This window comes from Plectrocnemia conspersa, unplaced genomic scaffold, assembly GCF_051122295.1.
Source record: "Plectrocnemia conspersa isolate PC_06_02 unplaced genomic scaffold, ASM5112229v1 ptg000008l, whole genome shotgun sequence".
Taxonomy (NCBI): domain Eukaryota; kingdom Metazoa; phylum Arthropoda; class Insecta; order Trichoptera; family Polycentropodidae; genus Plectrocnemia; species Plectrocnemia conspersa.
The window spans coordinates 24095824-24655838 of record NW_028277172.1 but is presented as its reverse complement, the minus strand read 5'-3'; the positions used below and the strand labels follow the sequence as shown (position 1 = coordinate 24655838).

The following is a 560015-nucleotide window of genomic DNA, read 5'->3' as shown; positions in this document are numbered from 1 at the left end:
TATAAACGAAGAGAATTTGATATAAAAAGTTTATTAAAAGGGCTGTTTGCGTACAATTTAATGGTTCGAAAAGCTAGTTTAGGATCTTGCGAGCGTTTGTTCAAATAATTCGATTGCAATACAAACGATACTTATTAATAATAACACTGCCATTTAGATTGAATATATTTAATCTATTTATTATACGTAAATATTTAATATATGATTTATTGAACTTCTGTCATTTAATTTGATCATTAACATTTTTACTTCGAGTAACTAATAAAAATCAAGAATAGTCAATACTTCAAGTTATTAGTACAGATTGTGCTCGTTTACAAATGTGTAAATATATCATATCTTTTTTATTCTGATTGTAGTGAAATGTGGATAATTCTGATTTGTTCAAAGAAAGCATTTTTTAATGCATTATATTTCAAAAATAAATATTGCACTCTTTGATTATCTAAATATCGATGTATTACATAAAAATAAATATATGTTCACATCTACGAGTCACCCAATTGCATTACACACGTTTGCCACAATACAGTCCATTAAAAATGTATCTGATTCTTTTTTCAATGATGACGTCAGATCTGGCAATTTTTGCAAAACTGCAAAAGCCGATATATCGGATTTAGGCAACTCAAAGGTTAATATCTCATTTTTGACACAATCAATAGAATTAATAAAATAAAGGTACACACCGACTAATTTGAGTTACAGATATTAACTATATACATATCACATTTATTAAAATTAAAAAAAAAACAAGAAATACGGAGTGATGAATCTCAACAATTTTTTTGCTACACAGATACGATATACTGATTTATATGTAAAATTAAGCTGATTTCAAATTTGTAATTAGTTTTTTCATATTTTATTGATTTTATCACTGAACTGATTAATCGCTATTTGTGAAGTTTAACATCTCCAACCACTATATAAAGACACATATAAAGGTGAATATTATTTAAAAATATAAAACATAGTGATATTATTGCAATATCAATAAAACAAAAAAGCATTAAGACTTAACAAAGTGCGTAATTTTGCATATAAAACTGGTTTTCGTATAGTTGTGGTAAAACATGTTTTACAATGTAAATGAGCTATTTAAAATAAGATGAATATTCTAATAACAAGTGGCAAAATAATATCTAACAGATTCGTAATTTTCTATTTGTTATAATGTTTTGTAAAAATATACCAAATCTCACAAAGATAAAATATGCTTCTTTTGAGATAAATTTATTTGTAACATTTAAAACTAGCTTAAAAATATAAAATTAATATTAAAATAAAAAATTATCTGATAGCAAAAAAAAAGTAATGATCTATTACTTAACTTGACTCGAAAATTTCATAAATTTTTCATGTATTATATAAACATCACAATGTTGTTCATCACTTGTTGGTTTGACTTTTAAACTACTAATTCATATCATATTTGCACCATTTCGCAAAATTATAAACTTCCTATATCAAAATTACGTCATCAAAACAAATCAAAAATATATTAGTCTTCCTCTCCTCGACATTTTTTAGAATAAAATATTATTTTTCCGACCGAAAGAAGTCTGTGGAAACTTTACAGTCCTTGAGAACAATGAACCTTACCGTTGCTGCTGACTTAACATTTAAAGAAAATTAAACTGTCAACATCTTCCTTCACTACTTTTATTGAAGAATGAGTTATGATCGAATCTTAAAATCTCGACCTCACGGCACTTGAAACTATTCCACATCTTCTTCGGTCCCTTATATATTTTTTTATAATAACCATATTCATCTTCGTTAAATTAATCGCACTATGGGTATAATTAAGATAGTGTCACTTTTAAATCTATTGAATCGTTAGATTTGAACCTTAAGTTAATTTATATAAATATAATATATTTAACAATTTTTATACATATATACAATTAAAAATATATCTATAAACATTAAGGACCAAATGTATACATAACCCATCCCCGTTTGAAAAGACAATAATCTGAACAACTAAAAAAAACAGTTACATTATTATTAATAATATGAAGCATGTGATCGTAAACGACCAATGTAATAGGCACACTTTATAATATCAACTCATAACGTTAGTGCATGGCACGATAAAGTTTAATACTATATAAGTATATATAACGTTTAGAAAACAACAAACTGAAGTAATATCCCAGATTTGTTAATATTATGTACCTATTATTGTTTTAATGAAATAAATTCATATCAAAACCAACGATGATTTTATATTAAACCTTACATTGCCTTTAAGAGATCTTTTCTAAAAGTAAGTATACTGAATTTTCATTGAAACGTATATAAGACTCGCATGAAATTACAAGTTATCTTCTTCATAATACAATCAATGGAAAGTCACGCAGTTGTTTTAACGTTTTTTTTTATTATTTTGATATCAAAACCAGGTACGTACAGTGAGATACATTCGCTTTCGCTTGCTCGCGTGCTAAGTTATGAGAATGAGTGAGAGATATGAGCATGTGTTACATGCGTTCTGCACGCCCTTATTACTCTCATCACTTAACGCGTGAGCGAGCGAAAGGGAATGTATCTCACCGTACGCGCCTGATCTAAACATGACTACACAAACAGAGGTAGTGCAGTACTGATTACCAATCGGTTTGAAACAAGGTTGAACATGCAGCTAAGGCTTATAACAAACGTAAGAGTACACAGCCCTAAAGTTTGTAAGAGTGCGCGTGCACTCTTACAGAACTATGCACAATATATTCACAAAGCTTGTCAGGTATGACCTAACTTTATCCAAGGAGATGGAGACCAAACTCTCTAACCATATAAAACTCTAGACAACGTGTTCTATACCCCATCCATAAGAGCTTTGGCTTTTGAATTTGTGGAAAAAAATAATATTCCCCATCAATTCGATACGACATCACGGCTGCGTGGTTTCTTAAAGAGGAATATAAATATTTATTTGAGACAACCAACTGCCACCAGCCTTGGCGGAGCCAGCGGCTTTAATCAAACACAATGCGTTTGATTCTACGACACTTTCACAACTTACTCACAAAATATAAGTTTACATGGACGATTCCGTCTTCTCAACAGTTTCGAACAAACCTCCTGAAATACTTTCCACGAAAGGTAAAAAATGTTTAAACATGATATCCAGTGCAAACGTGACTGTCGTATGCACCATGAGTGCGAGTGGGCATTTTGTTCCTCCTGCATTCATATACACTAAGAAAATGATAAAGAGTGAACTACTCGATGGATCTCCATCCTCTTCAGTAGGGTCTGATACTAGCTTTATTAATCAGGAACTCTTTTTTGATTATATATCTCACTTAAAATATCACACGAAGCCCGCCAAGGAACAACCGATACTGTTAATAATGGACAACCACAGTTCACACTGCTCCATTGGCGCTGGCGACGGCACGATTTTATTGTTTTTGACGTGAATCCTAAGCAGTGGTGTCATTTAAGAACAGGCACAAGTAGGGGTATTTGTCTTCCTTCTCCATTTGAAATAGAGCAGAAAAATGCGTGTCATTTATTAAAAAATATTATGAATCTTAATAAAATCGAGATATTAAAAAAAACGACCGCTTTTAAAAATATAGGATGATCAGAATTAAAATAATAAATGGTAATAATTATATTATTCATGGTCAGAATAAATATCAAATGGCTTGAATAAAAATGATATACGTTTAAAATAAAGATATAGGACTATCAGAACTGATATAAAGGTTGATCATGTAAATTAAAAAAATATTATAACATATATAAATATAAACGGGCAATCAATTATTTATTTAAGAAATATTTGATAAAATATCAAGTTCAACAAGTTAGTTGTTCAGAACATTGAACACCCCGTGAATCACTTTTTTTTATTTTTATTTTTTTAAATTTTTTGTAGATTAAATTAAGACCATCGTGGCCTAACAGGTTATCCCAATGCGCCACGATGGTCGAAAACAAATTTTAAATTTATAAAACATAAAAAACGTATATATATATACATAAATATAACAATACTTAAACATTACAAAAAATTATAAAATATCAAAATTAAATGATATAAACTGGATCAGATCCTCGTAGCTAACATTAAATAAGTCAATATGTAATGCCAGCGTATTAACCACTTCTGTGGTCAACCCGTTGGAAAAAAGTGGGTCAAAAAAAGCCACCCTTTTTTATCACTAATATGTTTTTTTTATTATATTTTTAATTTAATAAATCAGTATAAAACATAAATAAATAGTATTAGGAAAGAAAGAAAAAGGACAAAGGAAAAAAAAGTTTAATTTTCATCAAACATATTTTATTTGAATCAAACATTAAGTAAAAACTTAAAGAAACTTAAATAAAGAAAAAAATATAATTTAGTATACAATACAAATAAACAATATAAGGAAAAAAATATAAAACAGCGTAATTTCTGAAACAACGAAGAAAAAGATTAATTTTCATCAAACATATTTTATTTGAATCAAACATTACCTAAAAACTGAAACTTACATAAAAAATTAGTATTCTTTTTTTGTATGGAATATTTTGAAACATTCCATACATAACCCTACATTACAATCAGGGCAGTAGGTTCGGGTTTCTCTTCTTATTTTTTTGCCACTCGCGTCCTTCAAATTACGACATCTGTCAGTCTAGACTGGTGGGGGAATGACCCGAGCTGGATTCGGTCAAATCACTATAAAAAGTTTCATGTACGATATGCCCGAGTCCAGTTCGGGCAAATCAGTGTGACAGCAAAAGACCTACCCGAATTGTATTCGGGCAAATCACTCAAGTGGTTAAGGAGCCGGATGGCCGCAGCTATAGGCGAATCGGCAAGTGCGGATGTCCTAGTCCTAACGGCCATCAAAAGAGGTCTCGATCGTGATTTTCGAAAATGCTCCGGAACCCAAAACTGGAATTCCTTGAGAATAGCTGGATTGTCGACAGCACCTTTTAGTAATTTAAAAAAATGCTTAGCGACATACAGCTTTCTGCGAGAACTCAGCGAATCATATCCCAACGCTCCTAAAAGAAAGGCGCTGGGATATAAGTACGGATAGTAACCAAATGTCCTTTTGTAAAGGTATCTTAAATACCTTTTTTGATTTTTTTCCACTAAAAGGGAATATTTGTCTATTCGGGGATGCCAAATTATAGATTCCGATTCAAGAATGCTACGAACTAAGGTGTCATAGAGGATGCGAATAACTGACGGATCGTCAAAGTGAAAGGCATTCTAACGAATTTTAACGAATCTATGTTATTATATGCAGTACGCGAAAGTATCGAGTTACGAATGAAACGGAAATAACGACAGAGCGGCGACGGAGAACACATTTGGTTTGTTGCGTTGGCATCTGATAATGTTGCAAGCTAAACCAAACAAGTTGGTCCTGAAATACCTTGATAATTGGAATAGCGAGAATTTAGCTGAATTCGCATCAAGTGGAGTTACGCCAAATTGATTTAGACGACCCATGAAAGTCCGATCTGCTCCAGCCAAGCAGCCACTACAAGTCTCCAAGAGTGTAACTTGATCTTAGATATGACTTGGGCGTGTATTTTTATTATCATTGTATAAATTATTTAATCATATTTCACAAACTGCAAATTACAAAAAGTCTGAGCTATCATTTTTGAATGAGTAAAGTAAATCATACTTATTATAAAATCGCAAATCTAGGTCTCGCCTATCCCGCGTCGGGCACTCAAGGGGTCAGTTCTGGCTTTGAAAAAGTAATCTTGGCGTATTGTAGTGAAAAGAAACAATTTGGAGAAGGCGACTAACCGCCGGCGGTACGTGATTTCCCCGGTGAGCTAGGTTTGTTTGGCGGTTCATGGTGCCGAGAGGCGAAAGTTCCTCTCCAGGATACGTCCGGGAAAGGTGTCAATTTCGCACTGCCTCCTCCCCCTCCCTCCATCCACATCCCACACTCTTCTAGGGGCTGAGACATCAATCGTGTCGGGGTGTGTTTTTTTCCAGAGGCCGTTGTAATAAGGGGTAAGACGAGGGAATTATCCGTCATTGTCTGGTTGGAAAGAAAATTAATTTCGAAAGTTTGAGAAGCGTCGCGTTAAAAAAATATATATATTTAAGATTTTAATATATTTTATGTGGCGTACTAAGCACACATATTACTAGGAAGAAGTAACAGTGGTAATAACACCATAAAACAAAACAAACAACGCTTTCCCATCATACAGATGAAGTTCTTTTAAAGTTAATACAGGCGCTTTTCTTGCGCTGGTATTTTAATAGATCATGTTTTTAATTTTTTTAATGTAACATTAGTTAGTGTAAAATCAGTCAATACCGGTAATACCGGTATTGACTGATTTTTATCTTGGTAATACCGGTATTATTGCAAACATTAGTTGTAAAGTGTCTATCCAAATTTTATTTATTGTTATGTGTCATTTTTTGTTTACAAATGAGACAGGTAGGGAGGCAATCTATGCATGAGATAAACGCGAAAGTATGTCTATTCTTGCTTAACTTTATGATGTTCATCTAATGTTTTTATATTTTTTTGTAGCCACGCTAAAAAGCGATACAAAAAGTTGTAAATTTGGCAAAAGAAAGCCGCTCATGCATATCTCAAGAGCCGCATGCGGCTCGCGAGCCGTGGTTTTCCGACACCAGTCATAAGGATTATCGATCGCCTCCCATATATATATGTCAGCTCTTGAGATTTAATTAATCATCACGATATTTATCCGTAAGATTAGGAAAATCTAGGCAAATATTAATCAGAATTTTAATTATATAATAATTCCAATCTCCCAAACACGATAAAAATTAAAATCCAAGGTCCATATAAGACTCAAACACAGGTCTTTCAAGTCAATAGTTAGTGATTAATACATCTCGTCTGTCTTGGATTTCAATATATTCGATACACTTTTTAGATCTTTATGGTCTTATTTTATTGAATTAATAAATTAAGTTTTACTTGATCATGACAGGTTCAGATGATATTAATCAGGCGCGTACGGTGAGATATATCCCCTTTCGCTCGCTCGCGTGTTAAGTGACGAGAGTGAGTGAAAAGATATGGGCGTACAGAACGCATGTAACGCACATCCTTTTTTCTCGCTCACTCTCGTCACTTAACACGCGAGCGAGCGAAAAGGAATGTATCTTACCGTACGCGCGTAATTTATACACATGTCCATGTTTTTTGAGAAATTATTTATGTATTATATTCGCGCGAGCGTTGCAGTAGCAACATCATTATCCATTAACCGAAGTGCTTTCCTTTATTCTCTGTACCGCCATAGAATCAAATTGAAGCAAATATCTAGTGGCGGAACAATAAGGCGAACCGTAAAATTACGACTCTCCGTTTGGTGCCGTGCGGATAAACACACAACAATGAACCAGACTCTGAAAATTTCCAACTTGCTTTATGGACGACTTCTTTTATAGCCCATAGGACCTATGGACACACTGTTGTATATCTAAAGTATCGGGCAGTATCCGGAAAACCTACAGGACCTTTCCGCATCATTCGCGACGCCCCGTGAAATTTATGAATTTGCCCCGATTCCGATCTTTAGTTTGGGTTTTTACGTTCAGCGACATGCTTTATATTTAATTACAATTTATATTTATTTAATTTAAGTACTTGTTTTCGAGTACAATTATTTCTCATCTCTATTCCCACAATCACTAAGCAAGTTTCCCATACGTGTCCTCTTACTCCACTTTAATTGCATCAGCTAACACGTGGAACTGCTGAATTGGAACCGTTTGATTCTTGAACGTTCGCGTCCCCGGAGAATGTCCGGAATGGCATCTGCATGAACTTAATTAAATCAGAGCAGTGCTTCGGTCGACTATATGTTATCCGAAGTAGTGCTGGAAAAAGTGTCAATACTGCGGCGACATTACAAAAATTGACCCGTCGCCGACCAGGGAATCATAAGTTTGTTGAACTTAATAAAGCGGTTACGTACGTGGCGTCAATGCGAACGCTCTTGTTTGGAACTTGCGGCCGAGGGTCAAACCTCAGAGGACCACCAGTGACCCCTCAGGCAACGACCCAGAAATGTCTTTTATTATATGTGGAATATCAGCGAGAGAGTGTTTTATTCCTGCGAGCTAGCTTGCAAATCAAGATACAAATATATGTTTGTAGTCTGTGTGTGATTGCATGCTAGCGAGTGGGATGAGTAAAAACTTGTATATGAAACATCTAACCAACTTTTAAGATGACCAAAGAAATTGCATGAAATTTACTGTCTTGATAGAGGAACAATATCATTTTTATGATAAAAACATGATCTGAAGATCTTTTGTTATTTATTCTATAGGCATCCGATGCTACCAAATAATGAAAGAATAATCTATACCAAGTGTCGGTAAACTTATTTTAAATTTATTTTTATTTTTTATTTTTTTTTAGATTAAATTAAGACCATCGTGGCCTAACAGGTTACCCCAATGCGCCACGATGGTCGAAAACAAATTTTAAATTTATAAAACATAAAAAAACGTATATATACATAAATATAACAATACTTAAACATAACAAAAAATTATAAAATATTAAAATTAAATGATATAAACTGGATCAGATCCTCGTAGCTAACATTAAATAAGTAAATATGTAATGCCAGCGTATTAAGGAGCCGGATGGCCGCAGCTATAGGCGAATCGGCAAGTGCGGATGTCCTAGTCCTAACGGCCATCAAAAGAGGTCTCGATCGTGATTTTCGAAAATGCTCCGGAACCCAAAACTGGAATTCCTTGACAATAGCTGGATTGTCGACAGCACCTTTTAGTAATTTAAAAAAATGCTTAGCGACATACAGATTTCTGCGAGAACTCAGCGAATCATATCCCAACGCTCCTAAAAGAAAGGCGCTGGGATATAAGTACGGATAACAACCAAATGTCCTTTTGTAAAGGTATCTTAAATACCTTTTTTGATTTTTTTCCACTAAAAGGGAATATTTGGCTATTCGGGGATTTCAAATTATAGATCCGGATTCAAGAATGCTACGAACTAAGGTGTCATAGAGGATGCGAATAACTGACGGATCGTCAAAGTGAAAGGCATTCCTCATAACAAAGCCGAGCATCTTGGAAGATTTATCACAGACGTCGTGTATGTGTAGAGAGAACCTCCATTTGCTCTCGAAAGTGATTCCGAGATCTTTAGTGGAAGTTTCTCTACTCAAAATGTTACCACCGAGAAAATGACACAGTATGGCACTTTCCGACACTAAAGGGCAGACGGTTAACGGAAGCCCATCTCCACAGAGAGTCTAAATCACTTTGTAGAGAGAAGGAGTCCACAACAGATCGAATGCATTTATATAATTTTAAATCATCTGCGTACAGAAGAAAACTTGAATTTTTAATTGTTGTATTTATGTCATTAATAAATAACACAAAAAGCAGAGGTCCCAGATTGGATCCTTGAGGAACCCCCGAAGGGGTAAAATATTTTTTTGACAATCGGCCACCATAGGTTACAAACTGTCTACGATTGCTTAAATAACTCGAGAATAACCGAGTTAAATTATCTGAGCAACCGAGGTTCGACAATTTTTTTAATAATAACCTATGACAAACTTTGTCAAAGGCTTTCTCAAAATCTGTATACACGACGTCTACTTGAATTCCCGCATCGAGAGAAGTTGTCACCGTTTTGATGAACGACAGAAGGTTAGTAACAGTGGAACGGGCAGGACGAAACCCGTGCTGTTGGTCTAACAAAACTTGCCGAAAGTGATTATAGAGATATTTATGAATAATTATTTCAAATAATTTAGCAGGAGCTGACAACACTGCGACTGGTCTATAATTCTTTATATATAATTTGTCACCCTTTTATGAATAGGAGTGACTTTTGTGCATTTCCATAGATCAGGAAATGATGATGTTTTGAGAATCAGATCATAAATACATTTTAGAGGAGCAGCGAGACTGACTTCGAAACCCTTCAAAATAAAATCGGGAATTAAATCAGGTCCAGAAGAACGCCCTGTCTTTAATTTATTAAATCTATATTTAAGATCTGAGTGCTCAGTTTCTTTGATGGTCAGTACTGAAGACCAAGAACACGAAGAAGGAAGCGACTGAGCAGAAGGCGAAAAAGATTCCTCGAAAACAGAACGAAAATATTGCGCAAAACCGTCAGCAATATTTTGTGAACCGTCCAATGTTTTATTTTATAAAAGAGCCAGTTTAATTTTTTTATATATGAGTAGGCCTGCCTGGGGGGGGGGGGGAGATGGGACAAAAGCTAGTGGTCCAAGGTTGAAAACCACAATTTACGAACTGACAGGGAATCTAAGATATGAGAGTTTTAGATTTTGATGTTAAGACCGTAAAAATATGCATTTATGACGGTGAAGAGAAGCGGTTCAAGTAAACTGCCCTGCGGTACTAACGAGTACTCATTATTTACAAGTTAATTAAAAGGTTGAAAGCCGCTGCTATATCTAGCAGCAAAATTAAATCTCACACAGGCAGTATTGTCCGAGTGTCCCAAATCAGCTTTTATTATTATTATTATATCTCCCTCTGGCGAAAATCTTGTTACAACTTTGGTTATTATTAGCCAGCGGTGACAATTTTTCAAATGGGCCGCACGGGAATTGACCGCCAACATTTTTCATAACCATTCGCCTCCCCGGAGCGGAGCTGGCTATGGCTACACTACATCCACCATGTACCATATCGGATATGGCCTTCTCTCCTCTCTCGCCGTGGGCCTTTGTTGTTACGATCGCCTGGCCGCAGATTTGATGGTGTGAAGTAAAAAAAAGATTTTCCGTCGCTGCACAATGGAACGGGCCGAGCGCGCACTTTCCCATGAAATTGCCTCCGCCCTTTATGCCGTGCCGAACGAAAATACACGCTTTTATTACGAATATGTACTGTGTGTTAGAGATTCTGATTCTCAACACTTTGACACACACAGAATCCTGGGGTCTAAGAGCAATGAATATTTGGAATTTCCAGGATTTGAGATTGTTCAATTTAATAAATTTAACATCATTTTTAACGATATTTTTTTTCTCGCTGATCTGACGGACAATGAGGTAGGAAATGGTATTTGATAATCTTATTTGTAGCGTAATATTATTTAAGCAAGTGAGTCGTAAATTTTGCTTCCGAAACAATGAAGCAAGCTTTCGTCTTTGGCCGGTTGCCTCCATTGAAGACACCAAGAAAGAGTCTAGTCCTATTTAAGGCATACTCTAGAGCAGTGGTCATGGTATATTACCCCAAAATGGGTATAAATAATATATTTTGCGGTAATGAAAATGAAAAGTATTACAATGTTTATATTTATACTATTTTATATCAATTGATACGCAGCTATTATTTTTATTTTGACGGCACATTATTTAGCATTGATTGACAGAAGCAATTCTTAAGCTTATGTTTCAGCAGTGAAGCATGTAAATCTAAAAATCTGCAAAAAATTTTAAAACTGTGCACAAGAAAGCGATTAAAAAGCCCTGCCTTTACAGAAAATTTTCTATGTGAATCTTATAATCGAATATATCTTGAAAACAATGTTCAAATTGCTTTGACATGAGGGGCAATATCGGTTAAAGCAAATTTGAAACGCAAATGGACGTTTCGCAACTGTTAAATTGAGCTTCATGGTCAGTTTAAATATATTTTCGCTAGTAGTAGTATATCAACTGGTAAAAATGTGTTTGGACTTTACTAGTGAACATATAACTTTAAAAAAAATACATTCACTGTAACATTTATACATCGCATGTAAATAAATTATGATATGTATGTAAATATATACATATATAATACAAATGAAAATACAATTTTACTGGCACCTGCCAGATAAATTGTATTTTCACTATTAAAATTATATAATTATCAATGAAAATGTATTTCGATATGATTTTATTGAAACAAAATATTAAAAAAAAATACTTTTGGGAAAGATTCAAGTTTTTTGATTTTTAGATTTTTTTGAGGGGCAACTCGATACTTTCTGGTTCATTTAAGTTTTTTCTAGAAGAGGTGGGGGCAAAATTTGGCTATTCAGTGGTCGTTTTTTTAATAATATTTCTATTTCATTCATATTATTTCATTAAATGACATGCTTTTTCTGACCAAATTCTAGAGGAAGGAAGAGGGGAGAATTTCTACACCCGCCCCCCCCCTCAAATGTCGTCCCTGTATATCTGATTCCAGAAAGATAAACAAATGTAAAAAAAAAATTGGTTAAAATTAAGAACTGAACAACAACTATTACATTATTATTTTTACGCATCATAATAAATTGTTTGTTTTTATAATGTGAGGACCACATACTGACGGTCACATTTTGATATGGATTCGAGAAATAAAACAGTTTCCCATATATAATCAACTCCTCGCTGACGCGCGGATGTACTAATCAAGCGCGGGGACCCGACAAAGCCGCGCCGGACAATCCCGCGCCGATTAAGCCGCCTCGACATAGCCGCGCAAGACAATCCCGCGCAATACAACCCCGACATTGCCGCGATAAAGCCGCGCCGACATTGCCGCGCAAATCAAAATTATAAAATTGAATAAAATGACAGAAAATGATTTTTTTAATTCTAATTATTTTGTTTTGTGGACAGCTCTATCACTAGTGATTCGCTTTTTTAACAGTTAGTCATAGATTGGATGATGCTGGACACTTACAAAATATACCGAAATAAAAATAAATCAATACAATATCATTAAAAAAAGGTTAGGTTGTTTGGTTCTACAATGAAAGTCGGCGCGAGCGGTAGCGAGACGCCTCCCTTTTCCTATATATATTTGTAATTATTAATAAATAAAAACCATGTTATAAAATGAATTTTGTTTTGACTTTGCGCGGCTTAGTCGGGTGCCATCAAGCGCGACAAAGAAATAGGGGAGCTTTCTGGAACAGCGATACAAAAAAATAATAACCGCTATTTTAAGTCGTCATAATTAAAATATTCTTGAGACAAGGCGATGAAACAGTTTCCCATATCTAATCAACTGCTCACCCACACGCGGATCTGCTAATCAAGTGCGACCAAGAATTAGGGGAGTTTGCATACAGAGAAATAACATTTTACAAGTAAACAAGCTAGTCTGAAACCGACAATCCCACGCAAAAAGGGAAACGACATCTTACTTTTAATACGTCACGGATTATTTTATAATAAAATCCAGGATAAAGAATATTGTACCTTGCAAGGGAGACGATATGGTGAGGACCAAAAATCGTGGGAAACAGGACGATATTGCACAATAATATTGACGGAAGTTCTTTATATAAGGGATTGGAGTTTCCATACAAAAACATATCACTCTTGCCATCGGCACAGAAGCATGCAGCTTCACCAAAGTCCACCCTACGCCAGCGAAGACTAACGAGACGCCTGCCTGGAACTTCGTCCTGTCGCAGAACCCCTGGACGTCCGCAAGGAGCATCCACCACAGCAGGAGCCGATCCAAGACCGACCCTTTTGGAACGCGAGCCGAACAGCTGACATTTTGGCCATCCAGTGAACTTCTCTCCAGAACTACGGCCAATATTTAAGATAAATCGTTGTCACGTAAATATAAATTACTGTCAATTTATAACACAAATTTATACCAATTATTAGATAATAACAACCTACAAAATAAAAAATAATTCATTAAAATTAAAAATTGGATTACGAATTCTTGAATGGAATTCTATATTTATATTTTTAATGGGTAATTAAATACAGAATATATTTATATAATACAGAATAAAATTTCTTATAAAATTTGTATAAATAAATAACATTGATTTATAAACTTATGATGTTCTTACATTATCTATTATTTGTTGCTGATATTAAACTTAATAAAATAACTGGAAATTAGTATATTTTTGGCTCGATTATATAATAAGAGCATTATTGATTTATTAATTTAAAGGTAATCGAGTTTTTAGATGTTTGATGTTTCTATTGTACAATACATTTTCGTGGGTGTTAATTGTAACTTTGCTGTAACAAAAATAATAATAATTTAATTTAAAAGAAGAGCTCTCCCGAATTTCGAAGCAGCGCTCTGGGATTTTGGGATTTGATGCTCAGACGACGTTTCGTTGCCGAAGAACAAAACCCTTTGTTTCCATAACACAATAAACCCGACCACAATTTTTTAATGCTCGATTTCCCAAAAAAGGCACACAAAACACGTCGTTGAATAATTTAATACCACGCATTGTTTCTATTCGATCCGCGGCTTTTGTCATAATAATTGTATTCCGAATTGTTTTTGTATTCGAAATTCGGGAATTTCTTTTGTCGAATGCATGCAAAGCATACACATTATATTCGCGCACACGTATGGGGATGATGGGTACAAACACACGTACCTAAGGCTCGGCTGGAAATGTTCAACATTATAACTATCCCGCACCTCTCATAAATAATATTGTAAAATGCATAAGTAATGCCGGCCCGGTGATTTATGACGATGTTAAACAGGGGCGGATCTCGAAAGGGGGCGCACCACCCCCCGACGTTATGTATGACCCCTGAATACTAAAAGGCTCGGGACCTTCCGGCGAAAGGTGCTATGCCAGACTTCCAGACCGATCCTCCGCAACAAATCGGGTTTATTATCTCAATTTGGGATATATCTAAGAGATTTCATTGGATAATGGGTTGCGGGGGCGAGTCATGAATATATTTGTTTTTTTTTGAGATTTTATTTACATAAAGTTAGCCTAGAGAAGAGACATAGCTAAGGCTCTGCTGGCAAATTCTCGATTTTGCGATATTTTTGCGTTAAGGCTGACCAAGTCCAAAAATGTTTGTCGTCTCAAGCACTCTTGAATGTAAACAGAGCTGAATTGGCGATCAACTTGCAAAGTTTAAATTTAATTTAATGTCTTGAAATGATTGTTTTTGTTCTACATATATCTTTTACTATTACTCAATTTGATTCAACTACATAATATTACACGCTGAGAACATGTTTTGATACGGTGGAATGTGATCACTGCAGACTTTGACATTTTTTACTGTAAAGGCATCTTTACAGGATGTGAAAAAAAAAGCTCGCAGCAGTGTTTTTTTGCATCACACGTTACGAATTTGCTTCCTCTATGTGCATCCATCACTCAAGCTATTATTATGTAGAGCATTCCACACATTCGTTAATGCTAAGGTGTCTAACTTTCTTCCTAGTTAAATTTAGTAATAATAAATTGCTAGAGAGGGAGTACCGGGCGGGTCGTTTTATTTTTTTTAAATAAACAAAAAAAGTAAGAAAGTGGTATTTTACACTTTCCTCAACAAATTAAATTAAAAAAGTAATATTAATTGCACTTGTAATTTCATATGGTCACCCTATTATATTCTCTCAGCAATACTATGACGATGAGCGTTCATATCTTGGACGGACTGTAAGAGACTAAGAATTATTTTTCAAAAATGTATAATTAACGAGTTGTCCGTTTTCGACAAAAGGTGAACCGCTAAGGATCTTGGTCCCCGAGATAAATTTTAGAGGTGCTGGCGGGACAATAAAAAGTGTTCAAATGAGACATTAGAAGCGCCAGGTCACGCAGAACGGTGGCGGCGTGTTTGTTTTAAAAAACTAGGCGCCTCTCACACTCGGTAGCCCAATGTGACCCCTCTCTGGCGGGACCTATTTGTCTAAGCGACACGGGACCACCTGAGAGGGACCCACAAGGGAACAATATAAATTTTCAAATATATACATATGCTTCCATTCCTACGTATAGGATGACCCAAAAACAACGAATGGTACTTTAATTGCCATATATAATAAATTAAATTAAACAAGGAATTATTTTGAGAGATATGTGCATTTAAATAAATACTTTGTTCCATAAATTATTGTTTTTTTAAATATATATATTTTATTGATTAAAAACGATATTTCAATGGAATAGAACTATACAAATGACGAAGCCCATATTGCTTGAACGCAGAAGCGACGAATAAAATTATGCTAATTGTAGGGAATTAACCTAAGTAATTTTATGGGGGCAGGATAGCAACGTAAAATAATATTATAGCTTTTAGTATTAGAAGGCCGAAATATCGGCCCACCCTACATATGCAAAAAAAAAATCAGTGCAATTTTTTAAAATTTAATTGAATCTGTTCGATATTTTTGTACCATATGCGCGACGTGGCAACATAAAAGGAACACATTTTTTTTTATCTTAGACAACTCTAACGGTACCTTTTTTATGATAGGGATGGCTGGCGAAGCAGGTATTGCATATATAGGTCGCCTAAAAATAAAACTAGAGCTACACTGATTTTTTTCTATAATTTTTGGTCTTTTTAGGAGTTTAAGTCATCAAAATTTATGGATTTTTATCAATGGTCTCAGAAACATCCAAAGTATGATATTGATTATGAGTAAACTATACCAGGTTTTGAGCATCAGTGCAAATGTAAACGTTACAAAGAAGCTGACCAAAGAAATTTTATAAAAGTATTGAGATACGATAGAGAATATTGAGATAAAATATGGGTTATTAATTTAAAAATAAAATTGCTTTAATTTAATATACTTTGTTTTAATGTACATTTTTTTAATATTTACAAGAAAGCTACGTAAAAAATCGTGCGATCTCTTTCTCAATTATGAATTTTTCTGAAATGGATGGCTCTCGAACTGACTGTGTTAACGCAAATTTTTTTATAAATAGATCTTAAATTTTGTATCAATCGACAAAATATAAGACATTACAATTCCCATCGTTTTTTAGCTTGAGTTATTACTGACAAAATACAAAAACATAAATACTAGTGCATTAGTACTTATATTAAAAATATATTTTCGTAGTGGAACTATATATAACATATTAATATCTTTACATTAGATATGATAGATTTATGTAGAATTATTTTTACTATAAATGTTAATATATATTGTACAATTTTTTTTATTATATGCCTTTATTCCTAAATTAACTTAGTATTTAAAAACCACTAAGGCAACAACAACAGTGTAAAATGTGACTTTTACTAAAAAATCTGTTTCACATATAAATAATATTTATACTTAAATAACTTATTTTCAACTTAAAAATATAAAAGGTCACATTTACGTATTCATTAAATTTATTTTGTTATTGTAGGTATTCAATAACAGTATTCAAATGAGTTCGAAGAAGCTATTACATTACTGATTAATATCATATTTGTAGTATTATATTAATATACAATGTTCAAGTATAAATAGCAATATAGTTAGTCAAACTTTACATGTTCTATTTTTTTATGTATTTATATTCAAGTTACTCGCCCAGTAATAAATATTTATTATTTATTATCAATAGAGGTGTATAAATTATACGGCATGTTATAAATAAAAGTTTCAATTTATATTACATGCCATCGCCCCTGGGAGTCTGACAACTCAAAAATTTATTGCACTATTGATTATCTATCAACTCCAACATTTATACGCGCGAATGGAAGTTTTATATAAATATATGTATAAACAATACTCTATTTACTTTTCCAAACAATTTGTAAGTGAATATAAATATTCAGAAATAATATTATTTCATTGCTCTGTTATATTTTTAGCTAATTACAGATTTCATCAGTTCAATCTGGGTCCAGCAATAAATTTGAAAGGACTGACTACTGAATATAAAACAATTTTAATAATAAAATAAATATGTTTGAATACATCAACATTTCTCTATGTAAGTAGCAACAAAGACTAAATACAAAAACAGGTTAGATGCATTGAAAATCTCAACGATGTTATTTATGCTTTGAGATAAAAATAGGCACAGCTTAACTATATTAAATAAATTATATAAATTACCATATTTAAAAAATCTTTGATAAATTCAGTACTTTTGGGTTAGTTCTTCGTGCCAGTTTGGGTCCGGTTGTAAATCTCCGGGTTCTCGGCGACAATTAAAACCGAGAGTGACGACGTGTTTGGAATTTGTGAAAAAAACCGCACACCACACGAAGGCAACGATTAACTGCCGCTCTCGTCCAACGGCGTTTAACGGATCGTTACGGATGAAAAATGCTCCATTCGGTTTTTCGCAGACTAAATGTGTCACGTCCGGATCATTAGATTTGCCTCGGCGGGGAAAACCCACGAGATTTAGGTGCCTCATCCGGCCCTGAGTCCGATCCTGCCTTGCATACATCTTGGCCTAAGCGAAATTAGCCGCAAAACGACAGTTTGATTTAGAATCTTATAAGGTATGAAGTTTTTTGTGTCGAAATTCAATTTTAAATTGGTGTAGTGATGTAAAAAATAGTGAGTGGCTTCTCAATAGGTATTTCCAGTAGCCTTCTAAGAAAGATATCAATAGAATTTTTGTGTGGGATAAGGTTTGGGTTTGTTAGAGGAAAATTGGTTGTATAACAGATTGATAAGCGTATCATTACTTATTAAAAGTAAAATAGAATAATAATAAAAATGTGTCGGATAAAATTCAACTCTGATTATTAAAATGCTTTGGATTTCACGTCACAAATGTGAGAGTTGCTTAAATAGTTTAAAAAGCGAGACTTCCCTTCTAAGAAAAATGTATTTGAAATCATAAGGATATCTTACAGATTTCTAGAAAATGTTACATTACATTTATCGATGCTAAACGATAGACGATTTATTACATTACAATCAATCTACATAAATCATCTAATAGAAACATATAAATAATAATATAAAGTGCTGGTAAAAATCGGTTGTGTTATTGAGCATAAGATTGAATGCTTAACCCTTCAAGTGCTGAATTCATTTTTATAAAAAGGCACGCCATTAGTCAATTATACAGTAAACATAAATTTATAGATTTAATAACCAATTTTTAAATGTTTATAATCATTCTAAGCTGTATCTATATTCGCCTTCACATTTAAATCTAAATTTTATTTTTTAGCGTATAATTAATTACGTGACTTTTTATGAAATTAAATCAGCGCTTAAAAAAATTCTAAAATTTTTAATTCCATACCTAGCACATAAAGAGTTAAATTTGTTTTTTGGATATCTGTATACAGGCGGCCCTCGACTTTCGTACAATTCGCTATTTCGCACATTTAAAAAAAAAACATTTTTTTTATTTAAAAAAAAAAAAAAAAAAGTTCTAATAGCGGTGAATCTTTTGCTTCAATCAGACGTTCGTATGATACAAACAGGTCTACGATATGTTCAATTTTGCAAAATAAAAATATGATTAAAGAATACGTTCAAAATTGTGGAAAATAAAGATATATTTCCACAATCTTTAATGATATGTTTCCAAAATAACACAGCAAAAAAAAAACATGGATGATATGGAAAATTTTTGTCATCGTAGATCGATGACCAACATCAAAAAGATGTCCCTCTGAGTATTTCAATTATTCAAGCAAAAGCTCTTAGCTTGCACAAAGATTGGAAGGATAGATTAAAAAAATATTTTAACACGGTTTTTCAAGCAAGTAACGGTCGGTTTTACAATTTTAAAATGAGGTATTCTTTTCATAATATTAAATTTACTGGAGAATCAGCTGATGTGGATAAAGATGCTGCAAAAAAATTTATTTCCTAATTATCTAAAATTATTAAAGATGGAGAATATTCCTCTAGCCAAATATTTAATGTAGATGAGACAGGTTTATTTTGGAAAACTCTTTAACAATGAAAAATATGAACGAAGCCTTCACGCACCTTGACAAATTTTTAAATATTATGGAAGATTGTGATCCCAATGGAAAACGCATATCTCAAGTGTGTGGGGCGATCAATAAAAACATAGCATGTTATAAAATACTATACGAAGAAAATAAAAAGAATATTAGAAAACAGTTAGCTCTTGATAACTTTTCAAAGGAAACACCCGCAAACCCCACTTTAACGTGTCTCTTAAACGCCTCTTAAACATCTTATATTTACTTGATAAATAAATATTTTAAAATACACACAATTTCAATTTTTTTTACTTCCCTCGACTTTCGTACATTCAACATTCGCACACATTTTCAGGAACCAATTATGTGCGAAAGTCGAGGGCCGCCTGCATACATTTTTCTTAAATTTTTGTTTGTAAACAAGGAAATAGAGGTAGTGATTTTTATCGAAAAGTTCTTAAATTTATTTTATGTGGGGGCTCAATTTATTTTGTTACAAGTAAAGAAGCATTTAAAAACACTGACGTGGCGGCAGCGAGAGCAACACTTTTCTCCGGCGAAATACGTGTACGATAGCCAGCGTATTAATAATAATGTAACTAGCAATACATATTTTTTTGTGTATTAGATAATACAATTATTGTGTTATCGACCATCGTAACGCATTGGGGTAATCTTTTAATTTAATTTAAATAAAAAAATAAAACGACCCGCACAGTACTCCTCTCTAGCAATTAATTATTACTAAAATTAACTAGGAAGAAAGTCAGACACCTTGGCAATGACGATTGTTGATTATGTACTATTCTAAAGCAAACATCAGCGGCCAATATAAAAATTAAAAGTGTCATAACTTTGCAAAATAAAATCTTACTGAAAAACGTCGTATGCAAAAAGTGTTTAAAAACTTAATTTGCATTTAAAATTTTTTTTTAATTATATTTTTTTATTAAAAAACGAGTCTTATGGTAAATTGACCGGGCCCCCATACGTGCTTTTATGCGACTTGGCATATAGTTAACGCTTGTATTTGGTTCCTTTTAAAGATATAGACTTCAATTTTTAATAATAAAAAGAGATTTCGAACATACTTATGATACTGTTTACAAAAATTCAAAATTAAAAAAAAAAGTTTTTTTTTTTCTAAAACACGTTTAGTGTTAGTCGATCGACCCACCATACATACGCCTATAAGACTTACAATTTAGTTAAGGTCAGTGTGAGCTTATTTATACATATTTAAAGTTGAATTTTGGTGACAGTATAGAATTCTTAAGCACCATGTATATGTTTGTTAGCAAAATCCAATGTGTCAATTTTTTGCAAAATGGCGATAAGTATAAAAACTTAAACACTCGTAACTCAGTAGGTTTTAATTTTAACGAAAAGATTGATATATAGGAAACGTTTAAAAGCCTAAACTTTATCTAAATAAAATATAAAAAAAATAGTTTTTTGCTTCAAAACAAGCGATGTATCAGTTCGATCGGACCCCCATACGAGCCATTTTGAGACTTTCAGAAGATTTAACGCTCTTAACTGCTTGGTTTTGAAGATTAAAAATTACATTTTTAGTATCGTATAGAACTACCAAGCACCCCTTATACGTTTTGTATGAAAAAAATATATAATTTTTTTTTACAAAATGGCGGTCAATGTAAAAATTAAAAGTGTCATAACTTTGCAAAATGAAATCTTAATGATAAATGTAGTATGCAAAAAGTGTTTAAAAGCTTAATTTGCATTTAAAAATTAAATTTTTTTTTTTATTAATAAACGAGTTTTATGGTAGATTGTCCGGGCCCCCATATAGCTTATGAACCCACTTCTTACACTTGCCCTACATTTGGAACCTCTCTCACTATTCATGCAGTGTGTCCTGAGTTACTTTTTTTTTAATTTAAATAAAGAGCAAAAAGTATACGGGAAAACTATTTAATCGTTTGAATAATTATTTCGTTCTACGCCTCGATTTACGCGATATTACCTGGAATGAATAAATCGAGGCATCAGCTTAATAAAATTGATTTTTTGATGTATTTTATATGCAATTTATAAAATTTGTTTTTAGACAAAAAATAATTTTCTTTACTATGCACCTCTATTTTTTACTATTTTTTTTTTTAGAATTTTGAATAAATTATACGAATAAACTTACACAATGAATTTGTACGTGCATAGGTACCGGAAATAAATGCCGATGTTGCCTTTTTAAAAATCGCATTTCGGTAACGTAGTGACTCTTTGACCGGCTGTTTGTATGCAGCAACACAAGCAACGGGGGCCCATTCGGAAAAGCTGCTCGAACTTTAGTCTCAAAAGTCAAACGACGCCAAGAATTCTTAAACCATTCAGTGTGTATGTGTGTGTGTCCCTCTTCGAACAACATCAGGAATGCAATTCCAAATATTGCTTTCCCAGTGCAATCCCTTAAATGCGACTCTCGTCGAACTGCCCTCTTACTACTTTAAAGTCATATGTGCACCTATCCTTTATTTATGCAACGTTAGTGACACACATATAAAGAAGATTGAGTAAATGAAATACCGATATTTGCAACAGAATAACGGTATTGATTAATAAAAAATAAAGAATAACTGTGCATTGGTTTTGTATACCTTCTGTAATAGCTTCAGCTTTTTATTCAAGGGCGAAAACAATATCTTGTGATGAAATCATGATTTAAAAAAAATTCATGTTCGCAACATGATTTCACAGATTATTTTCCTCTGGATTTAAGTTGTAAGAATAGTTTTAGCAATAGCTATTTTAATTTGGTTATGTAATTTATTAAGTCGTTTTAAACTAATTTTACCACAGGCGTTTTGTTTGCTTTTTTTTTTTTAATAAATCTTTTATTTCGGTCAGTCTGTTTTAATTGTGCAGCGTTTGATAGTATTTGTTAATTAACTAATTTCCCGGTTGATAACTATTTCATTGTTTGAGCTGTTGGGTTCCGGAAGGGACTCCTCAACATAATAAGGAAAATATTCGTATAGGTATATTATTTAATTTTATTACAGTGGTTTTAGACGAATGAGAATATAACTAGATTGTGATCAGATGAAAGGGTAGCATAAACTTAAATTTTGTAATTATTTTAAAATAGTTATATCTAATATATCTGATACACCGCGTATAAAATTATGCATAAGTATGTTCTTATTATATTTTATTCTAAATTCGCGCAAGGCTCTATATTTTTATTTATTACTTTACAATTCCAATCGCGGTGTTTCGAATTAAAATCCTTTGCCGCGAATATCGATCCGTTATAATTAAAAAAATTATGTAAACATATAGCTGTGTAACTGTGTAGCTTAAAAAGGGTATATACGGAATGAATCTTGCACTCCTAAGTTAATATAAGCATTGTGAATTAGGTTTGATTTTATGAATTTCGCGGTTCTACCTCCAGCTTTAATAAGACGATCGTTCCTATATGATTATAATTAGCAACATTTGTTTTTATCGACGTTTTTAAATGAGTTTCAGATATTAAAGCTATATCTATGTGTTCATCTATTAAAACTAATTAAATTCACGCTATCTCTCTCGTAAACCGTTTGCGTTCCAAGCTATTTTTTAACCGTTACATTGTACATGTATATTCTTAGAATTTATTTTTGAAGTGGGTGGTTATAAAAGAATATTAATTTCACTAGCGCTTATCAGTTAAATTATATTTTCGCTAGTAGAAATATATGTTTATCCGCCGGTGAAAATGTATTCATATATGATTTCACTAAAACAGTAAATATAATTATATTTATTTCAGCAGACATTATATATAGCAGAGAGTTTTTAGAACAAGGAAAGAAACTACCTATTTTGAGCTCAATGAATAAATTCTGGAGTTACACAAGAAAGTTTCCTAGGTCCAGTACTATACTTATGACAGATCAGAGCTAGAAAACCTTTGCTAATGATACGACTATATTTTCTAAAGGTGACAGAAAAGATCAAGATCTGTCAAACAAATGTATTATTGGATTAAAAAATAATCTTAATCAACCCATATTGATTTTAAATTGAAAAGTCTACCCTACAAATCAGTATATATACATAAATAACATATTATGCTTATACATCTACATATTTTAGAATGACATTGAATGCGAAGCTTTGTTGGAAAGCTCTTGCTAAAAATTAAAATTAGGTATAAAAATATGTATTGGCTGTTAAGTAGCTCATCATTATCTATACACAAAAAGTGAGGTTTTACCAAAAATATACAAAGATTTAAAAAAAAACGTTGAAAACCAATTAATTATTTTAAGAAATGATAATTTTATGACCATGCAAAAAATGTATAGGGTGGGGGGGGGGCGGCAATTTTAAGGATCGCCCCGGGTACCACATACTCTAGCTACGCCACTGTTCTCGATAACATTGCATTGATTAAAAGACTAAAGATGATAATAAAGTGCTAGTAAAAGAGAATACGTAAGCGAAGTGATATAATTTATTAGAAACTTAATGAAATTATTAAGTGAAATCTTAGATCTACATAGGTTAAAATTAAGTTACTTTTTAGTTAATGAGCTAAATTGTAGAATAGATATAATATATTAACTAAAAAATACTGCATAATATTTTAATGTTTTTTTGCGAACTGTTTTAGCTATATTTAGCTAAATAAATTAATAAAATAATACATTTTTCTTCAATTTATTATCTATTTTTTTTCTTTACACTCCCTAATCAATTTATTGACAAATTTTTAGTCTTTAATTGTATTTGCATCTTACAATTTGTATTTATTCCTCAACAATAATAATTTTCTGTGTCAAAAAGCGATGCAATTGGCACACAAACATCCTCATCTGCGATTCAAAAGAGCTGTCTCGAACCAGGATTATAAAATATTTGTCTCTGGCAACAGAGGGGAGAGACGCAGTGAAAAAACGCAGAAGAGAGACAAACAGAGACGAGCTAGGAGATCACATTGACAAGAGAGTCATCAGCAGATTGCTTAAAAAGCATCACGCGAAAACATCTTGACAACTCCCAGCTGCTTAACCGAAATCACAGCCGACAATAATACAACTCGACACGCTATTTAAGACCTGCTATTTTAATTCCACCATATGTAGTAATTTATATATGTTACTAACTATTACCAAATTTTCCGGCTACAAAGTCACACTTCATCAGCCTCAAAACCGATTGTAAATATGTCGATACATAGCGTTTTTTATAACAAAGCCAAGCATATTGGAAGATCGCACCTTCATTTGCTCGCAAAAGTGATTCGGAGATTTTTAGTCAAAATGTTTCCACCAGGATCATATGAATTATCTGATGGCAAGGTGGATCAAGAAAATTACACAGTATGGCACTTTTTGACATTGAAGGAAGACAACGGAAGACAATCTCCATAGAGAATCTAAGTCATTCCGTGGAGAGAAAGAGTCCTCAACAAATTGAATGCATTTATACAATTTAAAATTTGCACCATTTATACCATAGTTTTAATACGAGGGCATAGAAAACATTTTATAAAAAAAAACGTATTCAAGAAAATATTTTTTTCGTGTAGCGGCAAATTTGTTAAGCACACTAGCTTATGCCTACAATCCACTCTAAATATTACATTCTCGCTGTCCTCAAACAAAATTCAACTACTTTCGCACACTCGTAAATTTTTACATTTGCACATATCTTCATAAAAAGTTTCGAAGTCATATAATATATTGTTGGCAGTGGCGGAGAGTAGAAGAGCAGGCGGCCGCGGCGTAAACCCACAATGCCATTCTCATACGTTTTGTCGCCTCGAGGGGCTCTGAGCTGTCTCCTTCTCCTTTAGACCATAACAGAAGAGGGTTTACCTGTCTACCCTTGGGTAACTGTCTTCTATCGCACAAAGTGTTTGCTCATACCGTGACCGCATGTGGTAACTAACGTGTCATTCCGTTTGATCTCACGCGACTCGACAACTGACGGATTTAATTTAGAGACGGGGAATCGTTTGGAATCCAATTATGGGTGTTTTTAAATTTAATCTCACACAATTTCAGGTATTATAAAGTCAGTAATACATTGCAAAGACTAGATCTGCAAAATAAAAATAATAATAATACGTTGATAACAATACTACGATATATTTTAATATATGCCCTGTTTGCTGATTGAGTCTATCTTAATGACTAAGGAAAGAGTCTTGTAAGTATGTTATTTTTTGAGTATAAAAAAACTAAGCATTGCATGGTAGACGACAGTCAAGAAGGATGCAAAAATAATGCTTGAAACTTAATTATGAATGATGTATAAATCAATAAGTAAAAGCACTTGCTTTTGTCGGATTTCCGAGAGTCGTCTCGGTCAATTCGGCGTAGCTCCTGACTGAATAAAGATGCTGACTTTAAACCCCGGCAAATGAGATACGAGAAAGAAAACGAAAGTAAAATAAATCCAGTAAAATATATGTATGTATATACTTTAACTATTTATTTACTTAAAAAAAAATTGACTATAAAAATAATTTTAAATTAGAGTCGATAAAATGATTGTTAAATTTTGAAGTTTATTACGTCATGAAAAAATATGCAAATTGATTCGTTAACCGATTAATATTCATCGTTGCGATCTTTTCCCTCAGCGATTATCAAGTTATAAAGTGTTCTGAAGAAAGAGTAAAAGAAAAAAAAACGTAGACAGCCTATTACCTCATCAGTAGTCCGCCCATGACCCTTATATTTTTACATAGGTCCTTTTGTTCCTCAATTTTTTCCTTTCTCTCTCTCACTGTTGTTTGAACGCCTCCCTTGGCCCTGTTATAATTTGATTTGTAGACCTCTCACGTAGCCCCCGTGTCTACAAAACTTGATCTACGGACAATTCTTTCCGATGTGACGTTTTACATTTTTCATCTAGGATCAAGTCGGAAAATCGCACTTTGCCGCAAGATTGATGCATCGAAAGCCATATTTTAAAATCAAAATTTTGTGATATATTAATCTAAACCGATCGGGTTTTTTTCATTAGTATTTCGAGGCGGTCACGTAATTGAACCCCAAGTTGAAACTTTATCCGCCTTTGTCACGGGGTAGGAAAAAAGTTGACCTCGCACGTGATCTAACCTCACTCGGCCGTCTTTTTAATGACTTCTACTTCTAAATTTCACTTTCTTCGTCGGCGAAATGAAATCGAAACTTTTTTTATTGTGTCACATCAATTGTCGGAGTTTTTCGCGTGCGTTTGGCATACGAATTTCACGATTAAAAAAACTATACTGTCTTTTGTTATATAGATTCATTTTAGTTTTCTAATCTTGATGTTACTTAGCAAGGTTAAAAAGTTCGCAAGTTAGAGGTTTTGAATTAAACAAAATAATTTGTCTCTAATATTAAATATACCTGTGGAAATTCCTTGATTTCGGATTTCTTAAAATGTTCTTTTAGATTTATTTGCAGTATTGTATCTAATTGGGATAAACGTTTTTATGCAATTTTCTTTGAGCAAATGGACTTGTCAAAACTTGGTGAATTTTAGCTTCAAACACATTTTTCAATATAAGTATGAGACGTCATTTTAGAAGGACAGGGTTTGCAAATTCTTGCTTCTTTGGTATCTAAATAATATTTAGAACTGCAAGTCTTTTTAAAAATTAAAAAAAATATTTAATATGCCTTCTTGGCATTCTGTTTCGAACCTTTCTTTGTTATTATTTCCATAATGATAGGTCACATTTAGAGTTTAATTCTAATTACGATGAGACTCATCGTTCATGGTCATCTTTGTTATCAATCAAAACCTTTAGTTTGGTTGATATGGAATATGGATTTAGCAGACTAAAGTCCATTTTTATCTCGGGACCAGATTTTATTCCAGACTACATTCTGAAAGGATGCAAGTCTGGTATTTTACAGCCTCTAAAATTTATATTTAATTTAATTTTCAGATGCTCTTGTTTTCCAGAATTGTGGAAATGTTCAAAAGTCACTCCGATTCATAAAAAGGGTCCCAAATCTCAGATTGACAATTACAGGCCAATAGCTTTGATCTCATCACCTGCAAAATTATTTGAAATTGTTTTGCATAAATACATTTTTAATCATTGCAGGTGTATGCTTCTCGACCAACAACATGGTTTCCGTAAATCTCGATCCACCGTCACTAATCTAATGGTTTTGTCTAACTATGTTTCAAAATCATTGGACTCTGGTGTACAAGTGGACGTCGTATACACAGATTTTGAAAAAGCATTTGATAAAGTTAACCATGCTTTACTTGTAAAAAAGTTATCTAATTTCGGGTTTTCTGAAGATCTCATAAATCTATTCTCAAATTACTTGACCAATAGATATCAATTCGTCAAGTATATTAACTCCTTTTCAGAACGATATAAGACCCCTACTGGAGTACCTCAAGGATCCAATTTGGGTCCATTGTTGTTTTTATTGTTCATTAATGACATAGAAACAGCAATAGAGCATTCAGATTTTTTATTATATGCAGATGACTTGAAAATTTACAAGAAAATGCATTCGATTTCTGATTCCCTCGACCTACAGGAGGATCTCAACTCTATATGGAAATGGGCTTGCTATAACCAATTGCCTTTCAGTGTAAATAAATGTCACACAATTACATTTTCAAGGTCGTTAACGCCGGCAAAATATTCATACCATCTAGGAAGATATTTTCTGGAAAGGTTTTCTTCAACTAAGGATTTAGGAGTGACTTTCGAAGAACGTTGGAAATTTAGCCAGCACATTGCAGAGACTCATAGCAAATCCTTAAAAATGCTCGGTTTTATCTTGAGAAATGCGCGTTACTTTAGGAATATTTTAGTATTGCGCACTCTTTATGATACTCTAGTCCGCAGCATACTAGAAACTAGCTCCATCATTTGGATCCCAGGCGTAATGAATCAATGTAATGAATTGAAGCTGGAAAAAGTACAACGTAAATTTCTTCGATATTTATACTTGAAGGAATACGGGTATTATCCGTTCTTGTTTCCCAGTGCTTTTATTTTGGGAGCCCTGGGATACGTTTCTTTGTCGACTCGCAGAAGTGTTTATGTAATTAAACACTTCTGGAAATTGCTCAAGGGCATCGTAGACAATCCTTCAGCGCTCGAGCAGCTTCAAATGTGGGCTCCTGTAGGTGGTTATAGTTCTCGGTCGCGTCCACTATTCTTGCCTGTAAAGTCTAGAACTGGAGCACTTGCCAACTCTTCTCTGGCCAAAGCTATTCATCTGCTCAATTTTGTCCATAGAAATATTGACATTTTCTCTTGCACATATGGAGTTTTGGTTCAGTTCGTATGGGACAATGCACACTTGTTGAGGTGATTTGTGTCTGTTGTTTTGTCTTGTTTATATTTGTATGTATTATGATGTATTTGTACTTTTGACTATCGTGACGCATTGGGTTTGCCTGTCAGGTCACGATGGTTATAATTTTAATAAATAAATAAATAAATAAATTTCTTAGTGTCTGTCCTATGACATTTTTACAGTAATTCCAATATGCTTCAGGTTATTTTTTCTGAGTCCTCTTTTTTTTATATAAACTGTATAGCGACGTCTACATTTTTAGTACTTCAAAGTTATATTTTCTACTAAGCGGTGGTTTCTCCTTTTTTGGATCGATTATGCGAGCACGCAGTTTTTTCTTATATTATTTTTTGATCATCGTGACGCATCTTGTTATAAGGATTTTAATTTAAATAAATTATCGTCTTCACTTAAAAATAATTTAAAAATATTGTGCTACCCTAAAATTGCTTCAGTGTATTCCAAAATGGCTGCTGTGTATATGAAAACAAATCCCATCGGCTGGTTATCGGTTGCGATGGCGTCCCGATAACCCGAATGGGTTAACGTAAGGACTAAACGGGTGCCCAACGTGTTAAGATTAAGAGGGAGCACTCTTCGTAGATGAGGAGGCCGCGATACCAGTGGTTAAAATCCCATTTAAATGCATTCCTTAACGCTCTAGCTTGTCACTCCGACAACCCTCGTGCCACCCCTAGCGACAATCAGCCGATAAACCCCTAGGGCTTCGGGGTTACACGTACGAGCATACGATTTTTTGATTAGCTTCTTTGCTACACTTGTAATCTGGTTATTAATCGCAAAATAAATTAAACATGGACACTCTGCGGTTGACGCACAATATTGCTTTAAAAAATAAATGGTGATATACACATATTATTTTAAGCACATGTAAAAAAAATATTATTGTACACAGGTATTTAGAATGTAAAATAAATAATATTGTACACCATCAATTCTAAGGTTGGTTCAGAGATATGTTTCTTCAGTGCACCGACTATTAATCCCCAAAGTTTCTTCAAGTATTTATAAATATATTTAAATATGGCGAGAGCAAATTTATAAAAAAATAATTTATAAAAAAAAAGTTTTAATATTTACAAACCGTTAAGTAATAAATATATTTTTAAACTGATTCTAATGAAAAAAAAATATTGAGAAGTAAGGATTTTTTATATATAAAAGCAGACGTGATTATATAAAAATTAGTTCTTAAAAACACTTAAAAGTATGAATTACTGATATTTGTTTGTTTTATAAACTACCAATTTATAATATATTTGTGGAAATATTCTATAGATAGCCAAATTAATCAAATCTAATATTTATATTATTAATCCACTAGCCATAATCGCTAAATTCAATATTCCACTAACATCTCAATTACATTTCACAATAACGACCTATGTAAGTCCCGTCCCTTAGGCAAGCAAGCGCTACAAACTTTGACCGAAGGGCTCAGTTTGCGGCCAGGCAAAAGGGCTGTGCAAATTTGTGGCGCGTCACTATCATCACATCGATGCGTATTAATCGACTTTTGGAAACATATTGTTTACACCGAAGCTCAATCCGATAATCCACTTACAAAGTAAATAATCGTAGTTCGTACTTAGCCGAGCCGAAGGGTTAACGCTCGACCGTAATAAAACGGACCGGCCGGTCTGGGCCTGCCCATAATTGAACCGAATTAGCAATCTAATCTCGCGAAAGAGTATCAAAAACAGTCGCAGGATTTGGGTAATCGGTGATGACAGGGGCGCACTATAAAAGTAAACTTGAGTAAAAAAAAAAAATTTTATCTGAAAAATAATTGAATTCATAGCTACGCAGCGCCAGTTGATGATGCCGATCGTAATTTATTTTACTATTTTTAAAAAATATTTTAAATTAACTTTAGTTGTCTATGTCTGATAGACGTCCAACTGTAAATTGTGATATTTTTCAATACAACTAATATATTTCGTTACTTGGTCTAAAAATGATTCTTATTATTTTTGTTGAGAAAGTGATTCAATTTCAATAAAATTTTAATACTATACTTTTGAAATATTCGTGTAAATTGTATAAACTACGGTTATTATAGACTAGAAGTGTGAAATTGTTCAAGAGGGTGGACCGGATTATTTATTTCTTAGACCTTCGCGGGCTAAATTATAGTAAAAAAATAATCAGAGGGTGGTTGGCTGAATCAGTAAGAAATCAATATAGTGCATAAGTAAAATTAATTAAAAAGCAATTATAAGCATTACTCTTTCAAATTTTTTTAAAATTAGTATTTAATTATTTTTTTATCTTAAAAATAAGCTCTAAATTAAAAAAAAACTACTTCCTCTATCCCACAATGATAGTAGCAAGTGAATATTTAATCGGGAATTATTGGCGAATGCAGCTGTAAGTTACGCTGTAGCAAAAAATTGCGAAGCCTTCAATCAAAATCAATGTTTCATGACACCTGTAATTTGTTTTAACATTTTTTTTAGGCAGTGGCGTAGCTAAGGTGGGGCAGAGGGGGCGGGCCGCCCCGGGCGGCACTTGCTTGGGGGCGGCATATGGTTCTTAACCCTGAATGCACTAAAACATATATAAATCTACGAACAAAAATATCTTAATAATAACCGATTTATTATTTTAAGAAATGCTGATTGTATGACCCTGCAAAAAATAAATGGGAGGGGGGCGCAATTTTAGGATCGCACTGAGAGGCACATACCCTAGTTACGCCACTGTTTTTAGGTTAGCCTAATTGTTATGAAGATGAAAAAAGATAGTAATTTTAAGCACATTTTTTTAAGCTCACAGCCAAGGGATCCTACCTTCAAGTTAAAAATACAATCCCGAAATTATAAAAAAATCCATAAACTATTCGAAAAAGCAAAATAAAAATTATGAGCAAAATTTTTAATTTATTGTTTATAAATGTTGCGTTAATACAACTCATAAATTAATTATAATTTTGCATAACATTAATTTACAGTACAAGTATTATGTAATAGCGATGATAGCGATGAGATGACGCAATTACATAACTATCATCGTCAACTCTATTTTAGTATAGCAATATTGAACGTTGCACTAGAACTCGTATGACATTGCACGACCTTAAAAGCGGCATTCTATAATAATTTTATTGAAAAGCACCTCTGTTATCTACAGCGATAATAACAGTGCTACTAAAAATTCAGCTGCTAGTTAAATTTTCAATAAAAAATACGTAATAGTGCAATATAATCGTTAAAAATTAAATATTTTCCATGATGTTGTCATTCATAAAGTACAACATACTTTCAAGTTTAGTTTTATACAAAAAATGAAAATTAATTTATATTTCTTATTAGAATCAAATATTAAAAGTGCACGTGAATCATAAGCTGTTTAGCTTGACTGTTAATTAAAAGTAAATCTTCTCGTGGCTATTGAGTAAAATATTTAAAAAGCTGGAGGAATTGTGTAAAAAAAAATGTATCAAACGCTGACGTTGTAACCTTGATGGTCATGAATAAGGGATGTAATCATGACTCAATAAGACAGATAAAAATCACTGAGCACTAACGAAATTTTATTGACTAGGTTAAGTGCAATGAAATTTTTTCCAAAGCTTTTAAAAAATGACACTAGAATACAAATAGTACAGACTTTAGCGTAATTCATAACAACAGAGAATTAATTTTATTAAAATGACAATCACTAAGTGGTAAGAATCAGACTAAAAATCCAGGTACGTAATTTTTCCAGGAAGGGGAGGAGCAAATTGGTCAGTCAATGCTTTTTAAATATTTCGATTTCATAGTATTTCATTAAATGACATACATTTTTCTACAAAAGTTAAATGGGGGAGACCATTGCCCCCAAATGCCCTCCCTAAATTCAATAAGAATTAAATTAATTTATAGAAATATTACTTACAATAAGTGAGAATCGAATGAATCATATCTAAACCAAATTTTGACCAATAGGAGAGCGCAAAAAACAATTATCACTTCTCAGAAGTCAAAAATCCACGTCAAAAGCAATAAAATCGTGCCGTCGCCGTCGCAGTGAGAACGCTCGTTACCGAGCGTTCTCACTGTGACGGCGCCGACACGATTTTATTGCTTTTGACGTGAATTTTTGCCTTCTGAGAAGTGATAATTGTTTTTGCGCTCTCCTATTGATCAAAATTTAGTTTGAATATATTTTAGCCAGTACTTTTATATTTAGAAAAGTTTTATAAGAGAGCTATAATATTTTTAAAACATGTGCAGACAACTGTCTGAGAGATGCGACAACTGTCTGAACTTATTTTGTTTATTATCTCTGAGAGATGAGTTGGCTTAGTTTATATTTTGAACATGACCTAATAACATTTTTAAATCCAGAATTAAGTTTGGGTTTGAACAGCAAATGGACGTTTCGCAACTGTCGAATTGAGTTTCAGAGATATTGTAAAACAGCGTATTAAATTATGCTTTCGCTAGTAAAAATGTATATCTACCGGTAAAAATGTATTCAGATTTCACTAGTGAAAATATAAATTCACTGAAAAATACATATTCACTGTAGCATTTATGTATCGCATGTAAATACATGATAATGGGTATGAATATATATATATATATTACTACAAAAGTTTAAATCGATTAATTTTACTAGCACTAGCCAAATAAATTACATTTTCACCAGTAAAAAATATATCTACCAGTGAAAATGTATTCAGAGATGATTTCACTCCAAAGACATATTTTAAAAATATTTTCGGGATGGATTCGAAATTATTTTTATAGATTTACGTTGAGGGACAACATGAAAATTTCTGCTTTATAATAAGGGACGTCATTTCATCATTTTCTGGAAGACTGGGGGGGGGGGGGCGGTACAAGTTTGTCAGTCAGTGATCGTTTTTTTAATATTTCGACTTCATAAAGATGCAAAATATTTCATTAAATTACATGTTTTTTTTGGGAAAATTCAGGAAAGTGGGGGGGTGCAAATGCTCCATCTGCCCCCTTATGTATTTCTATTTACTAATGTGACATATTTAAAAACATATTTTTTGGGTAGATTTGAGACTATTTCAGAAACTTTTTGCGTTAGGATCAGGGACGTTATTTTAACTGCTTTTTTTTTTAATTTTTCGATTTCAATAAAAATTATAGTATTTTATTAAATATCATGAAACTTCGATTACAGCTTACAGTCGGTAAATGTCATTATGCTCGATTTTATTTCAGTTATTCACTATGATACTGATCCGTGAGATTAAGAAAATCTGGGAAAAAATCTGTGATGATCGATCAGAATAATAATTATGCAAAATTTATTTATTTTGATTTCCTATACAGAATAGAAATTGAAAAAAAATGTGATTCATATGTGATTTAAACCCAGCTTTTTGAAGTAATATACTAGTGATTTTTAATACTGGTAATTCCACAAAAAAAAATTCTGTCTACAGAGTAATAAATAAATGTATTTTTGACATTTAAAAATAAAACGACAATTCGGTAACCGACGTTTAACCGCAAAAATAATCTACAATAACGATAACAATTTTTAACAGAAATGTACTACGGCTAGGCCACATCCGGTTTGCGGTCTCCACATTCGCCCCCCCTGATACACAGCTGATAACGTCAACGGTTCCTTTGATGCATATACGTGTATATATCAATACTATAATACTGCAGAATCGCAATATATTTCATTTCAAATCAAATTAATTATTCTACTGCGTCACTCTACGCCACTGGCGTAACAATGTCGCAAATGGAATCACGTCACACGTCAAACTGTGTCTTGGAACGAAACGTTTGTACTGTTACGGCAATCCAATGATGCATATCTGACGAGATCGGAACAACGATCCGATTCGGCGTAAAGCCCAGATGACTGTACGATTTACCGACTTTCTGACTATCGATACATAAAATGTTCTGATTAATTGAATGACTGTATCTTTTAATTAAATTCCTATTGCTTTCTATTTTGTTCAATGTCATCATTAAGAAATGCAAATTGCGAATTGAAATGAATAAGCAAGTCGCTAGGAATCAATGCGATTTTTGTAGTAAATAAATGGATTCGAATCCCGTAGCAGATGTACAAGTAGATATTGATTGTTACCCCGTTGTAGTGCATTGGATTAATGCATAGCACCTTACAACAAAAAATATGATAAATAATAAAAAAAAATCCCACATACTATGATTCTAGAAATCTCTTTTTGGCAAAGGTTGATATTTTCATTTGCATACATCTCCAGCGATAACAACCGTCGCAAAGTCTCATATCGTCTCACTTATAGTATGAAGCATTTCTCTTCCGTTTCATATATCCGTGGCAAAATTGTCTACTTGTTTCCCTTCTGTTGTCTTCCAAAAGCGGCCTAATGCCTTTAGCCATCGGGACCGACAAAACATCATTGCTTTGAAATTTTTCATATGCATATATTTCGCAAATATTACGACTCAAAGCGGAGTATTTCATTTAAGGAAGCTCGGATAAAAAGATACACAGATTTTGCGTTCTTATTATTATTGAATAGTTGCTAAATTGCGACGAAATCTTGGATCAAAGACAGCGCATAATAAAAATATGTTTGATATTAAAACTATAATAATTTAAAGATAATATATTTTACTGACAGATAGGCTTGGACATAATAATGGGGCACCCCAATAAATGTATTTTATATTAAAAAATATAAAATGATCCATAACTAGCACTTAAACTTGATTTTATTGTTTTTATGACATTAACTAATAATGTAAACTATTTTTTATTCTTTCAATGATTGCCTCAAATATTAAAAAAAAAAATCTTTAGTGCTTTAGATTTTGTTTTATATATCAGGATAATTTTACATTGAATTTTTAACGCAATGCTCTTAATAATAATTTCGATATTTGATCATTGCAATCTTTTTTTTGTTTCTAAAAATATACAAAAAAATGCCGTACTAATCCCAAAATGTATTTTTACCCTTAAATGCATGATTTTTGCAAGTCCAAAAATAAAATTATTTTTATACTAAAATTAGGCTGGAACTGACGGCAAAAAAAATAAAAAAATATTTAGGCTTATTTGTGGATTCTATTTATAAAAAACTGCTTCTAAATATGCAACATCATGCAGAACGTGAACAATAATATATTAAAATTAAAAACATACAAAAAATATTTATAAGTTGAAATTCTTAAACCATATTTTTCACACATCTGTTCCTTTTGGACAATATGGGCCAGTGTCTACAACAACATGTTTTGTTAATTTGATGCAACTATTACAAAAAAATAAAAATCAAAAATTAATAAATAATGGTGGACTAACATTTTTGCAGTATATAATTTAACTTTATTTCGTTTTATATCCACTTTGAAATTCCTAAAAATGTGACATATCTTAACCTAACCTCTTTTTTAAACAGCATTATCACGCGTGCAGAGACATCTATCGGAATAATTTAAAAACACAATGGCTCGGCGTATGTTACACATATGTAACACTGCAATAGCGTTCCTTTATTGAACGTAGACTGAGTTATAAGCGCTTAAATAAATTGTTGCAGATTTGCAACACCATGCATTTAAGAGTTAAATATTAAATTTCATAAATAAATTCGTGACGTTTAGTTTTAAGTAGAATGATATTTTGTTACAAATAACGAATAACAAATTTATAATTAAAAACCATAAAAATCAATATAGAACGCTAATCTGAAAATCTAATAAATAAATTGTTAATTTTGTATTAATTATGTAAAAAAACTGCACATTAAAAGAATTATACTTTCTGACAAGCAAAATAATCATCCTTCGTTATTGTGTAAAAAAAGTAAAGCTTTGTAAATATATTGAGTATACTTCATTTAACAATTTTACAACATTATACGTATCAAGAAATATGAACTGTAAATCATTCACGAGTCAGCAATTTTTTTAAGTGCCACATTTGGCACGCGTGCCATAGGTTTGAAACCTTTTTTATACGGTCTATCTATCAGATAGCGCATATCAAACTTGGCACATTTCCGTTTGATTTTTCCACAAAAACACATTCATAAATTGTAAATATAGACTTTTATGATGTAAAAAAATTACGATTATAAATATTTAGGTAATATATAAACTGAATTAAAAATATTTAGTTATAAATAAACTGTAATAAAAATGTAATAATAATTATAAAATATGCAAGTATGTAGTGTTCAGCTATAATTTTTATATTTTTATTTTTCATACTTCGATTTAGAAATTAATATTTTTCAAACGTTCTAAAAATGAAGTCAACAATTTGCAAATAAATTTTAGCACAAGCAGTGTCATACTTCCGAGTAGTGGCCACACTGCTACAAATTTCATATGCCGTCCGGACGGTGGCTGTGAATGACGTCCGCACGGCGGCTGGTGTCACGTACAGCTGGCATATTTGCGTGCAATAAAAAAATGTGCCAAATAATTGTCATTTTTAAATTGTCATATTATTTAAATGACACTACTGATAATTACAAAATTTTGTGTGAGCACTTAATAATACAATATCAGTGAAAACTTTTCCTTCCTAAATATTCAATTTATGCAAAATCTTTGTAAGCTTTTGAAAAATGCCATAAGGCATAAAAATGATACTTCAGAATACGAACACCACATCTGTGACTATCCTAGAATTTGTCGCCATCGATTCTAAATAATAATTCGTTATGGTGTGACATTTATATAAACCGACATAGAAAATACATAAGGATATTCGAAACGATTTTTTTTAACAAAATCAAGTACCACTAATAATTTTTTAATTATTTAATATTATATGAAAATAATATAATAACGATATCTGTTAAAATAATATACTATTAAAAATATAATTAATCTCTTTTGCTGCCCTAAAATATTCAAAGATCTCAGTAAGAATTTGTTGAAGTCCCTGATAAGCATGTGGTATTATAATTTGACCACGTGACAACGATGCAGTGCTCGTCATGCGTGTTGACCATAGAGCGCCTACGCGCATACCAAAATTGAACCGAGTTACTCGTTCTATCTCAGTTTGCGAAAAACCATATCATTATCTCTCTCACTCTCATCACTTAACACGCGACAGAGCGAAAGGGGAAGTATCTCACCGCGCTCAAAAGAGCAGCTCCGACTTCGGTCTTATTTGTCGACAATGTTCGGAAGCGCTCGAAGCTGGCCAAGTCGACTGAATTACCCCCACTTTACCTCAGACAACTTACGAAAGATTTTAGAGCGGGCAGAACCGAACTCGACCGAAGTAGCCTACTATATTCTCTGTCCTTGGCCAACCTTGGCCAACTTCCAGAGAGTGTAGTGCAGGCATAAAAGCTAGTGTAATAGTGATTATGATATAAACTACAAATATTTTATGAATAAATCAGATTATTTTATTTTATTATATTTTAAGCAAATGTCAGTATGGTTGATATTGTAATAACACATTTAAACAGTGTAAAAATATCGTAGAACTAGCATAGATATAGTGTGATATAATAACAAATATTATTGCGTTATTGAACTATTGATAACATCGCATACAATTGATAAATAGATAAGTTGTTTACTTCACTTAAATAAAACTAATGAGTATTTAATTAAAATAGTTCCTCTTACGTATGTATGTCATAAAATATAATTATATAACGTTAATGTGACATTTTCATATAAGATAATGAAATTTACCTAGATGTGATATAATTAAAGAAGTAAATTATTGTTGACTATTTATTTGTATATATATATATATATCGACTTTATAAATATATACACTTACAACACCGCCTAACAATTTCATCACTAACTACTGTAAATAGTTGATAATTGAGTACGTGTGGACGAAGCAGGAAATCGGCAATTTTCATTTTGTCCCGCATTGAAAATTTTTCATCGGTTTAACTTTTACCCCTTAAATCCCCACAATAATTAAATATCCATTCTCCGACGCGATAGTTTGGTCTATTGAATTTTTGATAGCATCGAACGGTTTAGAACCAATGGAGATATGTACATAATTAGAAACTCGAACATATTATATACGGCTTATAAAAAATTGTAAAAAAATACTTTATAGTACAGTAATGGATTCAAATCGTTAAGTGCAGACCTTTGAAAACCCCATGACCGCATCGAAAAGTGGCCACAGTCAGCTGAAGAAAAATCGCGAGGAAATATAAAATATACAGTTCTTGTAAAAAAACAATTGTTTCGTTTATTAAAAAGCATTTCTTAAGAATAAAAATAAATAAATATGCTTAAAACTGTATATGAATGATTAAAAATTACAAACACACGATTTATTAAATAAAATTTATTAATGTATTTGATTTTTTTACAAGCTAACATAAACCTAATATGGTTCGATCTATGGTTTATTCATATTTTTGGAGTCGAAAGTCTGACTGTGCAAATAAAAAATATGAATTTAAAAAATATAACTAAATTATCAATATGTAATACATAAATATATTTTTTTTTCTTACGAATTTTAACTACGTTTTAAGTTTGGTTAGTTTAGTTATTAGGTAGCACACTAGTTCACAAATAAAAGTAATAACATGAATTCCAATAATGTTTTCTAGATATAACGTATTATTCAAGGTTATAAGTTTATCTGTTATCTTCAATTGCTTTTTGCGCCTAGAAACATACGTATAAATCATATGTTGACCTAAATGCGTCCAATAAAATCATATATTATTGCTCTTTAAAATCAATAACTATATAATATGTATTAAAATACCTAAAAGTATCAAATAATATTATTGGTATTGCTTTAAACATTTTTTGAGTTGATACAAAAATTATATTACAATGTTCATGAATCTATAGTAGTGAACGTCAGAGCTTCCACTTTTTATCCAAAACACACGCATGCTGGACTAATACAATCACACGGGAGTTGACAACCAGTTACTGTGATATTACATAAATATGAAAAATTGAATTTACCACAAAATAAAAATATTGTTTGTTACAAAACTATTATGGTTGATGTCTCCTTTTGTCTATGAGCATGGGATAATTTTAATATATAAATTTGCTTATTGTAAAAATACGTTAAACGACTTTACTGTCCTAATATATTATTAACAGAAAAAAATGTGTTTCTACTATGAGTCAAAGGATTATCAGAAAAGTGACGACCATTGTCAACTTTCGGGGATTGTAAACTTAAAAGCATATTAAAATTTTATAATTTTCTATTTATAAATCACCTAATTCTAAACGCAGAATTTGCTATTTTTATATTTGCGGATGCCGAAACGAAATATGTCATTAAACATTGTAAAAAAATACTTTCGGACTGTTATGTCCCTTTTTCGATGCACCGCTCTTACTGTCTACTTAACCTATAAATAGGTTTTGCGAATTAGAATAGCCGAAGAATTTTGCATCTAAATAGTTTTTTTAGATATATATATTTCATATGCAGAAATTAAATATTACCGGTTAAAAATAACAGGGTACTCGATTTTTTTTAAAGTGATATTAATAATTGCAACTAAGGATGCACCCAATATTCTTTGATATCCTTTTTATTTTTCTCTAAAAAATTACCAATTCTTAAACTGAAATTTCTTAAACGGCTAATCTGAACTGTATTTTTATTTGTTACAGCTAATTATTATATAAAAAAAAATATTTTTTATTTTTGAAATGTTTTAAATTACATTTTTTAAATAATATATCATAATTATAAAATTGTTATCAACCTCTGTATAAACACGCTGCAGTTTTTCGATAAAAACCGTAATTGCAACGCAGGTAGAAATAAAAACAACACACAATCGTATTTTCGTGCGACGTATATGACTTTCTTCTTGTGACTCGTTGTATGTGTGTAAAAATTGGAAGCCTTGACATTCACTAATCTACAGTATTTTTAACATCGAAATAATATGAACAACACCATATTATTTATACCGGAAAAAATGTTTTCATTAAAACAGTGAAAATAAATTCACTGAAAAATAATTAGAACATGACCGTATACGAATCGACGAATTTTTTTATTGATTTTATTAAAAACTATCATTTTGATTATGCGAAAATTTAGCCAAATTCGCACCAAGCGGAGCTATGCCTAATCGCCTAAGACGACACTATGAAGCATTTCATAGCTAAACAATCATCTAAATCATAAGAGTTCAACTCGAATTTCGATACGATTTGGAGACTATATGCTTACGTGTATTTGAATTAAATGATTGAAAAAAAACTATATAAAATTTAATGCTCTCGCACACAATAATACATATTTTTATTAATGTGTTTGAAAAATTTGCAAATATAGGCTTAATCAAAGTAAAATTGCAGGAGCGTGTTTTGAAGCAAAAAGCTGTAGATATTTATTGTATGTACCTTCTATAATATTTATATTATATAAGAAAATTGTGTTTTATTTTTACTTGATACAAATCATATTTATTAGCACAATTTTGTGCTGCTGCACTGTACACTGATATAAATCCGGAACGGCGAGATTTTATTTCGGTTTTGTGCGGCCAACCGTTTTCAGCTCATTATTATTTGATAATAGGCAGATACCTGCTCTGGTCATGCATACTTCTATAACTAGCCGGCTCTTGTCGGTAATAGACGGTTTTGAGTCATTGAACGCTTGACAATTTCATAAGGAGCTATTGTATATTAAAATATGCAAAAAAATTCAATTTAATTTAATACATATTGATTTTTTAATACTATAGTATAAATTTTTATAGGCATCAAAAAATAACTGGACTTTTGAGATTTATTAAGAACAATTAATACTTAACTAAAGCTCAATTCAGATGCTTTGTATTAATGTATAAGTATACAAACAATTTTACAAGGTAATGTATGATGCTTTTTCAATAATATTTATTTATTTAGATATTGTGTAGGACATAACCGCACTACTCCAATGCACTTTGAATGAAAAACAATAATACATATGTTAAAAGAACACATTAGGCTAGCCCCTGTCATCTTACGACGGTTGATTAAAAATAATAATAATTATAATATATTCTTTATAAATATATACGCACATCTTATACGCAAGTAGATCGTAAATAATGTGAGATGTTTAAGCCCGGCCGGTCTTTCCATCGAAAGAATCCCTCTTGACATAATCATTAGCCATCGGAGCTCCATTCAGACCAATTCATTACGCTTCAAGTAATCTGTAAGAAAACCCCTCTTCCGTATCTCGAGTTGGTACTACAAAAAGATGAAATGGAAAAACCAACATTCACAAATATATTTGTGCAATTAAGTACTGCCCCCGACCCACCCTGTGCCGAGCTACGGGGTGGGTTGGCGATTTCGCTTGAGCGTTTCACTAATTCTATGGAGCACGTGCTCGAGTGACGTCCCACTTCTCTACGGGCCATTCCTCCGGCTGTCTAGGCAAGAGATTCTTCTCCCTTCCTCTTAATTTCTATTTCTTCAAGTGCTTATTAAAAGGCTGATTAAGATTCTATCAGCATATTCATTTATTTAAAAATGCAAAATTTGTGTATTCAAATATAAAATTAAAACTGTCCAATGCTATTCCTTTCAGGTGATAAATAAATCACAAAAAATGTAAATTATAAAATTTTAATCAAACAATTTATTGAAGCCCATCTCTAGAGCGATTCTGTTTTTTTTTTATTTTTTTTAAATTTGTTTAAAAGTTGAAGTTCTTATTATTTTTTTCAAATCAATACAAGTACAAGTCGTCTAAAAACATTGCCAAATCAGGAATTCTTCTGGTTAATATTCATATTAATAAAGTTATTCATAATCGCAAATTCCAATATTTCACCGATGACTTTAAAGTATTCATTAGAATAGATTCCATGTTAAAAATCTATGTGCGTGTATTACCATTAAGTATCATATATACAAGTGTACGCCACAGCTTCCAATTTTACACACATACATTCGCGCGTGCTAAAGCTGAATCACAAAAAGAAAGTCGTATACGCCACACGAAAATACGATTGTGTGTTGTTTTTGTTTCTACAAACCAAGAACCAAGCTAAAGAATAAGCAAATAAATACCGAAAAATCAACAACAGCACCATCTGAATTATATAAATTTAATGTTTTTATAGATTGTATAATCGGCAATGCAGCAAAATAAATAATACATAAGTTTTATGTTTTAAAACTTATGTATTATTTATTTTTATTGAAAATTGCAGTAAAATCATATCGGAATACATTTTCACCAGTAGATATATATTGTTACTGGTGAAAATATAAATTATGTGGCAGGTGTTAGTACAATTATAATATTTAAAACTTTTTTATTATATTAATATATATATTTAGACACTATATTTTTGGCAAAGTAATATTTTCACTAGTAAAGTCCAAATACATTTTCACTAATATATAATATAATTTTAGTGAGAAGCGCTAATATACGCTAATATACTCTAAAGTGTCTATGAAGCTCAATTTGACAGTTGCGAAACGTCCATTTGATGTTCAAACCCAAACCTATCCTAATGAAAGTTCTAAAACTAATTATAATTTTAAAACTTTTATTAGATCAAGACCAAAATATAAACTATGCTAGCTCATCTCTCAGGAAAAATAAGCGGAGAAATATGTACAGACAGACATCGCATCTCACACATTGCTCCATAGTTTATCTGCATTTCGATGATACAAGTTTTAAAAATATGATATCTATCCTTACTGATATTACTATTGACTTTTAACATAAGAGGGCTGATCAAACTGAATTTTGGTCAATAAGAGAGCGCAAAAACAATTATTACTTCTCAGAAGGCAAAAATTCACGTCAAAAACAATAAAATTGTGTCTCACTGCGACGTCGCCGTCGCAGTGAGACACAATTTTATGATAATTGTTTTTTTTTGATCATTGTTTTTTGCGCTCTCCTATTGGGCAAAATTCGGTTTAGATGTGCTTTATTGAATTCTCACTAGTAATATTGTTATAAAAAATCTTATTATAAAGGCTTAATAATCAAACGTACTCACCACAAGTGCACGATTTTATTGCTTGGACTGTTATTGGACTGGAAATTCACTATATGGCAACACTGAGCAGGAAAAAAATACGAATTATTATGAGTAGATATTTTTAATATTTTTTAATGCTAATTAAAATATTTTGCATAAAATATAATATATCGTATAAATATATTTAGACATACCTTTTAAAAATTCAGTATAGACGTACGCTGAATTCTGGAATTCCACACGGATAAAAAATACAATTTATAATCAGCAAATCTCTTTTGAAAATTCAAATTACAAGTTGAAGCAAAATCGTTCCCTGGATGAGGGAATGATTACATAGTTAGGTATACTAATTTTTCGGTTATTCAGTCTTTAAGAAAATATGGAATGTTGAATAGAATGATTTGCAAATCAGATACCGCTTATATTTGTAATTTTAAATTATACACCGAAAATGCAACATTAGTATTGAATGTACTAAAATTAGTATTGAATGTACTGAAATTAGTATTGAAAATTAGTATTGAATGTACTAAAATTAGTATTGAAAAATTAGTATTGAATGTACTAAACCCATATCTGGCAAGTGCCACAAGATTTATTTTTACGAAAAACAGGACCTTGTGGAACAATTCGGTAAAATAGAGGTCCACCATAAGCGCAAAAATATAAAATTAAGGCCCTCTACAAATGAAACATGGCAGAAAGGATAAAACGCTTATCCAATTTTGGAATTTAAATACGAAAAGAGAGATTAGAATGATATCTACTTTTGATAACTGCCAGATGATAGACACGGGGAAAATATCAGAACGACCAGCCTCACAATATATAATATATATTTATATGAAAGGTGTTGATTGCGACAATCATTGCCTAGTTACGTAATATTTTGAAAAAACAATAGAATAAACAAGAGAGTTTGTTTGTTATTTTTTTTAATGCGCATTGTTTTATTCGTTTCGTGGCTTTAAAAATTTAAATCGTAGTAGCAAAATTAAATTCAAAGTATTTCTTTTGAGTAAGACTAAAAGATAGATGCACAATTCAGTGAAATGTATCGATTCTGAAGACATTTCACCAGTTATACCACATCTTACAGTGCTGTCGATCCACTAGAAAGGCTTTCGGATCAGGTGAAAAATCATCAGCCAATAAAAATAAGTGTAAAAAAATATGTGAGAATAAAGTGTCGTGTGTGTTCTGCACGTGGAATAAGGAAAGTTACACCATACATGTGCAGAAGTTGTGAAATTCATATTGATGAATGTTTTTATGCATATCTAAATATATTGAAATAGATAAAATAAAGTGATAATAATGAAAATAAATCATAATAATGACATAGTGTAGTTTATAAGTGTAATTATAAAAATAAATGTGTTTGTGAAAGTTGTATGCAGAAAATGGACGCCGAAAAATTTGGTGAGTGCAATTTATAATATATTATAAACAGATATTTTTTTTGAATCGTTTATACAAAAATTTATTGAAGCATTTAAACATACATATCATTAAATTAATAACAGCTGGTTAGTAACCATTGCAATCATTTTCAATTTACATAAAATATTATGAATTAAAAAAACATATTTATTCGATCATGATTTAATTCCCCAGAGATTCTTTTAAGTGCAATTATATGTTTTTTTTTCAATGACGGCAATAAACTAATACGGGGATAATTTATCCAAATTGTAGTTTTCTCCTCTAGTTTCTGAATCTGTGAATCATTGCGGTTTTTCAAATGGTAGGGAAATATCATAATAACAAACGCTCGTAAAAATATTCGTAAGTTAATGGATCACATTTTTTTAAGTTCTTTGATTATTGTGTTATCTAATTTATCTACAAATACCGTAACGTTTTTCCTTTTAAATTTTTCAATAATATACAGAATTTCAGGTTAAAAAACTTTGTTAATTGACGTACTTTCAACCGCGGATGTTTCTATTTCATTTGATTGGATTGGTTTTATGTTTACCTAGCCAGACAGTTTGCACCTGAAATTGTTTTCTGTCCAAGAAATGTACCATAAAATAATATTTTTTATAATAAATAAATAATTATGGTTCATATATTTCATAAAAAAATTCACGTACCCCAAAAAGGTGATGTCTCATTGCATTTAGATGCAATGGAATAACACGACTATTTTACAAAAAATTGAAGAAAAATATAATTTATTATTCATTGATAGTACGTGGAAATAGTATACTACCATCTCTAATTATCATATAGCTGTTAATACATGATATATTCTCTACATACGACTCAATTGTATTAAATCATCACGATATTTGTCCTTGAGATTATAAAAATCTTGGTCAACCTAATCTATGATGATCAATCGAAATTATAATTATATAATAATCATTAATTTTGATCTCCCAGACACGATAGAAATTAAAAAACACTAAGGTCCATATGGAATTCTAACCCAAGTCTTTCAGGTTAATAGTCACGACCTATACAACTTATCTATCGTGTTGGTTAATGCAAAATATTGCTTTTATTGTTGACGAAAAGGTTGAGGTTATTGCTTACAAAAATAAATAAATATTTCGCACAAATTAAATAAAAAAAAGCATATTTATGTAATGTCACAGTAACTGGTTGTCAACTTCTGTGTGATTGTATTAGTTCAGCTTGCGTGAGTTTTGGATAAAAAGTGGAAACTCTGACGTTCACTGCTATAGATTCATGCACATTGTAATATAACTTTTGTATCACTTAAAAATCACAAACGATACTAATATTATTTTCCGGCGCCAACACAATTTTATTGCTTTTGACGTGAATTTTTGCCTTCTGAGAAGTAATAATTGTTTTTGCGCTCTCTTATTGACCAAAATTCGGTTCGAATATACTTTGATCAGTCCTCTTATATTAAAAGTCCAGTAATCCGGTTGACAAATAACTGATATTACAATATATAACAACATTACATTCATATGATTCTCAAAACATCGTCATTTCCTGATCTATGGAAATGCACAAAAGTCACCCCTATTCATAAAAAGGGTGACAAATTATATATATATAGAATTATAGACCAGTCGCAGTGTTGTCAGCTCCTGCTAAATTATTTGAAATAATTATTCATAAATATCTCTATAATCACTTTCGGCAAATTTTGTTAGACCAACAGCACAGGTTTCGTCCTGCCCGTTCCACTGTTACTAACCTTCTGTCTTTCACCAAAACGGTGACAGCTTCTCTCGATGCGGGAATTCAAGTAGACGTCGTGTATACAGATTTTGAGAAAGCCATTGACAAAGTTTGTCATAGGTTATTATTAAATAAATTGTTAAACCTCGGTTGCTCAGATAATTTAGCTCGGTTATTCTCGAGTTATTTAAGCAATCGTAAACAGTTTGTAACCTGAGATGGACTTCCGTTAACCGTCTACCCTTTAGTGTCGGAAAGTGCCATACTGTGTCATTTTCTCGATCCCGTTTGCCATCAGCTTATTTCTACCATCTTGGTGGTAACATTTTGACTAGAGAAACTTCCACTAAAGATCTCGGAATCACTTTCGAGAGCAAATGGAGGTTCTCTCTTCACATACACGACGTCTGTGATAAATCTTCCAAGATGCTCGGCTTTGTTATGAGAAATGCCTTTCACTTTGACGATCCGTCAGTTATTCGCATCCTCTATGACACCTTAGTTTGAAGCATTCTTGAATCGGGATCTATAATTTGGAATCCCCGAATAGCCAAATATTCCCTTTTAGTGAAAAAAATTCAAAAAAGATATTTAAGATACCTTTACAAAAGGACATTTGGTTATTATCCGTACTTATATCCCAGCGCCTTTCTTTTAGGAGCGTTGGGATATGATTCGCTGAGTTCTCGCAGAAAGCTGTATGTCGCTAAGCATTTTTTCAAATTACTAAAAAGTGCTGTCGACAATCCAGCTATTCTAGAGGAATTCCAGTTTTTGGTTCCGAAACATTTTCGAGAATCACGATCGCGACCTCGTTAGGGCTAGGACACCCGCACTTGCCGACTCGCCTATAGCTGTGGCCATCCGGTTCCTTAATACGCTGGCATTACATATTGATTTATTTAATGTTAGCTACGAGGATCTGGTCCAGTTTGTATTATTTAATTTTAATATTTTATAATTTTTTGTACTGTTTAAGTATTGTTATATTTATGTATATATACGTTTTTTTATGTTTTATAAATTTAAAATTTATTTTCGACCATCGTGGTGCATTGGGGTAACCTGTTAGGCCACGATGGTCTTAATTTAATCTAAAAAATGAATAAAACAAATATAATTCAGCAGGTGCCGTTGTTAATTTTTCGTTACTTTTTTGCTTTTTCTTCAGGTATTCGATCTGAATTTTTGGATCGGATACCCAAATCTACTGCTACTAATTTATATTCATTGAATATCTCCTCTCATGTCTAATATTTTTTAAACGTTCAAAAAGCAATAAAGTCAATGATAATTTGCAAACATATTTTAACACAAACGAAGCCGCGTCATAAAACTACAATCGGTCCCTTTGAATAATAATGTTTATTGTGAAAGTACTACCTAGAAAGTTAGTGATTTTGAAGGCAATGTTCCGCTTCTTTGATTTTTTGTATGTATAAAAAAAGCTGAAGGAACTTATACCTAAAATACATCAGTACATACATACATCTCAAACAACTATAGCTTAGTTCAGATTCATTATTTGAGGTTGGTTTTTATTTTTTTTATACATATATTCTTGCTATGATTTTTCTTGAGTTCCCTTCTTTCATACCCTCATGATGTATATTATATTCTTTTAGTACAGACATATCATTGCATAATAAACATTTGCTAGAAAATTAATTTATATTTTACTATGCTTTGAAAACGTTACTGAATTTTAAGTAACCGAATGCGAAGCAATTGAAGTACTACATACAATCATATCTCGCGAAAAAAAGAAATTGGAAAATAGAAAATCTATTCATAGCTTTCGGGACAGTAGGTTAATTTGTCGACCCCTGTTTTTGAAGATATAAAAGTATATCACGTCAGGCAATCTTTTCTGGTCTGTTGGATAATATCTTAGCTATCCTGTGGAGATGCACTTCAAGTTCTTTCACTCTTACCTGATATAGTTTTTTACCTTTTTACCTGAATATTCTGCATTCATGATGTTGGATATTAAGATTTATATATGAAAATTATGTGATGTAGAAATAAAAGGTATATATGCTTTACATTATTACTTTTATTACTGTGAATTAACGTGGTATAGATACATAATATATATATATATTGCAAATATATAATCAGATTAAAACTCCATATTCATGACTTCCTCTGCGTCCACCACGATATTCCTAGTTACGCCTTTTAACTTTAAGTTTTCTAAGTTCAGAGCTTTCGTGAGATTCGCTGCTTTTATGCATGGCTCTTCGGCTTTCCATGGGCTTGCGGTTGATTTCTTCTACATTTCTCCAATGGTCATCCTTCTGGGCGGTCCTGTAGAGATGATTGGTCTTTTTGTCATATCCAGAAACGCGTATCTATAAATATATAAAATATGTCAAGTAATAAGTAAATTAAGACCTTATTTAACAAGGCAAAGTAAATACTTACATGCTCATCTTCACCATGTCTCCTTTGTTCTCCGCTTCTGTGTACTTCATCACTTCTGTGACCATCTTTTCCTCTGCTGCTGTTTTCGCTTTCTCTGCTATGGTCCCTGGTTTTTTTTGGAATTGGGTAAGGAATAATAGGTTTAAGTCCACCGTCATCAAGCCTACTGTCTCTCAATAAATTCAAGGGAAACTAAAATCATTATAAAAAAATTATATATGAACAACTATAAAATAATCATTTTTGAAACTTACATCTTCCTTTGAATTCGATTCTGTAGTGTCACTGTATCTGGCTTGAATGACGGAGATGGCTACGAAGAACATGAAGATGAATAAGTACTTCATTTCTGTAAATAAATTATGGTCAATAAAACGTTATAGTTAATATATATGTAAATATATATAGCCTTACTTGCTGATTTTCTTGAGCTATACCTATTGATGAGGTATCGAACTGAAACTGAAGTGCTCTCTGAGATGTCATCGTATTTATACTCATCTCTAAGGTTGAAAATTTCTTCCGTATGATAGAAAATTGATTAATGTGCGTAAACAAGACCTATCGCTCTTTGTGATAATTAGTCAGATCTGGTGCAGTCGTTAAGCTGAGGCAGCAGAATTCATAGTCGCGAAAACAACATGTAAAATTATCTCAAACTGCGTGTAACCTTGTCACCCATTATTATAAAGCGAATATGCAGTTTTGTGTCATATAAATGTTTTGAAAACTCCTAATATATAGTCACATTAAAACTTTGTTCTCAAAGCTCTCAAAACATAACATAATATCGTTTCAGAGATCTATGTAATGATTTATAAAAATAATGTTTTTTTTATGTGATTTTACTAAACCATATTTTTTCATGTACCTTTTTTTAATAAATTCCAATAATTTTTTTTAAAATATGTTTATATCTAATTTTTTAAATATGTTGATATTTGTATTTTTTTAAATTTGTTTCAACAAATTTTCAAGACAATATTTAAAAATAATATTTTATAAACTTCCTTTTTTGTGGTTTTACTTAAAAAAAAAGATGTCTCAACGTATAATATTCCATATTAGTTTATTACTTAATAGTTTTTAAATGAACAGACCCTATGGGTCTTACCTTATATTTATTAACTGCATATTTCATGGCTTTAAAATAATCAGAGCTTTGCAAAAGTATACCTAGAAGATGACAATAATAATGGTTGATACTATTTAATTTTAGTACCTTTTTTTAAAGCAAAAAATAAATAGATTAATATTTTATTAATTTATTTCAGTACATATTTCATTATATTATAAAGTACAGATTAACCGATTATATTAATATTTTTATTTATTAAAAATATTATTATTGTTAATTATTAGAAAATTGCAACAATCGACCTAAATTTTAAATGATTAAAACACATATCAAGGTTGCGTCATAAGTACTATAGATGTTTGTAATACACTTAATAACGTACGATATTTTCTTTTGATAAAACGACTCGTGTAAAAATATAGCAATAATAATATACTGATAACGGTAATCATCGTATGCAGCATTTGCAATAACAACTATAGGTTAAAAAGGTATTTGTTAATATAGATAACTATTACTGTAACCGTTAAACGCAAAGTTAATATAAATTTTCCAAAAATTTTACGTACCTAATATGTATTTTAATTATTTAAAATTACATAAACCTTAAATATGATTAAAAAGTTTTAAAATATTGTTGTATTTTATTACCGAATATTTTTTTATTGTGAATCAGTATGATATATAATTTTGATCCTTAAATTAAAATACATTTTTCTCAGCTTATAATTACTTTTGTTACTAAAAATAGTGACGGTAATTAAATAGTTTTTCAAACAATCAAGTTAATGTATATTCTGTGGAAATAAAAATTAAATTAGCAAAATTGTAGTACACGTAATAAGCAAGCAAAAATATAATAGTTGACAATTTCTCTTAAAGCTCTAAGCTGCTGGAAGAAAACATTTCCAGTCCCCAAAGACGAGATATCTCAGTGCGGTTTTTGTTGTGTCGACGGTGGGAAAAGTCCTAACAAGAAAATATGACTATCATAAAGTTGCAAAAAGTCTAAAGCTCCTTTTGATACCAAGAGTAAAGGCGAAACTTTGCCGAATAGACTGTATCTTCTGTCTTAATTATAATAGTTTATAATGTGCGTCTTGGACAAAAATAGATATATTATATTATATCATATAAATAAATTCAATACAAGTTTTACTACTATAAATTTTATTTAAATGTTAAAATTGTATGAAAAGACATTTTTTATTAATTTCAGATGTATCCTTTAACTTATGTTTGAATTGTATATTATATTTAATTTAATACTGTCATTTAGCTAAAATTTAATAAACATATTTTGCAACTTTGCTCTAAAGATATATTTAAATCGATATTTAATAGATAGAGCACGCCACCAATAAACAAATATAATCTATAAAAAGACATTAAACTGTTTTAATATATGTAGTACCAGCTTTGCTATTTTTTCTAAGCACAAGTGATTTAAAATAAAGCTTTAAAAATACTGTATCCTTCCTTCAAATATCAACAAATAAAAACACTGTCATTTTCATTCCAAAAAATATTTAAGCAATAATTTTTTAGAGAGTTCAAACTATATATCAATACTTCCAGATCTTTAGTGAAACGTATTAAAATTATGTCTTAATTTATTGTTTTTTCCCTTATTTTTTTTCTTTTTCTTTCGCTAAAGTTGTAAAAGGCTATTTAGTTTTTTCTTATGTTTTAAGATAAGTTTACTAGTCAACCTAATTATAAAATATTTTTTGTTATGGTAATTCATTTCGTAATTTTCAATTTATTGATATTATTTTCTACAGAAATCATTTACTCAAATTAAATTATTTTTATATAATTTTAATGTTTTCTATTTATTATTTTTTCGGTTATATATGTAAATATATAACTATCCGGGTTACTGCAAAACAGTGAAAGATCGACCGCCGTACATGTACGGCGATAATCCTCAATGATAAATTTGCCACTGAATTAAATCTGCTGTTGTTTTAAAATAGCAGTTATTAAATAAAAAAGATAAAAATTGTTACATATTTAATAATAAAAATCTGTAAAAACGTTTGGAAATAAAAAAATGACCTTTTTGTTCATTTAGTTTCTAAATACCGTAGTTTTATATATATTGTTATAAAAGATATTTTAAAAATAAATATTGTTAATATCTCGGCTTAGCCATTCTTACCCACTATTTGTGTTTTAAAATGGCGGCTATGAAAAATATAATTTTGTTAAAAAATATTAGAAAATATTAAAAAACGAAAAAATAATATTTTCAAAAATTGGAAATATTATTTAAATAATTTAATTTTATTTATGTGAAATAAAACAAAATTTAAGGATACTATAATAGCTGTAGTTTTAATCATATCGACATAAATATGTTCTATAAATAGCTTTTATGAATATTTTGAATAATTTAATAAATATAAATAATAAATCCGGTATCCTGTTTCAGAATAGCTGCTATAAAAAAATATAAAAAAACAGTAGCCTCGTTAAAAATATCCTTAAAAAAAAAGAAAAAAATTAAAAATGTTTTAAAATAGGAATTCAATTTTATTATAAAAAAAAATAATAAAAAAGTTATTTGTGTGTTTTTTTAAGACACGATACTTATTTTTTGAATAGATAATGTAAATGTTTGTAAGCAAGTCTGACTCGACATTTGCTTTAAAAATGGCGGCTATTCAAAACATAAAAAATCAAAACTATGTAAAAATATTTGGAACGCTGAAAAATATTTTAAATAATATTTTTAAATAAATTTAAATAGCTAAAAAAAATATTTATATATTTTTTTAATATTTGTGTACACTATAACTGTCAGAGTTTTAATCATATCGACATAAAACTTGTTCTAAAAATAGTAAATATAAATATATCGCATAACTAAATTTTCTGTACAAATATTAAAATGGCAGCTGTTCTAAAAAAATAGAAAAATCGTCACTTTGGGGAAAAAATCTATAGAAAAAAATGTTATAAATAAAATTTAAAAAGCATGAAATACTAAAGAAAACGTGTTTTTTTAGTTCTTTGGTTACTTATGTAAATTTTTGAGGACACGATAACTGACATAGTTTTAATAATATTGCATTTTAAATATTTTATAAATAGTTATTGTTTATATTTTGGCTTAGTTTGTTAACCTGTTTGACCCGCCATCTGTTTTCAAAATAGCGGCTATTTAAAACATAAACAAAGTAATAAATCCGTTAAAAAATCCTTAAAGATAAGAGTAAAAAAATGTGAATTAAAATATTTTTTCGTCATTAATTTGTGTGTTCACAAAATTTAATTACACCATTGTAGTTTCAATCATATCAATCAATGCCGTAATTTTAATCATATCGCATGAAACTTATTTCAAATTTAGCTTGTGAATTTATCCAAAAGTTTGCTAGTCAAATTAATCTGTTAACTCGTCCCAAAAATTAGAAAAAAATCGTACTTTATTACCGTAAATCTTAAAAGAATGAGAGGAAATCGTTAAAAAATGTATTTAAAATATGTATATTTAGATCTTAGAGAAAACAGTAAAGAGGACAAACATGTTTTATATTAGATATGAAAATAATATAAGGTTTGAATTAAAATAAAAAATTGTTTTTACTTACATTTATTTGTATTTATTAAATATTTTGTTGCTCTTACCTGTTAAGTATTTTTCTGGAATTTAAAATATTGTATAAGTATCTCATAATTTTATTTAATTATTTAATATGATGCATATTTAACAATATTTATTCATAGCAACATAATAGGGGTCATTCATTAAGATGTCGATGTCGAAACGGCAGCTTCTCATTTTCTACTTCTCATTGTATTAATTTACTATTATTATTAATTGTAATGTTTAGCTTAATTTTAATATATAAAAAAAATATTTAAAGCAAATTTAAGATAAAAAATAATTTAAAAGTCAAAGGTGGTATATGTTTAAATGAGACGCAATTTATATTATCTATAAAGTTGTTTATTATACATGATGCTATATAGCGTATAATTTATTAAATATATCTTAATTATATTTTACAGTTTTTACAATACATTTGACTGTTGTGTTATTTGAGTTAATATAGAACAAGATATAATAATAGTAGATAAATATAATCTTCACGCAAAAAGATAAGCTCATAGTTTGTCACAAGTTTATAACAAAAGGACGTTTCACAATAAAAATGCGTTTGTGCATTGCCTTATTAATATTATTATTATTAAATATTGTAGTAGATTGTCGAAAACATAAACATCAAGATGTTGAAGTCTTTAATACAAAAAATGCAAAATCACAGATGGGCGACGAGTACATAATTCGCGTTGTGTGTAAAAAAGGGATGACAAAAATCAGAGGAAGGTGTAGAAATATTATATATTGAGTGTCGGTGAGCTTCACAATGATATATATCACACGTTTTATCAATTCGTGTTTTAACACAGATTTTTAAATTCAGGTAACTACCATCAAGCATTCTCCTCTGATGAGTATTTCGTGTCTAGGGCATGGATTCACACTCTCAACCGGTTCATCATTTTCGTCATCTTCTCCGAATCTGCCTTTGATAACCGTCCTGCATTTTCCTCTGATCATTTTTTGCCCTTGCTGGCATTTTATTGGAGCCACGTCTATTAAGAATCTATTGCCTATATCCGGTAGTTCGGTAGTCGTCATAGATATACCCCTGTTGCTTGAGTAGCGATTTTTATTGTGATAGTGTGGATTGTAGTCTCTGTTGGGTGGCGAACTCTCCACGATGATCCACAGAAACAAAGATAATGCCAAAACGGCCCTGAACTCCATCATGTGCACTGTATATTTTTAATTAAAAAAAATATTATATGGTTTTTAACGCGAGTGACGTCGGAGTGAATCGAATGTAAAAACAGCAATGAGCAACCACTTCTCTTATACTGACGTGTAAGCTAGTGTTATATGTGTATATATACCTATAATATGAAGAAACTGGTTTTACATGGTGTCCTTTGGAGTATATGTATGATATATTGGCATTGGGCTACTTTTGACTGCGCATAAAGATATGTTGTTTTATTCCATGTTAAGGTTGAGAGACTGTTAATAGTATTTTTTATAGTGAATATATATATATCCTTCGACATTTCATAGTTTTGGTAACCAAAACTGATTTATTTATTCATATTATTATTTTAAGGATTATATGTCAGTTTCACTAAGCAATTTTATAATAAATTATGTCTAAAAATTCGTTATCTGTTAAAATAGCAAAATTTTGTCAAAATATGATTGACATTTAATTAAAAAATATAATATTTAAAGTTTAAAAGAAAAGATTTTAAAGTATGTCTATTAATTTAATGTATTCGCTATTTATTAAAACTGTTGAGCATTTAATAAAAAATACTAAGCGAAAAAAAATATTGATTTAATAAATTCAAGCCATTATAAATTAAAGATATTTATGTAAAATATATACAATTACTATGTTTCGTTATTAAAGGCATTTAAATGTATTTTATTTTCAAAAAATAATTTTATATGAATATTTTCACATAGTTTTAATTTAAATTTGATGTAATATTAATAATAAGTAGTGGTTTTTAATCAGATAAATCATTTTTGTATTTAGAGCAGGTAGTACGAGAAGAGACAAAGATTTCCGATTAAAACATTTTTTGACAATATAAGTTTTATGTCCGACTCTCTAATTACGTTAACAAAAATTTCGTTTCGACTACTTCTAACTTTTTAAGTCAACAAAAAAAGTTTAAATCACCTAATAATAAAATAAAAAAATTATTGATTCTATTTAAATGCTATAAATGACTCTATAATTCATACAAAAAAATTATGTGATGGGAAGTGACCGAAGTATTAAATGTTTTAGGTAAAATTATATAAATATCTTATGTATTAATTTAAAATAAATAAATAATGTGCTATTATGTTTAATAAATAATTCACTATTCTTCATATTTGTCTTGATTTTTATTAATAACTCGAATTTAATTTATAGCATAAATAATTACGTAAATAACAGTTTTTTTGCAGAAATATATACTGTTGTAATATAAATACCTATATTATTTTATATGTTTAAATTTCTTAAAATTTGTGTTACATTTTTTTTTATCTTGTACATTTTTAATGTTGCAATTTTTTAAGACGATTGGACATATATATTCTTGACATATATGTACTTAAATAATTTTTATTAAAAGTTTGCGGTAAGTCGTCAATGATGTATCTTACAAACACTTTAATCTGGTCAAATAATATTTAACAACTCTATTTTCGTTAAATACATTTGATCAACAATACATTTATCTATAACAAATATTATTGAAACACTAAGAAAAATATTATTAAAATGATATTGGTTCTATCTATTTTAGAGCCATTTAGAATATATCAATTTTAAATTAATATCTTATGAAAACGCTGATTTGTATTTAGACTTATCGATACATCGGTTAAGTAATTAATATACACACATATATAAATTAAATAGCTCTTTTGTAATCTAAAACCCAAAATATCAAGCTTTCTCTATAGAATTCTTACATAATAATTCTCATTATTATTTAAATAAAATGTTATATAATTAAAATTGTAAACACTTTTAATTTTACAATAATAACATTTTCATCAATTGCAAGTTATTAATTTGTTTTATATATATTTATCAATAAATAAAGTTATTGTAAAATCACATGGCACAATTTTTATTGTAATTAAATATATAAATACACTTTATAATATATATTTACTAAATAAAACGATTTTTAATGTATTAAATAATTTATTAATTAACAAATGACTTAAAAGCAATTTACATTAAATTTTAAAAAATACTATCACATACAAATATTAAGAATATTTAATACCTTATATTATACTGTTATTTTTTTTTACTGTGTAGTTTTCTGCATTTTCCAGAGGCGAAAGCTTCGCCTTTTTGGCACTGTATCTTTTTGGGCTTCTTGTCTTTAACTTTGTTTCTACAATTGCCATTTTGGTCCATTATTGTATCATGCGGACACAATTTTTCAGGAATCTTGATCAAAGTCCGATCATCGTTGACTCTAACTTTGTTTTTTTTCGTCACCGATGTTCCAAGCCAATACATGAATTCATCATTAGTCAATTCTGAGTTTGTCTTCTTAGGTACTTCCACTTGTCTCATTTTTAACTTTTTCTTGTTAGGACATCTTGAAGCTATTGGACTGACGAGAACACATACGAACAAGAAAATGAGAACCACTTTCATGGTGATAACTCTTCGAGAAGCAAATTGCAAATGCGCTTAACTCTTTCACTGACTATTTTTATGTCCATTTAGTGGGTAATTGCGGTTTTGATAAAAATATTTTTTTAGAACAATGCCGATTAATTTGACATGCGAATGTTAACTGTGGTCGATGCGACCTGTTTATATAATAAAAAATAATACGATAAAGTACTTTATCTGAAAAATGTCACAGTTAGGTTATTTATTATTGTATTGTTGAAATGATAAATTTCGGTAGCTATGTCTTAGAAACTACTTGTAGTGATATATATAATATATAAAAATAACTGTTTTGATTTATATATTCATATAAACAATAGCAACAATCTGTATTATAATTTATCAACATGTGAGAAAAATATAAAATACTGACGCTGTCTCGCGGTCAATATTATCGCAGGTTAATTAAATTAACCTGCATGAATAGATTGGTAATTAATATTTGAAAGACTAGATTTAAATTCTGAATCAACACTCCTTTCTAAATTTTGATTAGGAATGGAAAAACAGAATTAGTGATTATTATATAATTATAATTCCGATCGACTATTACAATTTAGGTGTTTCTAGATTCTCTTAATTTCACTGTTAAATACTTAGATGAATAATTAAAATAAAGTCTTGCATAGTTAATATTTTAATTGTGAGCTCTAATATTAGTTTAAAATTAATAAAATATAACATATCACTGATTTACAGATTTTGATTTCAGTCTGTGTCTTACTACTTATTAACCTAGTCATGCTGCAATGAAATATTTACAATAAAAATCAATTAGAATCACTACTTTGCTCCAGATTTGATTGAATTTTGATTAATTTGAAACCTGATATAGTAAGCTTAATTTATTTTTTCCCTAAAGTATATATTTTCTCCAAATTTAGCTACGAGCAGAGAAATTTCACAAATTTTAAGAGTACGACTTTTGTTTTAATTTCGTATAGCGAACAATAATTTATTGTTATTCTTTTTACAAATTTCTCATTTTTATTCTTAAATTTAAATGTTTCGTCTTCAAATGTGCTTCAAGATCACAATTTTTCATAGATTTGTTGGTCAAAGAGTGTTCGCACAACTGATAGAATGGTATACAAGGCGTAGCAGAAAAATAAAGCATATCTTAAACTGGCATAAATCACGTTGCAATTTAACTGCAAATGAAATTAATTGCTCATTTAAGAAGGAAGCCAATAATAAAATAATTTTATTGATGTGACTCTGTGTTGCGTGAAAATCACGCGGCAAAAAATGACGCGTCGATTAAGTGTTAATAAAATTTGTTTAAGATTTTAGTCTAATATTGTCAAATGACATACACGGACTCTTATTATTTAAATATTTTCTATTCTAGTTACATATATTTTATGCAATTAACATTTTTTATAAATTAGCACGAGTGAACTTTTCATTAAAAAAAATTAAACATCATCAATAACAGAGAGTTAAAATAATATGTGTAAAATGAATAAGTAAATACTCGAATGGAATAAAATTAGTAAATTAAATAAACCATATCAGAGTAGAAATGAAGTATCAAAAAATTATCTTCACTAGTTAGAAAAATTCTGTTTTAATCGATGTGCAAGAAAACAACACTAATAGTGTACTTAAAGTGTAAGACTGATTTATTTACACATCTACAATATTTATTTTTAGATTTATTAGAATTGCATGTAAAACAGAAATGTTGGTAGATTATCTTAGTTTACATGTATTTTACAATGGGTATATACAAAAAAAATTTGGCTTTTACGAGCAGTTTTTATACAAGATGTATCCTTGTTGCGATAATTAAATATATTTCTCTAATGATCATCATTTAATTGTCATAATATTTTTGATGACTATATCATATTAAATAGTATAAGCTCTTGCTTCGTTTATTAAAAAGTAATTTGCTGCTTTTTCTGTTAAAGTTTTAATGGTACCTTATTGGATTGAAAGAATAATGTATTATAGATCTGCTATGTACTTTTAAACGCTCTGAATCAATTGACGTTGGCTTTCTATAAATAGTTCATTACCACCAGCTGTAAGCAAGGAATGACGTCATAATTTTTACCATAATCGTAGATTTTTCGTAAATTTTTTTGAGATAAACCAGAGGTTATTGGATATATCAGACAAATCTATATTTATCTTGCAATTCCAGCAAAATAATATTCTGAGTATTGGTTTTGTGTTATAAAATGGAATAGATTACCCTTTTACTGGTTTAAATTTTTACATATTTATAATAAAAAGTTAGACTACTGTTAATGTATAATTAAGAGGCATAACAAGTTCTTTCACAAACTATTTTTTTCTAGAAGTATCCTTGTATTTTCAATGCAATATCAAAACTATTAAGACACTCACTATCATATATATATACTATATATACGCAGTGTAACTCTAAAAAACAAATTAAAAATATAAATAAGTAAATATTCAGCACAACAAAATGATTGATTATTTCTATTTGATATTTATCTTAAAAAATAAATTACAGGTTAGTATATCAAATTAAGCTTATTAGTTCATTGAAAAAAATGTCGTAAAAAATGATATAAATAAAACAAAAATGAATAAACTTTGCAAGTTACATTTTTATTGTAATTTAAATGATACATCAAATATAAAAATATTGAATAAAACAATATTTTTTAATTAAACCAATAAAGCATATATTTTTATACTCGCTATAAAATGTGCTGGACTTCTTTCTTGGTTAGAATCTATTTCTATGCGGATAACTCTCTTTGACGACATTCCTGCAATTTCCATTTCTATCCATTTTCATACCATTGAAACATCTTTTCTTCTGTCTGTTGAAGAACCGGCCTTCATGTACATTTGTCACATGGGAATCCACCGAGTTTGCTTTGTTCTTCTCCTCCATGAATCTTGAAAATATCGGACTGATTAGAACACTTAAGCAAAGCAGGACAAAGACCACTTTCAGATTAGAGTAGCGCATGATGATGTCTCTTCGAGAAATAAGTAACAAATGCGCCCAAATTATTCACGTAAGTAATTGTTTAGCAAGTAATTATACATAAAATACAAATTGGTTACTGTGGTTTAGTTTAGTTAGCTAATTTCAAAAAATGTTTTTCCGCTACGATAAAGAGTTAGGTGACCAATATCCGGAGTGGATCATTGCTTAATTATTTTCATAACCAAAAAATATGTTATTCTTTAAAATAAAACATTGTGTGAGTTTTAAAAATATTTGGAGTTAAAAATACCTAAGCTAACCTGACTTTTTGCACACTTCAATGATTTATATCATCACTATGTTGCTAATTATTGTTAATAGTCATCATATTCGAATAAAATCATGATACATAAAATGATATTATTTTTTAAAATATTAAAATATATTATAAATACCTCATTTATATATTAATTTCTAATATATTTTCTACATTTTCCAGCTGCAAAAACTTTACCTTTTTTACAAGGTTTATTTTTGAGCTTTTGATTCTCAATGATCATCACAATTCTGCATTTGCCATTATGGTCTAGTTTCATGCCTGCTGCGCACAATTGTTTAGGTATCCAAAATGAAACTCGATCTGGATTCCTTTTATTAATTTTTATTTTAGAGCTTCCAAGCCAATCCATAAACTCTTTATTAGTCAAATCTGAATTTGTTTTCTTCGAATGTTCATATGTTGAAGCAATCGGATTGATAATAACACAGAATGATAAAAAGACACATAGTGTTTTTAGATTAGGGCAACGCATGGTGATAACTCTTTAAGAAGTCCGTGTCAAGTGCGGCAAAATTATCACTGAACCAAGTAATTATATATCTATTAAAAATGTTACCGTGGTTTAAATGACAAATTTCCGTTGCGGGTTATCTATTATTTTTATTTCTACAAACATTAATTTTAAACCGAATTTAACCTACCGCATTTTATGTATTTCCCAAAAAAATATTAGTCTATTTCAAAAACTGTAATTTGATTGTAAAATTCTTAGGAATAATATAAGGAAAAAATTACAGAAAAAAAAATTCTGAAAACGACATGGGCTATATATTATTACTACGAAAATATCGATTAAGATTATTTTTCTATACACGGCTCAAACCACTGAGTTATAAACAGTTTATTTAACATATTAAAAAATCGATTAAATCTAATGCATACTAATAAAATAACACTTGAATTCACATTTAGAAAAAAATGCACTTCCATTTAAAGGATAATATGCTAGCGATATGACGCTTAAAATTCCTATCCGGCGCAATATTACAATATATTAGTGTTATATTGTTATTATATTGAGCATTGGGTTAACCTGTCAAGAAATTCTCAATTATTCGTAGTTTACAACTATTCAAACATTAAATAAAAAAATGCATGAAGTATTTGAATATATTTGTATTTTTATTATCGGTTTTACCGAAAAAAATAATTCAAGCAATTAGTGCAAAAATTAAATAATTGCCTGTAAAATATTATTTAATTAAAAAATAGTATTTTAATTAGGCATTGAATACTTTTATTATCGTTGATATAAAAGTAATTAATGCTTAATTACTATTTGAAATTTATAAAATATGCATGACATAAAGTTGTGCGAATTATTGAACAGTGAGAGCGTCAAAAGTAAAATGCTTAATTTATAATTTTATATATTTATATTAGGGCTGTCATTATAGCTTCTTTAAATCATCAAAATTAAGATCAGCTGCGAATGATTTAATTCAGAAAAATTAATGAAACATTTTATATACATAATTGATATATATAATAGCTAATATGGTTTAAAACAAATTCGATATACATGAAGATCGAATTTGTTTTAAATTAAAAACAAAAAAAATTGTTTGGATCTTATAAAATCATTGCTTCTGAAAACAATAAATAAAAAAATGTAACATGTAACAGACCTATTTTTGAGATAAGTGTTTAACAGTAATCAATAATAGGCATTTACAACATTTGTTTTGTTCAATGAACAAATTCTGCGAATTTCGGTCATAGTAGATACGGTCGGTAAATATTTTATTAACAAATGTTTTTCGTAGGCATATTTTTGTTGAGAAGAAACGTCCCATTATTTCGCATTTTAAAGCATAATAAAGGCGGATAAAGGACCATGAAAAAACACGATAATTTTTGGTTTTAATATTTAAAAAAAAAAATTTTACATTGTATAAACCAATGTTTTACAAATAATTGATCAATTATTCGAATATTCGAATATTTGAATAATTGAGTCACAATGGTCAGATTTTTAATAAAAAATATAAAATGTTACTTATACAGTTATCTGTTTTTATTAAAATATATAAAGCAATTTCATCGTTTCTTGACTTTAAACTTGAACAAGCATAGGAAAATCGTTTCTATCCTGACTGGTGATAAATGGTCAGACGCTCCTAATCCTTGCCATTCTAAATTGCAAGTCGTAAGAAATAAAGCGGTCAAAACCATATATAACGGAGCAATGTTCATTAACCTTTAACTTTATGCGCTCATATAGCACCACGCTAATGCGATTGCTACATGGATTTTGTATAAAATTTATATTTTTTCAATTAAATTTGTAATATAAAAGAAATATTTAATTAATGATTTGATTCAGAGACATCTATAGATTATTGCTACATGATAAATTGTTTTTGTTCTATAAATATTAACAGATGTCTCTGATTCTTAGTATTGTTATAATAATAATTTACATGTAGTGACATATTTATGACTATCAAGTTGTAATTTAAGATTTAAAATGTATACATATATATTATTTTAGTAAAAATTAGGAATGATCCTGCTTTTTATAATACCTACTGTTGTTTACGATAATTTTACGAGAAGCAAAAATATTTATTTACCATGAGCATTGACCTTCTATGTTATTTACATACTTGTTATTTCTGAAAATAAATATCAATGCGCCAGGTTATTGTTTAAAGTACTTGTTATTCTAAAGTGTATGTGTTTATTTAGGCAGCTTTACTTAAAAGCATTACCTGATATTTTTAATATATAAATAAAAATACTTATAATGACTTTTATTCATTTAAAGTTACATCTTAAAGCATTTGCAATTTTTGAATACCAAAATATAGATAATTGGTAATTCGACATTTCGATTGAGGCATTAGTTATTCATGGTCGTTCAATAACAGTAATAATATATTACATCAAGGTTACTGTGGTAAACAAGTTTACAAAGCGATTTATTAGCATTAAATAATAATTCGGAAGTTAAATTCTTACCTTAATGAATTTATAACTGATTCATTATCGAATTAATTTAATGACTATATTTTACAAGCTTAACCAATATTATTTGAAGTTTTTATAATATAAGATCATTGAATTATATATAATACATGTCTATCTATATTTAACTAGTATTGTAATCGCAGTAATTAAAACTAATAATAAACACCCAAAGGCTTTATTATTTATAATCCATAAAAAATATTATTGTTTTAATTAAAAGATCGTGATATGATCATTACTGTTTTTTATTGTATGGTTGTACTTCATAAAAATAAACAATTTTAAATCAGCTCAGTAAACAATGATGCATGAAAATTATAATGTTGTATTTATAGCAATATATTGTGTGAGGTGCTTGATTTAGCACACAATATCATTTACTCAAGACATGTAAATTATGATATCTAAGTTATCTTAAAAATCGAGTTGAATTCTTGAATACTAAATGTGACTGCTAGGTTAAGCCAAATCAGATGATCGAAATGAAACAGCTCTTTTTTTGCACTTTAAAATTACTTTTTGTTACGATATAAATTTGGGCTGAATTCTTGTGTCAGAATCAAAACGATAAATTGAAGTGAATTATATATACGTTTTTTTATTATTTTTTTATCTTTTAAATATAATATTAGATTTTGTATATATTTTTATTGCGTGCTTTCGAGTATATGGTCCAGTTAAAAGAGTAATTTACCTATCTGTTACAATATGTTTATTTAAATAAATGTAGTGCCACGACATAAAAACATTATAGAAAAATACTTTTGTTCTGTTGAACAAAATTGTCTGCCAGCCAACTTTATGGTGCTTGTAAAATGCCACAGGTCCACAGTTCTATGACAAATATTCAATGATAAGGCTCAGTCTCCATTCTGGGGGCCGCTGATGGATTCGTCCGGGGCGTTCGGGTACACTGCCGTCGGTTTAGACTGAGTCTTTAGCGTTTATTGATTTTGCTGGTGTTAAATTGTACTGCATGTTACTTATATTTAGTCTTAAAGCACGGGTTCTTTGCAAAAGCAAGGTTAAAATCCTTAATTTATTATTATTTTTATTACGGATCTTGTGTACATAATCTTGGGTTTTTTATAAATTAGAAAAAAGTGTTTGATATGTTATATATTTTTTTGTGATCAGTTTGTAGTAATTTTTTTTGGTTGATTTTGTGTTCTTTCACATCTACTAAAAAAAAATATTATTATGTCAGACTTATGAATATGTTTTTTATTATATCATATATTACTAAAATTGGAATAGCGTAGTTAATACAATAATTAGACAACAATAGAGACTTTCACTTAATAAATTTTAGACGAAAAATCTTTAGAGATTTATTTAGCAAAAATTTCATTTTTTTTATATCAATTCTACTATTTTGTATTATTTAATTATCTTATATACAAAAATATTGTTGCATTATGTAATTTTAATGCAATCAATTTTTTAATATCTTATTTATTACATAATTTCTAAAATAGAATTTATTTTTTCCCACTAAAAATATGAATAATTTCTAAGAAATATCTGCATATACGTCATGTTCTATTCAATTTTATTAGAAAGGTATTTCTTTACTGATTGACTCATACGTATCGGATTTCAATGAATCACTAAGCTTTAAGACGGATCCCAGTGATTCATCTAAATAAACACTTTCAGTCAAAGGGTGAGTAGTTGTTATTATTTATAAAATATAGAAATAAAATAAATTATTCAATAGTTTTAATGCCACAGTTCAATACAGTATTAACAAATTGTTTGCGTGTTTATTTCGCCTACTCATATAAGTAAAACTAATTAGAATAGTCTAGACATTTTGACATTTTAGAATTCTCTGATTCATGGCATCAAAACGTTATCTATACTGTGTCAAAATCATGTCGATTTCTTAAACTGTTTTTGTAACTGTTAATCGATTAACCTTAATTTAAATTTGTTATCAAAAACATAACCTAATTTATAAATTATAAACAATCAACGTTTTGATGATAAATTAAAACGATAAACTCATAAAATAAACTATATAATATTTCGATTCGGCATAAGCATATATTATGTAACAATAACAGTTATATGATCTATGTTTCTAAATGTTTCTAATTTTCTGATAAAATATTTGTATTTTTTTCGTTGTATTATATATTTTTTTAAACAATGGTGAATTAATAGAGGCAAACTGTAGTAGTAAATTTGAAAGCTATAAGACATGTCTTACATATATAAATTTATTGAATAATAATTGCCTTCTTATAAGTGAATATCTGTTAGTAAATATGTCAAACTTAATTTTATGATATTAGTATTGTTTTAATTGAAAAGTAAAATACGTAGGACAACTGTTATATTACCATATTGCAAATCTAATGTATAATATCTATAGTTTCTCAATCAAAACCAGTTTGTTTAAATGTTAAATGCAATTCTTGGAAATCATATAAAATATATATATATATATATACATTATATATATAAAACCAGAATCTGTCACCTACAAGGAAAGGAAGATGTAATCAAACTGTGTGGGATTTATTTTATTGTATCAAGGGGAAATTTGTTTAACTAAATGGTAATAATACGATAATATCTTTTGATTAATAATTAGAAAATTATATAGACTTATTTATGTATATTGTAAAAATTTAACACAATTAATTTGTGAATATATTTATAATATATTTGCAAATGAGAGAAAATGAATATAATTATTTATTTGTATATAACACGATTTTTCTCAAGGTTTTCTAGAATTTAAATGCCTGGAGGTGCATTGACTTTTAATATATAAAAGGTTTTCCTTCTAGTTATCAGATATTAAGTTCATTTAAACGATTTTCTCACAATTGTCAAAATTTGGTATTTTTACGATACGTAGATCTTAAGAATTTCAAAGCATAAATATAATAAAAAATATAAAATGTATTTACATATTATTGCTTTTACAAGTTTGATTTAATCTGTATAGTACACTATTTTTTCCGACCTATAAATTATATATTCAATGAAAAAAAACATATTACTCTGTAAATAAAGTAGTATATCTTGCTTTAAAAAATAATAATGTATGATGACACTAAAACTTATCTTGTTATAAATTATTATTTTTTTATTTGTATTGTGTGAATTAAAATAAAATTCAGTAATTTTAATTTTTAAAAATGCCATAAAAAATTATGAAAAAAAAATCTGCTATATTTTATATAAATTTTAAATAATAGTATAGATCTCAAATCAGGTTATTTTATGTTATAATATTTTGCATTTTGATTTGTGTTATATTCTTCATTAGAAATAAAATAAAATTATATTTTAATTTTATTTATACTTGCAACATAATAAAATACACTTACTTCTTCAGCATTTTTTATAAAGCAATTGAGAATTCATCGGTGAATCATTAGACATGAAAAAAGCAATCTCGATGCAGTGAGTCAACCCAAACGAGTTTAAATGAGGATAGGGTTTTCGCACAATTTTTTTTAATGCAAATAAATTATAACATTAATAAATTATTTTTTCCTTTAACTTAACTTAAAATTAAAACGAGGAATTAAATTCACTACAATAAAAAAATAATAAAATTTAAATGTATTTTGGGAATCATCACAATTTATTTCTTTTAAATCGCTTACTAAAAATATATTTTTAATATGCTCTGAAATAGTGTATTACAATATTATATATTATATATATAATAGATATTATTTTATGTTTTTAATTTAAAATTTTATTTACAGACTGTTCGTTGTTTTTTAAATAGTTTTAATATCGTGGTTTTTAATAGTAAAAACCATAACTATCGATACAGTCTTTAAAAAACGTACTACTAAAACCAAACATCTCTGATGATGCTAAACACATTTTTAGCGAAACGCCTGGACAGCTTAAACTGAGCATAGACAGAATTTTAACTTTAAAATTACAATAAAATATATCTAAAATTATAATAAACAGTAATAAAACAAATAGAATTTTCGTTATTTTTAAAACTACGAAAATTTTGATTTACCTTCAAAGTGGCATTTAAATAAATTTATAAACGTATGGATTAAATGCTATAAATTTTAAGCAGATTTCTTACTACCAAATTTGTTATTTAAAATAAAATAAATTAATAAGATACTTTAATTATTATTAAATAATACAAAGCTAATTCAGCTACTACAAAATATATTTTTTGTAGTAAATATTTTGAACGTTATTTTTAACAAAATATTAGTGAGAATTTTTTAAATCTAATTTTATTATTAATTATGACACGCAATTCATATTTTTATTTTGAAATTTTTTGTTAATTTTAAAATGATATATTTGTGTTTTTTAAAATTAAAAAAGTACAATCACCATTATCATAAGTCGCTACATACAATATAAAGTAGAGTATATTTTTTTGTTATAATTACCATTTTATTATTATTAAGAAATGGCCGCAAGAATCAGGTAGATTTCCATGTGTAAGAGGATTTTTTATGTTCCTCAATTGTTAATTTTTTTTCATACAGCTGAATTTCACAAGTATTTTTATGTAATAATTAATGTGTGTTATACACATTTTGACTTTTTTCTTTAGCTTTGCTGTAAGGTTCCGTAAGACTCATTTTGGTTCTCTAATGATTCTAATGTATTTAAATGACATTACAACATAATAGTTCACTTGGCCTTATTATTATATAGTAATGATTTACTTAATAAATATTTAAATTCATTATGTTAATTACTATTTATATCTACAAAATTATGTATTTAGTGTCGTAATGTATTTAATTACTTGTTTAAAGTTTCAAATGCAAAATGTTAGATATCTCAATAAAGTAAGCACACTTTGAATTTTATATGACACATTTTCAATTAGCATAATATAATATGTATTGGTAATATGGAATCCCAGTATCATAAAATATTATTTATTATTAAAACTAAAGAACCAAGGATATTCATAAAAAAAATATGTTTATTTTCCTCTTGAATATCCAAGCTTATCTGAAACAACTTAAATATATTTATAAAATTTATGCATGTATAAATGTAGATATCATATTCACAAAATTTTGATTCGTTAAACGATAAAATTCTGCGATTTTCGGTCATAGTAGATACACTGAAAAATATTTTCTTCGCAAATGTTTTTCGAAGGCGTACAAGCATATTTTTGTTGAGAAGAAGCGTCCCAAAAAAATAAAAGCGAATAAAGGACCATGGAGTTTGGAGCGCTAATAGTTGCTTGAATATATTGAGAAAAAAACATCTACATGTGTTGCTCAAGTATATAACTTGTGTAATTCTAAAATTAAAAAAAAATTCTGATAATATAAACGAATATTTAATAAAACATTCGAAAATTTGTATAGAATGAGAACCCAAGACAAGACCCTTAATTATAAAGAAATTTGTGTACGTCTTTCTTCAATTATGCACAATTTTTGGGCTTCAAAAAAAAGCAAGATGTTAGTAGCCTTATAATACTGGATTATTTAAAACAGAAAAGAAAATTAAAAATCTGACAAATGGGTACCGCACGAATTGAGTAAAAATAAATAAAATCGCTGTTACAAAAATTGTTCCGCGCTTCTTTTACTCAACATAAATAATCATATAGTAACGTGCAATGTAAAGTAGACACTTTACTACATAATGGTTTTATAAAAATAAAGTTTCAAAGCATGTTACAAAAGCTGGTTAAACAGCTACATTAAACATTTATTATGAATAAATTTACTAATTAATCAAAATTGCGAATCTTTTTGAAATTGCGAAAAATTCCATATATGATATTTCGAGAAATTCTTTGGACTTATATTTTTTTTATTTTTAAAACCAGTCATTTTTGTTACGAAAGAGCACACCTTGAGTGGGAAGCTGCGTGGTTAAATACGCTTCGCTCGAGAGCGATCATCTCATAACCAGTTTTTACACCTGGGTATTATCATCAGTTCGTTTACAGAACACTTTGCTAAAACTTTATTACCATGAAGTGTGTTTTGATCGTTCTTTCGCTGATACTCTTCATCCAAATGGCCACATCTAAGCCGTATGGCGAAAGAGATGAGCTGGAATCGTCGTTTCAACCTTTGGACTACTACGCCATGATCAGAGGTCCTCTGGTGAGGAACTACAGGGTGGTCATGGTACCAGACAGAAGCTCTTCTTGTCCACTGGGAACGAGATGGGCAGCCGGAAAGTGCAGAGTGGTGATCACGAATTAAAATAAAAATACAAAAAATATGGAAAAATTCAGAAGTTTAACTATTGTTAAAGTAAATTGTGTTAACAAGTTGAAAAGCAGTGTTTGCGAAAGTTGTTTGAGTAAACGTGTCAATTAACGTGCCTCAAATATTTGTCAAAATGTTGTATATTTTGCACGTAAACATAGTCGATACTACGATGTGTATTTATGAGTCATATGAAATATATTTATTTAATTATTGAATAAATAAATAAGTGCTATTTATGATCATACTTTTTTTAATAGAATTTGGATGCAAATTTCAGTATAAATATTGATTGTTCGCAATGTTTATATTATAATATAAACGCAGATTTGTAATACACATATATATGTACAGCAAATTTAATTTTGTAGAAAATATGATTATAAATATAATTTAGTAAATTGTAAAAAAATATGCGTTATAATATATATCTTATTTAATTTTTAAAACGATGTTTTATTGTTTCTTTAATTTTAAATTAATCGTCAATAAATATCATACATACCAAATATTGTTAGTTATGTTAAAATACCTTATACATTTTGTGTAATCAAAATACATAGAAAGGCAAGGCTCAATTATTAAAAATAAAAAAATTATGCTACAAAATATGAAATGTTTTTTAATTGACTTATATTAAAATATATTCCTTAAGTATCCTTGAAGGTGTATGTTACAAACATTTTTAAATGTGTTAATTTATTTCATATTGTTTTGTGTTTTGTTAAGAAAAAGAAAAAAAGTTGTTTGTATAATATATATTTTTAAGTAACGTCTTTTTATGCAGCATATTAACTAGATGGAAAATCCACAAAATCTATTTATATTAATAAGTAATACTACATATTATAATATACATTTTAATGACGCACCAAAAAGGATATATTAAAAATAATGACGCATCAATGAAAAATTCACATTATTGAATGATGTGTCATCAACAGATATTTTCACAATCGATGAGAAAATATGGATCTATATTTGCATTGTTATATAGTATTAATTCATTTATATAATACATATTAACTGTGCAAACTATAAATAATAAAGGCATTTTTTTATAGCAACATATAAGCTAGTAAGATATAATATTAACAGTTTCTAAAGATTTGTTTTAAATAAAAAAAGGTTTATTGCAGCATATATTAATATTTTTTGTGAGAAAGTAATTAATATTTTAATAAAAAAATATTGATAAATAATATTAAAAAAAAAACACCAAGATATTCATTTCTACAACTTTTATTTTTTACTAGTAAAATACCATTGCACAATAAATACTCAATTTTATTTGTGATATTTAAAATAAGAACCAGTAAATTATTAATGAATATACTGTACTTTATAAAAGAATTTTAATTTATTTTAAAGTAAATAAATTACATCTTTACAGTTAAAAAGATAACCATAAGTATATACTTTAAACTTTTTATTAAGAAATTTTAAATATCAACTTAAAGGCTAAATCTTAACAACAAGAGCAATGATTTATGTATCTTGTGTATTACAACTATCAATAACTATATATTAAAATTATTTAAAAAGTCATACTATTTTTTAATAATGAACTTAACTAAAATGACGCAAAATAAATTGACCTGATTTTCTATTTATAAATAAGCAATAAACGTCGTAAGTAGCCATAGAAAATCAAAGAAAAGACATTTTTCTAAATTCATCTTCAAAGCAATTATATAAGTACATATTATTTTATAAATTTATATCTTTATTTATATATTAATGTCATTAAAAATTATATTACATCATAAATAAAACAGATTACATCATAAATAAAACAAGTATATATAAAAAAATTTCATAATTTTTATTTTAAAAAAGTATTTAATTTTTCGTGAAGTTGCACATAAAAACATATATCTTGTAACAGTATATAAAACTTGTATTTCTGTAATTATTCAGAAATAATAACAGGTAACAATAATTTTTTACTGTAATTATTATGATATATAGCTTAATAATTAAAAATATAATAATTAATATTAATTGTTTAAAACTTGACTAAAAGAATTAATTATCAAGTTTTTTGTTCATAGATGTCTACATATCATTTTATATTCATAGAAGTCTGAAATACGTACCATTATGTATAAAATACAACAAAATTATTTTAATGTCTCAAAATTAATAACTCGGATTTTTTATTGTCTGTTTTTTATTACTTTTGTATATTCTTTTGTAATTTTAAGGTTTAAATTATTTTAACAAAAAAATGTTTTATATTTAGATAAAATAATAAAAATATTTATCATGTATATTCTCACTATTTACAAGATTTACAAAAAACTAACTACAATAAAAACTAATTAAATATTGCTTTTTTGCTTAAATATCTCTAAACATATAATATATAGAATTAATGATAGATAGAGTAGCATTCTGTATAAAATACAAAATTATTATTTTAGTGCATTTTGATTGATTTTAAATACTATAAAAATTTGAGAATTAATTATATTTTCCATTAAGAAAATAAGTCCGTTGATTTATATTTACAAATTCATATACAAATATATCAAAATTAATATTAAAAACTAAATTAAAAATAGCTTAAATATTTTTATAACCAAGCATATTAATAAACGTATTATTTTCCGAAAATAATTATGAACAATATCTAAGAAATATCTGTTTGTTTTAATTTTTTGTCACATAATATTTCACTTTTGACAAATTTGACAATTAACTAAAAATATTTGTAAAGTGGTAGGTGATTTATTAGATATCCGTAAATGTCAAAGAAACTCAACCAGTCCGATTCAACATTACATAGACATATTAATAAGATCGCATAACACAAGAGCTTTTCTGGACCATTTAATAACCAGAGATGAGGAATATTGTACAGCAACAATGGTCTTAGAAGACAGTGGTAGTTATTTAAAGATCAAGTTGAAAATCCTATCTGTAAAATAATATTTTGTGTGTGTGGTGGAAATACAAAGGGATTGTGAATTTTGAAGCTCTTAAAGCTGGCCAAACAAAGACAGAAAACTTTATTGTGAGCAGCTGAATCATTTGCATAAGTAAGTTAAAATAATAGTGCTGCTCTTGTCGACAGAAGTCGAATTTTTCTACAATACGAATCTGGCTGGATTTTATTTCATCCACCTCATTTTACAGACCTTGCTCCTTCGAACTACCATTTATTTTAGTCGATGCAACACTTGTGAAAAATGAGCTATCGGAATATTTGGATCAAAACCTCAATATTTTATGCTAATGGATTAAAAAATGACCGAAAGTTGTGAGAAGGAAATTTAAAAATAAAATATATTTAAAAACATAAAAATAAAAATAACCATTTAGAAATGATTTTTTTAATCTTTGGACGAGTGAAATTTATTGTGAGATTAGCTGATATATAATATAAAAAATAATATATGTAAGTATCTTTTATATTTATTAAATATATTTACATAACGTATAAAATAAATACAACATTATTATTTTCTTTCTTTTTATTTTCTTAATACTCAATTAATCTCAATTGATTTCTTTAATTAATACTCAAAATAAGTATTTATATTGAATTAAATATATCTTGAGTATTTGAACTACTTTATTAAAAGCCAAGACGATCAATTACATATTTTTTATATTATTTTTATTAGTAGACGTCTAGATATATTTAAATATAATATATAAAAAATAACATGATTAATTTAATAACCTGCATTAATTTTTTTTTTAGTTTTTGAAAGTTGACTTTTATATATTTAAATATATTTTTAATATATTTAAATAACAATTTATTGAAGCATATTCAATTTTTTTTAAAATTATTTTTCAAAAATGACAAAAATTGTCTTATAAAAAGTTGCAATAACCTAAAAATAGATGTTAATTTTAAATTTTTTTTTTATATTTTCTAGCATATGTCTTTTAATAAAATTGTCAGTAACATTTTTTATTTTTTATTAATAACAGATAAAATATTTTATCAAGTACAATATTATTATTTTTAACGGTTTAAAATGCGGTTTTTATAAAATTCTACAAAATAATAGACAGCTTATGATTTTTTTATTAGCAGAAGTTTTAATTTATAGCAAAATTAGTATATAATTAGTAAAGATAGTAACATATTGCATAAAATACAATATTATTATTTTTATTAAAGTCAATAAATTAATAGAAAAATATATATAATACATATTGAAAACTCTCGATTAATCTATACCGCGTTTATGTTCTTTTTGTCAACTTTTATAGATGTTAATAGGTACTAAGGATATATTTTATAATTTAAAAAAATAGCCTTAACTAATCGCTATGTTATAAACCGCAAACCAATTATAAACAATTAATATACAAATAAATTTTATTGCGATTTCACGCTAAACAATTCCAATAACAATTATTTACAGGAAACTCGCTTTATTCGTCAAATTTACCGAGAAGCTGAATTCAAAATTGGATTTTTTCATTACGCGTGACCGCAACAAGGTCTAGTTGCACATAAAAGACAGGTGATGCTGCATTAAAATTTGTTTTCGGTACCGGTCTTTAGTAACCGGTCGACTGTCTCGATGGTCGGTAGTATCATCTAGTCTCTTTCGATATATTTAAGTTTGGTTTCGAAACTCTCGATTGCCACTCGTGTTTATACATATTGATAAAGATACAACGCGTCACAATAACAACAGCGATCGAGTCAAAAGTGGCCAGTGCCGTTTCGAGAGCATACGAGTGACAATAACAATCATGAAGTACGCTGTTCTGTTGTGGACTTTTATACTTTTTCAAGCCAACCGAAGCGAAGGGCGCCCGGGGTTCTTCGAGGATGTAGCCAAAGGCGTGGGTGGAACTGTTGACCATTTAAGGGACCAAGCCTTCAGAGCGGCTCACGGAGTTCATCAAACCATCCACCACACTCTCAGAATACCAGAATGGCATGGTAACCACGGTCAAGAATGTGGGCACGAGCACCATCAAGGTAATCAATGGAATTCTGGATATCGTCCGAACCAGTATCCGGGAAATCACGGCTACAACGTATATCCTGGGTATGAGTACGGACCAGTGAATAACCAAGGTAAACCAGGCTTTAACCCGGGTAATCCGAACAAAATGCCAGATATTATACCACAACCACAACCACAACCACAACCTAAACCACAACCGCAACCTCAGCCTCAACCTAAGCCTCAACCAATACCAACACAACTACCGAATAATCCAAACGCAATAGATAAAAAACCACCACAAGAAGAAGAAGAAGAAGAATTCAATCTGGATATCAGGTTTGGAGAAGAAGCCACAGTAAAACCACGAGTCGTTAGGTCTGTTACCAAGCCCGAAGGGAAACAGCTAATTAAAATCATGCCTTGTCCAAAAGGCGAGAGGAAACATCAAGGAAAGTGCAGGAAGGTTATACATTAAGTTATAAACGAGTCTTATCGTGATAGGGTGACCGGTGGTTCAAGCGGAATTTGTGATTACAGTGCTCTATAAAATATGTTTATGTCGAAAAGTAGCGCGCAATATTGGTGTATGAATGTTTGACAAGAACTAGAGTTATCAGTTGTGAAAACTAGTAATTATTATCTGTATGTAATCATGTAAAAAAAACAATAAATCCTTATAATGTGATATTTAAATAAAAAGGGACTTTTATTTATTTTTTTATATTAACACATTTTATAAATGTATAAATACATTTTTAAGTAGTTATAAGCATGACTAGACATATACTTTTTCTAAAGTCATTTTCTAAAAACAGTTTAGTTTTTTCCATATTTGTTATTTAAATAAGTGAAATTATTTAATTTATATATATGTATATATATACATATATTGAATATTTAAAATAAAATAATCACATTATATTATAAATCAATATACAATTTTTTTTTCAATAAATAATGATTGTGTTAAATTATTATATATCGCTACCAAAGTGTTTTTTTTTAATATTGAAATTAATGGCAATGTTATTTAAAATATTTTGATTTAATACTACGTTGTATTTACCTTTCTTTTTTAATTATGTTTGTTGAGAATTATTTTTCTTAATATTAATTAAGTAACATAAGATTTTTTTTAAGCTAATTATGTATATATTATTTCTCATAGGTAATGCTTGATTTTAAAGTTGCTTATAAATTAAATGAAATATATAAAATTATTTTATTAATAATATATAATATAAATGTACTATAGAAATAATTATGTTGCCATCTATCAAAAAATGTTTATTTATAGTCAAGTTTAAAACCATTATTAAAATATGCATTATTTTATTTGCAACTAACTTCATGCGTTTTACACACATTTATACATAGAAGTCGAAAAAACGGGGTAAATTACTGTACAATAAAAAAAACGATGAACAAGAAACTGAAAAATGTAAATGTATTTGTACTATTTTATATAAGTATAAAACGCAAGTATTGTTTTTTGTGGTAATTTCAATCTAAACAAATATATTTTGAAGTAATAACTAAAAAAATATTGTTTCGAAAATAATAATTTGTAACATACAAGTAGTATTTATTGTAATTATTAATTAAGTAAAACGTTAGTTTGCTATTAAATAATAATTAAATTCTGTATTACAAAGTCTGATAAATTGATTTAATAAATACACTAGCGTATGAATATACAAGAAGATCATACAGAAAAATGGAGTGGGTTCTAGGTCATAAAAATTTGTGTAAAAAATATGAGTATAATTTAACAATTACCATAAAAATTATTTAAATGCACAAAAATTCATGTTTTTAAGTAAAACAGTATTAGTAGTCAAAATTATGTTCACATATAAAAAAAATAAATTAAAAGATTTTTGCTACTGTTTTATTTTTCTTTATAATTGTTATTCCATAGTAACTATCGGTATCAGTAAAAATAAACATATACAATTTTAGGTTCTCTTAAAAAATTCACTATTTCGTTATTGTTGCAAAATACTTATTTTTAATAATTGGTTTTATACCATATATATTTATTGCTACAAAAAAAATCACCAAATATGTATTTACAATTTTATGGATGGTAAAAATTATTTGCTTACATTCATAGAATTCCAAGCACATGTTTCTTCAGAATCATTTATAGAATAAGTTTTTTGTCTATTAATCAAGCTGATTAGATCCTCCTTATCAAATAATAATCTAGTATATACATCGAAATCTTAGAATATATTTAATATGCATTAATCGATAAACTGATAGCAGACAAGTCTGTGTAAAATCGATGATTATAGTAAGTAGTTAAATCTTATTTAATTACTTACTTTACTATTGGAAAAACTGCCTAATTATTTTATTGCATTTGTTTTTAAATTCTGTTTTTAAATTTATAAAAAAAACATTTTGTGAATTAAGTAGGTTTAGTTAAAGTTCAATAAAAAATACTGTTAAAAAGTTATAACATCAAAACGGAAATATATTTTTTATTGTAAGATCACATTTTTATAACAATGAATATTGAGTACATATAAATACGTTTTTTAAAAAGTAAGAATAATAAGAATAAAATTTAAATATATGTATAATAATAAGAGCTTCTAAGATGTGTGTTGCATCCGATATGCAGTGATAACATTTATTTACTTAAAATATTCCATGGAAAATAAATTTATTTTAATTTTATAATAATCTGGGTAATTATTGTAGCACATTTAATTTTATTTTTAACCTGCAATAGCAATAAATCAATTATTAGTTTAAAGATGATGCATAAACGATGCTTGCATTTATAATATAAATAAATAATAAAAAACGTACAATAAAATTAAGTATAAGATGCTGTTTTATTTCTAAAAACATACAAAATACATTTTATTATTTTTTTTTATTACAAATCTGACATTAAAAATAATCTTTTAAAAAAAATTATGATTCACGCATAAAATAGATGAGCACCATTCCGCATTGTGTTTGAGAAGCTGCATGAATCGTTTAAGAGTAGCGTTCACAAGCGCTGAAATTTAGTCCGCAACAGGTAAGAATAAGGAATGTGATCGCGACTTTCTAGAGCACTTAAAATCTTGCAGCCGATAGTCATGAGCATTGACGGATTGTTGACACCGTCCCTTAACAGATTTGAAAGTAGAATGTAATGAATTGTATACCAACGTTCTAAGTCAAAAGGCACTAAGGGAAAATACGGGTTTATATGTACGAACGTTTTTATTAAAATAAAATAAAGTCATAAATAAATAAAAAAAATCGTGAATACATCTTTTATTGTCTTTTAGTGTATTATTTTGAACCAAATAGAATTGTCATAAGCTCGTAAATTACTGTTTTATTCAATTAAAAAAATACCATTTGAACATAATTTTGTGAGGTTAGAATAACAATAATGTGAACATAAATTTCAAATTACAAAGCTTTCAAGGTTTGCAGAAGTTTATATTCTATCTATTATATAATATTCTTTTACTTTGATTGTATATTAATAGTAAAATATCAACGGAAAGATGGAAGTCCAGCTATTTATATATTTATTTAGAAATAAACGTTTAATAATGGCCCACTAATTAAAATACATTTCTTAGCTGATAATTACTTTTAATAAGCATATTGATGCATTGAAGAAACAGTCATAATAGTCAGATTAAAATTAAAAAATAAAATAAAATAAAAATAAAATATATAGCTTTTTAATAGTATTACAAATGCATATATTTATTTTAGCTCTCAAATTGCTAAAGAAACGAATAGAAAATTTGTGATTCACTTGTTTTTTAAGCATTTTAATTCATTATTTATTTAAGTAGTCTATTTTAAATTAAAATAAATTTATTATCACTAAAATATGGATAAAATAATATTTTTACTAAAAAAATAAAAGTTGAATTATACAAATCAAAAACTAAAAATATTTTTTTAATTCAATTTAGATTTATTAAATGTTTATAATATGTTTAGCTGTACTATACATTAATTAGAGTCTACCAAGCACAATATTATAGTTCGTTCATCTGGGTCCATTAACATAATATTTTGCTTTTACTCTTCGCTGTTAAGTAATTGTAGATTCATAACAACTTTTTATACGTTTATTATTTATGTATGTCTTTCCGGTTTATACCATCCAAAATTTGAATGTTTGCCATTTATTTACTCAATAAAAAGTGTAATCCAAGGTCAATTACATTCACTGGGGCAATGTGATGATGCAAACACATACATACAAATTGTATTTCTTGTCATATATATCAAAGAAACTGCGTTCAAATCTTAAATATGCCTTTGAGAAGGTTAGAAAATGAGTAACAGAAGACAATACGTTCTTCTGAGCTCATTTGCTTCTTAATATCATTTTTTAAAGTTGCAAAATCAGTATTGATCCATCTTTAAAACATATTTTTCATCTAATCCAGTGGCATAGATATGATTTGTTCCGCTTCCCCCATACAATTATTTAATACAAAATGTGACACTGATAAAAATATGTTTAATAAACCAAAATAAACGGCCCCTTTTGACCCCCCCCCCAAATGTGCAAAAAATGATGCAAGTTTGATAAAATATGTTATTAGTTATAAGGCATTTCATTATTTTAACAAGCGCGTACTCGACTCAAATAAACAATGGGGAACATCTAGTATAACTTTCACCGATTCTAAGAAACTGACCGGGCTAGAAAAAAAAATATCTATAGGGGCATAAGCTGTTATTTATTGTTTTTATATATACATCTTAGCTATTCATGAATATATATACATATATATATATATATATATATATATATATATATATATATATATATATATATATATATATATTTTTAGGGCATTTAGTTTAAAAAACACACAAAACGAATGGTCCATCCATCGCGAAAATGCCGACCCGAAGTAAGTGCCGCCCGGGATGGTCCGTCCCTCGCCCTTCAGATTCGCCGCTGATCTAGTCCTCAAAACATTATTATTTTCTGATCTTTAAAAATACACAAACGTCACTTCTATTTATAAAAAGAGGGATAAATTGTACTATAAATATTATTTCAGTTTGTAGAAAGTTTTCCCTCACTAATCTTTTGTTTTTATTACTAATAATCTAAATTTATATTTATAAGATTATGGTAATAAACCAGCAACTTAGCTTAAATACTTACCTGTATTTTTAATCACGGTATAAATGATTATATAAATATAAAATGACCAAATAACGACATGCAAACTTTGTGATAATATGGTTTAAATATTTAAGCGTAGCTGCAAATTCTAAATTAACCATTAACCGTATTAAAAATATTTTTTTTCAGAATAGTGTGTAGGATACGAAGCTATTTATTAATATGTAGGTACCTGAAACTACCTGTATACGTAAACATAAATCGTTCCTAATCTCTATTTGCATTCGAGCTCTACGATTATTTACTGAAATTATAGCAATTGAGACTACGGTTAAATTAAACAAAGGCAAACAGTGCTTTCAAGATTTTTAAAACATACTTTTTTATTTAATTTTTAAGTATGCACTCATTTTCTGACAGAAGTTTTATAATTTGCTATGCATTTAAATTTTGTAAAATATAAATGCTATTTTAAAATTTTTTTTTCAAAAAGGAATCATTGCAGAAAATGCTATCAAAAATCGCTGCATAACTTTAAAATACAAAATATTAAGTTGATAATTTCTTATTTTGCGAGTTTATACCAAACTAATTTTGCGATTTTATTATTAAAAAAATACCCGCTGTTAATATTTGTATTAATAAATGGCCATGCATCTCACTTGACCTCGCACACAAATGAATTTCGTGAAGAGAACGTGATTAATTATTATACAGTACCTCGATATAATTAAATACGTTCTTCAATAAATGCACGAATGAAGAGTACTGAAAAAAATACATCTCAAATTTTTGTTGGAAAAAAACATGTGTGTAGAAAATTAAAAATGTTTCCGTAGAATTGTTAGTGCGCTTTGATATTATCGGTTCATAAAATATATGGACATATTTTTGTTATAAGTAGTGTAGATTTTAAACATCAGCTGAGTGTAACTACTGATAAAAAGATTTCTGTTCTTTTATAAAAAATATATATATATAATTATTCATTTCGCAGAAACGTAATTATATTTTGTGCGTTTTAAGATAACAAAATAATTAAAATTCATTAATATATCAGTTAATAAAAAACATAAAATAATTAAGTTTTTTAATAATTAATATAAAAATAATATTATTTAATTTAAATATATTTGATAAATTAATTTTATTTTTCATAAATTTTTCATAACGTAAAGTACTCTCTGTTGTTTTTTTAGTAATATATATTTTTATTATTTAAATTAGGATTCGCTAAGCTCTAATACTTGATCGCTTTGAAATGTAAAATATTTTCAAAAAAATAGTATACTTGAATTTATCTTTTAACAAAAGTCAGAAAATATTTAATAGATGCTTACCTTTTCATATATTTTTTTCGCGCAACTTTCAAGACTGTGGCATTAGTAAGGTTCATTGGTCGCAATGGCCATGATCAAGGGTTTAAATGGCAGAGGCAACTGTGAGGTCAATGCGAGGTTCTGTCGGTTCAAATCGTGAAAACGTGATAGGTCTTACTTAATTAGACTTAATGCGTTGCCAAGGTGAAGGTAGGAAATAAAATAAATAGTTTATTATTCATTTTTTTTGTAAAGACTATAACCATGAGGCGTAAAATTAGTATAAGTATTGTATTACATGAATATTATTACAAAGTAACTGATATTTTTCTTAGAAAAAAAAACAGTTAAAATAACTAATAGACTTTGTATAGTTTTTCGTATTGCTTAAAAACGTATAAAATATGTAAAAGATGTGTGATATGTAAGCTGCTCAAGTAAGCAAAGTTGTGATTCATTTGCTAGACATTAGATCAGCTGACTCTCAAGGTCGGTCGACGAGAAAATTATTCTTTCATCGACCGACCGATTTTAAAGTCTTCATATACATATATCTGGGTCCAAAGTTGAATGTAACTTACAACTCTTAATTTAAAAATTAAAATACGTAAGAAATCCGTATTTTTATATTGTAGATTTTATTTAATTGCGCAAAAATTTTGCCTTTTTTCTTGATTTTAATTTCCAGGCTGGTGTAAAATTTAATTGTCCTAACTGTTTTTCAAACTAACTTATTTAGTTCATTTTTTAAGCGGTTACAATACTGCTGCATGATAATTGGGAATGGTTTTTGTTTGCATTATTACTAGTGTAATTATATATTCAAATATTATTTTTAAATAGTACTATAAATTATTTATATAATATTACTATCTAACATATCATGATAATTTATAATCATATTTTTATTTAGTTCAATTATGTCACTTAGAAATTTTTATCACCAATCTAATAATATATTGTAGTGGTTTACTGTGAGATGTTACTTTTTTATTTATTAAGATTTTTTTAAGATAAAATTTTTTCAAATACCTCTACCCATCTTTAAACAAGAGACCTTTTAAAATAATTCAGCAGAAATTTGGTCAAGAATTCAAAATTATCTTTTATAATGCTTAAAGTTTATTTTATGTTGGTTTTAGCCATAACGTTTGCAAATGAAAAATGTATTTTATTATCTAGTTATTTTTTTAAGATAAAACTATAGTAAATATATTTATTAGAGTAAAAAAATAACCTTCTGAAATTAGAAATAGTATATTCGTTGCAACATTAAAATATCGTATGATTAAATAAACATATAAATAATAAGCGATAAGAAAATAATCAGTAGTCAAAATATGCGATTACATTTTCACAAGAACCATTCATCTTACTACGTAGAAGTTTTTTTAGGTCAAATGTCAAAAAGTCAGAAAAATTCGACGGTCACCGACAAGATATATTTTATTTTAATATTTCCACGAGACATACTGGACGAGACATGTCTCCTTGCGACGCGTTGAAGTATCTATTCTTTTTGTTTCTCTACAATGATGTTGTGCACGGACAATATAATCAATCAATGTACCAGCCACCTGCGATGTACCAACCACCTATGATGTATTTACCGAGGCCACCTTTATATCAAGACCTAGCCAGGCCTTCGTATTACTACCCTACGCAAAACTATCCGCCTGGTATCCAACCGAGAGGATTCCCAGGTATGTACCCATACCCTCCGCCGTTCTTCATGCCATTAGCTACAGCTGAACCTGCTCCAAAAAAGACTGTTGTAATTTCAAAACGCCAAAAACCTAATAAATTTCAAAGAAGGACTCTCAATAATGGGAAGACTATATATCCATTCCATAATGGAGATGTGATCGATTATGAAATCATGTACGATTCAATGCCTCCAGAAGATGAATTAACTAACAAGAGGGTGGTAACATTTGTCAGGAAATACAAGAAGGGCCAGCCACGAGTCAGCAAATACAAACCAACATCGAATGATGATCGCGAGGTGTATAAAACAGAAACAGATACTACAACAGAACCTGAAACAGAAACAGAACAAGAGCCAGAAATAACAACCGAATATGAAAGCAGAGAGCTGACACAAGAAGACATTGACAGAAATAAAGAGGGTGAGAGAATCGATGACACTAATGAAATACCAACAGATACACCAGAAGAAGAGCACACTGAATCTACTCAGGAAAACGCCACAGATGATTATGTGCAGGAAGATTTAGAAGAAAACACAGAAAAGACGACAGAGGAAGATGATAAGCAAGACGAAGAAGAAGAAAACACAGAGAATACGATAGGGGAAGACGATAAGCAAGAAGAAGAAGAAAATACTGAGAAGACAGATGAAGATGATCAGCAAGACGAAGAAAAAACTGAAAATCCAGAAGTAACAACTGCGAGCGGGTTATTGAATTGGTTTGGGTAAAATAATTTAAATAGTATTAGTCTATATTAGTGTATTTAGAATACCTCAAATGTATTTATCGTTGTTATATGCAATAAATATTATTAATATTAAAAACAATACAACATTTTTATTTCGATGAATTAGATAGTACACGAAATCAAAATACTAACAAAAATAATGTATTTATTTTTATTTTTAATTATTTTAAATTAAGTTATTAAATTATTGTTGCTGATTAAAATGCAATAAATGAAGTTGTTTTTTAATACTTATTTAGATTAAATATATGCTATAAAATTTAAATACTATTAAATATTTTTTTAATTATTCGGTATAAGCAGTATTTTTTATAAATTATTTTAAATTTATGGTTTTTAATATTATTTTGAAAGTTTTGTTTTATTGGCATTGAATCGTAAATAATTTCGATAAATTTATGGTTTAATTACTGAATTCATATGCGTAATTGCATTCTTTGTATGTTTTACATTTAAAAAATATTGAAAAAAATGAAGTAAAATCGTTTTTTCTATTAAATAAAATTATTTTGCATTTTATTATTTTTTTTATTAAAACAAAAAAACGAACAAAATTGATTAAAATGTATTTTAATTTTTTTTTGTCGTTGTTGTTATTTTAATGACAAGCTTAACAATGTGTACACGCTTCCAGATGAAATTAAAAGGTTAAGTCAGTTTTCGAGTAGAGTTGTTGTTAAAAAGAATTCGTGTCTGAGTTTTTGCAAATCGTTTTATATGCTTTCTGCGAGCAGCTCTTAAAAATCATGAAATTAATTTATAAGATGTTTTTATATTTATCTTAAAGATTTACAGTTTTGTGGTATTTTTAATTATATTAAAAATATAACGATACATAAACTAACCAAAATTCCATTTATACTGTTAATTCTCGCCTTTACCCGACGATTATTTTTTTTTCAGTTTTGTAAATTGTGAGCAGTATTTAGTGGAATCAATAGTTGGTGGTAGCAGTTTGTAGTACATGATATATACACATTATGTTCTTCTTTTAGTGTATTCCAGTGTACAAAGATCTGTCCTGATTCATTTTAATGTGAGCATGATATTTTTAAACTAACATTGTAATAATGAAGTATATTTTAAGGTCATTAGTGAACAATACAAATTAGTAATTATAAATAATTTTAATATTATCATTAATAAGCAGACGAAACAATAATGGGCCGAGATTAGAACCTTGAGGAATTTCTGATGTGGCAATGTAGATATTATTGATGTTATTTCGTTATACATAATATTGTTTTAAAACATATGGCTTAGTTATATTATTATTAAGCACCTCAAATAAATTCTTGGCCTAGTTTATAAATAAAAAATAAAATATTAAAATTATGACTTATATTCATAGATAAAAAAATGGTGAAAACCTCTTTGCAAATGTGTTGTTTTTATTAAATTATTATAATATATCAAACTCGGGCGAGTCATAGAAAAAACCAAGTATAAAATTACAACAATAATTAGCATACTTATGTTGATTTGAGTGATTCATATATATTGTAGATTTTACTAAAAACGCATGACGGATTTAAAACAAAACATTTTGCGCTTCCACTTTCTCTGGAGACTAACAGGTGTAACAGTAGTAATCACCAGAATGCAGATCATTAAACTATTAGTCTCTTAAGATGTATTATTTATGTTTTGATCATAAATTATCTAAAAATCGTAAAAAATATTTTTCTAAAATTAGTACGGCAAGTGAGTCTTAAATTCATCTTTCGTATTAGAAATTTATATATTTTTTCTGTAACAATGGCTAAAATTACAAAGAGTTTCTTTCGTCTTATGAATTTCACTTATTCTTACAGTTTAAAAGAGAGTCTATATAAAGACGCAGATATTTAAATCTTGAGTTTTACTTAATACGCGAGTGATAGTCACTTTTGATTTAATTTTTTTTATAGTGTTTGTTTTGACTATCCAGCTATCTATATGTTTTTTCTACTCGATAAGCATGTCATATGTATGTATATATATATATTTATATCTAGAAAAACGCAAGTTAACAGTTTTGCAGTGTTGAAATGCCGTAAATAAATAAAGATAAAATACGAAGGCCAAGAATGCTTCCTTGCGGGACTCCCATTGGAACATTTATCCTTTAATTACAAGTGTGGGTGTTCTGTATTTGAAATTATGTGAATGTAAAAAAGCAGGGATTTTTAATAAAATAATTTTGTATTAAACCGTCATTTTAGTTATAACAGAAACGACTAAACGCAATTCTGTGTATGGGTTAGGATTAAACTAAATTTTTGTATTAAAGCCTTAGCTCGGTGATTGCAATCTGCTATTAAAAAATAAATAATACGAAATTCATTTCACTCCAATGGTGCTTAATTATTTGTTTGTGCTAGATGGTAATTGAAGTCAATTCATCAACAGCCCTTTTTAATTTATTTTGATACATGGCCAATTGAAGACTATCATTTCAATTATGATGGAGAATTTTTGAAGTAGTGCGTTCTTGGGCGTGTTGTAAGACGCTTGCATTTTCGGATCATCAAAAATGAAGTTTTTAATTGTTATTTTGTTTGTCATTAATGTTGCTTCGAGTTTTGTGATTCATATGCCATATGAAAGGCATAACAGTTTGAGGCATTATCCGGGTATCGAGAAAAAAGCTCACAAAGAAGTTTTTATAGTGGAAACCTTCGAACCTAAAGAGGAAGTCACTGAAGTAGTGCCTGCGGTTTATGGGGAGATGAGTGAAAGAGATTTTGTGGTTATTAACGGTCAGAATGTAAAGGTGCCATGGGTTCTGGATAATAAAACCGATGATTTGGGTGAAGAAATGCAGTTACAAATAATGCTCAAGTGGCTGCAGAATTATTGCGAAATCCATCCAAAGTGTAATTTAAAGACGTTGATGAAGTTACTTTAAGGTATTTAATTAAATTTTGTATTTATAATTTTAATTTAAATTAAATTGGATATTTATTGTTACAGATTCAAAAGCAATAGCAATGAATCAAGATCATTTCTTATACTCACAAAGAAAATAAATTATTATTTATTTATATTACACAAATATATTGTAGACGCAACCTAAAAAAATGTATAACAATTATATATATGAATAAAAATATTTATAAAAAAACACTGGTGTAAAAAGGTAATTAATTACTAGTTATTCTATAAATATAAATTTAATAATTTAAATACACATAATATATTTTTAATTGACCTGAATAAAATAATATATTTTAGTACCTGTTTTTTAATATTTTATAAAGAAGAACTATATAATAATTCAAAATAAGTAAATCAATTTTTTTACTATGTATAATATAGTAATATATAACATACTATATAATATAATTTTTCATAAGATTTTTTGTATGATAATATTTAATATAATCACAGTACATAGATAAGATAATCCGATTTATTCCAGAAATTTCACACTATTTCGATTATAAGTACTGGTAAGTATTTACATATTATTACTTTTGATTAATTATTTAATATATTGTAGAAATTAAAAAAAAAATCAAATTAAACATTAAAAAAAAATATAAACTACTAAATAAATAAATAATAGTTAAATTATTTTTTAATGAAAAAATTATTGTATTAATTAATATTTTGGGTTAACAGTCTATTAGTATTTTTTTTGTGATTGTTTTATTTGTTTGCTTACAATATTTACCATACAAATTAAATAGCATTATATTTTTCTCTGATTTTAAATCGATTATTATGTTTTTATAGAAAGTTGTTTTTTTGAAATTGCTCATTTTATTATTAAATAAGTTTATTGCCATTTATTAAGATCGTTATTTGAATTATTGCTAGAAAAAAACTAAATATAGCAATTAATTTTATATTTAATAAACATATTATTGGATGTAAAAAAATGTAGCAACTCTTCACATGCAGCTCGCAAAAAAATATTACAATAATATTAATTATGTAAAGTATAATATTTTTTCTTAAGATATAATTTGCTGAGATTGTCAAGATCATTTTAAATATTATGAATAATTAATTAACAACTCATTTCAACAAAAGGTCTAATAATAGAATCAAATACTCAATACCCCAATTGTGTAATAATTTAAAAGTTTGCAGAACATGCTAGTTGATCATAAAAAAAAACTATCACTAAAAATTGGCGATAGGCAATGCGTCTGTTTTACATAAAAACCTCTATTATCATCTACCCCTATCATTAATAACTTTTGAAAATTTCACTGCAAGGCAAGTGATGCAGTTGGCCCACCAACTTCCGCATCTGTGATTCGCCAGAGCTGTTTCGAATCAAAGTATGAAAGATTCGTTTGTTACATTAGCAGATGATCAAAGTCAGAGTTTATTAGAAATGATCAGACAGATGACTTTCGAGGCAAACCGAGAAAACGAGCGGATCGTCCAGAGAACATCACAGCGATAATCCCAGTTTTTTCGCTAGCACTTAATCTACGAAATACAACTCGATCCTATAGTGATAAATTGTACATAATAAAAATAAACTGCTACCACTTTTTTCGGCTCCTATTTGACTGCAAAGTCACACTGTTGGGCCTCAAAACCCAAAGGAGCAGTCATGCATATTTTTACAGATATCCATTAACTGTGTATATACAATAATTACAATTCCAAAATATAACGCTTTAATCTCACTTAAAAAAACCGCTTAATAGTAAACATGTCAGAATATAGCATTTAATTTATAGATACTAAACAAACTGCCAAATGTAAACAATTTTAAATCTAGCAAGACACACGCCAAAGAGTCTGATTAGATATTTTCGTAATTGGTAGTCAAATAGTGTGACTTTTGCAGACAGTTAGACGCCGGAGACGCAAGTTTATTGTACAAAATATATATTTTACATAAAAAATGTAAATTAAGAGTCCGTCTAATGATCGTCGGTATGCGAGTCAGTAATTAGTTACATGACTGAGTGTCACATTTTTTATAACGATCATTTAATAAAGTAGAGACGAGTGCAAGACGGGACCGATTTGGAGCTGATTTTATAAAGGTCTAACCATACCCACCAATTAAGTGAAAGTCCTGTTTGGGCGACCGTCCGATAAGTACAAAATATTGCTTACACAATGTTTTTTAGTATATTTTTTAACGACCTTTGAAGCTTGTGTAAATGAGTGTTCTGTATATTTCAGTTAATTGGTTAATTATTTTCGTTCTGATGATTTTTAAAGCAATGTTTAAACTCTCATAATAAAAATAAGTCAAAAAGAAAGGTCTAGATTGACTTAGGATAATGATTTTTTATCTTTCGCTGTAACCAGACAAGCATAATCCAATGCGTTACACCGAAGTAAATGTGTACTATTGAATCAGACATAATAAATACATACAAACCAACCAAAAGACCATTTTTTATCAATGATTATTAAATATCATGTATATTACAATTTATAATCAATGTTACTTTACAGCTAAGCTGGTTTTTAATAAAGAAAATTAAAATTAAAAAAATCGAATAAGCAGTTGTGGCTCGAACCCGCAGCCTCTAGGTTACCAGTCAAGAACGTACGGAGTACGCTGTTCCGCCCTAATAAAGTATTTGTCATTTTTTAAATCAATATCTGTTGCAATTTGTAATGAGACAATTGTGTATTTAAAATTAATTAATTAATAACAATTAATGTTACTTTGAAGTAACATTAATTACATTTGAGTTAGTAACCTTTATGTAAATATTATAAAATAAAATACATTTAAGAACGGCATAATTTTTAGCCCCACACATTTTTTTATGCGATTTTGTTTGCAGAAATCATTGATTTGCATTTTTAAATAAATTATATTATAATATAACTTTTTTCTGTACTCTCAATCAAATGAGGAAATAAAATAAAAATAAAGAAATATATAATTTTCATATTTATTTACTCTAAAAAATAAATTGTAAAGCAAGTTTGATATAAAAAAGCGCATACTCCGTGAACTATTTGGGTGAAAATATGTCTGAATGAAGATAAACATGTACAAATAGTAGAAAGAATTTTGTATACACAATAAATAGCTGCTTTTGTTTTTACTTCGCCAGCCATCCCTAACATAAAAAAGAGCCGGCAGGCCGCAGCAGCGTGTTTATTTTTCTGCGACATAGCACAATTACTGAAAACTGCTAGGTATCAGTAAAACTACCTGAGATAAAGCAAATATATTTATTTTGATTTTAATTAATTAATAAAAAATATTTCGTAAGCTTGTTTTAAAAATATTTTTAAAACAAGCACGGGTGAGTCGCTGGCGCTTAAATAATTAAAGCATTCAACAAATTTGTATTTTTCTTCGGTTCAACCACCATATTGGGTGCCTCATCTGTCATCACTGACACAACATATCAATGCTTATGTCATTTGGATTTATTTTTAATGTACAGTATAGCAGGCAGATAGTATCCTGATGGACATTGAACAAAACCACTTCCTGAGCAGACGTTTTTATATGTACATTATTATTTATATTAGGTAATCACACTCAAACTGATAACATGTTTCTATTCGAAGACCCACTATCCATAATCTTATCTAAAACATATTTTAAAATACTGTAAACCACACACTTATATTGTATCATAAAACTGGCCGAGACGTGAAATAATCTTCTGTGGTTCGAGTTAGTTCGCCATAACAAGGTGCTCAAGAAGCATTGCTTTTGCTTTTGACTCAATTCTAAGCATTTAAAAAATATTTTCTGACTCGTTTTTGTGACGGAGTTTGTGAAATATAACTACATATTTTATGTTGCTGCGCAATAACATATATTATCAAGAGTTTATCGCTCGTCTGACATCTTGACTTCTTGGAAGACCTTTGGTGTAGCAATCACGCGCTACGATCATGAAGCTGTTGAGTTTGCTGATGTTTTTGATGCTGTTGCTAGTCGTCGCTTGCGCACCCAAAGATGCTAATGTAAAGGAAGTAATCAACATCCAGGAATTGCTTGACAGAGGAAAGCAAGAGAGTACTAAAACCGCCTACATCATTAACATACCGCACAAGAAGTGTGGATCGAATCAAAAGATGGACAGGAATTTTATATGCAGGACCATCACTTGACATGGAAATGAGTGTATTGACAGAATTTTGTACACGTGATAGAAATCTGATTAATTTGAGTGACTGTGTGACTGAGTGAGCATTGATTTTTTTATTGATTGATCAAATAATAATTTCATTGGTGTTAAAATAGTAAAAATATATATTGCATCTTGATTGAATTTAATAAGAGATTATCATTAAAATGTATACCATATTATTTTTGTCGGTCACATTGTATTGTGGTGACAAGGAGGAAGAAATTTAGTCTTCAAGTGCTACTAATTGGTTGAATAAAATAAAGATGCAAAAGGTTGATAGCATAGTATTATTAATATGAAATAGTGTTTCTGAAATCTTTTAAATGGTATGATTGATTAGTATTGATTTTATTATTTTTATAGTTATATTAATCTGATTTTTATTTATGTAATAAAGTATTTTTGATAACTATACAATATTTTTAATTTATATGATTTTTATGGTATTTCAAATGAACACAAGTATATCAGTTATATATTACTTAAATAATTTATAATTATAATAAATTGATTTAATAAATTTAAAAATATTTGATCATGTATTAAAAAATTATAAATATAATAAAAATAAATTATTTATTGCATATATAATTTTTAAAAGATGAGCTGCAAAATATAATTGTCCTAATAAATGTTTATTAAAATATTATTAAGCTTTACCATTATTATTATAAATTATAATTTATACACTATACTAATCTATGTTTCTTAAATGTTATTGAATACAATAAATTAAATAATCAATACATGAAACATGAAACCTAAAGTAAATTGCTTAAAAGAGAAGATCATAACATTACAGTCACACAATTTTTAAATATTAGTAAAAAGCGATGGTTAGAATATATGTAATATATTTTTGCAAAATTTAAAATTTTATTATAATATCATTAAAAAAATATTTATTTGTAACAATAAAGTTTAATAATATAAATGCATGCTGATATATATTTTGTCTTCTTGATAATACTGGACGTAAATTTAATGTTATACCTGAAAATATATTACACACTGAATTAAATATAAATAAAAAATATTGATTAATAATAGTATTAGAAATGGTACATACCTTAAATAAAAATACTATTTTGATTATTTCATAAGACCTTCCTACACCTTCCACTGATTAAAACTCTGCCTTTTGAACACCTCGTTGGATACATTTTATCTGGCATGAACCAAGGCTTTGATTCTACCACAAAGCTGGACATGCAGCACATTGCAAAAATAACCAAAATAACGACTCTCGCAAAGTTGAAGTGAATCATTTTAAGAGTAGTGATAAATCAGGACTACAGTAAAATATCTGGCAGGATATCGAGTGAGAATGTGGACACAGGCTTAATAGCAAGGACTATAAATGTTCTTTGCTGGCGGAAATAATTGCAAGCAATGACGTACAGTAAGTGCGTAAATTGTTATTAAATAATTGGCGGTTTATTAATCAAAAATTCAGGATGTGGTTTAAATATGTCATTAATCACTTAAATGCGTTGTTCTGATTTGAAAAAAAGCAAATATTTTACGTTACAACTATTTCGAATGAAAGATAATGAGTAACTAGTGCAAAGAAAGTTTTAATTTGAACATTAAATATGTACTAATTTCAATGATAAAGCAATTTGTAACATTCTCATATATTTATATAATATAGTAAATATTTTTTTATTTTAAAATACAATACTTTTGACATATCGATTTTAGGATACCAACGACATCTTTGATTGTTGAAGCGTACATTTTTTCATACATTATTATCACAATTTTAATAATTTTTTATTTATAAAATATTTAAAAATTATATAAAAATGGAAATAAGCAAAACAGTATTTATTTATAGATTACATATAGTACAAATTTTAATTGCAATAAAATTAATATTTATGATTCGAAACTAAAACTTTTTTTAGTAAAATATATATTTAGGTATTATTTATAAATATTCTGAATAACATAAATAAATAACTAAATTAAATATTATGTACACAAAAATATGTATTTTCTTGACATTTAGATAATAGGATAATTAAAACTTGATTGATATTTTTAAAAATTATTTTTATGATTATTGTTTAAGTAATATATATATAAATATTTATTTTTTATAGTAATGATTTACATATATACTATTTTAAAAATGATCTTCTGTTCGATATGCTGGTTCGAGTTTTGACTAAATAATATTTTTATGGATCTATTTTATCGTCGCTTTATTAAAATAAATTCCGAAAATATTTTGAGTCTGTTAATTTGTAAAACAAGTTAGTGCAAATATATTAAATATAAATTAATAAAATATTGATTTAAAAATTGTTTAGTAGTGATAATCGAAACGCTTCATATGAATCATATGAAATATTTTTAATAAACTAAACTAGACAAAAGTGGGTTAAATTAAATTAAATTAAATAATGAATTAACAACTCCTGATGCATAAAATTTAAAACTATATCTACACTGTTTTGTTCATCCAGGAAAACACATGTAAAGCTTTTGATGTATAGTTTATTATAAAAATTGTAGGATTAAACTAATATATACAGTAAAAATTAATGTGTAATGTGAAGCTGTGAAAATCGAATCTCTCTCGAATTGAAGAGAAATACCAAGTGTAATATTCCTTCAAGGAAGCTTGCATAAATGGGAGAGAATGCAAATTAGGAGTCAATCGCGTTAGTGTTTAGCTTCACTTTTAATTCATTATTTTATTAAGGTGGCAATGGATAGTTAAATAATGATAATATTTTTTTAGATGGGGCACAAAGCTTAAGACGAAAAAAATGTTTAAATAATCTAGATCTACGTGGATTCTGTGAGCATAATTAGTATTCATTCATCTTTAAGTGCTAAATTAATTTTAATAAAAAGTCAATTATACAGTAAAAATTAAATTTAAAGATTAACCAAATATTTTTTAATATGTTTAAATTCATTCTCTGCTGCATCTGTATTCAACTTCAGTATTAAATCATTAATTTTATTTTTTATTGTATCTTTGAATAATGACGTGACTTTTAATTAAAATTAATTTAGCACTCAATTTTTTTATTGAGCGTGGGATAAATCCGAATTTTGCACTTAAGAGCCAGTGATTCGGATTTATCCACACCTGGCACATAAAGGGTTAAGCTTATTTTACTAATGTTTTGTTAACTAAAACTTTAGTCGTTTGCAGTTTTCAAAATTAAAGAAACCATTAAAAGTTGTTTAAAAAAATACAAAATTATTAATTATTAATTATATTACATCAATCTTATAGTCAAATTAATTATGATCTTTAAATATATATTTATTCGCACTGCATAATGCAAATAAAATTTTCTTAGCTTATAAAAAAAAGGTTTGAATTCTTTTTATTTTATTACTTTATTTTGAATATCTTTTGTAAAGACAAACCTTTGTTGTTTGCAGATTTAGAAGTTCCATCATTCAAACCCCTACAGTACTTTACCTTTATAAGTTGAAAAAAAAATTACAAAATTATTTTTTTATTGAACAGAAATTTTGTAGTCTTTAATATAAATCATGAAGTCAAATGCAGACAATTTGTTTATTAAAAACCATATGTTCTTTTAATATACTGATTATGCAAATTTATGGATCTGCACTAGTAGCAGCAGTATTTGTACTGTTATAAAAATCGAGTCTCTCTGGTCTCTGATTTCTTGTAAATTTGGTGAGTCTTGAGAATCGCTGAATTATGTGTTAGTCCTATAGAATTTATCAAAAGTGGTGATGTGACCCAGAATCAAGTATATTATAATGATCCTTCGATGAAGCTTCGACAAATGGGAGAGAAGGGTAATTTAAAAATAATAGTATTCCATGGCGTAACATACAGGTGGCAGTTTGTGGGCGATCATGTGACAATGACAATGTTTTTTAATTAAAATCTGTCTAAAGAAATCAAAAATATTGTGTATTAGCTCTATTCTGGCAAATGTAAAACATAACATATTTTAAGTTTTGTCAAGTCAATACCTTTGTTGCTTAATCTTTCTAAAAAATCATTTTTGAAATGCTCTATGAATTTGTTTGCAACTTTCACGGTGAAAAGCTTATTTTAAAATATTTAATATATCATCTAAAATATGTTAAATAAAAACCTAATGATCAAAACATCACACACAATTTTTTTATGATAATGTTTTTCAATTAAAATAAATTTTAATATCTCATCAAAGGATGAAATGGCATAAAAAATACCAGTTTGTTTTGTTAAGAATAAAAATATCTGTCGTTTTCATAATATTTATTATAACATCATTAGTTTTTTAATTAAATAATTACAATATGTTAAGTAAAAATTGGAGAAGTTGTATTAAAAAAAATACCATACTAATTAAATTATCCCCAATAATATTTAATATATGTTTGCTGTGATATTAATTTATTTCTTATTATAATGTGTTTTTAAATACATGTAAATAAAACTAGTTAATTTATATATACATATTTTTATTTTAATTTTACAATTATTAAACACACAGTATTTATTTAGATGTGTTGAAAGTAATATTAGTTTTACAATTTAAATTAAATTATCGAAAAAATATAGATAACATTTTTATACGAGAGGTCAAATTACATGATTTTTTTATATTTTTATTTTCCTTATCATAAAAGTACGTATAAATATGCAATTATATAAATAATAATTTATTTTTTATTTATCGAAATGTTCATACGATTTTTTTTTGCTTCTAAGCTTCAGATCATTTACGTCTTTCCTTAGTGATCTAAACTCTTTTATCAATGTTCTATAATCCATATAGTTTTCCTCTTCATATGATTCTATTGGGTTTTCCTTTTTTTGTTCAACTAAATCTTCACTTTGGTAATCACGCGTGTGTTCTTCGCTTAAGTTTTCTACACTTTTCACCTCAGGTTCCATAAGAGTGTTAAGATAAACATTTGCTGGTTCATCTATCTCTTCCTTGATCATCGTATTATATTTCCACAAAGCCTGCAAAAACTTAGCGTTGTTTATATTGCTATAATACGGAACATTGGAAGTTTTTGCAATACTTGGCTTCTTTACGAATTCGAAAGAGAAATAGTTTTTCATCGGTATTTCAATATTTGGATAGTTGACGTTTCCATATTTGGGTATATCATAATCGTTTACTTCGTTGTATCTGTAGTCGTTCCCTGGGTCTTGATTTTCACTTTCAGTAAAGAACGAATGTGCAGAGTTCACCAAAAGTAAAATATTCACCAATACAAAAAACAGGTCAAAACACAGGAGCACTTTCATTGTGGAAAAACTCCTTGGAACTGTATCGATTTGACAATGGAGCTACTAATAATAATTTTGATTTGCATTAACATCTTCTTTTATACACGACGTTTAAAAGTGATAAGGCAATCAGGGAAAGGTTAAGGTTAACGATACGTATAAAAATACATATTGCGTATATATGGATTTGACGAAAACAATGAGTTTTAATAAAATGATTAAAAGTGTAATTTATATTTTTTGCAAAATATTGCAATTAAATTTAAATTGTTATTTTGTTATTATTAACACAATACATATATGTTTTTATTATATAATAATAATGCATAAAATCTTATTATTTAGATTTGTGTTTGAAATTAAAATGTTTTTTTGCTGATAAAAAAATAAAGAAAATATTATAATATATTGAATATATTTAAAAGTAAGTTTTGCACTTTATAATATATTTAATAAGATTTAAAGTTATATATAATACAATAAATTTGGTGTAAAAATCGTAAAAATTAATTAAAATTAGCTGCTTTGCAGGCTATGATTTTTCATGCGGGGTCAATGTTCGGCCCATCTGACGCGTTGTATTTAATCTGGCTCATATAAATTAGTATGCATTGTTTAAAATCATAAAGGGAATGACAGTAGTTTGTTAAATAATATATATTTGAATATCTATTTTTTTAAATTTATTTCTACATATCAATTAATTCATCTGCAATATATTCGTCATCATAATATTACATAAATTATTAAAATTAAACATAAAACTTATTTATTTACGAATTTAATGATTTTTTTACAAAAATTACGTAATTTATCGAGAATGCATAAAAATATTTTTTGTAATAAATATTCAGTAAAATTCAATAAATTAGTTCGTTTTTATTAAAAAAAATATTTGATAATTTTTTGATTATTATAAAAAAATATACGGACCATTTAAGATTAGTTATAGAAAAAGCTTTCGACACTGTATGGCATGCTTTGTAGATACTTTAAATAGTTGGTGCTCAAAGTCAAATTGTTGAAATGTGTTTTGTTATTTTAGATATACAAATACTATTGCAATATTAGAGATAAAAGTGTTTTAAACTAGGTTAAGATAAAATTAAAAATAAATTTATGTATTTTTATATTATGCTTACCTTAATTTTAGCTATCATTCAAATGCATATAAGTGACAAAAATAGTTTTTTTTTTTAATTATTAAGCATTTAAAGAACTATGTAGAGCAATTAAAATCAATAAAAAAAATGGAACGACCCAGAACTGACTAAAATCGATATAAATCAGTTTAGACTTGATAAAAGGATCTTAATAAAACATGTAATATTTCGATTCACTATATGGCCAGTGTCAAAGAAAAAGGTATGCGGTGCAAACAGGTACTAAACATCCCTAGATTTCCATTTCATGAAATGACGACGTTGTCAATTTTACCAATTTAAATCATTCGGATTTCTCGACAATTTCTCTTTAACTGTCCGTAGAAATTTAGAGCTTAGTTCAAAAATAATATTTTTTAATTATTTTAGTAAGAAGTTAAAGGTCCCTTCGGATGTCAATAATAATCGTAAGACAATGGTCAATAACAGCTATTGCTACTCCACAAAAACAATATAAAAAAATCTTTTTGGAATATCGAAATATACAAATTGCCTTAAATAGCATGTTCATATATCACCAAAGCAAAGATAAAACCGCCGGCCGGTTAGAGTAATAAAAAATATTTGATTTTCGAAAATATACATATTTTTAAATATCTGACAATAACACATTTGGAAAGGTTTTTTATCTGAATGTTTTATTTTATCATTAAGAAAAAATAATGCGAGTTTGAGTGCTAAATTTTATGTCATTCCCAGACCACTAACAAAACGTTCCAAGAAGTAGCCTATACTTATGCAGCGTTATAAAAATGGCAGTGGTTGTAAACTATTAAAAATATTCATACAAATTATATTTTATTCAATAAATATTGATTAATATTTTTTTGAGAAATGAGAGTTCTTGATATGACATTTTCACGAAAATTTTCGAGAAAAAACACAAAAAACAAAAAACAAATCTGATAAGATTTGTTTAATACATTAATAATGAGTCTGGTTCTGTTCAGAGTCATGCCATCGGTCAAAACAAAAAATACTGGAAGTTAAACGTTGGACTTTTTCATAATTTTCAAGAGTGTATAGGTCAGAACACATCCGTATTTAATCACTTCATTCAGATCTTCCAGGCATTAACTTCATTCAAACTTGGAATAAACGAGAGTTAAGTAAAAATTGCATCAAGCGATGCTGTGTCGATTCAACAAGAATACATTTTATCTATTATATCTCGAACTACAGATTAATACACAAGACAATTAATATGCATTTACTTCAAAAACATATCAAATAATACTTCTACCATAATTTTTATTAAATAAATATTATTAAAATTCATTAAAATTATTATTTATTTAACAAAAGTGCATTTATGGTAAAAATTTTGTACATAACATTTGTAACATCCTCAGGCTAAAGAGTTATTATGTTGACTCGTCAGGTTTAATTGTTTTTTCTCTTGCTAAAGAAACTCGTTTGTAAACATTTAAGCAACCATAATGAAATCTGACTTAGGCATCGAACAAACAACTTCTTGTGTGAATCAGTGCCAAACATCGGAACCGGAAGAAGCGCGGCTTTAACCATTTCGCTGTTTGACTTGTTGGTTTCGGTTGCCAAACAAACACTTCTCCACTTTTGACTATAGCATAATGAAATGTGTGCAGTTGCTAAAAGTTGCTAACAAACAATCAGCGCGGCTTTGCAATAAATTAATTACTTGAACTCCACAACCGCACTTTATGGCGTACGCTATTTTATATGAATATAAACCTCGCTCAACAACTCAATGCTAAAGCATACTGTAAAAATAAACATATTATACTGACGTTGTGACTTCCGATGTTGGGGTCATAGATTGTGATAAAATAATTAAGAATATTAATGAGCACGGACAACGGACAGACAACAGACGGATCTGTCCGAGTGTTTTAACACCACACACTGGCGGATTTGTCCGTCGGACATCCATTTCGGACAAATCCGGCGGGCAGATCCGCCCGTGTGTGGCCAACTAATATTATGGATATTAGAATATTTTATTTGTCTTATATTTATATATTTTCTTGCCAATTGACAATATCGGATCTTCTTTGCATAAAAATTTAACAAGCTTAATTTAAAAAGCCTCATCTACATATATGTAGATAAGAAGAAACACGAATTGTTACGCAATTAAAAAATCTGCTAAGATTTATATTAGACAATAACAAAGATTCTGGTTCTGTTAGAATTCAAATGTCAAATAGTTATTGATTGAAAAAATATTTTTATGAAAACACCGAATTTTTATTTTATATTTTTATTAAAAAAAATACTTTTTTTTAAAAAATATTTTGTTGTTAAATCGTTACAACAGGCAAATCCTACAAGTAAGTATTAACCACCAGACTGAAAGTCTGAGAATCGGTGACATCTATATTATTAATTATAATTTATTATCTGCTATATAATTAAAAATCAATAGATGTCACTGCAGTTAAGGCTTGTTTTTTTTAATAATAGCACATTTTTATGAACAGAAATTTGAGTGCGCCGCCGGGGCTCGAACCCGTAACTTCAGAGTTACCAGTCTGAGACGTTATGGACTACGCTATTCCGTCCTTCCGTAACTAATTAAAAGTCACACATTTATACTAATTTTTAAAATACGATAAACTAAATATTAAAAAAAAATAATCTGTTTGTAGAAAAAATTAATTCAATGTCATATTTATGCCACTTATAAATTACGCATATAACGATAATAACGTTACTAATAGGGTTTGTGAAAGTTTATTACAAAAAAAATACTCGATTCATTTATATAGTTTTTAAAATATGAGGAACATTTTAGAACATACGTGATTTTAGTATTTAAAATGTTACACAAATTAATTTAATTTAAAAAATCTTACCCGTGTTAGAAAACAAAACTAAAGTATTAATATAATATATTATAATACAATATATTTGATAACGTGAAATATTTTTTTTATAAATATACACATGCATATCTATAAAAATATTAAAACAATCTTATTTAAAATAAATAGTTCTATATCATACGTGCATATAATACTATACTATAAATAAACTTATGTTTATTTTATTTTAAAGCTGTTTATTTTTTAATATGTGCCCTTGACATTACAGTTAAAATTTAATATTATTATAGAATACACAAAGCAATAATTTAAGTAAACAATATTTATATTTTAGCCCTAAAGATTTCGAATTTATTTTATTAAACTGAGAGTAAGTATTTATTTTTTATATTTAGACAGTATTTTCATTACAGCAATAATCCGTGAAATATCAAACTGAAGTTATTTTGTAAGTTAGTGATATATGTATTTTTAGTTGTATTTATTGGTAAGAATGTATTAGCACACGCGTAGAGGTTTATACGACCACACGAGTCCCCAGGTTGCAAATGGGGGAAAACTCAGCTGTTGTGGCGACGCGATAACCTCGGACAAAAAGTCCGGACATGACACCAGAAGAACAATAATTTTAAACTAATAAAATAAATAAATAGCATTATATGTACTATGCATTACATAGATTAATTTGATTTTGAATAATAATCATACGTGTGCTTAGGAAAATTCAGAAAATTAAAAAAAAAGTCAAACAATAACATTGTTTGACTTTTTTTTAGAGGTAGTATTATAAAAATAGAGCTTTACAGATCATATTATTTTCATAATTTAACAAGAATTTTAGCACCAAAATAATAAAAACAAGAATTTAAATTACCTGAAAAAAAGAGTCTGGTCTCGAAAATCCTTTGTACTCTTACAGCTCACCACAAGCGTTGCAGATAGGAATGACATCGATCTTGATAACAGTAGTTTTTATAGATAGATTATATCAATTTTATTTTAATTTTAACCAATTGCTCTTGTATGTTGTCATCGTTATCACACAGAAAATATTGGTATTTTCAACCCCAAGCGACATTATTAACGCTATCGGTTAGAAAGAGAGGCAGCAGTGAAAAAAAAAGATTAATTCCTCTCCCCCACATCGTTGGATCGACCGACGGCAGTTAAGTAGTAAAGGCCCCCGTACATCCCGACCGCTCATTTCCGTTCCGCTCCACACGGTTGGCCACCACCGCCGGGCGGAATTAAATTGGTTTCGTTGTTCACTTGTTTCCCGATCTGATAGCCCATTATTATTTATCCCGTCCCGTGGGCCGTGGATATCTGCCTGGGATCCATCACGGAAGCACCCATACACACCCCGTACCCCATACGTCAACCACGGTCCATCAACGTCGAAACGAAAATCGAAATGTGTACTGGGCGCGAAATAAAACTCGTGTACAAACTGACAGACATGGAAAATAAACAATCTATATGTTCATCAGAGTTTCGTGTTTACGAATTGACTCCGATCGTTGCACTGTTATGTATGTTCGGTATTACTCCATGGAAGAGACGACTGTACAAACATGTTTTAAGATGTGATGTTATGATATTTAAAATTAATTTGTAGGCTGCATGAATATTATTGGTATTGAAGCATCGCAGGCGTGTGTTCTATAACAAAAAACTGGATTTTAGATTATATAGAATATGTGGGAACTGTTTACATGAAAAAAATGTATGCAAACTCACCGATTTTTAGCGTTTTTAAGATAAACTTGATATGTTTATATATTTTATTATTATATAAAACATGTGTTGTGGTTTTTATCTAGTGGAATTGTTTAATAAATTGTGGTTTTATGATAGTTTTGTTGACATGTGCAAACAGACGTCATAATGAATAATATTTATTAATGTGAGTAATATAAGTCACCAAGGTCAAAAGTGTTGGTGCTGATTTTGCCCTTTTAAAATTATTCATAATTTTTCACATGAGTAGCAATCTGATATAATAACAAATTGTTTTTCTCGAAAGTTACAAAAGATGCGTATTATGCTTTATTAAATTGTATTTATATTCATAATATATAAATGTACACATGTATATATTTTTCTTGATGATAAATTCACCATTAAAAAAAATTAGATTATATTCGGGTAACACATAATGTAACAGTATTTTAAGTAGCAGGGCAATTTCGCATTATAATTGCAAACAATTATACTTTAGTAAATTTCCATTATTATCAATTAAGATATTTTATTGAAATTTAATATGTAGCTTCTTTATAATTTTTCGCATAAATATATTGAGACATACAAAAGTATATGACGCACCCCAAATTCGGGAATTCAACACAGATAAAAAAATGCATTTTATAATCGAAGGAATGCAGTATATCAAATCGCGAAAATTTTTCTTCTCTCAGTGTTTTTTTGTGATTGTGATTTTAATTAAAAAAAATATTTTTAATCACCCCAAAATGAACGAAAGAGATTTTGAAAAATAGAACGATGTGACAGTAAGCGAACTAAAAAAGTTTATTTATTGTAACGGGTATAGTTCATAAGGGGTTTTGAAATATTAATTGATCAACGAACCTTCTATTCGAGACATCGATATTTCGAAAAAAAATGTTATTAATGATCATTGCCTAGTTACCTAATATTTCGAAAAACAATAGAATAAACAAAAGAGGTTGTTTGTTATTTTTTTAATACGCATTGTTTTTATTCGTTCCGTGTCTATCAAAATTTATATTGTAACAGTAAATTCAAAGATTTTCTTTTGGGTAAGGCTAAAGGATAATTGATTGAAATCTATCGATTCTGAAGACGTTTCATTAGTTTATACCACATTTTGATCCATTAAAAAGGCTTTCGGATAAGCTGAAAAATCATCAGTGAAATAAAAATAAAAAGTGATATGTGAGAATAAAATGTTGTGTGTGTTGTGCATGTGTTATAAAGAAAGATACTGCATACATGTGCAGAAGTTGTGTAATTCTTATTCATATTGACCAGTGTTTTTATACGTATAAAAATATAGTGAAATAGATAAAAAAGTGTAAATAATAAAAATAATAGTGTAATTATTAAAATAAATGTGTCCGTGACAGTTGTACGCAGTAAATGGACGCCGAAAAATTTGGTGAGTGCAGATTATATTATGATATAAATATATGTTTTTTTTATAAATCGGTTATACAAAAAATTATAGAAGCATTTAGACATACATATTATTAAATTAAAAATAACTGGTTTGTAATCATTGCAACCATTTTCAATTAGCACAAAATATTGGGAATGAAAAAAATCATATTAATTATCTCAGAGATTATTTTAAGCGCAATAATATTTTTTTATAAATATTTAACTTAATGACGGCAATAAACTAATACGGGGATAATTTATCCCAAATGTAGCTTTCTCCTCAAGTTTCTTAATCTGTGAATCATTCCGGTTTTTTTGATATGTTAGGGAAATATAAAAATAACAAACACTCGTAAAAATGTCCGTAAGTTAATGGATCACATTTTTTTTAAGTTCGTTGATTATTGTGTTATCTAATTTATCTACATATACCGTAACGTCTTTACTTTTAAATTTTTCAATACTATACAAAATTTAAGGTTAAAAAGCTTTGTTAATTGATGTAGTATCAATCGCGGATGTTTGATTTCTTTTGATTGGATTGATTTTATGTTTACATAGCCAAATAGTTTTAACCCTGAAATTTATTTCTATTTAAATAATTTTTTTTAAATGAAATAAATAATTATGGTTCATACATTTCATAAAAAAATTCACGTACCCATAAAAAGGCGACGACTCATTACATTGCAACTAGGATATCTCTATTCCCGGACTTTTTTCATTCCCGTGACTCGATTCGCAATTCTGAATCATTTTCGGGTTTCGTGATATGCTGATAATTTTTTTTTGGATTAAATTTTTTATAAACAATAAATTGTTATTTAAATTAATTTCAGTTAAATTGTTGTTATAAATTAAACAAATATTGTCAAAAAATACTATTCTGAATAAAAATACAGATATAATTAATTCTTAATATTAAAAAACAGTTAAAAAATCTAATTTGAATGAAATATATTTTATGTAAATATTTACAATAAATATATTTTATATTATATTAGCAAAAATAAAATATTGAAATTTAAAAATCTCATGACAACAATTTTATTTAAAATTGCATTTAAAAAAAAAACGAAATGTACAAATTTATATCTGATATCCTGCTTCTCGATTTTGTACATATATTTTCAGCAATTGTAAAAACTTTTTCTGTTTCAACTGATGTCAGTCTTATGGTCAACATGGAAACAAACAATTTTTGTAGAATAGGTGTTTGCTCCCCTGTATATTCATAAGCTTTAATTTAATTTTTGAAACTAAAAATATTTCCTTATACATTTTTTTTCGTTTAGCTTTAACAGTTTCCTATTAAATTCCTGACTCATTGTCAAACACTCTATAATATCAATATATTATCTATTTCTACAAGAATTTGGTTCATTGTGCTATCATTTTTAATTACAGTTGAAGGATATCATCTCTTCATCATTTTTTTTATATGATATATATTCACTTTTGGTGTAATTCTTAAAATATAAAATATGATTTGATTTTTAATTCATTCAGTTATTTAAAATTTGTGTTTAAAATATTTATTTTAAACTTCTTCTTTCTTAAATTTTACATTTTAATTTTTGAGACACTTCTTTTCTTAAAGAAGTATTTATTGCAGGAACCTTTTTAATTAAAAAAATAAATGATTACTCCAGCTTGCAAAATATTGGTATCTCTTCTACTTACAGATTCAATAGCGGTTTTTATTGGTATGCGTCTAATATTTATTATAAAACATAAATATTTTCATCATTCCATAATATATCTAATTTATTATCGATTTTTTGGTGCACCTCTGCAGGATTAAAAATTGCTTTTTTGTGCACCTCTGTTGATTTAAAAATCATTTTATTATTTTTGTGGCTCTTTAATACCTTTTTTATATTTTTTTCTCATGAAAAATCCTAGAGTTATCATTTTCATAATTCAATTTACCAATATTATCTTCATCATTTTAATCTTTTACGACGAAATCAGCTAATTAATATTTTTTATACAATATATTTATGGCGGCCAAATATATTCCATGATTCAAACATAAATTATATTATAGAAAATAATGCTATTTTAGTATGACCCGAATATTTCTTTTTAACCAAGTTCGTAAGACTACAAAATTGGACGAAATTATTTATATTTACACTCTTCCAAAATTATTACGAATCCCGGGACTCGATAAATCGAAAGTATAATTAATTCCCGAGAATGACAATATTATTTATTATAGGTTTTTAAGGCTAGTATAAAAATGCTTTATATTATTTGTATCGTTTGTCAAAACTTGAAATACCGGTGTTACTCCACACCGAGCAAGCGTATGTTATTTCAGATCTAATTAGTTGTTTATATACCTGATTTTTATTTTTATTTAAATGCGATTTTTCTGTCAGCAAGCCTTTTTGACATTTTGAAATTTAAACTTGCAGTCCAAAAGTATGAAAAAAAGTATATATATATATCTAAACATTTGACGGTGACCTTTAATTTATTGCTGTTTTTTTATTATTTATTTAATATAAATCAATATCAATCGTTTGCAACGTGTAAATTAAAATTATTATTTTCTTTCCATTTAATAAAATATTTATTTAGATTTTTTAAAGTTTTTTGATATTTAAAAAAATAAAAATGACAGTATTATGTATAATAAAAAGGAACGGTCTGAGTAAACTACCCTACAGAACTCTAGTTAGAATTACAGGTGGAATTAAGAGTTAAATTTTTAGCAAAACTATACACCTTTGATCTTTTGGAAACAAAAGTATCTGGTGTTAAGATTATTATGAACGCAATAAATATTAAATATTTAAATAGGACAATAATCTTATAAGACGCTAATTGATATAAATGCTTTTTTCCTTATCATGTTTTTTATTCATCTTAAAGATAGTGAGGAAATTATTTAATGATAGAAGAGCATTTTTTTTTAATTAGATTTTTATATTTGAAAAGATATTTTATGTAATTTATATTATCATATAGCTACGTCATTTACTTTATCATCTGCCACTAATTTGTTAGACTTTTTGGGTTTGTTACAATTTTTTTTATGCCTTATTTATGAATCATACTTCAATATATAAAAAATGTTGTACATCACATTATATAATTGCTTGTTTTTGTAAATTTATTACAGAATCGTATGATTCAATTACCTTATCATTTGTAAATATTGTCATGTGCATGTTTGTGTATATAGTTAGTTAATGTGTAACTCATGAGTCTTTCTCACATACTTTTAATTAAATAAATTAATTTAATAATATTTAGAAAAAATTGTGATTATAATAATATTTACTTAAAACAAAAAATATTTATGCTTTACCAAAACATTAAAAATAGTGTGGCTAAAAGAGAAAATTTAACTTTTAATTTTTAGATTTCTCATTTTTTTATAATTAAAAAAATTAATATCATGATTAATTTTCACAATAAAATTAAGCTATTATGTTCGTATTTGATTGGAAGCTGTAATAAAAGTTTATAATTAAAAAAATCTCTGATTTTAAAACTATGACTTTACTCTAGTGACTCTACTTATTCAGTGGTTATTTCAACAAAGCATTAATAAGAAATCGTTTCTGTTGAGTAGAATCAGCTTAGCTTATAATTATATAATATACATATATTTTGCATACATTTGTGTTAAACAATACTGCATGAAGACACTTTGAAATCTTCAAGTAAGCCCGATAGATTTTTTACTGTTCAAATCCTTTTCTCATTATTTTTCTAATTCGCATCCCTCATCAATTATCTCGAACAGTGATTCCATCCCTAAAGGGCTGGTTCCCAGACCTTAGCTCCGGAATCCGTGTCTGCGTTTAACGGTTTTAAAGGAGCTCCCGATTGTCGCCCTTGTTCCAGAACATGTCACTGCCGTAATTCAAGGTAGACGTTTCCGCCTCTGGGAGACATTCACGTGATTGAGGTAAAGGGAATGGGCTCTTAGACATGTTTAACTTACAGCCCCTTGAGATATTTTACATGGTTGCCACCGCTCGAGTCACGCTCAACTGTCTCACTAATGCCATAATCGTCTTGGATTATTAAGCTTTGTACGTATTATACGCTGTGCATGTATTTGAACGGTGGACCTTTACGAAATTTTGGGTTCAATTCCGAAAGCCTCAGTGACAAGGTAAGTGACCTAGGAGAATGTCTGGAAAGCTGATTCGAGCGAATCTTGAATCAAGAGCAGTTTGGTAAAAAAAATGATATTTTTTTACTGCATCATTTATTTCGAAAGCTAAAAAACGATTTACTTAAGCAAATTTACAATAATTATTCATCGACATAAAATTATATTTTTTTTCGCAATTTTTCAAACGAACTTATCAGTAATTTTTATTATTGCTTAAATAAATTTAAAAAATCATTTAATACATGTTTTGCTAAAAAATTTTGATTATTCAATTAATCAGAGTATGTGAGAAAATTTTTGATTGAATGGTTTTTTAAAAAATGTGCAAACTGACAAAAAATTTATTGTAATTGCCTTATTTAAAAAAAATAATCGTAATCAAAATTGAGTACTGCGTATTTACTGTAACGTATTTATTTAGGGATTTACCTACAGATGCTACTAATATCATATTAACTAAAAATAGTTCAAAAAAGTAGAAATTCTAAATTCCAGAGGCTCAAAACTCGGGTAAAATAAATTCGTTTCAAGATGTATGTTTACATATATATGTATACAATTTTTTTTTATGGAATTATCTCACATATTATTTATTAGAAATAGTGAAATCACTCAACACCAAATTGCGAATCACGTATCAATAATATATAAATATATTTAATTAATTTTTAACACTTAACGGTCGATTTACGCGGCGATATTCGCAAGACACCCAACAGTCTAATTTCGAACAAATGTAACGTTTCCGTTAGGCTAAACGCACGCTGTTATAAAAATGTTACCGAAAAACCCCACCTTATCGGTTTGATTCAGGTAAAGATGGTAATTTTTTTAGAGATATGTTTCTTGAAATTCTTGTCTACAAAATTACAAAAAACCCAAAATATTCAAAGGTAACCGCATAAAAAAACGAAATGTTGAGCCAGACCTAATATCTAAGTACATATTATCAACCCGAAGCATTATAACAAAATAATCAGTGATTCTCAACTTTTATTGGCTTTAATTTATTTTACAACTTTTCGCATTATTATATTTTGTTAGGTTTACAATACATTTTTGTAATGCTTATTTATTTCGTACTCCTTCATTTATTAATACTATTTTCTAAGAAATAAATTACAGTAAATCAAATTCAAAATTTTATTATATAAAATATAATGTTTTTTATTTATCATTATTTTCTGTTATATATATGTATGTAGAGGTATCGTGGGCATTTAAATGCAGATTCATCAATCCCAAATGTGATATTTTATAATATTATAATATTTAGACCTGAAATGATCCCGATCTGTTCAAAGTAAATAAACTGTTCTCAACATGTTTTTAATTACCAACACATTGAATACCGGGCATTATTCCTAAAAATAGAGCGTGCGGCGGGGATTATTTGCGAAAATTAAGACTTTAATTAATTTGTGTAACTATCCAAGCACATTGTTGGTTTGAGTCTTTATTGGATGCGAAGTATACAATAAGTGTGCGTTTTTCATTATTCTAACACATTGCGTACCGTGTGGTAAAAATACAAAAAGTAGTAAATATATAATATTAACGCAATAAAATGTTTAGAATCACTGATAATTTTTAATTATATTAAATATACTATATAAAATAATAATACAATAAATGATTGCATTTAGCCTAATTACTATTACTAAAAATTATATTTTATTTTATTGTTACGCGATCCACAGTTTGACGTTTACTGATTTTATCATTGCGAATACAAAAAAACGATCATCATGAATCTGTTTTTAAAATTTGACGTTAAAACGTTAACTAATTAAAGAGTTACGATGTTTTAAAAAAAATAAGTTTGTATCCTAATTTTCGCAAATAATCCCCGCCGCACGGCTCCATTTTTAGGAATAATGTCCAGTTCAATGTGTTAATGAAATTATTTTAGAAATATTTTAAAAATATTTTAGAAAAATTACAGATGGAAAAAAATTCGAGAAATATTTTAAATGTTGTATTAAATATGATTTTATATTTTGCAAAAAATAATTTTATTCTCCAAGTTACGCAAAAAACTATTGGTAAAAATATTTCATATTTTTATAAAAATGTAATTAAAATAAGTTGATACATTCAACGATTGCGGAACACATCTTATTTTTCCAATTAAATTTAAGATGAATTTCTCTCACTCTTAGGGAGTAATGTTCAAATGGAAATTATTTATAGAATTAAAGTATAAGTAGTATATTAATTAAAACAATCAACTATTCTGAATTAGTAAAAACCTTTGGATAAAGATAGATCTCTTTGTTTATACTCTTATACTAATATTTCACAAGATTATGGCAAATTGAGATGTACACATCTTATTTCGACTGAGCTTTAATTGAGATCCAATAGCAAAGGCAAAGAGCAGAAACGTTTTTTTTCAGTTTTGCACAATACATATACTTTTTTGATAATGTTATTTTTTTTATTAAATTGGTTTTTACAGTAAATATGTTTCTTTAACTTCCATTCTCGTTACTTAAGATTTAAAAGGTAGTAAAACTGCTCATAGTAACCTTTTATTGAAAAATACAAACCGAGTATTTGGGTACATAATTATGTGTATATTTTTTTAATATATAATATATTGTGAGAATTTTAATATTTGTATAGCGGTTATAGTAAACTTTTTTACCTTCCTGGAATGCTTTTATATGGAATTCTAAGAACGGAGGATTAAAAATATATTTAATATTTCGACTGTAATTATTTTATTTAGTAATTGTAAAATATTAATAACGATACGCTATCATAGAAATAAGTTCATTTTGATGTTGCTAATCATTAGTATAAACTTTGTAGAAAAGTGTTATTTTTAATGTTTATTATGATGCTGTAGGTTGAATAAATACTAATTTTTACACAATACAATTACAAATTAGCTAACAAAAAAATATTTACCGGCTCGTTTTAAAAAAAAACATAATCATATATGAATATTTTTTGACGGACAGATGGTGAAGGTTAGCAATTAGACATAGAATATTATTAGTGAAATAGTTACTGAATGACTTAAATGAGATCGGCAGAAGAGACGCCACCGGTCGACATTCTTACTCTCACCGCCGCCATGTCAGTGTTGCCAATGTGGTTGAGCTCTAGCCAAATAAACCGGCCCCCACAAATTAAATATTTTAATAAAAACTGGCAAATTAAAAAATAAAAATAATTTTTTAAAGCAAAAATAATTTGTAATTATGTTTTTCAATATGTATCATTAACGATTTACTAATATTACACCGTAACACGTAGTTTATTGAAAATAAAAATATGTGTAAATTAAATATTATATGTTTTTACGGACATAATTTCCATTCATAAATATAAAATACGTTATAGATTAAATATTTATAGCATTATTTTAGTATTAAATTAAAAAAATACAAAAATATGATTCAGATAAAAGTCTCTAATCGTGCTTAAATATATTTTTTTGTCAGATGTTTTAAATGTCTATCAACAAATCTTATGTAGGAGATAAAAAATATTTATTCATAATTTATATTAGTTAAAAAAAATATGTTTCAACATAAGCAATGTTAAAAGATTATTTTTATTTTATTTTCTTAACTCAGTTTTAACTTCTAGGAAGCATTACCATAACATGTAGAGTTATTCAGCATTTTTAAAAGTTAATTTTAATAATACATACTACAGGCGACACAAACCGTCGGTTTATGCGCATAGTTTCTCGCACAACTTCATTACCCCAGGAACACGTATGATGAACGTAGCAATTTGAATTTTAAAGCAACCTTGTGTTGTTCCTTCTTGGCTGGAACGGCTGGCTAAAATAAAGTTTCTGATGTGAAATATAAACACTATAACTCATACGTTCTGCGTTGAAACGCCACTGGAGCGCGACTTCGTATTATAAAACTTGATGTATCGATACTCTGTGTTCCAAGTAGCAGTTTTTAATTATAACTATTATTCTTGCATTGAGAATAATATGTTAAATCGGTGTTTTAAAAACGGGTTTGTATGGATGATATGTTACCAAAACGATACCAATTTTTTAATTTTGTTTTTAATCTTGCTCACCAGCTCATTCGAGCTGCTCAATTTGTTTAATATTCATAAAGATACCGGCGTGTATTTTTTGGACATCGAGAATGTATTTAGTCCGGTGTGACAGTGTCAATCACAGGTCATACTATGTGAAATAAATGGATTATACTTGTTTTAAAACTATATAATTGCAAGGAAAATAATATTAAAATATAATTTCACTATGACAATTTTAGTGCATTTGCAGAGACTAGTCATTTATAAACAATTTTATTTTAAAGTCTATAAACTGATTGATGGGGATTTTTATAAGAGCATTAAATCGCTCTATCGTCAGCGAATAGAGCGGTTATATTGTTATATGTGGTTCACTTGACAGACGTTCATAAATATTTAAATGACAAAGTAATAAAATACACATTGGAGAACGCTATTTTTAATTTAATTTAATGTCTAGAAGTTGCTATTACGGATGCAACTAAAATAGCTAAAATAAAGTTATTAGTAGGTGCGTCTGGATTCCGGTCGTCGAGCTAGACCAGGTGATGCGAAGAGAGAAGCGGTGGCTTCAGCGATCTTTGCTAATCTAAATTTAGTTGAAGGTTATATCAGATTATTTAGACCAAATTAGGCTTGCTCGCTAATTGCATATGTACAGCGATCTTACAGATCGCTGTAGTCGCTTCATAGAACGGCGAAATACGTCTACGCCTTTAGAATGCGACGTTCGCTCGTTCAAGGTCGTATTGCATTTTATAGAAATTCGTGATCAATTCGTCACAAAAATTATTTACTGTAAGTTTACTATTATGTTTGTCTTCATTGTTAAAAAATTATCGTTTTTGGTCACAGTCATTAACACAAGTTTAGAGTTTGAGACAATGACCCTTTCTTTTGTGTGTGGTCGCTACAAAATCTTATTTTTTGTCAAAATAAATTATTATTATTTAAAATAATATATGATTTACATCGCAATTTAGGTATTATTATTTTTAAATATAGAAATATTTATTAGGTATATAGAATGATTGTTTATAGTGTTTCAAGCTGTTATTAATTATACATTGAAATCTGCGGCTGATTCAAGTAAGGTACGGAGTGGTCATTGAAATGGCCGCTCGTCGAGAGGAAATCAAACAAGGTCTTATTTGTTATTCAGCACCGTTTCGCAGGGTTGGGAATGAGTAATGGGATATGGGGAGTAAACAAATAAGGGTATTATGGAGCATTAAGGTGTTTGCTTAATGACACATGGATATCCCAGACAGCGTGCGAAAGCAACGAGTGTACCATCTTAAGATGCTGTACGATCTTTGTGTAGCACTCCAGTTTCACGGGAATTAACGCGGACCTAAAGGCAAGAAGTACATACAAGTACTTTATCCATAAACATATTTACGTATAGTATAAATTAATATATTCATTTCGCATTAATATCGTTTTGGATTATTCTAGCATAAGTAATGATATGTAATATATTATTTTTATATATATTTTATATATACATACGACAACATCCGAGTCTGCTTTGAAATAAGCTTTAATATAATTACTATAATTTTTCAAATTCAATAACAGCTAACATTTTGTATTCTGTTTTTTAATTAAAAGCCAACCGATTAAACATATTTTTTAGTATGAATTGCATACTAGCTATTATCCAAGATTATTTTTTAAGTTAAATTGAAACAGATATTATACAATTTTAAATAATCATTACCTGAAATATCAAGTATGTATTAAGCAAATACATATACAGCTCCAAGAATTGCAGCAAATTCAGTAACATTTTTGTCCGACTTCAAGAGTTCTATATTACTCTATAGTTTATTTCGCAATTGTCAATTACTAGATACGGAGTATTGTTGGAATCAACAAGTTAATTGTATAATATTTTTATTAAAAATAAATTCGCATAGCAACAAGGAATTAATTTTTACAGACACATGTTACAAATTAATTAAATTGTATGTAATTAATATTTTACACGTGTTGCTAATTACAAAGTAAATATCTAATACAAGTGTATCATATTAAATATTTAGTATAAATATAAAGCGATTAAAATTAATAAAGGTCATTCGACATTCGTCAGAAAAACATATAGTTGTATTTTTTTCGCAGAACTCGTCTGCAATCTTTACCGTTACTAGTTTCCACAACAACAGCGAGCGTTAAAGTGGTGACCTTCCGACGTGATCTGGTCACGAAAATCTAATTGTGTCTCACTTATTTCTGGTTTCCACTACGACAGCGTTCCTCTATATGGCAGGCGTTAAAGTGGCGATCTTCAGACGTAATCTGGACACATAAATCTAATTTATGCCTAGCTTATTCCTGGGTTTCACTACCACAACGCCACCCTGAAGAGCGTGTGTGCTAAAGTGGTGACCTCCCGACGTGATCTGTACACAAAAGTCTAAGTTGCGCCTCACTTATTCCTGGTTTCAAAGCGAGCGCTAAAATGGTGACTTCCCGACGTGATCTGGACACGAAACTTTAACTTGTGCCTCACTTATTTCTGGTTTCCATTATGAAAGTGGCGGGCTCTAAAATGGTTATAAAATCTTCACTTTTATTCATTTGAATTAAAGTAAAGAAATAAATGATACAAAAAGGTTCTTATACATAGTCGTCTTATTGATTTTTATTAGTACCCATAGACAATACAATAAAGGATCAGCGTATCCTTAGAAGTACTCGAACGTAAGAAAGATTGTTAAAAAGCTTATTATTGTTTGAAATAAAAATTATGCATATACAGTCATATATATTGTTTATTAAATTTAAAAAAAAAATATACAGAGATAACAATAGTTACTAAATATTTTTTCAATATTTTCATAGAAAATGTTTTGAATCTCGAGTCCTTGTATTTTTATGCAAAATTTGCATATATGTATCAAAATTTAGCAATATGTTACAGTATTAACTTTGCATAAGCATTTAGTTTAAATGAGTGGACATTATTTTTTTAATTATCGATTTATAAAAAAATAGTATAAATGTCAATATTATTATTAACGGTATTGACTGTTTTTCTCTCGGTAATACCGGTATTATTACAATTCTTAGTTACAAAATTTTTACAATCGCGCAAATAATTCAAGATTAACATCAGAGCAACTGAGGTTAATTTTTTTTTATTAATAACCCATGACAAAACTTGTCGAACGCTTTCTCAAAATCCGTTTTTACAAAGTCTACTTAAAATCTTGCATCGAGAGATTTTGTCACCGTTTTCGTGAGTGTTCTTTATTTATTTACAAAGATTTTGAGGATCAGATCATACATACGTTTTAGAGGAATCCCTGACCACCCCAAGATGCATCATTCACCCAAGAGTTTCTAATAAATATGATGTTTTATAAAATGTAGAATATTCTGAATGAATTAATACAAAGTTTACGTGTAATATCAATACTTTACGACAGCAAAAGTTTGACAAGTATGAAGAGTACATCTTTCGGAGGTCAGTGGATAAAATATTCAAACATTTGATTTGCTGATGGAACAATCTTTATTACAACAACGAGACATCAATGAAATAATTCATGGACTCAAGCCTTAAATTTTATCTGTAGAGAAAGTTTTAGATAATAAAAATTATGGTAATATGGTCTCTAAAACGACCATACACACAAATACTACAATATTAAGAGACATTGATATAAATTTATATTTTTCTACTACGTACAGAAAGAAAGTCTTGCATTTCTTAAACACATCATTAGATCAGTAGAAGGCTACCAAGAGTATAGAATGACAATATTGGATTCTAGTTGAAGAAATCTGATTCTGATTAAATACATTTTTACCATTTGATACCATCAGTTATGATAAAGAAACTATAAAGAATAAATATACGTGAATAATTACATAATTATCACTTTAAAATGTATTTAAATTTATATTATACATCAAACTTGTAGCAAAAGCAGATGTATCAAATATTGGCAACCAAATAATTATTATTAATTAAAATACAAAATATGATATGTATAATTTTTATAAATAATATTTGGCCGAGTAAAAAATCGCCATTATTTGTGTGCCACCTGTATACATTCCGACAATTAACCTTACCAAAGATAATATTAAGCCGCGTTGTTTTTACGATGGCAACCTTTAACAGCGTAGATAGTGAAGAAGATCTTGGTCTTAATAAAAAAATGACAATAACTCGCAGACAACAGTGAAATTAAGTTCGCCCCCGCGGCATTATCAGGATAAACTAATAAAGGCCTGGACTCAGGTGAGCGATGATTGTAACTTTTAATTCGGTTATGTATGAGTCAAGGCGGAGGATGGAGTGGCACAAGGTGGAGAGGGGGGGGAGAAGATGAAGAAGAAATGGAAGAAAAACAAGAAGTGGAATAAATCCGTAAACGGCGAAACAGAATTTATTGCGAGTGCTACGTTGGCTTACCCCCACCGCTTCCCACTCCCTCCACTGCGCTTTTCCAGGTTGTCCCCCCCCCCAACGGTGGAAATTACTCGAGATTAGCCCTGGAGGGGCATTTTTTGTCTTGTTTATTTAGTGAGGGCCGACGTGGAACGAATGGCTCGGCTTGTAAAACACTGCGCGAAAGAATGACGTTGAATTTTTCACGGCGGAAAATTTTCAACGTTGGCAGGAAAATTTTTCACAACGCGAAGAACGCTAGTCAATGGTGTGGCAACACTGTATTGGTCGTTTTTTTTAAAGATCGACTACTTGAGTGGTAGAATTGCAATATATATAATGTGTTTGCACGACATCTATATTTTTATTTTATTGATTTTATTGATTTTCCAAAATTGATTTTTAAGACTTTAATTTATAAAATAATATACAATATTGTTTTATTAAAATATTGTATATATACTGAAGTATAAATAAATTAATTTGCAGAAAAACTGCTCCTATTTTTCTCAGCAAATTTATTATTTATAAGTGACTATTTATTATTATGCTGATAATGTTGAAAAAAAGTATGATTTATTACCTTCATTATGATATATGTTTACATATATTTCAAACATAAGTCGAGTATTAAGTAATTTGTGCTATTTACTAATATTTATTATTATTAATAATAATTATTAATCATTCAAAATATTTTTTTTCAAAATACAACAAAAACATAAAAAAAATATTTAGAATTTACATTCCAACATTTTTACATAAATTTCCCCAGTTTATTTCGACTTGATACGCATAAAAGGGCACAAGAGTCGATTGAGAGCTAGAAAGCAGCCGCTTCTCTCATCACGTCAATCCTGATCAGGCAATAAAGTTTAAAATACAGAGCTTAATCTGATTTTACGAGATGCAGACAGAACTATGTCATCACGTATTTATGAATAATAACTTTAAAAACCGTTTCAAATTAAATATTAAAAACTTTGCTTTTATATAATATTTTTATTTAGTAACTTTTCTAGTTTAGTTGATCCATAAGATTATAAATAGCAATTTGAAATATAATATTTCGTTTTTTTATATATTTCGCAAATCCAAAAATTATGTCAAAATATTTTTTGCAAAAAAAATTAAATTTAAAAGTTTACTTTTGACATTACTATAAGTGGTTGCATGCAATGAATTATTATAACCATTTATATCCTTTTTAAAGGGTTTAAGCAATACTTAGCTTTCCTATATGTAATTGATTAGTTAGTATAATAATTATTCTTTCAATGAAATGCTTATAAATTTTTACTAGTACTATTTTATGGTGCTGTAGCATTTATTTGCTTGTTTATATAGTCTTTGATGTTATATTTTTTTATTAAAAAAATGCTACTTAATTAATCGTGAGATGTGAAAGCAATTTATTAAAAGTTTTTAATGTATTAATGTCACCTATATTTTTTCATCTATATGGTCACCTTTTTTATTTATTAATGTTTTAATGTTATGGAATTAAATAAAATCAAATCGAAACATAAAACCACGACAAAAAAACTTGCCAAATTGTCGAAAGCGTTTGCCGCGATTTTATTTTACGGCTTCGCTGATAACGGCTGAGAATTTCCCCACGGAAAGTAAAGTTGCTCACGTCCAGGGGCGGCGCGTGAAACAAATAAAAATATAATATAAAAAAACCTGGGGGTGTAATTAATCTTTTCCGCTCGCTATCTGTGGCTTATCTTCTAATCTTTCCCGAGGCGAAAAACACACATACAAATACATACACAACAAGAAAGCATCACAGTCGTAAAAGGGGAGACGGAAAATTTTCAGAAGAGAAAAAGAAGGCATTCATAACCCGGCCATGGTAAATAACCCTCGCGACTATAAATAATACACGTAAGGGTACATTCCTCATGTATAAATGTTTATAGGGCCTGAGGGCCGTGGGGGCGCAGCGCCCGCGGGGCCCCCATCGCCAGAGCTGCCATAAAACAAAATAGGCCGAGACGCTTACCGCGTTTATCTAGCAAAAAGAAAATTTCCAAGAGATAGTGTATGCAATAAAGTTAACAAGGTCCACCGTCGCCCGAGGAGAGCTTCTCTTACCTGCCTCGAAGGTAAGAAGCTTTTCCTGAGCTTCTCTTTTTATTTTTTATCACCCTTAACTGGACCGCGTCTTATTATGATTGCCACCCCTGGCCAATTACTATGATATACATAAATTTACAGCGGTCAAGCGAAATATATCGTAAAGTATTTCAGGTATCGTAGATTTTATGATGATAGTGTAATATCCATACATATTCCACATAGTAATATTTTTAAGGTTTTTATCTCATGCTCCGAAAATATAGTATTTAAATATTTTAAATAAGTAACGCCATTGAAAATTTTTACTCTGACGCTTATATGAAAATATTGATTATGATTAAAAATTTTAAAAACAATATTAATTTCCATATTATGAATTACGAATGAAAATATCTCTTAACGAAAAAGGTTTAATGGTCAAAGTAAGGTACTCTTTTCTAATTGGTATTGTTTGATATTAGTTCTCAGTACTCAGACAATTTTGCTCCTTTATCAAAACATAAATTAGTGACTTCTTGGACCTTCTAACGTTGGCTTTATTATAATACAGCACATCTTAGAACTTAAAAATATGATTTCTGAAGTGAAATTAAAATTTAATGACTGCTTTTAGCCATGCATTTTATTCTTTCTATGTGTATGTATTATATATCTCTCTTTAAATTACTGTACTAATTAAATCTGTCTTGTAAGAATTAAAATTTTTACTGTTTTAAAAAATATATAATATACTAAAAATAGGTGCAGCGTAAAATATTAATTTTTCTTAATAAAACTGTCAATGCCATTTAGTAAAATTATAACCGTGATTATTCAACAAAGTTAGAATACTTTATAATAAAAATAGTAATTAAAAAGCGTCTAATATCATTAAAGTTGCAATATCCATGATTCATATTTTAGCAAAACACAAAAATGCTCTTTGCAGTGAGATTTTATTACAGGAATTTTTAGAGGCCAACATAAAATATTAATGCTAATTAAAATATGCAGTTATTAAATTAGTTAATGATATGTGTTACATATTGCTTTGGAAGCTAAAGAACACATTTTAATGGTTACAGATCTTTAGTTAAATATACTTGGATTTCTTACCTTAAATTATAACCACCAATGTATATTTCTATATTTTTATTATTTATTATATTGTAGTTAATAACATAATTATATACATAAACAAGTCTAAAAAAATTAATGTCTGCAATTCACCACCAGCAATTTACCGTAAGTTTGTAAATATAAATTGCTTATGCGATCAATTGACGCGGCGGTAAATTGCTAGCGAATAATTGCTGGCTGTGAATTGCAAGCGATAAATTTTCCGGACTGCGTTAAGATGGTATAAACACTATATATTGCATTTATATGTTCTAAAAGCAGGACTGGTTCTTGTCTTTTTGGTTTTTAATGCAAAATATATTAAGGCTTTCTCTCTTTTCAAAAATCACATAAATTTGTGAATAAATCTTTTGGGTTACGAATCGCCAAGTTATGTGATTTTGCCATTCTTGTGCCATTATTAGTTCATAATTTACAAATTTTTTAAATCTTTCGTTGTAAACTGACAGGCATAATACCAATGTGTTACAAACGGGTGAATTTTCTGAACCCCGTTTTAAACTAGTAATGTATATAATAGTATGTTTATGAAATTAATTATCGTATTAATTTGTATTTTCACGATTTGTTTGCGCTAATTCTAATAAAAATTGTAGGACTTTATATTATCAGAATCATTTCATATTGCGCATAAAAATTATTTTTAAAATGTGCGACGCAACGCTCAAAAAGCACTAGTTTTACTCCCCACTGCATCACCCGTGATATTCTAGCATAGTATCACTGCTGTGCGCATGCGCGCCTACAGTAAGAACAGCGTTTGTACGTTTATGAATTTATTATATGGAATAAGAATCATCACTGCGTTTCTCGATCTGTTCAAACCGAAACCTAACCTAAAAAATTAGGCATTTCACCATTATATTTGTTTAGGTTAGGTTTTAACAGCAAATCTTGCAACGGTTAAATTTAATGCAATAAAATATTTTCATATTACAAATCCCCGCACACCACGCGTAGTGTCACGAGTGACGCACTGAGGAGCGAAACTGGTAGTTTTTGAGCGTTGCGCCGTGTTTTTTGTAAAGTACATATATTTGATTTAACCAGAAAGAATTTAAACAAAGTTTAATGTCATCAGAAAAATTTTTTTAATAAAAAAATTATATTACAGTTCTGTAAGAAACAATGATTTATAAATTTTATTTTACCACAAAGTATTATAAATAAAATTAGTATTTTTATCATCTGAAAAATGTAAAGAAAATATATTTAATTTTATTATATCATATACTTTAAAGAATATTACTTTAGTTTATTTAAAAAAATATTTTTGCGAGATATTATTAAAAAAAATAAATAATTAAAAAATTTTTTTTAAGGAGGTTTCTTGAGAATTATTATAAAATGTTTTTTTTTGTCAAGAAATTCATTTATTTAAATAGTTCATAAACGCAGAAATTTTAAAAACATTAATTAATTAAATTCACAGCTGTATTCAGAGAAGGTTGTGAAAAAAGGGACAGAGATTTCTAATAAACAATCCGAAAGCATTGTTTAAAAATATAACTTATATGATTGACTTGACGAATAACAATTTCTAAACACTTCTTTGGGCATTTATCAGTCAGCATGATGCCAAATCTTTAATTAATGATTAATTGTTGCGAAAAAAAAATCTTGTTTCAAGCCTATTTTTTTAAGTAAAAATTATATTATTATAATGGAACAGTAATTGAAATCAGCATAACATGAAAGTTTAGACTTATAATATACCTCAATAATTAATATCGGAAAAGACAGAGCATTAAACTCGGTTTTAAAAGTGTAAAATAGATTTTCTTTTGATTTAATATTATTTTTTAGTACTAATAACATTTTTTATCTAATATTTATTTAGCAGCAATTTCATCTAAAAGCAGTTTATAAATTAAAAAATCCTTTTTGTTTTTATTAGACCTTCTGTATAGTCGCACGTGTTTTAAAAATTTAATAATTTACCTTCTATGACGGGATAATAATTTGTATCATTATAGCACCGGAATTTTTTTAATATGAAACATTACGAGCTCTCGGGCATGCCAAAGTTTTAACACACTAAAAATACTTGGAAAAATAAAGTTATAATACCCGTAGTTGGGCAGGGGACTTTTTTCCTGGATTATGATTCAATTACACAGAGTGTAAAGCGATTACGGAACAAGTTCACACACCGCCGCTTGTAAAAAAATAGAATAAAAAAATCCTTCGGATTCTTTTTTCGTGCATGCACTCTCATACAATGTTAGTTAGACAGTTTATTTTTTGGCAACTTTAAAGTGTGGCTTTTTAGAACCTGAGCCACGCAATGCTTAGAACTATAGTTAGACACGTATAATTCAATACTATGGCAGATGGTTTAAATAGTAGTTGTTTACTACTCCTGTAATTTTTCCGTCTCCAAAATAGATATTGATGTCGAGAGACCATCGGTTCGAATTATCGCTCGGGATGGTTTAGGTCAAGAACGGAAGTAGAGCAATTTCTATTAGAAGATGAAGTATTTTTCAGTCTTCGGTGGGATCTATTTTAATGAATATTTTCATCGGCGAAAAGTAAGAATTTGGAATGAAAAATATCGTTATTAATATTAATAATAAACAACAAAAAAACAATAATAGTATAAGCACTGAAATAAAAGGGTTCTAATAGAAAATTCGCAGCTCGTTTGCGATAAAAATTAACCGGTGATTCATTTATGGTCTCGGGCGAATGTTTCGCAAAAACAAAAGGTCTCGGCCCACATGGGACACCCACTTGCACGCCCTTCTTGCCAGGTATGTAGGTAGATATTTTTACGTGCTTATCTATAAAAATAAAGTTTAATCTTCGGATGCGAGCGTAGTTGGTAATAATGTTGAGCGGGGCCTACTGTGCCATTGAAACGGAATCAGCAGATTGCTGAAAAAATACGTTCGGGGATGTTGCTGATTGCGCTGGGAGTTGTAAACAATTTTATCGGCGCGAAGGAACGGCTTAGAGATAGATAATATATTTTATAAAATAAAATTATTATTATTTACTAATATAAAAATACTAATTTGATCAAAAAATTAAGGTCTATTAATATGTTTATGTCAAACTTTTAATCTTTGGGTATTCATTATTAAAAACATCAGGATGAAATGATTTCTTATATTTGTAATAAAAAAAGTACATATGTTTATTGGCATTTGAAATCAGACCTTTAAGTTTGATTCATTTCAAGTTTAAGTTGAGCTCTTACAATGTACAAAACATTTATTTTTCTTTCCTTTAAGGTCGCAAAAGTGCCATTCTTTCATCTATTGTCGTTCAAATGATTTCTTTATCGATAAATACGATGGCTACGGCATCATTATGGTGTTGTTTGTGTCCAAAAAAATTGGGTTATCGCGGTGAAAAATTCAAGAGTTATTTGCTCATAATTCTTTTCATGAAAATGCCGTTAAACTGCAAGTTCTTACTTTTTAATCATTCGACCTAGCGGTAAAAATTTGTAGTGAACTTTACTGGTATAATAAAACAGTAAGAATAACCTTGATATTCGATCGAACTTAACGTGCTTTTTTATGTTTTGGCCGTTTACCATACATTTCTCATAAACATTTATCTATCGTGTCATTCGTTTCAAGTGTATTAATTTTTGTCTTTCTTTATTATTATTTTTGTGCAATAATTAAGATTGTCACGTATAGTTTGTATATGTTGAATATACGTACATTTTTATTTTGGGAAACATGCTCAACTCTAGATACTGAATATCGAGCTGAAGCAGGATATGCGAAGAGAGAAGCGGTGGTTTTTGCAATTTTCGATAATTTAAAACTGGGTCTAACTTTGTGAGTTTAATTTATAAAGCTCTTGAAGTTGTACTGTCTTGTAGTCTAAAGTGGCAGAGATAGTGTTCTTTGATTGTGCCTTTGTGATTTGCTTGGAATTAATGGAATGCTTGAATTTTTTATAGTCCGTTGATTATATGTAAAGTTTTCTCTCCGTAGTTGTGTCTAAAGAATCCATTGGTCTTTGAAGCAGGTTCAATCCTGGGTTATGAATGCTAAGTTGGGGCAGGAGATGCGAAGAGAGAAGCGGTGGCTTTTGGGATCTTTAATTGTCTTTATTGTCTTCATTTGATTCAAAGTTCGTGAGTTCAAGTTAAAGCTCCTAACGTTCTGATTCAGGTAAAATATAAAATGGATATTAAAAGCGCGAGTCCTTTAGTTGTTCGCGAATTTGCATTTAAACTCATGTCCCATCCAGAGGGAAATTTTGCTTTTGCTCCTTTTATGTGCAACTTGTAAATCTAAAGTTGTGTGGATATCTTACTGTTGAGACTTTTTACCATGTAGTCATTTTTTTATATAGGAAAATTTACTCACGAAATATTAAATTTTATTGCTGTAGCGTTTTTAGATAAGCAATAATTTCGATGTATACAAATGTAGAGAAATACAGTGTCTTCCATTTTTAAGAATGGAATTAAAAATTAAATACAAAACACATATATTATTATTATTTAAAAAATGAATTATACGTAGTATGTAGTAGTATATGAGTATCTTAGAATATTAACATTATTTTTGATGTTGAAAAAGAAAACAGTTTCTGTTTTTTATAAATAGATATTAATTTGCTTTCGTATAAATCCATCTAGATTTCTAGACTTTCTTTTACACCCAAAATTTTTTCAGCCGATTAATAACTTTTTTTCTAAATGTGTTGGCATGTGATTCACATTATCAAACCGTACTGCAGGAATTGGCCTTTTTTCATATGCTTTTAATCACTGATTTATGGCAGGTAGCTTATGACTTATTATGAAAACAAGTCTTTTCACGGTGGTGTTCCAATTTAACAAAAATAGGTTTTCTGAACGTTTGAGACCTAACTATTAAATATTTTTTTTAAGACATGAGCATGATATAAAGAGTCTTTGTAATAACTTATTGTTTTTATTATGGAATTCTGTAGATTTCTATATATATTTAGATATATAAAATAAATTAGATTTTGTAATAAAAAACATGAAGAAACATCTAATGGGATGTTTTACTTATATGACAATATCATAATAAAAAAATATTTATTGTTCATGTATAAATAGATTGTAAATAAAAAACTAAAATATAAAAATATATTTATAAAATTAAAGAAAAATATTTACTTTTGTATATCTTTAGTATTATAAAGAGATTTGGAGTTAAATAATATTTACATTTTTTGCATCCTATTCATTTTTGATGGATTTTTCATTGGTTATACTATCTGTGATGGGAATTAAATTTTTTAGCCATATTGGACGCATAGTTTGTGTTTGACAGGGAAGTTATTTTTATTGGGGTAAGATATCAAAGTATATTAATATTATCCCTATAAGTCCAAGAAGTCCAAAATACCGGCCCACACTATTTTTGCGAAAAATCCCACCGATCGATATTTTTGGCGCAAATTCTTAAGATTTAATTTAACATATTTTTAATTTAATTTAACATCGATATTTTTGTATATGCGCGACGTTTCAACATAAAATAAATAAATTTTCATTATCAGACAATCAGGCAAATCTAACGATGCATAGTACAATAGTTTCCAGTAATTATGTTATGTAACAGAGAAATTACCGTGACCTTTTTAATGATAGGGATGGCTGGCGAAGTGAAAAATAATGCAAAGTTTTTTACTATTACCAAATAAAGATAGATTATACTATTAGATATATGCTATTAAAAGATGCTGAAGGTTGTTTTCTTAAATTAAACTTAATATATGTTTAATTTTTTTAAGTAAATAATTATGAAAATATTTTTTTTTGTTGTAAAAACTATTGTTGATTTTTAATACCTCACATCAATGAGAGGAAACAAAAAAGTTTCAAATTTTTAAAACACAAATGTATGGCATATTTTAATCTTAAAATGCATATCAATGATTTTGTCAAAAAAAATTCTCATATGTTAGGCCAAATTGTCTGGGACTTGAAGGGCTATGCAGTTTTTACGTATTTTTTTTTCAATAATATTTACATTATCATTTATTACTTCAATATAATTGACCGTACTTTTAATATGAGTTGAAATAAAAAAGTTCGAGAGACTTAAATAGTATTGCAATATTCTAAAATTATATTAAATGTGCAATAATTAAAATAAAATTAAATTAATGTACTTCTAATCAATCACAAAAGTGTTACAATTAGGAATCATATAAGCATGCTTTAAAAAAATTAAATATATAACTAAAAAAAAAATGGTGTTGGTTTATAAATATAACTTGAGCCGTTCCTGCGCCACTGATACAGTCGTAGATTGGAGGCAGTTGTTTATACACTGTAGAGCAGTTGAGGAGTATGGAGCCTGACGAGATGTACCTCTCTCTCCCGCTATGTGCAGCCACGTCGGAATTACTTTATGCCATCGGGGGATGTTTTTACGGCCCTTATGTACATAACGATTGTTCGCCGTAAAGAATTGTGAATGTCGATACCAATCTCGGGGCACAAATCTGACGAGAGATAAACTCGGCCGGGGTCATTTAGCGTGTTCTACGTTGAACGTTTATTTTACCGAATAAATAAAAATCATGTATATGACATCGTAAAACAATTTTGCTCTGCTTTAAGCTAAAACTTCTTTAGCTAAACACATTTTATCATACTCATAAAGAATATAGTGAAATATTATTCACTTCACTAACTTTCAAACCAACTTTACAGTTGGTAAATTTATTTTTATTTATTTTATCAATTTCAGAATAATGTGATTATACTGCATTATTATTCACAGCTGTTGAAATATTAATATACCTTTTTGATTAAGCAAAATGTAATGTTAACTAAAAACATAGTCAGAAGTTGAACCTATTTTGAATAATACTTGAATGAAATTCTCATCTAAAAATGAAGAATCATTCTTATTTTTTCTCATTTAAAAAAAAGGATGGTAAAGAACAAATAAAATTCTTTATTTTGTATATATTTAAGTAAAACAACTTGTTTGAAAAATATGAAACATAAAAATTTCAACGCGGTTATTAATCAAAATAATTAAAAACATATATATAAATCTGATAAATAAAAATATATTTTCCTTATTTAGTAGAACGAAAATTTTAAAATAAAATATCATCTTTATGTTACACCCAACTAAGTTTATTATGTATTAAAAAAAATGTTTATATTACAATATATTATTATATTATAAGCTTTTTAAAACTAGCTGCATATGTGTTTTGAACATAAAATCTCTTTAAAAATTCTGTAAATTTGTGACAGGGAAAATTTTATCTTAAAAAGACTAAATTTATACGAAATTACAGAAATTTTAATAAAAAATATATTTGTTTGGAATGCTAAGAACACATATTTAACCCAGTACCTTTCTATATTTTTATCATTATTAAATATATAAGTAATTTATGACTTAATAGTTTAAAGTACGAATTTATGATAAATAGTTTAAATTGAATAACGAAATATCCTAAGTAAAAAAATAATATTAATATATAATATAAACATTGATACAAATTAAAATTTAATTTATTTTGCTGTGTTGGTATGTTTAATAAATAATGTAATATACATTAAAATTTAAAATCTAAGATCTTTACTTAAGCAAAAAACGTTATGTGTTGAAGTAGTAATTCTATGTTAAAAATTATATTTATAATATGTTATTGAAAAGCTAAACAAATATTAATTAGGGTATTTCTATTTATTTTAATAGCAATATTAAAAATATTTCAGATCAGTATTTGGTTTGAGTTGCTTGTTCGTCGAATATATCAAACTTAAATTCTTATCTTTTTTTTTGTATATATTTCATTCTAATTTAAACTTTTTATTTTAGACATTCGTTAGTAATAATCGATGATCAATAAAATTTTTTAAAAATACAAATATATACAGATAATTATTAGTAATATTATTTTATTGAAATAAATTATCGAATATGTCAGAAAAAATACAATCACCTTTAATTTACGACCTATCGGTATAAACGATCAATATGATAAAAGTGAAAAATATAGAAAGTTAGAGGTCTTTAATATGTGTTTTTAGGCTGTAAATATGTGTGTTTTACTATATACGATAAATACATATAACAGTAAAATTATTATTATTCTGCTTACTTAATTTTATTTTATTAAGGTTTAAAACATTTGTAAAGCACATTTAGTGCAAAACCTGGTTTATTAAAACAGAAAAAAAACAAATCTCCTAATTTCTAACCTTCTATAAAAAAATTTCAACTGTAATACGCTATGCATTATTAGATTTATAAATATAAAAAAAATTATAGTCTGTTTTAAGTAAATACATATTTTTGCAACCACAAATTTTCAGCTTTTGATTAATTATTTAAGCTATAAAACTAATAATTTATGGATATTTTTAAGTTTTTATCTCAAAAAAAATTATAACAAATCAGAATTGAAGAAAATTTTTGCAGTTTTCTACAAATCAAATTCTTTTCTAATTTTTAACAATTTTCTGATTTTATTTTATTTCTTACAAAGCCACATAGCAGCTAAAATATGTTATAAAAAAATATAAAATCACAATTTTTCAATATTAAGTACACAAAAACTTGATAACTATACAGCTTTTAAATAAAGTAGAACTGTTTTTATGACATTTCATACTTCTTATTTAGTAGAATCAGGTTTTAATTATATAATTAACAATTATATAAAAATTGAATAAAGTACAAAAGAAAACAAACATAAAATACATATTTAAAAAAATGTGTAAATACATGTAAATATACATTTTTCACGTAAAATATATTTTATGTTTAATTATAATGGCGTAAATAGCTTTCGTAATTTTGTAATTCAATTTTACATGTACTACAAAATATAAATATGTGAATAAAAAAATTAATATGTATGTAACAGAAAAGCAGCAATAAAAAGCTTTTATCACATATAGTTATTATATTATTAGAAATTTTATTAAATAACAATAATCAAAGTATCTGACAAAAAATATTTAAATTATGAAATAAAGTAAAGCAAAAAAAAAACAGATTTAAAAATGTTGATATACTTTTTTTAACTTTATTACTAAAATATTAAATAGTTTCACTATTTTTAATTAATTTTTTAAAATGTAAACATGATGGTTAATAATAATAATCATATATATATTACAGAGTAGAGCATTAAGTAATAGAAAAAAGTTCGTTCCAATAAATAAATAAAAAAGTTGAGCAATCAAATTATATTTATTAAAGTCAATATATAATTCATCTGTAATTTAAAGTTTTTGTATATAATGAATTATTATTTTTATTTTTTGAAGCTTTATCCAGAAAGTGAACGACATATTCCATTTTTATCGAGTTTCTGCCCATCTCGGCATTTTGATGGTAATCGGACAATAAATTTATGTATATTGGGTGCATTTTTCATTTTTGGTGCCGCTAGTTTCTGCTATGTATGATACAGCAATAATTAAAAACATTATTATCTGAAACGATAGGAATATATGTATGTGTATAATATAAATAATACAAAATGGGTAAAATCTTCAATTCAAACAAATTCCTTACCAGATAAAATCGCATTGTTGATTAGCAAACACAACCGCTTCAATCTAAACTCTTAATCAAACTAATAATTATTTTCCATATTACATATTTTCCTTGAATGGAATTTTTTTTATAAAAATGTATTGATTGACATATTGACCTTATTATGTGATGATAAAATACTTCATTATTTATGCAAAAATATAAAATTATGTACTGCGCATTAAAAATAAGGTTTTCATTTTTTCTAAAAATGTAACCCAACTCATTTAATATCTGAAGTTAATTACATTTTCATACTCAATGATATTGTTAATGTAATAGCACATCAGTTTTATAGACTGACAGATATAAAATATACTTAAAAATACAAAATAGGAATTTAGTGATTGAATTTTAATGTAGTAAAGACGATGACTAGTATATGTATATTTAAGATAAGCTTTAGAATTTTAATTAGTAATCATATATGTAAGAATTATTTATGTTTTGAATATGGAAACCTTTTGGTGACGGGCATTTCAATCCAGAATAAATTTATTTTTTAAATTTAAAGGAATTTTTAAATATCTTGGGTATTTTATTTAGAGTATATATTGAAACAAATCACAATCCGAATTTAAAAAGAAAGGTAAAAAATGGCATAATATTTGGAAACTTGTAAAAAAATAAGAGATTGTTTTAAAAAAGTATCACACTAAATTAAAAAAAATATTTATTTTTTTATTGCTGAATTTTTTTGAAAAAGTCTTTGGGTTATTAAATATTTTAAATATTATCGAAAAAGGTGTAAAGTACTTTTGACTTTTTGAAATATAACACACAGTATTTTGCAAGATGTACCATTTGGAATGTGATCATGGCAAATAAATTATAATAAAAATTAAAAGGTTCGTGTTAAAAATAAAAAAAATAATGTATAATTCAATATAAATTTAATGAACTTAAAGCATAATTTTTTTTATTAATCATGAATTTTTATTTTAATTCGGTTTTGATCCAGTAATGTGACGACATCTTCCATTTCTATCAAGTTTTTTGCCATCGTAGCATTTTGGTGGTACTTTAATCATATATTTAATACCTTCAACATTCGCTATATATGATATAGCAATAAATAAAAATACGAATATCTAGAAAAAAAAATAATCTAAATATATTTGAATTGAATAAAATAGTGAAAATCTTATCACTTACCATAAAAAATTTCATTGCTTAAAGGAAAAACGACAGCTACAATCAAGCTTATCAATTGAACTAATAATTATTTCGTTATTATTTTCCTTATTTGGTAAAAACATTTTTATTTTGCTGTATTGATTGCTCTCTTTGCTGTATCATGCAATAATAAATAAGGCATTATGTCATTCAATTAATTCTATTTTTTAATTTGTTTGCTTCTCAAATTTTTTAAAGATCTTTGGTTTAAATACGTATATTAATATTTGTGAGTATAATAATATTTATATAAGTGTAGCTTAATTCCGATAAAAATATTTCAAGATAAATTATGAATCTCCCTTTGTATTATTGCAAATTTGAATAAGCGAAATCAGATAGAGGGCATTTATTCGCTAACCGCTGCCGTGTATCAAAAAACCGTTATGCGTTTGACAATTGGGTATTGTGTTTGGGGTACGTTATGGCAGGTTCGGTTAGAGGATGATACGGCAAAAAAAATGAAATTAAACCGAGCTTCCGATTGTTGAAAATTCCATTAACTAAAAGGATTACCATGAACACGGGAAGCCTTCCACCCCACCACCCTTGTCATGATTCGAATGCCGATGATTCCTACGAGCACTTCAAAGCGTGCCAAATGCGAACACTCTGAAAAACCTAATTTAATTTCTTATTCATTGCATTGTAAGCACTTCAATAATTCCACCTACACAGAGACGACTTTGATCTTTGTAGCCGTTAAATGTTTATTTTTTTGCCCTCACTCCCGTTCAGAATTCTAAGTACAATCGCACAAAGGATATTGAAATCGGTGGAACGCTCTTGATGGGAAAAATACTTGGAGTATTTACGTATTTTTAAGCGTGATATACTTTTTGTGTAAACACATTATTTTATCATTTGATTTTCAATTTATTGGATTCATAAATAAACATTGTTTCATTGAGCTGTAACATATATACATATGTTCTGTTTATTTAGTGATTTTAACCTTTGTAACGCGACACTTAATTATGGCCATTGGTCTCGTCACGGAAGAACATTTTAATCGCCTTTGAGATCTAGAGAAATATCTTTTTATTATATAAAAATAAAAATTTATTTTGTAAAAAAAACTTTTAATCATAAATTAAATATTATGACACAAATAAAAGTATCATTGATCGAATTATTTGGCATGGTTATAGCGCCACACACACATTAGAATATAGACTCATGGATGCACACGTACGCATACGCACATATATTTATTACCCGAACGAATACAATCGGTTATTATTTAATGTGCTTGAAAGTTTGTTAGTCAGCGACTGTTTAATATTTGCAAAAAAAATTAAAATCCATCAAATTAAGTCAATAATATTAAAAGCAATTAAATTAAGCTAGTACTTATATGGGTTTTTTATAAAGTTTTTTTAAATATTCCCATCACAATGCAATCTTAAACTATTTTTTTAAGCAATAATAAAAAAAAATATTAGGTATTGTAGTATTAAATTTAAACAATACACATAAAATTTTGTATTTCATTTGTAAATTAAAAAATAAATATGATTTTCAAAAAAATATTTCTCAAAGATTTGGTACAAAACATTATATCTAATCTTGACAGCCAGTCTGATACTATCATATTTTTAAATGGCGCATGTAAAATAAATCAAAAGGTGTTTAAGTCAAGTTGAAAAAAATCGTTTCAAAAATATTATTTATTATTTATGGTATATAACGGTTTTGAAGGGCACGACAACTATCGTAGTTTTAATTAGATAATGAACCTTTCTTTTAAAATAGACCTTGTCAAAATCATACCTAAGTATTTTAGCCACCATGATCCACATTATGTTCAAAATGGCGACTTAAAAATAAAAAATCAATACTATTTTACATTTAAAAATTTGTCAAACTCAAATTTTTTTAAATATTTGTTTCAGGTTTTGATACCGAAGGGTAGTGAATTTACAGCTAAATAGACGCTAAAAATTTAGTAACAGTTTATTTTATTAACATATATAAATTAGTGGAATAAAAATGGCAGGTCTTGAAAGTAATGAAATGTCGAGTTGTATTATTGTCGGCTGTGATTTTGAATGAATGACTGGTATTGTCGTAATGTGTAACCTAAAGATAAAAAAACAAATGTGTAAGGGTAAATGTGCTATTTAGCAGACGTATTTTCCAAACAAAGAGTAGCTTTTGGCGGTACTTTTGGGATAGATATGCTATTATGTAGTGCGTAAAATATTTCCAATTATTTACGCAATTGTTAAGTGACAAGATCTTTCTTTATAAAATGTAAAAATACTTTAGAGGCTTTTTATTATTTTTTAAATTGTCGTTAAAATGGTCTTCTAAATTTTGTTCTCAAATTGTGCAAGTCATAAGGCCACTATTTTTAAACAATATGTAATAACATAGCATATTTTAGCATATACCTGAATGCACATATTAAAGAACGGAATAGCGTAGTCCATAACATCTCAGACTAATAACTCTGAGGTTACAGGTTCGTGCACCGGCAACGGTACTCGAATTTTTATTTATAAAAATGCGCTATTATTTAAAAAAATGGCCCCAACTGCAGTAACATCTTTTGAATATAAATTGTATAGCAAATAATCAATGTCTACTTATAGTAACTCATTATGTCCGATTCACTTACTCAGTTTGTACAGATTTGCCCGTTGTAACGTATTGGGCTTACGCTTGTCAGGTTACAACGGAATATTTACCAAAAAAAAAATGTTTTTGATGCAACAGATATGGTAATTCTTTTGGCTTTATAGTGTGTACTTTGTGATTTATGCTGTTAAAAAATTTCACACGGTTGTGTTACAATTTATTAAAAAAAACACTTTTTTTTAATAAATTGTGACACAACTTAATTTAAAAGCATAAATAAATTGTGAATAAGAAATGGTTGAATTAATAAATTCGACTACTTAAACACCAGATTGATAATAATATTATTAATATAGACCACGCGTCACTTATCCATAATTACTGTGTTATCAACAGAATGCTGAAACTCCCTATTTTCACTTAACTTATTAGTACTCTTTATTAAAAATCGAACCTAAACCCCTGAAAACAAGCACCATCGCGTAAACAAGCAACAACCCTAGCTAAAGTTTGAAGTTATCGGCTCGATATATAAAGTGTCGCCGAGCCGGGGCCGAATCGGGATTTTAAAACGGAGCCAACTGCTTTCGCCCAGAAATGCTTATATCGCAAAACAGTGTCTTAAATCATAAAACTTTTCAAATTATGATTGCTTATAACAGGATTACTCGCGCCTGAACGAGCACAGCGCCTACAGCAGCGGGAGAAACGTTGGCGAGAATTGTACCGGGATTAATGCCCGATACGAGATGCAAAATTAGACTATTTCTGACTATATATAATAATTTCTAAATAAATATTATATTATGGTATTGTTTATTTTTAAAAGATTTAAAAGATACTGATTTTTTACGTAATTATCTGACACTACTATGCATCTTAGCCTGTTTGAAATATAATCTAATGCTAATTTCATACTAATTTAAAATTTATACGCAAGAGGTAGAAATAAAACAACAGGGCGTTAATTTTCCGCTTAGTTACGGTGTGTAGTTAGTGTGCGAAGCGTATTTTTTCGCCCGCCTTCTTCACCTTCAAGATTTTCAACAGAAAGCGTTAACTGTGCAAAACGCAATTACGGCGCCGCGCTGCAAGTTCGCCCTCGCAAACTTAACCGGAACTCGGAATCAAATCGTAAAACTAGTTAACTTTAAAACGCGCTGTTTATTGCGGGCCGCCCGTCTGTTTTGCGCGAATGTTTTCGCCCATAAGCTCGGCTAATTACTTTTTTATGAATGCGATTCAATTCTCGGATCTCAATGAGCGCCATTAGCATTGCAATTTATGCAAACTGTAAAGCAAATCTGAATCGCTGATGATTTTGCATTTAACGGCAAACGCGTGTGCTGCTCGAACCCGTAGCTCGTTATGCATTAATCTAAATTCGTATGCATTCGAAGATGGCAGCTTGGCTGTTCTGATGCAGTGGTGGCTCGTGGTGAAAAAAAACTGACGATTGAAATAGAAAAGGTGCTTGGCTTACTTTATGTATACACAAGACGGTTGCAGAAATAAATATATTAAATAGTATATTCTATATGAGTATCCGGAAAGTACTTTTCTGCATATAATATGTAGAAAGGATCGTCCTGAAAATATTGTCGTTTTTTTATATTTTAGTTTTAATTGTCAGTCATGCTTTGACCGTTTTTTGTTGTATTATACATATGTATGTGTGTTGGTGCATTTGTGTCGATGCAGTCTCTTGGCTTGTCACTGCGCCTCTGCTCTCTTAGAACAAATGTCACTTCTCTTATAAGGCTGGTTGGAGATAGCTCTGGCGAATCGCAGATGACGATGTTTGCGAGTCAATTGCATCGCTTCTTAGACACACTTCCGAAATGTTTTTTACGCCTTAACCCTTTGGATGCGTTATTAAAAATAATATTTTTTTTTTTTTTTTAAATGCTAATTTTACCTTAATACTGTGTTTAAATGTTCTGACTTTTCAATTTTTATTTATTTAAAATGATATTTTATATTTATTCACAAAAAAAAGATTTTTATTAAAAAGCATTTTTTTTGCTGATTTTTGTGTAAAGAGATAAAAATCAATTGGGCGACTTTAGTCGATTTCCGCGTTCAAAGAGTTAAGAGAAATGGTTTAGATGCATAATCTGGTAGTCAAAGAGCAATAATTATTTGCGTAGGTTAAAATGTATTGTCTTGCGCGCGTCTTTTTCAAACAAAGAGTAGTGGTTTTGGTGGTACTTATGAGTGATAAACATCTCTATTTAGTGGTTTGTCAAATATTATTGACTCAATTATACGGATTGTTCTTTCGTCGTGTATTGCCTCACTTTTATATCGAGTTATTATCTCTTCTTGTTTTTTTAAATGATAAATAGTTTGTGACTTTAAATGATAAATAGTTTGTGACAGATCTATGAAGGTGTAAAAGCTAATTTTAAAGGTAAAAATCACATGATACAAGAGCTTAAGTTGTGTATAGACAAAATACATTTTTTACACGATTTTTATTATTATCAAAAAACGCTTGTGATTTTTTTTTATGTTTTTCAGATTTTTTAGAAAATTAAATTTAAATTTAAGTTTCAGATAAGAAAACAGTAAAACAGAATTTTTTATTGGTGTAAAAATCTTTTTGTATTTGAAATCTGGTTTATGTGATTTTTTACAAATTTTATTTAAATCAGACTAAAAAATTTTTTACAAATTCTAAAATTTTGTAGACTTATTTTATTATTTTTTGCTCAAAACTAAGCTATATTTTTTTCACAAATTTTCATCCGTTTGTATTGGTTTTATATTGAGTGTTTGGACTATTTTGTGCACTACTGCTATTTTACAGATGTTTGCAAAATCCTATCTAAAAAAATTGTATATATATATACAAATTTATAGTGATTACAAAAGCCTGACTTAAAGCTTGTAGATATGTTGGTATATAATAAGAAAAACAAGCTATAAATTTAAAAATAATCAGATTTAAGGGTTTTGAGCTCAAAAACTCTAAAATTTTGTAAATAAATTTATACTCTGTTTTTAATGAAAATTCAAAAAGGTTTACAAAAGTGTTTGTTTAAAATGATCTTTCTTCCTTGGTATGTTTCAATTTTTTTTTGACAAAAATGGCTAGGGAAATTTTATGAGCGATGCACAATTGGTGTTCTGTTGTTATTTTTAAGGCGTACCATGAGGTACGAACATATCGAATTAATATAATAAGTAATAATCGAACATATCGAATTATTTCAAATATCAACTCGATTGTTATTGACAAAAAAATATTACCAACATTTTTGGAGTTCTATTAAAAAAATATATACCTTGAATCGTATAGTAGTTATATCAGTGAGGCGGAGGGGGCGGGCCGCCCCGGGCGGCACTTTCTTGGGGGCGGCATATTCGCGATGGGATCGTCAAATGCACTAAAACATATATAAATCCACGAATAACAAAAGCTTAATAATAATCAATTTATTATTTTAAGAAATGCTGATTTTATGACCTTGCAAGAAATGTATAAGGGGGCGGCAATTTTAAGGATCGCCCTGGGCGGCACATACCCCAGCTACGCCACTGAGTTATGCTTATTACACAAATTCTATTATTATTTACTGAATAACTTTGCCTTAAATATAAATAAACATGTTGATACATATGTTAGAGCAGTAAAAACAACAAAAAAATTTCAGAGCAATATATTTGGTGTTTTGTATGTTTTAATTAATTTTAAATAAATATTAGGAGATATATGTTTCATTGCTTGTTAGATAATGTAACATTATATTTTAAGCACCTCTCAATTATTGTCGTATAACTTCACCTTATCAAAAAGAGTGCTTATTTGCTATGCTAAGACAAAATATATATCACTGTATGAAAGTCAAATTTTGAATCATTTAATACTGCTTTATGTTTTGCATTTATTGATTAATCAGGTTTTAGTTTATTTTGTATGTTTTAAATGTAATAAATATATTAATATTAATTTAAACGATACAATGCGGAAATCAAAATGTATAACCCAGTTCTTTAATTATGTATGATTAATTAAAATACCATAAGTACCAAATCTTCCCCTCTCAAATACAGTAAAATTATGGTCACACGTCATGGGTTTTCCACAAGGTGTGCACATTTTGGTGCCTTTTTTCACGCTAATCCCAGACATAAGTTAGCGGCCTGGAGGGCGATCCCTCAAGGATCATTTGTTCCTCTCGGTACAGATAGGTAAATTAATCTCTGGCGTCCATTATTCAGCCTTTAACGACTCTTGGTAATAAACCGTCAAGTAATCCTTTCCTATTAAGAAGAGGGATTAGTCCGGATATAACAGATAAACCGACCCTTTAATACTTGTCGAAAGTTTTGACGCCTATCAGTCGTCGGCGGGAATTTGCCAATTCATTCATTTCGCGTGTTATTATATATTTTTGGAACGAATTTACAATACAATATAAATGTCCCATTGCAAGAGTCAATGGTGTGTGGCGGTTATTATCTTTCTATTTTTATTTCTTTTTATTTCCCTCTATGTAATGCTCCATGCATTTGATATGCTTCATTAAGTTGCAAAAAAATAAAACTGATTTATACGCGCGAATATCTGCGGTTTTCATCGCATTAAAACGATCGTTTGAAATGAAAAAATATTGAAATTATATATATATATATATATATATATATATATATATATATATATATATATATATATATATATATATATATATATATATATATATATATATATATATATAGAAAAGATTTCGTTCATAAATATTACTTACCACAATTTGTATTTACAATATATAAAGGTTTAGTTAATATTTATAAAGCATTTATGTTTTATTTGACGCAATCTCAATAGTAGCGTAACTTTTATTTTGAATATGTATACGAATGAAATCGATAGTTACTATCAGATAAATCTTGTATAAATTTTAGATGCCATCTCGCACATTCACACGTTGTATTAAGGATAATGAATATATATGTGGCATAGTAACCAACTGGATAAACAATAAGAGAAGGCAAGCCCGCAGATCTTGAGTTATGTGCTCTGCGACGCCTTTTTCTTTCCCAATTCCACAAATTCCACCTATTTGCGGGCGCCAAACGGCAAAAAATGGCAAAAAGGAAAGCAAGGAGAAGAATAACAGTATCCTTTAAATACACAATGCGGTCTCGGCTTGTTTGTCTTGCTGAAAACGCTAATTCAGCTCGTTTGATGTTGCTATACCCAAACCCAGTACACGTTTTATAGATGTATATAATAATATTTAATGTATAAGCGTCTATTTCTTTTCACCCTTCCTTAATATATTTCAAAGAAAACAATGTAACAGATATTATCTGAGGGTTATCTTTCTCTCGGCGCTCCTCTTTGGCTAATTAATTAAATAATTTATTTAATTTATCCTTACGCATCGGCAAAGCGCTGCGTTTAATTTCCTCGAATATATACCTTTTATGAAAATTTCAAAATTTATAGTCACACGTTGAAGAACCATTTTATAATAAAAATCTAAAAAAAATAATAATACTACAAAGTAGCTCAATATTTATGTAAATTTAATGTACAGTAGTGACGTGATATTTGTACATGTCACTCTGCCTGCAATTTATAAGTCAATTGTGCTATTTTTAACATTAAACTTTTAAGTTAAAAGCTATTTGCGCATATTTGCGCTAATTTTGAATACTAAAAAAAGTACGAGCATTTTAATGTTAGATATAAAAAAAAGATTTAAAATAAAAAAAACGCAATATTTAGTCAAACATCAAAGAGATTTGTTTCACTAAATATTAAACACCGCTTGAGTTCCCTAGGTATTTTTCACTGACCGTTTTTAACTTGTATATGAACGATATCTTAAAATTAAAAATACGCATATCATTAAATTAATTATAAATCTTATGAATACTTTTATTAAAGAGTTTTGAGAGGTGGAAAATTAATATTATTAAAAATAAAAATAAATGATTATATTTACAGCTCTGCCATTTAATTTTTACAAAGCAAACAAAGTAGTAACGTAAAATGACAATTGAGCTTTATTATTTAAAGGTTTGGGAACCCTAGGTGGTGATGACTTTATAACCAGTGAAACTCAGAATTGAATATAGTAAGAGTTTTATTACAATATATTTACATATGTTGCGATAGACGATAAATGGTGAGATGTTTTCTCCGAGCGGTGGTGGAGAAGCTGGCGGCGGGATGTGTGAGTTCAATTAATGACGAAAAATATTTACAGTTAAAAAAACTCGTGTTATTTATGTGGTCGTAACGAGGGCTTTTATGTAGTCTAAATCATTTACGCTATTGTCTTGTTTCCTTGTTGATGGATGATCGTTTTAGTCACAGCAAATTAACACAAGTTTTGAGAGAAAGACCCATTGAAACGTAATCCTCTGTATGTGGTTGTGGTTGCTACAATATATTTTGAATCTTTGCTCTTAAGAGCTTGCTGCCATCACGGTCTTTAGACCGATGCTTAACAGAAAACAGATGCTAGCCATGAAAAATAATATCTCATTATATTAAAAATTTATTAGATCAATTTTAACACATACTTGTACAGTTTGGAGTAACAAAATATTTAAGATATATTATATTTTTTTTCTTGGGTATACATATATATAATATTTATTTATAGATTTATTTTCAAATCTGCGGTCCCCTGTCATTCTCATTTAAGTGAGATAGTATCATATATCGTTTGGTCTGTATATTTAAGAACCATAAAAAACTGTACAATCCATACATCAACGATTGAACGATCGGATCGGCCCGCTTCGACGACGTTCCATACATCACCTCAACGAACGCACACACACCCCATCTCCAAAATAGTATTGTTTCGTCCTTTTTCGTGTCGGGCCTTAACTTTTTGTTTTTTCCTCGAAAACAAACCCGTTTTGCCCCCAACCCATTCCCTTGCTACACTGTATATCCGGAGATCCTCCCAGAACGCATCCGTTTCCCTTAAGACGTTGCCGACACGTCAAAGCTAAAGGATACAGATTGTCCCCGGCGAGCGGAACGGATACGGGTCCTTCCCTAATACTTTCGTCTCGGCTAATAAATAAATATTACCGCAAATATATAGCCCATGCCTGATATGAGCCTTTGTCGCCGCGCCCCCTAAAGGTGTGACCCCGAACCACTCTCGACTCACCCTTTTCAAGAATAGAGTGAGAACTTTGCGATCATTTTAAAGTTGTGTACATCTCTTATTTACAAAATTCTCCGACGCTTTGTTTAAAAATATGTTTCAGTGACAATAAAAATTTTATTGTGCATATTTATTTAAATTTAAATTAGGACCACAGAACTAGAGGTTATCTGAATGCGTCACGATGGTAAAAAAGTAATTTATAGTATTTAAGATAGAGGGAAAATAATTAAGCCACTAGTAGCTGACATTGTATATAAAAAAATCCAGGCCTGCCGAGAAGGGGGGGGGGGGAGAGGGGACAAATTCTCGGGGCCCATTCTCCTTGCGGGGTCCAATACTGAAAAAATCATAGCAAGAATAATTAACCTACAGTTGTTTGATATGTAGAGATACTGACTTATTTTAGGAATACGATCCTTTAGCCCTTTTTATACATATAATAAAAAAGCGTACCATTGCCTTCAAAAGCACACTCTTTCTAGGTAGGATTTTACAATAAACATTATTGTTCAAACGGACAACAACTATAGTTTTTTGAAGCGGCTTCGCTTGTTTTAAATTTTGTTTGCAAATTATTGTTGAAAATTTGAAGACCGCTTTAGCTGTTAATAATAATCGTGAGACAATTGTCAATAATAGCTGTTACTACTTTACAAAATCAATATAAAAAAACTATCTGGATTATCGAAAAATAAAAATTTCCCTAAATGATTTTGCATTCTGCCAATTTTTATGCGTAATTTATTTTAATAGGAGCGGGTTATTAGCTTCACCAAAGCAAAGATAAAGCCGCCAGCCAGTTAAAGTAATATAAAACCGCAAAATAAATGTTAGGCATTCAAATACTTTTGATCTTCCGTAAAAGTAAACATATTTACAAACATCTGGCACGAACACCTTCGGATTTTTTTTTATCTGAGTGTCTTTTTTTATTACTTGAGCAAAAATACGGCGAGTTCGACTGTTAAAAATTTGCTATTTCCGGACTCATATTTAAAGTATTCAAAAAGTATGCATATTAGGTATAAATTTGCAGCGTTATAAAAAAGGCGGTAGTTGTAACAATGTAAAATAAATTGTAAAATAATGTATGAAGTGGTGTTATTTTTTTTTTATTATTAAAAACATTAGTAAATAGTTTTATTTGTACATATGTTAAAACCCTGTTTTATTATTATTACCAGATTTATTTTTCCCGGTGTATAAATCTTTATTACAACGTTATGATTTAACGACAAAAAATTGGTTATGCCGGGCGAAATAAATGATTGAAATTACCGAGTCCACCCCCTTGAATCAGTGACGTAGTTTAGGTGCGCCCCGGAAACCGATGAACGATAAGAAAAGCCACTCACATTGATTAAAATTCTTCCTATTTTCTCGTTAGGCCAATAAAATTTTCAGTTACGGTTCTCAATATATTTTGTATGTAATTATATGAATATATCTATAATATTATATTTTTTAATTAAAATTGTATAGGCTGATTAGACAATTAATTAACACAAATGTTAATTGAATATCTTTATTTACATAATATGCAAGTTAAATCTTCCAGAATGAAAATGTCTGCAAAAGTCCTTATTTAAAAATTTGTAAATCAACTGTTTGAAGTCAATAAATAATATTAAAAAAACATGGGTTTAAATATGTATATCATGTCTGGGAGATAAGTGATGATTGAACAATTAAAAATGTGATTCATCATCACCGATTTTTTTATTTTAATAAAATAAAATATATGTGGTCGTGCATAGTGACATCTATTAATCGTAAGATGTAATAATATTTTATTAATAATAAAATAGACGATGCTGATTTAAATAATATTTTTTAGGTTTGGTGTCTCACTATTTAATAAGTGGGTTTTAATTGTGTTTAGCTGGTTAAAACTCTTTCGGCAAACTCCTGTCATATTGCAATAGAAGATTTACAGCAAATAAATACATGTCGTAAAATGTAGGTTTCACCTATAATAATAATATAAAATAGGGAAAATGATTAACCTATTACTTTATTTTATTAAATTAAAATAAAAAACACAGTTCTGTTTTTTTTATATAGTTATATTATTGTCATAAATATTGAAAAATAAAATTGGCAAGTAACAGTTTGGCTTTTGCAGAAATAATTTAATAACATATTAACTTAAAAGTTTGATGGAACATATATGCGCTAATTTTAATACAAAAAAGAGTACAGATCTATTAAATTTAGATATAGAAGAAGCTTTCGATATGGTATGACAGGACGGTTTGAATCACAAACTACAAATGTAAACCCTCGATTATTAGTTATATTAATGTTCTGTTAAAAGTATGTTTTTGTTCAAATAAAAGTAATTAAAAAATATTATTATTAAATTAGTGTTTCACTGTCAATACTTTTTATTAAGGTAAATTTTAAAATTGCCTCAGTTAAAAAAAATCTTATTTCTGTTATTAAAAACATTAATTTAACTAACATTAATGTATTTATATTAAAAAAAATAGTTTTTATAAAATGTGTACTTACTACTAGCAACTTAACTTTTTGTTACTTTAATAAATATTAAAAAACGGATGATGCATTTTTTATTGAAATAAAAAATATATATAAAATATTTAACAAAAAAAAAAAAATTTAGTTTGGTACAAATCCTGATGGAATACACATCCTTTTTTGATTTATGGTGATATAGTTACTGCCGGTTCCATCTGGATTGTAACCATTGTATCTTCTCATCTTCCATCTTTGGTGGTGATCAAGTTCATTTATTGTAACGGCTGGCCACAGGCATTCGCCATTTTGACTAGGCGCTGGAGTTGGTTGTATCCATTGATAATTTTCGTTATTATGGTAATAGTGACAGATACACATTTGCACTGTGGTACAAAGCAAGATCACTTTTAAAAGCATGTTGATATATTGCGTGTTTGTGACTCAATGACAAGTTGAACGTCAAAAATTACAATATTATCAACGACCTTTGACTTCATACACATCAGCAAAATTACCGATAATAAGAGTACTTTCGGGATAAGAATTCCAGATTGTAGTTGTATGCGTGTACATTGTGGCTCAAAACAATTTCGCTTAGAATATTATTTATTTTCTTATTTAAAAAAATATATGTTTACTTAACATAGATTTATGAAATTACAAAGAGTCCTTCAAAAATTGTAAGACATTATACTTTATTTCCTTGGATTGGGGGGAAAGTGGTTTTATTTTTTCGAGTTTAGACCATATTCTAAAAATAAAAATAAACCATAATTAATTAAATAAATTAAATTTTCATAATAATTGCTATCTTTCTTTTTAAAATAAATCCTAGAAAATATAATCAAGAATGTTCCGTGTCACACTGCACGTAAAAAATAAATAACAGAGATAAAGAATCAACGAATGTCCTCATATTCTTGTATACAATACAATCGCAAAACAAAATCCTCATCCTAAGCGCACTCTACCAAAGAAATTGTTACTTTGTCTATAAAATAACAATCGCACTGCAAGTTTTTTTTACCAATAACAACACTAAAATAATGGTTTAATTAGATGCAGTTTCTGCTGCTTTACCATCCGTTTTCAACTTATTCTGAAAAATACTTTAATTTGTTTCTTAACCATATTTTAATATATGGATTAATGTAATGAAAAAATTTGAATTAAAAAATATAAGACAATTTTTCAGTAATATTTAATATGAAATATAGGTATATTAAAATATTATTTATTATACAGAATAATAATTGTAAGTGTGGCGACCACACAAAAGTCCTCGTTACGACCAAAAAAAATCATAAATAACACGCAAGGATTCTCCGGTGTTTTGAAAGAACATTTTTTTGTTGCGAAACCGGATGGAAATGTCGCTTTCTAAAGGCGTATACCTATTTCGCTGTTCTAAGAAACGAGTACATTTATTGGCTGGATGAACGCTGTACGATTATGATTGATCAGCAAGCTTTGCAGCCCTTGATATTTAAGCCTGGACTCTGATGAGGAGGGGGCAGTCGCAAACATTCCCTCGGAGGCTCATACTGTCATGGGCGCTCACATCCCGAGAGGGACTCCTTCATACGAGCACCACCGTAGTAGAGAGGGATCATTATACTGTCACTGCTACGCCACTTACAAGATATATGAGGAGTTCCTATGTACATCATCCCTGCGTCAGCTTCTCCACCACCACTCGGAGAAAATATCTCGCCATTTATCGTCTGTCGCAATTCTATTATAATCTAATAAAACCTAACTAGATTCCAACAAGCGTCTCACTGGCTACGAAGTCACGCCCCGCTAAGGTTCTCAAATCTTGAATTAGTAAATTTAGATTTTGTATATAAACAGTAATTTAAAAATCACATATTCACGTTGAAAAAGTGTTATACGAAATAAAAATCATACAATATTTTATTTGTAAAACTATATGTTAATTACAAAATATTTATATTGTCTAAATTTTTAAATGCATATATTATATTTTTTTATACCTTTATGTCAATAATATAAATTTGTTTGAAACATGTTAAAAAAACATGTTCCTAAAACTGAAATTTAAAATATATTTTTTCTTAAGAGAAGTGCATTTTTTTGGCTGCATGTAAGAAATAATTTTTTACATATTTTTTTTTCGTATAATACTCTGTACAAATCGTAAAATTACTATGATTTCTAAAAAATACTCATTTTTTTATTATATTGCGCTGACCCTGGTTCTCTTTTTTAATGCAATCTGTACAGAATTTATGTACTGAAGAGCCAGTCCGTTTTAAACCATAAGTAACTTATATTCTTAGTAAATGCTTGTCACGACCTCCTACCTGAGCTATCGCGAGCAACAGTTACTGTTAGGGAAGCCACCGCTAAGCTATTGATAATAATAAATAATAATAATAAATAGGAATCAGATAATAAGTTGTACATTTGTTTATTATTTATTTGTGCATTAAAAAAAATTGTGTCATAAATAAATAATAAATATTATTAGGTTGTTAAAATATTTATAAATAATAAATAATATTAGGTTAAAAAAAGGTTTATTATTAGGTTAATAAAATAATTGTGTTACATGTGCACTTTAAAATCTGCTTTCTATGCGCCTCATTGAATATCGATATTACCAGCGTCCATTTTTTGCTCCTCTCCGTATAATTGCCAAGTTCGAATGATTCGCAGATAATATGAGAAGTTATTAACGAGTTCCCTTCGGCTAACTTTGGTATCAAGTTAAAAGCTTTTATGTGTTCCACTTTTAAAAGAATAAGGGTAAATCTGGATCGGCGCTAGACAAATATAGCGGTTTTTGCAAAGCCGATTAACGGCAAATTAAAATTAATGGACACGAAATGAAACTCAGAAAGCTTGTGTGTTTTTTTGATAAAACAATTTATTGACAACTTGAAAACGAATTCGACATTACTAATAATTTTCAATTGATACAACAACGATATGTCCGATTCAAAATCAATAAAACACGTTAACTTTTCAGTCTTTGCAAAGTATTTTCCTTCATTCGATTAAATCACTACTAGAAAAAAAGACTTTGATATTTATATAATTTATTTAAAAAAATTGACGCTCATGATATTTTTTTATTAATTGTTTACCATATATCACTTTTCTACACAACATTAAAGCATATTTGATAAACGTCACCAACTTAACGTACCATATTTCACTAGAACGTTATTATTTTTTTCATATTTTTTAACTACTTAAATCTAAATTGAATTTTTCTACTTAAAGTATGACATAAGCCTCGATATTTGCGTATATACACTCAACATAGAGCCGCACCGAATAATTTTGGCGCCCCTTTCAAATTGGCGCCCGAGGGGCGGCTCTGTAAAAATATATACATATAAATATTTATTATATAACATTACGAGGCGTATTTTATTCATGTAATTTTGCTCGTTGATTATTTATATTAACTAGGCGAGAAAATCATTTATTAATTTTCGATTCCATAAGAATTTATTTTATTATAATTTTTTTCATAATATAAAAATATCGCCTATTAGTAACTCTCGTATTACTTATCAGTTACGTTTACATATCATACACGTTCCTTATAAACATATCTTACGTATTTTATAGTCATTTTGTTAACAAATACGGTTATAACAAGTCGCGTAATTTTGATATGTTTTTTTTTAATTTGTTCACTAATTATTTTATACTATTATAATAATATAAAAGCGTTTGAAAGTAAATGTTTTGATTTAAAAAAAGCAGTATGTATTATTTTTATATGTCACGTCCAGAGTCTGGATATTGGGTGTTACTAATACAATGAAAATCAATAGTATGTTTAATAAATCAGTAAATGAAGTCAATATACATATAAAAAATCATGATTATTTTTAAAGCACCCATTGTCACGACTCTGGTCATTTATATAAAAAATAAACATCAATAATAGCATTGCAATTAAAATAATTATTTTCGTTGATTAGCTTGTCAATCAAATACTAAAAATAATAATATGATAAAAGAAGGTATTTCCACTACATAATATACATTACGTACGAGTTTATATAAAATAATAATATATACACTTTTAACATAATGTCATACAATATAATATATATTTCTAAACAATGTGAACATATTTTTAACAAATGTATTATGTAACAAAAAGTCACTTAATGTATATATTTATTTAGTTCATTAGTTAATTAATAGTCACTGATCACTAGCAGCCCTTCTCAGTGCGGCGTCCATGTGTTTGCTAAAATGAAAATAAAAATAATATTATTGTAATGTTCATATAACTTATTGTGTAAATGTTTTAAGTACATTAAATATAATTTAACAAATCATAATATAAAAATACTAGTGAAAAAAACATTATTTAGACATATTTATGTAAAATGTTAAAAACTCAAAATTAAATTAGTTTTATATTGTGCCAAAACAAATATTATTTTATGGTTTTAATATTTATTAAAAACATATTTTAAAACTCAATATATCAATATAAATATTTTTGTGAGTTTCATTATTATAGTATTCCTAATTAATTGTGTAATATTACATTTATTACTAAGCTATTAAAAAACTTAAGAAAAGTACGTATGATTAATTTTTAGCTTAACTTTTACTGTGATGTAAACCGAATGTACATATAATTTAATTAAATAAATAATACAATGGTAAGGTGTATGTAAATATTTTTATACGATACACTTACATACTAAATAAGATAATGACACTATATAAGTAATTATTTAAAGAAACGTAAATAAACTTTTTCTTAAAAAAATCAGTTAATAATTAACAAATACAGTAAGTGTCGCAATTAAGTTTTCTTGCTTCGCATAAAAGTTAACCAATTTTTTTTTTGTAAATTTTTATTTAATACATTTATTTACTTTACTATTTTTTTATAATTTTTAATATTTAATTTGTATGTTTAAAACTTTAAACGTTAGGTAATATAATTGTCATTGTATATAATAAACAAGAAGTTAAGAAATTTTAAGGCATGATTAAGAATAATATATATATAGAAAATTATTGTAAAGTAAGATTGATGTTTAATTTGCAATTTTGTGTAAAACTGTTCACCATTTGTCGAAGCCGCTCGCATTTAACATATAAAAAGGCTCGAAAGAACTTAGTTATAAGCATTTAAACTCGAAATTAGACATTTACTTTAACAACCGTGTTACTATTTTTTTATATTACCAGTTTATTTCAATTTGTTACACATACTTTTTACAGCATTTTTTTAGCTGAAAAAAAATCAGTTTATTTGCTATTTTTGAATAGCAATATAATAAAAAAATATTATTTTTGTAATTTTTTTTAAATTTTGATACATTTTAATTATATTAGTAACAGCGCTTTTTTGGCTAAAAAAAATGTGTTTTTTTAAAAAAAAATTCAAATGCTAATTTATTTAAAAATTAGCTTGTTTAATTGTAAATTTTTTTTTTAATTTTTATACTTTTTTTTCATGGAGTAATTTATTAGATAAAATAATTAACAGTACTTAATTAAAAATTAGTGCAAATAAAATATTCTAGGATTTACTAAGTTCTATATACGATTGCTCTTAAATTATTTTTTGCAGTATTTATATGCTAGTTAAACAGTTTTTAGTTACAATTTAATAAATAAATATATATCAAAATTGTTCTGGTAATTTGGTAATAAACCTTATTTTTTTCAGTTTTTTAAAGGGTCATTTTAAAACTATTTATTGAGCAAATAAAAATACATATTTTTAAAGGCCATTTAATTAAAAATACTATTTTTGTGATTTTTGTATATTAACTATGGTATTACTGTATTTTTAAAATTTATTGTATGTCACTGTTTGCACTTTTTATTTATTTAAAAAAAAATCTATAGCGGATTTTAAAAGGGCATTTATAAAGCGCTTTATTAAATATTAATAATATTTAATAGCAATAATTTATTGATAAACTTTTTAGCTTACATTTAAATTAGTAAGTAAAAAATTTGCATATTTTACAATATTTTCAATAAAAATCCTAAAACTCAATATAAAATATGCTGTTTAAACATAGTTTTTTCCACTAGTCTTTTAAAACATATATTTACGTACATATTACATATTTCATAAGTCTTACTTAAAGCGTGATTCTAATAGTGGACTACCTTTGTAATATACGTCCTTGTACATGCTGGGACAGGTTTTTCCGGGACTCTGCAATAACAAATATAGGTGTCAATTTCATTGGAAATATATATTACACGAGTTATTCTTAATTTTTAAGTCAAAATAATAATGTACATAAATTGTAAATATTTATATATTTTACTACTTTTATTATTTTACCAACCATGTTATTTTGCTGAAAAATAGTATTTAAACATAATTGATTTTTACCTGTTTAACGTTGAAGTCAATGTTGGTCCTTACTGGTCTGTGATGTAAGGGTTGTGGTGGTCTGAAATTGTTTCCTAGGGGTGCTTGTGGATGTTTGGCGTCACCCTGCATCAATCTTCTTAGACCGTGTAACTGTTGGATATAAATAAACATATTGTAGCAATTAATTTGAAAGATTTTTAGAAACAGATTTAATATTAATTTGTTTTTAAATAATCTTAAAATTTTACGTAAAGATTTCAAGACAAATATATTATGTTTGTATTATCATTTTTTTTTTACTGATAATTCATAATATTAATAATATATTGACGTCGTATATATGGATTTTGAAAAGGCATTCGACAAGGTTTATTAAAAAAAATGTGTCAAGCTATTAATTTTATTTATTTAATTTTTTTTTACTATCTATTACTTTTTAGTGTAATATATTTTATCTTATTTGTATTAAATATATTTTATATATTATATAAATAATACAAATTGTTTTTTTTTGACATTGTTAACTGATAGATCAAGATGTTCTTAATTTAATTTATATAAATAAATAAATCAGCAGATTTATATATTACTTAAAAAATAAACTACTATCAATACAATAATTGTATTCAATTAAATAGTGATTATTTTTATTTTTATTTAATTATAACATTTAAAGTGCCACATAAATCATGTTTTTTCCATTTCAAGAATGTAATTGTTATTGATACTTTTTTTTAGCATTTACTAATACATTAATTGGCAATGTAATTATCTGTAAAGTTTTTGGCACATCTACCTGCAAAGATTTGAAACTATATATTTTAAATATCTATATTCATAAAGTAGAAAATATTTGATAAAGGAATAAACACTATGACTTTTAAAATTATTTTATTATATAGTTTTAACGCTAATTAATTGGAAAAGTAAAGTGTACATTAAGTTAATATATAATACATAAAAGTGATGTATAAGCCAGAGTATGAGTGTTAAAATAAAAGCAGTACTAAGCACTGAATAGGAAGGTGAACATTAAAACGTTATCGTCCACTCATGATAATAAATTTTGATACTTATTTTATCCGGTCCTTACTCGGATGCAATATAACATAAATGTATACAATTTTAATATATATTTATAAAAAATTAAATTATTAAATTAAGTTAATAAATATATATTCTAAATATTAATATGTCATACTACGTTTCGGTAAGATATTAACTATATAATTTATAACTGAGATACCGCAGATTTTTATATTATGATTTTGATTTTTTAGATTGATGTAAAATGAAACGACTCTGTGCCTTGATCATTTTTTATTTTTTTATCCATTTTTTGTTAACAACGCCTCACTGCTTGCAAACAAAAAAAAATACAGCTCCACCGACTCACTGTGGGTAAAGAAACATTCACAACAACGCCAAAGTATACTTTCTCTTCCTAGTTAAATTTCGCTGATATAAATTTCTAGAGTGAGTACTGTGTGAAACTGATTTAACTAAGTGGCACTCTGGTAAAACTGACGTGACGGCGGTAAAAAATAAAATATTCTTTGGCGGACCTCGACGGGAAAACGACGACCGGTGGTTCCTTGTCCGCTTATCTCTCGTATCATTTATTGCTTAATAACATTATGACACTATTATACAACTTCATTAAATACTACTGCGATGGCTTAGCTGTGTTTAATTGCCACGTGTCACCATTCGTTTGTATATTTATTTATTATTAATATTAGGTAAATATAAAATGCCTGCAAATTAAAATTTTTGTACCTTTATTAAAAATTAAAATTATATATAAATAGAAATATTTTGTGCGTTTCACTGTCTATTTTTTTGGACACAAATATTGTTGAGTTGTCGTCTTAAAACGTCTCTCTTACAATTTAAAATATTCTTTAACTACATGTTTTTCTTGTATACAAACTGCCATATGAAATGTATTATTTTTTACAATGTAAAACTTTATTTTTACAATTTTGTTTTTATTTTTGTTTTAAAGTAATAAAATAAAATTATATTTTAAATATATAATGTTAATAGAAAATTATAAATAAATACCACTATTCTGTCGATTTTTCGATAAATATCATACAAAAAATTATCGTATATAAACACATAGCTGCTTTAAAATGTCTGTTAAAAATACCTGTATTAATTTAAAGTGAGTATTTACAGTCTAAGATTTTAACTTTGTAGCTCACATTGCTAACTATATATAGTGTACCAAGCTAAAATTTCTAAATGTTTTATTTTAACAATGCGTGTTTTGCTAAAGGCAGCCAACAACATCAGCGCACGACTAAATTGCCGCAAGTGATTTTCAATGTTGTATCGTTAGCAAAAATAACAAGCGTATCGTTTTCGTATGAAATTCGATAATTTGGATAATGGATAATACCCAAAACGTGATTATGTAACGCAAAGGTGCGATAGATGTGCGTGTATTTGTATGTATTATATTTATGTATGTTTTGCGTGTAGTCTGCTTAAACCCTTCCGGTTATAATTAACGCAGATATAATTGACGTATAGTGTGGCTTTGTGTTTTTTTTCATAAAGAGGTTCACCATAAAAATATAAATTTATGAGATATTAGCCAACCGTAAAATAAAGTTACATATACAATATAAATAGTAAAAACATTCTAAAGTATACAATTTACATTTAAGTCCTATAATACGAAAGTACATATTATTTTATATTAAAAATATGTCATAAAGTGATATTGATAGCTTATTTTAAAATAGCTTAAATCTATATGTATAATTAATAATTATACAAACATGGCGACCGTTCGCCAAACAAATACGACGTTCATTGGAAATTAATTTTACACCGCTTTAATATATTTTTTCTTTTAATCACTCACTTAAATTTATTTTTGAACATTAAAATAAACACGATTACCGCATATATTTTTTATTTAGTCACACTAATTAAGCTAGTAATTTTTTTTACTAGCCGTGTACAATAAAACTGTTTTAAAGAATGCCAGATAGTTGATATTGAGGCGTAAACCACAGCAAAGAGAAAAGCGCGTTTTTTTTAGGGCTTGATACCGGGTTTTATTTAAGGCTGTTATTTTCAAAGCTTCTGTCCTTGTCCGGCAGTCCCATTGATGACACCACTTTATTAAAAAATCTCTAAATTAAAGCTTATTAAAACGGCAGCTTCCAGAAAGGTAGGAATTCAAGTATTTTTTGAATTGGTACCATATTTTTTTTGAAAGGTGAAATAAAAAGTCGCGCCTTGAGTAAAAGTGTTTTTTTTTGTATTTAATATACTATGATTAAAATCATTGAATTGCATCTTCACTACTTCTTTTTCTGGTGTCATGTCTGATTACAGACGTTAAAGACTACCTACGATGGTTATTTAATTAGATTAGTACAGTGGGATTTTCTTCCTTTCTGTTCCGCAGTCCTACAGCCATCCTGTTAATACAACTTTTTAGCAGGGGTTTGATCTAAAAGTTACACCTTTTAAGGTTTTTAAATTTCCCCAGATATATTTTTAAGATTATCTTCTCCTATAAAGATGTTGTTTCAATACTGACGAGTACTTTCTACTTAAAAAAGAATGACGATTCCTTCTAGAAAAAGTTTTGCTGATTTTAGAGCGACAGTGCTTATTCGCCGATGTGCCGAAATCTTCATAGCGATGTGATTTTTTATAAAGAAGCCTAACTAAAAGCTTAGCCGTCACTATTCTGGTCTCAGTGCTTTTTTCTAAGGTTATCGCGTCGCCACGATAACTGACTCTTAAAAATTTCCCCTATTTGCAACCTGGGGACCCGTGTAATTGTTTCGAGCATCTACGTATAGATTATATGTCATATAAAATCTATTTTTTTTTATTAATTATTCACACATAAATCGTACCCATTTTTTTTTGGGAATTTCTTGTTTCTACAAGCAACCCAAAATCACTGTAACACCTACATTTATACTCATTAAAAAAATGATGCAAATTATAAAAATAAAGGTGAAATAAATTAATTAATGGACAGTGATTATATATATTATATTTCTTATTAAATTAGATTTTTTAGTACTATATATTTGTTTTATTAAAATCCTAGTGTAACCTTCTTTAACCTTAAAATGACCTTGAAGCGTTATCTGCACATGCATAAATTGTTGGCTAAGCAAATCAAACGTCGCGTGCAACATAAAATATATATGTTGATATACATCAGTCTGGAATAAGTGTATTGTAGTAGCTTTTACCTTTTAAATTAATAATAAATATCAAATATATTACTAACAATGTATGTGCATTTTAAAATTTTACTTTAAGAAAAAGAACGTTGCTCTCTGGTCGTAGTTTGTATGCAGGGAGAATGGCGAAATTTTTCCAGACAGGAAGTATAGTAAGGTGTGCAAGGTGAAATTGCAGTGTGCCACGTGTGGTAAGAGGTTTCTGTGGCCCGACGCCAAGATTCAACTATTCATTGCATCCACATATGATTAGATCGATTTGTCAGCTTTGAAAAGGGATCGTCAACATTCTCTACAAAATTAGAAATTATAATGATTAAAATAGGGTTCATGTATTATATAAACATATTTTAAAGTTCGCACTTTTGTTTGATCGCAACTTGATACTGTAGCTCTTATCTTGATTGTCGTAAAATTATTCTATATATATTGTTTGTAGGTTGACTTTATTCTTATACGCATTCAATGAAAAATTGTGAAAATAAAAAAATCCATAGTCTCTTGAACTTATTAGGAGCATGTTTATGTTTTTAATAATTGTTTTATCTAGCGATAAAAAATATTAGAATCTTTAACAGTTTCAATAGGTAAATGACATTAAAATCAATTTAAAACTTTAACAATTTGATCTACTTTGATTTTTACATATGGTCTTTAATCCTTTTAGATAGATAGTTTTGTTCAAGCTTATTTTTAATTTAAATTCTACTGCAGCTCTTTCGAAATAACTAAGCGTGTCTAAAGCCACAGTCATGGTATCTTGTCCCATCACGATGGCATCGGCTTCCCTTTTAAATTTTATTTGACTATGCTTTTATTACGAAAACGTATACATAAGTAAATATAATTTAGCTAATGGCCACACACACTCACCCGCGTTACACCTTCCAATCCCACCCTGCATTATCACTACCACCATTAAAAAATGCAGCCGCAATTTGTAACAACGCTTTACACCGCGTAATAACAGTGGTCGTGCACATTTTTCCACCGGCCGTCGGATGCGTACGGCGTTATATGACCTCGTCGTAAATATTCGCGATACATTTTTATTACGGCTTAATTAATGGACACGGCTGGTTGTGCAAAAAAAATACCTGACAACGTAATTCACACACATATAAACTGGACGTTTCCAGTTAGGGGAACATTAGCAAGGCTGCCTATGCTAAACGGCATACGACTACTGCCGAATGCATAATGCTCGTATATCACCGTCCAAACGTGACACGGTCACGTACCTCTGATATATCTAATTTAATATAACTAATAACTTTAAAGTAAATCAAAATTATTATTAAAAACTTTTATGTAAGTCAGATGAAAACGAGTTTGAATTTTGTGTTAGAAAAACTTAAAATCTAACAAAAATCAAAATAACGAGAGTACAACATGATATATTTGTAAATACTAAACAGTCAGTATGATGGTCATTATAACGATTTTTATGTTTTATTTTATTTTAAAGTTCTATACCTTTAAAAAATACTTTATATTAACCGCTTAATGATTGACTTTTTTTTAAAACTTTTTTCAAAATCCCTAGGAAGACGAAAATATGAATAAAAATATATACTTTATATATAGCTACCAGGCGAGATATTATAAAAAGGGTAGCAATTTTCATTTACAAAAAATAAAAAAAAAAATGCTTAACAAACTGCGCAAAAATAAATACAAAATTTATTTTTATAAAAAATTAAAATGTTAAAACTGCGGCAGTGATCGTGTCTTAAAAACAAATAATTGACAAAATTAATACAAAATTTTTTTTCAATTTTATTTTGCTTTTAATTTTAATATAAAACATTTTTACTTTTTTTACTTTTTTCTCTAAAATGTTTTTTACTAAAGATACGATTTTTTTAATTTTTTTAATAGCCACAATTTAGAATCAAAATGGTGGATATAGTTGGCTAACAAATATATCTATAGCGAAAGTTATCGTGTCTTTAATTTTGACTAAATTCCATGTATAAACCTATTATTTTCAGACAAAATGTGTTTTTATAAGGAATAAAGTTAGGCTGAGTTAGGTTATGCTACGATTTATCGTAGCATAACCTCATTATCGTAGCATACCCTAACCTAGCCTAACTTAAACGATTTTTTTAAGACAAAATATAAATTTATATATACGTGTTCTCAATTTTATACTTTCAGGTACACAAAGAGGCGGTCACCAGGGCGGTGCAACGGGTGCAAGGTACCCAGGCTGCATATTATTAGGAGGTCCAATTTATAAAAAAATTAAATTTTCTTTAAAAATTAATAATTTAAATTGTTTTTTCTTTTACATTAAAAAAAGTGGTCACAAGTGGGTGCAACGGGTGCAAGGTACTCAGGCTGCATATTATGAGGGGGAATGGGTCAAATCAAAAAAAATTTTGAACCTTCTATAAAAATGATTTATTTAAATTTTTTTATTTTTAAATTTACCCTTCTTTCTATAAATTTATCTACATATAGGGGCAGTAACAAGGGCGGTTCAACAAGGTGCATGGTACCAAAATACAACAGTAGAAAGTTGCAATTTAAAAAAATTCAATTTTTGCCTTTTATAAAAAATGTTTAAAATTTTTTTGTTATTATTTTTTAACAATAAAAAATATTTTTTTTTTTTAATTTTTTTAATTTTTTTTTTAATAAAAAAAAAATTTAATTTTTTTTTATAAGTCAAAATTTTTTTTTTTTAAATCCAACTTCTTATACTGTTGTACTTTAGTACGTTTTACCCTGTTGCACTGCCCTTGTAACTGCCCTGATATGTAGATAAATTCATAGAAAGAAGGGTTTTTAAAAAAAAAAAACAATTGAAATTAATAATTTTTGTAAGAGGTTCAAAAATTTTTTTAAATTGGACCCTTTATAATATGAAATCTGAGTACCTTGCACCCGTTGCATCCATTCGTGACCGCTTTCTTTTAAATTAAAAAAAAAACAATTAAAATTAGTAATTTTTATATAAAATTCATTTTTTTTAAATTGGACGCCCTTATAATATGCAGCTTGGGTACCTTGCACCCGTTGCACCGCCCTAGAGACCATCTCTTTGTGTACCCGAAAGTATAAAATTACGAACACGTATATATAAATTTATATTTTGCCCTACAAAAATCTTTTAAGTTAGGCTAGGTTAGGGTATGCTACGATAGTGAGGTTATGCTACAATAATCGTAGCATAACCTAACTCAGCCTAACTTTATTTCTTATAAAAACACATTTTGCCTGAAAATATTATGTTTATACATGAAAATTGAGCAAAATTAAATACATGATAACTTTTGCTGCTTTTATTCAATTAGCATAATTTTTTTACCAAAAAATAGACATTGTCAACATCTCAAATATATGTGATAGCCAGCTATATCCACCATTTTATTTCGAAATTGTGGCTATTCAAAAAAAAAAAAATCTTTGATAAAAAACATTTTAGAAAAAAATGTAAAGAGAGTAAAAATGTTTTATATTGAAAATAAAAGCAAAATAAAAATTGAAAAAAATCTTTGTAATAATTTTGTCAATTATTTGTTTTTAAGACACGATTACTGCCGCAGTTTTAACATTTTAAATTTTTTCTAAAAATATTTTTTTTAATTATTTTTTTTAGTTTGCTAAGCATGCTAGTTTTTATCATTTTTTAAATAAAATTTGCGACCCTTTTTATGATATGGAGCCTGAGTGCCTTGCTTTAGTAATGGGGCATCCCTTAAAATGGTGTGTAACTCTTTACAAGTTGTTATTATGATTGAAATATTTTAGCAAGTAGTCTTAGCCGTAATTTTAAAAATCAAACAAAAGATGTATCGGTTTTTATTGCTCACTTGAGTTTTAAAATTGCATTGCATATCTTGTCGTTGAAAATTAAAAAACACAATAACTGTTTACGACAAGCTGCTAAAAATGCTTTGAAACGGTTTCGTTAAAACTAATACTTTAAAAATATTAATGCATGTTTTATATTTTATAGAACTTCAAATCTGTGATGAAAAATTGTATGTAACATAAACATTATTAATAAATTTAATGTATAATTAGTAATGATTATTTAATCAAATAAATATTTATGTGTATTTGATTAGGTGATCATTATTGATACATTGTATATACATATAGGGTTTAACTAATAAAACATTAATATATACTGTTTATTTAATAATTGCTGTCGATACTAAAAATGCTATAAATATAATTTTGAGATATAAATTACACACTATCAAATATATCTTACTAAAAAAAAATTTTGTTTAAAGAAAAATCAGTGAATTTATTTTAATACCTTTGATACAATATCAAACATATACTATGAGAGTATTTTTTGTTGCTTGTTGTGGTTCAATCAATAATTATCAATGAAATTTTATTATTGAATTAAACCATTTCTTTAACCACAGTTGTACTTATTTATATATTTATATGAATAACAATGCTAAAACAGACATTTATAAAATAAAAAAATATGATTTATTTCAACTTCGTTAAATAATTATAGATCAATTTTGGTTATGCAATTAAAATATTCTCAAGAGTATTTTTTTCGTTTTTAGCAACTATTTTTAATCCTGATTTATAGGCATTTAAAATTAATAAGTGATTATCTAGGTTTTTTTGCAACATATAAGATTTGATCACAAAATTCGATATCTTTTATTGTGTAATTTTTGCCGTACTTTGCCGTATCATATACGTAAACACATACAAAAACATCGCGTCTCACGCAAATATTAAAATACAATATAAACCGCAATCTTAAATTAATTCGGTCTTAACAAAATTTACGTAAGACAGGGAGCAAGATATTGCGGCTTTTTAATTAACGATATGGAATACACTGTATTCGAATAATTCACTAAAATTCTTAGAATACACGAGCCAAGACATGCAATCCTCGCCACACACTATCAAGGATGTGTTTGTACGTATAGTATAATAGTTAAACTTGGGCCAAATTTCCCATAGGCAGTGCCTATGTACAATGTCGTGTTGTGTGGTTAAAAGGTGGCGGATTTCACGCTTCCGTTGCTACTATTCTATTTAATAAAGCGACTTGTATATAAAATTATATCGGGTCGAATGCCATTACTGAATTCCGACTCGGCTAGATTCGCACCATGTATTAGATTCACACGTGTACTCGAGTTGGGCACATGTATGTGTTTGTTTGAGAAAATGTCACCATACATGCGAAATTCGAAAGCGAGACAGCTTAGATTTCATAGGAATTGTTAGAATACCTATTTAGAGGTATTTGATTATGACCTTGTGAACAATGTTATCGTGTTGTGTTTTGCAGTGTAGATACTTCCTGTACACTCATTTAAGTTTGATAGCAAAATAAAAATATTTTGAAGTACAAGTCTTCGTGTTCTTTATTTTTTAAGTAATGTACGTTTTATATCATGTTTCCGTTCTGTTTATGCAGATTTTTTTTTGTCTTACAGACAGTAAATTCTTCTTGTTTATTGTGGGATCCGCGGTCATTCGCTTATGGTCCTTGAAAATAAGGGTATTTATACCACTATTGTGTAAATTAAAACGTCGTTAGATGTTAGCAACCATACTAAAAAAGCGAATAGTATCTTCTCCTTCACTGAAAAAGCACAGGGTCTCTGAAACAGTAGCGAAAGCTAAGCTTCATACCTGAGAACTCACAAATTGTAAGAAACTCTTTTTGTTCATATTATTACGGTGCTCATGCATGTTTTTTGTAGATGCCTTATTTATAATATCTGATTTAAATTTTATTACTTTATTTACTAAATATATCGCTAATACAATTCGCTCTGGCTGTTTTAGTTTTTAGAATTAATTTATCTATATAATTTTTTTGCAAAAGTTTAAAATTTAGGTGAGACATTTGCCGTATTTTTACAGTCAATAAACTTGTTACATATTTTAATTTTCACTATAAGATCTACTTGTAAAATACTTGTACCATGAAAAATGCATAATTGGTGTTATGGAGTAACAAAATTACAAACGCAAACCATGACTTTTACGATGCAAAATATATTATTCATATGAAATAATATGAAATAAATAGAGACGGCGACGCGTATTAAGAGTCGTGAAAAGAAAAATTTAATAAGCTAGTCTCTCGGTCCGTCACCCCGAAGTGTGCGCCTGCGCATTGCTCATAACGCGCATTCTACTAGGGCTGCGCATTTCATACTTCGCATTTATATTTAATATCAAATTAAATATGAATGATAAAAATAATATTTCATTAATACATATTTTTGTAACATGTGACAAAATATTAAAATAAAAAAATATTTACTATTTGTTGCTTCAACTAGATTCTTAGTCGTAAGTGACTTCTATTTCATTTGAATCATTGTCGTTCTCATTTACATTTATTTTTTAATCTTCTTCCCCTATTTGTTGATCATTGCAAATTTGTTTAAACCGTCTTAGTTATTATTTACTAATTATACCATTAGTCTATTGTATTGTTTAAGATGTGAGAAGTTATCCTCATATATACTGCACAGAAACAGCAATTTATGGTACACAAAGAAACTGTGCTATTTAAAAGAGAAACGTGAAATGTATCGGTAAAGCTACTGTAATCCGTGAAGCTTACATAGATAAAAGCATATTTTTAGCACGCTTACGGTTACAGATAGCATCACCATAAGAATACAGTTTTTATTACCCATAAACATACTGACACAGACATTGCAAAGTATTTTTTTCCGTCAAATTGTTAACTCGTTACCGTCGATGCGATCTTTAACGATCCCAAAAACCCTCCTTCGAAAAGCAGGGGTTGGTAATCTTCGGGCCGAGAGTTTTCGCGCGAGGTCAAAGACGAGAAAAAGTGTTTTGCCCCGAGACAGGGGTGAGTCGAAGAAAATTCGCGGGGGTTGGGGATGAATTCGACGACCAATCAGAACTAATTGCCCGTCGGTTACGTGACCGGAAAGCGATATGGCGTAAGATTACGGTGCTTTGTTGGACTATCACGGATTCTCCCTGCCTTTGAATATAAGCGTCGTTAATATTCGCTAGGCGGGGTAACGATATTAAAAAAGGGGTAATAGAAAAAAAGAGCTGATTGCCTTTAATGCCCGGCCCGTTTACGTTAACAGTTATGGATTCGATGAAATTATGTCGTAAATAACGCGCCCGTTCAACGATGGCGTCCGTTAACGAATTATTAAATTTTGCTATAAAAAAGTGTTTTTGTAACGGCAGTATTGAGAGTAACGACAGGCACGTGTCTTGACAGAGAAATTATAATCCTTCTACTCTTATATTGGGGTGACTTAAATGCCTTTACATATTAAGTTTTATATATTTATTAAAGCGATTTTTCATTAATTCTTTAATTAAATAATATTTTTCCATCATACCCCTAGATTTCGTTGAGAATTGCGACTCCTTAAAAAATTGTTTCTGTCATATCTACAGCTTCTCTAGTTTCAGCTTTTAAGTCTTTTTTGTTTAACTTGCTTTCCTTTTATGATCAGGTTCCATGTTTTATCAGTGCTCAATTTTTTCTCAACATCTCTCGGTGGCAGATTTTTGATTTTTTAATTATATTTTTTTTTATCTATTTTCAAGATGTCTTTGCATTCTCTTCTGAATTTTTTCAAACTGATTAATCTCGTCTCTGATAATTTTCCCAAAATATTAAATTTTTTGCAAGGTCAATTTGATTATTTTTTGAGTTTCAACTTCATGTTCGTGATTCGAGCCGCAATTTGCACCTGAATATATTTTTAAAATTACTAATAATTATTATGATTTATATATGTTACACAAGCTAAGGTCCATGTATGTATATAAATTCTTATGTGTTATTTTAATCATGTATTTATTTAAAAAAAATATTTTCATGGCAGGATTTCACCAGTTTACCTGCTTTAGAGATGGTAATAAAAAAGCAAAAAAGCACACGTAGAGTACGCTCGGGATAAGAATGCCGGTTTGGTATTGTGTGCGTATACATGTATATGAGAGGGAGAAGCGATGTAGCGTGTACTTCGTTGTTTCGCTTTCTCTTTTAAGGACAGTCGCTGATTCGTCAACGCTGGTATTCGTCATTAAAGTGCAGTGTGGCACAAAAGTTCGATTTTCTCTAGTGATTTATTTTAAATAATTTTGTGTTGATATTGCTTTAACCCAAATATGCCCACTGTCTTTTATTTATAAATGAAATTTTTAGAGAACAAAATTTCTTGGGCATATCTGGGTTAATTGCTATTAAGGCTTCAAATATACACTGTAAGTTATTCGTTCTCTTACCCGTGAATTAAAATATTTAAATTATTTTTCCATTAATCCGTACGTTGTTGGTTTTTTTACACTATTCTCTGTAAGGCTTAAAAAAGTTATTATTCTTATCGTTGCGCCAATGATAATTTTATAATTTATTTATTGGATTCTAATGATTTAATAGAGTCGTCGAGCTATTAAACAATCTGCGAATAATTTCTTTCCCCATTTTATATCTTTTTGCTTTTGAAGAATAGCTAAAGACTTCATTCTTTTTTTGACTAGTGAAAGATTTTGAATTTTGCAAATATTTAATTAATGACATCAATGTCTGGTTTCTTCGATTATATAATATATTTTTAATTGTCCGTTGAAATTTCCAACTTAGCTCAGATGTATGTATGTTAAATAAACATATATTTTATTTTAAAATAAAAAAAATAATTATTCTGAGCGAAATTGTTTTGAGCCACACAGTTCACGCACACAATAACAAACCGGAATCCTTATCCCGAGCGTACTCTAACGACCGATAAAACATTATAATAAACTTTAATTCAACATAAGCATGTTAAGCATTAGAGAATATTATATGTTTTAAATAATTTTATTTATAATATAATACAATTTTAACTGTATATTAATATGTTTATTATAATATTTTATTGCTTTTTATTTATCATAATTAACTTCAGAAAGTAAAGATGGCCAAGCCTTTATTTATCGTTCATTTTTTAAATTAATTTCCTTCGTATTCATAACTTTACTCCAGCTTATTTTCCGATCGAAAAACTCCGTTTTATATCGAGCGGCATTCAATTTATTCACGTTCTGTTTTCATTGCCGCTTAGAAAAAGTTGTACTGTTTTTTTTTTATTTTATTTTTGCCATTCGACTCGAAGAGAACTTAAATTCGCATTCAGCAGAGAGAAAGAGAAAAGAGGGAGGCTTTGCGAAATTAAAGGTCCTTGATTATATATCCCGTGATTTAATCTTAACAGCCAGAATAAATAATATTACCGAAAAGCGAGAGCGGCGATGGAATTTTCTAAGGCAGGGATAACGAACCAGTTTTGTTTGCGCAGTGGCCGTCTAATGAAGTGTAACGAGAAACAAAAACCTTACGATGATGTAGCGGAAATTAGCTAAATAAACGACCGCTGTTTAGCTATTGTAAAATATACAATATATATAGAAAGGACCAAAATTGACAATACAATATGAGATTGTCGCTTAAAAAAGATGTATAATATTTTTGTTTATGTTACTTATCATTTTGTCTAATTAAATGGTCATTTTTTTTGATGAAATATATGACGATTGATAAATATCAAAGTATCTTACTAAAGGACATTCTTATGTAGCAATTAAATATATTTTTATTTTTTTAGATTAAATTAAGACCATCGTGGCCTAACTGGTTACCCCAATGCGCCACAATGGTCGAAAACAAATTTTAAATTTATGAAACATCAAAAACGTATATATACATAAATATAACAATACTTAAACATAACAAAAAATTATAAAATATTAAAATTAAATGATACGAACTGGATCAGATCCTCGTAGCTAACATTAAATAAGTCAATATATAATGCCAGCGTATTAAGGAGCCGGATGGCCACAGCTATAGGCGAGTCGGCAAGTGCAGATGTCCTAGCCCTAACGGCCATCAAAAGAGGTCACGATCGTGATTCTCGAAAATGTTCTAGAACCCAAAACTGGAATTCCTCGAGAATAGCTGGATTGTCGACAGCACCTTTTATTAATTAAAAAAAAATGCTTAGCGACATACAGCTTTCTGCGAGAACTCAGCGAATCATATCCCAACGCTCCTAAAAGAAAGGCGCTGGGATATAAGTACGGATTTTTTTTTTTTTATAAAAGTTTATTTCTTAAATAGACATAGGTAAAATAGCATACAGATATATTAAATGCACAATACTGGTTCATAACCATTTACATTGTTTACAAATTGTTAAGTTATACAATAACATAAAAAGAATAATAAATTATACGAGAATATACTAAATTAAAGGAAAAATACATAAAACCTTTTACAAATTTAAAAAAAACTCCAAAAAAAAAAAAAAAATTTTGGAAAAGAATGAAGCAGATGAGAAAAACAAATTATACAAAATACATAATATACAAAATAAAACACATACAAAGGTAAATAAACCTAGCCCTGTAGACCTGAAACTGATGACACTGTGATGAGCTTAACTACATCAAAGCAATATGTGCTTAGGCATTTTATGTTTGTATTTAAATTTAAGTTTTGCTTTGTCGTAATCACCGATTCTTGAAATTAGTGGGTTTGCGTGGTCTCGCGAGATTTTTTTATAGTATTTTTCGGTTTGATAATAACAGTATATTTTAATGGTAGGAATTAAATGTTTGGTGTGGAGTTTTTTAAGGTTAGTATAAAACGGTGTATTATAAATTATTTTTATGGCTTTATTTTGAATTACTTGAAGTTTATTAAAATTACTATTACTCGCGTTACTCCACACTGAACAAGCGTAAGTTAAAACAGGTCTGATTAATTGTCTATAGACTAGAATTTTATTTTTTATTGTAAGCGCACTTTTTCTATTAAATATTGATTTTAGAGCCGCAATGGCGCCGAGCCCTTTCGACCGGAGTTCAGTTATATGTTTATTGAATTTTAGTCTGGAGTCCAGGTGTATACCCAGATATTTAACGCTCGCTCTCCATTCAATGTTATGCCCTTGTTCACTTTTAATGGGTGCAGGCAAGGGTTGTCTACGTTTAGTGAATATTATTGCTTCTGTTTTGTCTTGATTAATTTTAATTCTCCATTTCATAAAATATTTTTTTAAGTTTTCAAGGGATTTTTGAAGTTTAACTGCAATAGGTTTAAGACCATAAGAACTAGTATGGATTGCAGTGTCGTCAGCGTACATTGAGAGTTTAGTATTTTTTAACATTGGAATATCATTAGTATATAGAATGAAGAGAAACGGGCCAAGTATACTTCCTTGAGGAACACCAGCTGGTATTTTACGCGGTGTCGAAAATGTATTATTTAGCGAAACAACATAGCTTCGATTCTTCAGGTAAGACCGTAACATGTGAATAATGTAATAGGGAGTTTCATATTTTAAAAGTTTATACATTAATCCATCATGCCATACTGTATCAAAAGCCTTTTCCATATCTAATAATAAAAGACCAGAACTTTTTTTCATATTAAAATCGGCAGATATGTGCTCTGTTAATCTATTAAGTTGATGCGTAGTCGAGTGATTTTCGCGGAAACCAAATTGCTCATTAATGAGTTTGCTATTAAGAGATTCCTTTAATCGAGATAATATAATTTTTTCAAATAATTTGCTAAATGAGGGAAGTAAACTTATCGGGCGGTATAAGTACGGATAATAACCAAATGTCCTTTTGTAAAGGTATCTTAAATACCTTTTTTGAAATTTTTCCACTAAAAGGGAATTTTTGGCTATTCCGGGATTCCAAATTATAGATCATGATTCAAGAATGCTACGAACTAAGGTGTCATAGAGGATGCGAATAACCGACGGATCGTCAAAGTGAAAGGCATTCCTCATAACAAAGCCGAGCATCTTGGAAGATTTATCACAGACGTCGTGTATGTGTAGAGAGAACCTCCATTTGCTCTCGAAAGTGATTCCGAGATCTTTAGTGGAAGTTTCTCTAGTCAAAATGTTACCACCGAGATGGTAAAAATAAGCTGATGGCGAATGGGATTGAGAAAATGACACAGTCACTAAAGGGCAGACGGTTAACGGAAGCCTATCTCCACAGAGAGTCTAAATCACTTTAGAGAGAAGGAGTCCAAAACAGATCGAATGCATTTATATAATTTTACATCATCTGCGTACAGAAGAAAACTTGAATTTTTAATTGCTGTATTTAAGTCATTATTAAATAACACAAAAAGCAGAGGTCCCAGATTGGATCCTTGAGGAGCCCCCGAAGGGGTAAAATATTTTTTTGACAATCGTCCACCATAGGCTACAAACTGTCTACGATAGCTTAAATAACTCAAGAATAACCGAGTAAAATTATCTGAGCAACCGAGGTTCGACAATTTTTTTAATAATAACCTATGACAAACTTTGTCAAAGGCTTTCTCAAAATCTGTATACACGACGTCTACTTGAATTCCCGCATCTAGAGAAGTTGTCACCGTTTTAGTGAACGATAGAAGGTTAGTAACAGTGGAACGGGCAGGACGAAACCCGTGCTGTTGGTCTAACAAAACTTGCCGAAAGTGATTATAGAGATATTTATGAATAATTATTTCAAATAATTTAGCAGGAGCTGACAACACTGCGACTGGTCTATAATTCTTTAAAAATAATTTGTCACCCTTTTTATGAATAGGGGTGACTTTTGTGCATTTCCATAGATCAGGAAATGATGATGTTTTTAGAATCAGATCATAAAAACATTTTAGAGGAGCAGCGAGACTGACTTCGCAACCCTTAAAAATAAAATCGGAAATTAAATCAGGTCCAGCAGAAAGCCCTGTCCTTAATTTATTAAATCCGTATTTAAGATCTGAGTGCTTAGTTTCTTTGATGGTCAGTACTGAAGACCAAGAACATGAAGAAGGAAGCGACTGAGCAGAAGGCGAAAAAGATTCCTCGAAAACAGAACGAAAATATTGCGCAAAACCGTCAGCAATATTTTGTGAACCGGTATATGTTTTACTGATAAATATTAATAATATTATAAAATGTACGGCAAACGATGCCAGACATTGATTTTTTCGTTTTTTAATTTTTTTGATAAAAAATTTTTGGGTTTAATAATAAAATAGCAATGATTAAAAACGAATCAAAAACACAAAAAAGCTTGGTTTTGTATTTCTATATGTATTTTAATTTTTATGAAAAAACCGCAGCGGCTTATTGTATTTTATAAATCATATTTACGTGGTTTTAGATTTAAAATATAACATATACAAATAAATATTAAAGATCTTCAAGCTTTTCGCTGCAACTTGTTTTAGCATGAGCATTTTTCTATTTTTTTTAAAGGTAAACACTTAATGTTATAAAAAAAATATTTAGGTAAATATTTATATCTTTACTGTTACTCGTCTCCACTTTACTTAACATCGATAATATCCCATAACTCTTAGGTTTACCTTAAAATTTATTTATCCACACCAATCAATTAGACGTTAATTTTATTTCAACTCTACCGCAACCCCTCACAGGAGTTTTAGCCGAAACAACAATGATAAATCATTCCGTAAACTTTTCGAAACCCCTTTCGTTGTGTAAATGACGTAACACGTAACAATTCATTAACGACCGACCATACGCAAATTATTGCAAACTAATGCGAACTGGCCGATCCTTTATTAATTGCTGAAAGTTTCCCTCGACCCTTTGCGCTTATTAATATATTTCATCTAGGTGCCCCTTAGCTTTCGCCCGGTAAACTAACTGCGTTTATAACACAATTAGTGATTCAAACGTTTGATTTATAGCCTGACTGGGAGCTAGCCGCAAAACATTTGTTTAATTGCTTTCAACAAAATTAATTCAGGTAGATAAACAACATTGATACAATTATATAAGATTATAATGACGCATTTGAATAACCTTTTAAATTATAACGTTTAGATACTTGAATTAATAACTGTAATAATACATTTAAATAATGTTTTTTTTAACAGTAACAGTAAGTGAAATATTAACAGTTTAAAATATTATGATTTTAAATATTAAAAATATAAAAATAAAATTTAAGTTGATTTAAAGCTACTCTTAATAAAAAACTAAAAAATATTCTTTTAATGTATATTGAAAAATAAATTGAAAACGCGAATCATTTACATCTTTAGTCAACGCGGCGTAAAATTTTAAACGAGGCAAGAATGAACTGAAGTGAAAAAAGGGGAGAAAGTAAGTGAAAATATATATTTAATAATGTGTGATAGATTAACGATAAGATATAATTTATTTTAGATTGGAAATTTTATTTTGATCAAGAGTTATTCACGAGACTGTAGCGTTTATATTATTTAATAATACTTTTTACATATTATTAAAAATAACAGAAAAATATATTTTAATTATTGCTGCAATTTTTTAACTATATTAGTGGTAACTAATTTTAGGTACTTATTTTTCAAAAGAAATTATAACTTACAAAATATTATAATTTTATTAAATTATTTGTTTCTTGGGCTAACTAGTGAAATTGCTTCTCTAAACTGTCTTTAAAACTTAATATGACAGTTGCGAAACCAAAGTTAACCATACTTAACTTTACCTAATGAAAGATCTGAGACTATTTATAGTCTTAGAATTTGTAAAACAGTTTTTTATTTAAGGAGAAACATATATTTTTAATATAAATAAAAAATAAAAATTAGCGACTTAGAGCTGAACTAAAAACTTATTGTTTCAAAAAATAAAGATTTGCTTTCTGAATTTTTTTCGACAATTTAATGAATATATTTAAGTAAATAATTAAATGGCAAAAAATAATTGTACAAAGTCATCTGATTACTTTTTATTGGTACTTATAGATAAAACAATAAAGGATCAGCGTATAAAGTATTTTTAGAAGTACCTGAATGTTAGGAAGATTGTTTAAACATATATAAAAAAATCTTTAAATTTATTTGACTGTAAAATTGACTAATTTCGTGACTTTATAAAAATTAATTCAGCACTTAAAGGTGTGCTATACATATTTTTATAGCATTGTTTTAAATGACTTCTAATTAAAAAAAAAATAGTATTACACGTGTTACTCTACACCGGACAGTCATATGTTAAAATGAATTGTTTATAGATAAAAAACATGTTTCATAGTTTCCGCGCTTTTTTTATTAAATATCAGTCTAAGGGCCAAATGGCGGCAAGCCTTTTAGAACAAAGTTTCTAAATATGTTTGAGTCCAAGTGTAAGCTTATTTATTTAACGCTTGTTTTTCATTTGACATTATTGCTCTCTTTAATTTAAGAAAAGTGGTGGAAAATTTGTCTACGTTTTGTAAAAATATTTGCTACTGTTTTAATTCAGTTGATTCTAATTTCCATCTCTTATAATATTTATTTAAGATTTTTAGAAATATAAGACCGTAAGCACTAGTTAAAATAGTTGCAGAGTCAGTGTACAGATATCGTATATATTCACGATAAAGAGGAACGGCCCGAAAAAGCTTCTCTAAGGTACTCCATCTAGAATTTTATGCGGAATCGAGTGTTCATTATTTAATAAAACAACATCACTTTTACTTTTCAGATAATGTAATTTTTGATACTTGAAGGCTAATATGTATTTTTTTACATGAGTGAATTAAAATATTATTCATTTTTATTTACCAAACTTCATACAATGTATGCTGGGATTTGATTTCCTCGAGTCGCGTCGACTTGTGTTCTTGAAAAAGTATTTTTTCGATCTACTGGTAGCACATGTATTAAAATGAATAAATATTGTTCATTTATTTAACAATTAGTTTTAAAATGAAATGGTTAATTTAAAAAATATAACTATAAATTCATCTGACATCCCTTTAACAAATTTACATTTTTACGACATCTTACACAATTTAATCACATATGCTAGAAAAAGAACAGACTTTTTCGGCTGCGTATACGTAGAACATATTTGCGGCGAGCTTTTACATGAATATGGTTTCTTCGTGGCTCCGTAGGCACCTGTTGCATCCTCCGTGTGGCTGCTTGTCCTGCCACCTAGCTCACCCAGCCCACCCATCCCACCCAACCCAAACAACCCAACCACCTTACTTGTTGCGGGCGCCGCTTCAAACTTTTGTCACAATATCAATGTGATATTGCCTCTGTCGGTTCCGAGGATATATAAAAATGTACACACATAAATTTTATTGCGACACTTTCGCATGTGGCTACCAATCAAAAGTTACGTATCGTACGGTATGATTAAGTGAGGAGCAGTGGTCCTGCTCTCACGGAAATAAAGGGTTAAACTTTGCCTCGAACGCTGGATGTATCGATATCGTTTGAGTGTTATGAATGATCGTGAATTATTGTAAATTATATGTTATACATATTTAAAATAGAAAATAATTGAGGTTGAGTTCGATTAGTTGTTCGAGAAAAATTCTGGATAACCAAATTATATTATGGGTGAAGGCAATGTTTTATTTTATTTAATTAGGCAAGTTTTAAAAATATGACGAGCATATGAATTATTCACTTAAATATGGGAATGCATATAAAACTAATAAACAATGTGACACAATTGGTTTATAAGGAATAATTTTTATCACTGATTAATGATATGGTATTCTTAGTAAATCGACTATCACCGTTTTCTTTGTGGACTCAGATACTAATTTATAATATTTTATTATAAAAATAGATCTTTAAAGATAGTTTAGTTAACATTAAAGCTTTTATCTAGCTCTAATTATTTAATCAAAGTATGTTTTGTACTATATGTATATATTGTTTATATAAAGTTATATAAATTAATTATCATTAATAAATCTCATATAAAAATATCTTAGATGCTCATCTCACGTCATATACTTCTTAATACGCATCTATATTTATTACATAATATCTGGGAAAGCTCACCTGTTGCTTGGTGATATAAATTGGTTTATTGATGATGATCCACGTGACAGTTTCGTGACATGCCGGTGCCGTAGTAGAACCGTCGTAGGTCATATAGTAATCGGTGTCCGGCATTAAACCCCTGATCGATAACCGGTTCACTGGAATTTCATTACCTGTAACAATATATGTTTTATTAAGTGGATTAAAATTATTTATTTTTTTCAGTGTAAAGAGGAAATTATTTACAATCTAACATAACTAGATTTATATTGTAATTAATGCATCAAAAGTAAGATGCTTATAATTTTATTTAAGTTGTGTTATGTTAGTTACCCTTTTATAAAATTTACCCTTTTATAAACGTCATTTATGGTTTATTATTTAATGTATTGAAAATGCAGTTACGTGTGGAATTGACAATTAATTATATATCATAAAAATATAGGCAAATGTTTAAGCTAATCGATATCTACTTAACTAAAAATTTGCTTCATAGCAAATAGAATTTTAATCACGTGAATATATTTTTAGATGATCTTAGACATTATATAGTTATACAGACTGTAAATTAAATTTTAAAGTAACCACTTCAGATGGATTTTTAGTTTATGCTAGCAAAACCATGATAGATAAATTGAAAGCTTTTTTATAATTCAAATTAAAAATGCGTTATTTTATTTTATTTGGCTTAAAAAATCATCTGATTGTATTTAAGTAAAAAAATAGATTTATTTTCTGTATATATATAATTAACAAAATTGCATCCTCGTTTTTAATTATTGCGTCGCGATACAAAAAAATATTTTCTGCATACAACTTAATAAGTGAGACTTAAAAATGAATATGAATAAATAAATAAGCTATTGATATAAAAAAAAATACTTAGCAAACTTAAGTTTCAAATTTTTGCAATAATATAAATGTTATTGTTTATATTGTATTTTTTGTGCATATAAATATAAATTATTTATTGCCCGATTTAAAAAATAAAAAATTTGGACTTTAATATTGTATAAAGTAGCTTTCTAAATTATTTAACAAAAAAAATGTTAATAATGGTGTAATGCTTAAGAATATTTATAAAAAATATTTTGTATCTAAAGAAGTGCCATAAGGCATTAATAATCCATAACTAATAACGACTATCTTTTAACAACATACTATGGCAACAATAATTGATGCCGTTACTATTTAAAAAAAATTAATATAAAAATATTCAGATACTCAAGAAGCTTCATACGTATGTGTCGCATAAATTATTAATCAAATTTCAGCTTTTCATTTTTTATTTTAACGTAATAAAATTTTTTTTTTTAAATAATATGAGCTAGCACAGAATATCACAAATGCTGGATTGTAAGGGAAACGCGTACTAAAAGATGTTGCGATAAAATAACACCATTGATTCCACTAAGTACTGCACGCAGTTGCCAGAAAAGAGTTAGAGTTGTGATTCTACATAAAGACTTACTTAGAAAGTATATAAAAATAAATCATGTTTTTATATTTTTTTTATAAAAATCATGTATTTATATAAAATAAAAATTCCTAATAATACAACTTAAATGTTTTTTTTATTATCTATATGTGAGGTAAGGTTGTGTTAGGTTAGATTGTTATTCACTTCCTCTTGTAAAAACAATTATGTCAAGATTTATTTAAGTTTAAAAGGCAAACAACTTTAATAAATAAGAATTATTAAAAAAAACGAAGTTGTGAATTATTAAAAAAAAATCATATAAAAAAATTTAAAATGTTTTTATTAAATTATATATTTTTATAAGAATTGCTATTACTACAACTTTTTTTTTTATTATTTGTAAGTGAGGTTAGGTTATGTTAGGTTGGATCGTTATTCACTTAATTCTGTAAAAACTATTATGTCAAGATTTATTTAAGTTCAAATGGCAAACAATTTTATAAACTAAAAAATATTTAATAAAAAGGAAGTTGTAGTTTTACGCTAAAGCTTTTATAAAAATCATGTATTTATATAAAAAAAATTTAAATGTTTTTATGAAAATTCCTAATAATACAACTTGGTTTTTTTTTATTATCCGTATGTGAGGTTGGGTTATGTAAGGTTAGATTGTTTTTGAATTGCTCCTGTAAGAACAAGTATCTCAAGATTAATTTAAGTTTAAAAAGCAAACCACTTACATACATTTTTAAAGTCATCCAATAATAAAATTGTTTTAAAAGTAAACATTAAACCAATATTTCTATGAATATTAGTAAGCCAAGATCTAGGTTTGTTTAAAAAGATGCGTCTCACAGAATTCAGTGTTTCGCAAAACTAAGTTAAAATATCACTGAGTTGGATAAGAAATGTCATGCTCAAAATTGTCAAAAATTACCTAATCAGTTTTAAATTTAGCCTTGATATAAATTCAATTTTTTGTGTGTATCATGTCATTAAATCTTATATGTTTTGTTATTTAAGTATATAATTGTTAAACTATTTTTTGAGGTTCATGGAACATCTATAATTACTGCTACTACTATGAAGAGATATTTATAAAAAAATATGATGATTATTTATTAACCTGAATATTTAGGTGTTCAATAAATTGAGCAATATAGAAACAGTAAACCGTATTTCTGATCGTGAATCGCAATTTTCTATTTAAGAAGTTTTAGTACTTCACAGTTGTTATAATAAAAATAAATAAAAACATAGTCATATATTTTAAAGAATAGATTGTATACAAATTGGAAAGGTATTTTTGTTATTTACTCAAGCAATTGATTTTACTAAGTATATCACACAGTTGACCAAAAAAAAAGATTAAAATAAAGGGCCATGGTGAGCCAGTATAAAGGACATTATGTTTCATCACGATAATACTAAACCACATATTTATTTAGAAACTCAGTTGCAATGTTTCAGTTCATCAACCATTGTTTAGAGTTTTGCTTTTAATGGTGTAAATTTAACATATAAACTACTGCCAAAATATTTTTTTTGCTTACACATACCAAGACGTGCTATAGCAAAAATATAATATAAAGTTATAGATCGAAATGATAAATAAGCCTTTTAAATAATTAAAAGAATCAAAAATTTCAAAAACACTAAAACAGAAGCAATAGTAATTTATATTTATGTGAAAACATAAAAGTGTAATGAAAATACTAAATTATGAAATAAATATAATTGATTTCAATTTCATCTAAACTAAATTAAATAATTTGCACATTAGTAACACAACTAAATTAAATTAAAAAAATATTTAAGAATATGAGATATAAATATGTATCAATTAAGAATATAATTATTTTATACAAATAAATACTAATTTAAATTAAAATTTATTTTAATGAAATAAAGATATTTTTTTAAAAACTAGTACTTTTAAGTAACTAAATTATAAGTAATAAACTATTATTCTTTGAAAAATACTGTGAGAATAAAGTACAGTATTAATTTTAATATATATCTTAAAATATAGATCAGATATTACTATCTGTATATTTTAATATTTATCTGAAATAGTAAGTATCTACATTTTTATACATTTTATATATTTAAAAAAATAAAAGTACATTTAAATACAATCAAAAATAATAATGTAAATAATAAAAAAAATAGAAATATAACTAATAATTAAAAACAAGAAGTCCACCTATTTAAAAAAAAACATTTATAGCTTAGTATTATATATTTAATATAAAGTTCTGTATGAGGTCAGTAATTATGTTTCCACAGATCGTTGGTTTTTTTTTATTAAAAATAAATAGAGTAACGTAATGTGGATATTTTAAACTACATTTTTAATGTATGTCAGTAATATAATGTGATTCACACATTCGCACTCCTTAAATAATTAATTTAAATATATGTATTAAAATTATTTAATAACATAAATAAACTTAATCTGATATTTAGAGTATATTTTTGAGTAAAATAATTTGATTTTATAAATTACATGAATTTGCAACGTCATTTAAATACAAATTTAACACCGTGATTATTAGAGAATATTTCATAATATTCTATGATAAATACACAACCGTAATCAAATTCGAACTGTTTAACAAATTTAATCGGTGAACCGTTAATAATATTTCGTTTCGTTGTTCGGTTTTATATTCTTTGTTGGGTTTTTGATATATGAACGTGAATTCAGTTGGAATGCATGTATCGGCGGTTCGATTAAGGGCAATTTAAATTATTATCCAAAAGTGCGGATTAAACGAATGGAAGCTTTGTATTGCAGTACAGTGTGTGGTAAAAGTAACGAATGGTTTTACATACAATATGTATCTAATATAATAGAAATGAATTTATTGGTTTGTTTTTTATATAATAATGATTTTGCAGTTTTATAAATTAATGTGGTTTTAGAGATTCATATGTCAATTTAAAAGAATATGTCATGAAAACTACTTGATCATGAAGTAATAGGATAATTGCCATTGGCAATACGTGTCACACTGATTTCAAGTTCTTTATATATAAGAAAATGTGAGAGTGAAAGCTTTAATGTTTATATTAAATGTAAGTTTATGAAAAAAATATTCAGTTTAAAATATATTATATAAATTCTATCTATTTTTAATATTTTCTTGAAATAGCTTTAAAATTTTTTTTATATTAGAAAAAAAGTTTAATATATGAGTTAATAAATAATACATACCACCGTATCGTATTTTTTCTAATTGATCCGTCAGTATCCTTAACTCTGGATTAGATAAATCTCCAAGCTGTGAACAAAAGGAAAAATTCGTTATTCAATTGCATATTTCGAAAATAATTATTATATATTAGATGAAAAATTATAATATATATTAATAAAAAATGATTTAAAAATTAATTTGGGTTAAATTTAAAAAATAAAAGTTTTTTTAGATAAATAAGATCATTAACTTAATTTTTTTATATTTATTTTAATATTTTTAATAGAAATATTTCTTTTAAAAATATATTTAATTTTTTTTCAAGAAAAATTTTTTTTCAAGACGCTCATTGCAACTACTGAAATAAGAAAAAATAGATAAATACAAAAAGAAAAAAAATTAAATTATAATTACTATTTTTTTTACCATTTTTATAATATACATATAGTTATATATTATTAACTAATTTATTATAAATATTGAACGTTAGTAAAGTTAATATTGAATATGATTTATTTACAGTTTCAGGATTTATTTACTTTCATTAAACAAATTTTGTATAAGGATAATAATCTATATACGTTAACATTAAGGAGAAGCGTTGGTCACCAGGACGCCCCTATTGGCGTCAGTGTATCAATACGCCGACGCTAATAGGCGCGTCCTGACGCGTCACTGCATAAAATTTTATGCGGTGGTTAGTGCTCATATCAATTCATATCAGCAAAATAAAGCTGTTCGAGTACAGATCGTTGTCATAGGTCCATTTTTTTCTGTGTATATATTTTTTTACATTGAATAATATTATTTTTTAACACTTTAGCGCCGTGTGGTAAACCTGGTAAGTCACAATAGTCTCAATTTAATTAAAAAAATATATTTTTTATAAGCTAAATTAGTTCAATATTAAATCATTTTTAATACCTAGTAATACCTCACTTGATTTTAATTATTAATATGTGAGGTTAAAACTATCTTAATAAATTTAATCTGTGATGATTTAGAGGATTAAAAAATATTTAATAGTCATAAATTTCGATCTTTCAGACACGATTAAAAATTCAAAAACCATTTGAGATTCGACGAGCCCACTTCAATTTTCAGCAACTTATAACATTCGTCAATCGTGCTGCTTAAAATTAATGGATTCTACGTTTTAAGAGCACATATGTCGTTAATTATTACGGATTTTACGAAGTTTCTCTAAATAAAATAAATAAGTTAAAATGATCTGCACATTTTAATAGTGTCAATAGTTAATTTAAATTCTTACGATTTTTTCTGCAAGAGCAATAAATAATATGTTCAACGATGAGGATATCTATTGTATTATAAAAATATATTTTTTATAAAATAATCTAATTATTATTATTATACATATGTATATTAAAATAAAAATAACAAGTTCATATTATGATACCGTAATCCTATTTTTTGTTGTATCATTCATAGTCTAATTAAACGGGTTAAAGTTGTAAGAAAAAAAAATACATTGTCATTGTCAAATACCTAATTAAAATAAAGATAGTTGTGTTTATATTAATATTGTACATACATCTCAAACATAATAAATTAATGTTAAGAATAAGTAAATATTATTAGAAAATTATACTTGTGTAAGAATCTTCATAAATAAATTCCATTCCCTTTAGATTGTGTAGCAATTATTTATTTATCAATCGCTTTTTTTATATTTATTATTATTTATAAATAATAAATTAGCTGGAAAAATTAAATTGCTCTGTGAGAAAAACGCTGGTCTGACCTCTATTTAATTTCATCACGATTAAAGCACCTGGGCGCCCAGCTCAATCCGCATCTTGAAGCATGACGAAAATCCAATTTGAAGTCCCAGAAGGACCTCTACGACGTGATGCTTCAAATCCCTTGCGAAGTGTCAATCACATTACATGACAGTAATTCCTGTTGTGACAACGACTCATTTCGCCGTAAACAAACACCATTTCACCCCAAATTTGACCTCAGATAGACCGTCGATAAAACCGAAGCACTTACTTTAAGAAATTTTATTTAGTACTCAAACTTGATTAGGAAAGTAGTTTTACCTTTCTCTAAAAATTAATCATATTACTACAATAAAATAATATTGTACAATTTTAAGGATTAGTAAAGGTACTAAATGCGTTGATTTGTATTACGAAATGCTTTTCGGGTAAATGTACTTGCAGCATTGTCCATCAAAGCACCAATTTGGAATGATCGTTAATTGGCGCTGCAGTACAAGTGGTACATGCCATTTTACCACTTACATTCGCTGAATGAACGGACTGTAGTCGGAAATGCATTTGCCCATGTGGATTAATGTACCGACGGCAATTTGCGCCCAGAGTACGCACATTTTGATTTACACCTACTACTACATATAATTTACTTCATACACGAAGCCATGAATCGTCCTTATTTGATATATTATTTATTCATTCAGTGATTAAAAGTCACAATCAATTTGTGTGCTAAAATTTGTTTCAATATTTTTTACAAATATTAATATATTATGTTTTATTTAATAATATATTTTCTATAACAGATTTTGATATCAGTAGATATTTTATGCTTATTTTTTTTTAGCAATGCTTGATTCAAGTGTAAATATTTTACGATCACAATCACATAGAGGTATAAATAATATAAAGGTTTGACTAAAGAGAGTGGGAAATTTAAAGACATGAAGACAAAAATATGTAAGTAAATTAAAAAATGCAAAAACTAAGACTTGAGCTAAAAATACAATGAAAAATTGTTGTCGTGTTGTATTATTGTCGGCTGTGATTTTGATAGAACGGCTAATAATATCGTGATCTGTTCTCGTTACGCTCTCTGAATGATCTGCTGATCGTCAATAATTATATTTATATAAAAAAACGTATTTGAAGAAAATTATCGAAACAAAAGTTTTCAAAAAAAAAAAATTTTCATTGAAAAATAATACATTAAATAAAGTGTTATATATTTATAATTGGTATGTTTAATAATTATATTTAAATAAAAAACGTATTTGAAAAAAATGCTCAAAATGTATGTTTTAAAAAAAACTTTTTTATGCAATAATATTTTTTTCCGTTACCAACTAAAAATAGGTTGTACCCGATTTACTAGACTATATAATTTTATATGCTATATATAAGTGAATAATTTATTTTTATTTTTATAACAACTAAATATTTTTTTATTTTATAATATTAACATGAACATTTATTATTTAAATTAAATTATTGTTACTTTGAACATTAGTAGAAATATGTAAATCTTTCGAAAATACATATTATTTTTGTATTAGAAAATTACTGTCAAATATTCAATAATTTAAATAAAATAATATATATAACACATTTCAAAAGATTTACTATTTTTTACTTCTTTACTTTTTTATTTTTTCTTTTGGATAACTAACAAAAAATAATAAGTAATATATTTTTTTTTATTAAATTGCCAAGTGGTGGCCCTGGTATTAAAATTTAGGTCATCCTAGATTTATTGTTCCAAAAAAAAATTATTTGGCGCCCAAAAATATTTTTTTTTTATAAAAAATGTTTTATTTACAATAATTTATAAGTAAAATTAAACAATAGTTGTCATAGTATTTAAATGCTCTGCTTTTGCTAATTAATAAACAGGGTGAATAATGCGAGCGGTACTAGTATTATTTTTTAGTAAAATAATACCGGTATTGCCTGTTTTTTCTCTAAATAATACCGGTATTATTGCAATCCTTAGTTGAAATATTATATTATATGAAAATAATTTCTCGCACAAGTAAATAGCAAGTATAGAAAAAAAATAATTTGATATTTTTTTTACAAATCATTCAATGGCATATCCTTGTTTTTTTGTGTTATGTAAAAAATACTTATTAAATTAATTAAGTTTTCATAATTACTTGCTCTTAAGTTTGGAACATAATACACAAAGTTTCACAAGGAAAGTTATTTAATTTCAAAATTAACAAGGCACAAAGTGAAAAAGGTCAATAGATTGAAATAAGAAAATAATAAATATTCATATGTACTTATTTTTTTAATTATATACATATATTTTAAAAATAAGTACATATGTACATGACTAAATAAAAATAATACACATTTAATTGAATGCCATTTGAACAAAAGTAAAGAATGTTCCATGTGAGCAATATGCGTTTGATCGTTATTCAGTTGAGCAATCGGCTTCTGAGGAATTTTTATGTGAGCAGTGATTAGCAAACTCATTTAATTTTAATATTGAATGATTTTATTTAATTTTTACATTTTATTTATTTGTGAAAAAAATAGCGTATCCTGTATGTATTTATTCATTTAACGCCATTCATTTTATTAATCAGTCAGTATAATTATAACGTTCAACCTCTTAAACGCCGATCTAAAACAAGCAACAGTAACAATGCATTATACAACACCGCCCATTACATTATGCATGATTCGTATTAATTCGTAACTCCTTAGTCTCTCGCACATGCGATTAGGTCGTTAAGACGGAGCATTAAAACAATTTAAGCGCCGCACTAAAACGAGCCGAGTGTTATTACACAATATCCATATTTTCGCCGGCACAATCTGTAGCCCAGGTGCACTGGAACGTAACAATCACCACTTTCGAATATGCTAAGCAGAGCGAAAGGGGGCGAGTCTCGCCCACCCTGGAGAATTAATCCCTTAAAAATTATTATGGATACGTTCCGGGTAATACAATTCCGGGCCACCACTATTCAGGATTGCATCGAGACTTTAATCTCTGAAAAGGATTGCATGGATAATCTCGAATGTATCATAGGTACTACGTCATGTATGCATATGCAAGTTGCCGAACGGTTATTACCTCCAATGCAATTTCTGAATACCTTGCTCACAGAGAATGTCATAAGACCAAATAATGCGCTGCAAAGACGCAATTCGAATCGCAGCAGCGGGAATCTCTATTGGATGTTTTCTAAATTTATATTCAAACATAAGTCAGTCTGTTAGCGAATGCAGATGGAGAAATTGTAATAAAAATATATTATTACCTTTGTCATACGTAGTATGGGAACGTATTGGATAGAAGGTACTAAATGAATGTGGGCAAGTATACAAGCAATATCATTAGAACAGTATTTTTAAATTGCAAGAGAGATAAAAATAAAGTGGAGAGTATAGATGTACATGATATAGTAGCGAATTAATTAAGTAACTATTTAATAAATTTTGAGTTGAAAGAATAAATTAATTAGGTATTTATTAATAAAGAGTAATTATTTAAGTTGTTGCAATTTATGAAAAAAATATCTGTTCTTAGAATAAAATCATATTTACTTTATTCGTGATAGTGCTCAAAAGTAGTTGATAATTTAGATCATGTATAGTTCACAATGTAAATGCAACTAGAAAAAAAATCATATAAATCTTGTATGTTTATTTATTGTAAATAATGAAATAGTTTTAAATAAACAATTTAATTAAATACACAGTTCATTAAATATAAAAAAATATTATATATGTAAGTAATATGATTAAAACTGTGTTATATATAAAAAAAAAATTATGTTGGTAACTACATCAATGCTGAGTTATATTATATTTTAAATGGATAATAATATTCGATTTACGACAATAATCTTAGGCAAAATAATAAGGTTAGTATTTAAAAAATATGTTTTTATTATAGATTCAATGATTTATTTGGAATATCTATTTTTATTTAATATGAATGCTTTCCCGCAGCATCAAAATATGCTTTTCATTGTTGAAAATACAAGCTTGGCCATAATAATGGGGCACCTTAATAAATGTGTTTTATCTTAAAAAAACAGGATAGTTTATTTCAGCTGCAATGACTTGCGTATGGATGGAGACAATTTTTTTCATTCCATCTGAATTTTTCTCGCAGATTAATTTCGGTGTTAAGCAACATTTTTTTTAATTTTGCCCATAAATGCTCTATAGAATTTAGGTCTGATGACTGTGCAGCCCATTCTAAAAGCGTCAAACTATTTGACGCTAACAAACCCCTGCTTTTTCGTGTAGTATGGCACCTCTTGGAGGATTCAGAGGGTAGCTTGGTCTGTGTTTAAAAATATTTTCCTGTAGCAGTTAATTAAAGTAAATTTCAACATTGAATTAAAATGTCATTTGACACAAAATTACCGTTGCTTTTTAAAGAAGTATGGCGTGGTCTGTACTTGGTAATATTTTTCAGTAGAAAACCATTAAAGTGGATTTTACATTGAAATATAAATGTCATTATTCATACTACCCTCACAAGTGTACAAGTTTTCTACCCTTATTGCTGCCATGCAATTCCAAAACATAATGCTTCCGCGACTATATTTTATTTGGGTGCTACATAATCAGTAAGAGCTACACACCATTTTAAGGGATGCACCATTATTATGGCCAAGACTGTATATTTTAATACTTTATTTGATAAATTGATTATTAAAAAAATAGCCAGGCGTAAGTACACAAAAAGCTCAAAGGTATATTTAATAAAAAGAGATGCTGATTTTATCTTCAAGGTTTTATTTTGTATTTTAAATTTTTTTTTCAAAATGATACACAAATATGATACACAAATATTTTATAAACAATTTTAAGTATCAATTAAATTAAATAATTCTTGAATATAAAATGTAAATTGTGGAATACAAAAATTGTTTAGTAATTTTACAATTTTTTTTTGGATTTTTTTAATTTTAATTTTTATGACTAAAAGTTTGGTAAAAATATTTTTTATGTTTCTACGTGTCACCTAATAATTTGGTTGTTCAATAAAAAAATTAGAGATTTAAATATGAATTAAGTAATCATTTCTTTGTGGCAAAAATGTTGTACGTAAATCGCTACAAGTGTCTTTGTTTCTACATGATATTAAAAAAATTGTCAATAAAAATTTAATTGATGATTTATATTAGGCGAAACGTTTATGAAAATATAATAAAAAAAAAAAATGCAACAGAATATGTTCTTAATATTACATAAAAATAATGTAATCGTATCTTTTTGCAAAAATATTACTATAAAATAACTGTTACAAGAATCTCTTTATTTTTATATTTCATTTAAAAATTTCTGAAAAAAAATATATTGATTTATATCAAATAAATAAATAAATATATAAGAATACTTAAATACTCAAAATAAATAAATATATTAGAATACTTAGTGTGTTAGTTTACATATATTACGAATAATCATATTTTTGTGGCAAGCTTTTTATACATTTAACGCAACCAATACTTTTTCGTTTATAAGTCACTTAAAAATGTGCCAAAAATATAAAAAAAACACGTCACATTAATGAAAGCATAATTGAAAATAATACTAAAGAATTATGTGCATCAATAAATCTTATATTTGTGGCAAATATATTAATATACATTTACTGCTACAAATTTATACTTGTGTTATTAAAAAGCTTAAAATTATAAATAAGCGATTTATATTAAGTGAAATACATTAATATCGTTATAAATTTAAAACAATAATACAGAAAATTCAGTGGATATATTTACGTTTGATTACATTCATCCTATTTTTATGGCAAGAATTTTGATATAAATTATAGAATACAAGTCTTTTTGTAGACAATTGTATTTAACTTAAAAATATTAAATCGATTACTTATAGAAACACAAGACATAATGTAAATATAAAAAAATAAATTTAACTGATGAATTATATGCATAGATTTACATATATTTTAATATATCTTATCTTTGTTGCCAAAATTTTGCTATACATAAATTTATGCAAATTTTTTTACTTTTCTGTGTCATTTAAAAAATTGCAGTTAATTTTTTCAATCTAAATTAATGATTTTTAATAAATAAGACATTTATGGAAATAAATTTGAAACAAAAATATCAACGAGCTTAGTGTGTAGTTTTACATATAATTTGAATAATCTCATGTTTGTGGCAATAATTTTAATACAGATTAATTCTTTATTTTTTTCACCTGTCATTTTAAAAAAAAATAAATAAAAAGAATCGGTAATTCATAAAAACAAGAGACAGCAATGAGAGCATATAAAAAATATTTATACTTTTATATATAAATTGAGTACCATATATTTGTGGCAATAATCTGGTTTCATATAAATCGAACTAAGATACGAGAAAAGTCTTTGGCATTTTGTATTATTTCTAAGCTATGTAGTACAGCAAGAAATATTCAAAAATACTCACTATTTACGATCAAAGTAAAACTTTTCACCTAAAAGTCCTCTGAATATTAAGCGTCCTTAACACAAGCAAACATCATATGAAGTCTCTCTATCGTACGGAAAGGAAATTTTTCCTTAAAAGCCCACTCCGAGCTGGCGATTAAGCGGTTCCGCGGCAAATTTCGCCAACATTTTCCTATGTTGATTTTTCTCCATGTAAGTAGGTTTAATAATTAATAAGGTTTCAGTGTGTGCGTCGGTTAGACAAACAAGACCAACTGGTGCACGGTGCGGATGTAAGAAGCCAGATGAGGATCTCAGCCCTTCGCGGCCCTTTTCTGGAGTGTGTACAATAACAGGGTGCTAAAACCTTAGAGCATTCTCTCAAACCAGTTTTACAACCGCGGGCTGTGTGCGTGCGGTGGTGTAAGTGTGTTTGTACAGAGGCTTATGAGGCCATTATTAGCATGGGTGTAAGCCGTTTAATGCTCTTTGGGACACATGGGTCTCGGTGTTTGTAGATACAAGAAAGCAAGGAAGGAATTGCCATTCGATATGTGTAATTTCATTGTAATATAATGTTTATGCTAGCAAGCAGATACCTGGAATGTGTGCTTTGAAATTATATACATATTAAATATGTATATATATACATATACATATAAATAAAAACGTTACATTTAATTGTTAAGAGAGAACAACAACTTATTTAGTACAATACAGAATGCATAAGTTGCCCCTATATAAAAATAAAAAAAACTTTATTTTACCTTGGGATAATTTAAATATATTTACTAAGCATATATAAGAAAAAAATTCAACACCAATCAAGCAATACTCGAATTCATTTTTTTAGGACCACAAAACATTCAGAATAAAGCTAATAAAAAATTTACAATACGCGTTTTTATACGAATCTTAAAAATTACATTGTTATTTATTTGTATAAAAAAACATACAAGTAACCTTGTTCACGTAACTATGCTAAGAATAGAAAACTACAAAAAAATAAGCAGAGAATTTATTTAGCACATATTGATAAAAAGGCATTTCAATAGTTCTTTAAAAATCTCTAATTAACTGTTTTTTATTACTCTCATTCACGGATTTTACACACTTGTGTTTTATTTTATTTACATTATTTCATTTTAAAGTATTACAAATAAATCATGTATTTTTTTAAATATAGAAAGATAGTTTTTATAGCTTTTTCCAATCATACATATGAGCCCATAATTATAAAAGTAGTTATAAAAGTCAAGAAATAAAAAAAAAATAGTTTAATAATCATTCGTGTCACACTGTTTTAAATTAATATAATGCAAAAAATAAGATTGTAAAAATTCAAAGCGTAAATTTGAAGGTAAACGGTATTCCACTAATGTTTATTTTGATAGTGGACTAAGTCAGTTTGCCGCTGCGTCTGTGACGCAGTGCTTGTATCGTTGTTTTTACCTTTATTGTACTTGAAAACTTAAATTTGATTATTAATTATGTCATCAGATAGTGACTCGCGTGTTTATATCAATAAACATATTTTCATGTGGTTTATAGATATATGACCGCTAAATTTAAATAACACGTCAAAAAAATGAGCACGAATAAGACAGTTATCGTCTTTTGATGAATCTCAGCAAAATTTCTCTGTACTCATTTTTTATGAAAATCTAAAAACACCGGACATGTAGCCAGAGAAAATAAAAAAAAGAGAACAATAAATGAACACAACCATACACAAAACACAGCGGCAAAGAATAAAATATTTGTTGATCAATTCAAATGCAACACTTTAAATATCTCGAAAAGAAAAAAGCATGACTTAGTCCACTTTCATAATTATGGACTCATATGTAGATTTAAACATTATCTGTTAAGACCAAAATATTTCTAGCATATGTACCGGATCAAACACGAGGTCAATTTTTACAGATTCACTAATATAGACTAGTGAAATTAAAAATTAATTATTTGATACATTTAAACTGGATTACTTAGTATAATTATATTTTATTAAACTTAAAAATATACATTTACTGTAACAGTTGCGAAATGTATCAAACCTAAGCCTAACAAGCAAACCAAATCCATCTTGACCTAATGAGCATATTAACACTAACTATAGTTTTAGAATTTTCATTATGTTAATTTTTTATGGTTAGGTTTGGTTTGAACAGAAAATACGTTTTGAAACCATCGAATACAGTTTAGATTTAAAACATCATATAATTGCATTGGTGCCTATCAGTTAAATTATATTTTCGCTAGTAAATATATATTTTTACCGGTGAAATGTATTTTGATATACTTTCACTGAAACGCCAGTGAAAATATATTTTAATTAATAATACATACACATTAAAAATGTATATTTTGATATTTATTTAACATAATAAAATAAACATTTTTTAATAAAAAGTAAGAAAATATTAATAAATAAAATCTGTTAGTAAACTAAATATATTTTAATAAAAAAATAAGCATAATAATATTTTAATCGGTCTTAGGTATTTTAATCTGTTAAATTTCTAACTCTAACAAATATTTATTTTTTAACATTTTGATCTTAATATACAAAGACAAGATTAAATAAAAAACGAGGCGTTTGAGAATATACTAAAATTTATTGATTAATTTATGTTCAAATAAAAATAAGTTATCACCAAAAAAATTATTGATCTTAATTATATTTATTATAGTAACTAGAAATTTTAAAATTAATATTATGTATTATTTGATATATAAATTTAATGTATTTTTACTTCCGATTTTTAATCTTTTTCTAGCAAAAAAATTAAGCCTTCCCATCGTATTTTTTTAATGATTAGGTGGTTTGAAATTCAAAAACATGTTTTAAATACAAAACATATTTTTACACTAAAGAATAATTCATTACTAAGAATAATATAACTTAAACAATTAAAAAATGACGTTTTTTGGATTAGTTTTGGAATATGACATTCATAAATTCACGGCTTACTATTTATAAAGGTGTTTTGCAACAACAAAAAAATCACCTTTACGATTTATTGTAGGTACTTTGACCTAATCTGTAAAAGGTTTTCTCACGGTGGTGTCCCATTTTAATAAAAGAGCTCTAATTTGTCTTAGACGTTTAAATTCTGTCTTTGTATGTTAAGATAAAAATCGTAAAAAATAAATATTTGTTAGAGTGAAAAATTTAACAGGTTAAAATACCTAAGACCGATAAAAATATTATTATGCTTATTTTTTTAATAAAAAATATTTATTTTAAGCTTTGGGTTTGGTAGTTTACATATAAAGTTATAAAAGTTTTTGATGCTAAATTTTCTTGTTGTTGTTTCATCAGATAATCTTATTAATATAAACGAAAAATATAATTAATATTATCCAATATTTACTTATGCGCAGAATTCCCGCAGAAGAGCGGCCACGATCAATAATTAATATTTTATGCTTATTACAAAGCAAAGTCGGCTTTTAATGAAGCGAATTAAGCCGAGCAAAAGCTAATATTAAAAGTCAGCATAAAGTATCGCGTATAATATTAAACCCGAGGGGGGACTCGCGGTTTTCTGGCAAAGTTGCCAGCCTTTTGTCGCCAGATGAGGTCCCGCCGAAAAACAAATAAGCGCAGAGAACAAGAACTTAAGCCCTTCCTTGAAAAGCGATTTTCGCAAACTGTCTATAATAAACATTATCGGCGATAAGTTTTGGGGCAACTTTCCGCCGAAAGGGCTTTATCGGAGCCCCGATTAATAAACACACCGCCGAGAACAAACCGCGAAAACTGTACTATATTATATGTGTACGTATGTACATATATACATGTATGTGCTAATGAAGTGAAAATTGTGTGTTTGCCTTTCTGGAATCTAAAATCGCGGCCCTGTGAAACGGTAAACTTTGAGCGTTTGTCTTTGGAGTTATTGTACAGCGCTCACGATTTTAGTTCGGCTATGAGAATTTATTGGGTATAATTACCTTTGACTTTAAAAATAAAGTAATCATTGATGGTATTGGTATAATTATTTTTTTAATTTATGGTACTGAAGAGATCTAAATTTAAATATAGAGGCAATAATGTTAACATAGAGAATAAATTACTATAACTCTATAAAACTGTTTAAAAAGATGTTGAGATAAAAAAATGTATTTATTTTATTAAATTTTATCTTTCTAAAAAATAGGGTAAGAATATTTTTTTAATGAATATATTTTCAAGCAGTACTTATTAAATTTAAATAATTTTATTAGGTACTTTTAAATTAATATAATTATGTTATTTTCGGCGCTTTTCTCTCATTCTGATGTATCTGCCTGAAAATCGCTTTTCATAAAAAGGGGTCAAGTCCGGGCGACAAAATCTCCGTTACAACATCGTGTTTTTTCAAAGAGGTCGAGGTCGGAAAAAACATGTTTTTGGGGTGGTCAGTGTTGAATATTTGATGTCAGTCGGGGGCCCTAATGTATGTATGGTAAGTGGCCGAACGGACCCCAGCAAATGGGTCCCGGCACGCGACCGACCGCAGGACACTCGGCCCTTTTGATCCCGTCCTGACAAATTAAATTTGTACGCTGTCTGGCCTTTTGTCTTGATTGCGACCCGCAGACTCAAAGCTTCTCAAACTGTCGCATTATCATGATTCGAGCAGCAACAACGGGCCGTAATGAGGCGGGCGACGTCTGGCCCGCGCAGAACCGTGACACTGATATTAATATCGGAATGTGAGCGACCGAAAAGTTAAAGAAATAAAACATTTTTATATTTTTATAACATGTAGAAACTATTGAAAGACATTTAACAGTTAAAATACTATACTAACCCACTAATCCAAAGTATCGGAATCTATGATACAAACAACACCAAATTTGAATATAAGGAATAAATGCAAAAGCACACTATATTTATTTTTTTATTATAAGGTATTTAAAATAATAATATTGTTACCAATAAAATAGTTAAAGGTAAAGCAAATGTATTTTAAAAAAATATTTTTGTACTAAAAAAACCTTTTAATAATCATAAAGTATTGTAATATAATTTGTACCTTCTTACATTTAGTACTTATCGTTGTAAAGCAAGATAAAGACTTCGTAAGAAAATAATAAAAATTTAAGGAGGCTGAGACTAAAAAGTTTGAGATCCTTACTGTATTTTGTTTTTACTCTTTAATGCAAAATTTCGTTTTTTACAATTATGAATTTTATTAAATCTATTTATATTTTATTTTGAATATAGAATATAATGTAAAATATTATGCAACTATGACTTTTATAAGATAGCCAAGAATATTGTTCCAGTATCGATCCAAAGGCAAAGAACCGGTATCAATGGCTATCATACCGAAGAAGAGATGATAAAACAAGATAATGGAGTGCAAAACTTCCCCCCTTCTTCTATCGCAAAGCCATTTGTCATCCGAATAAAATTGATGTCCCTTATCGATGAAAAATTAGAACCCTTACACTTCTCATCTAACTTACTGAACACCTACATACATTTATAAAAGTATATTTACATAGATTAAACATCAATAAAATAATTATTAAACTCATACCTAATATTTGATAACATCAGATTTTCTGTTGCATATTCATATTATACAATATGCAAGAGTGAAAACTATGAAGCTTGCGCTATACGAAGAGTTATTCAAATTTCATATGAAGACAAAGGGAAATTTTGTTTTCTCACTTATTCAATTTGCTTTTGCGGTGTTGAATTACAGAGTACTAGCAAAGGATAGTGAAACATTTCTATCTATCTCTATCTACATATGATACATTCATGGATGATCTTATTGTAATAAAAAAAATCAATCCAGGTGTATCGATGTCGATGGTTTCGAATCCAGTCCCGGAAGCATTATCCGGTTAACGAACTGAATCCCAGAAAGCCGTCGAAGATTTAGCCCTTGGGGGTAGGGTCTAATGAGATGTCTCCGTGTAATCTTCGTCTTCATTAGGCATTCAATTTGCTCGACCAAGTATAAATACACGAATGCGTTAAACTGTTGAATTGTGTCGTGCAATTCCAATCAACTATTATTACACCCCTAGGTATACCCTCAATTTATTTTAATAACATCACTCCACATATGTTCTTAAATTTATAATAGATAATAAATGTGATAGTTTTAATTCAATTTATTTATCAAGAATTCTGTGAAACATTCGATAGGCTTAACTAAAATATATATTAGGTGATATTTTATATCACTTACTTAGGACACATCTTGGGACACACAGTGATCTAAATAAATCATTTAAAATGTAAAGTCTGCTTTACATTAAGCAATGAAAGCATATTTTTGCAAAATATAACTAAATATAAAGAAGTTAATGGTGTCTTTGAAATATTTCACAATACTACTTAAGTGATGGTTATAAGAAATTAAAAAAATCATTACGACTATCAACTCTTATTTTATTTTTTTTGCAAAAATCAAATACTGATCTATTTAATTTAGACAATTTATAAAAATTGGGAAATTTTGCTCTCTACTTTGATTGCTTTTAAAAAGAAGGGATGTATAAAGGGCTTTGATCAGAATGAAAAAATAAACGTGACTATAAAATAGTTTTATTTATTAGCATTATTTTTTTGGTAGAGTTCAAAGTATAGATGTTTTTAATTTGTTTCAATTAAAAATAATATATATCTTTTATTTACTTTCTTTTACCAGCACGTTAGAAAGTAGTGTAATTAACCCTTTGCACTCGTAATCGTTTTCGTACTAGGTATGTTGCCAGCTTGGGAAAAAGAAAAAAATTTTAATTCTTTTTAAAAATTAAAATTAAATATGTAGAGCATAAATATGAATAAACTTATACCAAAAACGAAAAAATCAGAACACAATAGGGCGACGACCCATTTTAAAATATATATGGGACCAAAAAATATTTTAACCATAAATAAACAAATTTACACAAATAACAAAGACATGCCGCTCAGTTTTAGATATATCTACCTGCGGACAAAGAAAGCTTACATCGCTTGCAGAAATACAAAATTGTACCGTTTTACAACAATTAAAAAATTCACAAGGTATATCTATGTTTATATAAACTGATGTTAGCTATATTTTTGAAAACTAAAATACGTTCTATAAAAGGTCAAATGAAACGTTGCAGCTAATGTCATATTATTTTATATAGTTCTTAATTAAAAATAGACAAAACTTTTAATGAGTAGCTTTATGGTACATATTTGTTTGTGATTTTGTATATTCGAGCTAATAATGCTTAAATAGCATATTTTTATATAAAAATAAACAAGGTGATGCACGAAAAAGGGCACTACGTGTAATAATATGTGGGATGTTGATTTATTATAAATTAAAGAAAGAAATATGGAAAAATATTATTTAATAATTTTTCGTAAATCCCAAAGTTCTATTATTATACCAACTCATAAGTGTGAAAAAAAATAAAAAAATAATCAAAAGGTTGTATACAGTTTGCGGGAACTTGGGGCCCAAGACATTTATCACTTTCTGGAAATATTGCTATTTATAAGGTACTTTGTCATTACAAGTTATTATTTCCCAATTTTCTGATGTGATGCGATTTGTTTGAGGTACCGTTTCTTCCTCACTATTATTTTAATTGCCTCTATTCTATCTTCAATTCAAGGCAATATGCCTAATTTCGATGTTACTTTCTTTACTATCATCATTGGAAGATGAAAAATCAAACATGAAATCCTCCCCATCACTATCATTATAAAACATATTATCATTACAATCACTAAATTCAGCGATAGCACTGTTTTTTTTAAAAATAATTTCACAATAAAATTAAAAAATTGAAAAATAAGTAATTAAAACAAAATTATTAATTTCTATAGTCTTTCTTAGAAACAAATTATGGACACTCGAGACACTGTCGAAAACCCAATTGGCAATAAAAACGTCACTGACGCGTGTCTACCGAAGGACGATCGCCAACCATTGCCTTCGGGAGAAATCTACGGCACATCTACATTTAAATTTAGTCATCAAAAAACCCCGACTTTTCGCGATAAATGAGCTCTTCCCGGCTTGACTCAAGTAAAAATTATATTTTTTTAATAAAATATGCTTCTTGAAACTCTTGTCTACAACACTGCAAAAATGCCATTCAAAACATGCACAGGAAATACCCAAAAATCGACGTTATATTTCATTAATTGAAATGGTGTGCCTGACGCACCCTACGAGTAATATAGAGCCAAGCGTTGGTGCGTCTCATGCACCTTACGAGCAGAAAGGGTTAAGTAAAATATAACAAAAAAATCTGGGTTCGAATCTGGGTCAAATTATTGATTTTTATTAAATTTTCATAAACTTTCCTAATTTTACGAAAACTATAAATAAAATGTCGTGCATAGTGACATCCGTTGATTTTTAGCTGTTTTTATATTTAATAATTACTGAACTAAATGTTACTGATTAAAAAAAATGTTTCAGTCTGGTGCCCCATTACTTACACCGTAGTGTTAAATTGTGTAAGCCTCATTGTAATGCAATAAAAAAAATATATATTTTTTTACATGATTAAAAATTACTGTAAAATACATTAATTAAAGCGATTATTTACAATTTTACAAGAGTAAATTAGTATTATTTAAAAAGACTGGTAGTATTTTAAACATAAGATAAGTTAAGAAAAATATACAAATAACTATTAAAAATATATGAACTATTTATGTAAATAATAAAACTTGAAGCTATTTATAACGCAAAAAAATAAATCTTTTTTAGATATTTCATACAAGATTTATCAAAAATATAAATATCATTCAATTTTGCGCACACTGTACATTTTGTAGGTTATGTTTGAGTAAATTTTATATTTCGTTGTGTGAAAAAAATATTTGCTCTCAGAGTTAATTACTTTAGAAAACAGAAAGTGTCGGAATGAAATTATGAAAAATAAAAATAATACAGCTTTTCCATTAAAACTGGCTGGCGGTGCCTTAAGCAAATGTTTATATAGTATACCTCAATAATAAGTAAGTGTATAAAAAAGAGATAATTTTATAAATCTTACATTAAAATGCTTTCTATCTACTGTTATTAACAGTTTAAAAAATATAACAAATAATATATGATAATATTAAAATGTTTATTTTAGTGCCTATTTGTATATAAGTATTCATAATCTTACTCATGGGAACGCTACCATAAAAAACATTGTTATTGATTAGTTTTAGATAAAAAAAATTGAATATTGTCTCATACATATTATTAAAAATAGTTGTGAAAACATTGCCTAGTCAAAGTGATACCAAATTAAGGTTATTTGTTTCTCTACACCCTACAATTTAAACCAGCTATTTCTCCTTGAGTTGTGTGTGCGCGTGTATATGATTGATTCGAATCTCGCTAATTAATCATCTCAAGACAATACAACCGTACGAGATATGTCACGATAGAATACAATACAAGGAGGAGAGAGAGAGAGAAGAGTCATGGTGACGGCGCACGCGTGACACTTTGATCTCGGCCGGAAAAACTGGCAATTGTCATAAGGCTACGTATCCCGAATCGTTATTCATCGGTTGACAGCTGTCGCTTGGCAGAACCCGCGATCATTTGTTCGGGCCGATCCTTTCGGGACCAGACTGGAATTGGAGCGATGCACTGTGAGGTATTTTTTCTATATTTTTTGCTAAAAATTGACTCCTTTATGATTTTAGAAATGTAGTGATCGCATTGTGAGGGTTTAAAACTTAATACTCTGTTATAATTAAAAGATCATTTTAATTAAAATATAAAACAAATAAAGAGATAAAGCAAAACGTCTTAACCGTATTTTCACTCAACAATGAAAGAGAGATCTTGTGACTAAGCAGTTGCGATATTTATTAGAAATATTGCACGGACCAGCTGATTAATTCATTTAAATTAAATAAAAACCATCATAATCTAACAGGTTTTCCCAATGCGCCATACACAATATGACACAAAAAATATATTAAAAATAATAATCATAAAATAAACTGAAACAAACTGATGATAAATCGAGAAAAAAGCACTTTACGATACTAAAAAACAGATAGCATACATAAGCCAGTAATCTAAATCCGCGCAAATTACTAGTGTTTTTTTATCCTCTGGTTACCGATCGCCATAATAGTCATTTGGACCATTTCTATTTAGTCATGATGACCACGTTACGTAAATATATTTAAAAAGACATGTATTGTTTTATATAGCATAAAAGCATACACACTGTTCTTAAATACCGTAGAATTTATTGTGTATATATCAGATTTTTATATTTTTATTCTACTAAATTTATTAAAATAAGCATAATTTGAATAGTTTTAAGATAAAATACCCCACCGTGCGGCGGGGGGTCGATTACAAGAGTATGAGCAACGGAACGATCGGTCGTACGGCCCACGTCCAATATACTAATGGACATCCCTTACGTCTTTGCGACGGCTCCGGTGATCCGATATGTCAATTTCGACGTGCATGCAAATGAATATGCATGTGCATGAACGGATGGAGAATTTAATACGTTTCATAAGCTGAATGATATATTACACACTGAATTTGTAAATAAAATGCATTTTTTATTTATTTAACCATTTATCAAATCACTGCGACTTACATTTTTTGATAAAAGTGCTTAACGTGTCATATCCTAGATGGTTTTCTCATGAGATCATCTCATTGCTAAAAAGAAAGCACGCCTTTCATAAGTTATGGAAGAGATCGGGACATCCATCTGCTCTCGAGGAATTTCGTTCATTAAGAGCACGCGTTAAGTGTTTAATAATTTCCTGTCATCGCAATCATTACAAAAATTGCCAAAAACAAATTATTAATGATCCCAAAGCGTTCTGGAAATTCATTAGCACTAAACGCGCTACTCAGTCGACGTCGAAAGTGATGAACCTCGACGATAAAACATTGGATGGTTCACAAAATATTGCTGACGGTTTTGCGCAATATTATCGTTCTGTTTTCGAGGAATATTTTTCGACTTCTGCTCAGTCGCTTCCTACTTCATGTTCTTGGTCTTCAGTACTGATCATCAAAGAAACTGAGCACTCAGATCTTAAATACGGATTTAATAAATTGAAGACAGAGCGTTCTTCTGGACCTGATTTAATTCCCGATTTTATTTTGAAGGGTTGCGAAGTCAGTCTCGCTGCTCCTCTAAAATGTATTTATGATCTGATTCTCAAAACATCATCATTTCCTGATCTATGGAAATGCACAAAAGTCACCCCTATTCATAAAAAGGGTGACAAATTATATATAAAGAATTATAGACCAGTAGCAGTGTTGTCAGCTCCTGCTAAATTATTTGAAATAATTATTCATAAATATCTCTACAATCACTTTCAGCAAGTTTTATTAGACCAACAGCACGGGTTTCGTCCTGCCCGTTCCACTGTTACTAATCTTCTGTCGTTCACCAAAACGGTGACAACTTCTCTCGATGCCGGAATTCAAGTAGACGTCGTGTATACAGATTTTGAGAAAGCCTTTGACAAAGTTTATCATACGTTATTATTAAAAAAATTGTCGAACCTCGGTTGCTCAGATAATTTAACTCGGTTATTTTCGAGTTATTTAAGCAATCGTAGACAGTTTGTAACCTATGGTGGCCGATTGTCAAAAGAATATTTTACCCCTTCGGGGGTTCCTCAAGGATCCAATCTGGGACCTCTGCTTTTTGTGTTATTTATTAATGACATAAATACAGCAATTAAAAATTCAAGTTTTCTTCTGTACGCAGATGATTTAAAATTATATAAATGCATTCGATCTGTTGTGGACTCCTCTCTACAAAGTGATTTAGACTCTCTGTGGAGATGGGCTTCCCGTCTGCTCTTTAATGTCGGAAAGTGCCATACTGTGTCATTTTATCGATCCCGTTTGTCATCAGATTATTTCTATCATCTCGGTGGTAACATTTTGACTAGAGAAACTTCCACTAAAGATCTCGGAATCACTTTCGAGAGCAAATGGAGGTTCTCTCTACACATACACGACGTCTGTGATAAATCTTCCAAGATGCTCGGCTTTGTTATGAGGAATGCCTTTCACTTTGACGATCCGTCAGTTATTCGCATCCTCTATGACACCTTAGTTCGTAGCATTCTTGAATCGGGATCTATAATTTGGAATCTCCGAATAGCCAAATATTCCCTTTTAGTAAAAAAAATTCAAAAAAGGTATTTAAGATACCTTTAAAAAAGGACATTTGGTTATTATCCGTTCTTATATCCCAGCGCCTTTCTTTTAGGAGCATTGGGATATGATTCGCTGAATTCTTGCAGAAAGCTGTATGTCGCTAAGCATTTTTTCAAATTACTAAAAGGTGCTGTCGACAATCCAGCTATTCTCAAGGAATTCCAGTTTTGGGTTCCGGAACATTTTCGAGAATCACGATCGAGACCTCTTTTGATGGCCGTTAGGGCTAGGACATCCGCACTTGCCGACTCGCCTATAGCTGTAGCCATCCGGCTTCTTAATACGCTGGCATGACTTATTTAATGTTCGCTACGAGGATCTGATCCAGTTTGTATCATTTAATTTTGATATTTTATAATTTTTTGTTATGTTTAAGTATTGTTATATTTATTTATATATATATACGTTTTTTTATGTTTTATAAATTTATAATTTGCTTTTGACCATTGTGGCGCATTGGGGTAACCTGTTAGGCCACGATGGTCTTAATTTAATCGAAAAAATAAAAAAATAAAAATAATAACAATATCGCTCAAATACATATTTTTTGGACCTGACACTAGAATTTTGTAGCCTAACTAGATCGACTTAATTGTTATTGAAAAGCTGTTAATGCTTTGCTATTTTAACTTTCGTGTTTGATTTTTCAAATTGGTTTATAAAACTAATAAAACGTTTTTATCAATAAAAATTGTCCTTGATTGAATACAAAATGGTACATATATTTTTTCAGATATAATTTAAATTTAGTGTCATACTATTTATCCAATAAATAAATAGCATTTTTTAATTTTTTCTCAAGAATACATATACATATATAATATTTATTTCTATTGCATATTTACAATATAGGCTTTCAAAAACAGCATTAAAAGAGCCAGATTTAGCAACAATATACAGCTTCGACCATAATTATGGGTCACCATTTAAAATGACGTGTAACTCTTTACAAGTGCATAGTCTGACAGAAATATTTTAGTAGGTAGTTTTAACCGTAATTCTGAGAAATATACAGAGAAATTTGCTGTCGGTTAATTTGCGTCAGAGGGTGTGAAGCTTTTAGAATGGCCTACTTAGTCACCAGATCTAAATCCTATACAGCAATAATGATCAAAATTAAAAGAAAATGTTTCTCAACACAATTGCCAAACGAAAAATTGATCTGCGAGAAATATTGCAGATGGAATGGAGAAAATTGTCTCTATCCACCTGCAAGTCATTAGTTGACAGTATGCCAAAAAGGGTTGTAACTGTGTATTAGACACGCCACATGCGCATTTGAAGTCCCGAAAACCATGCCCACGAACCTTTCATAAGTACGACGCATTCCTATAACCTATATACAACGTTTATGATGAGTATACATTTCATACGACGGTTATATTACGCAGTACAAAACCAGACTATACACATTCGACTCACTACATGTAGTTGTTCGGACTACTACTTCGCTCCAATAACTTTTTTGCTACACGGATCTCTTTGATCATGGACTTTCGACTTAAATAAAACAATTTTTATCAAATCTATGAACTATCATAGTCTCTTAAGTGGCAATTTATATTCTTAGTGGAGGTTTATTACACTTGGTGTACCCCCAAGTGTCGATTCGCGTAGACCACTTGCTTAAAGAATTGAATAATACAGTAAACAAGATTTGCTGTGCAAAACTCTGCGTTTGACCTTTTGTTTGGTACAGTTTAGGTATATAGTTTACCAAACAAGTATAACGATGTTTAAGTTTTAACTTTAATTATGTGAGTTAGTTCAGCCCAGCAGTCACCTACGAGCAGTCAGGAGACAACTCAAGTTTTGGGACGACCAAGCCTCACATTAAGTATATAAATAAAATATTTCATTAAAACTTCAATTGAAAGGATCTATAATTACTAAATTAAATACATATAAAAAATACCACACATCAATTTGGCAGAATAAGAGTTTTATAAAACACAGTAAATAAACTTGATTATTATGTTAAAATAATATAAAATTATTGTATAACAATTAGTTGTGAAAGAATAGAAAAATGTGTCATAAATTAAAAAATTAAAAATGTGTCATAAATTTTACTAAGAATCGAATTTTTTTTTGTCAGCGAAAGCAAACAAACAATAATACACATATATTCATTAACATTTTACACCATTTTCTAAACAACCATAGATCTAACTTTAATAAGGAAAAGTGTCGGTATTACTACTTCGGCAAATGTATCGATTAAGAATATACTATTACACCATATTAAATATAATTAGATATTGCACAATAACAAAAAGTCTAGTTACACCCTAAATCATCAGCATTTGCAAGAGAAAGAATACTAAAAAAAGGAACGTTGGACTTCTCTTAATTTACGAAGGTATAAAAGCAAGAAAATTTTCGTGCTATAAGATTTTTTCTGACCAAGAACTTTAAGAAAGCTTAATTACAGGATTACCACTTGCAATCAATGAGACACACAATCACATCAACGGTGCTACCATGTAAAATAATTAAAATTGCAGAAGTACATTCACAAAAAATAATTTACCACACTATCATTATATTATAATATTAAAATGTATGAAACTTTAAATAGTATTCACTAAAAATATTAAAATTGTAATTTATTAAAAGCAGAAATGTTGCAAAAGTAATGAATTTATTGTCAAAAAATAACCTAGTGAATTAAATAAATTGTTAATAATTATGTGTGCTTTTAAAATGGTTTACATTCAGTTTACCATTTACATTTTAAACTGATTTTTGCTAGGCTGTGTTTATTATTATTCTATTATGACACGCGCTACCTGTTAGTGTACTGTGAAATCCTGAAATTCCACAAAGGGCGTCGACCCTTCACAGTAGATCCACATGGCTTGATATGGCCATGGGTGAATAATCAGATGGCTATTTATGGCAGGGCGGCTTAGACCTTCGATACGGCCGCATAAATTTAAAGAAAACCCTTAGCCGGGGGCTTACGAGCGATTTGCCCTTATTGAGAGGAAATTTCTACATATTGAATCAATACTCTCCAAACGTCCTATTCAACTTCGATTATCCTCTGTGTATTGACTATGATTCGGTGAAGTGGCCCTCTAAAATAATTATGATAAAACATGATCGTTTCAATTGGTTAGATTAATCGAATTCAATACATTTTCATGATATTGTACAAAAGGTTTGACGAAATTATAATTAAAAATAATTTGCCTCGTTGCATCAAATAAAATAATAAAATAAAAAAATATTTTCTTCCAAAAAATATATGTATAAAAAACTGATTTAAAATATATACAAAAAGTAAATCTAAATATTTTTTTGGTACTAAAAGATCTGATTTGAAGGGACTTTTCTAATATATTGCATGTATTTATTTATAAAGTACACATGAATATTTTAAGTATATGTCTTCGAATAAGCATATTGATTTTCTAATTATAACCAGCACTGTTTTATAACCCGTCAATGCTTAAGTGCTTCGTATTGCTCGACTCTCTGTATATATTTTTAGTGAATTTTATATTAATGAGCATTTAAATCAATACTGCACTGATTATGCTTTATATATTAAACACAATAAAATCTTAGTAACTTCAGTTATGTAATTTTATGCATTAGTTAAAACAATGGCTTTCAAACAGTATATCAGTAATTTAATTATATGTTAAAATAAACTTTATAAATTTCATTGGAAAATTATATTTATGCAGTATTATACACAAAATTAAAATTTCAACGTTACATAAGTTATTAGTTTGAAAATGCTATGTATATGGGTCGTAAAACTCGCCATATGTTGCTGTATGTTGTTGAAAATGTTATCTAGTTATAAATATCGCGTTTGTTTTGTGGATATGACATATTTACAAAATTCTATTATACACTTTGTGATATAATATTTTGCGAGATTTTGTGAATATACATATAGTTTTTATAGTTATACAATTTCAAGAGCTGTATAATATTCAAATTTTCTTTTGCTTACCAATGTAGAAATTTAATATTTTTCAGTTTTCAGCAAAAATATAATGTATTGATTGAAAAATTTGAATATCAATCAAACATTATCGTAATTTTTTGTCGTCTTTAGAAAGCGGCCACAATGGTTTCGTATATAAAGGGCCACTTCTGCTTCATAAGAAAGACATTATATACGAAGTTTTATTATACGATATATTTACCATAAATATTTTCAGGTAAAAACAATAAAAAAGGCTTTAGACCCTACAAAAAGTCAGGTTTATTAGTAGCACCACACTTCTATTCAAATTAGCGAGATTTACTAACGCTATTAAATCATACAAAGGCAAATTCAGTGCGTAATAAAGCATTTTAGCCGTTCAAGAAAAAAATGGGTTTTTTCATTAAAATTGTACACCACCGTGAAAAAACTTTTAACAGTCTAAGTCACAAAGTACATGTTATAAATTAGAAAAGAAATAAAATATCCGTCACTTTGAAAAAAATAACTTTCGCGGACATTTTTTATCTCCTTAGCGGCCAAAAGATGTGTTTAAAAAAATTGTCTGTGGACAATAAAATCTATGAATATAAATATTAAAACGCGGGCAACAAAGAATCATCCCCCCACAGATATCTCACTCGGAGATCAATCACGATTTGACAGATTGTCCAAATGCGTCACTATTACCATTAAAAAAAATATTTATTCTACAATTTTTTATTTATTAAAAAAAATATATAATAAATATGCACCATCCTACATCAATTTTACAATTCCTAATAGCTATTGCCAAAAATATTATTGTGTTTGGCTCGTGCAAGAGGAGCGTTCTCGAGCGCTGACTTCTGGCCGCGATGGTATGGAGTAAGGGACGCAATTGCGGCTCTCTAGGACATTCAAAGCTCGCAGCCAAAAGACACCAAAAATAAAATTGTCTTCAAAAAGTGCTTCAATAACTAGAAGATATGCCAAAAATATTATATTTGATAAAACTACACCAAAAATTATATTTCAAAAAAAATAAACTATGACACAATTTACAAAAAAAATCTGTAATTTAGAATGAGATAAAACTATTTTAAATAATAACAAATAGTTAATGTCAATATGAGATAAATTATTTAAATAATTAAAAATATATACTTTTCTCAAATCTATAGAAATTTATACTTTTTCCCATCATTTATATTTTTCTAAAATCTCTAAAAATTGTAATAAAATATGTGTAATATTAAAATTAATATATGATAAAATACAGATAAATATTAGAAGGAATACAAAAAAAAACTATATTTTTTATTTTAAGAAATATGAATATTTGTCTTTTAAATATTCTATCAAGTCTTCGAAGCACTTAGTAACGACTCAATGAGATCTTGAAGAAATATGAAAATCATATAAATTCAACACTAAAGAGATATTTATTCATATTATTGCGGTAAAGGAAATCTCTTGAATATAGTTTTCGTGGAAAGGTTCAACCACTCACCATATTAACAACACAAAACACATTTCCGGAAACTTCAATATCAATAAAAGCACAGATCGTTTAATGATTTTTAAGGAATAAACTTTCGATATGATGTACTATAATAGACTAGATTTAAACTGTTGAACCATTAAAAAGTATTGTAGGATTTTTATTTTATATTAAATATATGCTTTTTATGGTTTCAATTAAATTAAAATTGTAAAATATATATCACCATAATATGTTTATAAAGTATGTAATTTTTCCTGTGTCTATATTAAGTGAAAAAAAAAATTAATTCTTGGGTGTTAATCTGTACTAAAAATATTTTATCATATAAATTCAAGGCATTGGTTCTACTGAGAATTGGTCATTTAAATCCAGCTTTTATACATTTAATTAGAGTTCTACATTATTGATTTTCTGATAGGGTCATAATTGAATCTCTCAAATTAAATCTCATTATACAGGTGCTCAATAACCACCCCACGGTTAGACAACGCATCCCCCGCACTGAAGCATCAAAGTGCAACGGATATGTGCATTCTACTATATGTGGTGAAGTGATGCGACGTTCTACCTCACCGAAGGGCGGATGCTAATATCTATTAGAAACTAATTAATTAAAGTGACGCATCGCCTAATAATAAATCACCGGGTATTTTAATTAAACCGGCAACATGTACTTTGATTTACGCGCAACGGCGCGGTGCCTCTATTAATCTTATCTCAGATTTAAAACAAGATTCGCCGTGATGTTGTTTTTGCTTTGTTGTTATTGTTACGGTATTTTGTCAAAGAAAATTAACTCCTTAACATTCGGTTTAATTAACTCATCTCAGAAGAGCGATAAATCGATATTAGCTACACAAATTGTGTTTAATCTAAAGCTCTTATTTAATGTATGGAAAAAGCAGAATATAAAATACGGCTGGAATACTTTGAGAAAAATAAACATAGCCCAAATTAAAATCTGTTTAATAAAGTGAAATAGCAATGTAGATTTTGTCTTGGAAAATCAAAGCCCGATCATAGATTCCTATTCACATAAGTTAAGTCAGCATATGATCAATGTTATTTGCTCTTTGAAAATCTTTGTATATAGTTTTAAAAAAAACTTCCTCTTTTAAAGAATTTTTGAAACCTATTAGTAAAAAAGCGCTGTTATTCAGTAAGTGTAAATACTATAATTTTTATAATATAAATATAAGATAAATTTCACTGGTTTGGTATTTATATACCATCCACGAATAGAGAACCATTACAGCTGATAAACTATTCATCCGCCCGCATTATTAAAACCAATCAAACCGCCTCGTTTCGTTTCGGTTTATAAGCCCACCCGTCCACTTGGCACCTCCGCGAGTTTTATTCATATTTTTTTTTAATTAATAAAAAGCCCTCCCCGTTTGATGGGAGCCCGACCATCGGACACACTCGGCGCTCGCGTGATTTGCACTCGGCTGGGAGTGGCCGAGCTTTTATCGCCGCTTCGAGACCTCCAACCGCGGCGACTATTTGGGACCGTGCCATGTGAATATATAATTTATTAACCCTTTTTTCACCGACCCAACCGTCTATTGATATAACTCAATAACGAGCGAGCTTTCCACTCATAATTAAAACGATCTTTAACGAAATGGATGAACTTAGCTGCTTCGCATCTCCATTATTATCGAGAGCTTTTTAAAGTATTTTACATTTATCTGTAAAGAGCGCAAAATTTCGCAACCAATGCACTTAGCTTATAAAAATATGAATTTTCTAAGCTGATTACTATTTAATTTTTAGAATAACACACCATTAAATTTTACAAGGCGGGACATAGTCAATAAAATTTTTATCTGTAATACTTAAAGGGTGCGGATGACGCATGATTATTTTACGAATCGCGTTCCTGAAAATTATATTTTTGATTATATAATACAATAGAAACTACAAATATAAATGTTAAAAATTATGTAATCATTATATGGTTTTTCCTGCTTTATACTGCGATTTAATCAAATCTAAGAAAAAAATACGGTACGATAATTTGTCCGTAAATTTGCTGTACAGAAGAAATCAACTAGAATCAAATATAATAATGATTTATCAACACAAAAAACCAGGATGTGGGTTAATTTTAATACCGATTAGGTCTTTGTAGATTTTTTTAGTCTTGCATATGAATTTTATGATAAACTTGCTCGTATATAGTAACAGTTAATGATAATAATTTATTGTTATTAAAATATATATTAGGTGTTAATTGTTATACCATATTACAACTAAAGATTTACAATAAATAAACATAACACAAACTTATGTATGTATATATTATGTTCATTTATCACACTATAAAAACAGTTTGGAAAAAAGTCAGATAGCTGAAATTAATGTATGAGATTTATATTTTTATTTAATAATCACTGACAATTATACGACATTGAAAAACATAGTAATTTTATAATCCTAAGATTAATAAACTATAAAGTTAGAAAAGTAATTTTTTCTATATAAATATTTTGCAGAAATTATGAACATTTTTGAAATAAATACAACATTACATACCCTACACCAGTAAAATTTTAAATATAAATATTCTCTTTTTTGGTGAATTTTCTAATAAATCTAAATATAAAACCTTTATTACATTTTTATGAGTATGCTTAGAAAACTATTAAAGTTATAAATAAAAAAATATTTTACCTTTTAATGTTTAAAAAATACAAATTTTGACAATTTACAACTAAAATCACTGTAAAATTGTATGCTTGCAATTTAATTTTTAATAAATAGTTTTTTAACAATTAAAAAATATGTACACATTAACACAACTTTAGATATTTATATATAAAAAAACCTCGCTTGAATATTAGTAAAATATAAAATAAGTATTGATTAATTACAAAAAAATTGTATGGTATCGCATTTAAATTTGAAAAATATTTTTTGACACTTTTCGACCATCGTGGCGCATTGGGGTAACCTGTTAGGCCATGATGGTCTTAATTTATTCTAAAAAAATAAAATAAAATGAAACTAAAATCACCGTAAAATTGTCTGCTTGCAATGTAATTTTTAATACATAGTTTTTAATAATTAAAAAATATACACGTTGACGCGACCATAGATATTCAAATGCAAGAAAACCTCATATTGGTAAAATATAAAATAAGTATTTATTAATTTAAAGAAAATGAATTGAGAAACATGCTTTAATAAATTTCCATTTTTAACTAGATTAGATATCTAATTTACATTAAATTTATTCTTGAAACTATAACCCATGCTTTATCTTAGTGTCAGTCTTAAGCTATGATATTAGGTGCACCAAAATATATTTTTTTAATAATACGATAACTAAAAATTACAATTAATTTGATTTAAAGACTTGAAAATATATGTTAGTGAATAAGCATTTTTTTGGAAATTTACGTGCTCACTACTATAAATTTAATTTTACTATTTCAGTGAAATTATATCTATATACTAATATAAAATATAATCCAATTGAAATATAAGCTGCTTTAAAATGTCTCTGACTGTTCTAACCCAAACTTAATCAAACCCAACTTGACCTTACAAAAGTTTTAATACTTTATACTTGAACTTTCAATAGATTAATTCGTTAAGGTTAGGCTTAGGTTACGTTAAGTTGCTTTTACATATTGTAGTATTTTTAAGTAAATTTTATAACTTTCATTGTGTTTGGTTAATTTGTTTAGGTTAGGTTTGAGTAAATAAATAGCAAATGGACGTTCTTAAACTGTCAAATTCAGTTTTATAGAAATTTTAGAGCAGCATATAAATTCACTAAAGCTTAAATTTATTTCAGAATAATTTATACAATAATAGTGAAAAAAAATAGTTTCAACACCCTATAAAACCTCATAGAAAAGTGTCTTTAAATAATCATCATACTGACTGTTTGGGGCGTTTAAAAATACAAAACATACATTGACAAAATAAGCAGTACAACTAAAACAAATTTTTCTGCCAAAATTTAATTACATTTCCAAATTTTGCTTATTGGGCGTCACGTCAAATGTACGCGAGTAAGAAACCTCTTCCTAATCAGATAAGCGTATATAAGCTCATACATAGCACATACATTTCACCTCCATTCTGAATTTGCTTGCATCAGCACTTAATTTAGAAATTTATCCTGATACGACCAAAATATACATTTAATTCACTTATAAATCGATTAATCTTCTGACAAAAACCTTTCACTAGTTATTTAGGACACAAGAGAATTTATCTGAGCTTGTATGAACAAAGTAGAGATACGCTAACTATCGACAGACGTGACTAAGAAGATCGAAAAAACAGCCGCTTCTCTCTCCGCGTCAACCTTGGTCCAGATACGACGTCAAAATTCAAAGTTCAACTTAATCTCCAGAGACAACACATCAAAGATATACTATAAACATTAAGCTATACGTGGATTTAAAATTGTGACACAATAATTTTTTTTTTCAAATAATGAACATCTGACTTAGGACTTATCATAAAATATTTATTAAAATGAGTAGTTATCTAAACTTATTATGAGTTTTGATTCTTGTATTTTAGATAAATACATTGTTAATTTAAATAATAGTAACTCATAAACGAAAATTAAATATTCAATATTATATTACAATTTACTATTTCATTTTTGCTTCTTTACCTCTGAACAGTTTTCAATAAAACGATTTTTATTAAAAAAAGTTTCATATATTTCCAAACGTGTCGAAACCAGGTGACAGTAATTAACTGCGGTCTGCTACCGCATTTAACAACTTCGACTTTCGATATATATAACGTTTTTTCCTCTAATAAAATAAAAAAATCAAGCAATAATTTGCTCCCTCCGAAACCTCGAACTAATTGAAAATTTAATCACCGACCCGTAAATTAAATATTACCTGTCGAAAAAATTACAACTTTTTTCCTTCATAAAAAAATCGTATATATATATAAAAAAACCCTATAATAATAATAATATTTTTTTAACTTTTTTAATGCATATCGTATCTGTATGCGTATATTCATACTGAGGGACTCATTTGCATATACGCCATTCAGTCGGTTGCAATAAAAGTAATTTTTGCCCGTTCAATTATGGCTGAAAGCTGAATACGTAATTTATGATAATTCAGTTGTTATACCCGTTATACCTATTATCGTGGAATTAACATAGTAAATTGGTATCAGTTTAAGTGATACGATGCGTGTCCAAAATGCATGTAAATGCTGATCTGATCGTAATCCCAGCATAAATTAAAAATCATATAATTCTAAAATGATTTAAATCAATCAAAACTCTTTTCCGAAACAAAATTGATTAAAGACCCATTATGTGTATGATACACTTTGAATATATAATACTTAACAAGTATTGCAATATGTTTTAAATTATCTGTTTAAAAATGGATTGGGAATACTAAAACTACTCAACAAAAGATCATTTAAAGTTTTCATAATTACATTATACAAAACGATTTTTGCTATAGAGTAAATGTAACCTAATTTACATATTAAATTACACGGTAATTTTAACTGTAAAATATTTTTTTACTATTTTTTTCTAATATAAAAAATTAAAATAATTTTCTTTAATATATGCATAGTTTTTAACGTATTTAATTTACAGTTATTTGCTCTTGATTATAATAATATTATTTCAGCTATTAATTAATTGTATAATACAATAAATCTAATACCTAATATACTTTTTAAATTCCATATGAAATCTACTGTTTTTTTTATATATAAAATAGATTTTCATGATCTTTATAGTTTTACTGATAAATTACGTAAAAAACCATTACAATATATATGAGCTAGGCTAGAAACATATTGATTGTTTAATATGATAAAAGCTTATAATTATTAAAATATATGTAACTGATTTACAGACTTAGGTTTAGGTTATTGATTGTGTTAACATTGTAGTAATGCATTGGGCTAATGCCTGTCATAGTATTACAAAATAAATACAATAAATTAATTATTAATGCAACAAAAATTTTAACATACATATTAAATATAAATATATATGTTTTAAAATAGTTTTTTATTTTGAGACAGTGCATATTTTTTGGAGAAAAAAGTGTTTTTTCGTTTATACGAAAAAGTATGACAATTAACTATTCATTACATTACCAGGATTTAATATTTAGCAACTTTTTAAAACAAGCATCAATTAGTTAGACATAATGAAATAACATGATTTATTATTTATTTAATTTTTTTCTCAAAAAACACCTTTTTTATTAATAAATAAAATAATTAATGTAATCTTTCAGGTTTACTTTGCTAAAAAACAAATTTATAAAAAATATAATCTACTATTTAAAACACGATTTTAATTTAAAGTGCCTGAAAAAGTAATACGAGTTTACGCATACCAAAAATAAAAGGATATATAACAGTTTAACTTTAATAGTTAAGTATTTATATTAGATTATTAATGAGATTTACGTAATAGTTTAGAGTGTAGAGTGTGAGACATATTTTTTCTATGGTATGATTTATATAGCATTTATTATATAATTAACCATTTACTCACGTAACCTGTTATATAGTCGGTCCTTACATTAATAATATTTTTTTGACAAACAAAAAATGTTTGAAGATGTTTACGCTAAATATTTGCTTATATTGAAGAAAAACGTTTAAATCAGAAATCTATACCTCTTTTTTCACTATCTGCTCTACATCTGTGAATTTAGTATTAATAGTTTTTGTAAATTCTCAATCTTTAAATAAGAAGTCATCATTTTGCATTTTTCTGAAGAAGAAAAAACACAACTTAAATTTTAATTGTTTTTTTTTTGAAATGCTACTATTAAATAGTCTTTAAGAATATATAAAAAATATTTTTTATTAACTGTATTTTTATTAACACCAGTAATTTATTTCAATGTTATGCAGAAAAAATTGCAAAAAATGCCTTTTAAATGTTATTCTAAAGTAGCTTAATTAATTAATTAAAAACAAATTATGCGAAAAAAATGGTTGTAAAACAGATTGATTAACCATATTTTAAGTCTACTCTATAATAATAAAAGTCTGGTTTTAACTTCATTACACAAACTAAAACTTTACAATTATTAGTATTATATAAATCATTCAAACGACAGTTTTAAACCGAGTAATTGGAAAAAGCAACGCGTTTAGACAAAATGTTTTATAACAATAAGAACAGACATTCAGTAAATGCTTGTAAACAGAAAAACTATCATTTGAGCGTAAAGGTGCAATAGACAATGTGTCAATCTAGCATAAAAACCGCTATTAAATTATTTTTCTTGCTTTAATGACTTTTAAAATGTGTTTTCCTTGCAGTTTTACTTATTTAAGGCTCGAACATATTTCGAATATGCAATTGACCAACCAACATCTGCATCTATAAAACGGCAGAAACGTATCGTATCAAAAGTATAAAGTATCTTACACTTTGTCACATTGGCAGATGATCAAGTGATTTGAAACGAGATACGTACACATACATTGAGAGCACATTCATACGATAAAAGACGCTAGAGAACCAGACCGAGACCGAGAACAAACAACAACAACAAACACACACAGCAGCAGTTTAATTAATACTTATATAATATATAATATTAAAAACATACAAAAAAGCAGCGATTGCCATCTATAAAATAGTATACTTGTATTGATAAGGTTAAGAAATTATTATTTAAATTTTTCTTATTTTTTATTTAATATACTAAAAAAATAAACTTTACTTTAGACAGAGAGTAAATCTGTTAAAAATGTAGGAGGGGAGGACCCGGTTAATAAAGAACCCATTCATATAAATATGTTTTTAATTATTAGCCACAAGCCAAAATTGTATAATAAATATTTGAAAATAAATATTCCCGTAACGCCTATTGTTACAGTTCGATGCAAGAATTGAACGTATAAATCTCGAGCCGTCCGAATAAATTCAACTAGTAACAGCGTTGTAACCCATCGATCAGCCGGTTACTGCCGCGCATCCCGCGCGCGTCACATAACCTCACAAATTCAAACGCCAACGGCAGCGCCGATCGATCTCGTCCGTATTCGAATCGTAATTTCTTAAGCTCGGGTAATAGGGCGCCGCGTGGCCATAACGGCCATAGGATGGCTTGACAAATAAGCCATATTCTAATGAAACGCGATTGTTTTAAGTATTATTTACGACGCGCGACAGCCGCGCTTTCCATATCAGAATTTATGTTGCAATAGCGTCGGGGGTAAAATGCGCAGAAAAGCGCTTTATTTATATACATATATTTGTATATACATAAAGCTAAACTGTTATGAACGCATACATACATAGGGGGTATAAAGTTGGCGCCCCTGCGAGATCAGCGACGGATGGTCGTTATCCTGTCGGGGTATATCATACATCTGTTGCCTACTGTATATTAAATATTATTAAAATACTTTATTTTTTCAGCAGCGAAAATCTAGGCAGTTTAAACATATTTATGTACATATATACAGCCCATTACTATTATATTTATTAGTAGCATCGTACCGGTTAAAAATCATAGGAGTCTGTTTCAACATATAAAGAGCACAGGTGAGACAAAATTCATTTTATTATTTTAAAAGAAAATAACTCTTTTGGTGATATATATATTATATTAATTTTATTTTAGATTATGAAAAATAAGCTTTGAAAATTTACGATGGGGAATTTAGGTTAAAATTATAGACCTTGGTTTGACGTTTTCAAGAACAAAACACAAAATGAAAGACCTCGCTTAGGTTGCATCCAGAAAAAAAGCACTGGTGTATACAAACTAGCCAGAAGTCATTTAACTATTTAACATTTTACTATTTAAATATATAACTTAGATTTACATGAAAAATAATTACATGATTTTTATATATTCTATTTATATCATATAATTTATATAGACTTCAAATATTTTTTAAGCAATATATAAAGTAGTATTTATTAAAATCATTTTATAAATTAAAATAATACATATAATCACAAAACATTATTTTCTACAGAAGAATACATTAGAACCTAGATACAACAGACAAGTTATTCCTAAACAAATGTATTTTATGGTACCAGTATTTTAAAATATAAAATAAAAAAATATGGATTATTCCATAAGCTACGTGTATTGAAAATAACGATTCGATTTTTTAAATATAAAACGATATCAAAAGCAAAGCGATAATAAAAAAATATAACATATATTTTAGCGACCGTTTGCTAAGCAAGATAACTACGTTACTTGGAACTGTTTATTTATAACTTTATGTCAGCAAAATATTTTAAAATTACTTTCAAAATACAATCCACAACTGTAAATCCTATTTAAAATTTAATTTATTACAGCACGCAAATTATCCATAATGCAATTGTAAATTTGATCAGTTCTATAACGCGAAATTTAATTAATTACTCATATACAGGAACAACAAAACAACAGTGGCCTAATAACTTACACACTAATACAAATCACCTAATCATTCGAGACCTCTATTATTAAATGTATGGATTCGCAGGTATATTTACGCACATATTCACAATTTTAGCTAGGCTCGAATGCGCATACCTCCGCTTCGGAAGGGCCACTTTGTACCTTTAGAAATTAATCAATTTGTTTGCGTTTGTGCGAGTTTGATTTCCACTTTTGGTGTTTATTTTGAGAAAGTTTCCAAACGAAAGGGTCGAGACCTATGGTCAAAGATCGGGGTCGGTTGCGTTTCAATCGGGTTATAATCGAATACAGTCTTAATATAGAGTTAACCCTTTGCGCTGGCGGGCATTTTATAGTGAATGGATTAAGGACATATTCTAAAGTTTTTATATGTATTATTAATGGTTGAACGATATTCACGTGACAAATTTAATTTGGACAAAAGATTTTTTTATTGAAAAGATATAAACTTTTGCTAAAGCTATACTGAATACCGACTAATATGACTCTTAGAAAGCAGCCGCTTCCCACTTCACGTCAAATATAGTCCAACTACGAAGTCCAAAATCTAAGTATAACTTTATCTTCGGAAAAAAGTCAGAGAATACTACGGTATTTTAACAGAGAAGAATGGTATCGCTGATGAAATGAGTCCACTTCAAGAATTTTTGGCAAGAAAGTATATTTCTGATTTCAGGAAGATTAAAGTAACTGTGGTTTGTGGTTGACCTGGTTGTGGTTGAAACCTGGTGACACAGTGAGCTAAACTAACATATAAACTAGATTCTCATAGGATAAAAATGCTTAGATTTTAATACGACTTCGGCTACACGAATAATGTGGGCGGAAAAGAAAATCATTTTTAAAATTTTTTATGCAATTTTTTATTACGTCCATGTTAAAAATACAGATACGTGGTCAGCTTAAGTGACATTTGCGCTCGTTTGCGATAAGGAAATTAAAAAATCATGTTTAAAGGTAAATGCGCAAGTCAAAGTACAGCTGCATTCTGAAGAAATGCGTTAAAGCGGATACCAGGGGCGGGGAAAGTTGCACAAGAGGTGGATATTTTAGTGCTTAAGAACACAATATCACAGATTGGTGATATTGTGTTATTTTTAGGATTTTTATCGTCCTCCTTGTTGTAAAAATTATTAAAGAGAAAATTCGTTCTAAGATATTTTATGCAAAATAAGCAATTTTTTTTAACAATTTTTACGATTTGATCAAGATCAAGAGCAATAGCTTTTTTCGTAAAATTTGTATTATTTTTTTCTTGATGGCGTATGATTTAAAGTTTCATTACTAGTTTATACTTGATTACCAAAAAAATTTTAATTGAATATATTTCGCTACAAATCTCTATAAATTAACCACTCAGTCTACAACTCCGGAGCACAGTTTCTAAAACAATGCCTCGCCGGATTCTTAGAGTGCACGAAGCCGCCGACCGGTCACAATTATACAATAATACAGTGAGAGTGAGCTTTGAAACTCATCGGATGATAAATTTAACAGCGGATAGTGTGTTATAGAGGGACTGGAGGGGAATAGATGAATGCTTGGGACTCACCTGCAGCAGCAGAGATACGGAAACAATGCCTTGCGCTTTGTAAAGTGCCTCCGAAAAGTTGGAATACAGCTGCGAGTTGAACCCGGATATTTGAATCTGAAACAATGAAACATGTGACAATGTGTCTCGCAATTAAACTACTAATCCGAAATCTGCCGCCAAACAATGTGACACTTTGCGAATTTTGCACAATCCGAGTTTGGCGCTCGCGCGCGCCACTGCAATTAAGTCGCGGTTTGACTCGCGAGCGTTTTTGGACAATCGCAAAATGCTTCGTGTATTTTGACACATCAGCCGATTCTAAATTTGTTGGTTATTTTTTTTATTTTAACTATAAAAAAGCATTTACATTATTAAAAGACAATTTGCGTATGTAGATTTTTTATGTATTATATTTAACGTAAAAGCTAATTTTAAATCAAATTTTATTTAATTTAGCAGCTAAACTCAGTCTAAAATAGTTCAATACATAGCCATAGCAGAGCTTAACTATCAAAACTTGTCGGTTTATATCATATTTGAATAATTTTCAAGCTAATGTGTTTTATGGTCCAATCTGATGATCCTACAGTTTACTTGTCAATTCTGTATTTTTTGCTATTAGAAATAATTTGGCATTGTTTAAACTTAAGTTTATATATGTAGATTTATTTGGGTATTCAGCATGATATATATTAATTAAAAAAATATTTTCGTATCTAGCAATACCTGGTGATAACTTTAAAACAAGCCTAACAAAAATAAATCTGCAATTCTTACCTAGTAGTAATTGTCAATTCATTTTTGTACGACTTACTTTTGAGACTGTCTAGACTTTTTAATTCAAAGGAGTAAAATTTACTTAAATTTACCTGCTACTTATATGAATTTTAATGCTAGTACTTTTTTGTTGTTGATTTTTTGATGACGTTTATTTCAATATTATAATTAATTATTCAAAAATACTAATTATATATGCTATGTACAATATATCACTATTTTATATTTATTCTTACATTTACAATAAAAATAAAAAAAATAAAAGGTTCTATATATATTTGCTTTTTATTTAAGAAAAATAAAAAGCAAATATATATAAAAAAAAATATTAAACCAAAAAATAATTTGAGTACATTTCAGAGAAGATCTAGATCTAAATCTAGGTATAAAAATATCTGTTCTTTAATTGTATAGTATATAAATTATCATATGATTTATAAAATATTATTTTTATAGCTTTATTTAGAAAAAATATTATTACTGGTTTTACTCTACACTGGGCAGGTATATATAAAAATAGGTTTAAAGATAAAAAAATATTTAATTAGTTAGCGCGATATTTTTAATAAATATTGGTCTATGGACCGCAATGGCGGCAAGCCTTTTAGAGCGAAGTTTTAAAATATGGTTATTAACTTTAAACTTAGCCAAGGTTTTTGTATTTAAAGCTTGTTTTTTAATTTACTGTTCAGTTTAAAGATATGGTGGCAGAATTCATCTACGTTTTGTGAAAATAATAGTTTTTATTTTAATTTTTCACCTATTAAAATATTTTTGTAATTTATTTGCGATAGGTACAATACCGTAAATATTAATAAACGCATATTTTATTATATTTTTAGTATATCGTTCTTATACAAATTAATGAGGAACGGTTCGAGCAAACTTTTGATCAAAATTATTTTCTTAAGATTGTACTTTATTTTTAAGAGTTGCTTAAAGAAAACAAAACACAAATTTGTATGCTAATATTTACGAAGCGATGTTGCTATTGAAAAATTGAAATTCATTTCGAAAACTTGTTGCTGATTTTTAGTTTTGAGGTTGTTAGAAATAATATTGAATAATATGCATTTTTAATATTTACATATATGAGAAATAAAATCGTATTTTTCACCTATATATTGCGCATTAAGTCAATAAAGTATTAAAACTATTAAATTATAAAAATATTTTTTGCCACATATTATGAAAATAACCAGCACGATAGACGAGTGGTATAAGTCTTTGACTATGGACCTGAAAGACCTAGGTTCGAATTCTATATTGAATATATATCTATCGTGTCTATGAAATCGAAATTAGGGAATATTATATAATTTAAATGCCTATCAATCATCACATATTAGGTTTACCTACATGTTTCTAATCTTATGGATGAATATCGTGATTATTAATTAAAATCCAACAAGGTCTAACATATTAGGTATAATAAAATGATCTAATAATAAGCTACTAAAATAGCTTGTATGTATTACAAAAAAAAATCTAGTTAATATTTATGACATAACAATGAATTATAATTAGTTTTGATTAATTATGGGTATTATTACATAAAAGTATAAAAATATAGTTCTTAATATATAATATAAATATAATTCACGTTTAAGTTTAATAAAACGTTAGGCACTTACATTTTTGTGTATTTTTAATATTTTTATTAAATATGAATCATCAATATTTACAATAAAAGTGAAATGTGATTTAGTTTTATTTTATAAATATTTTTTATATTAAAAATATCTTTCGGGATCACCCATTATCATTGCATAAGCAAAAAGAGTCCCACAAAACCGATTAAAATAATTTGTGACCCTTTGATCTTCTAAGATACAAAGATTCTCTTTGACATAAGCAAACAATATTGCTTATCATTGCATTATTATTGCAAGAAAAAAATTAGTTGCATTTAGACTTTAAAACCGTGTAAAAGTATTAAAAACCGTGAATAAAAACATGGATTGCAGCATATATTTTATTATATTTAATTGCATATTATAGCTTAACTGAGATTATTTTATCTCCACTGCCATTGTTGACTTAGGATTGAAAATATCGAAACAAAAAATATTCAGTTACTAAATAGCATCATTGATAAGACTTCTATCAACAAACACCGAAAGAATACTAAAATAATAGTTATTTTATAAAAGAATATACATTTTTGCAAATGTAAGAAAAAAACGCAACGACTACTACCACTACGCTTTCGACTTGGTTTAAATAAAAGTTTCACTAAACTTGGAGCAAGCTAAGCTCCACAAAATCGACGAACACAACGCTTAGTTAAAAGGTAAAAGAAACCGTTTCTTACTTTACATCTGATCTGGTCGAGCTAAAACAGTCACTAAATAACCTCTATATACTGCGCGCGTGGTAATTAAACAAAGCACACAGTGCTCTCGAGCTCCTTTGAGGATTTATTGCATATGTTTTATATATGCTGATTGAATTTGTGGTCCTCTTAAAGCAGTACACTAAAATTTGTTACTATATCTGTGCGATAAAATACATTGTGTTCCATTATACAAACAAATTTAAATGGTGCTTTTGCTCAAGTGTAGATCATAGAATAATATTCATTGACGTTAAATGTCAATCTATTTTCAACAGCATAATAAAGTTTTTACTATTCTCAGTAAAATATATATTTTTTAGAACACACTACGTACATTTGCGAAAAATAAAAATTTGGAATGACAAATATCTAATAAGAATTGAAAAAATATAAGGAATTCTTTATGTAGGTAGCAATTTATATGTTCTTTATATGAAACATATTAACCTTCATCGAAATAAAATATTACAAAAATAGTTTTTTGCTTCAAAACAAGCGATGTATTAGATCGATCGGATCCCATATGAGCCTTTTTGAGACTTGCAGAAGAGTTAACGCTCTTAATTTCTTTCTTTTGCCGATTAAGAATTGAATTTCTGGAATACTATAGAATTATTAAACACCCTCTTAATAGTCACTATGAAAAAATAATATAAAATTTGTTTACAAAATAGCGGCCAATTTAAAAACTAAAAGTGTCATAACCTTGCGAAATGACATCCAACTAAGAAATATTTAAGCAAAAAGTGCTAAGAAGCTTTATGCGCATATAAAAATTTTTTTTTTTTAAAAAACGAGTTTTAAGGTAAATTGACCGGACCCCCATACGAGCTTTTATGCGGCATATAGTTACCGCTGGTATTTTATTCCTTTTAAAGATTAAGACTTAAATTTTTAATACAAAATAGAGTTTACAAAACCCCTTAAGATACCGTTAAAAGAAATTAAAATTTAATAAAATAAGTTTTTTGCTCCGAAGCAAGGTTAGTGTTATGAGTCGATCGCCCCACCATACAAACGCTTATAAGACATGCTACACAGTTAAGGTTAGTATATATAAGGAGTTGAATTTTAGTGACAATGTAGAATTCTTATGCACCCTGTATAGGTTTGCTAGCAAAATCCAATGTGTCAATTTTTTGCAAAAAAAATTTTTAATTTTAATGAAAAGATGGCTATACATAAAACGTTTACAAATTTAACGATGATTTAAAAAGTATGATTAAAAATATTTATTATTATTGTAAGAAAACCCAAATCTATCTGTAAATATATGTATATATTATAAAACAATAAAAATACTATAAAGTGATTTTAATTATGTATTTGCATATTTAACTCACGCGTATGAATATGTTTGCTAACGTACTTTATTTCTTTCCAAACTCGATATTACGAGCGTGAAATTTGCATACTGAAAAACACGGTTCAAGCTGCTCGAGCCGTTAATTTTGTCGCAGTTAACTGTCGACGGTTAACTGCTCGAAATATTCGCAACATCCGAGAGTAAGAGAGAAGGCGTGAATCGATGGAAAGAAAGCAGGTGTCAATAATTACGTTTGGGAAAAGGAAACTTTTGTCATTATTTCGACTACGGGGCGTTCCGGAACGGTCATTCCAGAGTGCGGTACGGTGCCGGAAAATATTCGCGATACAGTACACCGAATGTGCGGTTTCCGTTCACGTGCGATCGCACGATTCTCTTGTATATAATTAAGGTAGAGATATCGTTTATAGGGAATAACATGTTTTTATGTATTTATTTTTTAATAATAAATTCGACCATCATGACTTAACAGAATCACTTTTGAGATGAAGTGCAGATTCTCTCTACACGTAAATGCTCGGATTTGTTATGAGGAACGCATTTTATGTTGAAGAACTGTCAGTTATTTGCCACTTTAGTTCACAGAATTCTTGAATCGGAATATATTATTTGGAATTTACAAATAAGCAAATACGTCATTTTAATCTAAAAAGTTTAGAAAAGGTTGTTGATATACCTTCATAAGAGCATATTTTATTATTATTCGTTATTTTGTTCTACCGCCTTTTTTTGAGGAGCATTCGGATACGATTTGCTGAGTCTTAGCATAACAATATATGTAGCTAAGCATTTATTTAACTGAAAGGTGTTTTTGGTTTCAGAATATTCGAGAATCACGATCGCCTCCTCTTTTGACGCCCGTTAAGGCCAAGAGGTACGCACTAGCCGAATCCGAATCTTAATATGTATTATTTTTATTATATTTTTTAGCTATAAATAGAACTATATACTGTTTTTTGACCTTCAAGATCAGGGATTCCTGATTATTTGAGGTTTGCAAATATTCGAATATTGAAAAATAATATTAAAAATGGACAAAGTAGTTGAATATTCAAATATATTCGTAATTTTTTTGTCGCTTTTTACTAATAATAATTTATTTAGCCATTTAGTGCAAAATATCAATTAATGTTCTGTAAAATATTATTTAATTAAAAAAATAATTATTAATAATAAATATTTTTTTTATTTAAAAAAAAATTTCATAGCCCTTTAACCTAATAAATTTTATAAAAAATGCATATTAATGGGCTGTTAAAATTTATCAATCTTTCTAAAATGTCAATATATCTAAAAAAATCATATACAATAAAATATATTTTAAAACTTATATTTGCTCTCTCGATAGTTATATAATTCCAAAAAAATTGAGATTATAAAAAATTCGTAACTAGCAAAAGAAAATATGTATATGAATACAGAGTGATACATTTATTTAAAATACACCGTAAAGTTGTAAAAATATGCGTTTTCAAAAAAAAAAAAAAAATGCTTAGAGATCCAACCACCTCGACTTCTCAACGTTTCCTAGTGTTAATGATGTACTATTTTAAAAACCTTAGTTTCTATAATCGTTAAAAGCTTTTTTCGTATTTTCGAAAATGTCAAAAGAAAATTTACATCGGAGAAGGTACCTTTGTAAAATATAAAGAAAGCCGTATTTATTAATTTCTAGATTTACGATTTGCGACTGTTTGTTGGTTAACTAAAAGCCAATGGATAATGAATATAGATAATAAAAAAAAAAAAAATTTCGAATTAAAATTAAAGCTAAAGAAGGCGTGGGCCTATTCAATATTATGTTTTGGTCAACAAACAAATTCTGCGAATTTCGGTCATAGTAGAAACCACCAATAAGCATTGTATTTACGATTGTTTTTCGAAGGCGAAAAAGCATTTTTTTTTGTTTATTTTTTTAATTGAGTTTTGAAAGATAAAGGCCCATAATGCACTATAGATTTTGGAGTGACACTAGTCACTCGGGTATATTGAGAAATAAAATCTGTGTTACTCAAATATATCAATTTTTATTCAAGAGATTTTTAAAAAAATCATTGGAGATAGTATAAACGAATATTTGTTCAATTTCAAATCAAGCAAATAATTCGCAAAATCGAATATTCGATTGAGAATTAAAACCGTGACGCATTGGGGTAACCTGTTTAGTCACGGATTCATAAATTAAAAATAAATAAAATCTGATCTTTAAGTAAAAACAGACTTCAGTTTGTTAAATATGTATTCCAGATCAATCAAATTGATCTGGAATACATACAACAAAGATAACTATAATTAAAAAATGGTTCAGTGAAAATTGCTCTCACGGACACAGACAGACTCTCAAGACAATTGCTTTCACGCACAGTGGCCCTCAGGGACTATTGATTTCATGGACTATTGATATCAAATGTGAATGCAATTGTACTGAGAGCAAGTGTCCGTGAGAACAACTGTCCTGAGAGCAATTGTCGTAGGAGCGATTGTCACCGAACCTAAAAAAATATATTCAGTGTAGATACGCCGTGTATACAATAAAATATTTTGCAATTGGTATGAGCAGAGTTATTAAAAATAAATATTTGTTTAATATCGTAAAATGAGAAGAAAAGCAAAAGTTTTTCCTCTAACAAAAAATGTCTAACTTGACAGCAATAAAATTGTGGAAGTGTTGTGAAAATAAAATAAGAACCGTAATAAAAATTTGTTGAATCGTATGGCATAAAAATATCAATAAAGAGATTAGTCTTTAAATGTTTTTTTATGAGATCTTATAAGAAAATCTTAAACATACGCTTACAGACTGAAACAGGAAGACGCGCCCTTATGACGAAAGAGTTCACCGGGAACGTAATTGTATTTGCAAATTTTGAACGTTTCTCCTCAGCAAATACGCTAAATCTTCTTTCCTCTCAACCGAACCGTTTGTTTGCTCTTGTTTCGTTTTTTTCTTGCCTTTTTTATTTTTTTCTTCTCTGTTTGCTTTTGGGCGTTTCGCGAATTTGCTCAGCTTTGGCCTGTCTCGGCTGCTTTGTCGATTTTCACTGGGCCATCCTGCGCTCGCTGATGGTGTTTCGTTTACTTTTATTGGATACGTACAAGACGGGCTTAGATATTTGTCTACGTAAGACGCGGTAATAACGCAGCCGAGGAAAAACGATACGAAATTTTACGAGCGAGGTTGCAATGTTTGTTTTTCGACTGTTCTTTTCAGAAAGCGATATTTTGTAATGCTGCCTGGGAAAATTCAGAGTTACGGCCTCGCTGTATAACTCGCGAAGGATAATGCCTTGCAACGTATGCGCGTTTTATTGCGAGGAACGTTACGTGAACGTTGAATGTGTTTTACGTTGTCGTAATCATATTGAAAACGCGACTCTGCAAACGCGAATTTATATGAAATTAAATCAAAGCAGCGAATTTATTATTAATTTATTTTTATTTGATTCTTGCGTCTCGGCAATGTGTGCGAAGTGTATATTAAGGGCTCACTTGACTAACTGTCGACTTTCATTACAAACGCAGGTATATATTATACAAGGTGTGAAAGAGAAACCAAGCGATTTAAAATAAAATTTACAATTTACAAATCAACGTTAACGACAATACATATGCAAAATAGTTATCTGCATTCACAATATAAAAATATTGTCATTTACTCTATTACCGATTTTTGAAATTTTTGCCTTGCAGTTTTACTTGAATATGCAAAAATATTTTGTTAGCAAGATCATCAAGCGATGCAATTGGCACAACAAGATCCTCATATGTGATTCGCCAGAGCTGTTTTAAATTATTAATATAAAAGCTGTGACATATTGTCACATTGAAAGGCGGTCAGTAGATGAGCTGAAACGGACGATTCAAGACCTGACAAGAGCAGAGACGAGTTTGGACAGAAAATGACAGCGTTCAATGCAAACTGAGAGAGACCTGCATCCACACGATAGACATCAGCAGATTATCCAGATCATCATAAAAGTATTTTTTTTTTAAAAATTAATATATTAGCTCTTTATACATAGAATTTTCTTAACATATAACATACAAAAGACTAGATAAATCGACAACATAAAATTTTTAAGCAATAATAAATAAATTTATATTTACACAAATACATATAGTTTATTTTAGACAACTACTTTTTCAAAGAATAAAACTGCAATGTTATCTAACTATAAAACTAGTTTTTTTTTATGAAAATATTTATAATTTTCTTACAAAACCTAATACGAAGTAAATGTAATTGTACATTATTGCTCTTAAAAAAATCTTTAATTTTTAAGACGAATATGTATGTGTATGTCAAAAGATAGGTGTCTGCCAGGCGGTAGTGAAATTTTGTTATATATTGCCATCACGTTGAAATACTTTGTTCATGTCTGCACAATGTAAGAATGCCGTTAGACTGTGAAGGGTTAACGCGAAAACTTTTTATTGTGTCACACGGAATATCGAATTGTCGTGATATAGTGCGACGTGTCTCGACACTTGTGCGTCGGTAGGAAAGTTGATCGAGTTGTTACCAACTGGCGTTTACATAATGTTACTTTATAAAGAAAAGAAGAAAAAACAAACACACACAAGAAAAAAAAAATAAGATATTTGTACACATATAAGAGAGCGAGTGATATCGTTCCCGCAAAAGTTTCCCATACTGAACCCATCTCGGGATGAGGGATGGTGCGGCGTGTGCGTATTTCTTTCGCGGTGACCGGGATGAAATACAAGGGAGAAATATTATATAGGGTAGTCAGAAAGACGTATTTTTTATTGAATATATAATAAGAGATACTATATTATATTTTAAAAGTAATGTAAATTTTATTTAATGATGCATATTTTATTTTATTTTAATATGTTAAAAAATAGTTTAATTGTAATATTAAGAATAAAAAACTGTGCATCCGATAACCATACATGACGAGTAGCTGTGGTAGCTCGCTACAGTGGAATATAAATTATTTGATTAAAATAAGGCGTTTTTGAATAATGTATTTTTATTTAAAAAATGTGAATCTTACGTTGTAACATGACAAGTGCTAGCATAATGCGTTACAACCGGGAAAACACAATCAACAGCTACTAAGTATGTAGTGAGACACCCGACTGAAAGCAAAGTGTGTAAATCAGTGACATATTTTGTTAAATATTAATTATTATTACAGATAATCAATAAATGTCACTATGTACAATCTAGTATGACAATATTTTATTTTATTAATTTCTCCGTATGAATAAAAAAATCGAATCAGTGGTGATTGATTAGAAATATAATTAAATAATAAGGACAAAGTTTGGTCTCCCAGATATTATAAATTTTAAAACAATTATGTTTATATAAGATTTAAATCCAGGTTTTTGGGTATTGTATAGTCACTTGCTATACCAATGTATGAAAAATCATTGATCAAAACTAATTCAACATTTTATGTAAAACTATCGATTTCTAAGACTGTTAATTTCATAAAATATTGAAAAAAATACATATATAATAAAAAAAAAAATAGGTAATATAAAACTGAGACTCATGAATATTTAAAATATTTCTAATATGCCTAAAATAAATTTTTAACATATTTAAAGCAGTTTAAGTTTATTTATTTTCAACTGTAAAATTTTATATTTTCTCGAATGAATTTAAAAGTGTTTCGTTGATTTTATAAGTCAGTTTATTTAACTTATTTGTGATGAGATATAAAATAAATGTTAAAAAAAATAAAATAGAAACACCCTGTGCGTGTCACCGTCGGTCGTAGGCCTAAGGTGCTTTTACATCTCATCTTCAAGGCACGTAACAAAAATATGATTCCATTCGCCCCGTGTGCCCCTTTGTACAAAATGGGTCACGTGAAACGGCCCACACTTATGATTTACCCCACGTGGTTTTGACGTTTAATCTCATTTTTGGGCCTCCTTTGTTTAAGCGCCAATTTCATACCTGGCTGAGTATTTGCTTACTCGCCTGTCATCGTCAGGCGCCTGTCAGATAACGCCGGTGTCAGATTGCGATACCAAAACGATGCAGACCCACACACACTGCACCGAAGATACTGAGTGTCAGATTGTGTAACACTAAAAATATTTCGACCAGGTCTTAACTTGTTACAACAGAGAAAGCATGCTTACACAAAATTATACACTAGGTGCCATTTTATTGTAGTACCTATTAATTTTAACCTATAGCCTTCAACTCTTTCGAAAAGCGAGCCAGGCAAAAATAACAAAATAAGAGGAAACATATTTGTAGATTTAGTACATGCAAAGATTCATGGGAGGTTTCACGAAGTTTCAAACTGTGTCCCTTGCCATTCATGTTATTGATTAATGACATAAATTTCAAGTCTTCTACTGCAATGAATTCGATCTGTTGCAGATTTTTGCTTTCTACATACATTCGATCATGTTCGCCATAAGATTCTATGATCTCGAGCGAAAGATTTTGGCTAGAAAAATTTTCATTCAATCTCTCGGAAACGCTTTTAAAAGCAAGAAGAGCTTCTAAACATAGGTCTACGAAAAATCTTCTGTGTTAAGAGGAACGCGTTTCATTCGGCGATCCTTATGTTATGACACATATAGTTCACCACATTCTTAAATAGGGATCTATACTTTGGAATCCTCGAATAACATACTACTTTCTTTTACTCTTAAAAAGAGGTTTTTGAAATGCCTTTATACCAGGATATTTGATGATTACCTGTTCTTGTATCGTCGCGCCTTTCTTTTAGGAACGTTGAAATATGATTTTTGAGTACGCACAGAGAGATAAATGTCGTCCACATATTTTATTTACATAAAAAAATGTTCTGTTGACAATCAAAATATTCTCGAAGAACTCTAATTTTTGAGTCTCGGGCGTTTTAAAATATCACAATCGCTTCCTCTTTTTATGTGCGTTTGAGCCGGGACGTTTGCACTAGTCGACTCACCGATGGCTGTCGCCAGCCGGCTCCTTAATACGCTGGCATTGCATATTGATCTAATCAATGTTAACTACGATTATTACTTAATAATTAATTTTAAAATTTATTTCTGTGTATTATAATGTGAGGATTTTATTCTTGAAACTCTAACTAAAAGTGAATATTCATCAATAAAAATAAACTAGACAATAATAAGATCACAAAGACCCTCGTTACGATTAGAAAAAATAAGGATTTTTCATAAATAGCACGCAAGGATTCTCGAGTGCATTGAATGAATATTTATTTGTTTTGAAACAGTCGCGAAAAACAATATACCACCGGAAGACAAATTAAAACGTAAGGTCACAACATTTCCGTTGCGCAATTCGAGTCACAATTATCATAATTTAATTTTATTAAATTAAATAAATGTAAAGGTGTAGTAGGATCGGTTAAATCGGATTACCCACCATTGTGATTTTATAATAGATAATTGTGGTAGAGCCTGCTTTTATATTTGTCAACTGATTTAATACTGACAATATATGGATTAAAAATGAATGGTTAAGAATTTTTGTAATTTATGTGTACAAGATCCATTAGGTGAGATATTTTTTTAATTTTCACATGTGCAGTAAAAATGGTGTTTTAGTGATCTACCCAAAATTAATGTTAAGGGTAGCGAAAAATTATTAATAAAATATGCAATTTCTTAGTAAATTGAAAATTATAAAATAAAAATATTCACATAAATTATTATTATAATTAGAATATAAACTACTACCCATTTCCATAAAAATGGCCAAGTGACTATTTCAATTCTTGAAAATATATAAGTTTCGCTTTTCTTTAAATTCAATGTATAGTTCACTGAACTAGTAAACATTATTATAATGTTTTGTTGATTTATTACAAATTTATTACTCAGCTTAAAACAGTAAAAAAGAATTATTTAGTTGAATTTTAACGAGTGATAAAAAGTAAGCTGTGGTTAGCCCCTGAAGCAACACTTTTAAGAACGTCTGTTTGATAATTTAAACTAGTCACTTAGTTAAGCAGAAGAGCATTTTTTTCACTACGATAATGCCAGACCACGTGTCGTATACATTACTAAAGAAAATTATAATATGAAGAAGAAAGTTTTACATCATTCCCCATACTCTTAAAAAAGCCTTAAAAATATCTTATTAATAATAAAATAACAATATGGAAAAAGTCAAAACATCACATTTTTTATCATGAAACCTAAATACGCTTATAGGGATGCGAATAATAAACTAAATAATATGGGTGTCACAGTTATATTTTATAATGAAAATATTTTTTATAAATAAACCTTGTTTTATTAACAAACGGAAACTGCATTAATTAAAAAAAAATACTTAATAAGCTAATGGAAATTTCGAATGCTTTCGAATCATAGAGGTGTAAATCGTTAGTTCTCTTTGGAAAACATACCCTTTTAAAAATGCTTTAAATATATCAGTTATTTTATTGCAAATTTAATTTAATAAAATAAACCCTTTAGTCAATACATCAATACAATAATTTTGCGATTCGGTACTTTTAATTTTTGTGGTTGCTTACGTGTAGTAAATATTATTTTTGCTAACATTCAAAATGTATAAACTGGTGTATACTATTTTACAGATACACTTGTATTGGTGGGTGTTTAAAGGAAGTTCACGTTTTCACGCTCAAGTTAACGGAAAAGTGTCGGCATTGGCACATCGGCCTAGGCGCAATTAATGTGGTTGCCAAACTTAGTCCTGTTTCTAAAACCTGCTTGTCGATTTTCAGCCAAGCCTTCCTTGAAGTATTTGCTTCATTTCCACCTTTGCTTGTTCAACTTTGTCGAAACAGTTTAAGAAATTGAGGTGATTTAGTGTTAAGTAACTAACAAAGATTCGGCTTTTGAAACAATTTAAATTTTTTTATAATAAATATCTTTTAGGACAATAATGTTTAATTTATTAAATAAATAAATTAAAATTAAAAGTGTTTATTTAATGTTTCAAGCGTTGTTCTTTATTCTTTTCTGTTAATTAAATTGCCTTGCTTGGTGTGGAGTATCATAGCAAATCATACCAAAATCATACCAAAAAATTTTCTTTTAATATTATGAGAGACCATATTAACCAAGTTTATTTTAAAAACATTGTCTATGAATCAAATAATTAGTACTAGTCGCTCTTTGCGATTTATTGCAATCTAAATTAGTCTAAATTGGTGTATTTTTTATTCGAGTTTTTTTTGTAGAATTTTAGGGCGTTGACTAGCAAATTTTAATGCTGTTATTATGCTCCTCATTATATAGATATTACTATACATATATTTTGTTAGTTTTTATAGTGTTTATAATTTTTGAAATATTACAGAATAAAAAGTGCACTAATCAGCAGCTATTCGAAATCGTTCATATCGATATCGTAAAAATATCCACGAGCCGTAAAAAAATCACAACTCAAGCCATAAAAGTGAAACGAAGCGTCCGAATTGTCTGCGCTCTTTGAAGCCCAAGAAAAAAGAAAAGTTTTTACGGCCGCCGCGCATATTGACATGTCGTGTTTGCGGCCCTTTTTTACGCGTGCACTAAAAGCAGCGACAGGGCAAAGTCGCCCCAACAAATCCACTTGCCGCCGTTTACGGCCATCGAGTGCAAAAGTATAATTCACTTTCGTCTTTCTTTTACGATGACACATCGGATCAGCCGGGTAATGCGGGAATTACCCGGCGCGGGCTTAACGCGCCATAATACCTGGCGCGTACTCGCAGAGGGGGCAGCGAGGTCGTAAAAGGAGACGCGCGGCTCCCTAATGCATCCGCTAATAAGAAACGGCTTAAGTGCTAATTCGCACACAAAAGTTACGCACTATCGTGTGAGGCCGTTTTATTTTGATCATGCCGTAAACAAAATATGTGGACCGCAAACTGCGCGTTGGTTTTATCGCGACTTCCGCGGGCCGCATATGGTAAAGTTTTAATTGGGGGTGTTGTTTATTGGCATTAAAACAAAAATTTAAATTATAAATTAGCAAATTAAAATATAATGGTGGCCGAGTAGTGTGCTTTTGCGATTAGTTAGACGCAGGAAGAGCTGCTTATTGTACATTTATAAAAAAATGTAGGTGCCAGTATCGGGGGGCGGTGTTAGGACGAGCCATAAAGCATAAGAGTCCGTCAAATATTTCTGCGAAAATTTTCCTAATTACAATTTAAATATAATTTATTGTATTATACATCAACACAAATCGTCTAAAAATGTATTAAAAGTTGAACATGTCATATCTTATATTATTTAAGTCGTAAATTCAGTACGATCGAGGGGTCTGAAACATTTTTAATCTAATTCAATGGCTTAGCTTGGGAAAAAAATATGACAATATTCTATTAAAAAAAATAATTGACTTTCCCGAATTACCTGATAATAACTGGCTTTGTGATTTTGCGTTTACTCTGGATATCGTGACACTCTTAAATACTTTCAACTCGGAGTTGTAAAGGAAAAATTTATATGCTTATGATATGGTAAAAAGTATGAACGAATTTAAATTCAAGTTGTTCCTTAAACATTTATTAATTAAAAAGGTAGACCACTTTTTAACAATGAAGTTGCTCAAGATAGCAGAATATAAATTATCAACGCTTTGAGTTACGATTTGGTGATCTTGAGATAAGTTTGGCAATAGTATGCGATCCATTTTAAATATATATTGATAGTGTACAGGTGGAGCTTCAACTTGAGATTATTAATCTGCAGTGTGATACTGATTTAAAAGAATTGCACATTAATGAAGAAATCTGCCAATTTTACAATATTTAATTGTGATAAATTCGACCAACTTAAAGACTTATTTTTGGATCAACCTATAAATGCAAACAAAAATTTTCAATCATGAATCTTAATAAAAACATTTTACGATCAAGCTTTATCGTTAAACATTTACAAGTAATTTTAAAAATCTTAACTACAAAATTAACACCGGAAATTAAAAAAAATGTTGAAAGACTCTGAAAGCTGGTTATCGGAAAATCACTTATTTTTTATATCAGAATTTATTTTTAATGATAATAAATAATGTATATATAAAAATAGTATTTCACTTTTGATCGGCCGTTTATATATAATTCCTAATATTGCCTTTCATAAAAAAAGTTCATGAATATGGTTTAGTACTATTTGTCATTTGTTAAAATACAGAGAAAATTTTTAATGATTTATTGCCTTTTTTCTAGGAGCATTAGGATAAAATTTATTTAATTTCTGACGTGGCGTGTATTCTCTACAGAACTATTTAAAATTTCCAGAGAATTTCATCGGAAATTTGAATCTTAGAAAGTTCATCAACTGGTAAATTCACCAATTTATTTATGAAACTTCAGCTGAAGTATTTAAATTCATAGTGTGTCATTTTCTCTGGCAAATATATATTTTTAATATTTTTCTAATTAATGATCTAATTTCAATTAAATTAAAAATCAAGCAATAAAATAAAGGTCTAGGACTTTTTTTTTAAAACATAATTCTGTACACTATTCTCGTTTTATATTTCTATTGTTTGATCAAATTTCATTTATCGAATTATTTGGCAAAATATAAATTTCCTTTATGATAATACAATGTACAATAATTCTACACACTATTTAAATACACAATGATGTGAGACAATATCATAATTATTTTTTTCTGATAAATTTTGCTGCGTTGGAGTATACAGATAAATAAATAAAATAAACGGATTTATTAAATATATGATTACGTAAATGTAGTAATAAAATAATAAAAACACATGTGTGTATAACTATTATACGAAAAAAATACATATTACGAGAAAACATTATATAGATAAAAGCAGATCATCAATTATTTTAAACATTAAGTCAAATTGTACCGTCTTTCAAAGTTATCTCGTTTGAGCAAATTTTATAGTTCAATAAGGGTAATTCCTGCATTAAATATTTTTCACGAAAATATATTTATATTTTATGTTAATAATCCATTATTATGTTTTAAACTTATTTTGATGGATATTTTTAAAAATTAAAATATGATCTGGAATGAGCATTTAATGTAATTAATAGCAATTGAGATAAAAAATCATGAAGATTAAATAAAAAATAATTTTATAGTTACACAGAAAACATGATTTTATAATTTTATAACATTATAGTTATTATATTGAATATTTTTCCTAATGTAAATATGTATGATTTATTTAATTCATAATTAAAATAACGATAAATAAAATGGTTGTTAATTAATATCATATATTTGATATATTTTGTATTTTATATACGTTTTTTTGTATATTAATTTCATATGTATTTTATTTTTTAATTAATATTATACATATTTACATATACAGCTTTGGACATAATAATGAGGAACCCCTTAAAATTGTATGTCACTTTTTACAAGTGCATAGTCTGACTGAAATATTTTAGTGGGTAGTATTAACCGTAATTCTGAGAACTATACAAAGGAATTTGTCATTTTTAATTGCTCACTTGAGTTTAGAGAAAAGATTGCTCGTCTAATGGTTTAATTTCGCTTAAGTGACTATTAAATATGCAGATTATAATTTTTTCTATTTAAAAATTTATTTTGAATATTATATAAACATTTAAAAAATGCAAATTAAGCGAATATAATTTTATTGCATATTATTGCCCAAATATATTGAAAATTAATAAGTACAATAATTTTTCACGACACGTTGTCCAAAATGCTTGACAAAGGTTCGATAAATGTGGTTTTTACAAATCAAAGTCAAAAACTGAAAGAAAATGTTGCAGTTGGTTTGCAAGTCCTTTAAAAATCTTCGAATTGTTTTTTAAAGCTAGCTGCTGAAGATTTTGCAAGCTAAAGGTCATCCATTTTTTCGCGGACGGTGAGAAAAGGCGCAACAATGTAGGATTCAGAGGTTGTAAATCCCGAGACAAACTGTGGCTTTCAGAAATAAATAAAAATTGAAGGTTAGAGTGAGACAGAAAACACAGAGATTGGACATCTACAGATTAGGCGATAGTAATTTGGTTTGGTGAAACCAGCATTAAGATAATTTTAAAATAAAATTGGTTAATATAAGAAAAATATTAAAAACTTAATTTATTTAAAAAAAACTAAAGCAATTATTTTTTAAATTATTTTTGGGACTCTTGGTGTAGTACACGTGCGTCGAAGAGTTGGAAAAAAATATCTAACTGATTGCGTAGCACCCAAAGTTAAATATTATGGTCTGGGGTTCCATGACAGCAGTAAAGGTCGAAAACATGCAAAATTGAGAGGGTAGTATGAATAGTGATATTAACATTTAAATGCTTAAAATTTAAAATAAAACATATCCAATTTAATTAACAAGTCACTGTAGCGTGTATAAGGTTAAAACAAGATTCGTTAAATATCTACCATATTTAATTCTCGGCACTACAAACTTCCGGAGCGTGTAAATTGGCTCACAGTTTGACTAGTGTGAACGATCGTCTCGCGTTTGCAAACTTGCGAAACTTTCAAGTGAGGGAAAATCGAGTGGAAAGCGAGAAAATCCGTATACACCCGCCATTATCACCCCCAGACAGATCACCGCGGAAAACTCTCTTGAAAGGGGTGCAAAAATCGGCGCTGAGCCGCAAATCCTATTATTTAGCCGCGAGAAACACCCGGCAATAATAGGACTTTGCGAGGTGCTAATTCGACCTTAATAAATTTTAACAAAGTTTAAAAAGGATCACGATCTTTTAACAAAGCCGGAGAAAGAGAGAGTTGAAAAAATCTGATCCTCTCTAAGCCCAGATAAAATATATTTTCTTAATGTAAATAAATATTTTCGATTTAAGTCAAGCAATTTTATACGTTTTTTACTTATATATTTGTTATATGCAATACTTCATTAGGCGTTTATATTCATATGTACATAGATTATAAATTTTATAAGGTACTTATAATAATAAAAAAAACTAAATACATTAATTTAAAACATAATAATAATATATTTTTTTTATTAAAAAGTTGTAATAATTTTAATAATTATATTGTCTAAAGCTCTGATGTAGAAATTAAAATTCAGACAGGTTGTTTTAAATTAAACTATTATTCATATTAGTTAAATTCAGAGCTAGCAAGGTCTTGTAAATATGGTGCTTTATAACATTCATTGCCAAATGAGGTATTGCGTTGTTATGGGAATTTAGTAGTAGGATTAATTAAATTTTAAATATGTAAAGCTTTCAAATCATCCCGTTCACAAATTAAAATTTATATTTAATTTAATTAATTGGTCATTTAATGATTTTTTACTATATAAACTCAAGCGAGCAGATAAATACGTGAATACTATTTAATCGTATATTAACCATTAGTCGATCTCTAGTACCCTCGAATAACCCAAAAGGATCAAAAGCCACAACCAACCCCATGATTTTATAATTAAAATTAGTCTTTACAAGTTGACTGGTTATGATCCAGGTTAAACCGGATTGGCAGAAGATACTTTAGGCAAATTTATTTATCCGGATTAAGCCATCGCCGCCGCCGAACACTTTGGAAGAAAGTCCTTTATCTTTGGGTACTTATCCATGTGTAAAGATGGCTCGGGATCATTTTGCGGCCTCTAAGTGGATTCGTAAACATTTACACTGCATATTCAACGCAGAGTTCTGCCAGGAAATTGGATTCAAAGTTGAGAGTCCCGATCTTTCGCGTTGAAATCGGCGACCGGATATAATTGAACTTTCACCCATGAAACTCTCCACATAATAGGTACCAAAATAAGAAATGTTATACATATAAACTTTTTTTATAAAAATGAAAAAGTTAATAAAATGTGTATTGCATCGTATGTTTGTTGAACAAACTCTCGCAAAGTATTGTTTAATTTCTTATTTTATTTCTACATAAATTTTTTTGTGAGTGATTCTATGTACGGAAACTTTACAAAAGTTTTATAAATGTTTAATTACATTCTGACCCAACTTCACGAATGTGTTTTAGTTAGCATGTGCAAGGCGGTGGAGTTTATTGCGACTTTATTTAGTTATGGTCCGACGGCGAAAGTTTCCAGTGTAACAATATATTAAATAAATTATTATGATATAATAACTTAAGAACTTTGCGTGTAATTTTCAAAATATGAATAATGTACTTGTTCCACATTAAAAAATAATGTTCTAAAATATAAAACTGATCTAAATAAAATTTAATGCATACATAATAAAACTATGCAATGCTCGCAAACATTAAGAACTTATATTTTTACTAAAAAAATAATAGTTTATTTAGTGTTTTAACTTTTTAATTAATACGAAATTCAATTTTTATTATATTTGCTACTCAAGCAATATAACACCAATAAAAACTTATTTTCGTATTTATTGCAGAAATAAAAAAAATCAATACTAGTCGACAGCTACACAATATCACATCGACAATATGAGTAATTTCTGGAATTTCAGCAGCTTATTGCATTATTTTGACTATTAGCTATTATTTTCTATGGTCGTGGTTATTATGAATAACACAAATATAGGACAATAAATTTCTAAGAGCAAGAAAGAACACAATAGAAAATTAAAATTCGTCGTTTTTTTCAGTTTGAAAAAAATTAAAATTCAAAGCATTTCACTACAAATATTACACAAATAGTTGAACAAGTATTAGAATTCCTAATTATTTTATTAATCGAATATTTGGATTAAAGTCTTCAAGACGTTACATTTTTTTATGAATAAATAGGATTATTTTATCAAAAAAATAATTATAGATCTGTTTCAAGATATTTACAAAATTATTAAATTGGAGTAATGAGTTGCCTGGTTGATCTTTTATACCAATATATACATTTATAGAACAAGAGCCAGTATCTGACGTCAGTATGAAATGTGGAAGATTGCAGATGAATCAAGTCGACAGTAATAGAGTGGAAAAGTCAATGTGTAAAGCTCAATTTATTAAAAGCCGTTTTATATGCTACATACACATATAAGAGTGACTGACAAATAGTAAATGAGTTTATTGGAACCAGATAGTTTTATTAATTAATAAATACTACCTGTCATTTAATATGTATTTCTATTGTCTGCATTTGTGCTTCTTATGCACAAATAAATTAATAAAATATTTATTTTTAAAAACAATAGACTTGAAAACAGACTAATACATGGTTAAAATCTTACATGACTAATATATTTTTTATTTGTATTTGTGATTAGCAGGGCAAAATTTCACAAATAAAGTCTAAAAAAAATCGAGCTAGCTTATGCACAGTGTATATTAATTGCTATCTACAATAATAGATTAAAATTATTACAATAGATGTCACTGATTTACAGACTTTGTGTTAAGTCTGGTGTCTTATTACTTATTATGTAGTCATTGATTGTGTTATCATTATTGAGAAGCACATTTTTTAACCACAGACATACAGAAAATTAAATTTTAAAAAGAAATGAAATTTTTTAACCACGACTTTGGATAAGGAAAAAATTATTGTATATAAATATATATTAAACAAAATTTTAATATCGACTACAATAGGGCATTCGAACCAGGTAGAACCGGAACCGGGTACCCGGTTACCTGCAATGTTTTCCATGAAACCGAAAACCGGGTAGTTTTTGACGGGTATCCGGTTAATTTCATTTAAATATTTTTTTCCATTATTTCCAATTAAATGGAAGAGCCGAATCGGCGTTCTTAAATGACTAACGTCTTTGAACGACAAAAAAAGGGACAGCACTTAGCGACCTATAGATTTCGAGATGAGCGAATGCATAGATAAGGATTATTTTGAAAGGATGCAGTTGTAAATAAAAATAAATTTTAATGCGTTGTAGGGTGAAAATATAACACATTAGATCCGTTAGTGTTTTTAAAATATAACTTTTTACAAAAAGAACATCACTAAAACTTTGTTTCTCTACCTACATTTAATACATATAATAAATACAATCATCTAATTTCTTTTATAATTTTAATAAAATTTATTTCCTCAGTATTTTTCATGTGCAATTTGTATTATTATTGCCAAATATATGCTAAAATAAATATTTCGGTTTTGTACTGTTACACATGTATGTAGTATGTAAGTATATGTATATATATATCTACCGACGGAATGTAAAAATATTTCGATTGAGTAAAGTATTAATAATTACATAATATATTGATTTTATTGCAATACCTTATTTTTTTTAAAAATGATATTAATTATTAAAGTAAAATTAAATATATCACGTCATATTTAATCAAAGATTCAAATATTATAAAAATTGGACTCTTAACGGCTTACAAAAATTACCCGGAACCGAACCGGGTATCCGGTTCTTTCCTGGAAAATACCCGTATAACCGGGTAATGAATTAGGCCGGGTATTTGGATGCCCTAACCACAATGTCTAAAGTCTACAGCAAATTTATTTATATTGGTTATAGGAAACTATACAAATTTACTTGAGGATTAATTTACTAAGTACAAATGTTTAAATAATCTCGAGGAATTTAATACAGTAATAGTACATGTTCTAAATTATACTATCTATATATTTTTTTAGTTTGTTGGTTGTCACATATAAGGCTAATATCTGACATGTTTCAGCAACATATTTACAATTAATAAATATTTACAAAGCATTTTAATATGATTTTTCACAAAAGTAAAAAAATGTTTGTTTATTATAAACGATATACAAATATCAACTACAATGCCTAATATTTTTAGTTTTAAACGTAAGCTACGCTGCTTTCATACAAGTCTTATAAAAGTCTTTGTTTTATTATTAATATTTTTTCTGAACTATCTGAAACTACATGAATTTTTTTTAAGAAAATTTAATGACAACATAATAGTACACGTTTTAAAATACACTATTTTTAGGATTTTTTTCATTGCTATCGACAATATTCACAATTTCTTTCTTAATTAAATTTAATAGAAACGCCATAATTTCTAAATTCAAAAGGAAAAATATAAAATTATAAATAATGTAAAATAAATAAAAATTGTTTTAAATAATAGCTAGTCACTAAAAGTTTATTTATAGCGTTAAAAAAGTGTTTTATTATAAATGTAAAAAGCTTTTACTGTCAAAAAATCCTCATAAATTAAAATATGTGATAAGACCCATAGAGAATCCAACTACATATGTTTCACATTAGTTCTTAAGCTATCATAAAAAAATTGTATGGATAAACTAAAGCTATTTTATATGAACTATACTTCTACTTTGCCTCAAAAGTAAATAAATATTTAAGATAAATTTATAATTCTATAATAAATTTTATACATTTTAGCTTATTTAAAAATATTCTATAATTTATTAAAAATTATTATAAGATAATAAGACATAGTTAGAATGAGTTAAACCTATATTTCATGATTTTTTTTATCGTCAAAAAAATTATAAAATTATAAAAATTAAGTATTATATTATTGTAAATATAATAAGGTAAAAAAATAAAATTTTCAGTACAAACAGTATGTTGCAAATATGCAACATTATGAATATATAGAAGTTATGAAGCCATATAAAAATAGCATTACAGTTTGAAGCACTGATCTGATTATATACTAAAATTCTCTTTCAGCTCATTATAAATAATTATGAGTAAAGCAGTTCACATTGCATAATCGGATTCGTGCGGTCAGATCGCCGCTATTGTGGCTTAATTTTTTTTCAACGACAAAGACCGATTCGAAAGATTTATGAAAAGCTCCACAGAAGCGTGGCGCTCGAGCTTTCGACTGAAAAGCCCCTTTGATTTGCGTCGAAAGCTCCAGACGTCATCGTCTGGAGCTTTCTGGAGGCCGGCTAATGACGTGAACATTATTTATTGGCTGGCATCTGAGGAACAAGGAAGTGCCGGAACCGGAAGCTCGGAGATGCCTTGGCAGATCGCTTCCTTACCCTCCCCAGTCCCAAACCGAACCACCCACTTCTCATAGAACAACACCCCACTTTGCAGCCGTCTACTCAATTAAGCGAAACTTATGGCTAATTAAAATATTGCCGTACCGTTCTTCGACTGGTAAAAGCCATATCTATGTGGGTGGGTAATTGAAAAAGCATAATGGATGGAGCCAATTATATCGCGGTTTATTTTGATTGGATGTGTTCCAATTTTTGGGCTTTGTTGTCGTATTGTATTATATTTTTTATTGTATAATTTTTGAACGGAAAATGGATTTGGATGAATGCAATTTTTAATGTATATCGAGGGTATGTACCTTTATTAAATTTATTTGTAGTCAAAATTAGATTATTTACAATAAAATTTATAATTTCAGAGATTAGTGTAAGTGTTTATTATTCAGAAAAAATATGTCGTTCAAGATAAGGTCAAGAGGAGGTCCAATACGCGATAGGCAAAGCTAAGTATCAGATTGAATCTAGTCTAAAAAATAAATTATATATATAACGTAATGGTTAAATTTATATTTAATAAATAAAAAATCTACTATAAATTGCCCACATTATTTTTCATGACAATCGTGACGAATCACGAAGTTGCTTATCGTGCTTTTAAGCGTCCAACACTCGAGTATAGTGTGTAATTCCACATCACTTTAAAATTTAATTCTTGGCGTGTGTTCACCGCTTGTTCGCTGTTTAGACCTCAGCAACTTTCCACTATAAAGTTTAAGTCAGCGGTTCTTGTTCATATTCATTCGGGGCGAGATACGAGCGGTGAACTAACGCTCATCATTCTTGAGAGATATCACTTAAACACTACTCTTGTCAACGTACAATTCCAAAGACACATTACACGCACTCAGTTAACAACTTTGATGCGTAAAGGACAGATTTACCCAACGGGGCGGAACTTAATTTTAATAACCCCGGGGCGAGATTAACTTTTCATTTATTAAATATATATATATTTTATCAGATTTAGTATCCAATTAAAACATAGTTTTGCGTGTACAAAATTTATTTTTGCTAACGTTCACGCGATCGTGTAAATCAATTTGCGGGGCTGAAATTACGAGTTGAAAATTCAATAATTAATTTCCCATGAGGTATGAAATTGAAACTGCGATGAAACATCAATCTTACACTTTAGTTTACCCCTGAGCAAATTGGATAGTGGAGGGATTCCAACACCTTAACCCAAGCTCATACGAAATTCATGTCCTGCATCAAAAGCTGCAACTAACGTTTTAATTAATTACACTGTATGTCACAAGTTTTGCCACAAAAAAAACTATAAATTATTATTTATGTATTACTTTTAAATAAAGCCTCACTTTATAATATTTGTTGTATTTCTATGATTTATTACCAGTTTCCTGTCTTAAATTATTCCTCAATAATTTATTAGATGAAAGGTTTGCGGGTTTCCACCATTAGCACATTTTTTTATTATTCAGAGGATAATTTATAATAAATAAATAAAAACACAACAATTAAAAAGAGATCTCGTGACCAAACAATTGTATAAATATTTGAAAATATTTTATTGTCCATTTAATAGCACATTTATCCTGAGACGCTACCGTTAAAACAATATTCATTGTTTTCATAGTATTTGGTTAGCATACGCCGGAATGATCATCTGGACCTTTTCTCTTTTAAGGCGTAAACACAATTCGTGGGTGTGACCAAGAAGCGATGCAATTGGCTGCAAACATTTGCATCTGTGATTCACTAAAGCTGTCTCGAATCAGCATTATAAAATATTAATATATTACGCCACGGGTGTTACAGCAGCAGAGACAAGTATAGACGAGCCAGGACGCTGCATGGACATATGTTATTGATGCTGATCTCCAGCAAAACCTGCCTTTTTAACTCAACTGCCAAATAGCGGCATCTACATGTATCTATACACGAGCCCATTATTATGAAAGTGGCTAAAGCAAAAAAAAAAACATTAATTATTTCGCATCACACTATTTTAAATTATTATAATATGTTGCAAAATTTAAGATTGCGAAAAATTTAAAGCTTAATTTTTAGTGTATTGTTACAATGTTTAAGGGTATTCTGTTATTTTTTAATATGATAGTGAACTAAGTCAGTTTGCCGCGTGTTAGCTTCTGTGACGCAGTGCTTGTATCGTTGTTTTTACCTCTGTTGTACTTGCAAACCTGAATTTGATTTTCCATTATGTAATCAGAAAGTGACTCACGTGTTTTTAACAATAAAATTATTTTTTATGTGCTTTATAGACAATCGACGGCTAAATTAAAAAAAAACACGGCTAAAATTGGAAATGAATAAGAGAGTAATCGTCTTCTGATAAATCTCGCAAAAAATTATCTGTAAGCATTTTTATAAAAATCTAAAAACGACAGACATAAAGTCAGAGAAAATAAAAAAGGAAAGAAAGCAAGAAATAAACATAGCTATACACAAAACGTCAGAAAGTTAAAGAGAAATAGCGGCAAAAAATACACTACAAAAACTTGAAAATAAGTATTGCTTCTGCTCAAAAAAATGTTTGGATCACTTTGAATATAAAGAAAGAAAATCTATTTTTGAACAATTTTAGAAGCTGTATAATTTTCCAAAGTGAAAATTATTTTAAAATATACAGTACATAAACAAATAATAAAACAAAGTCTTCTCAGAACTCGTGAAAGACCGATGAAAAAAGTGAGTTTTAAAATTTTTCTTAAACACTAAATTTAAAAGTTGCTGTTTGTAAGATTTTTTTTAAATGCTGATTGGTTATGTCTAGAGCTCTGGATACTGTTGCGGGAAAATGCCTGGATCATCTCGGAAAACCGGTGAGGATTATATTACTATTATAAAATCACATTTTAAAATTCACAGCAAATGAAAGCCATTATACCAGATCTCATTATACTCCAGGTCAAAAATATTTAAACTCTTACTTAGATATTAAATAAAATAAAAATTACTCTTTGTTTGTAAAGGATTTGCAATAGAAGTCTGTTCAACTCTGCGCAAAAAATAATTTATCAATTATACGTTTAAAGTGAGCGTATCAAAAAAGCGATGCAATTGGCGCGCCAACATTCTCATCTGTACATCAAAATAGCTGTCTCAAATCAACAATATGTATGATGTGATACATGATCACAGGCCAGCAGATGCGTAAAACACTAAAAACGTCAAGGAATCACAACATGGGACATATTAGTGGATCGTCCAGCATCATAACGACACATGACAGCCGACAATAATTCAACTTGACACTCCAACGAAGACTCCCTGACTTCACCACATAAAATCTGCATCTTAATTTTAATTTATGCATATGTACCAGCTTTTCCGGCGGTAATTTTGGATACAAATTCACAATTTTTCAGTCTTAAAACCGGAAAGTTCTAGCAAATAGTTTTGATTAACTGTGTTTTTTGTATTATTTACTTTACAACAGGTTGATCTTTTTTTATTAATAAAATGTAAGTGGTGATTTATTAAATATGAAATAAACGGTTAATAAATATAATGATAAATTCATATTTGTAAATTTGAAAATTTTATTTTAGGGGAAACTAATTTGGATCGGGGTTTGGAATTTTTTCAATCACCAATCTCGACTCTAGGGTGGTTGTTGGCATGGTTGTATGAAATTTCAGCAGCAAGTCACCCATAATAAAACAAACAGCCATATTATGTTCAATTAAATCCGCGCTCTAGGCGCAATCCTTCAGCGGCAACAAAAAGCCGCCCCCGAAACGAAAACGTGGGGCGCAGAACAAACAAGCGAGATAATACCCGAAAGGCAAACTCTCGCATGTAGACACATACCTATGTATATAGCAAACAAGTTGCCCGCTGTTCATTAGTGATTGGTTTATACTTGGTCCGTTAGTTTAATAAGTACGGAAACCGCCTGCGCTAGCCGCACGCTTTTTACTGCCCCCGTAGCAGCCTTTTTGTTGCTCTGCCGAAAGGTACTGCTTGCTGGTCAGTGTAAGCTGCGGTGTTTTCGCAAACTTTGATGGATATTAAATCACGTCAGAATGTCGAAAGGATTATTAGGCGGTTGGTGTAATACGCAGCAACATTTGTTATTGCTTTTGGGTCGTACTGTTGCAAGTTTGAAAAGTAAATACAAAAAACTTTTACATAGCTACAACGCGGATTAGTAAACTTTTGAGGATTTCGGTTTACATGATATTTAAAAAATCCAGTACTGTGTAAATTTGTAAATATTGTAATGCTTATTTAATTAAATAATAAAGGACATTTTTATATGTGTATGTTATTCACATAATGATTTACGAACCTTTCTTATATATTTAACTTTGATTTTAAAAGTGAGGCAAGTCCATATTATGTTAATGTTTGAAAATTAAAGGTTTGCGTTTTAACTGATTAAAAAATATTAGTTAGCAAAAATAGACTTTTTTTATATTGTTTACGGTTTTTTTTTATAAAATTTTTATATGCATTCGCATTATTTAAACAAAAACCATGTTTTTAATTTGATCCAATGGACCTACCTCCTTTATGAAAATGTTGATTTCCAGTTTTCAAGAGCATAATTGTAATAAGAAAAATTAGACAATCACTGAAAACTCTAAAGCTTAAAAATAGTTACTACAAAAGTAAATCAGAATTATTTAATAATGCTACTTATTATGAAAAATGGAATAGTAGAAAACGCGCATCAGTCAAGTGACAATGTTAAAAACTAATCTAACTCTATTTAAGCAAGATCGAATTATTAGTATCCGTCAAGATAATCAACAAAAACCTATTAGACAACAAGTCTCATATTATATAATGTCAGTTACATCAGTTCCTAAAAATAAAGCGGACTTACCGAAGTTAAATATTAAAAACAATCCGACTCTATCAATAATAATAAAAAATAAAAGTTTTATTACTACTACAGTACACCAAAAATATATATATTTATGGAAAAAAAAGAGTGTGTCTTTAATAGTGGCAATAAATGGATCACATCATAAGATTTCCTATCGAGCTCGACGGTTTACCGTTACATTCTTATTAGAATCCACTACTATTTGCCTCTCAGCCATACACCCTGCGCTTCTAAAGATATATTTACAATTTTATTTTTATGATATAATAATGCTCTTTTCTTGTAATAAATACAAATATTTTATTGCTTTTGTAAACAACAATACTAGAAACACAGTTAATAATGACTTTAATAATACTGTTTATTTAAAAGATTTTGGAAATTCTGCGCAAAATTAAAAAAAATCAGATACGTAAGTAGCAAAATTATAGAATGAAGTTAGTGGTATTCTAGGTTAATCAAATTTATTCATTTAACAATCTAGGGCTGACGCCGATCCCCTATAAATAAAAGTGGGAGGGGTGTCGCATAAAACGAAGAAAGAGATAAAGCATGCTAGTTCGTGTAACGGTACGCTTCATAAGATTCCCATGTCATCTGGACGAAGTACCATTACACGAAAGAGCATGCTTTATCTCTTTCTTTGTTGCATGCGACACCACTCCCACTTTTATTTCTAGGGGATCGGCGTCAGTTCTGGATTGTTAAATAAATAAATTTGATTAATCTACAATACCACTAACTTCATTCTATAATTTTACTACTTATGTATCTGATTTTTTTAAATTTTGTGCAGAATTTTAACGATATTTTAAATAAATATAATTATTATAGTCATTATTAAATGTATTCCTACTATTTTTTTTTTCCAAAAGCAATAAAATATTTATATATATTATAAGAAAAGAGCATTATTATATAATAAAAATAAAATGGTAAATATTTCTTTAGAAGCGCAGCGTAACACCCCCACGGTGTATGGCTGAGAGGCAAATAGTAATGGATTCTAATTAAAATGTAACGGTAAACCATCGAGCTCGATAGGGAATCTTATGATGCTAACGGTACTTCGTCCAGACGACATGGGAATCTTATGAAGCAAACGGATCCTGTTTATATAATCGATTTGAAAACAGTTCCTTCTTTATAATATTTAACGGCGTCAAATATTGCATACAAAGCAGTGTTGTAATTAATTAGTTAATAAATTACCTTTGTATAAAATATGTTTTTTTTTAAAATAATCGTTTTATTATTTTATTTTTTAGTAATAAAAAAAAATTCGAAAAATACGCTTTTAATAATTATTGGTAAATATATATGTATATTTATACTTACTTTGAAATAACAATATACTATGTTTTTCAAACAAAGAAAAAAAAATTTGATAAATATGTGTAAGCTGGAATTATGCCTTTGAATAGCTTCGATGCAAAAAAGTTTTTACACATCATGGATTTTTTTTAGCAAAATTCATTAAAAAATAAATATGCTATTTAATTTAATTTTATAAAAAAAAACACACCGAGATTGAACATCTGTAGATTAAGCAAAAGTCATTTGGTCTGATGAAACTAACTTTAAGATTTTTTCTTCATATAAAAAAATATTGAAAACTTAATTAATTTAAATAATTTCTTAAAATAATCATACTTTTTAAAACTTATTTTTTAATTTACTAATTCTGAAGATTAAGGAAAAGTTATTTTGTGTCAAAGAGTTTGACGCTTTTAAAATGGGCTGCACAGCCACCAGACCTAAATTCTATAGAGCATTTATGGGTAAAATTAAAAGAAAATGTTGCCTAACACAATTGCAAACTCAAGATTAAGCTGCGAAATATTGCAGATGGAATGGAAAAAAATGTCTCCATTTACACGCAAGTCATTAGTGACAGTATGCCAAAAATTATTAAAGCTGTATGTATAGCTAAGGGTGGGCCTATTAAATATTAAAATTAAGCTTAAATATTTTTACGATTTTTTAAGATTTAACAAATTTATTGTGATGCCTAATTAATATAGCCAAGGTTTTTATTTAAATTATATATTGCTTTGAAATACTTTTTATCAAAAAAGTAAAGCAAAATATATATTTTTTAACTGAACTAAAATCATAGTTATATTAAAGCAATTAATAACAACTAATAATGAATCATAAATATTATTATTTAATAATATATATAGAGAGAGAATTTAGCTTTCCAGCTAGATAATATATTTTCAATTAAATTATTTATTTTGACAAGGCCGACAGTTAAGCTCTCAAACACACTTCAAATAATGTATTATAAACTAATTTGCCATTTAATAATTCATTTAAATAAAATTAAACCAATATATTATATATTTGCCATTCTCATTAAAATGGTGATACCTCAAAAGTTATTATTAAATATTATAAAATTAACTCACCTCAGCTGGAAAGGCGTACCCATTGATACTGTGCTCTGAACCTAACTCATCGTGAAGACCATAATGGATGTGGATCTCGTGGAATTGATACTTGTACGACAACGGACCTCCTGTGATGTTAATGTGATGTCGCGTGTCGTTCTCGACGGTGAATATCACCGAATGGCCAGTGTTTGAAATCATGCCATTTATCTGAAAGCAAACATACATCGGTATTAAGATCGCAATCGTCTGAGGTTTCAGGACATGCTTAAAATAAGTTTTCGTTGGTAATAAATATATAAGCAATCGATTATCCGATGGTTACGATACTAGTTAAAATATATTTAAATTAAATTAAGTAACTCGCCAGTGGGGAAAATTTTGCGAGTTTTTTTGTTCATGGAAACGGCGAGCGGTCGGTAGATAACTGTGAAATATTGCCCCGACCTTTAATGGTTTAATTGTTACGATCGTCTAACTTTTCCATGAACCCTCTGCGCGATGGCAACCCTGTTATTAATATGTCAAATTCAAAACAGATAACCAAGTGATTCATTGCCAGAGTTATTACCGGTGTTTAAATCGCTCTTGACGTTTTAAGTTAACAAAGAGCGAAATTAAATTAATTATAATATAATAAATAAATTTACGCTCACAGCAATTTAATACATTAATGTGTTAAATATATACTTTATTATTAAATGACATATTCTCAATTATTAAAATTATTTAAATAATAATAATAATCAGCTACTTAAATACTAATTATTTATTAACTTAAAGCTTAACTTTTGTTATTCAGAGAAATTAATAATTCAACTTTTACAGTGCATAGAATCGATATTTCTGGTTATTTGAAAGACGTGAAATTTGCAAATTTTTAAGGTTATACTATTCTTACTAACTATAAGTTTATAGTTTTATTGACAGCATTTATTAAATATCAAAAAAATATTTTTCAAAATTGATATTTTTTTAAATATCTATTTTGCAACTTTAGCAGTTTGATTTTTAATAGCTGCAAATTGTTTTAAAATGCACTGGAAATGGCACGCAGCGGTTTTTTTGGGTTATAAGAGTTCTTGACAAGTCGTTAACTCTTGATAAATTTTTTTTTAATTGTAAAAATAGCTGGCATTAGAGACATGTAGTACAAAATTTACCGTAGCAAATAGACAGTTAAGAATAAGCACTTTTAATTTAATGCCAAAATAAGTATGACAGAAAGTCAGTGATATATATTACTATCATTTACTTATATCTTTTGCCTACAATGTCACCTTGTAAAGCAGCATAAACGATGTGTTCTATCTAAAAATTACCCCAAATCGAGTCGGTCGTAGGAGCGTGCGACCTACACGCCGCAAGGTGAACTCAATTTGCGTTCCGCGGGCCGTGTAACGGTTAAAAATAAACGATTGGCCGTTTCGCCCATGCAAAGTTGGGGCAAAATAGATGCGACTTTCCTTTATTCAACGAGAGAACACACAGAGAGGTAAATTAAACTGGCTGCTTGCAGGCGGGCAGTGATTTAGTTTTTATTGCTGCGCTGGGAATATTCCCGCGTGGGGGCACCGCTCGTTTCACTAACATTAACTACCGATGAATCTGCAAGAACACGGCTGGAAAAAGAGAGAGAGGTCTCCGTTATAAATTATACAAGATTCGGGGGAAAAAAATAATAATAACGCTTGGAGGAGCCCTTTGTCGCGCGGATTCTGAGGCCAGATCTCCTTCCGGAGATTACACGAGAAATATCGTCTTAATTTGTTGCGTATAGTGTTTTGGAAATTTTATAATTAAAGTAATGCCAAGAGATACTTTTTAGGACTGAAAATGTTGCGCCAGCAATTAACAATATTTTTCTTTCTTAATCGTTTAAGTATGACAATTTTTATTTTTTCAATTACTTCAACTTATATAATATTATTTATTCTTCGCTGTAAATATTATTTATGCAAAAATAGCTATAGTGTATTTAAACTAAAATAGTTATTTTTATAACTTTAAGGCTTACAAACTATTTTGGTTCAGCAAAATATAAATACATTTACAGACATTATATTTAATATACATGTTACTGACATATAACCATTTTTATGTTTACAATTATTTTCAAGCTAAAATCAATAAAAAAAATAATAACATATAACAAAGCATTTATAGTTATACTTTAAGAGAGAAAAATGAAAAATCCTTTACAATATAAAAATTAAATGTTAATTTGATTACTTTTTATTGGGGAGCTGGAATTAAATCTTTAGCATATAAAGCAATATGTGCTTTGACATTTTTTTTTGTATTTTAATTTATTGTTGTTTTTATCATAGTCACTGATACATGAAATTCGTGGGTTTTGCAAGATATTTTTATACTATTTTCTTGAATGAAAATTATATTTAAGAGTTAATATGCACATTTTTAAGATAAGTATTTTACAAAAAGGTGTATTATTTATTGTTTTTATAGCTTTTAAAAAATAATTGTGGTCTTACAAAGGTCTGTTAGTGAGTGTTTTGGCACAAAAATTTTGCAAATATTAATAGCATCAATGTTTTAATATAAATTGAAGAAATTTATGAAATCTTGCGAAATTATTCTTAAAGATGCAAAAATCGTATCTGATATTTCAGAAATAACGGTCACAGAAAGCAGAATAATATTTATTAAAAGCGAAGAAAAATTTAGAATTTCTATAATTTTTCTTGCTTAAGAGTTAATTATTAGTTTTCACCAATTGTTACCAATTTTTTATATTAAAAATTTTGGTAACGAAAAATGCAATATTGTTACATTTTTTTGACAAAGAATTATTAAACGATATAATCAAATAACTTCATATAAAAAAATTTTAAAACAGTTTTCGGGTCTAAAAAATAATCAAATTGTAAATAATTATTAAAAATAATAAATAATTATGTGAAAAAATGTAAATAAAAATACAAAAAATTGTGTAAAAAAATATTTATAAATATTTTTTTATTATGTAAATTCTATTTACCCTTCATTTTATATAAATTAAATTGTTTATATATACTAATAATAATAACTCTTAATTGGTTATATTGAGGAAAATGCCTAATTTATTATTACGTACGTTTCAATCAGAACACGCCATATCAGCTTTTTAAAATTACCAGAATTAAGATCAGCTGCGATTGAATTAATTTAGAAAAATTTATGATACATTTTATCGAATTTATTTAATATAATATTTGGAACGATTTTGATATACATACAGATCAGATCCATATCGGCGTTTGTTTTGTATAAATAAAATACATGTGATCAAATTATTGAACAGATTGAAATAAAATCTCTCCGTCTTGAAAGATCGAATACAAAAACGTAACACAAACTTCACAAAAATTTGCGACGCACGCCTGTTTTTGAGATAAACGGTAAACAACAATACAGGATAGGTTTTTATAGAATTTTGCTTCGTTCAACAAACGAATTCTGTGAATTTCGGGCATAGTAGCTACGGCCGATTTTATTCACAAATATTTTTTGAAGGCGTAAAAGTATTTTTTGTTTTATTGTCTTGCATTTAAAAACAAAATAAAGGTGAATAACCCTTAAGCGCGCAAAGGACGAAATCAGTCGATATATCGACCGACGACATTACGGCCTATAATTCAATACCTATCCATAATAAAATCATCCTTAGCATCAAAATATGTCGTGGAGAAAGCTCTTTGGTTAATATATCGACTATATGAAATAAAGTTGTCGCTATCGGCCCAAAAAACGATATAATCAAAAATCAAAATAAAGCATTACAAAAATCTCAAATAATTATTTTTTATTATTATTTCTTTATATGTTTATATGTAATATATTCCAAACAATAAATTATATTTTTGCGCCATTATTTGATCATTTATTTTTTAATAAATATATTCCTAAATTATGACCCTAAGTAGTCAATGGTCGATATATCAACCAACAGAAATTTCCAAATTTCCAAAAACAATTTTTTTAAATTTTTTTTATCAAAATTATTTTTTATATATAATAAGAGTTTTAAAAAGTAATTTTTCAACCCTTAATTCTAAAATATTTAATTTGCGCGCTAAAGGAATAATAACGGCACTTGTCAATCAGATAAATTGAAACGAAAAACGATTACCTATAATGCTCAAGTATATAAATTGTTTCATTTTTTTAATTTTCTTTGAGAAAGTATAAGCAAATATTTTACGAATATTTTATCAATATTCGGAATATTCATATAGATGCACATTATTTAATTCGATTGAGAGCTTTAATGACAACCTAAGAAGTGCTGCGTGAGAAAAATACCGGGAGGGATACTTCGCTCACGTCGGACATGACACCAGAATAAGAAGAATCATTGTTTCGTGATGCGTTTGCTATTTATTTTGTAAATTTAATATTTTTTAACCAACGTAAAAGACTTATTTTTTTTCTTGAAACAGATTACGCTACTTCGTATTTTTTAATACCTAATTAAAATTCATGGTTTTCAAAGTTTAAGGAATATATCATAAACTTTTATTCGAACTCGTCAATGCGTCCGTATCGCTTGGTGCAGCAGTGCACTTTACGACTCAAGTCGTCAACTTTTAATTATTCACTAATTATAATAAAGACCTTTGCCGGCTTTCGAACCATCTTTTGCGGAGAACCGTAAGTCTTTTTACGGCAGAATTTTTTTTACGGCGATGGCCTCTCGGCTTCTCGTAAATCACGACTTTTATATTTTTGCGCTTGAGCCAATGGCCGCCGAGTTATGAGCCATTCGCCAGAATGAATCCGAATGAGAACTGTTCGAAAACATAAACTTGATTTGTGCGCGAGCGTAAATAAATTGGCAAAGCTATACATTGCCATTTTGTAAATATTCTGGAACGATCGAAAGGATATGGGGTTGCGATTGCTTTGTTAACAGGATATGAAGATCATTGGAGTATTGGCAATTACTTTGATTTCAAATCAAAATATTTGATAGAACAGGCTTTAAAAATAATTTGACTCTGCTAAGTCATGATCGAATCGACAATGACACTGTCAAAAAGCCTGTGTCAGAAAAGATTATATTAACACTTCACCCTCGCTCTAAAAAACGTTATTCGCAAGATTTATATTTATATTTCGCCCTAAGTTAAAGACAAACTTTTTTGGGCTTGATTTGGTTTTTGACTTAATTTTGAAAGGTTGCGAAGTCAGTGACTTTGCATTATAAAGCGTATTTTTTATCTGATTCTTGAAGCGTCATTATTTCTTGATTTTTTGAAATGGACAAAAGTCACCCCTCTTCCTAAAAGGTGTAACAAATTATGCATCAAGAACTTTAGACTAATCACAGTCCTGTTAGCTCTTGCAAACTTATTAAAAATAATTAATAAATATACTAAGGATTATTATGTATCTATAGATTCTATAGATATGTTTTTAATCACTCTTGACAATTTTTTTAGGACCAACAGATCCATAAAAACTGTGACAAAATATCATGAAGCAGAACTACAAGTAGAAGTCATTTAAATTGATTTTGAGAAGGGCTTGTAAAATGATTGTCAAGAGTTATCAATAATTAAATTGTTGGAACTTGGTTGCTCAGATGATCTTACTTGATTAATTGAGCGATTGTATAAAGTCTAAAAGATATTTACCCTTTAAATTTTAATATTATATGATTTCCACCTTTTTATATACTATGGATTATTTTTTTAAAATCGTAACACATTTATGTGACATATAATATTACGATGCTCTTAATGTAAATAAATAAATAAAATGCCTATATTTATATATGTAAACATATTATTATACAAATATCGCACCCATACACGTGTTTACCTTAACCAAGATTCACGCAGCCTCTCCCCAAACCAGAGAGCTGATCTAATTTGCGCGTTATCACCTCGATCGTTCCAGGTGAGAAGGGCTGATAACGATAATTTTCCACGCACCGCAACAATAACGGCGGAAAAGTTTCACACACACATACGCAATTTCCTCCATATTTTCCCGGTCTGGCCCTGAGGGAAGGCGGCGCGGTGTTTAAGCAACAAATTTCAATCGCGAAATGCCCCAAGGCGCCCCTGACTTACCTACCTAACGCTAAATGGAAACGTCAAGATCACGATACTGTGCTTTCACTGTTTTGGATACAATAATAACTTAGGGACATAATTATGTGGGGCACCATTGGGCCGAAAGATTGCTATTTTGGTGCACCTCAGTAATTGACAATGGTTAGCTGGTACAGTTTAATATCTAATTGGTATATTAAATAATGAAATATATAAGAAAAACTTGTTTTTGACGTAAAAAATAGCACAACAACAAAAACAGAGATTTATATATAAATTTATAAGACAATTAAAAAACCATATTATTAATTTCTACATATTAAAAATATTTTTATTTATATATTAAAGATCAAAGCATCACTAAATAATGCGTTGTACATTTTAAACCAATTAAAATCTGTATTATAGAATTAGGAGTTTAATTTACATAATGAAAATTGCTACAAGATTGTTCAATTGGAATTGAAGTCAAGCTTTAAATAACTGTGTTAACATCCGGATTTTGAGATGAAATTTAATAAGCCTAATATTAAACTTTGCCCTAAAGAGATTACTACTATAGCAACATTCAGACCGATATCAAACACGTTTATATTAAAAAACAAAATCTTAATATACAAACAATTACACAGACTATCAATACAAATAAAGTCACCCAAAATAATGCTATGAAAATAATATATAAAATAGCTTTTTATACTAATCTTAAAAAACTATATATTAGTCAAATACCAACAATATAAGAACATTGTCATTTTCATACACTACAATATTAATGTATTAGAGACAATGATAAAAACAACCTTAAATTTAAATATTATTAAAAAATGCTAAAGCACATATTGCTTTATAAACTAAGGATCACATATCAGTGGTCTTGGACCTTTAGATAATTGTACTTAAATTATCATTTAATTAATTCTTATTTTTATATTTTTTCTTTTTCTTTCGCTAAAATTGTAAAAGATTCTTAAACTGACCTTCGTTTTATATTCTCACTTTTTATTATATTTAAGCTAATAGAAAAATTGTAAAGATGAAGTTAATTATAAACTGGTATCATGTATTATATAAATTAGTATGTTTGTAAAATAAATTATATAAAAAATCGCAATGTTATAGAATTAACTTATAAGTAACTTTCACCATGAAATTTCATCTGTACGCTAGATTCAAATGACATATGTCTTTCACAAAACATTTATGCTCAAAAACAGTTGATATCATCAAAGCATATATTGCTTTAAAATATTGAGAACACATATGAATGCTTTCAGATTTTCAGACAATTATAATTTAATTATCACCTAATCCTTTACATGTATTAATATTTTAAAATCTATTTAGTTTATTTTTATTCAAGTTGTAATCATTACAGTTTTAATCATATTGTAGAATATAACAAAATTGTAAGCATGTAAATAGTTATAGACCAGTAAATTGTATTGTATATAATAATTTGTAAAATTAATATCATGTTAAAATAAATGTTTTATAAAATAACATGCCTAAGGGTAGGTTTATTATGTGTATTGCAAAAGTTTATTATATCTAGAAATAATTTTTGACCTGTTTTTATTGGGTCAGGATGTTTTTGCTTTGAGACAGTAATTAAATTAAATGGGCAATAACTTAAATCTATATTTAGACCATCAGTAATTATTAAAAATGATGTTATGTTTAAAGGAAAAATAATTTGTAAAAATTGCTTATTCTTTAAACATAACAAATATTAATAATAAGTATGACTAGATTTAAAATATAATTATTGTATTTAATTTTTTTAAAATAACCCTAAGTATTTTAATTAGGATTCAATTTAAAAACCCTATTAGTACAACACTGTTAATATAATTCTTACAGTATTTTAAAAAGACTTTTTTTATAATACAACTATATAAAGGTACTAAGCATTTATTCCTTAAAACTATTTTTAAACATTTTACTAATAATTTTAAATGTATAAAATTAGTTTGTTATTCATAAAGCTACATGATATACAAATATTGAATAAACACAAATATAACTCAATCAAAAATTGCAAATTTTAGTGAAAAAAATTAAAAAGTAAAAACTTTTTTAGGAAAGTATTTTTTGCAGCAATTTAATTTATAAAAAAATATTTACCTAATTTTTAAGTAATATACGGCTTAAGTAAAGTTATTATCAGCTAATAAAATATTTTGTAAAAATTACTACACTCTCTAAAAGATAATTAAAATATTTATTATCAACTTAGCATATTATGCAGATGATTGCATCTTGAAAATAACATTGAAATAAGCTTATTATCAATTATAAAAAATAAAATACACATATTAAAATAAAATAATATTAGCAACGATTGACAACAAATTAATAATTCTGTAAAAAAATATTGATAATTTCTTGTAAAAATGCAAAATTATAATTTAGATCAAAATATTTTGTCAGTATGAAAATAGCAAAACCAAATAAATAAATAAGAAAGATGGGAATACTATAATTATAAGCTTTTTCATATAAAGCAATATTAAAGAAATCTTGGCTAATAAGAATATCATAAATAATTGCAGTTATTTTAATATTTACCTAAAAAAAAAAAATTACGCTTAAGTTAAAAAATACGGATTAAGCCGAAATTTGGATCTATACAATAAAATTTGATAGCTTTATCTAATATAATTTTTTTTCAAAAAATACTGTTTTTTTACTAATAAGTTTTATTGAATCTTTATTTTTTTTCTTTATATTATTTTAATTATAAATATTTTTAGAATATTGTTGTTTTAAAAAACATATGTAGGTAATTATGAAGTAATCAAAAATATCAGTGATATATTTCGAAAAAAAGGTTTACACGTCAAAAATTATAATTTAATTTTAGCTAAAGATACTAGTAATTTTTATTTATGTGTTATTACAATAATTTATTTAAAGTTTAAGTTGAAATTTATTTATTTAATTTTAATATTTAAGATAAAACGAATAATAATTTTGTAAAAAACATTTTTGTAGTGTTATAACAAATATTTGACATAAAAACCCTCATAATTTTTATTTTTGCGTCATAATAATAACATATTGCTAATATAATTTAAATAAATTAAGTTTAGGTAAATTTCAATAAATTATTTTTTTTATATTAAAACGATAAAACAAGCAATATTGTCATGAAAAAATTAAAAAATATATAAATAAAAACAATACAATAAATAAATTATTAAAATTTCATTAAAACTTATTTTCAAATTTTTTTTCTGAGCAAAAATTTGATATTTAATAAAAATCTTGTTGTTTAAAAATTGAAAATTAAGATTTAGTTTTACTTGAAAATTAAATAAAGATCACAAAAAAATACTTTTAATCTTTAAAATATAAAACAGCTTGATCTACCATTTTGTTTGTGAACTTAATATATTAGTTATTATGCCAGAAAATATAAATTATATTTTGATTACAAATCATAGCAAAAACGTTAATTAATTGAGTGTCCTCTACTTACTAAATAAAAATATATAAAAATATATTAATATAAAAAAATCTAACTGTTTCTTGCAATTTTTGTCGAAAGGAATATTTGCTAATTTAACTTTTAATTCATTTTTTGTACATCTAGTTTTTATTTGAATCAATATTTCAACTTAATAGATCCTATATTATAGTATTTTTATTTTTAGGGTTCATATAGCACAAGCTTTTATAACATACACATATATTTACAAATTAAGTAAAGATTATTCACTTACCCTATGCTTATCTATGTGTATGAGCCTAAGATTTGGATCAAAGAGTAGTTTGGCAGGGTCCAAGTTAACCGGTGACTGCCTTCTCCCTTTGTTGCAAAGGCTCCATTCGGGGTTGATCAGTCCCCAAAAACCCGGACCTGTTGATAACACACACATAATTAAATTCGATTACACACAGCTCAGTGAAGACGCTTAAACACTAATCCGAGGTAAGGTAAATACATGAAGTCTTATCCGCGTTAATCGTACGATAATCAACTAAATCGAGAGTAGTGTCTATTGAAGAAGCTGTCTAATGATACGTCAGATAATTAACTCAGAATCGAGCATCTTGAAAGTGCGTAATACAAAGCTTGCCAGAATAAGGCGCACTAGGTAAACAGGTATATGATCATATGATTGACAGTTCTCAATTATAAATTTAATTACTAAATTAATTAATATAGTATTAGTAAATATGTCTAATGAGAATCTCAAAGGAGGCTTCTTAGTATGTTTAAATTATATTTATTTTGGGTGCAAAAAAAGTTTATGACATGCTCTCATATATGTATTATTTTATTTAGGAGTTTAATTTACATATACCAGTAGATGTTAATGTAGATTAACTACTAAGAATAGCTTCACATTTTTTTTAATCTTATAGATGTTTTTTTTAAATAAATAAATAAATGTTTAGTCGATTGTAATGAAATTATAAAATTCTATTTTATATATACATGTAACAACTACTTATTTTTTTATGAAAATCGCGGTCACGCTTTCGCAGATAAGTGAAAATTTTTCGAAGGGGTCGAAGCATTTTTTATTAGAACAGCGTAAGGGAGGTTAGCGAAACAACACAGAAGGGTTCGCAGATAACGGACCACTCTCGGATGCGAACAATGAACAATTACGAAGATTGCCGATAAGGGTTGAAAGACACCAGACAGTAGGTGTATTGAACGGACGATGGCCCTCGATCCTCGGATGTTTTTTACGAGGATTTTCGCATCGATCCTTTCTCCTATCACGAAACGTGCTCTCGCCCCAGTAAAATATTTTCGACCCGAAAAAGTCCTTTGTCAACAGAACGCAACGAAAAGTAACGATAAGGGCTAGTGTATTAAATAAAAAAATCGAAACATCGTTAATTCGTTTTTTGTACATTTATTTAATTTCTTGGTAAGATTAAATTTAAATAATTTGTGTACTGCTTTAATATTTCAAATCGCATTATTGCTCTTAATTGTTTACTTTATGATTATTGCAATATAACTAATAGATTATTTTTGAAATCAATATATATATTTATATTAAAAATATTATTTAAAATTTTATTATAATATAAGTACTACATAAAAATGATATGTAATATATGTGGGATAAAAGTGGCACTTTAAAGAATGACTTTAAACTAAAAGTTAAGTTTAGTTTACCCAAGTTACTCACGACTAGTTTTTTACTGCTTCTTTTTAAAACAATGGACCTAAACGGGTACGAAAGTTGAAAGCAATGGCTTAAAGCTGAAATTTTAGTAATTATACAGTGTATTTAATCTGAATTATTTAATAATTATAAACTTTTATTATAAACATAATTAAAAAATAATACATATATTGTAAAAAAATATAATTTTTTTTATACGAAAATCTCTCAAATATTGCTTTACAACTATACTTTTAAATGCTTGTCATTTTTTTATGTCAATATGTTCTACTCAAAGTAGCGACTTAATATTTATAAAATCAGGTCTTTAGATTTTATTCCCAAAACATGGGAATTAATAGCCAAAAGTGAAAAATATATTTAAATGTCTGTGTGTTTAAATGATATTCATATAGAACGAAAGAAAATTCCATAAATATGTGCTAATAAATAAATATGTAATAATATTTAAATTTAGTTTATTGTGCTTTTAACGCGTAAATTCATCATGTCTTCTTCTCACAGTCAATTTCAATTTAAGCTTTATTCCTGGCAATATTTAACCTGCTTTTCTAAGTGGCTCAACATTTAAAATCGTTACAAAATATTTAAAAAAATCTGTAATTGTTTTCAAGTCATTGCAATCCCAACAAAATAATATGTCAGTGGTAATATCACCATAAAATCATAAAAAAAAATATAATTCGTAAATATATAAAGCCATTTACTGACGCAAAATTGTTAAGGCATCTTTTATTAATGCGTCCAAATTATTGTTGGATAAATTTAGCAATAAAAATAATATGTTACCATAAATTAAGAAAATGCAGCTCTCTGATTCTATCCTTGTCTGGCTATGGATCCAAGTACTGACATTTCAGTAAAATATTTTATAAAAAAATCAGCAACGTCACAGTGTCTCGGTTTTGTTATATACTGCACTAAACAGAATATAATTTATATTTTTTCATGATGAATCAATCAAATGGAACAGATTATCTCAATATTCTTTGTGCTTTTCTGGAATGAAATAATATTTATTATGGATGTCATTCTATGAACGGATCTTAAAGATATTTTTTTTGCTATTTAAGAAGAAATGTAATTTTATATATATTACACCAAGAAAATTTGACAGCACTGTGATGAAAACCGTATAGTAAAATCATAAGTATAGTCAAATAAACCACAGAAAATTTGAAAGTTTTTTAAAGAAATGTACAGTAATTGTAACGATATTAACGACATACTTCGGTGCAATGTCTAAGCAGAGGAAAATAGCTAAAACGATTTTTTTTAGCAGGAAATTATATAATTCTTATAAGTGTACAATAAAATTTACAAAGAACTGAAAAATTATGGATGGTTTTAAGTGATTTTATGAAAAAAATTGGCAATCTCAATTGAAGACAACAGAGAAAATTCTGCGTTATTTTCCAACCTTGATAAAAGTTTAACAAGATTGTAAAGACATTTTTCTAGAGAACTATATTATAATTAAAAATTATTTAGCTGCCTTATTCAACAAATTTAACAACAGATTTTAGTATTTAAAAAAAAATTAAATGTCTGTTGCTAAAAGAAAATCCCTACCATATGGAAATTAAAATATTAAACAATTATAAACATTGGGTTTTGATTATACAACGTTATTTAACGAATTCATTTCTCACATTGTTCGTTGCAACGTATCTTTGTGAATCATTTTATTTTTAAATGAAATATGCAAAAAATGTATTAGGAAAATGACTGATTCTCACCTTGATACAGTATTAAAGGTAGCCTATACCAATCAAGACATGATGTGTGTAAAACAGTTCAATTAATTTTTGAATCAACAATAAATAAATAACGTTAAATACATTTGTATATTTATATTATTGTATTCGTTTGTTTGTTGTGCGGCTCGCGTATCTTAGCAAACATCTATATTTGGTCCAGAGGATAAAAAGGTTGAGTATGAATGGTCTAGTCGGTGATTACTACATCTGAATTTATAATTAAATTTAGTTGATTTTATCAAATTACATCTTTAAAAATAAAAATAAATTCATTTTAAAATTATTGATTAAAGTATATTTACTAAATACAATTTTAAAACACGCTGAGAATACAAAATATGCATTTTTAAGATATGTATCTTATAGTTAATGAATAAGGATTTGAGATTTGCTTACAATATGCTTTTTATTATTTGTAGAGTGAACAATAAATATAACACTTTTGTGATATGGTACTTTTTTACTATTAAAAAGTCAAAAATGTGTTGCATAGTTACAAAATAATTTTTCTGCTTTATTAATATGATAATTTATGTACAGAAAATGCTATTTAAGATTTAGATCATTTTAATCAATAAAACTTTTCTCTAAATGACTTGCTGCAATTGCGGTTTTCAGACCGATAATAAATTGAAAAAGCGCGCTTACTACAATTTTTTTATATACCAATAAATAATCAGACTCATTTTGAAATATGCTTGCTTGGTGTGAAGTACCACTAGTCAAACTATTTTTTAAATTACAAAGCGTACAAAATAAAGATTAAAAGATACTATAATATAGATTTTTTTATTATAATCTAATAAAACTTGACCATTAATCTCATGTATCCGAGACTACAATAAAAACAAATTTTTATTTAAATACAACAACAAATCGCTAACGCGCATTTTGCTTTTAAGGTTGATTAATACTATTGAAATGTGTCAGTGGCTTTAAAAATTAAGCTAAATATACTGAAAATTAAAATTTAATTGATTGTAAAAGTTGTAAGATATATTTTTAAAAATAAGTAGATTTAGTACAACAACGTTAATCATGAAAGAACATGGTTTTATTAGAGAAAATCGTCGCAGATAATTGCAATATTCGAATTGCATATGTGGCGACCGTTCGCCAGACATGACGTTTCTCGGAAACACTTTAAAACGGTTTTTAAAAAAATATGAGAAAGTATGATAAAATTTTTATACAAAAATACACGCGTTTCTTATTGCTTTTAAAAATGTTTTCATTCTTTTTTGGGGTCTTAAGCACACTTAGGAAGATAGCGTCATGCCTTTTACTTAAAGACCAATTGTCTATGATTGAAAACTCTGCCATAATTAAGGCATACTCCCTAAAGAGAAAGTGATTTTTAAAACTAAAAAATAAATCCATAGAGAGCTTGTTTATGAAAAGGACATTTTGTTTTACCATGTTTTACGTTTTATGGAACTTGGAAAAGATGTCTTAGTGCATTCATTATATACTGTAAATCATGCTCTTTCAAAATATCATTTTTTGAGAACTCCTGATGTATTTTTTCTAGAAACGTTAAGATAATACTTATTGCATTCTCTGAAACATTTTTTAAGATTACTAAGGGGTGGTGTCGACCATCCATTAATGCTCAGCAATTTTTAGTTGCAGAATATGGAGTGCCCCAGAAAGTAAAGGTCGCGTTCCATATTCTTGATAGGACGCCAGCACGTGAGAACTCGTTTGGACAACTTATATGGTATTGTGTACATCTTGCTTAAGTGTGTTCCACAATATTTTTTTTCACTATTGCGAAAAGCTATGCAACAAAAAGAAACATTCAATTTTTGTCTCATGAATTTGTTGTCTAATATTAAGGTGATCAGATTTTAAAAATATCAAATAAGGACGCTGGTCAAAATGGAGATTATTTATTTGTTTAGTAACATTCTCTTAATAAATTAATATTTGTCGATTCTTCGTATTTTCTTAAGTAATTTTTTTAAAGTAAATCTTACAATTTTTAAATGGGTAATAACAACTTCCACTTTATGTTAAAGGTGTACTTTAGGTGTCTGTTTACTAACATTTAATCAAAATGAGAAGAACAATGGAGGATAAGGTGTCCAAAAAAAAGATCATATTCAGAAGAAGACGTCTGTCACCTTACTAATATGATAAATTGTTTTATGTGATTCCTGAAATAAAAAAATAAATTCGAATAACTTCCAATACAAAACGCAAACAACTTAATAGATTCTGTATAAACTGTCATAAAAGCCAACTTCCGATAGGCAGGACCGTAAAAAAGGAAGAATAACTGATCCATAATTTCCATCTCACAAAATTCTTATATCAACATCTTTATAACCGCTTACCTAGTACACCTACACACCAACGCTGTGTGTTTTATAGGCCGCATCGGCAAAAATTAAGGGTGCCTGCGTGTAAGGAATCGGCCGCAAAGTGACAACGTATATCATTAACCCGCTGGCCCAGCACAATTTTAAAGTAAAGTAAAGGGCAGACGCTTTAAGGGCCCCGGAGGCGTTTACCCCGCCACTTGACATTCGTGTGTAGTAGGGACCTCTGACGCAGCAGGAAGGTTCCCGCGAGTGCAGCGTGGGGCATATTAAACGCGGTCACGTACACGTAACAACACGAAAAAATATACACACGTACACCGCGACGTGAACGTGAACGCTCGTTACGATACGGGCGACGTCGCAGAATCCCCGTATTTATCGATGGTGAAAAAAAATCTAGTAATCCCGGGTCAGGACTTTACCTCAGTGCTCTTTTTATTTGTGGTGAATTAATAAAATAGGGAAAAGTTGGAAAAATAAATAATGAGCACAATAAATTTATTAATTATTACAATTTGTAAATAATATTGACGATAGAAAGGAACGAGATTCAGAACCCAGCTTAATGAAATTTTATCTTAAAAAATATTGCATTATTTTTACAAGTAATGATTTTCACGATATTTAAGTAGACTTACCTATTTAAATATCCTCCCTTTACTTACTTTTTGTGGACCTTTGCCTTAAAATTCAAAGCCATGATATGTTCACTCTAACATTACTTAAAAATAATTTACTCGCAAAAGTAATTTCACCGATTTTATAGTTTAATCACACATACAAAATATTCTATATCTCAGATAAGAATTTCACGCCTTACCTGACATATATTTTATTTAAATAATATCCTTATCTTTGAAGTCTATGGTTAAGGAACTGCTACGCTGCCACAAATTTGTATGCACATCTCAAACATTTGAATTTTGTCTCTGCTCCCAGAGGCGTCAAAGTAAAAATTACACAGTCTATAAGTGTATATAGTTGACACATGCACTTTCGGACATAGTCACCGGAACGTAGGAGACACCCTCGAGGCTCCTGAAACAATGTGCCAGAAGACCATACCAAGTGGAATCCCCGAGAGCTTTATGCTGTGACACGTTTACGAGAACCACCTGCCCCGGTGAAGGGTTCGCCATTGTGTCCCATAGGGCTTTTGCGATTATCGTTCGTGGTCCTATTTAATAGTGGGAAAATTTTGATTTTTATTCATAATAATGGTGCTGTACTATGCTGTGATGTAAACATAAAATTTCAATGTCTCATATAAATATTATATTCTTCTAAATTAATTATCACAGCTTATCGCAAATTTGAAGATACTTATTAAAAATCTACATAATTAAGGTTCTGAAGTATATAAAATATTTTTTTTTTTCTGTTTAATACATATAATTTTCTAGTAGTTGAAGTAGATTATTATCAAAGAATTTTTATTATCTAATTAGTATGATCTATATTTATTTCGATTAATCTTAAATAAAGTTGAATTCTTATTACTTTTATCTTGTAAATCTTGAAAATATTTTTAATAAAAATTTAAAAACACGTCATTATAAAACCAAAAAAGTTTTTATTTCATCCTTTAACTTTTGGCCTTTACACCAACCTCATTATGAAAAACAGTTTTTTAGCGTTGTATGTGCAACGCGATACTCTCAGTACTTTTGAAAACTCGTTGTTTGTTTTAAAACGGGATGTTTCACATGATGAACCGCGAACTCTAACACTCATAACTCCTAATGGTCTGCAAATACAAAATCGAGACTCATCACATTCGTTCTGAAACTCTCTATAACGCTGCGAAGAATAATTAACGAGGAAGTAAGAGTGTAAATAATAACGTAGCAAATCAGACGTTAAATCGACATTCTACCACGAATATAAGCGGTTATAATGCTTGATCTTAATTAATTGCAATATACGAAGAAAATGTATTTGTTCAAATAAATTTTTGGGATGTAAATAATATGTTATTATTTAAATATTTTAGTTTTATTATTGTTGTATTATAATAAAAAAAAATTTGCCTTAAAAAAATAATTTTTTTAATCTTGATTTTTAAAGCAAATATAAGTAGCGGTCTATGAAAGGTGTCTACCCTAAAAAATCGACATTACTTTGCATTACAATGTTTTATATATTCTTTATTTATTTATTTTGTATTAAATTGTGTTTGTAATATTTTAAGTAATTAATTTTGCAAAAGCATCAATACATTTTTAAATAAATCAGTGATATTTCTGAAAATTTAGTAACGTAATAAAAATTTATCTATAGTTAAAATAGTTTATTAATACAAAAACTAAAACTTACATTATATTTAAAATTAAACAAGCTACAAATAAAGCAAAATAAAACATTCAGTTGCTCCTCCTTAATTTCGTAATACTGCATCAATTCTTCGAGGCTATTCGACAAATGTCTTTAAATATTGTTCTGAATTTTCATCGCATCCTACCTTTTCTAAAATTTCTATCAATTCCCATATCGATAAAAGTTTTCGGGTTTTATTCGGAGCTTGTACCTGGCCATTCCAAGGTCAAAAGGCTATTTTCTGCGATAAATTCCTTCACCGAAATTTATCGAGAAAAGTATTCATTTATATTTTGATTTTTATGTTAGTTGTGATATATGCTAATAAAAAAAATAACAATTCCGGACCTCATGACAAAAAACAACATTTTAAATATTTTTAAACATCGTAATATAATTTATTTATTAAATAATATATGGTACGATTTAACCTTTTCTATGCTACAAATAAATATAAAAATCAGCCACCCTTGCGACATATTTTCTGATTTAATATTTTAAGCAAAATGTTTTAATTAAGTATTAAAAATATATACTTATAATTAGTCATGTTTTCTTTATTGCTCAGTGTTGTCATATTGTGAATTTTCAGTCCAAGGCAAAAACAAAGTAAATAGGTTCGATTATCAAGCGTTTATATTAAGACTTTTTATAACAATATTACGAGTGAGAACCAAATAAAATAGATCTAAACCAAATTTTGCCCAATAGGAGAGCGCAAAAAACAATTATCGCTTCTCAGAAGTCAAAAATTCACGTCAAAAGCAATAAAATCGTGCCGTCGCCGTCGCGGTGGGAACGCTCGTTACCGAGCGTTCCCACCGCGTCGGCGCCGACACGATTTTATTACTTTTGACGTGAATTTTTGCCTTCTGAGAAGCGATAATTGATTTTGCGCTCTCCTATTGACTAAAATTCGGTTTGAATATTCTTTGATCAGCCCTCTTATATTAGAAGTCCATAGTTATATCGGTAAGGATAGCTATCATAATTTTAAAACATAGTGTAATATAAAAATGCAGAAAAACTATGGAGCAATATGTGAGATGTGATGTCTGTTTGTACGCATTCTTCCGCTTATTTTCCCCTGAGAGTTGAGTTGGCTTAGTTTGTATTTTTGACTTGACCTAATAAAAGTGTAATTAATTTTAGAACTTTCATTAGATTGGGTTTGGGTCTGAACAGAAAATGGACGTTTCGCAACTGTTATATTGTGTTTTATAGACATTTTAGAACAACATATTAGCGTTTATTAGCTAAGTAATATTTTTACTAATATTAATATATATTTACTAGTGAAAAAGTAACTCCCCAAAAAATACACATTTACTGTAATATTTATACATCGGATCAAAATTAATAATGATATATATGTGTATATATATATATATATTATTAAGTTAAAATCATATAATTGTAATAGTACCTGCCAGATAATTTATATTTTCACTAGTAAAAATGTATATCTCCTTTTGAAAATGTATTCCAAAAAGATTTTAATGAAATGAAATTTTTTTTAAAATATTTTTGGAATAGATTTGAGACTATTTTTTCCAGATTTTTTTAAGGAATAACCACATGAAACAATATGTATCGATTTTTTTGCTTCATTAAATTTAGTTCACTAATTACTAATAATATAATCTATAAAAACAAAAAAAAATATATAATTCAGCTGGTACCGTTATAGATTTTTCGGTTTTTCTTTGCTTCTTCCTTTGGTATTTGAGCAGAAAATTAGGATTAAATACCTAAATTTACGGCTACTAATTTACATTTGTTAAATATTTCCTATCATGTCTAGTATTTTTTTAACGTTTAAATGGCAAAAAAGTCAACAACAAAAAAATATTTTATTAAAATAGTTTATTGTGAAACAGGCAATCCCGAACGCACACATTTCATTTTTTTGAAAGCGACAGATATTTTATTCCTTTCTTGTTTATGCTGCGTACTTTGCAACTGAAGCTGTCAAAAAAATTTTCACGGTTGTGTCCCATTTTAACGAAAAGCCTATTTTTATGCTTCAATGGAGTACCACAAGGGTCTAAATTGGGACCATTGTTATTTGTTTTGTATATTAATGATATAGGTAATGACGTGAAAAAATGTAAAATTAAACTATTTTCGGATGACACATTAATGTATTGCATAGGTGATAACATTAAAGAAATTGTAAATAATTTAAATAATAAATTAAGTATATTAGAAATATGGTTAAAGAATAATGTACTTAAATTAAATGAGAATAAAACTAAATGTATGTTTATTAATTATAAAAATGTGTTGGATAATAGTACCAAAATAGTAATAAATAACTCTAGTATAGAAATAGTGGATAATATAAAATATTTAGGAGTAATTGTTGATACAAAATTAAATTTTAAAGAACATTGTAATTACATATTAAAAAAAATTAGTAGAAAAATAGGTTTATTATCTAGATTAAGAAATATATTAAGTATAAATACAAAAATAATAATTTACAATAGTATAATATTGCCCCATTTTAATTATTGTGCAACACTATTAAATATGTTAAATAAATTAGATAAACAAATGTTGCAAAAATTACAAAATAGGGCAACGAGAGTAATCTTAAATAAAAATAGATTAACTAATTGTAAAAGTATGATTGATAGATTAGAATGGTTGAATGTTCAAGAAATATTGAGTATGAATGTTTTAGTATTTATATATAAGTTAGAAAATAATATGTTACCAGAATATTTTAATAAGTATTTAATAAGAAATAAAGATGTACATAAATATAATACTAGAAATAGAAAAAATTTAAAGATAATTAAGTATAAGAAAACGAGTACGGCTAGGGGAATTATGTACGGAGGTTTTAATTTATATAATAGTCTTCCAAGAGAAATCCGAAACAGCAAAAATATAGCGGGTTTCATAAATGGAATAAAAAAACACCTTCGTACATATAGAAATAAATTATAATATTAAGTCTTTATTTTTATTTCTTTACTTTATTTTATTTTTTCTTTCTGTTATGTATTTTTTATATATTTTTATATATGTTTACTAAATTTGTTAGATGTAAAGATTAGCTATTAAGCTAAATAAAAAAATAAAATAAATAAATAATAATAATAGCATGAGTTAATCCCTTATTTGTATATGACTGACATCATCTTTAATTAAAAAGCTGAATTTAAAGATAATTTAATTACTTAATTTAATTTCTAAAATATAAACATGATGAAATGAATATAATTTATTTAAAAAATAACAATTCAATGCTTATATATAAACAAACATAAATAAAATATATTTTCATCTGTTTTTTAAATATACAAATATGTATTATATAATTATCATTAGTGCTTCTAAATTAAACTGAAATACTATTTTTTCTGCCCATTCCGTATATATTTATTTATACGCATCCCACCCCCAGCAAAACAAGGGTGTTTCCAATTTTCACAGGTAATTAACGATTCCCTTTCATTAGACGGAACGGCTATCATCGCATTATATCAAACCAATGGTTAAACCGAACTAAATTGTGGTGTTGTTTCGCAATTAGTGAAATTACAGCCGAACGAAACACTATCTAGGGGGCGCCGATAAGTCCAGCAAATAGGCAATAGACTGGTTATTATTAAAGCCGAATCGTTTCCACCGTCGGCCTTGTTATAAGCGATATAACTCGCTTTTAATGAATGCCGATCGTATGTATGTATGAAGTTATAATATAACCTATATATTGTTCTCTGATTATATCGATGATTAATGACACCTGGTTGTGGTGTTCGATCTGTAGTTTATGGTTTTGCTGCAACTATTCAAGTGGAGAAGATACTAATTACATAATGTAAAAAAATGGTTGATTTAATTAATGTGGTTAAATGTGTTATTTTATGTATATATAAATAATTTATGTTGTCAATATAATTATTGTTCTTTGGCTAATTTTATTTACAATCAAATATACTATTTATTTACGTTTCGATTTGTTATTCTAGATTAAAGAAAATGCTGGTTTTATTATCGATATAAATTCTTAGCTCTAAATAAAAATCTGAGATTAATTAGTCGAAGCCAAATAATCGGAGGGAAGAAATTGAAGCTTCGCCTCGAAGGCGTTTTAATGAGATGTTTTCACTTAATTAACTATATTTATCAAAGCATCGCAAAGGAAACATCTATTTTTGGGGTTGGCAAAATACACTCGTCAATGTATGTACGTGTTGGTGTTATTTCGAAGAAGTTAACTCGCGAAGTAGGGCTGAACCCATATTAATTAACACGCAGCGTATATATGTAATACGAACAATGCGAGAGTTGTTTTATCATTAGTTCGCTAATTGTTTATATTAACGCGCTGTTATAAATCATGATTAGCTTGTAATTTTATAATTTATATGTAATCACTAATTTAGTGGCAAGTGTTTGATTTAATTGCGTATTATCGTTTATATATATTATTAAAAACAGAAAAAAAATATTTTTAAAAAATTAGTACCTTTTTATATTTTGGAGAATTAGAGTAATTATATTTTTGATCGATTTTTATATTTGAAAAATCTGTATGTTGAGAATTAGTCTCATTTGACATACTATGCCATATACTGATTTTTTGGGATCATTAACAGAAACACTCTTCTATTCATTATTAGAGGAATTAATTTATGCTATTTAATTACAAAATAAATAAGTTAATTAATAGGCGCGTTTTTACGGTCCAAATCTTTTTTTTTTTGTTAAAATGGGGCACCACCGTGAGAAACATTTTAACAGCTAAAGTTGCAAAGTACGCGCCAGAAAAAAAATAAGTAGAGATTTGTAAATCAATTTGACGAGAATGAATATTTGCTTTAAATACAATAAATTAAATTTATTGTAAAAACTGAATATTTTTAAGCACATTTTTTCTTATAAAAAAGCACTGAGTAAATCTGACCGGTACTAGTAATAATAACTGCTGCTCTTAACTGTCATTTAACAGGTGAGAAACGTGTTAAAAAACACTGACACTGATTAGTTAATATAAATTTTAGTTTAAAGATAAACGTATTTTTTTACAATACTACTTCTGTAGTTAAGTGAAGTATTAATAGATTATATAATTCACCAATTTACATATTATATGTACGATTATCCCAAACGAATCAAGCAATATCGTGGGTATCGACGACCCTCAAACGATCGACTAGAACCACCCTTACCACCCTCGCTGCCGACTTCCGGCTCGATGGCGCCGGGAAGTTCCCGCCAAACTTTCCGGAAATATTCAAATGAAAATTCTGCCGGCATTCCGGTGCCCGGCTAATGAACCGGCTAACCGAGCCGTGCACTATTTGTTTAGGGACTTAACCCTTTTTAAACAACCGCCGCCACCACCATACCTTTTAATTAAAATATGGCGTCTGGCGCGGTGGTTGACACAATATTATCCAATAACCGGACTCTCACCGAATCTCAAACTCTTGTAATTATATCCGCCAAGTTGCTGGAGCCCTTATAAACAAATGTTGCATATTGTATGATATTGGATATTGCTCGTTGCGCAACGCGATTGTTGCTCTCGCGCGCCTGATTGTTACCCGCCTCTGGCTAGCGCAAAATTAATTAAGCGTGAACCAAGAGTAAGGCGTAATATTACTAAACGCAAACTAGTTGTATTTAAAAATAAAATTTCGTTAGTTTTATAAATATATTTTTAGTATTATATATAGAAATATTTTTTAAAAGGATTTACGACAAACTTTACTAAATCAAAATGGCGTATTTTTTTTTTGAAGAAGGAAGAATAAGGGACGTGATCGCGACTCTCCTGGGCACTCCTAATCTTACAGCTAAAAGTCAGCAATCTATTGCATTTTATATTAATAAAACCGATTGATGAATTACGTTATCAATATTAAAAATTATTAAGAAATTGCTACAAAAATAAGTTTTAAAATATCTGGTCTAAAATAAAAAAGGCGATGATCATCAACACACGCAGATTTGGTTAGAGTTTATTTTGTAAAATATTTTTTTTAAAGTTGCAAAAAAAATTTAAATTTATGTAATTCAGATAACCGTGCAAATAAAATTTCTGCAATGTTAAAAAATATAAAAAAAAAACAAATATTATACGACAGTTCAAAAAGTCATTGATAGTGAATGAAGTGACTTATTTTTTGTAGTTTACAATAAATTTTAATTTTTTAAAATATATAGATATAATTAAAAAAAAAACAACAAAAACGATTGATTTATTATGAAAAATAAGCTCTGTAGATATGTACTGACTTGCTCTAATGCTGCTTTCTAGGAATTTTCAAGGAACTGCTTAACATATTAGATACTGTGTAACTATATGTGTCAACCTCTGAAATACGTTGCTCAGTATTATTATTATTTTTGCACATAAAATTCAGGTGCTCTTGAAACGATCAACTTGCTTTATATATTTTTTACATACGCCTCTATTATTTTTGAAAAATATTAAAAAAAAATAACACCAATTGTATTGTATGGATAAACAACACATACAGTGCGTGTGTGAACGTGTGCGTATGTGAGTCTATATTCACATGTGTGTGTATAGCGTTATTGCATACACCTGATAATTCAAAGAATAATAATTTAATTCGTAGCATTTTATTTTTAATACGACAAATTGTTTTTTTACAGATTTATTACAATTATCATTTTTAAACAGTATAAATTATGAGTATTTAAAATTTTTTTACATTAATCAAAAAACTTTGAATTAGAGACAGTAACACAGGCTAACTAACTTTTTTAGTCATGAACATTTAAAATTAAAAAAATAGTAACCGCTTAAATATTTAAATTATTGTAATTGTTAATTTATTCTACGCTTTGCTACTAAAAGAATCGTATAGGTCTTAAAAAAATATAAGCTTATCTAGGAATATGTAAAGCAATATTATTTTTATGTAATTTTTTATGGTATAGTTGTCTGTTTCAAAAAGATGCAACATAATTTTCATATATACAGGTATCAAGCAAACAATAAATATTTGCGTTTATTGCGCTTAAAATAAAATTTTGCTAGTTTATAGTTCTAAAAAATATTTTCCTTCAGTTTTAATGGCTTTTTTATTGCATCTTGTACGTATTTATAAATTATTAAAACGCAATGGTCTAGTCACTAGATAGATAAAATACCACTACTCTAATACCTCTCTTCGTATGCGAGAGATAAAAACATTCCAATTATTCCACTCCTTATCCCACGGGCCGCTTTAGTCGCCTTCTAAATTCATAATGCTCGTTCACAATTCGACCCTGTACACACACACAGGCCAGAAGTGCGTTAAATATTTATCTCAAAACTATTGTTCGTTTAATTTTATCCCGAAAATTGAGCACGCTTCGATGTCCCGCGCGGGACGTTCCAAACGTCTCACCAGAGACTCTGGAATAAATATTTACAGGTGCAAAGGGTACCAACCGGTACTAGTAGAAAACGTCTTTTTTGCTGATTTAGCAGAAGGTCGTCGTTAGGCATCCCCGGCCAAATGAACGAACGGAACAACCCCCGGGAGCGGATTAAACGATGGACCGGAAAGGGGGTGAGTTTTCAGATTTAATGAATATCTAATTAACTCTTCACTTGTATCTCTTTATATTAATATAAATATACATACATAAATATTAATATTCAGTTGTAAATTAGCTCACCAGAATAGGTTTTAAGATAAATTTATTTTACTTATATATTATTCATTGAAATATAATAATTTATCTGCTTTTATGCCACTTACTAAGTTATTCATTATAGAAACAAAACGAAAACCACCAGTTGAATCATAACATAATTCATGAGTAATTTTATATTAGTGTTTAAATAAATCATATTATGATTTTCAAAATTATAATATATTAATTTTTAAATAGATTATGTTTCACTAAATCGATAAACAAATTTAATGTTTATGTTATGGTAAAGTTATATTTTCACTTGCGTTTCAGTGAAGCTATATATATTTATAAGAGCGAACAGCTACCATAAATTCTTTCTGAATGTCAATTTGCTGGTAACTTAACCCAAACATAATCTAAAAGATTAAACTTAACTGAAATTGACATAAAAAGAGTTTTAAAATTAACTCTAGTTTAGAGCAGCATCAGTTAAATAAAAATTTATTTTAGTAGGGTGACTGGCCAAAATGTTTTGAACGTACATGTATTAGATCATCTGCGCAGTGAATAAATACAGATTCACTGATATTGACTAGGGAAATTATATTTTATTATTTTTATTCATTTCAGTATTTTTGGCTTAGTTAATAGAATTATTTTTAAAGTTTTAGAAATATAAATTTACTAAAAAATACACATTTATTGCAACAGTTACAAGTTTTAAAAATAACTATATTTTAAAACTTGATTTAAATTAATTCATTTAAATATTAATTCGTTTGGCAACTGCCAAATTGAGTTTAATATATATTTTATCGCAGCATTTAATTTTACTAGCGCATATTATTTAAATTACATTTTCGCTAGTACAAATATTTATCTACAGATGAAAATGTTCTCAAATATAATTTTACTGAAACAGTTTTTTTTAAATATAATAATACTAGTAAAAATATACCTATATAAAAAATTCACCTATATAATTATTTAACAATTAAACTATTTTAATATTAATTTTTCAACAACCGATTATTTACTTTTTTTGCAATTTATAAATATATAATAACAAATAACTTTGTAGCATATGCGTTCCAATATCTTTAAATTTTTTTATCAAGTTTTAATTTTTTTAAGTAATAATAAAAAAATGACCACAAAAATCTGCTTTTAAAATCCTGATATTTTAAAATATATAATGCTTTTAATTAAGGTAACACTTAAAAATAATTATGGTACTCAAAAACCTGTTGAGGTAGCTATAACCCTATTATTACTGTGATAGATACTGCAGCCATTTAAAAAATAATAAATATTATTATTATTTTCAGGACGCGTAGTATTTGCTATTTTTATAAATAAACACAGCCGAAATAATTTTAACTCTTTTGTTTACTTAAAAACTGAATTGAAAATTAAATTTGCATGAAATTTAATTTAAAAAGTGTCATTTACTGCAAAAATCAGCGATTTTTAAGCGGTTATGAATATTATATTCACGAGTAATTCGAACTCGCATAATGATTAATTTTCAGTAAAAATCGTTGTTTTTTTATTTTTCAGCTGTTTTAAGAGTTGTATTTCTGTGTCGAATATGACGTTACTTTTAGCGAATTCCCTTAATCGTCTTTGCTTTGTTTTAGATTTAAATGTGTATTAATGAAAAATTATTGTTTTTTTTAAATATATATGACAGTGTATTTTTTCATATTTATTTATTATTATTGTATTTTTTTATATAACTTAATTTGAGTCGATATTTAAGAACAAATTTTTATTACTTTTATTTTTTATTCCGAAAAAAACAAAATGTAGGTTTACTGTGTTTTTTACTGTATAGCGTTACACATTAAGTAAATAATTATTTAAAGTACTTTTTATTTATCATGATTTATAATTTATATTTTTTTTTGTTAAAAAATAAAAAAATGTAATTTGAAGTATATTTTTTTTATTGATTTTATCTTATATTTCTTTGAAACTATACATAATATGTTATGGTTCAGAAATTTGACTCAATAAGCATGAGAATTTCACAAAATAATTTTGATATAAATGCAAATATTAGGTGAAAAATATAAAAAAAATATTTTAAATCAAAACAATTTAGACACTAGATATTGCGGTCAAATCATTGTCATCTTTCTTATAAAAAAGTATATATCCTCTCCACTTCCTAATCTCCATTATTTTATTTGAGGTAATTAATGCATAGTTTTACAAAAACAAATATAACTTTTATTAAAAAAATGTGTGATAAGATAAACCAGAGAAAAAATACTTATTATGAGAGTTGAAAAACATATAAAAACTCATATTTAGTTTATGCATTCAAATGGTTATGAAATGATCAATACAATGAAAAAACTAAACGTGTGTGTATGTAGGAGTGTACAACAAACTTAAAACTCCAGTGAAGCGTAAGCAAAGCAAAGTTGGGTTCGAATCGTGAATTAGCGCAGTTTTGTTTTGCGAATGGGCGTACATAGGTAAGACAAATTAGGCAGGAGCGAACTAGGTTCAGGGAAAATGAATAAAAAGCGTATCGACAACTCATTTCAACCAAGCTTAAACTATGAAAGTAAAACAAATATATTAAACAAATAGTTTAGGATCAAAGTTCGATAATAAAATTATAGGCATTTGCTATATATTTTTTAATTGTTTCAAATATTATAATTTAACATTTAATGTATTTTTGTAACAGTTTTTTTTAATATTTAAAAGAAATTGAATATGTGCATTGTTTCAACGTGAGTTAAATTGGAATCGCATTATGCATTCGTTAAGTTACTACCTACTGATGTAATTTCCGTTTAGATAGAATAGCGGATATAGTCTGTGGGCAAACACGGAAGCCACGTTCTGGGCGTGACTGTTTGACTATGTGTGCGTCTCAACCGGAAAGTGTTAATTGTGTGATGAAAAATATCTTTCAACGCTGTCTACTGTACTGTATGAATGTAGGTAATAAAAAACACTATAGATAAATATGGTTGAAATAATAATAGCAATATAATATGTACATGCAATCAAAAAAATTGTTTCGAAGAAGATAAAATCATAATTTTGCTCTGGATGATGCCGTAACATTACGGGGCGAAACGTTGGCCAAATAATTAAAATAAATAAATTTACCAATTATTAATAAGAATGGTTTTCTATTATAATAATTTTTTGTTATTTTAAAAAAAAACTTGGTTGTTAAGTTAAGTTGTAGCAAGATGTTTAGTAAGCGTAGTTGATAAAGTAATATCGCAAAGCCGAATTAATTCAACACTTTTAAAAAATCAATTGTACGATGTGTCGCGCATTGTTGTATAAGAGAATTTATTTTTTTAGATTTAACAACAGACGCTGCAGTTCTTAGTGCATTTTTGAGAATAAATTCCGTAGCTGCCAGATTTTATGGATCGCTTTTGCTAGAATGAAAAATTTTTACAGTTTTTTTTTTTTTAATAATTTTGTAGACCTCTTTTTGTTGTCGTAAGTGATCTTATTTTTTTGCACGTTATAATGTAATCAATTAATATATTGTTTAAGTACACGCGGCACTTTCAGTTTACTTATTAATTTTTTAATAGTCCGGGACTTTTAAATGTCTTTTGTGCAAGTTCTCAAAATCTTTAGTTCAGTGGGGGTAAATTTATTGGGCTGCACTTTGGCAACATTGATATGACGCTGAGAGCTATGTAGCTATTATTAGTATACTTTAATAAACTCTTGAAAGCAATAAAATTACCTACATATTATTTTTATTAAAAATAAATTCACATAGCAACAACGAATAAAATCTTATAGACGCATGTTAAAAATTAATTTAAATGTATGTAAATAATTATTTACACGTGTTGCGCATTTGTAAATGATTATTAATAATACACGTATATAAAATGAAATATTTACTATAAATATAGAGCAACTAAGAAATTAAAGGGTCATTAACCAGTCGTCAACACTACATACAGTTGTTTTATTTTCGGAGAGCTCGCCTACAATCATCACTATTTATAGCCTTTGTCACCACGGCGCCCCCCTATAAGGCAGGCGTTAAAGTGGTGACCACCGACGTGATATAGACACGAAAATCTAATTTTGGCTTCCGCCACCACAGCGCCTTTGGAGAGCGGGGGATAATTTTTTTACTTCAGCGGCCTTATTTGTATCTGATTGCCTCTCGTTACTATAGTTATACGACGTGATAAACAAAATAATGTGTTTGCTCTCAGTTTTACCAAAGTAACGCCTAGCTTATAACTAAATAAAACAAATTAAATAAATTTAAAAACGATGCTAGATATAGGAAATTAAGGAAGCAAAGAAAAAGTTAGCGTCTGTCAAATGCAAGGAGATAAAAATACTTTTTTTAGAAACTAGTGAATAATAAATTTACAAAAAAAAAACATTAAATTTAATACGGTATTACTTGCAGATAATTCCAGCGACCTTCAAATACTAGTAAAAAATTTAAGTGATACAAGTGCCAAACATGGTGTGAAATTTAATTTTGGTTTAATTAAATTATTAGTAATTAATTAAATTAAATTATTTGCAAGAAAATATCACCAATGATAAAAGTCACAGTATTTAAGTACATTAGTGAATGAAAAATTGGACTCGTGTAAAAGTAAAAGCTCAAATATAAATGACAAGAAATGCATTCTTCAGAATAAGATGTTCATTTTCTAACTGTAACCAAAGCTTTTAGCTTAGAATGATCAATCTTTGATGTAATATATCTCACCATTTACGAGATTTTACGTCCTAATACAATACATAGTTTATCTTTAATTTATGTTGATTTTTTTTTTAATAAATGTATTCTTTTAAATGTGTCATATTTTCTTAAAAATATTTTTTGTAATGTTGAGTTTCTTAATTATAAACATAATGGTCATTGAAAAAATATTCTTTACGCAATATACAGTCATTATATATATAACAGCATTTGATATTTTTTTTACTGGACCAAATATTGTCAATCAGCAAAGTCTTGGCACCTCGCAATTAATCCGTCTAAAAGCCAATTCCTGTTTGTAGATACATACTTACGCAAGCGTCCCTTTATGTTTGCCCTAAGTACACACTTAGCTCTGTTGCCTTATCGTGTCACCTGCGATTCGCTGATTGGCTCCTTGAGCTTTTTTCCTATCCGTTTTTTTTGCCTTGTCATCTCAAAGAGCCTCCATTTCTCGGCCTAACGAACCGGAACTGATTCTGCAAACACACCTAGAGTTTAATCGCTTGATTTTCGCCAAATTGGCACCTGGGCGTTCGTTCGTTCGTTCGTTTGCATCTCTCGCGAAACATTTGCCCAACAACTGCAATCAAACTCATCAAAAAGTCAAAAGGAGCGAGCGGGAGAAAAGTAAGGAAAGTCTGCGAGTGAAAAGTTTCGATGGTGCCCATCTCACCCAGGTGCCTTCGGGCGCCATCCAAAAGTGCTCCCATCTCGGGTATCATCACTCTGGATGTATCTTTATTAATTATTTAAGCGCTTGACGGCGAGAAGTTGTATTTTTGCGCTGAGGAGCATTGGCTATTTCATAAGCGACGTGTCTTTAACTATGAATAGTAAAGTATAAGGTGTAATATTTATTGAAATACATTTTTTTTATAATATTTTATATATGATTTATATTTCGTATTCTTATGAAAATAATATTAAATAAAAAAAAAATTGCGTTTATCAAATAATATTTTTTAAAATGTATAAGTTTTTACAATAAAGATAAATTAAATATTATTGTTTATTAAATATTCTTGTTTATTTTACATTCTGTTTTAAATTAAATAAGTTTATCTGAAATTTGAGTTTTATGAATATTTCCATTTTTATACCTTTGCTTTTGCTTAAATAAAACTTTTAATTTTCAATCATCGATTATAGACAGCTAAATTTTAGGTTCAAGTTTATATTTAATAAAAATTTCGTAAGCTATTGCTATAAATATAAGTATTTTTTAACAATATTATTTGTTAGTGTAGTGTTGCTTATAGTCTATCTTATAAATTTATTAAGTGATATATGTTTTTTTTTTAAACTTTTACAGTAATATTTAAAATCTATGAGCAATATTAAAATTACTTTTGTAAATATTATTTTTTTAAGAAAGGTAAGATTACTCTTTTTGTTATCTTATATACAATAGTATATTGTTATTAATAATTTTATTTATCTTACGATTTTACGTTTTTACAAAGAAAAATATTTAGTAAAAAATAATTTGCATAAGCAAAATTTAAAGCAATAAGTTTTGCTGTGTTTAAAACATGGAAATTTTGTAAAAAAATAATGTTTTTTTTTAAGTAACAATTTTACCACAAAGTAGATATAAATTACTTTTATTAATAAATTATAATAAGGTTTTGTATTCCTAATTATTCAAAAAATATATATTTTTTTATAAAATCCTCAGTCTTAATAGATTTCAAAGATATTATATTTAATTGTATATTACTAAATTTAATGAAATAAAATTAAAGTAATTTATAATAAATTTAACAAAAACTTTATTTTAGGTTCTATTAAAAAAAAAATATAAAAATATATTAAAATATTGCTTATATCATTAAATAAAGTCTACTACCTTTAACTACTTTATGCTTAAGAAAATCTTTTTTGATATTCACTACTAAATATGATATAAGACCATATTTTCTTAAAATCAAAATTAAGTGTAATTTTTTGTTATAAAGATTAATTTAAAATATAATTTTAATTAAAACATTCTAATATTTTTATTGCGCCAAAATTTTTTTATTGATATGTTTATAGCATTTAATTTTAGATTTAGGAACCCTAAGGGATGTAACTTTGAAGCCAGTACGACACAGGTGTAAGCTAGTAATAATTTATTAGCTTAGGGCGAGTATGGTTTTTCCCGAGAAGTGGCAGAAAAGCTGGCGGAGGTATGATGTTCCGTGGAAGATTCTCAGAGGTCTTGTAGATAGCAGGGACAGTGTCTGGAGGTCAGTTCTTCTATGCTGCGATGATTATGTTCATCTGTGAAGCGGGCCGAAATAACCAAGTCCAGTTTTAAGGGCTGGACGCTGACGAATCACAATCATGCAGCGATTATTCAGCCAATCGTTGGACATCTCCAAGGTCGACTTGTGAAACGGGAATGTTTTAGCTTAAGGAAACTTTTTTTCCTTTCTTCCATGACCTTTTCTTGAAACATTTTATTTTATTTGTAAAGAGGGCCTTTGAGTAATCCCTTATTGATAAATGATCAATTTTGGTCACAGTCATTAACGAAGATCTTAAATTGAGATAATACATTTCAATTTAAAATTTGACAAATAAAATTTATTTTTTGATAAAAAAATAAAAAAAATTAACAACCATTACAATGATTAATAAAAAATAAATACAATTTTTTTATAGATTTTATAAAATGTACATTTTATTTATTAATTAAAATATAAAAAATAATAAGTTTTAATGTGTAAACCTTAATATTTTTAAAAGCTACAATTCAAAAAATTGATGTAAAAATATTATAAATTATTGATTAAAACAAGTATTGCTAAAAGGAAACGTCATATTCGACGAAAATAGTGGCTCATAAAAAAAATCGCTTCACAAAAGAAACTGATATATATTTTTGAGCGTCCAATAAATATTTTTTTAATACATACACGCGAATGATCTGTAGAATATTACAATTTATTTAATTTACAAGTAATTTACCTTTTGATTGCATTTATATGCAGTTTTATTGATTCAGCAGATTGCTTGAAACACCGCAACTGCTAACTTTAAACAAACTATGATGCCAATATCATTTGCATCGACTTTATGTAAATAGGTTTCATAGTCACGCTAATTATGTAAGAGTCCCAGATAATATTTTCAAGGGCAATTATAAAAACATTGCATTGTTTCAGACCATTGAATATTTTTATAATTTTAACTTTACAGGATTGTTAAGTGTGACTAAAACTTATGTACTTTTAAAATAGTTCTGTAAATGATTTTTCTGGAACATGTTAGATTTAATTTCGAATTTCTGTACAAAAAAATTACTATTGCAAACTCAAACGGCCTATTTGCGGTGGGTTGTATTACAAATATAAACCTAGATTTTATTGTAGATTCAATACAATTGCCAACCTACTAGTTCGATATAATCCTACGTGTATACGTAACCCAGAGAAAACTTGAAGGCGTCTCGCGTAGCAATCTTAACGGTCTGTAGTTCCGCAAGTTGGAAACTAATAACGAACGCCAACGTATCATAATCGATTCCATGCCAATCACCTGCGGAACACTTTTCCACAAATTAAAATTGGAATAATACTTGAGAGGTTTTAAGCTTACATCACATTACATTCCCAATAAAATATCGCTCTTTTTCAACATTAATCTATGATAAAGATTGTTTTATCGAGAGCCAGATGTCTATAGTTTATGAATCAAATTTTGATGAAATGTAAATTAGTTTAGGTTATTTATTAATTAGGCATATAATGTCATGGAGCACACAGTCTTATTAGTCTATGTGGCTAAAATTAAATCTATAAATTAAATTGGAAGAGCAGTTCGCCGGGGTAAACACACCTGCGACGTCCCGAACAAATACTTGGACTTGGGACGAGTGGGTATACTCTGCGCCAGCGGCGGCCAACTTAGGCACGCGAGCTGGAGATATTCGACCAGAATAAACAAGACGCTTGCCATTCGACGACTGGAAACTACTAGTGGCCCCAATGGTAATTTCTAATGGAAATGCTACTTATTAAATTTAACGGGGGGGATATATGTTTATAAAATATATATCTAACATTTTTATATACTATATATTTATATATATATGTAACGTTTTTTACGCTACATTTTAAAATTAAAAATAGTTATACGCATTGTAAAAATCCGTCAGGAAACCCAATGATATTTTAAACGCAATTTTTGTAGTATTTTTACGTCGGTCAGCGTTTATTATAAATAGTATTAAAAAATCAAGATTCTACATATATTTTTATTTATTATTAATTTGTTTATTGCTATACTAAATATATTATTATGATGCTGTGTAGTATTGTATATTTTACAATGGTTTAGCCCCATGCAATTTGGGATTTGGTAGCGCAGAAACTAAACGTGCAATTTCATGATATACGTAATCTGAATCTATCTGATTCGATCATAATGAATATTGTGTATCTGTATCGGTGTTTTGCTACATTACGTGGTTTGTGTATTAATCGATCAGTCTATTAAGAGCTTTCGGTTTGGACAATTAACTATGAATATTTATAGTTATTTTTTATTTAATAATCTCAGCATGTAAATATCATTCTTGTATGATAAGTAATATTGTTTATTTTCATTGTATACATTGTATGCAATTTATAAATATTTTAATTAAATCAATGATATTGTTGGTTATAAAAATTAAACAATACATCTAACAATCTGATGGCAACGTCGGATATCGACCCACACCAGGCGTCAATCAATTAACCCGATTAATGCCTATGCTTCCGTCAAGGCATGTCGTCATGGCTCCACAGGTAACGCTATATCTGGTATCCAATAACTTGTTAATTTCGAGTGATTTATGGGCAGGTTATGTGCTAGCAACGAGAAGCAATCATTAATCTACCGCCCGTAGGCGCCATAGTTTAATAAGCCAAGTGAAAAATTATCATCGCTTTGCCACCTCTAGAATTTTTTATGTACCAGTACCAGGAAATCGACGACATCTTCAAAAAGCATCGATTTTATTTTGCAATATTCAATAGATTTAACTTTGACGATCTAAAAAAAGCTTAAGTCTAGCATATGAAAATAACTAATAACGTGTGATTTTTTTCTTTTAATATTACTTTGTATAAAGATAACAAATCTTATTACAATATTTTTTTAGTAGCTGAAAATGATACATTTTTCTATAAAAATGAAAATAGTCCGCAAGCAACATTGTTGTAAAGCATACACGCTAGTGTACGTAGTTTCGTGTCGTCAGACCATTAGAGCGAAACAACAAAAATCTGGCGGCAGGTCGAAGACTCACAGACGCCACCCCTGAGGGAATATAGTCAGATAGGGGACGGGGGTAGAAAATATCATCTTTATAAGTGTCATTCGTTGTCCGCAGTGATAAGGGATAACTCAATCTTTCATCGTCAACTTATTTACTTTGTCCCGTGGGTGGCCGCTTGTAAATTTATCTCTGCGAAAAACGTCTCTCTCCTTCATTTCGCCAATAGTCATTCGTCTTTTTTGTTCCGACTCGCCCGGAAAAACTTTAACAGTTTCCCAATATTTGTTTTGCCACGGAAAAATACGTACGGGTGGGGTGAGCAGGCCGCGCGGAACCGATACCCTGTCGAATAAAGGAGCCGACATACCTAGGGGCTCAAATGTGCGTTTGTTTTCATGGGTGTACGTTGACTGCTTAAAAAGTTTCTGAACTTTATTCAATTTTTTTATGGCTTACTTAATTTATTTATCGAATAAAAATAATATTTTATAAATCGCTTAGCGTAGTACTAGTTTGATTACGCAACGAGATCAGACTGTCTCTATCTATTTAAATATAGAAACGGATCGCTTATTTTTTAGTAGTTTGTCAACTAGAAGTAATACATGAGCCGTTAATTTTGAAAGTGGAGCAAGTCCAACTGATTTAAAAATATCATAAAAAAATCAGATAATTTTCTTAATGATAAATTTTTAAGCTTAAATAGGAACAATTAGAAAGTATTATTAAAAATATCTTAACGTTAGCTTTCTCATATAAATTCGTGTGTTGGTAAAAAAAATAAATCGACAAAGATAAAAATGCTAAAGTTTAAAGTCTAAGGTACGGTTATTGATACAAATATTTTCAGAAGAAATTTCTTTATTCTATCTACTGATTTAAAAATGTTTTATTTTAAAGATTTTCCATTTTGATATACAAGCTGTCGGTATCTCACTATCGTGAAGTACCGAAGCTATCAAGTGTGCGCATACCGGACCCTCAACTTTTTGGGTTATAAATATTATTTTTGCTTCGTTCTTATTTTTTAAAATATATTTTAAAATTTAATGGTTCAAATTAGACATAATTATTTACGATTTTTATTATTATTCGAATAGGTTCAATTTAAAAAAAACTAAATATTTTCAGAAGAAAACATTTTATATTATTTAATGTTATATTTAAAATTTAGATATTAAATAATTAATTTAAATATTGTACAGGCGGCCCTCGACTTTCGAACGTTCGACTTTTGCACAATTCGCTATTTCGCACATTTAAAAAAAAAATTAATTTAAATTTAATTTTTTAAAAAAAAATTATAAACATGAGTGAGAAACGAAAAAACTTAAGTGTTGATACAAACAAAAGGAATCAAGGAGTCTTCATGTTTCAATCGGACGTTCGTATGATACAAACAGGTCTACGATATGTTTAATTTTGCAAAATAAAAATATAATTAAAAAAGACGTTCAAAATTGTGGAAATTTAAAATATATTTCCACAATCTTTAGTGATATTTTTCCAAAAAACATAGATGAAAACATAGAAAAATCTTTGTTATCATGGATCGATGACCAACATCAAAAAGATGTTCCTCTAAGTATTTCAATTATTCAAGCAAAAGCTCTTAGTTTGCACAAAGATTGGAAGGATAGATTAAAAAAAATAATTTATAACGGTTTTTCAAGCAAGTAACGGTTAGTTTTACAATTTTAAAATAAAATATTCTTTTCATAATATTAAATTCACTGGAAAATCGGCTGATGCGGATAAAGATGCTGCAAAAGAATTTATTTCCTAATTATCCAAAATTATTGAAGATGGAGAATATTCTTCTAGCCAAATATTTAATGAAAATGAGACAGGTTTATTTTAGAATACTCTTTACCAATGAAAAATATAAATGAAGCATCTTCACAAATTATTAAATCTAATAATTCGTTCTTCCTTTTATTTATTTTTTATAGGGCAAAAAAAAGAAGAAAAAAAAAAACCTTTTTGTTTTTTATTAATTTAGATAGCACTATTTTTTTCTCTGTCTCTTAAAAATCTTATATTTACTTTATAAATAAATATTTTAAAATACACACCATTAAACTTTTTTTTACTTCCCTCTACTTTCGAACATTCAACATTCGCACACGTTTTCAGGAACCAATTATGTGCGAAAGTCGAGGGCCGCCTGTATATCATTTATAAAAAGGTTCAAAACTTAGCTAGATAATAATAAATTAAGCATTGTACAGTGAAATCTCAATATAGCGAAGCTCACGGAACTAATGAATATATTTCGGTATACTGAAAATTCGTTATATTCAATGTAAGGAAGAAGATATATTTTTTTTTTTTTTTTTACCATATTACTACAGCATAAAAATACTCTCTTATAAGATTGACAGATTGTTTATTGTCCATTTTTAAGGATACTGTATGGAACACAATAAAATTTGTAAATATAATGTTTTATAAAAAAAGTTTGAGGGTCAGCGAAACACCTGTAATGTCGCTTTTGAACACATCTGGCACACGTCAAGGACGAACTGAATTCGGAGAAATATTGTGTCAAGTGGTAATGGCATTCTTAAATTCATTCATTCATAGTTATAACACATCTAGTTTAATCAATGTATTTTTCTAATCCTTAACATATTATGTATATATTTAAATTTCATGGTTATAACACACCTAGTTAATTTGCAACCCGATTATTTATATTCAGTTAAATAACAAATTAATGAAAATTATTGTCGCGTATCAAAAATTTATTATTAAATAATAATTATTTAAAACTGTTATCACGGTACTGTCGGCCATCTTGTTTTATATTTGAATGCTTATTTTTCATTGGTCGAAACAACAGAACGCATTACCGGCGCCTTGGAAATCAACGAAGCAAATTTAATTTTTATTTTTATTATTATAATTAAATACACTATTCATACAAAGCGATACGATTTACAGTGTTGAGAATTGAACGGAGAATGTTTCATTTAAATTTATGCGCGTCCGGAAGCGAAAGCGGATGCGGCTTAGAACTATGAAGCTAGTAGAAAAAAATCATGTTTATTATTTTTTAATTAACATAATTTACAATACTAATGTATCATTAAATAATTGGTAAAAAATATATAGATTTTCTGAAACCATTTCTTTTTAATTTAATAAGAAATAAGATTATATGACTAGTAGTAAAACCTCACGTTATAGTTTTTAAGACAATATTTGCTAAAAATATTATTTTATAATATATAGAAAACGAAAGTGATATATATGCTAATATCATATGTGATTTTTTCCAATGGAACCTTATTTAAAATATTGAAAAATAATGTTACGATATGATTTTTTCCAGCTGGACAATACTAAAAGTTTAATATGTTTTTCATCGTAACATCCCTTAGTAATATAAGAAAATGCCTGCAGCCTTGCCGTTGGTTATAAAAAAGGCATGATATTTATAAATTTTATTACTAGCCCATTTATCCGAGGCTTCTGAGGGTTGATATTTAAATTTAAGCGTTCGCTCATTAAATCACTTCATAAAAGTCAGTCTTTCTACATTGCGCCATGTTAAGGAATGACCTTTTGCTTGTTGTTTTCTTATTATATTTCAAAATCGATACTGCCAGTTTCGAATATGCTTCGTAAGCAAACTTCAAACGATGAGACACCAATAATATGCAAATTCGGTGGAAGATATTCAATTTCATGCATTATATGCATATTGGACGTGAGTTTTTATAACAATAACTAAGTTTAATATTGACAACAAGGGAGAGTGTAGAATTTGCATGCGATTTAATAAAAAATATATAGGAAATTTGCTGGTACAGCTTATATGGGCAAAGGTAGTATCAAGATACATAATACTCTTAGTTTATTTTAATATTAATTTAATTTATAAATCTTGAAATCTATTACTTGCAAGATTTTAAATTATATATTTTTTTTTTAACCAAATATTAAAAAAATCATTTTAAAATGATCTTTCTTGATACAACAATAAGGATTTACATTTATCTTAAAAATACATGCAACAATTATTTTGTGATGATATAAAAAATAGTTTTTTTTTTAAATAAAAATAAAACTAGTTTTATTTTTTAATTAAAATAAAATTATTTTTAAAATCGCTATAAAATTATCCTATATTTTTTGATATTTATCAGAAAAACTTTTACTTACACAAACAATTTATGCAAATGCAAAATATTTATCAACTTGCTATTTTATTACTTGTATCTATTTTATATTTTATTTCAATTCAATTTGTTGTTTTAATAGCATTTTACAAAAATGTTTCATAGAATTAAAAAAAATTAAATCAAAATGTATGATATATTAAGTTACCAATAACAATGCATAACTCTATCTCAATGGTACTATTGTTAAACTCATTAACAATGATATTCGAGACAATCGAGATTTGCCTAAATTGTGTTTACCTGGAATTCGATATTGTTCATAACTGCAAAGGATATATCACACACTAATACCTACGTATACGTATATAGTCATTTTTTTTACTGCGTCTAGTGAAAAGCGATACAAGACGCTCAATCCTCGGTATTGGATTATAAAAATAACGGAGACGGAAAAGTCGCATTAAAACGATTTCATTGGCAACGACAAGCAACTTTTTATAGTGGCCCCCATATACGACGGTATTATGTGCGGGGCAGCAAGCCGCATCCCGCGGATTATCCTATCCGAATTTCATGGGATTATTGCAAAAACCATACGTGTACACGGCTGGTGCAGGGGCGCTAAACCGGTGGCAACTCGTGGTGGTTTTAGGGGTCGATAACGTATTCAATTTCATACAAATATGGTTCACTATAATATATAATATTTTTATAAAGGTACTTAATTAAAATGCGCCGCGAATAGTGGTAATTTGGGTAGTAGTATTTGATACAATGCTCATTGATCTCCTCCCCTTTCTCTATTGTAAATATATAAGCCGTAACGCTGCTAATAAATAAGCTCTTTTATTAAAAAAAATCTTGATAATAATGAATTTGTTGAATGATGCAAATAAACGGCGTTTCAGTGGCTTGAATAAAAATAAAATTAATACATCTTATTTACGCATAAATAAATGCTAAAACCAATATTAATATTACTCTTATAGTAATTTGTGAATTTATCAAATTATATTGTTACTAAATGCAGCAGAAAGTCATGTATTATATAAGGTACAAACAGAAATTCATGTTTTCCCTCAAATCATATAGATTTATCAATGAGTCGATGGAAAAAGAACGTTGATCTTCTTTTCATTTTATTATTTGTAGATCTATCGAGTTAAAATCCATTAATTCGAATCGAGTATACAACAATTTCGAAGACCAGAGAAAATAGTCCCGCCTACTTCGATCGTCAGATTTGATCCAGCTGAGCAGTCAAGCGGCGTAAGACGCAACACGATAATTAAAATTACTAATAAAAAAAATACAAATATTAATAATATTAATATTTGGCATATACATAAATAATATTATAATCAGTTGCTCTATTAATTAATAAATTATTTTAATTTTAATTAACTGATTTGTTTAAATTTATAAAATACTGCTCATTGAAATCAACCAATCAAAGAGCTCATCACATCGTCGCTCGTCAACATAAAGCAATGATTTATAAAGTGAATGGTCATTTAAAGACGTTTCTCTGCCCTTGCGTGATTTGAAGCAAAGTGATAAATTATCGCTGGGTTTACGACCGCTGACCTGTTGTGGCCGGAACACAAAGCCTCGTAAGTCCCAAGTTAGAACAAACGTGGAAAAAGTTTTACCAGTGTTATCCATACAAATGTTGGACCCGTATGTCCTCTCTATACCAACCCGTGGCACGGTAACCACATACAGTTATTTGCGTGTGTGTGTATACACATCTATGCAATGTTTGTGGAAGTAAATATTTACGATACTAAACTTTTAAATAATGATATAGCAACAGACCAAAAATTTTGTGTTGTAAGTGTATTAAGTATAATTTATTTTAATATATATGTATATGTAATTTATTTTAATATATATGTATATGTGATTAAAATAAGCTTTTCCTAAGGTTTTTATTTTTTTACAGATTCAATGGTACGTGGTTTAAGAATCAAGCGCGATATTACGAATTTATGACAGTAGAAATTTAGTAAAATATAAATAATATCACGATAACAAAATATTTTTTGGTTTATTGTTCATTTTAATATTTAAATTAATATTAATTATTATTGAGGTTGATAAAAAGGTAGGTCGCTAAAAGATCATCATTAAACAAGATTTGCCGCCGGGGCTTGACCCTTGGCTAGACGCTTCTTTTCGAAATAAATACTTACATTATTTTCTATCAAACCTTTCATAAAGTATTATAAGATTTTAAAGCCAAATAGACGCCAGAAAAATATATAAGATTTCATTTATTAGGTGCTAAGTCTTTTCTCAATTTGACATTTTTCTCGAGAAGAAACACTAGGTAGAATGTACCGCAGTATCAAAATTGGGTTGTATTACTATTCAGAGTCTTTGCTGGTCAAGTTGTGAGTTTTCTACTGATGCTCTCTGGACGATCTGCTGTTGTCTCTCATATCGATAAGCCTCTGTCTCTGTTTGTGTTAGTCTTGCTGAGTCGGTTACGGTGTCTCTCTAATCTGCCTGTGCCTTTCAGTATCGCTGCCATCTGCCGCCTCCTGATGTGATCAAGTGTCATTTACTTTATAATCATCATTCAAGACAGCTCTGGCAAATCGCTAATGAGGATGTACGCAAACCAATTGTATCGCTTCTTAAACACACCTACAAAATATGTTCACGTCTTAAGAGAGCACGTGTTCTATATGGATACTTTGGCAATCGTTAGCAAGGGTGCTTGGACAACAATGGTAATATTCGCTAAGTTGAACCTATGGTTTGGCACGCACTTTTTTCGTCAATAATAATGGGACGGATTTACTAGGTATTAGTTAGATTGTGCAATATTTCAAATTTTTGACGCACTTTTTTGTATTGTGTGGTCTAACAAAGCTGGCTAATTTACTGTGCGAGATCGCTCTTTTCGATATTTTAATGGTCGTTAGCAGGACCTTTAAACTATTACTAATAATTAAAAAACATATCTACTGGTTATTTATATACACAAAATTTTACTGTTTTTACTAATAAAATTAATAATAATTATTGTAGCGTTTGACAAAATTTTAATTTACTAAAATTGATACGATATTGCATGAAAATGGGATTAGAATTAATTTTAATGAGTCATACAAACAGTTGCAGCTAAAAATCAATCAAAGACGAACATATTAGCCATTCAAAGCACAGCTAGGTCCCTAGAAACTTTATTTGGAATAGGTACTGCCACCGGGGCTCGGCCCTTGACCGGTCAAGTTGTGCCAGAAATATTATCCCTTTACACCTTTTCCCGAAAAAAAACTACACCACATCATCCACGCAGAATATAATATTTTCAATATTTAGTATGTTAATATTTTTACCAAAATCATATTTTATAATTTTTTTGCTTATTTCTGCTTTTTATACAATTTTAGTGATTTTTGCGTTCTTTTAAAAATGTAAATGTAATATAAACATATTTTTTTACACTACTGGTATTTTATTGAATTTAATAAATTCAGAAATGCTAAGGGCCAATTTAAGTAATCTATCAAGATTGACTTAAAAATTGTTTGAAACAACTAAGAACTAATTCAATCAATACATTTAAATTAAAGTTGGGTTATTAATAGGTATAGGAGATAATGTGGCTTTAGAATTTGCCATTTTTGATATTTTTTGAGGTAGTTCAACTGCAATGCATGATTGCTTATTATTTTATAAGCCCTTACGGGTTTATTCTAAAATCACTTTCAAGTTTTTTACAAATATACATAATTATGAGATATTACCTTATTGCTAATATTACAAATTTAAAAATGTGTATAAAAATATTATATTTTTATGATGAATAAAATAAATTTGCTATTAAATATAATATAGGAGCACGTCCACACAAGGTCAACTGAAATCGCACTGTTGCTACGCCCAACGTTTTCCACGACGTTAATCTTGCCAAATATACCCTTATTTCGTATTAGACTTTCATATTTTATGCCCGCCGTGATACGAAGGAGATTAGAGCCAGTATCCAACTTCGTACACGGGGTATTTTGTATGCATACGTCTGAGCAGATTTCTTATTTTTCCGAACACGGGTCGACGGATATAATCGGGGGAATGATGATAGTCATAATATTTTCGAGCACGTGATTGCCTTAGTCGGCATTACGGGAGATTGTGAAGACATCCATCACGGTAAAACTTTTCTTCGATCTTAAAGAAAAATGCATTACTTTCCGGTACATTGCTTTAACGCTCATTTTCGAAACATTATAGATCTACCCCAATATATATTAATTCTATATGGTTTTAAATAAAAGTATAAATTAAATGCTATTGAGTTTTTAATATGCAAGAACAATAAATTATATTTTCTACATATAAACAAGCATTTACAATTATAGCAGTACTTTTACATGATACTGTTATTTAATATATTTATGTAATGCAAAAAAAAGTTTTTCTCTGTCTCTATTAGAGCAGTTATTTTGTATGACAAAATTCCACAATTTAATGGCATTAACCCGCCGGTTAAAAATTGTGTTTAAAACACAAACCGCAATAATTCTCATAGTAAATCCGCCAGTTAGTGCCGGCGGAAGGCGTTAGACGGCAACAAAATCCCAACTCGTTCAAAAACAAAGTTAAACGAAACGATGCATAAAACGAAAGCAAACATTTTATAACCATACGCCGTGGTTAAAAACCCAGTAACAAAGTTCCACGTGAGTCTTGTTTGAATCTAGAAGCGGCAGATGCCCTTAACTGTTATCTCACAACTGAAAGTCCATTGTGTGTTTTTATAATAATTTACTTTCTAGCAATGGTGAAAGTAAAAAAAAAAATATTTTTCTATGCTTCAGGCACGAATCAGAGGTTTCGCCTTGAACCTTGATCCTGATGGTATTTGGTGTTTTTGCATGTTTGATTATTGGTGGTTGTTAAATTAAAGTTGTAGTTGGACTGGATTTGAGGCAATGGGTGAGGATGTGATTGGTAGTTGGTGTTTGGTGGATGATGTTTGAGTCTAGGTCTGCTAAGTAAGGTCACCTTTCACCTCAGACTCGCGCCTTGCTTTCTGTACGAGCAATCACCTCCAGAACACGCGCTCAAGAACAAGCACTGACGCCTTCCAGAAGCAGATATTCATAAGTGTCACCTTGTACAGTTCGCTATAAAAACGTCCTCTACAAATCATCAAGTAACGCAACCTAAAACAGCAAAGCTACTACTCTATTTTATAGATATTCATAAATATATGACTTAAAAAAATATTATTGTCATGTCCAATTTGAACGTGATTTTATTTTAAATTTTTATTTTTTAAATGTAATTAATTATATTTAGAAAAATGTATATTTTTCACGTAAATTTTCTGAAAATATATTTTCTTTATAAGTAAATTTATATATACATATTATGTGTATGTAATTTGTATGACTATTTAAATAAATATGTTTTTATTTGCACTTTAAAAAAAATACAATCATACGTGTAATATTATTATCGTTTTCTGATAAGCTCGCCAATGTATGCTGATACACTGCAGTTTTCCAATAAAAACCATTATTGCAGCGCAGGTAGGAACAAAAACAACACACAATCGTATTTTTCGTGTGACGTATATAATTTTCTTAATGTGACTCAGCGCTAGCACGCGCGAATAGTGTGTGTAAAAAATGGAAGCCTTGGCATACACTGTGGTAAACAAACAAAATATTAAAAAAAAAAATTTAATAATTGCAAAATTTCTAGAAGTTATTACTGTAAGGGATGATTTTAAAAAATATTATGTTAATATTTTTTTTAACATAGCTGTGATCTTTTTGGTAGCAGGTATGATAAAATTAAATTAAACTTTGTACTTATAAGTATAAAATACAATGATTTTTTGTTATTTTTTGAATTAAAATATATAATAAAAATACTCTTGTGTGCAATTTTTTTAAAACCATAGAAATATGTGTGTATGCTATGTAGCCCTATTTTTCAATCTAACTGTATTTTTAGATTTCAGAATGATGAAGAACATGGGAAGGTAAAGTAAAAACTCTTGAAGATTTGGCAAAAATGTGATATTGCTTCATCATTGAAAAGCTACAGCCTGATTTAAATAAATAGTGCTTTTTCAGAAAATTTGCAATCTTTTTTATAATTTACAGATATCCCTAATCTCATTTGAAGTGAGCGATTTTTCAGCCCCTTTCTTCTTTTTATTAGATGAGATATCTTTTAGTTGTTTGCGATTCAAATCTATTAGTTTTTCGGTGATCAGCTATTGACAATTTTTCTATATGACGCCTATGACTGTGGCCATCTGGCTCCTTACTACCTTGGCATTAAACATTTGTGTATTAAAATAATACAATTATTGTTTTCGACCTTCGTGACGCATTGGGGTAACCTGATAGGTTACGGTGGTCTAAATTTAATTTAATTTAAATAAATAAATAATATTTAGCTCTTGATTATCATGATAAATGTATTGAAATAGTGACTGAATTTTCTTCAAAACGCATAATGAAAGTGTGGTGACCACACATATAGGCACCAAAAGCGTGAACAAAAACGTTCATTCAATAACAACGAGACAAACATCATGGCACAAGAGGGATTTCTTTTGTCCACACACAACACGAGTCGTTAAGAGAATCCCCTTTGTGACAAAACGATACGGACGCAATCAATTACCACAATGCAAACCCTTTCCGAAGAATTCGAAAGTCTTAAGCCAAGCAAAAAACTCGCTTTCGAAAATAAATTCGATTTCTCAAATTCTAAGAAGCCACACAATCGCGATTGGCCAGCTAGCGTGCATCCCCCTAAATGATATAAGCTCGGACTCCGACGAGGAGAAGGCAGATGGCCCATGGCAGACGGTCCGAGATACGAGACGGCTGAGGCACGAGACAAGAGACGTCACCAGACGTAGACGACCAGAGAGCCAACATCTACCAGCAGTCATCCGGAGGAACCAGCTACGCGCTCTCACCGACAGACCCGAAGATCATACCTGAGACATCATCACCTGCACACATTCATAGCGAGAAACGTCACGCGTCACAAATCGTCCATAGTCAAAATTGTAATTTTAACTTAATAAGCAATCTAATAGGATTCACCAAAGAGTCTCATTGGCTGCGAGGTCAACTACCGCTAGGGCTACGCCCCCTAAAAAAGTAATCGAGATGCCGGACGAAGCTGTACGTTTTAAATGCAAATTCTATGTTGGTTTCGATGTGTGTACATGTGCGAACTCGCTCGAAAAGCATATTTGTTCCGAGACCCAATGCTTTCGATTCAAATTGAGACATAAAACCAAACGGCAATATCTCGCGAGTGTCTACAGATATATAAAATAGAAAAGTCAAACGCTGAGTCAAGTGTTTAGCTCTAGCTCACTCCACCTCTTTCCTCTTTATGCAAAAGTCTTCAAATGTGCAAACGAAAATGTCTTCAAGTGTTCTTGATCGTTTGTTTCTGCAACGATTTTATTTATTAAAAGTATTTAGGGTTGATTGATTTAAATGCTGATAAATTGTAAATAAATAATAAAAAATGTTTTATTGCTAAAAATCGCGGATCATCTCTTTCATATTATTTTAGATTCTGCACTGTAAAAAATAATGCTTTTGCTATGAATGTCCCTTTATTAAAATTGTAAGCATTTTTTTATTAGTTTCTATAGTTGTAAATTTAATTTAAAGCATTTAAATAGAACAAAAATTCAAGGACATAAAAATGGTCTATGTTTAAAGCCTAATAAATTACAATATAAAATAACCCCTTTCAATACATATTTAATTATTCCCGGCGGTTTTCTCAAATCGCAAGTGGTAGCATTGACTTGGATTCAATTAGCGGCGCGTGGTTCGAATCCGCGATAAGTTTTCAAATTTAGTCTCGCCACTTCTTCGTTCGCCGGCAGCTTGTTGTTTTACGATATTCAACTTTGGTTGTTATTATTCCAGGGAAACGCTTATACGTGATTTACGGCCCACCCCGACTACGTAGGCAGGCTCGATGCGCCCGAGACTTTTGTATTGCTTTTTTGATCGAACGCCTCAAATTCGAAATTAGCTTTTCTGTAACAAGGGGCCAGTGAGTGGCGAGATTAATTTGAATTTTAGGGAACACTGGTGTGTTGATGTATTAAATTCGTTTAAATTATTTTAATAATCGAAGTTGGAAACTCTTGCAAGAAATTTGCAGTTATGAAGAAGTCGTAAATTTAAGATATATGTGTTTTACTTTATTTCTAACGCTATTGCGCGCTTGTTTGATCTTTAAAATATCTGCTCAAGTAATGAATCATATAAAAAAGTCATAATTAAATATTACATGCACATCTGACTAAGCAAAAATCAAAACAAATTGAGAGTTAAAAAAATATTGAATTACTCGGGTTACTCCACACCTAGCAACAGTATGTCAGTATTTTTTTTATTTAATATTAATATAAATAAACATTTATAGTTTAAATATTTATACTAATTGCACAGTCTCTGGGGAGCATAGCCTCTGGAATTGCTCGTGGTGAGTGCATTCTTGGTGGGAAGGATAAGTTGCGCTTTTTTTTCTAAATGGCATTTACTTGTGAACTTATTATCTTAACAAAACTCTATTCAATTTAAGGTCTGATGGAAAATTATATAATTTGTCATAAAAAGGCCATTTTGTGTTGTGATAAAGCATTTTACCTATGTAAGAAAAAATAAGACACCACCGTGGTGAACTTTTTATCAGCTAAAGACGCAAAGTACACGTTATAAATCAGAAAGTATTTGTCGCCTTGAGGAGAGAAAATGTGCGCTTTGGGTTTGCCTGCAAATCTATCAAAAATTTGTTTAAAAAATAATCACTACCCTTTTATAATTATTTATCCCTTCAATGAAGAAGGTCAACATACACTTTCATAAATAGAAGAGCACGGACAAAAAATAATCACTTATTTTTTAACATTTTGTCTGAGGACTTCTCAAAGTTTTTTTGACACTTGGACATCCACTTGAAAGTTCAAGGCATTAGATGTTTAAGAGCTCTCTAGTCTAGACTTCGCCATCTCAATTTCAGACCACTAAGGATTGCAGAAGCCGTCGTATCTCCCTTCGCATCCACTGGTAAAGCTCAATCCGCTATAAGGAGAGCTTAATATAGACAACACTTCGCAAATATTGCGCAATATATTTAATATTTACCAACAAACTTTTTTTAGAAAAATAACCACATCTGACCCAAAAGTCAGGACAATATAATTGCGCTAGATGCCTTTTTAAAATATTTACTTTTAGATAAGGCACAAGAGGTTAGTTACCATTAAGTGACGCGGAAGAAAACAGTGTTCTTGGTCTACTAGTGTCCATCGACAGTGATTATATATATATTTATAAGGTATTATATTAAACAACTAAGCAGATTGTCTAGGGTCGGCGACTAATCTAAAAGTTATCACTAGTTTTGCGGATCAATGTAACTTTCCTACATCTTCAGAAATTAAGAAACAGAAAGCTTAAGTTTTAAGGTAAAATTATAATAAAGGCAAGCACTAAAGTTAAAAGTGTAAATCAGAAATAAAGTCTGGTTCTTTAAAACAACGCAATTTCAGCTTCTCAAAACTATATTTCATGTTGAAAATTTTGACTTTATTTATGGCTAAAAGACGTGTACAGCTAAGTCTTGAAATCAGATTATCTTCATTGCGAACTAGAGATTTATATTTGATAGGATATACATTGAAGTTTGCTTTAAATTTTATAAATATAAAAAATAAATGCCACTATATTTTACAGATTTTGCTTTAATCGACTGTATCTTAATTAATATGACATCACAAATAAAAAAAATAAGAAATGCAAATGTAAGAGATGTGTTTAAATACAAGAATAAAAGATAATACTGAGCATGCTCGTGACGGAGCTCCGTGCAAAAAATTCGCTAACGTCACAAAATAGTATAAAATTAAATATTAATTTACATTTGGTGCACTGTATGAGCAAATATTTCACGTATGAATTTACTGTAACACACATTTGCGCAAATGATTAAAATTTTAATTAAAACCGAAATCCTCGCATTTGACACAAAACATTCACATTTTATCATTTAATTAACGCGACAAATATCAAACTGCAATCAAAGTTTGAAACTTGGCTGCGCGATAATTTCAATTAGTCGAACGCAGATTATTCGCAAACATTCACAAATTATTAATTCAAAAATAACGTCAAAGGGGTCCATATTTCATTAGGTCTCCGATACGAATCTGCCGTGGGGTCTTCTGTGACCCCATTTACGTCGCTACGTGTTGCGGCCGGCGGAATATCACCGAAAAATCTGTGCGAGCACCCTGAATAAGCCGTTTTGTAAAATGTATTCAAACCTAGTGGTGGTAGAGAGGAGATGCCAGCCAAAGAGATAAGCGAAGGGCGGCGCCCTTGAGCACAAAAGTAAAGCCCAGAGAGAAAATCATTAACCTGATCTTTGTGTAGGAGCCACAAAGAGTACCAAGGGAGAGAAATCTGCATTGAACACCTTAGTGAAAAGTTTTCGAAGCTAAAACGCGGTTCGTAGCAAATTATTACTACACTGAATCAAAAACAATTGACTGCTATAAATAAAGTAGGCACTAAGTGCACTTGCATCTGTTTCAAATTGAATTAAAAATAATAATTTATTATGTATGTACATATATGTATTACATATGTATTTTCAACCCTTGATTAGTCATAATAAACATACGTACGAAACCTGCTAATAATTTTAAAGCAAATTGAAGTCGTCATAAAAATCACAAGAGTTGCGAGTGAAATTATTGATATGTATTAATACTTTTTATTTTACCTTTTTATTATAAAATGTTAAATGTTATGCTTACAATGTTTCATAACTTTATATTTATTTTAAATACTGTATTATTTTATAAAATAATTAACCTAATAAATCAAACTGATTTTAATTAGACTGCCTTTGAAAACTACAACATTAGGTTTTTCGTTGTTCGAAATTTCAACGTAAGTTTAATACTATTTAAGCGTATTTTAATTTTCATGTATATTTATTCAAAAACTCATAAAAATATTACTATGCCCTTTTATACATAAACCGTTATTTTTTTAACTAGTTCAACCTCGTATACAATTTTTAACTTGAACTGTATTTCAACTAAAATTTTAAAAATAAAATGCTATGAGTTTAAATTATAATTGTAAAGAAAAGTTTTATTTTTTTTATTGGATTAAGATAATTATAAATATGCTTTTAATATTATTTAAAAATTGTTTGAATTCTTAATTTGTTTTTTAAAAGCTTAATTAATATCTTTAGATAAAGAATATATCAAAAGATAAAATAAAAATACGGACAAACGGATTAATGAGAGTTATTTATAAAAAAAATACTTGGAATTAAATAATTAACTTTTGCAATAAAATTAGGTAATTCAAGTAAATCATATTTTTATTTTTAGATATTACTATGGTTTATAACTTTTGTTAAATGTATACTATTTGTATTATAATACTTAATTCTTATCACTCATATATTTCATTCTTTCTCTTTTCTGAAATTAACTAGACATTTGAGAAAGGAAAAATAAAATAATATGTAAAAGATTTCTCACTAAAAGTTTTATTTAAATAATTAACATACAATGTGTAATTGAGTTAAATTATAATTTTATCTTTATCTTATTAAATTATTTTATTATAGGTTAGTTGCTAGTACTTTTGCTAGTGACCATAAGGAATTTATTTATTCTGGAATCTCTCAAGAATTGACAAAAGATATGAAGATCAAAAATCTGAGCTATATAAGACCACGCCGGTTTTATGATAATATGAAATATAAATTATTATTTTGTTAACCAGTACAGTTTGCAAAGACCCAAATGTTTCCGATTGTTCCAAATATAAGTTTTTTATATCAGTTTTCTTTACAAATTAATTTTAAAATATTTGGCGGAGTTTCCTTGTGGTATTCATTTTACGTTAAAGGATATCGTAAGACAAGTATCTTTGTTAAGTGTAAATTAAACATGAATTGATTTAAATTTAAAGCCTTGACTTTCGAGAGATGATCTTGCAGTCTCTCGATGATATTTTTGGATCAGTATCAGACGCAATTTTTTTAGTGTCAACGGAAAATTATTTTAAAATGAGATATTATTGTTAAGATCGTCTTGGAAAAATCTATAGTATATAAAATATACATATTATAGAGTATGTAATTTTTTTTCAATAATATGTGTTAATCATATTTTGGATATAATTATTATTCTTCTTAATTATTGTGAAAAAATATCGTATTTTACCAAAAAAATATATCTATGCAGAATAACATGACTATTAATATTTTGTATTTATATGCATATGAATTTTTATTTTTTATTACTTTAAGAAGTTTATTTAAAATAAAGATTATAAAACAAAGATCAAGAATATATAGCAGAAGTTTGTTTCTTAAAATATAAAATATATTATTAATGACTGAACATTACATAGAAGTTTATAGTAAGCTTTTACTAAAGGTAAAATAATTTTATTTACTCTCCGATGATTTTTAATTACACGTTTTATTTTAATTATTTTTAGTTTATTTATTTCACATATTATCATTAATTATATTAACAAATAAAGAAATATAACAATCCCAATTCTTTTATAAATTATGACCAATTTAAATAGTGAATTATTTCTTGCAAAAATATTTGTAGATAAAAATTAAAAGATATATGTAATAATATTTAAAACAAAAATATATTTAATATGCAAATTAGTACTTCGATTTATTGTGTTTATTAATTTTTTATCTTAACTAATATTTTATTTAATTTATACTTTTGGATATTTAAAAAGTACAATTATTGTTTACGACTATTGTGACGCATTGGGGTGACCTGTTACTATGTTCTTGATTTAAACTAAAATTTTTAAGTATTTTTAATTATTATCGTTTTAGTTTAACTTATATATTTAATTTATTATTTTGAGTATTTTAGAATTAAAGTAAAAAATATTAATTTTGACAATGATGGAACTTTGAAATAGTTTGTTTAACAGAAAAATTACTAAGCTTACCCAGCGCCTAAATATGTTTAAAAATATTGTTATAAATCTAAGCTCTGACTACTATTTATTAAATAATTATGCTAATCTATGCTCTGAAACCAATATTTAGGCATGTTTTTTTATGATTTTAACTGACATAAATATTTAAAGCAATTTTATAGTACTACTAGTTTTGTTTGTTTCATGTCAATAATATATAAGCTTTTTATCAAAATAATAAAATCGCTTAATAAATCAATATAAAATAATGTATACGGTTGGTGTAATCCGGGCTTTAGTGCTTTGTTTACACCTAGGTATCTGTACTTAAAGTTGATTTGAAAGTGAAATCAAGAGGAGTATTGGTTTGTTCCTTGTGATGAATTGCGGTGCTAATTTGGGATATTGTTCTTCGGCGATGAGGAGAGGCGAGAGTCATTTTGTTTTGGTTTGTTGTTTGAGTTGAAGGGATATAAAGGATAAAAGGAGAGAAAACGTGGTGGATTTTCTTTACGCGCTCTGTGTACAGTTGATGTGATCTTTGTTTAAGACTCCGTAAACTGACTGAAATTAAATAAAATAATAATAATAAACGAATTTTTTGAACACATAACCAAATGTTTTAATAATAAATATTGTTTAAAAATAATATTTTTATTGCTTTAAATAAAATTTTTGTATCTATTAATAGTCGTAGTTACTTTTTCAGTAATTTTAATATTTTTATGGTTATTATTTCACATAATAATATACCATCAATAATAAAAAATGTCATATTTCTTTAAATATGATTCAGCTATTTAACTTTTTATGTAAAGAAAGCGAATTGTAAAATAACCTATTTGATCATAGCATACGGTGCTAGAAAATATCTACTATAGTAATAGTAATTTAGATATGATTTAGTAGGCATAAACACAATGAGCAATAGCATATTCAAGTAGCACAAGAATAATACGACTTATATCATAATCCACCAGATTAATTTGCGGTTATTTTCATGCAAAGAACTTCTAGGAAATCATCATTGTCTTTATCCCAACTAAATCCCATAAAGACGTCAATTAAAATTATCTCATAGGATTAACCGCGAGAAAATTATGGAAGAATCGACTCAGTGAACGGAATTCCAACGAAATGGAGTTTCAAGGTATGGGGGCTCGGCAGGGAAACGAGAGAGGCTGTTTGAGGGCTCTTTTCTTTGAATGGCTCTTAGTTAATCATACCCTTCTATTTTCCATTGTGAACCATCCCCTCGCTTGCAGAGTCGCTGTGTGTGTACGGCGCCAATTTGAAACTGATAGCGGCGTCTAGAGACTGCCGACTCGTTTTATTCCCCTTCCGCGTCAAAGCCTTATTTTTCTAAGGGAAGGAAAAAAAACGATACCGTTTCGACACTTTTGCTCTAACGCCGAAAACCATTATTCTTACCCTCAACGCCTTAGCTGATAATGTTGCTTCCAATACGTGAATTTATTAGTTAAGATTACTGCTTTATTATATCGTATATAAACTAGTATAAACATTTATTTTAAGATTCAAATATAATTATTATTGAGAAGATGGTTGATTTGACTCAAAGTGAAGAGAGTTAAGGTTACTATAGATTTTTTTCATATATTAATAATCAACTCAATAATCTATACAATTTTAATGCAGCTACATAACCAACATCCAACTTTCTGCTGGCGCTGTTTCGAAAACTTTGAGCTTTCCTTTAATTAAAATAAATAATTAAAATTTTCCATCACGAACTTCATCATGAAATTTCTCTCAATGACCCGCTTTCGCATGTACCAAATACATAGCCAAACATTTAGACTCCATTAGATTTTGTTCAAATACCATCCATCAAACAACGTTAAATTTACATGACATTCAAACATCGGTCGTACCAGTCGGCGATCCAATAGGTACATATTTTAACATTCCTTGGCTTATAATTGTGTTTGTTTTTTTGTGCCGATATTAAAATGTTTACACTGCGAAATGAACAGTTTATTGAAAGTTGCATGCAATTTGCTCTATCACAGACATAGTGATAAAACTCGTGGGGTTTAATTAAATATTTCTCGTTAAGCATTGTAGAGGATGCAAAACGTGCTTAAATTAATTTTCAATTCCGTTGATTTGCAAGAGCTTTCAAAGCTTTGTTGTGGTCTCCTTCGTTTTTATATAAGCAACGCAATAAAAATTATAAAAACGTTGCTGGTTTAGTGTAATATTATATGATGCACAGAAACCGCGACAATAACCATTACATATCCACATTGTAATGAATATTACGTTACAGATTAAAATATATTTAAGTTAAAAAAAAATATAAATCAGCTATCGGTCATTTTATTTATGATCTACTTTGATTTTTTAATATACAATTTTTATTGTGTACACTGAAAGTCAATCTAAAAGTAAAACATTTCTTTCGACACACTCGATACTTTAAAAACAAACACAGATAGATGTCGTATTTGCACTGCTACCCCTACATTATTTATTTTACCCTCTCAAGCCGAGAGATCGGTAAACAGATTACGGCTTTGATAAGGAGCTCTTCGTCGAAATCTGGTTGTGATATTTTTAATTAAAAATAAGATGAAATAACATTTTTCCCGTATAAAACTTATATTATATATTTTTCCTTAATCGGTTTATTTTATGTATCATAATAATTAACCTCTGTACATCTGTTATTTTTAAGCAGAGGTTATTATTATTAAAATATTTAATAAGGGTATGTTATTAAAATTATACTCAAACTTGTAACAGACGTCGTAATATTCAGCACTTGACAGAGGTGGTTAAGTGTTGTCCCGTGATCCCAATTTAATGTTAAGTTAAAGCATTTATTACTTACATTTGCTGTTGGGTTTGTTTTGGTAATTAATGGCTTGTTTTGTCTGCACTAAATACCCAATAATTCTCTATGCCTTTTTGGCAAGCTTCACTCAACTACAAACGAACGTTAATTAGCACTATTTGCATTAATGTTTCATATTTCGAAAAAGCAGAGATTATCGAAAATTTAAATGCAGTATTAATCGAATCATAAAATAAATAACCAATTTTTAAGGAAAAAATAATCGCAAACACTAAATTTAAATCGTTAATTAATACTTTTTGATTGAACATTTTTCTATGGTAATTAAATGATCCTATGCTTTTATAAAATAGTAGTGTTGAAATTTAGCTTTTAAATTATATTAAGCAATGTTATGCTTAATCATTGTGTTAATAATTTAAATTCAAATACCACAATCTGTCACACACTAAAGCCTCAGTGAATCGTTTCCAAAGGAAGGATTTTAGGAGGCGAGCGTTTGGACACTCGAACCAACACCGAAGTTTCAGAATGTGTTAGTAGTTTTGGAAGCAGTAGTTTCCTCTCAGATAGCTGTTGCGACACAGACGCTTCACCCAGCAACGATTGGGTGTTGATTCAAGAACGCTCCGTTGGCTCGGCACGATGCATCGTTAGTTTTACAATCCTGCCAAGTGGCACGGAAGGACAGGGTAAATAAATCACCCTTTCCTGGTGGATGGATAGAGAGACGTAATACGCCGGATCCGACCCTGTAAAGAGGCGATTGAAACATCAGAAGCAAGAGGACAAATCGAAAAATCAGATTCTTGGAAATTGTGAATTCATCTTAAGTAAAACAAAAACTTTTTGCAAAATAAGTTCCTTGAAAATAATGCGAAAATAAATACAAAAAAATCTATATGTTTTCAAAAATCCAAGAATGGCTTTTTAATCTTCGGATTGTTACTACAAAAAACAATTAATGTAGATATAAATGTACAAAAATATTTGTTTCATTATTATAATAATTTTATTAAAATCTAATAAAAATATTTTCTGTAAAATAAATTGTTTTAAAAATTTCTGAATTGAAACATTATTAATAAAATATATATTTTAAATGATATATAAGTCCTGACCTCACTGTAATAATATTTAAAATTATTTATTTATAAATTATTATCATTGTGCAATTTTTTTATTGAATGTTTTTTGTGTAAATACATTATCGTTTTCTCCGAAAGTCGGTATGAACTCTGAATTTTTGATATCGTAGCTGAACCAGGGTTTACGTGGAAAGGGAAGCGGCTGCTTCTTGGGTTTTCTCAGTCTCTGTTGAAGGTCGGCGTAGTTCATCTTCGCGTTAGATCAAGTAAACTCTTCTGTGTCCCAAGTCAGTGATTTCAGGTGAAAGTTCTTGTCGAAGTTGATTACAAATTAAAAATGGAAGTTGATGATTTTTGCTATGTCTACGATGGCCAATTATGAATACTTGAGCGTGTAATAATATTTGTTTATTTTTGTCAGTTTTCTTATTCACGTATCTGCTTTGCATGATAGTTTAAGTTTTGCCAACCTTATTTCTCCTCGTACTCGTATTTCACTTGCTGCTCTTGTCAATGTAATACAATAGCATTTGTATTTGTAAAGGCCCAGAACGGCCTTTGGGTTATGCTTTTAACTTATCCATCTGATCTTTAATCGAAATAACAATGGCATAATCACTTGTTGGTAGATTGTAACGAGTAATAGTATTTTTTTATTGCGATTTTAATTCGTATATGGATGCCACATATTTTTTAAATTAAAATTATAATAAGTAATTTTTTTCGGTTTTACAAAAAATATAAAGAAAACTATTCAAGATATTTTTTAAATTTATATGTTTTGTGTAATATTAAATAATACAGTTTATCGATTTTTTTTGAGAAATAAAATGATTTATGAAATTTGAAACGATAATTAATGCTGCTCTATATTAAATATGAAATAGTTTAATTAATCGTAATTTAATTTTTTAATTAATTTATATACAAAAAAAACAACAAATATTTTAATAGTTTTATTATATATTATAATATTGTATCATAAGAATACTTTTACTCTATATAAAATGTGTGTAACTAACAGTAAAAACATATATTTAAATAAATAATTAAAAAATTAAATTGTATTTTATTATATATTATTTATGTGCTAGTTTTTATTGTATTTTTTGCAATCTATATTTTTTTTGTAAGGGGGAAAATTTAATTTAATGGCATGATATCTGCTTTAATTTTTGCCCTAACGACAGAAACTTTTATTAAGAATAGATTAAGTAAAATTCTTGATTTATTTCGGAAACTTGTTTTAAAATACCGAATTTGCAAAAAAAAAACGAAGATTTTCTTAAAAATTCGATTCTTAAAAAGCAAGTAAAATATTTTTTTTAAGTAAAGGATAAAATAATTATATAATCGTCAAAAATTTTTTTTTAAATATACTTTGTAAATATCTTGGAAAGTTCGTTAGTAGGTCAGTTTGATCGCAATTTTTATAAAAAATTGCGTTTATTCAAAAAAAAGTCTGTTTTTTTAAATAAACGCAATTTTTTTACTTAAAATAGTAACCTATTTTACAGCTGAAAGCTTACTGTGGGAATTTTTACCGTGTGACCATATTTTGTAAGAAAAATTCACCCACTTCCTCCCAAGAAAGAAAAAAAATGGCCTCATATAATAAAAATGAATTTGTATATAAATATATTAGATTTCAGAATTGAGGATTCAATAATTATTTTTAATTTAAAATTTTGCATTTGCAATATTTTATAATTTTATGAATGTCTGATATCACGCAAATTTTAATAAAAAAATTGGTACAATAAACATAAAAAACTTTCAGTAGAATGCGATTTTAGGATGCACTTAATAGGATTCCCGATTTTAATACATTTCAGGATTTTTCACATTAACGTAAAAGTAATCGATTAATAAAGAAGTTGTTAACATACATGTATTTTAAAAATTAAAAATTTTAGGGCAGTCTAGGTCTAAGATGTGTAGCGGGGGATCCAGTAGATAGAATTCCAGAATTAAAGGGGGCTGGATGATAAAGAGAGGGGAGTGATTTTTTATTGCAAATTATTGCTCACACAAATTAAAAATATTACTAAAAAGTTTTTTGGCTCAAGTTTTTTTTTTAAATAAAAGCAATTTAACTTCAGCAAAAAAATATTTTGAGTAAAGAGTGTAAAGCTTAAAAAGGTAAGAAAATAAATAAAAATAAAATAAAAATAGAAAAATAAACATAATGTTTAAAAAAAACTGTCATTAAAACACCAAACAAATAGATAGTAAATAATCTGTTGAAACAAGTTGTAAAGAAAAAGTTATAAATATAAAAAAGTTTTTTACAGATATTAAAAAAAATATAAAAATTAAAATAATTTTATTTCGAGCACACTTTTGTATATAGAAATTTATATAATTCTTTATAAGTTCCTAATTGTCAATTTTTATATCTGATTCCGATTTTTTTATTACTTCTGAAAAGTAATTTCATTATGAAGTAATTTTCTTTTCGTGTGGATTTTAAAAATAAAATTGTATTTCTATGTATATGTTTAAACCTTTCTTTTGCTAAACAACGATATATCGTTATCAACAAAAATCACTGTTAACATCATGATGTTCGAAATTAAATTAATTTTTGAATGGTAAATCCGTTTTAATGAATTTAATTTAAATAATAAATAGGAAAAAACGATGAATTAGTGGAAAAGCACAATTTTGGAAAACACTGTTGCATCCGAAGGGTTAAAGAATTATTAGTTTTTAATTAGTTAAAAACTTACAACTTTTAAATCGTAATATTTTTGGCAAAATATGTTTTTAATTAAAGTCAATAAAATAACACGTCACAGGTTAATTAAAAAGTCTAACATAACACAAACATTATTTATGATACACCTTGCTTAGAAATAAGTTAGTATACAGTTGGTAAAAGCATTTGATTAATTATATAATATTTAGCCGAATAATATTTTCATACATTTTTTAATTATTTTAATGTTTTACAATAAAAGTCTAAAAATATTGATTTTATTATTGTATTTAACCCATCCAAATCATTATTTTCAGAAGTTATTAAAAAAAATAATAAAATTAAATAAACGTGATTTAAAATGGTTTTTAAAAAACTTTTTTTTAACCATTTAAAATTTAGAAATAGTACACAATAGTAATTCAGATTTTTATATTTTTAGTTTTCTTTAATTTATGAATCTAATAATACAATTATTTACTTTATCGATTTTTTAAATAGCATACAATAAACATTAATAGTGGACTATTAATTTTTTAAATCAATATATTTTTTTAAATTTCAGATGTCTGAAGTATAAATTATATAAAGCACCAAACTGCAATTACATCATATAAAATTTTTTGCCACTTAACATTTATTGTATTTATATTATTCACTTTACTATTTCACACACAAACTTGCCAAAGCTATCGACGTTATCTGTCGCTTATAGAACTTTGCATGAAACGATAAGCATCAAAGCTTATACTCATGAACCATTTAAGCTTTTGCCGAGCTTTAAGCTCGAGCAAATTGGCCCGAAGGTGTCGCGTCCCACAATTTCAATCCACGTACTCGAATATTGATTTCCGCATTCGCCCTTTGTGAATCAGTTCAATTGAATTATGATCATATCAAATAATGGGACCATCGGCCGCCGCTGGACAAACGACCATTGGTATTCATAAATCATAACAGGGAGTGATACCTACAACTACCTGCCCGCTCGGGCGCCATTGTTCAAAATTAATATAAAGGGATTTTGGGAGTTTAAAAAATAGTATTTTATATTTTCGGCGAATGAATGGATAGGGTATATAAATCTCCGGGGGTGGTTCTACTGGCGAGTGTTAAGGACGCCTTGGAGAGCGTTCAAGAATACTATTATATGGTATCGATGGGTCGGTGGAGTGTGCTTGCTCTTTGCCTCCCAACTTTTATTGTAAAAAATGTTTTATTGCATATTTAAGATGCGATTGTAGGTTTGATAATAAAATTATAAATAAAAACATATATATTCAATACAAACTTATCGATTTTCTTAAATATACGCTTACGATAATTTAAAATATCTAGTTTACTGATGACTTAAAAGTATTTTTTTAAATATATTCCATATGGATTTCACTTGTATTTTTTTTATAATTTAGAGATGATCTTTTAATAGATCGTTTTAAATTAAAAAATCTGCTAAAACACTACTTTTTGTTTGGAGAGGATGCACACTAGACATAAGATTCTACCCTGCGCAAAATAATATTGTTATTCTACCATTATGTTACTGATCGCCGAAGTGGTCAGTGAAAAGCGTTGAGTAAGGAGGTCAAGTTTATGCAATAAACGCATAACATCTGGTCGTTAAACAGTATAATAATCAACTATGATTTTCTTGTAATTATGAAAGCTCATTAACTTTGTAACACGGGTCTCTAAGATTAAATTCTAGTTTAACTAAGACGTAACATGGATAAACCGCCAAAGTAACGTACGCCACACAAGCAAAGCTTCTCAACCTCAGTCAATAATATTGCATAATACGAGTTAACGTGATTCCTGTTTAAGTTCACTGTACGAAGACGTCGCCTCGGTTAGTGCGAGAGCGTGTGTGCCACTGATTAAATAAACCCAGCAGGATATATCGGTTTATGGTCTATTATCCATTGTTTCCTGTACGGTTGTCCCCATTGTCTCGGCGCCGCAAGCCCAGTCCCGCTGAATGGGTCTCCTGTCCCGCTCCCGCTCCAGGACCGTGTTCCCTAATTTCCAAAACAACACATGCGTACTCTCGGGCGAGAAAACGGGCGTGGAAGTGATCGGTACACTGAATGGGTTGAATCGCACCTAGCCTTTGTTTGATTCACGACCTATACTTGCAGCGGTGTTTGAACTTCGATACTGTTTGAAGTGAATTTGCTATACAAATTCATGAGGAAATTTTGAGAATCAGCATTTACAGTAAATATTATGCAAGTATTTTTGTGTAAAATGTTATTGATAAAATCATTTTCTGCTACTGATGTCATCTCCAATTCCAGAAGTTGTCAACCATATTGTTGATTAGTTACAAGAAGTGTTTCTTCTCGAGAATAATTTCACAAGAATTTTCGAGAAAAATGTCAAATCGAGAATTTCCATTTCTTGAGAAATTTTCTGATTTCTCGAAAAAAATTTTAAAGCATTTTTTATTAAATAAATTATAATTGCTACGAATATTTTGTAAGGTAAAGAACCACTGACATATTAGGCACAAACCACTAAAGGTTGGTTTGTGCCTAATATGCATACTTCTTGGAAGGTTTTAATAAGGTTTGGAGAAAAATAAAAAAATGATTATAAATTTTAAACTCACTATTTTTGCTCAAGTATTATATTAAAAGACACTCAGATAGGAAACCTTTCCGAAGATTTCGTGATAGATATTTAAAAATATACATACTTTCTCAGAAGAACAATTTTTTGCGATTTTCTATGACTCCAACCGGCCGGCGGTTTTATCTTTGCATTGGTGATCTAGGAACCCGCTCTGGTAAGAAGAAATTATGCAGAATTTAAAATGATTATGGGATATTATTTTTCGATATTCCGAAAAGTTTTTTTTTATATTGTTTATGTAAAGTAGCAACAGGTGCTATTGATAACTGTCTCACGACTATTATTATGATCCGAAGAGGCCTTACAATTTTTGTTTAAACAATTGGAAAATAATAACCCTGAGCTATAAAAAAATACATTCACTCTCAGAAGCGGATTTTAAATAAGGAATCGAATACAAGTAAATTATTAATAGCACTTTGAAAAAACGTATTTTATCGTATATCAAACTATCCGGGTATTTAAAACATTGATCGGATCATTGCGCAAATAAAAATTTTGCACACGAAAATTCCACACAGCAAAAATTTTGAACATAGGTGATTGCTTGACTGTCAAATATATTTTACTAATCCAATTGCCTAATATTTTTCTTTATTTTAAAGTAAAAATTTGTGTAATTATAGAAAATTTAATTGTATCAAACTAATGTGAATTATGTACTAATATAATTATAACATATTTTTAAAACATATTTTAATTTAAATAATATTAGCATGTGTTAAAAATACAGTCATTATTTTTACTCAATATATTCTGTAAAATGCATATATGTGTGTGTATATTGATAATCAATAATCAGAATTTATGTTGTTCAAAATTTTCACCGTGCGTAATTTTTATTTGCGCAATAATCACCAAACCATTTGCAACGTTTTACCCTCTCGATTCTATCTTTGTTTAATTTTAAGCTTACTGGGCCGCAAAGAGCTTATTCATTACTATAAATTTTCTCTTATCGATGTTTATTCGTAGGCTCTTTTTTATTAATTCTTTTTATACACTTTCCAGGGATCTCTCAAGGTCGCCAATAAATTTAGCAAATATTTCGGTGTCATTAGCATAACGAATGTGTTATCTGTCTCACCATTAATTTAAATTCCTATTTGAATCTGAAGTGATTTTTAAATATTATTTCAGCGTATATATTACAAAGTCTGACACCTCTCTTTTTGTTATTTTTTAATGATAATTACAGCTGATTGCTCCTGTATCTATTATTATAATACATAGTATCAATCAAAAGACACATTAAAGTCTCGTGAGCAGTGCCCGCGGACCTAGCAGTAATCGAGAAGTACGACCCTTTAAAGCGTTCTCACATAATGAATATAAGTGGACTAGATACACTCGACTCCACTGTCTTAACGCCCGGACTACTATTTTGTTCCAAGAACTCATGCCTCACTTCCTGTTAAATCATCATTTCCAGGAAACGCGCTCGATATGTAACCAACGATCTACTATTGAAGCATCCCAATATAGATTTTTAAGTAGCTTAACAAATCTGTTATCAAGTCCTAATAAATTTATTTTTTCTGATCGAATGATTTCTCAATATCTTTAAATTAGATTATTAAAATATGTTATCATTATTTTAAACAGTTTTAAAATCAAGTACGAATTATGCAATTGTAAATATATGTGATCTTAATCAGGTTTGAGGTAGAATGGAAAGCGGCTGCTTCTCCAATTTTACTAGTCTCAGTCGATACTCGAGAATTGTTGTATGGATTTAAACCACCCGCATTATTTGGTAAAATTAAAAAAAATCTTAAAGTTGATGTCACATATATTTAATAATAAGTATGTAAAAAACTTTGCAGTTGAATACATTGACTAGATAATATATAGAAGTGATAAAAGTAAATAGCAATATTGACATTCCGTTGACATCAATGGCCAAACAATGATTTTAAACCTTAGCTATTGCATATTATAATCTTATTTAAGGTAATTAGCTCATGAAAACGTCACATTCAGTATAGTATGATCATAGATAAGGATAATCTTACATAAATAAATGGAATCCACGAAATTACATCTCACAGGGTCTGAAAGAGAAACCCTAGTAATGTTTGTAATATAATCTGTAAACAACAATATGCATATGCTTTGACGTTAATCGAAAAACATTCACCTAAACTTTGCAAATTCAATAGATTTAAGAATCAAGTTATGGTAGCATTTCAAGGCTTTTTTATCAGTGTATATTATCAGAAAGTGTAATGAAGTTTCATTGCAAAATATGTTTGCTTATATTACATTATTTTAATGTGGGGGCCCGGTCAATTTAATTCATTTTTTATTAAAAATTTCTTTTTTTTTTTGTTTTTTTTAAATTCAAATTAAGCTTGTAAACACTTTTTGCATACAACATTTTTCAGTAGGATTTTTTTTGCAAAATTATGACACTTTTAATTTTTACATTGGCCGCCATTTTGTAAGAAAATTTTATATATTTTTTTCATACGAAACGTATAGAGGGGGTGGGGTGCACGGTAGTTCTATGCGATACTAAAAATTTAATTTTTAATCTTAAAAACCAGGCAGTTAAGAGCGTTAACTCTTTTGAAAGTCTCAAAATGTATTATTTTTAATCAATAGACGGATAATTTAATTATAAAATTAAAATTAAAGCTACTAACTATAGATAATCAGAATTTCATTTAAAAAAACAGTTGTAGGATAAAACATCATATGTTAAGAGCAAAATATTGAAACGCAAACCTAATCATGTCGTTATCACACGTGATATTTTTAAATAAAGTTAAAAATTTAGAAACTTAGGCACACATTGTTTGAAAGTAATTATATATACAATTTGAAGAAGAAAAGAAACAGATTTGTGCCAATTTGATGGTGCTTTGACTTACAGGTTTATAATCCCGACAAAGCCAAAATTCTATATCGCACAAACTGATTAAAACAAAGACGGTCCAATTGTCCCCAGTGCCCATCTCATTGATACGGTTATGGGACCCTTCGCGCCCGGCGGGCCGCATAAATCTGCTATCCGCACCTGACACTGTACATAGAGAGTGGGACCGGGACCGGGACACGCCGCGGGACCGGGACAGTCCCCGGGGGTTTACCTCGGAACCCTCGGTGACAGTGAAATATGCAAACGACGTCGCAGGCGTAATGACTATAGCCGGCGAAAGTTTTCCACGGAATGCCGCAACTTTCCTCCACATGTCCTCGAAGCGAAAACCTCAGGCATTCGTTAAATCGCTATGTGCGTGTGTACGTGAGAAATGTTTGGTGGTAAATCGAAGCGGGGTTCTCTCGGGGTTTCGAGATTGTTCGCTGAGATTAAATCGTGAGATTTAACAAAAAATAATTAAAATACCAAATAACATTACATTAGCGTTGATCTGTTTAAACTACAATGTAATGAAATGATTTTATTTTACATTTTCTGCTCTATTAATATATGCATGGATTACTAAAATCTCTAATATAGTATAAAAATATGTGGATTGATAAAATCAATTATTATGCTACTAATAACAAAAAAATCTGTAAAAGTTGATAAAAGAGAGAAGCACTTCACAGATAATATTAGTTGTAAATTAAGAAGTGCAATTATTTTATTTGCTCCTAGTGATGCAAAAATCTCATATTAACTTTTGAATATTATAAATGACACAAAACGATTTTTTCATCTTAGAATTTTGAGGAATCGATATCAAAAAGCCAAAAAAATTTAAAAGGCTAACACCTATATTATTTAAAAATACGATGGTTCTTATAAAATATTTTTTAATATTTTTTTTTATAAAAATGACTATTTTATAAACATATAAAATTGATATACTATATATGAATGTTACTGATTTATAATATTTTTTATGTTTATATTTTGTTATTAGCTACAATAAAATAAAATGTTGGTGATTATAATTAAGAGAAAAAAATCTGAAAGCATAAGAAAAAATACAAATATAAAATATGAAAAAATAAATAAATATTATACATATATTTCATTATTTAGATGTTATAAATAATTTAAAAAAAATATAAAATAAAAAAAATCGTTCAACACCTATATTGTCGACTTGCTGCGGTACCTCACAGCAGTGAGTCACCAGCAAAGATTTTTTTATTATTCGTTGAACTTATCCACTTTGTATTTATTTAATCATAAACTTCTATTTTATTTTAATAAAAAAATTCGTGTATTTCTCTAGTGAATTTGTATACCTAAATATATTTTTTTTACTAAAGGAATTTAAATCTTAAACCTATTTAGTGTAGAAAATCTTACAAGTTTTTGCTATCTGACTATGAAAATTTAATTATGAATATTTAATAATTTTGTCTCAAACCGCAGAAAAAGCTCTAAACAATTATTTTCTATATCAGCATACATATATTATATTTAAAATATTTTATGTAATTATAGTTTAAAAGTAGTTTATATAAATTTTTACACACATTATTATTCTTCGTTAAAATATTAATATTTGGTCTAATTAAAAAAAACAAACAAATTAAAAAAATAAAATTCTATGGAAAGAAGACTCATTATTTATTATTGCATCCTTAACATTTATTTATAGTAGCAAGTATTAAAACCACTGACCGTAATTTAATAAATAGTTAAATAACACAGCTTTAATGCTTACTTTGAATTTAAGCTTCATTGTAACAATGTAAAACCGTTTGTATTTAAAATTTTAGAATAACGTAATACATATGTTAATTATTTGCCATTTAATTAAGCTAAAAATTTTGTAAAATAATATATTTTAATAAATTTGTTTTTATGCAAAAGTTCATAAACCAAACAAATAATCCCAACTATTCCCTTTAACACATTTATGTCTAACACATTAGATAATTAATGGCTGTTGAAACACAAATTTTGTATTCACAAACTGTAGTAAACCATTTAAATATTATATTCCATTTGAACGAAAGTTAACATCGAGATTACCAATATTATTAATAAATTCACCATGCCGCTCCTAAAATATTTCTCATTTAAATTAAAATCCATGCAAAAACCACCGAATACGACCTTTATCAAAAACCGTTGTAAAATGAATACTTCCACGAACAGCCATAATACATCATATTGGATCCGTGTTCACATTATAATAGTGCAATTTAGAACGTATTACCGGTCCATTGTGGCGTGAAACAAAAGTGAACCGGCGGCGAATCGTTGTAAATATAAACGTTGAAATCTATATACTATATATAGGCAGTTAGTAATATAAAAACGGCGTGTGTAGAACACCGTGAATTTACGGATAATGAATTATGGATCGAAGCAGCCTTCCTGAAAGGCTTTTGTTTGCAGCCAGCCATGCAATTAGCTAATTAAATGCCCCTGTACACGCCGGACCACAGCTAATGCAAATTAGATATCGTGGTACAGATAGCCATAGCCGAGATATGGTTGTACGGCTATGAGCCCACCCCTGGACTTCTGGCCGACCATTATGGGATGATGGAATTGAAACGGGACGGGAAAGATGCTATCGTGGCATGCGGGACGAATCGTTTGGAGAGCGATGGTCTTTTGTAAAGGCAAGGAAAAAGTCGATGTGGGTCGTTCCAAGATTTTTCTTTAAAAATTGACTATTTTAAAACTGAATTACTTTAATTCTTACTTAGTCAGTAAATGAGCTACATATATAAATTAATCGATAAAGAGTACACCAAGAGTTTAATTAAGGTACGTTGCTGATTATATTATCTATAGTAGAAAATGTGTAAATATTATTCATTGAAAAATTTTTTAAAGATTAAAAAAAAATATTGCATTGAATATGTATTTAAAACATGAGTTAATTTATTATAAACATTAGAGAAAGGTACGGGCCGTTAAGCTTCAGAGGTAGAACTCATCAGTGAGCGTTGGCGTATCGGTACGTCATTAAATCAAAGGTAATAATTTTAGTGTGCCTTAAAAATGGCGTGAAGATCTCACCATAGAGACTGAAAGCATATGCGTTTTGATTTATTTTGTTTATCTAGCTTTAAATGAAAAAACCAAAAAAAATGTTTTTTTTTTACAAAATTTGTAATCTAGATTATATGCCATATAAAAAGAATTTTTAATAGATAAAAAATTAAACTTTAAGTAGATCAATTTTTTAAGACACTACTTTAATTTTTTCATAACATTATTGCATATTTGTTATTGGCATATAATTCGTTTTTGTAATGCTTGCTTTTAGAATATTACTATTCCAGCCTCTTTTTATTTGTTTACACATATTTAATCTGTATTATTTTATTTTTTTTATTCAAATATTAAAAATATATTTTTTGACTTGTAAATATATGTTAAGTCGAATTTTAAATGTAATGGAAATCAAATTTTTATTGTTTATTATTTAGGTTTTCTGGAAATGTTATAATATAGTATTTATATGTATTTAATTGAAGGAATAAAATTCATCTATATTTAAAGATAAAAGATTATTTTTTCTTAGAATTCACCAACAGGAACTGGTTGTGTAATTATAGATTTACAATTAATTAAAATACGCAGCAAATAATTTACGTTAAAGTCAAATGTTAAAATACATTGCGTTAAGGTCGATCCTTTCGAACTAAATAAACAAAATTTAATGTTATATAAATTGTAAGCTTAAAAACATCCTTTTGGCAAAAATCGCAAGAATTGAGTAGATATGTATATAAAAAAAATATAAACCTTTTTTTATTTGAATTTTATAAGTCATTTCTATCGTTTTAAAAGATTTTTATGAAACTAATTTAACATATTTATAAGAGTAATTATTTAAAAAAAAATATATAATATTTTTACCTAGAATAGTTTTGACCTTGAATATCTTGAGTAGAGAAACATATTTTAATTTTTTTTTGATAAAACCATTTAAAAACAAAAGGCGGGTCAGAAGTCAATAGTCTAAAATGTTTTTATATGTTTAATAACCACCAGTTTCAATGGTTACCGCTTTTTACCAATTAGCCCAAAAGAGATATTTCTATAGCTAAAAATTGCATCATGGTTTAACATTTAATATATTTTGGTGTAAATATGTATATTAAAATTTGTAAAAAAAAAATGTTTTTTTAAGTAGCATTAATTTTTTGTATATTTATACTGTGGCTTTAAATAAGATTAATTTATTACTTTAAAATTTTATAAAATATATGTTTTAACGTTTTTTTCTCTTTAAGAATTGTATTTATCTCTACTTTATTTATAGAAAACATTAAGGATTACGCGCTAGCTAAATAAACTTATTATATTTGTAAATAAAACGTTAATTTGATAAAAAGTATTTCTCTGAGAAACTGTTTTATATAATATATAATTTAAAAAGCGTCAACTTATATTTCACTAAAAATAAGTAGCTAAAAAAATTAAGTATTAAATTGATATTCCTTAAATGTTACTTTCAGAGTAATCTAATAATTGTGTTTGTATTTTTTTTTTCTTATTACAATGAAATGTTTTTGTAACGAATACCGAAATAATAAAATTCCTAGTAATTTGTACTCGAAAAATTTTATACAAAATATTTTGATTGTAACGAAGACTGATCTCAGTATAACGAAATATTTTGATCCGAATTTAAGAATGATGTTACAACTTGACACAATATTTTTTCAAATTCAGTTCGTCTAGATGTGTTTACAAACGACATTCAAAATGTTTCGCTGACCTTCAAAATTTTTATAAAATTTTATTGTGTTCATTACAGTATTCTTAAAAATAGACAAAAAACGTTCTGTCAATCTTGTAAGGGATTATTTTTCCGCTATAGTAATATAGTAATTACAAATAAAATAAAAAATTATTATTTTCCTAACGTTCAATATAACGAATTTTTTTCTTCGGTTTTGTTAAAGAAACTTAAAATTATATCTACAACAATATTTTCTACACTTTTGGAAATCAGTAAAATATTTTTACCCTAGCAATTGCTAAGATAAAACAATAATTATTAATTTCAAAAGCTTAAAATTGTTGTTGTTAAGATAATAAGTTTTTTTTTGTCGCTCAAGCATTAAATAATAAAAATGAGGTAAATCCACTAATAAAAAAACAGATTAAAGATATAAATTGATGTATTTATTTTCAGTTGCTTATCTTAGTATTATTAAGGTTAAATAATAAGTATTGGTTTTATAAAACTTAGTAATTTATGTTTTTATGTTAATTTTATGCTTTTTTTGTAACTCTAGCATAAAATAGTAAAGATAATAAACAAACACAAAAATATATTCTAGTATAAATTTTGATATTTTTTTTTAGTGGTTAATCTTAGTAATTAATAAGGTAAAATATTTTCTTATTAATTTTATAAAGCTTAGTAACTTGTGTTATTGTATATATAATTTTAAGTTTTTGTTTTAGATTTAATTATAAGATATTAATGATTATTCACATAAACACAAAAAATAGATCCCAATAAATTATCAGCTAATGAATATAAAATAAGGTTAATATTTTTTAGTTGCTTCTCTATGTAATTACTTAAATTAAATATTAAATAATTGTTTATATTTATTTATAATTCTTAGCTTTTTTGCGACTAAATCATAAAAATAATAAAGATAATTTACATACAAGAAAAATAAATCATTATGTAAGAGACAGCTATAGAATATAAATTTATATATTTTTTTAAGTTGCTTATCTTAGTAATTAATAAAGTAAAATAATAAACATTGATCTAAAAAGCTTAAAAATTGTTTATATGCTATATGTAATTATAAGTTTAATTTTGCTAACTAAAGCATAAAATAATAAATATATTTCACATTAACAGAAAAATGTTTTCGATATAAGTAACAGTTAAAGAATATTAATTTATATTATTTTTCAGTTGCTCATCTTTGTGATTTTTGTATTCTTAAATTAAACGTTTAATTAATAAGTACTATAAAACAAAAATGATAAATTAGGATTATCAATTTTAGCCTGCTACAAAAACTGTTTTTTATCACTTGTCAAGGTTGTAGTGGCAGATCGGGCTTAAAGTATTGGTTTAAAATTCATTTCAAAAATACTTATAAATGGATTATTCCTAATTATTTATGTATCTGTATGTGCACTTTTTATTCTGCTTTTTAAGCTTTCTGCAACATAATTATTCAACGCACGATTCTTTACTCTGTAAATAAATATAAATACCTGATATGCCATCGTACGTCCACCATTCCTCCCATATTACTCCTGAAGAACCTGTAAAAAAAAAAATTATTTATAAATATTTCTAACGAATACACAGACATATTTATTTTTAGCTTATGGTGGTAGTTTTGAGCTTTTCATTATAAAAGGGTTTTCACGCATGATTTTCACGTCAAATAAATTATGTATGGTAGAAAAACTGAAATAAAAGCAACGATACATTATTCGTGATTGATGGGCGTGTAAAGCTCAAGTGGTTGTTAAATTTACATATTTTAACCGAATAAAATTATCTCGATTTAGGGTTAATAATGATTTGCAAAATAATATTAAACATATACAAATTATTACTGTGAATCTTGTGTAGTATAAGATGCAATAATAAATCAATTATCTAAAAATGAATCATCTCATAATAATTATTTCATTAAAAGGATAATACCTAAATAATAACTAATGTGGTATTAGTATATATAAAAATAATAAACTCTGATCAGAATAACATTGAGCCGAACGGCCATTTAAGAATCGTCTAGCGTTTGGAGAATCGCCAAGCGAAAGCTTCACATAATAACATTTTCAAGATAATGCGATTCTCAATTATCGAAATGGCAGTATTAAATCCGAATTGATTTTCTATTCCGTCGAACGTAATTTATTTTCGTACGAAGACTAGTTTAATTAATGCCGACGATTGAGCACATCAAAAATTTAATCAAACTGACTACAGTAAGGCTTCCGCGCGATGACCACGTACCACGAATTGAAATAATTGGAATTGGAGACTGAGATTGGAACACGAATTCTTGTGGCCAAATATAACACAGTATTTTTCATAGAAAAAATATGTATACGGCCAATGTCGAAAAGTTTCGTGGTCTACAAATTTCGACAAAGTGCGCTTCGAAACTTGTATTTTATGGAGACCGTGAATTTTATACAAGACTTTGGGGGTACAGTTTAGGGCGATATTTCTTTATTGACTTTTACTTAGTGGCAGTTTTCACTCGTTGCCGGCTCTTGGATAAGTGTGTAAAAGCATTAGGAAACATCCAATATTAATAACTCACGGCGCCAGCGAGGTGTAAAATTTTTATAATAATTTTGCCGCTTTCATATACATAACATACACGTTTTAGAGTAGTTTTTAAACATTAATACCATATTTATAAATTGCAGGTAATATTTATTATTACTATTATTAAGGGATACTTCAAAAACATTCCTTCACCATATTGTATAGACATATATAATAATATTAAATTATGTATCGTCAGATAGCTGATTGACTTATGCTGGTGTATGCAAATGACGCAGACATATTTTGTAGATCTGGAGTGGGGTATGTGAAAACTGAGCGATCCATACCTATTTTATGCAGTTAAAATATTCATAAATGCAGTAATAAAATATGAAAATTTCTATACACTTTGCTGTATAAATAGATAAAAGTTCTAGCTTACAAATATTCCGGTTTTTACCATTTTGTCTCACTGTTCCAATAAAAGTTGCCAAGTCCTGTTTATAAATATTTTTTGGTTATAATCTATGCTTAGAATATATTTAGGAATATTTTTTGTTTCAACAATACCAAAGACAAATGTTTTAACCGTAAACGTAAATCGCCATATTCACAGAATCAAATTATAATTATTTTATTTCCAATAAAATATATTTTACATTTAATATATTTATTTTCCAGATAACCACATTTTATACAAACAAAATAAAAACATCTAAATGAACTTTGTAACCCTTTCGCATCGTGTGAGGTCGGCACGCGCCCCATTCCATATACATATATTCGTCACAATTTGTGACGCTTTCTGATCCAGGATATATGTTTCTAATCCCATGGCGCCGAAAATAAACAGGACTTTCTCGTTTATCCCTTTTTTTCCCCAGCGCGTTTAAGCCCCGCGCGACTGTTTTGAAACTTTTCGCCCGGGGCGGTTTATATATCCAATCTACATCCGCTCGTCCGCGCGCTGAATAATAATAGACTGTTTGGCTCCGACCTTTCGATGCTAATAAACACCTGTATCCTTGTACCGAGCCCCTGGCTTATTTGTCGAAGAGACAAACAATCATGCCCGATGTGTTATTTTTAGTCCCGGGATAGGCAGTCCCGGGACGAGACTTGAGTGGCTTCACGTTCAAATGGGAGATGAGTAAGGCTTTCAATGCGTTTACCAAATATCGGTATTTCTTCTTTGTATTTAAAAACTAAATGTAATAATTTTAGTTCAAATGCTACTATTTTAGTGTTATTAATTACAATCACAATTTTGCTAATAATATAATAAATTTTAATTTTGAAGAAAGACTATATTATCTCTTAAGTATTCTATACTGTCACAAAAATTGCACTTTAAATATGCATAAATAAGCTCACACTGACTTTAACTATATTGCAAGTCTTATGAGCGTATGTATGGTGGGTCGAAACGTGTTTTAGAAAAAAAAAACTTTTTTTTTTAATTTAATTTTTTTTAAAACAGTATCGTAAGTATATTCAAAAGCTCTATTTCGTGTCAAAAATTCAAGTTTATATCTTAAATGGGAACCAAATACGAGCGTTAACTATATGCCGAGTCGCATAAAAGCTCGTTCGGGGGCCCGGTCAATATACCGTAAGACTCATTTTTAAAAAAAAAAAAATAATTAAAAATTGTTTTTAACTGCAAATTAAGTTTTTAAACACTTTTTGCATACTACATTTTTCAGTAAAATTTTATTTTGCAAAGTTATGACACTTTAAATTTTTACATTGGCCGCCATTTTGTAAAAAAATTTTATATATTTTTTTCATACGAAACGTATAGGGGTGCACGGTAGTTCTATATAATACTAAAAATTTAATTTTTAATCTTTAAAACCAAGCAGTTAAGAGCGTTAACTCTTCTGAAAGTCTCAAAATGGCTAGTATGGGGGTCCGATCGAACTGATACATCGCTTGTTTTGAAGCAAAAAACTATTTTTTTTATATTTTATTTGGATGTAGTTTAGGCTTCTAAACGTTTTATGTATTACGATCTTTTTGTTAAAATTTAAACCTACTGAGTTACGAATGTTTGAATTTTTATACTTGTCGCCATTTTGCAAAAAATTGACAAATTGGATTTTGCTAACAAACATACACAGGATGCTTAATAAAACTTTTGAAATGTGAAATAAAAATATACAAAAAAGTGTTAAAAAGTGTATAAAAAAATAACACGATAATTTTTCGTTTGTAAAATATATATGTTATGAAAACGTTTTTGTTACAATTCTTAAAAATATATTTTATAATATTCTGTCCCGACCTTTAGGTCAGAGGTTTAATTTGTTTATTATTATTTAATTTGTGCAAAAATAATAATTATTTATTATTTGCAGAGGCTTGAACTCTAAATTCGAAAGAGAGGAGCAGCAGATTATCTGAGTTTTTCTGGTCAAAAAGTAAGTTGACTTTCTCTCGATTATATTCCAAGTTGCAGAGCTATTAAAGATATAATCCCTTGAAAATAAAAGTGAATATCTAAATGTGAATGCCAGTAGCATTAGATTCTGTAAAAGTTATTAGACAAAGTGTCTTAAGAGAAGGTGATTCTTGGTTGCCTTTCAATTACTACTCAAAATGGTGTTAAGTTTTTATGAAAAAAAAACAGATAAACACAAAAAAATATACAATAGTATCATATTGCCCCATTATAAATATTGTGCAAAAATATTATATATGTTTAATCAATTAGATAAATAAATGTTGCAAAAATTACAAAATAGAGCAATGAGAGTAGTCTTAAATAAAAATAGATTTATTAGTTGTAGAAGTATGATTGATAGATTAAAATGGTTAAATATTTAGAAAATATTGAAGATGAATGTTTTAGTATTTATATTATATAAGTGAGAAGATTATTTAAATAAGTATTTATTAAGAAAAAAAGATGTACACAGATTTGATAATATAAATAGAGAAAATTTAAGGATGTAATGATAATTTAATTATTAATACATAAAAATGTAATATACATATGTTTGCAGACAAAACTTTAATTTATTGCACTATTAAATAAATTGTAGATAAATTAAATAGTTAAAAAAATAATACTTCAACTAAATCTTTGTTTATGTATATTATATGTATTAGATAATAATTTAAAAATAGTAATAAATAACTCTTTTAAAGAAATAGTTACTAATTTAATATATTTATGAGTAGTTGTAAGAAAAATTAAGAACGCTGTAATTATATAATCAAAAAAAAAGTAAAAAATAAATACATTATCTAGGATGAAAAATATATTATTTATAAATACAAAAAAATAACATACAAAATAATTATATTAGCCTTCTTCAATTATTGTGCAATAATATGCTTCATAAATTATTTTTAAATAAAAAAAGATTTACTGAAATATTCGAATGATTGAATTTTAAAGAAATATTATATAATAATGTTTTAGTATTTATATATAAGTTAAAAGATATTATGTTATAAGTACATAGATTTAATACTATTATAGAAATAGAGATAATTCAAGGATGGTTAGAATAAAAAAAATATAAATCTATTAAGTTTCTCCAATGAAATAAAGAAACACAAATAAATTTTAATATTGACGTCTTTCTTTAAATTTTTTTATATGTAGGTTAGGATTAAATTTTTTTTATTGTATAAAAAAATATTAATTTCATCGAAGTAAATAATAAAAAATAAACATACTTGTTTAATTTATAGTTTTTACTGAGAAATTACGTAGAATCTTTCACATAAGTTTATATCCTTAAAGGTTTCAATAAAGATCAGTACATAACGTTTTTTAAACAAGACTGATTCTTTAAATTAATGATAGTAAATATAAAGATAACATAAAATTTTCCGGCATAAATAAATGGCAAATGTGACAACGAAAAAATTGGATATTATCAGATTTAGTATAAACATGAAAAACAATAGCTATTTATATATTTATGATTAGCAAAACTTAAAGAAAGTAAATAATTTAAAATAAAAAAATATATATCTGTAGATTTTAATTAAGTTGTATGTTTTATTAAATAAAACAATAGTTTTTTTTTTAAATTTATTTAAACTATATCCTATAAAAACACGTAAAGTCAATTTAAAAAATAGCTTATTTAGCACTATGCTCCAAAACTAGGCATATATTCTAGGGAGCTTAACACTTGATCCAACCGTAAGATGGTTGTGTTTTTACCAGTTTGTAACAATATCAATTACCATCGTTAGAATCTGCCGCCGTAACTCATCGATAAGCCAATGTCAAAGATATGAGGCAGTTTCCAACATTTTTTCCTTGAAGGTGTTGTTACATCCCTCGTAATCCAGCGCGTACGTGTTATATTAGCGAAATTGCAAAACTAAATAAATAAATGTCGGTCACGATCGCGGCTTAACTTTCGGTCACAGAGAAACCAAAGCCCATTACCGTCCCCATAAAAGTTACAGTCTTGATATAGCAGTATCGAACTTTTGAGGGGCAATAAAAACAGCCCAGGCGGCACGTTAATTCCGTACGTATTAACAACGGGGTCAAAATCGACCACTGTAACTCTCCCGTTTAAGACGGTATATCTACAAGGGGAGAACAATAGTTTTGGCTCGGTATTTGGAATTTGGCGTGTTTGATTAGTTCCGCTAATGACGCCCGTTAGCGGCGGGTCTTATTTGAACGCATAATGACTTGTTTCCACAAAACGGAGCCAAACAAACAACGCCGAATTGTTAATGCTGTTTAGATTCGGGTTTGGCAAATAACGAACGATATATGTGTGGATTGTAATGTGATTATTAGATTCAATATTTGGTGCGGAATGCGCGCGACTAAGATTTTTCGACGGCGTGGAATTCAGAGTAACGTAATTATCGTTCGTTAGGGGTTCTATCTAAAACCGAAGAAAAAATGATATTTTAAAACAAATATATATGTGTGTATTTTAAAATTTTATGTAGGTATTTTAAAAAAAAAATATAACGCTTCTCATTTTAACATACATAATTTGCCACTCAAAGTCTTGTTTGTTACAGTTAATGATTCTGCTTATACTTCAGACCTTGAGGACGACTTTATTAAGTCAATTTAATTTTAGAGTTAATTAGGATCAAATTTCTTTTCTTTAACACTAGGCTATTTTAGTTCATAAATAATATATAATATGTGTATTAATAAAATACATTTTCATTGTAAAAAAGAAAAGATAAAATTAAAAAACTGCAAATATTTATCTACACCTAATATTTTTGGTAAAAATTATACAAACTAAGCTCACAGTTCATATAGTTCTAAAATTAATTTCTGTTTTTTTTTACTTTTTTTATTTTTTGTATATTAATCAAGTATTTTATTTTGCACATTTTTATTTTATGCAACGAATGGTTTATAAATTATAACGATTTTTCACAATCTTACTTTTAAGATCTTGAACGTAACACTCTTTCACATTATTTGCATATTGTACCAAACCTGTCGTAACTTTAATTAAGATTTTTTCTAAGAACCATAAACTGTCACACATGTCAAACTGCAGTCATTATAATCGCATTTGTCATTGACTTCCATGTACATGTATGTAGTATATGCACATGTCGCGTTTAACGGGCGGCGCGTTTTTTACAACACAAACGGAGGTTATAAAGCCGGGACATAAAAGAAGTTCATACATAAAACACTTAAAATGCATCGGATAGCATCTATGTACAACACTCGATGTGAAAAGTAGTAAAGCGGTTATAAATACAGCGGCTCCTATGGAAATTTGTACAGCTATTCAAACGAAACATTGTGCCATCGGATTTATTACAATGGCAATGAGCTGTTTTATTGTAGTCATGCCAATTATTTATTTCAATGTGTATCATAGTTCTGGTAATATAAAAAAATAAAATTCAGTAAGAATATTATTATTATTATTATTAATAAAATATTATACAAAACAAAACAATAATATGTTACATCTAAATTTGTTTTATGAGTACATTGACTATTTCAATAAAACGTATATAAAAATACAATAATAAATGCATGTCTAGTCAACTAACTTTCAAGTCTAAGCACAGCATTGAGATCGTATCGGGTTAAATCCCGATACGATCTCAATGCTTGTAAAATAAAAATAAAATTAAATAGGAACCTTGCCACAATTATTATTATCTTATTTTTAAATTTGATTTGCATCGCTTAAGTTACTAAGGTAATTGTATGGAGATGATCTTTTTAAACATAAAAAAAGTTAACGTGCACTTTTATATATTACATAATATTATTATATTATTTAGTAAATACTCGTAAAAATGCAATGTAACATTTAAACTTGATAAAATCCAGATTTTTTCCTTGTCTTGCGTTGGATTTTGCACAATATTTTAATATATATTTGTATAAAAAATATAAATATGAATTAAGCATTAAGAAAATCTCACCAAATTAAAATATTTATTCATGTTTTTTCGTGTAGAGAATATTTTTTTTTAATTTAAGCATGAATTTCATATTTCGTTTTTTTTCTCTTAATAATTTTTTTTAATAATTTTATATTGCTTTTTAATAAAACTTTCAGTAATATTATAAGTATATAGTAAACTTAAAACACAAAATGATTAGTAATTAAATCAGAAAACAATTAGTATTTAAATAAATATGACTGTAACTTTGAAAACAATAGTAAAAACGTCGACTAAGCAATTGAAAAAATTGTAAGTCACGCGTTTCAGAGATGTCCAAAAAAACATATTCTTTAACTAAGCGTAAGTATTTTTATTAGTTTTGAGCCACACTTTCTATTATTTTTTATTTTGATGCCAATGTTTATTTTTTAAATAACAGGCTAGGACCGCAACGGTCCATCACTCGTCAATCTTTTGTCCTTGACCGGTCGTCCCCATTACCGACTCCCCTTATTTTAAGCCATCCCCCAGAGAGAAGCCTTTCATTAAGGACCTTGACGTTTTATCTACAGAGCATACCCTTTATTAGAATGACAACCATGGCTCTATGCCCACATTTCTTTTAGAAAAGTTCCTCAAGGGCGTCCGTCATCAATACGACAACCTTTTTAGTTGCCTCAACGGAGCAAAGTACTTTTAAAAAACCGCGCCACTTTGTCTTTCTAAAAACAATGACTTTCAAAGAACTCGATCTCCAAAAAGCCCCAATATAGTGCATTGATGAGAAAATGGGCTCTCAGATAAAATATATAGCATATTTTATTAGTATCGTTTTTAAATATTAAAATTCTTGGTAAATTATATCTTTGACCTAAGTTGCTTATCTACTAGCGATTAAAAACCCAAAAATAAAATTATTTGAATGGTTCTTTGTAATTTTAGTATTAAAATATTTTATATATTTTTAAAGCAATTTTATAAAAATTCGCATTTACATAATCCAAGCATTAAATTTAGTATAATATTTTTAAAAGCTGTTATTGTAATTATATATATTTTCCAAAAAAATGATAGAACATATTAAGTTCATTATTAAGTTTAATTAATAACAATGTTGTATATTTAAATATTAAGATGTATAAGAAACTTAGTTCGAACTATTTATTATCTTTATTTTTTAATTTTCTTAATTTTCCAATTAATGTACCAAAATATGTATATAAAATTTATATTTTCTTAACATACATACATTAAAGTCTCTTTTATAGTTTTTATACTTTTATATTATTTTATTTAAAACTGCTAGCATTATTCTTATCTGTCAAATTCGCTTTCTTACACTCTACAGTATTAGGTAGTACATATAAAATTACTATATCTTTTCTATGAGATATACATTTATTCTTAATCTTTTTTCTCAAATACTGATTATACTCATAAATTCTTAGAAATATAAATATACATTTTTGAGATTAAAAAAATATTGTTCGTTTACAATAGAAGATCAACCTTTACACAAATTCTTTTCTTAAATTTCGTATCATAATCGTACCAATTCTTCTTCGTTCACAATTTCAATTTAAACCATACCAACCGATACAATTTTCCTTATCATTCTTCCCCTCTTTTATTATCATTGCCCACTGTGCGTATCATTCATTTTTTCATTATAAATCATCCGTTGAAGCGAAAGAATTAAAAAAAAATGCTCATAAACGCAGCTTTTGATAGGCTTTCATCACAATGCCAAAAGATTTCCATTTACATACCGATGAAAACAAATCCATCTGCGAGATTGCCCACAGGTCTCTTCCTTTTCTTCGTTTTGGCCCCCTCTTTAGTACTCAGAAAAGCATCTACATAAAAAGGAAGTGAGATCCTGGGAATCGAGTCTTTTTGCATTATTCATTACCGAACAGACACAATGAGGCCACTGCAGGGATCGCTCTTTGATCCTTTGTAATTGAGAGCCGAGAGGTGGCTTAAACCCGAATCAATTTCGTAGGGATCATAAAATAATACCAAAATCGTTTTGCGGTGGATTTGGTTTACTTAACGCCTATTATATACATATTTAATGTTGTTATGCAGAAATATTTTATTTATACCAGAAATGTTTCTAAGAGCGTCTTATCATTTACAGCAAGCTATATAAAACTTAATTTACAAAGGTGGATTAATCAGAATATATTTAAATAGTAAAGAACCACTTTAATAGAAAAATATTTTTTTTTAATTGCTGCAAAAATATAAAAGTTTAACCCTCAACGGTCAAGTTAGATGGAATACATTTTTTACCTGGAATCTGAACGAATGATCCACCGGGAGCACGTTTTGCATTGAAATCGAGCAGAAAAGCAATTGCATTTACGGAAGAGGGAATTCCACTTCAATTTAGAATTAAAATGCATTTTTCAGAAGCAATCAAACGCCAGAAAAAATCTCTTGTTTTATACTTATAAAAAAGTCCTGTACCTACAACATTTTAGTAATTCGCCCGGAAAATGCGGCGATTTTATTGGATTTTACAGTTTTATGCGAGAGCCGTTTTGGTGTTTGCGGTTAAATAAAACGGATAAAAAGTTGCTGCTTAACCCTCTCCTTACAGAAGGGGTGAAGTTAGATAGAAAAGCAAATAAATTAGGATTAGCTCTGTGCTCTATTTTATTGAGCTTGGCAATTTCTGTTCTTGAGTTACTCTGTGACACATATTGAGTAAAGGTGTAGTGGTATCCATTTATATTAATTGATTTTAGTGTTTTCTATAAGAATAATACGTTATTGATTATTAGTTGAAAATATAATGATAAATAAGCGCAGTATTAGTGAATAATTCAATTTAATAAAAAAAAATATATAATAAGTTATTTTTTTACTTATATCTTTGCAAATTGTAATATATATATTTTTATTGTGTTAATTAAACTGTTTTTTTTTGCATTTAATTATTAACTATATAATAAATAAATAAAAAAATATTTATATATCATATTTTAATAAATCAAACATTATATTATTTTATTAGGTTTTAACTAAAAAATCTATTATAATAATTTAGAGAAAATAATGTAAAATATATTATTATTTTTTTCACATGGATTTTAATGTGTATTATATTGTCAAATAATACAGAACTTAGTAAATATTAAACTTTTTAAATTTACAAAAATATTAAAAAGTAAGCAGCTTTAAAAGCTTTGAGTTATTTTATTTTGCATTTCTTTGTGTTGATTTTTGTTAAAAAAAACAATTAGATCACAAAGTATTTTTTGATTAAAAAAAATATAAAACGTAGTTTATATTTTTATGTAATAATTTGGCACAAATGATATTTATAAAAAATATTTTTTTTTTAAATATGAAATATACGATTTTATGGGATGTTTTAGAGTAAAAAAAAATTTTTAATTCATACTTAATTGAGTCCTATATTCCTAAAATATATTTGAATAAAATCATCATCTCAATAAAATACAATAAATTCTAGCTCTTTATAAATTATAATAAATTTATTACGACTTTTTATGTTTATTATATACTAAGTATTAAACTCTACAACTTTTATATATTTTATATCATTTTATAACTAAAACGATTTTAGTTTAGATATTTTTTCATGAATCAAATTAATGAAAAATCTACAAGTTCAGGTAAAAATAAAAGTTAATAATAATTACTAAAATGTAGAGATTAATTAAAATTTACTGTAAAAATAAATATTTTTTTATCTACTTATTTAATATATATTGAATAATTCAATCTGTTTAGATGAAAAATATGTTCTTATACTATAACTTTTGCAGTTAATATTAAAAACTATAGCAATACAGTATTATACAAAGTTATTTAACTATAAAAATTTAGGTTATTCATACCTTTTTTTTAGGTATTTTCTCTTGATTTTTATGTATATTATTTTCTAAATAACAATCTCATTTAAATACCAACATTAAACTCAAGATTATATTTTAATTTACAAAAATTAAAGATACGATATTAAGCGATGATTTTTGTAAAGTTTTAATTATGATCTTAATTTTATTATATTCTTTGTTATACTTAAGATCAAAAATACATTTTATAAAATGTGTTTTTGATCCTCATCTTAATTTTTTAATGTATTTAGGTTACATTAATCATATTTAAATTTAAGATTACATTAATACAAAAATGCGTTATTTAACAGTTAATGAACTCAAAAATTAATAAATTAATTTTTATTTGTGTTTTTTGGTTAAATTTTTGCTTATTTCTTTATTAATAAAAATATTAAAAACGTTGCAAATAAATAAAAGTAGTAAAAAGATTGTTTCATTAAAAGAAACCGTTAATATTATTTATATTTTGATATTAATCTGAAATAATCTTAAATAGTTTATAATAATATTAAATACATACGATATGATGATAATAAATATTTAAAACTTTTAAATATGGTTTTTTATAATTAATACATTTATTGCAAATATGCTAATTGACTCCTAAACTTTAAGTTCATTTATACCTTTACCTAATTTATTACACTTTTTATATTAAAATTAGAAAAAAATTGTTTTAAGTAATTAATAATAAAACTGCGTATTATTAAAAAAATATTGTATATCTAACTGTTTTTTGCTACAAGTATAATATTCAGAAAATATTTTCTGAAATTTAATCAAAGTATCATAGTAATAATCATGATGTTCATTTCAATAGTAAAAAAAATGAAATATTTTTAAAAATCACTAAAAAAATAAATTATTAATTTGTAGTATCGATCATTTTAACAAATCTTTCACTAGCAATCAAAGCAAGAAAGAATAACAACATAATATGAAATAAAAAATATATACTAAGTAATAAGCAATAATATATTATTGTTATTTGTTTTGTATATTAATGATATAGTTAATAACGTAAAAAAATGAAAAATTCATCTATTTGCGGATGACACATTAATGTATTGCATAGGTGATAACATTAAAGAAATTGTAAATAATTTAAATAATGAATTAAGTATATTAGAAATATGGTTAAAGAATAATGTACTTAAATTAAATGAGAATAAAACTAAATGTATGTTTATTAATTATAAAAATGTTTTAGATAATAGTAGCAAAATAGTAATAAATAACTCTAGTATAGAAATAGTGGATAATATAAAATATTTAGGAGTAATTGTTGATACAAAATTAAATTTTAAAGAACATTGTAATTACATATTAAAAAAAATTAGTAGAAAAATAGGTTTATTATCTAGATTAAGAAATATATTAAGTATAAATACAAAAAAAAAATTTATAATAGTATAATATTGCCCCATTTTAATTATTGTGCAACACTATTAAATATGTTAAATAAATTAGATAAACAAATGTTGCAAGAATTACAAAATAGGGCAATGAGAGTAATCTTAAATAAAAATAGATGAACTAATTGTAAAAGTATGATTGATAGATTAGAATGGTTGAATGTTCAAGAAATATTGAGTATGAATGTTTTAGTATTTATATATAAGTTAGAAAATAATATATTACCAAAATATTTTAATAAGTATTTAATAAGAAATAAAGATGTACATAAATATAATACTAGAAATAGAGAAAATTTAAAGATAATTAAGTATAAGAAAACGAGTACGGCTAGGGGAATTATGTACGGAGGTTTTGATTTATATAATAGTCTTCCAAGAGAAATCCGAAACAGCAAAAATATAACGGGCTTCATAAATGGAATAAAAAAACACCTTCGTACATATAGAAATAAATTATAATATTAAGACTTTATTATTGTATATTTTTTTTTTTTTTCTGTTATGTATTTTTTATATATTTTTATATTTGTTTACTAAATTTGTCAGATGTAAAGATTAGCTATTAAGCTAAATAAATTAATAAAATAAAATAAAATAAATAATAATAGTTTTAATGCACTACGGTTCTATAATAAAGTAGCTAAATTAAAATCTAAAAATATTTTAACCATTAATTTTAAAATTAAAGGTTAATTTTCATAACCATTTTAAAATTAAAGGTTATGAAAAAAAAAATATTTTTTTGAATAAATATTATACAATTAGTAATTTTTAAATTAAATAAATGATATGGTATATAAAAAAATTCAAATACACTATAAAAATTTAATACAAAGTCCAAGATACTCAAAAAATATGTATTTAAATATTTTTTAAATTTCCCTTATATCATTATTTTAAATATTATATAAAAAATTACGCATTTTTAAAAAATATTTGCAAGGTTAAATATAAGTTAGATATTAAAAATAGTTTACACTTACAAAAACAGTAATGTTTAAAAAAAAATTTTGCAGTTTTTCTTCAGTGCACTATTTTTTTAAGAATAATACATTTAAATATTAAGTTAATCAATATTTTTGTCTACAAAAAACATGGACCTTTCAAAAGGGTAATGTTTTTATATAATTTAACATAACGTTTGTTTGCATCTACGATAGTATAATAATGTGATGTTAAATAATATATTATTTCCTACGGTTATCCTAGGGTTAAAACGAGACAAATTAACATTTGTTTGGCGACCGAGGCGAGAGAAAGCAAACAAAAAAGAATACAAAATTTTAAGCTTCCGCCCTATAGCTTTTTCATTGCTCTCTCTTCTTTGCCATCTCTTTTCAGTTTTCAGACTCTTTTCAGCAGAAGGCGACGCCGAAAGATTAAGCAGCCGACGGGACACAAAGGGAGGATGGTAAGTGAGAATTACACCTGTCCGAGATCGTACTACGGTCGGCAAAGTAGAACGCTGCTTTAAATTTGGGGAAAAAGGCGTAAATGACCGACCCGATTAAACTTTCGACGCTGAGCTTTCTGCGCTCGGTGTAAAAATTTAGTTTTGTTCCATGTATATCTTTTCGAAAAAGTCTTAAAAACTTTGCCGTGTTATTTAGTCTTTGACTTTAGTCTGGATAATTTTTAGCAGAGTTAAAATAAATTGATCTTAAATATATGTATATTTTCAGTCGATTTTATTTTCATATTTTTACGTGTTTAAAAATAAATATGACATATTTGAGTGAGCTTTTTTTATATATATTTTTACTAAGCTAAGTTTTAATTAAAGCTTTTAGTAAGCTTTAATTATAGCTTAAATTAAAATGTATATACATATTTTTGTAGGCTTGTTGCCGTTATGTCTGGTCCTTATAATAAAAAATAGAATTATTTCAGTGCGAGGGCTTATAAATTCCATTAGGATGATTAAATTGAACTTTCACAATTACATATGTATAGATTAAAAAAATATTGCTTTGGTGTCAAAAAAATTATTAATTTATTTAAGTGAATGTACAGCCGCTTAAAGGAACTACTAATAATACTACATTAATAGATTGTAAAGATTTGAAAATTATAATCCTCTGAGTGTTTTATAGTGAGTAGCGCCAGGTTCTATTTTAGTAATTTAATTTATTATCTAGTGTATAAATACACAGTTTAAAACATACAATACTGGTATTTTAATTCGCAAGTAATTTAATTTAGAAACTTAAGTTAAGGAAAAAATCTGAATATAAAAGCAGTAAAACCAATTATTAACAATTAATTTCTTGATACAATAAAATTAAGATTAGCAAATGTAAATAAGTCTGATATTTGTAATAATATTATTTTTAATAGCATTTTAATTATAGAGCTTAAAAATAAGTAGAATGTTTTTTGTCACGTAATTAATTAGGACCATATGTTATAATTTGCTTTAGCTTAGTGATGAGTGAAAAAAATATAGTGAAGTATATACGGGAGTATTTAAATTATTAATTATATTTTATTACATATAAAATATTTTTAATACGCACAATATTTAACTATGTATTCATTTTTAGATATAACAAATAGAAAAATTACCTGCGTTTTATTTAAACATAAAAGAATTCCTCAAACTAAATTTTTTCACTGTTTTAATTAAAATTTAAATATATATGTTGTTTTAATTATATTTTGAGTGAATATATATTGCATTAAAATCCAAAATTTTCACAATCACAAATCAGAATCGCACTACATTGAATTTTCCCGGCGAATTTTTGCACCCGTGCAGAGATTGATTTTTCCGTTTTCCCGACTAAAAACTCTTGGCAAAAAGTCCCGTTGGAAATGCGGAATTTTAAATTAAAAACATAAATCACTGAAACTTGCATTGGGCACGTAACTAGTATTTGCTTATGCTCATTCGGTTCCATTTGCAAGTGCTATATCTTATGGCATTCAAATGGAACTGTAGTGTGCATTTCCCTTTAGAAACGTACATGTTCATATATTAGTTGAAATCAATGATTCGCAAATGACAATTTTTTTCTTTTCATCCCTTGATTAAAATTCGTTCCTTATTTAACTACATATAATATTCATTCATTTAGTACATATTTTATTTATGATTATTAACAACAAATCGAGGGACGAAAATAATTAGTTTAATGAAGAATGAAATTATTTTTGGGTTGGCTCAACACTGGTAAAAAATAAATCTATATATCACTAAATACTAATTCTATTCTGCTACTAAAATCCAACCCACGCTGTTTCGGCCCTTATGCATATCTGTAGATCAGGTAGCATCTTTACTCCGTACTGTATACGGTATACATAAAATTATATAAAATGCACGAACGCCTCTGCTCATTTTACGTAGTGATTGGAGATGATTGAAAAATTCATATTCGTCGAAACGACCGACGTACCCGCTTTCTATTAGGGTGGGGAGGTTGTTCGAAAAAAAATGGAATTTCATACATCACCCTCGGATCAAACGATCTTTGTGCACAATGATTGCAGAGAGAGAAAGAGAGAGATATAAGTGTAGGTCTCTCGCTAGCCGGAGAACCTTTTACCACAAAAGCTATATACCCACACGGACTCTTGCCCACAGCGGTTGTGATATAAATTATTCGTCCGATAAAATCTCCATACCACACCCACCGTATCCACCGGTGGCTGTACACCCTGTTTTCGACGTGTTTGGGCTACTGGGCCTGCGGGAAAATGATCGTGAAAATATTCGGTCAGAAAGTGATCGTTGCAATGAATTTAACCACCAATATTATAATTATTTGGCAATTTACTGTGTTTATTTAATTTTTTTTAGGTTAAGCTACAATAACTAAATCTGGACTTTATTGTTATAAATATAAAGTAATAAGATATGTGATAATAATAAAAGATTTCAGATGAATTATTAGCTATATCTCATTTTTTGCATGGACAGACTTATTATAAATTATAATGCAAAATAATGAATAAAATATATTTTTCATCAGATAAATACGTGGCTCGGGGTTTTAATTAAAATATTATTAATTCACTTATTGTATCATTGTATTTGTTGCTGTGTGATGTAACCAGATTGTATATTTTTTGTTTTTCATAATGATCTGTTATATAATTTATTATGGTTACATAGCTATGTTAATTATTATGCTACAATCACACATTGATTACAAATTTTATTTTATTTAAATTGGGCTTCATATTTACTGGAATATAATAATCAGTTTATATTAAAGCAAATATGTGATTGCTTTAAGTGTTTATCTTAAGAATTTCTTAAGATATATGCAAAAGTATATTTATAGAAATATTTTAATATGGTTTACAACCGCTGCTATTTAAAAGACAAATCGTGTTTTTATCAACTAAATTTACAGATGTATTTAAAAATGGTTGTATGAAATAGAATAGAAAGTTTCGATTATCACTCAGAAAACATAAAGTTTTATGACCGATTCTAGGAATAACGATTAAAAAACATTTTATCGTAAAAATAATTTCATTAAACAGCATCAAATAATAAATTCGTTAACCTTACTTTATTTAAAATTATTGCCCAAATATATTTTCTGAACTTTTATACTAAAATATGTTTGCTAAATGCAATGGAAAACAGACATAAAATACGCATTAAATTGGATTAAGTCGTCAAAATTATTAATTAACAATCTAGCGTTATGTTAATATGCAGTACAATAAGATCAAAGAGTCTGGTTCCACCTTAAATCATTGACATTAGTAAAAAAATCGAGGACTAAAAGGAACAATAAACTATTAACAATTTTCAAATCTGTGTACAAGTAATGATAATTTTTATGCGTATTCAAAAATATTGAAAAGATTATCATTATTAATAAAAATTTATTATTCAAAAAATTTTTTTTCTCTAAAAATCAATTAAAACCCAACAAATAAGTTTTTCCTGTATTTTTCAAAGTCTTTCACCAATTTTTTAGTGACAATGAGATTAAAAGATTTTTTATCAACTGGATTATTAAATGTTACATCGGTTTTCCTATTATTAAATATTTGACGAAAAAAATATATTTTTCTTATATAGAAATTTTAATTTGAGTCTTTATAGAATTTTTTTTTAGAAATATGATCATTGGAATCCACGAAATACAGAATTAAATTAATGTTACCAAGGCGGTCTCTAAAAATAAATCGCAATTTATATTAAAAACATCTTTATATTTAATTTATTTGAGTCAAATTATCAAAAATAATTGTTCTTGACTATATTCACATGTAAAATGTATTATTTAATTACCGAGTGCTTTTTAATATGCTTCGTTTATTGCTGTAATTGATAATGACGTACAGTTACTAATTAATAAGCAACAATATAAAAAGTTTGCTAATTTGTATGTAGGTAATATAAAATTAAATACTTATATTGATTATAGTCTATAATATATATACTTATTCCTTTTAAGAAGCAGAATTTTATTGTATTATCTGTGTTATAAAAAATGTTTATACACAAAATACTAGTTAAGTAATAATTACAGTCTAATTCAAAAATCATGAAAATTAATTTAATAGTTTTGGTCAATTTATTTAATATTTGTTAGTTGAAAGATTAAATTTAAACGCAGTCATGTCGTCCAGCTTAGATTAAACGATAAAGAAGGTACGTGAGTTCAACCCTCAAAAACGGTAAATAGAATAATCGAAATGTAAAAATTGACGAAAATTACCCTACACAATCAAGATATGGGTGTAAAAGTCGTTATTAGAAAATGCGAACAGATTAAACTCGTTTCGATGGTTTGTACGATAAAACGGTTAAATTTTGTGCGATTAACTCGTCGAAAAGATTTGTGTGTATTTGAGTTTATTTAACGAGCAAATATTTTCAGAATTTGTATAAGTATTTGCACAATGCAATAAAGAAAGAACTTAATTAGATTTATGGCGCAAAAGTATTTTATACGACTGATGAATATGTTGCACGTGAAAAAATAAAATAATCGATTGAGGATATCTTTATTTATTGAGAATTTTTTTACAAATTTGTCAATGTCTGACTATCTTAAATGTTCATTTAAACGTATTATTAATATAAATCAAGAGGTCATTGTTTTTTGATCTTTGGCAATGCATAAAAGTAAAATATATTTATAAAAAGGAACTGTGCATTAGGAACTGTGACAAGTTGTATTTCTTTCTTACAATGACTTATTATTTTGTGTTTATTGTAATAATACAATATATTATTTATTTTTACCAGTTAGGCAACGATGCTCTAAATTTAATTTCAGTTAATTATTAAATATATACTAACATTATATTATATAAATAATATTTTTTTTTCTAAAAGGTAAAACCATTTTTTAATAAAATATAATGAAACATTTACTATTTAATTACGATTTTAAGAGCATTTAGTTAACCAACAATTTATAAAACAACGCCGAATTTAATACAAACCATTCGACCCACAAACCACTTTCTACCGTAAAGCAAACCGACAGTTAAATTGCAACCAAATTTTATTTCATCAAATAATATATGAAACAATTTTTTTTATGCTTATTTTTTATGTATTATATATTATAAAAAAATGTAATACATCAAAACAGAAAAGAGCATAAGCGGATTACAGCTAATTAATTATCATCCGCTTACAATTAATGCTAACGATAGTAATCGTCTTTAGCGAAAAACGGTTCAAGTTGAAGATTAAATCTGTCTGAGTTTCGAGTTTTATTTTCGGAATTTATTATAATTATTATCGTTCCAGCGGCAAGACAAATATTCAAATTTGAGGGGCTGCCATCTGGTCCGGCTCTGGTCGACAATTAGCAATTCTTCTTCGCGTTAATATTTTTCTGCCACCTGAGTTTACCGCAATTAATCAAATTTTACGGATTTTCCGGTTTTCCCCGCAAACTTTCACCGGTGACCTTTCAACCGACCCCCGAAATAAAGGCGAAAATATTTAAATTTATGTTTAATGAAATTAACCGGAATGTTTTCGTGCATTATAATATTATATGGGAATTTGGGAGTTTGTTGAGACGATAAAAGTAACGACCGCTTGAAATAAAGGCGAAGAATATTTAAAAAAAGGTTTTTAAAATGGAATTCATTATCATGCATAATGTTTGTGTTATTGTTATATAGATAAGCCGAAAACACTTAAAATTAATTTGGTAAAGTGTTTACAAATATTTGCTTTTAAAACCTAAGATTAAAATCGAATTATATTTATTTGTTTTTATATAAAACATATTTAATAAGTTTATGTTTGGTGATCAAATAATTTTGGTCACTCTAAGCAAAATCAGAAGAATTATTATTTAGAACAGAGGTTCTCAAACTTATTAAGCCAGCTCTCTAATTTTTAGATATAAAAATGCTCAAACACCCGCCTGAAAATCTACATTATATAATTATACAAACATGCAGCTGCTTTTTGGAATTATTATTTTTTTCATAATAAAATTTTCAATATCTCGAAAAATTATCATAAATTAAAAAAAAAAAGACTTAAATATGTAATTATAATATTACAGTATATTATTGTAGATATCTTTAAACAAGTAAAATATTTTTATTCAAGTATGTAATTTTTAATATCAATAGTTATTAAAACATTAAAGAACTTAATAAATGGTAAAACATTTATTATTTTACGTTTCTATTTTAGAACAAAACTTAAAGTCATTATTTTTTATATTGGTGAAAGATTAGGGATTTTGCTAATAGGTATTTAATTATTGACATTATTGTATTGCCTATGCTTGCCTATTTCTCTTTCTATTGCCAGTTAAAAATTTTTGCTTAGCTCTTAAATAGTTTCAACAATTTTAAAACCCTAATAACTTTTTTCTACTAAAAAACTCTACAGTAATTAAAAAACTAAGTTTTAAATACTCTTTCAAGAATAATTAAATTCTCTTTGTTCCACAAATCACTGAAATTTAATTAATTTCAAAAGTTAATTTTTAACATATTGGCTAATTCATAAAAAGTAGTCTAGCATCACTTGACTTAAAAAGAATTAAATACACACATTTGAAAAAAAATCATTTGTAAAGAAAAATATTAATAAATAAATAAAAATTTTATATCACCAAAAAAAAAATATGGCTAAATAATGTAGTTAAGACATTTTTTTGCTATCAAATACTTCTGACTTCTATTAAAAGCTTCTAAGAAAGCATGTATGTTTAATGTTTTATCATATAGAACGGACACACCCTTTCTTATGCATCAATTAAAAAAATTCAAACATTTAAAAATATTTAAACAATTTTAATCTCCACCAAAAACGTAATTAAAATTTGTATAAAACAATTATTTTAACCTTTTAATAATACTATACTAGCTAGAGTACATTTATTTATTGCTCGCGCCAATTCACTATTTGTAATAGCCACAATCATATAGGTGAATTTTAAAGTATTCGTCTTTCTTTTTATTTGCTCGGGAGGGAGTACTATGAAGTGCGATTAGGTTAAATAACTGCCAAAAGAAACTCACAACTATAGCATTATCTACCAAAGCATGTGCTTCAATTTACGTTAAATTATGCTCCTTCACTTGCATAATATTCTGCCTTTCATATGCGAACTAATGTTTTCACACGTATCACCAAATCAATATAAAACAAAAAATATGTTTTCGAACAATATTTTTGCACTAGTTGTAATTAAAAAACTTAAAGTTTTTTATTTAATTTTATGAAGCTATAGATATTGTGGATTATTATTTATAATTTTAATGCAGTTTATAAATATGATGAAAACTACATACAGTAAATAATTTATATTTTTTCATTCATGTTTTATAGTATCTTATTAAAAAAAAAAATTTGGATAAATTGCTTTACTATCTGTACAAAAGTCAAAAAAATAATATTTACATTTTTAGAATAATTTATTAAGAAAAAATAGAAATGCAACTAAAACTAAATTGCAAACTCTAAGATAATATACTATAAAAATCATTTAGTTTTTTAAATATAAAGCATTTAATATATTATTATTTAAAAATAAGTGTGAAGATAAAATATATGTAAACTTAGGGATTTTAATGAAAATTGTTAATAAAAACATAAAATTTCTCATCATTTTTATGTAAGAAATATTCGGTTCTGAAACTAGCTTATTTAAGTAATTTATTAAGCCATCTTAATGAACCTAATTTAAATATGCAGGGTCATTGTTATTCATAAGACATAAAAATTGTGGATTACAGCAATTAATTTGCAAAAAAATTAAATTTTAATATGTTTCATACTTTTCACTTTTCGCTGATAAGCAAATCAGTGTTAAGAGAATCTTAAAACTTATTAACTTTCTTTACTATATAAAACAAATATATGCGCTACGAAGTGCTTTAAAAATAAATGTAAAGTTATTAGTATAAGTTAAATAATTTTGCTTATTTTTCGTTGATTTAATAACAATCGTTAAGTTTGATTAAATATTTTGTTGAAAACCGAGATGTGTTAAGTTATTTCCCATTAAATATTTCATTTCTAAAAATAAATGATATATTTACGTAATAGTGGATAGCAATTCATTTTAATTAAATGATGGTTAAAAGCATTTTTATTAATTGAAGTTAACCTTGCCAATTTATTCATATTAGCAAACTATTCAATTATCTGCAGTATTAATTATTCTCGGAATCGATGCAGAAAATGCGGTACTTGTACCCAGTATTTCATCATACACGTGTGTGCTACATACAATGGATGTACACCTATAATAAATATGCATATGTATGTTTTAATAGTTATACTATATTCAGGAATGAAATCTCTACGCTACCGGCAATTACCAACAAAGAGACATCTGCATATTAAAACACTTTCTGGAATGAGTTTAAGTAATGTAAATCTTAACCGATGAATAAAATATGATTCAAATCATATAAGCAACGGCGAAGTTTTAGAGTAAATTAATAATCTAGTTTAGCATTAATATTATTAATAAATAAAATATTTTATTTACTCAAATTAATTGATATGTCTTCATGTTATCTTTATAATCATATAATTGTTATAATGTTATACTCAAATCTATTTATATATAAAATTTGTAAAATTAAAAAATAAATAGGGACTAAAACTTGACTTTCAATTCCAATATATATGTCTTATTTTTTTAATACATATTAATTTATTTTATTATTTTAATACCCGCTGCCACTGGAGAATTGGCGTGCAGTGAAGCGTAATAAATTCGAGTGAGCTGCTCGTCACGTAAAACTCGTGAATTAGTTTTGAATCGTTGCATTAGTGACTTGTACCTACTAACGTAAATATATGCATACACATGCACACAAAATGATATGTTAGTTACATAGGTTTAAAACTAATAATATTTATTTAAAATAATTATATTAAGCTTAGCTAAGTTTTTATGAATTTAATCATAAACTAATTATATATTACCTGATATATTTTTTTAATTGATTTAGATAATAAATTTTATTTTCATTTTATAACTTTTTAGGGATCTCATTACTGTCGCGTCTCATTACTTATTTATTTGCCCTTGTTTCATATAATACCAAACTTGTATTTAAAACTTTTTGAAACGACAATTTTAATTTTATAATAATTGAGTAAGTTGTTCATGTTATAGTTATTAGATTTTTAAATTTTAAAGGTCGATATAAAAATAGTTGATTGATAATGTATGATGTATGCCTTGACATATTTCGTTGATACGAAACACAATTTTGGCGCCCCGCGAGAAAACGAGCCCGCGGGCCCTGCACGTTAGAATAAAGTAAACATCGGTAGACTTGCTTACGGCTTACAGGCGAAGCCCGACGTCGGTATCCAGAGATGAAATTATTATTTGCTCAAAGTTAACCGCCTTCAAAGTTGGCCGCCGTGAATAATAAACACGGCAAAGCAGACAGGAAAATAATATCAAATGAAATATACACCGTCCTTGGTCAGGGCCGGATTAAAATCATGATTTTTCTAAGAATCATCTATAAATGTGGTCAATATAATTATAATATTGTGATTTTTATTTAGTTTGTGTTTTATAACTAATATTATTAAAATAAATTGTGCAGTATTTTTAAATCACCATAATGATCTCAAACACATTTGTAGTATTATGCAAATATTTTTTAGGGGTTTATTTGACATTTGATATATTATTATTTATTGAAAAAACCTCGTGCGATATTTATTTTCTTTAACAAAGGCATGGTGTCTATAATTATTTTTCTTTTAATGTGTTTGGTGTACCGGCAAACGTTTATTAGCAAATTTCACATCAAAATGATTTTATTATAAAAAATTAATATGAAAACATTATCTATAGAAAAAGGGTTGAAAATACCACAATTGTATGAGACTCACATAAATATTTAGGAACTAACGAAGGATTTGTATAAAAGCTAAATTTTACAGATGCTATTTTAAATGGTTTTACTCGAAATAAATATATAGGCTAATGTGCATGATATTTATATATATTACTACACATTTAATACAATTTAAGAAAAATATTTAAAATACTAGTTTTGCTTTTAAAAAATATGTAAAAATACTGCACAACAAATTTTGCAGTATTTTAAAACACTACAAAAATATTTTTAAGCATACATTTAAGGTACTAAAAATTTTTGGATAAAGATTTTTAGACATGCGAAAAATTATTAGGGTTAATTTGACATTTGACAATGTACTATTCATCGAAAAATCTCGTTTATTATTCACTTTTTTATATACAAAGCATGTTGTCTAAAAAATGTTTTTATGTTTGGTGTGTTGACAAACGTGTATTAGCGAATTTGCTAATTAAAATCTTTTACTTATTTAAAAGGAATAGCAAAAAATTACTTTTAGGAAGTAAAAAATATAACAATTGTATGAGACTCACAACAATATATTAGAATTCACAAAGGTTTTTCACAGTTCACATTCAAAATAATTAAAAATAAGACTTATTTTGTGTTTACATCATTAAAAATAAGACTTATTTTGTGTTTATAAACAATATGTAAGTTATAAAAAATATGTGTGTTATACAAATCATATTAAAACAAATTGTGCAGTATTTTAAAATCGCCAAAGTAACTCTTTGCGCAACTATTTTTAGAACTCATTGACATGCTTTTAGTTTGTAGTATTATGCAATTATTTTGTAGGGTTCTATTGATGATATTATTATTGAAACTTGCGTTAATCACTATGACCATAAATGATCATTCATCAATAAGGATATACAAAACAATAGTGTTAAGAGTGGGACCACGAAAAGCCCTCGTTACGACTAGAAAAAACAGGTTTCACATAAATATCAAACAAGGATTCACCGGTGCATTGAATGTATATTTTATAACTACGAAACAGTCACCAGAAACAATATATCACCGGAAGACAAAAATCACCGTAAGGGCACAACATTCCCGTTGCACAAATCAACCTCGGAGATGTCCATCAAGCAAATGTATACATATTTCGTTGTTCTAAGTAGCGAGTGCAATTATTGGCACCCCTAAATACATAAGACTAATTTCCAATGAAACATTCGAAGACACTCGTGACAGACGTGAAAATACGGCCTGAGACTCCCAAATACGATCATCGCAGCAAAAGGAACTGACCTCAAAACACTGTCACGGCCACCTTCAAGACCCTTGAGGATCTTTCACTGACATAATCTCTGCGCCAGCTTCTCCACCACTGCTCAGAGAAAACGATACATCATAGTAACTCGCAATATATGTAATTTTAACGAATAAATTATTACCAGTTTTCACCGGCATCTTTCTGGCTGCGAAGTCACACCCCTTAGGGTTAAAAAACCTTAAATTTATTTAAATTTTTTATATATATTTGAAAAATTAGTTTTTTAAGGGGGGAGAGAAGGGGCAAAATTTAAAGTTTCGCTACTGATTTAACCGTCTCATAAAAAACAGGAAAGTGGTCCAAGGACAGAGTCTGCTGATTAATGCATATACAGCTGTTTGTGGTACAAAAGTCAAGTGTATTTCTGGATTAGAAAAAAATGCTGGGGCTTAAACAATGATTTAAATATCTCGCAAAAGACAAAAAAAGACTAAATTTTTTATTATTAAATTATTACTAGTTTTCCCCTGAGTCTTACTGGCTGCGAAGTCACACTCCTTAGGGTTAAGAAACCTTAAAGTTCGTTTGACATTTGCTATTTTATTATTTATTATTCAAATTTATTTTCTTAAACAAAGGTTACTCTAATATTTTTTTTTGTATGTTTGGTGTGCCAACCAACGTGTATTAGGTAATGCATTTATTATAGTCAAAGTTTCAATCCATGTATTTCAGGCAATAAAAATAAATATTAAAACATTACATGTGGAAAAAATTAATCGGAAATACCACAATTAAATCATAAACATTTTAGAGCTCACAAGGATTTGTGTCTGTTTGTACGTTTGGTATGCCAGTTTTTGTATGTTTGGTGTGCCAGTTAATGCACTTATTGAAAACAAAAATTATTGTATTAACATTTTGAAGCATAAATAAATTAATAATCGGATACGCAAAAATGTCTAAAATTACAAAATTGTACAAGACTCACAGGAATATTGACAGGTTTAGAAACAAGTAAGTTTACTTTGTGATCTAACTAAAGATTTGGTGGATCTTTTTGGTATATAGAACATATATGACTTGTACAATTAATACATGTATACTAATTTATAAGTATAAAAAGGTATAATGCGTGATAATCTATAGGCGCTGTAGTAGATTTCTCGTGAGCTCTTTTATATGTTTGATGCAAGTGGCTTTGACGAATGGTGAATGGGTTTCTTTTGCCCAACTTGTCTGTATAGATAACTCCTTTTTAACTGGGTACGCCTTGGTGTATTCAAAGCATAAATAAGTGTATTTTATCAGGTGATCTTTATTTTGAGCACAAGATCAACACATAAAATCTCGACAAACAAATCACATCACAATTTTTAATGCATATGGTTTAAATATAAACTGTGTAATTCTCAAGAGGGTCTGGTAAACGTTTTATATTTAAGTATGGCAACATTTAATTCTGGGTGTTCATAACTGTCGTTTTGGATATTTTAACTGTTTTATTTCTAGTTTTGAAATAATGAAAAAAATACATTAACATAATTTAAATCCCATGACAGTCTTGAAAAGTTTACTAACCTTGTTTGTGGTATGCTTTATAATTTTTTGATAACAAAAATCATTTGCTTTCAAAGAGAAATATAATTTTATTTTTTTAGTAACCACGAAACCCACGAAAAGTGCGCTTCACTTGAGACCACTTTAGACCGTCAAATGTTGGTCCCGTTCGGGGATGTCCGTAAATACCGTTTTTTGCGCACAAGACCCCCTTAAACGTGCATAATGGAAATTGTCCGTAGAGCGGCTCCTTTTCTACTTTACCGACCAGAATAAAATCCGATGTTTATTTGATGATCTGAGTTAGGGTTGGCGGTGGTTCCGCACTTGGTCGCACAAAGGGAGCAACCGGGAAAAGTCAACTGTTTGAGATTCTAGCGTGGTACGTGGAGTGCGTCGGTGTGGAACAAGTGGCCTCGTTTGAATTCTTAAACAACCTATATCCATCCCTATATAGAAGTTTAGGTATGTATGTTTGTGAAAAATATCTTTCTGATTACTCATGCATACAGGATTATGAATTTTTATTTTTGTATAAATGAATCATCTATACTAAATATCTCTTCCCAACAAAATAAGCATTGGCGATAATAATAATATATACCTTTACATATTTATATAAAAAAATATAGTAGATTTCTAGTATATATAAATAAAAAACAATAATGGGAATATATACGTTAATGCATAATAATTGTGAATGACAGTGACGACCTTTTTAAAACCATAAGAATAAATTACAATAACCGAAACTTTTACTATTTTTCACAAGTCTAATGAATTTTTAACGAAGTTTAACGAATATTCATTGTAATCGGAAAGCAATTTGAGTGGTTCACCTGATAATTGATTTATAATAACAACACATTGTCATACAAAAAATATTATGCAAGAGCATATTAAACCACTAATTTCCAGAATCGGTGAATATGACAAGACTAAACTAAAATTTAAGTATATGTAAACATAAAATGCTTTAAACTATCTTGAATTTTTAAAAATAAAATAAAATTCTAATTGTTAAACTATATAATTATGTATCTTTAGCAAAATAGAAATGTAAGATTGCTATTTTATTTATATATACATATTTTTATTTTAAGCTTTTGTATTATGTTCATTATAAAATCATTGTAATTAAACTAATTATAGAAACACGCTATAAATCGTAATTTTCTGAGTGGAAGCCCAAAATTAATTTGCGATTTATTAAATAAATATACGTACTTCCTCATGACGTCAGGCAAAATAAGCCAGGACCGCTCATAAAGCGCGCATTAATCAGGGGGCCGTTAAAAATTCGGGTCAAATTCGCGCGCCACGCGCCGCGGAATTCGCACTTCATTAATAAACACAATACCACCCCTTATGAAAACGAGCCCCCAGAAAAAAAGGCAACAGTGTCGGCCGGAAGTGGATAATAACGAGGATTGCGGGCTTTAATTTTTCCACCCCGCGGGTAGTTGTCGTCGAGTCGACCCCGAAACAACATGTAAATGAGGGTCGAAAAGGGAATCGTGAAAATAACACAGTTCGTGACTCATTAAAACAAATTGGGTGTTTTAATGTCCACCCCCACCGCCGCTAAAACCGCGACTGGATTTGTGTCGGGGGTTGATCTTGAATTTTAGCGCTCCGGGCGGCGGCCCCTTGTATGGAAAGTGCGGCCCTTGCGCGCCAGAACGCGCCGAAATGAGATTTTAATGATTGATATGTGATTAAGTTTAGTGTTTGAAAGTTTTAACTCGATTTGAGGAGGGATTAGATTGTAACAAGTGGCAGTTGGGAATTTCTGCAAAGTACTGTACAACACATTTCTGCCACAAATATAAAATAATTCGGTTAATATTTAAAATCATATGATTATTCTAAATCATTATTTTTTAATATAAGTATTAAAGATTTTTTAAAACTGCTCTTTACATTCTGAAATTCAGCAGAAATTCTATATTTAAATTTTACGTGGGTGATTTATCAGAACAACTATAATTTAACAATTTTTTTCTCCATCTTTCTAGACGATCTTTTCGTAATTAATTTATAAGATGATGTGTCAGGATTTTTTTTAAATTTTTTTTTGTACTGTGTTTTGCAATATTTACATCTTCGTTGACAATTTTAGTTTTCAAGTATTTGTGAATAAGAAAGTTTGGGACATACCATGGAGCATCCAATTTTACTTTAAAATTTATTTTGAAACCTCTGAATATTTCTAAATTTAAGTTGCTCGCTGATCGCCAGAGTATTGTACATCTTAACTGGTTTAAGCATGTATTTGTATACAAGCAGCATATTCTTTAGTAAGTTTTGCTTATTAGTCAATAATATTTTCTAATGATTTTATAAATATGACGAAGTAGTGTCTTTTTAATTTTGTATTTTAATCCTATATGCCTCACTTTGTCTAAAGCCCTAAATCAAGGAAAGCAGTTAAATATCTTTTTCAATTTCTCAACTTATTTTTCAAATATTAGAATTATATTGATTTTTCTGCAAATTTATAAATTATTTATAGTGTTAAATTATTAAAAAAAATTTGCCACATATTTAAATAATTTAGTTAAAATCTTTAATTATCACTATTTACAAATCATTACTATTTTTTTATTAACTTTTGTGTTGAGGATATTATAATTTTGCAAAACTATATTTAAGGTTATGAGCTAAGTTATAATTAAAATTTTTCAATTCACAAAATTTGTAGTTAAATAACGTTTTCTTTGCAAACACTTATAATTTTATTTTTTTCTAGTCGACTTATCATATTTTAAGTCTAACTTTCAGTATTATATACATATACAATTAAATAAGTAAGTCCATCAAAAATTTAAAACAAGCGTATATAATATTAGTATAAGTCTATATGATTTTTAGCAAATATAGATGTTATGTAGAAGTAATAAAAATAGCAAAATAAACGACTAATACAAAAAGAACAAATTAAAAAATATTTTTATAGTAATTTTTGTTATTATATCTTGTTAATTAATTTTATTTTGCAACAAATCAAAAAAAAGTTTACTTTAAACACTAAATATTTTATAAAAAGTTATTTTTATTTAACCTAATAATAATATCACAGTGTGTTTGTTGACAAATTTTTCGGATATTCTCTTAAAAGACTATTATTTTACAAAAAAAATTAGGACCATTTTCTTATATTATATTTCATAAATTTATATTATTCTATCTGTTTTAAATGATCTAAAACTTATTGTTAAATTTGCACTGAAACTATCTTATTAAATACAATTTACCTATTAGCGAGAATTTGTAAATATTCAACTTATAAAATTTTCTTAAAAAAATAAAAGATAGCCTTTAATCTAGAACCTAAAAATAAACTTAAAATAAATACAGTAAAAACTATTACAAATTCTTATTTATTAAAATATATACTAATAAAAATATAAGGCATATAGAATTACATAAAACATTGACAATATTAAAAAGCAATTTTTAATTTGCACGCTTTTTATAAAATGTTTAGGTTTCAGAGATAACTACACGATTTTTCATAAAAAAAGTAGAAAAAATTGCAGCTCAGTGCATTTTTTCAATTTTCTCTTGAGGTGAATATTTATTTAATAATTTACAAAAAGTAGTATTGTACTTGTAAAAAGTAATAACATGCATTACTTTTTAATTTAATAAAATCTTAAAACCTTGGAGCAATTTTTAATAGATTCTTACGTAAAAATGTTTTTACAAAACCACTTTTTCCTGACCATTAATTTAAAGCCTAAAGCTTTTTATTAAACACTATGTATTTTATTTTTTATAAAACATTACATAAATATGTATATAAAAAAAAAAACTGTAAAAAATACCAGAAATTATTATAAATTTGTGGTAGAATACATTAGGTGATAATATTAAATTGGGTTTTATGAATTTAACAGAACTTGTGTTTAAATTTAATAATCAGTGTTATTAATTAAAGCATAATTATCAAATTTACTTTTCTGAAACTAATAAAATAAACAGTGTTTCAATCGATTGCTAAAAACAGATAAAGACGTTTCTGTGAAAAACATTTTTTACTTTTCAATAATATTTCCTTGGACCACTTTAAAACTACTTTCCAAAAAAGATAATAATAAATCTTAGTTGAAATATTTATAAATATATAAACTTATGTCTTTGGCAATTGTTATGAATATAAATAGTTAAGAGCCACGCCAGACAGTTGCTATTTTGCGTTGACCATACTTGTGAAGAAAGCGCACTTTATTTTTCTTAGCCTAATGCCAGAGTTTCTTTACTCTTTGACTTATATAAATATATGAGCATGCTTTTGCTAAACTTTCTTCCTTGGCCGGACGTCCCCATTGGAGACTCCGCCGCAGGTGGTCCGACATCAAGCTTTCGACTTTGCTCGTTATGGCCACATTTAAGGCATATGAGAATCTGCATTCATAGAGTCAATGCCTTCTTGAAGAATCAGTCAGAAGTCAATGCCTATATGTATGGCCTTGAACGGCGCCTCACATAAATACTGCTACATACTTAGCAGTCTCCATGGAGTAAGTCTCTCTTTAGAGAGTCAATCAGGAATATGTGCCACTTTTATTCCATGAAGGATATGTGGCTCTAAATAAGATGTCTATAGTAGCGTTTTGATTTGTGCTTTTTTGCTAAATATATATTTAATAATTTAATTTAAAATGTCAAATATTGAAGTGCTCAAATTTTAACTGGCTTTTATTGCGTTTTTACATAGAATGGCATTAAAATATTATTAAGGTACAAATTTACTAATCTTTATTTTTATTATCGTTTCACTATTATTATTGATATAAATCTGTTTAATTTAACAAGTAAAATTTAAAAAATGGTTTATGACATAAATACTACAATTTTAGCTTTTCTTATCATTAAAGTTTAAGGAATATTTTCATAAAATAAAAATGTCTCTGTTTAATATTATTAAAATCTCGTATAATTACTGTCTCACATAGATTTAAAGCATTATGAAAAACATGTACTTTGAATATTTTTATTACAACATTTAAATATTAAATCTTGTTTGCTATTATATATGTATATAATCCAAGGCTTTCTGTTGGAAATAGATTGAATATTTTTTTAGAACTAACAGTAATCGTGATAACCATGAGCAATGTAAACAACAGCCATTTTTAGTTTAAAGTAAACTTAATTAACATAATATAAAATATTTTACCAAGCGTGCTTCATAACATATATTTTGTTATTAGTTTAAAAATGAATATTTTAATATAATTCTCTATGTTGTTATCGAGTTTAATTTTAAGTTAGAACAATAAATCAACACTGGACCGCAATGCTAGAGCTACAGCATATAACTTTGGACACATTGACGTATTGCTAACACCTTCAATTATTTTAAAATTCACATTACGAATTAATTGCAACCATATCCACCCACTGTCCGCAATGCGCCAAGCTCGTAATTTATGTCCGACTCTTCAGTGTTAAAGTGAATTATACGCTTTAAAACGGACCCCTGTATCTTTAAATGTTGCACACCACTGAGCCGTATGTTGTAATGTAATATGGCGATAAATAACAAACGGAATAGCCTGTTATATAAATAATTATAGTATATTTTAAATAATAAATAAATTAATTGATCCATAGGTAAATAATTTATGGTAACAGAATCTCTGATTTATTTACAGATTAAATAACCTTATTTTGTTGTAATATAGCAAAATATGCTATGCCTTATATTAGATATACATTTTTTAAATAATAAAATAAAAGCTAAGGTACTATATATATATAATTAAATTTGTCTGTCAAAAACAAATTAAATTTAAAAATATTTTTTTAAGATAAAAATTTGTTTTTATAGTAGATGTATTTTTTTTTATTAAGTTGCTCAACTTAAAATTTATTTTAGATTTATGTCAACAAAGTCATGTGAAAATTATAAAATGTGGCGTGAAACACAAAAATTGGTTTTGTCGTTACAATTGTAATGGCAAATGCATTTCGGCCAATAACGGTAACTAGGCGGGCCGCGTAGTGAGAATAACGTCATGTCCAATTACACTTTTGAACGTGTCCCGCATATTAACGTACATATAAACTATACGTAACGGCCGAGTAAATTGTCGTGCATAATTTAAATAAAACTTATTCCGGATCCGTATCCTGTTAATCCTGCGGGACCTTTTCGCCAGCTTCCAGTAGCAGCCGGCGGCAAGATTGCCAACCGTGCCAGATAGCGAGACTAGATAAACCGGGGCGACTTGGCCCCGATAGCAATCACCAACCTTTTTCCGGTGCAAAAAGAAAATTAGATGCACCGCCGCCTTCGGAGAAGAGCAAAGTCAAACTATCCGTTTCGGTCTTAGTGGGTTTAAACACTAAGGTTTAACTAGCTCAGTGTGTATGTGTGTTCGTAGGTCATGATTTTATGATGAGGACGGTCGTAGTAGAAATGGTAAAATGCTAATGTGGGTATAACGGCAAAGGCATGTAATAAAATAAAATTTTCCTTAAAAATGTGTCGGAAATAATATTTTTATAAATTATTCAATTTAAATGGAGCATAACGAATAAGACTTATTTTATAATTATGAAGAACAGAGATAATCAAAAAAAAACTATGCTAAAAATAAAAACAAGAAATATTTTTTTTTAAATAAAAAAATAATTTAAATTTGTTGGATATGTTGAAAATAACTTCTAATATTTTTTTAAATTATATCTAATAATATAAATTAGGTTAACAAAAATAATATATGTAATTAACTTTTTTATAGCAAATTTATATGAGTTAGACTAGGTTATGGTACAATATAGCTTAACTTAAAATTGTGTATAAAAAAATATTTTCATGTAAAACTAATTTAATTTTTCCCAAATTAGGTATTGTAAAAAATAAGTTAAAAAGTTATTTGCTTACGAAAAATATATTTCTGAACCTAAAATTTTTAAATCAAACCAAGTTAAGTTATGTTAGGTTTGTATACAATATACTGTAGCCTAACTCAGCCTAACCCAAAATTGTATATGAACACATTTTTATTTGTAAACCTACCCCCACTTCTCAAATTTTTTTTATGTATAAAAATTAGATTTCATATTGTTCGATTTTTAATTTAATATATTTTTTAACTAACCTAACAATATTGTTTTTTACGAAAATATTTTACCTGTATTTAAATTTTTTAGATTTAATTGATATAAGTTAGGCTATGTTTAATACTGTAGTATAACTTAGGTTTACTCAAAATTTTATATGAACACATTTATTTGTAAGTCGAACCTATTTTAGCACAAATAAATTTTTCCATAAACGATATTTTTTTTTATTATATTTTTAAAAAAACTATTAAATCCTAATACCCTTATTAATAAAGAAGACATCACTAATTGAATTAGCATGTTTATTAATATCATCAAACAACCTACCAAAAGTTGTACAGTAAACCACTAAATAAATCAACTTTAACTCTTACAGAATTAAAAATCAAACAAGAAGCATGTGGAAAATTTCTGCGAAAAATATTAAAATACGCCTTTATGCATTACAAAATTAAATTAAAATTGCCATTGCTAAGAATAATAAATATATTTTATAAAATAAATTTGAACGACTTGAAACCCGAATATTATTTATATTTATTTTAGCTATAATTGCGTATATTATAAGTTTCTACTTATTAGATTTTATAATTATTCAATTCAATTTTTTTTTTTATTTCATATAATATTATAGAAGATCGGTATTTTATTACAATTAATTATTCTTATTCACTGTGAAACGCAAATCGTCAGTAATTAAAAAAAAAATAGCTTCATCACAAAATCTTAAAGCTAAAACTAGTACTAATAATATTAAAAAATAATGCAAATTTGATACAAGCTTACTTAAAAATCACGTTAAAAACAATTAAAAAAAAACTTAAAAAAAATTACTTAGTTGTAACTAATGATTTTTTTTTTTAATAATTAAAAACCCAATCGAAAAGCTCATATAATTTACTGTATCTTTAAGCTATTATTACTCTCACACTAATTGCCACTTAATACTTTTAAATAATATAAACTCTTCTCTCTACAGTTATTATTTTCCGACTGCTTGGAAGCAGACAGACGTAATCAGAGTACAATTCCTAGTCGCGAGTGAATTAAATAAAAATCATTTAAAATAAAATACTAGAGCATGTTATTAAAAATATTAATCATTTTAAAAAGATAAACTAGATCGAGTATAAAATATATTCAGGGACCCTTTGGCAAAATAATGATAACAAAAGTAGTTTTCTTGTACATTTCTTAAACCTTTCATTGCATTTAACACGCATGTAATATAAAATAAATAAATTAAAATATACGGTTGTTTAGTTAAAAAAATAAATTCATTTTAAAACCGTTGGCGTCCCTTAGGGTATAATTTTAGGACCTAGCTATTCAGTAATTTTTTAATTAAACAGCACAAAAATAACATCACCACAATATTTTCCGACAACACGGCCATCTTATGTCCATATACAAATCTACATCAAGCAATAGATAAACTTAAAAACAGAATAAATATTATTTAAAAAAAGTTCGATAAATGGCTAGTCACTGCAAATCTTACTATAAGCGTCGCAGTAATATTTACTTATAGGAGGTAAAAAGTTTTTACTGTCTGTATGTAAATGTATACCAAATTTCTGACTCACTCAAACGTATATAGATAAACTATTTCATTAAATTAGAACAACCAGATTAAAAATTCTTATGCCGCAAAAATAAGTTTAATATCAAACATAAATTAACTATTTTTTAACCAGTAATTTTATACGCATACGTGGTGTAGGGATATTTAATTAATATATGCAGGTACCCAATAAAACTTTAGTTCCAATTAAATATTTTATAAAAGAATTGCGTCAAATGCTTCATGGTTTGTTTGCAACTCAATGTTACACTGTGATTAATAAATATATAAACTCACTGAATACTTTGATTAACTTAATGTAAAACACCGCTAGAGAATTTTTACTTATTATATGAAATAATAATAATTTGAAAACTAACTAAAAATACACTATAAAAAAAAATATACAAATGTGATTTTTTTCTTATACATATAATCTAACATAACTGGATAAATAAGTAAGAGAGCATGGTCTAGAAACTTTAAGACATGATAGATACTGTACATTTAAAAATAATATATTGATCAGGCAAAAAAATCGTTATCATAAAATATACATTTTAATAAATCGTGGTTATATTTGCAAGGTAATTGACTTAGCAAAAGCGGATTATTAAAATGATTTTAATAATTCGTAAATAATATAAAATTGAAACCATATTGAGTCTTTTGTGGTTGTTATAATATAAATAAAAATATGCTCAAATGCCTATTTTTAACGGTTTTTATGTTTTCAAATAATATTTTAAACTATGTTGTATCCTCATATTACGTATATCTCAGAAAAGTAAAGTTATACTGCTTTATAATATTTATTACCAATTATATATGTGTAAATACATTGTTTTATTTTTGATCTATGTGAAAATAATATTATAAGTTCAATTTATTATATTAAATCTTGTTCTTACATGTTCACAGATACTGTTAATAAGTGATTATACAAGAAAACCAATATCCTTTGGCTCCTTAATTTATGAGAATTGCGGAGAACAAATAGCTTCATCTTGAAAGCTTTACTGCATAACGATGGCCTTAAGATTAATTTAGTTCTCTGCACTTTAATGATTTACTCTTAATATTCTTAAAATAGGCAATTAATAAAAAATCCTAACGTATTTAAATAACAGCGTACGTTTTTAAATTGGTAATAATTTTTTATAAGAACAAGATATAATACAGATTTTTTTTATGCAATAAAATAAATCATACATATGTATAATACATTTACTCTTAATGACTGAATTCTGAGTAATTAAACAGCGATGAATTAAATATATCAAAATGTAATGCCTCAGGTGCTGGACATTTGTATTGAATTGACGACTTGAAGTCTGCAAAGCGGTTAAGTCATCAAAGAATATAGTAAAACTTGAGTGATTTAATAGTAATAATGTCTTTTAAAACAATAAATTTTAAAAACACTAAATTATTTCAAACCTAAGCCTCCAAATTTGAATTTGTTAATAAATAATTCCAGTACAGAACAGAGGTGCATTGGTATAAAAACAACAACAAAACAAAAATAGAAGAGTTTTGGGACGTTTTAATGTATTCACTGACCGCCATAAAAAAACTGAACTGGGGAAAACCCCCGGGGGACCCTCGCCAGGATGTTCCGGAATTCGGGGGCCTAATCAGGATGCCCGGCGCCTCTCGGTCATTTACACGGTCGGCGGTCACCCACCCACCCCTGAAAGGACCACCCTCGCCCTCTTTTGGCTTGGTCTCAATTGAAAATGCCATTGAGATGTTCCGGCGTCTCGGCGTCGGGTTTCGAGTGGGGCGAAAAATTTTCTACGTTCCCAGAGAGCGGCTCTGTATTAAAGAATCGCATTTGAAATGCCATTAAAGTTTTTTATATATACATAAAAAAAATCAAATGTCAAATAGAGGTGATTGTGTGATAGTAGGGCGAAATTTCTTCGATTTATCGAAGATTGATTGTTTTGATTTTATTCTATATTATAAAAGGCTAAAGTACGTTGTACTGTAAAATTCTAAAATATCTCAAACTGGTAATATTATAAACTTGTATTGCAATGCTAATCCTTTTGTTGAAATTTGTATTTTTATATTAAATTATTAATATTTATTATATGCAAAAAATAAAATCTGGCTAAGAATTGCTAACAAAAAACTTTGTTAAAACTTGATAAAGAAACATAATTTTTATCAAGAGCTGCTTTATTTTTGGTTCTTTACTCATTGAAATATGCAACAGCCATAAATCAATACTTATAAAAGCTTACTTTTATAATAAAAGTTTGTGATATATCAGTCTTTGAAATATCGCTAGAGTTAATATAAATAATATGATTATTAAAATATTTTTACAAACAATAACAAAATGTTATTTTCGGTATGGACCGTTTAATAATGAATTGAATTCAGGAACATATTTATAAAGCATTATTATTCAACGATTCACTAAAGCATTCATTATATGATATTTTTTATTGCCTTTATTTTAAACTCTCAAAGTTGACGGATGGTTATTTTAACTTTTTTCATTCGTTCCGCTCAACCGGCGCGGAACACACAATTGCCGAATTTATGTAACAAAACGATTCTCAAAGTGTGGAAAAAAAACATAACCGCCTATTCGATCGACGTCAAAATTTGGAGCCATTTGGCCAATTTATCGAACCGTTAAACTACGTAATAGCCGTCGTGTGTTATTATGATAAGTACGTAGAGGCCCTTCGGGTCGGTCTGAGCCATAAATTAATTGCAACTTTGGACTCCCGACGGGGACTGTGATATAATTGCTCTTCTGCAATATTTTTAGAACTTTAAGTAAATTTATTACGATATATGTTGGTCTTAAATGTCTTTGAACAATTTTTTTAGACAGTCTAGATATTTTAAAATTAATTGTGTTCAATTTTATTGTAAGATTATATTATTTATATGATAAGCAATTAAAGTAATTCATAAAATATATATTTAAAATACTATTTTTTTAATAATTTATATATTACCATATGATTTTAATAAAGTGTTTAAATTTTTCTTTTAAAATAAATAAAAAAAAAAAATATAATAATACATCTAAAGTGATAAATATCATATTAATATTGTCAAAGAAAGGTATAATTTTAAATAACTATTAGTTAATTACGCTTGATTGATTTTTATTATTGTTAAATGATGCCATAATTTAATCTTAATAAATAAAGTGTGAAAAAGCGGATTGAATATTTGTTATTTTAAGAAGAAATTTAAGATTTGTTGTTTTAAATTATTATTTAGGTTCAATTAATAAATGGTAACACATTTTTAACATTGTGCTAAAATAACATAATCATTATATAATTATGTTCTTTTGATTTGGGTTATGTTGAGGTTAAATTGGGTTTGCTTAAAATTAAGTATACAGCAATATTTTGGGTATGGTTATAGTAACTGATACACATTCTATGTAGTTATTGATATGGATGTATTTTTTTGAATATAATTATATTTTAGATTTAATAACGTAGGTAAATGTATTAATTTTAAAGTTTAATTTAAATATGTATTAATTACTAAAAATAATAATAATAATTTAATGTATTATAAATACATAAATAAAATTAAAAAAAATATTTTTCAACAGTAACTAGATCTGTTAGTCTAGTTTTTATAATTAAAAATATTATCAATCTAATTGTGTGCGTTGTAAAAAAATAGTTGTTTTAATACAATTTAATTACTTATTACTTTATTATATATTTTCAATAAAATATAAATAATATTTTGCCAAAATATTTTACTAATCTCTAATAAAAAAATGTATAAAACTTAACATTAACGCTAATTATCACATTATTTTGGAAAAATTTAATATAATTAGCTCACATAAAAATTTTAATTTAAAAGGCAGATGAAACTTATACATATTTAATATTTTAACTCAAACATTAACGTCTTGAAGCTACGACTTAATCGCAAGAATAACTACTTGATATTTATTTATTATTTATTTTATTAATTTATTTAGCTTAATAGCTAATCTTTACATCTAACAATTTTAGTAAACATATATAAAAATATATAAAAAATACATAACAGAAAGAAAAAATGAAAAAATACAATAATAAAGTCTTAATATTATAATTTATTTCTATATGTACGAAGGTGTTTTTTTATTCCATTTATGAAACCCGTTATATTTTTGCTGTTTCGGATTTCTCTTGGAAGACTATTATATAAATCAAAACCTCCGTACATAATTCCCCTAGCCGTACTCGTTTTCTTATACTTAATTTTCTTTAAATTTTCTCTATTTCTAGTATTATATTTATGTACATCTTTATTTCTTATTAAATACTTATTAAAATATTTTGGTAATAATATAAGAGCTTTATTAAATTAATAAAATAAATAATTAATTCAAAAGTAAAAAAATTATACAACCAGATTCTTAATTTTTTTTTGTGTCTTTTAAGTTCACCGATAATTTAATATAATTTATTCTAAAAAATAACTATTACTATTAAGTTATAATGAACAATTTCCCTACTTCAAATATATTTCATCCCATTATTTTTTTTTAATTTTTAATTATTACTTATTAAAATATGTTATTTTCATATGAAAACATTTTCTCTCTGATTAAAGCTCCAAACTGCGCTCCCACACATATTCCACTCTTTGCGCCTCAAAAATAAAACAAAAACCCTTTTTGCGGAATCATGCAAATACTACTCGGTAATTTTGATAATGTAAACGAAAACATCGGGCCTTTTGATCGCTGTTTGACAAACGGAACCGTGTGGAAAAATACTTTTTAGTAAGCGAGAGAGATCGGTTCCCGTACGTGTTCGACCGAGGATTTTATTTAAGCCTCGTTCGGGGCAGGGATGGGGTCCCTGTGGTCCCCCTGCCCGGCTCGGGTGGGACACGCACCGCGGAAACGCGTGCAAGGGCCCCGTCACAGGTGGTTGAGGATTACTTTCGGCCCTTTGGCGCCCCAAAAGCGCCCGCATGCTTGCCAAAGTGTGAAATATATTTTTAAAACCCTTCGGCTGATGCAATGAAACTCTAGCAAACTTTGTTACTTACGTGAATATATTGTTTAAGCAACACAAAATTAGTGTAAAGGTGTAATTGTTGGCAATCGTTCACCCCTATGTAACTTTGTTGGCTACTAAATGACTAATGCAGATAATTTTAATATATTTAAGCAAATTTTCATTTTTAAACGTTGAAGTTCAAAAAGTATCTGCTGTTATCACAGTTTAAAATCTCAGTGTATGTTATCAAATTTACTTATGTTGTAGCAACTAATTGTTTCGTCATTTTTTTCATTAGAGATTATGTGAATCATACGCTTCCATTGTGACTGTGATTTTGTGGAATAATAAAGCATATAAAAAAAGTAGATGGTATGATCTTAAATATGTAAAAATATGTCCTAGCGCCTCTTTTAAATGAGTAGCAAAATATGTATTTTATTTAAGTATAAGAGCAACATGTTATAATTTTTTGTGCAATGATTTGTCAGAACAAAAAGTTTATCTGGAATAATTTTGTCAAATGTATTTATTTTTGTAAGTTGTATGATTTGGCAACCACATCGCATCATATTTAAAACTTTGCTACATGTATTTTTTATCTGTATTTCTCAAGAAATATAACACTTAAATAAGTTACCACTTCTGTACGATGAAGCAAATTGTTATTCATTCAAAAATCATTTGCTGCTAAATATACACACACATAGATTTTCAACATCAAGTTAAGTTCTCTTACAATCCTAATTTGAATTTATTTTGAGGAAGACTCAAAAGTCATCATTGAAAAGTAAGTTTTGAAAATTAAAAAAAACTTAATTGATGAATAAAATAAATTAATACGCAGAGATTAGAACCTTGAGAAAACACTGATGTAGCAATGTATATATGCACAACGAGTTGTGTTGCTCATATTAAAAATATTGACGACAATATTAATGGTATGAATAAAAAATTATCTCTTCATACAAAGACTCAAACAGTATCTTTTTTAAATTTAATGAATAGTAAACTTTATTTAAACCCTTTATAAAATAAATTTAAATAAAATCTATATGATTTCTTTTTGAGATTTTTCGTAATTAATTAAATAAAATATTCGTAATAAATTTAAAAAAAAATTCGTAATATATTGAAAAAAATGTCGTTAATTAATCAAGTATTATTTGATATAGTTTAAAGCATACTTATAAAGTTGGATTTAGAATAGTTTGGCCTGTGCTGAAAAAATCGCTTTGAACAGTTTGTAAATAACATATCTCAACATATTTGGAACATGTGCTAAATATTGTATTCAAGTTTAAATCTAGCAATTTCGCAACATGTTTTGGAACCCAACGAGCTGTCCTTTGTTATACGATAATAATGCTTGTTGAAAGTATTAAATGGCTTTTATGATGCGTTTAGTTTTATCCGTCTATTGTCACGCATGGTCTGCAGCGGTATGATTAAAAATATATCCGGAAAATGCATTTAATGCGCAAAAAGTTTTATTTTTCACGCAATTTTTTAAAAGCTTTTCTAATTGCTTTGTTTAAACAACGGTATTACTAGACTTGTATGTGATTATAACAAATCAATCAATAACTCTGATTCGTGCTTGTTCTTAATATTATCTTAAGAGTTTACGAGCTACCTTAAAATAATACGACATTAGCAGAATCTGGAACGCAGTCTTAAGATATATTATACGCGTACGCTAGCGTACGCCAGTATTTAATGTGTATAAAAATAATTTTATAAGTCGTTCCAATGGATTCAGATTTAGGCTGATAATAAATCGCTTTACTAACAAGAAAACTTCTGCATACATTATCGATGTGATATAAAATCAAATACACTGCAATTTCCATGTCAATATAAATAAAAAAAACAACCCTTTGACACACGATCAAACAATTACTCGTGCCCCACAACATTTAACCTCTGAATTTTTACACCTGGCCGCCACCGTCTCTCCGCCTCGCGTCTTATAAATATTCAGGAATTGCTCCGTTTTATATCCCAGGCTATAAATCCTTTGTGTGTTGACAACACAATTACCCAGAGCTCGACCCCTGAAAACATTTTTCCGAACCCATCCGGCAACGAAGACGTTTTCATAACGCGTATCGGCGAGAAGTGGGTAATGTGGCGCGAAATTACCAATTTATGGCCGGTGGGTGCATATGCGAGAACACTACGTACCATATATATACGTATAGTATACATATAGTCGGCCACCACCGCACACGCGGGTGTGATGTGCAAAATTCCCATCTAAATGCGTGTCGGGTGCCAGACTCGGATACGGGGTGCCAGACACGCGGCGGGTCAAGTGCGCCAATTGAATGGGTTAGCCGCAACTGGATCTTGGTGCTATAAAGCGAATGGTGATACATTGCTTATTTTTCTCGGCTTTTAAATTAATTAGATAAAATAAACAAATGTTTGAATATAGATATAATAAATAAAGTTTAAACTTTGAAGCACTACATAGTAATAATAATTGTTTTAAAACGTATGTATTAAAATATTTCTGAAATATAAAAATTTTTAAAAAAGCCTAATTTAAATAAGCAATGCTTTTAAATTTTGATATACAAGCAGTTATTATTATTGCAGTTTATAATATATTTCAAAAGATGTGCTTCAGTATTGTTGCTGAAGCTGCGTGGCAAAAAAATAATAAGGGATGTTTAAAATTTAACTTTAATTTGTTATTTTAATTGGCATTTTTATAATAATTTATTTATTTATTTACTTAAATATTTTAACTAAATTAAAACCGTCATGACCTAACTGTTTACATAATGCGTAAAATATATAATTCATTACAGACATTAAACAGATCAAAGTGCAACGCAAGCATATTAAGAAACCTGATGGCAATAGCCATGAGCGAGTCGGCTAGTGCGGACGTCTTGCCCCTTATGAACATCAAAAAAGGACGCGATCGTGATTCTCAAAGACTAAACCCAAAACTGAAACAAAATATTTCTCAAAAATTTATTGATTGTCAACAGTCCCTTTCAGTAGTTAAAAAAAAGTTAAGTGATATCTTACAAAAGCTTAGCGAATCGTATTCAAACGCTCCTAAAAATATAATATCCAAATACCCTGTTTTAAATGTATCTCATGAACCTTTTCTAAAGAAGTGAAATGCGTTCCTCATAACAAAACTGAGCATCTTGAAAGATTTATCACAGACGTCGTTTACGTGTAAAGAGAACTTTTACCTGCTCTAAAAAATGATTTCAAGATTTTAGCTAAGAATTTCTCTAGAAAAAATGTTTTCGCTTAAATATACTGATAGCGAACGGCGTTGAAAAAATGACAGTATGGCACTTTTCAACCATAAAGGGTAAACGGTTAATGAAAGCGCATCTCCTTAGAGAATCTAAATCACTTTATAGAGAAAACTTTATCTAAACAATTTTAAACCATATGCAACAGAAAAATGCCGTATTTATGTCATTAAAAAATAACGCGAAGACCATCGAGGAATCCTCGAATGGGTGAAATACTCTTACGTTACAAACTATCAACGATCGCTCAAATAACTCATGAATAACCGAGTTAAATCATCCGAGCAACTGAGGTCTGAGTTTTTTTTTAATAATAACCTATAAAACTTTTGTTAAAGGTCTTCGCAAAATCACTAATTGAATTTCTATTTAATGTTTTATAAAAAAATATTATTTTCCTGATAAAAATTATGATGAAAATAAAAATCTCGATATCTCAAACATACTACTTTTTATAATTAAAAAATATGCTGTGGCGACCTAAACAAAAATGTAATAACTATTAAAATATTGGCATAAGAATATTATTTTTAGGTTTTAAGTTTGTAAATATTTTATACAAAATAAAAACAAAAACCAATATGGAATGGGATTTTCATTTTTTAAAATATGTATTAAAATTTTCTGTAAATATATTTTCTATGTAAGTAAATTTATATATAATATATGTATATAATTTGTATTACTATATAAAAAAATATTTTATCTATTTTGGAAATTTTTAAATAATATGTCATACGTGTAATATTTTTATCGACCTCTGAAAACTTGCCAAAATATGCCGATACGCTGCAGTTTTCTGATAATAACCGTTATTGTAGTGCAGGTAGAAATAAAAACAACACACACTAGTATTTTCGTACGACGTATACGACTTTCTTCTTGCGACTCAGCAATAGCACGCGCGAATGTATGTGTATAAAAATTGGAAGCTGTGGCGTACACTGATATACAGCGTAATACTGAAAACGAGCAGTCGCCAGCACCTCAAATATTAATATTATACAGAGATTCTAGGCCAAATATCTAAGAATGATTATAGATGTACCATGGTATGTGCCTAATGATAGCATACGACGAGATCTCGGCATAGACACGGTAAATAGTGAAATTCGTATATATCACCAATCATCCTAAGCAGATAGTTGCAAAACTGAGCAAACCTAGGAACCATATCAGAAGATTAAAACGTGCAAAACAAGTGGATCTTGCAACAATTTTAAAAAATAGCACACATGCGGTAGCTAGTTGATTACGGTAAAGTGAGCTTCTCCTCCTACAAGCCATTTTTTTTAATATAAAGCCTGCTTATTGTTTTTTCTAGAGACAGACTGCAGATAAAAATATATTAGATAAATACATGCGTGTCTCAAGAAATAAAAGAATAAAGAAATATAATAGTTTACTTTCAAATATGCAGTTCTTAAATATATTATTTTTACGCTCACAATAAAAGGTTGTAAGTCACATTTACATACGTTTAAATCATCATTCTTCATTATTGTAATAATAACACTTACGTCTCGTGTCTGCAAAACGTTAGGATTACGACCCCCCACCATCAAAAATTTTAAGCCCCCACTCCGGCGGCAAAACGCATAAACCTGTCGCGTCACAGTATAAAAACGGGAGAGCGAAGGCCCCGCGCATAACAATAAAACAACCTCGTCTTTATTTCCCATTAGCGACGAGTATATATATATATGGATGGATATAATATGTGACTATATACCCATATATTCACATACACTATAACATCATCGGTATTTAGCGCGCGGCGGCTTTTCCGCTGACTCGCTATACGCTTTTCACGTTAATACCTATGTGTGTATATGTGTATGTGCCTATATGAAAATTTACGGTTTTCCTAATTTCATATTTCAACTGTCGCAGGAAATATTTTGCATATTCAGCCGCTGAATATAACACGCGCGGCTCCTTAGCCGATAACTCGCGAAATTATAAGGCGGTGAAACAATATGCGCGGCTCTTACGACCTTATGTATGCGCTGCTGGGTGTATATGTACATATGCGTCGCTCTATGGTATTGAAATTTCGTTATTGAAATTGTTGTAATTATTACTTAGAAGTGTGTGTGTCTTTGGAAATTCAAGCTCGTTTCGATAGTCGCTTTGATGTGACGAAATCGCTAATGCGAAACGAGCGATGTGTTTATTCGCAACGGTTGGGTTTGATGTAATATCGTTCGTAAATAGAAAACGACGAATGGTGTGATTATAAATTTAAAATCAAAACGATCTAATTCATATATTTTTTAAATATGTCAAATAAATATTGGATATAAACATAGTAAAAACATAATAAAACTCATTCAATCGAAAATAATCGCACAATTTCAGAAACATTTTAAAGAGCTATAGGTAACTCAGTTTTGAAATATTATTAAAAAAATTTAATACATAGCCAGTCGAATAATCATTGATTTAAATACAAAAGACATAAGTTCGAATCCCATATAAACTTTTGTTTTTTTTAATTTCTATCGTGTCAAGATAAAAAAAATTAGTGATAATTATAAATTTAAAATTCCAATTGATCATCAAGATAAGGTTTTCCTATATTTTTTTTATCTCACGGATAAATACTATAATTTTTAATTTAAGTAAAATAAAAATAAAAATTGTATTTTTAAGCTACTTATATATTTTATATTATAATAATTAAATTATTAATAAAAAAACTATAATAAATATTGCAATACACAAATGTTAAGATATGTTTGTGGATGAGTTGCGTAAGGTCTATGGTCAAATAGATATGCGCATTACATGGACAGTATCTAAGGTGTCTTATTAATTATTTGCAACTTCAATACAGACCACAGAATGCCGAATATTCATTAAAAATACATATACTACGTACATGGTAGCTAACGAATAAGTGAGATTTCGCTCTATATTTTTTTTATGTATTTTATATGTTAAACCTCTACGATACTAATTAATATTTTTATTTATTTAAATTTCATTAAAACCATCGTGTCCAAATAGATCAAACAAATGCGTCAAGATGACGCATTGGTAATTTGAATAATACACAAAAAAAAATCCTTAGCCTAGTACCATATATTCTTGGCAACTTAAAAAAGAAAGATTTATCTGACGAACGAAAAGGAAATAATGCTTTTTTATCTTAATGGCATTGATCTGAAATAGAGATTTCAATATTCAGAAATTTAAATACCAAATTTAACAATCAGGTATTAAAATATTTATGAAGTACTCAGTCATATTTGAAGTAAATGTACTCCGGATGTTCCCAACCGCTCCTTAAGGTCGAGCATAGGCCTATTAGCGAACCGCAGCTGAAGCAACCTATAGGCTTCACATAGTTAACTGTGTGAAAACGAGTTGCTCCACCTCTGTTCTCGACCTAAGCCGTGACAATCGACGCCTCCGGCCGATTCCTGATCACGATTAAAGTTGATTGTCTCCCAGTATCACAATCTATGTTGGAGGCAAAAGATGGACTTCAAGGGAAATGAGGAGTAAACAGATGTATTTAAAGTGTGATTTTTTTTCAAATCATTAAAATGACCAAAAACCATTTATTTCTTTAATGAACCAAATTACAATTGTGATTTGTTTGCTTCAAGAAATTATTTTTTAATATTAATGTAAATAATATGCATAACAGCCATAGACATAACAATTAAAAAAAACTTAGTGTTATTGCCGAAATTTCAGAAATTACTCATATGTTTATGATAATAATGTACAGCTGTGGACTATCTCAGATGGTCCACTAAAGTCTGGCTAAAGTAAATTATTATGGTATTATATTTTTTAAGCAAACCGAATTGTAGACTTTTTAATAGTAGATATAATTTAAATTTAATTTAATGTTAATTTAAAATTTAAGACCCATTTTTGTTCTATTATTTTTTAAGTTAAAATAAATAGTATGGTTACTTTTAAATTTAATTTTAAGTAAAAATTTATTTTCATGAAAACAATATATATTATTTTTAATGTATTTTTTGATTCTTTATCACTACTTTATGAATATATTTGATTTTTACATGGTTTCACGAACCTTTAAAATTACTGTAAAATTAAAAAAAAATATAATTTACAACATTGATTGATTTTAAAATATTTAGCAATCATTGATTATTTTTAAATATTTGTAATAATAATAATTATGTATTTTTTCATCGAATTCAAACATATGTCTTTTATGCGTTAGTCAATGACATATGCCAAAGATTTGATTTTATCAAATCAAGTTTAAAAAATACCATTCCAACAAAATATATGTCAAAATTAATAATACCCCAAGAGAGATTGTAATATATGATATACTGTTAATTGGATGTTAAAATACGAATAAACTATGTAAATTAACAATAATTTAAATAATTCCGATTATTAACATTTTCAAAACAAAGTTTTCATCAGAATAGTATCAATATGTAAAATTTATAATAGGTTTAGTATTATAAATATATTTAATTTTACTAGAACAAGCAATAATAATATTATATAGATAATACGATACAAAATATATTTGTAATCAATTGCGATTTAATTTTTTTAAGAGCGATTGAAAAAAAAACAGAAATTAGACCTTAAAGTTGTTCCTTCGTAAAAAAGTTTAAAAATAATTGACAAGATTAAATAATTTGTATATTTTATTACAAAAATCACTAAATTTATTTTTATTTAAAATGAAACATGATTTATATCCAAAATAATAAAAGTTAATGTATTGTTACCTTTACAGTCTAATTTTTAACTTCTAGGTTAATAAAAACTATTTATAGATATAAAATAATTTATATTGTCTCTATAACTATTTAGTATAACATATAATTTTCAATATTTATAATAATAAATACGATTATTTCTGATTTAAAAAAAAAAAATAAACATACAGTAAAACAAAAATAGCTAGCAGATTTGTAGGAATAGAAGAAAAGATCATTTATGATTTCTTAGTACTAACAGTAATTGAGGATAAACATAAACGCTAGATAAAAGTCAAATCCTAATAAAAATCATAAAAGAAAAAATAATAATTGTAACTATTTCTAAGTTTTTATAAAATGAAAACACCTGCTGATTACATTTTTATAGCAATTAAAAACTTTCATAATTGCTATAAATAATAGCACTTATTTTTGCTGATAGTGCTAAGGGCCTCGATGTCAATGTCATCGGCATAGGCGAAGATATAAAATAATTTATTTAATATTATATAAACTGCCGGAATATTTAATTAGGCATAACTGATGACTTTTGAACTGAATCTATTTAAGATACAATTAATTTTATTACTAAATGTCATTTTTCAGTCACACTGTGACGTCTGGTGTAGTGTCAACTTATTGGCAGTTAAACAACGAAAATCAATGAAACACAAAAACAAGCCATCATTTATAAATTCGACAGTAAATGACTCATTGAAATTCATGAATACACAACGCTCGCTACCGTAGCTCCGTGACTCCCATGCCGAAGCGACAGCGTTCATAGATTCCATCGGCGAAAAAAAATGAGCTCTTCATCATGTTTGCTGAATGATTTACATTTGCGCCACAGCTAAAATTCATTCATGCAGATACAGTCATGAGTTATGGACGAAAAAAAGATGCGCCGTAGAAACAGCAGTCACGTAAACACGTGAACGTAAGGCCAAGTCTTGGACTACGTAGATAGATATATGTGTTATTTCGGCGTGTGCGCTTTTCGACGCTTGCACCGGCGACTATGCATAAATTATGTGCTCACGTAGTATTGCCAGTGTGAAAAACGATCCGGCATGTGTATGGCAATAAACAACGGCATATGACAAATTTTTAAAATGCAAACGATATGCATGATTAAACGGGGTATACGATATTCCGGAAGCGGCTTGCGCTTCGAATGTTACAGTAAAAAAATGACGGTTAAAAAAATATCAAATATCAGGAAAATTTACATTTTTTTATCGATTATATATTTTACGATCAATTTTCAATATTTAGACTTAAAAGAAAAATATTAAAAAATGGTTTGGAACGATTCGTTAGTTTGCAATTCAGTATAGATTTGCGTTTATCTCGCTGCTTCTACAAGATCGCATTGCTGCGGCGTCAAATATAAATTTAACAGTAAATATTGATACTATTAATAAGAAATAATACTATTTTTGTAAAGATTTTCTCATTATCATTATCATACTGTATGTATAAAACAAGATCCGCAAATGTAAACGATTTCGCTATATACCATAACTCAACGGAATTTCGGGGCGAAAAAAATGCACCCAGCCAACGCCGGCATGTTTACATATTTACACCACGGTCGCTAATTGCTTTTTAATTAACACACCTGGTCTCACCTGGACCATCCCTCTGAGATAACAACCCACCCTCAACTGGCGCCAAGGGTTGTTATCGCTGCGAATGCATCCGACACTGACCCTATCGTCCGAAAAGACGTGATGATGCCGGCCCTAATGATCGCACGGTATCCCGTCGTTAGCATTAAAATACTCTCGTTAAATTTTATTATGAATATTCTTGTTGTTGTAGCGAGACCTACGGTAATCACACTTAGCTAGAACGTTGCGTCGTAGTCACACGGCTGGCCACCGGGAATAAGTGCAGTAAAATTTTAGACGCGCCCTTTGGGACGCTTTTATTATATACTTTTATATAGTGTGTATGTTTGTATGTAGGTTTTATAATCGTTTTAAAAATTCACAAAGCGTACCAGCGATATTTGATAAAAAAAATGTGAAATTGTACTAGTGCTGCCTACTATGCGTGTTTATTGGAGATTTTAAGCGGATATTTTTAGTAAAAATATTTTGTAAGCTTGGTTTACATCTACTACTATTAAAATAATTAAATGATATATAAAATAGCTCTACATATTTTATTAAGCGTAATAACGTATATTTAATTTAAGATATAAGATAATAAAATCCTAATAATTTAAAAAAAATATAAATAATAATTTCAAGTGAGATTCTTATATCTATCATTAACTTAATTAACATTTAACTGCCATAAGCGACTTAGTAAAAGCCGATATATTATTTTTATATATCTAAAGGCGTCTTTCATGACCAGACGAAAAAGTCGCGATATTTTTTAAGAAGTCAATTTAACATAAACACTAATACAATTTAGATTAAAACAGTCGCGATGCATATTGAACATAGGAATTTATCGCATGGTATGATTCTCCAGAATATGAGTTAATATGGACTTGAAAGTTATTTTTATAGACATGCATTGGAACTGTTTCGGCGCAAATCGATTAAGGACTACGTTCTTAAACTATTTATACGACATGGACGCGATTTGAAACTTTACAAAATCACCAACTGCATGAGACCCCAAATTTTATGTATTGCATTAGTTAATAGTAATTCTCAGATCTCAGATCTGCAATGTATCCAAACTCTATCATTAGATTACTTTCCTGTGTTTTTTACACTGAAAGACAAGGTCGAGGTTATACCTCAAAATGTTTTTACTATAAGGTTTGTCAATTCCCGTCTTGTAGCTAAACGTCAGAATTATACCGCATTTAATACTGGAACAACCCAACTAGCATTATTTAATAACTCTTATGGAAGAAACTAAAATTTCATCTGTACTATCACAAAAACATATATAATTAGTGTATCTTTATATGATAACATAGCAAATTAGTACCTAAGGCTTTAAATAAAAAGGCACTAAAATATTTTGAAACAAGCTTTTGAAGTGGCATTAAAAAGTATTTTTTGGATTTTGGATTTAGATTCACACTTGTTGCAAATTAAGCATAAAGTTACAAGATTGCTAATAATTGTGTTATGAGTGTTATAATATAAAAATCAATACTTTTATGGCGACCACAAAGGATTTGGACCACACAGCTCTCGTTAAGACCAGAAAATATTCCATTAATAACAGGAGTTTTGTTCTTACTGTATATTAAATTATAAATATTCTCCGTCATTGAGATAATATTCCTTTGTTGCGTAACAGTCACGGATATAATAAATCACTGGATCTACAAAATTCCCGTTGCAATGCAATATGGACAATGCACACCAAGCGAACGACGCTTTCTAAAGGCGTATATCTATTTCGCCGTTCTAAGAAGCAACTGCAGTGATTGGCTGGATGATCGCTGCTTAATTGCGTTTGATCAGGCAGTTACCAGCAGTCACTCGAAGAGACCAGTAGACGCCTGCCGCTCGCGGACAACATACGTACATGGACTCACACATCCCACCGCCAGCTTTTCCACTACCTCTCGGAGAACATACTGTCGCTAAAACACAAATCAGAACAATCAGAGTCGTTCAATAACATCATCCTTTCGCCAGCTTCTCCACCACTTCTCGGAGAAAACATCTGTCGCAACAATTGTAAATATAATGTAATGAAAGTCTAACTAGTCTCACTGGCTACAAGGTCACACCCCGTGAGCTCTCAAGCCCTAAACTATTATGATACTGTAGAAAAAAAATCATATGATTATTTTTTTTATTAATTTTGAAGCCTATATTGAAAATCTTTCTATCCATTTTATTTTTACATAGGTAATAATAAAATTCTTCTGGCAACATGGATCTGAAGAATATCACAACATATGGGTTTAAAGGTTAACGATTGTAAGCCCATCTTTATTATAAATCCAGATTAGTCTGCGAAGATAACTAATCAGAAATCATTCGGTCACTTTTTCAAGTATTCAATATGCAATTAGACATGTCTACATTATTTATATATATTAAAAACAGCAGTGCTTTTAAGTTCTTGTTCAACCCTGCATAATTTTAAAAAAGAAATTTATTACCGGTTAGCCACCATAATTCACAAACTGAATGCGAAATATTTTAAATAACTTAATTATGTCATTAAAAATTAGGAAGAACGAGAATTTATACAGCAAAAACCATGTTAGCCTTTTTCAAAATGCATAAAGATGCTATCCAATTAAACTTAGTTTCGAAGGATTTAGAATGAAAAAATAGTGCTTTTTTATTTATTTTTAGAGAATTTCTTCCTGTTATTTTTTTATATTTCTTAAGAATTTTTATAGAAAAATTAAAAGATTATTCGAGAACATGCATATTTTTTTTTTCTTAAAAATATAATTTAAACAAATATTCTAAAATATTTGATAACTACTTAAATTTTTAAAACACGTAGTGGTCGAAATTTCGTACACTTACAGCTGTATTCAGAGCAGGTAGTGAGAAAAGGAACAGATTTTTCTGATAAAAATTATTTGGCAATATCATTTTTCGCCCAACTATATGAATTACAAAATTAAAAAGAATTTTCAAGTTAACAAAATAATAAAAATGCAAGTATAAATGCCTTCAAAGGGATTATAATCTTACAAGTTTGGCAAGGATTTATTTATCAGTTAAATAATACAAAAAAAATCTTTAGCAATAATATGACAAGATGTAGTCATTTTTGGCAAAATACGAGGAAAAATTTAATATAGAATATTATCAAATTTTTGTATAAGAGTTTCAATGGGAATAAACATAATCTGCAACTATTGAATAAATAGCGATACATTAGATTAAAATCTTATAGACTTTTTCAGTGATATTTATTTACAAATTAAAATAATTAAATTTATTTATATCACAATGAACGACCAAGCTTGATTTTATTTTTAATATTCATCACAATATTTACCTACAAGATTAGAAAAATCTAAGAAAGCTTTTTCTCTGGTGATATAAAAATATTATAGTCATAAAATAATTACTTATTTTAATCTCACAGACACGATATGAATTAAAAAAACACTTCGGTCCGTAAATAAATAAAATAAATAAATAAACACTAATAGCAATAGACTTGCGCTGGTTTTAATTTCGGTTTTATTCAATACCAGTCGATAGTTCTAAATTAAATGTCTTAACGTATTATATAATCATTTACGACCATTTTCTTTTGCTACTTATAACCGATTTTTGGAGTAATTGAAACATAAATTACCGTTATTAACTGAAAACGGGTAGATTGAGTTTTGATTATTAAATATTTAACCAAAGTTTTTAAGGTAGATATCCTTTACGTGCGTGTTCTGAAATATATTTATAAATATTTGTCAGCGCTTTATTAAAAATTGATACCATAAGCGGTATACATTTTCTAGAGAAGAAAAACATGGGAAATTTTAATGTTTACTCGATTGTAAAACATAAATTATGCATTCGCTTAGACAATATGAACACAAACTACAATCTCTCTACTAATATAAATTCTCCTTGTATATATGGACTAAAAAGATTTAAAAAAAATCTGGGTTATACAATAATCAATGATAATATGTCTTATTCAAGCATTCCCGTGTTGAATGGAGATGACTATATAGGTCAGAGATATATTTAAATCTGTCAAGGGCTATGGCGACAATCTCGAACTTTGCTTAACAATCGCGTGTCGAGTGATATATCCAACATTATTAACCACGCAATCCAAATCGAGTGGCGCGATATAACCACAGATTGGAAAAGTTTCGAATTTTTTACCCTCCCGATACTTAGCCACCTACTCAGTTGCGTACTTTATTTATTTTTTATTTTGAAAACAAAGCGAAATGGAAACGCACCCACCCCTTGTTTTAGGTTTGATTTCGTTTTGATGGCCCTGCTGTGCCATATATTTTTTGTGTGATAAAAGTTTTATTCCAAATATAAAGTCTCTTATTAATTCATCCGATGAACGAAAATTTATTAAATGGGATATTTATTAAAAATATATTAAATCGAAAATGTTTTAAACCTAAAAGATTTTAACAGTTATTTATTCGAAAAGTTGTTTTTAAATACCTTTCTTAATTTGTCTTAATTTAAAAGGAAAACCAAACTGTAATGCCACTTTAAAAATGTAAAAAAGTTTTTGATAGTCGCTGTTTTTCTTATAAATAAAATATGTTATCTTTTTTATTTAATTTTACATAATTGCTTAGTAGAAAGTAGCAATCAAACAAACAAAAAACATAAGACAAATCGTAAATTCAGAACACCTGATAATTTAAAGGGTGACAAATATTATATTTGCCAAGAATTTTCAAAAACATTTCAAAATTATAAACCGATATTCGCTATTAACAAAATTACTTGACCATTTGTTATATACTAAAATAAAACCCATTTACAATATTTATTCCACGCCTACTTTTGCATATTTATTATTAAAAACCAATTGTTAGTTCATAACATTTAAGTAGGTATTCACCTTTCACTTACTTTAAGCACTCATATTTTGATGGAAAAATTCAGATTGCTAGTCATTCACCCTTTTCTACAAGGTAAAAGCTTATCAATAGGGTACCCAAATATGTACTTTTTGTACATTTGGTGTTTTTAAAAATTTTGTATCAAGCGTTTTATATTAAAAAAATAAATTAACGGTGAAGGTATATTTTTAGTGGCGAATCAGTGAAATCATATCTAAATATAGTTTTACCAGTAAATACATTTCTGATATATTTCTACTATCAAAAATATAATTTAACCACTAGGCGCTAGTAAAATTATATGCTGCTTCATAATGTCTATGAAATTTCATTTGTCAGTTCAAAAACGTAAATTTTCTATTTAAACTCAAATCTAACCTAAATGAAACAGACAAATCCAACTGAAGATTTAATTGTTTTGAAATTAAATTAGGTTTTAAAATGTTGTTGTATATTGTTAAAAGATGTCTTAGTTCTACGAATACCTGAACATTTACAAATACTCTTATTATTTATACAAAATGGTTAATTAATCAATTTACTTCAACTTTATATGTATTTTTTTATAAGAAGTAAAACACAATAGACAAATATTTGATAATTAAAGGTCATGCGTGTAGGTATTTTTTATATTTGTATTTTTAATAAAGTGCGTAATATACAAAACTAACAATTTAGATCTTGAGTTCAAATTCTACAGCAACTCAAAATACAAAAATAAGTTATTCATAAAAAACTGACTTTACAAAAAAGTGATATTTATTGATTGTGGATAATAATAATAGTTTTTATTTATTAAATTTTCTGTTAATTATATGCAAGCTTGGCCATTGGTCTAGAATTTTAATATTAACTTTTACGTATTAATTGTGCTACCCCGTTGTAAAATATTAATTTTAACGACTGTTATGTTACAACAAAAATGGTTAAAATTGTTAAAGTTATTTCTTAAGCATGAACATAATGTTAATTAAAAATATTGTAATGTTGTATATAAATTATACTAGACAGAGCATAAAATTACATAAAAATTAAGGTATTCAAGCGGGCTGATTGAAAAAAAACTTCAGGGACATTGCGATATGACGCTTAAATTTCCATTGAAGCACAATTAAAAAATATTTATTGTTGATTTTAACGGCTTAAGCAAAAAAGGAAGTTTACTAATGACTAAAACTAGTCACAAAATAAAACTATATAAATAATATTTAACTTTTGTACTTATGTCAGCGTCAGTACAAATACTAAATTGCATTACTTTACCATCTGGCCTCACCAAGACTGTTGATTGTGGGATCAACCTCAACAGTCATACCATTGTTTGCCATACCACGACACCAAATTCTACCATAATCGCCTCCATCGCCTCTCATCGTGTCAAGCTGAGATTCTCGCATCCGCAAGTTGACTATAATTACGACTTTGTAACGCTACTAGCAACCACCTGTCCTCACCCTCCGAATAGAGCTCCCACCACACTTACCCCGCCATTATCCGAACATCCTTGCGGCGTTTGTAGGCATGCAATTACACCGACCGCCACCGAGTGTGTGCCACATTACCATACCGCCGCCGCACCGTACGAGCGTTCTAAGAAAAAAGGCCGTGTGAATTTTGCCCGCGGGGTAATAGTGGTGGACCACTACAACGGCCGGATATCCCGTAAAATAAATAATAAAACACACGCGAACGCGAATGGCCCAATAAAATAGGAGTATGTTTGATGGTAAATATTTAAAGAGCATCTCGTGTAATTCGCATAGAACGTGCGCATATTTGTGTTTTTACTGAAAACATTATAAACAAGCATACACGTTGCAACGTAACCAATTCGAATATTTATTAATTATTAAAACATGTAATAACAACTATAAAAGCATAGGTGGTTATGTATATGTAAGTGCAGTAGAAACAGGAATATGCAGCGAGTATGCGCGAATGAATGCACAATCTAATGCAGAAGTTCCAAGCCTTCCAAATGTTAACTGTAAACAGCTTGTCAGTACATATGCAATTATAATTTACAATTTGAATTATAAAGCTTATAGTAATAAAAGCATTTTCGAAAATGACTTGTAATTTAACAAAATTTTAAATTTCGATTTTTTTTTGTTTCAAAAAATAAATAAAATCAGTTATTATTTTCAATTAAATTATCAGAGAAGTAAAAATATTTTATTTATTAAAATAGCTTTGTTTGCAAATTTAAAATTATATAGATAGCGTTATATTTTATATGGAAATTCTAATTAAGACTTATATTTATAAGCTTTCTTTAAAGTATTACTTTTTTAATTTACTAACAAAATATAGAATGCTTGACAAAGATTTTGCGAAATATCAGACTAAAAATATGCGAACCAGTGAGTATTTTATTAATTAATTTATAATATTATAGCTAAATTATTATAATTTTTATCGTATTTTTATTAAAGCTTATTTTAAGAAATAAAATAATACTCTTATTGTACAACATTATTCTAACCTCGCTTATTTATTTTTGAATTAGTAAAAATAAATTAAGAATTTTTAAATTTAATGATATGTTAGATGACATGCTTTTAATAATATACAATATAATTTAATTTATATTAAAAATAAAATATTATACAATATAATTTAGACTTACTAATTTAGTTAAATAAAATACTGTGCGATACTGATGCCTAAAAAACGAGTTTGGTTTAAAGTTTAAATTACAAAGATTGATAGATATTTTTAGATTTTAACGGCTAAAACTATGCTATACAATTTGCAAATAATAAATACGCGCTCTTCAAAAACTCTCAATACTTTAAAATGACTGTATGTCTAAAAAAAATCCTACGATCAAAGTATCATTTGTAATTGATTAAAAATGAGTTACTTTGGCGACCGTTTGCCAAACAAGGTAAAATTTTTTTGGCAGTGTAATAAGACCTTTTTTTGAATATAAATCGTTGTATAGTCAGACGTTTAAAAAGTTGTGACCCATACCAGACTTGACTTTGCGTCAACGATCAGCACATTATGGCTTGAAGCCAGGGTTTCTTAGAAACCTTAAACTCATTCAAGGTATCAACCAAAGAGGAGCCTTATAAAATCCCACTAAGAATGCAACCATTCAGAGCTGCATCCACGGAACGCGCGTGATATATATAAATGATAAACTACGCCATTGATAATGACCTCAACATTAAAAGGCAAAGTAAATGTGATAAACTTTTATAAAGAAATGCAAATTGCTGTATTTTTAACTGGTTTATTTAGCGCCAGGAATATAAAAAAAATTGCGCCACGCCGGGTAGTTGATCTAAGATCGTCAAAACGGTGCAATTTTTTTTTTGGCCTGATGCCAGGGTTTTTGCAAGTTACCTCAAGAGATTGATTTAATAATCTAGACTACGTAATTGATAAAGAAAAATATTAGAGGTCGAAGAAAGTGTAATATGACCATTGTCTAAAAAAACGTTTATGAGTGCCTTAGAGAAATTCTTTACTTTGTCAGTTATATGAAGAGTTTTAAGCCACGCAGGGCAGTTGATCTTGGATCGTTGATTTTATATTTTGACCTGATACAAAAACGCATAGGAAACACATTAAATGCACCCGTTACTCATATGTAAGATCATTATGACATCGATATCGAATACTAGTGAAATCAAAGAGAAATAAATAATGATATGCAAGCCTTTATATCTCACATTCACACCTTAATTTAAAAACTGTATATATACATAGATATGTAAGCGTACATATATGCTTAATTTTAATAGCAAAGTTCCAGTAATACTTAAAAATATATTTTATTTGACAATGCTTTTGCTTTATACGATTCAAAAAAAGTATTACCGACTTCTTTCTTTTTGATGGTAGAAGTTAAATTTATACATTTATTTTATCGATATATTTTTTTTGACAATTATTGCATAAATCTGTCAACAATGAAATTTTAAGTATTTGTTCAGAGAAATAACAAGTTTTTGCTAATTTGAGTTAAGATCGATTATCTTCAAATGTCTGTTTTAGCATGAATTTTGCATAGTTTTTATGAAATACGTTACTGGTTTATTGCCCTATATTTCTTTTAGCCAGTCCGCTAAAATGTTGTTTTTTTGCATGTTTAATATTTTTTATATTTTTTTTACTAAATTTTCTACAGCTTATATTATAGATAGTCTTGAAAATATTTAGGTTATTTAAATATGGTTTTCTTATCTATGCTATTATCAAAAAAATTGATGTGTATGTATTGTGTTTGCGTGTGCTATCTTAAAATTCCCACAGCGACTCAACCCAAACATTAAAATATGACATTATGATTGAGAACTCTTGTTGGAGAATGTAAATAAAGAGGCTGAAAATCAAGTTAGGCCGCCAGAGGAAAGTGTCTTGCCGAATCCCTGCGGAAAAATTTCGCTTAATATATTATGCAAATTGTGACACGAGCGCCGTATCATTACGCGAATAGAATTGCAAATGGAACAGAGCAACGGGACACAGAATATAGAAGGCGAAGCGGAAAGAAAAGAGGAAATCGGTGCAACAATTACTGTTGTACATAAAAAAACTGACAATTGATTACTGTGACGAATGAAAATTTAAATATATTAATTATACTTAAATCTGCGTAAAAAGTGTAAATTAAACTGCAAAATAAATAGTACAAACAATAAAAAAATTGTATGTTAAATAATATTAATAATTAATTATTTAATAAACTATTCCTGGCTTTCATGCTTACTTTCATAATATTTCTTATATACGCAACTACTTAAACGGTAAAACCTTTAAGATTTCATAATAAAACAGCAACAAAAACGATAGTTACTTATAGCTCAATCTAATATCATCAACAATAAATTACCTCGTATTAATAACCGCAATCCCGACATACATGAAATTAAGTACACCGCTCTCTAGCACGGCGAGAAGTCTTCGTTAGTAGCAATAACGCTCAGACCGCTCCGACGTTGAAATTCATCACCGCAAATTTTCCAAAAGGGATTTTTATATTCTCCGGGGATATAATAATAAAATTGGATAGCGGTCGTCCTGCACCCGCTTGCACCTTTTAATTAAAACGTCAGGCGTAAGTCAGACGTGGTGCAGATTCCCGCGGCACACGCTGCGCGAGCATGTATGTGCATATGTACACGGATAATGTATACATACTTATTTATTTTATAAATTATGTATTTTCACATTTACTGCTGCATATATGAAAGTATACACATATTAAGGTAAAGTGGCCTTTAAGTCTGTACATAAGATTTTTCGTGGTGTTCTGAGGATGGCGACTCATAACAACATTAATTTAGATCTACAGGTTAAAATTACTGTACATAATATTTAGATTAAGATTTTGTGAATTATGAAAAAGCTTTTGACTATTTTTAAAATCCGATACTTTTACAATATTATAGGTTAAAATAATTAATAATCCAGTATATATTATCTAACATGTAATTGCCTGTCATGTATATTATTAGTATATGTGAATATTTTAATAAAAAATAACTAATAATCATTATTGAATAATTGTTTTAGATTTGCAATACTTAAAAAAATACATCAATAGTCAAATTTTGCTCTTTTATAAGCACTGCAGATATTTATTTTTTTAGTTAAAGATCTAAAAATCTATCAAAATTATAACTAGTATTTTTACATTTATAATTTAAATTTAGAATCATTGTAAATATATGCCTAATATGCAGATAAGCTTATCAATGTTTTATAAAATATTAAAGAAATTCTTGTGAAGAGAATAAATCAATAAATAGTTATGGTATGCTTCAATCAATATTTTAATACTATGCTTAATTTCTAGCTTCGATAAAAAACTAAATAAAAACATTATTACGCACAGAATATTTTAAATAAAGGATTTTATCCTAAACTTATGTTTATCTAGCTTTTTCAAATCTTATCTAATGTTTTGTAAAAAAGCCTGAAGTGACCTATACAAACTTGTATAAGTACTCAACAAACAGATCTGATTTCTGAATGACTTTATTGACTTTGAAGATGGCCTATCACATGATTTGAACAATGTAGCATAAACACAAATTGTAAAAAGTTGAGAGATGAAAAATTAAAATCAACTGAAATAAAATAGAAGCAATTGTTTTTAAAAAACGTAGACAAACTTTGCTACCTTATTTCCTAAATGAAGAGGGCAATAACATTAAATAAAAAACAAGCATTAAATACTTATAATGATAAGTATATCGAATGTATATCTGTATTGTGTGTTTTAAAGCTAATGGTAAAGGCGTAAACCCAAACTTGCCATCTCTTTCTCAATTATGAATAATGATAAAATGGATAATGGAGACTGTTAACGCAAATAGGGTATAGAAAATGCTAGGTTTTAGAATAAACATTTATTTATTAACGTCAATTAATTTGATTAATTAATAATTTAATTTAAATCAGAGATAAATTAACCAAATTTAAAAAATATTGCTTCATCTTATTTACTAAAAAAATAAATAATTAATTTGACGAAATATTTTTAGTCAGAATTCAAAGTAATAAAGTGTCACTTTTGTATTATACATGATAAATCATAATATTATGTGATATTGCTTTTATTATTACCTTATTTTTTACTTCAGTTTACTATTTTTAGTGATGCTCGGTTTTGGATATTTTTACTATAATTAAAATACGTGAAAAGTATTTATTACGTTTATGTATTTTTCAACAGCAGGTTTCCAGGAATTCTAATTTATTATCGTCTGGTTTTCCGGAAAAGGTAAAAACTGCCAATCAAACGTTGATATACACTTATTCGTAAAAACAATTACAGTATTTTGATCAATACGCAAAGGACAACGAATCATTTTAAAAATATTTATTTTGAGTCTATATAAATATTTACTTGAAATATAAGAGCAAAACCAAAAATATAATAATACATATTGAAATAACGAATACTACCTAACTTAAACCTAATTTAGCAACTATCGCGGAAATTTCACATAATCGTCTAATTTAAAGGCATAATAAAAAAAACAGTTTAACAAAGATAATTTTATATAGCTTTAAAAAGTAAATTACACTTAGCCCAAAAATAATTAAGTACCAATATTTATTTTATGATTTACTTGTCTTTTACATAAAACAAAATTGTGAAATAGGAACTAAATATACATTTTCATAAGTATTGATACTAAGGATTGATCATTACTAAAAGAGTAATGGATATAATATTTTTTCTACAATTCATAAAAATAAATGTGATCATAAATAAAATGTATGGCACGCGTAAAACTGCGTATCGATATTTAATTATAATCTAAATTTTATATGCAAAATTTATGGTATTGGGCAAATCAAAATATAAATGTGTTACTAAAAAACAAAATACACTAGATCGTAAAATAAAATCTGAATAAGAATATATTAGTGTCAAGTGTTTCAGATTATTAAAAAAATATATTGTATAACACAAATATTTACAAAACGGCAATTGGTCGATTGGAGAGTACTTAAAATCTTGCCAATCGACCCTCATGGAAGATCATTCTCATTGAGAAATATGTAGACGTCTTCCTAAAGCTTTTAATATAATAGTAAGGTACACCTGACACGACAATTTCATGTAGCCGTTTTATCTTTTAAACGCGAGCCGTGAGGAAAAACATGATATTTTTAACTGCGTGTCAAAGATAAGTGACGATTACATACAACTGCTTAACCAGGTCAGTATTCTTTTATTGAGACAGTCAATTGACGGATAATGAAACAATTTTTTTAGAACTGTAAAAACATGTTTTACTATGTGAACATTTGTAGTCAGTGTGTACATACTCATACGTACGTACGGTAAATCGCAAACACATCGCGCCGCGGGTATTTAATATTTAAGACTGGCGCTGAATTTATACGGCCCGTTTCTTTAGCCACGGTGGGGTAGGTAGGGTAATGTAATGCGGGAATCGCCGGATTTATGTCCGGGCCCGCTAACTGCCCGGGAATAGGTGGGGGCGCCGGTGGGTGAGTGGCGGGGTGGACCATTCGACGCCCTGCGGGCCCCCATTGTGCGGAGAGTATCTTTGGAAGCTATCTCTCTTGTACAACGGGGGGCTTATCTCTCTTCTGTGCTTTTGTTGCAGATGAATTGGACGAGTGCTGCGGATGAGGAGCGCGGCGGTTGCCGGCGTGACGATGTCACCTAGCGTTGAAAGTGAAACGTACGTAGCGAGTCAGCGATAAATTTTGCGAAAGATCGGAGATGCCTACACGTTACCCACAAATATACGTATATATAAAATACGTTCGTTTTTCATTATTAAACTAACTCGGGATATCTCTCTTCCCATACAATTGTCTAGTTCGACAAGCAAAATCCAGAGCGACCCACTTCATAGACGCCTGAAGCCCACGGACGCACCCACGGATAACACATCTCAACCGTTGCGCCAAAAATACAAATAACAACTATCCTTGTGTTTACGAAATAAACACCTGTCACACCAAAACTCAGACAGTTCAATTGTTTAACTACAGTCAACTGTCAACATTTAAAATTTAGCACTTCAGCCTATTTTTAATATTGTATTTTGTATTTTTTCATACTTAAATATTGCTATATTTATTAAAAAAAAAAATTATATATTTTAAATGATTTTATGTTTTTGTGATAGTTGGCAGTATTTCTATTCAAAATTGAAATTGTTAGCTGGACATATACAATAACAAAATATTTTTGACACCTCATACATCCACACAAACATTCACACACTAATTAATTCAGAGCATTCACTGATGACAACCCTCATTTGTCTCGCCGCATATGTGACAAAAGTTGGATATGTGACTTTCATTGTGTTATGTCACGCGAGCTTTTTCACCCATTTTTCACATTCATTCTCGCGTTGAACGACAAAAAAAGAGTAATTGTGCGTATACACACAAAATTAAGCACCGTCACTGGGTGTTTAAAATAAAGTTAATTGCTGATATAAAAATATATTGTAATTATTAAAAATATATCTGATAAAATCATATATTATCTAAATATATTTATAGAGAATTATGACTTTTCTTCCAAATACGATTTTTTAGAAATAGGTTTTATTACTATACACATATTTTTGGGATATCACTTATTGTTAAGGTGGTTATCATATGTGTTTACATTTAAATAAAATGAAGACCATGGTGACCTAGTAAGTTACTCAAATGTGTCACGATGGTACGAAAAACAAAACATGGTATCAGGGTATCCCAAGACTTTCCTTCGTAAATTTAAAAATTTGTTTATTTTATAAGGTTGATAATATTAAATATATAAATAAGTTTTTATTGACTTTGATGATTTTTAGTCCTTAAATTAATTTTTTTTTTTAAATAAAATATTTGGGTAGTTAAGTAAATGATGAAATGTATTCTTACAAAGAGATTAAAGGCCCCGACGCGTAACTGAGACTTTAAAAATATTACAATAAATAGACTGGAAGCATTTGAAACGTCAAGGACTATTTTAAATTTATTATTGAATAATTAAATAAAAAAAGTATAAATTATCCCATTTTCCTCGCAGACATCGATAGTCCATAAATTAATTGGTCATTGAAGACCGATTCGGTCCAATTGCGCCCCCATAAATCAGGCGCCCGTTCAAGCGCCGGTCAAAATAAATCACACCGGAACCGGCACCCGAGTGGCGCAGTTTAAGTGCCATCGGCCGCGAAGGTGTTAATGTAAGTATGAATACCCAGTCTGAGGCCGTTATCGTTCCGGCCGATTCGGGAGATATCCGAACGGATATCCGCCGCATTATCCCCGCCGTTCAAAAGCTCGAATCGACAATTTAAATTTGAATGCCGGACCTGTATTGTATGAGCATGAGCTCTTTGGGCTGCTGGGGTCTCGGCTTGAATTTTTAGCGCTGGTAAAGCTGGACGTCGTTAATGGGTTATCTCGCAAAATTTGCGAATAATATCACAAATGGGTGGTTATGTATTTAACCATTTCCATTTATTTATAATAAAATAAATATTTATATGTTATATAAACGTATATTAGAAGATTAAGAATACATTAAAAATTAAATTTTACAAAGTAAAATGAAAAAATAATAAAATTATCAAGCTTAAGACTACTTTTAAATATTACTTCAACTGTGGACATGGAGCTAGTAAAATATATTTATGCCTCTAACGCAAGAATTTTATATTTGTATTTAAATTAAATTTGACCTTGTCGTAGTCACCAATTATGGAGATTAATAGGTTACTATGGTCTCGCGTAATATTTTATGGTATGAACCAACTATAAATATTTGTTTATTTTAAATTAATTGCTTTTATCGCCTTATTTATTTAAGTGACTTAATGTTACTCAATACCGAGCAAGTGTATTTTATTATACCTCTAATTAGCTAATTATATATGTAATCGGTTTTAGGGTCACAATGGCAGCAAGCCTTTTGCACATTAGTTTCGCAATAAACCGCCTTAAAGATGGAAGTCACACAAGAAAGAAATTCACCCTTTATTTTAAACAGTATTTTTGTTCGCTCTTATTTTGGTGTTAAAAAGTTTGCTTTTGTTTTCCCTTAATTTATTTTAATTTTTAATTTAATGAAATAATTATTATAAAAATCTAAATATTTGTGAGATTTCATTGCAATTTGCTTAAAAACGTAAAAATAGCAATGACGGCTGTGTCGTCATCGTGAAATTTATTTGTTTTAAAAATATTAATGTCAAAAATATACAGAATAAAGAGGAACGGTCAAAGCAAAACACCCTGCGGGACTCCAGTTGGAAATTCACGCGGTATCGAGAGCTCAATATCAAGCATAACGACATAGTTTTGACCTTTAATGTAATGCATATTTTACGTATATAATAATAGGAGGCTTTTTAATTAAATAATTTAGAGGTTCGTGACAAACGGTGGCAAATGCTTCTTCTATGTCTGTAAATATTAGTCCTATACTTTTTATTATTAAAAAAATAGTGAAAGGGTGTTTATTCAGCCTGTTATGTTAGTAGATCATTTATTGTATTTCGTGAAAAATAAATGATTTTTAATTTTACTACTAATTTTTAAATATTTCATCTTAATGATAATAAGTTAATAAGTACTAACTTGGCAGAAAACTATCATATTTTTTGGGTTTCTTAATTGAATGAATTTTGTCTGGTTAGTAGATAGTAAAAAAATACCCAAATGATGAGCTCGAATTAAATGTGTTGTTAGTTAGCCAATAAAATAAAAGTTTGATAACATTTAATTAAAATGTTATTAAATCTTTTAGGTCAAGTATATTTTTGTTCTTTATTTTTTTAAGTACTTAAAAATTTACAGTAGGTTACCTACGTTTCTTTATTAGTTACTTAACTCTAAATTGCTATTTTTTTGTTTGCGATTTGGCAAAAATTTGTTAAAACACATAAATTGTCAAAAAAGTACTGACTTGCTTCTCACACTTTTCTTTATTGGTTTTTACAATAATGAAATGTAAGTTTTTAACAATATTGTTATTTTGGATGAAGAATTATTAGCTGGTTACGCATCACGTGTCTTTTTTAGAATAATTTTAAATTTAGAATTTTTTATTTTTATGGCATTATTCATTTAAATACGCACAATATAAGACAGGTGGTTCCCTTTTAAATATGACTACAAGTTTATTAATCAATCTGACGGTATACAAGCGCACGTGACGATCGGAAATTATGACTAATAAAAGCCACTTGAAACCTAAACAAAGAAAAGTCGATGAAATCTGAACAGCACGTACTAAAATTAAAAGCGCTTAGCGATATCGTTGCTAAATCTCTATCTGTTAATTATGACTAATACGAGCAAAGCCATTTTTTAAAGAAAATTAACGGACAACAACATATTCTGTTTCTGCCGCAAATTGTCGCATTGGCCAAAGGGTAAAAAAAAGGAAGAACAAATAGATATTTCCTATGTTTGAATAATTTGATGTCTGCTGAGCAATTTGGAGTTTTGACACTAAAAAATATTTATAAGAAACATTGCTAGAAAATTAAATATTCTAAAAATAGTTAGGTGAATTGTCCTTTTATGCTGTTTTAAATATAATTTATTTGAACGCTAACTTTTTTATTTAGCAGATATAAAAATAGACATTTTATATAAAAGAGCAAAAGATTTTCCAAATTTATTATACTAAAGATAATTATATTATTACTGATTCTTAAGAAAAATCTCAAAATAAATTTTAATTTTAATTCTAGGAATTAAATTATTCATCCAATAGGCATCAATATTAAATTTTGTTTATAAAATAAAAGTAACAATCTGATATTGTTATTATAATTGTTATTAACTCAGAGATACATAAAGTTGTGCTTATAACTTGATAATGAAAATTTAAAAAAATCCCTACTACAACCATATTTTATGAACTTAAAATTATCTTTAAAAACAAATTTATATAACTCAAATTACGTTACAACATAAATATAAATTGTATATTTTGAAGTGCAGCAAAAAATACGCCTTATATAATTTAATATCTAAATTATATTTATAAATTACTGATAAAATCTTCTTAGTAATAAACTGCATTTTTGTGAACTACCTTAAAAAAACATTGATAACAAATTGAATCTAAAATATGTAATAGTGAAATATTTTTAATATCCATTAAATGCATTAATACAATTAATTATTAAACTAAACCGAATATTGATTAAATTAATTATAGACACTAATAACTCAATATTATGATATGTTTGACGGATTACACACACGTTATTTTTTAGTTGGTTCAAAACATCATTGAATTTAGCTTAAATGCAAAATTACATCACACAAAAGCATCCTTCAATTTAGTATGTGAAAATGGAACACTAATTAAAATGTCTGTATTACACATGCAGAACTGCATTTAGGTGAAATATTCGGTAGCGCCATTTGCATGGAACTTTTGATATCATTCTGCGATAGTGAATTAATTAATCGACTATGCATTCGTAATGAGAAATTATGAATAATTTTAATATACATACATCTGAAAATGATTGCTCTGCTGCATTTATGCTCTATTTTAAAATGCGATATTTCAATATTAATTCATAATGAAAACATATAAAATTTACATGATTGCGAATAAAAAATGTATTAATTTTTAAATCATTGTGCAAAAGGCTTTGCAACAATCATATATATTTATTCATGCAATCTTATGTTTGTAGCAAAACTAAATTTTTGTATAATAATACAATATTTATTACAGTAAGTATGTTTTTTTTATGATATAGAATTATTAGAATTGTCAAAAATATTGAATATATATATATAAAAAGCATAAATTATTTTTTTAAATATTCTATAATTCATTACCCTGCGTACATCATCAAAAGTAGATATACCAAAGTAAATGACAAAACAATAATATTTTTGATCGTGGGAAACAAACAGATTTTAAAACAAATATAACAGGCATACCTTACATACAAAGAAGGATTTCTATCGTAAAGTTACAAATAACAAACGAAAATTTTTTACGCTATTAAGTCATAAACATCAGCAGGTCAGTTGTCACTTTTTTATTAATTTAATGCATAATAATGGACAAATTCAATGTCAATTCAGTAAATTAACCAGTTTTTCTATTGTGTCATGATGGTCTAAAGGTAATTAAAAATTAAATAATAATAAAACAACAATTATAGTGCATACTTTAAATAAATGAGCACCATCCCACATATTTCTTTTCAACTACTCATAGCTATCGCTGAAACACATTTGTGCTTGGCAAGTTTATTGAGAATCTTAATAATTCAAGCAAAAGAAGCGTTCTCAAGATCTGCCGTACTGGACGCAACGGTCGAGAATAAGGGACGCGATTGCGACTCTAAGGCACTTTTAAACTCGTAACCGAAAGTCGCGAAGCATTGGCGGGTTGTCGACATTGCTACTTAAAAACTTTTTTTAGTGATTAAAGTGCATTTTATCTATATAAAGACTCCTGTCACAATGGTCCCTATTATAAAAAATAATTCTGTAAGAAAAAAATATTTTATAAATTGTACGAAACACGATGTCTGACATTAAGACTATTTTTTCTATTAGTTTTTATCTGTCCCTTAACTTATTCTATTACGCTTATATTGAAATTTTAATTTAATAAATATATCTCATAGACTTATTATATATCAATAAATGAAATTATTGTGAGAAAATAATGAGCTAGGATTTAGATTCATACAAACGAGCACAAAGTGTGGAATTATTAGCGCAGAGTGCGAATTTTATACTTATAATGCAAAAGTAGGCTCTACCTTTATAATAAACACACTTATAATCCAGAACCTAAATTAATTTAATACTAAGAAAAATGAACTATACATTTATCATAATAAATAATATACGCAACTATTTATTGAAAATAATAGTGTTAAACAAAAAATGGTCAGCCCCGGAAATCGCCGCTGAGCAGGTAGGTAACCTGCATTATATAAATCGTACATTTTATAATCTAAATATTGTTATAATCTGCATTGATCAAATGGTAGTTTTGAAAGAGACGTTGGACTTTAATTAAATTTCTCAATCAACATACTTAGCTGGGAATTAAATACAAAAATAAGGGAGTTAAAATCGAATTAAAAAAAAATCCTCATTAGATTACATTTAATTTCGAAATCCTTTCTCACAGTTCTCCTACTAGTTAAAACTAAAAGAATCTTAACTATTCCCAATCACGCCCTTAGTCTTCCACTTCTCAGTAAGGTATGCAATAATGCACTATTAGAGCCTGCAAGCATTTATGGGGATACGGGGGTGAGCGAAATAGGTAGCCACCTTTGGCAATTGGTCCACGGGGCTGCATTCCACAGGATTCTGCACATCTCCGCGCGACAATAGAGTTGCGAACGACCCACTACGTAGTTCACAACTACGACCTCTGGGAAGTAGTTCCTTGAAAACCTTCCTGTGCCCCCTTCCACACATTCCGGATGTATTGAGCATACTTCAATACCAGCCGACTTGCATTGTCTCATTTGCCTACACTATATAAAGCTAGGGTGTCTAGGGACGAGGTCTTGACGGAGGGTATAAGATTACATCTCGATTTTGTGCTCTATCCTATATTATGTATGTGTGTGTAAAGGGCGCAAATGGTGGTAGAGCATTGCGGTACACTCGAGCTTTCCGACTTATCCCACTGTGTATGTACATATTATTATTTATTTAGAAGCGCATAAATATCAAGACCCTTTTGGTTAATCCGGATAATGGGATAGATATATACGCAGACGTGCGTGACTTTGAGCCGTTTCTGCGTGCATCTGTTCCGACTTCTAAATCATAATCATACGAGGGTCTTAAAAGCAAAAACGCCCAAGTCTAAAACCAATAAAATATATTTATAATGGCAAAATATATTGTTGCATTTGAAGTTGCAAAAGCTATATTTTTCATAAAATTATAATATATTTTATTTATATGACGTAAATTGTTGAATCTTGAATATTACATTACTATATTTAGCAATGCTTTTTTATTGGTCTGATGTATATTTAATCTTAATGTGATGTTACTTATATTTTTTTTTCAATCGATAACATATAAACTACGAGTAAGAGTAACATTTAAAATCACTAGAACTATCCATTGTTTTATCACAAAAAAAAGTCTCTCTAAAAGTGTCAAGCAGCGTTAAATGATAATCAGACCTTTACGACAGATTAAGACCTTCATAATGGATGATCCTCCGTTGACCGACCCCCCAACCTTGTGTAGAAACGTAACGGGGATTTTCCCAAAGACCAAAAAACCTTCTAATGGACGATTTGTCAAAAAGATTCCCGACTCCCCAATGCCAAAATTAGACACTATCAATAACGGACGTCAATCAACGGATCTTATCCTAGCCCCCCATGAACAAAAGGATTTCTGCCCCGTAAACAAGTAATCAAATTACTTTAGGTGAGTGAGAGTTTCGTCGGACTAGGAGGGTGGTGGAATCACCCCCCAGCACTAGCCACCCTTGAGCCGTGATTTTGATTTCATGCCTTGTTAAAGCTCTTAGTCTATTATCAAATTTGAGCAGATTTCCACGAAACGAGATAAAAACGTACACACGAGCGCCAACATCAACCCCCTACCGAGGGATAGAGGATGTATTTTTATTATTTTGTTTTGTAGCTCATTTTTTAGCCCCATATTGTTTCGTCGACGCGATTTCCTATGTACTTTTAACGAGCAGGATATTTTTCTTTAATTATTTTTTTTAAGCCGCTACATCCCAAATTTCGAATAACATCCGTGCTCTTTTCAATAGAGAAAAAACGTGTACTTTTTATTTTAACTTTTTTGTGAAAACCGGTCATTAACCCATATTTGTTTACTGTGATATAAAAATATAACATATCAAACTGTAAAAAGTGAAGATTATATACAAAAAAGTGATATTTCACCACCACACTGATTGACAAAAATAAAACTATAAATAAGTTTTAAAACTGAATTTAATAATCATTTACACAATTAAAAAGTAATAATTAGTATATTTAATTTTTTTATTTTTACACAAAGGTAAAACTAATTTACTTATATATATTTAACAAAAATTGTTTTATTTTTATTTATGGATTATGCTGATTTGTTAGGGTTTTAAAGTCAATGTTTACAACAATATTTTTTGTTTAATAAAATATGTTTTAGCTTAAAATTCTTATCATCGGTAAATCTAATTTACAATAAACTAATTTTTATTAAATTTATAAGATATTTTTTTTGTGATTTTTTAATAATCTTTTGAAGTTGAATAAAGGGCAAAAATACAAATACTCCTGAGATAAATTATATTCACCCCAATCGTTAGCTTTCATACACGATATAGCAGATCGCTCAGTGATAAAACCGCAATCGTTTATTGAAAATTAAAAATTTACCAACCCTCGGCCAATATCGGCATATCTGAGTAGATTATCTACATAATAATACGAATAGGAACTGAAACAAAAAAACATTTGGGAAATCGAGTTGTCCATAAATTACGTATAACCATCGGCTTTCATAAGGCCGAACGAAGAACGAAAGGGCCATAATCGTTACCCATATTCATCGTTTTCGTTACGGACGCTTTCGTTACATTTGGGGGCATCTGTATTCATTGAACGGTAACGTTATCCGATTCAATTCCATTCGCACCTTCGACTTTGTTTCACGGCATCGCATAACGTTTTATTGTTATATAGATGTATCCAGAGTGAAAAATATACACACACAAATATATATGTATATGCAGAATGAAAAACACACATGTTTAAATAGTGTAGAAAAAAGGTCGTTAAAGCTCCTCGTTAGTTGCATTGCAATTATGCAGGGGTGGAAATGTGACGTGAGCGATGTAATTTTCGTTATAAGCGGGCGAATGTTTGAGAAAGAAATATCATATATACGATTTCAAATGAACATTTTTAATGATTGTTATTCATAAAAGTATTGTTATTTATAGATACCAACCAAAAAATTATAAGAAATAAAAAAAATAAGCAAAATTTTTGTAATCAAAATAATATAATTTAATGCACATAAAATTAAAAGAAAATCACTTTAAAATATTTATTTGCGTATTTATTATTATCTTATAATTTTAAATACACAAGAAATATGTCTGAATATGTTAAAAAAATGTATATGAGCTGTTGATTTTGAAAGTGGGGCAAGTCGATTTTGTTACAAAAAGTGGTAGAGCTAATTTTCATTACAAACTATTCTATTTTTTCTGGTTTTAATTAATTCACAATCATATTTATAAAAGTATTTTTTTTACTACTCATTTATTTTGGTCAATTATATTAATTGTTTGTTGATTTTGAAAATGAGGCGATTCCGCTCAAAATAAAATAATTTGAATAAAAATTGAAAAGCTTAGTTAGTTTCCATAGTTACGAGAAAAGAAAATTTTAAAAATTTAGAAGTCTTACAGACCAATGGTTTTACACAGAAGTGTGCTAAGAGAATAATGCGACCGAAAAATTACAGGGGAAAGCAAAGGACTTGCAGTCTTAAATATTATTTAAATAGCCTAAATTTTAGTGTCCAAAAGATTTTTTTAAACACACTTAATATATCTAATGGAAGAGTGGACTATATTTCCAATGCAACAAAATTTTGGAGAAGATTTTCGTAGTAGAATAGAAGGTTCATCCAGGAAAACCAATGAGGAAGAAGTAAAACGCGTGAAGAAACACATTGAAAGTTTTCCTCAATCAGAAAACCGTTATACAAGATCTCAAAAGATCTCAAAATCTCCAAATAAAGGGTATTTAAACTTTAAATTAAATTTAATAAAAATGCACAATGTAAGGAAAATAACACAAGTTATGTTAGGAAGAAAATTGATGGGAATATATTTAGCAAAAAATTTAATCCGCGTAAAGACATGTTCCAAAAGTGCAATTCCCTCAATATGCAAATTAAAACGTCACTAAATATTGAAGAAAAAATAAATCGGATGAAACAACATGGATTTCATTTAAAAGATGATGAACTAGCTAGAAAAGTTTTAATAAAATATAAAGCGTTAGCCCCAAAAAACTCAGGAAACTGAGGAACCCGCGGTATCGAGTGTTAATTATTTAGTAAAGCAAAATAGCTTTAACTTTTTAAGTATGAGCGTTTTAAGCTCTCATAAGATAGTCAGGGGGTTTTTATGTATATTTTATGAATCAAACCGTTATGTCATACTGTGTCAAAACCTTTTTCTATACCGAACACCTAAAAGCTAGTACTCTATTATAATAATATTAAAATTAGCGCATATATGCTTCGTCAAATTATTAGGTCAATGCAATGTCAAGTGATTTTCGCGAAAGCCAATCTGTTCGTTAATAATTTTATTTCCTAGAGATTCCTTTGAATAAATAGGATTTTTTTAAATATTTTACTAAATGACGGTAATAAACTGATAATAAACTGAGCGATAACTAATCTGAATTGTAGGGTTCTTATCAGTTTTTTATCGAATTAATTTTATGGGTTTTCCAAATGGTTGAGAAATAGTTGCGTTAAAGGTGTTTGTTATGTAATAAACGCAAATTTCAAGATGGTGTTTAGTCAAAGTGTTATCTAATTTGTTAATTCCAGGACTATTTAATTTTTTTACTGACACTGTGAGCCTTTTTTGCTAATTGAATCCTCGTCTATCACATATACTTTTTTATATCTATATATTCATTTTTGTTTTTAGTTTTCAGTGAATCCGTACGATATAGAAAAAGCGTTGGCTAGCATCTCTGCTAAACTTTATATGTGTTATATTTAAAGTTTTTACTAATATATATGTGTTTATTTTTTATTGAAATTAGTAATTTTTTCTTAGAAGTAATCTGCTGTTTTTTTTAAGTTTACTCTACGACGTTTTGTTTCTAATGATCTGAATTGATTAAAAAATATTACTGTACAATTTTTAATATATTAATTTGCTCAATATTGTTTACTCGTTTTTTTATTGAAATAATTTTAATAATCCCTTGAGTAATATATTTTTACGCGTGGGTCTAAACCTTGATTTTTTACCAATAGGAAAGCGCAAAAAATAATTATCCCTTCTCAGAAGTGATATTTGTTTTAGCGCCCTCCTATTGACCAAAATTCGGTTTAAATATAATTTGACCTATACTTTCATATCGAATGTCCTTAGTAATATCGGTAAGAATAGCTATCGTGTTTTTAAAACATAGTATAATATCAAGGCAGACAAATTATGGAGCAATATGCGAGATGCAACGTCTGTACTTCTTCTTGGAATGAAAGTTCTAAAACCATAACTAGCTTAGAACTTTTATAGGGTTAGATTTGAATGGGAACAGCTTATGGACGTTTCGCAACTGTTAAATTAAATTTCATAGACATTTTAGAGCAACTTATAATTTCACTAGCGCCTATCAGTTAAATTATATTTTTAGTTATTAAAATATATATCTACTGGTGAAAATGTACTTGCACTTTACAAGTGACAATACATATTCACTGTAACATCTTATGTAAATAAATAATAAGAGGTACGCAAATGTATTTATTAATACGTATGGAAAGTTGAAATTATAGAACTTTACCAACACATGCTAGATAAATTATATTTTTACTGTTAAAAATATATATTTACCGGTGAAAATGTATATACAGATATACATTTTCACCGACGTTTGCAACCTTTAGTACTTAAGACTGGTCTCCAATGAGGAGAGGGTAGAGACGCAGACATGGCCTGACAGGAGATACGCTGAGATACGGCCCGTAGACGAGAACGATACGGTCATGGTCCGCCGTCACCATAGAGGGACACCACTGCAGCAGAGAGAGCAACCTCCACTACACCGACGCTCACATATGATCTTCCACTGACATCATCACTCCGCCAGCTTCTCTACCACCACCCGAAAAAAACAATCTTGCCCATCATAGTAATTCACAATATATTAGGGTTAAAAAACCTTTTTTATATTTATTTAAAAATACTTTTTAAGAAACTAGTTATTTTAAGGGGGTAGGGACAGAGCCTAGCGATTAATACATATACGGCTATTTGTGGTACAAAAGTAAAGTGTATCTCTGGATTGGGGAAATTTCTGGGGTTTAAAAAATGATTTATATATCTCGCATACGACAATGGTTCAGTACAGAAATTAATATATAAATCGTGTAGAACACCCAGTTTTGCACAATAGCCATTTAATTTAAAAAAACATATTATTGCACATCTATATAACACAGTTTAACAATTACGCTGTTCGTGAGCTTTCACTTTTCCACCCTAGTCTTCGATTACCCCTTATTTTACGACACCACGACGTGAATATGATCGAAGTCGCGCGATACGCTGGCGGTCAGTCGTAACCCTGCGACCGAAACTAACCCATCCACGCTGTGTTCCAGCGTCACGTTCACGCCCCGGACACGTTTACGACATCCAACCGTAAAATTGGACGAAAGAACCCAAGGTCTTGCCCTTGCATCCCTAAGTGGCCCAATTTCGCCCCTCGATGGTGCCACTCATTACTTTATTTACGTCTCCGTCTTGTGTGTGTGTGTACACATGTGTTCGCCAGTGAAGTTATTACCGGGGCCGTTTAACGGACGCGAACGGCGCACGTCGCCGCCGTTAAACGGCGACGGTAAATTTAAAGAACGGTACATGTGCACAAGAAACTGTTGCCCGTAGCTCAAGATGTCATTATAGATAGGCCATGGAAGGCCCTTTTTCGGATGGAAACGACCCGTGCTGCTGCCTGCTTAACAAGTGTGGATTTTGTGATTTAGAATGTTGACTGTTCTTTGTGAAGGATCGTTGCGAGCGCGAATGGGTTAAAAATGAATGAAATAAAACGTTTACAATACATAATTTACACTAACTGACGACAAAAGCGGGTTTTAATCAAAGTATAATCAATCAAGATATAGCCAGTTTTAATATTGTTGCGAATATAAAGAGATAATTTGCCAGATTTATAACTCGTCAAGGTTAACTAACATATTTAAAGCGATTTGTTAACATGTTAATCAAAAATGTAATCCACCTGAGTACACCCAAACTAATTTAAAATAAGCTAGCCTAATGCTATGAAACCTCATTTAATTACCATTTCTACTGAAAGATATCATTAAAATAAAGGCAATATTATTTAAAACTGAACAGAATATCGTTTTTATTTATACCTCTTGTAAAGCTCAAATTTGTTTAATAATTCAACAATTTAACAATTGTTTATTTAAAGCAGAAACGAGCCGTTTATTCTTCGCGTTTTCCTTTTCTCCCCAGACCAAGTCTGTTGTAATAACAAACCGGATCAAGCGAGTGAGATACTTTCTGAAATTTTGATTCCTTTAAAACTTGTTCGGCGGCGCGCGATGCTCATAATGTGCCGTTAATTATTTTAACCAATTAATAATTTATGACGCGAAAGCCTGAGCGTATGATTTTATGATATTAATTTGCCTTTAAGTTTAATTGAAAACCTAACAAGTTTTTAGAGATGCTTATGAATGCAAGCTGTAGAATATTTGCTAAAGATTAACTTTTACATTAATTCTGTATTATTTAAAATACATATATATACGCTAATTTTTAGTTTCTTCGAATATGACTAAATTGTGTCAACACCGCCATAACGACGCCATAAAAAACATAATAATAATTTGGACAACTTTTTAAGCTATATTTAAAGTAGATAGTATCTATAATTGTTTTTAGTTCACTTTAACGACATCTTATTATTAGTTTAAAATTAGTTTTTCAGCACATGTTTATTTTCAATGCCCCCGGCACAATAAACTTTATGATTTTTGTAATATAATTTAAATAGCCTTCAAATACATATAAATTTGTTTGATAAGTATTACTAATAAATTAAAAATTAAGCAGAGTGCTTTTAGATAAAACTAATTTTCTTAGATGTTTAAAAATCTACTATGTTTACATTAATTTTACTTATTTCGGTCTTAGTATAATTTATGATATTTATCATACATTTTTATTAATAAATATTTTATATTAATAAAAACGAGAAATCATTTTGATTTGATAAACAAAGGCTTTTATTTGTTTTTAGACGTTTTTGTTATGTGTAAAAATAAATATAAATGTGGCGCATCCTATTCTTGAAACTCGCGTTAAAATTTGTGACCAAAATGTTCAATTAAGAAGCTCTCGTTACGACTAGCAAAAAAGGGTTTCCCATAAATACCACGCAAGGATTCTGTGGTGCATTGAATGAATATTTTTTTGTTACGAAGTGAACACAAGAAACAATATATCACCGGAAGTCAAATAGCGCCGTAAGTCCAACAAGCAAATGTCGCTTTCTAAAAGCGTATGCATATTTCGTTGCTCTAAGAAGCGAGTGCAATGTTTGGCTGGATGATCGCTGAATTATTGTGATTTGTCAGCAAGTTTTTCAGACCTCAATACATAAGGCTGGTCTCCAAGGAGGACCAGGCTGACACTCGAAGGAACAGATTCGGCTCGCTCACGTACAACATTTTGTCATGGACACTCACATCCTGAGAGGGGCTTTACCATTTGAGCATAGCAACAGAGAGGGATCAATCCCCGCAATTCTGTCGCGGCCACACCAACCAGGATCTTCAATGGACATCATCCCTGCGCTAGGTTTTCCACTACCACTCAGATTAAAACGATCTCACCCAGCATAATCTGTAATTTATTTGAGTGATCTGAATGTAGACCAGAACTTTTTAGCAAAAGCTTATTATATAAATGGAATAAAATATGTTTTGACTTATGCTTTTAACTTTTCCGCTACAACTGTGTATCTTATATTTTTATTAAAATGTATACAGATATTGAACATATACAAGTGATAATTGTAGCAATTAAAAGTTATTTTTAATATGTAATTTTAAACATTGAAAAAATATTATGGTAACTAGTTTTAGAGTTATAACAATAATTTAGAACAGCGATGGTTAAGCATTACAATGAATGTAGAAATCATGCAGAGAACCCAATATTGCACAATAACCACCTAAATTCTAAAAAAACTAATAGCAAATAGCAATAACTACAGCAAAAATAGTCAACTGATCTATGTTTCGAAATATTGCAAGGCCTGTATAAGCCTCAAATTGAATCGGTTAATTTTAGATGAAAATATTTTCTTAAATATTAAAAAGTCAATCTTGTGTAAATTGAATTTATAAAAGAGATTGCTTTATTTAATATGATTTTTCCTTAAAATAAATATTTATTTTTAATAATACATACATATAATATGTTATAACTAATAAATATAATTTTCTTAAAGAAAGTATATTCATGCTTATCTCCTAAAGTAACGGCTTTAATGTTTGAATTAAAAATATATTTGTGTAAATATAAATAGAAGTTTTACGCAATTCAAATGCTCTGAAAGTTTCAGCAAAGGCTCATATTATTGTAATTCCACATTTTCTGCTTTCAAAATTTTTACTACAACTGTGTTTTTTGAAGCATGTTTTAAATTTAATTTGCCTATTTTGCATATAATTTAAACCGTTTTTGCGTGCTCTATACTTATTTATTAGACTCATTTATAAATTTATAAATGTATTCTATACAATATATTTTAATGTTATTTATTATTTGAAGCTCTTTGATACATTATTTATATTTTTGTCAACAATCGTGATTAGAACGTCTCGTTTGAGCTATCAAGCCTTTTGATATTGGCTTAAATCTTTATTTCTCAAAGCTCAGTTCTCGTGACCCCCTTTATACAGTTAAGGGTTAAACGCTCTAATTTGCATGAACAACTTGAATGGCCGAGATCATTTGTCGCAGATAACACACAATACGGAATCGATCAAAGCGACATTAAAACCGAGCGCTTAACGTGCAGCAAAACGCTCTTGTACATCGGTCGTTATCGGATAGGATATCCGTTGTACCCAGAGGTACATGGGTACTTCCGACGATTTTTTATGCCCCTTATTAATTTAATGTCTCGCGGAGGGTTTCGCGTTTCGACAAGGGCCGTATAAATTTTATCGGCCCATAAACGTTGTAATGTCAAATGAAATATTCAAAAATTGAGTTCAAATTCGAAGGCATTGCAGAAGAGGAAACACCGCGGGGTCTATGATTTTAATATATTATGAGCTTGTGGCTTAACCGGGAGAAGGGAGCCAAACCCCAATGTCGGGATACGTAGGTATGTTGGCGTATATACAATTAATAAAAAAATACATGCATAATAAAATGATTGTATTTAAAGTGAGCTTTCGGGGGAGTTATTAAATATACCTGCATTTTTAATGCTTAAAAAAAAATTTTAAATAAAAATCTGGAATAAAAACTTCACGTCTATACTTTTTTATAATTTTTTTACTGTTTTTAGACCTACTGATTTAATCTATTGATTGAGTTTATTGAATAGAAAGTGGTTCAATGGTACATAAAATTTATGCAAAATAAATTAAATTTAACAAACATATAACTCAAATATACAAATTTATTACTAGTATAAAGAAAAGTATTTTTGGATATAGCACAATGAGTATCACAAAAACTGTTTTTTTTTTTAATTAAAATATTTAAATCGTTATTTAAGTAACACTAGTATATAATATAGTGCTTTGTGATGAGAATTCATTTCATGCATATTGTCATCAACCGTTCTTAGATAACAAGCTCTTCTATTATGGAGACATTAGTTCTATTTACTCTCCAAGAAACACCAAGCATCCTTCTCTATTTCATATACGTTTATTCTCAGTCTCTCTCTAGCTCTTAAAAGTTCTTCGAATCATATATAAATAACAAAGAACCAAATAATATTTAATACGCGCTACATTAAATTTAAGTTACATTTAATAAAATATGTTGTTGATTAAAACAGTGTAATCTGGATATTAAAAGTTTCAATAAAGTGGGTGGCAAATAATAACTACATAATCGTTAAACTCTTTTGTATAGGTCAAAGTATATCACTAACCCCACCAATGGTTAAAAATTAGTAAAGTCGTAACTTTTAAACGGCTTTCGCTCGAGTAGTTAAAATCTAACCGTCGTCTATTTTTATGGCGTTTTGTGTGTGTATCGGTGTGTGTGTATAAATCAGTGCATCGATCCACCTGACTTGGCCCGCCTTTCCAATTGACCTTAAGTCTATACCAGGTATATATCGAGGTATATAATTATACCATAGTCTGAACAACACATCAGCCTTCGGTCAAGGGTCACGTGACTATGTTCTTTTTTTTCTCTCTCTTTCTCCTTTTCCGCTAAACAGAATATTGTTGATACACCGCCGAAATGTGGCCATGAATATTTTAAAACGCAGGCAGTAAGTAGATCGATATTGTAGAGTATAACGTAACCACTTCTAATTTCAGTATTGCATGCTGTCGATTACACCCGAGATTGTATCGGATTGAAAAAAGAAAACATTTTGGAGCAGTCGCTGAATTTTGGGTTATTAGGTTGTTTGGCCGAGTGAGTGTTATTTAATAAGTGCAAGTTGAAAGCACACAGTTAATTTTATCATTAATCACCGTCGTTATGATTACGTCAAGTTTTTTAATAAAAGAATTGGGCTAGTGTACTATTGTTAAGTAATATTTTTTACTACATCCGATATATAACAATAAAAATTACATCTATAACTACGCCATAATTCAATTGTAAATTACTTGAATTTACATTCGGGTCATCCACAATCGTTGTGGTAAAATTATTTATGAAATAATTATTAAAAGGTTTTGTGTTAACATGATTATTTTATTAGAAATCATCTGCTAGGTTAGTTGATAATACTAAGATAAAAGTATAATTGCTAAAGCCAAAAATAGAAGGTCAACAACTGACAAGAGCGTGGTCAGGATCGGCACTTTTTCCAACCGCTCCAAAAATATTTAAATGACGATTATAACTTTTGCTTTTTGTTGTTCTTAAGCAACATTTAAAAAATGCTTAATAGAGAATTTGCATAGATCATTTTTTTATTAAAAATTAAATTCGTATGAATATATATATATAAATATTTAACACACTAAATTGTGTATATCATTGCATAAAAAGTATTGTTTCGTGTTAGATGTTTAAAAATATGCATGCTCATTTAAAATCTTTTATAACTGAGTATTTTATTAGCAAAAAATTTGCTAATGATTTTCCTAACTATGCTAATCAGCATTATCTTTGGTTTAATAATCTAATTAAAAAAAAGTAATCGCTCCGCATGGGAATCGGTAGATTGCAAAAATGTATTAAGGCTTTCCACAGTAATACGCCTCAAATTTGCCTTTCGGCGACTTTCAATCTTATTTTTTTTAATAATCAAAATAAAAATATTTTTATCTAGTTTAAAAGATAAAAAATCTAAGGTTGCTATAAATGACAATTTTAAGTGTATATTACATATCTGTTTTATATAAGCAAAATATTTTAAGAATTCTGAACAAAAATTAAGACGGTACAATGTTAATTTTTATTTCTCGAAAAATTAAAAACATTAACAAAAGACCAGAATGCCAAGTTATAATTTAAGTTGCTATTTAAAAATGAGACTGTTTTTCACCGTAAGGATAAAGTACGTTGCGGTTAGGATAACTTAAAATATATTTAACCTTGAAACCTCCCGCATAGAACCAGACTACTTTCCTCTTGCTTTGTTTGCTTTAGTTTGCATTTACACATTGTTGGAAGTTAAAATGCTTAAATCATTAAAATCTGTTCTATTATGCATTAAAAAACTACATAAATGACAACTGTTTAATTTTAAAGTAGGCATGCTTCTAAATTAAGTATATGTAGCTTTGAGTCACTAAACACTAAACTTTTCCTTCTTTATGCTGAATACTTATAGATCAAAATGCAACTTTACTACAAGATAAATGAATACACAAACACACACACACATGTTTTTTGTCGTTTTAATAAGATACAAAAAATAATACAATATGAAACTTTTTTCTCCATTTTTCATGCAGCGTTTTCGCCATAGTTGCGCTGCCGCGTTAAAATAAAGAAAATTCTCTAAAAAGAATTTTCCGTGGGAAGTTATGCGTGAAAGATGTACTGTATACGGTCGTGTATATCCATACATATATACTACCTTTCCATTTTCCACGCATAAGCATTTTTTTAAAGTTACACTGAAACAATTTAATAAATGCCGAAGTAAACGATTCTGCAAAGTCATCCGTTGTTTCCGTTTCCCTTCGGGGCTTGTGTTATTTTTTTCCAACCGCCTGAATTAATAATGACATCCGCAAACTCTTAGAAAAATGTTTACCGAAAGCAAAATATTGAAAATTGTTTACACTGTGCTATAGCTTTTCGTACTAAAAATCATTAGCGACGTCTCGCGAACAGGAAGCTTGAATATTTAATGCAAACATAAAGTTGATCTTTACAAATTTAATAAAAAAAAACAGAGGATTAATTTAATAATTCTATTATATTAATATTTATATTAAAACTGCTTTAGTAAATTTATTAAAGTGACGATGCAGGTAACTCTTTTTATGATTGTAAGAATATACTGATTATTCAAAGAGAAATTAAGAACAATCAATGAATAAGTTTGGATTAACAAATAAAGAAACTCGTATACTTAAGTTGACGAAGACATTTTTTGTTATCAAGTTAATATTATATTGAGTATTCTTAATTTTTTTTATTAAAAGTATTTTCTGAATCTAAGCTTAATATTTTATAAATTAATTTTAAAGTTGTAAAACTAAAAAATATATATTTATTTAAAAGAATTTTCGTAATCGTTTCTTCAATGGAGGTTTCGTAGCATAAAGTAATAAATGCTTACGGTAACCCATTATTATTTTTGGTATCTAAACTTGCCCATTTAACGACGTTTAATCGTTTTTTAAACTTCAATGAAAAACTCGATATTGATCCATTTTGTTTTCAATTGCTTACATAATGTGTCAAATAGTGTTTTGCTTCTTTTAAATTGTATAAATTGGTGAAAGACTAACACGATATAAATAAAAATCAAATAACAGTTTTGACTCAAAAAAATGTAAAATTTCTCAATAATTAGTCTTATAAATTTATAAATATATTATTGTTATTTAAAATAAAAAATACTAATATTGTTAATACCTTTTTTAACTATTGTATTAAAATTATTTTTAAATAGAACTCATTTATGTTTATGTTACAGTGAATGTGCATTTTTTTGCTTAATAAAAATATAATTTATTAAGCAATTATAGTAAAATAATTTTTAAATACATTTTTACCTGTAGATATATGTATATATTTATACTAGCGAAAATATAATTTTACTCTAGTTAAATTATGGGTTGCTCTAAAATATTTATGAAACTTAATTTAACAGACAGTTACAGTTTAAATCAAAACCTAACCCAACGAAAGTTAAGTGAGCTTAAAGGAACAATAAAAGTGTATTTTTTAGTAAAGCTATATTTTAACAAATATAATATTTTTTAATGAAATCATATTCAAATACATTTTTACTGGTAAATACATATTTATTATTTTTTATAAATAAAATCTAACTAACAAACGCTAGGAACATGCATTTTTTGTATAAACTCAAACCTTTTTTAACTCATATAAGCTCAAAAACTTAAGATAATTTAAGTTTTTATCAAGTTAGGATAGAGTTTAAGTGAATATGTATTTATCAGTAAAGTATAAATATGATTTTACTTACTAGGTGTGTAGTATTGTATTAAATATATAATGTGTCGACCAAAAACTATTTTTTTAAATGAATTTCACAACTCCCATTTGAAGCTACTTAAATATTTTTTTAACACATTTTATGCCTGTGAAATGATTGGTAAACGCAGCATAGCATTTCATTAATTGCTGTCAGATAAAAATATTTATTTACTAGCGAATATGATTTCACCGCAATGTTAGCGAAAAACTATTTTTAATAGTAATACATATTAACTGTAAGATATGTATCAGAAACGTATATTGCTAAAGCAGTTCATTTTTAGGTATAAAACATTTTTTGTTTACCATTAAATTTTAATTTGGAAAGAAAAAAAGTGATTTTAATTGTTATATAAACATTACTTTTTTTACTATAAAAATAAATTAAGTCAATATTGTATTCCTGCTTAAAAAATCATAATCAAAATCATAGATTTGCAATCATTGATTTACTCTATATCTAATATACTGCTACTATATCGCTTATGATAGCTCAGAGAGCTTTAACTTAAACTATAAGATTAATTTTTTTGTGGTATTATTTATTTATTTATTTTTTATAGCAAGTGCGTGTAAAAAAATATTTCTTCGTAAATATTGTTAGGAAAAATTGTCGTAAAATAAAAAGTACAAGAATTGAAATATAAAAATATATAAAAAGAGATCGTTTTATGTATATTAAATTACTAGCATTCCACTCGCAAATCAGTTACCACAAATAAGTCTAAGATGATTTTGTGCCAGAGAGTGTATTAGTGCATACATCTCCGTCTGAAAGTTTGTTTCTATCCGATTAATATTTTACAGCAGTGAGTTATTAGGCAAAGTGGAAGTTTCGTTTATCCGAAGTAGCACATATATAAGTAGACATTCGGTATGGTTTGTCTTTCACAGAATTTTCACCAACGGTCCTGTGTCAACCTGCCGACATTTTTGATAAAGCAAATTTAAACAGCGTTTAAGCACATATGAAACAAACATGTGTGTATGTTTGAACGGTTAATTTAAATCTTAATTAAAAACGCGCCGTGCGAAATAAAGTTTATAAGCCGTTAAAAAAAAGCAGTCATATGTATGAGGGTACATTATATAATACTAAAACGTGGAGTAGTAAAGATAAGTATTATAAAATAAAATGTATGCCATGTATCTTTTAAGCTTTGTTATTTTCATTAACTAAAGATATTGAGGCACTATGTACTACGTATATATAATATTTACACTTGAATAAGTCTGTCGCTTGGCAGGTTAAGGTGTATGAAGTTTGCAAGTATTAATTAATAATATATGTAGCTACATTGTATAATAGAGCACATACTTAATGCATTAAAATAACAATTGCTTAGTATTATATTTTATTTTGGTATTTTCAAAAAATAAGGTTCATATCATTTATTTATTTTAAAAACAATCAATACTTGATAATAATGAAAAAAATAATAACTGTAATCAAAAACGGTATAAAAAAACCGGAATAATGTATAACCCAAAAACGCGGATTCAATTCCCGAAACAGAACTAGTTTTTGTTTCTAAGTATACACTAGGCATAATAATACTTAATAAATAAAATAATATTAGATTAAAAATTAAAAAATAAATGTCATTGATTCTTATCAATACCTGTATTCTAATGTGTTTAACTTTAGTATAAAAAATATTTATGAGAAATTTTACCTACAATTTTACAATAAAGATTAAAAATATATTATGTTTTTTTTTTAAACCAACTTGATTTTACAATAGATCGATTATAACATATATCGATTTTTATCACAAACTCATAACCCAAGTTTTTCAACACAAAAAATAAATTAAAACGTACTAATACTTTTAAATACTATTAAAATAAAATTATAGAATTTTTTATTTGTTTTATCTTTAAATGAATCTTATTTTTAATAAATAAATATGAAAAAAAATCGTAAAATTAATCAATAATAAAAACTACCCATTTTTAGGTAATTAAATAAACGCGTAAATTGTGACTTGTTTTTTTTTTAAACAAAAAAAATAGTAAATTTGAGTAATTCTTTACTTTATATAAACACCTAATTACAACATTTAAGATTCTATAAAATTGTGGATTAATCTATGTAATTAAAAAAATCTTTGCAATTCTATGTAATGTTATGCAATTATATAGAAATAAATGCAATTGTAATTTTATATTAAAGATCATATAATATATTTTGTGTCAGATTTAAAAAAAATGTAAAATTAAATTAGGAAATATATGTATTTACTTAATTCATTTATGTGAAAAAACCCTATTTTTTTAGCATAAAGATTATCTATATAAGTATATATCAAATAAAAAAGCATAGGATTTTCTTTGGAGTAGTGGTGTCCAAATCATGAACAAACAGAAGACAGCCCCAATAGCCGCCAGGAGTGCCAAGCTACGCGACACAGATCGCGTACTCTCTCAGTTTTATTTAGACCTCTCACAAACCAAAACTATAAGCGCAAGTCTCACAAAAAATTTCAGTAAAAATTCGTTAACAATTAAATAAACAAAATAGGGAGTTGTTAATTAAAGTAGTTTGCGCACAATTGTTTTAGAGAATCTCAACTAATCTAAACCACTTTTAAAAGTAAGATTTAAATTCCAATCTTATTTTTTTTTTATTAAAGCAAGCACAAACGTTCATACTAATAATGAAAATATTTTATTTGAATTGTGTATTAATATAGATAATAAAATGAAAAACCATCTTTTAAGTGAATTTTTTTCTGTGGCTGTTATTTAATTAAATATTCTTAAAATAGCTTTCGTATTTTTTTTAAGCATAAATTACAGCTCTTTAATTGCATAAGTCATTTGACTGATGAAATTAATTAATTTTACAATTTTTAGACATTTAAAAGTCAATGTAATAAAGAATTAGGAAAACTATTTTTTTGAAGGAAATTACTGTCGTAATAAATTAAATTAAATTAAAATTAAAAATAATAAGTTTAACATAAGATTTTAACCTAAGTCTTTAAGATATTAGTCATCGTTTTATAATACTTAGTTAGTTGGTTATTTTTTATAAATAAAATGTTATGATTCATGACTGGAATAACTAAAAAAGACATGAATTCATTAACATTAAAACTTAGTATGACAAAAATGTAATAAGTTATTTATTTTGAAAAATAGTCAAATGTCTTAATCTACCATATAACAGAAGACACTAAATAATTACTTAACTCTAGTTTTAGAAATAACTACAGTTATACATACAAATATTGGTAAAAAGAATTAAATCATAATATAATATAATTATGTACGTCCTTAACCCTTTCATTATAATTTATTAAATGTGTACGTTTATTATTTATATATCACACAACTTCACATACATCTAAATTTATTGAAGCTAGGTTTATCTTACTAAACATAGACTAGCCTTACTATTTACATATAGTAATGTACTTCCTAACAAAAATATCTTATTAATAAATTATTTAAGATAGTTTTTCTATTTATACAAAAGTAGTTTATAACACTAAATGAGAGAGAGAGTATTTCATCAATATATAGCTCACGCTCCTATCTTTCCCTTTGCCTTGAGCTCTCAAACGAACAAATTGCAAATTAGAGCAATCGTTCAAAACCATGCCAACTTAAACACCCTTCAACCGTGAAGAACTTCACAGAGAAGCAGGGCCGGGCAGAATTCCAATTCGAGAATGAAAGAACAATTTGTGAAGTGGCGCGGCGTGAAATATATCCGGTACATCGTTTATCCGAAAAACGCGTGACGCAATAACGCTTTTGCATGTAAATGCTGTAAAACGGTTTTAACAAATCACCCATTCAACCCCTTTCTGCCAAAATGGAAAAAATAACACGTCGAGAAAGTCCCACGTGTCAAGAAGAGGAAAGCTCGCGAAAGCACAATGGGGTCGTATTTTTTATTTCGAAATTGAACTGTTGCCATTGAAAAGCGTGGCGCATATTTATTTTACGAACTTGCTGTATGTATTGTATATGGAAAGAAACTCAATGAGCATAATATATTATACGTGTAATATATTAGTCTCATTGAGTTCCAAAATATTACTCGCGAAATTCAGGAGCGCAATTATTTATGTAGGTAAGTAAATAAAAAAATCAAAGCGATGTTTTTTTAAATAACATTAATTTTTTGTAAAGAATTACATATTCTGTAGATAAATTTGTAAGATAAATTAAAAAAAAAATAATTGAAATTAAAGTTTAAGTAGATAGCTTAGTTTTATAATATAAATCTAAATTATCACATATGTTTAATATTATTAAATATTTAAACTGTACATGTACTTAGTTTATGACTTTTTAGTTTAAGTAAAAAAAAGAAAAATCCTTAATGTATCATTTTTAATTATGCAGTAATAAATATTATATTTAGAAGTAATAACTAATTAAAAAACTACAACTAATTACTAATATTTATTTTTTAAATATATGCACAACTATAAAATTAAATAAATGCAATAAAATCTAATTGAAGGTTTACATTTTAATTGAGTTATGATTTTGCCGTAGCCATTGATTCGAAAAAAGTGTGTGTAAGTAAAGCTATAATAATATATAAGAAAAAATCCACAAGGTCCTAAAATATAATATAAGACTATTATATATTTTTTTTAAATACGAAAAAGTGTTCTACAACAACCCTTACATTTATAACATAAAAGTGCTACATAATATATACACGATTTAAAAATAGAGTATTTTTTATTACGCTTCTTTATTCAAAAACAGGGTTTTAATCTGAACTTAGTATATTTTTTATTTAAATTTAAACCAAGTGAGTATCAGATTAAATTTAAGCACCGGTTAATAAAACTGTAAAACCCATCTGAATATAAAATCATAATTCCAATAAGCTAATGGGAAGATAATAAATCAAAATTGTATTTTTTTATATAAAATTAAAAAAATGTTTTTAAGATAAGCATACAATACATACTTTAAAAATAATTGTAAAATCAAGTACAAAAAGAAGTTAAATCAATATATTACATAGTTTTTCTAACGCGACTTCCACCTTAATTTATAATTTTTAATACGCTGGAAATTTACATAATATTCTATTTTATTATAACGTATTTATTATCTCTTTATGATGCGGTAAGTTCGTTGTGTATGAAATGATTACTGTTCATAATCTATAAATGTAGTTTTATAAGATTTGATTAAAAACAAAACTACGAAAAAAAATTCTTTGATCTTATATGAAAATTTTCCTTCACTGGGAAAAAATTTCTAAAAAATAATTTATTAAACATAATCTATAATATTATCAAAGATTTGCAATATAAAATTTATTAACATAAAATTTATATGTACAATATTTTTTTTCTTAAAATAAACGTATTTATATACATTAGATTATATAGAGTTAAAATTATTTTCTCTAAATATCCAAGTAAATTTATATTAGGAGCACTTATACATAATTCACTGAGTTTCTATAAAAATGAAAAGGTATTTAAATAGTTCTATATTGTCATTATTACACATCCGCTGTTGTGCTTCAGCTTTTCGTTATAAACAAATACTTTCCCTGATGTAGGGAAAGTTACGAAAGTGATTCCAATACATAAATTGGAAAACAAATCTGTGATAGACAATTATAGATTTAACCTACAAATCATTCTTTATAAGTATGCTTCAAACTATATCAAAGTGTACTAAACTGATCAACAGCATTTGTGTATCAAGATCAATAGCAATAAAAATTTTAATTTTGTGACAAAAAAATTTGATCCAGGCAATTATTACGGTATCATTTACACTGACTTAAAACAGGCTTTTTAATAAAGTTTATTATGCCTTAATTCCGTAAAAATGAATAGGTTTAATTTCATCATAAGCTGGTTACATTTTTAAATCATGCTTTTCAAATCGTAGTTAAAAAAAATTTAAAGAAACAGCATATACAAAATATGCTATAGATTGCGATCGACTATATTAATTTTTCTGACAATCTACGATCGACTTTTTTAAATTTTGGAATTAAAATGGACTTGTTTTGTAGAATAAATATATTAAAATTTATTTTAATATTTTCAGTACAACATTTATGAAATTATAGTAAAACATAAAATATACATAACCGTAATTTTTTAATGAACTTATACTTTTATGTCTCTGAATTCACGTAAATGCTGATTCACATAAGTATGTATATTTAAAACATAATTTAAAATATTCACAGCTTCTTTTCAAATTTAGGTATTTTTTGTTACAAATATATTTGTAGAAATATTTCTCCAAAGAGCAAAAAATATCACATTTATTATCAAACGCTTTATATTGTAAAAATATATTATAAAGGTGTTCCTAATTTAATTTAAATGAATAAATAAAATAAAATATTAAACAGCTACACTTCTCTTCAACAAGGATGAAAAATCATATTATTTTCAATCCTCATGGAAATTATACGGTTGTGAGGGTTTTAATCACCTGCATAATTTGATATAATTTACAGGTCATTCTACTGATGATTTTGAACAAACACACAGTATTTTATACAACAAACAATTCCGTTAATAATTTGAAATATTACACATCACTCAAAGGTACCGCTGAAAAAGTACTCATTGTTTGGAAAGGACGCAAGGTAGACAATACATTTTAACATGTAAATAATAATAGCGTTATTTTACTTTTTGGTTACTGACACTTTATTTATAAGGCGTAAATAAATTTTGTGGTTGTATCCAAGAAGAGATGCAATTATCTCGCAAACATCCTTATCTGTGATTCGCCAGAGCTGTCTCGAATCAGCGTTATAAAATATGTGACACTTGATAACATAAAGCAGAACGTGGTGAGAGACGCAGAAGTGAAACATTGAAGAGAGAGCATCGACACGAGAGACATCAGCGGATGATTTAAAGAGCAACAACTCACTCTCGTCACTTAACACACGAGCGAGCGAAAGAGAATGTATCTCACCGTACGCACCTAATATATATATACAATACATCATCATAAACATATGTAACAAATATAATAATAGATATTTATATAAAATATTTATTTATTGCATTAAATATTAAAAAAATGGTGTACACTTGAAATAAACAAGCACCATCCTACATAAATTTTCGATCTCCTGACAGCTTCTGCCGAAAACATAGACGCTCATGTAAAAGGAACATTCTTAAGCTAAATTACTATTGTTAGGCCAACAAAGCACAATTAAATCAATTGCAAAAAAAATATTATTTATGGACAATTAGTCACTATGACTGACCACTCCTAACAATACAATCGTTAAAGTCGAATATTAAAACGCAAATAAAAAATACTTGCCAAAGATTTAATTTTGTTTTAGAGGCATACCATATTGAGGGTGTATATTATATGACTTAGATACTGAAAAGAGTTAATTATTATCATTTGCTTGCCAAAAAATATTTTTTTGACTTCAGATCTTTGCAGAACCAAACATTAATTAATTCGCCTTTGGTAAGAACAAACTTTTTTTTTAAATACCTGCAAAGATATTTTATATTCAAAAAAATAGCACACGCCAAGTCATGCTCATCATTAACGTGTAACTGAAATGAAACTGTGAATATTTTCACTCTGTGTATGTCAGGATGCAGAATTATAGCCGGGGGCAAAGTTTTCCAAAGCCCTGTGGGACATTTCCCTTTTCGGCGCGACATTGGCTTTGTGGCAATGAATGCCCCAAAGCTCGCCGTGCAAATAGGCCTGTGGCACGCGAACGATATTTTCAACACATATCACCAGAGTGCGTTCCGGAACGCTTGAACGGACACGGAACGGGCTACATATTGATAGCATCGTTATTACCCAGCGACACACGGCTCGTATTAACGATATCTTTCTAATATCGCAATTAAATAATCATTAGTAACAGAGAGTACACAAAAATTGAATTAATTTATCTATAATATTTTATCTTGCGATGGTTCTTCGTTTCGAATAGGCATCGCCAAAACTTATTTAACTTTTTCATCAAACAAATCCAGAAATGGCCAGGGGGAAAACATGTTTTCAAATTATCATAATGCCCCACCGACCCAGAATTAAAAGTGTTCGCAACTCGGTTAGACATAAAGACGAGCCGCGATTCCACCAGCAGCGCAGCGCTGCTGCCACTGTTATCATTTTTATTCGGGCCCCCCTTTTATTTTTTTTCCGACTCCAACTTATTTCGAGTTGAAGCCTTTTGCAATTATAATGTAAATGGAAAAAAATGCCGTGTTTTTTTCCGGTGGGTGCCGTTCGTTGTCTTGTTGCCGGTTCCGCCGGCGCTTTTTCCGACAGAGTTGCAAAAGTAATTTCTGAAACTGGCAAACTGTTAAATTAAGCCTGCCCTTTACGACTGAGAGTATGTGCGGAGCTGTACGTGTGTGCACGTCTGTGTCCATAAACGATTATTGCTGGAAACGGTGCATCTTTGCGAGATTCTATCTACAATAGTTGACTGAAAACAATCAGAGCAACAAAACTTAGCGAACCGACTTTTAGAATTGTTTAGAATTAGATATAGGTATGAGAATTTCCGATATAACTGGCATTCATACTGTATTTTAGAGAGTTTTATTATTACCATTACTTTTCAATATAAAAAAATACATTTTATATGTATACAATCATGAAACAACAACTTATATTTCTATAAATATTGAGACATAAATATTTTTTTTAATTGTGCCATAATAAGCAAGACTATTTATTTTATTAAGTAAAAATATTATCTGACTTGTTATTATATAATTAAATATAGTGGCAGATATTTAACAGTATATCGAATAAGACTGGATATTTTTTTTAAATAAAATAAAATTTTGTGAAAAAATTGTAGCTTTACGACTACATGTTTGTTATTAAAATAAATAAAAAGTATACTGCACTACTTAATGTTTATTATTTTGCATTTAAGCACAGTATCAGATCATAAGTAAAGAAACTAAAATATTTGAGCTATACAACTAACCTAAACCTTATTGAGAAAATCGCTTTGATTTTTTTAAATATAATATTGGTATATGAGTTTCCCTATCAGCTTTATTAAAAAATTAATTTATTCAAAAAATATTTAAAATTTGAAAATTCTCAAAATAAATCGCTACTTTATTATTTTGTACCTTAAAAATTAACATGTAGGTAAAATAATTTAAAATTCACTTAATGTGCGTTTTAGCATATGTATGTATAAACTAAAATAATGCCATTATTTATAATAATATGGTTTTGAGCTTTTAACGTTTACAAATCATTTGATTGGCAAAATTCGATAAATCGGCCATTGTTACTTTGGCAAAAATTCACAGATTCAACATCATAAAAGAAAGATATTTTTTTTAGAAAAGAAGAAATATTGTATTATTATTTAATACATTTATATTTAAATAGTGATTCTAAAAAGATCGGCATACAAATAGTTGTCGGTTTGTTTCTGAACTATAAATGGCATTTTATAAATATTATTAAAAAGTCAAGTTGCTAGTTTATAATTTTACAAGAAACGTTAAATATCAGCACAAAAATAAAGACCTAACTTTTTTATGTGAATAAATTTGTTTTATTTAATTAAAAATTGGGGCTATTTATTAATTTCGCAACTACAAATATATAACATATTTACCTGGAAATTATATAAACGATATAGAGTTTCAGGTGAATACCATATATTAAAAATTAAAGAAAGAAACGTAATGTCCGATTGTTTTTGAAATTTGAATGGCATTTAGTATATTTTATTAAAAAGTCAATAAATAGCACTTTTGCTCTAACAATAAAAGTTTATTTAATATATAGTATACAATTATTGTATTCTATGGATAAATTAATTCAAATAATATTCTTACTATTGCTTACATTCAAAAGAAAATTAAGAAATAAATTAGTTTGCACGTCAACTGACTAAGAATAGTTTTACATAATTGTTCTGCTGGAAATGACAAATAAAATAACAGTCACCTTTTTGTAAATAATAAAAATATAAACATATACTTTACAAACATCTCAAAAACAACATCCAACAAGTAATCTGGATTTGAAAAATCTGTTACCTAGTAATACAGATAATGATAATATAGCAAAAGACGAACAATGTGATATTTAAAAAAAGTACAAAAGGAAATATATAAAAATATCAGTGATAGAAATTGCTTGTATATGATTTTATCACCTAACAAAGTTCATAAGAACTTATTTTAAAACTATTGTAGACTATCATTTGGCTAAAATATGTACCTAAATAATTAAAGATAGCTAAAAATTCTATATTTTAAAAACATTTTAACTTGATAAGGTGCGCAAAAATTGACTAAAATTAATAAAACTTGGCGTGTAAATTTTAGTATTTTTTAGAATCAGTGTTTTTTTTTTAATAAAAAATATTTATTATAAATAAAACTTTGTTAAGACTTTTTTCACAAAAAAATACTATTATTATTTTTTTAATTTATATAACTCAAAATATATATAATATTCAAGTCAAATATAAAAAGTTCAGTAATCAGTGTCTTTAGACTTGATATTATTTCTTCAGATTTATTATGAAATAAAATTAGAGATTCATAGTTTCTATAAAATATATTGTATATAAACTGTTTTCATATAAAAAAATCTTACTAATTTGCTTAATGGATTGTAAAAGCTTAAGCAAAAGAAATATGTATTACAGTGTTAAAGATTTTTGCTACAAGAAAAATTATTTTAAATATATAAAGACTACAAGGAAATAATACATTTTATATGAATATACTATGTTGTTTACTAAATGTAAAGGCTTTACAATAAAAAAATATGTTTTAGAGTTGAAAAAAATTCTTAGAAATCACAATAAAATTGCTAAATATTTATAAATGAACTATCATTATTATTTTTATAAGATATTTATAAGACTATTTTATTTAAAGTTATAGTCATACATATTATCATACTTAATAATATTAATTTTACAATCAAAGTGATATGAATAATTATATATTTAGTGTTAACAATTAAGAAAAATTATTAGTTTTTTGATTATCAAATATCATTATTTATATGAAATGTTAATTTTACTATTAAAGTAAAATTTATGATTATGCAAAAATATGTTTGCTAACTAAATAATATTTGTGTGAATTAAAAAAAATATATTAATAAAAACAAAGAAGAAGCTTAAGATAAAAATTCACTATGTTTAGTTTTATTACAACAAAAACTTTATTTACACCCTCTTCAAACTTTAAGTTTAGGTCCTGATGCTAGTTTTTAAGTTACTATAAAAACTTTTTTATTGAATAAAATATTTAAGCAACATTTTTTTAAAAGTCTATGTTTTATGTTAAAACAGAATGTTTTTGTATTAGATATACCAAAGAGAATTATCTTTTATTCCATATAAAAAAGATATTTATATTGTTGCAAACTATTTTTTTTTGCAATAATAAATTACTCCACAAGTTAACTTTTTAATTTATTCGATGTTTGATACTTTTTTAAACCTACTGTGTAAGACAAAGCTTGATTTGATTAATCATCACCATATTTATACGTTAAATAGAGAAAATAAAAGTTATGATTCCGATCGATTATCACTTAATCTGTGATAATCGATCGGAATTATAATGAAATAAAAATCACTTATTCTGAACTCCAAGATGATTTTAATAAAAATGTAATCCAAATAATTTGCAGCGAAAGTTTTGGAAAGATTCCGAAATCAACATACCAAATGCCGTGTTATTTTTAATTAACATTAAGTTTATATAAGTTTTTATAAAATTTTAACTTTAAAGGCAGTTTATAAATTGTTTAAATTGATTTATGATTTTTTAATTTGGTAAAAACTGTCAACTTTGTAGAAAGGTCAAAAACTGTTTTTATTAATTAAAATTGAATTTTTTGTGTACTCAAAGATGTACGTTATTTTAAGAGTTAAATGTTGAAAGTGATCATTGTTCTATTTATGATTAGTCGCAAACTAAAAATGCTATGTTTCTAATATTTTAAAGTACTGTTGTCTACTGTTAAAATATTTTTACCTAATTTTTTAGAAAGGGTAATAACCATTTAAATATGCCAGAATTATTTAGGAAACTATAAAATGGGTCTGTACTACCTCATGAATTTTTTATAGTGTCATAATTCCTAACAGTCAATGCAACTTTATATTTTTTTATTAAATAAAAAAATAAAAAATACTAGCACACCTCAGTTTAGAAACGAGTCAGTTAGCCACTTGCCGAAACGTAATGAGCGCGCATTACGTCTAAAATTAAGCGCTGGAACTTGGGGCGCATGAATAAAAGTTTATGTGTGCAAAACTCACCGGAAGCTTCAAGGAGTAGCTGTAGCAGAACAGCGGAAACGCCGGCTAAAACTTCCAAATACATGACGTCGACGTCGAGTTGCCTCCACTACACCACTTCGCTCGAAACCTCTTCCCCGAGATTTCCCCGGCAAGTCTTCGTCCTCCACCTGAACTCCCCACAAACTATTATATTTTTTATTTTTTATTAATATTTTTTTTTCAACTATCACATAACACACACTGGATCCGGTCAATTCTTTAATTTAATAATATATTTTTAATTTGTATTTTTAAACAGTTCTGTACCCCTGCACCCAGACTGCAACAACTCCGACAGCACACTTAAGAGTCTCTCTGTGTTTCGTTGTTTGGCCGCGCTTTTTTATTTTTATTCTTCCGCACATTTTGCTTGCACCTCTGCGCGGCTTAGCGGGGCCGGATTGATGTGGAGCAATGGGGGCGAGCGCCTGGGGGCGCCGCTTTTGAAGGGGGCGCCTTTTAGTGTCGCGACGCTCACCTGTTTTGGCGCCTCGAGTTCCGACAGCATGACTGGTGTCCGAGGACAATCTGAAAGGCGGAAATAAATCAATCAATGCAGGTATAATAAACGTTTAAGTTGATGGAAACTTAAATAAATTAAATACAATATATCTATTACACTTTACATCAAGATTTAGTTATACAAAATACTATTTTTTAATAATATCATATTATACTTGATGCATTAATTTGTTAAAATTATTTTTTAACTGTCGCAGATTTTTTTAAATATTTATAAAAGTAATAGTTTTTGTTGTCATAACAAAATAAACAGTAAAACATATCCATGTAGATGTCGAAAAATATCGATATAATGTCATTCACACAGATTCTTAAAAAGTTTTTGATAATAATTAGCAAATGGATTACTATGAATTTTTCCACGAAATCACTAAATATTTTAAACTATACTTTTCAATCACTTATGTTCTATAAAGGCAACACAAGTCTATAAACGTTTCTTCTATTTCTTACTGATAATGATAAAGCTATTAGGAATTAGAATGAGCAACTTTTTGCTAATAATGTGCCAGCCTTTTATTTATATAGATTCCATTAAAGATTGTAATACTGTAAAACAATAAAACATATAACGCTATAAATGTTTAATATTTGTTTTAGAAATTTAAAAACCTTTCTTATTACTCACAAAATGTTGTGTATAGTTTTGTGGTATAAAGAAAGGGTACAAAGAAGTTATGTTTTACGATTGATATATGTGTTGTAAAGCATTTATATTAGTTTATTATATTTTAAAAATATTAAAAGAAAATTTTTGCAAATCATAGTCAAACATCTAGTTAATGTACACTTATTTTTTATATATAGCTTACAAAAACTTTACTTCACAGCTTTAAAAAAATAAGGTAAATACTTATAAATATTGCAGTTGTTCAAAAAATATTATTATTAAAAAAACTTTAGATAAAATTTAAGAACTTGGAAGTTTGCCATTTAGTAAATAAATACTTACAAGATTTTGATTAGATAAAAGTATTTACATTTTTCTAAATTCACGATATAACAGATTAATTATTTACAAATATACAATATCAATAATATATCAAGCATATTACATATTTTAAAGTCTCTCGCCTGTGTGTGCCATATCAAAATATAAACACAAGGTGTAATATCATATATCCAATTACATAAACCAGAATTTCAATTAAACTAATATTAGTCGCATGCTGATTTAATATATGGTTAATTTAGTATGTGTCTGATTTAATGTATGTTAGATTAAATATATGTATGACTCAATAGATGCTTAATCAAGCAAATTATAATAATTTATGTAATGAGCAATATGTCCGATTAAGTATGTATATTATATTATAAAAGTTATGTCCGAATTAGTTCACCTATTTTATATAATGGGCATTTCCGAATTATTTATGATAATCGTATACTGAGCATGTAATAATAGTATGTGTATGGTTTATTCCTTAGAAAATGCAAAATAATTAATGAATATAATATATTATTAAGAAATATTATGAAATGTTTTTAAATGCTTCAAAACTGCAGCATTAAAAAAATATAATGGTTGTATCCGTTAAATTCACAGCTGCAGTAAAATAAGGTAGTATAAAAAAGAACAAAAATACCACTCCAAAATTTTTTTTAAAATATAAGTTTTATGACCGACTCTATGAATAACGTTAAGCAAACGTTTCGTTTTGTTTCAATGCCTTAAATATAAATATGGTAATAAGTATTTGGAAAGAATTTTTTGTTTTGGCCTAATAAAATAAAAGTCAGTGTGTTAATGTAAATGTTATTTAAATCATCTTCCAGGGAACTATGTACTATATTTTGTATTCAAACTAAAACCGTTTTCAACAGGTCATCAAAAAGCAAAAAAAATATACCAGAGATTCTCAAACGCCTCGGTTGTAAATCAAATGGCGTGTCGTGCGTTGCATCATATGGGTGCTCACCATAGTGCTCATACTAATTTGTCCGCGGGGGCGCAAATTGCCCCGCACGCGTTCAAACAATGCACACACATCGGGCTGACAAATTGCAAATTGATTTTGCTGCCGCCGGTCGAAATTAATTTTTCGAACGTCCCGGGACAAATTGCGACGCTAAAAAAAGCGGCGTGTTGAATATACACACACAGTAAAAAAATATGATAAATTATATAAGGGCGCGCATCGGGTACGGGGTATAAACAAAATAACCACCCCCTCGCGTATTAATAACCGGCGAAATTGCTACCCCGCTTTCATATATCCCCGGCGCCGGATGTGTACATCGGAGAAATTTCGATTATGTTTGACGTGTGCGCGATGAACGTGTTTTGTTGTGTGTATGTATGTATGTGTACACAAGAATATATAGGTAAATGTGTTTATTTTGCGTTTATAACGCAATCTTCATTATTCAATTAACGTTATTAAAAAAAACGTTTGAGAAGCACTTGTTGACATTGACCAAATTGTTAGTTCAATGTTAGTATTTATCATGTTTTTTCAACGGAATTTATCATGGCGTATATTTTTTAGCTGCGTCGTTATAGATCTAATTTTGTAATTACAGAGATGAAATCGAGACTTTACCTTTGCTTTAAATGATGATTAAATGAAAAGGTGATACAGAAAATATCTTAAAATATCTATATACACATAAATATTTTGATAAAAATAAAAGCTTTTTTCTGCACATGATTTTAAAAGCCAAATAGTTATAAAGGAAAGAAGTCGATTTACAAATATAAAAATAAATTTAAATGTGGTGTAATGTATTGTTTGTTTAAAATTCCTAAAGGTTAAAGCCAGGGCTGTGAATTCGGCATTTTGACACTTTTTCGATGTTTTTTCAAGTAACGCTAAATTTTAAAAATTTGTGTTTGGTCTAAGATTTTTGGTTGGATCCAGGATTTACATGATTTTACTCTTCAAGATATAAAATAATATGTCAGTAGCTACAGAACCGTAACACGAGCCTGTGAAAACCCCACGAAAATGAAAAGTTTTTCATGAAAGAATATAGAATTCTGGGTCTTATTATAAAGGCGTTATTGCTTCTGTACATGCTCATTGCTTTTGTAAGTTTAATTCACGAAAACGAGTCAAGAAATGATCCTCCCACTGACTCAAGTACATTTTATATAAAATTGAAGAGTCAATCGCAAAAAAAAGCTTGATAGCAATGACAGTGAGTTAGCATATTGTTAATACTCAATCGACTGGTAGCCTAAATCTGTTAATACTCAATTGACATTTAGAGAAGTGGATATTAAAAAAATGTCAATCAAACTGCAACTAAATTATAGAGATATGATTTGTAGACTCCGTAAATACATTCAATGTAAAACTGTTGTATTTGATATGAAGTCTAATGTAAACGCAAGTTTTAGAAAATTAATCTAATTGACACCCCAATAAGAGCTTCATTGAAAACTGAGACAATGTCAGCAGTAATGTCCATCAAACTTTTTGGACCACCTCTATGACTTTTCGATCCTTTAAAGTATGGTAATCTGTGGTTACTCAAAAAAACGAAATTAGACTATAAATACTAACAGCAAGGTTAGGAGTCGAAAAGATTTTTCAAACGAGAATTAGACAAAACTTTGATTATTATGAACATTGGCCTTAAATACAAGAAATTAAATTTATTTCTCAAAATAAATATCTATTTTTTATTAAAAGGGTATAAATATATGAGTTAAACTATTTTCTTACAAAAGCACTGATATATTTTTCTAATTTTGCGGCAAAAAATCTCGATGGAAGGAAACATTAATTTTAAATAGGTTTTTTGTAATGTTTGTCATGCCTTAATTCGTAAATAAAATAGATTGGTTTGGGGTTTTCCATAAAATAAATATATTTTCAATCATCATTGTTGACAAAATAAGAACGATTTAAAAATGATGATGCAAGTACATGTGGCAAAACAAGTCGTCGTTAACATTTTTACATTAGTTAATCAATCGATTAATCAATGGTTTTAGATATTAAAAATGTCAAATTGTAACTTTTTGCCGATGACCTTAAAATATATTTCATTACAGATTGGTAATTTTATTTCATGACATATTCTAGAGCAAAGACACCAATTAAATTTGATTATAAAATAAATAACAATGCGCTTTATTATACAGAGGTGGTAACCGATTTGGGTGTTCTGTTTCAATAGAACTACAGATTCCATCAGCATATAGAAAATATGTGCAAAAAAGCCTTAAGGATTTGTCTTTCGATAAGGGCATTGATTGTGGAGCTTGAGGGCACTGTGTACACTATCTTTAAGTATGTTTCTCTGATCAAATAAAATAATGAATTAATTGTTAATAGAAAATGTTCAGAATCGGTTTTTCATATACCTATACATGAGAGAATATAAATATTTTTATTCCCACGAAATTCCTACAAGGTATACTTGGTTATGATTCCTGAGCTTGCCAAACATAAATATGTTTAAGCGATAGCTATGAGGAGCTGGAAACATATGTGGAATGTTGCTCATATATTTTAGGTGTACACCGTAACTGTTTTTAATATTTTTTGTTAAATAGTTATCTCACGCTCACTCCTTGGAAGCGGGTGGGAACGCCTAAAAAAAATAGTTATCTGTATAATGACAAATAAAACGTGTTGGTAATGATAGTTAGATTTATAATAATAATTAAAATAATTAATTTTATGTAAATACATTCAGTTCGAAATTAAAACCAACTTCTTTCTCTATTGCAAAAAAACAACAACACCTAATTTTTTCAATTTCTGTCATTGAAATAATAATTAAATATTCGTGTTTAATATTAAGGCATGGTTTTTTCGAATAAATATCATGTTTAAGAATAAATTTGTATCAATGCTTATTTTTTTAAGATAAAAATAACGTACAAATATTACTTAAAATGACAATTTTAGTTTTTCATTAAAATATATTATTCGAAACAGTATTAAATATAAATTTAAAATAACTATATGACTTTTGTGAATTTTTTAAATGCGAAATCTGTAAATAACTTTTGAATTTATAATCTTAAAACAGATAATGGCACACAAAAATAGTATATGAAACCATTTTAAAATTACTCTAAATGCTGGCAGATTGCGAGTGGTTTTTGTAGCACTGATTTAGACGACTAAAGTGCATTAATTGGTATGGCAAAAATAAATCCTATAAATACAGTTTGTACTCTCGATTCAAACTGTCACAAATAGTGATTTTAAATTCACAAGACCTGGCATGTATTCTATGTATTATACATTTATAATTTTTTAATTATAAAGAGTCGCAGAAATATTTTTAATGGAAGGTAATATCATTTATATTCTATTCTAAGAAATAAATATATTATGTTTTTAAACACGTATTTTATATAAGTTATAAAAAAATTGCAATTTCTACATTATTTTCAAAAGCTTCTTACTGTATTGTATACTCAAACGTTTTGTGAAATTAATATAATTTTGATTCCATTCAAACATCATGTTTTCGCTAGGTTCGCTTTGCAATGAATCGCTCTGTTTACGAAATACCCTTAACGTGTTTACTTATGCTAATGAATAACGATTTGTTGTGTGTTACTCAAACGTTAAAAATATGTAAAGCATAAACGAGAGAGCTTTTATTATTTTTTTTGCTGACGCACAAAAAAAAACTTTTTTTTTCAGTGTTAATAAATATAATCATAATTAACCAAATTGTATAGTTGTGGGGTGAAAAAGTATAGAACACAAAAAAAACTTTGCATGCGCGACGATCGTGTAAAGGTCCATTGTATATTTATGAGATTGTTTGTGTCGTATATAGCTTTCTTTATTACACACTATCGAATTACTAAATGTACAATAAATAGCGTGTTGTTTGACCAAAGTATGCATATTAAGTTATTAGCATTACATTATTGATCACTTTCTGATACTAGTGCGTTTAGACTTTTGTAAGGGGCAAAATAATAATCGATTTTGTAACAGTTAGTATCGTGCTTCGAAGATTTATTTTTAATAAATTGAAATGTTTTCTAAAAGTTTCAGTTACATTTATGAGATTCATATTCTGAAAAGTTTAATAATGTAAGACATGTTTAAGTCAAATTTGATTGACAAATACTATTATAATAGTAATCTAAAACTTGAAAGAAGTTTAATTTGTGGTAATGGAATTATATTATATGTATAATATATTAATCGATAAAGTTCTTATATATTTATTTTATCATATTTTTTTGCGAAATCATATTAATTTTACCAATATATTAAATAACAAATTAAATATTTTTAATAATATTATATTTGCTTAATCAATAAGCAATATTTGTACTTAATATTTTTTGTGTTTATTAAATTATTCATTAAAACATAATATTTGTTGCTAATATTTATGTTATAATACACAACGTAGCGCTTCGAATAATATAATAATTATAGACATACAATAAAAAGTTGTTTTTTTTGTGTCAAGTATATTAAAACATACAAAAAATGTTTTTTATATTACTTATAAAATTAAATAAAACTAAAAAATTACAATTAAGTTTGATCCATTAGGAATAAAAATAAAGATGTTTTAAAATCTATTTTAATTAATTTTGTGTTAATTTTTGATACAAAGGCATTGTTAAATTAATATTTTGAGACTATATATTTACTGGGTAATATACCATTATTTTACATTATTAATTATTGTCATCTAAGCTTTAAATAAATAACAAGTTATGCTACTTAAGTAAACCGAAACATATGTATTATTATAATTAAAAAAAATACTTTTCAAAATATATTTTCAATCAAAAAATTCAACAATAGCATTCAAATAAATTCATGCATTAATAACAAATGTTAGAATTAACTCACTAGTTACATATTCAAAAACATCTGCAGTAAAAAAATTATGAATGTTTTTCAGAAAATATTTTCTCCAGAACGTTACTATTAAATATAATAATAAATTATTTTTATTATGTACAATAAAAGTATTTCAGATAATAATTGTCATTAAGTAGTTATTATTGCAGATAAGTTTATTTATCCATTGAAACAGGTATTCTTTACGTAAATGTTGTAAAGGTCACATTCAAAAGTTTATAAGTGGCCGTGCGAAAAAAGTTTTGGGCGGAATTCCTTTGCTATTGACAAAAATTCTTCACGCTTAGAAAATCACACATTACTTTTAGTGCACGTGCGTAAATCTTAAAACATTGATCGCAGAAGTTAATGATACTAAGCGATTTGGTTTTTATAATGTAAATACACAAAATAAAATTCTAGCATTAATTTTATTATTTTTTTGAATAATTGTATGAATATATAATATGAAAAAGTAGTAGCTACAATATTAATATTAACAACATTCCCATTTGAACATAAATATATTTCAAATTTTACTGTTGCGAAACTCCATGATGATAGCAAAGTTGCTGGTGTGTTAAAGGTTTGATTGCTTTTAATTTTAAGAGCAAATCTTGCTGCTATAATATTTTTTTCTATACGAAAAAATAAAGCATAGTATAGATACAATATTTTTATTTCTTTTGTTGTAACTTGACAGGCGTAAGCTCAATGCGTTACGACGCGTTGAATATGTACTAATTAAGTATGTCAATAAGAGATAATGAATGTCTACAAATAAGTATTAATTACCAGACTTTTTAGTCTAGGAATCTTAATACAATCAATGTCACCTTTCAGCTGAGACCATTTTTTATTAATAGCGCATTTTTTTTAAATAACAATGAAATGCTGATGCCGTACCTTGAACCCGCAACCTCTGGTTTACCAGTTTTGATTGGACGGTTTACGCTATTCTGATCTTAATAAATACAATATAATAAATACTTAGGAAATTAAAAAGATGTATATTGTAGTAGGATATTGAACTATAATTACATTTATTCATTTTAGAGCAGCAACATATACTTGCCGAGGCTTACAGTCGCTCGAAACTGAAACCTCACATCGTGTACACAGGGTCAAAGTTCCTTGTAACGAAGCTCCCCGAAAGCTCGGGTTTGTAATTTTTTCACTGTCCGCTCCATTAGGGAAGGGCTAGCGTTCATGAGCAACATGCTATGGCATGGCACGTTCGCCGTCATCGCCCGATAAATAATTAAAATGATAAAAGTTGCATGCCCCGAGTGGAGCAGACAAGGAACACGGAATTGCAATTTAGCAGGTGGGATGCGAACCTAGCCGTGCTCAACCGTTGACTGACCTCATATCACGGTGCATCCCGCGATATATAAATAGATATTTAAAAGATATTTTCGAGCTGATAAAATAATTTATTTTATTAATATTTCAATTAAAATAAATTGCCTTAAATTAGGTTTTTTTTAGAGTCGACTAATTAGATGTTGCTTAATGTGAATTAATTGGACATCATTATATTAACGATAGATTTTAAGTGAATAATAAAAAATAAATGTATTAAATTGATTTTACAGACAATTTAGTACTAGTATCAGACATGGGCTAAAAAATGCTTTGTTTGCTTTTTTGAGATATGAAGTGAATACTAGAAATTTGAAGTAATAGTTCCATGTAAACTTCTATGTCTCGGGACATTAAGAAAATTAACCCGAGACTCAAAACTTTATATTTTTCTACTAAAAAGGTTGTCTGAAATTGACACAAATTCATCATTAGAAATGTTTGCATCGCTACATTTTTAATACATTTTTTGAAAAACCCGAATATATTTAAATAAAAAGAAACATTTAATAAAATTATTTAGAATTTAAATGGTTTGGATTTATATACTAAATTAATTACTAAAGATAATGTTAATGATAATTTTATTATTATGACGTAGAAAATTGAAAAAAAGAACAAACAAATTTAAGCTATGCAACCAACCGGAGAACGGACTAAAAATTTAAATATTTTTTATAAGTCTTTGCTCAAAATTTAGGCAACATCAACGGAAAGCAAACGAGTATTTTTAACGGCAAGGGGATTTAATTTAAAAATAAAAATATACTATCTGATTCGCTTATAAATGCATTGATATTTCCAAAAAAATTTTTGCTTTGAAAAAAAATATTGATTTCTATTTTTATATTACAATTTTATAAATAATAAAAAATATGACAAAAAATATTTTTTTCAATAAATTAATATGTAGACTTTATACACACATATAAATAAAAATATATTTTGCTATGATTCTAATTATAAGCAATTAAAAATATCGATTTCAAGGAATACTCGGAAATTTTTGAATCGTGACCGTTGCGTCGAAATTAGTTGTAAGGGACTTGTTAAAAGAGTCATCAAACAAGAGTCAAATTTTATTGGCGTAACAATAAAACGGTAATGCATATCCCTGCGGATTTCTTTTATAGCTATTAATTTTAAATTATAAAGCAATTATAATAAACTGTCAGAATTTACTTTAAAAAAAGACGCGGAGCAAGTACTACACACATGAATTACACATTCAAAGATACACGATTTTGAATCTAATAATATGTTCTTACAGAGGCACAAAAATCTGATATGATCTGCAATAAAAAAAAATCAGGTTTTATACTAAATCATCAGTATAATCAAAGTTAGATTCTTTTCATTACTCGATGGTATATCAGCCACAACCGTACTTTTACCTAGATTTTCACTAAAATTTCAATCAAGACATTAAAATGGAACTTGACGACTTTGTTTCTGACTTTGAATAAAAATTTAGTTAAGCTTATACCAAGAAGAGAAACCCTGAATCGACAAAGACAATTGTTACAAGCATAAGAGAAGCATCCGTTTTTATTTTAATCTGTTCCAGTTTTTAATTTGCTTTTAGTCCAGTTTTTAACTTTAGCAAGGCAAGAACAGATACGTTTATTTTTTTTATTAAAAATTTTATCATCATTGCTTGACAGGTTTTACTAGTGGGTCATGATGATTATATTATTAAATATTTAAAAAAAACGCTTAACAACTATAATATATAAGAACCATCCCAGATATTTTTTTCCATCTCCTCATAGCTATCGCTTAACTCACTATTGTGCTTAGCAATTGCATTGAAAAGCTGAATGGCTTGTAAAAAAAGAGCATTCTCAAGCATTGACGCGATAAACAAGAATAAGGGACGTGACCGTGACTCTAGGACACTAAAGAGGGCAGCTGAGTGTCACCAAGCATTGAGGGACTGTCAACACCGCCCCTTAGCATTTAAAAATAGTGCTTTATAAAGTAGACATAACGCCAAAATTTCAAATAATTGTATCCCAACTCATCAAAGAAAATGACACTAGGATACAAATGCTTGTAGAGATATCTAAAAAATATTTTAATTCATTACTGCACTAATTTTATACAGTCAATTTATAAAAATTGTTTTATTATAAAAAAAGGTGCAATTTAAAGACTTATGTTATGTACAATATGTATGAGCAAATTTTTAAATAAACCACTTAGGCCTTTAAATTCACAGATAATAGTACAATATACTTAAAAAATAATTAGAATTTGAAGTTTGCTAAAAAAATTCATATCAAAGATTTAAAGCTAAGCTAGTTCCTTCTTTACCGTAAAATAATATTAAATGTGAATTGAATTATTAATTTATACATATATAATCAGACTTAAATTTTGTATGCTTCCCTGGTTCAAGATACATAATTAATGATTGTAAGTACTAAGTAAAACTTTAAATCTAGCAAAATTATTCATTAAGATTTGTCCACAGCTAGATGTTACGTTGTGAGTAAAAAATAAATACTTTTGAGTATGTAAGAGAACATGAAAAAATGAGAAAACATAGTCTAAGAACTGCAAAAAATAATATTTACTATAAGTTAAATATCTTTCGCTTTCAAAAGTGAAAAGTTAATACAGTCGATAATATATCTATTTTTCTAATACTATTTACCTAGTTATTTGAATCTTAGCAGATGTTAATGATACTTTAATGCTATAATAAAATAAATATTTATTCCAATAATAAATAAGAAAACTATTATACCATTTTACGTTTCTAAGGTCCATTGAAATATTATTATTTTTTTTACAAAGCTTATCATAGATTTGTTAAAAACCTAACGTTTTGAACTTTTAAGAATATTCTTTGATACTTTTGTAAGTAATGTTTATTTCATAAATATCATATATGGTAACATAAACAGCATAAAGATTTTTTATTTTACTATTTTCTATATAAATATGATTGTGAAAAATATCTTAAAGCCAAATTAAATTTATATTAAATATTAATTTATTTTAAAAGAACACAGTTTTATATTTACACAGTGCAAATCAAATCAATGTAAATAGTAATAGTTTATTTAAAAGGTATAAATACTGTATATTCGAATAGCAGAGCAAATAATCATACAAAGCTCAATAAGAAATAAATATAGTATACATATGTACACAAAAAAATGTTTATTACCGCGTAATAAACATTTTAAAATACGTTGCTATATTTATTACTTATGAATAAACATAAAAATCTATTTATAAACACCGATTTATTAATTAAAACATAGTTTATGTTTATATATTAAAATAATACATCCTACTCTATATATATCTGCTAATTTTAACTTACAAAACTAAATCTAATCAAAGAATAAATTACGCAGTACAAATCCATTTATAAATACAGACACATTTGATCATTGATGTCTTAATATGATACAATGTATTAAAAATAGCTCTATTCTCTAATAATTTATAGAATTTTCTTACTTCAAAATTTTCCTACACCCGTAATTACACATTTTATAATAATTATATTTTATTACCTCTTTTATAAAACCTACGTTTCACAAATAAAATAATTGATATATCAAAGTATATTTCTTTCACCATATCGCGTTCTAAACGACTTACAATTAATTCTTACATGTGCGATAATCTCAGATTTGTCGGTTTGATATACAATATACTCGTACTTTTCACCTTTAACGATAAAATCCGGTGATATTGAAAAAAAACACACAACACAAAAAAGCTTTACGATTTTTTTCACCTATTAATTTTACGTAGTATAGAGAGGCATTTGTCAAGTTTCAGTAAAAATCCATCAAATATTATGCCATGATAACGTTTTGTTAGTTTTAACGATGGTATGTATGATGTCTGTGTATGTGTGTTTATGTAACAAAATATTGTGTCAGCGATTGCGCAAAATTTGTTTTATCGATTTCAATCAAACTTTAGTATTTTAAAACCATTTTACACTAAAAATCACCTATGGTTCTGTTAAAGCGCATTTATATGATTCTAGAATAAAAACTTATTTGACTATGTGTGATTTTGCTAATAAAAAATGCTTTTATAAATATTGCAGTAAAAGCAAAAATACACATTTGTTTAAAAGGTAAATAAAGATATTTATTGCTTTATTTACAAAAAAAAAAAAAAAAATTTTTTTATGTGATCACTGAGAAAATATACAGCTTTAAAATAATAACTAGAATGATTTATAGATTTTCCGCAATTACAGTGTTTTTAAATTATTATTTAAAAGCAATCGCTTGCTTATATGGCTGTTAAAAATAACGTAAATGTGAGAATTTTATTTTTTCAAAGCAAAATAATGTCTAAATGGGTTGTACTTCGAAAGAAAAATTGATTTATTGGCAATATAAATAGTAAATAAACAATATTTCACTAAAATAATAATACCAGATTGTTTGTAAAATATACAAAAAAACTTCAAGTAGCACATATTTAATTATACATATGTGTATTATTATAGATTAAGCTCTTATTTAATTAAAACGTATAGGTGATAAATATGTCAATCTGTGTATTTATTTTATGTCAATAACTAAAATTTATAAAAATGTTTTTAATGCATTTTTGAATTTTTCCTTGCTTTTTTTTGTAAATGAACATTTATGTATTTTAAAAAAAATATATATAAAATATAAATTATATTCGCGATTAATAAAAATGGTAGTTTAAAAATTTGTGTTTTTTTATTAAAAACTTAAGTGCATAAAAATATCACATAAATTATTATAATTATTATTACTACACTTTTAAATAATGCTTAAAGAATAGCGTCAAATTGTTTGTAAATTACACAAATAACCATAAGCAGACTTTTTTTAATTTTACATTATTTTATATTTAAAAAAGAAACTATTTAATATTAAATGTATTCGTGATAAATAAATAAGTAAATTAGTTTACCACTGTGATATTTTTTTATAAATAACTAAAATTGATAGAATTTTTCTTACTGCACTTTTTAATTTTTCTTTAAATTTAATGCCCGATTGTATATACAAATATTAACCTCGAGTTGCTTTTTTCTATATAATTTAAAAAAAATATTTTTATAAATACCAATTTATTCATAAACGTATTTGTTGATCTCTGAATTAATTATTAACTAATAACTAAAATTTATTATAATATTTTTCTACATCTATAATTTAAAAAAATATAATTGTGTGCGAAATATAGTGCCTTATTTTGCAATAATACATATGTTTATTTAAAAAAAGTTACTTTTCAATAATAAAACGTATTTTTAATAAATAAATACATGTTAAACATATTTATATAGAAAATAAAACAATTAGGGTGAAACTATGTCATTTTAATAATATTTTTTATATTTTAATATAAAAGTATAAGTTAAATATATAAATTTTTATTTTATTTTATTTTTTCTTACAAAATATTACAATTAAAAACAAAATAATGATAAAATTTGAGCTGTTTTATAAAACTAAAATTAGGCTTTATTTATATATTATATAATCTTACAGATACAAATACGTGTCATTAGAATTTAAAAAAAATAGTTATTTTTAACTATATGGATATTAAATAATAAAAACTAAAATATTTTAATATTAGAATATTTAAATATATTTGTGAAGTTAATAAGAACTAAACAATTTCAAAACTAATCTTACAGCACTTTTTAATTTTTCTTTAAATTTAACTCACGATTTTTTGTAAAATATAAACAAATCTTAAAATTTAATAAAACCAAAATTGGGTTTTATTTTTATTTTGTATAAAGTATAATCTTACACGTAAAAATGTGTGTTATTAGGCTTTATAAATATTTGTATATATATAATAATAAATACTAAAATATTTAAATATCATTGTTAAGGTAATAAGAATTTTAAAAATTAGTATTAATAATAGATACAAATTTATGCAAAATGTAACAAGTAAGAAATTTAGTTGTATTCAATTTTGCTGCCAAAAAGATTTATTTAATACCTGCTTATGTGAATTATATTGTATCAATGGGTTGCAAAAATTACAGCTTAGTATTCTTAAAAAGTATAGGTATTATTTGTACTTAGGAAGATGAAATTCGAAAAACCAAATATCATCGGAGAAAATAATTGACTACCTGCGTCAGAGTAAAATTTATATATTATATTTGAAGTATAAAATATTTTACTAATAGTTGCACAAGTATTAAACAATAAAGTGTAAAAGGGAGAACATATACGGTGTACGAATTATGTAGTAATTAGACTAGATCATATAAAGTTGCTAGAAAAATATAACGGTTTGATGATTTTACTTTAACCTGTATTTTTTTAACATTTAGATCAAAATTATGTATGTATATATTAGATACACAAAAAAAATACGCTAATAAAATCAGTTTGACCTAACAAAAACTGTTGTATAGTACTTTTAAGTATAGTACGCTTCAATGACAATTCAAAAAAATCGTGCAGGAACAAGAGACTTCCTTTTACAATCATTTTACAAATTCGAGATCTTGAATTAGGCATGAAAAATCAGACAGCTTTGGACAACTTAAAACAAATGAGAAAAATCCAAAAGCAATCATTAAGACAAAGATTGTTAAGTGATTGAATTAACGTTCGACAAAAAGTGTATCCTTTACAATAAAAAGCATTTTGCACATTGTATCTAAGCGAAATAGTTACAACTAACAGTTACTGCCAATATATCGACAAAGGCACTAAGAACTGCGACGTTTGCTTTCCACGCTGTTCAATTGGTAAGTTCTATTTATATTAAACGACAATATGCAACTACACATAACAGCTTCTAAAAGTTAGCTTTTAGAGCATCGTCTCATCAAACATACTCACCAGACATTTAGCAAACAGATTGTCAAGTGTTTAAGCATTTCAGAAACTTTTTAAATTGTAGGGTCTTCAACAACCAAGGTACTGCCAAAAGTGCATTTTAGGAGGAATATTTATAACTCTCTTTGATAGAAAAAAGGTTTTGAAATCGAATGCAATATATTTGTTGTTCTTCAGCTATACATATCAAAGTCTCAATTCGGACCACTCCTCAAAAAGTTTAAAAAAATAAAATGTGACAAGAAAACCCGCTTGCTTTATCAAATCAGCCTGTAATAACACATATTAAGCGTATCTGAACGTTTTAGCATTAAAAACTTTATTCTTACTACATAAAAGTTTTTAGGGCATAATTTATATACCTTTTTAAACTTATGTTATTTTTATTTCAATATTTTTATTATTTGCTAGCCATTTTCGCGTATATAAATAAGCGTCAACAGGGGCGGATAACTTATTCAAATTAGGGTAAATCTCATCCTTATTATGTGCTTTATGAAAAGATTACCCCGATCCACTCGCACAGCCGTAGCCGGGGCGAAATCCCTTTTTATCAACCCGCTTTTCGTTTTACCTTTTGTGTAACGATATTAAAATGATTTCAACGGTATTAAGCACATAGAAGTTTTGATAACGCGGCTACAAATCTACGTTTATAATTAAACCTTTAATTGTCTCCAAACGAGCGCGTTTAATTTTGGACGTATTAAATTACGCGAATTTTCGTTTAATTAACAATGAACAAGAGCCGAGAGGTTCTTATTCAATTTCGCTGATTGTGATGATAGGACGAGATGCATATTTTATTTGTAAAAAAATAAATAACATATTCTGTTATTGAAAATATATATATATATATATATATATATATATATATATATATATATATATATATATATATATATATATATATATATATATATATATATATATTAATTAATGAATACAATAATTGAATAATAAGATAAATAAGTAACGTATTATTTTTATATAATATAAATATAAATTTAATCATTTTAATTTATATTTTGCTTTAAGTCTTGTGATGCAAGCAACTAAATAATTCATTAAACATGTTATATACTTTTAGCATAAAATGTTTAATAATAAATAAATATTATCAAATATTAAATGACTATTTTAAAATAAAAAAAATATGTTTTTATAAATATATAATAAACCTATTCTACTGAATATTTTTTGATAACGATGTGTTATTCCAACTCATCTAATATAATTAATGAAAATGACAGTCATGTGATATTATCTTTAGAAAAATATCACATAATTAGATGTAAAAAATAATATGGTAAACCGTTTATTTTAATATGTGTTGATATTTGTGTGAAAAAACTAACCATATATGTAAATTTACTAAAATGCATAAAAAATAAATCAGCTAGAATAATCTAAGAATAAACATTTGAAAACAATAATTAACTATTTAACAGAATATGCAAATGTTAGTTAATTTATTTATGCTTAGCATTAACAAGTATAATTAAGCGCAGACGTAATTATTTTACATAGCTACAGTTAAATTTAAATAAATGTTGCTGTTTATTTTTCAATCTATTAAATATATGATGATTTTAAGTATATCATAAATATGAATGAGTTTCTTTATAAGCTATACATAATTTATGTTACGAATTCACGTAAATTATTTGATATTACATAATATGTATTTTTGAAGAACTAGCAAATTTAATATTGTGTTCAGCTATAATTAAATATATTTTCATACCATTAAATTAGACAATATGTAATAAATGTTTTTCTTGTTTTTTAACTAAATAAATTTTAACTTATTCTTAGACTTTAACAAAAGAAAAATTGCAATATTTATTGTTAAATCTATAAAATATATAAATATATGCTTTAACGTTAATTTTTATTATGTAAAAAAGGGTTAAAAAAGGACTTAAGCAAAAACTTCTTAAAACAATTAGTAGATAAGCTAAATATTTTTTTCTGTTACTTTTCATCCTAATAATACCAATATAAAGTATTGGAATATGTAAAATATTCTATTTTAATGGTTTTTGAAAATATTAACATTTTATATATATATTTATTTTTAAGTTACTATATTTTTATCGTTATATTAAAAAATTCAAGTTTTTGCTGTTTATTTTCATATATAATAAATACGTATTTAAATTTTCATATTTAGTATTCATATAACTGTTTATAAATATTGAACAGATTTACAAAATTTGTTTGATAAAATAATGTAAAAAAATATTCAATTCCTATTTTTACTATTTGCTGCTCTTAAACCAATTATATTAAATTTTAATTTAAGTGCAGCAATTTATAATTGTTTGTAAAGTATTATATATTTTATTTATCGAATAGATCTGTTTTTACTGTATTTTTTAAATACATTTAAAATATAATAAATAAAATATATGAAAGTAACCTTTAAAAATATTTAATAATTATGAAATATTTATTATTTATAACAAACATCTAACAACTTTTTATATATGTTTATATCTAAAAAAGTATTTTGTAACTATAATTTATTAAAATTAATTTATTGACATATTAAAAATAAATATTCGTTTGTGATATCAAAAAAAAAATTCAACGTGTATTTCATTAGTTGTTAATTTTTAATTTAATAAATTTATTTATATGATACGTATAATAAATAATGTCTTTATAAAAAAATCATATAATTTTGTATTTTTAAAAAAAATGCAATTTTAATATAGTAAGAATAAATTATACGTAAAAACAGCTAATGCAAGTTCTATAGTATATAAAATGAATAATTTGCACCTTTATCTTAATTTTAATATTTCTAGCTTTATTGATAAAACCTATTTAATTTGTTTATTTTTAGCCATTTAAAAGTTAAAAATATTATCAACCTAAATTAATTAATATTTTTTTTTAGTCTAATAAATATATGATATGTATTATATATACATATATAAAATAATATTATTTTTTCACATAAATTTTAACATAAAATTCTGTATTATTTTAAGAATATGTGAATTGAATATTGCCTAAACATTTATTAAAATACTGTTATTAAATTTTATAATGTATATTTAATAATATTTTAAACAAACAGTTTTAAGTAATAGGTATGGTTTCTAGCTATTTATTTAATATGTTAGTTAGGGAAAATCGTTTATTTATAATTATTCCGAAACCTATTTTAAACAAGGTGAATAAATGTATATCAATAAATATGTTACATATTATTTTTTAGTATTTTAATATAATTTTTTATTTATTGTTTTTACAAACCAGCTGGAAAATATTTTAAAATAAACATATCTTTATTTTTTAAATGGCTTAAAAATTACAAATAAAAAAGTTTGTTAATTTGCTGTTTTTTATTATTTTATTTAAATATTTTTTTAATATTTATATGATGATGTTATGTTTTAAAATATAGCTTAACAAAAATATGAATATTTTGAATAAAATCATTTAACTGTATATAAAATAGCTAACCATGTAAATTAATATTTTAGACTGCATTTTTAAAGTCTATGTTTATATAATAGTATTAAACAAGCATTATTTTCAATAAATAGTCAAATAATTTTAAAAGTTCAATTGCTCTATAAGCAGTAAAGAGTTCACAATAACATTAAAAAAAAAAATATTTATATATTATATATTTGATGCTAATAAAGTGCCATATTTTTATAAACAAATTTACACTAGTTAAAAAAATTCTACGATCTTTAAAAAATATTTGATAATAAATCAATGGTGTGCTGTCTAAATAAAAAAACAATTTATTAACATTATTAAAAACAATGCTAGTTTATAAAATACTATATTAAAAACCTGTTTATTTTTACTTGGGAAAATAACAATAAATTATACATTTTATTTTGTGTATTATGTTGATATTTAACTGTCACTTTTAACTTATATTTAAAGTTTAAAATATATAATATTTTTATATATAATTAACTAAAAAACACGACGTTAACGTAAATCTAAACTCACGATAAATCACCATAAAGCGCATTATTACCATTTAAAACTAATACAGTCTACGAGAACCGACGCTAACTTTTATCGCCCGTCAAATTTTGCCAAAGTTCCGCGGCCGTAGAGACCGGCAACCCGACAACATGTGTTCGCAGTACTGAGCTTTAAGCTCGGCTAAGCCCAGCACATTCAACCGTCTACGCCTCTACATGTCTACGGAGAGGGGTCTACGACGAGTCGTAAACGCCACAATCCCACAACTTCTAATATAACCCTTATCGCCGAGAGCTTAAGGCTCATTTTGGCTAGAGTCTGAAGGAAAGCGCGCTTCCCATTGCACTCGCCGCGGCTTGCATCCGACGCTCCAAAGTTTAGGTGTACAGGGCCGGAGCGGGACAGAGATACGGCCGAGTGGTGGGAGTTGGTTTGTGGTGGGGATGGATAACTTTAGGTCTGGAGGTAACTTTTCGGCGACGGCGCCGCGACGCTGACGCTCGTTTGCATTGAGACGTCGCACTGTATGTTAGGTTTACGAGATTTGCTCACAATTGGGTGTATAAATAATAAATGGGCCTGTGGATGTATACCTGTTGTTGTAGAATGTATAATCGATAGCATAATGGTTTTGTATAGGGCATCCAAATTGGTTTCGATTTATGGCGATTACCGAAATAATATAGGAAAATTAATGATTTATTATGTACATAATATATACTTCGTATGGATTGATTTAGATTAAACTTTCATTTTACCTCTTTTTATAATATATTAGTAAATTAAAATACTATAAAGGCAATAAAACAGGCGCGCATAAACACTAACATTAAATTAACATAAAATTCTTCGCGATTGAATTTAAACATAAAAATAGAAAAAAATATTTTTTTTAGAAAAGTATATTTCATAAAGATCTGACTTGACACGTTTTGATTTTGATGCTATGTTTGGACTTGGAAGTTCGGTGATTTTGATCAAAGATCTAAACGCTAGACAAATGTATTGGTAATATTCCGATATAAGTCGATATAAAACGATGCTTTTTAAGTATTAAGACGACTCAAAATATTTAAAATCTTAAAAATCACCAACGCAATACCATACTACCCGCATGACGCCCACAAAATATTAATTTATTTAATTAAAATAAAATATGAAGCAGTAGCAAAAAGCTAAATCTCTGCAATTAAGAACTTTATTAAACAAAGTGACTCTTGATATTTAAATTTAGATTAATAAAAACAAAACGTTTTTGCGTAAATTATAAAAAATAAAACTGTCAAGTCCTTTAAAATTAAAATAGAAATTCCAGCATTGAAAAATATAAATAATATATGTAAATCTGGCTACAACAGAGATGCCAATTAACGCCTTGTTGTATCGTGCAAATTTACTAAAAATTTAAACATTTTAAAACTGAAAACAAAGTTAATGAATCGATAAAAAAGAAATAAGGATCTGTAGTAAATATTGATTATATTTTCAAAGTAACCTCAGTAAAATTTAAAGAGTATACTAAAATAAATTTCTACAATTTTTAATGCATGCAAATATTTTGCATATTTAAGTGTTAAACTATATTTGTCTGTCGGCACCTATATGTTTTTTTTTAATAATCTGATTGTAAAACTAAAAATACTATTAAAATATAGAAACACACAAATTTATAACCTAGTTTTGCTAATTTATTTTATTAATTATTATTCATTAGAAGTAATAAAATGTAAGCTAATTAAAATTACTTAATTAGAATTGCATTTTCAGATTTTATTTATTTTTATTTAATATTATTGTACATATTACGAAATGCCTATAAAAAATTCTATGTTACAATTTTACTATTGAAACTAATTTAAGTATGTTAATAAATTTTATTAAAATGTTTATGTGGTAAAAAAAAACATTTTAATATGTCTTGAATTTAAATAAGATAATTAAATTACAAGTTAAACAGGGAAAAAAATATTTTAAATTTGTACGTTTCTTTATTGTAAACGAAATATATAGTTTTCTATTTTGTCAGTGATTTGTAAAAGTTGATATCTTAGTAATTTTTACTTTAATTATCTAATAGAATTTTTTCAGTATTGAGTTTCTACAGTCTCGAGAATTAAAAAGTAATATATTAAAAATTGTACACCACAATTAAATTAAATATTAATTATTAAAACAAATATTAAATATTAAGAGAAAAGAGCTAAAACAATTTTTTTTTAAATTATAATATAAAATGTTGTGTGGTAGTCGTAAATATGTTAGGACGATGTTTTTTAAAATAAATAAATGCTAAATAAAAAATTATAATAAAACAGATTTTACATTATATGTGAAAATGTATTGTTATTAAAATAACAATTGAAAAACGAAGAAATTCAGGTCTCTTTTTATTTTATAAAATTATAAATACTATATATAAATGCAGATAAATTATAAACAATTTTTTTAAACAAATTTTAGTCTGAAAATTAAATAGCAAATAAGATATTTGATAGGAACCAATTTTAAATACAAAATATGAATATCTTGCTGATTATTACTAAAATAATGCTAATGCTTAAGAAAGTAAAAGCTTTAATTTCACAGGAAGACAGGAGGTTTGCAAAAGAGTGCTGTAGTAATTTCTTGCGGATTTTTTGCCGCACATATATAAAATCAATAGTTTAAAAAATTAAAAGGGTAACATATTACACTGATAAGTTTTTTTATAAATAATTTAATATGTATAAAATAAATTCACTATACATATGTATGTACATATTTTTAAGACTTTACTATTCAACTATATAATTTTAAAAATAGTGTCATTTGATTTTACTTAAAAAATACTAACTTAACTAAAATAATGCTTATATTTAAAGTAGAGTAAACTTGAATTTATAGCACGAATATTTTTTATAAAAAAAAATACATTTTTGCAAAAAGGTGATATAATAAATTCTTACGGATTTTTTCTGGATAAATATAAAATAAATAGTTTTTATAATTGAAAGCGCAACATAATAAACTGATAAGTTTTTAGAAAGAATTTAATTTATATAAAAAAAATCACTGTACATATTATACTTTTAAGACTACTAACCAAATAATTTATTTTAAAATAGTATCATTTGATTTGACTTAAAATAGAATAATTTAACTAAAATAATACTTATGGTTAAAGAAAAGCAAACTTAAATTTATAGCAGGAATATTTTTTATAAAAAAATTCATTTTTTCAAAAAAGTGATATTAAATTCCTTTTTTACGGATAGTATATAGTTTATAAAATTAAAAGGGCAATATTTAACAGTGATTATTTTCATATATATATATAAAAAAATATTATATATAAAAAAAATTACTATATACACATATTTTTAAGACGCAATTTTAGAAATGGTGTCATTTAATTTACTTAAAATAGAATAATTTAACTATAATCATTCTTATGCTTAATGAGAGCATACTTAAATTTTAAAGTAGGGATATTTAATTGATAAAAATAATGACACGTTTACAAAAAGGTGATGTATCAACTTTTTACGGATTTTTCACCGCATAAATATAAAATAAATTATTTATAAAATTGAAAGGGCCACATATTAAGTTAATATTTTTTTTATAAATAATATAAAGTATGTAATACTATAAAATCACTATATATAAAAAATATTTAATAACAAAATCAGTGTAATTTGCTTAAACTTAAAACAGTAATATAAAACTTTCATCAAAAGAAACATGAATTTTAAATAAATTGTGATTACTTGGTAGTTAGCGCTCGGTATCATCCAATATATGTTTTTAGTCTGGCAAAATAATAAACGCAAAGATTAGGATAAACAGTGTCAATAACTGTTGATCTCTGTGATAGACAATCAAGAAAATCCAATTTTCTTGCACGATAATGCGCAATCGCTTATTGCACCATTACTTGTAAAATCAATTCTACATCTTACAGTAAAAGGTATTAATATTTAAACAAAATAGTGCTAGAAGTGCATTTATGTATTTTAATCATAATATAATCCATGCCACCATTATAAATTTTAATAGTACTTATTTCGATTTATAAGATAAATTTCATTAGCTGAGTGAAATTGGGTTAAAATATCATAAACCGCAAATATTTTCCTTGAAACTCGATAGTCGTAATTAATTATTACGTTTACTTTCAATTAACTATTTAATTTAAATCCCCAAAAATCACATATTTATACATACGGTCTGGGAAGCTGGAAAGGTTGCCCACCGCTGGTTTATACGCTTCTAAATCAGTACATAACCGGTAGCAGCAAATCGGCGTGTATATCGAGCTCGCATTTTAACGATTTTCGCCGATAGATAGAAATATATACTATACAGGGGGGTCCGTGAATTGAGACAGTATAAAAGGGGCAACAGCACAGGGCCGGCTCGGGGCGCCACAAATCAATCGGTCCCCGGTTATCGGCGGTCGGCATCGGCGGTGGTATCGGCTGACTTTGGCTTCGTTAGCAATTTACATAAGGCTGTGTGTGAGAGCCGATTCTAAATAAAGTTAACGACGGAGCCCTATAGGTACCCACCTAGTACCTACCCTACCCGAATAGGGCCCTATCATGAAACGGCAATTTGTAAACGGGCCTTGTGAATCGGCTCATTCCGATCCCACACTCGTATAACTGCATGTCTTGCGTGTGTACATACATATGTACATTCACTAATAGTGTATATATAATATGCTAATTTCCACACTGTGATTTTGCGTTTTTGAGTTGTGTTTAATTTATTATTCAAGTGTGTTCTATAGGTATTTCAATGATTTGTTTATGTTGAAATGTGCTGCATGGCTCTCTTTCAAAATTCCTAATATTTGTTGATTTTAATAAAAGTTCGATGCAAGTTAAAATATGCTTATACAGCAGAAATATTTCTCAAAGTTTGTCTTACTAATGAATCTAGCCCAGCAATTTTTACTACGTGCACCGCAATCACATAAATAAAAATTCATATTTTATCCTTATGTTAATTGCATATGCAAATTGACCCATGAATGCTGTAATGGCCTGTGGCGACCCGTTCCCCAAACAAGATAACGACTTTTCTTGAAACAAACTTTTAAACTGCTTTTCAAGAAATAAGATCAAAGCCTTTCTAAAATAATAAAAACAGTCGGGTCTTTATTTAATATTGTTATCTATTGTCCTATTTTGCTTTAACTTGCATAGGATAATAGTGTGTAAGATTTTTTTTATTTTACACCACTTCCACATTTCACACAAAATTTGTATTGTGAATTCACATTTCGAAGGTCTCTAGACGTTTGATTACTTTTCATGCGAGCGTCCACATTTTTACTTCGTATATCAAAACTTCACCATTATCATTCTTAAAAGCAAGCTCAAGACGTGCCTGAAAAAAACCTTCTTTCTTTCGGTATAATATTATCCTGCCACTCAATTTTTTTATTTATCTAAAAGTTAACTCGCACTACTATATTTTCATTGTATGTCATATACTAATAGAAAATATACTGTATATGTTCTAAATAATGCTGTTAACGTGTTTTAAAACTCCTATATCTGATAGCACTTTAAAAATAGGAATACTGGATTCTAGATATATAAATCATTAATATGAAAGAGTGAATATAAAAAATGCCTTAATGTATATTTTTAATTTAAAGTTTTTGAATGTACAAATTTTTTATAATAATACATAGCATTATCGTGTTTTTTGATTATTTTTAAGGTTAGGAAATAAACATAGAATAATAAATTTTCATATTTTACTGCAAATATCATAAAAAAATATAGCTTGGCTTTTAATGTTCACATAATAACTATACTTGAGGGACTTTTTATTTTTTAAGGTAGTAAAGTGTTAGGTTTAAAACACTATTTTTTCATATAATTCAGAGCAGTATTTTTGTCACATATCCTACAACTTATCAATCTCCTATTATAATATACCTAAAAGTAAGATTTCTTAATTAATAATATTCCCACAATTAATATCGTTATTGTTTATAAATAATTTATCATTCAGTAACGAAGAGTGACAATATCAGACTAAAAAAATAAACCAGCAATTTAAATATAAGTACAAAATGCGAAAGCACATATTGCTTTAGAAGCTAAAGAACACTTGGTATCAGTTTATTGCTTTCAGCTAAATGTTCTTAAATTAGCACCTAGCCCATTGTTTTTTTCTTTCATATAATTTGTACATTTTTTTAAAAAAAATCCCATAAATTAAAACTACTTATGACTGATTTTATATTCCTATTTTTTCGTTATATTGTAACACACAAAAAAAATGTAAATTTATTGGTATGATTAACACAGTCACACTATTTAACTAAAATGTAATTTTAATCTGAATCTCAAGAAAATATCAATTCATAACCTTTGAAAATTCACAAAAATTATCTTGCTCATTTTTTTTTAAACACAGATTTATGTGATTGATAATTTTGATATTTAAGTGATTTTTATCTGTAATATTGCATATTTAATATATTTATTTTATTATTATATCAATAATATTTATTTTTGAAAGATCTCGTTTATTGGTTCAATTCTATTCGCGTTAAACGTTAATTAAATTGAAGTTAAATTTTTTATATAAATAATACATGTAAATACTGCATAATATTATTCTATTTTAATACTTTTATCCTACGCTGATAAAAATAAGCAATATCTTATGTTCCGCCTCTGCTTTGAAACAAAATTGCCATCATAGTTTGTGTAGCTATGAGCCATGGAGATATCGTATTTAATAAATAAAATAAAACATGGTACTACCGGTATTTTATTTTGTAATATCGGTAAAATTAAGGGTGAATTTTTGCCGCAATACCGGTATTATTGAAATCCCTACCAATAAAAAGATCACTAAAAAGTATGCATATGCAGTGCTCATTATATATTAAATTAAATATACATACATATTTAGTAACACAGTTACACATTAAAATTGTATGGTGACTACATATTGTGATTTGTTTACCTACACAACCTATTATAATGCAAAATAGCAACAGGTATATCAATATAAAGTGCTTCGAACAGGAAACATTTACTCCTTATTCATCTATTCAATTTAATTTTAACGTTTTGTAAGCGCTTCGCAGGAAGTGTATCATGTATAAAAGATAAATGGCATTTTCGTAATATATGATGTGGCTTTATAATGTTTGTAAAAATTTATAATATGGTATTTTATGTTATTATTATAAAATCAATACAAATTAGGATTATATTATTTTTCTTTATGCCTAAAAACATTTATTTAACTTTAATGTTATCATCTATCTTTGCTTAATGTATTTAATTTGTATAATAGTTTTGAAAACATATTTACTAGAATAAAGCAATAAGATTTGGAACAGTAAAAAGAAAAACATTGATGAAATACATATTGAAGAATTGCGTAAGAAAAAACGAATTACTCTAATAAAATAATTCATCCCTATACTGTTCCTATATACGTGTAAAGACAATCAAGGGTAGAAATTAAAAAGATGAATTTTGGGTAATTCATGCTGTTTTTTTTTATGCAAAATCTGTGAAATTTATAGAGACATAATAAAGCTTAAAAATGCCATTAATTGCTTAAAAATGAACAGATTAATAGGGGACTGAAAAACAACTCAGATTCTACAGACACTAGTCGAATCAGATCATCATAAAACCATTAAATAATTATCGGAAGAACTACATACCTGTAGAAGTTAATTTTAAAAGATTTAAGAAGAAACATAATCAAGGAATTTGAGTACACTATCCACTATCAAGCAGCGAATAACCATTTGTTCAGGTATGGAACTGAATCATTTCTGAGAAATATTGTAACTGGTGATAAAAATAAGTCCTATACAACAATGCAAAAAAAAACAGTGACTTTTTATAAACTAGGTACCTGTTTCTATTTATTAACCTTGAAAAATGTTTTCTGTATATAATTAATTAAAAATAAATTGCATTACATTTTATAAGGTAATTGGCATATATGAATCAACCCTAGTTTACTTTCAGTATTTAACGTTATAATCTACATCGATCCACGTCTATTTATTTTATCAATAAAATATTATTTTACCCAAGTTTAGAACCTAGCTCGATTTCGCGCCCACAACGCATTATTATTCAAGAGTTAAGCCCTTCGGGTTGTAAAGAAATAGGTAGCCGGGGAGAAAGAGAAGAGGAAAACTTTCCCCCGGTCGAAATTGGGGTATACATTGGAAAATACATTTATTGTGTGCCCAGGTGATTTATGATCACATGCGTGGAGAGGGAATAAAAATCATTGGAAAGAAAATGGTATTCAGTGGAAAGACATAAATATATATCCCACGGACGGTTAGCGTTCAACGTCTTTATGGTGTCGACTCGTTTTTTTTCCTTCTTTTCTCTCCCAGCACTCCTTTGTCACGATCTACTTGCTCTTCAAGTGTCAATACTATATTTGTTATATATTTGAGGAGAGTTAGGCAAGATGGGATTCTGTGATATTTGATGGCGTTAAATTGAGATACAACGATGTCCATCTAACGCTTTAAAAACAACGTACATAAAAATCGACAATTTTTTACCTAACATACAATAAGCCATGTATTTAAATACAAGTAATATGATTTAACAGCTGACTTACAATATATTTCCTTCTAAAGAAATGTATATTTGAAAAAACTCTAATTTATAAATCGCGTTGTGGAAATCTGATATTTTTTAAATAATACCAGAGAATACTATATTTTCATGGTGAAATTATGGTTTCTCCATTTTTTTATTATTATTTTCACTTCTAGAATTTCTAAGGAAATTTAAATAAATATATGTAATCTATTGTATTTTATTATATTTATAGAGAATATTATTCTATATGTCTTTATATCGTTATTAAATAGAGATCTAGTTGATTGTTAAAGAAAAATACTTCTATAGGATTAAGATTTGTTACAATGGACGCGAATAATTAAAGATCGATCTACTTGGATTAAATAGAAAGCGTCAGTGAATTTAAGTCTTATGTATTAATACCCGAATCGAGGAGAAAAGTGTCAATAACTTTACATTTTACACATTTCAAACAAGATACAGATAAAAAACGTCTTAATATAATTATAAAAATGAGATTTAAATTTTATGGCGTTACTTTGTGGAAAGACCCCAAACATTTTTGTAATCTGCCAATTAGCATGAGAAATAATTTTTTCCTATCTAATTATTAATGTAGTATAAATAAATGTAGGATAAAGCCAAACAATATTTTGCCATTAAAATACTGCTAATGTATATTAAAAGATTCGAATGCATGCATATTCTAAAACATCTGGCACAGAAAAACTATTTTTATGCAGTGGTAAAAAAATGCAGCGTTTGTAAAACATTTAAAAATATTTGTACAAATATAAAATTAAACAAAAATGGTTTTATGACAATTCCCGAGAAATCGGAAAAAAATTTTATCTATCATTTTTCTTGAGAAATTAAAAAAAAAATCTCGAAAAGCAACACTTGTTCGTTCTTAATGTTTTTTAGTAAAACTATATGGAAATATAATATAACATTTTTAGTTATAAGGTGGTTATAAAAAAATTATAACTTATACATTTAAACAAAAATCTTTTTGTTCTAATTTAATAAAAATAATATGCACGATACTGTTTTACAGTCACCATTATTTTTAAAGTCTGTATGAAAATTTTAACTCAAACTGAATCGTCATGGTACTGGTTGGTAATCGTGACTTTACTTGTATTGTCTGTACAAAAGACTTGACTAAACTAAATATATAACACAAAGTCGTTACTAGAGTTTTTTTTCAACTTTAAAAAAAAGAAATTGTAAACATATTTGTAAGTCATAAAGATAAAACATTTAACACAAATATGGTAATGGAGAATGGTTTATTAATATATATATATATATATATATATATATATATATATATATATATATATATATATATATATATATATATATATATATATATATATATATATATATATATATATATATATATATATATATATATATATATATATACATGAATTGTTTAAAAATCAAGAAATTTCGAAAATTAAGTTTTGGTCTTTTATTGCTAGATATAGACAAGGCTTTTGATATAGTATGGTATTACGGATAATTATTAAAAAATTTGAAATACAAACTCCTTATTTTAATAATTATATTTATAGTCATACTTTACATACTTAAAGCTTTGTTTTTGCGATAAATTATACATTTTTTATACCAGGGCTGTGTCTTTTTATTTTGCATACTAATAATATTATAGTATTAAAAATACTTAGCTATCAATGTACAATGTCTTAAACCTATTATAGTTAAACTACAAGAATCCCTTAAAAATTAAAAAAAATATATAATGAAATATATAAATAAAATTTAGTAATAATATTTATAATGGTGACAAAACAGAAATAATAATAATTATAAACGTGGACAGCCATTGCCTGCATCTACTAAAAGTGAATAAGGGCATAACAATGAATGGAAAGCGAGCGTTAAATACCTGGGTATACACTTGAACTCCAGACCAAAATTTAACAAACATTTAACTGAACTCCGGTTAAAAGGGCTTTGCGCTATTGCGGTTCTAAAATCAATATTTTATAGAAAAAGCACGCTAACGATAAAAAAATAAAATACTACTTTATAAGCAAACAATCAGAGCTGTTTTAACTATTGTCCAGTGTGAAGTAACGCGAGTAATATCAATTTAAAAAAACATTACGTTATCTAAAATAAAGCCACTAAAAATCCTCAAATGAGCTACAGTAGTTTCGGTATTTTCATTTATATGAAAAGTATTTTTAGCCAATTTTCACTAAAGACCTTAGATTTAATTATTCAATAGCTCAATGCTTTTTTCTTAATATAATAATTTAAAATCCAGTTTAACTGACATTGTACCACATATAAATATTAACGTCTAACTAACCGTTGTTTAACGTAACTTAAAGACTTTTAAATCTAAAGCGACGCCATTGATTAATTAAACATTACTTCAGCATCACCCTATTATATTACATTGCCTCGTTATGCAACGCTGTGTGGTTGCCGCTAATTCGGTTGCATAAAATGCTTGAATTGCATTCCTAGACGCTCGGGGAGCGTAACGCTGTGGCACATAGCGTTAGGGTTATTTATTCTACTTTGGTAAGCATTCTAGGCTAGTTGTAATTAATGAGTTCATATTAGTTCTGTATCGCTGCTGCCGTTTGATTTTAACATCAACAATGCAATGAAAATCATTTTTTGCAACCACATTATGATATAACTCGCCAAAAACCCGTCGCTCTCTCTCGCTTTCTATCCATCCATTAGGTGTGAATAAACGTTAAAAGTTTAAGTTGGTTCTCCTCCCTTTCCTTCCTTTCTTGGGTGGGTAGGTTCTGGTACCTTATCCCGTCGGCACATGCTTTCCATAAGCAATCAATTTATCAAACCGCTCGTACAATTTGCATTTTTATAAAGAAAGTGCCACTTTGGACATCTCGCAGAGGCTATACGAAATTACCTAGTTTTTTTTTACCGCATAACAAAATGGTGAAGCGAGTACCACCTGAACCCCTTATAAATATGCTTATTACGCATTATCCGATTATTCACTTTTCGTTGTTAAGAATCGAGTGTAATAAAATATTAAAGTAGTTTATTTTTCATTACAAATGAAAGCACGTACTGTAGTTTAAATTTAAACTAGCGCTGTTTTCGAGAATGAAGCAAATAATAGCTACCGTGTATTTAAACCTAAAATAATTTAACATTAGCCCTAACCAAGAGTTAACAACTCCATATGAGTTGTATGCACTGACGAATGATATATGCAAATACAATTTGCTAGTATTTTGGTTACGTTTTTATTAATAATTTTTTATATTTGTTATTATAAAAAAACATTATTTTAGTGAGTATTTAAATAAAACTTTTACTCTAAAGCTCTGCTTTAACAAAAAAGGTTCATTTACTTTCGGAAAATGTGTAAAATAGCCGATAGGATTAATGAAACAAAATCCTCATCTCAGTTGATAACACATACAAAGTCAACCGAGTGCTTCACAAAAAATTGCAGATGCTAATCGTGCTCCAAGAGATCCGAGTCAAAACCTAATAATTATTATTTTCTAATTAAAAGAATTCAAAAAAAAATATCCTATTAAATATATAGCTTCTTGAATAACAATTAGCGAAAGAAAATTAAATTTAGAATAAATTTTCAAAATAGATGCACTGACAATAATATATATATGAAACAACTCGATTAATTTTCTTTTAGTGTATAGTATTTATAACAACTATTTTATTTATTATAAAAATTTACAATACCCCATATCACCCTTATAAATTAAAGATTTCAGCAAAACAACTACACTTTATAAAAAATGCAAAAAACAGACTATTAAATTTAGGTATATGATAAAAATATATTAGATTTAAAATGAAAAAATAGTGTACTTAATATAATTGTATTTATACATAGAAACATTGTTTTTATTATGCCTCGCCTATTAATATAAAGGCAATTCTGTATGTTTTTTGTTCCAGAATTACACGGACAAGCAAGGGTGGCAACGACAGGTAAGGGAAATAGGAAACAGGCGAGCGTAGAGATAGAAAAATAGATAAAAAAAGGAAATGGTCTAGAGATCCAGTCGACCGATACTGGCTTTTATGAAGACAACTTTTAACTTATACCCACCCGGTTGCGTTCTTGAAATTTAAATGCCTCATTTACCCTGCTTAAGTGTGATGCGAAGAAGGCCATTTTTATTTACGAAATACCTTATACCTAATCCACTGCTAGAAAAATAATCAATATGTTTGTGCAGAAATGTGCAAACAATGAGCTAATCTAGAAACATTTTTTAAAAATATATTATTATTTTGATTTGCATTAAATTTGGGTTCTGATTACACAAGAAATATTTTTTTATTAAGAGTGTACATTTTAAGAAAAACTGCCTTGAAATTTTATGAAATTAAAAAAAATATTTATAGCAGTTAATTGATGCCCCAATTTAAACTTTTGTGTAACTATTTTATTTTAAAGCAATAGTGTCTATACAGACATATTTTAAAAGTTAAATATTACCATTCAACGGCTAAGAAAATTAAATCTATCTTTAGAAAAATTTAATCTTATTACAGAATTTGTACATATTAAAAAAAATATTATGTTATATTTTGATATAATATTTAAACTATGACATTTTTACTTCCCCGCAAAACTTGTTTTTAATTACAAAACATTTAAGATATTATTTATTTTATTATTATTTATTTAAAATTAAATTAAGATCATTGTGTCTTAACATGTTACCATAATGCGTCACGATAGTCACAATACAAAGTACTATTTAAATACACAAAAAATATATATATTTAAAAGAAGCATTAATTATATTAAGTTTTTCTATATGTGGTAATGACAGTAATATACATATTTTTTATTGTATCAAATACTTTTTTTTAGAGTGTACGATAGCTATCTCTAAATAAAAATTTAAGTCCGTTTTTTCTTTGAATCTGACTATATATTTTCGGGTTTATAAACTTATGAAATTATTGCCGCCCTGGGCGGGCGCCTTGCTCGGTCAGGGCCGTTTTATTGCTTGATTTAGACCCCGATGCCATTTTCCGAATCGTTAAACGAATATCATACAAAGTTATGCGCATCCCATCGCACGCGGACTACACAAATTGTTTTATTTGCAACCGAACACGACCTTTATTCAATTGGATTCGGGGATAACATTTTCAAGATTTCCATTGAATTTCATAGGGTTACCGAACGGCTAGACGAGGGATTTTAAGTTCACCATACTATCTCTTTCTCTCTTTCTCTTTCTATTTGAACAGGTACTCACTACAAGTGTAATACATAATGCAACTTCTCCACCCACATCAAGAGTCCCTTTGAGATTGTTTTTTTTACATACTTTTTTGTTCGCGTGTCAAGATAGGATACGCGGATCGTCTTGATTTTTAACATGAATTTTCTCTATGATATGGTTTCACAAATTTGCAAATTTTAATAAAGTTATAGCTAGCTATATTTTGATTATATAATATATCATATACATTTCAATTAAAATAAGACTTTAAAAAATCCAGATATATTTATCTAAGCCATATGCAGCTCTATAATATCATTAAATAAAACATAGTTTATATAATTCACTTTAATTTCGGGAATTAAGACCAAAGGGTGTGACTTTGCAGCCAAAATAGATAATAACAGTTTTTGTGGAGTATTTGTGTTTTTATTTTTAAGCGATATCGTCATTTTCAATATAGATTTTTTTTAGAACTTAATGCTTTTTAAACGCCTTTATTGATTATTATTATGTTATACAATTTTGTAAATAAATTGCTTTATAAGGTTTAAATATTAAAATAATCTATGAAAATCTAGAAAATATGTTCTACTCACATTCTAAATAATCTATATTCATACATTGTTTATATTACAAGTTTGAAGCATTTACTATTAGTTGCGATTAAAAATTCTACATATGGAAAAATAAATAAATAAGTCATATAAATCATTTAGAAAGCAATAAACATTTTTGCTTTTGGGTTTTCAATACTAAGCAAAGTAGCTATAACAATTGCATTTACATGAATTAGAAAATTTGTTTTTGGATTGCAACTTTTAATTGTCCAGTATTTTTACAATTAGTTAATATTTATTTATTAGAGATACAAATTGTGCTGACAAACTAATTTAAATAAATACTACTGAAATTTAATAAATTAAAGGAATAACTTAATATCCGTGTCGAATGAGGGTTGATAAATAAATAAATATGATTAACAGCTTGCAACAATCTATTTTTCTAAAGAAGGATTTATTATGAACGTGAAATCTAAAATAAAGCTCAGCTACCAATTAATTTAAGAACTTGAGTAAAGCACATAGTATCAGTTAATTACTATTTTTTTTAACACTAAAGCCCTAATTTAGTATCATACAGCAAACCCAATTTCTCTCAAAATGGTTTTTAAAGGAACGATTTTATGTTGAACCTCTAAGTTTTATTTTAATAAAATAGAAACTTCCAAGTTCGTTGATGATACATGAAAAAATACATAAATATATTTATTTTCTTTTATTAAAATAACAACTATTTGGTACAAAATCCAAAGTTTTCACTAATTAAACTTTATGGTTTTTTTATAAAAAATTGCTTACAACAGCGTAGAATTTTTTCTCAATAGTTTTAATGTGAAATAATAGTAAAAGCTAAATATTACAGTATATACAAATTTATTATGTTTATAAAGCTTCTGAATTGTAATTGTATATATTTTAAACTGGTTCAATTTGACAAGGCTATTTTTAAAAATAGAGCAAAACTATTCATATCGCATTAAAACATAAACAAACAACTAACTCACCCTCAATTTCATCTCGAGCATTGTTTTATTGATAAGCCAGCCGGTTAAAATTTTTCATAATAAATTTCGTGTCAAAACAGCGGCGGGTATAATTTATTTAGTGGTTATTTTTGAACCACAACACGTAGAGTGCGGCCCGACCGGCCGTTGTGCCGCAGAAAGGTACACCGGGTATATCTCAATGTATAGTGCACATTGGCCGGGTATATAAGTCCGCCGTTCTCCGACGAGGGTAAAATAAAGAAATAAAGATAAATTGAGATAAACTTACATATTGCCGTTTTCGTTACGGCCAAGCCGAAGGGAGCTTTTGGTGTGCGGTGCCGCGACAGAACGGTATATCGGACACAGATGAAAAAGTCGTGTCCCGAATACGCGCGGAGAAAATTGTGAAAAATGCACGCGGCGAACGGGTTAAGGCAAAGTTATTTATGGGGGGCCCCCCGGCGGCGGGAGCCTCAGAGATGCGGCCATGGAGCGCTGTCGAGCAATAACTGAAGATAAAGTCTTATAACGCGTTTTATTAATTGGTTATTAAATTAAAATGCAAGACCTTCATGTATTGTATTGTTTTTTTTACAATTTGACGACTGACAAATGGACTAATCATATTCACGATAAAATTCAGAGCATTAAAATCGAATCGTGTCGCGTAAACTTAAAAAGCTAACACTAGTAAATAATTCATTATGGATAGAAAATAAATCGCTTAAAAATAAACAAACTAATATAAACTAGAAATATCACAGCTGACATGAATCAGAGCATGGTAAAAAAAAATTAAATACTAAAACTGAAAACGAAGTAAATTGATTAATTAAAAAATAAAGCATCCGTGGTAAATAAGGATTTAATTTGCCAAATAAGCCCACGATTAATTTAAAATGTCAGTTAAGAATTGAGTAATAAAAATGGTCCTGAAATTGACAGATTAGATAAAACGTTCCTGGAATTCGAATTTATTATTTAACAAGCATTTTAAACGCCTGTTTATCTTTTAAGTATTTTTAAACCATTTATCTTTTAAGTATTTTCAAACATAAAAACCACTAAAATTCATCCGATCACAAAACTTGATAAGAGTCCTAAAATTCCAATAAGTTATCGCCCTATAAGTTTATTACTTGAAATACTTTAAAAAAATCCTAATGCGCAAAAAACTATTTGGGTAATAAAATTATTAATGCGTTAATTTCAATATGAAAAAAATACTAGCTTTTTAATGTTAGATATAAAAAAGCTTTCGACACATTATGGCATGACAGTCTTATTTATGAAATATGCAAATACGAAACCCCTGACTATCTTCTTCATTTAATTTTATCATATATCTAAAAAATCATCTATATATAAATAAATGGTAATGGGTAAAATTTCAGTTGGAGTACCCCAGGGAAGTTTGCTCGGGCCGTTTATTTTTATGTTGTATACAAACGATAAATCAAAAATAAAAAACGCGTTTTTTTATGTACGCTGACGGTACAGGTACATTAAAAAATGCTTACGGTCTTTGCAAGCTTAATTAAATATTTTGGATAAATTACCAAACTGGTTTTGTTTCACAATAGAAAAAGCTCAAATGGCGTCTCTGATTAAAAAGTATGTTAAATAGTAAATAATGCATTTTCCGTTTGACGCCCTCACTGATTAATTATCAGTAATTAATACTGCATTGTGTTCAGAGATACATTCGAGAGTGAGTGAGAGATAAGAGCGTACGTTACATGCGTTCCGCACGCCCACTCTTTCTCACTCACTCTCGTCACTTAACAAGCAAGCGAGCGAAAGAGAATGTTTCTCACCGTACGCATCTGATTATGTTATACACATTTTATAAATTTCAAAAATGTGTAATGATTATGAAGGTAATGAATGATTATTTAATAAAATTCAATTAAATAATATTTTACAGGTAAATAATTATATTTTTGCACTAGTTAGTTAAAAAAAATATTATCTGTAAAATCCGAAAAAATGCTAATATATTAAATTACTCGAATAAATGAAAACTCTAATTCTAATGCTCTTAAAAAACTTTTATTTAATATGAGCTTAAGCGATAAAAGATATTTAAATCATTTACATTAATAAAACTTTAAAAACCTAAAGCAAAAAAAATTAAGGTATTTGAGGAACTGCTTTAAAGCAATGCTTATGGAAAATCAGCTAATTCCGTCTTATCAGTTTGAATTCTAGAAAGAGCATTTATTATAGAGTTAATTTTATTATAAGTAGTATCAGAAGTATTTGCATAAAAAATGTGCTAAACAATATTTTTAAACGTCGTAAAAATAAATTTCAGCTTTAAATACGCTGCTAATAATCTCTCAATGTGCTAAACGCTTAATATTATATATTTTTATGTTTAAAAAAATAAATAATTAAAACATAACATAACATAATAAATCAAACATGTATCCGATTCAGGTGCAAACACGCTTGTATCTCATTGCATACATTAAGAGCAAACAGGCGAATTATACAAAACAAATACGTTTTGTAAAGTTGAAAACTTTGCTTTTAGGATACATATACATACGTACACTCAAGTTGAAAAGCAGTCCATGTATCCAATGAATATATAACTTTGGTCCGGGACAAGGTGCGAGCTTTCTCCGCGCCAATATTCGCAAATATATTCGCCTTTTTCCAATATGCGCCCGGGTATATATATAAAATATCGGCGACGACAAATACTTTTCTCTCGGTACCTGATTTACGATGATAAACAAATCCCGTTGTAATCCCGCCGTTAAAGCTGCTCTCGAAATTTATTCTCGACCTTTCGAGCTTTGCATATTCGAGCCGAGGGAAGGGAGCAAGAAAGCACATGTTGCCCACACGCGAGCAATATACCTCGGTTCGGTGTTGCCATAAAAAAATTATATATATTAAGCTCCTTTTTGCCGCGCCGCACAATAGCCGGATTATGTCCGTGAAAGCTACGACAAGCCGTAATAATGATAAGTACAAGGTATATGTACAGTATGTCTACATATACATATATAATATATATCATAGGAGACATCTTTGCGACTACATATATATTTAGTAAACATAACATTTGGCCACCATATAAATACAGTTAAGTTTAGCACAGATATATCTATCGATTGATAGTTTCACAAATTCCATGACATATTTTAGAAAAAGAACACAACACATTTTATCGAAAAAAGAATGGTAACAGATTTGATTTTATTATTTCAAGATTCTATCAGTATACTAAATGCATTAACTTGTTAAAAAAATTGCCATTTGTCTTGCAATACACGATTGCGATTTGCGATATGAATTGAGTTGCTCAAGGATACTGTGTTCCTTGTATAATCAACTATTAAGCAAAACTCTCAAGCATGCTTATTTAGTTTTATCTGCTGGGTGTATACATTTATTTTCTATTTTATTGAATAATATATCAAGAATGCTAGATAAGGCACTAAAAGCTTCTTCATCATCTATCTTAAAGTTTATCAGGCGCTTGACAATGCACGATGAACTGATTCATAAAAATATTACATTCTTAAATAGACAATATCTTTAAATCTTACCACTCACATAGATATTTTGAAATAAAGCAAAAAATGCCTATTTTGAGCATAAGAAAATTAAAGCTGAAGTCCCACGGGTAAGTGTATTGGGCCCCTTATTTTACTTACAATATACTAGAGACTTAATTTATAAAAATATTTCAGCTTTATTTTCAAATGATACTGCAATCTAGATATTGCTAATATTAATAAAAAGAAAACAATAATCAAACTGAAAGATCAACATTAATTTGAAGAAATGTCCTAAATGAGAGAAAGTCAGTGTATGTAAATTTTAATAAATAGCATTTAATGATATTCCGACGTACTTCAATGAACAAATCATGCTTTTCGTTAGTTGGGAAAGCCACCAGACGCTAAGCTGTATTATAAATAATAAAAGAAAATCTGAAAACATATCTATGCACTATATGATGGGAAGAATATCTTAGGTGACACTGGTAAAAAAGTTACTAATGTACTAGTTAATTATCAAACCAGTATGGACATACGGGATTCAACTTTGGGGTAATGCCTGTGCTTTCACCATTGCCATTATCCAGAGATTCCGAAACATGGTTCTACGATTAATAGTCGACGCTCCCTGGTATGTTCCTAATGATGTAATACATAACAACCTTAACATAGAATTCATAAAATACGAAATAGCGAACAAATACACGAAGTACAGATTCAGACTAAAACTCCACCTAAACAAAATGGCAAAGAAACTACTTGACTATAGATATGACGACTTAAACGATTTAGAAAATTGAGAGCATCTGACATACTTGACAGACATGACATATAATTAAATAGTATAAGTAAATAAAATAGTATAATACAAAATAAATTAGATTTTGTAATAATAAATATAAAAAGGCATTCACTGGGATATGTTTTTACATTGCATTATCATTATTAAAAAAAATTATTGTTTATATGTAATGTTAAAAACAACAAAAAAAGGCAAAGAACTAATATTGAAACCCTGTAGTACTCCAGATTGAGCGAAATATTATTCAAAACGACGATTGCCGTAGCTCACATACTGACTTTAGTAACTCGAAAAGATGCTAACAAGACCGTTCTATAAAAGTTGCTTAACTTCCGAAGAAGTAACTCCTGACAAACTTTGTCAAATGCTTTTTAAAAGTTGATATACACGACATCGATTTTTATTCACTGCATTCAAAGGGCAAAATAGCATAGTGATCGTGAAACGACGCGAACGAAACCCGTGTTGTTAGTCTACTAGCACTTGCCTTAAAATAGTATTTTTTTGATTTTGGTTTTAGTTCTGATTTATTTGTATTAAAATTTATTTTCTCATATATCTTAAAATATTTTATTCCCTATTTTGTAAAAAGGTACTTTATTAATGGATACAATAATATAATATAAATATTACTACGGTTTCCCTTTTCCACTAGACTTTATTACAGTGTGTCTCAATTTTAAACATAAAACGTCATATCTCATGATCTTGTCTTAAGACATTGAAGATCTAAAAAAAATTATGAAAATAGAATTTTAATAATAAATTAGTAATTTATAGTAAAAAATGGATCGTGGCAACAATCGCAAATAGCTTATTTAATATATTTTTGGTCAGTAGAAATGGCGTCATTGATAAGAATAAACCAGGGGTAGCCAAACTTCATGTCAGTACGAGCTATATACAATAATCATAAAAACTGCAGAGCTGCAATAATTTATTTTTGAAGGAATCAAAAACAATGATTACAAATTTATTTTGTACTCATATTTACGTTAATATATTTTGTATGAATAATAGAAAATATTAAAATGATTATTTATTATTCTGTAAATTAAATAGTAAATTAAATATTAAATTCGCGGATTGGACTTGTTTAACCAGGAATTTAAAGTCTGGCTGGTTTGTAATTTCTACGCAGCAACTTTGTAAGGTGTTTATTCGTGAATACACTTAATGCACGTTGCTTTGATTTGATAAGTTTCATAGACGAGTACTGGAATTCAAAGGAAATGGTTGTACCAAAAATCGCAATAAATCGGCAAGCTAAAAAATAATTATATCGGAGATGAAGATGCTTTGTAATGAAATTTCAATGCGAGATATTATTGAATTTCTACTAATAATATTTTTCCAGCTGCCGTTTCTGGGAGCACAAATTGAGAAATCAGAGATCCGTAGCTTATCAAGTCCATTTCAAATGGATTATTATATAATGACATATGATTGAAATCTTCATATCTTAAAATCTGAAATCTTTCCTTTCCTCAATATTTTTTTTATTTTTATAAATTTTTAAACGGGCAAAATGATTTAATTTTTATTTTGTTCAAAAATTTTTAGGTTTTTTTGGCTCTGGTAAATAATTAAAGCTCTGATAAATATATGTATTGTACTTGAGTGTGTTGTTACTTCACCATGGCATCTTATACTAAAAGTCCTCCATAAATTTGCCTAATCACATCAACAAAAGCTAAAGAATCATGTCAATGCTAAAACCGTTTATCTTCTTAATGTGGAAACTCTAACTAAGAGACTGAAAATAACCAAATGATATGAACTAATACGGCAAATAAAACAAGTCTTTTGAAGCACATGTATCTGAGCTAATTTATTATTTACTTTGAATAATTCATTTAAGAGTAAAATATATTTTTTTTGCTATTCAAGCTAGATTTCAATTTTGTAAAAAACTATACTACTAAATTTATATTTATAATCACCATATATAATTATGCAAATTAATGCATTTGATAAGTTTTTATTTGCGAAAAGTACAGTTAAAATTCAACACGGAACACGTCGGATGCGATTTCCATATTCAATGTTTGCTCTACGGCTTTGATTTGTATTCGAAATTTTAACCCACTCTGGAGCATGTAAAAGGATTTGCCTGCGCGAACGGCTGAATTTCAAATAAACCACTTTGCTTGATGTATGAAAGTATAATTTAATATAAACAGTCGACGAGCCAAGTGAGCAAAAGGCAAACTTTTTTACGCTCGCCGAAATTCTTGGCGTGCTTATAAAGAAAAATAAACTGAAATTATTCTTTCAGAATGAAAACAAACTTATAAAATGTTAAATAAGATTCTTGATGTTAAAGAGAAAAAAACTGCATTTCGTATAATTTTGTTTAGTGAGGACTTTGAGAGTTGCAGCAATTGCATCTAGGTAGCTCTAGACGTCGGATGTCGTTCTAATTCCTGATTACCCTAAACCAGAGTTTACCGCATATTGCACATGGTTACCCTTGCACTATAGGCACTCAGACACATTCCGGATTTCGCCTGCATTTAATATTAAAATGAGAATCTTTGTGTATACGTACATATAAGAACTATTATATTGATTGAAATATATATATTCATAAATACATTCATTGCAATTATTTAGTGCGCAGTATCCTCATTTTAATATTAAAAAATAAATCAAATCAACTGACATAAAATTTATTTCTAATTAGATAGTAATATAACTCTTCATATACTACGATTATTTCTACAAACATTTAATAGCAATAATTGTATCATGGAATAGCAGGTAAAAAACCGCACAAGCCGAACCAAATAGCTTTTTATTAACAAAAGATACGTATTCATAATTTGCGTTGCGAACAACGCCGCAATAATTTTAAGAACTGCGAAAACTTTAAAATTTCAAAAATGTGAATTTAATGAGTTTTTAAGTAAGACTCATTAGTCAAATCGCAAATAACAACAAAAAATAAATCATTTAAAAATAAATTGCTAATTTTTTCTAAAAAATTAAAGAGATGCTCCTTAAATAATTTTAAAGAATAATAGTTTATGTTTCAATTCTTATCATTGTCAATCGCAAGGAAATAATTTCCTGATTTGCTATTGACACTTGTACACTTTCAAGGAGTTCTAAATTGCATATATCATGTTATTAAGATCGACATATATGGAATTAAAAATCGCAAACATGTCGTTTTAAATCAGGCTTAATAATTGATAATATTTAAAATATTATTTGCTGCTTAATATTTTTGTATCTACTCATTTCCATGTATGAATCGTATCGAGGGTATATTAAAAAGCAAAATAACCCACAAAAAATTCAAATTCGTGCCTTAAATTAAAAACAATAACTAAAAAATCAAACACACTGAAACTTATAACGATATGTAAGAATAACACATGTTATAAAAAATAATATATAATAAAAATATTCTTTACATCATTTTGACTTAAAATTAAAATATAGTAGAAATGTAAAAGGGTCCTAAAGAAAGTTTTTTAAATCGTTGTACTAATAAATATTTGACCAAGATTTTTGAGAATCCTTTTTCTATACAAAATATGTAACATATTTATCCCAAAAAATATTATCAGGGAGATTGTTTATTTTTGCTTAAAATATTTTTTAAGTGAGTTTGATTTGCAAATATGTTTTAAATAGCATTTTATTATGCAGAAAAGATTTAATAGATACAGGAGAAGAAAGTATAGTTACATAAATATTTTTTTAGTAAATTATTAAAGCATGAGCAAGTTCTAAAAACTTTAGCCGCAAAAATCCACAATCTTAAAAAAACATTTTTTAATTTTTTTCATAGTAACCATTTTAAAATAACGAAAAGCTTATTTAACTGAGATTTTCATGTTACTAATTTAAATTCTAATAATCTATGCACTAGTATATTATCTAAAGTTTAAAGTTTTAACTTAATATAAATATTACCTTGCGGTTTCACATCTATTTTCACAGAAAAATTTGCCTCTGAATCGACTTTTTAAGCGTTTTTTTCCTATATTATTTATTACATCCGATTGCTAATAAAATGGACATTTTTACTGTAAATTTAAATTTTTACGTACTGCTTTTGAAATAATTAATTTTATTCTGACAAAAGTAATAGCATACCACCAGCTTACTAATAACGAAATGATTGCGATGTAAAACTTTGCTCTTTAAATGGTACTTTCCAGAAGAAGTATAATATACATATCTACGTATTTATTTTATTATATGTTCCTGATGACCACACAAAAAATAACGAATAGCAATAACTATTATATAAGTAAGAAAATGCAAAGTTTTGACGATCACATTAAATTGTAAAAGTCAGATATACATAGCAATATATTTATTTTAAATTTCTTATTCTTATATTTTGTAATTGGCAAAAACAGAATGCGGCTTGCACAATGGTTCGACAAAAATAAAGCCACAAAGCAATTTGCAAAACCAAAACTATATCAAAATAAAATTATACCTACTGTGAAACCCCTACTTTAACAGCTTAACGCCCGAGGACTCGTATACGAGTCTTAAAAGAACATTGTTTAGTGGCTGTGAACTCAAGCATGAGTCCTGCGTCATGCGTTTTCTTTTATTAAAAAATATTAAGACATCACCAAGTTTGCCTTTATATGATAATCAGAGATGGTAGTATACTATTTCTACGTACTATAAAATAATTTTAAAAAAATATATAATATTGCGCTCAAAAGAATATCTGAGAAAAAAATCATGAACGAATAAATATGTATTTTTCACTCCTTTTATTTTGCGTAAATTGAAAATGGTTGCAATGGTTACAAACCAGTTATTTATAATTAAATACTATGTATGTTTAATTTTTGTATAAACGATTTATGAAAAATATCCGTTAATAATATAATATAATTTGCACTCACCAAATTTTTCGGCGTCCTTTTTCTGCTTACAACTGTCACTGACACATTTATTTTTATTTTACACTTATGACGCACTATATCACTTTTTATATTTATTTTTATTATTAACACTTTTTTTTATAAATTTCAATATTTATTGATTCACAATTTTCACTTATACACTATACTATATCTCTATTTATATTTATTTTTATTATTAACACTTTTTTTATAAATTTCAACATTTATTGATTCACAAATTACACTTATACACTACACTATATATTTATTTATATTTATTTTTATTATTTACATTTTTTATTTATTGTTTTGATACGTATAAAAACATTCGTCAATATGAAGAAGAATTTTATTTTTATTGGCTGATGGTTTTTTAGGTTATCCGAAAGTCTATCTCGTGAATCGACAGCACGGGCACGAAAATATGTCATAGAAACTTGTGAAATGTCTACAGATTCGATAGATGCCACTGAATTCAGCATCCATCCTTTATCCTTACTCAAAAGAAAATCTTTGAATTTAATTTCACCGTTACGATTAAAATTTTGATAGACACTGAACGAACAAAACAATGCGCATTAAATTAAATGAAAAAACAACATTTTTTGTTTTTTCAATTGTTTTTCAAATTATTACGTAACATAGTAAAAGAATTAAATTTATATTACTAAAAAAATTCGCATGCACAAAGATGGTCAAGGATAAAAAGTTATCTGATTACAAATTAAATATCTTAAGATCCAGATGGTATTGCTTGGTCCATCTGAAGATTTAAGTCGTGATTGAATTTTCTTATGAATTATTTTATTCTTTTTTTGAATTCATATATTGCTATGGCCCTGCGTGTATATTATATACATTTACATGTATGTGTGTTGCCTAAGCAAGTCCACTAATGAACTACTTACGAGCCATTATCTTTAAATTTTCCAACACCGTCGCCAGAGCCTTTTGAAAAGGGCACCCCTCGGATGATTAATGGCAACACTCTTTTTCCAACGGCACAAGTAAATAGAATGAGCAAATCGCGCCATTTGTAACACGTTTCCCCTCATTGTGAGCCGTAAGTAGAAATAATTTACCTTCACTTTCATTTACGTAGCAAATTATCTACGTGGCCGGATGGTGCCACTAAAGCCTTAAATTGCGAACGAGCGCGACGAATTTCAACGAAATGCAAAGTGTATTCATCAACGATCTTGAAATTATGAGATTGGAGAGAAAAAAATGAATTACATATTTTTCAGAATTATCGCTTTTTACTACTGAAATATACATGTTATTAATAAATAAGCTTTTTACTATACTTATTAACTAAGTAGCAGTGTTTTAGAATTAGCCCTAACTCAGGTTAAATTTCTTGAATATAAAGTAAATATTTTTTGCATACGTACAACGTCCTTGTAGCATTTTTACCCAAACTTTTATTTTTCACTCCAAATCGTGAGCGTGCTTTGTGTGGGGGAGTAAGATATACGTTAGGCGAGATTAAGGCCACTTTCATATTTCCCTTTACATGCAATTTAAGTTGCGGGCGCTTTTTATTCGCAGCACACCGGTCTGATGGCGGTGGCCCATCAGCTGCCTGCTGCTGCGACATCATAAAAACATCAGGAACACATCAGCCGGCCGGGTGGCAGATGATGGTGAAAGATGGTGAGATGAGAGTCCACCGCACCCCGAGATATCCTGCTTAATGGCGGCTTAGACAAGCCTCTATCCGATAAATTAGGCTGTGAATCCATATTGCGAAAGGGTTATTATATATTCAAATCAATACATATATTATATAGTATATATATGGTTTTACGTGATCTTTTAGTATACGATACATAAGTATAAGATACGTCAAAAGAACCAGAAGTCATAGCAATATCAATGAATTAATTAAATATTAAATACGAATTTTAGTGTTGATTTTGAAAAGCTTTACTTCGTAAATTTTTAAGTCATTTCAAAGCTAGACTTAGCTCTAAAAAACTCGAGAGTTAAGCAAAGCCAAACTCTACCAAATCTGACAATTTAACTGAAAAGTCTATTTGGCTGCCTTTCCTTAGATTTTATTTAAAGTTTCAGATTAATATTTGTAGTCTGTGTTAAATTGGCAAAAGCTTCATTAGTTGCAAGCTTATAGTTTAAATTATTATTGTGTAATCGGTGTAAAATGTAATTAAAGAGAAGTGAGAATCGTCTTTCTGGCTTTGAGATTCTATAGGGTGACAAATAGCAATGGTTTCTGTCTTAAACATGAAAATGTTATAGATTTTTTGGGAACTCAACAATAGCTATTAATATATTTTAAGTAAAAAATAATATTGGTTCCAACGAAACTTATAGCATTTTAAATTTGAACAACTTTCATAGTAAAATCACAGTCAAATAAAAATAAGCAATACGACACGAGTTACGGAGCATATTATTTAAAGGCACAGACCCTTGACGGCGCGCTGCATAAGGAATACTTGTCGGTGGAATGTAAAAATAAGGTTTTTGCCCTTAAGTGGATATGTCTTTTTTATTATAACATTATATTTAGTATTTTATTATTTATATTTAACATTTACTAGCACGACTTGAAACCCATATTAACCATACTGTAAATATTCTCCGTCATTGAGACATTATTTCTTTGATGCGAAACTTTCACAGATTGCAGAATACGACCTTGGACAATGCCCATCAAGCAAATGTCGCTTTTTAAAGGCGACCTATTTTGCTGTTCTAAGAAACGAGTACATCTATTGGATGGATGATCGTGTTATGATTATGATTAGTTAGTAAGCTTTGCAGCCCTAAGTCTTACTCACAAGCGGCCACTAGAAAAGACCAGCAAACGCCCGCCGCCCGCGGACAACATACTGTCATGGGCGCTCATATCCCGAAGACCACCGTAGCAGAGAGGGATCAAATTCAGCTGTACACTCGCTGATACGCTATCTACTAGATCTTTGAGGTCCTCCCACGGATATCACCCCAGCGCCAGCTTCTCCACCACCGCTCGGAGTAAAAGTCTCGCCATTTATCGTCTGTCGCAATCGTAATTTAATCTAATAAAATTGAAACTTGGCTATTAAGTTACACCCCTTGGCTCTTAAGCCTTAAACTACAATAATATTAATTAGTACATAGTTTTCTTGGTTGATTAATTAATATTATAATTCTGAGTTTTTACACACCTATGCAGATTTACAAATACCACAATATTTTCGATTATTTAATAATAAATTATAACATCGACCCTTGATTGACCCTATAAGGCAGATTTATAGACTACGGGCTTTGTGGAGAATGCCGTCAGGGACATTTTTATGAGATGCCATAAATGTGAGAGTAGGAAAAAATGGTAGTATGCTACTGTCTTTTCAACCTTTTAGATACAATCTATAGAGAAATCATCTAAACTAGTTATATTTTAAGGCGTGAATATGACAAAACTCGCTTAAGCTTAACATATTTTAACGGTGATTTTCTAAGCTGAAACTTCATAATAATTACTTACTTTTGCTATATAATTAAACTTAAAGTAAAATTAATTTATGAAATAGACAATACTAGTGTATTTGTATGCAACTTTCATTATTAAATCAACTCGTAAAGAAGTTGTGGAAATTAATTTTCCGCTCTCCGTTGCGATACTAGCGTAGTAATTCAACGTAAAGTTTAAATTAATTTAACATCAGTTCTGGAATAAATATATTATTATCACGAATCATACTAACTTTATCTCACAGATGTTTTACTGTTGATTTTTTAAATACGCTCAAATGTATTGCACATTTTTTTTTATCAAAAGCACTAAAAAAATGAACTAAACGTAAGCCGAATGGGTTCCATCGCGTTATCTGCTATATTTTATATTTAATGAACCGACTGCACGTACGGGACTTGTATAATACTTATCTTTGACACATCTTTAAAGTTTTTCCCCCGCGGCGAGGCCTGGTTCTAGCATCTAGTGAGCTACGTACACCACTATTCCACTAAAGGAAAGTACAGGGGTAAGAGAAATTTATCTATTGAATTTAAAGTGAATTAGATCGTAATATAACGTATTTTTAAACATATTTTATATAAGTTCTTAAGGTCATTTGCACATACATATATTTAATAAAATAAAACGGCTCTTGCTTTATATATAAAAAAATTAAATCTTTAAGTATATATATTCATTGCAAAAAGCTTTTATATATTGCAGCAAAACACAGCTATCTGTGACTATATTTTGATCAATATGATATCGATTTCTATTTGTAGAAATTAAATCATTGGAATTAGAATATAATCGTAAAACATTAGCTGTTTGTAGTGTGATAATTTATTAGTTTAAATAAAGTTCGCCTAAGAAAATAAAAACTGTATAAAAAACACTGTATCTTCTCTAATTCCCTGTTTAAGGTTTATCGTCGCATTTTGATGCTTTTTAATTAAAATTAGCGTTTTGTGATAAAGTATAGAGCTCACTTTTGCGGAAAATAAAAATGTTTTACTATTACACGCGAATTTGAAAGAGTTAGGAGCTTAAATCTCACTCGGGGGACATATTTGGTGTGAGACCGCAGTCACGTGTTCGACTTTAATTCTAAAACTGTCAAGACGCAACGATATACACGGCGCATGATAAAAAAGTTTCTTTATGTGTCCCGTTCTCTTTTGCTTTTTTAACATACGTGTAAAATTTTACTCATGTCGGATAAGCCAAATAAATGTCCCGAAAACAAAAAAAAAGTCGTTTAAAACTAGTTTGAAACTACAACTCAATATACTACATATAAACTAGATACACGCGTATGTTAATTGATTTAAAAACAACGAATATTATATGATAGATTTTTTAATGAATTAAAATTAAAATGATCTAAAGAAATTATTTGGTATTGCTTACAATTGATTCAACGAAAAAAATCGATAGTATTACTATGAAAAATAAGATTTTTTGATGCCTTATTAAAAATAATGACTATGTAATTATAAAGTTTAAATTCCAAGAAAGCGACATAATATATTTTTTAATTTGCTATAAAACGTTGATGACATTTATAAATTTTAAACTTTAATATGTTACCAAAGCCTATTTATGCAACAAATCTAAATAAGCATTAGTAGGTCAAGATATTTTGTTAAGTATTCTTTATAATATAATATAAATATAAATAACAATACGGTTACTAATAATTAATTTCGATATCATGATTATGCTGTTATTAAATTCATTGGCCAATGAATTTTTAAACAAATCTTTCCATCCCCATTTCTTATAACCTTCACTGGTCCTGTGAGACGACCTGTTATGACCATAATTCCCAGCTCGGGCTGGGGCTAACCGAAATTTAGCGCTATCTATTTTTATTTTTATAAAGTACGCCGCGGGTGGCTTAAATGTTTATAAAAGGAGACTGCCTTGATGGCTATGGGCCCTTTGTGCCCCTATATTAATATTGTATCTTGAATTATTCGAATGGATTTGGCTTCATCCTCACGCATTTAATAAATGATAACGGCGAACGGTGTGCGATTTCGCCATACAATATTGATGCTACGAGGATAGTGTGTTGTGGTGGATAGATATTCACTATATCGTTGAATACTGTATATATATTGGATTTTTAACAATCTATCTATAGAAAAAACTAATACTATAATATATTATATTCTATAAAATTTGAAGATTTGATCCGGACTAATTAGTCCGGATCAAATCTTCTTTGCTTTTATTACTCTGTTTATTTATATATGTTTTATCTAGCGATTTACTTGTCAATTTTTTTAATGTAATGTAATATTTCTTACATAAACATTTTCTAATGTAAATGTTTATAAATTAAATTTATTATTCTTAAAAATTTATTATAATTTAAAATCGCTCTAACTTGTTTTATTAAACTCAGTAATCTCTAAAATAAATAAGAAACAACATTTTTAGTATATTAAAATAGTGTGAGAGTTTCTATTTTTTTCACGAAATGTTTTTACCGTTTTAAGTATTAGTTAATAAAATAATTATTAAATTTAATAATTAAATGAAACTATATATATGAGCCGTTCATTTTGTAAGTGGGGTAAGTCAATTTTGTTAAAAAAAAAGTTAGAGCTATTTTTCACTAGAAATTATCGTAAAATTTCTGTTTTTAATCAATTCACAATCATATCTATAAATGACATTGTGTTTTTTTTAATAGTTATTTACTTTGGTCGATGATATTATATGTTTGTTGATTTTTAAAGTGTGCCAAGTCCACTTAAAATAAAATAATTTTAATAAAAATTGAAAATGGTGCCCCACATTTAAAATCAACGGCTCATATGTTTCTTAAATTCAATCAAGAGGGCCAGAATTTTAAGTAATATATTTTAGTTGTATTATGTGCTATTTATCATGTAGATATATAGAAGCATACTAAATAGTTATAACCGATGTTTTTTTTATTTGTTATAGAGTTATTCATATATCTAAGGCCCCATTAAAGATTTCTTTTATCAAGATTTTTTTTGTTTTTATCATATTGATATGCACATTTTGACTTTAACCCTTAGAGAAGTATCGCCGTACATGTACGGTGGTCGATCTTTAACTGTTTTGACGTACCCCAGATAGTTAAATATTTACATATATAACTGAAAAGTGTTTTCTATTGAAAATTATAGCAATAAATTAAAAAGCACAAAATAAATTTACATAACAAAAAATAAGTTATATTAATTTAATAAAAAATATTAAAAGCGTATGTATTGATATGAAAAATTATAAAATCAGAATAATTTACAAAAAATATGTGAAATAAATAAGCTATATTGAATAATATAAAAGTGTTAAAATATATTATTAAAACATACTATAAAATTTATATCAAAGAAATAAAACTTTGTTAATAATAATTTAATATAAATTCAATTAAAAATAATGATAAATTTATAACTACAAATATACATATGGAAAAATATAAAAAATTAACTCACACCCAGGTGAACACCAAAAAAATTAGAAGGGTCTATAAATTAACACACTACTTATTTTATTAAATGACATGCATTTTTCTGGCCAAAATCAAGGGAAAAAAATGCCCCTAATAGACTTTTTATAACAATATTACGACGTACAATAAGTGACAATCGAATGAAGAGTATCTAAACCGAATTTTGACTAATAGAAGGGCGCAAAAAACAATTATCTCTTCTCAGAAGTCAAAAATCCACGTCAAAAAGAGAAGTGATAATTGTTTTTGCGCTCTTCTATTGGTCAAAATTCGGTTTGAATATTCTTTAACCAATACTTCTATATCATTTGTTTAATCGTAAATCAGTAAGGATAGCTATCCTATTTTTAAAATATAGTGTAATATCGAAGTGCAGGCAAATTTGGGAGCAATATGCGAAATGCGACATTTATCTGTACTTTTTACGCTTATTTCACCCTAAGAGATGAGTTAATTTTGTATATTAGACTTGACGTAAAAAAAGTTCTAAAACTATATTTTATTTTAGAACTTTCATTTGATCATGTTGGGTATGCTTATTTTGTGTAGGTTAGGTTTTGGTTCGAACAGCAAATGAACGCTTCGCAACTGTAAAATTGAGTTTCATAGTCTAATTAGTACAATTAAAACCTACTAATAAAATAAATTAAAGCAATTAAACTATTTTTTTCTGTAATTTACTATAAATACAATATAAAATAATAAATAAATAGCAACAGAATAAATATGAAAAAAAACGTTAAATTAACTCACTCTTAGGTTAAACTAACAAATAAACAAATGTATATAAAATAACTCACTACTCAAAAGGTTAACTAAACCACTTAAATTCTTTTAGCATATATAATATATGTTTTAAAACGTAAATAATTTTAGCAAGATAAATATGAGATATAAAAATTTAAGACAAAGCTATGGTATATATTATTCATAAGGATAAAATGTGTAAATACAATAAAAAAATACTTTTTAATATAAACAACAAAAGTAAAAAGTCAAGTCTAAATTTTTGTATAATTATTTTTTTTCAAAGATTTCAACATAAAAAAAAATTTACAGTTGCTGTTATTACTAAAATACAAACTTTCAATATTTTTAAAAAGCTTTTCCATTTTATGTTTTAATTTAACTTTACTAATATTTTACTAAGATTTGTGTATATATATTATTTAATTTAAGTATATTTTTAGCTCTTTATAGTTTTAGCTAAAAATATTTATTAAGTTTAGTTTTTATTATATGTTTTATTAAATTAAACCGTTTATAATATTCTACTCATGAAAAAGTGTTTAAATTATTTTTTTCGTACTCTCATCTATATAATTAAAAAATATATACAATCTAAACCTTTTTGTATTAGATTTACAATATTATTTATGTTTAACACAAACAACAATGGTCCAACACAATGTGACATACATTAGTTTCAATCTAAACAACATTTATATAAATTACTTTTTGCTTTATATATTAAGTCTTTAAACTATATTTATACTTACGTTGTAAGTTTATTTATATTTATTGTAATAGAAACTCTTTCAAAATTTTAGAAGCAACTCACGAATTAATTTGCTTTTTTATCAATTTTTCTTATTTTTTTATAATTAGAATAGAGGACAAAATCACACTAAGAAAAAATAACACGTGATTTATTTATAAAAAAAAAGATATTACACATAAAAAAATACAAACGCAATCAATTTAATATTCTACGTTTTTTTATAAAAATCCGTGTAATATATTTTCTAAGACTTATTGAATTAATAAGTATTATTTAAGCTCATTGTAATTAAATAAAATATATATTGTACCACTTAAGACTGCCTTTTCCTAGTATTATAATTAAAATAAATTACGAATCAATTCACATGAGACAAATCTTCGTGTGAAGCGTTAATATATTACTGCTTAAAAAGCACAGCATCAATCAATACACTTTTTTGCGTTACACACATTCAAAAAAATCCAATAAACCATCCTACGCAAAGAAACGTCTTCGTTATCGCCTTTATTTATAATAAATCGCCCAGAATTCGATTTGAGCTCATAAGTCATTCTCTCCAACTCGCAGGGAAATTCGTAGACTCTGATCGGCCCATTTCTATTCAGGCCTACTATTTCGCCTTTTTCCTTTTCTCTCGCTCTATCCGCCCTTTAAATAGGGTCATCCATTCGTGTTCTCAGAGGAGGGAGGGAAAAATCATACAAATTGAAAAATAAAGTTATTTTAACGACAAAATTTGCTGGGCCATTGCCAGCCGCGAGGGAACAATGGAAAACCTCTCCCATTGTAGATTTATACCGAGGGAATGCGGCCGGACAGCCACGAAACATTTATACACCCGAGGAGCCTTTTATTTAATAGAAAAAAACTTGCAAAAATGCCATTTTCACACAAAAAAATATAAAGGTAGGAAAAATGTGAACCAGAATTGGTAATTAAGTTTCGAGCGAGTTTTACGGTGCTAAAGTTAGCGAAGGATAGTTTTAGTAAAGCGTCTTTTGATTCGACTTTACTTTATTAATAAATATTAATGATTTAAATCTGTTGCAAGAAATAAAATATACTGAATCTCTTTCTGACATTCATGATTATTTTGTCCAATCTTAAAGATATTCTGATTATTTTTTTTACTCCACAATTAAAAACTTTAATAAACACACTGCGATAAAATTAGAAGCATTAAAACCGAATAGTGACCACCTAAGCTTGCAAGCTAAAATCAGCCAATAATTAATTATAAAATGTAACTAAATCGCTCTGAAACAAATTCATAGAAACTCCAAGCAAAACTGGAAATATCATGACTGAAATGTATTAGGGTAAGGTTTGTTATCTGACACTTTTTCTGTATCGTAAGAAATTACTTGAAATTTTAAACACCCAGAAATATATTAATGAGAAAAATAGAAGCATTACCTGTACATAAAAATTTAATTCGCAAAGTTAGCTCACGAGAAATTTTAAATGTTATTCAAAAATAGTCCTAGAATTGACAGATTTCCATGACCTTTCAAAAAAATTTCATAACACGTTAATAAGTACCTTTCTGGAATTTGCATTCCTTCCTTAACCAGCATCTTTAACTCCTGCCTATTATTTTAATTATTCCAAACTAGAAAACTGCTAAAATTCATCTAATAAAAAAAACGATAAGTATCGTAAAAATCCGATCAGTTTATTACCATAATTTAGTATAAATATTAAAAAAAATTCTTTATGCGTTTAAAATATTTTTTTATAAATAAAATTATTACCGAATAGTTTGGTTTCTGCGAGAATCACTCAACAACACATCAAATTAATAGTTTAACGAAGCAGATATATGCTATTTTGAATATAAGAAATGGGTCTTTTATTGTTAGATATAGAAAAAGCTTTCGACAGAGTATGACATGATCGTTTGATTCAAAAACTATACAAAAATAAAACCCCTGACTATTATCTACGCTTAATACTCTTGTACATTAAACGTCAAAGCTACGTTTCACTAAATAATGAATACTCAATCTTGCGTAAAATTCGAGCTGGAATTTTTTGGGGAAGCTCGGGCCGTACTTCTTTATCTTGTGTACGAACAACATCCCATAAATTAAAAAATATGTTTTTATTCATCTAAGCTATTTTAATTAGTGCGTACGGTTTTAAACCAATCGCGAATAAATTACAAAAATCTTGTGAAATCTTAAATAAATATTTTGAGAGGTGGAAAATTAAAATCAAAGGAATAAAAACAGAAGCAATTATATTAGCAAACCGGTAAATTTTTTTGCCACCACCTTTTTTAAATAAAGAGGACAATAACGTAAAATAGAAAAGAAGCGTTAAATACCTAGGCTTTAAGATTTAATTAACATATTTAGGTACTTCGCTTTAAAGAGCTACCCGCCATTATGGCCCTTAGACCGATATTTAATAGAAAAAGCGCGCTAATTATAAAAATATTATTTTTAATAATAAAGAATTAATTAGACACATTTTTTCACAATTTAAAAAACTGCATATTTTATTTAAAACACCAACAATTAAATCACACTGTCATTTCCATACCATAAAATATTATAAATAATCTCGCAACACTACATTTACTCACTAATATCGTGTTTTAGTTAAATTAAATTTAGATACAAACACAAAATGCTTAAACATATATTGCTTTAGAGGCTATAAAATGTACTCAAATTAACACTTCATTTTTCCTGTATTTTTCATTTTATTTCGCTATAACTGTAAAGGGTTTATAACCACAAACTTCTTATTTTATCAAATTGTAGCTATTTCCTAATTGTAAAAATAAAAAAAACATATATATTATTTACAATTATTATGTTTGTAAAATTAATTTTGTTATTAATATATTTTGCTTTTTTATGTTCCAAGTTGAGTTCTACCAAATATTTGATCATTGCTTTAGCATATTTTGCATTCAATAAACTGTAACAAATATTTAAAAAAATAAATCAACGTAAAGCTTAATGCCTATAGGTTTATTAATCTTAGCTTTACTTTGACACCCTTAAATGTAATTAAAAAAATAAGTTTGATAACGATTATTATAGTTAAATACATTTATCAAACCATGCTTGAACATTATATAATATTAAAATCAAAAAAAAATATTGTACTTCAATATTAAATTAAATCAAATCCTGTGATAATTTTTAAATCATCAAGCGCACTTATATAATAAAAGATAATAATCAAATATCCTCTTTTACATTACATTTTTGATTAAAAGGGAGTTTTGGTTATTTTGTAATTTAAATTATATATCGTGATTCAAGAATATTGCGAAATACGAAATTGTCATTAACGGAGCGTCAAAGTAAAATGATTTTTTAATAATATTTATCGTCATCTTTTTTGTGTAGAGAAAACCTCTAATTGCTCTCGAAAATAATTCTAAAATATTTACTAAAAGTGTTTCTTGCCAAAATGTTACCTGATTGAAAAAATAACACAGTAAAAATAACACTTTCCGACACTAAACAATCCTATTTTTATAGACAACATAAATAACTCTGTAGAGAGAAGTTCGCAACAAATTAAATGCATACAACTAATTTTTATTAGCTGCATATAAAAGAAAACTTAAATTTGTATCGGCCGTATTTATGTCATTAATAAATACTGCGAAAAGCAGAGGGTAGAATACTTGAGAAACCTTCCAAGGAGTGAAATACTCTTCTGACAATCAGTTTTTATAGGTTATTAATTGTATACGATCGTTTAAATACCTCAAAAAAATCTGAGCAACCGAGGAATCAGATACATCTATAAATGTATTACTAGTATATAAAACAGTATATTAATGCATTTTTATTTTTAGAAAAAATAATTTTAAAAATAATATAAATCTAAATTTACATATCTTTTTATTCTTAGTTATATTTGTCACATATTATATTTATTCTTAACCTTTTGAATTTTGTAATAATAAATTTAATATTAAATAATAAATTAATGTACTCATGTTTAAAGTATTGTCTTGGAGCTTAGTGATATTGTTTCAATACAAGTGTTTCTATAACGAATAGTTTCTACGTATATTATATTTCCTAAATACCAACTCTATTCATTATTATTTCCAATATTACTACTCCTACGCTTGTATCTATCTACGTGCGATATTTACTTATCGAACGTCCCCTACATTACATAATAACTATTATACACAAACACATACCAAACTCCAATCGCGTCTCTGGAATCACTTCTCTTTCAAAGAATTAATTCCCACTCTCCTGTTTGTTCTTTTTGGTTAAAATTTATGCGCAGTTAGAGCTTTCTTTCCGCAGTAGTGTCTAAATACGAACACGCAGTACATTCGGCCTTATTGGATAATAGTGGCTATGTGTATGTTAGTATGTGCTAAGATAAGTGTGACGAAGGAGATATAGCTATCACAGGCCGTGGTGAAAGCCCGTTCTGGGCTAAGTTCCGTAATAGGTAGTCATAGGGCTTGCGCCGTAGTCGTCGGTTTGTATGGCCCGTGGGACGCATAAAAAGAAAACGTGTACGTATATCCTGCTCTAAGGAAAAACTCTATGGCCCGGATACGGTCGCCGTGGAATTTGTACAAAAGGGGGTTTTCGATGTGTGCGAGATATAGAGGGTGGGCGAAAAAACGATACTAGTTTTAAAAAAATATTGTATATATGATACATATGTAGGTGTATATCTACACATTGTATAAAATCTATATTCTAAAAATATAGAAATATGGTATAATAATAGTTTGAGTTGTACTGAGATAGAGTGCTTAATCTGCAATTTTATTTAAATAATACGATGATATTGTTTTTTATAGACTACAAAGAAGCAAAATATTATTAAAAATAATTGTGCCAAACGATCTCGTATCTCTCATACATAAATTATGGTATTAAAGTAATATGAAAATCAGAGAGAACAATATCATAGAGGTCAGATAGAAAATATATTGAGAAAGATACTCAGATATTGATAAGGAAGTGTTTTATCGTAAAAGAAACAGTTTCTAATCTACTATATACACTTTCAAATAATCAGCCTAAAACATATGCTAAAAGTTATACGATTATATCTTCATAAAAACAAAGATTTCGAATTTGAGCTATCATTTTCCGCATGTAAGAAACAGCAGAGGACTCTAAATTGATCCATGTGGTACTCCAGATCCAGTTATCAACATGTATAATAAGGCAGATATGCTTAAAATACTGTAAGGCAAAATTTTTAGTTAAAGTTTTAAGTTAATTTTTCTAAAGGCGTGTTTTAGTGTTGAGAATAATTTCAATTGCTCTTTAGCTTGAAATTTTTCAATAAAACAATACAATGAGAAAGCCATCGAACTATTGTATAATACTAGCATGTCAGAATATTCGACTTTTCTAATAAAAAAATCACGGAATTGCCGATGGTAAAGTAAACCGCTGATTTGACTCGTTCAATAACACATATTAAATTGAGATGCTTCCCACTAATTATCTGCATAATCAGAAGCTTTATATACCTAAGCTGTATATTTTTTTCTATTAAACCATCAAATACATATTTCTCAACTACATTAAAAATAATTTATTCTGTAGTTGTTCCATGCAGATTATTCATGAAAGCTAAATCTTTATTCAATTTATAAAAAATCAGCAGCAACAAAGCAGTACATGTAAGGCCAGTCGTTCCTTAAGGGTACGCCGCAACTTTATGGTATACTAAAAGAGGCGCCGCTTAAACAGTTTATAATTTTTATTTTCAAATTATTGTGATGCAAATCAGTGACTCACTTAGTAACTTATTGTTATCTTATGATTTAAAAATGGTAGCTTACTGTTTTTTTTTTACGAAATATTTGCAATTTCAGAAATTTAATATGGCGCGACTTAAATTTAACAGGGGCACTTATAGTTAAAAATATTTAAAATCTACTCTATAGGGTAAAAAAAAATTTTTTCGAAATATTTTTTTTATTATAAAATTGCCTATTGATGACATTCACTATGTGCTTAACATTTAAAACGACTTTACCAAAAGCCTGATAAACTAAAATAATACTACAACAATCATATATGATTTTAATAATTCTCTATCAGTAAATTTTATTAGCTAAAACATAGTTAAAATTTTATTTTTCCTATTTTATTTTTGCTAAGAAAATTTATTGTGTAAAAAAATCTGTTTTAATTAAATATTGTGTCAAGGGCTATATTGGATTATTTTAGTACAGACATAAGTTTTGTCATATAATTTTCTCTAGCATTTTCATATCTTATCTAACACTGTTTTTTAAAAACAAAACATTCAAATTGCACTCGTCTCTTTTTTCTGATAATAAAATGAAAATTCTACTAGTAATAAAATGAAAATAAAATATCGCAAAAAGCGCTTCACGTGGCACTAAAAACTCTGCCAAATTATGACTGCGTAACCTTAGTAAAATGCAAAGCAGTAGGAGCACAACAAACGGTCATATCTAGCAACAATTGGTGCATACTAAAAGTAAACATAATTTCCAGATTGAAGGTATAAAAAGTCAAATAATTATTTATATTAATATACACAATAACTCAATTTATATATTTTATAAAATGATCTTCCGCTGTAACAGTTGCGTGACAACGGGATAAATCTATAGCAACTGAATAAATCAATCAGATATAAGGAATACACACAAATCAGTATTAATTATATTTACTAATTTAGTTATAATTGTGCATTTTTATAAATATTTAAAATATATATATATAAAGTCTGCTGCTTGACTAGAGCCCGTAGCCTCTGGGTTACTAGTCTGAAACCTTACGAACTACGCTATTCCAATATATAAGTCTACACGTTTGCTATTTTATTAAAATTTCTAAAAAATATTTTTTTGTAGAATAGAGAAAACAAAATGGCATTATTAAAAGGCCACTAATAAAGTCAGTGGTTTTTAAACTCATTTTTGCGTCATTAATTCACTTTAAAACCACAGCGCATTTCCTATATTTTTTATCATAAAAAAGGGGTACGTAGGGTGCTTTTACAGTTGATTTCCTTTTATTTTATACAAATATTTAGTTATTCATTCGAATATTTACAAACTACTACAACCTACCAACTCTACAACCCTACAAGCTCTAACATAGATGAGAATTAGGCGTTGTACCACAACAATTGTAGAAGACAGTGATTATACAAAGGTAAAATAGCAAGGCATACCATGACTCTCAGACTCATTGTAAAAAAGTAATTTTGTGTATATGGTGAGATTTCAAAGAAATTTTGACTCTTAAACCAGGCCAAACAATAACAGAACGTGCCCGTATTGTACCCGTACTTAAGTACAACAGTTGATTCTCGATAGTGAAATTGATAAAATCAAGGAACATAGATGGATAGTTTTTAACTTATCCACTTTATTCTTCAGACCTTGCTCTTTTAGACTACCATATATTTCAATCGATACAACACTTTCTGGATGGAAAAAATCAAAGTGCAGACGATGTTAAAAGGAGGCTATCGGAATATTATGAATCGAAGCTTTAAACATTTATGCTAATGAAATAAAAAAAAATACTGAGATAAGATTTTATCTTTAGAAGGAAATTATACTTTTAATTAATAAATTTTTCATTAAAAAAACAACATATATTTCTTGAATTACAAACTAATAAAATATTTTATTTGTTACGGATCATCGACTGATGGCTTCGATTTCGCACTTTAGAGCGTGTGCGGCCGCAAAAGTGAAGTTTTCTCTGAGTTTTCAATGAAAATTTGTTTCAGCCCCTCTGTCACAGGGGGCGTCGGTGGTGCTAATGGCGTCCGATCACGCGATATTTGAACTCGGCCCGAGTTTTCTTTGTGTAACGACCCTCAAAAGAGGAACAATAATTCATATCATTACAGGTCTGGAATTAGAATCGGGACGTTTCGGGCGACGCTAATGGCGAACGCCGAAATGTAGAACGCTAACGCTTCATACCTCTAGTTATTAAAGATATTTGATAAATCTTTCCAATCTAAAAAATATTTTAAATTTATTTTCAAAAACCAAAGATACAAGAATTTTACTTCTGGATTAACTTTTTCACAACCGTCATTGATTCTTGCATTCTTAATTTTTTGCTGACAAATGTTAAATGTTAAAGGATGTCGAAACAAAATGTTTGCCTATCGTAAAGTCGGTCATAAAAATTAAATTGTCTATGTTTTCGGAATGGCAATATGAAATCTTTATCTTTATTTTCATAATTCTGAACACAGCTGAAATTTTTACTGATTGGTAATCATTTAAAAATATTTGTAATAATTTAATTTCTTAACATAAGAAGGATAATTCTCAAGAAAGCATTAAATTTATCAAAAATAAATTATGAAGATTTATTAGGGAATTCTCGAGGAATAATCCTAAGGAAGAAACACTACTTATTTTATACACTCAATGCTAATACAATGTTGCTGCAACTGAAGCCTGGTAATGAGAAAAAGGTGTTTTATTAACCGAGTAAAAAATCGTTAAAGCTATTTCTCATTACTTTCATAGAAATAAAAATGTTTAAGGATACTATGCGTCCTGTTATAAATTAAAGCTGGTTTTTGCAAATAATCTGTATTAAAACAATGTTATGTATGTACAAGTATTATTTATATATGTAAGTTTTAATCTGAATATATTATTTGTGGACAAAGTGTGATCCAACCATATTTTTTTTTGTATAAATTATGTTTTTTTAAATGGTTCAATTATCATCGTTTCCTTAATTTTTACCTGATTTAACCAGATGGTTAAAAAAATATTATTTAATAAAATAAGGATTTAGTGTCAATTGTATAATAATAATATGTAAATTTAATATATTTAAATATAATTTTACCCTTAAATAAGTATGTAGTAAAATATGAAAACATGAATCTTACTTTTTAGTTTGTATGTTAGCTTCGAAACATTAATGTATGAAAGTCTTTAAAAGTCAAGGTTAAAGTGAAAGTTAAAGTGCCTCAAAATATGAATTCTAATAAATCAATGTTATTAGTAAGAATTTAATATTCATGCTCGTAAATAAATAAATAAAATGTAATAAAAATAACGATATTTTATTAGTAGTAAGAATATAATTTATTATATTGGATGGCTTACTCTTTATTTTACTGCAAATATATTTTTGTAAAATTTGCGTGTTAAATTTTATAATAAAAGAGAATGTCGTCGTTTTTCGGATTTTTTTGACTTCTACACTATTTAAATGTCTATGACATGTTGTAATAAAAATACAATAATTTAAGAAAAGTATTATAAGGATCTAAATAATTTAATTAAGCAAAAAATTATTGAATTTGTATTGTTTATTTTTTTGTAAATATGCCCCAAAATTTTTACCAAAGTAATTTCAACATCACTACAAAATAAAATTAATTGCATACAATTTTATAATAGATAATGATTCGTCTATAACTTACAATTAATGGATAGTATTTTTTTTTTAATGTTTCAATTTTAAGTCTATTTAATAAATCCTGACAAATTTCTCACAAAAACGTTTGTATTTATTGGACAATAGTTTGCATTGTAAAATTATAATATCAAATTTATCAGTGTTTTTTATTGATTTTTTTTTATTTATAAAGTTTATTCAATTACGATAAATAATTTATTAAACACACTAATTAATTTAATACAATAAGCTTTAAAACTATTTAACTGCAATTAATTAAAATAAAATGATGGTGTTTACAATTTCTAACTGAAGACCCTTAACAATTTAAGTAAAATAAAATAAAAAAAGTAGATAAAGTGCTAATAAAAGTATATATACCAAAGATCTAGAATCATTTAAATATGTTCCTCAGCTGTCAATGCAATATTTGCTAATTTCATGATGTCACAAAAGTCAAAATAATAGCTAATTTTAAATCAATCATATATATGGAATAATTAAGCTTCCCATTATAAAAGCCTTTTGGTTACAGCACATTCATTCCAGAATATATCTTATATTTAAATATTTTAAGGGTGCATTTTAACTAATTTAAAATTAATAATAAGTAACAGATTTCATTCAAGATTTAAGGACAAGAATCGCAAAAGCCGCGGGGAAAAACGAGAAACGATATATTACTGCGAAACTGGCTTTCTTCCAGGGAATTGTTTCAAAAAGTCTCTTTATACTTTGCATGATTTTAAAAATTAATTTGTAACAATAAATGTCTAATATATGCACAAGAGCCACAATATTTTTATTCATAATCAACAACTTTTAATATATATATATATATATATATATATATATATTAAGAACTGGTTTTACTTTAAACATCATTATCGACAATTTGATTGAAAATATAAAAAAAAATGTGTAAAAACATTTAGAGTGCAATTTATAAAATCAATGAATAACGAAACATAACCCAGAAATATTTTGAGTTTTACTAAACATTATTGTAAGTGTTGACAATTCTGACCTAGCACAAATAAATAATCGATGAAAAACCAATCAAAATGAAACAAAATCACATTATCAAAGATTAAAAACAATCGAAACACTGAATGTGATTATGAAAAAGTATTACTAATCGTCATGTATAGGGTTAAGATATTTAATAGAAAAATTGTTTGTTTATAATTTTACTACATTGAAATATTTTTTAGAAGCGAGAAGATATTTTTTTAAATTTATAACTAAATGAAGATACTAAGATTATGGAATAATGATATTTTTTTGACCCAAACGCTCGATTAACCTTGACTCTTTCGCATTCGACACCGCCACCCAATACTAGCACCAGAAAAAGATCTGTGTTTTAATATAAGAAATAACTAGTGGTAAAATAATACACATCAACAGATTATTTGGCGTCTAAATTAGTCTTACAACATTCCATAAAAAACGCAATCGAAACAATTTAAAAAAATGATAGATTCTCTTATGTCACTTTAGATAACATGACACGAAGCTGACGATTTACGACTTATTTTCAATACTATGGAGTATATTATAAAAATAGTGGGGAACAAGATTCGATATTCGCAGCCAGTCAAACATCGTAGATTACCCGAGCGGACAGTTTTATGAAAATAAGTGCGAGGAGGCGGTCGAGCCGAAGAAGAAGGCGGCTAAAATGGCGCACGCACAAAATACCGAAAACGGGACGGTGTAATCCCGGAAAATATTACCACCCCCGGCGAATGATGTGAGGCATAGGTGTGCCTGAGGAATGATCCGGATTACAGATGGACGACGGATACGGTGAGATCAAAAAGATTTCTAGGGATCACAATCACGACGCCAAAGGTGGCTCATTGATCTGTGAAAATTTATACCTTCCATACATTTCCCGGGGGAGTTTTGGCATAGATTGCGGCTCTGGACGATTTTTTGGAATACCACCCTCACCATCCAATGCCACCACGACCTATTCGAACATGACATGTGTCCGTTCAAAAGTCGGATGGTTATTTATAATTTTGCCCCTCGGTGGTGCGAAAGGTACATCAATATTTCGATTATCTCTGAATTACCATATTTTACAAATACATATATTAACAGCATGAATAGTCTAAATCATAATAAAGTTTTAGAATTCACTAATTTGAGTATAAAATTGCTGATTATTTTTTTTTTAATTTAAAAAAAAAATTAAACTACAGTTTAAGTTGAAAGTCAAACCAATTGACTCTAGTCTAGAGCCAATTGTCGGCGTTTGTGTTTGTCGAGTGAGCAGCATGACTTACGTTTTATAGACAAACACCTCTTTGGTGGAAGTGCAAGCTTTCAACTCTGGCAAAGTGTTAAACGTTGAATGTTTAGTTGCTTGCAGTCTAAGTGCAAAAACTTGTCTTTGGCTCGCTTCGCAGCTTTCCGCCGGACTAACTTCTGAGCATCGATACAAACATTCATGTGAATTAGGTATAATACCATACATACTTTTAACACACCTTCCCTAGAGCAACAACCATTATAGTGCCACGTGATTAACCTCATAATACTTTGTTAGTGTATTATAACATTTTTTAATATCTGCAATCATGATTATTTTTTATATTTATATTAAAATATCATTGCTAATTTTAATTCAACTACACCTTAAAATAACCATAGTTCCAACATTTTTAACAATTGATAATTGATTAGACAAAACTTGACTGACAAGTCGCCAAAAATAAGTCAATCATAAAAAAAAATCTAAATTATTTTATAATTTTTGTAGCATTTTTTATATATTTAAAATTTGCAAAATTCGTTAGCCCCTCAATAATTTGTACGCAGCGAACGTGTTTAATTCCTGAACTTACACTTGGATTCTAAACTTAAATTTATTTAATATATTTTTAAACTTCGCTATAAATGGCTTGCCACCATTGCGGCCCTTAGACTAATATTTAATAGATGCGCTCACTACAAAAAAAAATAATTAGATTAATTTTAATAAATTATTGCTTGGTGTGGAGTAACACCAGTAATACTATTTTTCAAATTATATTTAAAATAAATATATGAAAAAAAATATTTTTATAAAAAAACATATTTGTCTTTAAACCGAAAAATACAATAAAAATAGTTCGCGAAACCACACTGATCTACTAATCTTATGTATAGATAACTACAATAAAAACAACCATAAATTTAAGTACAACCAAAAAATGTCAAAGGAACATTTCAATGGTTTCAAATCTTCAGTGAAATATACTTAAAATATCATGTTTTTCTTGTATTTTATTAAAATATCATTGCTAGTCTTAATTCAACTACACCTTAAAATAACAATACTTCTTAAGAATTTATAATTGATTAGACAAACTTGACCGACAAGTCACTGGAAATAAGTCAAACAAAATTCTAAATTATTTTATATTTTTTGTAGCTTTTTTATACATTTAAAATTTGCAAAATTTGTTAGCCCCTCAATAATATCTCAATAATTTTTACATTCTGAACGTGTTGAATTCCTGAACTCAAACTTGGATTCCAAGCCTAAATTTATTTAATATATTTTTAAACTTCGCTCTAAATGGCTTGCCACCATTGCGGCCCTTAGACTAATATTTAATAGATGCGCTCACTACAAAAAAAAAAAATTTGACCCATTTAAATATATGCTTGCTTGGTGTGGAGTAACACCAGTAATACTATTTTTCAAATTTTATTTAAAATAAATATATAAAAATAATCCATATTTTCCTTTAAAAACCAATAATCAAAGGATAAATTAATTCACATACCGGAAAATCTAATAAAAATATTTCGCGAAACCCCACTGACCCACTAATCTTGTGTATAGATGACTACAACAAAACTAACCTTAAATTTAAGTATAACCAAAAAATGCCAAAGCAACATTTTAATGGTTCAATGAAATGTACTTAAATTATCATGTTTCTTTTTGATTGAATTGTTAAGGTTTTTTTTTTATTCTTTTCTTAAATTATAACCAATAACGTTTTATTTGATATTTTTATTTTTTATCAGATTGTAGCTAATGACATATTTTAAACATAAGAATTATTATAAGCCAGTAGCATGTATAGTATATACAATTAGTATATTTGTAAAGCTATTTATATTATTTAAAAAAGGCTTATTATTGCAAAATCTAATATTATATAACACTATCATAACACCGGTGTGGTCTAATGGAGCTCAGATTTGGGGTGTGACCTCCATATCTAATATCAATATTCTTAAGAGATTCCAGAACAAATTCCTCAGGTTGATGACCGGTGCTTCTTGGTTTGTTAATTAAAAGATGAGTCAACAATATTTGAACTAATTAAAAACTCGCCCCAATTACCTGACAAGTTTTCTGTCGAGATACAATGGTATAACTTAATATAGACTCAACCTGTAAATATATTAGAACTAACAAATATTTATTTTTTATATAATCATGATCATCTATAATAAGATAGAGATAAGACTAATAATAAAACATAATCAAACATTAAATTATTTAATGTTAATTATTTAAAGGAAGCCCAGTAGAAAAATTCTGACATAATATTTTTACTTATTCATTCACGAGTGCCTAGTCTCTGATTTGTATTATAATAATTGCTTATTTTCAAAATTTATAGCTTGCATTTTTAAAAAAAATATAATAATATACTTGGCTTAATGTTTAGTAATTGCAAAATAAATATAACTAAGTTGTCCCTAGTTCACATAAATTGAAAATAAGGGCAGATAACTTTACGTATGTCTCTTCAAGGTTAATGTCAAACAAAATAATTTTAAATACATTTAAAAACGCAATAAATATGTCCTCTTTTCTAAACAGTCTACTTAAAACCGCGCTTTAACGATATTCTCCAATGATAAATATTCATGTTTATCGATAGGTGGTTCTCCGAGGAAATCCATACATTTCCGTCTCGCAATGGCGCCCTGGATACGCCATTAATATCAATTTATAAAAAAGTGGTGCACAGGCGATTTCTCATCGCTTATCTGCGATATTTTCACTTTTATTCCGGCCATCGGAAATGTTATTGTGATTTATAATAGCACACACGTCCAACGTGCGCGCAAAAAGGACTTAAGCGACAAGGAAGAGGTCAGAGTCTGTGGAACAAACGTTCGGTCCAAATAAACAAACAAGCTAACGCTTTCGTACCTCCACTTTCTTGCTCTGGGGGTTGTTGGAAAAAATTGCCAAGATCCTCGCCAAGGTGCAATAAAAAGCTTTACATTAGCTTCTCCGTCGGTTCTGCGAACTTAAGCTACCTATATATCAATCTTGGTTTGTACCGTACGGACTTCTCTCGGGTTGTATTAATTTCTATGCATGTATAGTATGAACCTTTAAATCAGCTACTGCTACGCTTTTGGACGTAATCTTAGCAGTCTACAAATATAGTGTGTATTATTCAATAGTTTTTTTTATTTAAAAGCGTAGGGTGATCATGAATCCAAGAATATCATAATATTTATTTAGTATGATGTATATTTTTTATCGAGTAGTTTCTAAAAAAACATTATACATGGTAAGTTATATTTTGATTCGCTAACTTTATTTTATTTCATTAAAGCCCTATTTTTTCTGGGAAAATATTTGCTTAGTAAAAATAACAGTGTATCCTAAATTGAAATTTATTTCACACACAGATACATTACTTTTCATTATATTTAAAGTTATTAAACGTATTTTAATTTAAAAAAATAAATAAATACCAAAAACTATAAAACGTTGCACGATTTTACGTGGAATCATATAATTATCTTTCAAAAAACTGCATATGTTAGAAGGAAAAAATAACAGTACTTAAACTGTAGTGACGCAAATATAATTTTAGAATCAAAAGAGGATTATATAAATTAAAAATGTACTACGTATAGATTATCTTACGTATTTAGATATAAAAATTAAATACACAATGATTTTTCTCTTATAAGACTTGCGATATAGTTAAGGTCAGTGTGAGCTTATTTATACATATTTGAAGTTGAATTTTTGTGACAGTATAGAATTCTTGAGTACCCTGTGTATGTTTGTTAGCAAAATCCAATGTGTCAATTTTTTGCAAAATAGCGACAAGTATAAAAATTTAAACACTCGTAACTCAGTAGGTTTAAATTTTAACGAAAAGATCGCTATACATAATACGTTTAAAAGCTTAAACTACATCCAAATAAATTATAAGAAAAATAGTTTTTTGCTTCAAAACAAGCGATGTATCAGTTCGATCGGACCCCCATACGGGCCATTTTGAGACTTTCAGAAGAGTTAACGCTCTTAACTGCTTGGTTTTAAAGATTAAAAATTAAATTTTTAGTATCGTATAGAACTACCGAGCACCCCCTATACGTTCTGTATGAAAAAAAATATAAATTTTTTTTACAAAATGGCGGCCAATGTAAAAATTAAAAGTGTCATTACTTTTTAAAATAAAATCCTACTGAAAAATGTCGTATGCAAAAAGTGTTTAAAAGCTTTATTTTCATTTAAAAAATTTTTTTAATATTATTTTTAATAAAAAACGAGTCTTACGGTAAATTGACCGGGCCCTCGTCCGAGCTTTTATGCGACTTGGCATATAGTTAACGCTAGTATTGGGTTCCTTTTAAAGATATAGACTGGAATATATAAAAACATGGCGTTATTAAAATAATCATTTTAATAATAAAAATTACTGACTTCTTTTAATTTTATATAAAAACCTAGCTACACAATTTTTATTGAAAGTTAGTGTGAATATTTATTTATTTGTTGTGTAAATATATGTACAGGACAGTTAATCTCAAATATAATGATTCATTAAAAATTAAAATATCTACAAATTAAAATTACAAAAAAACGTTTGTCGCTACTAATCTGTATAATATAATTTATTGAAATGTGCAGTTAAAATATTAGGCTTAAATCATTTTTTATTCATTCAATCGTGTACAAAAACCATGAAACCTTAAAAATATTTTAACCTCTTTTTGGTATTATTTCCTTATCACTATTATTTAAATTGTTTTCTATTAATTGTTTATTTTGACTGACAGCAGGATTAAAGACTCGACTATATTCCAAGAATTCCTAATGTTTTGATACTTGATTTTTTTTAAATTGACTTATGGATATATAGATTTTAATCCATAAACTAAACATATTTCACAGTAAGTTAAAGCAGATTTGTACTAATCCAAAACTATCCGACACACCGCTGATTATTTGTTAATTAGTCTACCGACAAAAATGATCTCTTTTGAACCTCAGCAACATCAGTCAAATGCTGCACTATTATTTTTTCAATAAAAATAAAAATGTGTGTATTCTATTTTAATCTATAAAAATACTATAAATAATTTAAAACGTTTTTATCGAATATCTATGTGACGTTTATATATTTATATTAAGAAAGTATAGGAAAACCAACGGAATTCTTTTTATATAAAAGAGAGAATTTATTTTAGTGTCCCTCAATAATCGTAATATTAATTTTCTTGTTGACTAGACGAATATTTCTGTGTTCTATGTTTTTGGTTATACTTAAAACAGTATTTGTAAATATTATGAAAATACTGTAAATAAATGTGTTTGTTGAAAACCGAACCTATTTTAGCAATATAAATAAAAAATATTATATTTAAATTCATATACTAATCCATAGAACTTTTATTCATTATAATGAAATAAAAATTAATGTCAGTTACAAAAGAGTTCTTATCGGTACACAAATTCTAATAATTAAATTAAAATTGCCCTAATGAAAAAGCAACTGTTGCAAGTGATATTACAAATACAATAATTCATTTAAAATTTAGCACTGAAAAAGCCCACTTTTAAATTATTTTTTTTGTAAAAAAAGTTTTTTAGTTTAAAAAAATATTTTTTCTAAAACTACTTGTTTCTAAAAAATTGTGAAATATACACAAAAACAATCCTAAAAAGGAGCAAAAATGTTGATCAATTATCATTTTCTCAGCAACCAGAAAGTTGAATATTTAAAAAATAATTTCTCGGTGATAAAATTAAAATCAAACATTTATTTTACAAAAATATTTAATTGAAAAAACATTGTTTCATTGATCCAATATTGCCTTTTACAAAAATATTGTTATTTGTCGTCAGCTATATATTATATAATAGTTTGTGTTCCATCATTTTTATATTTTAGGTTTCGATCGAAACATGTAATGTATTTTATAGAAAATATTATTTATATAAATAATATATGACCTCTTAAATTATACTTGCAATTGTTTTAGATTCAACTACACATAATATGTAATTCAGAAGCATTTACACGATATATTTATGTTGTTTTTTTTTTGTAAGATATTCGAATAACCGATATACGTGCTTACTAACAATAAGTTACCACTAGCCATCGTCGTAAATTTCAATTAAGAATAAATACACGCATAGTCGTTTCGGAGCCCAAAGGCTATATCCATTACTATCGATCAATTATCTATGAAACGGCAGTTTCGTGAAAGCGTTAACAATGTCCATATTTTATATGCTTGGTTTTAGTTATTTTTTCATTACAATATGGACAATCACTGCAAATACATAAAAAATTCAAGGCAGAAGTTTGAGTGTATTTTTTTGTCTTTAGTCACGTCACGAAAGCTCGAACAGTTCTTCGAGTTATTTACCCGTAGCTCGACCGAGTGGTAGGAAGACGAAGAGTTTTGTTCTGTTGTCTTATACAAACTTATCTGCGGCTGAAACCAAACGAGACCGATTCACAAAGACAATCAGTCTTATTACTGAGCTCAGGTAAGGAATTTCTGGTCTGAATATTAAATAAATCTCAAACTTGAGCGTTGCATTAATTATTCACGAGATGGGTAAATGTATATGAATTAATTAAATATTATTCCATACATTTATGCATATTAAAATAATAATGCTTAAAGTTATTCGTAAAAGTGTACAAAAAAATACACATTTGTTACGAATATACTTAAAGATGTTTCACATAAAAAATACTTGTTCTAAGAAACGCAATTTACCGGAAATTCTCGCGAAGAAACACTCTATTATCTACACTACAAGTTCATCTATCCTCCACTAAATAAATTGCACCTTTTTCAACCGCCCGTTTCTTTTTCGCGCTTTATTTATGTTTTTTCTTCCGCAACCTATCCAGGAGTTTTCAAGCCACCGCACTCTCCCCCTTTCGATAAGTGAGATGGGCTTTATTTATTGTTGCTGGCACAAAAGCCAGCGGTGATGGACGAATTAAGAAGCATCACAGAACAGAATGGAGCAGCAAAAGTGTTGTGTTTTTTCCTTTATTACGACATAAAGAGCTATCAAATGAACAAGGGAGGAGTAACCTTTCACGGTCGTTAGCTGTCTTAATAAACGCCAGCTTATACCGCTTATTATGGCTGTTGTCCAATTATGGATATAAACCTTTTATGATGTATAACTTTATTTGTTACAAGAAAAGTTCTTTTGCAAATGAAGTATTCATTTAAACTTTAAATTTCACCAGTTCGTAAGCAATATACATTGTTACATTAAGCCTTATATAGAGTTCAATAAGCTTAAAGATATTTATAGATAAAGAAACGAATGATATTAGATATATGTTTCTGTGCTAAATGTCGCATAAAACAAAATTTGCTTTTTTATATCAGTCGTGCTAAAGTTATAGCAAATCATATATTTATTTAGTTTTCAAAACCAATGACCTTTTAACGTATCCAATTATTAATTTTTAATAAATCAGGTGTAAGCCCAATGCATTATAACGGAAAAATATGTCCCAACTGAGTAAGTCAATAAGACATAATGAATACCTACAAGTTAGTTTTAACCATCAGAATGAAAGTCTGCGAATCGGTGACATCTATATTATTAATTATAAATTAGTATGTGCCATACAATTTTTAATCAATAAATGTCAACGCAGTGAGGCCTATTTTTTTTAATATTAGCGCATTTTTATTAATAAAAATTCGAGTGACGCTGCCGGGGCTCGAACCTGCAACCTCAGAGTTACTAATCTGAAACGTTACAAACTACACTATTCCGTCCAATTTGTGGTAATTCACATGAATAGATTGTAACTGTGAAAAGTTTTGTGGGAAAAAAAACGATTTTTAAATTCAAATAATATAGTGCGCTTATAAATTTTATCGAAGTCACAAAAAATATATGTGAGGGCTTTATATAGTTCTCAAATATTCACTACTCGAATATAAAAAAGTAAAAAAATATCTATTTAAAGTAATAAAGTATATGGATTCATACGGGTATAATTTAATGTTATTAAAAATAAAGAATATTCATTTTAATCTTAAAGATAATAAAGCAAATAGTGTTTTAAAATTAGTTTAAAGGTGAAATTTAAATATTTCTACTGTCAAAAAATCAACATTTTGGTATGCACCCGAAACATAATCAAAAAAATTACCTCAAACTGACAAGAAACAATATTATTCGTATTTATAAAAAATCAATACTATTGACAAAGTCCATATCTGCACAATATTAACACGAAAAAATGAGTAATTTATGTAATTTCGGCAGTTACAACGTGTTTTATTTATTTATTTTTTTTTTTTTCAGATATTATTTTGATAGTCTATTAGCTGTTATAAATAATATTAAGATAAGAAGATGATTTTTGCAAAACAAAAAAGGGTATATTAGTAGCAGTAGATAAAAAAAAATGACTGTAATATTTTTAGACTCATCCGATTGTTAATGTTACTATAAATTAAAAAAAAATAATGAATATCTAATGGATATTTGGGCAAATATTATAAAAATAAAATATAGTGAAAAATTGACGAATATATTCGGTATTTAAATATTAAGTTTCAAAGTAATGGGAACAAATTTTATTTTTTTTAACTAAAATATCTACAACATATCTGTTAAGCCAATATTATTTTATAAACTTATAATTTACGTTATTATATTTAGTGATTTTTGGAGATTTGCTAATGTATATTTTTTAGATTTAAGAGTAAAGATATTTAATTCTGTAAATTAAGTATTAGTTTTATCTTAGCAAATACACAAAGCGTTAAAAATAATCCTTTTTTTTGTAGAAAAAAAGTTTTATTTGTGAAAACGCATTTTTTAACACCAAATATATTTATAATAGAAAATATTATCATTATATAAAAATTATATTGGTTTCATGCCTATTATTTATTTTTAAGAGTTTTATGATAAATTTCTTACCAAAAATCTCTAGAATAAATCTATTAACTAAGTGTTTATTTACAAAATTATAAGAGAGTAAATATGTATAGAGTGTATTAAAAAGTAATAATTTTTCTCTGTAGAAAAATAACTTGTGTTTCGAAAATGCATTTTCTTACACTTAAAAATCAGTAATAATATAATAATATCAGGATCAGTTATATTATGCACAATATTTATAAGTGTAAAATAAAAAACACTACAACAAATATTTCACTCCAGTATTTTTATGACAGTATGATAATTTATTTTATTATGCATAGTGATTTTTGTCGATTTTGTAATGTATATTTTTGCCAGGGAGGTTTAAATAAAATATTTATTAAAAATGTAGATCTGGTTATAAAGCGTTAAATAAAATTAAATATGGGAAATTGTAAGTAGAAAATATTTATAATACTCTTATTACTTAAAATAACAGAACTTAAAATAACAAATACTAAATATGCATTACCTTCATAATATAAACACGCATGTAGATATTTAATTAGTAAGATTAAGTTTATTTATATTTTAGTAAACGCATGTGTTTCAATGAGAAATGCATTTTATGTATAATACAGTAATAAAAAATACTAAACATATAAAAAATTATTAGATTTTATTTTAAAAGTTAGGAAGATAAGTATAATATTTTTTTAGAGCCTAAATTATATATTTATAATTTTTTTTTATTGCAAAATAATTTTATAATTGACTACAATAATTACTGTAGTTAAAGAAAACTTTTAAATTTTAATTGTGACTTTTTTACGCATGGTACAAGGAGGTAATTTACTTATGAATTTTAATACACTATACGTAATAAAATACAATAAAATAAAACTAAATTAAAAACCTATATTGTTGGTTAGAATATTTTAATAAAACAATATAGCAACTCTGTATAATCGCATGTAGATTTTATATGGAAGGAAGATGCGGTAGAGGAGAAAATTTTCAAACTCATCGCATCACTAGTTATAATTTTCTAAAGATGGAAATAGATCGTCTAAGAAAACACTTATAAATCAATTATAAATTTACATATGTTCAAAAATATTATGTAAAAATTATTTAATTTATAGCTGTGCTTAAAATAAATATATTTTTTCGAACGTATTAGCGTTTTATTAATGTGTATTTTTCTAATGTTTTATTTAAATGAATTTTTTAAAAAACGTTATTCAATTTAAAAAAATATCAAACAACGTAGAATATCACCTTTTCCATCAACGTGTACATAACACCTTAGTTATTCACCTAGAATCCATTTATTTTTTATTTCGCTGTGTTGTCGGTCAGAAGAGGCAACGTTAATGGGCGGCCAGGGGCTCAAAGCCTATCCCGTCATCGATTACTTACCGACATCAATTAAAGGCTGAAAGATCATTTGTCCGACGGAGAACTTTGGCCGAAAGCTCCGTGAAAAGCTCGCCCCAAACCCTATAGCGCCGACCGCACACCTTCGGCTTCTCTCACGGCTAGATAACAAATTGCCGGCACTTTTGCGGTCGTATAAATACACTGCGTTTTTACACATACGCCCTTTTGTCTTTACATAAAAAAACAGCATAGCGCAATATAGTAGCTTTGTATGTATGGGTATATATAACCTCTCGACGGTTTCTTTTTGCGCGAGGCCATTTGGGATTTATCCTCGCGCGGGAATAATAAAAATAAACCAGGTGTATATGTGTATGTGTATGTTGTATAATGCTTAACTACATATAACATGTATCGAGATCAGTGGCCATGATTTTTTATAAAAAAAAATCTCGATATAGGTGACCAGAAAAATGCTATTTACATTGATTTTGAAGACTATTACTTCCTAACGAATTCGATTATGAATGCACAAGAGCATTAACTAGCATTTAAGTCAAGCTTTTGCTGAATTGAGAAAGATGGCCTATCAAAGTCCAGAGAAGCCGAGCAGTCATTTTGAAACTCCAACAGTTAAACTCGATCTCTATGACATCTTAAATACTTTTACTACATCACTGCATTTATCTATAACACACTATCCTTTTAACTTATCATTTAAATAATTTATAAAATTAAACGTTAATTGAAATAAGAATATTCAAGCTATAAAATACTTTTCTTAAAAGCTTTAATTAAGCACAATAAACATTTTTAATAACGGTTTTAAAAGTTCTAATATTTCAGTAAACACAAAACATGAGTGAAACTTTTCTTATTTACAATTATAAGAAATAACGCACATTTCAAACATAAAAAAGGTCGGTTCGACTTGTTTTTAACAATGTTTTTACTGTTAACAATGAAACACCGTGAGAGAACACTTAACGAATTAAGGTACGCGCCATAAATCAATATAAAAGAAAAGAAAATAGTCATAAGTTTCCATATGTAGTAATATAATAAAGATATACATTACACCACATACATTTTTGAATTATTTTAACAGTGAATGTATATTTTTCAGTAAAGGTATATTTTCACTAGTGAAGTGCAAGTATATTTTTACCAGTAGATATACAAATATTACCACTGACAAAAATAAATTTAAATTAATAGGCACTAGTGAAATTATATGCTGCTCTTAAATGTTTATGAAATTCAGTTTGGCAGAAATAAAACGTTTATCTGCTAATTAAACCCAAACCTAACCTACTTAACCTACCAATGAAGCAAACCCAACTTGACCTATTGATAGTTTAAAAACTAATTATTGTTTTAGTACTTCCATTAGGTAATGTTCAAAATAAATACAAACTAAGCTAACTCATTTATCAGGGGAAGATAATCAGAAGAAGAAGTACAGACAGATGTAGCATCTCGCATTTTGTTTCATAGTTTGTCTGCATTTCGATATTACTATATGTGTTTAAAAATATACAGATATTACTATGAAATTATGCTATGAAAGTATTAATCAAAGTATATTAAAAAATAATGTTAATTCAACACGAGAGCGCAAAAACAACTATCACTTTTCAAAATTAAAAAATCCACGTCAAAAGCAATAAAATCGTATCGGCGCCGTTGCAGTGGGAACGCTTAGTACCGAGCGTTCACACTGCGACGGTGATAATACGATCTTATTGCTTTTGACGTGGATTTTTGACACAAAAAAAAGAAAATTGTTTTTGTGCCCACCTATTAGTCAAAATTAGGCTAAGATATGCTTTATTCAATTTTCTCTTATTGTAAGTCGTGATATTAATATAAAAAATCATAATATAAACGTAAGATAATCGATTGTATTTCTTTTGACGTGAATTCTAAATAAGAACGTTAAAAATTTGGAGGGGGGCAGGTGAAGAAATTCTCCTCCCCTCCCTCTTTATTTGGCTTAAAATAATCGTTTAAAAGTAATTAAATAAAATTTCATGAATCTTAATAAAATCGATATAATAAGAAAACGACCATTAACGAAATGACGTCCCTATACTATGCTTATGCTCTGTTTTAGGTTTACTATTATTCTATTTATATGTTATTTTTTAAAAAAAGACATAAAAATGTGGACTTTAAAATATTAGTTTATTTTATTTAATTAATAAATTATTTCTAAATTTACCAATAAACATTTTTAATATTCAGGTTAAAATGCTTTTTGTGCTTTTCGTGGTATTTACTTTTCGGAATCGGATGGCGACGGGTGCCAATTAGACACAAATTAGAGAAAAAATGTACTTTTCACTTCGATCATCAGATTTGGCGCAACCAAGCCAACATTCTAAGTCGCCAAGAGTTCTTAGAAAAGTGATATAAATCATTTAATTATTTTTGGCGTAGTGTTTTGATATATTTACGATTTTTTTATGTGTTTTGATAAATATATTATAATAATAAATATTGATTGGAATTTATTTTACTGCAAAATATCAACTGTTTTCAGAAATCCTTTTAAATTTAAAAAAATCGAACAGTTTAAGACTGTTGCTTTATGTTTTAGGTACATATAATTATACTAGGCACATATTATTATAGGCAGGAAATAATATATATATATATATGGTTTACTGGTCTCAGAAACCTACTTTACCGACAAAAGCTATTTAAGAATAGCAAATTATTTTATATATCATTTAATAATCATCCAGACGGTACTGCTCATAGATGTTGGGCTATCATAGTTAAAAATACAATAAAACATTACGAATTAGATAAATATGCTAGTGAACACATTCCAATTACTAGCATAAAAATAGAGGATTGGGCTAAACCCTTAACAACAGCAAAACATAATATACAAACAAACCAGTATATACAATTCTATAACACTCTTGGAAACCGATTTAATTGTGCATAAAAGTAATAAATAAAAAGATGCCCAACACAATTGCAAATCCAAAAACCAGATGGAATGGAAAAAATCTCGATTGTTTTTTTATTTATATTTTCACGATCTTTAAGATAAAACACATTTATTGAACTACCCCATTAATATGGTCATGCCTGTATTTATTATTTTTTCTATTATTAATACTTAATAATTTTGAATTTCAGTTACTCATACACTATTTAAAAAAAAATAAAACTAATATATCATATAACGAAATAATTCTGCCTCAACTCGTTTCAAGGATAAATTAGTATGAATTTTCAACGTTGTATTTTATCTTGAATTTCGGGTTGCGAAAAATAAACAACATTGAAATATAACGCTTTTATAATAAAATTAAATGAAAAGACTCACATTTAGTCATCTCGTACTATTTTTCATAGGCTGTTTTTGGATGGGGGGCGCACCTGATTCCTGCCTCTCGAGTCCCCTCCTTCTTAGCGCCGGCCCTGTATCCACGTATATGTATGACACTATTATACACAAAGATTAAATAAAAAAATGCTACTTTTATTCGTGTTTTATTATTAATGATACAAACAAAAGAGTTTATTTTCAGATTTATTTAAATTATATTATTTTTGTCTTTTTTAAATAGTATTTAATTTGTAACGAGAATTTAATAAGATTTTCTGCTGTATCTTAAAGATGATGAGCAATAGCATAAATTGAGTGCCATGTGGAAGAAGTTAATGCAGTTTTTGGAATTAAATCAATCAGCGTTCAGTAATCCAGGTGTTAATATAATCAATTTTCTTACTTAAAGCAAATATAACTCATAACCAATAATTCTAAGAAAATATTTAAAATATCTGACCTTTGCATAAAAATAAATATATAATCATAATATAATTTGGTAGTTTAAAATAACGTCAATATAGCACTAACTCACACAAAACCCACATATATAGCAAGCAGACCCCAGATAAAGTGTTGCCAGCAGACGGAAGACGCTCCTCGGCATCGCCTCCAACCGCAGTTTGCCGTTGTGGCCAAACAAACTGGCAACTTTGGCGCAGATAATGGAGTGGGATTGCGGTCTTGGGGGCTTCGCCCCCCGCCAGGTGAGCCCTAATGACCGCTAGACTCTGCTACGTCTGCATACCATCGCACGCCCCCCAATCATGGCGGCGGGTGAGTAATGAACGTATTATTCTTCCGCGGCGATTGGGCTACCAACAGCTTTATCTGGCAACACTACGCCCTCGGCTTATCTGCCCATCAATTCCTCTAGTGTTGACACGCGAACATCTTTACAAACCCTTGAAAGTTGCTTCGTATGAATAATTTAAAAATAATTTATTGTCGAGGGGGTTAATGTAGTCGTATTACATTTTAAATGAGTGGCGTGTGAATCGAACGTGTATGCTGAAATATTGTCTAAGTCAGTGCTACCTAAACTTTATCGTTTTATTTACAAGTATTTTTTTTATCCTACAACTAGGGATTGCCATATCAAAATAAAAACAACCAATACCGGTATTACCGTGTTATTAACCCTTCGAGCGGTCTCGCCGTACATGTACGGTGGTCGATCTTTCAATGTTATCAGGTATATCAGATAGTTATATACTAATATTTACATGTATAGCTGAAGAAAAAATATTTAAAAATCATTATTTTTATATAATATTTTTTTCAAATTTAATTTATTGTAAATGATTTTTCTTAAAAATAATCCCAATAAATTAAGGAAGACAAAATAAAAAAATATATTTTATATTAATTTTTTAAGAAAAATATCGAGCCTCTAAATTTATTTTAAAAAATCCCCAGAACCGAATTTTAAACAATTTTCCTTACATTCAGGTGCTTCTAAAAATACTTTTGTTGTAAACGAGTATTATTAAAAATCTATTAAACGACTGTACAAAAAGTTTTTTATCTCATTTAATTCTTAATTTTTATTAGTTTATAATACTGTCGGTAAAAATATTTTTGAAAATACGGGCCCTATCTTTTTCTTCTTTTGAAACAGTGAGTCTTAAAAATCCTCGTATTTAATTGATCATTTCTGGATGTCTCCTAAATTTTTATACCAGATGGCAAAGCACTTCTTGTCGATTTAATTCAATGAAATATATTCCTCTATTAACTATTATTTTTTCAGTTATGATTTTCCGAAAGAACTTAATAAAAAAGAAATGCGTAGAAAATTGTTAATCGGTTTGTTTAAAATAATAATAAAAAAAATATTTGAATTATTGTGCATTTATTATTTATTATAGAATATGTTATTTATTTTAATTTTTAATATCTCTCGTATATTTATATAGTTCAACCAATTGTAAAAATATTTAACCTTAATTTATAAATGTTTATGTAAATATTATAGAATACGTAAATAGCAGACGCTTACGGTGAGGTAAATTCCCTTTCGCTCGCTCGCGTGTTAGTGCCGAGAGTGAGTGAGAGATAAGGGCATGCGATACATGCGTTCCGCACAAATTGAGTAAAAATATTATTTTTTTTACTCAATTCATGCAACTTTAATCAAATAAAATAAAGTAAATAAATAATACCTACATATTATATGTCATATCACTTTATAATTTTTATTTTTCATGCTTCTTATTTTTCTTATTTAATAATTCATATTTTAAGTTTATTTATTATATTTTTTTTAATGTATACGTATTTAATTTATAATTATAATTTATAATTGTCATTTAGATAATTTATTTTACTTGTCATTTATTTTAAAATTTAATTACATGTAACCTAAGGTGTAATAAAGAATATATATGATATATTAAGTTCTACTAGTAGTAACTCATATGTATATACCAGTAAACTTTGCTTGTTTTTTATCATGAAAATTTAGATTAAGATCGTTTTGGAATTAAATACTTTAAGAATTTTTTTTAAGCACAAGTATTAGATCTCATAGTCTTGGATAAAACTTGAGTTTGACTCAGTGCGTCGCTCGAGAATTAAATAAAAAAACATTTCTTCAGCGATCTATAAATAAACAACTGTGCGAACTGTCCAGGGAAATCATACGTCGTCGTCGTTCAGGGAATTTTATAATTAGATTGCATTTCCACTTCTGTTCTCATAATCCAGGACATTTAACAAACATCGGCTACAACAGAGGATACTCACTCAAACAATCCTCACCGTATAGCTGACCGCTTTTCGAACCGTAATTTGTCAGGGCTGGACTCGGGGCGGAAAAACAATGTTTCACCCAGTCCACTTCCTTTCTAGCAATTATCCTTGCGCTAGGAACAATCCCCATACATCGTGCCTCCACTTTACTACCTATTTACGAAGAACGTTTTTATTTTTGACCGCTCCAATTACAAGACACGTCGTACTGCAATGAAGCACAATCCAAGATTCGATAATTGGTAATTTTGTTCGGCACCAGGATTAATAGTGTTTGGCACTGTTTTATACTTTTGTTTCGCGTTCAAATGGCGTTTATTTATGCTTGATTTGTTTTGGTAAATTAGTGCTATTATTCTTGGCACAGTATAAAATAGTTTCACAGTAATTGCATTCGGCGGTCAATCGTGTAATGAGAATCTGCGGGTTTTTTGTTTAAAAATAGGTGTGTATAAAAAATTTAATATAATACATATACATTTTAAATTTTATTTTTATAATAAAACAGACATGAAAAAAATCAGCAAATAATTCATCATAAAAATCTGCAAAATCGTTCGAAAATGATTATCAATACCAATCAGAAGAAAGGTAAATGTTAATACATTGATAAAAGATTTTTAATATCTAGCCTTTATTTTCTCATATATGTATATATTATCGTAATTATAAATGCATTTTTTTACTATAACCATCTAATTGAAACATTGTCTCACCCTAGTAAAATATTTAATATTCAAAGATCTTATCGCAAAAAAATGACAATGAGACCTGCTTACTACAAAATGTTTTTAACTAATTGTTTCTTGTCTTCGATAGTCACGACGATTAAACGCATCTTTTAAGTATTACATCCACATACATAATATGACATTATTTTTAAGACATGATTTTCCTAATTATTGTGTACTTTCAGTTTATTAAACATTTAATATCACATGACCTGTAGTATTGTCTAAAACAATAAATAAATAAAATGTTAACTTTATAGTTTTAATTTAATTCTAACCTTCATGTCAGTCATTTTCTATAAGGCATCTGCAATGAATACTTTTAACTTTTTGTAATAATTTGTAGCGAATCATACATAACATGAGTCAAAAGACACAGCACACGCGTGACCGAAGTCCCGCGAACCGTGCCAACAAACCTAGCAGCCGGAAAAAAACATGCTGCGTTCTTACAACACTCTCCAACGTATATAACGCTGTCTAAAAACAAATCTAGACATAACCGACTCCACTAAATATCGACACTCGGACTACTACTTTGCTTCACGGACTTTTACCATTTTTTTACCATTTTTTTTAACATCACTTCAAAGATACTTGCTTAAAAATCGATTCTGAAAGAAGAACCTACCGACGCAAATTATAATCTACTATCGAAGCAATTATGGACGACTTGTACGTCTCAAGATCATGATTTTTGACAACTTTAATAAAATTATAATACAGAGACAACATTCAATTTTAATCATACAAAAAAAATCATAGAAATATAGTATTAAAAATTTCTAAATAAAATATAGCCATAATAGTTTTATCGAAAGCCAAAACACGTTTATTATTCGCAAAATAGCACACTTTTATATTATATTTCCTTAAAAGTGGTCTACATCCAAATCACTTTAGGGAACAAATTAAATATTATTAATAATCTCATTATTTTACCACATTGTATGATTTTAATGACAGCATAGCTTTTAATTAATACATTTACAACACTTAATAAAAATATATTTGTAGCGACTCATACACATCATCAGTTTATAGACACGCCAGTCCCACGAACTATTTTCGCGAACATAGCAGCTGTCTAGAAGAAAGCTGCATTCCTACTCCCACTCCAACGTGCGTTATGAGTAAACGATATACGCACACGACGGTGTATATTACGCGGTACCAAACCTGACTGTACATACTCAACGCTCGGACTACTACTTCGCTCCAATGATTTTTTCATTACACGGACACGCACTCAAGAACAAGCATTGACGATTACTAGAAGGACGATGCAACCAAAGATCTATTTTCGATGTGACTACGTACGATCTGTAAGCTTCAGATTTATGCAAATCTACAAAAAAATAAAAAAATACTGCTTTTACATTTAAACGAATGGACTAAAACATACGACAGCATCACATTTTCCGCGCCTCGCATTTATGACGCCATCAACAATTTCGTCACCTTACTTAACAAAAAAATTCCGCACCAGATTTTTGAGTTAAATTATCGTTTTTGTGTATGAGTCGTGTTATTCATCGCCATTGTCTCACGCATTCGCGATACAACGAGCCCGGGTCCCCGGGTATGAGATATTGCGACCATAACTCTCTGCGGCCTGAGACCAAAATAGGAAAATAAGAAAATGCACCGCAATAAGTAAGGATTAGCCCCCAAAATATGGGAGCATGTGTAATGCGTACACAGACTATACAAATACATACACATATGTATGTACTTATAATACAAAGCAAAATATTACTAACTATAAGTTTTTTATCTGAAGAAATCTGTTTATCATAAATAATTTTAAATTATACTCTTAATTCCCATTTCAATATTTTTTTTATTTTATTAAATAACTACACAATAAATCAATTTATTTGTATACTGCTAAAGATTAAATGAACCTAAGTCACACATGGCTATTGCTTGTGTCTTAATAATAACACACTCTTATTTAGTGATGACGTCACACCGCAATGATGGACGTTTTAACAATTTCCTTTAACTTTTTATGTAATTTTATTTTTATCCATTGAATCCTAAATACCCACATAAATTTCGTTATTTCTCATTTAGGGTAATTCACCCTGTTTTGCCAACCTTTGGTCTGGTGGTTATATTTATATTAGCTATACCAAAACAGTTCAATATGAGGTATTTAAAATGTATCTGTTTATTATTGCAAAATTATTGTTGTGAGTATCATTTATCAAGAATTATTCATTATATTTGTCAAATATGACACTTCTAAATATGTTTAATTATTCTAATTTTACGTAAGATTTTTTCCTACGCTGGATTCCAATCGTGTCAAACCGGCTTGAAAACTGGGATGGATTTCGCAGTTAAGCGAATGGAAATGAATGGGCATCAGCCCTGGGCGAAGAATATTAATCTGGCTGACTGGGCGAAGATGAAAAATAAACGATTGTGTGATACTGTGTACTTTTCAAATGGAAAGCCGTCCACTAAAAGGATTTTTGATGCCCGCGGCCATTTTAATTTATCTACTAACGCCCGGCGACGAGATTTATAAATGATGTACTTCGTATAAATGTATAGAGCCTGCTGAAGCTGCATACCATCAAGAATTTAATAACTTGTTTGTTTGTTATTTTATTACGTAATGGTATCGAGTTAAAACTATACATTATATAAAATTAAATCTATAAAAAAAATATTAAAATTAAACAAATATTAGGATTGATATTTTTTGTCAGTATAATACTTTATAAATTGTATATAAGAAAATAAATTCAAGTAAATTTTATTATTTTAATATACATTGTTTTTAAGCACACATCATAAATGTAAGATGTATTTCTTTAACAGCAAATCAAAAATTATTACTATTTAATTTCAAAGTTAAATTTAACAAAAGTTTAATATATGATTTTCATAGCATGTTTATAATTATATATTATTGCTTTGAAAACCCTTATTATAATTGTTAAAAAAATCAATAATAATATGTAAAATAAAAATAAATAACTACAAAACCAATATATTCATATTTAATTGAATATGGTCTACGAAGATTAGATAATAAACATTATCAAATAATATTTTATTTACATTTAAATTCAGATGAAATGGATTATTTATCATAATGCCACTTAAGAGATAAAATAAATAAACTTATTTATAATATAAGTTGTAGAAAAAATAAAATTTAGATTACCTAATAATTAAATTCTTTATCGTTGAATGTTTAGCGATATATGAGTCGCATAAACGCGAGGAGGAAGCGTAGAATACATAGAAATATTACAAAAAAAAAAAAAATTTTATTAGAGCCAGTGGGTGATGTTCAACCACTTGCACAATTTTAGAAGTTTTTCACGCATGTACTCTTTGTTTGGAAAGGACCATACAATTTACCTATCGCATATTACCTAAGTGGCTATGTGGTTTGTTTTTTAGGCGTATAAACATTTTGGAGGTGTATCTAAAAATATATGCAATATGTTCGCCAACATCCTTATCTGTGATACGGCAGAACTGTTTTAAATCGGCATTATAAAATACGCGAAAAATCAGAAGACTGTATACAGCGGATAATACACAGGCACCACAACCGACAATTGAACAACTCGACACGCCTATTTAGCAGCAAATTTAAAGCCCCAGAAACCAAAATAAAAATAAGCTTTCATTGGTGGTCACCTAAGATCTAATAAAAATCTTCTCTTCGTATGTTAGAGATCAACATGTGCTTTTAAAATATGTTTTATTTGGTTTAAATTCTCTATTTTTTCTTAAGAAAATAAAATATATTTATTAGATATATTATTTTTTACTAATTATAAAGAAATGCGTATCCAACATATTTTTTAATATTTTTTTAGGTAAATATAAATAGTATAAAAATTATAAAAAACATTAACAAATATAAGATTGATTCATAAAATAATATTTATATATAACTTATCAATACAACATAGTTGCACACAATTCTAAAAAAATACCAACTTAAATATAGACAAATACTTTGTTTAAGCAATTACTTATTTATTTACTTTAAAATTATATTTTGTAGAACATAACGCATTCATTTAAGTTAGTTTTTATGAAAAATCAAAAACATCATAATTACAGTACTTATGTGTATATTAATAATTTGCTATTATAATGTAATATAATAGCAAAATAATATTTTGAGGTTAACTTTCATAAAATGACAGTTAACGCCAAAATACAATTGTTTTAAATAAGTTATTTTTAAAAATAATTGATCGTCACTACCATTAAAAATTTATAAAAAAAAATATTATTTTAGCTTGTTCTTAAAATTAAAAGCCCAATTCTTTTGCACTAATTTCTGCACTGACGAATTTAAAATAAAAAAAAAACTTATGATAAAATTCTCAAGATATATTTTTTATAATCTGTATATTTTTATTTTAAATTAATGCTAAGTTATTTATTATATTGTATTTTTTTAATTTGATGGTAGAACTAGAAAAAATGTTTTAAAATTCAACAGCATTTTTTTTTTCTTTTAAAGTAATTATGTTGATTATTCAACGTAAAGCTACAACATCTTAATTGAATTTACCCGTAATGGTTACAAGACGCTGCAACTATTTTTTCCATTATGCTTTTGCAGCGTAGAAGTATTACGGAAATAAGTTGGTGGGAGGAGGTGGTAGCGAGGTTCTCATTAGGGGGAGCATTGTTTTAAGCATGACGTCTGAGAGTCGGAAATTCCCCCGAATGTCGAGGGAATTTCTCAGGAATGCGATCCCCCGCCCCATCCACTTGTATGGAAAGTTATAATTTTACACGGCAATTTATGTTCGCCGCAATGAAGCCATTCGAGGAAATGATAAATAATAACGAAATGCATAAATGCAACTTTAAACGCAGAATAGACCGAGGCGCATGCTAATGCCCCGGTATCTCTGACCAGGTAAAGGGAAATTCCTTTAACAGAGCTTCTAAAACTGTTTTGCATATTTCTATAAATATTTACAGTAGCATATATGTCTTATTACTACATTGTGCAAAAATGTTTAACATATAATATATATTTATATATGAAGACCAACTTAATTTAGAAACATTGGAAAAGCAACTGGTGAGTCGCTTATTATTAATAAAAAATAAATGTTTTAATTAATATCCCTTTTTTTTTAATTGGTTACCATGTTAACTTAACAGCAAATTGTAAATTTACATATTTTGATGAGATATTTTTAGATATAAAAATAATTTAAAAAAATTGAAAAAGTAATTAAAATTCGACGTGCGTTAATTATTTGCCATATTGATCAAATGGCGTTAATTGAAAGTATCGATCGGTTTTGAAGAAGAGCCTGCTGTCAATTTTCAAATTATTATCATGAAGCAAAAATAAGAAAATGTGTTCGTCGGTTCGTCTTATGAAAAACCTATTATGGTATAATTGACAGCTAGATTGATCTCCCTAGCCTCATTTCATTAATCGTAGCTGTCAATCAAAGTTACCCTTTCACCCCGGCGAGCTATCCATCGTCTCTCAATAATGTTCTTAAATTTAACCAAAGAGCGGTTCTCACTCCATACACTCTGAAAAAAATCTTATATTTGATTGTGAATTATAAAAAAAAAAAAAAAAACAGTTTTTGCCACAAAATAATATATATTGCATGATTAATTATTAGCAACATCTTTTAAACAAAGTAATGTTTTAAAAAATAATATTACTCTCCAAAAAAACTATAGTTTTATATAGCACATAATTATTAATATTAGTCATAAAAATATTATCAAAAAACTAAACGACTTGTTAAATATGTCAAATCAAATTTTATTTAAGAATATTTTATTGGCAGTGTCTTTTATTCAAGTAAATTTAAAAAACCCATTATTTAATTCGTTATAAGATGCTAAATTAAATATGTATTTTGCTCAATTAAAAAGAACATGTTTTTACTGTGAGAGAATTAAGTGAAACCCTCGCTAATACCAATTGGTTGTTCGCATGCAATTTAAGGTTTAGTACCGCCAACCTTTGGTTACGAGTGTCTGTCGAGTGGCTGTTGTCAGAAGTAACAAACACTCTTGGGGAAGGACCTCTCGTTGCACCCTCAGACCCTCCTAAATGTTATTGTTATTATTCTAGAAAACACTCGGCACGATTCAAAAGCCGAGGCGACTGTGATTCCATTAAAAATCCTTCTACTCGACTTAATTGGTCTCATCAGAATGAGTCTTGTTTTTCGTTTGCTTAATTGGTCTCTAAGACTCGGATGGAAAGGGTTTATAAACCTGGATAAACAGGGCTTTTTATGTTAATAGGGTGCGGCACAATAAGGTAGAAGTTTATGGAAACAACTTAAGCTTAAAGCCTGAATTGAGTAAAAATGAATTAGGAACAATTGGTAATAATTTAAGAAATACTAGAAGTACTGATTGAATTGCATTATAAAAAATAAACATTAAAAAAAATAAGTAAGCCATAGTAAAATATTAATTTTATCAAAAAAATGAGCAAAATATATTATACATTTTAATCAAAATCAATTATAATATAAAATATTATAGAATCTAGTATACGTACAATATTATGTCTTCCAAAGACGGTGACAAAATCCATTGATCTGAATTAAATAACCATTAATTTAAATGCATATTTATTAAATATTATAATTTATTACATATAGTAAATTATGTGTACTTCGTACATGTTTTTTTTTTGTTTTATTACATACAATATATTTTTTCAAGAACAACATTAACACACCTTCACTAAACGAGAGGTTATTTATTTGGCTAGAGCCCGTTAGCACTTGATGTGCAGGGTCGGTTCAGTAATTTCACGCGTCCGGGTATAGCATGTATGTACATACTTATCTACATACATAGGTATAATACTGTCGGCCCGGCATGCGGGCCTTATGCCGGATTTATACCCGTCAATAAAGACTGACATTGATGCTTGGTAAATTTGTTGTGAAGTCTCGCCACAAAACGTTTTCACACTCGAGGATAATAATCAGATATTCACCTGTCATTGTTTACACGGACATGTAAACATATAATGTAATATGCTGTGTAATATTATCATTAAAGCTGATGCTAACAGACAAACGTTCGTACCGTGTAAACTAAAAAAGTGTGACTATTTCAGATCCAGGGGTATTAGAAAAATATGAACACAAAATCAAAAAATTGTTTTATTTATTATTTATTATTTGTTACCATGGTCCCAAAGCATTAAATAATTCTAAAAATAAATTTATTGATTTTATTGTATTAGATGTCTTACGACCCTCTTTTTTTAAATCCAACGCGTATCTCAAATCCATTAGCCTATTGGGTAAATGAGTGAGTGTTTTATAAATAATAGTATAGTGTATTTAAAATGTTTTTTTATACAAAAATTTAATAAAAAAACTGCATAAATTTGTTTAAAAAAAACTATGTAAAAAGCCCCCTTATATTTCTTTAATCTGCTGACTTCCACACAAAACGGTTTCTTTTTATTTAATTAATATTTAAGTTCTGAGATAAACAAAGCAAATATAAGGTCGATGTGAGTAGTCAAAAAGTCGTTTTAAACACCTTTTAGCTTTTCAAATACATTTAAAAGCATTTGTGAAAGCATGAATATTTTCGAACATCTAGCATGGAACTACACTTTCTTATGCAGTGGTGTAAAAATTGTATGGGTTGTAAAATATTTGAAAATATTTGTACAAATTTAATTTTTAACAAGAAAATGCTCTATGAAAATGATCTAAAAATTAGCTAATTCTCGATTCGCCATTATTCTCGAGAAATTTTCAAAAAACACTAATTTAGAGATGTCACTATTCATGACCTAGTTTATTCCTCTATATTTTAATTATTTATCACGATTTTCATTCGTGAGATCATTAAAATCTAGGAGAACCTGATTTATGATGATCGATTAGAATTAAATTTACCTAATAATCACTAATTTCAATCTCCCAGACACAAAGGAAATTAAGAAAACATTATCGTTCATATGGGGCTTAAGCCCAGAATTTTTAAGTATTAGTCTCCATTAGAAATATGGTTAAAAAATAATGTACTTAAACTAAATGTATGTTTATTAATTTTTAAAAATATGTAAGATAATATTATAGAAATTATTTATAATAATATTTAAAATATTTAGTAATAAATGTAGATAAAAAATTAATTGTAAAATTAATTAATTGAAATTACATATTAAAAAATTAGTAGAAAAATAAGTATGATATCCAGAATAAAAAATATGTTAAATAGAAACGCAAAACAGAAATGTCAATAGTATTATATTGCATTATTTTAATTATTGTGCTACAATATTAGATATGTTTAATAAATTGGTTAAAAGGATGTTGCAAAAATTACAAAATATGGAAGTGAGAGTACTTTTAAATAAAAATAGAATAAATAGTTGTAAAAGTATGATTAATAGATTGGAATAATAAAATGTTTAAGAAATATTTAAAATAAATGTTTTAGTATTTATACATAAGTTAGAAAGTAATATGTTAACAGAGTATTTAAAAAAAATAAAAATAGACATTTATTTAAATACTAGAAACAGAGACAATTTAGGGAAAGTTTGGTATAAGAAAACGAGTACGGCCAGGGGAATTAAATACGGAAGTGTATATTTGTATAATAATATTCCTAGAACAATCTGCAGAAATAAAACTGTAACGGGTGAACTATTATATATTATAAAATCTTTTTTAATTGCTATTTATATTATGTAATATGTTTGTTTAATTGAAAAAAAATAGTGTAAAATTAACTATATTAGCTAAATAATAAATAAATAAAGACTTTTAACCATTTACAACAACAGGATTAAATAACATGTACCTTATTGAGGGATCCCAATTTATAACAATAGTAGCTCTAGTCTACACGAATATATATATAAAATACACTAATTTTTTATTAATTATTATGAATAATATTTATCCTAATAAAATATAAATATTTAAATACTTGACTATATACAATATTTTTAGTCTTTTGCCTTCACGTGTTGCAGTAGCATGTAATCAAGCATCAGCACGTCGTTGTTTAGCTTAAGCGGTTTCGTTAGCATGTATTTAAATATAGAACATACTGCTCTTTAGCGCGTCACTGTTCATCTCAACTTAATAAAATTTGAAAATGGCAAAGTTGCCCTAGAAATGACATGTGCAAATATCACGTCGTTTTTGTGACTGACAGACACATGAATTTTCTGTTTTATAGTATAGATAGTAAATTAAAATGATTGAAATTCAAGTTATTGCGTTTTTAATAAATGTAAATTTTAAACTTATTATAAGTAGCAATATAAAATGAGGGGTGATGTGAAAAAAATATTAATATGTTAAATTTATTAGGCACATTAAAACTGCTATATTTATAAGCTTATTTGTAATTCAAACTGAATTTTTTATGAAAAAGTGAAATGTAATTAGCACTAAATACAATAAAAAATAATTTAAGTAATGTTTTACTCATTTTCGTGAAAAAAAACAGTTAAAAATTCATTAACTGCAATTTGTGTTAAAGAAAATGAATAAATAAATAATATTGACACTATAGTAACTACTGCTACTTATATATATTAAATAAAATAAATAATAATTTAATAACTTTTTAAACTAATATAACTCTAATTACTATGTTAAAAAACAATATTTTACTTTTATATAATACTAATATGACCAACATAAAACATAAGTCGCAATAAAATCTTAAATTTTTTTTTTTTCGAATAGTTAGTAAGTGACAAATTACAAATAAATTATAGTATTTTTGTACAATCGCTTATCAAATTAAGAATATATTATAAAGATATTTTACTAAGCATAATAATTATTAAATTAAATTTCCATAAAGTAAAATTAAATAAATCAATAGTTATTGTAATGATTTAAAAAAATTCTGCGTTTTAGATTGACGTTATTACTATGATAGTATTAATGTCACGCAGTTATATAAATGTAATTGTTGTTAAACATTAATAAAAATAATAAAATCTCTCTGTTTTGAATATGTTTTTAAAACATATAAAATCAATGTCATATGTGCGTGAGATAAAAAATATCATAAATATAATAAAATACTAAGATAAATCATATTTTGTGAATTTGATTTGTATTTCTATATTAAAATAAGCATTTTATATACATCTGATTTAAAAAATGAAATCGCACCAACCTCAATTAATCACACAATCCAGACGTTATGAACGAAATAGCCATTGTTTAGTTTAATTTACAACTTTCTTTGAATACGATATTCTCGCGTGAAAAAAGTTGAAAAATATATAACAAAGCGATTCACGGTATTCCGGAGGCGCCTCCCATTATTTTAACATCTTTTTCTCTATGAGAGCGGCCCTGCAGTCTATTCATACACCTTGGACCTTCTTCAAAAATCTTTCCTTTTTATTTGAAAGGGTCGGCATAACATTGAAAAGGTGACGGATGACCCGTCGGCCCCGGTAATATTATACGAATAAAAAAAGGAGTAGAAAAAACACACCACCCTCGAAACCCACCCCAAAGAAGAAAAGGCTGCCGCGGGATGGTCCCGGGGAGGTCAGGTTAAGCAACCTAAAACTGATTTACAGCCCCGAGTCTACCTTATATCCTGGCTGCCAGCGAGCGTTATCTAAAGCTTGAAGCTATTGTGTCTTGCAGAAAAATATATATCACTCTGCTTGGTCGGAACACAAGGAGCAGAATGCGGTTTACAAGTGTACCAGAATTAACTAATGTTACGTTCCACTTTGGAAACAATTATTTACGGATGTTAATCACCACGTGAAAGGCTTTTAGGAAGCGGTGCTGCGAGCGCTACAAAGGTCAGCGTAGAAATTTATGAAGAGGATGCATTTAATTTTGGGTTTTTCATTTTTTTTTTAACCATTTCCAAGTTAGTATATGAGCTCTACTTTAGCTTAAGCGTACAAAAGTAGGTAATTAACATTTAAATTGAGATTATAAAAAGATACAATAAACAAGAGTAGTTTTAAGCCGGTTGAATAGTCATGACTTCTTTTTCCTATATATAGGTTGGCCATAAAAACAGAACGGATTTTTAAATAATTAGATCATTAATAAATTTATATTTATTTTTTATTTTTTAGATTAAATTAAGACCATCGTGACCTAACAGGTTACCCCAATGTGCCACGATGGTCGAAAACAAATTTTAAATTTATAAAACAAAAAAACGTATATATACATAAATATAACAATACTTAAACATAACAAAAAATTATAAAATATCAAAATTAAATGATACAAACTAGATCAGATCCTCGTAGCTAACATTAAATAAGTCAATATGTAATGCCAGCGTATTAAGGAGCCGGATGGCCACAGCTATAGGCGAGTCGGCAAGTGCGGACGTCCTAGCCCTAACGATCGCGATCGTGATTCTCGAAAATGTTCCAGAACCCAAAACTGGAATTTTTCGAGAATAGCTGGATTGTCGACAGCACCTTTTAGTAATTTGAAAAAATGCTTAGCGACATACAGCTTTCTGCGAGAACTCAGCGAATCATATCCCAACGCTCCTAAAAGAAAGGCGCTGGGATATAAGTACGGATAATAACCAAATGTTCTTTTGTAAAGGTATCTTAAATACCTTTTTTGAATTTTTTTCACTAAAAGGGAATATTTGGCTATTCGGGGATTCCAAATTATAGATTCCGATTCAAGAATGCTACGAACTAAGGTGTCATAGAGGATGCGAATAACTGACGGATCGTCAAAGTGAAAGGCATTCCTCATAACAAAGCCGAGCATCTTGGAAGATTTATCACAGACGTCGTGTATGTGTAGAAAGAACCTCCATTTGCTCTCGAAAGTTATTCCTACATCTTTAGTGGAAGTTTCTATAGTCAAAATGTTACCACCGAGATGGTAGAAATAAGCTGATGGCGAACGGGATCGAGAAAATGACACAGTATGGCACTTTCCGACACTAAAGGGCAGACGGTTAATGGAAGCCCATCTCCACAGAGAGTCTAAATCACTTTGTAGAGAGACGGAGTCCACAACAGATCGAATGCATTTATATAATTTTAAATCATCTGCGTACAGAAGAAAACTTGAATTTTTAATTGCTGTATTTATGTCATTAATAAATAATACAAAAAGCAGAGGTCCCAGAATATATCCTTGAGGAACCCCCGAAGAGGTAAAATATTATTTTGACAATCGTCCACCATATGTTACAAACTATAACTCGAGAATAACCGAGTTAAATTATCTGAGCAACCGAGGTTCGACAATTTTTTTAATAATAATCTATGACAAACTTTGTCAAAGGCTTTCTCAAAATCTGTATACACGACGTCTACTTGAATTCCCGCATCGAATATGAAAAACTTAAAGATTTAATTTAAGCCTAACTTGAAGTAACACATAGGGATATTGTAAAAATCACAACAGCTATATATAATAATGTAAACCACATAATATTAAATAAAAAACTAATCACTAAAAAAATATTATAAAACAGGAACATTCAATTTTTATAAATTAAACTTGATTCTTATTAATAGCCACACGTAAAGAAATAAATCTGACCAAGACGTCGCATTATTAGCGCAAATACGAAGGAGAGAGCAACGGCGACGCCGGTAATTATTTTTCCCTTTGTGGCAAGTGAAAAAAGTGCGACGAAAGTCCCAAGAGGCGCTTGGAAAAATGGTCACCCCGATCCCGAGTGTGAGACCCCTTACACAGGAGGGAAAGAAGAGAAAAGAAGGAAAGGAGGAAAAAAAAACATTTTTGTTACGTAACCGAGTGTGTCCGCGGATGAAAGGCAAACTTAATGCGGAGAAAAGCACACTATATATATTTTGTGCGATTTTTCACCATGCCAAAAATCTGCTATTCACCAAAGCAATTTAAACGAGCGGAACAACACGCCGGAAGTGGGCGTCAGATATAAACGGATTGATGACGGGATCGTTTTCGGTTGCATTGGAATATTTGATTTGATGGAATTGAAGATATGTAGGGGAGCGGGATAAGCAAAAATTGTTAGTTCCACTTGGATGGTAGCTTCGTTTTTCGTTTATTTATTCAATATGGCTAAAATGTTTTAAAATATGTTTTACGAGAGAGAGTGAGAGCATTTGGAACGCATGTAACGCATGCCCTTATCTCTCACTCACTCTCGTCACTTAGCACGCGAGCGAGCGAAAGGATTGTATTTCACTATACGCGCCTGGTCTGCACCAAAATAAAATAATTTAAATTTATCTTTAAAACTGCATATATCAATCTTTATGAAAAAATATGCAGAATAATATACGAAGATGCTGCACATGTATGTATAAATATTTGAGCATCAGCATCGAGCTTATTATATTAGAGTATTCCTATTATTTTATTTTTTAAATATTTTTCAATGGTTAACTGATTATCTACGATGTTAAAAAGCATCATCGCAGTCACGAAAGTGTCCGTGGTTACAACAATTTCGGTTTGCGCTCCCTTTTGTTGCGCCGCCGGTCGGACAACTAAACGGATAGGAAAGGGAAGCTGTTCATCTTAGGGTCCTTTCTCAATTTTGAATTTTGAAATTCCACTTCGCGGCGGACGCGCTATTCAACTCGCGAATGCTACTTAACAAGGGCCAAGGAGAAGAAGTCCTTTTCAAGTGTCTTCGCGACCTGAACGCCGCGTCCGGCGGTTCGAAAACTTGCCTTGATTTGCATAAAACTTGAGCCGCAGGGATAATCGCAACGAAAATATATTATTTTTTGCCTTCGTGTTGTTCCGACCGCCTTTTTGTCGTTTTTGAGGTTTTCTTTTTAATAATAGGGAAGGCGAGATTTTTTTATTCAAGGGTTGCCCGCCTTAATGCTGATTAAATAACAAAAAGAAATTCGAGCGAATGCTATCCGCGTAAATATATTACGTTAAATATACAATCACGGTTTTAATTAACGAAGTTATCCTTCCAATTAAAATCAGTGATAAAAGTGGTTGCTTATTATTGCAGCAGTGTTTTGTTTCAAAATATACTTTTGTATAAATATATACTTTAAACTGCTAATTAATAATATATGTATAAAAATATATTAATGAACTAATTATATTTTTAATAAATGGCGATTGCTAGTGACGAAGTAAATCAAATAATGTGGTCTACATGGTCTACATTGTATTATTATATCTGTTTTATAACAAAAACACAATGTTTTAAATTAATAATTAAAATTAACACGTTAAAAAAGTTTAATTTAAGCATTTTAATTAGGGAACATATTTTTTCTTAATATTTGACAATACAAATAGTTCAGTCAAAACAAAAGTTTTTTATTTTGCATTAGCTATTTATTTATTTTTAATAATTTATAATAAATAATCATAAAAGTGAGTTAATGTTATTCTATATTTTGGTACAGTATAGTATTTTTGTTCATTTTTGAACTGAATAAAATGTTCAGCGAATGATTTGGCTTTTTCCTTGTGTTTTCTAGCCCATTTTCCATTAACTAGCCTAACAGGTGATATGAATTTTAAAGGTTTTATAATTCGTAACTTTACATAAATATCAGTCAATAACTTCTGTTTGGAATTAAATTCGTAAACTATTTTTGATTTATTAATGTCTTATAAAATAATTAATTAAAAAAAAAAAATTAGCTACCCCAACTACATATTTACAGATTCATGAATTAAATTATTTTTTTATTTTTTACTGAATTACATATAGATTTTAAGAAACAAAGATAAACATGTAAACTATAATAATTAATATTTATAATGTTTCATAGTTATTTTGATTTATACACAAACATAATAAAATATCAATATTTTATAAATGTGCATATTTAATAGAGTAAAAATATGATATACATAGATATTCTAGATAGTAAGCTGTTCTTGATATTGCATTATTCACCATACTCAAAAGTTGTAGAAACAGTGTTCGTGAAGTTTGAAAACGTCGCAAAGTGTAAACTTATTAACTTTACTGTATACCGCGCGGACATTGTCATTTTGTAAGTGTATAGTTTTCCTAGCTTTTAGTAAATAACAAATAATAAAAGTATATTTTTTTAAAGAACATATTTGTTTTGCTACTATTCCCAAACTATTTTTTATGGTAGAGAATTTAATCTTAAACTATTATTTATAAATTACAATATACGAAAAGCTCTTGGTCTTATTATTCTCAATTATTTATTAACTAATATTTTTCAATTTAAATATATACTTTTTTATTTTGCAAATATATTACGTCATGATAATATTTCAAGAAAAAAATAATAGATTTATTTATAAGTACAAAAATGTTGAAATTCGATGCAATTTTTGCGATACTCTTCTTGCAAAAAATATGTGCAATTTGTATTTAAAAATAATATAATTGGGTTCTCCATATTATTATTTTTAATTAATCAAAAAATTGTGTAAAGTACACTCGGGATAAGGATTCCGGTTTGTTATTGTGTGCGTGAACTGTGTGGCTCAAAACAATTTCGCCCTGAATATTTATTTTTTTTATTTTAAAAGAAAATATATGTTTATTTAACAAACATACATCTGAGCTAAGTTGAAAATTTCAACGGACAATTAAAAATATATTATATAATCGAAGAAACCAGACATTGATGTCATTAATTAAATATTTGCAAAATTCAAAATCTTTCACTAGTCAAAAAAATAATGAAGTCTTTAGCTATTCTTCAAAAGCAAAAAGATATAAAACGGGGAAAGAAATTATACGCAGATTGTTTAATGGCTCCACGACTCTATTAAATCATTAGAATCCATTGAATAAATTAAAAATTCACATTGGTGCAACGATAAGAATAATAACTTTTTTAAGCCTTACAGATAATAGTGTAAAAAAACCAACAACGTACGGATTAATGGAAAAATAATTAAAATATTTTAATCCACGGGTAAGAGAACGAATAACTTACAGTGTATATTTGAAGCCTTGATATCAATTACTCAGATATGCCCTTAAAATTTCATTTATAAATAAAAAAAACAGTGGCACGAGTTTAGTGACCTACCCATGGGACAGTGGGCATATCTGGGTTAAACCAATATCAACACAAAATTATTTAAAATAAATCACTAGAGAAGATCGAACTTCTGTGCCACACTGCACTTTAATGACGAATACCAGCGTTGACGAATCAGCGACTGTCCGTAAAAGAGAAAGCGAGACAACGAAGTATACGCTACATCGCTTCTCCCTCTCATATACATGTACACGCACACAATAACAAACCAGCATTCTTATCCCGAGCGTACTCTAAAAGAATTTTACTTAAAAAATATTTATCAGCATTTATTAATGCTATAGTAAGTTATAATTTAGTGCAGTGTTACTTTCGATAAAATTTTACAGTAATATTTTGCCTATTTTTTCATAGTTGATATTTAAAAGTCAGGATGCAGCATAAACCGGTTTAAAAGTTTTTGCATAGGTTTTTTATTGACTTTTATGACTATTCTGTATGTTGTTTCTTTGCGGTGTTAATTTATAAAAATCACGAAATAAATTGAATCAACTATTTTGTAATTTCTTGTACTTTTAACTACAATTTTTTTTATATAATATTGTATGATATATGACTACAAAAATCCACAAAACAAACTAAACAAATGTGTCGTATTTATGTATAATAAAAGTTAATCGAAGAGAATAAATATAATAATAAATTATTTAACTGTAAGAATCATAGTTATAAATTAAAAAAATGTGTAGACTATAAATAAATGTTATATATAAGTAACATTTACATTATTTATAAACAAAACAATCACAAAGAAAGTCAATTTGTATAAAAGAAAGCAAAAGCAAAGCTCCTTAATCTCTGGCGACGATTTTAATACGATTCAGTTGCGATTCTTAATCTAAACATCTCAAAAGAACAAAGTGTACATTTAAAACAAGAAAAGTTATTTAATCCGCGTTGTGAATTTTCCATTTTTCTCGTGTCTGAATTTTCGCTACGCTTTAAAGCTAATTAGTTTGTCAAAAGATGACCTATTAAGTCAAAAGAGTCATCTCAAGTAATAACATTAATTAAAGAGCTCGCGATATCTCCAGATAGCTGAATTTAAATTTAAAGATGTACATTTTTCTCGTCTCTTTCTCCCTCTCTCTTTCTTCGTCTCTTTTTCTCTTCGTTTTGCTAAGAAAAACAGCCACACATAAAGTTGCGGTTACACCGAACGCGGTATAATGCGAAATCACATCAATCATCCATCTGGGTGAAGGGTAGGAAATGAATAAACTTGAGATTGACTCGAACTATAATATTTTCAATCTTTCACAATGTGTTTATTTTTATAGCTAACATAAAACATTTTTCTTATATTTTTCTAACATGTGCTTTAAATAAATATTTAAAGAAGCTTAAGATAATAGTTATCTGAAAATACTGCTAAAAATTACAACAAATTTTCGGATGATACTGCAATACTTAAGGATATGATCTATATATTAAATTATCGCAACTTTTGGGGTGAAGTGAAAATGGAAGTTCTAAGGGGAAGTGGTTCCTGCGTTTCAGTATTTATATGTATATTCCCTAGCCATAATATGATTTTTGTTTGCTACCTTTTCAGTAAGACAACCAATCACAGAAGAGTGGAGAGTTTTTTTCAATACAAATTGCGGTTGGGTGCTAAGAGAGGTCAGAAACGATCGTTTTGCGGATACACCTAAGTTTATCTCTTCTTAAAACAGCGGATATTTAAAAAATTTAATGGCGTCTACATAAATCAGTAATGAGGGTTTTAATAGTGTTTTATTTTAACAGTGAAACTTATTTTTTTATTTATTGGTTAAAATGTATCAGAAGTAAAATTGTTTTTTTTTATTAAAAATATTTCATTTCTTCAATAGCAAATTATAAAGCGGTTTAATTGATGAACCTGTCAGAAGCTAAATTACATCGGTCATATTATGAGAGGGTAAAAAACAAACTTAAGCTATTTATTATTCAGAGGAAAAATAGACGCAAGAAGTATTGTCAGATCTTGTAACTACGCAATTTGAGATAATGGTTTGAGTGCAATTCCATATATATATAATATAAATCGCTAAAATAATAGTAAACCTTTGATATCTGGTACCAGAAATATTATTTTATAAATGTGTTAGATAGTCTCAGACGTGGAGAAGATTATATAAGTTTTATTCACATTTAAAATTTCTCTAAAAAATAAATGTTACTAAATAAAATTAAAAGTAGTGTGAAGAATAAAAAGTAGAGTTAGAGGGGGAGAGATCTTCTACAATTTTATTTGATATTTTTAGTATGTTAAGAGTAGCAACCAAATTTGTTCCAAAACTGTTGAATTTCACTCCAAATGATTTACAATGAACTGTCAAACTAAGTTGCATAGAAGCAGATCTCTTATTACCTGTAAAGATGTAGTAAATGACGTATGTACTCACACATTAACACGTCGCATATACATACACTTTAGCAGTTTACGTAATTAACAACGTTCCTGGCAACTTCGGACAAGCGGCTGGGTGTACGTCATACTCGTCTGACGTTATTAGGTAACCGAAATTATTTTAATTACACCCCTTAAGTGGTGCCAACTTTTGACGCATTGTCTGCAGCTTAACACGCGGCTAGGGTCGGTTCAACCCCCGCGTTCAACTCTTGCGGTTCAACCCTTCGGCAATAAACCTCGCTAGCATCAAATCCTTAATTGTTTGTTGTGATAAGATTTCGTTATTTATTACCGTCTCCCTCACACCCCCTGAATAATCATACATATGTAACATCAGAATCAGACTAGAGACGAATTGAGCAATATATCAAGTATATAATAGTATTTAAATAAAATGCTAGTTTTTAATAAATATATATATTTTTATTTATGAGTTTTGGGTACTTATTTAGTGTAACTTGACACTAATTTAGCTAAGAAGCTGTGTAATATTTATTGTATCAGAATTCAAAGTCTGAATTTTTTGTGTGAGGTAGCAAAAACCGAGTCACAGGATAAAGATATTAGGTCTGAAATGCCTTAAATTTGTTTAATCTTGGCAGCATTCACCAATCTTGAATAAACTAATCAAATAAAACTAATAAAAAATCAATTCGCCTTGGCTCTGATATCAAAAATACAAATTATATGAATTTTTCATCAATTTTTGATGTGAAATTGTTTGCTGTTTATTAAGGGTAGTCAGCCATAATGATTTATAATACCTAAATTTTTTATTTTGTCAATTATTCTCTCTCAAGCATTGGCGTGACAATAAGAATTAGTATGGCTCGGTCATTGTCTATGATTTAAACTGCCAAGGACTAGTGTATTGTCAATGAAATCATGCAAAAATTATTTTCCATTAAAATTAATATTAGTCATATATACCCGTGTTAATAAAATACTCTTTTTAATAACTCGAAAAGGGTTTAAAGTTAAGTTATGTAAGCTATTAAGCCAGTTAGATGCCAGAAAAACTGTTTAATACACAATAATTAATATTCAGATGCCAGTATTGGTTGGCAATTTTTAATCAGAAAGAGTCCAAGTTATACCAAAATATTTTTCAGCTTGTCTGGAAAGATGCAGATATGCAACTTTTCTGATGCATTAAATAACGGCAGCCTAAGAAAAAAATTGTTTTGTTGGTAAAATGAGACGTCACTGTGAGAAACCTCTTAACAGAATAGATCACAAAGTACCCGTCACAAATTTAAAAAGATTTAATATATCTATCGCTTTGAGAAGAGATAAGGCATGCATTCTGGATTGCCCTTAAAACGGTCGTTCCTAATCTACTTAAGCGTCTACCGGAAAATTACTCCAAAAAAATTCACCTTTTTGTAATTAGTCGTACCACTAAAAATGGCCATGGATATAAACATTGGAACGAGGGCATCACTTGAGCATCACTTTGGAGGTTTAGGAATTATGTATTCAAGAGTTTTTTAACATGGATTTTAACCAAGAGGAGTAAATTTCGCAAAAGCCGCCGCTTCTCTCTTCGCATCCGCTGATCTGACTCTACGTCTGAGATCCAGAGTTCAATAAAGAAATTACGAAAACTTTCACGGATTTTTAAAAAGTTTTGCATAGTAAATTAAATAAATAAAATCAACAAATCACATTGTTTTGAAATAGCTCATATTACCATGATAATCTTACATATATAAAAAAGTGAAATTCTGACTAATGCTTTAAATAAATCTAGTAAAAGTTGCATTTTTAACATTATAGCTTAGAAGATAATTTTTAAATGCTTTTTGTATAGCTTTATTTTTTATTAACGTACTATTTATTTTCGTTTTTATATAATAAATAAGATCAAAAATAGTTGCTCTAAAATTTATATTTATACAGATGAGCTTAGTCTCTTCAACGAATATATTACATTTACGTTTTTAATAATATAATCTTCTTTTAAATGAAAATAGCATATGGTATTTCTTGTTTTTTGAGTATGTATCAAACAGTTAGCGATTGTCTTAAAACATCTTAAAAAAAAGTTATCTCTAATAAATACTTCTAAAATATATTTTTTGTTAAAAATGTAATTTAATAAAAAAAATTTTCATGGTTTACAACCACTGCGATTCTTAAAACTATACTTTATTTAATTTAACGGAGTCACTTTAAAGTTTTTCTTGTATTTCACAAAAGTATTTCATAACGATTGAAAAATTATTAATTTTGATAGCTTATAATTTTCACTATTCCAACATAAAAAAAATATATAAATATTTATATGTTATCTAAGTTTGTTTGAAACATAAAAAGGAGTAATGATAAGTATATTTAAAATTTGCATCTTGTACCTTAGAGCATATTGGTGGGGCGTACACCCAAGGTTTTCATCTCTTTTTCACTTATGAATAATAGCGAAATGGATAGAGCTCAAAGTGACTCTGTTAAAAGATACGGAGTGTAGTATTGGTTCTAATCTGAATTTACAGCTGCATTCAGAACAGGTAGTAAGAAGAGAGATAGAGATTTCCACTTAATACTACAAAAGAATTTTATGACCGACTAAAGAATTAATTTTCTCAAAAAAATATTTAATATATAAGGATGACTAAGTTATGATTAAATCATTAAGATTCATGCAAGGATTTGTTCGCTGACTGAATGAAACAATAGTCAATTTTTTAATGTTGAGGCTTTATAAATCATACGATAAGATGCTGTAATTTTTTTAAATACGATGTAAAATATTATGTGATAAAATGTTAACGTTAATGAAACATGCGTTCAATATTTGACTCAGAATTATTTTAAATAAATTAATAATTTAAAAATTATTTATAAGTTGGTTTTATTAAGTGTTCGTCCATATTTTAATTATGAGCTTATATATGTTTTAAATTAATAAATATATTTTATATATATTATACAAAAATATATAATATAACAATTTAAATACATACAGTATATTGCATATATTTTTATACGTTGAAATTTTGCGAGAATTGTCGAAAAAATTCAGACTGATTTTTCTTTTTTCAATAAATTAAAAACATATCACATAGTAGTGTGTAGCTCTATCTATGGTACTGAATTTGTCTCGTATTGTGAGATAAAGTTAATGTCGAATTTATGTGTCTATTCTCTGTCAAATATGCTGCATGGCATTTTTTTTAAATCTACGGTTGTTTGTCTGGCGAGATTAACCAACAAGACTCAAGACAGGTAAGTAAAATTTCAATGTGTTTTAAATCGTAAAATTTGAAGAAAGATATCAATTTAAAAATAAAGTGGACATTAGCTGATCTGAATTTGACATCTAGTACGACTATATTGTTTTTTATTAAAAATAATTACATGTCAACTTATTGATTATTTATAATAACTAGAGCTTTTAATAAAGTTACGATTGCTATATTCTAAAGAAAATATTTAGTTGTTGCTGTAAAGAAAGTAATATACCTACAAATGATATTTAATAAGTTACATAATAAAAACTTTCATATATATGTATTTAATGCAACTTTTTATTATTAATAATTTAAAATATATTTTTATAATAATAATAAAATGTTGCCGTGTTTATTTAAAAATGCCTTTTTTTGTTTTTAAATGTTCTTTGTTACTTAATATTTTTTTGTGTTTGAAATACATATATTTCGGATAAGCCTGACGAGACCGATCGGACACATTATTATTGGAAGCGCCCTCAACCAAAAACAATATCCCCACAACACTCATAAATGCTTCACTGCCTATGTATGGAGAATGGATATCGCGACTTATCGCCAGTGACGGCTCGTTATTGCGGTATATAAATTTACAATTAAATTAAATCCTTATTAAACTGAACATGAATCAACAGAAAGCTAACACAATGTTCAATGTTTTACGATTGCGATTCACCCCCAGCAATCAATCGCTAGCAGTTTTTCGCTGCGTCATTGATCGCATGAACAATTTATAGCCCTTAAGTGATATTTTACTGTTTAGAAGCAATGAATATTAATAACGTATGTTTCCCGGATCATCCGCGCAGTGAATAAATACAGTTTCACTAATATTGACCAGTCAATTTTTTGGTACATTTTAACTGGCCTATTTAGTAAAATTATATTTTGACAATTAAAATAAAACTTTACTGTAACAGTTGCGAAACGTCTATTTACTGTTCAAATCTAAACTTAACCTAACGAAAGTACTAAAAATAATTATATTTTTTAAATTCCATAATATTAATTCGTTTAGGGTTAGGTTTGAACAGAAAATTGACGTTTCGCAACTTTCAAATTGAGTTTTATAGACATTTTAAAACTGCAAACTTTAAAAAAACGATAAGCTTGTTACACCCCAATCAACCAATGAATTAGTGAGTTTTCACATAATTCTAAAAATAACACATACAAAAAAAACTTATTTTCAATTTTAAATGACCAATAAATTTAAATATATTATATATATTGCCTGGCAATAAAATATGCTAGCGATCTTTTGTAGGTATATATTTATGCGATTAATTGACTTGGTGGTCTGCTAGCGATTAAATGCTAGCGGTAAATTGCTGGCGTTGAATTGCGGGCGATACATTTTCCGGATTCAATTATAAGTACACACAGTTTACATGCATACAAAAAGATATTATACATTGAGGTGTTTGTCATAAGGCAAAATATAAAAAATATTATGAAACATTTCAAAGCTGCTTGTTTAAGTCGATTTTTTAACATTTAAGAATCGGTGTGATCAATTGAAAAAAAAATATTTAGAATGTGCCCTCATCACGCGACACCACTGCTAGCCGCAATACATGCACGGTGCATTTGTTGGTACGCTAAGTTCAAATAACCGCGGCAGATTTTCAATTTGGAGTACCGCGTACGATTACATGCGGATACAACGACTGGCCTTCCCAGTTTCAATTTCATATTTTCCTCTTGCACACACTCATACCAGACTTCTGGGCCACCATGTTACTGTGCCTGAATTGAAAGCTTTTTCTCTCAATACTCATTTCGATGGCGGAATATTAAGATTTTTTTATTGGAAAAACTCTAACCACTCTTAGGCACATTCGGAGCTTAAATTGCCTTGAAATTTTCTTGGACTATAAAAGGGTTTTTCAAATACAATATACAGCTATATTCTTGCCAAAAAATATTATGCTAATAAGTAGTTTTATATGTACCAAAAATTAACGATATCAGAATGGTAAATTTCATGGTAATATTGAATCGAAAGTCCTTCAAAATTGTTTAATTTATATCGTACATATGTTTTCTTAATAATAACAATTATTAACGATCACTTTAAGGGATATTACTTTTAATTGTATTTAAATATTAGTGAAAGAAACGTTTTATAACAAATAAAAAAATATATAGTGACATGCTTAATTCACATTTAGTATGACTCTAATCTTAACTCAAAATCTCGAGCTACATTTCTTTTAAGCATGTAAAAAAATTTAAATATTAATTAAATTTAGTAGCATTCAGAAATTGCATCATTGTAAAAAATTCACAACTAAACAATTTTTATCAATTCGCCTCCCTAGTGTATGCTGCACATTTTTTTATGTACTGATTTTTTCAACCCTCTGTAAAAACTTTACGATCCGTCATTTTGTATCGTAACAATGCGAAAGAAAGTTGTTGTAATATTTAAGCCCGGTCAAATAGTACCTACAATGTATGCAGTGCAACTTTTATTCTAAAACACAATGCGACCGGTATGAATTTCGCCAGAAATAACAAAACGCGTATCGAGATCTGAAACGAACGTAAATATCTATACTGGAGAGGGTTCCCCATCATAGCTCATTAGTAACGACCGACCACAGTTTTTCCAACCGTGAGTTACGCTCAAGTAGAGTTTTTCACAATAATTTCTCGATATTGTTCCCGGGAAATGTGGTAGATTTCCATGGACGTTTGACCGTTTTGTCCGAGGTCGAGGGAGTGAGAATCAATCTACTGCTGCGTTTCTGCATCGTAAATCTAAAAACTCGTTCGTAAGAATCGCAGTATATATGTATATGTTGATGGTGTTTATATTTTTATATTTTTTTACTAATCAATATTAGCTTAAACTTATAAACTGTTGAAATGTTTATAACTATTTTTATGATAAAGTAATTCTGATAATCACATCAAAATAAAAAATTATTTTTTATTGTGTATATTACTGTCCTAAATAAAAAAGTCAACTGTCTAAAAGCTGTTTCTTTTATTTTATGTTATATATATTTTTGTTTGTAATAAATAAAATCTTTCACAAGATCTTCTTTTTCTGGATATCAAAATTAATTAAGGCCTATTTTAGATGATAAATTTAAAAATACACAATTTTTTGACCTTATATAATTTGAGCCTAAGAACTACTAAAAGTTTATGGATTAAATTAATAATTCTGATATTTTTTATTAAATTTCAGAAAACCAAAAATTATTCGAATTCACATTTTTCGGAAAATCTAATTTTTACAATAACCAGATGTAAAAAATTGCAATTTGTCAGCCTTTTATACAAGTTTTTAGGCTTAAAAACCACGTTCAAAAACGTCAAAAATTTTGTTTTAGTAATTTTAAGCTTAAAATTTTAAGAATCAAAAATTTATGATCTACAGTTTTTATCAATTTAGTTGAGCTTTTTGGCTCAAAGCATTCAGAAAGTCAAAAATTTGTGAACTTTGTTTTATAGATTCATTATTTTTGGTTGACTTGAGATTTTAGAAAAACCAGAAAAAGGAATAATATATCTGAAAACCTGTGAAAATTTAATTTTTTTACGAATTTTTAGCCTTACAATAAATTTTTAGGCTTAAAAAGCTGTAAAAGATCTTAGATTTTTTTTTATTCTTAATTTTTGATTATCTGCAATTTTGATGAAAAATTATAAAATCAGATTTATTTTGCAAACCAAAAATTTTTAAATTGCTTTATATAAAAAAAAACATAATTTTTAACTCAAATTTGAGTTTTAAACCAAAATAACTCATATAAATATCTGAAAATTTGACTTTAAAGTCAAATTTTTCATTATTTCATAAAACAATCAGAAAGGAAAAGATTTTCTTGTGAAAAATTGATTTTTTTACAAATTTTTAGTATTGCAATAAGTTTTTATACTAAAAACACCTGTAAAATATCTTAGTTATTTTAAATTATTACTTTCTGATTAATTACAATTTTGATAAGAAATTAAAAAATCAGATTCATTTTTCAAACCCGAGATTTAAAACCTGCTTTATATAAAAAAAAGTTTTGATTTGAAACCCAAAAAATATTTAAATTTTTTTTGGGTTTCAAATCAAAAAACTCAAATAAATATCTAAAAATTTTAAATAAAAAAATCAGATTTTTCATCTATGCCTAAAAAAATCAGAAGAGAAACGATTTTTTTGTGAAAAATCTGATTGCTTACAAATTTTTCTACCTTTTATTGAATTTTTTGACTCAAAATACTTGTAAAAAAAGACTTCTGAAAATCTAAGAATATGCAAGACTATTTTATTCTGATTCCCTAAAATTTTCTATTTTTTATGAAAAACTGAAAGTCAGATTTTTTAAAACCTAAATCAGATTTAGCACGATTATAAAAAACTTTTAAAGACTATCGACCTAAAACTTTTGTATTGTTAACGAATTTAAATATTTTTTGATAAAATATCAATATACAAGATTTTTTTCTAGAGATTAACGATTTATTTTTAAATTTATATCTTGTTTTAAATAATAAAAAATAGGTAAATCTAAGTCTTCAATTTTCTATTTGTTAGCTATAAACTTGTATAAATAAATTTAAATAGCCTAAAATTTGTAAACTTAAAATAAAATGTTTTTTTACCTAAAACAATCAGATAAAATAACTTTGGGATTTCGTGAAAAATTAATTTGTTTAAAGTATTTTAGCTTTTTAATTAGTTTTTGAACTTACAAAACATATAAAAGATCTCAGAAAGACCTAAAAGTATTTTATGTTCCTAATTTTTTAGCTATTTATTTGTCTTCTTTATATATAAAATGTGCTGTAAATTTTTAAATAAAAAAAATTGAGAGTAATATCTTAACTTTTTTAAGCATAAAAACTCATACTCAACTATATATTTAAAAAAAATTTTTTTTAAATATAATAAGTACTGATGATTCGTCGTTTAACTGAAGGACTTTTTCCTAATACAACTTCGTAATTGCTTAAAGATTCTTAGGTATTGTCTTTTCCTGAATGTACTTAAAAAGTTTTATATTTTAATAATAAAAAAAACTATTAGATTTATTCATGATAGTGTAAGTCAATTCTAAATCGTCAATACCTCTGATCATTGTAAATTACAAAAATTCAAGTAAACAGCTGTATTTTTGGGCAATTTACTATTTATCAAAAATAAATAATTACACAACAGAAAATAAAAATACAAAACATGCACACCAAAAATTATTTTTATAAGCAAACAGTAAATAAAAAAAATGACAAATTATATTTTTCTGTCTATCATAATATCAGTTAAAGCTACTTAATAAAAATATTTTATTGATTGTTTTTAAATTATGCAGCACTTTTTAATAGATATTTTTAATACAGTCACAGAATTATAAAATAAGTAAAATAATATGATTTACTATAAGACAATTTTTTAGACAATAAAAATTAGTACGACGTAATGAACTTGAAAAATAAAATAAATACTATTTTTATACGTGATAAAAACTTTCGAAACACACAATTTAAGAAAGTAAAGAAAAAGTAAATGTATTACATATACATCAACATTAAGATATTGTCAAATGGTTTATATATTTAAAATTTTTAATCTATTTATGCGAGAGAGAATATAAACTAAATATAAAGTATTATTTCGGGAACTGTCGGAAATAGTTATCTTTATTGTATATATTGTTTAATAATGGAACTTTATTAGATTCTAAGAATGTTTTTTATATTTTTAAATTGAATTGCTCAAATTAAGTCTTATGCGATTTTTAAATTCAAATCTATTTTTTTATGACTTATGTATTTAATTCAAATAAAATATATATACAAACAAACCAAATTAAGTTGCAATGTTTCTTTAAAAAATATAGCATTATAATAAATTTATAAATTTTAAAACTGATTATATGTCTAAAATTGGTATAATTAAACTACCTTTACATGTTTTCGTTCACGCATAGTTAACCAAGCACGTGTCGAAAAAATGACTGCCTCAATGGCAGCCATTGTGCAAACAAAAGGAACGCAAAGCACCTGAGCGAATTTCCAGGAGCGTACTCAGGTGAAGAGAGCCCGAGCTGCTTCAGACAGTTTAATTATTGGGATTCGCCCCCAAAGTGCTGAAACCCGAGGCTGTCAAGCAACGAGGGTTAACTAACGCCGAGTTTAAAGTTCTAACGATCATGCCCGAGATGGCTGAGGCATCTGTTCAATTGCCTAAGGACTATAGATGATTTTCTTGATAAATATTTACGGTAAACACAGACGAATCAAAGTTTCAAAGGCTTTTTAGTGATTGATGTTTATATTTAACATTAAAATAAACCTAACTATATCATTTAGTGATAATAAAATATTATTACTACATTATTATGCCCTACGTACTTAATAATCTCTTTTCTAATACGAATACATAAAAATGCTACGGCACAAAGATGCATATACGTTTCTAGGGATTTATCCGAAAAGCCTTTGGGATTTCTTTTCAATTTTGCACCCATGGACTTCAGCTATCGTTTGCTCTCCATATTCGTGCTTATTCAATAACAGTATATCAACTCGACGGATACTTCAGCGACAATGCTTTCATGCTTCGGTCATGCTGTGACTATATGCCGTAGATATCGGCTAGCTTTGTATCATAACTGCATTTATTTTAAAATTTTAATAATATAATTTAATAAATAAACCATACAATAATTAAAATAAAATAGAACTAAATATAATTTCAATGTAAATATAATTGTTTTTACAAAGATGATTTTTAATAATTGTAATAAAAAACATTACGTCATTTAAATTACAAGAAAAATCAAAAGTTTAATAGCTTACTAGAGACAAACCATTAAAATGGAGATGTCTGACATTGTTTGATCTCACATTAATTATTTTATATTTCCGCAAAAATCTTAGTCATATACAATGTAAACAAATCATGATGAAAGCCCCCAGAAATAGAAAACACCACATACGTTCTAACCCGTAAACATATGACGTTTACCGGCCCTTGTTGAAAAATCATGCTTTTTTAAAACAATAAATCATAAGTATTATCATCAATGTTTATTTATACAATTTTGACGTATAATACAAACGATTTATTTGCGTATCTAAGCGATGATCTAATAAAAAAATATTACACTGTCAAGACTTTTGCTCTTATTTATTCACATAATAGGAACATACAGCTTCTAAATGTTATACTCATTTACAGATATATAAATAAATGATGAATTAAAATATCGTATATTTATATAGGGGTATAGTTACCACCCATACGGTTTAGCTTTAGATCAAAGTGGAAGCGGCAGCCTTTCTCTGCACTTTTAAGTTATCGTCTGTTTCAATTATGCATAAGCTTCACTGGCTAACACTCTAATGTATTTCAAGGTAGAAGCAAAGTGTAAATAAAAGTGAATTTTTGTTACAATTTTGATGTAAATAATTTTCTATGACAATATTACAGCTTATACGATTGAAAAAAATAGAATTAAACAGTACAAATCCTGTATACCACTAATTTATGATTCGATCTGAATAATTTATGATAAAACTGATATCTTTACTTTTATTTGAATTAGTGAAAAATAAACATTTCTCTCTATAAAAAATAGACAGAATACCACAAACATTTTTACTGTGAATTTTTGTCAACAAAATATCTGTCAATTTTGTATCAATACATATCATTAAATACAAATATCTATTTACTCTGTTGCATTCTGTATTTATGTAAATAATCTATTTCAACCCTAAAACAAATATATAAATAGTTAATCGACCATTATCACAACAGCTATTTCAAGATAACCTAACAATTTCTTTTGTCTACTTGTGTATAAACAGAGTAGGATGATTGCGGTCCAACAAAGGGTCAAATAAGGGTTTGCGGCTTATGGTTTTAAGGGAATTTTCACGCACTTTATCTACGCATTGAGACAATCTAACAATCGATTAAGTAACATACCTTTAAGAAGTAAAATTTTATTATATTTTATAATTTAATTTAAATATTTTAACCCTTAAACTACCGATCTTTAAATATAGCATTAGAGCCGTGAATATCCATTGTATTGATAATTCTTTTTTGGTCGTCGCTGGACCTTTTGTGACGCCCTGTTTGTTTGCATTATTGCATTTTTCGCTCATAGCTCAATAAAAGCACCCTCTGGAAAGATTTTCCCTGTCTTTCATGCACTTGGTATGTATACATATATATACTTAAGTCGCCCACAAAATGCACGAGAGATATATATACAAATAAATAGTCAGATTCTTTTTAGTAATTCTTTAGATGCCGTTCACATTTTTGCATTTATAAAGAAAGAACATTTAAAATAATATTTTCTAGATATAATAGTATTAAACATACATTTCACCAATTTTTTATGTCTATCTAATAAAGAGCTATTAGGTAATTTGTTGTCAAAAATAACGTGATTAAAAATGAGTGTTTTTGTTATAATAGCTATTTTTTCTATGATAATTTATTTTACGCCTAGTGCTTTTTAACCTAAAATTGCGTAAGATCCCTTATTATTTTATAAAAAATGTAGCATATTTATTGTTATTTTGTAAAGGCTAACATAAAATAATAATGAATACAGTGCTAAAGTTTTGGAGTAACTGACATTAAAAAATCAGCAAAGAAGACTTCATTAGAGAATTTTTGAGAAAAAAATATTTTTTCGTTCTCCTTATTTACAAGTGGTTTTCTTCAAATGGTTACCCAAAAGCGACAGTGAATGTCTATTTTTAAATTAGCTATAATAAATTTTCTATGGCATAAGAACAATAAAAACATTACAAAATGTCACTTGAAAATTCATATAAATAAAAATGTAAATGTCTCTTAAAGAACGTGTTCAAAAATCAGGTATTTTTTAATTTATAATAAGAGAAAATAAAATATATACTTTATAGCTTAAAATGATTATCCCAGAAAAACAAAAAAAGTAAACATGCGTCATATCGTGTGTATAAATTGAGAGCTTAGATGGAAGTATTGTCGGAAACGAGTTCCAAATGGAAGTGTATTTTAAAGCGTTGTCTATTATTAGAACAGTAACGGAAATGGAAATCTAGGATTAAATACCAAACTTAAATGTATTTTACATTTTTTTTAAGAGCTTGGTGCCACTGTGGTCCTTAGACCGATAATATATGTATATATATAATAAATAGAGCGCGCCTAATAAAAATATATAATATCATTATGAGTTCGGAAAATTCTCTTTCACATCTGTACTATTTTATTGTTGTAAAATAAAAACATATATTCAAAAAGCTTTCATATGAATTATGTATAATAAATGGATTATATTTTTGATAATATGTTAATTATACTTTTATGTTCTCTTTAACGTATACGATACTAGAATGTAAAATAGCATGAGTTGTAATCCAAACACCAAAGTGTGAAAATATATTTCTCAGCTTTTACGTGTTACATGTCAACTTCTTTCCATTTTTATATACATATTTATTTGTTTGTATTTTTTTTTAGTTTACCCTCACCTTCGAGAATATTGAAATAAAATCATAAAAATATCAAACGGCGTGACATAAAAATGAACAGGTTTGACGGCTCGCTTGTTCTCCGGCTCCGACTGCTATAGTTTCTATTATGCATTGCTCTGAATAAAATGTCAGAAAAATATACACTACCTCGAATTTGTATACGTGAATTTTTTCATTGATTTTACCTCTCGCAAACATAGTATAGAGATCGTAAAAAAGTGACACTACCAAATATTGAATAAAAATAAACTATCAAAGTAGTGATAATTTTTAAATGATGTATCATACAAATTTAGTGAATTTATAAAAGTTCAACTTATACATAAAAATAATATTATACAGAACTAACTGTTTTATTTCTACATAATTAATTAAAATTGAAAACTTTTTTTATATTTATTATAATTATACAGAAATTATTTTTAATTTACAACTGCTGATTTGGGCAATAATAAATTTATACACGTACCTGTTTAGTACTGCACTTTTTTAGATTACAAGTCTTATCAAAGATCTATTTGAGCTATTACGATTTATGTGACTGCACGGTAGCAGATCGAACGTTTGAAGTTAAATACTTGGTATTTTAAATCTCCAAAGTTTTGTGTTAATAAATAAGCGCCTAAAAAATGGTGGAAATCCGACGTTATTATTTTAGTCTTTGATCATCTGAGCAATCTTAATGATTTGGGGTGAAACCACTCTTTGTTATTGTCTAATACACTTGTTGGATTGCATCTATGAAATAATAGACTTGAAACCACAATATATTAGACTCATTGGCATTCTATGGACCGTGTAATGACTGTGACTCAGATGAAAATGAAGGATTTGCAATGGAAAGCAAGTGGCTCTCTTCGCTCTAAAAAGGCATGTCAGTCAAAGTCAAACCTCAACTCCGTGCTAATTGTTTTTTTTATAGTGATGACATAGGCCGATCACAGTTTGTTCCAAGGGACACCATTGTAAACTACAAATATTACACGGGTGAAAGAGACCAGAAATATGGACACACCTCCTTCATCACGACAACGCGCCGTGCCAAACCGCGAATTTTTGGCTGAAAAAGTGGTTCCTGTCTGTCCACATCAACTTTACTCGCCAGATTTAGCACTATGCGATTTCTGGCTTTTCCCAAAAATAAAAACTGTGCTAAAAAGATAACGTTTTGCCACCGTTCACGAAATTGAGAAGGCGACGACGAAGCAACTGAAAGCTCTTCCGAAAGAAGCCTTCCAAAAATGCTTCCAATCATGGAATCAACGTTGGGATAAGTGCATCACTAGCCAAGAAGAGAACTTTACAGAAAATTAATTCAAATTTGATCTAAGCTTATTACTTTGTTCGTAATAAAATTATTCACCGTACTTTTTTATCACACCAAGTACGTATCTATACGCACACTCTTTAACTGACATGTTATTAAAGATTCACACGAAATATTTAATTATACTGTTAAAAATAATAATGGTACATATCTAAAATAGATAAGCACCATCTCTAGGGCATTCGAACCGGGTACCCGGTTACCCGCAATGTTTTTCATGGAACCGAAAACCGGGTAATTTTTGACGGGTATCCGTTTAATTTCATTTAAATAATTTTTTCCATTATTTCAAATTAAATGGAAGAGCCGAATCGGCGTTCTTAAACGACAAACGTCTTTGAACGACAAAAAAAAGGACAGCACTTAGCGACCTATAGATTTCGAGATAAGCGAATGCATAGATAAGGATTATTTTTAAAGGATGCAGATGTAAATAAAAATAAATTTGAATGCGTTGTAGGGTGAAAATATAACACATTAGATTCGTTAGTGTTTTTAAAATTTAACTTTTTACAGACAGAACATCACTAAAACTTTGTTTCTCTACCTACATATAATACATATAATAAAAACAATCATCTATTTTTTTTTGTAATTTTAATAAAATTTATTTCCTCAGTATTTTTCATGTGTAATTTGTATTATTATTGCCAAATATGTGTTAAAATAAATATTTCGGTTTTGTACTGTTACACATGTATGTAACATGTAAGTATACGTATGAATGTAAAAATATTTTGATTGAGTTAAGTATTAATAATTACATAATATATTGATTTTATTTCAATACCTGATTTTTTTTTAAAATGATATCAATTAATAAAGTAAAATTAAATATATTACTATTTAAATATAATAAAAATTGGACTCTTAACGGCTTACAACAATTACCCGGAACCAAACCGGGTACCCGATTCTTTCCCGAAAAATACCCGTATAACCGGGTAATGAATTAGGCCGGGTATTTGGATGCCCTAACCATCTTTCATTATTTTGTTCATGCTTCACCGATAACATTTTTCTTGGCAAGTTCGTTAATAATTTCTCAAGCGCTGACATCCTGGCCGCAACAAACAAGAATAAGGGACACGATTGCGACTCATCGAAAGTCGCCGATCATGGACAGGTTTTCGCCATTGAACCTTAGCAAATAAAATAATATAAAATGCGAAAGAAATAAAATAAACTTGAACTCGAAATATTGTTCTTGACTGTACGCCTTCAACCGGATAAATATTGAATTATAATGATAGAAATGGACAAATATGTAAAGTTTAAAGTATTTTATTATGTTACGCGTAAAACAATGCCACGTATACAAAACACACATACATTTATACAAAGTTAAATGCAAAGGGTTGTGTTTGTGTTTTTGTTGCAGTTTTTTTTTCAAACTATATTGGCTAGTTTAGTGACAGTGGTATGTGCAACGTGTAATACTATTCTGAAACTGTCTCCGGTGTGCGGTGGCAAGGATTGCACTTGTAAAATACATGACGAATCAAGATCTGAGCAAATAACGCAGTTGGCTGGCAATACCACTCCAAACATTTACAACCGGAACAGTTGTGGATTTATTGCGATGCACAATATTGCGTTGGTTGGCTCAGAGTGTTTGCCTTTCAAGTGTCTTTCGTGGTGCATTTCCTGTGATTAGATCAAAATGCATCAAATAATTTATAATAATTTATAATAAAAATTAAATTTTCTACTGTTGTAAAATTAAAACGTAATTAAAATGCATTGAAGCGTTATTTAATTTTCATTAAAAGTAAGATGCGTAAAAATATTGTAATATATTTTTTTTCTAATCTTTGTATTTTATTTTATATATATATATATTATATTAAATAAATTGACAATTTATATTTTATGAAAAAAAACATTTAACTGTTGTTTAATCATTGTTATATTTTAACAGCTTAACACCCGTGGACTCGTGTACGAGTCTTGAAAGAACATTTTTTAATGGCCGTAGACTCAGATATGAGTCCTGCGTGCGTTTAAAAAATACTGAGATATCATCAAGTTTGCCTTTAAATTAAAATGAGAGATGCTAGTATACTATTTCTACATAATATCAAATAAAAAATAAATTATATTTAACTTCAATTTTTTGTATAAAGAATCGCCTTTTTGGGGCACGTGAATTTTTTATTGAATTGTATGAACCGTAAATATTTATTTTATCTTTAAAATTTGATTTTATGTTACTCTCCTTGAACAAAAATAAATTTCAGGATCAAAACTGTTTGTCCAGGTCAACATAAAATCAATCCAATCAAAAGAAATCGAAACATTAGTGGTTGTTAGTACATCAATTAAGTTTTTCAATTTGAAATTATGTATTATATTGAAAAATTTAAAAGTAAAAACCTTACGGTATATGTAAATAAATTAGATAACACAGTAACCAAAGAACTTCTAAAAAAATATGATCCATTTAATAATGAACATTTTTACGGGTGTTTGTTATTTTGATATTTCCTCACCATTTGGAAAACCGCAATGATTCACAGATAAATAAACTAGGGAGAAAGCTACAATTCGGAAAAAAATATCGCCCCAATAATTTAACACCGGCTTTAAGTAAAATAATATTGCGCTTTAAAGACTGATGAATAAAATAATGAACGAATAAATATGTTTTTTTCGTTCCTAATATTTTGTGCAAATTGAAAAAAGTTGCAATGGTAACAAACCAATTTTATATAATTTAATAATATGTATAGTTAAATGCCTATATAATTTTTTGTAATATATAAACGGTTTATAAAATATATCTATTTATAATAATATAATACAATTTGCACTCACCAAATTTTTCGGCGTCCATTTTCTGCATACAACTGTCACAAACACATTTATTTTTACAATTACACTTAGGTATAAACCACACTATATATATATATTTTTTATTTACACTTTATACACTACACTTTTATATTAATTTCACTATTTTTATTTTGTGTGTTACATATAAAAACATTCGTCAATATTAGGAGGAATTCTACAACTTTTGCACAAATATGCTGTATCTTTCCTTATTCCACGTACAGAACACATTTTCTTCTTACACACATTTATCCCAATTTTTTATTTTTATTGTTTATTGATTTTTCAGTTCACTCGAAAGTATTTATGTGGCAAGATGTGGTAGAAACCAGTGAAAATCTTTAGAATCGATGTATTCCACTGATTCCTGCATCCATTCTCTTACTCGGAAGAAAATTTTGCTGTTATGACTTAGATTTTGATAGAAACGAAACGAATTAAACAATGCGCATTGAAATAAATAACAAAAACTACGGTTTTATCCATTCCATTGTTTTTTCTTAATATTCGGTAACTAGGTAACCGGCGCGATCAACAACTATCATATATTTATTATAGTATAACTGGTCGTTTTATTTTTTTCTGTGTCTATCATCTGGCTGTTATGAAAATAAGGTATGATTATGACATCTCTTTTATTATTTTTTTTCCAAATTTGGATAAGCGTTCCACCTTTTCTGCCGTGTTTCATCTGTAGGAGCCTTAATTTTATATTTTTGAGGGATTATGGCAGACCGTTATTTTTCCGGATTGTTCCACAAAGTCCTGTTTTTCGTAAAAATAAATATTTTGTAAGTATAACGCTATTATAAAATTTGTCGGCACTTGTCCATCTATGGATTTAGTATTATTTATTCATTACCGTGTTTACTAATCATCCTGTATCTGACTCGCAAACCATTCTATTTAATATTCCATATTTACTTTCTTGACAATGGACGGTACGTTTTACTTATTTAAGTAAAGTTAAAGTAGAGCTTATATTATTTAAAAAAAAAATCAAAAATAGTGTTATAATTTGTATAATATCCGAATCTCTCTTTTTAATATATCTATTTTCCTGTCAAATTACAAAATAATGGTAATAATACAAATTCCTAAAATTGCGTTTAGCCTAGAAAAACTTATGCTCTAGTCGCATATAATAATTTATTAAGAATCAGTTGTTAATATATTTTTTTTACAACAACATTTAAATATGTGTGTTTATTTATTTAATTATATTAAAATATAAATTAAACGCTTGAAATTTAATAAATTGATACAAGTATTACTAATGTTTTAACTCATGTTTATATTATATAATACATAGTATATTATATGAATATTTATAATATAAATTTAAATAGTGTATTAAAAATTTTTATATATTATTGAATTGCATAGTTCATTACAACAAATATGATAATTTTACATTAGTGCATTAATGTGTTTTAAAATTTTGATAAACTGTATAGTTAGGTTACTATATACATATAAAGACATGAAGATATTATGTTTAAGTTGACTTTTTACTGAAAATATATATATATATAATTTTTAATGTGACGGCATAAATAATTAAATATCAATAAAATACTAAACTAAGGCTTTTCGTTTAATGATATTGTTAGTATAATTATAAAAGGGTAAATTTGTTATATAAAATAGTGGCCATAATATAAAAAAAATGCAAGGCTTAAACTATACGTATATATATTATTATTATTAGTTTTCATTTTTCTGATATTATTTTTTGAACCTTCAGTTTCATATTATTTTATGAAATTTATAAATTATCAACTTTAACTTTAACGTAATTGTGATATTTGCATCTAATAAAAAAATAATAAAGCACTGTCGTAATAAATATCTTTATTTAATACTTAAAATCGTAAGAACATATCTTGGTCTGATAAAGTTATATATAGGAACATATAGCCATCGTCATTTTTTTCTGGATTTTTATTGCCACGTTCTTAAATTTCCATTTAAAATAATAAATACATTAAACCCGCAAAATTTTAAGTCTTATAAATATTTCAGAAGATTCAACCCTAATTTTTCATATTTTTTTAAATAATTTTCAGCGAAAAATCCCATAATTTATATAAGCAAATTATCATAATATGCATAGTACTGTTCGCTTAAAACGTATATTTTGTTAGATATATATTATTTAACCATTTGAAAAGGCTGTTAAAAGGCTAAAGTATATATGTGTATAAATAAATATTCAAAAAATATATTTTCGACATTTGCTTCCGGCAAATTTCCACTCTCAACCCTCCGCGTAATGCGCTTCCGACGGCGCGTGTGAAAAACGCCAGGTGTGGATCGTCCTTTACATCCACACTCCTGTCTCATCCTTTGAGCCCTATTCCTATACCTACGTATGCCTATATGTGTGAGGTTCAAAGTAACAATGTCTACATCGCCGACCGAATAGTACGAAAATTCGCAGTTGCGTAAATCACAGATGAGCGAAGACGATCTAAAAATATGGCTTACCAAATAATAATATTGCAGGAAAACGAATAGAATGTGTCCAAGAATGTATTATTTCGGTTAGTCTCGACACCGTTGGTGTTCATGGGATCGTGGTATGACTTCTGAAAAATTAACTCATTTATTATTTAGCGCCTTAAGAGTGGAAAACACCAGCGGCAGAGTTTTATGGCTGTGTGTAGAATTACACGTGCAACTGCCAAGAAGCACCGGTGGGAAAGACAGGAAAATTTTAATATTTACAAATTATATCGTTTCGATGTCTGTTTTTCTGTCTTAGCTCTATTTTCACCCAAAAGCATATTTTAAATAATATAGATATATTATTTGACCATTTGGCAAGCTTCAGTTTTTACTAAAAATCACAAAATATAATTCCCATAAGTTTTGACCACCTCTTCTCATCTTTTTTGTAAATTTTTAATACCCTTTTGTAAAAAATTGTGGTTATTTTAAATTTTTTTGTAATGCTTGAAAAATATGATAGTCAGACTGGTGAATAATGATGGTGTGGTATAAATTTTCTAGTATTATTTTTCGTGCGGCATCCATATACCTATTCTATTTACCTTTTTAAATAAAACTGCACTGTAGACCAGAAAGATCTGTATTTCTGGCCTAATTTTTCGATAATTTAAAGAGTATCGTATTACTAGATATATATTTTTTTTAATTCCGAACGTTGAAAACGATATTTTCATGACTTAGAATTAAAAAAACGATGATGCCCATGTCGCTTGATAGCAGAAGCCAAGAATAATATGATTCTCATTATAGGGCATTAACTTTTAGTTAGTAGTTTTATTGCAGTAGGATAAAAAAGTAGAATATTATTATCTCCTTTAGTCTCAGAAGGCCGAAATATCAGCCCAATCTACTTATGCAAAAAAAAATCTGAGCAAATTTTTATGTCAACATAAATTGAATACATTTGCTTTATCTCAGGCGAACAGTACCAATAATTATGTTATATAACAGAGAACTGCGTTGCTACGGCCCCTTTTTTATGATAAGGATGGCTGGCGAAGTGATAATAACCGTTATTACAAACACAAAATTCTTTCTACTTTTTTTTGCACATTTTTATCTCTATCCTGACATATTTTTATTTAAATATCCTACTAAATATTCTTCACTGAACATTGGTGTTAAATATTAGCAATAAATAAATTCAAACTATTGATCATATTGCGCAAATTTGAAAAAATGCGCAATATGCTTGTTTTTTTTAATAAAACATTTTTAATCATAAATATTAAAATATTATTTTTCTGTTACCATCTATATATACATAGTTAATAAAATCAATAATTAAAATATGTTGATTAAATGGGTGTTTTTTTACATCAGACTTGATTTATTTTTATTTTTTTATGGTAAATTTCTTTCAAACCTCGAAAAAATGTCTTTGTTTATCAAAACTGTTTGTCTAAAAATAAGACATATCCTAGCACTTTTCGATAAGAACAAGCAATGTCCAGGATGTTTCGTGTTTTTATCACAAAACCATTTGTTTAGTGACCTTTTATATATGGATTTACTTAAAACCACTTAAATGGTAAAATGTGTATGAATTTAGGAAACCCATAAAAATATTTTTTCTCTTAAATATTTTAAAAATATCAAAATAAATGTAATGTAAAATAAAAAATTTAACTTTTTAACCTCTTATGTTAAATCTGCATTCCCTTTCAAATATATAAACATTTAGAATTTAATTAAATGGATACTAAAATTGTTGATTTAAGGATATAACTTTGTCTACCCTTAAATTTGTCAATACATAAAGGATGCCGCTTTTACATTTGGCAGAGTGTGAGTTTGCATATGGACCATCTCTTTGGCGTGACGAATCATTGGGTTAATATACTTTACGAAATATCAGGCGACGAAATTCGAATATATTATATTGAAAAATTATTCATTAAAGGAAGAAATTTGTGTTGTTATTTTTATTTTGTGCTTTACAAACACTTATTTTTAAAAAAAAATTTAAGGTGTCTCTCATATAAATCATGTGAGTAAAATTATTCTATAGAGACGCATTAGAAATGCTTTTGATTTTGCTTCAATGGTTTAGTATTTTATATTATCGAAATCGTCAAAATCCTGTATATTTTGAGCGATGTTGCAAAATATTGTTGCATACTGTAATTAATAAATCATTTGCACATTCTATAATATATTATATTTAATGCTTGGGTTATAAAAAAATTATTGAGAAGATAATATAAATTTCTACTTCAGTCCCCCGTTGTCCCATAATGAACATTGTCCTACAATTCGCAGAGACTAAAGGAATTGTCTCATTGACAACGTGTATCCGAAGCTCGAAGATTTATAATCGCACAATGGCACCTCGCCCTTCGTTGGAATCTCGATGACAAACAAGTATTCACCTGTTTATATTGTGTTCATTGTGAAGCAATGATAAATTACCCATTGCAACCTTTACCGTCTCCTGAATGAATCTTTCATCTCTGGGGTGCCATAAGCTCCTTTGTAAGTGATTTTACCTTAATATGCCAAAATTTTATAAATATTTCAACCAGCTTATTACGTAATAATAAACGCGTGTGTACAACATAATGCTGTAAATGATTTGGAAGGTAGTTAAATTTTATTTGATTGCATTTAACTTGGTAATATATAGTACTAATTTAATTATATATCATTATGGCCACTCAACGGTTGTATCGCCGCCAGTTAAGCATATTAATTCAGTGTAACATACATAGATTAAAAATTGTTGTGGTTAAAAAAATAACGATAATAATTCAACGGGCTATTCTATTTATTATATGACGTTTGTAATCTTCACTTTGTGTTATTGTGATTGACATACTATCATGATATGATCCTAAAAATCCTACCCAATCAAAAGCTTATAGGTGAAATCTCACATACAAGCTCATAACCCTCGCGTATATTGTCATTTGAACGATTTGTCGAAAAGGCTCTGACATTATGTTACATATAAAACGTAAAAAAGTCTACGTTGGCGTATTGTTGTCCGGGGCATAACACTCGTAAACAGGTGATTGGAGTTTTTCTCCATTTTCCCATCAAACATCTCTCATCTTGATAACCTATAAAGCATTTTACGATCACATTGTGCGACCGCTGAAGATTCGCGATCGTAAAATAACATTTTATTATTATGACGTTAATGTTTTGTAGTAGAGCAGGAAATGACCATTGCAGTTATTACCCCTGTCTTTATTCTTTCGCATTTTTACTATTATTTATAAAAATAATAATAAATAAATTTGCTATCAATAAGTCAATTATAAATGTTCTGATCTTATTTAATTCATGTTATTTTCAATATTTATAAAAATGTTTTAAAGTAAAATTAATAGTAATACGATAAAAGCAATTTTGGTAAAGATTTAAGCTCATTACTAAATGTAATTTATGTAAGTATTAAATATATGTACGAGAATATGGGCTTTTTATGTGAAACATTAGTTTAGATGTAGCAAATTACAAATACAATCGTAGAACAAAAAATGTATGGTATAAATTTTCACTAACATTCGCTTTGATCTGACCAGATAGAACATCGGAATTGGAGGGTAGAAAAAATGTATTCACTGACGATACGTTATGATTCTTATCTACTGGTAATTTCCGATCCCTCAAGTGTTTGATTGATGTCGGACCAGTAGGAGCATCTAATTTGTAGAAAAAAACATATATCAAGAGCGATAAAGCCTTTGCGCGCCCTCTCCATTCGCCTATATTGGAATTTCGGAAAATAGACACGGAAAAACAACCGACCCAACTATTAACCTGTTATATACGTATATAAATTACATGGTTAAACTTTAATCTAGCAATATATATGTGGGTGCTTGAATACGATTTTTTTATTTACAAATGTAATTTATAAACTTTTTGAACAGTAATTTTTCAAAAATTGAAATTTTTAATTTAAAAAAAAAAATACAATATATTTGCTTATAAACTTTAAAAGGGGATTAATTTTTGTATTTTGACATTCATAAAATTATACTTTATCCTATTAAATATATTAATAATAATTAATAATCAGGAGCGGTGTCGGCAATTCGTCAAAGATCGATGACTTTCGGCTGCGAGTGCTCTGGAGAGTCGCGATCGCGTCCCTTATTCTCTCCCGTTGCAGCTATGACGTCAGCGCTTGAAAACACTCCTTTTCCACAAACCACCCAGCTTCTCAACATGCTTGCCAAACATAAGGATGTTTTCAGTAATATCTGTAAGGAGTTGAAAAAAATTACTTGGGATGGTAATAATCTATTTTAGGTATGTTTTATTTTATAATACAATTTAAATTTTATTTTAATATATGATTTAATAATTTATTATTTTTAATTTAATTTATAATTTTATTTCACTAATGTCCTGTTAAATAAATTAGCTTACTTAGTAAATATTGCTTGCTTTCTTTTCTATTGCTAATTTCAGTTAAATAATGAATTCTAATTAAATGCAAATAATGAAAACCTGTAGGGGCTTGTGATCTTCTAATGATTTTAAAATATCTTTTTCACCTACAAATGATTTTAAAATTTTACTTACCGTGAGATTTAATCCTTATTATATTTTGGCAATATTTTTTTTTTTAATTTTGATTAAGTAAATATCTTATAAATGTTTCACATTTTAAACAAATTTTCTTAATGTCATTAGGACACAATAGGGAAATTAATGAATTCATGATGATTAGATTTGTTATAAAAATTTAGAATAAAATTATCGCACTGGCTAGTAATGCGTAAAAAGAAAATTTTTTGGGACCCCAAAATTCAAATATTATTTTTGACAAATGTAAGAGTTTTTATTAACAAGAATTAAGTATTAGTACAAAAGCAAAATAAAATTATATAGATAAAATCAATATTAATTTCTGTGACGCTAGATAAAGTGTCAAGCGACGCAAGTCAGATCGCGTACTCTCTCAGTCTCTCGCGAAGTACAATCAACACGTGATAAAGATGTCCGAAAAATGACTTGTGCTTTAAATTTTGAATACACATCCATATTTCTATATCATAACTTCATTGTAAGCACATATCTCACATTGAAGTCGTATAAACAAAGTTGCTTAAGAGTATTTAATATTTATTTTCACATGCATAATTAAAACCATAGTTTTACAAAATTATGTATTTAATTTAAAGCCAGATTTTCAGCCAGTAGCATAAGCGCATATCTTACTAAAAATTTCACTTTAACTACAGTGATGATTAAAAAAACGTCTATTCATGGGTCTGGACAAAATTTTAAACGAAACGTGGAGTTGGAAATAAAAATAATTTACTCACAACTGGTTTAGACTGCATCGTGCTGATGACATAATTAATAATTTGAAATGAAGACTTTACTTACCGAGAAAGGTAATGTAAAACGTGTTTTAATTATACTTTCTGTTTGTATGTGTTCAAAACATGAACATTTTACATAGAAGTGGTTGAATATCTGCAACATACTCATAAATAAGTTTTTTATCGGTCTTAAAAAAATAAAACCATGTAATCGTTGTCAATGAAGGGTTTAGTTTACGTATTTAATAAAAATTGTATTACATACACACACACACTTGCATTGATAATGAGTTTGTATAATTCTCTTATTTGCCCAGAATTGGTGAGATACACATTCAGCAATGCAGCAGTGCTAAAGCATCCATTGGAATGCATCGAATTTTCATTTATTTTCCCATTTTCGCGCCGGACACCGATGGAAAACAAGCCGTTCGCTCGTTTGTAACTATTTGCTTTGACCAATGATGAATTAGTCAACCGTTTCGTTTTGCCTCCGTGCTTTGAGACCGTATTTTTAATTGCTGTCGATATATCCCCACAAACACACATACATATCCCTGTATATCTCATTATATGCGTTAAAGCTCGCCAGAGTGCTGATCAAACTTTGACGTCACTCCCATATTAATGTATATTATGTAAATAAAAGATTTATGTATCTGTATATAAAATAATTGGTCATTTCCAATGTGAGATCTGCTTTAATATTACAGATGTGTATGTATGATATTTTACGTCAATGTGACTCATTTCATTGACTATATGTTTGTGTTTTTACATGAGGCGCAGAGCGATTTGAATTGTGGCTCCCAATTTGATGCTCATACGAAATAAAACGAATTGTAAATAAATGGCCTCAAGGGACGTTCAGTGTGGCGGTGTCAACCATTTAAATACGTTTTCATTAAACAATTATAATTTAACTATAGTATGAATATGATTTTCATGTATCTAATTCTCAATTAAAACTTTTATTTAATAAATTTAAAAATTCATGAATTTAGCTTAGCTATTATATTTTATTAAATTCAATAAGCATTATTAATATTTAAAAAAATATATTTTATATGATTTTACTAATGCTAATGCGTATAGTATGTGACTAATAGCCAAAAGTCCTGGGGTTGAATCGCATATGACACTAGTGTTTTTTAATTTCAATCGTTTCTGGAATATCAATGATTGTTATATGATTATTATTTTGATTCATAATTACATGTTGAGTGTTCCTAAATTTTCCTAATTTCACGGATGAATTATGCAATAATTAACTAAAATAAAAAATGAGCTAGATCGTACATAGTAACATTTGTTGATTGTTAGCTAAAATAATAGTTTAAAATAGTAGATATGCATCTAGTGTCTCATAACTTATTTATATTTATAAATATTTTAAATATATTTACCCCGTTGTAACTCATTGGGCTAACGCCTCTCATTAACGTAAAATTTACAATAAATAAATATTGTATTTTTTTAAATATATGTTGATAAAATTATAAATATAATTTAGAGCTTAATAAGTTTTTGTAAGTCTTCTTAAATACATTTTTAAAATAATGTTAAGTTATTAAGCTATAAAATATTTTAAAGATATAATTAAAATTCCACTTTTAAATAATTTATATTTTTTTTAAATGCCATTAAAATACTTTTATTATTGAAAAATAATAACTTTTAATATTTATATAATATTTCAGTAACTTAAACTAAATGATATTAGAAAAATAAAAAAGCAATGTAATATTTAAACAAAAACAATTTAATTTTAAGTATCTAAGTAATTGCAATTCATTTTTGTACTAAGATTTTTTTGTATTTTCGCGACAAATATTACCCTAAATTAATAAAATTGAAATATTAAATTAGTACATAAATAATAGTTCGATAAAGTAGAAATCAATATAGAAGAAATGTATGTACTTGTTTTTTTTTGCTTTTTTAAGTAATAAATTATTTTATTATTGATTACATTTCTCTAATAAAATAATTGCGATTTTTGCTACAAATATAAAATAAATCTATTTTCATGCTGATTTTTAATTTATAGCAAGATTAGTGTCTCTTAATTAGAAAGATGATAATTATGACATTTTTAAAAATAATCAATTGTTTTCAACACTTTTTTTATTATTTATTTCAAATACACATTATTTGTGTTTGCTTTTAAGTAAAAAGAAGTACATTGTACTTCTTTAACTGTAAGCGAAAAGAAGGATTGATTTATTTGATTTTTTAATTAAATAAAAAAAGATGTATACTTTATCATAAAATCACTACATGAAAAATATTTTTTTTTTGCAAAATGATTGTTTTATTAATGCCCTTATAAATATAAAAAAAATAATATAATTACTTTTCAGTTTGGAATAAATACTTTTTGCCATATTTTAATCAAGTAAAATTCTAAAAAAACATAGAAAAAGCTCCTCGTCACACGTAGCTATAAAAAATGTTTGTATATAGAATTGTGTTAACTTAAATGTTCTATTTTACATATATTTTATTTATTGAAAATAAATTTGCATAATTCATAATTAATTTAAACATCTAAAAAATATATATTTATGGTTTTAAATATAGTTTTTGAATACATAAATATATTTCCAAATATATAAAAATTTAATTAAAAAATATATAGATTATTCTTAAATAAATAAAAACAAATGTTGTATTTGTTTTGTTATGAAAATATGTTGTTACTTCAAAACTGTTAAACTATAAAATATAGTTACAATATAATAATGTGGTTTCACTTTTAGTAGCTACACTTAAATAAGATACTTTTGAGTTTAAAAATAATGTTTATTTATTTTAAATTTTTAAATAAATTATTAGTAAAAAAAAAAATATTTCTTTACTTATTATTATCACCCTTTTGACATAAAAATTAATGATAAATGGTAAATGATAATGTGAACTATAACTTTAGTATAGAATTAATATATTTGAGAAAAAAAAATCATTTAAATTTAGAGAAACATATACATATATATTTTCTATTTATAATATTGGGTTTTCTATTAAAAATTCATATTTAATTTTAGTTTTAATACAAAATATAATTATTTTAATGGAATAAATATATTGTTGAATTTTATTATAGTAATGTAAACATAGTTTTTTAAATGTTTATATTTTACTTTAGTAATCTAATATTATATATACGTAAAATTATTATATTTTGAATAGTAAGAGTTTGAATGCTTTATATGTAAAAGATATTTAATATGAAAACCTTTTACGAAGCATTTACTTTAACGGAATACCAAAAATTCTAACTACTGGTATTTGTAATAATTAAATTAAACAGTACATACTAAATTCATTTGCAACAAAGACTAGATAGCGCAATTTATATGTGAAATTTAATTATTATTAAAATTCTTCTTAAAGATAATATTCATTAGGACTTGAAGCGAAACACTTTTGCATGATCAAAATATTTTATTATTATTTGTATTTGTATTATTAAAAGTACACAAAGAGAAATTTATACGGATTTTTCAATAGTAAAATTCTCAATCTCAAATCATTAAATACTCATTTTTATTTTTAAAATGTTTATTATTAATATTACAAGAAAATAAGATAATTCCTCTTTTATTTAATCAGGGTTGTATTTAGTGAGTCAGATTTTTGTATAATCCTAAAGAAATGTTGAATAAGACAATTTATTTACATAGACTATATTTATCACTATAATACATAAAAAAAAATTCCTAATATTATATATACATACATATATTTTTACATATGTACATTATTACTATTAAAGTTTTTAATCAAATAAAAAAAATAAAATATATATATATATTTCTCTTTAATTTAAGCTTTTTTAAGAAAAATATGATATAATTTTTTTTTTATTCTAGCAACAAGAATAATAATATATTTTAATAATATTAAAATATTTAAAAAAAAATATAGGACTGCATAAACGCATATATTTTTTTTAACTTTCAATATTATTCTTTCAAGTTAATTATTTTTATATTTATGGAACTACTTATAAAATATTCTAAGAACGCCCCTGAGATTGAAATTAAAAGTAGTTATGTATTTGTTGTTTTTTTTTATTATAAAATGCAAATTTAAATTCAATCCACAGTTTTGTATTGAATGGTGTTCGATTTCTGTGTATATACTACATACTTTTTTTGAAGCTGAACTTTTCATTACTGGCAATAAAAATAATTATTGTCGAGGGGGAGATTTGGAATCGAACGAAATCCGATAACGTTACAATGTTATTTATAACTTTCACAAATATCATTTGTCTTTCACGTATCTATATACAAACATAAATACCTTTATGTGGTTATCTAAAGTGCAGAATAAAATAAAATTGACACGATTCTTATTATATATATTAAATAAAATAATCTATGAAATCCACTTCTCAGATCTTGTCAATGTAGACAAAACGCAATTTTAATTTACAACTTAATTATATAATATATGTACCGTGTTAAGCTTATTAGAAATTTATTATGTACATATATATAATAATAAAGCTTTACCTATTATATAATATGTTTCACTTTATATATTATATGACGCTTATACAAAAATACTTATTATGTGCGTGTGTTCTTTAGCAGGCGTGATTTATTGGAAAATTCATCGGTGAGCTGAAATTACGAATAAAAGTTTTAATACATTTTTGTCCAATTCCATGGTGAATGCACAAATTCATGCGAATTGGCGTTCCGATTCTAATTACCCTTTTTCGGGCAAACATGCCGAAAAAGTTGAGCGGTAAAAACTTCGATTATTACACATAATAACCCTCGTTACAAAAAAGCTCCATAGGTATGATGAAAAAAAAGTGAAATTGCTATATTTTTGAGTACGTTACGTAAGGTTCTGTGGAAAATATTTTCGTATAAAATATTTACCCGCTCTGGCGTGTAATGAATACATTTGCACATGTGTAAGTTTTATAAGCGTCCATTTTCGCCCTTTAACACCCGGCCAAAGATACCCCGACCTCTTTTTGTTCACAAATATAACACCGTGGGGAGCCATCTGGCGGTCAGTTTTGGAGATAACGAAAAAGGGAAAACGAACGGTTCGGAAATGGACGTGCGAGAAAAAACAAATAACTTCTGGGACGGGCAAAAAAATATTAAATCCCGAAAACAGTAGTTGAGTTGTGTGCTTTTTCACCTTAAAGTTATGCTAGTTTAAAAGAGGTAAAACCTAAAATTTTAGCAATTTGAAAAATTTAGCAATAATAAAAATTAATAATAATAAATCTATTATTTTTTATTTATTTTATTTATTCTTATAAGTAAGCGTTTAAATTACCACCTTCTTGTACTTGTGCTTGGTTCATATTTAAGTTAAATATATTACAATTAAAACGTACTATTTGTGCAAACGTACAGTATTCTAGTTGCTTGGTGGATAGAGTAAAACTCTTGAGAATTCATAGCGACTACTTGGCTGAAATAAATTGGGTGATCAAAATGGAAACGTATGAAATGTATTTGACGTATGCTCAGCTTGATTTTAGTTCAGGCTAAGCTCTTGTTCAAGTGATATTTTTCACTTAAATGTTCTAGCTTACATTTGAACGTAAAAAAATAAGCTATAGACTATATTATTATGTGATTCGATTTAGAGGGAGACATTGTCCTTTGTATTATATATTTTTTTCAGGCCATTTCTATTTAAATACAAAGTAAAATATTATTTAAAAAAAAATAATAACAATGGTAGAATATATACAATATCACACAAATTTTAACTTTCTGTAATAAAATATCAAAAAAAATTACAGAGACACTGGTCTTCTGATGGTCCACAGTTTGTTTATAATTCTTTTAATTTTCTTATTCAGATTTTTTTAAATTTCTTTCTTATTAAATCTAATATATACGTATTGCTTTTCAGACTGAACTGAGGTTCACTCGAAGAGAGAAGCGGCTGCTATTTCAGTCCAAGTCACTATCGACACTTGGTGCGAATTTAGTAAAAACTTTTGCTTAATTCTTATTATATTTAGTTTCGTGTAAATTTACTGAAAGCGCAGGCATGCAAAATAATTTATTGATCTAAAATCTCTCATCAAACAATAAATACAGACAAACATTTTGATAATTTTTAATTATTATTTTAAAAATATGTTGGGGGTCCACAGTAAACACTTGTATTATACATAATGTATATCGTAAAATTCAAAACAGAGCCGTTTTAAATACTTTAATTTAAATTAACGCATTAAACGTAAAAACAAAATAGCTCTTACGCATTGAAAATGCTATTCTTTTTTATGCTGACTAGTACGGACCGTACGTGACAATAGACGGAATAATCTAAAAACATCACAGTAGCCATTCAAAAATTTCTGCAAGTATTAATATCATATAGCAAATGACAGTATTGAGATACAAAATAACTGGGCCTGAAGTTGCCAGGTTTCACACTTATTTAAATAATTAACGGTCGTTTCAAACTTTTTAAGATGACGGACCATAACATATTTATACTCCAGCGCAACGGTCATAAATATGCCAATCTAATTACACTCTTAGATCATTTGAATTTCCGTGCCAACAAAAAGCGAGTGAGCACTAAGCTTCCCTCAGGCTGGCCTGGTGTATAAAATCGGATACACAACTATTGTTTAAGACTTGCTTGCAACAACACATCAATAACTTTTTCTTGAGATTTCCAATTTGGACACACGAGTGTTCGTATAAACTAAACCATAAAAAGCTGCCATTTCATCAACAGAGATTAAAAAAGCACATGCTTCTCTCTTCACGTAAACCCAGGTCTGGAAAAACGTCTAGAATCCAAAGTTTTTTAGACGAATAGATAATTTATTCTTATTGTTTAGTGAATATTTCGTTTATATTATATATATGCGTATGTCCTTTACACATGTATCAAATAAAAATTAATATGAACTGACATTGATATTCCAAACATTATATAAGGTAGCGATTATAAAAAAAAGTATTTTTTTTCTGTAAAATGTTTAATATTTTTATGCACTTGCTTGAACCTGATTTTTAAAATTGTCTCCTAATTATCAGAGTAAAGCAGGTTTTGGTGTTTTCGAGTGTAATTATAATTTTTATATGACGTGATCGCGCATCTTAAGAGGTGGAAAATTGCTCGAGCTCGGAACGAAGAGGCTATATAACAAAGTTAATGGGTTGAAAAACATCCCCGTCCACCCTACACCCCCGTGTTTTTCTTTCTTTTTCTTATTTTATTTTTTGTGTAAAAAAAAAGAAAAACATCCCTCCGACGAAATGACATTACACTTTCCTTTACAAATCTCTAAATTAGCTAAGAATAAAATATTGAGTTAATCCCCGGCGAAGGGCGCGTGGTCCTTTAGTTTAAGGCCGAATTTGTTTTTCTTCTATTACTCTGGCTTAATGAGTCGCAGTGGTATTTTTCTTAAATTATTTATAACGTATGCTTGTGCTTTTATACATTATTTTTATTTCACAATGATTATTAAAAAAAAAACGAGTCTTAGCAATAATTGATATTTTGTTTAATGCGTATAAAAATGTATTAATATTTTTTTATTATTGATAATAAACCTTGCATCTTAAAAAAGCTAAAAAAAATACGAAACATTTAGTGGATCTTGATTTATAAAAATAGACATTGCAGCAAGCGATAAAGAGACGTTATGTTTAGTTTATATGAAGACAAAGTGATGGTTTTGTCTATTTTGTGTTTCTCAATCGATTGCCTAAATATCATTAACATTAATTTTTAATTTTAATTTAAAGTGGCATACCCTTACCAACAGTTTATTTTTGTAAGCTTTCCTAACCCATCTTAACTCCACTCAGCTAGCGGCGTCGCAAGGATGCAGTTGCCGCATCTTACAGGCAGGTGTAATTACCTAATGCAAAACATAAACAGTGCGCCGGTATTAAGACTTCTTAATACCTATGGGTGTATTTCCCGAAGCAAACGCCCCGTGAAATTGGTTCACTCCGGAGTAGTCCCGTAACAAGCGCCGTGGGATACATAAATTACGAGAGGCACGCACCGAGCAGCCGGCTAGGAACCCCCATCGAAATTTGTATGCATCGTACGCTTTCGCTAAGTAATTGCCGTTAAAAACTACTAATTGGCCTTCTTGCGCACGCCGAAACTCCCAGCTCCGTTTGGAATTTTTAACGAAATCCATTCGATACGAATCGGATACTTCGCAAGTTTCTACATACGTTTTTTCAACATAATTTCACGTGAATACTACTTATAGCATATGGCAAACATTATTTACCAGTCATGTATTATATTTTAAAATAGTATGTTTCATTTAGATTTTTATGATATAAATTTAAATTTAATTCGCCTCTAACCTTTAATATATTTCATGAATTTGCAATATTTTATATCGATTTAGGTATCAGCGGTTTTTTTTTATTTAGTTATAAATTAATATTATTGTGAGTTACGTACATTTTGTGTAACATAGTTGTCTCATAATTCGGACTGAACTGAGGTTAACGTGAAGAGAGAAGCGGTTGCTATTTCAGTCCAACTCACTATCAACACTTGGTGTGAGTTTAATAAAAACTTTTGTTTAATGCATATTATATGTAGTTTCATGTTAATTTACAGTGACCAAATTATTCATACATCAACAAAGAAACAAGACAATAGCGTAAAAAATTGGGACCACATGTTACTACCAGAAAAAATCATAAACTACACGCAAAGACAGTCACGCATATAATAAATCACTGGATCCACAAGATTCCCGTTGCAGTATACGACCTTTGACAATGCCCATTAATCAAATGTCGCTTTCTAAAGGCGTATACCTATACCGTGAAATATACAAAAAATTTTGTTTAACAATACAGACATCCATCAACGTTTGTTTATATTTTCAAGTGAAAATACTGTTTGATTATGTTTTTTATTGTTTTGGAAGAGGGTTAAAAGTGTTTGCGCCACGAATTGACCAGAATCGAATTCAACGGATGATCTAAGGGAGGCAAAAATCCAAAACAATGGATTGTTGATTGCGTCCGTACAAATTTGCCGTTGGAAGCAAAGCGGCTTAATTGCGTTCCCGGGCCTAAACCGTTGCATAAATTCCCGGCCCAGGGCGGAAATCCGCAATTTGCACTTCCGCATGTTGCACCTGTGTCGGCTTAGATGTCTCCCTGCGTGTTCTACTATTTTATTTATAAAGAGTTTCATCCTTTAAAACTTTGTAAATACACTTATTGAATATAAACCAAATTTAGGAATAGATATTAATTTATCGAAGCATATGTAATATAACTTATTCCTTGCAAATGCATATCAGTTACGATATTTATGCAAAAATGGTTATTTGTATTAGAAATCTTAATTTTTAATTTATTTTATGTAAATATAATAATTTTACTAATAATCTAACGGTTTGCCTTCGCTGAAAATCGTAATAGCATCCATTGGGAACGATGCGATGAACAGAATGCATTTCCCAACCGATGAAAAGATCACATTGATCACGTATTGTTTCGTGTCTGATCAGTTTATTCGATAACTCGTAAAATGACAGTAAAATTTCCTTTCTGTCATTCAAACAACGAGTAGATATTTGGGAAATCTCGTTAAGCTTTGAAGCACTATATATTTAAAGGGTTATCACAAAAAATATAAATTATTAAATTTAATACTATTACGATATATTTTATTTAACAAAAAATATACAACAAATTAGGAATTGCATTTTTATTTACAAATATGTAAACTGTCATTAGGTAAAGACAAAGCTTGTGGTTATTTTTATTATTTAATTCGTTTTGCAACAATTAAAAAATGTTTTTCGTGGGTGCGTTGAAGAGAGAAGCGGTTGCGTTTGAAATTTTTGCTAGTCTGAATTTAAGTTGTGAATAGTATAGTGGGTTATTTAAGAACCACATTATTCTTTGTAATAATTAATTACAAATTAATATATTTTGTTACAGCAAAATAAGTCAATTAAAAAACGATATAATATAAGAAAAAGCTCAATTGATTTTACATTTTTAATAGAAGTCATAGCAAAATTAATTTTGTTAAATTGTTTGTAGTATTAGAACAAATTGTAATATAAAAATAATATTTAAATAATAAAACCATATAAGTTAGACAGACTTTTCACTTTATAACTTTAGCTTGAATTCTTATGAAAATTCAAAGAAAAATATATTTAAGACCAGAAATAAAATACATATTCGAAAGTAAATTTATGTCTGTAATACCTCATGAAAAAGTCATTTTTTACCAATAACGAAGTACATTCGCAATGTGGCTGCAGTAGGCAAATCGCTACGCGGATGCCATACCATGAACATATTACCTTATTCTTCGGCTCTGGCTGGCTGTAATGCTGAACATGTGTTGCGAAAAATATTGCCAAAGCAATATCAATTTGTATGACGTAGATATATACTCATATTTGTGCATCCTCCTCCTCCTTATTTCCACAAAATCTTCTTGGAGCTTTTTTCTTACGTTCCTCCGAGCGGATACATCTACCTCCACGGTAAATATTAAACATCTAAATCAGATTACCCTCCAAGGCTTGGCTTTCATTTGTACAACCTTGTGTGCCGTGTCTCCTTAATGCTGTTTGTTTATTCCGTCATGCTTTTTTTTAGTTTTTGCTCTCTGCCATATAAGTAACTATGTGCAAATATAATTCAAATCTTCAATTTGTCCTTATATTATTTTACTATCAAAAATATATTTTTATTTTCTTTAAATTGATCAAATAATATAAATATGTAGTATAATAATACATCATTATTTATTTAAATTGAAACATTAACAAAATTGGTTTAAAATAATTATATATAATGAGGCTATTCCGTGTCTGATGTTACATGTTGTATCGAGTATATGTACACGTATTTAGAAAGAATTTATAACAATAGCATACTTCGCCTTTCATTATTCGGTTAAAAAAGTTCAAAAAGATCTAAGCTTAATACGATAACTCAAAGTATTGTAAAATTCAACGTCGATTAGTTTTTTTAAATGTGTTTTTTTCAGATAACTGATATATATATATATATATATATATATATATATATATATATATATATATATATATATATATATATATATATATATATATATATATATATATATATATATATATATATATATATATATATATATATATATATATATATATATATATATATATATATATATATATATATATATATATATATATATATATATATATATATATATATATATATATATATATATATATATATATATATATATATATATATATATATATATATATATATATATATATATATATATATATATATATATATATATATATATATATATATATATATATATATATATATATATATATATATATATATATATATATATATATATATATATATATATATATACAGTTGCTTCCATAAAATAATAAATATAATTACTCAGCTTTTTAAATTATATTTTTCTGTATTGGACTTTATTTTTAATAATAGAAAAATAAATAATCAATATAAAATCGACGATACCGTAAATTATTATATTACACAGGCTTTCTCACGGTAATACAATTTAAACTCCGATTATAATGACTCGTGTCTTACTAGTGTTCAATTTACTGTGATAAAATAATTTTTCATTTTTTTTTACATGAAACATTTTCTTTTCACGTGAATATTTTTTTAATTAATAAGTATAGTAAATTGATATTGCATAGCTTCTAGTTTTATACTGTAGGGCTCTATAAATTTATTCAAATATTCATTATAGGCAAAACAAGGCGACACTCTGGTTTCACTAACGTAATGGCGGCATAGGGGAGCTTATTCGATGGGAAAACGACGACCGGCGGTGCCTCGTCCGCTGACTTTTTATATTGTATATAATTGATATCAATCAACATGTAATTGTAACTATTCGATACAATAAGTACTACAGCAACAGCCCAATCTGTGTGCAGTCATTTACATCAGATGGAATTTTTTCATCTTTATTTAGATTTGATCACTAAGTATACATTGTAGGTTATATCGTCAGATTAAATTAAATTTTTAAAGATAAATATATCAATTAACGGTATAGGTATTACGTTAATTATTTAATAGATGACCATTTAATAATAAATAAAAACAAATTATTGCAATGTATTGAATTATTATAAAGGTAAAATGTTTTTTTAACTCCCGCTATAATAAATAATTCACAACTACTCTAAAAAGTATTTCAGCGCAATCTCTATATTTCTTACGCGCGTATTGTTTTATTTGCAATGTTCAAATACGTATGTAAATAAATAATTTTTCCAAATTTATAAGTAAATAAATAAACAACAAAGCAAATTTTTCAAGATACCGTAAAGAAAAAAATGTAAAGATATATTAAATAAATTTAAAATAAAATACATATTAAATTAATCTATTAAAAAACATATCCAAAATATCTCAAATAAATAATAAAATAATTCTATATACTATCTTAATTATAGTTATTATAATCATGAATTAATTTAATCATACATATTAAGACTGAAAAAGATATTCAATATTATTAATTAAAATGTTATTAAAGTAATTTTCTTTTTAAATTAGCAGGATACAAAGTGAAATAATATTTAATTGATTTAAATAATAAACTAATAAATATTCATATATTGACTGTAATAAACATTTGAATAGTGTTGATCACTACCTAGTTACCAAATATTTCGAAAAACAATGGAATAAACAAACATGGTTGTCATAGTATTTTTCAATGCGCATTGTGTGTCTATCTAAATTTAAATCTTAACAGTAAAATTAAATTCAAAGATTTTCTTTCGAGTAAGGCTAAAGAATGGGTGCAGAATTCAGTGATCTATCGATTCTGAAGACATTTCACCGGTTTCTATCGCATCTTGCGGTGTCCGTTCTATCGATCCATCAGAAAGGCTTTCGGATAAGCTAAAAAATCAGTCAATAAAAATAAAAAGTGGAAAGAAATATGTGAGAGGAAAATGTCGTGTGTGTTTTGCACGTGGAATATGAAAAGATGCAACATACATGTGCAGAAGTTGTGAAATTCCTCTTCATATTGACGAGTGTTTTTGTACGTATCAAAATATATTGAATAAAAAGATAAAAAAGTGTTATTAATAAAAATAAATAATAATAAGGATATAGTGTAGTTTATAAATGTACATATGTGTATAAATAAAAAAAAGTGTAAATAATAAAAAATAAATATACTGTGGTTTATAAGTGAAATTATGAAAATAAATAGAAAAGTGTAAATAAAAAAAATAAATAAAGTGTGGTTTATACCTAAGTGTAGTGATAAAAATAAATGTGTCCGTGGCAGTTGTACGCAGAAAAAGGACGCCGCAAAATTTGGTGAGTGCAAATTATTTTATATTATAAATAGATTTTTTTTTATAAATCGTTTATACAAAAATATATCGAAGCATTAAAACATGCATTAATTTACAAATAACTGGTTTGTAATAATTACAATCATTTTAAATTTGCACAAAATATTAGGAATGAAAAATACATATTAATTCGTTCATGATTTTATTCATCAGAGATTCTTAATAATTTTTACGAATTGTAGCTTTTCCCCTAGTTTCTTGATCTATGAATCACTGCGGTTTTCCAAATGATGAGGAAATATCAAAATAACAAACACCCTTAAAAATGTTCAAAAGTTAATGGATAATATTTTTTGGAAGTTCTTTAATTTCTGTGTTACTTAATTTATCTACATATACCGTAACGTCTGTACTTTTAAATTTTGCAATAATAGACAGAATTTCAAGTTGAAACATTTTGTTAATTGATGTAATTGATTTCTTTTGATTGAATTGATTTTATGTTTAACTAGCTTGACCTGTTTACCTGACAGTCTTAATTTAATTTAAATAAATAAATTTAACTTAAGCTCAAGTATGTAAGAAATTTTAAACTTTAATTTAAAGCTTGTCTACATTAAAATTATTCTTATAATTTAATAAATATATTTAGTGATATCTATTGAGGCATAACCAAACTTTCTTATTGTGATAGAAACTTTGCTAAATTACAAAATTATTTTTAAGCATATTGCACTACTTTATTATTGTAATTAAATAAATTTAATTTTAATTTTAAATAATAATTATTTTAATCCTGTTTATTTATAGTTGCAATTTAATTTTATTATAATATAGGCATCTGTTCACTTGCCTTAAAACTAAAATTTAATATAGGCTTACAACTTTGCTAAAATTAATTATTTAATTTTGTTATATATTCATAGATGTCAGCTATATTTATAAAATTATAATTATAATAAATATTAATTTAATATATTTCTTTATTTTTTTTATTATAGATAAATAATTTGTATTATTTATTTCATATGCACAGTTTATTACATAATAATGCGAAAATTATTATAAAGCCTTGACTCTAAAAGCTTTTAATATTCAAAATTGTGATTCCGTTATCCGCCTGAATCCTTAATTAAAAATAATCGTATTATATAATAATCGACTGGTATATGATATGGCATGTATGACATGTGGTAATTGCGCAATCCAAGCCAACACCAAGCCAATAATCCCATCCCGTGCTCTTGGCTATATAGCCTGATCATCACGCAACCGCGTTTAAACTGTCAATCGCGCAAATGCCGCTTCGTGATACTGTAACCTTTGGAAAAAGAGTGTTGGGAACACACCACACGATGGTGATGATCGCGGATAAATTTCATTATACTGCACATTTTTTGCCTCAATTATTGTACATACCACCAACGGTCAAGCTTAAAATAATAGCAGCCTTCAACAGGCGTGACCCTCCGAGACATTGTTTACAAAATAACCGTAAATAATTATGGAAAATTTTAGAAAATATATGCATGTATCCACCCGCGGACAAAACGTGCATTAGTTTATTATTATTAAAGTCCATGCGAGAGAGAGCAATCTTCGTTGAAGTGGATTGTTATTATTTGAACTAGGCGCACGCAATGGTCATTGGTATTATTAGACACGATCTATACAATATGTAAAGGGTTATTTTTTTATCGAATTCCTAAATTATCGGAGAAGTTGGGCTAATACGCCTTAATGCTCGCTTTTATTGACTGTTGCATCCCGTGACGAATTCCTAGACCAACGCTGATTCGAAAAAATCATCAATCGATTTGTATGGACGCTTCTCAAACGATTGACTCTATAATAAAATAATTAGGTAATTGTTTGTTTTATTGCTACGTTTCTGTATCATATAAAAAGATACAACAATTTGATTTTCGGAAATTTGCTAACACAAAAACAATTTTTGCCTGTCGAGAGGGGAAAAACTCCCGGTGTCTGTTCTACTTGAGGGGATCGACACTGAAAAAAATTTATAAAAATAGTAAAAACCGACTGTTTGAGATGTATGTACTGCTGTATTTCAGGTATAAGTTCCTTCAGTCCTTTTTATATATATAAGAAATAAAAGGAGCGGAACATTACCTTCAAAAGCGCCCACTTTCTATGTAGTACTTTTACAATAAATAGTATTATTCAAAGGGACAGATAGTAATTTTTGTCGCGGTTCAGTTTGCGTTTAAGAATGTGTGCAAATTATTCTTGTCTTTATTGCAATATTAGACATGAAAGGAAATTAGTGGCAGTAAATTTAGGTATTCGATCTGAAAATTCAGATAGAATGTTTTAAAAATATGATAGCTATCCTTATCGATATTACTATAGACTTCTGATACAAGAGTCCTTGTCAAAATATATTCAAACCGAACTTTAGTCAATAGGAGAGCGCTTCTCAGAATTCAAAAATTCACGTTAAAAGAAATAAAATCGTATCAGAGCCGTTGCAGTGAGAACGCTGTGAACGAAGTGACTAAAAACGTAATTATAAAAAATATTTAAAATAAATAAGCAGTAGTTGATATTACTGTAACTGAACTATAGAATAATACACAATTTATCTTACTTTTATAAATAAGGATTTTGTGCATCATAAAGCAATATCGCTCTATGTCTGTTTATTAACATCAGATATTTTATGGTTAATTTTATATGCAAGGTTTCAAGTTTATCGCAATATTATTTTGCCTTATTTATGAAACAAACGATACATAATATTCATTTTAACGATAAATAACTGACTTTGAAACTTTGCTATTGTCAGTTCGTGCGGTACCCATTCGTCCATTTTAACTCAATTTCTATGGCATTTAGATGTCATGAAACAGTTTTAGTGTTCAAATAAGTTTTTTTAAATTAGCTTCAGCAATGGTTCTTTCTGTATATTTCTTTATCAACAAAACATTAAGGTTTAATACGATTCTTATTTTAAATGTTATTATAGACAGTGTTTTTTTAATATATAAAATATTTATTTTATATTACGGTAATTAATTTTACAAACATTCTATTCTACGGGATTATAACCATTTCCATGTTCACCATTTTATTATGAGCTGCTTACAGTTAAATGTGAAAAAAACGTAAATATCTTTTACCATTAAGTAAAAAACTAGGAAAGAAAAACAGTTGATTAAATGTTAACTGTTAATAAATGTTATTTATCTAAAGTTCTAAAATAATTAAAATGTGGTCTTCATCCTTGAAAGCAATATGTGCTTAAAATATTTTTATTATATTTTCTCGTTTGAAAATGAAAGGCTAATATACATTTTTTAAAGATTAGTATTATATAATATTTTATTAGCTTTGTTTTAAATGACTTGCTTTTAATAAAAAATGTATTACAAATTTTCATGCCGTACCGCGTTAGAAGTTTATTCTATATCTAACATTTAACATTTTTTTAGAACAACGCCTTACAGTTCTTTGACAAAGAGTACCTTCGTCAAATACTTAATTGCTATATTTTATTGCCTGCTATAATATGATTAGGTTTGAACTTGTACAAAAATTAATACTTTATCATTTTGTGAACACCATAATGCGTAGGTGTTAAAAATAATAATAATAATTAATTTTTTTCCCTTGAAATACTTATTTTATTTTTCCAAAGATTTCTGTTATGATTTCGCTAATGGTTTAACACCGCAGGCACTTGTTAAAATAGCTGTATCGTCAGCTCACATAGATAAACGCGTATTTTTTTTATTTTTGGAACATCATTCGCATACTAGAATATGCTCAGGATAAAGATGCCAGTTTGTTATTGTGTGCGTGTACATGTATGTATATGAGAGGGAGAAGCGATGTAGCGTGTACTTCGTTGTCTCGCTTTCTCTTTTAAGGACAGTCGCTGATTCGTCAACGCTGGTATTCGTCATTAAAGTGCAGTGTGGCACAGAAGTTCGATCTTCTCTAGTGATTTATTTTAAATAATTTTGTGTTGATATTGGTTTTACCCAGATATGCCCACTGTCTCATGGGTAGTTCATTAAACTCGTGCCACTGTTTTTTATTTATAAATGAAAATTTAAGAGAACAAAATTTCTTGGGCATATCTGGGTTAATTGATATCAAGGTTTCAAATATACACTGTAAGTTATTCGTTCTCTTACCTGTGGATTAAAATATTTTAATTATTTTTCCAGTAATCCGTACGCTGTTGGTTTTTTTACACTATTCTCTGTAAGGCTTAAAAAAGTTATTATTCTTATCTATGCGCCAATGATATTTTTTTAATTTATTGAATGAAATCTAATGATTTAATAGAGTCGTCGAGCCATTAAACAATCTGCGAATAATTTCTTTCCCCATTTTATATCTTTTTGCTTTTGAAGAATAGCTAAAGACTTCATTATTTTTTTGACTAGTGAAAGATTTTGAATTTTTCAAATATTTAATTAATGACATTAATGTCTGGTTACTTCGATTTTATAATATATTTTTAATTGTCCGTTGAAATTTCCAACTTAGCTCAGATGTATGTATGTTAAATAAACATATATTTTCTTTTAAAATAAAAAAAAAATATTTTGATCGAAATTGTTTTGAGCAACACAGTTCACGCACACAATAACAAACCGGAATCCTTATCCCGAGCGTACTCTACATAATAAAGAGAAATGGCCAGAGTAAACTTTCTTTAGGAACTCAAGCTAGAATATTACGCGGTATCTAGTGTTCATTATTTAGTGAAACATCTCATGTATGAGCGTATTAAGCGTAGCAGATTGTCAGGGAATTAGTATTTATATAGTTTATGAATCAAATCGTCATGCCATACTGTGTCGAAGACTTTTTCTATATCTATCTAATATTATTTTTCATATTAAAATTAGCGTATACATGCTTCTATTAAGGGTGATTTTTGCTAAAGTCAAACTGTTCATTAATCATTTTATTTGCCAGAGATTTTTTTATTAATTTATATATAATGATAACTAATCGAACTTGTAGGATCCTTATCTGGAAGTTTTTATGCTATTAAAAAATATTTGTGAGCTTATTTTGCGTATCTAAAGTTAGTGTATCTCTTGATTATACCACACTTAAAGTTGTCTTTAACAGAAAGCTTATTGCAATCTGGTGGTAATGACGACCGGGCTTTCACCAAACAGTTTACAGTGAATTAATCCCTTCTTTATATAAAATTAATACGATTAAAACTACTTTATTACAAAATAAAAAAGCTTGGTTTCTTATTGAGACAGAATAAATCCATTATTGTAGATCAGGTTATTTAAGAGAGATAATTTATTAAAAATTCAGAAACATAGAAGAGGATTTTTAATAAGATGAACAAATCAAGTATTTTATTTTTTGAATAATATTTACATACGTCTCTTATAATTATTTGAGAATCACTGATCATCAAAAAGTGGACAATTGTACAATTTTGTTGCAAACAACATCGACTTCCAATCTACATTGTTGGGCACACGCTGTGCCCTTATTCGGTCGTTCACGGTGAAACTTCTTTAATTTTCGAATCGAAAGGACGATTCTTTGCCGCAGAATAACCCCATCGAACACAACAAAAACCCATCGATTTTCTTACCCCATTTCTGTGAGCCTACACACACTCAAGTGTCATTGTCGGCTTATTTCGACTAATGACTCTTTCATAGAAAAGAAGGGTAAAAAAATATTTTTCAAAAGGTTTAATCCTTGATATTCGTTTCTTCATTGATAAGTATCGTGACCCTCAATTGCATTAATAGTATTTATCAATACTATTAATTTTCTACTTCGTTCTTTGACTCAATTGTAGTTTTAATTTTATATAAATACATATTTATATCCGCAATACGATTATTTATTTCAAGATAATTTAAGATATCAAAAAAATATTTAAACGCACTTTTCGCGATTCGCTTATTGCAGATGTCAAAGTTTTGAAGCAATAAAGTTTTATTATATGCTTTAAATTTATACCGATAAACTCGGTGTCATTTAGTCTACTTCATATATGATCAAGCACGTAAGCTCATATGTAAATACGATCCAATACCCGTCACATGACGTCATTATTTAAAAGATCAGGGCATTATCTGCGAGCGTTTCGCGTTAACCACGTACTCGCGGCAATATGTCATCTTAATACTTTACCTTATCTCCCTACATGACTCGATTTTTATGACACACACAAATGACGCGGATTTTTCCGACAGATGATAATTCATGTCCTTACTTCGCATAGTGATTTACCGCCGACCTGTGATGTGCTTAAATCGAGCATTAAATACATTATCCTATATGTGATAAATGCAAAGCTCGCTTTGTGAATATGAAAGCTTTTTATGTAAGTTGTTTGATATGTATTGCCTTTTAATGTTTAGATCGACACTAAATTATTTATTTGAACTAAAGTCTAAATTACATAGATACAAAACTTGATTAGTAAAATTACATGTTGAAAATTTTGTAAATAAACAATTTGATTGATTGCATTTTAATGCGTTATTCTAATAAACAATGTAACAAAATATATTCCTAACTAATTTAATTTTTATTTTTTACGTAAATGTTATTTGTCTATTTAAGCAATAAGCTAATTTAATATGTAATATATTTCATTATTTTTTTTTCTCCCAGCAATTAGGCACTTAAGAAAGGAAACATAAATATAAAATATTATTATTATTACAAACATTAACATGTTGCCTTGTATGAAAAAAAGTAGTAATCAAACAATTTAAGGATTTCATTATTTCTCAAATATTCTATGAGAAAAACAATCGGGATTCATAAAAAAACATTTCACTGAGACTGATCGATTGTTGGACAAAAATACGAACAAAATCATTAGAGCAGTTTTCTTTGATTTTAAGAGAGCTTTTAATACAATAGACAGAACAATTATGTTAAAAAATTATAGATTAAATGTATTAGTAAACAAGTTTGATAATTAAGTGTGAGAAAATAATATCTTACGGTTTACCACAGGGGTCCAAATTAAGAGCATTGTTGTTTATAATATATTGATATAATTAAAAATATAAAAAAATAGAATACATATGTTTGCGTACTACACTTTAATTTAATGCACCGTTCATCACAATGGGGATAAAATTTATTCTAGAATCTCTCAAGAATAATAATATTAAATGTGGATGTCACACCACAAGTCCCAGATGCTTCCTTTTGTTTCAAATATTAGTTTTCGAAGTTAGCCTTCTATCGAGGTGAATTTCAAGATAATCTGGAGTACCCTTGTAGTTTTCATTTTATGTTAAGTGATACTGTATGATAAGTAGTTTCATCGTATTTGATTCCATATTTAGAAAGCCAAGCTTGAACTCTTGAGAGATGAACTTGTATGCTGTGTCGCCAGCAAATGTAGCAATTCTGATTGAATTCATCTGATTAAAGTCTATCGTGTATATTAAATACAGCTTCGTTTCAAGAACACACCATGATTTTTGCTACAGTTTTGTGTTTAGTTCTTCAATCATGTTTTTAAAAAGTAGTATAGAGTGCCACACTTTGCCTAAATACCAAGGTTATATCTAAGAATATGACTGAAAAATATGTTTTATTTTTAATTTCTTCATTTATGCACTTGAGCGTTAATTTCTAAAGGCAAATTGATGATTTAGTTAAAGATAAGATTTCTTAATTGCTAGTTTAAAATTATTTTTAATAGTATTTTATTGAAAAATCTTAAGCTCTCTTATTAGAATGAAATCTTCTGATTGTTCGTGATTTGTCTATTTAATTCCTCTTTCATCATCAGTGTCACAATCTCAATCGGATCATTAACAGTATTATATTTATTTTCTTTAATTATTCAGATATCTGTACTATCTTCCCTTAATAAAAATACATTGCAATAAATTTCTCTAATATAATAAAATAAGTTTTTATGGACTGATTTTCAAGATGTTTTATTTTTGAATACATGAATATGCTTTTGTAAAAAAAATGTATTGAACCAATGAACTGCTTATTTCTTCTTTCAGCGCTTCAAACATTTCTTTTTAGACATTTTTTCCAATAGAAAGTTAATAATAAGTTCAGAAGTCAGTAAATTAACATCTCGACGACTTCAAGCTTTAACTGCCACTATTAAAGGATCGAGTATTTCAGAAATAGTTTGTAATTAAGCTAAAATTCGAATAATTAATACAGTCTTTTTAACTTGAAAAAAATTCTATCATGGAAATTCCATCTTGTCTTTATGTCTCAGTTCAATAGCAAATTCACTTTTTACATATTTTTTAAGCCCTTTCCAGACAAATTTATAATTTTTACAGCATCCTAAAGAGCATAATAGAAGTTTGGTTTAAAACTCACTACCTTACTAATAGTTTTAGGATACTTTTTTCGAAGTTTTATGATATTATATGTGTATTAAGTGAAGGATCGCTGAAGAACTCAGATTTATTTTTGACTCATTTTTCGTTATTAAGTCTGATTTAGGAGAGAATTATTTAGGGTTTCTTATACTTTTGATTACCTACCAAAAAGAGTATTTTTTGAACTCTTTTTTTAAGGTTAAGTTGAAAGACTAATAGACTTATGATTTTCCAATAAAATATAAAAATATTTTTAAAAAAACATTTTTTATTTGACAATAAAATATGTATATATGTATAATTTTGTTAAGATCATACTTTTTGCAATTATGGTTATGTTTTAGATCTACTAAAGTGGCATACTTTATTAAAACGATACAATGATATTATTTTGCTTCTCTTACTAAATATTTGAAATATTTTAGAAGCAATCATTAGGCCTAATCCTATATGTGAATTATTTAGGACTCTCATTATTTATTTTGCATAGCTTATAACCTCCGTATTTATAATATTTTAATACCCATCGTCTTTATAGTTATTAAATTATAAATTAATTTAAAATGTACAGATTTTTTGTATAAATTCTTATAGTATATGCATATAACAATTTAATTAATAAAAAAATACGATATATTATTTCAACATACCTTTTTGACTTGTCAATTCGTATTCGAGTTCATTTGAAGACTACAAGGTGCTAATATCACCGTGTCCAAACGTTGCCGGTCCGATTATCTCCAACCCTTCCAGCCATTAGGTACGAATGAAAGCATTCCATCCCCGTTGCTATCTCAGCACATCTATCAGAACTACGACTAACAAGTTGGTGCAATAAAACTATACCGACCCACCGTGTGATATAATTTGACGCACTACGCCGCTTATGCTAATGCCGCAAACCGGCATCAATATTTTTTACCTTTAAAACAAAAAGGTATAATTAATATTATTAAAATGAAAATATGCATTTTAAAATTTTCTGTTTTACTTTTTTTTATAAATATATTCTTGATATGATTTTTACCCTTTTTCGCGGCTTACTTATATAAAATAATGTTTTACTATAATATTATTGGAGTAATTTATTGTACCCCTTATAAAGACAAAGGACTAGCAAAGAACGCTATGGAATAAATTTCATCACATATGTAAATAGACTGCAATGCAAATAATTATTGCTTCATATATTGCAATACAAAATTTGTAGAAAAATAAGTTATTTATTTTTTATAATCTGTGTTCTATTTTATGTGAAAAAAATATAATCACCGTCAGTTAAGCATTGCCGCCGGTTTACAAAAGGACCGTAACAGATATGACCAGTATTTTGACTTGACCATCATAGACGATACACTTTGATATCAACTCACTAATTACAGTTAACATCTGCCCTATAAAACACTTAGCGTGCGCCTGCCGTAAAGCAGGAAAAAAGTCTCAACTCTTTCCCTTTCCTTTATTATTATTATAGTTTTTTTCTTCCACATACTCGCTCGTATTCTAATGTCTATTTATTATTTAATTTAGTCTAATACTTGGACGAAGAATCACCTGCTCGTAATTCTTTGGATATGAAGCACGCGTGCCTCGTTTTTGATTGATGATTTGTTTGATATGTATTTAATTAAGCATGCGAATATGGGTAAATTAGTTTTTAATCTATGTTATACTTTAATATTAAATACAAATTAAAATTATTTACATTTCTATTAAACAAATATTTGAAGATTAATATTTTATTATTATTTTATTAAAATATGTAGTATGTATCATTTTATATTTTATATAAAAATAACAATGATTTAAAAAGCGATTTATTTTGCAAAAAATGTTGATGAATTAAATACCCGTTTTTTATTGCTATTTTATAATAAAATGCAACATACTAGTAATTACATATTCTTTAAAACATACATAGACCAACTTTACCATATACTTTCAACTTAATTACACAAAAATCACATATTGCTTATGCGGAACAATACAAAAAACAAACATTTCCACCATGCAATTGATTTGATTATAGGCCCACAGTTGACCTCTTTTCACGGACAGGTGTTCTTTTACATCAAAAGATTATTCACTACAAAAAAAAACACAAGGCACCCAATCGAGGGTTTATCTAGTTTAACCCTTTCGGTTTCTTTAATAAGCGAGCAAAGCAAAAAACTCATAATTTCATATCTAAAAACCCTTATTTGATTAGCTCGAAAAAAAGGCACGCATGACTTAACTATTTGTTTAATGTTATTTTTTATCATAATAAAATATAAATGTGTACGGATTGCATGAATTTATTCATATTTAACTAATTAAACTAGCCCGTGTGATAATGCACTTATTCTGGCAGGTGCTTCTATGGCAGGAAGGGTTTTTATCTATTTGAGAAGTTAAATTATTTTGTCGGGGATAATTGTTACTCCCGAGGAGGCGTTTATGCCTCTAGAAGAGTAAACTAGAGGCGTATCTTGGAGGTTATCGCTTATTTATTTCGATCGTTACTCTAGGTTTATTGAGGGGCTACGATAAGTGTCTGCTGACGACATAATATATAATGTAAAATAATAATGTCACGTTAAGGGTCATTAAATGAGGGTGTATCTGAATCTGCACTGATATCTTTTGATTTAAATAAACTAAATTAAGTAATAAAAAATTCAATATATAATATATGAAGTCAATAATTTTTACATTTAATGCAAATTGCAGAGCAAAATAATAAAATATTTAAGGAACTTTTGATTATTATGCATTTTAATTAATATTTTATATTTTTCTGCAAGTATCACATAAAAAAATAGCATTTTTATTATCAAATAATTATCCATATCTTAATGCTATCTACATGTTCTAAGTTACATAGGCATTTTTTCATTTTATTTTCCTTGATCACATGTGAACGAACTGGAAGTCTTTCAGATCCTCCTTTTTTTCAATCATCACGTGTTATCGTCACAAAGGCGATTGTATTTAATTTACCTGCTTGAAAATCTATTATGTCGGCTAATAGAAAAGTGAAGAGTGTTTAGAAACGGATCAAAACAAAGATGGCTCCTGACTCCGGAGAAAACGGACATCATGACACTGATATGTCCAGTCTTTAGTCACGCCCTATAAAATAAGATAGGGTTTTCTGATGCGTGTTACATGGTCGTCACTTTTATTTTTGACTATTTTTGAAACAAGGATATTGTTGTTGCTCACTATAAAGTCGATGCTCTTAATTTGCTGATAAAACACTCATAAATTAATATTATTTTCAATTATTTAATTCTATCCGCAGTTGTATTTTTTTTTATTAATATTATTATTTTTAAAATCTAAAAAGATACTGTTTAAATCATCTTATATTCGAACCAGACACTTCATATTAAAAGCACATAATGCTTATTAACCTTAGGAGCAGTCCCCATTAAACAAATCACTTGCGGTGAGGCATTTAATGGGGGCGTCCGGCCAAGGACAAAAAAGGCGACTGATACTGCGGTGATGGACTGCTAATAAGCCTTCAATATGAGACATGAAAAATAAAATAATGATAGAAACTACAGCTTCAGGCTAAAAAATAGTAATGTGTTGTCCTCTGTTGTCTGTTGTGCTTTTTGACACAAGATCAATTGTTCGTCATAGTTCAAAACTTCTTATGTTCTTGGTGCCAAAATAAGGTAAATATTTTTTTAGATCCTTTTAGAAAGTGTGACTAATTGTTATTTAAATTAATACATCCAAGTTTTCTGTATTATTTTAAAAAGCTTTGATCGTGCCGTCTTATTTTTTTCGAAAAATAGAGGTTTTTATAGTAAAATAACACGATGTATCAACTAAACAGATGAAAATTAAACTAACACTGATTAATCACTTCAAGAAACAGCAAATATTTATAGACAAGGTTTGTTTAATAATCGCTGTCTCGCACTTTTTAGATAAAATCGATAATCTACCTATTTATTGTTCTTTTGTACCATATGTGCCAACGGAATAATTTTTTTTGCTATACCTGCTTTTCTTTGTATTTCAAAATACACCTAAAAATGTCTAATTATCTTAAATCATTATCTGTCGCCAGAATCAACTATAATAAAAACTTTACGAATATACGCACAACCTTTTATTACAGGATTATAAATATAAAATATTAATTAAAATAATATTTATTACAAATATTAGACATAAACCATGAAATATGGGGTTCTTATGTTCCAGTTAAAGTTTAATATATATGTATAAAAAAAAATCTATTTGTGTCATAACATACATTAAATTTTCAATTTTTATGAACATAATTTTTTTGATTTTTTAATTTTGATTCGATAATAAAAAAAGCAAATTATTTATTTTCAACCAAATTTAGACATACAATAAAATATTTGTGATAGTTTTCGATATGGCACGTATTAGTATGTTTGAAAAAAACGGCTCGTATAAGATAGAGTGTGGGATAAAATGATTTGGATAAGTATCGACTCGTGCGTTCACCTGTTGTTTTATTGCCTTTCCTTGTTTGGATTTACCTGTGTGCCACCTTTTAATTTCACGTGGGTCACACAGCCACCGTATCCAAGCACAAAAAATGCCCGAACATGTCATTAGGCCATGACTGTGAAAATTGAGAAATTAGAAAGCCACCCAAGGATTACAGAAAATGGACGAAGGGAGGGATATAATCAAATTTGTCATTAAAATAAATAATTTCATATATTTTTAAGCAAATTACACTATATTAGGTTCATCTTGTTTGGAAGGTAATAAATTTATTAGAAGTTGATGTTTATTTATTATTATAGTTTTTATTTTTGGTAGAGAATTGTATATTATGTAAGTTTTTGTGAATGGCACTGCATTACTAATTTATATTTACATTACTTAATGCGCACTTTATTCATATATAAAATCTCTTTCATATAATATGTAGTGTGATGGAACATGTTATTCTAATCAAAATAATTATTTGCTTCGATATGCCCATAGTGTTATTATTTTTTTCTGATACTCATATACAGCATCTTGTGTAATCTGATTTATACAATCATAAACAAGAAATATTGTGATGAATTTCTTAGCCATCAATAAATATACCGCAATTTAATCACCAAATTACAAACGGACGATCATCGTCCATTTAATAAATTTATGACTTCCTAAGCAATAAAATGTCATAAATTCCAAAAAAGGTTGATGACAACTCACCGGCAAATATGTGCCAGTGGATCTCGAAATTTATTTGCGCCGCTTCGAGTTAAATCATAAAATACGGATCAAGTTGTTATTAACTAATCTTTTATACGAAAGCTTCTTTGCTTTACCAAACCGGTCAGTTTTATTGGCACCCAGCTATAAAATCACACGGATCGTATTTATAGGATAATATTA

General features: G+C 28.0%; 3 protein-coding genes and 2 long non-coding RNA genes across 5 annotated transcripts; 1 reads left to right on the top strand and 4 right to left on the bottom strand.

Annotated features, from left to right (window-relative positions):
* Positions 1–49063: 49063 nt before the first annotated feature.
* On the bottom strand, positions 49064–49988 carry LOC148233514 (uncharacterized). Its single transcript, XM_088190033.1, has 4 exons — positions 49867–49988; positions 49707–49801; positions 49453–49644; positions 49064–49379 (listed from the first exon to the last, which is right to left on the bottom strand). The coding sequence occupies exons 2-4, from the start codon at positions 49797–49799 to the stop codon at positions 49194–49196; spliced, it is 471 nt and encodes a 156-aa protein (XP_088046159.1). The 5' UTR covers positions 49800–49801; positions 49867–49988; the 3' UTR covers positions 49064–49193.
* Positions 49989–60348: 10360 nt separating this feature from the next.
* LOC148233513 (uncharacterized) lies at positions 60349–61546 on the bottom strand. The gene is made up of 2 exons (XR_015810472.1): positions 61156–61546; positions 60349–60665 (listed from the first exon to the last, which is right to left on the bottom strand). It is a non-coding gene; the product is annotated as an uncharacterized LOC148233513 (long non-coding RNA).
* A 24880-nt stretch (positions 61547–86426) lies between these two features.
* Positions 86427–87060, top strand: LOC148233512 (uncharacterized). The gene is made up of 2 exons (XM_088189837.1): positions 86427–86939; positions 87004–87060. The coding sequence occupies exon 1, from the start codon at positions 86564–86566 to the stop codon at positions 86936–86938; it is 375 nt and encodes a 124-aa protein (XP_088045963.1). The 5' UTR covers positions 86427–86563; the 3' UTR covers position 86939; positions 87004–87060.
* Positions 87061–92019: 4959 nt separating this feature from the next.
* On the bottom strand, positions 92020–92700 carry LOC148233511 (uncharacterized). The gene is made up of 2 exons (XR_015810373.1): positions 92188–92700; positions 92020–92111 (listed from the first exon to the last, which is right to left on the bottom strand). It is a non-coding gene; the product is annotated as an uncharacterized LOC148233511 (long non-coding RNA).
* Positions 92701–148271: 55571 nt separating this feature from the next.
* Positions 148272–428186, bottom strand: CARPB (Carbonic anhydrase-related protein B). Its single transcript, XM_088190724.1, has 10 exons — positions 428072–428186; positions 408519–409067; positions 312137–312187; positions 251174–251310; positions 241402–241593; positions 210919–211014; positions 174188–174254; positions 169566–169720; positions 148536–148667; positions 148272–148352 (listed from the first exon to the last, which is right to left on the bottom strand). Exons 2-10 carry the CDS (start codon positions 408580–408582, stop codon positions 148272–148274), a joined length of 975 nt encoding a protein of 324 aa, XP_088046850.1. The 5' UTR covers positions 408583–409067; positions 428072–428186.
* Positions 428187–560015: the final 131829 nt, after the last annotated feature.

Bases quoted from the DNA above. Each gene is read 5' to 3' on its own strand.
- LOC148233514 (XM_088190033.1), bottom strand. From the start codon at position 49,799: ATGAAGTACTTATTCATCTTCATGTTCTTCGTAGCCATCTCCGTCATT. The intron at 49,645-49,706 runs GTAAGTTTCAAA...TAATGATTTTAG, and splicing joins AATCGAATTCAAAGGAAGAT to TTTCCCTTGAATTTATTGAG. The intron at 49,380-49,452 runs GTAAGTATTTAC...ATATATTTATAG, and splicing joins GACATGGTGAAGATGAGCAT to ATACGCGTTTCTGGATATGA.
- LOC148233512 (XM_088189837.1), top strand. From the start codon at position 86,564: ATGAAGTTTTTAATTGTTATTTTGTTTGTCATTAATGTTGCTTCGAGT.
- CARPB (XM_088190724.1), bottom strand. From the start codon at position 408,582: ATGTATTTGGAAGTTTTAGCCGGCGTTTCCGCTGTTCTGCTACAGCTA. The intron at 211,015-241,401 runs GTGAGTTAATTT...TCATTGTTTCAG, and splicing joins GGTACGCCTTTCCAGCTGAG to ATTCAAATATCCGGGTTCAA. The intron at 148,668-169,565 runs GTGAGCTTTCCC...TATATCCAACAG, and splicing joins TTTATATCACCAAGCAACAG to TTACACGGTCTAAGAAGATT.